The 433,062-nt window shown below is 39.3% G+C and overlaps 8 protein-coding genes across 13 annotated transcripts; 5 read left to right on the top strand and 3 right to left on the bottom strand.

Annotated features, from left to right (window-relative positions):
- Positions 1 to 2,113: 2,113 nt before the first annotated feature.
- Positions 2,114 to 10,854, bottom strand: capza1a (capping actin protein of muscle Z-line subunit alpha 1a). Its single transcript, XM_041782812.1, has 10 exons — positions 10,757 to 10,854; positions 8,497 to 8,560; positions 8,354 to 8,405; positions 8,199 to 8,262; positions 7,900 to 8,106; positions 7,729 to 7,808; positions 7,525 to 7,603; positions 5,261 to 5,332; positions 5,069 to 5,131; positions 2,114 to 3,023 (listed from the first exon to the last, which is right to left on the bottom strand). The coding sequence occupies exons 1-10, from the start codon at positions 10,790 to 10,792 to the stop codon at positions 2,883 to 2,885; spliced, it is 858 nt and encodes a 285-aa protein (XP_041638746.1). The 5' UTR covers positions 10,793 to 10,854; the 3' UTR covers positions 2,114 to 2,882.
- A 2,595-nt stretch (positions 10,855 to 13,449) lies between these two features.
- On the top strand, positions 13,450 to 24,111 carry ncoa5 (nuclear receptor coactivator 5). Of its 4 annotated transcripts, none has more exons than XM_041782809.1 (12): positions 13,450 to 13,564; positions 16,391 to 16,451; positions 17,997 to 18,266; positions 18,510 to 18,617; positions 19,479 to 19,542; positions 20,857 to 21,126; positions 21,215 to 21,333; positions 21,643 to 21,772; positions 21,928 to 22,130; positions 22,250 to 22,454; positions 22,607 to 22,698; positions 23,119 to 24,111. In XM_041782809.1, the coding sequence occupies exons 3-12, from the start codon at positions 18,098 to 18,100 to the stop codon at positions 23,697 to 23,699; spliced, it is 1,941 nt and encodes a 646-aa protein (XP_041638743.1). In that variant the 5' UTR covers positions 13,450 to 13,564; positions 16,391 to 16,451; positions 17,997 to 18,097; the 3' UTR covers positions 23,700 to 24,111. The 4 variants fall into 4 exon arrangements, with proteins under 4 accessions (XP_041638743.1, XP_041638742.1, XP_041638741.1 ...); XM_041782808.1 differs by having other exon boundaries at positions 21,212 to 21,333; positions 21,931 to 22,130; XM_041782807.1 differs by having other exon boundaries at positions 21,212 to 21,333.
- Positions 24,112 to 24,170: 59 nt separating this feature from the next.
- On the bottom strand, positions 24,171 to 339,223 carry slc12a5a (solute carrier family 12 member 5a). Of its 3 annotated transcripts, none has more exons than XM_041782804.1 (26): positions 338,912 to 339,223; positions 127,362 to 127,462; positions 126,666 to 126,803; positions 88,564 to 88,710; positions 66,285 to 66,339; positions 61,411 to 61,541; positions 55,990 to 56,237; positions 53,102 to 53,313; positions 51,704 to 51,871; positions 51,414 to 51,512; positions 49,016 to 49,073; positions 48,739 to 48,913; positions 48,513 to 48,631; positions 46,266 to 46,364; positions 46,056 to 46,175; positions 43,086 to 43,190; positions 42,611 to 42,779; positions 40,713 to 40,908; positions 40,180 to 40,349; positions 39,531 to 39,662; positions 37,073 to 37,180; positions 36,417 to 36,542; positions 33,324 to 33,556; positions 33,067 to 33,081; positions 32,718 to 32,851; positions 24,171 to 30,290 (listed from the first exon to the last, which is right to left on the bottom strand). In XM_041782804.1, the coding sequence occupies exons 1-26, from the start codon at positions 339,069 to 339,071 to the stop codon at positions 30,199 to 30,201; spliced, it is 3,510 nt and encodes a 1,169-aa protein (XP_041638738.1). In that variant the 5' UTR covers positions 339,072 to 339,223; the 3' UTR covers positions 24,171 to 30,198. The 3 variants fall into 3 exon arrangements, with proteins under 3 accessions (XP_041638738.1, XP_041638739.1, XP_041638740.1); XM_041782805.1 differs by having other exon boundaries at positions 33,324 to 33,517; XM_041782806.1 differs by lacking the exon at positions 338,912 to 339,223 and adding an exon at positions 225,108 to 225,484.
- Positions 339,224 to 342,078: 2,855 nt separating this feature from the next.
- Positions 342,079 to 345,480, bottom strand: LOC121507212. Its single transcript, XM_041783425.1, has 6 exons — positions 345,340 to 345,480; positions 345,063 to 345,211; positions 344,883 to 344,956; positions 343,277 to 343,381; positions 342,923 to 343,021; positions 342,079 to 342,741 (listed from the first exon to the last, which is right to left on the bottom strand). The coding sequence occupies exons 1-6, from the start codon at positions 345,424 to 345,426 to the stop codon at positions 342,527 to 342,529; spliced, it is 729 nt and encodes a 242-aa protein (XP_041639359.1). The 5' UTR covers positions 345,427 to 345,480; the 3' UTR covers positions 342,079 to 342,526.
- A 1,861-nt stretch (positions 345,481 to 347,341) lies between these two features.
- Positions 347,342 to 352,207, top strand: LOC121507284 (adenosine receptor A1-like). The gene is made up of 2 exons (XM_041783563.1): positions 347,342 to 347,894; positions 350,506 to 352,207. Exons 1-2 carry the CDS (start codon positions 347,566 to 347,568, stop codon positions 351,170 to 351,172), a joined length of 996 nt encoding a protein of 331 aa, XP_041639497.1. The 5' UTR covers positions 347,342 to 347,565; the 3' UTR covers positions 351,173 to 352,207.
- Positions 352,208 to 354,256: 2,049 nt separating this feature from the next.
- Positions 354,257 to 355,417, top strand: LOC121507550 (adenosine receptor A3-like). Its single transcript, XM_041783973.1, has 2 exons — positions 354,257 to 354,585; positions 354,796 to 355,417. The coding sequence occupies exons 1-2, from the start codon at positions 354,257 to 354,259 to the stop codon at positions 355,415 to 355,417; spliced, it is 951 nt and encodes a 316-aa protein (XP_041639907.1).
- Positions 355,418 to 358,622: 3,205 nt separating this feature from the next.
- nat8l2 (N-acetyltransferase 8-like 2) lies at positions 358,623 to 362,810 on the top strand. The gene is made up of 2 exons (XM_041815870.1): positions 358,623 to 359,012; positions 360,066 to 362,810. The coding sequence occupies exon 2, from the start codon at positions 360,079 to 360,081 to the stop codon at positions 360,748 to 360,750; it is 672 nt and encodes a 223-aa protein (XP_041671804.1). The 5' UTR covers positions 358,623 to 359,012; positions 360,066 to 360,078; the 3' UTR covers positions 360,751 to 362,810.
- Positions 362,811 to 415,335: 52,525 nt separating this feature from the next.
- On the top strand, positions 415,336 to 427,114 carry LOC121507546 (1,25-dihydroxyvitamin D(3) 24-hydroxylase, mitochondrial). The gene is made up of 12 exons (XM_041783969.1): positions 415,336 to 415,780; positions 415,931 to 416,121; positions 416,246 to 416,339; positions 416,422 to 416,515; positions 417,523 to 417,614; positions 417,928 to 418,039; positions 419,784 to 419,929; positions 422,162 to 422,328; positions 424,098 to 424,176; positions 424,619 to 424,816; positions 425,591 to 425,702; positions 426,741 to 427,114. The coding sequence occupies exons 1-11, from the start codon at positions 415,523 to 415,525 to the stop codon at positions 425,699 to 425,701; spliced, it is 1,542 nt and encodes a 513-aa protein (XP_041639903.1). The 5' UTR covers positions 415,336 to 415,522; the 3' UTR covers position 425,702; positions 426,741 to 427,114.
- Positions 427,115 to 433,062: the final 5,948 nt, after the last annotated feature.

Here is a 433,062-nt window from a genome sequence, read left to right as displayed (position 1 = left end):
GGAGAAAGGCTCAGTTCCTCCTCACCCCTTGCCCCATGTAGCACTATGTTTTACACATCTGAGGGCAGGGTGTCACAGCTCTTGTTGAAGGTGAAGTGTTTCGTGGCTGTCAAACTGACTTAGACTTTCTGCACTCTCCAAACCAGACATGGGCAATCTCCCAGAAGGCCTTGCAAATCGCAAGCAAGGCTTCACATCATAACTATCTACTATCATAATTTACTGTTGTTTTAATGCATTTTTTTTAGATTTGAACAAGCATTTTTTTTAAATGTTAAACCCATGGGGAAGATTTCACTACTAACCTAGCTCTTAACTATTTGATGGGGAAAAAAGGGTCCCTTAAAAGTGAGGGGTGCAGGTAAAAGTCAGAAATGAGATTGAGCCAGAGTTTCCATATTACAGCCCAAATGTGCAGTTGCACTGCAATTTACTAGAACTATGTGTCTTTAGTTAAACTACATGGTTGAAGGCTCATATTCTCTTGCTTTTTTTGCATAAAGCAAGAACAAAATTTTACTTACAGACACCTCTGTGTAAGAAATAACCACTCAGTACTTTAAATAAATAATGAATGAATTACACTTTACTTTCACTTGAGTGGATTTATAAAGCAGACACTAAATGAGCCACAACAGAGGTTGAGAATGAATATGGTGTGTTGTCAGTCGTGTGGCCGTAGTTGTACTGAGCTTACCTCATGATGCAGGTCCTCCTGTGTGAAAACTCTCGAGTGTGAGACTCAGAAAAATGGAACCAGATGCATGCAATTTTGTTTTAAATTTTTTTAAAGCACAACTTAAAATGTGCAAAACAAGAATATTTTTACAAGTGGGAAAAACCCATCATTCCCTGCTTAGTTAAATCTACTTTTTAGTCATTCTTTCTACCCCCAAAACCTTGTAATCTGAGAGGTTTTTCCCTTAGAATTTCAAGTCCCATCATAAAGAAAGCGCTTAATTTGTAGAAGACAAGGAGTCAGTCCCTCTCTACAGAAAGACAAACAGATAACCAGGTTCCACTGTTTACCTTTGGCAATGAGCTAGGTACCATCAGTTGAGGTTTTCTAATTTTACGGTGTCTGGGTCTGTTACGAACTCAGTTTTAACTCCTAAGTCCCCGCTCCCGGTCAAATATGACTTCATCTTAAAAGTGTGATGTGCTGCATTGGCCGGTCATGCTCCAGTTCAGTATGAGTCAGACTGCAGAATGGCAAAAAGAAGCAGGAAATATTCAAAAAAGTACCTGCCCTGGACAGGAAATGCACATGAAGCATGCAAGTGCAAGCGTCTATGCATGAGAGGAAGTTTGGTGGGTTTGTTTCCTGTGCAGTTGCAGAGCAACAGAGAAGGCATTGCACTTTCAAAATAAGACTCAGCAAAAAATCTTACTGATAGAATGATAATGCTCAACTAAAAGAAATGTAACTTATCATATATTAATTTGAAGTAAACACAAGATACCCATGCCTGACAGCAAGGATAAGTACTCAGTATGAGAGTCAGACTGTCCTTAAGATTGGCCCCCACAAGTCAACCATGCAGACCAATGGGCAGCAAGAATCCAGAAATATGGTCTTTTTCTCACTGCCCATTTGCTGTGAGGAAATCCATGGGAATTAGCATGTATTAGTGTATTTTTATGTTTTGTCTGGCCTGTGTGGGCCTCTCTTGCAAACAAAATTGACCCTTTGGGACAATAAAGACTTTCCAATTTGAAGAGAGGGGTGAGAGGGAGCCGACTGTTCTGAGAAAAGCTTCTTTAAGCTGGTTTCTGCAGGGTACAATACCTCCTCTGGGGCTTGACGCATAGTTTGCCATATTTTGACTAAAGGGTGTTTCGTTTAAACCACAAGGAGCTATACTAAAGATAGGTCAATATGTCGCCTTTAATGCTAAAATCAATGGAAAGTCCCAAAGTTTCCCTTGTAGCCCAAAGTGGATGATAAATATCTTTAATTTTATTGCTTAAATAGATAGAGAACCTTAAGATGAACAGTTTGCAGTCTTGTATGGAATGGAAAACCAGTTTTTCTCAGGGAGAAGAGAAAATCTGGTTCATAGGCTAAAAAGGTGTAATACATAATGTAAGAGATGAGTCAATGCAACACTGCTTCTTGAAGACCATATTTTTATTTCATGAATAATAAATGTACTTACAGTCTGTATAAAAAATATAGCAAAAGCTAAAGGCAAATAGCTGTCAGGACGACATCGATACTCATCAGTCCAGGGGCAGATATACTGTTTAGGGGTTATCACTGGAAAAGAGAACTTTACCTCTTAAGGGAAGACTAAATATGTTCAAAGAATAGGAAAAGAAATATTTATGCTTTGGCATGTCCGCTGGTGAAAACCCAGCGTCCAGAGGGATGCATAAATCTTAAGACTAAAATAAAAACCGTGATATTTGTTGCTGTAAAGCCTCTTTCCAGTCAGTTACCACATCAAACTGCATCGGTTTTTGCCCTCTATTAATAAAAAATTATAAATGTAATGGAAGCTCTTAAAGATTATCAGTTATTTTATATTGAGAGAGTAGGTTAGTTGCTACGAGAAAGTCAAGGTTTTGGAGGATTTGTTCTTTAGAAGCACTCAAGGTTCAGAAACTGTATAATGTGAATAGCAGGTGATGACCCAGACTTTCAGAGTCACAAAAGGCAAGAGTTGTTAGAAAATAATATGTTTGCATACGAGCGAACATTACACCAACCAATGTCTTTCAAAATGAACAAAGAAGCTCTCACTCTGGAAAAAAAAACCCCAAACAAATGTCTCTTTTTGATAAAGACATACAGTACTTTATGTTGCATCACACGTGTCTGCGCGAGTGCCGGCGTTTTTCCTGGTTGTTTCTGACGTGAACCTTAAAGCGACCATCCTCTAAGAACCCTGCATCTCTTTGCCGATCTTGTAGCTGAGGATCTTGTTCCAGTCGACCTTAGTGCGAGTGACAGGGAGTTGTCTGCGTAAGGCTTTGAACGTGGTGTCTGACATGGTCTGGTAGTTCTCACTGATTGCCACCTGAAAAACCAGAGAGAGTATGTCTGCCATTTTTTAACGCTGAGAACAAGCCTTACTGAAAGGTCAGTGACACAAAACTGGGAGTCCTGAGAGGGTAAAATAACTTATAATGCAACCACTTTGAATGTTCTTTGGGACTGCACTCATCATTAAGATATTTATCCATCATTTTTCATTTGAGTGGTTTCCATATTTCTTTCATCTCAGGTTTTAAAAGCAGGAAGTCTAATTACGATCAAAAATATAGTTTTATTAAACTTGTTTCCATGTCACAAGTGTATAATCTAAGCCCACCTATCATAGCCCTCTAACTGTGCTTATACATCCCTGCTCAAATTCCTCTCTCTACCCTCTAATTTAGTTCAACTAAAGGAACGACTAAAAAGCTGGGACACTGAAAATGTAAATTAATGTAAATTGCACAAAAACAACATATAAGTTCTTGAATCTGAGGAACTGAGTTTGATTTTTATGCTGAAAAAAGGAAAATATCCTCACACCATCCAGCATCTCCTGCTGTCCTTTTCCCTGCAGTAAATACTGTTTAAGTGCTGCTGCATGTTTGCAAGATAGAAATCTCTTTTCAGTTTGAATTTTATACTAGCAACCACTTGCAAAAAAGCTGGGGCAGGGTCATGATTACCACTCTGTTGCTCCATTTCTTCTTTTAACACTTTCTGTGATTATTTGAAAATTGAGGAAATCAATTTGTGTTATTTTGAAAATTAAATTTTTTTACTCTAATCATTTATTTTATTAGATTTATGTTCATTGTCTATATATTTGCTCATGCAGACATGCATGTGTTTACATTCACTTTTTTCTTTTAAATATGCATCTATAATATATTTATGCATGCATTATTTACAGTCTTTTTGTTTTTTTAGGTCCGTGTTGTTCTCTTCTCAACTGTTTGTGTCTCTGCAAATAGAAAACTCAATTAAAATGTCTTTATGTTTTTAAATGTCTCAAAGCCATGAAAAGAGAGAGAAACATTTTATTTGTATTCATTCTGATTTTAGCTTTGTTAAAAAGATATTTGTGATTTTACAGCTCAATCTAGACATGTACGCAAACTGATCTTTCTAGTGGGTACACCTGTTTAACTGCACATTAATGCAAATATGTTATCATCCAATCGCATGGCAGCAACCAATGCTTTTATGCATGTAGACATTGTTGAGACACTGTGCTGAAGTTCAACTGGAGCAACAGAACAGGGAAGATTTAGGTGACTTTGAACGTGCCATGGTTTTAGCTGGTCAGGTAGGCTTTCATGTTGCTTTTGTGAAATCTGATTGACCAGTCAAATGCTGCAGTTGAAATAAAGACTCATCAGTCCTGGCTATGTTGCTCCACTCTTCTTCTTTAGTCCAATGTGGTGAGCCTGTGTGAACTGTATCCTCAGTTTTCATTTCTTAGCTAACAGGATAGGCGTCCAGTGCAGTCCTCTGCCGCTTTAGTCCATCTGCTTCAAGGTTTGACTTGCTGTGCGTTCAGAGATGCTCTTCTGCATACCTTCATACCTCGGTCATAACAAGTGGTTATTTGAGTTATTGTTCCCTCTCTATCAGGTCAAACCAGTCTGCTCATTCTCCTCTGACCTCTGTCATCAGCAGTGCATTTTCACCCAGAGAACAGATGCTTATGAGATTTTTCTCTTTTTCTCACCATCCTCTGTAAACCCTGGAGATAACTGTGTGTGTCCATTCCAGTATGTCTGTTGTTTCTGAAAAAGTCAGACAAGCCAAGCCATCTGGCACCAACAATAATGGCACATTTAAAGTTGCTTTAATCCCTTTCTGCCTCATTCTGATGCTTGGTTTGAGCTTCAGCAGATCATCTTGACCATGTCAGCATGCCTAAATGCATTGATTGCTGACTGAGTGGTTGGACTGGTACATCTAATAAAGTGATCAGTGAGTATACTAGATATATACTACTAGTTTATACTAGAGTAAAACAACAACAGAACACATCTACTTTGTGACTGTCTGGATTTAAGTATCTGGAGGAATCTTTAGTTATTCTTCAGTCCAACATACCTGGTAATCATTTTCTGCATCCTCGATAATTTTCACAAATTCCTTCGCAGTCTGGCTCTCATTCTGCAAAAACAAACATTTTCAGGTGAATAAAACCCAAACAAAAAGAAAGAAAGAAATGGAATATGCCTCAACATACAGTATATCCCATTTAAAATAGTCCAGCCCTTTAGATATAAAATGATGACTCACAGACACAGTCAGCGCTTCCTGTACATCTTTGTGGCTGACCAGCTGCACATTCCCATCCTCATAATAATGTACCTGAGAAAAGAGGTGAGAAGATAACAATAATAAAACAAAACTTCACAGCTAAGCCCAATCATGCCCACACTGACAAGCACTAGCTATGTTAAAGTTAAAACATAGCCCACTTTGAATGTAACATGTAATTTAGGTCAGAGTTTATGCACCACTTACATTTAAGGTGTTGCACCAGCTGAGGTAGTTCCTTCAAAGGCATGAGTTACAACTTGTATCTTACACCTAGCTCTTCATATATGTAAACTCCTCATAAAATATAGCTGTCATGGTGGATTGTTCTGAAAGGTGGGATAACTTTAAGGTTCAGGAGGAATGGAGGGTTATATCAGCTGGGCTTGCCAATTCTCTGTGACAGAGTTCATCCCTTTGATGATAGTATAGAACATAGACTGATTCGCATTTGTGCTTTTGTTTTCCTTAAATTACACAACCATGATGAAAAAAAGAACCTTTAGTAATTTGTTACAAGTGTACCTGGCTTTATGATATTTTGGATAAATTCCAAACTTATGTGATGAAGCTCACATGGATAAATCTACTGGTGGTAGACCGGGGTTGGAAATTAGCACCTGCTACCAGCCAAATGCTGGTGTTTTTTTTGCAGTGGCAGGTGAATTTACTCAATGTACCAGCTATTGTGGCAGATAAATGAATGCAATGCAACATTCACTTTATTGTCTGGTTAGGGTCATTGTCTTGCTAGGAAATAAATCATCTTCATCTTATCTTCTCCTGTACACTGAAAAATTGCCCTCCTGAATTTTGCCGCATTAATTTTACCCACTACCTTTACAAGCCTTCCAGAGCCGGTTGCTGAGAAGCATCCCAACAGCATAATGCTGCCACCACCATTCTTTGCAGTGGGGATGTTATGTTTGTGGTGATGTTTAATGTTTGATGACTGCCAAACAAAGCTTCTTGTCTCATGGCCAAACGTCAACAATTTTTTGTTTCACCAGACCAAAGAACTTTCTTCAACTTGACCAGGGAGTCTCCCATACACCTTTCGGTGAACTCTAGTGTAGATTTAATTGGTCTTTTCTTCAACAGTGGCTTTCTCTTTGTCACACTTTGACTGGTGAAGAACCTGGGAAACAGCTGTTGTACACAGAATCTCTCCCATCTCAGCTGCTGAAGCTTGAGGGTTGTAGGATATCATTACAGCCCAATCATACTGCTTTTTTAAATCATACATACTGTACCTTTCTAAGTGTATTTTTGCTGAGTTCTTAAATTCTCATGACAGGACTTGTCTTGTTATGGCAGAGGCACCGTGATAGACATGACTTGTTTATCACTGTCATGGAATCATGAGGTTACATTAAAGACTGCTACATGATGCAGTGGTAACTGCCACTGGAAACCGCCATTCTGTTAATGCATGTTATTCATGTTTTATTTCTTGTTCTGAATTAATTACTGTTCATTAAAACCTGCAATTTATACGGTGAGTTTGCTAAACAGCAAACCGACATTTTGGTATGTCCGACCTGGTTCAGACTCCAAGCAGTGCTCGCTTTGCAAATGGCTTGCGGCAGAAACCAGGAATGCCACTATTAATAGCTTTTCTTCCTCATGATATGAAATTCATCAATGAAACCAAAGTTTTGGTGATCTGTTTAGTAAATGCATCTGATAGAATGCAGTTTTATTGAACAGATACCTTAATTTTAAAACAAGAAGTTAACAGATGGGCAGAGCTTAGCAGTGCTGGTCTTATAATCATGTTTTGTTGTTGTCCTGAAAGCTACCTAGTGATAGTATTCACATACTTTGCATTTAAGTACAAAAGGCAAAACTATAACACGCATTGTATTAAGGACAATAAAATGTAATTTCTGCAGCAATGTTTTAAGTTTGGATGATTACATATGCATGTATATATACATTATAAAAGATATATTGTTGGGGGCTGGTTGGAGAATGACATGTGAGAAAGAAGCTGCAGGTTGAACTTGAACCCCCGCTTGCTTTGGTGGACTTTAGTCTCTGTATCTGGAGCGCAACCTAACTACTAGACCAGCTGTGGCCCAGTGAAGTTGTATCTTATGCCTTGTTGGTGCAAACCAACACTGACCCAACCTTAAGTTACAAACTAATAAAAACTAACATAGGGTTTAGTATGGATTTACACCTAAGACAGAACTTAAACACAACTGTTGTGACAGACAGCTGATTATTTTTCAACATACCTGTATCTTCATGACTCCAACTACCTGTGCTGTAGATTGTGAGACACTGAATTTCCACTCAGACCGGCAGCGGCCGTTCCTGGAAACAGAGATATAGGAGAGATAAAAATCCCACACGTTGCTAATTTAATAACACTAACATAAAAGTCTGTGTGAATTTGATTTGGGAGTTTAGACTAATGTCATTATCCTGGATGAACTTACCAGAAGTTTTTAGGTTCAAACTGATGACCCTCAATACAAGCTATGATGGTCTGCTGCCCATCGATTGTTTTCCCATAAACCTGAAGCAGATAAAGCAGGCTGAGTGGGTGATTCAGCTCCCGTGATATTGAAATTGACAGCTTTGGTTTCAGGCTAAGGGAGCGAGCTTACGGTGCAAACTCCATTAGGATAGTGCTCCTTGACGTAGGCCCTCAGTGCAGAATCACAGACATCTCTCCACGATCTTAGAGCTGCTTCGCCCTCGTGGGGCTGTGGGTCACTAGCTTCTTTTCTCAGGTGGTCGAACTTGAAGGAAACCTTGTTGTGAGGGTCAAAGAAGCGGCCGTTACCCAGATCACCGTGCTCTGTTATCAGGACCTGCAAGGAAACACACAAAACAACATAGCATTAAGTCTAAATCATGTGAAATAATTATGAAATGTAATAGATCAATGAAAAAGAAAACTTGCCTGATCTTCATATCCTTCAATTTTGGCAAGGGTGAACTGATCCATGTTGTACTGGGCAAAGGCACTGAAGATAGTCAAAACAATAAAACATCATGAATCTAAATCCAAAACATTAATATGTCACAAACTAAAAAAGCAAGAAAAGATAAACTTACTGGGCAGCTCCCTCTCTGAGAAGTTTGTCATTGTTGAGCAGTATCCGCACATCTGAATGAAAAGTAAATAGAACAAAAGTATTAATAAAACTGTTTCTATTCAAAATAAAGGACTTAAAACGCAACATACACATGAGACTTACCATTGAAAACTTCATTGAATTCTCCTGGAGGAGCATGCAGCACGAAGCTGGCTGCAACTCGGACCTACAAATGAAAATATCTTTAACTAAACAATCTATAAGACATTACATTTTCACTAAACACTAAGATTTTCAAAATTTCTAATATGTCTTGTCTAAACTTTTTGTGCTTTGAATATACTATCAACCTTACTTTAATTATTAAACTAGAAAAGCACTCAGAGAGCGCAGACCTCTGCCATTAGCCCTATCTCCCAATAGTAAAGAATCCTCTAAAAAATTCCTGGATCCAGACGGTGATCCGGATCACTCCCAAAATCTAATCAGTTCTTCCTTGTGCCATTTCTGACATTTAATGAAAATTTCATCAAAATCCCTCCATAACTTTTTGAGTTATGTTGTTAACAAACTAACAAACAAACTAACAAACCCTGCCGATCACACAACCTCCTGGGCGGATGTAATTAAGTACTGAAGCTCTAGCAATAATTCATTCACACTACTTCATGTGCATAAGGCATGAATGAATAAATTCATCAAAAATTGCAGGGAAAAGTCTGCAGACTTTACAAATTGCACAAATCTTTTGACAATGTCTAAGTGTGCAGGAGTCTGACTGCAATTTTTGATCTTTTAAGAGAGAAATTGGCAAATATTGGCTACCTGGAACTGCTATTTTTGTTGTGGTGTCAAAACAGGTATTGGTATCATTTGATTATAATTAGTATATCAAAGTTTAAAATATATCTATCATGACAACCATTTTAAACACAGCGTGCAACTATGGGGTGCAAGTCCCTTAGTCTTTACAAAGGGTAAAAACATTAAAACAATCACTTGTCAAAATCTGTGTTTTTATCTTTACGCAGGCAAATGTTCTGCATGTTTTTCTCAAACCCTTTTTCAGTGTTTTGATCAGAGAAAACCCTGCAAACAACCACTAGAGTGAAGCAGAGAGCAGTCTGCTAACTTTCTTTGGCTGCAGGTTTGTTGGCTCTAATTTGGCCTTTCCTTAGATGGATATGGGTATGTCTCCCAAGGGCTTTTCTTAGCAGTCAGTATGCAAGTGTAAGCATGCGGTGTCAAAGCTCAGAGTGTAGCACTTAAGGCAGGTACTGGAGCTCTTATTAGGACGCTTGGTTAAAACTATTGCAAGTAAAGCACAATCAGAAAAAGCCAAAGTTTACTTTGGACAAAGAAGGTACAAACACTTATTTATGGCTGCTGCAGCTTTAAAAATAACGCTATCATTGTCACATTTAAGTGTTACCATGCCAGTGATGGCGCCTGTCAGGCAGACAGGGTTTTTAGCCTCCAGGCTGCAGCTGGCAGTGACCTACAAATGGGCTGTCCAGCTGAAAGGGCAGAGGGGCATAACAATGAGTAACCCAGTTTAACTGTGATCTGAATAGTCACTCCATTCAGAGCCTTGAAAGCATGCCCAAGCTCAGGCACTGATTCTGCTCAGCTATTTTATCTCACATCTAACACAAACTAGATGATGTCTGATGAAAGATAAAATGGAGAAATCCAATCCTGTCACTACACCACACTGCTTACATCTAAACTAACCATAAAGTAAAGCTGGGAGGTGTAAGCTCTTGGCCCCGCCATCAGCTTTAGGAATTCAAGGCATTACTTTACAACATGTAGCAGCATGAGGCAAGAGGAGCAGCACAGGCCACTGCAAGCCTCAGTATCACAGCAGGAAGACTGCATCTGCCCTCTAAACCTACAGCGATAGTCATACTAATGATCGATTAACACTTGTGATTAACTACACTATATTATCGAGGCAAGCTGAGGCATCTACATTAAAAACGGCAGACTGGGCGTGGGTGGTATTATACTGCCGATGCACTGTCATTACCCTTACTGTAAATGCAGGAAGTAGATCGACTTCCTTCCATTTAGCTTTAGCTAACATTCATCAATAATTCCAAACGCAGTCAGGCTAGCCCCGACATAATAAGACACCAAGGACAATCATACACATGTAGAATTGTTTATCAAAGTGGGCTAACCCTTATAAGTAAAAATAATAAATAAATCGTATATTTATTCGTTCACACGATCAAATTCCTCCAACTCTGAACTGTCAAATGTAACAGGCTTAGCTAGCTCCACCGCAGCAGACACCCAACACGGCCCGCGCCGCAGTTCAACCGACATAATAATGCTTCTCAATGACTCCTACTATTTTCAAAGACATAGGTTAGACGCAATAGAGTAGTAACAATATCAAATTAAACGTTCATACCTTCTCTTCATCGCTGATCTCCTCGCAGTCTGCCATCTTGGTTAAATGAAGTGTTAACAAAGCGGTAGTCCGTGTTGCCAGGTTTGACTTACTCCTCCCTGTACAGACAGTGGGTCAAAGGGAAAAAAAACGACTGGTGAATCTCTGGCTTATCTGTCTGTCCTGGCGGTATTTTGACTAAAAAAATGTTCGTTTTAAATATGTTTACTGAGTTGTATAACAATGTCAATCGCCGTGTCAAAAAGAGTGATTATTCCCCAAACATAACCAAGGAAATATTGTTTCATTTACTTCAAGCACAAGCGGACACTACCGGAACCTGGCAACCCTAGTCCGTTCATGCGCTCCGAGATGGATGGGGCAAATGGGAGTAAAATAGATGTTTTCACGACTTTCGAGTGTTGGAAATCAATCGTAACATATTGGTAAATATGCCGTAAAAGATAACAATTTTTATGGTGGGGGTTCAAATATAGTACTTTGATAAAATTACAATATCTGCTGAAAATATTTTAATTTTCTAGAGAGACAGGGTGTGGCTGATAAGAAATCCCACAAGTTTTGTGGCAGTCGTGTCTTGATATCAAGGTTAATTTAGTCAACAATAAATAAATAAATAACATGAAAAACTAATTTTAGTTCACTCAAACTAAATAAAACTAAGCTTTGCGAAAATAAACTTAACTAACGATGTATTGTGAGCTTACAAAACCTACAAAGATAGAAAATAAAATTAGGGACAAAAAATTCTTTGTTTTAGTGTCTGACTCTAACATAGGCCTACTGATTGCTGGAGAGTGTAAAATGGTCTCATTTCATTGGAGAATACTTCACACAATGTTAAATTTTATATCTTGATTTGAATTTAAATATCATATTTATGAAAATAAAAGTAAAACTGTAGAGTAGCCTCTTTGAATCTTTTTTAAAAAGTTGAATGTTTAATTTTTCTGAACATTTTAGGTTTCAACCCTAACTATTCCTTACTGCTGAAAAAACTAAGACTGAAACTAATACAAATTAAACTAGAATAAAGCATTTTTGAGAAAGAAAAACAGGCAGGAAAAACTAATAGAAGCTAAACTGTAATTCAAAACTAAATTAAAAAAAAAAACAAGGTAGAATCCAAAACTATCAGAACCTTGATTTATATAAATCAAGAGAGTGATATGAGATTCTGAGTCTTAATTTCGACTCTGAAGTCATGTCAGTATCTTGTTACGCTGGCATTAATGATATTTACATTAAGAAAATTGCATCTCCAATAAGAAGTGAACGCAACATCTACTGGACAAGGAATCCTAGTAATTTACTTAATAATTTAGACAACGGATGTTTCTCACACTACCCCTGTTTTATCAGTTTGTGCCTGAATTTAATCAGTATGCAATACAACACAAGATGTTAGTTGTTCGTATTTTGTACCCATCTATAGAGTTGTTTCCCTGAACAAAAATCACGTCTGTGGATGGCTTTTAGACCAATCTGTGGTTTGTTACCTAGCAATAACAACAGATGAGGCAATAAGCTGGAGCTGTCATCGATGTCTCTTATCAGTGATAACTGATACTCCAAATCCACCTGTATGTCATTTTACACACACACACACAAAATAAATAAATAAAGAAGTTGGATAACTGTGATCAAAGTGTTCCTCAAGATTTAACTGCCTTGATCAATGTGAGTAAAGGAAATATCAGTGTGTGTGTCTCTTACAGTTAGAGTACTGCAAAGCATCATGATAACCTGATGTGATGAAAAAGGAAATCACCTCCCTGCTTATTTGTTATGACATTTTAAAATTCATGACTAGAATCTAAAAAAGCCAAAAGAAGAAATAATGCTACTATCCAAAAATGCTGCTAATAATAGAAGAATATATAATAAAAGAAGGAGAGACAAATTCTCATCCACAACACAGAGAAAGTTCTTTGTGTAAATACACCTACAAGTAAAAGAAAAAAAAAAAACATGTGGTCCAGCAAAGCCATGGATAGGACAAGACAGCTGTGGGCTACATGACTTGGCAGATGCAGGATGCTGCAGGAACAAGCTCAAGTATTGTTGTAATTAAGATGTGAAATCACACATAGAGACCCAAAGGAAAAGGAAAGACTTGAGCAGGTTGCTGCTGCAGTTGGATAGACACCCACCATGTGAGCATAAAAGTAACCTGTGTGGTAAATGCAGCTGTCCAAGCTTGTTGCATATGTTATTAGATGTTTTGCAATAGATGCACAAGTTGTTACATAATCCCAAATCAGAGCACAGAGCATTCTACATAAGGGCTATTTCACCAGTGGGGGAAAATATTTGTGCAAAAGAAGGTGCAACCGTAGAAGAACACTTAAAAGTCTTTGTACTGTTGGACAAAAATGGCTGTTCAAGTACCTTGATGAGACAGGTTTAATGCAAAGGATTTAGGATTGTTTTTGTTCTATTTATTATTATTATTATTATTATTATTATTATTATTATTATTATTATCCTATTTAATTCTGATTTATCTTATCATTATTTTCAGTATTATTGGTTGAACACGGGTAGTTACTCTGGTCCACACTCCAACACAGTAGGTGGCGGTAATGCACCTTTAAAGCTAGTTGCCACCCGCCAAAAAAAGAAAAACCAAATGAAGAAGAAAAAGACCGTAGAAGAAGAAGAGTAGCTTACGTCCATGTGCCGTAAATCAAGTAAAAAACACGTAAAGAACGTACTGCCGCTCGCATTGTGAGGAGAAGCGAAAATCAGCGAGCTGTTCGTGGCCTTGGATATCTGCCACCGGAGATAATATCATTCGCATTTGAGGTACGTTCAGTTGCACTGTTGTATTAAAACAAACTAGCCTATATAAAGTTTTGCAACATAAGAGAATAACTGCTTATCTGCGGAGTTAGCCGTTTCATGTCTGTCTTACAAGCAGTTAGTGCTAACGATATGCTAACAGACGACGTTAAACTGGCGTTAGTTACGTCTACACGGTGGTTGACCGCATATTTGAGCGTATAGTATGAACAGTGTGTTTTGTTTTATATTTTCAGTGCTGTTACTGTAAGCATCCCACCATGAAAGAGGAAATAAACCTAGCTCAGTTTACTACCTGTTACGGTACTCCCCCTGTATCGTGTGATAACATTACGCCATTAGTCAGGCTTCACGCTACGCGCACAACGTCTCACGCGTGGGTGCGCGTTTGTTTAAGATACTGTGTACCCAGGGCAACCCCGTTAGAATGACGGATGAGTCTAGAGTCTGCTAGTTATGTCACGCATAACCGGTGATGTATTTCTATAGGGAAACAAAGTAGTTATTTCTTTGACATAGATGGTCGTTTTTTTCAGGATTTGTCGTACTCTCGCAGGCAAACATTTACTTTGAGAGAAAATTAGGGTAGTTGAGTATCAGCAGCACTGCCTTGTTGCTCATCGGAGTCGCAAGGTAGAGATCACCCGATGATCTTAGCAGTGCTGATAGTCTGTAAAGCAACAAAATCTCGAGTGTGACATTGCGTGTACACATCAGTTCTACATTAAACAAGTGGTAGTCATACATAGAAACAAAATAAGTTTGTACTATGTTTGCTCCGCCAACTTAACTAGTTTTGCATCTTACTTAATCAGTTGACTGTTGCCAAGCAACTCAAACATCCTGCTGCACTCACTTGTGCAGCCTTGTGTCCACCATGGTTACCACAGAACAGCTGCTCAGTTTTGGGTTAATTTATTTGCATGTTTCAATTTACCATAAACCAATGAAATTGCGGTTACGGTATTTCACAGCAGGGTCACAGCGGATCTTAAAAAGGTCTTCAATAAGACTTTTGAAATTTAAGGACAAAAATCTCACCCATTTAAAGCCATACTTTGACTTTTGAGAGGTCTTAGATTTACATGGCATGCTGACTAAGATGTGTCTTTATCCGGTCTTGGATTTCTAGCTACATTTATTACATTACAGCTTCATTTTCTTGGGTATATGCTTGTGTGACATTAACAAGCTAATCCCCTCATTTAAGGTTTCATGTTAGGCTGTATATAAGGTTGGCTGTAGTAACTCTATTTTTTCATGGTTAAAGCAGTAAACTTATTTTTGTATTGGAATTTATGTTTCAAACTAGGGATGCAAAATGAAATGGCAGATATGAACATTTCTGCTGATATTTACAACTGATATTTTGGCTTTAAAAATCTGTGTATATCAATACAATACAATACAAAAACTTTATTTATCCCCGAAGGGAAATTCATTCGTCTGGGATTCTCATCTGTTTACTTTAGAATTATACAGTCTAATTGCGGATGGTATGAAAGATTTTCTAAATCGTTCTGTCCTGCAGTGCAGGGATAGGAGCCGTCCACCACCGTTGTTTCTTTGCTCACTGAGGGAGATATGAAGTGTATGATTCATGTTTCTCAGAATGGCCTCCACCTTGCTCAGTGCGCGTCTCTCCAGCTCATCCTCCAATTAGTTCAATTTGATTCCAACCACTGAGCCAGCTTTTTAACCAGTTTGTTCAGACGCCTTGCATCCTTGTGTTTTACACTGCCTCCCCAGCAGACTGCAGCATAAAACAGAACACTTGCAATCATGGACTGATAAAACATCTGCAGCATCTTACTATAGATGTCTATTGATCGGAGTCTTCTGAGGCTAAAGAGGCAGCTCTGCCCCTTTTTGTAGTTGAAGTCTATGTTTTGAGACCAGTCCAACTTATTATCCAGGTGTACACCTAAATATTTATTCGATGTCACCACCTCGATGTCCACGCCACAAGTGTTCACTGGCTGAAGAGGGGTTTTGGATCTGTGGAAATCTATGATCATGTCTTTTGTCTTTGAGGTGTTGAGTAGGAGGCAGTTTTTGTGACTCCAGTCACTGAAGGCACTTATCAGATCCCTGTATTCGGCTTCTTGTCCATTTCTGATACATGCCACGATAGCAGTGTCATCTGAGTATTTCTGGATGTAGCAGGACTCAGTGCTGTATATCAGCTGTAAATACTGGCTATAAGAACAAATAAGTTCGTGGAGTTTTAAACTGGACTAACATATCTACCTCAGCTGTAGTCTTTATCTTTTTTCATAATCATTCCTTATACTTAAAAATGTGATTTAATGACTGAAATTTGTAAATTTGTTCATTCTTGAACTTTAAGTTTTGTGTTTCAGATCTGAACTGCAATATCGCTGTTAATATCAGCTTAAATTAATTTGTAAATATAGGCATAATAGACATCTGCAAAAAAAACCATATTGCCTATCCCCATTTTAAATTAAACTAAAAAACAACAAATTAAAGCCAACTAGAATGGGATTTTTTTAAATGAAATGGTATTTATTTTGTGATTATTCATTAACAACTAAGATGCATTAAATGCACCAGAAATCATCAAATGCAGATGTTTATGACAAAAACATGGCTTTGTCCTGCCCCATTTAACATTTCATAAACAGCTACTTAAATCAAAACATTTAGTTTAACCTTGGCCATTGTACAGGAAAACCTTATTGGCCTTTCTTTGTTGACTTATGTTTTAAAAGTCTTGAAAAAATGTGTATGAGCCCTGCAGAGGTAGTGTACTGATTAATCTTTCTCTCTTTAAATTGTTGTTTTGTTTTGTTTTTTTTTCCCCAGACACTGAGGGGATTTCGGAATATGTGGATACAAAATCAAAGGCAACCTGGATCAAGTTGAGGTATGTTAAGGGCTGCTCCCTGAAAAGCATTATGTAAAGAACCCTGACCATTAATTTAAAGTAACAAAAAATATTGTTTGAATTAATGTAGAAGTTTCAAAGTAATTGTTTTAATAGAATACCTCATTTTGTTCAAATTGATTTTTATTGAACCATGTTGTCTAGAGAAATGAATTAAGAGTAAAATGAAGATACTGATTTCGTTGACCATAAGAAAACATTTACGTTAAGGCACCTTCTAAGGTGACAGTAACTCTAATTTCATTTCATCAGTGTGATTGTTTGTTGTGACTTTTCACCACTAAATGAGAAGAGGATGATTTGAACGAGTGTTGCGTTAGGAAATTGCGTGTAGTTTTTGGCGATGCGTTTTGCAAACATCAAATACAATTTCCCCATCAGCTTCAAATTGTATTTTATCCATGTCAACATGCACAACATTTACGTTTTTCTTTCTGAAGCCATCTTGTGGGAACACTTTTCAAAGGTCCACCTTGCTTGCGTCATCATGGAGTCGTCCTGCCTACGTAGCATTGATTTATTTCTCATCTTGGACATGTGGCATTTATACCGTCTGTATCACCTTTTGGATAAACATCTTATACAGAAAATCTGGAATGTTTTTTTTTGTTCATCTTGGATTGGACAGGATAGTGGATAGGGTAGGAAACCGGGGAAAGAGTGGAGAATGACCTGTCTAATAGGAGTCGCAGATTAAACTTCAAACTGGGTCCCTCATTCTGAGGATTATATCCTTCATTCATATGGCACAACTAAACCTCTCACACTCAGGACTGTGTAACTTTGTTTTTGCAACACATTTACTTTCATTTCCACTTTTTGAAGACTTGCTGCATGTTTCAGGCTTGATTATCACTAAAAACTTTCAGTGTGAGAACTGAATTAGCTCAAGTGAATAGAAGGAATTGGTCTGTGATGGGACAAAATTTTATCCATTGACTTACCTGCTCAGACATGGTAAAAAACAAACCTTGGATGTAAACAAAACAGTTTTTTACCCATATTTACAGGGAAATATGAAAATTTTCGCATACATACTCAGCTGTTACCAAAGATGTAAACTGATACTTTGTTCGTCAGATCAAACGAAGAATTGTTAATCTGCTGTAATTTGTGAAATAACCTGCAAAGGGACCTTAATAAACCAAGATAAGTAAAGAAAAGGGGGTTACTTTAATATATCTATGAATGGCGTGATTAAATTTTGTCCAACTTGGTCTCTTGTGCCATGCTTCAAGGCAAGTGTCCACACGTGACATTTCAGTGCCAAGTCAAATTGCAACATTTACACCAACACACCAGAGAGGATGGATGATTTTAAATGATTTTTTTAATTCAGCGCAAGATTTCGGAAAAAATTGCGATTCACCTAGCGTCGTTTATTTCAATTTGTCATGTCAGAATGAATTTTCCCAAGCATCTCTACCTGCCTGACCCTTGACTTAACTTACATGTGCAATTTTTACTGAACCTTCTCCTCCCAAGGATTTTCATCTTTTCTCTTAACTCACTGACATTTTTCAGGATCGTGGACAACAATTTAAAGACGCTTGTTCGCAAACAACCAACCTGTTTTCAAGCATTTGAGACGCACAAAGAAACAAGTTAAGCCTTGGGATCCAGTCATGTCTCGTCGAAGAAGCCACAGCCCCTCGCCAGGGCGTTATTCACGCTCCTGCAGCAGTAGTGATCCAAGAGACTTGGAGAGAAGAATTTTTGTTGGGAATTTGCCGACCTCCGACATGGAAAAAAAGGATCTGGAAGACCTTTTCGCTCCGTACGGCAAGATAGTCGGTCAGTAAATCAATTACACAAAATAAGTGTTCGATTTTTATTCATGACAGTAACTTGATCAAGCTGGTCATGTCTGAATGGCACAATTGGAGTTTTAAAAGAAAAAAGCATTTAATTTCTAGTTGCATAAGCTGAGTCATCCTGGCCATAGATGAAACACATAGACCTTTTTAAATGATTTCTGAGTGGATGGCTGAAATTCACAGTTTACTTGGTTTGCAACTCAAAATGTTCCTCTTTCAGGCGTATCCATGTTTCGTGGGTTCGGATTTGTACAATTTGAGCGCATTGAGGAAGCCGAAGCTGCAAAGGCGGCCCAAAAGGGTCGAATATATAAAGGTTATAAAATAGGTAAGCCTTAACTGCAGTGAATGGGGTTGTCTGGCTAAAAGGATAGCAAGCAACAAAACAAAGTTGATGAAAGATACTATTTTGACTGATTAAGCATGATGGTTCTCCTTAAAGTAAACTAGATTTGCTTGGTAAGAATGCACACAAAGAAAGTTACGAAAATACTTTACTTTAAGGATGGACATTTTACCCATGGTTGATGAATTTTGTGTTTTACATACTTTTATTTGTCAGTCTAAGTAAAGACCTGGCCCCTAATATACTTGTCACATATATACAAAATTCAGTGAATTATACTTCTCTATTAACAATGCTAAAACTTAAACCAACATTTTTTTTTAAGTCAAATAACCTTTAAAGAATCAAATTAAATATGAGGCTTTCTCATAATTTGCACTACAATTTTCTCTTTGTGCAGCAGTAAAGCACTTGCATTCTAAAATTTGCAAAGACTTATTATACTGGTGTTATTGTGAAAGCTTTCTTTGGAATTTCAAGAAATGATTTGGATTTGTAACCAGAGCATGGCACTCATGCTTTTGAAATATCCCCAAAGCCAAATTTCATGTTGAACACTATACTGGTGTATATAATTGTTCAACTTGAGGAAAATTAGCCTATTTTGAAGTGAAAGAAAGAATTTCTTCATCTTAAACGTTATTTGATAGCCTTTTAAACTCGATTTGCTGCGTTTTGACTCTCCTGGCAGTCCGGAATTTTCCACCTCGGAGTTATTTCGTTTTCAGCTCCGTTTCATTTCAACCGTGGAATTGACACAGCCACTCCAATCTGCTCGAACGCTTGCTGATTTTACGTACAATGTCAATGTTATGTTCAACGTTTGGATTGATTTATTTTCAGATGTAAATATGGCAGTGGAGCGACGGGGCGCTAAACCTCAACCCCAGCCGAGCCCCCCTCGAAGGTAATGTAACACAAAATGGGTGTGAAGAACTACCTTCGCCTCTGTGGTGCTGGTAAAAAACCCAATCCTAGAACCATTAAAGGAGCTTTAACTTTGCCTTTAAAATTTATTTCCACTACTGTTAAGTGCGGTTGATGGAAACTACTGTACCATTAGATGGTTTTGTGATTGTTCATGGGACATTTACTTTTGCATCTCAGATTAACATTTCTAGATGTGCTGAAATAAAGAAAAGAGCCATATCAGTGTTATTTAAGTCTCTTTGTCTCAAAGCTTCTTGCCTTTTGGCATTTTGGTGCTTCTGTGTGATTTTTGTCTGACATTTCATCTCTAAGAATATGCAACTCTGACGCTGAAGGAAATGTCATGCTTGTCCCATATTTATGAAGCCAGCCCTGTTGGAAACCTTTGAAATAGATTGCAGTCTGAAGAATGTTGAAATGTGCTTCAGTGAAAATATAATATATAAAGGAACCTTGTCTATTCTACACTGATTGTCACTAAAACACATTCAAGAATCTCTGTCCCTGACAGGGGTGTAGTAATGCTTGAATCTTGCATTGTTTGCATCTGTTTTTTTAAGGTAAAATGCTACACATAAGCAATGAGTTGCATAACAAAACAATAAAGCTGGCAGTCTAACTTTCAAGTTATGAAGTGAGAATATTAACTCAAAGAAAACATGTGCTTTAACATGAATTTTGTTGCATTAGACAGTGTGAGAGAACAAAAGCAAGTATGGGGAGAGTTGGGGATGAAATGCATCTTAGAATCGGAGCCTGCGACTGTTGCGACGAGGACTGTTGTCTCTGTAAATGGGGAACCTGCTCTCATGAATGAATCATATTGCATCCCTAAAGCAGGTTTATGCGTTTTTTTATTTTTATTTTTATTTTTTTTTTCATTTCATATCTGCATGGGACTTACTTGATTGGAAAATAAAAGTGCAGATATTTCCATTAGCAAAATGAGCTAAATTTGCAAAAAAGAGCGGGTTCAAGAAGATCAAACTGTTTTGTTTACTCTTATATTTCACAATGGAATTTGTCGGCTAACCACAAATCACTGATGTCTCTTATCGTTTGCGAAAACGGATCACTGGACATTCCCTGGATTGCTTTGTGCTATTTCTCTTTGCGTACACAATGTGTGCTTTTGGTTAAGACTAAATATTTGATTTTCAAAAGTTGTGAACAAATAAAGATTAGGTACACGTCACCAGCTATAGACCTATCATCCTGTTAAACCTTTATTTTTTCGTAAAGTTAGCCTGATTCCCGGCCCTCCTTTCACTAAGTAATGATCTCCTCTTAGGGCTCCATATGGTGGTTATGGAGAGAGCAAAGAACCTCGGCCTCGCTCACGTTCACCCGTTTATGGACGCGATGGACGTGATAGCCGTGAAGGGCGGGATTCTCGTGAGGGGCGGGATTCCCGTGAGCCTCGTGACAGCCGAGATGCGAGGGACTCGGGCAGAGAGCCCAGGCCGGCTGCCCGTGACGACTACCGATACCGCAGCTCAGAGAGCCGAGACAAAGACCTCAGAGGTGACCCCCGAAGTGACCCCAGAGACCCCGCATACAGGTGACTTTTCACAACATGTCAGTGTAGTCTTCAGTACATAGATTCGTGTGAACTTTGTTTCTAAATCTGGCGTTTTGTTTCACAGCAGAGAAGAATATGACCGATACTACCGCAGTGGCAGCACGGCCGAAGATTATTATCGGAGGAAGGATGAGCCTTACAGGGACCCTTACAGAGATCCCTGGAATGGACGCCGTGAGCCGGAGGGTATGATTACGCTAAACCTTTCTGTTTACCCTTCAAGTATTCAACTACTGGGGTGATAATGTTCACTTAAAAATCATACATTCCCTGTTCTTGCTTGTAATTTTTAAGCTTGATTTTTCACTTCACCCAACAGATAATTTTCCTGGTTTTGGTTTGATTTTATTAAACTATGAAAATTGACAATGAATGCAAAGTCTGCGAAACTTGAGGAATTTTGCAAATTGTTTTGCCCAACTGGAGATCTTATAGCATTTCAGAGTTGTAAACTGATAATGTATTCAAAATACTGGAACTTATCCTCTGCTGCAGATGAGCGTGCCCGCCCAGAGGAGCGTCGGCGTAACGAGTTGTATCGACAATACTACGAAGAACTTCAGCGACGCTATGACTCTGACCGCCCTGTTGACTGCTCCGTGATTGTCGTCAACAAAGCGCAGAAGTAAGTCCACTCTCTGCGCTTCATATCCGCCAAAGATCTTAAACATTTCTGTAAATATTCATCCAGTATGTGGCATGTTTTTATTTCATATGGCTCTTGTGTTCTTTTGTGTGTTTGTGTGTCTGCCTGTGTGTATTTGTGCTTCAAAACAACTGTAGGGAGTATGCTGAGACTGTCGGGCGTAAGGTCCGTGATTTGGGCATGGTGGTGGATCTGATCTTTCTCAACACAGAAGTGTCACTCACTCAGGCACTGGAGGATGTTGGAAGAGCAAGAACCCCGTTTGCCATCATCATTACCCAGCAGCACCAGGTCCACCGCTCCTGCACTGTCAACATCTTATTTGGCACACCTCAGGGTAATAAGAGATGACACACTGTTCTGCTGGCTGATGAAGTCACTTTTTATCACTATGAAAGTAAGAGGACAGATTTTGGTGTTTTGAGTTTGTTCTTTTTTGTGCCCTTATTTTTGTAGAGCATCGTAACATGCCAATGCAGGATGCCATGATGCTGGTTGCCCACAACTATGACGCCTACAAAGTTGAAAACCGTGAAAAAGAGCGTGAGGAGATTGCCAGAAAAGCAGCCAAGATGGCAGATGATGTGTTGCTCAGGGAGCCTGACAGAGAAAGTCACCCCATTTCAGTGCTCACTGCCATCACACTGCTGTCAGAGAACAGGTATCTGGTTTAATATTCTACACCCATGCCTCAGCTATAGTCTACAACTTTTTTAACTTTGAGTCAGTTTCTTTAAATCTACCTTTGGATTCTCATCTTTTTTTTTCAAAGACTATTTAGACTTATTGTTTTTTCTTGTGGTTGCTGGGTAGATTTGTAACTCCAGAAGAACTGGACAGTCTCCTTGCATACCTGAAGGACAAAAGAGCCCGTCTGCTGCGAGGCTCTGCAGACCCTCTTTCAGGTAAGACCGCTTAAGCTTACAACTGTTCTGCATAAAGATGCATTGTATTACTTAAAAATCCATGTGTGAGTTTGGCTTGGGTAGAATAAAAGGCTTCAATAACAAGACTAAGAAAATTAGGTTGGTGTATGCACAATTTCCAGATTCCCCAGCCAGTTTTTCATCCTACTGAGCTGCATAGAGAGAAAGCGAAATTAAGTCCCACCGACTTATTTAGAATCAAAGCGTTTGATGTCTAGTGTTGAAATGTGGAATTTGAATTATTTAGCTGCCAAAATGGTGAGGAGAGACAATCAAAACACCCTCGCAACCATACATCAAAGCTGTTGAACGTTGTCCAAGTGCACTAAAGTGTTTTACATGTTTCATCCAGCATTGTTCTCAGAGCAGTAAAAACTAAATAAATCCCTCATTCTTCAGCTCCAGTCCATGTTGCAGCTTCTGCATCGGTCCACCATGACATTCCTCCCTCATCTGCAGTACTGGCTCCTTCTTCTCATTCTGCCCTCGCCTCCCAGCAGCCCTCCCACCTCGGCCTATCAGCTGCCGCTGCAGCAGCAGCCTCAGCTAACCCCAGCCATCAGCAGGAGCTGCAGGCTAAAATCCTCAGCCTGTTCAACAGCGGCACTGGAGCAGCAGCAGCAGGAGGTCCTCCCTCCACCTCTCAGGCGCAGCCTTACAGCTCTCTGGGTCCAGTCCCTTCCCAAAACCCACCACCCCGGCCACCCATGACTGGCCCCCCTCCTTCTGCAAGTCAGGGTTACGGAACCCAACCAGGCCGCATACCAGTTGCACAAGGTGTTCAGAGACCCCAGACTACTGCTTCAGGGATCAATTTTGACAACCCCAGTGTGCAGAAAGCTCTGGACACGCTCATTCAGAGTGGTCCATCTCTCAACCACCTGGTGGGCTCTGGTGCTCCCCAGCAGCCTCCAGCCCCCAGGCCAGCACCCAGCATGGGCCAAGCCCCACCTATGTCCATGTATCCCCGACATTACTGAAGGGTCATATTAAATTTATGATGTAATGTGATACAGGTAGACACCCCACCAATTCCCTGTGCAGTGAATTTACCTGCTGTGTAAAGTTAGATATTAGGAATGTTTGTGAAAGCTTTTAAGTTTTTATTTTATATTGGGTGTTGTTGGTTGAATTAATGACTTGTTCAGACTACTTTAGTCTGTATTTTCAATTACTAGCGAGAAGAAAATTTTCAGTCTTCATTCATGTGAGTCAAAGTATGAAGCGTGTGAATGACATTGTTTTGAATTTGAAAGACTCCTTAATTCTTACCTAAATATGACCAGTTGTTTCTTTTATAGTTTTGCACAATGTCCTTTTTTTAATTTGTAACATTTTCATCGTCATAATGAGACACGATTAAAAACTCCAGACACAATTGCTGTAATAAAATGGTATTGGTTTATTGCATTTTGTGCTGACAAATCTATAAAATGGAACGGGTATCGCCAGAAGCCATAGAGATATAAGCATTTGAAATGTAAGATAAAACTACTTTTTCCTCTTTTTAATGTACCATGAAACACAATAGAGAATAATACATGTTTTTTTATTTTAGAATATTTAACTTACACTGACACAAAAAGAAACACCTCCACACTAACTGTATTTGATATATTTACATGTAGCCCCCTCCCACCCCCGCCCCCAGCAGTTACAAGTGCACATGTACACACATACATACTCCCACAGAACTGAAAGAAACACACTACGGCTTTACCTTAAGACTAGGTACAGTATCAAGGAAGAGTAATGAACAGATCTGAATGAAAAAACACATTTTTATAGAATTGAAATTTGATACTTTGTGTCTTTGTGTGTATGCTGTATATATCATCTATATCTACATCCATTACATATTTCAGGCATCCATACAAAATGTTTCCCACAACTCCAGTGAATTAAAAACAAACCTAGTCCATCATAAAGACTCATTGGAGGATTTTTAAGTTAAATGGTGTATTTCTGAAGGCATGAATCTTAATGGAAATACATTTGAGGAACTTCACTGACAAAATGAACGTTAGGTATGAGGCTAGTTGTGGTGGTTGGCTAACTGAAAACGACTGATTTTTAGCTTCACTCGACCTACAGGTTACAAAATCACCTCTCTGCTCCTTTTAATTTATATTAAAACTAGGTTTAATTCACATATACTTGAAAGTGTGAGAAGACAATTAAAAATCAGTCTATTTGTGTTTCTGTTTCAGACTTTGTTATAGTGGACCTGTAGCTGCCTTGAGGTTATATTAGCAACAGCTACACGGCAGTTGAAACGCTAGCTAGAAGGATAACCGCCATTTTTAAACTTATTTCCCCCACTTTCTTTCCCGTGTTCATTAAACCAAACAGCAAAATTTTTAACAATACGCTCTAGAGATGCAGGTTGGTGGCTTTTGTTACATAAAGTCATAGCTAAGCTAGGTCCCCATTCTCTTGTCTTTGTGCAATAGTTAATTAACTAAAACGGAGTGATGCTTAACGTTTACTTACACCCAACAGAACCGCAGATGTTGACTAAAGGCTTAAAGGTAGATACACTTTCAGTACTTTGGCACTCACAATTTTCTTATTTAAAACAACTTTTATAACTAATGTTTGCAGTAACAAAAGGTTAAGTATGTCTGTGTCTAATTCACTGGAGTACACATTTGCACACTTATCACCTATGTAGTTAACTGAAATATACTTTGGTACTCAGTTTATCTGCAGATAATATTTGACACAATAAGAGGACCTTTTTTCAATAAATCCACCATAAAAAATAGATTCTTGTACTATCATAATAATATTCATCTTGGATATAGTGATTGGCCAGTCCTAAGGAAAGAGAAAAAAAATAATACTACTTAAAAAAAAAAAAATTTCTAACTGATTAAAACAAAATACTTTTATACCACAAACACCCAATATATTTTCAATACACCTTGTTCAGGGTAATTGCATGCATGCACTGAGATACACAACATAACTGGAACGAGGCTCTGCTTGAACGGCACGAGTAGCCACTTTAGTTCTTCGCATCTGACTCCCAGATATGACATGAAAGTGCAGTTGTTTTACCTTCAGCATCATTGAAGTCTGTCTGACACTTCAAAGAAAATAAACTGAAGGGTTTCGATCTTATCTCAGCTACAGCCCTCTCTGTCTTTATCTGGGATCTGTTTTGTGTTTTATCTTAACAGGACAGCCTCCTCAACCCGGTAACAGATGTGTTTCAGAGCCCTTAATATCCACTTAAGGATGGAGACTGGGTAATGATCACCGGCAAGTTTGTCTCATGCTACAGTTGTGCAGGCGAAGGATCTGATCTAGGTCATTGATCAGTTTTGAGGGGTAAGGTAATGAGAAGGGATGTGCTGGTTTTCTAAGTTAGACTACTTCTTTTTGTCCGAGCAGAGCCTGTACCAGAATTGGAAGCGCGAGTTTTATATTCTTTGATCATTTTTCAGAATTATACTGCAATCACATTTAAAATACAGAGCTGGGGTGGATTCAGTGGCTGGGATGGGGGAGGCCAGGGGATTTTTAAGGGGGAGATGGGGTGAGGAGAAGGTTAATGGGGGTGGAGGGGGGATATGGGGAAGGCTCACCTCACAGATTGAGTGACAAGCACTATAAATTGAACAGTTACGATTTTTCTTTTTAAGAAGTTTTGGCAAGAGAAAGTAAAGAGTGTGATGCATGCTTTAATGCAAGAAAATGATTAAATGTAAACAAAATCAGCAGGTAGGTCTTTGTTATTGCAGTTCAAAACTGCTGCAAGCTGATGGGAGTTAATCATAATTTATACAGTCTGAAGGGTCAGACCTTCACAGCTGGCTGTAATACACTCATGAGCCACCAGAGATCACTGTGGGATGAGTGTGCACAGAGCATGCAGGCTCCTTCACACTCATCCAGGCACAGATTACCCCCTCAGTGTAAAGTGCTTTGCTGTCTCAGCCACATTTGAAATGAACACTTTAAATCTTTATTGTCCATAAGACCTGGTGACAAACATTCTGATGAAGTAGACAACTGCTGACACCTTTGTTTATAGAAAAAAAATAAATGAACACGTGAAAAAAGACCAATGTGAGAACAATATTGCACATAATCATACAAAACTCTAAGACTTTGCCCACAGTGATAGAACAGTGTACAACAAAAGACAACACTAGTAGGTTACAGTGTCTCTGACTTTAGTGAGATATATTTACAAAGGTGAAATGACCGTTTCTAAGGCCCAATCATTCGCAAACTCAAAGTCTCCTAGTACGTTACATAAGACTACTTGAGCAAGATTGAAATATAACAAGTAACAATATAGTGAACTCATACTTTTTCTTATTTTTTGCAAGAGACTTGTTTTCAAGGTGTAGCCACGTCACCAACCGAGTGGCAAAGACTTCTGAAGTTCTCGCCGTCCGCGACTGAGTGAGAACATTTGACAACCTTTTAAGCTCGCTCTGCACCTTGAACATGTAAGTCATCACTATAGAAACCACTAAAACAAATATTGCCACATAGTACCATGCAAACAGCAATTATAAAACATTTATAATTTAATAAATAAATTCATTTTCCAATAAACGTCTCCAATAGACATCAGATATCTTCTCTTTTTGAATAAATTTAAAAGGCTCAGTTGATGCAGGCAATGTTTGTGGAGACAATCCCAAAATAGCCGTGTTCTTCAAAAAACTGATGTGAGCTCTAAACAACCCCTTTGTCAGTGTTAAGTGTGACAAGGATCTCAAAAGAAAAATTCACTTGGCATCCTATAATCTTTGAAAACTAGAGGTGACTGCTTCTTAAGTGTCACAGGTAGATGTGTTAAAAATTTGCAAAAGCAACTTTAGATAAATCATTTTATAAAACAGATCTATGCATTTCTTTAAGTAAACTTTAAATTTATAATCTGGTATTTTAAAATTGTCTTGCATAACTTAAGAGATAATAGTTAAGGAACATTGGTTTTTAAAAGACAATAAAAGGGTGGAGGATTTTCCCTCAGATATAATATTGCATTTAGATATTAAATATTTCTTATAATTAAAATAAAAGCTAACCCTGTCAGATATCACAGGCCAAATGTTTACAGGTACAACCTTGTCTTGTTTGACAAACCACCACCGCTGATATGTATGTCTTTACCCTTTTCCACTTGATCTTTAATGTTGCTTTAGTCATCTTTATTTACAATACAAATAAATCTATTGATACTAGCAGCATTCACAACATATGGTCAGACATTCAAGCAACACTAAAAACATTTAATATGCTTTTTAAATAGTTCTAGAAACTAATCTGTTTTGCTTCCCTATATAGTATATACTGTATATTTATATATATACGTATTTATTTATATTTCTACTACCAGTGCAAATGACCAAAAACAGTTTCTTCAAGAAAAGAAATGAAAGTAAAGTGACAGCTGTCCTTGGTCAGAGTGAGATGATTCTGGATATTTTTTAAGACTTACGAAATCTACATATACAAAATATATGTGTAAAAAAATAAATAACATGATCACATGAATCCGGATTTCCAACGATTGCACATTCCTTCCAAGATGCACTTTTTGAACCCGAGAATGATTCATTCAGACGTGGACGTGTGTGGCTCAAATCTTCACCCATCAAGAGGATATAAAATCTCACTGGAGAGTCTACTGCATAGAGGTCAGTCTGGTGGACAAAGTGAGTTTCCTAGCTACAGAAGCCTTTGTCCTCTCTCTTTATATCGACTAAACCCTATAAACAATCAATACATGTTCAAAATCTCGGCAAATGTCTAAACATGTATTTTTGTATCACTTATAGGGTGGAACAGTATCATCATCGACATGCTATTTTCATGTAGACACTTCACTTTTCTCTCTTTAGCTCTCTGTTCTCTCTAATTTAAGCAAAAGAATTGTTGTTCACTATTTCTCCTTGAAAAATACTTTGATATGGCACATTTAATGTATATAAATTAGGCAAAACAACACTATATCTTTGAGTGACAATCCAAAAATGACATAAAACTAGTTTATCAATATGTGTAACATCTGTCTATAAACATAAATACATATTTTGTTCTCTAGATGAAAAAATAACATTTAGTAGGTTTTTTTTCTCTGTAGTTTAATGAACTTGATGAATTCATCAAAATTTCACTTGTTGCACAGTGGCGGACAGTGCAGGTGCAGTGCTTGTCGAGGTTACAATGACAGTTATCATAGTGACAGGAGCCTATGCCATCCAATAAATAAATAAATAAGTAAATAAATAAATAAATGAATAAATTCTTTTTTTAAAAACAGCGTTTTGAGCTGTCCTTCTGAGCGAAGGAGCGGTTTTTCTCTCCACTAGAAGCTTTTTAGTATGTCACAAAAATACTACACTCATACTGAACAACGCGTCAGAGCTTGTACATTATTTACAGTGATCCACACGAGGGTCGAGGGGGTGCTGGCAATGATAATCTCCTCTGGATGGGGGGTGGGGATTTGTTCTATCTCCCCATTTTGCTGTCACACCAGCCTTCTTGCTAGGAAACGCACTATTCACAGTTTAATAACGTGTCAATCTCTACAGACTAAGCTAGCCTTGTTGTTGTTTTTTTTTTGGCACTAACAGTGGCCCCGGGATAAACAGCCACTAAGAAATCGGTTGAAAGGAGGATGAGTAGAAAGACAGAGGAAGTGGAGTAAAAACACACACAGTTATAAGGATGCCATGCTAACAAAGTGATCAGGATAAAGAGAATACTGCAGGTTTGATCCACGTGCCTTTTCAGTCTTCTTCAAAGTGTGAATTTCACAGTTCATATTCTTCCAGCTGGTGGTCCTGACCGTGGGCAGCAGTGTCTTTTTGCCTTGAAAAGTTAAAATCACATAAAGACAAACAGGCCGGAGCGCTGTGGGAGGTGTCCAATCACAACGAGAAAGAAAACCAAACAGACAAATCCAACACTGAGCTCATTTCAGCCGGCTCTCGGTCTTCTCGAGCAGAAGCCGCTGCTATGCCACACTTGTATTTGAAAAAGAAAAAAAAATCGACAACAGAAATCTGCAGTTTTCAACAAAGACAGACACATACATGCATGTGCGCTCACACCTCAGCTAACAACCCACCAACACCACCACCCACTCCTCCTCCTCCTCCTCCTCCTCCTCTTGACTCAAAGCGAGTTACTACAGCAGATTACAGACTAGTGAAGGAAAAAAGCTTCTTTAAGAACAAATCTAGAGAGCGTCTAAATTAGTCTAAAGCCTACGATAGTTATAGTAGCTTACGGGACTAGAATGAAGGGTTTGTAGCTGAGGGAGAGGTGCTGAAGCTGAGCTGGGCTATTGGGTGGGTGTGAGAGGACTATCTTACAGAAAGAAACGGTAAGAGTGACGTGATGATGAAACAGGGCTGATGAGAAGGTGGGAGCACAGGTGACACAGGAGCAGGGCAGAGGGAGGGGTGAAGGGGGGAGTAGTGGGGGAGGGGGGCTGCTTTTTCAGGAGTAGATAGTGATAACCTCACGGCCGCCACCGCGGACCAGGAGAACCCGGTTGAGACCCTCAGTGAGGACCTCGAGGAACTCCATGTCTGGCAGAGGGGAGTTAAAGAAACTTGAGGAAGAAATTTAATACTGACTAAAAATACTTATGAAGTAGTCCGTATGTTCATGTGCACAGTTAAGGCGAACTATGGTTATAGCTTAGAAAGGCTATTTAACTGGACTACTGTCCTCATCCCAGTTTACAAGCACTTGTTGACTTAATGATGGAAGTATGTATAGTTCCACTATGGTAGGTGGTGATATGCCCCATTTTAGCTAGCCATTGGAGGACTTTCTTCCCACTGACCTCTTAAGCCACATACCAAACAACTGAAAAAGAAGTTAGCATGTGGAAAATGTTGTTCTGTTCAATGGGGAACCATCTTCTCCAGCTAACAGCACATAAATTGTCTCTATGTTAGTCTAAAAAAATGCAAGGCTGTCACTCTAACCTTTTACTATAATGACAACTTTATTTTGTCTTTCTTTGGCTTTTTAAACACCATCCTACATTCTGACTGCTACTTCTCCACCAAACATAATCCGAAATCAGCAGTGAGGCATTTTGGGAAAACCTCTTGTACAAACCATGAAACATTAGCTTGACTTCATTAGATGCTGATAGACTAACCTTGCTACCTTTAGTAAAAAACTGCCCACATTTTCCCCTAAATTGCATTATCTAAACACTGAAACACTTTTTGAGATGTATAAAAAAGTGCCTTAAAATTGGCGAACTTGGATGCACTTTAAATGCCTTCCATCTAAAAGTGGGCTCATCCTATAAACTGGTCTACCCAATGTACCAGTCTGAAATGCCTAGACATGCCCCTTCTTGACTGCAAGTGCAGCTGCCTCTATCAGCCACTGCACATGACCCAGTGCTATTGAAAATTCACCTCAATCCATTATGTATCATTAGCTGCCGATTCACTGCTCAAAACATGCTGGAATACAGAGGACGAGAATGGTGGGGCCACTTTTTTAAAGGGTTTTCTCCCTCTTTAGGTCATAACCATGCACTTATAGAAAATGCTGGCGCTGGTTAGTCCGAAAAGACTCCACAATTGGTAACTACAAGGGGCCAGTGGAGGTGGGCAGTGCAATTCTTGCCAGATCAGTTGCGAGCTATGGGTGCCTACTTTATTAAGTTTCTGTCGGCTAAGAAATCAACTGTTGCAGTGGTAGCCAGCAGGAGTGCAAAACACTTGTGGTACTAGAAACAGCTGCACAGAAACTGCATCTTGTGGACTTTTCTGAGTGCAATAGAAATCCCCATCTAGGAAGGCTGTTTCTATCTTTTCCCTCTGGGAGATCCCCCAAAACAGACTGTATATTACATACTAGTGTTACTTAGTCCAGATTTTGTGGCTATAAATAATTAATGCCTCTAAGAAGAGGAGAAGAAAGTGGCCCAAATCAGCACTGGAGCATCTTAATGACCTACAAAAACAAAGGAGACTATTAGGAAAAACACTGATCATTTTTATATTGCAATTCTATATGCCTACCATAAAGTAGGTATCAGACAAGGAGATTACACTCCTGAAATTAAATTTCAAAACATTCTGAACAAAGAAGGATGAGGGGCTTGTGTCGGAAAAAAACTACATGTGTTCTAGACAAAATCAGCAAAGACATAAATTGTCCCTAATTTTCCACAGGGGGCACCAAATTTGACACAACTCCAAAGTTCCCCAGTATCTTTAAAGTGGATGGACATCACCAGCACAGTATACACAATATAACAGCTAGAGCTCTCCTTGCTACCCTAGTAGTTGGTTTAATTTTTCTAGTTTTAAAACAATTGAAATTGCTTGACCTCTAATAAAGCTATTATTTCATTTGAAGCTGTATTTTTGCCCCTGGGGACAGTAGAAAAAAAGCTTTTAAGATAGAGCAGGATTGTATTTTGCACGTTATATAGGTAGAAGGCATTAAAACGTAAAAATAAGAGATGCACAATATCGGTATTGGCAGAGATAATAATAATAATAATAATAATATATTTTATTTATAATGCACTTTTCATTAAGGAAAATCTCAAAGTGCTACAGAGTACGCTAAAAATCAAAAGGACATAAAATAAGATAAGCTAAAAATGTTACACATTGGTATTGGCAGATATGAAAATGAGAAATATTGTAAAATATACAACTTTTCCATCAGGTATAGGTGGTTGCCTCGGGCACTAAACACTCAAAGAGGCCTGCTGTGAGCCCAAAACATAAAACGACTACAAGACTGTCTACTTCCCTGCACCTCTCTTGGCTTTGCTTGACTCAGCCTCTCTTTACCCAAGACGCACTTTATGTTTTTTACTATGAAAAAAATGTGCATTGGTAGTGGCTAGAATGAATTTGGAAATATTGGCATATCGGATGTTGGCAAAATCCAAAAAATATCAATGTATACAGGCAGTATTCACCCACGTTCATACTCCTTCTACCTGTGTCTGTCTGGATGAAGGATACAGTTCTCGTCACCTGTCCGGTTCTTAGGGGGCCCGGGCATATTGAGGAGGACTAGCTTGGCCTCTGAGGACTTCTTGACGATAACTTCATTCAGCCGGAGTGCTGTGTGCATACGTCGCACATTGGACTGGTTCCTAAAGGGAGACAAAGCGAGTGTAACTTAGGTCCAACTGTTTCACACTGATGTAGCCTCTAACTTTTAAAATCATACTAATCAGCATTAAGTGATTGGGACTGTCGAGGTGACGGATGATCATTCACACACAATTATTACATCTTCATCTGCTCATGTTGATCACTATGAGATGTAAATGGACTGAATGAGGTTTATAGGGACTTCAATACTTACAGGTTCTCCCACTCACTGCAGCATGGCAAGAAGAGAAATACATCATAATCAGTTCTAAGCTATTCAAGTTTTTCTAGTGAACCTTATTCCAAATTCTGCTTAAAACCTTAGAAATCCATTAACATCACTCTAACAGACCTCTCTGCTTTGTTTTAAGAGACAGACTGTGGAGACTTGAGGCTATATTCGTCAGTAACAAGAAAGTAGTTCACCTTTCCAACAGGTTAAAAGTTCAATGAGCATTTCAAAGCACTCACGGCTTCATGTTGAAGATGTCTTTGATGCCCTCTGGTGTGGCTGCACCGGGTGGCTTGGCTGGCTCACCGTCACACTTCTCGGTCCATGTCATCTGGACCTGCTCCCCGGGGCTCTGTGCCCCCTCTCCGGGGGTCAGCGGAGTGGCTGGGGTGGCGGGGCTGGCTGGGTTAGTGTTGTCATGGATGAGCTGGACCTGATCAGGGGGGGAGACAGGGGAAGAGGCCGACTTTGACTATGAGACGAGAGGAAAAGTGGACGGATATGGATTTACATGTACATTACATGGACAGAGTCACAGTTGAGGTGGAAATGTTGGATGCAGGTAAAGTAACAGAGAGCCACAGTGTTTGAGAAAGGGAGAGGAAAAAGAAGTCTCATTAAAGAGCCTGATGAGGTTTATTCTGAAGATTTTTGGGCTTTATTTTCTAGTAGTATTGGCTGTAATATTACATTACCTTGATAAAAACCTGCAATTAGAGAGTGAATAGCACTTGGACAGAAATCTATGACTAAGGAACACAACAGAACTGGAACTACACTCACCAGCCACTTCAGCATTAAACTCAACTATCTAATTAGCAGTTTGGTTTTGAACTGTAGCACATCATCATGACCATGTCTACATGCCTTAATGTGAGTAGTTGATTAGATATTCACCTTAATGAGAAGTTGAACAGGTGTAGACCTTTTTCAGACATGTCACTATTAAGACATCACTCACTACAGTGGATGTCTGAAGGGCTGTTGATGACATTAGGCCATGATGTAGTTTACATTCACCAGTGTTTGTCATACAGAGTGATTTACTCAAGTGTGCTTGGAAACAGAAAACTTGTAAAGACCAGACTGAAAGAGGCGTTTCTCCAAACACAGGCAATGATCTTGAAGCACACAAAGCCTTCATAGCAGTCCACACGATTCCCTCTTTGTTTAGTTTTTCATTAAAATGTCAAAACATGCTTCTCAGACAAAACAAAGAGGCCTTAGGAAGTACTCATTCACTTTTTAAACAACCCACTTGGTTGAAAGTCACCAATAAACAGGGTCATATTTTAAACTGTAGTACTGGCGTTTGTGTTAGCATTAGCCCTTCGGTGCTTCTGTTACACTTGAGAAATTGCAGTTTTATGCTTTAAATTACAGGTTTCAAATATGGATGTTTCAAGCTTTCTAAAATTTCCATGTACAAAATGTGAACTACACAGATTTCAGTAGGAATGTCAACAGCAGTGTTTATTTAGCTCAAGCATCCAGTCAGTATCATGCCCCGTTTGCCATCCAGGGAGGGGTGGGACTGGACGGAACAGACCGTGTCATGTCAGATGCAAAAGTTCTGTACCTATTAAAGTAGCTGGTGAGTGTATACTTTAAGACTGTGCTAGAATTGAGGTATTTGAGTCTGGGCTGACCAGGGTGGCTTAACATTTTAGGAAACTCAAAACTAATGTTTGTAGGCAAATATAAAGCAGCAGCAGGTAATTAGCCTAAGTTTTGCTTATCACAGAAAGTCTGACAGTGTACAAAGCAAAAACTAGAACTACACATTTTAGACTTGATTTTCATAGTGAAAGTTTAAATCCATTCAGAGTAATTGGTCTTCAGTGTTGGGGTTTATTGACAAAGTTAATCCAACTCTATAGAGAGTAAATTGATCAAAGCACCGTCCATTACCACTTCGGATGTGGAGGGAAGTTTTCCCATCATGCCCTTGGGCAGAGTGTTTAAATGTGTTTAGATGTTGAGTGTTGTACAGTGATCGCTGTTAGGATCCCATTGCCCATGTTTCTGGTGGACTATTGTTGTTTTTGATGTTAAACACTTCTGCACCATCAGTGAAGTTATCCACTACACTGGTCACCTCCTGCTTGTGGCAGGAGAAGATCCATAACAAAGGGAGTGTTGACTGGCTCTGTGTCTGTCTCTGTGCTTCATTTTTGTCATGAGACACCTGACTTTGCCACAGGTATTCAATGTCAGACACATTTTTATAAGGTACAAAAAGTGCATTGCTCACCTCAAATGTACACCCAAAGTGAAAGGAAATAACACAATATTGTGTAAAGAACACTCTAAAGTGTAAAAAAAGACACTGTGGGTGTTAAAGATATTTATTTATAACACTGTAAGACAGTTAAAACATTAACACTTCTCAAAGTGTTACTTTAACCCAGAACCTGTGAGAATTATAGAAACTCAGAAAAAGTGCTGAATTTAATACTATGGGAATTAAATTAACACTGTTGATTTTGCTGGGTACAAGGTTATTGCAGTGGGATTAAAATATTTTGGTGCTAGTATATTTAACACCTTCTAAGCAATTAAAACATAAACAATATAATATGTTTATTATTAAGCACTTCATGTATCTTTTAACCCTTGAGAAAGAGCAAGGTTAGTGTTTTCCCCTTATTCTATTCTTAATGCTAAGCCTAGCCAACTAGTTTATGGCTGTCCTCCAACTAAACATCACACACAAAAAAGGCAAATGAACATCTTTCAAAATCTTAAAGTTGTCCTTTAAAGCTCATCTGAGTATTTTTTGTAAAGTTATGAAACCACCAGAATTAACATTGATGCCTCTTTTTGACCTACTAAAGAAAAAAAGGTCATACAGGACTGGACCGATCATTTCTTTGTATTAATTTTTTAGCTGATAGCCGCTGCTGCGAGGTAGATGTCAGACAAAGTAAGCTACAGCCTGCTGCAAAACAGCCTTTGATTAAATTTTCCAATAGCAATGTATCACAGAGAGTTATGGGATTGACCGTTCAAAGATGCAAGGAGGAGATTTTTCCTTAAAAAACATTGCTTACACAATTACAGAGCAAAGAGAGGTGGGGTCAAAACCGGTGTAAAAACTTAAAAGATCCCCACAGAAGCCTTCTAGAGATAATATACATCTTTTCCTACCTCTGCTCCGTGATGTATTGCCCTTATTTTTATGAAATGTCTTTATAGTTAAAGTTTCATAACTCCCTTGGGTGTCTGATTTTATTTAATTGCTCAGCCTGGCACATTTTCCCTCCTTACTCACTATCATGCGAGCTGACAGATAAACTTTCTGTTTCATATTAACGTCATCAGTACTCTACCTCTTCCTCAGGCTTCTCCTCCTTGCTGGCTGCTGGCGGCTCCTCGGTCACGCTCAGCTGGGTGGTCACGGCGGCCGGGTTCTTGCGGCGAATGGACCCACGGGATGAATCAGTGATGCTCTGGATCTGTGACAATACAGAGGGAGCAAAGATGAAGAAGGGAAGGTATGAGACTTTGCTTTTGGCAAGCCAGCTCAGGAATGTGTTCTTACAAGACATTTATTTACTGTACAACAGTGCACTTTAAAGAGTGAGCACTTCCACTAATGCACTTATTATGTATCGACCTGAAGACCCGGGGAGTCTTTAAGTCCAAGAAACAATGTAGAGGATGTCCTAAGAGTAAAACACTAAAATCAATATCTTATATTGTCCACATGTGTCAAAGTGCTTTCATGCTGTCATGAACAAAGAGAGTGTATTTGTTGCTGTGGCTCTAGTCGTCACTGGTGGAAAGGGTAAATATGGTTTCCTACTGCTCAGATTTAACCCTTGATACGCTTTTGTCCTGAAGGGCTCATCTGTCATGTTAAATTAAGTCAAGTCAAATCATGCCGAGCTATGCCAAGTCAGCCCGTCATGTCATGTCAGGTTTATGTGTGCATCTTTTGATGCATTTGCCAACAACAAAAGTTTCACATAAACAGACTTCTTACCTCTCTCTCACGCTCGTTCTTGGTCAGGTTAATCTGTTTAAGCATCTGCGACCGCTGTTCCATCACCAGAGTCTTCTCGTAAGTGTAGGCCGAGATGTCGCTGTCGTGCTGTAGAAGAAGAATTTACTCTTTATTGTCTTCAATTATATAAAATTTTAAGAAATGCTTGATCTCCCATTTGTCCTGTTGTATTTTCTTTGCAAATTCTGTTGAGCTAAAGATTTAAAGTTGTGCTTCAATTTGCTCTCAACCTAAAACCCATGAAGTAAAATAATATCTAATTTTTCACATAAAGTTAGGGTTTGGCCAGATTGGTGCAGCATCAGCAATTTTGCAGGTGCTGTACCGTACCATCGTGGTGAAGAGGGAGTGAGCCGAAAGGCAAGCTTTCTATTTACCTATCGATCTATGTCCCAACCCTCACCTATGGTCATGAATTCTGGGTAATGACCGAAAGAATGAGATCGCAGGTACAAGCACTCGAAATGAGATTCCTTAGGAGGGTGGCCGGGCTCAGCCTTAGAGATAGGGTGAGAAGCTCGTACATCTGGAAGGATCTCGAAGTAGAACTGCTACTCTTTCACATCAAAAGGACCCAGTGTAGTTGGTTCGAGCATCTGATCAGGATGCCTGCCTGACTTCCTGTGGAGGTCTTCCTGGCATGTCCATCTTGGAGGAGACCCCAAGGCAGACCTAGAACTCTCTGGAGGGATTATATAGCCCATCTGGCATGGGAGCACCTTAGAATCCACCAGGAGGAACTGGAAAACGATGCTAGGGAGAAGGATGTTCTGGCTGACTTACTTCGCCTGCTGACACCTCGACCCGACCCCGGATAAGCAGAGGAAAATGGATGGATGGATGGAAGTTAGGGTTTACTTATAACTTAAAACCAGACATTCTAAGGTCAGTGAGGGTATCATATAAATTGGTATCAGGATAAAGATTTCCAGTGCACCCCAACATAAAACTCTTTTTCAAAATAAAAAATAAGTGATTATTTTCTAAAGCAGGTGAGCACAGTCATTGTAAAGCAAATGATGGTCTGCACTAGAATTGGTTGACACTCTAAAGTACAATGATGAGGAATTTTTTGAATAGACCTTTAGTGGGAGCTGGATCCAAAATGAGCAAGCTTACAGAAACATGAAGATCCACACACCAGGAAGCTTAATTTAAAGCAGTGAATCCCAAAGTGGGGTCCTTAAGTTATGACGGAGTGAACAGCAAGGCTAAAAAAAGTAAATGCACAAGGTGTAACACTGCTTCCACAGCATGGCTTAAAGATCTTTCTAAGTAAACATAGGGCTAGCAACAAACCTATGACAGAAATTACAACTACTAATAAAATGATGTATAAATGTGAGAGGTTGCATCTGTCCTTCAGCTTCACCTGTACAAACTAAAAAAGATCTGTCCTTTTGCCACATCCTAGCGGTGTGAGATAAGCTTTTCTGCTGTTGCCCCTATCAAAACAAAATACACACCTAAATTGAACACTTAAAATGAGCTAACAGTGGCAGTCTCAAATTTGAGGTTTGCAATTGCTATTTTGTATTTTTTTGCATACAGTGTTTGAGGTAAAATGCTCATGTATGCACAGTGATGAATAGATGGATTAAAAATATTTTCATCTGCCAATGGGGGGCCTGGCAGAAAAAGTTTGGGAGTCACTGCACTACAGATTAGATTAGCATCAAGTGATGTGCTGAGCCAACATACTTTTCCTCAGATATGCTGGCTTGAATGATGAAGAGCATGTTGGCTCCAAACATCACTTGTTGCTATACAAATTGTTGAAGGGGGGCTTCCTGGTATGCAGATTTTCATGTACAATATTGACACAAATTCTTCAATAAAGTTCTTGTTTTTGCTCTCCTTGAAACCAGCCTCCTGACTATGTATGCCTGGCTATATAAGTATAAAACCAATGCAGGAACTGCACAGAAAACTCCTGTTTATTACAGCAAAGAAACTCACTATATAGGCCACTTTAATCTATTATTTGTTAATATTTTTCATCTAAATTTGTATCACATTCAGCCTGAAAGAATCCATATTGATCAGGCCTAACTGAAAAGGAATGCACAAATGACTGCTTAAAGTGTGAAATTGTCATGCACTGCCTCAAGGTAATATTTTCATATCTGTCATAATACTTTAAAAGGGGGGGAGCCATACATACCTGTACTCTTCTCAAACTGTATCTCATGTTGCATCATGCACCAGTCCGTCATTTTAGATAATGCAGGGGCAAATAAAGTCATGCATTTTATTCAGTTTAACTACATGTGAATGACAGTGCACGTACTGTGGGATAACTGTTGCTGAGTCCTCTTATTATTTCACCACCTGAGCTTCTAAGATTATAATACAGACTTTTATTCACTCAGATCTACATTTTCTCTGATGTGGTTAACAGATACTCTAAAGTCAGTCTCCTCTGAAGAAAACTCACCATTTCTACAACTTCCACCATGGCGTCGATACGGAGGTGATAGAGGAATGTGGTCAGGTCCTTTTTCATCTGGATGCTGTTGTCGTCCATCTGGGCCACGGTGAAGATGCGCATCTTGCACTTCCTCCACACCTGAGTACCAAGAACAACAGCACCATTACATCATGACAACATTGTTTTATTAGTCTAGGGCTAGATTATCACAAGAAAAACCTTCATGAGGTGGTTTGTATTAACTATCATCGACTTAAATTCTATGATAAACTCAGTGAGGTGCATGTCTCGATATTAAAACTAATGCATATTTGAAATGAAATGAATCACCTTATAAAAACCTAAAAAGAAATGTTATAATGGGGTAAAAACCAACGGATTATAAATCTGTTGCAAGAGGATGTACTTGTCTTTTGGTTATTCTGAATCTACAAGGTTCTCTTTTCATAACTTTTTGCCTCTTTTGATGGGACAGCTGGAGAGATCGGGGCGAAGACATGCACCAAACAGCTCCAAGATCAGGATTCGAACCTGCAACCAATGTGTCAAGGACTCTAGCTTCTGTAAGTGCCTGCTCTACTAAATTAGCTTAACCTATGCCCAACATCTAACATTACCCTGTCCAGTCTTTGTTGTGGTAAATGTTGCACAGTACCTTGTGCTGGCGGAGGAGGAAGGGCAGCAGCATCAGCATGCCTCCATCATGGACAATCCACCACACGTCAATGTGACCCTCAGTGAAGCGCTCTCCATTGGACGGGAAGGCTGAGATGTTTTTCGGTACGAGCAGAGCCAAGTGAGCTGCGGTGGTTTCTCTGACCAACTCTGCAGAACAGACACAAAGACTGTTTTCATAAAACTGTCCTCAGTTTCACTTCCTTGATGCTGTTATTTGGCTTGTTTCTGTTTTACATTCACAAATTATCTGTCCTTGCTTTCTTGCTCTTGTTTCTTGTCTCTTCACTTCTCCAGGAGAGGTTAAACAGCAGGATGAGCCGCTTGGAGGCTGAAGCTTTTGGGATTTTTTTAAAGATGCTTCAACAGCAGATATCCTGGCCATAAAAAAGCTTAAACCTGCAGTTTCTGGTTCTGTGTAAGTGCTCACTTTAAAACACCCCGACTTAATCCTGCTTAGGCAGACCTCAGGATTTTTAGATTATTGGTTTGTTTGCTGTCCAAACAACCCACCAATAAAGTTCCTCCAGGTCTGGTGCTCGTCTCCCTGCTTCCAGTTGCGTGGCCAGGACACCAGCACAGCGTTATGTTTCAGGCCTCCAAGCCCACTGGCCTGGAGGAGGTGGGAAGTGGCATCACGTAGGTTTGAAGACACTGTCACTTGACAGAAGCCTTTCACCTTCTCTGTCTCCATCAGTTTACGCAGCGCCTAGAGAGGAAGGAGAGGAAAAATCTGTCACCAACGAGCAGAGGACTCACGGAAAGCTAGCTTAGTGCTAGCCTGAGGATGACAAGCTGTTTTTCAAGTGAAGCTCACAAATAAAACATCCTTGAGAATCAAAGCGGAGCAAAATATCAAATATTTGCAACCATCCATATCTCTGTGGTTGCACTGAAGTCTCAAAGTTTCTTACACTTTTGACTTTTAACACATGCTAATTTGGAAATGTGCTCTATTTTTTCCATTCACATCCACTGTTTGACATCATGTCTGTGCTGTTAATGTGCATGTGTGCGGCCTATACAGTGCCCATAAAAAGTAATCACCCCCTTGGTGTGTATAACCCTTTCATTGGTTTTATAAATCAATCATGGTCAATATAATTGGGATTTTTTGACAAAAAAACAAACTAACTTTAATTTCAAAGAGAAAACAGATTTCTACAAAGTAATGTTAATTGAATCAAAACCTGTAATGTAAATAAATAAATATTCGCCTCTCCAGCCACTAAGTGCTAGTAGTCTCACAGTTAGTGACTGCAGTAAATCTGTCTCAAGTGATGGTAGTATAAAGACACCTGTGTCTGGAAGGTCCAGTCATTAGTAAATCAGTATTCCTGGCTACCATTACACCATGAATACAAAAGAACACTCCAAGAAACTTAAAGAAATGGTTATTCAAAAGTATAAATAAGTGGATGGGGATACAAAAAAAAGTCCTAAGCACTGAGCATCCCTGGGAGTTCAGATAAATCCATCATCCACATATGGAAGGAATTTGGCACACATAAAATCCCTGTGCAACCTGACAGAGCTTGAACAGTTTTGCAAAGAAGGATGTATAGTAAAATTGCAGTGTGCAAGCCTGATTGAGACCTATCCACACAGACTCAGTGCTGTGATTACAGCAGGGGGAAATCTACTAAAAACTCATTTGAAGGGGGTGAATATTTATGTAGTCACCTATTTTACATTACATATTTTTATTGAAATGACATTTCTTTGTATAAATCAGTTTTCAGATATTTTTGTGATTATTTTCTTCTAAAAAAGGCAAATTATATTGACCATGATTGATTTATAACATCAATGAAAGGGTAAAACATACAAGGGGGTGAGTATTTTTTATAGGTACTGTACATAATGCAAGCTCTACAGGCAAGTGCTATTTGTTGTTCACTATCAGTGGAGTCAGTTGGCAAATAGAAGTCTTGCCAAAGCTAGAGTTCTATTTATCAGTCTTTTTCACCCAAAAAAAGCTCTTAGAGGTTCTTTTCTCTTCTTGTGATAAAGAAATGTCCAGTTCTGATAAAACTCGACATAGCTACATCCACGCTAATCTCTTTAATGCTCGCCATTGTTTACAGGCTTGCAGTTGCTTAATAAAACCATGCCAGTTGCTCCCACCTCTTCCTCTTTATACAGTGCTGATTAGTCTAGTCATTCTCTGACCAGTCAAAAACATTTCAGCTTGAAGCTTCTGGCTTTGCAAAGTTGCCTTTATTTTGTTTATTCAAAAAATGATCAACAGTAGAAAAAATCTCAGCCTAGTGTTTGGAAGCTGAACAGACCGTGGACCTTTGACCTTTTATTCTGCAGTTCATTTTTTTTCTTGCACTCTAGTAATCTCTTTATCTCAAAAAGTGATCAAACAAATTTGAGGAATTATAAACTGTACTTAGGCTGCCCACCTGTTCTGCACGCTGACTCTGCTCAAAGTTATCCAGGTATTTTCCCTCCAGAGCCGTCCCAACGATAGTCAGACCCTTTCCTGCCTTTAGCTGGTTTGTCAGAGAGAGCAGACGAGGCTGCTCCACGTTCTGCTCGGCATCTGTACTGACCAGCACCAACAGCTGGGGCCTGCAGAGAGAGGGCAGAGGGTGAAAACACCAAACCAGCAGGAAATTACGAAGGGCAGAGAGAGCAATAAAGAATTAAAGCTGATTCTGATAAAAGAAATGTCCAACAGAGCAAAGACACAGCTCTGGATGGGAAAGAGAGACAGAGGAAAACTGCAGAAACAGAAAGATTTATGCACTAGGATGAATTCATTAACGCTGCTTTAGTTTGACAGCTGTGATGAGGAGAATCACATTAATTAAGAGAATATTCACATGTACTGACATGCTGTTAACAAGTTAAAAACCACGTGATTGTGTGTCATACCTCCAGTTCTTGGTGTGCGGGGGACCTTCCTCCAGCCTCATGAGGGCGTAACGTGCAGCACTCAAAGACAGACCACGTATCCCATCACCCCACTCTTTCTCCGCTCTGTGACACAAACATCAAATATTGTCAAGCTCTGATTTGAAATTGGTTTGCAACATAATCCTCATTATAAAAATTGACATGTGTAGTTTGCAGAATGAAACTAATCCACTTTTACAAGATGTGTTGATGTAATGTCACATGATTTGACATAAGGATCAGTGATAAATGTCAAGTTAACATGATGTCACTCACCACAGGGGATCACAGCACTTAATACTCAGTGAGCATGAATGGATTAACATGGGGTCTACTACGCACTCGCACAGGGGCCTTTGTTAGAAACGACTCGTTCTTGTGCACTTTTTTACGTTTCTGTGTAATTTTGCAGCACCTTCTTATAATATTGTTTGTTTTTTTGTTGTTTATATGTTTGCTATGTAACTCCATTTAAGTAAGAATCCAACAAAAACTTGTTTGCATACTTCTGTCATATTGCAGCTGCAGAGCAACCCCAGGCTAAAGTATTGTTAAAAATATATGGTAGAATAAGAAACTAAGTAAAGAGAACTCTTATCTAAGGCTTTCTTTGCTGCTTTTCTTTCATTTTCCTAGTGTGCTATGAGCTCTCTGACCATTACCGCCAGCTCTAGCAAACTTTAATGACCTGCTCCTACAAGATTTATGTTCCCATTAAACTTCTCTAATGCTTACCTGATGCTAATGATGCAGTGAAATTAAGTTTGCAGCCCCTCAAAGTATTAAAAACACTTTGCCCTGAATGTTGTAGATCTTTTTTTAATGATGGTCCTGTCCATATTTTGAGTCACTTATCTTTTTTTAAGTATCTAATAGAAACACCCATCAACAAGCTCAGGTTCAGTCTAGTTTAAGGACATGTATGAGGGATTTATTTTAGAATCTAAAGGAGTTTTTATTCTCAATAAACCAGCTGATATTTGATGAATGAGTATTTTGTAGGACAGTTTGCTGTTGGCAGAGATGGCCGGCCTTGTGATCAGGTCAGGTCAATGACTTGAGATGATAATAGTGCTATTATTCTCATCTGTTAATAATCTTTGTAAAATGGTGTGAATATTTTTCTGATGTGCATTATGAAACCTGTTTACACTAACAACAAAGTTTTTTTTTTACTTTTCTTGAGGTTGGTTGCTGGTTGTGATTCTTGGTGATATTCAAAGATAAAATAACTCTGAGGGGCAGCCCAAACTTTGTAACAGATTCTCCGAGCTATTTTGCATTGTTCCAGGTCCATCCCCTCCAAACTAAGACTGAGGTCCTTTTAACTTCTTTATCTATTAATGCCTACCTTTCTGTCACTTTCTTTAGATCTCTAGCTTTCTAACTAGCTGGGGTATGTGCTGTAGTTTCCTCTGCTCCTCATTTAAATTAAAGTGAGAGCTGTTTTGGTGGCAGGGGGCAGTGAGCTATTTAAAGAAGACCTTAGGGATCAACCAAGACAAGCGGAGGTTAACTTTTGTGGCCTCGACAATAGACTTTGGTAAGATACGCTCTGAAATTGAGGTTGTGTGAACTTCCAGTGAAAACAGTAGCAGTGGACACAGGCCTTTAATCGCTTAGCACTGGTATCTCGCATATGAAACAACTATTTTCAAGAATATTCCTCCTGCTGAAATGTTTAAAATGCTCTCTCCCTTTCTCATTACAGTGTCAGACAGCCTCTTTTCATCTTCAGTTGAAGTTAATACTCAAGTTCAGGTAAAACTTTTTGACTCCTAAGCAGAATCCAACAGCTCTGCTTATCCTGCAAAACTTCACTGAACAGACATTAATCTACTTTAAAGAGACACAGAAATATAAAAAAAATAATAAGATGACTGCACTATTTGAAAGAAACAGCCCTTTAATTGTTATGTTTTAAATAATGTTTTAATATCTTTCTGAGGCCTTGCATGTACAGTGCTTAACAAATTTATTAGACCACCTGTCATATTTGTCTCAGAGACCATCCAGCATCATGAAGTGCTTTAATGCGGACTCTTTCATTTTCAGTGAGCTCTCCACGTTTTACCATTTTGAACAGGAATGAGGAATTTCAAACTGACAAACTGAATTTTTGATATTTTGGGCAATTTGCTTAGAAATTTTCAAGTATTTTCATAGAAAATGTGGGAAAGTCATTTGTATATTTTGGGGAATTTTACTGAAAATATTCCTGCTATTTTTATGGGAATGTATTTGTACTTTTTATGAGAATTTGACGATACATTGTGGGGTGGGGGGGTGGTTGAAAGGAAAATTTCAATTAAATTCAGACCTTTTATTGTGAATTTTGTTGATGCTAGGCCTTTACCAGTCCTTGTGCTCCATCATCAAAATAACTCCACCTTTCCTTTCTCAATGACTGACACCATTTCTGACTGACTGGAGACCCCAACAACTGACCACCTGGCTGACACAGCCAAAACATGCTCTAAAACTGATACAGTGCTGTATTTTCTGCAGAAACGGACCTTTAGGAGAGTTGTGAGCATCACTGGTGAAAACTAATTCCTGTTCAAAGACAAGGCTAAGCTTTTAAACATAGCTGTTCTTACTCATCCTAAATAAGTTGGAGAAACTAGAAACACATTCCAAACAAAAGCTCAGGTCTGAGGAGGATGTTAATGAGGAGGATTTGACATCTATAAAATTCTGGAAACAGATTTCTATTTTATAGTTTGTGTTTTTCATGGTTACACACTCCAACATGACAAAAACCCACTTACACCAGTATCCCTGAAATGCCCAAACTAAAATGATTGATGGAGTCAATTTAGAGGCAGAAAACTTTAAAACTTCAGCACACACAAACATGCATGCACGCCAACAAGAACACACACTCTTCAGTTAAAAGCTAAAAGCAGCCAGTGAATCCAATCTCTCCTGAGGTTGCGCTCCACTCACCCTGCAAACTCGATATACTTGTAGATGGAGCCAGCAATTGCCATGGCGACAATGGCGTAGTACCATGAGCAGAGGAACATGAGAGTGAGACACAAGCTCATTCCCAGGAAGGACAGAGTCCTGCAGGGATGGACAGAGAAAGAGAGTAAGAAATGAAGGTAAAGACAGGGAATTTAAACTGCTGTTTCTCTCTGAAGGAGCTGAACTGACCAGTGGTAGAACTTGAAGCGAGGTCTCCAGTTTGGAGTCCTCAGCAGCGTCTGCAGGGCGCAGGCCAAGTTCACAAACATGTAACACATCAGGAAGAACCTGCAGGATAGACAGAAGCACAGACAGTTTCTTAAAAACAAAGGGTGGTCACTGCTACGGTGTAGCAACTCGCTTGCTGACCACTTTCATATATTTTGGGACTGCCACATATTTTCAATCATATCGGTAAAATCAGCTCTGGGTTTTGAGCTTGATTGAAGTTACAGCACTATAAATTTAGGGAATTTACTGCACACTCTTAATGTGCGGAACAAACACCTTCTCTAAAATATTACTAGTAGCCAGCAAAAAAGCAACAACTCAACAAGAAACCACCAGCAAAAGCAGAATGGATAACATGACATGGAAACACTGAGTTTTTCGTGATAAGTTCTGTAGGTAATGGTCCAAATAGATAACACTGAACAATTTTAGTAGAAAGAAGGAAGTTGGTATACAGGTGCATCTCAAAAACTGACTTTTTTGTTTTAAGATTGATGATTACAGCTTAGAGCTCACAAAAATAAAAAATCCACTATCTTAAAATATTAAAATATCAGAAAACATCAGTCCAAAAAAGATTTATAATCCACAACCCTTTACCTTCTGGAAAATTATGCTCTTTTATGCACTCAGTCCTTGGTTGGAGCTTCACTTGCACAAATTACTCTAGCTACGTGATGTAACATGGAGCTAATCAGTCTGTGGCACTACTGGGCTGTTATGAGGCCCAGGTTGCTCTGATAGCAGCCTTCAGCTCATCTGCAATGTTGAGTCTAGTGTCTTATCAGCCTCTTGACATTTCCCCAGAGAGTCTCTGTGGGGTTCAGGTCAGACCACTTGGCTGGACAATCAAACACAGTAATACCAGGGTCAGCAAACAAGTTCTTGGTAGTTTTGGTTTCAGTGGGGGCAGATGCCAAGTCCTGATGGAAAATTAAATCTGTATCTCTACAAAGCTTCTCAGCAGATGGAAGCATGAAGGTCTCTAAAATCTCCTGGTAGATGGCTGACAGTGTTGACTCTGGACTTGATAAAGCACAATACCCACAAACCATCACTGACTGTGGAAAGTGAAAACACGGGACTTCAAGCACCTTGGATTCTGTGCCTTTCTGAACTTCCTCCAGACTCTGGGACCTTGATTTTTGTCTAAAAACAGGACTTTGGACCTCTGAGCAATGGCCCAGTTCTTTCTCTCCTTAGCCCATATGAGAGGCATATAATGTCGTGGTTCAGGAGTGGCTTGACACTGAGAACAGTACACTTTCCTGTCCCTTTCCTGGACATTTATGGTGGCTCTTCATCCACTGACTCCAGCCTCAGTTCCACTGCTTGTGAAGCTCCCCTCAGTGCTTGAATCTGTTTGACAATCCTCTAAAGGCTGAGCTCATCCATGTTGCTTTTTCGCCTTTTCTTACCACACTTTTCTCTTCCAATCAGCTTTCTCTGAATGTGCTTTAATACAGCCTCTGAAAACAGCCTGACCTTTCAGGAGTGACCTTCTGTGGCTTACCCTCCTTGTAAAGTATGAGAATGACTGTCCCCTGGATAATAGTAAAGTCAGCAGTCTTCCCCATGATTGCAGTTTTGTGTACTGAACCAGAATGTGAGAATGAAGGCTTGGGAAACTTTGGCAAATTGGACTTTTCCAATATTCTAATATTTTGAGACAGTATTTCCCGAGCTGTAAGCCGTAATCAGAGATTAAAACAAAAAAAAAAACTTTTTCATGATAAATCAGGTAGACCGCATTAGTTTGTATGTAAAATGTTCCATGAAGGTCCTGCACAAGACAAACAGTTTCACTTAATCCAGAAGATAAGATGGACTTTTAATGATAGCTTGACACCTGAGGTAGTAACCCTTACTTAAAACGTAACTGCACAATGACCTGTATTGCACCACCTTTGATGGCCTGTCAGTTCTGTAGTTAAACAGTTCTGTGTTGTAAAAAGTTGCTCTGATTAAAATTAGATTTAAAAAAAAAACTCAGGAGTGTGTAGGTTTTGTGTCATTCACTTTGATTCACATGCATTATTAAAGCAGAAAAGCAGCCTGCTCCTCTGGGTGATGAGCTAAATCCTGAGCCCATAAAAATTGGCATTTGTCTTTTTAAAGGAATTGCAGGGGATTGAAATGCTTTGAAATCTCCCTCTGCTGCTTCTTAAAAACGGCAGCAGTATGAGAGTTTGTTTCAGTTCTCACATGGAGAGGATGGGAGCCACAGCGTCGAGGGAGGCAATGAGGATGCCGCTCTCACAGATGCACGCTGTCAGCAGGAGGGACCATGTGGGCTCTCCGTTGGCCTTTCCGTGACCAAAGATCTGCAGGGACGGCACAGAAACATGTCAGCATCTCTGGCTTTTAGATGCAAAAATCTTTATGCAACATTTTTTTATGAAAAGGCAGAATTATTCAAATACAGACTAACCCGAAGGGCAGGTACAATGCCGTCTTTGGCAATGGCCTGCAGGAGACGAGGAGCTCCAGTCAAACTCTGAAGCCCAGCGCCACATGTGGAGAAGAAGGATCCAATCACGATCACCCATGGTGACGGCCATGCCAACGTGCCAATCACCAAATTCCCGTGGACTCCTTCTCCAAACCTAAGGGAGAGTGAATAATCTCATCGAATATCTTAAATCAAGCACCATATGATGATAAATATCAGCTTATTTCAGGCTTTTTACTTAAGAGAATATACTTACTTGTCCCTAAGGACCACACCCTCGATGCAGGCTCCAAACAGGATCACACTGGACATGTCTGAGCAGTCAGAGATCAGGAAAGTAAAATGTTGGCTAGCTAAATGTTTCTCGTCAGCTCTGTTTAGTGATTGACAGAACCTGATTACAAAAATCATGAACCTTTCTGTTCAGAGACGCCCTTAATGATCTGATAAACTAATCAGGTACACTCACTGAGGAAAGAAGACTATTGATTTGTTTAGAATAATATCTCAGAGATCAATGGCGTTGTAACTAATCCTTCTGCTTTATTAAGTTGCGATTGCATCGGCAGCCCGATGATGCGATTAAATGTCCTAATCAAATTTGTTTAGAGCACAAGCTGATTACACGGAGATATATGGACAACATTCAAGATCACTGCAGAGAGAGGCCTGCCACCACATTTGACTCCAGCAGTGTGTTGAACCTGTACGTGAGGATTTTTCATGATGATCAGTACAAATTATATGAGAACTTTGCATAAAACATCTCAGAGAGTAAAGGGGGAAAAAGATGTTGCACCAGATGTGTTAGCTGTTTTCCAAACATACAACACGTTTATTCTTAGCCTCAGTAATCCATTGTCTTATACCAGTGTGCTAAAGAGGCTAGCATCAATGATTTTAAAGCAGGAACAACTAAGCTGTGACCAGGGTCAGTTTGAGTAATTCGAAGGCCCAAGGCAGAGACCACTACAAGGCCCTTTCCCTTGTACACTTTGAAGCAGCTTTTTGAGTTTACAAAGTCACGAAACAAAAGCACATACCTGAATCTGACATATAAGCACACAGTTGTACCTCTCAGAAGAGCACCATAACCCGAACTCACCACATTTTAACATTTCTCAAGTCTTGGACAGACTTATGAAAATAAGACAAATATGGTTACTGTTAGTGTAATGCTCATTCTTCTGCCATAAATCATATATTTTATGCCAATTACCACACAGGAATCATCATTCATCATTCATTTTTTCAGTATTTTAATGGATCTACCTAACAATAATTTGATTGAAAGAAGACATTTTGGGGGTTGGACTATGCTGCTTGGACCAAGGGTCCAAGTGGAAGTGTTTAGAAACAACAGCAACCCAGCCATGAATTAGAAGACTATGTAAAATCACAGAGCTGGGTGCTGCTAAGGCGCATGGTGTGTAAAGGTCAGCGACACTCTGCTGATTCTATAGAGTTCTGAACTTCCACTGGCATTAATGTTAGCACAAAAACTGTGCAGCATGAGCCTCAGGAATGGGTTTTCCATGGCCGAGCAGCTGCATACAAGCCTCACACCACCAAGTCCCACGCCTAGCATTGGATGGAGTGGGGCAACGCACACTGGACTGTGGAGCAGTGGAAACGTATTCTGCCTATTGTGCCAACTGTGAAGTTTGGTGCAGGAGGGATAATGGTATGGGGCTGTTTTTCAGGGTTTGGTCCAGGCCCTTATCTCCAGTGACAGCCAATCTTAATGCTTCAGCATACCAATACATTTTGGACAATGCTATGCTTCCAATGTTGTGGCAACAGTTTCTATTCCAACATGACTGTGCCCCAGTGCACAAAGCAAGGACTATAAAGACATTTTTTGATGAGTTTGGTGTGGAAGAACCTCAGTGGCCAGCACAGAGCAACCCCACTGAGTACCTTTGAGATGAACTGGAACAGAGAGTGTGAGCCAGGCTTTCTTGGCCAACATCAGTGCCAAGCCTCATAAACGCTCTACAGAATGAATGGGCAATAATTCCCACAGAAACATTCCAAAATCTTGCAGAGAGCCTTCCAAGGAGAGTGGATGCTGTTACAGCTTCAAAGAGGGGAAAATCCATATTAAAGTACATGTATTTGAATGTTTTGTAATTACAGTCACTGTTGGTGTAATGGTCATGCCACTGAATACAGGCCACTTGAAACACAAGGCCCTTAGCCTTTGCCTACTTTTGCCTAATGATAAAACCATTGACCAATTTTTCAGGCATACTCTGGGCTTATCACTGTTATACTTCTCTCAGAAATCAATCTGGTATTTAGGCAATCCAAGCCTTTGAAGGCTTACATGACCTTGAACTTTAATGATGGTTCTGTATGCCGGGCAACCAAAGCAAGACAGCTTGTTAATGCTAACCTTAAACACAATAATATCTGGTCAGAAACCATAAGATATTTTTAAAGGGAAACATTAGGATTTGTGTAACAAAATAAAACCTGGACATAAAGGTCTAATTCATAGCTTTAGAAATTCATTATCTATTAAAGATTAATACTGAACTGTAAATATTTCATCATGTTAGAATTCAAAACTAAGCGGAGAACTAATCTCATTGTGAATGCTCCATGTATTGTCTCCTGTTCTCCTGCAGGGGGCAGTAGTGTAAGGATACAGACAGTGGAGGTGGTGGTGATGGCTGCAATGGTTCCAATGGGGATCGACTTCTGGGCATCACGCAGGTCTCCGGAGCGGTTGGAGCCGGCCATGATCCCTGGACAGATAGACAGGAAGCGAAAAAGATCAAGGTCAGGAGATAGAAACAAACAAACAAACAAACAAAGGGCACAGAAGTAGAGGCAGCTCAGGTGATTCCTTTGCATGCAGGTTTAGAGGTATTTATTCAACACATTTACTACAGCTCCCAAACATGTATGACAAGTGTAACGGCCAAAAAAGCAATACCTGTCACAGAGGGGAAGTAAATGCCGACCAGCAGCGTGAAGAAGCTGGTGATGTCAGCCAACACGTAGCGTGTATTGCTTGTCAGGGGGTCATCAGGATCTTCCACTGAATCCATGTTAGTTCTGGCAATCAGATCACCCTTCTCATAGTAGGTCCCAAACAGGTTCTCTGGAGATATGAAAAAGGGGTGCAGGAATGTTAAATGAAGACAAAACCAGACTTAAAAACTGGTTTGACTGTACCTGTTTCATTTCATTAAAGACAGAACAGTTATTAGATGTTTTACTTTTAGGCTTTTGCACTCATCTTCTAATGTTTGCGCTACAATAAACAAAAGGTAATAGTTGCATTCTGCAGGGATTTCAATATTAAACCTGGGCTTTAACCTTAAAGCATGAGGAGGCTTCAGCTAACTTTGGTTTGTTAGCTTTAACAAAATGCAGCATTTTTGGAGACCAACCAAGGTTTAAAAACACACAAAGACATAATGACATAATAAGATGTTATTCTGCACTCTGCCCTGTTTATAAGACACAATTATACTCTTGTATGTTTTAGAGGTCTCTGACTTCTTCAGCATTACATTAACCATAGACTTTAATTCAGATGTGAATCTAAACCAGGGGCTCCCAAACTTTTTTCACGAGAGACTTAAACTGATAATCCAATCTAACAACTTCAGAGCAGACAGATCCTCACATCCCTCTTAGAGGAAAAAAGTTTTAGGTTTAAACTACATTCAGAAATTGGAATGGATATCAGTATTAGCTGAAATGATTTCATAAATATCTTCGTATCGGCTATATCGTCAAACATCCAATATCGTGGAGCGCACAGACAGCCTAGCAGTCTAAGGCGCTACCCATGTACGCGGCCCAGGTTTGGATCCGTCCTGTGGCCCTTTACCGCATGTCTCTCCCCACTCTCTCTCCTGTTTCCGACTCTATCCACTGTCCTGTAATAAAGGCATGAAAGCCCAAAAATGAATCTTAAAAAAAAAAAAAAAAACTAAACTAAACATCCAATATTGTGCATCCCTACTCTCTTTATCTTTCACAGAATTTAAACAGCTCCTATCATGGCTGACACTTGAAGACTTCTGAGTCATTTCACTCAGTTAGAAACCTTCCCTAAACAAAAAGGACTACTTAAATGTACCCAAAAGTTTATAAATTCAAAAGCTGTAAAAGTCAGGATCAGTTTTATTGTTTGGCTTTGCATCCCTGGAATCCTTTTTTAAACATTTAAATCAAACTCCAGCCACTCTCTGTTTGTGCTTTTCACTAACAAGGACATCTTTGAGTTTTAGTAGTGTTGCTAAATAAACACAAGCAAGGATTTATACCGTACAAATGCATTTTCATATTTCATTCATTCACAGAAAAAAGGGGAACCAACCTGAGAGGATTCCACTGGTGACCCCAGGGATGCCCTGGATCTGAGATATGTTGTTGGCAGCGAAGTATTTGTCACAGGTAGCGTTGAGGAAAGGTGAGTCACAGAACATGCGCCACAGCTGGGTGGTGACTGTCCCGTTAGCTGTCTCGATGGTCTTGGCACACACATCAAAAGTCTTCCACACTAAGGTGCGGTTACCTAAGACACACACACTGGAGAGAAAGAAAGCATGCAAACTGTCTGTCAGAGCTTCGTTCAAGTGTTCAAGTAATTTAGTAACAATTCAGCACATTAAAATGCTAAATGCTACAGTCTGCTGGCAAATTAATTTGATTCCATTCAATTTAATTTATTTAGTCAGTGATACAACAATAGCTCTACAGATGTAAACAGGGGAAAATGAATAATCTGATTAAGTAAGCATAAAAACACTTATGCTTTTAAATGTCAAACTTTGACTCAAACAATAATATCCCCCTCTGGGGTGATTTTTCTGGAATTTGCAGATCCAAACATGTCTAGGATTCACAGCTAAAAAAGCTGCTAAAACAAAATGCCTTTGTTTAATGAAAACCATGATTGCATCTTAATGAAAAGAGAATATAAACTTCAGTGTGAGACTACATGTTGGGAATAAAATTTAACTCAGCATCTGTTTAAGAGGATCAGGGGTCAAAACTCAAAATCTTATTCTATACTAGACAAAAATTACTGATTTTATTTGTTTTTATATTTCTGTCAGTTTTTGTGTGTGTGCTTAAATGTGTCTGATTTAATGACATTTTTTAAAATCTGCTCTCTATTATAAGTGCATGTTTTAATGTACAGAACTTTGTAACTTAGTTTTGAAGAGGAACTTTACAACAAGTTTATGGTCATAATATAATTAATTGAAATTTCCCCGCTTGAAATATAATCACCATCCTCAGAATTGGTAGTTGGTTTAACTAATTATTAACGTTTTAATTAAAGTAGGCCCACAATGTTGATAAATGTTGGGTCTAAGCTATAAAAACCCCACTATTCAATATAGCATTGCTGAAGCATGCAATAAACTGTTTAAAATAGCAACAACAGACTACAGCCAGTATGGTCAGGCAAGGTTGAAGCATGATCATTTTTTTGTGCTTACTTTAGACAGTTTTCTGAGTGTTTTTTCGACTTTTGATGGGCTGACTCATCCAGATTTAAATTTCTTTCATATCCATAGAGAAAATAATTAGTCACTTTTTCATCCTTAGCTTGGGCTAGCTCGATGCCTAGCAGGTCAGCAAGAACTGAAATATTACCAGAAAATGAACAAATAAATCTTAATGTGTTCAAACATGTAGCGCAGGGACACTTTCATTTCAACTAGCACAGCTTATCTATACTATAAGCTCTTTTATTTTAACAAAACATGAGATACTTGTGCCCTACAGAAAATACAAGACTTCAGTGAATAAATCTTTAATCCCAATTATGCCCTTAATATTGGCCCACAAGTCCCCCAGTGTCCCCCTATATCATTAATCTACCAGGATCCTGACTCAAAGTTCACTGATGGACACTGTGCCAACAATGCATCCCTTAACTTAAAAAAATGTTCTGAGTGTTTTTCTTTTTCCCTTTGTCATTGCTTTTGATATCCTGTGTAAAGCACTTTGAATGGCCTTTTGCTGAAAAGTGCTCTACAAAAAAACTTGCCTTGCCTGAAAGTTGCTTTAGCTTTGTTTTTAAATGACTCAGGACTTGTCTGACAATTTCAGTACAGATATAAAATCTTAACAGGACCAGCTAAAGCTCTCACTAAACAATGAGAAGCTGTGCATTTTTAACATAATTAACATTTTTGTAATAACACTGAATGCTTTTTACTTTAATGGATCTTACAGTCAGTTTTCGACTTTATATCTGCATTGATATCAATGCAAGGCTCCTTTGAAATAGCACTGATTTATATCAGATATTAGATTAACTAACCAAAAATGCCAGATAGACTGTTTCAGAAATCCACAAGATGGGCATATCCCCATTTATCCAGGAAACCTTCCACTGAAAGTGTTTGCTAAGGGAAGTGGAGCTAGTTGGTGGATAAAACTGATGAAAAGGCTGGTAGGGAGAAGTGCAAAAGCATCTCTTTCTGCCAATAAAAGCTTTCAGTGTGGTTCTTTATTCCCCTTTTAATAAAGGTATGCTGTCTAGACTCGATGAAAACTGTTGCTTAAGCTACATCCAAGCAACTAGCTTCACTGGCGGCAGCCATTGCTTACAAAACAACTAAACTAGACCCCCGTTATCATCTCAAACTAATGCCGGTAGTAACTAAGGTCGGTAGAAGAGTGACCACATCCTTTCCGCAAAGACAGCTGTCATTGCTGTTCATTGTTCTTCTTTATAAACAGAAATGTGGTCCAGTTCTAGTAAAACTGACGCTATACTAAAGCTAAATCAGTGCTAAATGCTACACTGGCGGCAGCCATTGCTATTGGCTCCCAGTGCAGCTAAATCCCACCTTGATAGACTCCAATGACACTGATTGGTCAGGTCTGTTCTCTGACCTTGCATAAACATTTCAGATTGGAGCTTTGCGGGATGGATATGCCTGATGATGGACATGGAATCAGGCCAATCCATCAGCTTTGAGAGGCTAGTTCTGTACATTTGCTTGAGGAAAATTTCTCCATACCTTGCTAAATTCGAAATGACCCCTGATTAAGAGTATTTGATAGTATGAACACAATTTCCAAATGTAATTGGCATTCTTGCATCAAATCAATGCAGTTAATTCACAAAAAGGGCACCTGTGTGTTTTCTAGTTACACTGAGTATTACTTGTGTCTTTTTTATCATTGTGTTCTGTGGCTGAGTTCAAATCATGTCAGCCTGTGTCGGCGGTCATTGCTTACGGGAAATCTGGAGGATCAACAGCGGTCTTGATGACCCCGGCGTACACAGCCAGGATGGAGAGAATGACGCAGGCCAGGAAGACCAGGGCCAGCTTGTTGACGTACTTCACGCCCACAAACACCACGGTGGCCATGGAGGTCAGCAGGATGGTCCCATACACTCGCATGTTGTTCAGCAGGGCGGCCTCTGCCTCGGGTCCCTCCAGACCCTCCAGGGGGAAGATGGCTGCCTTTGGCACTATGTAGATCTGGAGAGGAAGGGTTATGTCAGTATTATTTCATATTTACCCAGGGAGAACACCTGTATTTCCTCATAAAAGATCCATAGAATCTGTTGCTCTCGGGCATTTTGGTGTTAGTTGTTCAGGGAGCATTACTCATCCTCCTTCTCTCCTCACATTTCCCCCGCCTGTCTTGGGATTCAAACCAACAGATTGCAGGTCACACGCCTGCTCCTTTAGCTCATTGTTTACTGCTGGATTTAATAAATCTCACCATGTGTTGAAAAAAAAGGAGAAATATAATAAAATGGAGGTGAGAAAGGCGTGAGAAGAGTGAAGAGGACAACTCTGTGGAGTGTGAAATCACGTGATGCTCACATTAACAGTCCTCTACTGGAGCTTAAAGACGTAACACTGTTCTGCTATTTTAATTCAGCAAAATTAAAGAACTCGAGCATGGTATTAGTATTCAAATTTAACTGCCATTATTACACTTTTACTACAGGTCAATCTAAGAATAGTCCCCTCATATAAAAGATGGTAAACCCCTCATTAGCCTGTCAGTATCTGTCATCAGCTGCAGATGAATCACAGCCGAGCGTTACATAAGCATGGGAATTTCTCTTTTTTCACATTATCATTTGGGTTCCAGTGAAATTAGCATAAAGAGGGAATAAAAACTGAGAAGAACGAGCGGGGAGTCATGGCTCATTTGGGTCATCTGGCTGCAGAAACTGATCTGCTGCTAAGAACAGCATATCACTAGGCAAACAAATCTCCTGCTTCACTGTGAACTGTTGATGCTGCCCAAAATAGCAGCATCAGTTTGTGTTCTTGGCTGTGGTGGAAGGATGAAACATATTCAAATCAGCCTTTTCCAGATCCGCTCCTTACACAATTCTGCAGGGATTGTTATTTTACAATGGAAACTAAGCCAGCATTGACCCAGAAGACAGAATTAACCTCCAGGCATGATCAAACCCTGCATTTCCATTAGAGACATCCAGAGGCAGAATGACGGGAGAATGAAATAATAATTTTCAAAAAAAAGGAAAAACACTCTGGTTTGTTGATAGCAGCCGACCCAAGTGATGAGAGCTGTTTCAAGGAATGGTCTTGTTCCTCCGCCAGTGTCTTGATAGCTCGCTAATGCAGTATTTGCATAATTACCCAATAGTCCATGCAGCGTGGAGGACTGCAGTGGAGGAAATTGTGGAATAAAAGACAGAGGAGGAGGAGGGGGAGGAGGAGGAGGAAAGGAATGAAGATGGAGATGAAAGATTCCTGCATTTCATCATCTGATCAGGATTCACGTTGGTGAACACACGGCTTTGGGAAAAAATAGCATCAAAGTGCAGCGAGCAGGAAAATAAACTGAAGAAGAAGAAATCTGTTTGTTACAAAGGCATGAGGAGCAGAGAGCTGCTCTGCACTCTCTCAGCTCTGTTAGATGGGGAGCACTATGGAGGATTTTTTTTCCTGTTTGCCTGTTCACCTTTAATTTAACTGCACTGAAGTCATCAGTGTCTGCAGGAATCTGGGATATCAAAACCTTTTAACCACTCCAATTTATTCTACAATAATGATAAGGCATCTGACAAAAAAATCAATACTATCTACGCAAAATATTGAATTTCAATCAAGGTTTTTGTTATACTGTAACATATTACTGGTGGAAATCTGTTATTCTCGGGGATTATGCGTAACATAAATGGATCAAAGAATTTAAAAAACCTTTATTGCTCATAAGGGAATTTGTACTGCATCAAGTGCATGAAAAGATGAATCACATAAGTTAAGAAAATCATTAAGGACAACACATAATAGATACAAAGCACATAATTTAAAAGGAAGCAGCATCATCAACGTTAAATCTGTTTTTTCTAACCTTAAAATAAAGCTGTTTTATCTTGCATCTAGCTGTATTTAGAAGAGCAATATCATGACTCAGACGTGTGTTAGAATTAAAAAATGGCAAAATTCTACTCATAAATGATTAATGAAATGAATAATGATGATGAATGATAAATGAAAAATATATAAATAATATAAAATAAAATAAGAATAATAAAGAAATAATAACATAAACATTAAAGTCCCTGTAAAGTGATAAAAAAAAGTCTTTACATTTTGTTTGTTGTATGACAGGCCACTGTGTTATTAACCACTAGGCCAAATTTCAGTCTTGAAAAACATCTTTAAGTCTATAAAATTAGACTTCAAAATAATGAAAAATGAGGCATTGATATCTGCTCTAGGATGGTGTGGGCGTGTCTGTTGAAAGAGCTGAAGCCATGCCCACTTATGAGAAATACGATCCTCTCAAATATTATAAAAGCTTCTGATCAGAGCACACCCCCCTGGCTCTGTAACAGAGGAGAGAGACAGGTGTCGGGGATTACATCTACTGTTTTCTGGCACAAATCTTTGTTATGCTTTTAATGACACATAGGCCACCATGGCTGATAGATCTGGGAAATTTACCTCACACTGAACAAAAACACAGCATGTAACTGGGTGTTCACTTTAATGAAGGCTGTGACATCAGCTAACAACAGACTGTACTCAGATGATCTCAGTGTTTTCACATTTACAACAACCTTATTCCAACATATGCCCAGTGAAAGTTCCAACTGAGCACGAAAATGACTTTTAAATTTTTTTTTTTCATACATTATCAATCTTTGATTATATTTCTGTAGTTGTCATGATAGACTGTAGGGAAATATTGATATTTTGGGGTGTAAACTTTCTGTTGTATGTCTCTTTGTGTCTGTACTCTAAATATGGAGCTACGGCTAACATGCTATTTGGCTTTACTTTGCATGAAGTTGGTTAACAGGCCAACAATTAACATTTTTAATCATAATGAAGCTCAGAAATTTAGTTAATTGTGATTTATTTTCCTTATTTGTGTTTTGAAATTCCACTATATAAAATGCTGTTTTGTTTCATTTTGGATATTGTACTGTCTTCCACTAAAAGTAATTGACTTCCCATTTGGATACAAACCTGCTTTTATTTTGAAAGAATATAAGGACCTTAGAGAAGACAAGCATTAACCTCAGTGTGGAAAAAGGAAGTTGTAATGAAAGAGAAAAATATTAATTTTGATGTGTGGTTAGCTACAGAAATTATGAGATTAATCCTGGTTAAAAACTTTAGTCATTTGACAGCCTTAATTATTAAATATCAAAAACCAAGAAAACCAAAATACAGACTAAATTATGCGGTTGATTTCATGGTCTTATAATTATAACTGGTCCTTTAAGGCCCGCCATAATGCTGTTGTGGCCTAGGATGAAACTGAGTTTGACAGCCCTGGTTTAAGGCAATATTATCCCACTGCTGGCTCCATTTTGACAACAGCCATGAGAAACATATTTTCATTTTTCATTCAAGTCTGCAAAAGTGTATTACCAAAAATATCAAACTGTTGAACCAATAAACTACTCCCTCAGCTTACATCTTGAATCTGTTATGTCTAGGGCAAAATACCCCCGCTCTTAAAAAAAGAAAACAGCAAACATCAACACAAATCATCACAATGCCAGACTGAATAATGAAGTGGAAAACGAAGTGGTTATTCAGCCTGAATCTCATAATACGCCGGGTCTCCCTTGAAAAAATACATTTTAATATCAATGGTACCTTTGTGTGGTTAAAGAAAAGGAAATAAAAGAGTGGAAAAGATGCTCAGTATTCTCAGTAGACGTCAGTGTTTGGTTTTTGAATGCATCTGTGCTGCTGGTTTTGTTTGGCTCCTTGCCTCTTTTCATTGAACCACTTCCAATATTGGCACCAGTTTATTCTTGGACCAGAGCAACACTGAACCAAATCTTTCATGTTTTACCAACATAATTTCATCTGAGGGGTCGGATTCAAGCACTGCAAAGCTGCACAACGGCATCTCCTCCCTCTTGAGAAGGCTTTGATGACAGTGTTATGACTATGACAAAATGTGTGATGTTAGAGAGGGAGGGAGAAGCTGTGACTCGAGTGGTCATCCTCCACTAACCTGGCAAAGCTAAGCCATCATTTTCACTTCCTCTCATTGTGGTCTGAAACGCTATGGTTGGATTAACTTGTAATGGATGTCATGTCAAGCTGGGAGGAAAGAGAGACGTTTGACAGTTCTCTCTTTTTCTCACATTAACATGAACCCGCTCACTGAGCTGTCACTGATACATGCATCTAATTTTACAGGCCGGGCAAACATGGCAGGTGTTTCTAGAACTGATGTCAAAATGTTCAACAATCATCAAGTCACACTCAGAGTAAATCTGGGTTAAGAAATGGGTCATACACCTGCAAAAAAAGGCATTATTTCATCTATGAGGATTTATCATTAGATTTGTTTGAAAAGGGTTGAGTTAGCTGCAGTAAACAGTGAGTCTAAAGATCATCAGAGGTGGCAAGAGAACAGAATTTTTGAGAAACTGTCAGGAAAAGGTTGGCCTGGTTGGAGCAGGTGCCCTATGTGTAGGGGTAAATGCTCTTATTACACTGGTCACAGGTTTGATTCTCATTACTTACATTGTTTGGTCCCCATATTTCATATGTCTCTTAATCTGTTATGTCAAATAAAGGTCAAAAAGACAAAAAAAAAAAATCTGAAAAAGTTTTCTGTATTATTAGGAGCTTTAGACTTTTTTTCTTAATTGGATAGGACAGATACAAAGTGACAAAATGTGTGGGAGAGACTTGCAACAAATGGCCTCAAGACCACGAGCTGGACTTGGGACCAATGAGGACTGTAGCCCTGGTACAAAGGTAAACCCTCTACTAACTAAGCTGAACCAGCACCCCGTAAAGCCAAAAGAAAAATATGCAAAAAATAAAAACACATAAAGCATAGATGCCGAAGGCTCTGCTTTAGCACTATAATAAAGTATTTGTCATTCTATACTTGGCTCCTTTCTCTGACAATCATGTTAAAACCCACTGATTGCTCTGACACACTGCCTGTTTGATACTAATCCTCAACCACATACACTCATATTAAACTCTTCTTGATCCATCCTCTCTTCTAAGCAAGAACTCATTATTTCTGTTTGCCTTCAGCTTCAAAATAACTGAGTCAGCACACCTGGAGGTCTCACACTGTAACCGCCATAAATGATACAGAAATGAGACCCTTAAAACTGATATAAAGCTGTCACTGTAGAAATTAAGAGGTGAGGTGGAGAGTACTGCTCACCAGGAGGAGCTCGATGGCCCCCAGGATGTACATGGCTCCAGCGAAGGTGGTACCTAGATAAAAACAGATCCCCACCGCGCCCCCAAACTCTGGGCCAAGTGAGCGGGAAATCATGTAGTAGGAGCCTCCAGCTGTGAAAAAAACACATCCATGTTAACATGCATGCTCAGAAATACATATGTGAAGACTTTATGTGGGTGCATATGTGATTATAAACACATTGAATGACTGTGTGGAACTGCATGAAATAGACTATAAAATTTAAAGTGTACAGTATAGTAGTAGTATATACTATATAATGAAGTATATTATTGTTTAGTATAGTATTGTATAGTATAACAAGTACATTATAGTGCAGTACAGTACAGTACAGTATATAGCATAGCATAGCATAGTAAAGTATAGTTTAGTATAGTATAGTACAGTTGGTATAGTATAGTATATATAGTATAGTATAATACAGTTGGTATAGTATAGTATAGTATAGTATAGTATAGTATAGTATAACAAGTATAATATAGTACAGCATAGCAAGTATAGTATAGTGCAGTATCAAATAGCATAGTATAGTGTAGACTATATAGTGTAGTATATTATTATCTAGTATAGTATAGTATAGCATAGTATAGTATAGTATAGTATAGTATAACAAGTACAGTGCTGTGGTACAAGTACAGTACAGTACAGTACAGTACAGTATATAGCATAGCATAGCATGGTATAGTATGGTATAGTATGAAAAAGAATTTTAAAGTATAGTTTACTATATTATAGTATACCAGACAATTTCCTCAAGCGGAAATCGCGAGAGGGGCTCGGGGGGCGGTGCCAGTTTCATCGCAAGGCCATTTATGACAATAGCCGACTTGTCATTACAAGGTCATGTCCAAGTCCAAGCTGAAGCAGCATGTAGCTGGACAATGACACGGTGAAATGGTTGAGAAACACTGTACATGACAGGAGACTTCATTCATGTGTTTTAGTCATGTGGCCTGATTAGCTGATGCTGATCACCTGGCAACTGAGCCTCAGCTGTTTTCTTGACATACCTGGTGGTGTTGACCCTCCCCATGAAATAGAGTCCTTTATTTGAATTTTATACAGACATGCAGTTCCTGTCAAGGTCTTGATGAGAGCAGGTGCAGAAGAGATGAACTTGTTATTTCCAGCTCCATTTGAACACATTAAAAACTTTTGTTGAGAAAGGATTGTGTGTTGCTATTTTGATTGACGTCACCAAAGTCAAGAGAACACAGAAACACACACCAATGCCTGCTTCACGCGCTAACACACATACAAATTAACAATCTCTCCCATTCACTTCATATGGGATATATGTGTGGCTGTCTTTGGCGACTGACGTCGCCAAAGACTTTATGGGGGACTGTATGTGGATGAGAAGCCACCCACCATCCTGTTAAAGCATTGTTTAAATGGGCTGCTTTATTGGAACAGCTCCATGTGTGTGCATGATCAGAGCCCATTGAGGGCTGTATCTGTGTGTCAATCAAGGATGACATCATCAAAGCACCAGAGCTGCTGTTGCCATGGTAATTAATGCCTGCACGGTTACGCATCACTGATTACAGATTAGTTACACCTGAGGCAGCAGAGAGTAGTTTTGGGTGATTTTTGCTTGTGAACACAGTCTCTTTCTCCTCTCCGTGTGCGAAAACCGTAAATGGTATCATCAAACGGATTTCGGCGTGAGCATCTGCAGGCTTGGAACTAGCTGTGATGTAATTTTGGTGTTGATTGTGCAAGAAATGAGGCCAGGAGGGTGATCTAAAAACAGGCATCTTTTTGACTTTGAAATGAAATGGATCCGATTCGGTAACATTGCAGCAGATGGCCGAGATGTCCATTTTCTTGAGACAGTTGGTCCTCTCGTGTCGTTGCCCCGAGCCCCTAATTACAGTATAGTATAGTATAGTATAGTATAGTATAGTATAGTACAGTTGGAATAGCATAGTATAGTATAGTAAAGTGTAGTGTAAGAAAGTACAGTTGGTATAGTATAATATAGTAAAGTATAGTAAAGTACAGTTGGTATAGTATAGTAAAGTACAGTTGGTATAGTATAGTATAGTATAGTATAGTATAGTATAGTATAGTACAGTTGATATAGTATCGTATAGTATAGTAAAGAACAGTCGGTATAGTATAGTATAGTATAGTTTAGTAAAGTACAGTTGGTATAGTATAGTATAGTATAGTATAGTATAGTAAAGTACAGTTGGTATAGTATAGTATAGTAAAGTACAGTTGGTATAGTATAATATAGTATAGTATAGTATAGTATAGTCGATATAGTATCGTATAGTATAGTAAAGAACACTTGGTATAGTATAGTACAGTATAGTATAGTATAGTATAGTATAGTATATTATAGTATAGTGTAGTATAGTATAGTATAGTTTAGTGTAGTAAAGCATAGTATAGTAAAAGTATAACATAGTGTAGTATAGTATAGAATAGTATAGTAAAAGTATAGCAAGTATAGTATACTATAATATAGTATAACAAGTATAGCACAGTGCAGTACAGTACATGACAGTGTAGTTTAGTATAGTACAGTATAGTATAGTACAGTATAGTATAGTATAGTATAGTATAGTATAGTATAGTATAGAATAACAAGTATAGTATAGTACAGTATAGCAAGTATAGTATGGTGCAGTATAGAATAGCATAGTATAGTGTAGACTATATAGTGTAGTATATTATTATTTAGTATAGTATAGTAAAGTATAGTACAGTATAGGATCACAAGAACAGTGCTGTGCAGTACAGTACAGCACAGTACAGTATATAGCATAGCATAGCATAGCATGGTATAGTATGGTATAGTATGATATAGTATTTTATAGTATAGATTAGTATATTATAGTACATTACAGTATAGTATAGTATAGTATAGTACATTATAGTATTGTATAGTATAGTATAGTATAGTAAAGTATAGTATAGAATAGTAAAATAAAGCAAGTATAGTATAGTATAATAAAGTATAACAAGTATAGTACAGTGCAATACAGTACATGACAGTGTAGTGTAGTATAGGATAGTATAGTATAGTATAGTATAGTATAGAATAACAAGTATAGTATAGTACAGCATAGCAAGTATAGTATAGTGCAGTATAGAATAGCACAATATAGTGTAGACTTTATAGTGTAGTATATCATTATTTAGTATAGTATAGTATAGTAAAGTATAGTATTGTATAGTATAGTATAACAAGTACAGTGTTGTGCAGTACAGTACACTACAGTATATAGCATAGCATAGCATAGCATGGTATAGTATGGTATAGTATGATATAGTATTTTATAGTATAGTTGAGTATATTATAGTATAGTAAGTACATTATAGTATAGTATAGTATTGTATGGTATAGTATAGTATCGTTTATTATAGTATAGTATAGTATAGAATAGTAAAGTATAGTATAGTATAGTATACTATAGTATAGTATAGTATACTGTGCTGTGAAATAAAGCCCCTATCCTGATTTCTTTTATTTTTGCGTATTTGTCATACATCAATCTTTTAGATTATCAAACACATTTTAATATTAGAGAAAAATAACCTGAGTAAATACAAAATACAGGTTTTATATGATGATTTTATGTACTAAGGGATAATAAGCCACTCAAACGTACCTGGCCATATTTGAAAAAGGAATAGCCCCCTTAACCTTATAACTGGTTGTGCCACCAATACTGGCGATAACTGGAATTAATCCTTTACATCAATTTGGGGGGTTTTGGCTCATCTCATCTTTGCAGAATTGTTCAAATTCAGTCACATTGGAGGGTTTTTGAGTTTTCACTGCTCCAATTTTTCTCCATTTGTGGATAGTGGCTCTCACCTTGGATCACTGGAGTTCTAAAGCCTTAGAAATGGATTTGTTATACTTCTCAGACTTATAGATGTCAGTGACTTAGTATCTCATCTTTTCTTGAATGATGTGTTGCTTTTTAAGATCCTAGAGCCTACTTCACTTTGTCAGACAGGTTCTGTTTATTTCTTGATTTAACAGGTCAGGCAGTAATCAGGCCTGGGTGTGGCTGAGGAAATCTGTCTCAGCTTTCTGAAAATTTGGTTAATCACACTTAAATTAGGATTTAACAAGCAATTACTTTTTCACATAGGGCCAGGTGGCTGGATGGCCTTTTTTCCTTAATAAATGAAATAATTATTTAACATAAGATAATAAAAGCCTATTGTCACTGAACATTAGTTCATTAGTTCAACACCAGTTTCTATGATTCATCAGATTTACTTATGATTACATTTAAAAAAGGATCAAACGAAGCCAAATTAAGTAGTTGTAACTTTTGTTTTGCTGTATTTGTTTTTTAATCATTATGTTTAACCACACAGTCTGTATTGCCAAACACTATTAAAATTAATTGAGCAGACATAAATAGATAGACTTTAATCAGCACTTTGCAGCAGCATAAGAAGCTGCTACCAGTTATAACAGAGACAGTTATAATTGGCGATCACTTCCACACTTCTCCACAAGCCTGTAATTTCTTGTGACCCCTGCTGTACGCGCACCAACTGCTAAGATGCAGGCCTCCATTACTCTGTGCACTGACATTATATAATACCGATTTACTGCTTGATGTGAACATGAATGTGTCTGCGCACAGACATTTGGCTGACGTTTTATTTTGTGTAAATAACCTTATGCGATGACAAAGTTAAAGTGCACAAGATTCCAGACTAGGGCTTTAAATGTTTCTGGGGATCTCAAGCTGCGCTGGCTGTAATTTGCCAAAAGCAGTCAGTGAAAGAGAGAATTTAGAAGCGGACAGACTCAAACAGTGATAACGGCATGGTGCCGGCGTCTGCTCACCCACCTGGCACTACTCCATTGGTAGCGATGGCACTCATCGAGATGGCAGTCAGCATGGTCTGCACAGAGAGGGAGGGGGGAAGACAGGAGATGTAAACAGAAAATGAGTTAGTCATTTGTTTAAAAATCAGCACTTATTAAAATTTCTTTAACCTGAGCTTTAAAATCAATGCCTAATGTTATCATCAGCAGGTCTACCCTAGGCCCCTGAAAAACCCGCAGAGTGGGCCCTACCCAGTAGTGATTTATTGTATCATCAATGCATGTGTGCTGGATCATTGGTGCTAGCATCATGGCTAACAGTTACGTCATTTTGGAGCTGAAAAGTGTATCAGGCTATTATTTGGTTCTGATGTTAAAATAACTATTCATGCTACTTTTTACCCTCTTTACACCCCCTTTAACTGTGTCTGCTTATTTTGGCCTTTTTTTTCCACATTAACCTATTACTGCCACTTTTAAACCAATTTCCCCCGTTTATAAAAACATTTTTGCAACTTTTCTGGCAACTTTCAGCCTATTTTTGCATATGTTTGCCATTTTTGTATCTTTAAGCAATTATCACCAATTTTTGCCACTTTTTAACCCCTTTTCACCAATGTGTCTGCTGATCTTTGCCGCTTTTTTCTATTTTAGCCCATTTTTACCACTTTTAAACCCATTTTTCCAGCTTTTGTTACTTTTTTTTGCAACTTTCAGTCCATTTTTGCCAGCTTTGTCCCTTTAAGCCATTTTTCACCAATTTTTGCCACTTTTTAGCCCCTCTTTACCACTGTGTATGGTGATTTTGCCACTTTTTCCACTTTAACCCATTTCTGCTGCTTTAAAACCCATTTTTAACTCATTTATCGAGCCATTTCTGCACCTTTTTCACTTCTTTTAGCCAGTTTTGTCCAATTTGCTATTATTGACTCCTTTTCACCATTTCTTCCATCATTTTTTCAATTTTCTGCATTGTTTGCCTTTATCCCCTTTTTTCCTCTTCTAACCATTTTTTTCTACTCTGTAACCATATTCATCACTTTTTCTTCATTTTTTTGCCACCTTTAACTGATTTACTTTAACTGATGCCACTTTAAACCCATTTTTGCAGTTATTTCTACTTTATTTTCTGGCATTCTCATATTTGTGCAAATCATGCCTTAACTATAAAGTCTGACATTACATTCCAAGTGTTTTAGCGAATGTACTCATCCACATTGTTGATGTTACCGAAAAAAGATAATCCTGTTTTAAAAAATGGGTTTACATCTTGAAAAAGGCTGTATTGTACTGCGGTATAAATAAATCCAATTCATTTTTAAAGCTTTGATAAGGGGGGCTATTTTCCAGGTTAAAAACCAAATATGGCTATCAGAGTTTAACTTTACAAAACATCATAATCTGGCTGACCTTTCGCCCCTCCCAGTTGGCTGGGCTCCACAAAGGTCTCCCCTTTATCCCCCTTATGGCTGGCCTTGTCTATCAATATAAAGCATGTAACTAGGTAAATAAAAACAAGGAAAGTCTATACCCTTTGTCAGGCTTTAATCTGACATATCCTTGATTTTATCTCAATCTAACTATCACTGAACTTCTATACTCATAATGAAAATGCCAACAAACTAAGGTAGGTAAAGTGTTGACCAAGTTAGCAAGAAGTCCTTAGACATCTATTCTGGTTCTAAATCATCATAGTTTAGCAATAAACACAAAATGCAGCTGCAGTGGATGTGACTACCTTTCTGGTACAGTATTTGTTCCTCAACAGAAGTATAATAGACATTACATTTCTTTACTTTATTATAGTAAAAGTGTAGAAAAGCTAAGGGGTCTAAGTGTGAAACTGATTCCAAAGTAAGCATGAATTTCATAAAAAAAAGTGTTTGGAAATAAAGAAAAACAATCAAACACAAACGTTAACATACTGGAGGCACTAGAGCAATGATATCAAATTGACAAGTCTAAATTTGTAAACCTTTCATATCTGCACAACATATGCAGGATTTTTCACTTCATGAGTTATAGTTATGGCAGAATCCCACTCAAGGGTTTTAGTTAATCTAGATTACATCTCTATATCCCACATTTACAATCATTTATGTTATCTAATTGTTGAAATTTTCTGTCGGTACTTAAGTTGACATTTTGACTTGAGCAGTTATTCCCCAAGTGTGGCTTGAGGCCCCCTGGGGGCCCTGAAGTAATGGCAGAGGGGGCTCGGTGAGGCTAAGAAACACCAGTGTACACCATTTGTGCAGCTAGCAAAGCAAAGTCAATTTCATAAGACTACTCTCTGGCACATGCAGGGCTAACTGTGAAACTACAGCAGACGTCACAACTACTAAACCAAAGACAAGGAATATGATGAGTCATTTCTCGCCCTTGGCTTCAACTGTACAACAGCGGGTTTCAAAGAGAGAACCAAACTTCTTCTCTGCCACAGCCTTTCTGCATGAGATTTTCTGTTACTGGGCAAGAGGAAGATTATATCCTGGACTGGTCACCGCTCAATCAAATGGTTGTCATGCTGAGACAAACATTCATACTCAAACTCTAACCTCTGGGCAATTTAGACTCATCAAACAGTCAATCACTCAATTTATCTTTGTATAACATCACCTAAAGTTATCTCAAGTCACTTTACAAAAAGGGCAGGTTTAAACTGTACTATTTGATGTAATTAACCTAAAATGCATATCGTTAGACTGGGAGGAAGCTGGAGAACTCAGAGGGAAATGCACCAAAATATACACTGTTAAAAGTAATTTGAATTTAATTTAAAATACTTCAAGTTCCTTTACATCAAGTATTATATAAAATATTCAAAGGGTGCATCACTGCAGGGTAGATCAATTTCATTTGTTCTTGTTGATGAGTGCACATACTTCAGGCCACCACGACACAAGTCACTGCCAGAGTTGCGCCAACACCAGACAAAAACATGTGGCTATGACACTACCCAAACCAGAATCTGGGCATAGACTACTCCAGTGACAGACATGTACATTTTTAACCAGAACCAGGACAAGGGGCTTCTGATAGCAATGTTAGACACATCCAAAATGATCCTAACAAACTTAATGCTTGCCTCAAGCATCCAAGTGTGAGCACAGCCATGTTTGTGCTCATTTACCGGTGGGTTAACTGCAGGCGCTGCAGGTACAGTGACCGGTTTGTGCTCTGGTGATGGAGAGCACTTTGTTTATTAGTCAAGCACTGCATTGAAAAAGCTAAAAGTTTGCAAAATACCTATAAAAAATGTTTCAGTGCTTTAACTGTTTGTTATGCAGAGCTGACTTTATGGCATCTTCCATTCAGTAAAGCAGCCTCTGTCAAATAGTTACTTCAAAAAAGTTAACTCTCCATATTTTCATTCCCTCCAAGTGATGTCCATCATAACATCAGCAGGCCCAAGGTACAACAAATCAAAACAAGCTGTGACGGAGTTAACGTGAGGACAGCTTCAATTTGCAGTGATGCTGGATGCCGCCGCTGACTGGTTGTTGATTAGATAAATAATAAAGCCACCGGGCCTGTCAGCAGCTGTCAGAGCACATTCAGACAGCCAATGACAACTGTGATGTAACGGCGGTATGGAGTGGAAGAAAAACACCAGGAGAAATGTGAGGGCATGCTAGAGAGGAGATCAGTGTTAGCCTGAAACACAAACATGCAGCTTTCACTGCCCTGCAGAGGGAGAGAGCCAGAGAGGCAGGCAGCAAGAGGAAGAACAGGCCAGAGAGACGGAAAATAGGAAAAAGAGAGAAATAGAGGGAGAGATGACAGCACAAAGACAGTATTATGAGTTTGTCTCTATTTCAAAGGCTATTGTTGGATTCTGAGAGTCTTTTCAGATTTTCTGCACAAGAAAGAAAGATGGACAGAGACAGAAAGAGAAGAATGAACAGGCTGGTAAATATTTGGTGCCATCTTCTAAAAACAGCTTTTACTTTTCTGTGAAAACAGAGTCAGATTGTCGCTTTCAGTTCTTGCATTTATTCTCCCTTATGTGGCTGTTATTTGTTTTTTTTTTTAACTACCACTGTGTATGTTGGAAAGTTGTATGTATATATGAAACATTCATCTGGAAAAACTCCCATATAGAACAGTTAGGAAGGGCAGGACTTTTCAAACAATTCTCATAAGGTGATTGAAAAAACGATCTGTCACATTTAAATGGGCCAATCAGAGCAGCACGACAAAATAAGGTAGTTGAGTGCAGCTGTGGTTGAAACCTGAGATGTCTAGGCTAGGACTGTCGTGATTTATGATCAGCTGAGTTCCTAGTTGAAAAAGAAAGAAAGTCTTCTCTACTCAGACATGCTTGTATTAAAATGATAAAATAATGTTGTCTGGTTCTAATTAAACCTCCGCTGTACTACAGCAACATCCATGCTAATAGTTACCACTGCAGTAGCCATTGTATACACTGGCAAACCCCACTCTTAACGATCGTCAACTCATGCCAAAGCAGGTTCACAGAAGAGGTCCAGGGGTTCAGCTCTGAGAAAACTGCTGCTAAACTATAGTTACATCCAGGCAAATTGCTTCAATGGAGGCAGCCATTGCTTTTGGTACAGCGAAACCCCGCCCTTAGCTACCACCTCATTCTCCTCAAATGATGGTGATTGGTCCAAACCGTTTCCGGTTTCCTGGATTGGAGCTTTTCAAGATGGATTTGCCGGGTGATACCTCTACCATGAGCTCTTTTTAAACTTCGTTCAGTGTTTCATTATGGTAGAAAGCTAGACAGGACATTTTAGGGAATTTGCTTGGACATTTTCAAGTATTTTCATGAAATTATAAAAATAATAATTAGTTTATTTACAGTATATAGCACTTTTCAAAACCCAAGTTGCAAAGGGGGTATGTTTGTATATTTTGGAGAGTTTCATTTTTAGTTTTGGGGAAATGTGCTTTGAATTTATTTTGGCATTTTCATAGGAATTTGGGAAATGTGACTGTAATTTTTAGGAATTTGTGCATTTTTTTTCTTTGAGATGTTTATTGTTTTTAATGGAAATTTCAGGGAATCTGTTTGGATGTTTGTGGATTTTTCCATATTTTTTTAAACCTTGGGGAATGTAATAGAAATTGTTTGGGATTTGCTCTGAAATTTGGTAATTCAACTGAAAAATTTAAGGGAATTCAAATTGATTTTTGGGCCAATTTTTTTTATTGGAATGTTTAGGCTTTATGATTAAGTTGTTAAAACACTGGTGGAAAATTTGAAGACATTTTGCAGGACTTTTATATTTAAAGATACATTTTTGGCCTTTTCATGCATTTATTCATAGTGGTAGCAATGGAAAGATGTGGAGAAAGGGAGGAGAGAGTGGTGGAGAAACATGGGGTAAAGTGGCCAAAGGTTGCATTTAAACCTGGGCCACCCACGCACATGGGGTGAGCCTTAAACCACTAGGCCATCTGCACCCCATGGGACCTTTTTGATGGGATACTTTTAAACATTTTTGAGAATTTTCACAGAAATCTGAAGCAATTTCTATTACATTTTAGGGAAATTGTGTGGATTTTGAAAGGGAGAATTCCAAAGAAATTCCTGTCCAAAGACGAGGCTGATGTTTCCACATTTAACTTATCCCAAATAAGTATGAGAAACTCAAAATGTAACCCTAACAAAAGCTCAAGTCTCAGGAGGAAAATATGGAATTAATTGCACTGAAGACATACCAAAATATATATGATATATTTTGTTAGATATCATAGCACAATTTGAACAAATTTTTTAAGTAAACTCACCAGCCACATTATTAGGTATATCTGTTCACCTGCTCAATAATGCAAATATCTATCCAGCCAATCACACTGTAGCAACTCAATGCATTTAGACATGTAGAAAAGGTTAAGATGATGTGCTGGAGTTCAAACCAAGCAGCAGAATGGAAACACATGAGGTGCTATGGCTGTTGGTGGTCTGGCAGGCCTTCACCTTGGTTGAACCAGATCTGACCCCACACTTGAATGCCAAAGAAATCAATACTCATCAGACCAGGCAAGCTTTTATTTCTAGTCTTCTACTGGCTAACTGAAGTGAAGTCTAGTCATTCTCCTCTGACCTCTGCCATCAACAAGACATTCTGGCCCGGAACAGTCATGCTCCGCCGCTGGATATTTTCTCTTTTTCTGTAAACCCTTGAGAGGTTTGTGATTGAAAATCCCAGCAGATCAGATGTTTGTGAAACACTCAGACCCACCTGTCTGGCACTAACAACCACGGCACCTTCAAAGTCACTTAAATCCCCTTTCTTTCCTATTCCAATGCTTTGTTTGAACTTTATCACCTTGCTTGAACATGTCTGCATGCCTTAATGCCTTGGTTGCTGCCATGTGATTGGCTGATTAGATGTTTGCTTTAATATGCAAACTGATCAGGTGTACCTAATGAAGTGGCTGTTGAGTATATCATGAATATTTTATTCATGTTTGACATGATCTCAGTAACACTGGCAGTTTAAAATTTATTCTCCCTTAATATGGGCAATTGTTTAATCATTGGTTAATAATCTGGTAGTTCAGGGATCCAATCAGGGGGCCTCCTGGGCCCCTTCCTTTGGAGGTTTTGCTGGCTCATCCAGCTGGCAGGAGACCTCGGGGTACACCCAGAAAACACTGGAGAGAGTTTATATCTCATCTGGACTGGGAACACATCTGGATCCCCCAGTAAGAGCTGCTAAACAGAGCAGAGAAAAGAGACTTTAAGAGTCTAGACTACCATGATCTGCCTGCTACCATTATGGTGAGACTGTAAACCGTATTCCTTGGGTTCTACACCTACAAATTACTGCATGGCTTATCAAAATCAATGATTATTTTTCCTTGATAAGTCTAGAAGTATTTGACTGATAAAGGTCTTCTTATTGCCTCTGTTTCTGAAGAATAAATCACAAAAAGCTCCAACTCATAAACTTGATCTCTACTGAGGTTTCTCAGAGAAGCAACAAACAAATAAACCAGGGACAGTGAGACGTATAATAGCAGACAGTCTAGTTTCTCCCAACCGGTTATGTTCAACTATCATTACTGCCATCTCTGTGAAGTCTGTAATGTGGTTATTGTCACCTGAGGGCCGGCGAACTGATGATGAGCAGTGAAGAATGAGTGGGACTCAGCTCCTCGCTCTAATCTGGTCATAATGAGGCCACAAGCTCTTCTCCCACCACAGCAGATAAGACAGTAATTGTTTAAGTGTTTTATCTGATGTGGGCAGCAGCATCGCAGAGGTACTCCGTCGCATACTGAGTCACTGAATCATCACACAACTGTACAGGGCGGACACCAGCGGATTTATATGATTTACAGTTACTAGTGTAGTCAAATAGGGATGATAGAGAGAACAGTAGGGGGAACACATACATCTAGATTACATATATTAAAGAAATGATGAGGTAAAATTACAGTTCAGTAAGAATGAACTCCAGAAGAAGATTTATGCCCTTGAAATATATAAGACTAACAGGACAATCCATCTAATTGAGACCACATGTGAGTTTGTAGAATTGTTTCTTGTAAATGGAAGTGCCAAATAGTCAGAACTGGATCAAACAATGCTTCCTTCCACTAACGTCTGTGATGCCTGTCTACCTCTTCTCTGAGGTGCTGTAAGGAGGAGAAAATTTAGGACAATTCTAAGGACTATCCTTAGATGAGTCTAAGGATGGCTGACAGGTACCTCTAACGGTATGATGATATTATGTTCTCCATACTGAATCCTCAACCCACCATCGTCAGAGACAGCCTTTTTATTCTTCATGAATAAAAATGTGCATTTTTCCTATTTTTCATTGCATTCGGAAAGGTCTGGGTGATTTAGAAATGCACATGTTTCTTTTTACAATAATACAGTACATGACTCATTATAGGTGCTCTTTGGCTGCAGGAACTAGGAACCTTTTAAGGAATGCTGTGCTTTTCAACCACAGGAGCCTGGGTCTGATTTAATGCAAAGTACTTCCTAAAGGCCCAGGAACTGTAACTGTGGGGTTGCATTGCTGAACATTTCTGATAGGCAGCTATCATTAGCATTCTATAGGTTAACAAACATTTCTCTCTGGCCATAGTCAGCAGAGCCAATGCCTTTAGCAGAAATGAAACGTCAGGGTGACTCATTGAACTGCTGACTTAGACAATTCAAAGAAGAAACTAAAGCACACGGGTCACTTATTGCAGCTTAATAAGGTGCAAAGGACTAATGTTTCAATGCACGCTGTGTCATCTTGTATGTTTTGTATATCTGTATATTGGATGTAAAGGTGCAAAATAAAAAATAAAAAATATCATGAAAAAGTTAGTTATTTTTTCCTGTGGTTTAATTCAGGAAATTGACCTTCCATATATTCTGGATTCATCATTACAAAGTGAAATATTTCAAGGCAATTTTTTGTTTTAACCTTGAAGATTACAGCTTAAAGCTCATGAAAATCAAAAATCCACTATCTCAAAATATTAAAATATCACAAAACATCAGCCCAAAAAAAAAAAAAAAAAAAAAAAAAAAAAAAAAATTTACAATGTTGGCCTTGTGGAAAATTATGCTCATTAATGCATCCATACATTGGTTGGAGCTCCCTATTTACAAATTACTGCGTCCGTGGCACTGCTGGGGTGTTATGAAGCTCAGGTTGCTCTGAGCAGCTTTCAGCTCATATGTATTATTGAGTCTTGTGTCTCTCATCTTTGTCAGGTTGTTGATGGGGTTTATGTCAGGTGAGTTGGCTGGCCAATCAAGTGCAGTAATACCAGGGTCAGCAAACCAGTTCCTGTTAGTTTTGGCTTCACTGTGTGCAGGTTTCAAGTCCTGCTGGAAAACAAAATCACTATCAGTATCAGGGCTGCACGGCGGCGCAGGGGTTAGCGCTGTTGCATTAACGCAAGAAGGTCCCTGGTTCACTTCCCGGCACTCGGACTTCCTCCCACCACCAAAGACATGCTCATCAGGTTAACTGGTGGCCGTAGGTGTGAATGTCAGTGTGCCTGGTTGTCTGTCTCTATACTAGTATATTAGCCCTGTGATTAACTGGCATCCAGTCCAGGGTGTACCCCGCCTCTCACCCAGTGACAACTGTGATAGCTTCCAGCCCCCCACAACCCCAGGCGGGATAAGAGGTGTAGAAAATGGATGGATGGATGGATGGATGGATGGATGGATGGATAGATTATAGGAACTGTCCCTGACCCAGATCCTTCATTACAGTACAACCAAATAAAAATTAAAAAATGGCAATTCCATTTGTTTAGTTAATATTAGATCATTACCATTTAAATCTTCATTAGTAATTGACTAATACTGCATAATAACGTTGATTTACTTTGTTTTCCTGAAGCCTGCCTGTGTCAGGAAGCCTGATTTGCATAATCTGCCTTGACCCTGGTTGAATCACAGAAACAGGACCATAGGAACCATTCAGTTCCCTAAGAGAAGACTTCAGACTACAAGTTTGAGATGTATTTGGTCAAAAGCCACCATATGATGCTGACTTTTTCCCTGGGCCAATCATGAGCCCCAGACTTTTGCCACAGTATCATTTATGCAGCCATGTAGCTCAAACTGCGAGCATTTTCATAAGCTTCTTCTGAAATACAGAAGAACTGGAAGCTGATTTATACCAGTACTCACAAAAGTAGCAACTGTAAGCTAGCTCAAATGTTACATCTCATAAAGTATGCTTGCCATGTTAAATGTTAAGTCACAAACATCAGTTGTAGTTGGCTTAAATTGAGGGCACAATTCCTAACAAAATAAGCACAAATTAAGAGGTTTCAATTTGCAACTCTGTAAGCAGAAAAGTCCATTGTCTTTATGCATGAATCATTTCTGTAGATTTATCATTTTTTATTCAATCATAACCCAGTCTGTGAGACATTTTTGTCCAAAGCATGATGATCTCCTGACAGTTTTGACCTTTTTAAACTCGCTGTGTTCTTTGGTGACACAGATAATCGTTCTTTTGTCCTTTTGTTTGCTCCTGAAGGACTGTCATTTTATCTTCACTGGATCATCTCACGAGCGACACTGCTCTCAGATGGGGTGAAATACATTTTCCCTTTACCTTTTCTTTAAGTCCTACTTTATTTTCTCTGACCCTCCTGAAACACTGCAGTTGAGGAAATGAGGAAGTGTCATCAATGAATCTGCTGTCACAAACTCAGACAAACACTGAGGCAGGTTTGCAAAGTTAGCCTTGAAGGTCACACTTGGATTTTCTGCAGATGTAAATGCTCTTGCAGGTTCTCTCTGGAGCAAATATCTAAAAATAAAATGAACTCTTCATCTTTTCGTCTTTCCTGCCAGTATGATTGATGACCGAAAAGTCCTGCTGCTTCACCTGATGACCTCGTGTCTGATCAAACCCAGACTGATGGACCGGCACCAGAGGCTATAGTACTCTGCTGTAGTAGGTGTCTTATGTGCAGCATCTTTTTTCCCACTGACCCAGAGCCTGTGGCCCATTTTATTGTCCCAGTTTCCCGCAGGTAACCTAAAACGGTGAAGATTTACAGTCTTCTGGATAGAAATATACATCATACTGTAGTGTGATAGCATTATCTCTGTCTAAGAATCTTGGTATGGATGCCTTGACCCTAAAACTCACACATCCTTCTGCCCTGTGACCTCTAATCATGCTAGTAGAAAGCATCAGGATATAGTGCTGTGAAAAAGTATTTATCACTTTCATGTTTTCTTTCATATTTCTCACACTTAAAGGTTTTGAATCATCACTAAGGGAAAAAAGCCATCCATACCTACAAGATCTCAAGAACCAACATCATGCTGCGATCTAAAGAAATTCAGATGATAGACAGAGTCATTGACATCTATCAGTCTGGAAAGGATTACAGAGCCATTTCTAAGGTTTTGGGGCTCCAGTAAACCATGGTGAGAGCCATTACCCACAAATGGAGAAAACTTGCAACAGTGGTGAACCTTCCCAGGAGTGGCCGGCCCACCAAAACTACTCAAAGAGTGCACTGACGACTCATAGAGGAGGTCATGAAAGAACCAAGAACAACATCTAAACACCTGCAGGCCTCATTTGACTCAGGACTGGTCAATGTTTATGATACAACAATAAGAATTCCAAGACCAAAACCACCAGTGAAAATATTCTGTGGACTGATGAGACCTAGATGACTTGCCATAACTGATGAATCCATGAATTCTGCTCTCTAACAGAAAATCATGAAGGAGAATGTCTGGCCATCAGTTCATGACCTTAAGATCAAGCGCACTTGGATTATGCAGCAGGAAACCATCAAGTCCATCTATGAATGGCTTAAAAAAATGCAAAAAGAAGGTTTTGGAGTGGCGTAGTCAAAGTTTGAACTTAAATCTGATTGAAATGCTGTGGGATAACCTCAAACAGGTCATTCATGCTTGAAAAACTTCCTATGTGGCTGAATTAAAACAATTCCACAAAGGAGAGTGGGTGAAAAATTCATCCAGAGCAATTTGAAAGATTCATTGCCAGTTATCACAAACGCTTGTTTTCAGTTGCTGCCGCCAAGGATGGCACAACCAGTTATTGTTATTTAGGGGCAATTACTTAGGCCATTATGGTTTGGATGGCTTTTTCTATAATTGAGATCAGCTGATCTCATGCAAGCCCTTATCAGCTGATGGCTAGTTGATTTGCATGCTATGGCTTATCCCACTCAGGCTGCCATATAAAAACTGCTCTAGCCTGGCTAGGCTCTGTCACTGTCTTTGCAAGCTGCTCTTGCAACCCTCCTCCACCCAAGCTCCTCCTGCTTCTGACTTAACCAATGTCATTCCGTTGTCATTGATGCCTGCTCTGCTCTGGGTTTTACTGATTCAATCCCTGCCTCAGGCTTTACTTATCGGCATAGGAAGAGCAGGAATGTGTACTGGTCCAGCTTCATTCTTTTCAGGTAGGCTCCTGGAAGGGCAGGGGGGATCCCAGAACAGCCAAACTGCCTATTCAACAACTGCTAATAAAGAAATATTTATGGCTGAAAATCATGTGTGTTTCATGACAATATGGTCCTGACTGAACTGCATTTTGAATTTTCTCACCTTTGTCTAATATCAAAATTAGCTTGATGGTTTGAAACATTTAAATATACAAAAACAAAAGGAAGTCAGGAAGGGGGTCAATACTTTTCCACAGCACTGTATGCTACCTTGCTTTCTATCTTCTCATATGAGACACAACAGAATATCTGCCTGATTTCCTTGCAAATGTAAATTCTAGCAATAAGCCACCACTGTTATCTCTCGGCCTGTGAATGCATTTGGTACAATGAAGCTAATTTGACTTTTTAAGAATGGTCTGCTGTTCTACACACGAAGCTGACCACAAAGGACACATTAGGTCTGCTTCCTCTGAAAGCCACGGAGAAACTCTGATGTGGCCTTTAATCGACCTCGCTGTTGAGCAAAAATTGGTTTTGACAGGAGTGGCGTTTTGCGCTGCCCTGAGAGCGCGCTTCATTAGCATGCTTCATTACACAAATATTTTTCTCAAGTACAACTTCATCAATTTTCGTACAACTGTGCGATGGAAAAATCTATTTCAAGAGCGCTGTTTATCACTTGGATTCCCTATGGATGGCGAACTGTGAAAGGCAGACATGTCAGGCGAAGGAGACGGAGGTGATTTTTATTTTTTAGGCCGACATCGATGAAGAAACCGAGCTCCAGAGAGTGAGCTGCAGCTGCTCTTTAGGGTAGGGACGTGGTTAAAAAAAAGGGACAAAAGTCAGACGGTTGAGGTGAAAAGAGAGGGAGAGAGAGAGGCAGAGGCGACAAAGAGAGGAGGAGAAGAAAGGGGAAATAATGAGACAGTAAAATGAAAAAAGGGCTGGGAGAAATTGAGGAAGCGAACGAGATGAGAGTGAAGAATGAAAAGGGAAGAGGGGAGAAAAGCATCTTTAGCATTTAAATGAGTCACGACAGAGGGCAGAGCACTCTTCGCCTTGCAGCGTTTGGATTCAGGACCTGGAAGTAATGAGGAAGGCCAAACAACAGATGACTTTCCATCTAGAATATTAAATCTCATTTTATCTTGTGACAAGTCTGCATTCATTATCAGTGCTAAAAATACACAAGCAGCGCACGGTTGAATATATCTGCTCAAAGAAGGACATCTACAGTCGTATTCTGCTCTTTTAAACATGGCCGTGTGTATAATTTCATGCTTAATGGTATAATGTGTCACACGGCGGCTCAGTTCTCCTGTAATAATCATTCCCAGAACGTGCGGCGGCTCGTTAATGTTCTGTCAGAATGCTGCTTGACGGAAGAATAACAGCTTGAGTGTTGGACGGCAACACTCGTGTGCGTTGCTGTGATTGAGCATCCAATAGAAAGTGCTCTGTCAGTGATATCCCATCATGCCTTCACGTGAATAAAACATGGGGGGGGTTTGTGCTGTATATTATCTGGCTTTACAGCACTTCATGTCCTGTGGATTTCACTAAGGTGAGGATCATTGCTTACATGTTTACACACTGGCACATGCACACTCCTGCGGTGTGTATCTGGTAACCCCCTGGAGGGCAGGGTGGTTATGTGTTATGTAAGGAGCTCAGGAGGAGAGAGGTGGGGGTTTCTCACACACCGTTCATGCTCGGGCTTATCGCCCCGGGGCTCTGCAACGAGCACGCCATGACTGATAAGAAGAAAGCGTGCGCGTTTGTGTGTGAGAAAAAGATAGAAAGGGTGAGGAAAAAATGAGCCGGGGAAGAAGAGAGGAACAGAATTTATTTTTCAAAGATTAAACACTCACTAGTGTGTGACATGCAAAGAGATTTGATGTGTGTGTAAGCGTAAGATATTTAGCCAAATGTACGTGTGTTTGCATGGCTCCCTGTCAAACTGAGTCTGAACCAGCTTTTATCTTCCAGGCTTTTTTTTCTTGAGTTATTTTATTACACTGCACAATTTTCATATAAAACAGAGGGCTATATATCAGTGGAAGCTTTCACAGAATCTCTCCTCAAGGAAATATTTTTACCAGTGATTAAAATGAGTTTCAATTTATGTTTTTATACTCATCACACATAAGAATTTCATAAGGCTGCAGTCAAATATATTGACGGTACATCCAAGATTTGCAATGCACTGGCCCACTACTGACCATTTAGCAGCTTGCAGAGTAGCTAAACTCCACAGTATCAGCTGAGGTCCATCTGGTATGGAATTTAAAAAAAATGCCTTTAGGATATCATGGACAAGGCTAGGAAGGGAGAGAATTAAGATCTGCCTTCCCACTCCTCTGACATGTCCCCATCAAATCCCTGTCTAAACTGCTCATGCTGCTCCAGGAAGCTACTGCTGAATTTAACAGTTGTCTTTTAACTATGGACTGTTTAAATAAGGAGGCAATGGATGGTATAAGATGCACTTTACAGTAGTGTCTTCTATGTGTGCAGCAATTAGAGCCCAAGACAAATATCCCATGGCCAAAATGAACTGTACTGTATCATCATATAATTTCATTTTATACCATGGTCTTGGTGAATACTTGATTCTGATTAGCTCTGGAAATTCCACTGGTGTCCATTAACTTCCAATATATGGACACCGTTCGAACTTCCCAAGTAGTTCTAGTCAAAAAATCTTTACACCATTCCAAATTAATGTGCAGCAGCCGTTAGATGATAGGAGTAACCATAGCAACCAGAGTCGGTCATACTTTCTGAGCAGGGAGTACAGCGTCGCCAGCCTAAGGAGCCTGCGAGCCGGCATCAACCATCACTTCACTGACATGAATATAATGACAGACTGCAGGTTTGATACCGGTAACTCAAGATAGTCTTATCACCTATTTTCAACGAGTTGTTCCCAGACTCACCTTAACACTGAGAGGTGAGTGTTGCAAAAAGCTTACTTCCCTCCCGTTCTATCTTCCATAAACTATTTTCAGAATATATGAATAACATAAAACAAAAGAAAACAAGCCATTATTTCTTTGTAGAAACACTTCTGATGAACTGGCATGATAATAGCTGATAAATATTGACATGACTCTAACAGGGAATGAGCACCTCTGTTACCTTGTAGTGCAGAAGGAGGTATTATTCTGTTTATTCAAAGAGCTGATCTGCTAATAATAAGCTTTCTATCAGATGACTGTCTATGTTAACTTACAGGTTTATAGTCTGATCACAGATGACTCTCCGGCTCCCTCATCTTCAAATCTGTTCAGAAAGTACACTGAGCAGACTAGTTTTTTTCTGTTCCATTGCGTTTTCGTATCTATGGCCCGTCCTATTTACTGGAGTACTAAATAACATTTAAATTCCCTAAGAATGTTTTGGGATCGAAATGATTATTCCAGTTATTAGTCAAACCCTCAGGCATTGCTAGGGAAAAAGAATTGTTGCTTTAGTAAAACTTTATATTTTGATCGCAAAACGTATGAAATGATAAATTAGTGGTTTTATTAATTCTTTTCTTTGGCAAGTGACCATGGTATAAGTGGTTAATCCCCTTCAAGGTGTCCAATTATCAGGGATTAATGGACTTCACAGAGGCACGCCTCCCCTCATCCATTAATCCCTGATAATTGGACACCTGGTCAGGCATTAACCCTTACGTATTGTGTGGTATTGTTATAAAATATCCTTTCATACTGAAACGTAATGTATTGTACATACCATATAGTATTGTATTGTGTATTGCACTGCATCCTGTCCTATAATATTGTGAATTATCATTTCGTACCTCATTGTATCGTATTGTATCATAACATAAAAAAACCCACATCGTATGGTTTGACATACTGTAATCTCTTGTATCTTATCCTCTCAAATTGTATTGCGTCGAACCATAATGTATGGTTGTAACATATCCTATGGTAACCAGTACTCAGTTGAGGGGGGATGAGGGGGGATGGCATCCCCCTGAAATAAAAATGGTCAAAATCATCCCCCTTCTAAAACGGTCACCCCCCCTTTCCATCCCTTGAGCCATTTTTATCAATGAATGTGGAAATATTACTACTATTTTAACATTGGAAATATTACCACCATTTCAACATTTAGGAGGCTTTGACAGGGCTTTACATTTACACCCGCCAACTAGCCAAATGCGGGTGGATTTTGGCCGTGGCGAGTAGCAGCTGTATGATAAATATAATCGAGGTAATGTATTTATAATTTTGACCAAACAAAAACTTTACTTTGTCGTTACGTTAGTAAATCAACCCTCACGATATCTATTTTTGGAAATCAGTGCCATCCCTGATCAATGAGGTGCGCGCTGAGTGCACTCACTCTCCCTTTCTCTCTCTCTCTCTCTCTCTCTCCTGAGCAGCACAGAAACTCTAATCACGTGAGGCCTGTAAACACACTTGTTGTTCTGCAACCTCTCTTGTCAAAAGTCAGCTTCTGCTATAGTAGAAGCTATAGTAGATCCTTTAGTTTGTGAATTTATGGTAAAACTCCGTAAAGCTCCCGCGCTGGTTCTGATTGACGTCGTAGAAATTCCTCGCGCTGATCAGCTGTTTTAAAATCAGATCGCGGGTGAAAACAAATAAAGAAAACGTAGGTATATTCTAAGGTGATATAATAAAATAAAGCCTACTGATAATGACACAGAAACATGGTGAGGGAGATAAAAACAGGATGAGCTGCTGTGTGAGGGAAGGGGAGGGTGCAGGGGTATATTTGAGGGGGGATGAGGTGGGCAAGATCACTGGTTTATGCTGGTTGAATTCTGAGGGAAAAACCCCAATAAAACAGAGCTAAAAAAATGTGGGCTTAATGTTATGATGAAAATAACTTGAAAAAGTCAGATAGACATTAAAAATATCTTTATTATTGCAACAAGGAATATGATCATTGAAAGCTCACAAAAATGTGAGAAAAATTGTCAAAAAGCAGCAAGAACATGGCAAAAATAAGTATAAAAGTAACTTAAATGGGCAAAAATGTGAGCAAAATGGTCAAAAAGCAGCAAAAATATGGCTCTCTCTCTCTCTCTCTCTCTCTCTCTATATATATATATATATATGGGGGGGGGGGGGGGGGGTCATTTAATTCTGGACCTCACTAATTTTGAAACCCTGGCTACAGCCCTGACCATCCCCCCTGTTTTTTTTTACAACTCGACTACTGATTCCACTTCCATTTATATTCTGTAATATTTGTATCCCATCAAAACGTACCGTATCATATGTTACCGCAGCCCACCATAATGTATTGTATCGTATCCCTTTCTTGCTACCTTCATCCCATTTGTAAGGCTTTTCACCCTTCTTCATCATACTTAATCCATTTTATGGCTTTTTTGCCCATTTTTGCCAATTCTTTTTTACACTTCTTTCCCATTTTTGTGGAAGATCCACTAGTTTTGGCCACTGTAATTCCCTTTTTTGTAACTTTTTTGCAACTTTTAACACTTTTTTCTGCCAGTTCCCACCAATTTCTGCCACTTTCTACATACTATATTTTTCTGACGTTTGTGAACACCATGGCTTAGGTCTAAAGTCTAACATTACTTTCCTAATAATTAAGCTCAGTGTGCCCATCCGCATTATAGAAATGACCAATAAAAAGGTCATTGTGATTTAAGAAAAAAGGGTTAAATTTTAAAAAAGCCTATACTGTACAACAGCATGAATAAATACATAAAAATCATTTTTTTGTTGCTTTGATGTGAGCAGAAAATAAGTTGGAAATAAAATATCGTTATCACAGCTTAACTTTATAATTGACTATGATCTTGTCGACCTTCATGAGTCCCACTTTTGCTTGGCCCTAGAAAGCTTTCCCCTTTATCCTTATTTATGGCAGCCTTCCTTGTCAAATACTACCATCAATTTTAAGTGTATTGATATAGACCCAACACAGTAGGCCTACACACTTGTTCTCATCAAACAACTTTTTATATAAACCATCCAGTCAGCATTTCCTAATTTCCTTTAATATGCATGCCTCATTTTGACAACCTCAGTGCAGATAGGCCTTATGCCCCCAGGGATCCTTGGTACTCCAGACCCAAGGATGGGAACAAAGGCTAAAGACAATGGTGAATAGGCTGAAGAAGACACTATGTCATATGCTGTCGAACTTGTTGGAAAAAAAAAATCTTAGGAAAAAGAATGAAAACACCCAAAACCCCAGAGCATCACAGAGACATCTCTATTTGGTGGAGCCTGTTTTTACCTGCTAATTTTGGCTATCAGGTGCTTCTATTAAAAGTGATGGATGTGGAAAATTTGGCCATCAATGTTGAGCTCTGAGGTGATGAAAGCTGGCATCAGATATGCCAACTGCCTCCTGATCAACCAACAGAAATATTCAGTATATTTACTGCCCTATAGGGGGCAGTCAGTGTGCATTCTGCCAACACAAAGTGTAGAATTTAAATTCTCTGTACTCAAATGTCGAGATTCCCACCCTAACTGATCAACAGTAGCAAAAAATGCACACATGCATGGATATTCAGATAAGAGTGGTCTCTTTACTTCAAAGGAAATAGTAATGCACATGAAAAAGTGAGCTGAATCTGTTTAAAATAAAATGAAAGAATGAAAAGAACACTCTTCTGTCCCTCTCTGTGCTGTTTTAAAGGCCTCTCCTCACTGTCACACTGAAACATGATTGGGAAGCGTATTGCCTCTGTGTGTGTATGTGCAGTCAACTTTGCCATGGTTGGGATTTGAGGGGGTTGTTCTATAAATACACTCCGTGCTAGAGGAGAATCTAGGCTGCACAAACACACACACATGCCAACATAGAGCCCTGCTACAACGCACACAGCCAACCAGAGGAAAGAATCACAACCCTGACAGGCCGACAGACCGCACAGTGTGAGCTAAACTGTCCTGTATGATTACATAAGCATACCTAAGAATAACTCCTGAGCAAAGAAGGTGTTTGGAAGCAGATTATATGTTTCCTGACAATCAAATGCATCAAACAAGTCAAACACAATCAGCTGGTAACAGCCACTCAGATCACTGACAGCAGCTGAGCAGATCCTGTGGGACGTGCTCTTTTGTAATACGAGTCTCAAGGCCACAGCGGGCCGTCAGTCCAACACCAGAATCACGCTGACACATGACAGATCTGTAGCAACGATATTTATGGGAACAAGGGAACATCTCCGTGTGCCATCACCCATTTTTATTCTTTGAAGAGATGGAAAATGTGTTTTTAAAATACTACTAGAGCGACAAAAGAGCAGCTGGCACAAAGGGAGCTTTGTTTTTGGATGATCGCCTTCATTGCTAATGCCGAGGGACTGCAGTTGCAGCAACTTTACACTCCACCAGTGGTCAGTGTGGTCAAAGTGGCTAAAATTAGATAAAAGTGGAACCTCCTCCCATGAAGAGTCATTTTAACAAGGTTTAATAAGGCTTACAGCAGGGATAAGTCTGCCTTTTTTGGAGTAAAAATAGTTATTCTTTCCTGAGGCTGTACAACTCTTTGACATTTAAATAGAAGGAAGTTAAGCTGTCTGCCACTCACACCTTTGTCCATGTGTCAGAATGTGATGAAGAGTTATATTTAAAGATCTATGTTTAGTATTAAAGGAAGGAAAACATGATATCATTAGTAATTTTTAATGTAACTTTAGAGATTGCTAAGTGATGCAGGAGGAAGGTTAAGCCTTCTGCCCATTTGGCCCCCAGAACATTATTAAGTTCAGAAATATGCAGGGAATAATAGGTTGATGTATATAAGGTACACTTTTTAATCCCTACAGCTATTTATACTCAAAAACAATTAAGATTAATATAAACTATATAGTATACCATACTAATATTAAACCATATTAGTTAAATGTTTGATCTCTTCTATAGAAATCCACCTGTCATCCATTATCAGCAAGCATGATGCAAATATTTTGAGTGCATTCTTGATTAAAACTGGTTTTCTTTCAGCCTCAAGCATTTAAAACTAAAGACCTTTTTCTTGCACAGGTTTTCCTCCAATCAGGGCACACCATATTAGCACCAAACTCAGTAATGGAGAACATAACAGCCCCGATGCATTCAGCTTAAATATCTCAATGGCCCCCTTGTGGCTGGACATGGTATAGGGACTGATCTTACTTTTCGAGGCTAAAAATGGCATACATTTAAAATAAAATAAAATATTTTTAAAGTATGTTAATTAGATCAAAATGTTGAAATGTTTTTTTGAAAGTCCGGCCTCCAAAGCAGCAAGGAAAAACTTGGCCCTTGTACAATGTAATTGATGATCCCTGCTCTAAGGACAAGGGAAGAGGTTGCCTAAGTGTGAAGGGGAGAGTAGGTAAAAGTCAGAAAACTCAAGGTTTTATCAGCAAGGAAAGACTGGAGTTAGCGCTGAATGTTCCTGTCTGAACTGGCCGATCCACCACCACCTCCTTATGAGAAATTGTGACCAAAATTTTTTTTAAATTCCAACCACTCATATTCATTTAATGGAAAACGTTCCAGTTTGGATCCAAGTTTGAACACAGCATAACTGAACAAGAGACAGGACTAAACAATCGTGTTTAAAAGGCACATGATTACAGAAGAACTTCCACACATACATCCTATTGCACTCCATGTTCCCAAGACAGCAGGGAAATATGGTAATCTAGAAATGTTTTCATTTTCTTGGGAAAACCAGCCTTGCTATGCAAAAAAAATGAGATAAATAATTAGAAATCTTCAGACAAATACTGAAATCTGCTCTTCATCATAGGAAAACCTAAAAAAATAGTATGTATGAATTTACTGTTTGTCCACTTAGGGCTTCCTTACAAGGATTTTTGGCCCTTTTTCCTGGCACTTATTCGCCACCCACTTGAAAGATCTTCACAACTCACTTTTGGATCCAAACTAACCAGCGGAGGATCACTGCTTTATATTGTTTTAGAAGCAGAAATTGAACTGTTTCTGATTATCTAAGGCTACAAAAGTTAGCACAGTATGCTCTCTCTCTCCTTGCAAACAAATAATAATTCATCTTTATCATTAAATAGTAAGGATTTTATTACATAGAAGTAAGGGACTGGTGTTTCTACAGAATTGATTTATGAGTCTTTAGCAAAGCAGACAATAAGAGAACCATATTTCTGCCATTGTGGGTAATAAGAACTGCATGCTTTACTTGTGCAAATTAATTAATCTAAATAGGCCAAGGCTATTACTCTCACATAAAATGGCTGTTTTTATTGTAGTCTTAATGTTTCAAAAATCACCAGCATTATCTTTAAAAAGGTGAAGAGTGCAGTTGTCTAACTGATGGAGAAACTGTTTGACCTTTTATATTAGCAGGCCCAGCCAACTTTGTAATTCTGGTGTTGCACCTGTTAAGAGGCTGGAATTCAGTGGTTCTTTTTGGGTACTTGTACTTTTTTGAGCACAATTTGAAATCAGCACTTCCAATTCTACATAACTCTTAGATATCCATTTTGCCATTTTGTTAATTTTCTTTTGACAAAAGAAACCACTCAGAAAATATATACTATGATATAATCTTTTTCAGCACTACAATAACTTTATTAAAAGAAAACTATACATTTTTTTAAAGTTTATTCACTGTTTTAGATATAGGGCCAACATCCCCACAAAAATGGAGTTTTAAAAATGTTATTAAACAATATAGTCATTTTTACAAAGAAATTACAATATGCTGAAATTATGAAAAAAATACCAGTAATATCAAATTAAAAAGATCATATTACCTGTTGTACTTGGCCTATTGACATCTATCAAAAATTGAAAAAAAAGCTTAAAGATTAAAAAAGATGAAAGATTAGATTATTCCACACAAATGATTGCAATGCAAATGTGGCTTTGTTTTCATGCTGTCATGTGACAGAAGTAGCGCATGATAAAATCACACTGGCGTGATTACGGACCCCTTAAGTAAGTTTTAACCAGAGTAACTGTTATTTTACTTGAGTAGAATACTCTGGCACTTTTTCCACACAGTTTTGAGAAAATGATTCCACATCTCATCCAAAACCAGCAAAAACTGGTTGTACGTCTTTTATTAATTTGTGGATTCTTGTATCACACAATTATGATTCAAAATTAAAAAGGAAAATAATAATGATAGCAGCTGGATAAAAGTAATCTACATTTGTTATGATATCCAGATTGATATTTACCTACCCCTTCAATAACCTCAGCAGCTCCACAGACCCCTCACTGTCCTCGGTGAACGTTCTAATGGTGAACAGCTGCTACCTTTTACTGCTGCACAGCTCATTACCTGTGAAGCTGCTCCCCGGTTTGAGGTCGTTCTTCAATGACACTTTTTTGTGGGCATGCCTGATTTGAAGTTACACCTGGTCAAAGTGCTGCAAACAGAGTTAGAAGCACACTCACTGTGGTACAGCACATAAAGACGATGATGAAGGTCCCAATGACTCCTCCGATCCCCACCAGCCAGGTCATCCTAAGGAAGAGGATGACACCGAAGATATTCTGGATGCATGGCAGGTAGACGCCCATCAGGGTGCCGAGCTGGGGAGCCTGAAGGAAGAGGAGGAAAAGGAGACATATGAGATTTAAAACTTGCATGAAAATAGGGTGGGCAAAAAGCTTCTGTCCTTTTCCACTTTCACATATTTATCTAAATCCAGGAAAGTTTCATCCAGACTGGAGGGAGTAAATGTTTGCCATAATGTGTAGCTCTCACTGAATGACTCCTGCCTCACCTTTAGCATCTCTATGAATCAATTAAAGACAACACAGCAGCCGTGCATGCTGGGAACCACAGCGTGCAAATTTTCTTAATAAATTGTGTTTTCCTCTTTTAACATCACATGCAGAGAAAACAGACTACAGATGGCCAGACTGCTATGAAGTCACTTGTAGGATGCCACAGATTTTTACTTTTAAAAGCCCAATATGGGAATGTAATATGGTGCTCTGGGTTAAAACAGGCGATGTTGCCACATTACTATCTTTGTTTAGTTGAGTCAATTGCAAATAAATCTGTTTAAATATATTACTTCTAGGAAATAACAGTTTTAAGGCTTTTTCCTTGGCACCTAAGCGTGCATTTTAAACTGCTACATTTGCATGCTGTTTAAGCAGTTTAAGGTGCGAAAGCTCTGGTTTTTAGCTGCATCATCTGCACCTTTAAACTGCTGTTTTTTTTTTTTTTTTTCCCCACTGGAAACACAGTGCAAATCTTTTGTTGATTTTCACACCAATAATTAATCTTAGTCCAGGCTTCTCCAGATCAGGAAGCAGCCTGGGGATCAGTCTGATATTTATTTAATTTCTTTGCAGCCTCCTTCATTCTGTTGCAGTGGATTTGGTCGGGCTGGTTTTTGCTGCAGTGCTGTCTCTGGTGTGGATCAGTGGACAAAGCCAGAGCTTCTCTGCTCGTCCTTCCTTACGCTGCATTTGAATCCGTTTCAAGGCCGTTCCACTGAAAGCAATCAGCGACACATTTTGTCTCATTTCAGATTGATTAATAGGAGTTTTCTTTGCCCGAAGGCTTCCAGTCAAAGTCATTGTCCATGTTTTCACAGACCTATTTGTTTGTGTACAGGTATGTGCATGTGTGTGCACCAGCCTAATGGCATGTACTAAACCTCAAGGACAATCCCCTGACCCAGCACATAATAGAAGAACCATCCTCTCCTGCTCAAGGACAACAGAGGGTAATTATTATGATTTCCAGCCTGGATCTATTATAACATGTGAGAGCACAGACATTAACTCACATAGCATCAAAGTTAACAAATGGACACTTATCAGGGAGGGTTTCACACCAGGGATGAAGAGAAGGAATTAGCTTTTTTTAACATTAAAGTTTGAAGTTTAATCTAGTTGGTACAGGTGGCTGGTTCTTGACATCAAGAGTCAAAGTGATTAAAATGCATGAAATCATAATTACAATTCTGAAAACTTAACTTCATATAGTATGTTACATAATTTTTGTGTTGTAAACCACTTACTATTTTTTGTTAGGACTGGATCACACTGTCAAAAACCAAATCATACATCTTGTCTTATTATGAGCTGGGTTTTATATTAAAGAAATCCTGTTTCAGTTCAGCAAATATTTGCACCAAAATCTCATGGACTCGTGCAGAAAACATGATGTAGTGAGGCAACCACATGGCCTAGCAGTTTTGTACTGTAGCTCCCCCTGTACAGAGGCTAGTCTTCCAAGTAGGTGGTCTGGGTTTAAGTCCAACTTGTTGCATGTGGGAAAAGGGGAACTTTCCCACATGCAATGCATCTCTATGTCTTCTGAAAATAAAGGCAAAGAACTTAAAATAAATCTTTTAAAAAACATGGATGTAGTCTCAGTAACAATACCCACTGATTTCTGAGGAGGCGTTGTGAAGCCTGATGATGGCTGTCGTCATGTCGGAAAAGCAATTAGCTTTTAATCAGTCTAAAATCAAGCAAAAAGCAGAGCCTGTAGAAATTATTGGATGAATGTCATCAGCAATGCAGCTACTGACTGCTGAGTCAAATCCGTATACTATACAGTCGCTAGAAAAAGTATGTGAACCCTTTGAGATTTCTTGGATTTCTGCATAAATTGGTCATCAAATGTGTTTCGATCTTCATCTAATCCACAACAATAGACAAACACAGTCTGCTTAAACTAATACTGCAAAAAATGATATGTTTTCATGTTTTTATTGAACAAAACATGTAAACATTCACAGTGCAGGGTTGAAAAAGTATGTGAACCCCTAGGCTAATGACTTCTCCAAGAGCTATTTGGAGCCAGGAGTCAGCCAACCTGGAGTCCAATAAATGTGATGAGATTGGATGTGTTGGTTAAAGTTGTACTGCCCTATAAAAAACACTGTTCTCAAGAAGCATTGCCCGATGTGAACCATGCCTGGCACAAAAGAACTCTCAGAAGACCCATGATCAAGAATTGTTGACTTGCATGAAGTTTGAAAGGATTACAAAAGTATCTCTAAAAGTCTTGATGTTCATGTGTCCACGGTAAGACAGACTGTCTACAAATGGAGAAAGTTCAGCACTGTTGCTACTCTCCCTAGGCGTGGTCGTCCTATAAAGATGACTGCAAGAGCACAGCGCAGAATGCCAAATGAGGTGAAGAAGAATCCTAGAGTGTCAGCTAAAGACTTACAGAAGTCTCTGGCATATGCTAACATTTGTGTTGACAAATCTACAATAAGTAATTAAACAAGAATGGAGTTCATGGGAGGACAACACGGAGGAAGCCACTACTGTCCAAAAAACACATTGCTGCACATTTGAAATTTACAAAAGAGCACCTGGATGTTCCACAGCACTACTGGCAAAATATTCTGTCCACAGATGAAACCAAAATTGATTTGTTTGGAAGGAAGACACAACGCTATGTGTGGAGAAAAAAAGGCACAGCACACCAACATCAAAACCTCATCCCAACTGTGAAATATGGTAGAGGGGCCATCACGGTTTGGGGCTGCTTTGCTGCCTCAGGGCCTGGACGGATTGCTGTCATTGATGGAAAAATTATTTCCTAATTTTATCAATACATTTTACAGGAAAACTTAAGACCATCTGTCCGCCAACTGAAGCTCAACAGAGGATGGGTGATGCAACAGGACAACGACCCAAAGCATAGAAGTAAATCAACAACAGAATGGCTTCAACAGAAGAAAAAAGCCTTCTGGAGTGGCCCAGTCAGAGTCCTGACCTCAACTCAATTGAGATGCTGTGGTATGACCTCAAGAGAGCGATGCACACCAGACATCCGAATAATATTGCTGAACTGAAACAGCTTGTAAAGAGGAATGGTCCAAAATTCCTCCTGACCGTTGTGCAGGTCTGATCTGCAACTACAGGAAACGTTTGGTTGAAGTTATTGCTGCCAAAGGAGGGTCAACCAGTCATAGCCTAGGGGTTCACATACTTTTTCAACCCTGCACTGTGAATGTTTACATGTTTTGTTCAATAAAAACATGAAAAAATATAATTTTTTGTGCAGTATTAGTTTAAGCAGACTGTGTTTGTCTATTGTTGTGAATTAGATGAAGATCAGAACACATTTGATGACCAATTTATGCAGAAATCCAAGAAATCTCAAAGGGTTCACATACTTTTTCTAGCGACTGTATATATACTTAGAATGCTTCTATAACTAACTTTGGATGAACCGATTAACAGACAAACAGGCGGAGTTGAGGCAAGCCTTAAGCAGCAAGCCGGCTAGCACTTTTAAAGGCCAAACCCTAAATTAACAGCATTGGTAATTACCAAAATCATTTTTTATGTTTCTGCAATGGTTAATACACCAATATGTAGAAGCTCTTTAACCCAAATGACATTTTTAATTCTAAAATATATATTTTATTGTTATCCATGAATTTTCAAATTTACTGATTTACAAAAAACTGAAAAAATAGTAAAGCACATTAATATTTCTTGATTAATATGTCAAATTATAGTTATTTACTTGCATTCCTGAACAGAAAAATGAGTTTTAGTGGTTGAATGTTATGCTTGATTCATTTCTGACTTCTCAGTGATGCCCAGTGAACCGGCTCAAATTTGGGTGAATTCAGTTTGAAATTCCTCATTCCTGTTCAAAATAGTAAAACGTGGAGAGCTCACTGAAAATGAAAGAGTCCGCATTAAAGCACTTCATGATGCTGGATGGTCTTTGAGACAAATTCGACAGGGGGTCTAATAAATTTGTTAAGCACTGTATAAAAGAGGGAATTGTTTTAATTTCTATTGGTGGGATAAACTGATTTCTTAGATCGGAAAAGCAACTTTATTGTCCATTAGCCCTGGACTTAGGGTTTTATATAACCTGATCCAAGCATATTATTAAGAAGCTGATTAAGCCTGTTAAGATCATTTAAATCTGCCAAGAGTGCAGTATAAAAACGCCAGAGTTTGTTTGAGGTAATCCAGAAAAGTGACTTTTCTTTGACAGCCAATTCAAGGCTTGATTGTTTATTCTGAGTTTGTTTGATAAAAGACTTTAGCCCATGAATCACTGTCACACTTTATAAACTCTCAAGCACCTATAGACATCAACCACAACAACTTAAAATGACAAGGCAGTGGTACTTATTTTTATCTCCAGTTTTAAATGCATCATTAAAAAGGCTTTTAATGCATTCCTCCAATAATGGTTATTAAATTTGCAGTGGATGGACACCAGATGAAAGAAAATACCTGCCCTGGGAAGTGACAGCAGATGCTGAATTCATAAAGCGCACTTTTAATCAAATCATCCTGACAAGTGGCTGACATCAAATGAATAATATTGTTTGTGAAGCTACAGTTTGTGATTTGTTTGGAGAGGTTTGCTGCGCAGCATTTATAATGAGGTGTTTGCAGAGAGGAGAGAGGAGGAGAGGAGAGGCAGGAGAGAGAAGCACAGACAGAGCAAGTCCAAACAGGTCTTGCAAATATAATTATCTTCTAATTTCTTTTAGATAAACAACGGAGCAAGAGCTCACACACGGAAGTGTAATTAGCGAGCATATCACTTTGGAAAGCCTTGATGTAGCTGTGAAGACGAGGGAACGTCTTAAAAACACATCGAATCATATCAAATCATATCATATTATACAATCATATTACATCATATTATATCATATCATAACGCATCATATCATATTATATCTTATCAAATTATATCATGTGTTACGTGCACATATCCTGAATCACACAGTGTGTCACAGCACTGAGTGACATTAACTCGATGTGAATACAACATTGCAGCACGAAACATAAGCAGACTAATTGACGTTTATTCTGCTCATCTGTGAGAAAACCTGCGTTCAGAAACAACAGATCCAGCAAAATAACATAAAATTCAGTCATCAAAATCATGGTGTGCCTGTCTACAGTTCTTCATCCTGATTTGCTGCTTCGTCTAATCCCTATTCTAACATGTAATGCTATCATTTATCTGCAGTTTTAAGCATCCTGCTGTTTGGACATGTTGACCTTCTCAGACTATTAATAAAGAACAAGAAGCATTCATAGTTAGGAGCTGCTAGTGTTGTGTTTTGCATTAATCGGTACCTTGAGGAAGATTGATGTCAAATACCGTTTCATGTTCCTTCAAAGAAAACATTTTGAACACGTTCCTGCTCTCATAAAATCTTCTCAGGCACATTTTCTTCACTCCTAAGCCCATGCTATTTACATAAGTGTTTGCATAAAAGCCGTTTTCTTCCTGCCTGCCTTCTCTGAGCAATCTTTTCATGTTACCCCTGTCTAATAGGGTAGCTAAGCCCTTGTATGAGGGCACAAGGTCAAAGAAAAAAGGGACCTACAAGGGAAAATGGAGTTTTAATGAGAATACATAAAGCAGCATGCAAGACATGGCAACAAAGGATTTAGTTTTCTGTAAAGCTCTGACTGAACACTGATGTTGCAGATTCTTTATAGAATTGACTCCAGGCCTCTCTTTTCTGTTTGGGTGGAGGAGGGTTTGTTTTAATGTGCATAACAGGGTTATGATAACATGGTTCCTAAAGGTAACTACATGTTTCCTTTTGTTTTCTTATTTGGATAGCTTTATTTATCATTATTACAATTTCATAAACTGTGTTCATGAAGACTAACCTGAGCAGACGGTTTCATATGTCTATTGCAAAGATATATTTAACATTCATCTAAGAAACTTTCCATGCAAAGTATTTGGGAAGAGCAGGACTTCTTAAAAATATTCAAGGAAGGTGATTGGACTGAGAGGCTCATGCAAGCCTCTCATCAGCTAGTCAAATGTCAAGCATCAGAAACAGTGGTGCAAAGCACACCGACACAGGACTATGGAGCAGTGGAAACGTGTTCTGTGGAGGGAAGAATCTCGCTTCTCTGTTTGGCCATCAGTCTGGGTTTGGCGGATACCAGGAGGACATTACTTGCCTCAACTGTGAAGTTTGGTGGAGGAGCAACAATTCTATGGGGCTGTTTTTCAGGATTTAGGCTAGGCCCCTTATCTAAAGTAAAGGCTAATCTTAATGCTTCAGGACCCAAGACACTTTGGACAATGCTATGCTTCCAACTTTGTGGCAACAGTTTGGAGAAGGCCCTTTTCTATTCCAACATGACTATGCTCCATGGCACAAAGGACTATAAAGACATGGTTTGATGAGTATTGTGGAAAATCTGGACTGGGCCACTCAGAGCCCTGACCTCAACCCCATCAAGTGAGTGAAGTGAAACTTCTATCAAGCATGGTTACTACTACTAATTTTTTATTGGCTTTTGCCAGCATTACTGTCATAATAACCATATTGACAGATTCATGAGCAGGACAGCTGTAGATGCATCTGATTTGTTGTTGTTCTACTTGTTGTCTCACTTTCTGCATTTCCCTCTATCTCTCCCATTACAGCCTCAGCAGATGTTCAACATGAGTCTGGTTCTGCTTGAGGTTTCTGCCAGGTAAAAGTAAGTTTCTCATTACTTAAATGTTGCTAAATGTTGCTAAATGTTGCTAGTGCTGAGGTCATGATGGATCAATGTTGGCGTTTCATAATTGTGCCAGAGTAAGGGGTGGACTTGTAGAGGCCTATACATGACAGGTGGTTGTTGTAGTTTTTTTCTCACTTTCCTGTAAAAAAAAATCTCCTGTAGAACCAGATTAAGCTTTGTTGCTTATACTGTGTTATTATTTTTTACTTGGCTCGGCTGATTCACTTGATTGACATCTTTATATTTACTCAATGCATGCGTGTACATCACGTCTCCTCTGTGAATCTGAAATGCTACCACCCTGCCTCTTCTACATCTTAATCCTCACAGCAGGAAGCCTCTCCACCTTCAGCCTCATTGGGTTTTAATCAAAGAATCACATCGAGGCCTCCACAGGTTCCCGCAGCAGAGAACAAACCTCGTCCGTCTCTGTCACCTCCCCCTCTATATGATAATGATGTGCACAGTTTGCTATGCTAATCAGATTGAGACTCACTGGGACTGTGCCCTTCAGTGTGTGGCGGAGAAGATTTTTCTTTGGCTGCTTGTCAGGGGTCTCAATAAAGTTTTTCTTTTTTTTAATGTATACTGAGACAGTAAACACACTACCATTCTAAATCTATACATGAAGCAATGTTTGCATATAGCAACATACGATAATCTCAACTCACAACATGATAAGTATCACAATGCTGGGTTCATGGTACGAGTTTATCAATTATAGTCTATTCTAGAAACATTTTTAATTAAAATGCTGACAGTACCTTTTACCCAAAAGTAAAAGTTATCTACTTGAAGGTTGAATAGTTAACTAAAGGACATTGCATTGTGGGTAACTGTGGCTCAGTAGGTAGAGTCAGTCATCTCTCAACAGGAAGGTCAAGGATTAGATCCCCAGCTTCTGCAGTCACATGATGACATGTCCTTGAACAAGTACCTTAACCTCACACTGCTGCCACTGCTGTGTGAAAGTTTATCATCTCAAAAAAGTAGGGACAGGGCCATGTCTACCATTGTCTAGCATCCCCTCTTCTTTTAACAGTTGCCTGTTAACACCTGGGAATTGAGGAGACCAGGTGCTGGAGTTTAGGGAGAGGGATGTTGTCACATTCTTGTCTGATTTAGTACTCTACCTGCTAGTCCTGGGTCTTCTTTGCTGGATTTTTTATGTTATGATGCTCTAAATTATTCCAATTGGTGAAAGGTCTGGACTGTAAGCAGCACCTGGACTCATCCACTATGAAGCCATGCTGTTGTGATGGATGTGGTATGTGGTTAAGCACTGTCTTGCTGAAATATCCACGAACTTCCCTGAAAGATATGTTGTCTGGATGGGAGCATATGTTGCTTTAAAACCTTGAGCACTGATAGTTCCTTTCCAGATGTGTAAGCTGCCCACACCATAGGAACTAATGCAACCCCTACCATCAGAGATGTAGGCTTTTCAACTGTGCACTGATAACAAGCTGGGTTGTCCCTCTCCTCTTTAGTCCACAGGACAAGGCATCTGTGTTTTACAAAAAAAAAAAAAAAAAAAAAAAGATCAAATTTTGACCACAGAACAGTTTTCCATTTTGCCTCAGTCCATTTTAAACTGGCCCAGAGAAGACAGTGACGCTCCTGGATTGTGGACAAAGTCAAAGTCAGAGTTTGTTTGACTCTGATGCGTCAAAATATTAGACCTCTGGACCTGATTAAACGGCATTAAGTGATTTGTGTGCTCCAGTTTCTTCCTTGGATTATCTGTTAGATCCATTAAAACACCTTTGTACATAATGAATAGGTTTGGATACTGATGTACAATTCTTCATGTGAACTGTCACGTCTGACCTGTGGAGTAAAAGCACAACTAGAAAAGCATTATTACAGTTCATTTACTGTATTCCATAAATCAAATGTACGCTACAAGCATGTCAATAAGCTATATTTACTTAAATGTTTGGTCTGTTCATCTTAGTTTTATTCACTTTCCTTACATATGTAAGAGGTATTTATTAGTTTAAGTTAGAATTACTTCACTTAATTGGATGGAATTTTGTCAGCTAACTGAATCACGGAAAACTGGCAAAAAGATTTTTTAAAGAAGGCATAAGAATCTTAGAAGTAACTACTGCATAACAGGCAGCATCCCAACACATTCAAACAGTTTTCCTTTTACTTTCAGTCCAAAAGCACAATGCCGAAGGGCATGCTGGCCAACATGCAAATTGAGGGATGACTGGCAAATACAGACAAATGCAGCTAAATAGTTTATTTTGAATTTCTAAGTCAACACAATGCAGAGGGGACTGCTACTGGAAGCTGCTGTTTACTCTCTGCATCTCCTTCATGTTTTGTGCTGCTTACTTGAGACTAGTCTCCACCAGTTGCAAGTTCAATCACCCTCACTCACCCTGTAATGTGGACCCCCTCATCCTTGTTAAAGCTCTTTTCTTTTTAACAGCTTTTCTCCATTATTTTGTGAAATTCATCTATGAAACCAAAACATTTGTTTTCTATATGGGGTGCATTTTTAATAGACAAAGTCTTGGAATCAAAACATGAGGTAAACAGCAGAGATGAGGAGAGCTCAGCAGTGCTGGCCTCTAGCTGTCATATTGTGTTACTGTTTTGATTGAGAGCCCCCTGGTGGCTGAATTTACAGATTGAGCATTTAACCATGGGAAAAAGTTCTCCTTGAGATAATAACAAAAGAGACTTCATGGTTGATCTTATTGCCCCTCAGCTTCTCTCCAAACTGACCAAACATAATGTTGCATCTTTTCACCTATAAATTCATCTTTCTGGATGACTCCCAGACCATCCTGTAGCAGCGCTGTAATTAAAAACACTCAGTTTCCACTGACAGCTCCTTCAGGGACCCATGTGAATATACATTAACAGTCTGGTGCTGCAGGTAGAAAGGTACGTCTAACATCAGCACTTTGTTGTTGGAACCCAAACTGCTGCAGCTGCACAAACTGCTCAGAGGTCAGTCTGTGATATTAAGTGAGTTATTAAAGAACCAGAAAGCATCAACATACTGAAGGGTACAAAAGAGGACATGACACCCGAGCATGATGGCTCTAAAAGACCTTTCAAGGTGAGTGACTCTAATTAAAACTGATTTCTGAAACTAAAATGACTTAGGAGGTCAAATAGGTGAGCAGATATTTTAAAGCCTCTATTATCAGAAGGATCCTTTTCAGTGCTCTCTTCAAATGGATCAAAACAGAAAGAGTCGCTGGAGAAATTGCTGCAATCAAGATACCAACTTCCTCAACTGTTGATTTTTATCAAAAATAGATAAGAAAAAGTAAAGAAAAGGCTTTGAAAATCTAAAATGCACACTGAGGTTGCACTACATGATCCAATCAAGATAACATCTCAGCAGAAGAGTTTGTCAGAAAAGCATAAAGAGTACTGTAAAAAAACTAAAGTGAGGTATTTTTATTCTCTGATGATTTCTTTGGATGAAGGCGGGTTAAAACAGCCCAGACAGATGGAGAATAATGATTACAGATTATGCTAATCTGCTTTAAAAGGTGTGCAAATATTATTTTGAATCACTAAAAAGGTGTTCACGCTCTACAACACTCCACAGGAGAATAATGGGAAAAAATGTCACAGTAATTCTGAAATAACCCTCTCCAGACTGCTAAATGTCATTTTCCCCGCCTGCCCTCCCACACTTTTGAAACCACAATCAAGCAAACCTCCTGTGTCAACACACTGCATGAGTATCTGCAGCTGCACAGCGATAAATTATAATCCAGATTCAACAATAGGAGAGCTCTGAAACACTGTCGTCTCCTGGAAATCCTGCTTGTTACGTAAGATGTACAGATGCAGATAGAAGATATACTGAGAGGGCTTACACGCAGGCTGAGAACCCGAGCAAGACATCTTCCAATACCATTTTATCCCATTCCCCATACTGATGCCAAAACCGTTATTTGACTTTTGTTACATGCAAAGTACCCCTCCAATGGTGGTGCATTAAAAGATCAAGATTAGTGCCAGCTGAATAGCCTTGACTGATGTTACACTCTTTGCAAGAACTTCCCTGATGTCTGCCATCTTCACGCCATAATTCAATGAAAAATAGAGCCAGAGTTTTGTAGGTTAATGGACTGGATGTATAGACCATGGCTCAGTCCCATTCCTAATTTCTACTCCTACCTTGATTTTGAGTACCACCCACAAAATAGGACAACCTTTCAAGTTGTAGATGTGTTATCAGCAGTTGTCATCAGCATTTACATAAAAAGACAATTCCAAAATATCAGACATTTGATCATGATTTCTTTATGTGCTTGTTACCAATCAAAGGAACCAACTGCTGGTCCCTGCTGAGTGTTTGTTGTGTACTGATAGTTGTGCCTTGTTCCGTTCTGGAGTGCAATGAAGTAGTCCTGGTGTTGAACACCTCAGCCTTATAACTCTGCCCAGGATATCAAGCTTATAGCGTTAGTTCCGGCAGGCCACAGAGTCAAGTCCTGCCATATGATCATGATCAGCTGATCTCATGCAAGCCCACAACAGCTAATGGCCAGCTGATATGCTGTTGGGTGACTGTACTCATGCTGCCATATTTAAACTGCTCTAACCTGGCTATGTGTTGCTACTCCCTTTGCAAGCTGTTTTTTGGCAACACTCCTCCACCCCAGCTCCTCATTTATTCTGCTTCTGACTTAATCAATGTCATTCTGTTGTCACAGATGCCTGCTCTGTTCTGGGTTTTTTGCTGCCTCCTTCCCTGCCTCAGGCTTTCCTTGGAGGCACAGGAGAGGCAGGGGAGTCCCAGAACAGCCCCAAATGTAAACAACAGCAATAAGTGCAAAGTATAACTGCTAATAAAGACTCTTCCCCCTGAGTCAGGCTGTGACAACCATAATGCACTACAATTGGGTTACTGTCTGAACATTCAACTTTTACCAAAATTCCCAAGGCATTCTGGGAGATTTCTCATGACATTTAATTGAGAGTATGCCTTTGGGGAATCTCTATTTAAAGAGCAATGTTCCCCTCCATTCCAACAAGAATCAAGACAACCTATCCCTTTGATAGAAACATGCAAATGTAAGAGTAGAGCCTAGCAGTGGGGTCAAGGTGTGTATTAGGATAAAGCCTGTATAAAGAACACCCTCCCTACCCCTCACTGTACAGATTAACATGTAACATATGTGAAAGTATGACAAACATAATGTCAGTCAGTCTTCACTTCCCATCTTTGATCTGTTTTCTGTATATTGAAGCAACAGCAGAACAACCTATCTCACACGACTGGGATGTTGGAAAAGAAAGGTGTACGGCCAAGGTTCTCCTGTCTAGCAGAGCACTCTGTTTCCACTCCAAACCAAAATGCAGACGATGTGTTGGACTTGAACCGTATCACTGAATCTGAGGTGACATTGATGAACTGCTCCTTTTCTGCAGTGCTGAAGTCATCAGCTGGTGTTGCTTTGCTTTGTCTTGCTGTGCCCCCCCTGGGGACTGCACACAACCCACTGTGGGAACCACTGCCATAGTTCATGGTAAACTGAGGTGTTCAAGATCCATGAACAATTTTGTCGCAGCACAGAGTCCGAACAAAATTTTGTGTATGCAAAAAAATGGGTATGCATTAAATCAAGATTTTCCAGCCAGCTTTATATCATTTTAGTTTACAGTTTTAAGACATTTATGTTGAAATTGAGTTATTAAAAGGAAGAAGGGAGTGCTCACTGCTTGTTGGATAATATGCATTGAAAAGTGCCTGTCATGAGACAGGGGCTTAGGGGAGTAATAATAAATAACATTTGCATGCAGACTTCTTTACACTGTCTAAATTGGGTGGTTGTTGCTGCAGTAGCAAAATATGTCTCAATATTATTTGAGTTTTATTATTATCAAATGAAAGTTTATTGCTGGTATTATACCACCCCATGACTTTATCGACCTAAGGGATCTTTGCCGTTTTACTGGTAAATTTAATGACTGCCTCAGGATGTCAATTCTGTAGCTCCTCCAGCCAGCTCCCTCTGCACCCATCTTGGCTCCAAATAACATCAACTTAGCAATACATCAGCACCAGTTGCGGGGTATTTTGGCTTCAATTTTACACAATAGAAGAAGACAGATCCACACTGTCTTTACTTATTTGCATTAAATGGTGTAGTGCATGCTTGCCGATCCCTGATGCTGCATTTTAGGCTGACACCAATCCTGTTGTAGGTGTCAGAACAAATCTATGTTGAACAATGATAGAAACATCTCTGTAGGTTTTGTAAACAAATACAACAGATAGCTGTGGTGGACCAATGAATCTTCTAATGACGGTATATGTAGAAATAGCTTGAAGCAGATGAAGCGATTGTGTATGCATTAAATCAATGACCCTGTTAAGGAGAAGGTCTGGATGTTTATTGGAAGTGCTGCATTTCAATTTTCATTCAATTGCAGTTTCATTTGAGTATGGAGGATTACAGCCCTGACCAGCGACAGCCCTGATAGACACACTGACGCACACACAGAAGAATGCGTGTCTATTTTAATGCACTGGGAGCCAGCAGAGGGATGATTTCCCCGGAGAGTGAGCCACCGCGAGCAGAGGCACCACTGACTGCTGCAGAGCCACAGGTAAGCCAGTGAGGCACCGCTGAACTAGGAAGAAACAGCTGCCCCCCTGACCCCCTGGGAAGTGCCGACAGCCCACCGAATGGATGGCTCAGGTGTGTTAGACGAACAACAGGACCTTTCAATACATCTGCCGTGGCAGCTACTTCAGATTCCCGGCCTCCTGCTGCCCTACCACTTACCACAAGCCTCTCACCAGGCTGGACCTCTCTCTCTGCATCCATCAGAGGCACTTTACTCACAGGAGGCACTGAGCTCTGAAGCCCACTGGAGCAATATCCAAACACAATGTCGATGCATTAAAGGGACTGTTCGCCAATTTTCAACCCTATCTAAATCTGCCTAACTTCAGTTTAGAGTGTTAAAAAAAGCCTGCAGTTGTTTATCTTCTGTGTCTCTTGGGAAGGGCCGGGCACAGCTGCAAAATGTGTTCTCCTCTTTTACCAGCACATCAGTTGATGCTGTTTATTTGCAATTTGAGCCAGTATCTTTTAGCATGACCTTTTTTTTTACTGCAAACTAGTGGTGTGTCCAACAGCAAAAAATACATCTTTGAATATAAGTGCAGAGGACCTCATAAGTTGTTTTGGTATGTTTTAATGTTCAGTTAATCCAGCCTAGATTCAGGTAGTAAAGCTTGCAACAACTTTACTGTCTACGTTGACTTCCCTCATGGCTCATTTCCTCTTATATATGAGGACAGAGTCAACCAGAAGCCCATTAATACCAGTGGGAATCTCTGTGATATCCAATGTGACTAGAAACTACACAAAAAGGTCTTCTTTTAATTTAGTTTTAACACATTGTGACTCTAAATAATGTTTTGCTCTGCCATACATACAACAATATTGTTGCATATACGGTCAGATTGCCTTGACAAATAGCTAAAACTGGTTAGCTAACAGGATGCTAAAGTGCAGGCATATGCCTTCTTCAGTCATTACTATGTCTTTATGATGGAATAACATAACATGCTATATGCTTAGTGGGCTCATATGTTCACTTACTTGTTGCCATGCAATATTAAAACTGCTTTTGTTCCAGCCTTTCTCCAAATGAATATTTCAACCTACTAAATGGTGAAAAATAGACTAAATCAGGTTCTCCTGCTTGGCTAAAGGTAGTTTCTATCAGGTTTCTGTCCTTTTTTAAGAAATGCATTTCACTGTACTGGACGCTGAGAAGTGGTAGTAGTAGTTGTATCCATATATTTAAGGTTCCACAGACATCTGTCACATATGGTAGTGTGCAGAACTTTTCTGGCATGTTTGGGCCAAAATTTTAGGCATATATGTTGCCAGTAAGCCACCTGAAGAAAGATTAACACAACCCAGGTTGTGCTCTGGATGTCATTGCATATATACAGGCGCATAGGAAAATATGTCAAAAACAAAGTCAGCACCTTTAGGGCAGAAATATGGGTGGTTGTGGTAAGGAAGTACGGCCTAGGTTACTGTCTTGGTGGGTAGTAATGTTACTGTGCATGTCCCAAGGGCCCAAAAACTGCCGACAGTTTCCAGGTGAGAAGGCCCGAGAGATGCCGCTGAGCTTGACCTTAGCTGCCAAGTGGCACATGTGTGTCAATGTGTGTCAAGCTTGACTCTGGCCAGCGCCAACCTCCAACCCCCTTTTCTGCCCTGGGTTGTGGCACATCGGCCCTGGGATAAAACTTTAGCATCCTACATGCCTGAAACTTATGCTCATGACTGTACCAAAGTAAACAAGACATTATCACCAAATCTAACTTGTAGAGATGCATACATTTTGAAAATTTGGGCTGATACCATTGTTGAAATAACAATAAAGGCAGTGCTGAAACCAAAGATTTTGTTTACATTACTTCTTTTGGTGAAACACTCCCACTGTGTTCACATTTTCTTTGTGTTTGACCAGCAAATCAGACCAAAGTTTGTTTAAGAATGTTTTTCATGACATGACAGCCAGAAAATTCCTGCCCGACAATGAATCTCTTGGACCTCTTATACTTCCTTATCATATAAGCAAATCTGACTCTGTTTAAATGTTGAATCTCATTTCTGGTAGAGAAGGCTGCTGATCAACATGACTCTGAATATGAGGATGCAACAAACTTTAGGTTATGAAGGAGGAGGCTGGGGTGGAGGAGGTCATGGCTGGGCGTATGACATCGGTGTCCACGAACTAACACTAGGCATCATTTTGTTCTAGTACCACCATATAGAGGCTACAGTAATGGAAAAGTAATGGTTATGGTATATAGATTATGATTAAGGTGTTAATGTGCAACCAAAAAAGGGAAAAATATGGAATACAGAATCTCTTACATATTTAACTCTTTTATTTTCACTAGCATTAAGGCTAAATAACTACAGAATTCCAAAAAGTTTACATCTTTGACAAGTTTTTTGTCTTTTAAAGTCTTGCAACCTCCTTTTTGTGCATGGTAAACAAGGTACAGTTAAGTTCAGGAAAAATCTATTTCTCAGTGACCGCAAAACCTGCTTTAGGTTTGGCAATCAAGACACTTGTGTAATGGGGTGCAGCAATCCTACGCCCTAAAGCTACATCAATAATTTGCTACTTTCTGTCTCTGACCGAGACTTAACCTAATCCTAGAGACAAAGACCGCAGATCTAAAAGGAAAACCTACTTTTGTTGTTCAGTTTTATGGAGAACACGTCATCTTTGCTAAGTTTTTATACCAACCATGAAAACTTCAGCTTGAAATAATTTAGCATTTACTGTATTAGTCATTGTTTTGAGTTCCCTCTCTTTCCTCACACCCCCACAGTCTTCTCCTGACCCTCTCATGGACGTCTCCTGAGATGCTGATGCCAGCAAAGGAAGCACTTTCTCTCTTCTAGACGTTAAAGTTTGGACCCGAGAGTTGAAAAGGGAAGGTGAACCTCATATCCACTGTTAGCTGCAGGGGACAGAAAATGAAAGAGGGAGTGTTGGGGGACGATACATCTGAAAGGAGCTGCAGGAGAGAGGAAAGGAATCATCCAGACCCCGAGGCTTTGGGACGCCCTGCCAACCTGCCTATGCTCACAGAACAAGAGTCATGTTTTAAATCACTTCTTACAGGAATTCTTTATGATCGCCAGCAGGAACCAGAATCTAAAGCATCCCAAACCTTCTGGATCTGCAGCTGAATGTTTTATTACTCAGACTGTACCATATTTTATGGGCCTGCTGTTTGGAATGAATGACGACTACTGTTGGGGCACATTACAGCATGAAAACATTACGAGAGACAGATCCCTGGAATTCCACCAACACTTTTTCATTACATATTCTAATTTATACGTTAATGTTTTAAGCTATTACGCAGCACATTATTGTTGCATTTTTCTAGATAATGACTAAGAAGAGAGGAGAGGGATCCAGGAAAGAGGACAAGGAAGGAAAAGACGAGGAAGAGGACAGATAGGAAAGAAAACAAGCATTCTCTTACATTTTCAATGTTACCCTTTCACACCTGAACCTCACAGCAGGAGATTTTTCCCTGTCAAATTTGCAGGATGTCAAGAGGCGGGATGTCAATGGCTTCTTTTCTAAAAAAGCCTGAGTCTTTTCAAGATAAAAACAGAGCCATAACTTTATGCCAGTGATCATCAACTGGTGGCCCGATGGCCATATTAAGCCTCCCAAAGCTCATCATCCGGCCCCAAAAGATGATTAAACTCAGAAAATATGAGGAGGAAAAGAGGTGATTATTATGGTGGCTTTTGTCCTGAAATTCTGAAACCCCAACTGATCAAGATTGCAACACTTCTATCAGGAATTTCTTCATGTCGATCCAATTTTTTTTAATAGAAATCCACCAAACAAGCACTAATGTGTGTCAAATTTTCATTTCAGGCTCTTAGAGAGTGTGGTTTTCCATCTTGAGAATCAAACAACAGTCCTAGAAATATGTAGCTGAAAGATTTTGATTGCCCATAGGTGATGGGGACCGATTTCACTATTAATGCTTATAAATTACTTCAATTTTGAAAGAAAATACAAATACAACAATTTGTTAATATGTTGTCTGCATGCCTTCAATTCAACACAACTGCCTCACTGTAAGCAAAGTGGATCGCTAGCTAATTATCTATGAGCTCACTTAATGAACATTGAGGTCAGAAAGACGCCAAAACATCAGCTGCCATCCACAGGAAGTGATTGCCGTGCCAGTGAACCGTGGGTGTTTGTTTCAGGTCAGTGAATGTGTTAGTGGCTGCTGAGGTGATCACACGGTAATGTAAGTTTGGAAGTGTTAGCTGTGGTTAATCACTAGAGTTAGCTGTGGTTAGAACACTGCAGTTAGCTTGCATGCTATGTTAACCACATTTCTCCATTTGCAAAGTTGTTTCCTATGAAGACAAGACAAAATTAGCAGTATGCGGATACTTGGACAGCAACCACTACATCAGCATCTTCTTGGGAGTGATAAGATGTATAGTTTACAGCTGGATATCTCTCAGTAGTTTACATTACTGACTTCGATATGGGAGATTGGGGTTCAAATCCTGGACAGGGCACAATGAGCGTGGGCCCTTGGGTGAGGTCCAGGAACACCAGTCCCAGGTGCTTGTTGCTTTGCTAACATTGTAGTTGATGGGACAGGACTTGTTGCTATTTGTCAGAATCAAAGCAAAGACTGACCAACTGACACATACTGTATACAGTGGCATAAAAGCTCACTTGGATTTCATTTAGAGTTTTTGCAAACAACAAGCAGACTGTCATGTTTTTCATGTGCAACCAGCTCTTCAAAGAGTCCTGGTAGTGCCAGACTTCTTCTAGTAGAAATGTTCTGGAACCTTCTCCAGATCTGTGCTGTGCAACAACTGGGGTTTGCTCTGATATGCAGCTCTGAGGCATTCTATAGAGAGGTGTTTGCCTTTCCAAATCATCTCTTATCAACTTAATTTACCACAAATTGACTCCAATCAAGTTGTAGAAACATCTCAGCAAAGATCAAGAGAAATGGCAGGAACCTGAGATCAATTTTAAGTGTTTTTGCAAAGGGTCCAAATACTTATGTCAGTGTGATATTTCAGTTTTATAAAGCTTAGCATAAGCTCATAAGGGACACATGAAGGACAAAGTAGTCATACGCCTAGCTGAGATCAGCCAGACGGCCAGCTGAACCCAGTTGTCGCCTCCCAACCCCCAAAGCCAATCGTGGCTCTCTCACTAAACACAGGGGTGTATCTAAATATGGCGTACTAATGCTTGCATCAATGCTGATGCACCATGCTGCTGCTGGCAAAGCTAAACCTCCTCCACCCCAGCCTCCTCCTTCATAGCATAAAGCTTACCTCACCCGCATATTCAGATCCATGCTACTATGGATTCATTGCTTTTAAACTCATTTTACTGTATTCAATTTGCAGTACCATAAATGTATCCAGATGGAGCCATGCTCTCCCTGAAAAGTCAAAGCATGCTGCTTGACTAATCCAGGGAGCATCCTCTGAGCAGAGCCCTTTCCACCAAGTAAAACTGTATATCCATTTTGCAATAAAATGGTTCAATGTGTGATGAGTGTAGCTGCATAAATTATTCTTTATCAATTTGCAAAAGCATTCTGATATTCTGTTTTCATTTTGTCTTGGTGGAGTACCGAGCATAGATTAATGAGAATAAAATAGATTTTTTTGACAATAGCATCAGGCTGAGACATAACAACACTGACAAAAGTGAAGGGGGTCTGAATACTTTCTTTTATAATATTATGCTCAGTTATTCAGTCTTTTAGATTTTACATTGAGGAACAATTTTCCGAAAATGGTCCCATATTTTTAGACAGTTTTTACCTAGAATAGTAAACCTCTGCCTTTCTAAAATGCTCCTTTTATACTCAGTCATGTTACTGACCTATGTATTTAATTGCAAAATGCTAATCCAGCTTTTTCCATTAGTACCACTTACTTTTCCAGCCTTTTGCTGCCATATACCTACTCTTTTTTAGAAGTGTTGCTGCCTTCAAATTTCAACATGAGCTAATATTTTTCATGAAATGGTAAAATGTCTCAGTTTCAATAGGGGATATATTGTTAATGTTCTATTGTGAATCAAATATGGGTTAAGAAATTTGACAGTCATTGCATTCTGTTTTTATTTGCATTTTACAAAGTGTCCCAGCTTTTTTTGAATCGAGGATGTAAATAAATTCATGCATGTCTATAGGATCCTGTTTATGCATGTGCATGCACTGTGTATATATTTGGAGCTATAGCTGAGGATAATCTCTCTCTCCTGTATGATCTGGCTGATACTTTGGTTTAAAAAGATGAAGAAAATTGCAATTTCTGGAACTGCAGACCCATAACCCCAGTTGAAAGTCCTTAGTGTGTCTTGCAGGGAAATTTAAAGCATGTAGACTCGGGGGAAACAAATCCAGCCATTTGCATTGTCATATTTCCAGCTCAGCAGGACAATTTCAGGGGTGTAGTTCATATTTGAAAGGGGCTACAAGGTAATTAAAGAGGGGGAAACATGAGGGAAATGAAAAGGAAACGAAGAACAAGAGGAAAGTGAAAAGAAGTGGTTGGAATGGAAAGACATAGGAAGGCTTTGGGGTTAAAAAAAAAAAGAGAAAGAGAAAACAAGAATAAAGGAGATGAAAAACGAGGAGAGAGGAGTCAGGAGTGGATGGGTGAAAATGGAGTTGCAGGAGAAGATGTGAGGAAGCAGCGTAGGTTAAGAAAGGCAGTGAGTTGTAAAGAAGGAAAAAGTAGGTGTCTGATTTGAGAGATAAGAAAGGAGATCAGGAGAAGAATTGGGGGAACAAGAGGGGAGCACATGCAGACTTTCAGTTTCATTAAAGTAAAGGCAGAGAGGAGCATGTATCAGAGTAGGTGAGGTGGAGGAGGAGGAGGAGGGGGGAGGTTAATGACAGCAAGGGAGGCAGACCTGGAGCTTGTAACGGCATCTCCACGCTCTGCTGGCCAAACAGGAGCTGATCGGGCAAATGTGTTTCTGCTCAGGTGTGCTGAATTATTTAACAGACAGCGAGAGGAGAGGCCGGCCTACATCAGCCTCTGTGACCGGCTGTGGATCAACCAGTCAGTCAGCGGTCAGCGCCGTACACGTGTGTGTTTATGTGTGCGTTGGCTGGTTAGCTGTAAACGTCCTCTGTGGTGCTCACTGCTCACCACCCTGGAAAAAAAAAACATCTACATGTGTTACTAGAATATTCTAGACTAAGAGACTCCACAACGGCTCATGTGTTGTGAAACCTCTATTTACCCTCACTATCACAGTCAGGGCTGAAGTCTCCTTATCCACTAATGCACATGTGCTGCTCAACACAGGCTACACGCAACGTCTGGATGTGTGGAAAACCAGGTCGGCACTAACATGGACAGGTGAACTGAAAATGTATGGTGGACTGCAAAAAAATTGCCTTCAAGTAAAATTGTGCTTTTGCAATATGAAATTAGAATCATGAACTAAAAATGCCAACAACATAAATAAGGCAGCCTTAAACCAACTCATTTTAAAGCTCCTTTAAGTATTTATTGGTATGTGTTAACTTTGGCGCCCCTCTGTGGACAAAGTGGTACATCTCTATTTGTGTCCCATATATAGTGTCTATAAAGCTCCTTTAAAGTGTTTGTGGCTGCCAATGAAACAATTTGAAGTTAATGTTGATGTTTGGACGTGTCTGTCAAAAGCAAATGAGATGATCTGTAACAAGACTGATCACTTTTTTATTGTTACTTTGAAACTGATACTAGGGGTTAAGCATCATATGATCAGTTAACAGCATGCTAAAAAAAAATCAGCCCTTCTAATTATTTAACTCACAGTGGTTCATTTTAAATCCCATGGTAGAGCTAAAATAGAGCGATAAATATTCAGTTGGATGTAACCTAAACAGCATACAGCATACTGCTGACAGGCTAAAAAGTGTTTGTTGTGGTCCATTTGCTCTCACTGCCCTGAATTTGAGACCCTAAAAAGTCATATTTGTGTGCAAATTGTTCAGTTTTCTTCTATGTGATATGTCTTTAATTGTTTTGAGTGTTGTCCTTTTTACCTTTTTGAATAATGTATTAGAAAACGTTATTTTAGCATGTACAGGACAATCTCAGCAAAGCTATAAAGTAGTGACAGTCCAAGCTGGATAATTTTTCTTATAAATGTGTGACATGCAGAAAACGGTCCAATTTAAGCTAATTTTACTAAACACAGACTCATTTTGGCACTGGTTAAACAACATGATGTTGTTTGGGAGCTAACATTGTGTAGCCAACATTTTCAGTGCTAGCACTGCCAGTCTTCAATCCTCCTTACAGGTTAGCATCCACATGTCTGAGCTAAATGTCATCACTCAATGATTTTGTGTGATCAACTTTTTTTTATTCATAACTTACATAATAGGGGAGGAGTATCCCCACAGCCAAACAAAAGCCAGGAGCAATTATTTACATACTGGGGAAAAGCAAAACATCTTCACATCCATGAAACCAGCACAGCAAAACACCATCTGCTCCTATGCCTGCTCAACAATTATGAGGCTCATGCCCAAAACTCCCTTCAATGGAAACACATTCAAAGTGCACTTGTACTCAGTCGAAATATCACTTTTATTTTGTGTGGAAACGCAGCTACAGTCTACATATGACTTTATCCCCATTTTCTGCATCTAAATAGACCTATGACATACTATCTGTACTATCAGTTTGTCACTGTTTAACAGAGGTGGAAAAAGTACACAATGTACACACAAAAGCACATTTATTATGGTTAAAATGTACTTAAATTAAAAGTAATGGTCTTTAAATCTACTTGAGTAAAAATAAAAAAGTATTCAATTTAAAGTTTACTTTAATTACTGAGTACTGACATGATCGTTCCTTACTGGCAAGATCAACAAGAAAAAAGATCTCCAACCTTCACACCTCTATGAAAAAGTAAAGAACATCTCAGTATTGCTGGTGTTAATTAAACTCATACAGAGGTAAAGCAAACACTTTTGAAGGGTCTTAATTGGTCCACATTGCATAAAGCAAAACTACTCCTTTGACAGTGTTAAACATTTTACAATTAGGACTTCCAAAAGATTCAAATTTTTAATCGCAATAAATCTCAGAAGTTCAGTAACTAAATTTAATCGCATTTTAAAATTCCAATATTTTGCATAACAGTTTTTGTGCCATTTTGGATTTTAGCTTCTTAAAACTGAGGTACTAGGTACCTGACTCCTTGTTTGGATACAAGCCTGCTTTCTTAGGTAGGTTAGAGATTATGATACAAACTTCATCACAGAAAAAAGGATTTGTTTTTGATTCAAAAGGATAAGGAGAAAGTAAAAAGGTAAATATTCGATAGCACAATCTGTCAGTTTTTTAAAGTAAAATGAGACGTTATGGAACAGTGTTTGACTCATCTTGCACTCTGGCTGTAGGGAGAAGATGATGTGGCTTAACCAAAGTGTGTTACGGGGAAAATAAAGCACGCAATGATTCATGATATTAAAAAGAATATGTGTGCTAATTGTGGACCTTGATGAATTGTGATTAATTGCACAAAGAAAGCAGAAAATCAACCTCATTGCAAGGCAGTGCATACTGACGAAAAGCATGCACTATGCATCATACAGGAGCACCCAAAGTAATGGAGGTGCACCCTAACTCGGTGGATAACTTCACTTATGGTGCAAAAGTGTTTCAGATTAAAAACAACCACAATCAACCACAGCAATTTAGACAGAACTGACAGAAAACATTAAGAAAGAGATTAACTCACTATTAGTTGTGCTACTAAAATGCTGAAGGACCCATCATGGAAGTGTAGCACTTTGTATTGATGAGCCCTGGACAGTTTTGAGCTGAAAAGCTTTGTCTCCATGTTGAGAGAAGTCAGAGCACATTTTTAACACTGGTATTGATATTACTGATGCGACACTATCTCCTCTTGTAAAACAAGCTTATTTTAGCTCTTTTGAGAGAACATGTCAAAGAATATCATGGAAATATTCCTGTCATCCCCCTCTTCCCTGGCAGAAAGAGAGAAAAATAGGAATAGGGTGATGCTGAGGGTGCGTGTTAGAACAGAGCAAAGTGTTTTGTTTGTGCACAGGGACACCAAAATCAAAATAAGCCATAAATTCCTTTATGATGCATTAAAAAAACTCCTCTCAGTTATGTTCAAATATATGGTTTATTGAAAGTGAGTGTGCTGTTAATCATTTTTACTATTTAAAGACTGTGATAGGAGGTTTAAGATTTGCTTAGGGACAAATTAAACATCAATTGTAAGGAATTTAGTATCTCAATAGTTAAAACTCAGTTTCTTTTTTTATATTTAACTTGTTAACCTTTGAAATGGGACGTAAATTATGCTTGACAACCCAAATAACAATGAATACATAAATATACATTGTTACAGCCTGGGATGACCTTTTTCAGTGCAGTTAGGTGGAAGCTGTTTGTTCATTTCTCCATGCACTGATAGATAAAAATAAGCTTTTTTATTATTAATGAACAGATCTAGCCATTCTTCTAGCTAAATAATGCTTCTATTCAACACATATAAATATAAAACTGCTTTTCTATTCTAGGGGGCAAGAAAACCCTAAAGATATTATCGCTAGGATTTTTTTTTTACACATAAATCAGAAAAGAAAACATTTGACGATTAATAAAAGACTTTTTGCAGCACTTTAAAGTAGACAGAGAAATCTCTTGTAAGCCGTGTATCTTTAGATGGCGAGATGGACAATATGTGAGCTGTTAAATCCTTGCTAAGCTCTGTTGTGAACTGATGTGCACCCTGTTGTAATGTATAATATAAGTCGACATAATCAGGGTACGTCCTCCACGAGGATGCTGACGAGCATCCTGGTCTCACGATGGTCTAATGAGAGACAGAGGGAGCACAGGAGGGGTAATGTGAGGTCAAAGCTGGGAGCGGGGATCATAAAACACCTGAAATGGAAACAACATTTATGTGAGGGAACATTACGCTCAGAAAAGGAGGGACAGTAAGCGTATGTAACTCTCTTTAAGGGCGCTCGTCTAGAAAATTACTTTAATACAACTCAAGAGGCTTATAGCTTGTAATGTGTTGACTTTTGTCTTTATTATAGAGCTAAAACTGTGGTATTTTTGTGTGTTGGGAAAACAGGGAAATCTCCTAAGTTATAGGTTGAGTAAGAAAGCTTGGCATTTCCACATGGCAGCTTTAAGTTAATCATCTAAAACGGCACAGATTGGAGGTTTAAGTCTTTCAGGAGCAAGGAGCCCTGCTGCAAACATCCCCTGACTTTTCTTTCTGCACAGATCATTAAAGCTCACCTCTGTATTCAGGACACTGCTGTCATATTTCTAAAAAGAAAGACGAGAGCAAGACATATTACTCCTGTTTTTTAATCTTCCTCTGTGGCTTCAGTTTAGTTACATAACAGATTTTAAAGGGCTGCTCACTTTACAAATCTGAAAGACTCACAGCCAAAATAAATCTCTGATCTTTAGGAATATAAACCTGGCAGGTCCGTCAGATCTTAGGAACCAAACGGTGTACGGTGACAAAGCTGAACGCTGATGGACCCAACTTTCAAAAACGTGTCAGTATGAACCACTTACTAAGCTAATGAGAAAAAATCCTCTTTAGTTGTGATGCCTATTTTTGGAAATCTTGAACATATGAGAAAGCTGATTGTGTCACTAAAACAGAATGCTGTACTTTCCTTTTTTTCATCGTATGTGATCCACTGATCTTAGAAATAACATTATCAAGCCAAATGGTGGCATCTCAGACAAAGACATGTAGCTGAGGAGGGCATTTAGCCTCCTCAGACTGTTACAACATGCACAGTGGCCTCTGCAAGCACTGCCCCCTTTCACTGATTCTGTTTCTAACAGTCATGGACAGGATCTTGAGGCAGAGCTGAGGGGAAGAGGGTTTCCAGTTTGGAGACCTCAGAATTTCATCTCTGCTTTTTTGCAGACGATGTTATTCTATTCGCTTCTACAAGCTGGGACCTCAAGCAGTCGTTGGAGTGCTTTGCAGCTGAGTGACAAGCAGTCAGGAGGAAGGTCGGCACCTCTAGCCCAAGGCCATGGTTCTCTGCTGGACAATGATGGATTGCTCCCTCTGGGTGAGTCCCTGCCTCAAGTGCGGAAGTATCTTTGGATCTTGTTCTGAGTGAGGGTAAAATGGTACTGTGAGACTGACAGGCAGATTGGTGCAGCATCCACATCCATTATAGGCATTATCACAGCCCACTGTGGTGAGCCAAAAGCCCAGGGTTTGATTTAAAAGTTAATCTACTTCTAGCCCTCATCTAAGGTCATGAGCTTTGGATATGGCACCTACAAGCAGCTGAAAGGAACTTCCTCCAAAAGATAAAGGGAGGAGTACAAACATCCAAAAGAAGCTCAGAGAGCAGCTGCTCTTCTGCATCAAAAGGAGCCAGTTGAGGTTGATCAGGCATTGAATTAGAGTATCTCCTGGTTGTCTCTCTTGGGAAGTCTTTCAGGCACATCCAACTGGGAGGAGACCCCCGGGGTAGACCCAGATCTCTCCATAGGGATTATATATCCCATCTGGCCCAGGAATTCCTCAGAATCCCCCAGCAGGAGCTGTAAAGCTTCGCTGGAGAGAGGGATCTCTGGGTTGACTTGCTTTGCCTGCTGCCACTGTGACCTGGCCCAAGATAGGCGGAAGAAAATAGATGGATGAACAGATACAATATGGGCAACTGTTAATCAATTCAGTCAACGACCTTCTTATGCAAATATAATGCAAAATGTATTACCACAATATGGTCAAAAGCCTATCCCAGCTGTCATTGGGCGAGTACCAGCATATTACAACACTACCTTTCTGAGATGCACAGTGCCTCATATGAACGGTCTGTGAGAGTGGCCGTCAGAGATGTACGGTCTACAGTAAGACCCCGCTTACTTTTTTAGCTGTTTAAGCTTTATCATATTTAGAATATAGTTGCTTATGTTCCTCTCTACTGTTTATTGTTACACATGTTCAGCACAGAGATTCTAATGAGAATAGTTTCCTTCTTAAAAGTGGTCTGGACCTAAGTTTTTGCCCCATAGATGTTCGTATCATTTTTATATTCCAGGCCGACCACTCAGTTTAGAACTGTAGAGGCCTCATGGGTGAGAGGTAGGTGTCTTCAAAACTTTCAACCATGTCTGGTTTCCTTTTGGATACAGGGGAAGTTCAGAAAACAGTTGAGTTTGAGACAAAATACCTGAACTAAACTACATGCTGACAGATAGTAAAATACCTTAAAAGAGCTGAAGGAAACTGCAGAGTAAGGTGATGATTCCCAGTGGGATCTTGACAAGTATCCTCTCTAACATAGCAGCGCTCATTTGATCCACAGCAAGAAAAAAATAAATTAAGCAGCTTTAAATGTTGCTGTAATTTCAGTGTCTTATGTGAACCACTTGATTTGCCCTGTGTTTGATGATGGTCCAAAAATAAACTCGTTATGTTGCATTTCAAATGTCAGGGTTCAGAAAATCACCGGCAGATTAGCGGCGACTGGTTTCCATCTTAACCTGTGCGACCTCCAGACTGCTCCCTCGTGTCACACGCCGGCCAAATCTCTAATCTTGGCTTTCACACTGCGACAAAGAAAGCCTGCTGCTTCGCTCTCTCTACTCTCACAGCTCACTCGCTCGCTCGCTCACTTAAGGGGCCGATGATGATGAAGGCGATGGAGAGTGAGGACGGGAGAGAGGGAGTGGAGCGAGAAATGGAGGGGGAATGCAATAGGGAGAAGGAGAGAAAGAGAGAGAGAGAGGCTGCGGTGTGAGCGATAAAACGCCACAGGCTGCCCTAATGAAAAGGCTCTCATGGCGATGGAGAGATTGCCTGTGGAATGGGTTGCTGATTGGAGAAGCAGCAGCCTGGTGTAGCATGCGGACTAATTAAAGTATTGAAGGGGTCTGGGTGACAGGGGGGAGATTAGACCTGCTCCCAGGGTTAGTTTAACAGAGGAGAGCCAGGCCAATACACCTCACATCTGGGACTACTGGGAGGACTGGGATAATGTGGGAAATATCCCAAGAAGACAGTACAACCAAGTGAAAAACTCCCATTAGGATGCTACTGTTATCTTTAGCAGCTGCCTCCACATTTGTACAATCAAGACGTGATGGAGAGCAGCTTTTAAACGTAATTTAAGGTTTGTCCCCACAGATTTTACAATCTGCTGTTTCACAAGAAGAGAGAGCTCCACAGGAAGACAATAGTTCCAAGAAAATACTGTTCACAGTGAGGGGTTTGGGGTATCTTTATAAACTGTGGCTGGGATGTTTTCTTTGTTATGCCTCAATGCTAGCAACAGCATAGAGGCATTATTCTTTCAGATTGTCTTGTTCATTCAACCATTCATGACGTTCTTGTAAAATGCAAAATATCTCAAGATTGATTTGAGGGTTTGGTTCTAACTATGCACAAATGTCCACTTTACCCAAGAATAAACTGATTAGATTTTGGAGGTTAGAGGTCAGAGTTATTGGGCCTCATGTTCTTCGCTTGCTTTGAACAAGATATCTCAATAACACTTGGAAGGACCTTCTTCAGTCTGTGTGCATACAGTATGTCTATTCTGACTAAAGGACAAACTGCTTTAAATTTTGGGTATGATGTAGAAAGCGTAGAGGTCATTGGCCTCATCTTCATTTTCTTAGTGTGATGCATCAAAATTACTGAGGGATTTCATCAAAATACAGGCAAATATTGACTCTTACTCAGAGACAAACGGATGAGATTTTGGAGGTCAAGATCACTGGGCCTCATGCTCATTCTTTACTTGTGAAGATGATACCTCAAACATGCTTTGAGATATTTTCCTTAAACTTTGCACAAATTTCCTGATCAGATTTTGCAGGTAAAAGACACAAGGTCAAGGTCATGGGGCCTCATGATATCTCAACAACACTGAGGGATTTTCTTCAAAATTTGAACTAAAACATGCTATGACTCATTGGTGTACCAGTTCAATTCTGGACTTCCTCTGTAAAAGATCAAGGTCATTGGGCCTCATTTTCATCAACTGTTTGTGAATCCAATATCTCATGGGGACTTAAAGGGGACTTTATTTTTTTCTTCTGAGTTTGCACTCTGATTCAAGGATTCACTGAGTTGATTTTAAAGGTCAACGGTCGAACCTATTTGGCCAATTGTTCAAGGACTTCCTTCAAAGTTCGCATAAATGTCAACTCGGGCTGACAGAAACTGCTTACTTTTTGGACATGGTGGGGAAGAGGTCCAAGTCATTGGCCTAATGTTGATGAATGTAGTATCGAAGAACACTGAGTGATGTTCTTCAAAATTTACAAAAATGTCCACCCTAAATCAGGGATGAACTTATTTGATTTTGGAGATTTATGGTCAAGTTCATTGGGCCTCATGTTCATCTTTACTTGTGAAAGCAATATTTCAGATACACAAAGTATATTCTTCAACTTTTTTAACCGAAATCCACTCTGACTTAAGGATGAGTTGATAATTTTGCAGAGAAAAGGTCAAAGTCATTGGGCATCATGTTCATTCCCTTGCTAGTGACCTGGTAGCTCTAAACACTAAGTGATCATTTTAAAAGTTTAAACTAATGCACACTGTGGACTTCATAGATAAAAGACTAAAGTCAGTCAGCCCAGATTACAGAATCACTTGTGATCAAAATATCTCAAGAATGCATTGAGGAACTTTCTTCAAACTTTGGACAAATGTCCACTCTGGTTTAAGGATTTACTGGCTTGATTTTGAAGGTCAATGGTCAAACTTAGTGGGCCACATGTTCATTCCTTGCTTAACATTACATGACTTTGAGGAACTTTTTTGACCTGGTGTTCATCTCTTGTTGAAGAATGCAATATCTGAAGAACACTGAGTGATGCAAGAAGTTTGCAAGAATGTCTACGCAATTTAGGGATTAACAGATTAGATTTTAGAAGTTATATGTCAAGTTAATTGGGCCTCATGTTCATCTGTTACTTGTGATTGCAGTATCGTAAGTTTCTTTTTGAAGTACTTTCTTCACACTTTTCACAGACATCCGCTGTGACTCAAAGATAAAAGGATAAGATTTTGCAGCTAAAAGATAAAATGTCAAGGTCATTGGGCCTCACGTTCATCCCTTACTTCTGACCTGATATCATAAGAACACTGAGAGATTTTCTTCTAAATTTGAGCAAATGCACTCTATGACAATGATGCACTGAATAAAGGCCAGTGTATTCAGTGCATCATTTTTAGGCCAGTGGTCAAGGTCATTGGGCAGCATTCCATCAGTCGCTCAGGATCTGAATTTCTCAATCTTTCAGGCATTTTCTGAAAACTTTGCAATAATGTCCAATCTGACTCAAGAATGAAGTGATTCGATTTTGGAGGCCAATGGTCAAAGTTACAGGGCCTTATGTCACTTTTGTCAGTTATGTCTCAAGATTACTTGGAGGGATTTTTTTCAAACTTTGCAGAAATGTCAACTCTGACTAAAGGATGAATGGGTTTGGTTTTGGAGGTCCTAAGTCACTTGGCTCATGTTCATCCCTTGCTCTTGAACTTGATACCTCAAAGACATCTTTAGGGATTTTCTTCAAACTTTGCAAAAACGTCCACTCTGACTGAACTAATGGAGTATAGCCTGCAAGCTAGTTCAGGCAGTCAATCTTGAGCCTAATGATTCACACCTGACATGCATCATAATCAAATCCCATGAGGCACATCCCCCTAGTTCAGCAATCTATTTAAGCTGCAAGATTTTAGCCCTGAATAAGCGCTGCACTCAGGCAATCACACAACCACAAAAGTGAGCTAACTGGCTAAAATATGATTTTGTAGGTCAAAGTCAAGGTCAGTAGGCGTCATGCTTATCCTTTGCTTGTGAACACCATAACTCAAAAAATTTTAGGGAGTTTTCTTCCAAATCTGCACAAATTTGCACTCTGAATCAAGAATTTGGAGGCCCAAGGTAAAGGTCAACGGCCCTATTTTTAACTGAAAACAAACTCAGCTGTACTTGGTGGTTCTTCTTGACACCACTTTACTTTCATTGCCTGGCAACTGTATACCTTGAGGTGGCATGTGACCGCCAGGCGATGGTTCCAGTTTTTACTTATTGGGCTTTATCATTCCTTTATCACTGTAATAGCTTAAGAGAGACAGAGAGCATGAAAGGAGAGAGTGGTGAAAATCACCCTAGAGCAGATACAGTCTCTATAAATAGGATTCCTGCTCTTTCCAAACTGACAACCCTGCTGATAATGTTTTCAGGAGTAATTTGGATTGGACTGAGCTGGACGCTGCTATCTAAAAACCTGTGCAAATAAGACTGAAAGCGCCTGCCTGGCAGAGTGCAACTACAAGAGTGTCAACAATGTTGTCTGAAAATGTTTTTGGCTCCTTTGACTGAACTGACCTTTGATGATAATGATTTTTTACTGTGCTTTAACAGCATGTTTTACACTTGAATGGATTTATGTCAGACTTTTGTCATCCAGAGGCTTTCGGCTCATCATGTCAGATGCAGCTGACAAATGAGGCTTCATCAGTGAGTGCTGTTTGGTCTTTTGTCATCGAGATAGCTTTGTGTATTTCTTAGCAGGAACAAGAGTCTAAAGCCAGTGAGATACAGTGAGGCTTCTGTGCTCTCAATTTAAATGTCAAGAGGCTGACATTTAATGGGTGTAATATTTACCATGTTTATCATACAGGTCCAGCATGCTGGCACTCCAACCTTTGATAATTGACTATACAGCTAAGGCTGATGGGAATGCCATTTGTTGATGTCAGTGTGTGGCCATTAGACTTAATGAGATAGAACTTGATGATAGTGATTAAAGGAAGGACAAGCAATCACAGGCTTTACATTTTATCTATAAAAGACTTAGGATGATGGGTAAAACAAATCTCATTGCAGTTCAGTGAATAATTATGGCATTGTCATAACTAACAAAATGTCTTCTCAGGTTATGCTGCTCAGTAGTCGGTGAGAAACTTCTGTCTGGAGTACAGATGCCTACTCAACAAGTTTATACACTCATGCGCCATGTCGCCAAATAGCCAAAGATCCAAAGATCCAAGAAGTAGTTAATTTCATAACAAATCAACTATTTCCATGAAAAATTAAAATGTTCTGTTCACCTACAAAGAGCATGCCTCCATCAAGAGTGTTTTTTTTTTTAGTACTGACAATCTCAGATCCAAAACATTCACCACATTCCTAATCCCAAGGATATGCAAGTTGGATACAGATTGAGTTAACCTCTGTTGGGATCTCAAGGTCTGTTTTTAAGTGCTCCATGTGCTAAACCTCATTAGTGGCATCTTTAGATATTTTAAGATGAGTCAGAAGGTTTTTCCTTTGCCAAAGTTAGTATCGGATGTCCTGCTCCTTCTTGATTTTGACTGGTCGCTGAGGGACAAAGGCCCAAAATAAAAATAAAATCCCTTGAGAAAAATATAACAATAATCAAGACCGTGCACAGACCACAAGATTTGGGGCTAACTGAAACAATGCAGAAAAAATCTGGTTTAACGCAGTGTCTTAACATGACACTCTCACTTCCACACTCCATCCTTCCAATTTAAGTTTTCCCTTTAAAAAATATACATCACATCTAGTGCTTTTGTTTTACAGAGGAGAAACCAGGCAGTACTTCTTATTGATGTGCATTTGCACATCATTTAAAACATGAACATAGATATTTATAATGCATCACTATATCCACTTTTAAAAACTAGCAATCATGTTCTGTAAGTTGTTGACCATCACATGATCCTGATGACATGAGAATGCCTGATGGAGGGCAGGAAGTAGAAAATCTCTACATACATTGAATATGATTCCTACACTGGGATTACTGGATCAGGCATGGAGGCGATCAAAATCAAAAACTTACATCTTACACTGAGCTAAGAGGCTAGCTGAGGCCCTTTAGGTTATTAAAAAAAACTCCTTATTTCGTCACAAACATGCTTTTAATTGAAATGGCGATATACTATTAACCGGATGAACCTTGTGGGGTAAGAAACCAAGTAATGATGTGCTGTTGTGAATGAGCCTTCTCTACAAAATGGCTCTTTTATGTGGACTACTGTTCTTTAGCTAGCTCCTGTTCGAGTGCCAGTTTCCTTTCCTTCTTCCTTTGTTGTAATTTATTCTACAATTAAAAAGCCAGACTGTTACCAAATGAAGAGCCATTTGGGAGCAGAGCAAAGAACCAGCTCTACTGAGCTGAGCCCAATGATCCACATCTCTTAAAAGGCACAGATTTCTCGTCACAACAAGAGAGGCTGGACAGACATCAGCTGAGGAAACACGGGCAAGATCAGAGTTTAATGTGCTAAAACATACCAGATTGCACCGAAAAAAACCAGACAGCTTTGTGAAAACCGACCATACACAAGAGTTGTTTGACACAGTTTGTCCAGGCTTTAGATGGAGGCTTTTTTACATTTCTGCCTGCTGCCGTTTCTCCATGACCTCTTCAAAACATTCTTTTTTGCCTGAACATTTCACTATTTTCGGAACACAAAAGCAGCCTAAAAATGTTCAGTCAGGAACACTCTTGTTATACATTTGACTATTTTATTGCAAAATGAATATATGGTTTTACCTGGTGGAGAAGGCTCTGCTCAAAAGATGCTCCCTAGATTAGTCAAGCAGCATGCTTTGACTTTTCAGGGAGTGCATAGCTAGAAACCCCAATATTGATAGATGCATTAACGACAATCTGTACTGAATACAATGAAATTAGTTCAAAAGCAATTAATACATAGTAGCATGAATCTCATTATGAGGGTGCAACAAGCTTTATGCTATAAAGGAGGAAGCTAGGGTGGAGGAGGAGCTGCCAGCAGCAGCGTAGTGCATCAGCTTTAATGCAAGCAGGGATTAGCTGTGAGAGCTGGGAGGCGATTATTTTCATATTTTGAACACTTGGTGTTGTCCTAAACAGCACCGCTGCAGCGTGCACCTGCAAAGAACTGATGGAGTGAGAAAAGTGAGAGATCATCAAACAATATTCCTGTCAGACACTCCTGGTACCTTGTCATCTCCCTGTCTTATGTTCCTCATCTTTGTCAGTGTAAGCAACAGAAAGTCAAGTAGAAACAGGGCAATTGGACAAAAATGGTGCACTGTGCTTTGAGGCTTTATGCTGCATAACTTGCAGGCTGCTTGGATAATTTAATAGCAATCATTGTAATTAAGCAGATTTTTTAAGAACTTTGCCTGCTTTGATTCTAGAAAGAATGTGGATGATTAATCTGTTGCTTTGAGCAAATTACAAAGGGAGCAAGCAACATATAAAATAACTATGATTCAACAGTTTTGCTCGGCAACAGACTGCTTGCTCTTATTTTTGGAGGGATTATCCTTTAAAGAGGAAAGATACATGCCGAAATAAACATGTAACTCAGTTCTGCTGTGCCTGTGAGATGTGTCTTTAACAACAGGACCAGTCTGGTTTCACAGTGGGATGAGCCAACATTACAGATAGGTACACAGGCGTCTAGGATCATTGATTTGCTTCAAGGTGAGACAAAAACACCAAACCTGTCTGAGTGAAAAAGGCGAGGTCATAGAGAAGCTGTCATCCTGTTTCTGCTGCAGCCAATCAAATGTCTCAACTGTGTTTTACCTCACATGGTCTCAGTCTGCTGTGAGAGTGTTTTCAAAGTCAGACTAAAATATGTTCTGATGAGAATCAGTCCATTTCCTAGCAGCCTGTCACACTCACTCAGGAGAACTTCTTTCATTACTCACATTATCGTCATCATTATCGGCGTCTCTTCTCATTTCTGCTTTTGCAATGTCACATCTCGCCTTTCTGCTAAAACCACCATTTCCCCACAGGATTAATAATGTAGCTGCCTGTCTGTCGATCAAGAGCTGACGAAGAGAGCCTGAAAAATAAACTCCTTCCTGCTGGCATCTCAACACCCAGCAGCAGAGAATACCAGAGGATGATGTGGAAGGAACTCATTAGTGAGTGGCATTTAAGATGCAATCCAGTAACATGAACAGGGGATTTATAATATCAACAGAGGATGATTGACAGACTCAGAAACTGGTGGAGTGTTTCTTTCTCTCCAGTGAGTGTGTTAACAAAACAATCAAAAACTCTGCATGTAGGGAGTCATGATGTAATCTGACAGAAAGTAGGAGTCTATATTTAGAAACATTAATGACCGAGCCTTAGCAACAAGCTCAACAACTGTTCTTCAGGTGAACTAGTCGTCCGGTGTAAATCTACAGGAAAGTGATTTGTCTTTGCAGACTGCATCACACTGATGCGGCTGATTTGCTTCAGAAGGCATCATTTTTCATACTAAAAGCCTCTTTTCTGCAGACATCACTGTAACATTATTATTTTTATTGTAGTCATAAATCTGTGCTGTGTCAAAGTGGAGCTGCAGCAGCATGAGTACGCCTCTGCAGCATTTAGATCTGACAACAGCACGCAGCCTTTAAGCACCTTTTTAATTATATTAACGTGTTTATAAAAAGATCACAAACACCTCAGCAGCATTATAATGAATTATAGGAGTTATTATGCACGATGACCCCAAAAAATCATTACTGTTTTCTTGTTTACTGCAGCGCTCTCGTCACATAATCATCTGCAGTATTTATTGATTTTCAGTAGGAATATGGATTATATCATCTTTTATCCAGCTTTACATCCTGATGCATCAAAGACAGGTTGTTCTTGCAGTTATAAAACCAAAGAGGACTGTGGTTTACAGTTAATAAGGTCCTCCTGATGGAAGCACAATTTAGAGTATAGTTTAGGTGGAAAAGGGGAAAAAATCTGTGGGGAAATGCCAGTTTGCCTCAGATGATTTGCTTTAGTGTGCACAAAAACAATCATTTTCCCCTGGAGATTTATTTCAATAAAAGTGTTTGAATAAAAAAAATCCTATCTTGATTCATTTTAAAATAACTTTTATGATTTGAATGATTAACATAATTTCATAGCAAATAGAAAAGATATAACCTGCCAAACACAGAAAATAACTTTACTGTGGGGTTAAACCAGTATAATTGCATGAGGATATGCAGGCGAGTTTAACACATTCCATCACAGATAATCAAGATCTAGATTCACTAAATGGACAAAAGTATTTGGCCACACCTGGTAATTACTGAATGCAGGTGTTTCAATCCATTGCCACCGGTGTATAAAATCAAGTACCTAGCCATGAAGTCTCCATTTATAATATTTGTGATACAAAAAAGTCTCTAAAAATTTCATGAAATTTCAGGAAAATTTACAAGGAAATTCACTGCCCAAATTTCCAATCAAATTGCCCAAACTTTGAAAATTCTCCTAAAATTACCAAAAAAGTAAAACATTTCTAATAACCCCCCAAGAAAAATTCTGAGTATTTATGGCAAATTCCCCCAAACTCCAAAGCAAATTCCACCTAAAATTTCAAAGCAAAGTCACAGAAATTTACAAACAAATTCTATTTAAGTTCCATGGAAAAAAATCCCCAAAAGTCTCCCAAACATCCTTACAAAGTCTCTAAATAAATTTCAGGAAAATGCAGGTAAATTTGAAAGGAAATTTCTTACCGAAATTTTCATTCAAATTCCCAAAACTTTGTAAATAAATTCCCCAAATTCTCCTGAAAGTACCAAAAATCAAAATAATTCAAAGCAGCCCCCTAGAAAATTCCTAAAAAAAAGAAAGGGAATTCTGCAGACATCCCAAGCAAATCATGGCAAAAAATCTAATAGTGGAATTTATTCCAATTTTTAAAATGTGAACTTGTCCTCATATGCGCATGCAGGGTCTCAGGAGGTTAATCACTGCTGGATATTCCACAGACAACTGTATGAGATATTTGAAAGTGGGAGCATTTAGGAATGACAGCAGATCAGCCATGAAGCAGAAGACCATATAAATGACTGCCAAGGCACATGGTGTGTGTATAAGTCAACAACGCTCCACTGATTCCATAGCTGAAGAGTTTGGAACTTCCACTGGCACTGGTAGGTGCAAAAACTGTGCAGCAGGAGGCTCATAGAATTGGTTTCCATGGCCAAGCAGCTTCATGTGAGCTTCACATCACCAAGTCCAATACCAAGCGTCTGATGGAGTGTTGTAAAGACCCACTGGACTGTGCAGCAGTGGAAATGTGTTCAGATGAGTGACAAATCACACTTCTCTGTTTGGCAGTCAGATGGATAAATCTGGGTTTGGCAGATGACAGGAGAACGTTACCTGCCTGACTTCATTGTGCCAACTGTGAAGTTTGGTGGAGGAGTGTAATGGGGTTGTTTTTAAGGGTTTGGGGTAGGAGATCAATCTTAATGCTTTAACATACCAAGACATTTTGGAAAATGCGATGTGGTGACGGTTTGGGGAAGGCCCTTTTCATGGCTGAGCCCAGTGCACAAAGTAAACACTGTAAAGACATGGTTTAATGAGTTCGGTGTAGAACTTCACTTGTCTGCATGGAGCTCATCAAGCACCTTTGGGATGAACTGGAACGGAGATTGTGAGCCTTCTCGTCAAACATCAGTGCCTGACCTCATAAATGCTCTACAAAATGAATGGGCACAAATTCCCACAAAAAACCTCCAAATTCTTGTGGAAAGCCCTGCACTCAACGACAGTGGTGAATGATCACATCATGTATTTAACACACCTGCTTTTGCCCAAGTGATTAGGCTTGGCAAACCTGAGGAAGCTACCGGGGAAATGCAAAGTAAAAATCTAAAAAAGTTCAGGGTAAATTTGATTTTTGGTATAGCTGATTATTTAATTTCTAACTGAATACTCCTGCAAGCTCAATTTAACAGCTGCCACTCCATTTTTAAATCTAATCTTTGGTTCAAAATGACTAATTTTTGATTACATTAACTAAGATAATCCACTGTTTAACACAAAACCTTTAATTACCATGTCATATTTTAATCAGTAATGACAGATAAAATCAGCCTGCTACCTTATATTCCACATGGCATTTCATATTACTAAATGTTAGTTTTCCTCTACCTCCGTTACTCTTCTATTGTGGTTGAGAACACTACAAGGAGCCATATTTGTCAGCAGAGCAGTGGATTCAAACATGAAGGCTGTTCGTTTTTTATATCATATAACTGATTAAAATAAAACTACTCAGAAAGATGATTACTTGGGATATAAATCAACATGATTATAACTCATCTGGGTTTGTGTGAATATTATATTAACTCTCTAGTTTGAGCCATGTGCCATCTGTTAGTACCAAGGAGGTGGGGTTTATCATCTATTCTGGATGCAGTCTGCAGGGAGAGCTCTAAATATTTTGGCTTCACTCCCAGGCAGCTACACCTCCATCCATCTTCATACCAAGTCCATGACCCCTATAGTATAAAGTGAGTTAAACTCCCCACTGTATTAATGCTTCCAATGTGCTGCATACATGTAAGCATGCTCTGTTGCATGCTCAGAAACCTGTGTACATATCCTAGTATGGATTAGGTCACATACCTTGACAGGTTTCTTACGTGACGACTCGGCCTCGTTGTTCTCAGCCTCCTCGTGCTCCTTGCTTCCTTGGGGCAGGTTGGAGTAGTTGGCCAGGCTGCTGAGGAGAGACGACACCATGGGGCTGGTGTCCATCTCCTCCTGCATGCACACAATCACAAAGAGGAAGGCAGGAGTTGGTATTTTTCATCAGATTAAAGAGAATTCAATACTTTAAAGACCCTTCTTGTAGCGTAGCTACGGTGCCATGACATTACTTGGCAAGAGTTTCTTTCGATCACAGTAAGTTACCCTGCTCCTTTAATCTGCTCTTAGCTATACATCTTCTCTCATTGCAGACCCAACTGGCAACAAAGAAAGTGCTTACACAGCAAATTTTTTCATTTTCCAATTTTGTTTTCCATTTCTTGTTTAGTTTAGAAATCCCACTGAGAGTGCAGTGTAAATACAGTTGTGCAGAGCTGTGGCAAATTGCCTCGTCTGAGTCCCTTCCTTTGGCAGTGTAAGGTTTTTTTGCTGTAACCTGAAGTTCCCACATGCCCTTCACACAGTAATTACCCTCATTAATCGATGTCACAGCCCCAATTCAATCACTGAAACATGAGGAAGAGAGTATCCTACTTCTTATGATCATGCCTGACTGTGAATGCCAACAACTGAATGTGTGTGTGTGTGTGTAAGTAAAATACTGGACCGTACCTCAAACAAGGCCATGTTCTTGCCGTCGTACTGCTGGCTCTTCTCTGCAGCAGCATCACTGCTGTTAATGAAGGGGCTGCTCTCCTTGGGGTTACTGTCAGCTGGAAAACACAAAAAAACACACATTTAGACATGAAGCATAATGCAGAAAACAGGCATGAGATTGTTTGCGTGTATTACTGTTTGTCCATTGATTTATTGTTCAACCAAACAAGCAGAAATTAAAAATCTCCAACATGAGAAGGTTTGCCAGAGAAGGAGGAGAGTTTGTCATCTCTACACATCGCCCACAGTCAGGAAGGCAGAGAAACAGAACCGCAACTAATGGAGTGTGCATTCACAATATGTGCAGAGCTATATTTTCCATATGGCCACAGGAGGAACACAAACTGGAACATCTCAATCAGTTTTGCCCTAAACTGACAAACATCACAAGTTTCTGTGCTTATAGAGAAAACATAATAAGAAACACTTTTTCACAGTCCTGCAAACACTCATTGGTAGAGGCAGTGTGATGTTACGAAGGTGACAGTTGGCTGTAGGCATCATGACTCCACAGAGCAGCGTCTGCCTACAAGTTCACAGTGGAAAAGCACACGGCAGAGCTCCAACACAAACAGATCCTTAAAAGACAAACAGGATTGGAAGGCTGAGCTCTTAGAAGAACCATCGATTGGTTATTCTACCAGATCTTTGACAAGTGCATTGATTTCCAATAGAGGTTTCAAAACAGATTACAAACAGCATCAGATGATGGTCGATGCATTTCCCAGAGTTCCTACTCCACTTAAACCATGGGCAGAGAAATTAGAAGATAAAAAATGTCAGTTCTTGTTTGTCCTTCTTGGGCTTCCCTTATAAACTCAATCAGATCTGTTTTGAGTGTCGATAATTCAATGAAGATAAGAAACAAAACTGACCACAAGAGTCAAATAGATGACATCAGAGAATAAGCTCACCTTGCAGATAATTCAGAATCTATTTCATAGCTAGAAAGATACAAAACAGTGGCAAAGACCAGCCCTACTAGCACATATTATATGTAAATCTTCTAGTGCAACCCCCATATCTGTCCAGATAAAAGAGGTATGTAGCAACGCAGAGGGTTATTATCTATACATATGATAAATATTCCACATTCCGAGATGTGATTTGTGAAATTCAGTACAAAAATGTTTTAATCATGAGACCCTTGGAAGGCCTTTTAGGGCACTCAAAGCAAGGACAAACAATATAAAGATATCTGACTTTGCATGAGATTTGGCACCCCTATCTGTTGATTCACATTCACATTCACATGTTGTGGAAGCGCAATAGAGCATGGCATGGCCAGGACTACACAGTCACACATACACAGTGTTGCACTCCCCGCTGGCTCCTCCAATCCTGTTCTCACCTCTGGAAAGCCTAGGTTATGACCTCCAAAGTCGGCACGGAGGAGGATCACCTCATCCCCTGTTAAACCTCAGACATTCATAGTGAAGGTAAAATGTCATTGGTGGTAGAAATCTCACATTAAAATTGCAATGGGAATTAGACTCTAGTACAGTTTTTGATCTACTCGTGTACATTTATAGATTAGATTAGATTTGTGTCATTGAACATAAGCACAAGAATCATCATAAATGTCTTCTTTCATCCCTCCAGCCATCCGGCAGATACTTAATTTGAGGATATTTAAATATATTTTTCTAAAGTTCTAATTGTGTCTTAGTGCCATTTTCATTGTGAGATGTGAGGTTACATAATCATCATGGTAGCTTGTAATTAAATCCAATAATTATATTGTACATTTAGAAGGAAGAAGTTTTCCTGGTTTGTGAGGTGGTTTCATGATTGTTGCCGAGTCAGAGCCAGTCCCAGATTTATCCATTTCTTGCCCAATTCATGCTTCGCATCCCCAAAAAGATAATAAAGCGAAGAGTTTTCTTGTAATTTACCTAAAAAACTAACTACACAGGAAAATGCCTTCTTGGTGAAGGCAAAATGAGCCCTCAAGCAAACAAACTAATTACTGCTGACATACCAATAGGAGGTCTTGAGTAGTGGTTACAATTAGTTCCAGCTTAATTAGCTGGAGGTTCGAAGTTTTAAATGTTTTTACTTTAAGTTGCTTCTAACAGGTTAGAACTGCAGGTGCTTGTTTTATCACACTTTGCCAAGATAGAACATATTGTTGCCTGTGCTACTGCTAGAATTACATCAGCGTGATTGTGTCTTTTCATTAGATACCTGTGGAGCCTCTGTGGGTACATGGAGGGTCCAGCTGTTACAAGGTTTCACCCTCAGGAAGGTAAGAACAAATAGTAAAGCTATAATTACACTTACATGGAGGAAAAGGAGCTACAAACACTGTAATTGATCTTTTCTTTTAATGACTGGTGAAAATACACCTGACTGATGTGGAAAGAATAGACAGTAGGGGACTGTTAAAGCAATAATAGTTGAACTTTAAGCTTTGAACTGAAGTGCAAGGATCATCACCGTTTGTGTATCAATTTTTGGGTTTTAATGCCTTTTTACAGTGGATGGAGTTATTAATGATGTGCAGGATGTCTTTGAAGGTAAATCTGCAGCTGAAGGGACATTAATAATAACAAAGTATGATAACACTTGGAATTTAGCAGTACTGTCAGTTGTTTGTCTTTTCCCTTTAAATGCATCTAAGTTATAAAGACATAAAATCATTAGTAACTCATGATGATCTCTTGCATGAAGTCAAGCAAGACATACTACTAATACTCAAGCATTACAGGTATTTTCATCAGGAACTCACGCATCAACTCAGGATTCATAATTCATTTATATTTTTTAACCCTAAAGAGTTACCAATAATAGTTATAATGGGAAATGAATTGTATTTTACTGTATAACTTAGTGGTGTATGGTATTATATTGTATCTTATATCATATCCAATTATGTCATAATGCATCTTAACAGATTTGCTGTATTGCATATTATCTTATTGTGCTCTTTTGCACCATGTTGTATATCATGTTTGTTGTACTGTATTGTGGCATGTTGCGTGTTTGTGATTGGTATCATACTGCATGGTATGGTATGGTATGGTATGGTATGGTATGGTATCTTGTGTAACAAATGGTATGGAATCGTATTGTATTGAATCTTATGGTGTCCTGTAGAATTCAATGGTATCCTACGGTACTGAAGCCTACGGTATCCCATACCATCCTACGATATCTAATGGTATCCTTTTGTTAGGTATCCTATGGCATCCCATAGTATCCTTTGGTAAGATATCCTTTGGTATCCTGTACATTTCTATGGTGTGGTATCTTATGATATCCTATGGTATTGTATCCTACAGTATCCCACGACATCCTGTGTGATCTAATAGTATCCTTCGGTATGGCAACAGAGGGCATCCTATAGTATCATTTGGTGTAGTGTCACAAAGCATCCTATTAAATCCTATGGTATTGCATAGTATCCTAGGGTATCCAATATTATCCTGTTGCATCCAATGGTATGGTATTCTATCGTGTGTTGTGGTACTAGATGATATTCTTCTACATTCTATGGTATCATATGGTATGACATCCTATGATATCCTATTTTATGGTATTCTATGATATCCAATAGTGTCCTGTGGATTAGTACTCCATGTCATGGTATCCCATGGAATCCTACGGTATGGCATGTATAGTATGGTATGGTATGGTATGGCATGGCATGGCATGGTACCCTATGGTATGGTATGGTATGGTATGGTATGGTATGGTATGGCATGTATGGCATGACATGGCATGGCACGGCACAGCATGGCATGGCATAGTACCCTATGGTTTGGTATGTTATTGCATGGCATGGCATGGCATGGCATGATATGGTATGTTATGGTATGGTATGATAGAGAAGGATATTCCATAAAAAGCTCTGGTATCAAAAGTTTGCTTGCATTCCTCACTACCATTAATGAATGCTGATTACAAACTCTATCTCCAATATTATTAGATTCATTCTAGACAGCAGGTTAAATATCAACAACTGTGTATTCAGCATGGCAGGGATAAAGAGGAAGATGGTTGATAATGACAATCAAATATTTGGATAAAATAGGCAACCTCCCACATTCTTAAGTATGAGTCAACAGAAAGCCCAAAAAAATAAAACATGATTGATTCAGTCTGACTTATTTATTTAGTCAAGTGAGTAAAGTTGGACTGTCATACTTAACACCTTCTTATTTTGAGCTTTTAAGCCTGACTTGATCGGCACCCTGACTTGATGTTTGCTCTTCAGTGGAAAAATAATTAAATTTAGACTGATTTTATTTACAAAGTGGAGATGGATGGAGGGAGCAGTCATATTTGCACCTTCCCCCTTCGAGCATCTCTTGAGGGAGACAGCAGATTGCTCTCCCTCTGGCTCCCTGTCCTGTCTTGGACCGAGCACCATGAGGCCGGGTTATTTATAGCCAGGGATGCTGCAGCCATGTGCCATGACGTTGGGGCACCGCTAACAGCCGGCACACTGTTCTACACAGACAGAGCATGAGGGCCACTCCGACGGGGACGCCATGCATGAAAATTCAGGGCACGAAAAGAGCATGAAAGGAATGAAAGAAGCCAGCAGAGGAGATGTTAATACAAAGAGATGGACAGAAAGAGAATGAGGGTATGGAGGAGAGGATGGAGAGAGACACAGATAGATGGGAGCAGAGTGGATAGTGACAAGGAGAGAGATACGCTCTGTGACAATCAAAGACATGGCAGCCGGACCTGAAATGGGAACCCACAGAGGGTGAGACAAGAGGGAGACACACTTCTGTCTCTAGCTGCAGATTGTAAAAGCTTCTGGTGCTAGAGGTCCAGTTTTATTTGACCTGCAACTTTAAAAATACACAACGGCCAGCAGGGAAGGTTAAAGTGTCCTGTAGATGGTTTCAGAACACCTGGATCATGTAGTTCTTTGTTTTTTTCCTCCTTGGACCATGTGCGAATATTATGCATCTATGATACTAAAGTTTTACATGCCCCCTGCGGAAACAAATTCAGATTAACTTTATTATCCTGCGCAGGGAAATTGTTTGGTCCAAAGCTCGGAACATAAAACCACCATTAAATCCACAGCACAAACAATACAATACACCATACGGCCATAATCTGATCATAATAAAAACAAACTGGAGCAATTCAATTTGACTTGGAAACAAATAATATCAGGCCTGTAGTGCAGGGCAGATGGGATGAACAATGTATGGGTGAAGAATGCACTAATGTATGCATGAAAACACACCTAAAAAAAAACTTTATGGGTCTATTACTAACACTTCTTACTTCTTACACTTAATGTTTTTTTTTTTTTTTATCAATTCAAGCTTTTTGTGTGTCTGATGCAGCACAATATATTGGGAAGAATCATTAAGAATAGCATGTTGCAGGTTATAATAGCTGTGTTTAACACTAGAATCTGAAAAAGGTGAGTGAAAATGGGAGAGAATAACGGCTTCCTAGCCAATCTATTCCAGTACTAAAGTTACATCTATGCTTTTCATACACAGTGCACCAGCATTGTGCTGGTCAGCCAGTTTCCTCAAAGCTAGAAGCTAGGGAGTTTAAGTGTCAGCTCTTTGGTGGTACCGGACTTTAGAAGGTACTTGCAATTATCACTGACTAAAGCAGAAGCCTGTTGCTATGGATATGCATTATGAATGCAATCTGCAATCATTTTAACAGTGTTATATATATTTTTCTTAGCCTCTCAACCTGCAGGGCACCCCTGGAAAAGAGACCTTGGTCTCCGTGAGTCCTTCCTGCTACCAGTGTATGGATGATTTTGAAAAGTGTCAAGATCTGATAAACTGTCCTCTTGCTAGTTTCATCTACCATAAAACCAGGTAGGATGCACTCTCAATACCAGTTTTCATCTGAAAGGTTGGCTCCGTCCTATACAGGTGCATCCAATGTGCCAATATAAAATGCTGAGACATGCAGCATCATTACCACAGAAATAGCTGCCACCGTCATCCACTGCATGCAACCTGGCACTGTTAAAAACTCACCTCTATTCAGTGTGTGTCTCAAGTGGTCACTTCACTGCTGGGATTCATTACAACAACATAGACCAGGCTGGCGATGTCATTTTTAACGGCTTTTCTCCCTAATTAGATCATGACTCTGCATTTAAAGAAAATGGTGATAGACTGTATCATGAGTACACCTTATGGAGTGACGGTTTGACTGAAAAGACTCCTCATTTAAATACAAAAAGAAGAGAGACCTTATAAAGTGACCTTATTTGAGTCTAAATAAAGGTTCACTTTATTGTAATTGAACAGGATCGAACAAAATTTGCCATCCAAGCCCAGTATTATTACAGCTAATAAAGATCCATTAGAAATAAAAACACAGTTAAAACCAAGCAGCATGTTAAAGGAAAGTGCACCAACAGCAGTGAACGTGCAGAGGACAGACTTTGAAGTCATGGAGTTCATAAGCCTCACCGCCTCTAGGAAGAGGCTAATATAGCCCTGATGTTGATGTTTATTTATTAGAGGGGTCAGGGGACAACATTTAACAAACAGAGCAGCGACGTTAGTATCAGCAACTTAGATCCTTGGAACAACATCGAGTTCTTTTATGGACTTAATCTAAAGACTCTTTTTTTCAGCCAAAATCCCAGCTCTGTTGAGAAGAAAAGGGGAGGAATATAAGCACAGAAGTGCAATAAGTAGAGTGTACACGTAACCCAATTCAAGGATCATCAACATCATCTTTTTCTTCACGATTTAAGATTGCCTTATCAATATCCCTACTTCACAACTTTCACAAAAGGCTTAGAGCTCATCTACTGCACTGTAGCCAGCAAGAGAGCAAACTCCACATGGTGAGAACAGTCAGCACCAGAAAGAGCTACACAGCTTCATGAAAACAGCACATTGTGGACTCTGATGGAGGTGGTGTCACTGTCAACAAACTTCTACATTTTTGAACATAATTTTAAGTTGAAGAAAGTTTTTGATATCAGTAACAATATTTTTCCTGTTAGTATTATATTCATAAATGTGTGCATTGCTTTTGCAATGAAACTGATGATGTTTACCATGCAAATAAACCCAACTTATTTGAGAATAGAAAATGTGCAACCTACATGATTGGACAATGCTAGTCAGGTGGTGGACTCACAAGCGTTTAATGAAAAAGAAGATGCTAAATATTAAAGCTGCTCACTTTTGGGCTCGACCTTATCTCAGGATCCATTTAAATAATCTGATATCAGTGCTGATGCCTCTGGGAGCAGCTGTACTCTTTCCAGGGCTTCCTATGCAGCCAGTGGTCACTGTTGAAGGCCTTCAGGGTGAGACTTCCTCATTCCTAATCTGTAAACACAGATTACGTCTGAGCTAAGCATGCCCTCTATTGTCTAAAACAAATTATATCCTTCAAATAATTCATAAGAGTCTGACGTCTTGATTTAAAACTTACTATAGATCACCCGGCCGATAGTTAGAAACAGTGAATGAGTGCTTGAAAGATCAAAGTATACACATTAACATACTCGCTCTCTCTCTGAGCACTTCTGGAAGGATCAAAAGGATAAGTGATCTTATTGAGAACACACGCACTCACTCCTACACACATTTGTATATCTGGAGGGCTAATACCCAAAAGACAACTCTCTCATCACTTCTCTCTCCACGGCCCATTTCTCCCCATCGTCTAATAATTAAAACTCCATCATCAAAGGAATGATGGATCCCCTCTTTTTGGAGAAATGACAGCGCCGAAAAAGATTCTGCTCTGGTCGCATCCCCCGAGCAGCTTATCCTCCTTCAATCTGATGGGATCGCTCCAACAATGGCTCTCACTATCAAAGCCTCTCCTATCTATGGTCAAAATCCGGAGCTTTACTGCTCACTGAGCAGGCCGGCGTCTTCCAAATCCTCTGCAAAACAAAAATCATCTTCACTACTCGTCCTTTTATTTTTTTCTCTTGACTTAATGAAGATCCTGAAACATAAAATGCTCTGGCGTGCAAGGATGTCATTTATTTTCTGCACTCATTTGTTGTACTAATCCTGTCTCTGTAGAAATTTTTAATTTTCTAAATAAATTTCAACGGTGCCTTTTTTTTGTCGCAAAGGAGAAGAAACTGCATGCAAGAGATTATTTTTAATGTTGTCAGTGTGAAACTCATTGAGCTGCAGAGATACACTGCTCTGATCTCTTGCCAAGTATTCAACGTTAGCTCCAAAATAATTTGACTTCCAAAACATGCAGCTAATTGCATTCCAACATTTCCATTGAAGCTGAAATAAAAACTCTATTAAATTATTTTCCCCCAAGTTTTTGCTACCCATTTAATGGGAAAAATTAAGAGAAAAAAGCCACAGAAATTGAGGTTACTGCATTTTTAATGTGAGGATTTGCTGCTTTTCTTTATTTAAAGGATTGACTGAAGAAAACAAGAAACCCCAAGACCCTTTCTTGTAATTTCTCATAAAAATGTTAAATTCCTGACATTTAATTTCCTGCAAGTTCGCTGCTTTATTTAAGAAGACATCAAAATTAGATCTGCAGAAAATAATTGGTTTTCTACTATTGTGTTTGCTGATAAATCTGTCAAATATATCTGACTTAAAAAGTAAACTGTAATTGGACTTTAACTTTTGCTGGTGCTTTTTTAGTCACCTGACTCCAAGTGTGTTTACACCACAGCTTATACCCGTTCATACTCATTCATACCACATACACACACTGATTGTAGCAACTGCTATGCGCGTCAACTATCAGAGTTAGATAATCCCATCGTTCCAGTGATTGGTCATCTGATTTTAGGCAAATGCCAGAAAGGGCTGCCAACTCTGGGCCTACCAGTCTGCATTCAGACTGCTAGGACTGTAATTCTGCTTTTATACCAGGGGTCAGAAACCTGATTTTCTGGAACCACATGTAGCTCTAATGCCCTCTACCAGTAACTCAACTATTGGGCCATTCATATTTTCATAGATTTAATTGTTCAGGCCAAAACATATCTTCATATTTCATAATTTTAATGTTTTTTATAAATCAGTGCTATTGGTCTTCCTCTACATCTGTCAGTAGGTTTTAACCTGTTTCAAAGCAATAAAAAAGTGTCCAAAAGATGTTGACTATGACGATTCAATGTTAATAACTGAAAAATACTGCATTTTATTAATTCACTGAAAAGCAGCGATTTAAGAGATACAAGGCTTGGGCCAGCAGGCAGCGTTATGTTTTTGCACAGATACCATGTGTAAGTGTGGAGCTATCCGTGGTGCTGAAGACAGCCCAGTAACAGCTGTCACTCAGAGAAAGGTACACTGTAAACAGTGGATCTTAAACACTATTCTCTTCTACATTATAACTGATGACAAGCTTTTTATCAACATTTGGGTTGGCGATTTTGAAAAAAGGGCCTTTTTTTTATGCCAGCCATTCACTGATTCATACATACTCTCATGCAGCTGGAACAATTCAGGGTTCAATGTCTTGCCCAAAGACACTTAAACAGACAGATTCTACCTCTGGGCCACAGTCACTCCATATCTATATGGTGACTTGTTAGGTAATATAATTCAGCAGACCTCTGAGATTTTTAACATGTTTACATTTTGCCAAGCCAAAAATCCAAAACTCAAGAGGCCCTAAGTGGACAAGCACCCGTACATTTTTATTTTACCTTTGTTCCATGGTAATATAGTACCTCTAGGCTGTTTTGTAAGAACTTATTTGTCTAGTTATCTTATAATAACAGTATTCATTTTCAAATTAATCTTACTTAACCCTTTAATATCTAGTGTGTTGTTTGTGATGCACTTGGGCAAACACACTTTTCATTACCATAATCGTGGTTAGTGCTATCTGAAAAATCCAAATGGTGCTGAAAGCTGAGAGGTTGTGCTTCATAGCCAACCTGTGGTTATCACCTTTTCTGACTGGCATTCTAAAATAAAATTCCCTTTTTTTGTTTGTTTTTCTTCATTTTAAACTGTTAAAACACTCTTCAACATGCAGCACCTGTAAATGCCAGATATTGAAAGAATTCTGGTAAAATGGGCAAAAGGACTTACTGACAGTACCTTTTCTAGGCCTTTTATTGTTGAAATAAGTAAAATAGTCCAGATGCTCTGGTGTTAAAGGGTTAATGATGAAGCAGGTTAACAAAGATGGTCAAGTGATTGGGTTTTTTTTAAGAATTTTTACAGTTGATTAGAATTAATTTCAACTCCTGTATCTTTGCATCCCTTGTCAAAAGTGAATAAAACAGTGTTAATTAAGCAGCTATTTTTAATGTTAGTCTTAGCCTTTAGACAAAATGTCTTTCAGTTTTAGTCCCATTTTAGTCATTTCTATCCTTTTTAGTTTTAGTTGACAAAAACTTATGACATTTTAGTCTAGTTTTAGCCCATAAAAAGTCATCACATTTCAGTCTTTACTTTTAGTCCAAGCATTTAATTTCTTGCCTAAATCTGGTACCAAACCATGGTAGTGTGTTCTTTGCACCCTGCCAAACCTGGGGTCCCTGCTTTCTGCAGCTGGGAGGCAGAATAGATACAGCTGCATAGTTTTTTTTTTTAAGATTTATTTTTGGGCATTTTTGTGCCTTTATTAGATACAGGAGGACAGTGGATAGAGTCGGAAACAGGGTCAAGAGTGGGGGAGAGACATGCGGTAAAGGGCCTCAGGCCGGATTCGAACCCGGGTCGCCCACATACATGGGGAGCGCCTTTAACCACTAGGCCGCCTGCTCCCCAGCTGCATTGTTTTTGACAGATTTACCATAAGTAGAGAAATATCATGGATTTTGAATGAAAACTATGAAACTACGAAAACTACATTACATTTTAGTCTACTTTTAGTCATCAACAGATCTATTTTTGTTAGTCTTACTCTAGTTTTTGTCATGGAAAAAAAATGCTGCAGACAAATAGTTTTAGTCATAGTATGTGGGGAGAAATATGTGGGGATTACTCAGGAGTAAAAAGGCATTCAGTAATTAATACTTGTGAATTGTGGCAGAAGAGCAGTTATTGCCCAAATATTCATCATATATTTTCTATTCTACAAGTTAAATCTGGTTTATAGACATGTAAAAATGTTTGGATATTGTGAGTTTGTCTTTGTTGTATTCACTTGCTATGTTTTCTTTCAGCTAAATGAATAAGAACCACATACTGGTCTTTATCTGGGGTTTAAAAATCAGTAAAACCAGCCCTGACAGCAGGAGTGAGGATGTTTCCAGTGTTTGAAAGTAAATATGAGTTTAACTACAAATGAGTGGAAGCCCCTCTGCTGCTCTCAGCTGGACAATTCTCTGTTTTCTAAGAGATCTTTGAACAGAGACTCAGAGGATTACTCTGAGAACTATTTGACTTTGTCTTATTGATCCTCCTTGTACAGTGGTTAGGTGGTGACAGTCACCCTTATCTCCCCCTCTTTCTCTTTACTGTGTGCCATTCTGTTATTTCTCTCTGTGGAGTCACTTAAAGGGGAAAAGCCAAAGCACTCGATGTTGATTCTTGAGGAGCTGACTCAACAGAGGCTCAGAGATACTTGTTGACTTAGTGTGTATATATATTATGTGATGGCGCATATGTTTGGCTCAGACCCCACTCATGGTGTTGTTCACTTGCAGCAGAACGGCTGCAGCCAATTAATCTAAGTCTGGCTGGATTTCAGCCATTTTATGGAAATAGGGACACGTGAAATATGAAACTACTCAAGTGCTGCTGGGAAAACACGCTGTCTTGTAAAAAATGTATCCGCAGCTTCTTCATGTATGACAGTAAATGTAGAACATCGCCATTTGGCTCTTAGTCAGCCTCATAGAGGAGTAGACAGTGAGCATGCAGAGATGTTTCATTTGTACCCAGAGAGAAATGCTTCGTGAGAAATTTAAATGGAATTAGTCAGATGGAAACAAACAATTAAAAAAAGACGGAGTTGGATTTTCTGGCTGCGTTCCCCGCCATTGTTCCTTGGTGCATCGCCAAATCCGAGTGGGTCACGAGTTCACTCGCTGATTCTCTCGTCTCTTCTGAATGTCAGCATAGTGACACGTCAATTCATGTCTAGAAATCAATCCCACCACTCTCTGTCAGTCTCCCTGTAAGCTTCCTGACATGGCAGGGGGGCTACTGGGAGGAGTCAGGTGAAGGATTAAGGTCACTTTAATCTAAATTCCAGTAAAACGGGGATTTAACAAGAACCCAAACATATCCGTTTTTTTATTTCAATTCCAGAATATATATAAAAAGATTTTGCCCAGAAAATGACCTGCATGTAAGAGCTTTCAATTTAATATCTGTCAGATGAAAGAGGGGAGCAGGAAGCCGTGTAGCACATTAGAATATTAATGTTAGATATAAAACCCTATGCAAAGATATTCATAACAGTTAACACCACTGTAGCCATAAAAATAATAAAACTATTGTTTTGTCACACTGATAAATATAAAGCTTTTCTCTATTGAATGACTTACTGCAACCTCATTTTATTATCTCTTCATGTTGTTTTAGTTTTGTCTTGATAAATTGCAGTGAATAAGTTTGTTTTTATTGCATAATTTTTATACCTCTACTGCTGTAACAACTTTTTTTTTTTTTTTTAAAGTTTGGGTAAATTATATTCAGTTAAATATTCAAAGGTTGTAGCTCATGATGATTGCCATTCAAGCTGAGATGAGGAATTTTAATCTGGTTATAAAACAGTCTGACACTAATATACTCATGCATCTTTTTGGAGCACTGGTTTCAATCCTACCGTACAGATGGAACCTTCATAGAAAAACAAGAATATTCCTCATCCACCTCTGCTCCCCTGTTATGTGGAATCTCCCAAAGTTTAGTCCAAGAGCCCCTCTTGTTCTCTAAGTGCTTCTCTTAGGCAAAATTTTTTGGAAACGCAACATTTCATTTCATTGTTATGCAGACGATACCTTGTTGTCTCCCTACTAATAAGGGCTGATATTTCCTATAATTAGTTTTTTGTAGTTTTTCATAGTAATCTGAAGTTTGACAAGCAAATATGTTAAGTCATCCAATCTAGTTTTTTTCAAATCAGGACTATTTCTAAGATCAGGAAATTCATACGTCGCAGAGATATAGAAATAGTCGTCCATGTTTTTATATCCTCCAGACTTGACTACTACAATTCTCTTTATTTTGGTATTAATCAGGCTTCTATATATTGTTTACAGCTTTTCCAAAATGCTGCTGCATTACTCCTTTGCAGATGTGTATTACACCTGTACAAGCATCTTTACACTTGTTACCAGTTCAGTATAGAAAACCATTAAAAAAACACCCCTCCTCTCTCCCTTCCTGGCACTGAAACTTCCTTTTAAATATGGTAATATGCCCGTGTATTATGTGGATATTGGACTCTGTGTGGAAGGTTGGGTGCGTGATGTTATTTTCAGATTATGGCCTGAAAAAAAAACAACAAAAAAAACACGTCAGTAAATAATGGACTCAGTGTGCAAAGACCTTAAGCCTACCAGGTATCCCTAAGTAATTATAATTGAGCAAAATGGACAGTATGGCCACAACTTGAACCACACAAAAATATCAACTCTCTTATGTACAGCCACTTATGTGCCACGTATTCTTACAAACGTAAACCAAATAAGACCGTGTAATGCCACTTGGAGATACAACACCTGACCACATCTTGTGTCTACACTGGTTCAGTATTTCAGTGGAGAAACTCATCCTATTTGTACAGGATGCTTTTATTCTGAAATTTTCATGGTTCAATTATACAATGAATCAGATCAATTGTAGGGAATATTATTATGGTAAAACTTGTAAAAACAAAGAAACAAAAAAAAAAAAACAGGGCTGTCACGGCAGGATGCAGCCAACATGCAGAAAATACGCGTCTGGTATGAAAGCCGTGACGGTGTGACACATGATGCAGCAACCACGCAGCTGTCACGCACCCAGCCTGAAACAGCCGTGAGATGAAGACTTTCCCATACATGCACTCAGCTTTGCAGACACCCAGTGACGTTTCAGACGGACTGAAACCAAATTTAGCAGGAAACTGAATTTCTAAATTTCTTTTGCCAAGAAATGCACAAGAAAATTTGCAAATCCTACAGCTCAGTGAGGGAGCAAGAGGCAATGAAGTAGCTGCATTGTTTTCCTCTAAAAATCTGCATTTACAAATGATAAACATAATGTACAGAGTGAAAAAATAGCAACAGCATATGGTTACAAGCCCACATCTGCCCCCACACAGTGTCAGAAATAGAAATTCTCTCTCCCTGCTCTCTCCATCATGGCTTCAGCTCCACATCAGAGACACAACAGCCTTGTATAACGGGATCTCATGCTCTGCTCTGTTTATTCTCCGTCTCCCACTTTGCCTTTTCTTTTTTCTTCTTCTCTGCTGCTAACACGCATGATGAGCTTTTATGGTTTCATGTATGTAGGCAACACACATTCAATCTTCTTCTGTGGTTTTGCAGGATGGACCCTACGGTGTGATCAGCATTCAGCCCGGCGCTCCAGCTCTGTATGAATTTTAATGCCGCCTTGCCTCACAGGCTGCAACTTTGACACAGTCCCTTCTCAACATCTCCTGCATGGATCCTCAATCCCAATTGGCCGCTGAGGAGATGCCACCTGACTGGGTGAGAAGAAGAGGATATCTTTGCATGCTCTTGAGTGAGTGTAGCGGCTCTCTTGGCATGTTGACCAAGCCTCGGCACATGTCACCACTTGATGATGAATGGGTGGGTTTGGTCCTATTTCCCCCCGCTGCTGCTGCCTCGCCTCTAGCCGTGCACGTCAGGATTAATTTTTGTTTAATGTCAGGCCCCTGCAACGCCTTCCCAGCAGCACCCTCTCTATCTGACATAAGGCGTAGAAGGTGATTGGATGTAGGAGGGGACTGACACACAAATCAAACTAATCCATCCCTTCCTCTTTTTATTTGTAAATCCTCGCGACGAGCAGAAGAATATCTTCAAGGAATGATGTCGCAGCTGATGAGACGATGCAGAGAAAAAGCAGTCTTGACTTTTTTTTATTCACTGAATTTCTAAGGACTTGATACTTCTTTTCCATAAACTCTTATCGTTCCATGACAGAATTCAATTTATTCCTCGCCTTCTGTCTTCACATTATCACAGAATACTGTTCAATAATCTCTGGCGCTAATATTTGACCGATAACAATCGTCTTCTATTTGACACAAAAACACAGATTACAAAACACTTCAGCAGCTGAGTTAAAGTGTCTTGGATTTCTATGCATCTGATAAGAGGAAATAGAGAGCTGGCAGGCACTCAGACAGTCACTTTGCACTGTAAAAAAAATTATTTTAGATATTAGACTGGTGGCTTTAAAAACTGCCCTTAAGATAAACTTTACTCTATTGTAGCCAGCCTTTTTTATTCTTTTTAAACATGATTTTTTTTACTGTCAATCTTCCAAAACATAGAGAGAAGCTCTAAATCCATGAAACTAGCCCAGCCTACTCCGGGTTCTTCAGACTAGACCATTTCCTGAGCCTTTTCACTATCACTACAACTAAAATCATGGTGGTGCCTTCATATTCCACTGTAGCTCCTAATACTGGCACTTTATGGCCACTGTATGTTATGAGCGTTATCCTGCACTGGGAAATTATGGTTTTTTAGCTATCATGGAATAACTTCTTGACATTATAGTCCATCCCCAGCCTATGTCTACTTTAAATGTTGCATTTTCCTTATTCACTTTGAGCTTCTGCCTGATTGGTTCTTGTCAAGGCACGACTCTCTCCTCATCCAGACTGTACACTGTCACACACTTTAGGCAAACTGAGTCTGTTTTTTTTTTTGTCCAAATTTTTTGCACATCAAAACCAAAATCAAGCTCATGTTAGATGGATTCAGTTTGATTTTAAATATGTGACAAAGCCACAGGCATTGCACAGTGAAAACGTTCTTATTCTCACTATCTCCCCGTTCCTATTAAATAAACATTATGTAAACATGAGCGCTTTTTCAAAAAATCAGTCCACCCTCTGTTTTCATTTATACCACAGATAAAATGATCTATCAACATTGTCGTCCACAAATGACCAAAGTTACAGTCCTGCGCCAGCTTTCTCAGTTCTACCATATAATCCCCCACACTTTGCATACTACTCTAGTAACCTCTGTTGGCACTAAGATGCAACAACTTGCCACAGCCACTTCATAACACAGGGGAAACCCCCAAATTATGACAAATTTGGATTTTATTTAAAATTTGTACATATGGAATGGGATGGTTAAGAAGCTGCATGCAAGCCTGACATCAGTAAGTCCATTGCCTATCATCAGATGGAGTCGTGTGGAGCACACCAACACTAGACTGTGGAGCAGTGGATATATGTTCTGTGGCGGGATGGATCATGCTTTTCTGTTCAGATGCGTGTGTCTGGGTTTGGCGGGCGCAGGGGGAACAGTACCTGCCTGACTGCCCTGTGCCAAATGTGAAGTCTGGAGAAGGAGGGATAATGGTATGGGGCTGTTTTCAGGGTTTGGACCCCTTATCACAAAGAGAAGGCCGATCTTAATGCTTCAGCATATCAAGACATTTTGGACAATGCTATGCTACCAACTTTGTGGCAACAGATTGGGGAAAGCCCTTTTCTACTCCAACATGATGTTGCCTCAGTGCACAAAGAACTCTAAAGACATGGTTTGATAAGTTTGGTGTGGAGGAACTTGACTGGCCCGCATAGAGCCCTGACCTCAACCCCATCCAGCACCTTTGGGATGAGCTGAAATGGAGATTGCGTGCCAGGCTTTCTCGTCCAACATCCATCCTTCTCATAAATGCTCTACAGAATGAATGTGCTCAGATTCCAGCAGAAACACTCCAAAATCTTGTGGGAAACCTAAGAAGAGTGGACATTGTTAAAGCAACAAAAGAGGGGCCAATTCCATATTAAAGTATTTGAATACTGTGGCATTACAGTCCTTGTTGGTGGCTGAATACTTTTGTCCATAAAGTGTATTTTCCTGTCTTACTTCAGAGCACCAAAATGAATAACTTCAATGTAGTAGAATGGAAAATAGAACTGTGGAGAGGCCAGTGAATAATTTTCTACCAATCTTTTCAGATATTTTTTTCAGAACCTCTGGAACCAAGTCGTCATCTTTGTCAAACACTCACATGATCTATGCACTATCCTCTAAAAGCTCAAATTTCCCCATTTCAGGCTATTTCAGTCTACTACATGCGCCTTTAAACTTTTAAACTTAAATCCCCTCTCTCCACAGACATACCTCAGCTTGTTTGCCTGTCCACAAGCCTTTCAGCGTGTTCACTTGTTGGGGGAAGTGTCAAGCAGGAGGGGTATGAGCTGTGCTGAATGGTTAGCCATGGAGAGCTGCTAACACTGAGCCTGCAGTGGAGCCTGGCTATCAGACTCCCTCAGGTGGCAGGCCGGCTTTGGGAGAACACCCTGTGTCGTGTCAGTCAGCTGCATGCTTCCTGCATGCATGGAAAAAGCCTGTGGGAGTTACTGGAGCTAGCTGCCCACTACTGATGCTGTAATTGGTGAGCCAAGGAGCAGAATGGCAAAGCAGGGATGAAGGGAAGAGATGGGAAAAAAAAAAGAAAAAAGAAAAAGGTGTGGGTGGAGGTGAGGGAGAGAGAGCAGCGGGGAGGGAGAAGAATTGAGTGTGAAGGGAGAGGTGATGTTCAGGAGGATTATACACTGGTGAGGTAATTGGTAAGGGTGCAAAGGTGTCCCACACCTGCTATCTTTTACTTTTTTAGCCAGAAGAAAAGACACAGGGGCAAAGCAGCAGAGAGAGAGAGAGGGAGGTGATGGCACAGGAGGAGATGATAGCACCTGGAAGATTGACATATTTTCATGAGGTCACGGATTTAAAATTCACCCCAACTTATCACATGCCAGGAAACCAATTTAACTCGGAAACATAATTTCCTTCGTGCTGCTATGGTGCCAGGTCCGGACGAGGAGCCAAGCGCTATCACACGTTTATTACATTTGGCACATTTTTTGGACAAGAAGGGGCTCCTGTAAGAGGGTTCAGCCGCCTGTGACAAGACCAGAAAGAGAGAGAGAGAGGGGTATCTTGGCTTAAAAAAGAGAGAGATAGAGCAAGGTGCTACAGATGGCAGGGAAGGTTTATGCGATCTCAGGGTCTGATTGAAGGTGACAGCGCTATCATCTGGCCAGGTCTGCAGCCCTCTGAAAGAATGCTGAAGGTGTGAATTGAGGTGCAAATTATCACCGGAGTATCTTCTCTCCTCACTGACCCCCCCTTCAACTCCACCGCCTGTGGCCAAGTTCTCCATCCATCCCCCGTCTCCTCTTCCAAGTCAGAGAGAAAGCAATTTCACCAAAGCCCGGAGGACAACATAGGAGAGGGCACGTCCTCCTCTCCTCCTCTCTCCACCTTCTCCTCATTTATTTCTTCACTGCTCCGTCTCCCTGAAGGTGTAAAACCTTATCCCCCTGGTCTCGTCATTCCCACACCTCTTTCTCCACTGCTCCTTTTTCACTGGCCTTTTCCTCACCCCTTTGAGTCCGCTCTCCTCCGGGTGAATAACAAAGTCATCAGGAAGGGCTTTGGTGCAGAAAAACCACTCCAACACCCTGGGGTGAATCAACGTTCAACAAACACATCATGAGTGAACCCACAAGTACTCATTCTCGATAAACAGATTTCTGCATAAGAGTTAGGGGCAGGAGTCCAGAGAGACCCAGTAACACAATATTATCATGATATGTTGACTGTGACTCAAAAGTACTGAATTTTTAATCATTTTATTCCATGATAACATGTTAAAATACAGTGCCTATAAAAGTATTCACCCCCTTGGATGAGTTTTGTTCAACAGTGGTGTTCTCTTTGCCTCTCTCCCATAAAGCTTTGACTGGTGAAGAACCAGGCCAACAGTTGCTGTATGCAGAGTCTCCCATCTCAGCTGCTGAAGCTTGAAACTCACTCAGAGTAGTCATAGGTGTCTTGGTGGCCTCTCTTACCAGTTCTCCTTCTTGTACAGTCACTCAGTCTGTGAGGATGGCTTTCAACATGCTGCTGAGTGTTAGCTACACAATATAACATTCAGCAACATCAATTCAGACATGCATGAGAAACCTAAATGATTTGAAAATGTTGTGAGAGATATTTAGTGCACCTTTGATTGGTGGGTTAGTGACTCTAAATTTCCCGTAGATGTGAGTGTGACTGCTTTGTTTGTATATGTCAGCTCATCCATTTACTGGTGACTAGTCCCGGGTTTATCATGCAATATATTGCTTTATCTTAAGCTGTTTTGACCCTTAATATGAATGCAGAATTCAGGGCACTGGTAACTGTTCTGTAAGTGCACCCCATGTTCAGAGGCTGTTGTCCTCCAAGCAGGCCCAGATCCAGCCTGTGGCGTCTTTCTTTAATGATATTCTCCGATCTCTCTCGCTCCCCAGTTTCTGATTCTATCTGTGTACATATCTGAATAAAAGCATAAAAAGCCCTCCAAAACTCTGGAAATCTCTCTATATATGATGCAGAATTTCAGTGGCAGAAGTGCTCTTGTTTTGGATTGCAGTGGGAGTAAATAGAGGAAAATAAACTGTGATTTGCCTCATCTGTGAGGAACAATAGAAATGGACAAATGGTCATATTGAAATCCCGAATCCCATCTGCTGTTGCCTGACAACATTATGACTATCTGTTAATCTCTAAAAATACATCTGCATCCAAATGTCTGCAGATGCTGTCTCTAGACTTTAACTCCATTCTGGGGCAACAATTTTCAACTTGGTCTGTAAACAACCAGGAGAAGGAACAAGATATGTTGATATTCTTCACGACTGTGGCATGAAATGTACTGAAGCCCTGAAAAATTGGCTCTTCCTGCAAAGGCATGAGTCAGTTACAAGTTCACGAGTCCATTAAAGATGAAATTATTGGGCAAGAATATGAGATTAATTATGTAAAAGTGTCAGAAATGTTGCAACCTTTTTGGTGCTGAAAAGACTCTTAAAAACTTTTCAAAAAGTAGTTTGACCTTCATTCTTTAGATCAGCGTCTCAGTTGCAGAACATTTTCATCAAACAGCCTTGCTAATCTAATGCAAACCCATCAAACAGCATGCAACTTCATGTGTTTACTGGGCCCTTCTCTGGTTCACAGGTTGACTTGCCGGCTGGGAAAACTTCCACAAACCCAGATGGTTTGTCTGCTTCTATTAGCCAAGAAAACCTCGGTGTTTCCAACTGCTGTAAAATTGAAGCAAGCTGCACTCAGACGCGCCTATCTGACATTTCTGTCTCACAACAGTTTGCTAATATTCTCCAGTCGAGAAGTGATTGATCGACGGCTTCTGTTTGTAAAAGCATCCTGACACAACAGATACACAAACATTAGTTCTTGAGTGCTGACTGGCCTGCCGAGTGCGCAGCATCACACCACTTCATGCGAAGAGACAGAAAGAGAGACTTATTATGTAATGTGGCCAAAAATAACTTCAATGAAACATTTCAACATCCTCTCTGAAAGTCAAGGCAGGCAGGCACGGTGGGGCGAGAGGCTGAGGGGGATAAATCTACATCAAACTAATTTGCAAGAAACTAACAGCATAAATTCAGCTGCTTTGCAAGGCAACAACATCAGTGAGTGAAGAGAGACATATAACCCTGAAACAGACTCAATCACAGCCACGATCAAGCGGATGATGAAGAACAGTTTGAAGTTGCACTAATGCAGGACTTGACATTATGTAGGTGAAGAGCTACAAGGTGTTTTGTAGCCTTCAAGTCTACCAAACATCCCTTTTGCTGTTGATGTTGCTCGGAGAGTGTGGATAATCATAGACATTCAAGTTCTGTGAGATTCCACTTGACATAAGGTATAATCGCTTAACGTGAAGTTTAATAGCATGAGAAAACAAAGTCTCATTCAGATATTATATTAGCAGTGTGGATGCTTAAGTAACTCTACTGCACAGGCATCAATGTTACTTTGAGATACAGCATTAGCTGTGGCAACAAACATTGTTTCAAACCATTAGCACCACAACAAAGCTCACTATATGGGCCTTTTCTGTGGCGTAACTGGACAACTGGACATTCTTGTCATTCTAGAGACTTCTAACTATCAAACAGTGTTATGAGCTGGACATAAAGAGACTGTGATGTGTGAGAGCAGAGCCAGGGGCAAGATTTACATGCATTAGAGCCAAAGCTGCACACGTTTTAATTAATCAATTAATTTTTGCTGACTGGTAAAATAGAATGTCAAGATAGATAGTCTAAATGATTGCCAAATACTGTCCCTGATAATTGGCCAGGCTGATAATTAGCTAACTGCTGCTGCTAATGCATAACTGAAACCCCATTATCGAGCTAGCAATTAACATGTCAGTTTTGGTAATCTCAATTTAAGAAATTATCTTGATACAAATACGTTAAATAGATTGTCTAATTGACCATTCTCTAAACAATTTTAGTAAGACAGATGTTTCTTCAGCTAAAAAGAGCAAATTAAGTTTATTAGCACCTCAGCTGTGTCACCAGTGTACTGCTTTATTCTTCTTTTATGAACTAATGTTAGTAAGCAAACAACTTTCAGACGTGCTACAGCCCCCATCTGGTAGTAGTACTACATTACAAAGAGGCACCGGTGAAAGTAAAGGAAAAATATTTGGTTTTTAAAGTGATACAAGTTTTAAACTTTAGTTTTATAATCAATGACTATTTTGATATTTGATATTGTAGGCACCTCAGTAGGTAAAGTTGGTTGTCCTGAAATTGGAAGGTCCTGGGTTCGAAGCTAAAAGGAATATTTCAGTATTTTGGGTTCCATATGAGGTATTAAACAGTAGAAGTGGCATTAGCCTCTAGTGATTTCAATGAGCATTGCTGCTTTAAGAAGGACTCCCAGGTTGTGCTGCTAGACTAGGCGATACAGTGTTGACAGATGGGTACAACTTCTCAGAGGAGTTTAGTTTAGATTTTGGTAAAATTGGGCCACTAAAAAATGTTGTCTCAAATGTACCCACTACTGAAAACTTCTGAAGCATTTTATTTTATACCCAGAAAGCCTTTGTGTTTATGACACTATTTTGCAATGCAGCCTTTGGCTACCGTTTATGTGTACTTGCACTGCAAGGAGAGAGGCAGGAGTTTATTAGACGGGCACTAGCTGAGAAAACACAGGTAAGATCAGAGTTTAATGTGCTAAACCATAGCAAAACTGGACTGAAACAAACCAGAGAGCTTTGTGGAAATGGTTGAGGTATTAGAAATAGACTTTTCTTAAATTCCATTTTGCCTGAATATTTCACTACTCTTGGGGCACAAAAGTAGCTCAAGAATTAAGACAGGGCCTATTGGCGTTTCTCAATGCACAAATCACTACTTGCCGCCAACAAGGTATTCTTTGCTGCTGTGACACCATCTGAACAGGACCTATAGATGCCAAACAGTATGAAATTATCACAGATTGGACTGTACACATTTGGAAACCTTTTTTCTCCCAACAACTGCAAAATTAACAACAAGACGGAAATTGATAATCAGCGCAATACTGTTTCTGGTAGGTACCAAAGTATGGATAAGCTGCTGGACTGTTCTGATTTCAGTATATGGAATGTTGAATATTCAAAGGTATTTGGTTGGCAAATCTTTATTGTTGCCCTACAAATGATAAAGCATCCATTTGAATTTGCATAAATTTATCTATACAATTCTGGATCTTTAAGTCACAGTGCAAACGTGGAATTGCTTTGCTTATATGAATACAATGAAATGCAATAAATATAAATAATGTAATGTTCAACTTTTATAAAGCAACACTCAGCAAATGCATGACTTGATAGATCTGAATGCAAATTACATTTAACCCATCAGACTCAAATTTTAATGCCCTTCTTTGTCATCTGTGATGTCAAATTATCAGTTTTCCACACAGTCAGAAAAAGTCATGCTCAAAATTTTTCCATTAATCCAAACCCAGCATGGAGGGACTCTCCTGCAGAGCTGTAGACAAGGCTGACAGCCACAAAGTCAAACCCGCCACACAGTAGCAGAGCAGGCTGTAATGTAATGAATGTTACCATCATTTAGCTCTGTTTGTGCCAATTAAAATTCAAAACATCAGTATTGTGACCTTGTTTGTAATTTATCTGCAAACACTAAATATTGCAGGGTAAGGCATTAATGCAAAATCGAAGACTGGTTCAACTTTCTTTGCAGACGACCTCACGTTGTTTGTTTGTTCGTAGGAAGACAAAATACTCAGGAAGGATGCTTCTGTAGCTGCTAAATGCTTAACTCAGCTACAGCTAACCTGATCCAGGTTCAGTCAAACTGATCAGGCAGTTAGCAGGGATGACATAGTCTAAAAACTGTCAGCTAATTCCTGAAAACAAACCTGATAAAACTTGTGAGAGTGACTCAAGACTGAAAAGTTAACTTAGAAGCTGTGAGTCTCGTATTCATGTATCAGCCCTGACAATTTAAAGAGACAAAAGAGAGACAGGGATGAGAGCGAGGGAGCATGGGTGATGAGGAGAGTTTATAGCCCATCACCTTAAACAGGAAAAATAATGGAGTCCAGAAAGAAAGGCGGCAGCAGACTGAAGCACTGCAGCATGAGCACAGAGACACAGACACAAACAGACTGGCAGAGCCAAACACACAAAGATTAGAGCCTTGTTCTTCAATCTGGCCCAGGCTGATAACACCAGAGCATTCTGGGATTTATCAGGTGCCTCAGCACAGGTGCATTACCTGGACGGCTGAGCGCTGTCCCAGTCGTTTACTGATAGCGCTACAGGGTGTGTGCCTCTGTGTGAGAGTGTCTATTTCTAACACCCGTGTGCTCATTTTCCCATTTATTAGTGTGTGTGTTTGTTTGTGTTTGTGTGCGACCGCTCTGCCCAGAGACCCACCGCAAGGCCGGGGCTCATCTTGTCGAAGCTGGGCAGATCTTAGCGGATATTTCTGGTCTCTGGCAGATAAATAAATAATGGAACACTGGTTTGGATTAAGACAGAGATGAAAGCTTTAAGAGCTTTTTACAGCCGTGCCCTGGGAGAGAGAGAGCGAGAGAGAGAGTGGCACCATGCAAACACATACACACATCTATTTCCTCCCAAACCCAAGAATTGGGATGTCTCTTCTTGGGCTCTTACCTCAAACCATTATACAACCATTATACAATAACATATCACAGCCAAATGTTATTTTCCCCATTTGTTTATGTTTATGATGACAATACATCAATAATATGAACTTTCTATCAGTGTCATACTGTCATCAAAGTTTGGAGATTAGAATAAAGTGATTTACAAAAATATGTAACCCTAACAAAAATGAATACAAAGGGGAAATTAAATCAAGTAAACAGATTTACAAACCAAGCACTGAAATGAATAAACAGGCACCATAAAGACTAACTTCATCAGTAGCAGGTAGATAAAAGTATACAGAAACTGCAGCTTTACCAGCACTTGGTTATGACTGACCTTAAAGTAGCTTCTATTTTTTACTAAAGGACTATTTTGGCATAAACATATCCTTGCCATATGGCAGTTATTCCTCCAAGATCTGCTCCACAATTTTGAATTCTACCAACTTCTACAGAGCACTGCTGTTGATTTTGGATCATGAGAACAGGATTATGCTATGAACAATAAACCGTTAAAAGGTAGTTGGAGCCAACTGCAGGAAAGCAACAGACATTAGGGCTGTCTATTGGGAGAATGATGTTTTTAAAACTGCTTAAATCACATGCTTTTTTTGACAGTTGAGCTACCTCAAGGTCTAACAGCTGAATGCTACTTGTCGTATCATCCTCATCTCTCAGGAAAGGAAAATAAGGATCCTGCTTAACATTTCAATGTTCCATTTTAGCTCAAAAACTCAGAGACAGCTTAGTGGAAAATTTTTAAGTAATCTGCACCTTATGAGGTCAAACATGTCCCATTTTTACTGTTCTTGGAAGTCATTCTTATTTACTTTTCTATAGACGGTTTTTAAAGTGGTTAATGTCATAACTGACATTGATTCACAAGAACTTCCTGGGGTTTGTTTCAAAATAAAAGTAGGTTTTTATCCAAACAGGAAGCAAAGTACCCTTAGGGCCTGTGTCCAAAGCTGGTGCTTTTTCACAGGCAGTGCTAATATTCAATTCAAAATCATTGTAGTTCAATGTTCTCAGCGCTCAGCACCCTGGGTCGCCGCGCTTAAAACGCTCTCCATTGGAAACTGTGCAACTTTTGGAACAGTGCTGTGTGCATCGAAATCCCATTGCCATCACTTGCCAATCAGAACCAAGAAGGGGCGGGACTTCTAATAATGGCAGGAGGGAAACAAATCCGACTCATCTTTGTCTTGTCTTTTTGATGTTGGGGTGACCTTTGTCAGGTGATTGTGTCACATGACACCTCGCCTGTTCTTAAACACTTGTTTTTTCTGCTTATCATGTCCTGATGAAGCTTTGGAGTCAAAAAGCATAGATATCCCTGTTAAATAGAGAATTTTTAATTACATCACAGTGCCTCGGTTTTTCAGTTTTGACTACCATTTATACCATGGATTTATTTGCAGGTCATTGTTCCTCTTTTTACATCGTATCAAAGTAGTCTTTATTGATGGTAAGTTTCCAGGTCTACAGCTGGTGCCCATGTCAGGACAGGACTCCTTCACACTGCCTTCATGTTTCCTGTGGGAAATTACCTTGAAATATGGAAATATGAATCACACAGCTATTTTAAATCAATGTTATGGATTCCACCACAGAAAGCAGAGACATTTATTGCAACACTGCAACAAGGTACCCTGGTCAATTACAAAATAATTGTAATGAAATAGTGTTTTGAAGGTGTGAGTCATGGTTTCAGACTGTACTGGTGAGGCAGTGCAGCACTCTATTACATAATATTTCTTAAGTAAACATTTATTTGGTGACCAAGACATTAGTAAGAATTGGTTCATGTTATCAATATGAGCTTAAAGAATGCTTTAAAATGCAAAATTATTGAATTTGAAACATCAAATTACTTTGATTAATTGCATTAAATTCATTAAATCTCTTGTAAATTTGGTTGCAAAGTTTAACAAGACAGATCTGTCCTTTTTCAGTTTCTGCTGTTTCTATTATGAAAACTTTCTGCAAAAAAATTAAGAGGCCATGAAGTGGTTATGTAATGACTAAGCACTTACAACATGGGCTGGTTCCAAACCATTATGAACCTTGTAAACAAGTAAAACAGATCTTAAGAAACCCTGGGGTCAGTGCACAGTGGCTTAAAGAAGGCTGATGTGTTCTCTATCACTTGTTCTCGTACAAAAAGGTTCTGAATTTGCTGGCTAGCTTCTTTGGACGACCAGTAAGGAGTGCCTACTTGAGATAAAGGAAAAAAAATGGAAGTAGAATTATTAAGGAAAGAGCCAAAGTTTTGCCATGTTTAGTGAGTGGAAGAAGGCTGCTGTGGCCACCTTATAAGTAAGATTTCAAAGTTAAGCCTGAGTCTGGGATAAGTCTTGATGCTTGCTAACCTTTAGGGCAAAATGCCAATTTTAGAAGGAGTTTTGTTTTTGTTAAGACCACCTTCTCCAGCTTTCCTTATACAAGACAGTTGTTGCAGCCTTCATCTTATAAAAGACTAATGCATCACGCAGCTCAAAATTCTTCCTTTTTATACGTTGCACAAAACCCCTTTCTCTTTCCATACTCTGGAGGAAACGTACAGAGGAAAATTAAGGGGCATGAATGAGGAAGTTAAAGCCTGTGAGCTGAGGGAGTTTATCTCTACTGTACTGACTCTTTTGGTGGAGATAGAACTATTCTTTAAATGAAAAAATGGGAGAGGAAGTTGTAAGAGAGGGCCCGTAGGCAGAGAAGGGAAGTGAAGGGGCTGTTTGAAAAATCATCCGCTCTCTCTCCCTCTCTTTCTCTTCATCATTTCCTTTTATTCACATCCTTTGCTCTCGTGGTTAGCCTCTGTAGGCCGCCGCCTGGCTGATCGGAAACACTGCTTACTTGAATGGAGTGTTGCCGTCTGCGTGTGTCAGACTGAGTCCTGGTGGGCCCACCGACTCAGAGACTGTGGCTTTTGTCTGCCTTTGATTACTCCATGAATTATGCATCTCGCACCTCTCTGTTTGTGCATCCATGTGGGACTTTAAGTGTGTCTTTGTGGACGTGAGCCAGAGACTGCAGTGCTCAGTGACAGTGACTGATACCTCGCCCCTCTCTTCTGCACGTGCCTGCACATATAAAATACCCTCACACACAGGCTAACACATATATTCACAGACACTCACAGGGAAACTTAGTTACAGTGACTGATAAGTGTCCTTGTCTGCTCTTTCCTCTCCCGTCTCTCATCGGCCCTCAGAGATCTGAGCCTGAACTTCTGAGCAGCGTGAAGGTCGGAGGCTGTGTGTAATATTAACGAAGCTGTAATGCTTTAATTAAGAGGCGGGCGTGGCTTCAGTCTGTTGTCGCTCTTTTATGGGGGCCTCATCAAATTTTTGGCACGTTTTAAATTTAAATTATGCATTTAAAACTTCCCTTACAAGTTCCTCTTTCATTCAAACAGACCCAAAGATGGAGCATTAAAGAACACATAAAGAACTGAAAAAGCAGACAGGCTTCCCATTTCAGCGGCTGATGTGTTTATTTTAGTTTGACTTGTATTTTTCTGTCAGTTGATGGATTAAATTGCTTCCGTTTGTGGCATAAGAGGGTGTGAGTCCAGAGGGGTTATTGATGTACAAACAGCTCAGTATAAAGATTCTGTGCTCGGATATAATCTCAGAGAGCTGCCAGCTTGTCAGACTGAAATGGAGCCGCTTAATAAAAACACTGTAAACTCAAAGCACAGCAGTCAAAGAGTTTTAAACACCCGTGAGAGGACTGAACTGATTTTGCGTTTCTATGATGCTTCTTTTTGCTTCTTTAATAGCTCTGTGTCAAGGAGATATTTGAACAAATGTTTCAATTAAAAAAGCTAGCTAAGAGTTGTAGCGTCATGAAACCAGAAATTCTACTGTCACGTATTGTGGGTAAATCATTGCTGTCAAAAATCATCATCAATTTTATTGATTTTACTGATAGAAAATCTAAGACAAAAGCTCTACACATATTTGTTATTACCCAAAGAGTTTTAAGTGATTTAAAGAGTTTTATGATGGTTTAGTAAGCCTGCAGTCAGCCAAAGAAAAACACGGTTGACTAAAATAATACCTAGGCAGCAATCAGTCGCTTGGTTGTTGGATTATTTAAAAAAAAAAAAACTCATTGAGGCATTTCATTGTTTTCAACCTTTATGCTGTACTGAAATAATAGCTGACTCAGCATGCACCAGCCTTAACCATATAATTTCTGTGATTGCAGCACAGTAACTATTTAGTGCCATATATCCTACAAAATAAGCTCAGATCATTGTTGCCTTAATTTATAAGGATAACTATAAACAGGGCTCATGTTTCAGTTCATGCTGTGTAACAAGCATATATCAGACAGCATGCAAGGTTAAGTGAGAAAAAAAATACAACAGGTTGGGACTGAAGGACCAGAAGGCATCATGTAGTCTTTCTCCTGCTCTCTAACCGTCTGTAACATTACACTAACACTGCCCGATGATAAAGGGACTTAATACAACGTAGGCTATTTGCTGACCTGTGAATCAAACAGGCAGCAGGAGTCGATACAGAGGGCAGAGCAGAGACAGCAGCGCCACTTCAAAACAAAAAGCCTGCATCTTTGTGTCGAGTTAAAAATATGTTATTTCTAAGTTAAACTGCTGTGTTTGTCCATCTCTCCATCTGGATCGCCCGGTGCTGCACACTCCTCCCTGCACACATCTCATTTCTCACTTTAACTGCTGCACGCTCCCGCCACGCATGTGCCTGACCACCCGACTAAGAAGATCTTGGTCAGATAAGAGCTCATCAACCAACCAATCAACCTACCATCTTAATAAATGCAGCTCTTATTTGACAACCTCGGAGAAGACAAGCCCCAGAGATGTTTGGCACACCGCCCAGAAGGGACCAGACCCCAGGTTAGGAACTGTTTTATTGTAATGATTTATGCACCAAATTAGTTTTGCAATTCAAGTAATCTTTTATTAAGGACGCTCTCATGAAACTATTCTAATCTCATAAAAGTATTCTGATTTTCTTAACCTAAAATTAACCTAATCCTAAAGCATCGTTGCAGTTTCTGCTTCTCTCCTACCTGTTGACACGCAGCAGCAAAGGAGCTGAAGGTAAACATTACACTGAGGAGTCCTCCCACTTGTGCTCATAAGCTCATGCTGTATTGTCTAATTGAAGCGGCTGCAGTTTTACAGCAGGGGTCACCAACCTGGAGATAATGACCGACTGGTAGATCTTTGAGATGTTTCAAGAAGATCTTTAACATTCATTTTCCTTTACCCTTCAGTGTTCAGTATGAGCGTGTGACCAGACTGCAAATGTGTTTTCTACTTACATAGACTGTTCTAATGTTATACTGGTGTTTCATTTTTAAAAATGTTTGAAATTTCATGAGTTTTGTTCTGTATTAGGTCTGCACAACTATACAGCTGAGGTTAGACTTTGTACAAATGGACCAAGTCTGCAGCAAAATATACACATCCAGCCTCACAAAATCCACCATAATAATGATATCATTTTAAATGTTTGCTACAATTTGTACAGTTTCCCCACATGCCACAAAGCAAACCTTTCCTAGAACACCATTTTCTGGACTGTTGACTTTCTAAATGAAATTCATTTTGCTGCAGTCCCAGTCTACAGAAGTCCACTGGTTCACTTCCACTCAATACTCCCCCCATCTTTTACATGCAGAGACCGTGCTGACCACCATCTACTTGTTTACTCACGATCAATAGATGCAAACTACCTGTGTTATTGATTAAGGTAGGTTTAACTGCCAATCAGAGTTGTACTCAGTAATCAGATATCAGAACAGATGGTTAACTGGCCAGTTATTCAAAGTAAAAACAACTCTGCAATCTTTTAAAATATCTACTTAATCATTTCAGACATTTTTCTTTAGGAATATCAATTCATTGTGAGCATTTGCTGCTTCTCCTTGTACTCAGTGATTAAAAAAATGCTGTTTTGTGTTGTTTAACGGTTAGGGTAAGCAAACTGCAAAAAATGTACAGCTCTGAGATAACATGATGAACATTATTTGCAATTTCTGACATTTTAGAAACAAGCATATTTCTAGTTACTAAGAAAATTATTTAATGGTAGATGCTACAGTACTACCAATAGGGGTGCTGCTAGGAGTTATGGGCCCCATAAGTCTATATTAAGGCCCCCCACCACAGCCTGAACAAGCCCCACCCAAATGCATTCTGAAAAACGTGCTATTTAAGATTAAGGAGCACATAAAATTTGGACAACTTAGCTTTGACAGTTCATAACAGTTTCTATTGAGTTTTTTTTTTTTTTTTTTTTTTCCAAGAGCTTCCAACTGGAAGGAGACCCCGGGGTAGACCCAGAACTTGCTAGAGGGATTATATATCTCATCTGTCCTGGGAACACCTCAGAATTCCCCAGAAGGAGCTTAAAAACATTGCTGGAGAGAGAGATGTCTAGGTTGACATGCTTAGCCTACTGCCACCACGACCCAACCCCATGTAAGTGGAAGAAAATGGATGGATGAATGGATGAATGGAATAAAAACCAAATAATTGGCCAATATTTGCATGTGCAGAGTCACATGTGTCACTCAGCAGCCAAGATCAAGCTTGATGGCATCGCTTTTGTCTGGGCCTTTTCAGCCCTGGTGATTTGCTTGGAAAAAAATCTTTCATTTTCCTTCAAAAATTTCCCTTATTTATTTGTAAAGGGACCATGTACAATAAAAAACATAAATGTTTCCATTTGATGCATTGTACCAGAGTTAGCTTAAAGCAAATTGACATCTGCAGTCATCCTTCAGTATTAATCGAGATCAGCTGATCTCATACAAGCCCTCAGCTGACGGCCAGCTGATTGCTCTAAGCATGCTATTGGCTAATCGCTCTCAAGCTGCCTTATTTAAACTGCTCTTGCCTGGCTACCCTCTGTGTAGCCAATTACACCTGCTCCTCCACCCCAGCTCCTCCTTCACTCTGCTTCTGACTTAATCTGTTGTCACTGGTGTCTGCTCTGCTCTGAGGTTTTGCTGCTTGTCTTCCTGCCTTATGCTTTTCGTACCGGCCCTTTCTTATCATGGAAGAGCAGGGAGATCCCAGAACAGCCAAACATAAATAACAGCATGAATGATAATTAATAATTGCTAATAAAGAAATATTTATAGCCACAAATCATGTGTCCTCCTTACTCGCCATTGCATTCCCTACTTAAGCCTTAAAGTTTTGGCTAAAACAGCTTATAAAGTTCTGCACAGTGCTATATTTTATGTATCACCATGCAGCCACAAAATATCAAGGTATGATTTTCAGTCGTTATCACCCATCCCTACTTGAATGTTATTTTAATTACACTATAAACAAGAAAAGACCTTAATTTTATTAGGGAAGAGTGAAAAAAGCTGTCTCTTAACAAACTCTCTTAACACTGGATAAAGAAACTGTGTTTGATTTCTTCTTCTAAGATGACTTTGTGTCTTTTTAAAACAAATCTTCATGCAAATCCACCAATCACCTTCTGGCCCTTTCAGCGCTGCATGACTTTCCATTTCTTAACACCTCTGTGCCACACAGTGAAGAGCTGCCATTAGCTGCTCCCTGCTGAAAACACAAACAACAATCAAGTGGCGGAGATTGTCTTTCATAATGGACTTCCAATGTCAAACATTCCTGTAAGACTCTTGTAGTAACAGCTTTTATAAAACATCCATTATCTTACTTTTCTATCTCATCTCTCGGGCCCAGTGGAGTTCGGAACAACCCGGCGTTCACTGCCAGGGAAATCCCTCAAGACATAGTGTGCTGTGCATAAAGACAAATGGTGACGTGTGTGCATTTTAAAATATGCAGCAGTTTACACTCTAACTGCATGGAGGATGTAGCACAGTCATACATCTAACTGTCAAGATAGCAGGTGATGAATCCAGCCAGCTGTCTTTTTAGATTTCCTCGTGCAAATCTGACTCTGCCGTCCTCTTCTACTCTATCTCTGCGCCCGCGGCTGGATATGTGGAGGAAGAGAGCGGAAAAGAACTACAAAAAGGGGACACCGAAGATAAAAAAGGAAAAAAAGAGCTAGAAAAGGTTGGGGAGGGTGACCGTTGTGTTGTTACAGTTGTGGAAGAAAAATGGCTGCAGCAGAGAGAGAGAGAGATGGAGTGCAGGATAGGAGAGCCAGAACAGAGATAGAAATTGAGGAAGAGATCAACAAAGGGAATCCATTCAGTGCAGACATTGCTTTTCACACTGCCGCTATCGGGATCCATCCATCTCAGACACAATGCACCAGTCTCCTCAGCCCACACCGCATTTACGCTGAATAAAAGATACAGTCTTTTAGAAATGGAGCAGCACAGCAGGGGGACAGCACACACAATGTCGAGCCTCTTACTTTGCTATGAGTTTGCACCTGTCCATCCTCTCGCTGTCTCCTATGGTTTGCATTTCCCGCTCTCAACAGGAGACTGAACAAGTTGAGATAAGCTACTTTTCTGTGCACAGTTTCTCTTCACATCCTAAAATCACGCAAAGACGTGATTTCTCAGTATTTACAAACACACAAGATGAGATAGATGAAGCACAAGCAGGGCCGCATATGTGGTGTCCATCAGCAGTGAGGCAGAAGTGAACACAGTGTTACTGCGTTTCCATAAAAATGAAGCCTGCACCTCTGCAGAGTCCAAACACAGCCTCCTGGAACACGGCAGGATTTGCACTGTTGCAAAAACTAAACATTTCTTCAAAGAGGCCAAAAAAAGCTCAACATAACCAGCATGCCAGGCAGACGATACGAGTCCGCGGTAATTAGAGTCTTCCTAAAACGGTGTACGTGTTTTGCACTTTAATCTTCAAAAACAGTGCAGCTTTTACCGTCTCTTCTCCTGACTCAGTTCACCTGTCAGATAAATATTTATGTGATGGGGGCACCTGTGTACCTCTGCTCGTGATTTTCTCACCCTCTCATCAAAGAAGCATGGCAGATTTTGCTTGTTTTCCTGTTTCTCATCACACAGAGCCTCTGATTTCTCTGTGGATGCACCTCCAGAGAAACAAGGCCTCATAAATGTCCCCATACATTATCTATGAAGGTAAACCAGAACCTCCTCTACGCATTTTATGTGTTTATCAGCAGGTGTAATTTAATCAGGTACCTGAAAGCTTCAGACTACTTAACCTTCACTTTATTATATTGAAGGACAAGGCATCCATTTTGGCCAAAAACTTTACTCTTGTGATAACAGTGCATTCAGTGCAATTATACTGTGAGAACAATTTGAGGATATGGAAGGGTTGCTGGTTGATGAAGCTACAAAGATTTATCACCTGAATCTGCAGCTTCACTTGGCCAGATTGAGATTTGTTAAAAGTTTTAGCTTGTTAATAATCTCTGTGGCAGTCAGCGCCATTGCTCAAGTTGGATTTCATATTATTGCTTTCAATCATAAGCTCTATAACCCTGACACAAACCTGCTCAAACAGAAGACAGGCAGTGCCAATCCTGTCAATAGTTTGGTGAATGAAGCATATAAAGACACAAATTATTTCATTCAAGTCGAGCAGACTTTCAGTCGGATCGTTTGCTGTGTACAGGGGGGTACGACGACCGACCACGGCATAATTACAACCTGCCAAGCTGCTCTATACTGTTTGGAATTCTGGCATGTTTAATATTTTGGTCATACGAGTCCAGACACTTCACAGTCAGAGCAAAAACAACTTTGGGGGATTGTTTTCTTTTGTAAGCTGTCAGACAACATCCTAAATTATCATGACAACAGCTGGAATGACTTCCTGATGCACCCCACTATGATGAAGGAAATGAACGAGCAGGAAATTTTCGTACTTACAGACCTGTAGCTGAAATGGATGTTGATGCTGTTTGTGTGTGTGTGAGACAGAGAGAGATAGCAGGAGAAGGAGAGAGAGATAGGATATGACTGGAAACACTTCACCCTCAGTGTATGACTTTTTAAAAAGGAAACTCCTGTGGATTTCTGTCACAGTCCATTCAAACTTCACTCGCACAGTGTGAGACGACCATCGGACCATATAGTGTGAGCACATAAATCATGTGGGATGGTCGTGCATTGTAAGTGATTTAGTATGAGTTGACATTCTGCAACGACTGTCGTATGGTTGTCTTAAAATCGCACAGCGTACGCCTGGCTTAAATGACCAAAAGGAAGATGTCAATTTGATGATGTAGTTGTTATGGGATGTGTAAAAAAGTTTGCTTAAGATCCCTATATCAACTTATTTACTCAGTCATATATAAATGCTATTTTTAGCAGTTGAGAAATCCCTAATAGCAGGTTTGAATGGATTGCTAGTTCTTAAATATCTTAACAAATACAGCAGCTTTTGTGCAGAATTGCATATTGCTTATGATACTTTGCAAATTTTGTTAACCAGTTGAGTATAATGAAAAAAGTCTGTCAAGGATCGAGATGATGAAACGTGATAATTAAAAGCAAAAGCTCTCAAGGTGCTGATGATGTGTCGGTCACGAACGAGACAGTTCTACGTGCCAAATACACATCCCTGCGTCAGGTGTTTGCTGTGCAACTCATCAGATGTGATGACTTAAACATAAGGGGGAGGAAGGCGATAGTACAATAATTAAAGCTATTAAAGTATCTTTGTGTTGAGCTGGTACAAATGATCTGGAACACTGAAAAGAATGCCCCCCATTATGGGGTGATGGCAGATGACATAACAGTTAGATTGCACCACCAGGTAGCCCAGGTTCAAACCTGACTTGAAGGTCCTTCCCCAGTGCCCCTGTTTCTGAATCTATCCATGGTGCTCCTTTATCATAAAGATATAGCCCCCTAAAGTATCTGCAAATCATCTCTGTCATTATTGTATAGCAAAAAAGCCTACAACGTAAAAAATGGTTTGCTAAATTATATAAGCATCAGTAGGAGTGCTTTTATTAAACAAACTAGTTGTCCTGTGTGATCTAAAATGAAGAAAATCCTGCACACAGCAGCATACCAAACACAGCTCTGCACATACACAGCCAGTTCAAAAGTGACACCACACAGCCACAGTACATCAATGTTCCCAAAGATCTTCAAAGTACAACTTTCTGGCTACAACAGACTACATAATGTCACACAGCACAGTTTGATCTTTACTTGACATTGCTGCTGATATTTGGTTGAAATACAGAGATATAAAAAAAGGGCCAAACCAAAAAAGACAAACCCTGATAAAAGTCTTTTCTTCTTGGCAGCCAGTGTGACTGATGTTGTTCGGGCTGCAGCAGCAGAAACAAGCCAGCGGGCTGCTAATCTCTCCCTGTCCTCCCTTGTTGTGTGTATTGTCTAGTGTTTGACAAGCCACCTCTGCCAGCGTCCAGCCTGCAGCCAGAGGACTGGCACAGTTGCCCGTGAGCCTCCCTCAGTGAGATTTAATGGACTCCCACCAACAGGCCATTAAAAATGCCGCCATTTTGGATCAGTTTTGTCGTCTTCAAGAGTCGCTTTCAGGTCAGGGACTCTATCAGGGTTTAGGAACAATGAAGTCACAGCCTGACAAAAATCAATACCAAACAGGAGGACAATGAGGTCAACATGTTAATCAGAACGGCGCCTTTTGTGACTTCTCTGCTGCTTGGTTATCTCTAGTGGAAACTTGTATAGTTTTTAGCACATAAATGAAAGAGCTGTATATATCATTTACCTGCTTTAGAGAGGCACAGTTGGTAACCTCGTCAGCATAAACATAATTTGGAGAATTTAGTGGCTAAGTAGGCAGAAAATGTCCATAAGAGATGGTGGAGACCAAAATGGAGCAAAAATATAAAATGTACTGATCAAACATTCCCAAACAAGGCCACTGTTGAGGGTTGTTGCTAGAATCTCCAACAGGTCAGTGACTCTTGATAGTCTTCATGGAAAATTATGGCATGGTTTAACCAGAGTCAATGCCAGAAATAAGAAGTGTGATGTCAGCATGCAACCTCTGAGGTTTTCCATACATTTTGTTGCATAGGTGTATTTAGTTAAACTCATTCTGTGTCTTTGGCCAGAAGAAAATTGCTTAATTGTGTGTCTTTTTGGCAATTAAGCAGTGCATGTTTACAGATTGAATCTGCAGAACTTGTAACAGATAAAGAGCCACATAGTTCCCTCAAATGATGGTGGAAACCAAAAATGGAGCTAAAAGACTCAATTATGTGTCTTACTTTTTATAGTCAGAAACTGCAAGAAGAACAATGACTATCTAGTCACTCAAGGGAACCATGGTGAGAGTCATTATCCACAATTGGAGAAAACCTGGAACAGCAGTGAACCTTCCCAGGAGTGGCTGGCCTACTAAAATGACTCCAATTGATGACTCATCCAGGATGTCACAAAATAACCCTGAACAACAGCTGAACACCTGCAGGCCTTACTTGACTTGTTAAGGTCAGTTTTCATAATTCAACAATATGAAAGAGACTGGACAAAAATGGCATCCATGGGAGTGGTCCAAGGCCAAAGCCACTGCTGACCAAAATGAACACAAAGGCGTGTCTCATGTTTGCCAACAAATATCTTGATTATCCCCAAGACTTTTGAGAAAATATTCTGTAGACTGACAAGCAAAAGTTGAACTTTTTAAAAGGTATGCATCCGGTTGACCTAGCAAAGAAGCCTGTTTCATTGTTTCTTGCTGGCAAATCCATCTTGCAAAGCTTCTGTCTGAACAGTTCAGGCCTGGTTAGAAACTGACAGGACCAATCAGCGACAAGGGGCAGTATTTTCGGGCACAGCAGAGTCATGATGTAAGCAAGCAGCAACAAGAGGCCGGTGCAATTATGGCGAAAGAGATTAGCGTAGATGCTGCTAAAGCGCCAGTTTTATCAGAACTGACATTTCTTCGTTAAAAGAACAAAGAACAGCATTAAGTTGTTACGTCATGTGTCTTGTAGCTCTGCTTGGCCCGAAAAGATGTGACAGAACGTTCATCCAATCACCCTCCAAGTTGTTTTTTCAATGGTTCTGCCCCTTCCCAAACCCTGTCTATGAGAGATTTACCGGATGGATGTTTGAAACAAATCCATCTGGCATGTCAGGTTAGCATCCTGTGACATTAGGCGTGAAACTAACAGCATTTTCATAAAAAGAATATCATGCTAACAGCCAACATGGCGATGGTAATGTGATGGTCTGGGGCTGCTTTGCTGCTTCAGGACCTGGACGACTTCTTGTAACTGATAGAACCATGAATTCTGCTCTCGACCAGACAATCCTGAAGCAGAATATCCGGCCATCAGTTCACAACCTCAAGCTCAAGCACACTTGGATTATGTAATGTGGCTGAATCAAAACAATTCTGCAAAGAAGAGTGGGCAAAAATTCCTCCAAATTGGTGCTAAAGACTCATTGCCTGCTATTGCAAATGTTTGCTTGCAGTTGCTGCCGCCAAGGATGGCACAACCAGTTATCAGGTTTAGGGGGCAACTACTTTTCAAATAGGACCAGGTAGGTTTGGATAATGGACATGCTTAACTAGAGTCAGCACAGGACATATAAAGTGGGATGTCAAGATGCAGTCTTTGCTGCTTTTTGTAACTTTTGTTGCTTGATTTTATTTGATCAAAGCCAGAAGTAATAATAGATTTGGGTTCCATAACCAGACTGCTATATTTGTTTGTTCTTTTTGTCTTTGGAAATCTCTAACAGGTCAGAGACCCCTAAAATGATCATATGGGGGAAGGTGACAAAGTAAGATTTCAAAATTGGATCTATAGCTCCTTGTAAAAATGTTTGCAATGTTCTCCTAAGCCAAAAACTTGTAATGTTGTTTTCAGCAACAATAAAGCTCTGCTAGCTTACAGATAGAATTTAAAGTCCAGTTTATTTATCCCAAGTGTTGGTGGAAGAAATAAAACAGAGCTATAATAATAATAATCATATTTTGGCCTGAAAAAAATATAACCACACTGCAAATCTGGGTAATCCTTTGGGTAGGAGTTTTAAAAAATTTTTTCGTGTTAAAATATAGTGGCTAAAGAGCTAGATATTGTCCTGTGAAGAAGGTGGAAATAGAAAAAGGAGCTAAAAGACAGTAAATACTGGTCGAACATTATGTAACAAGGCTGCTTTCTGTTGTCTCTGAGAATTGCAACCAGGAAAATAACAAAACATGACTGAATAACCAAACATGAGGGAAGAGCCAGCAAGAATTAATCTTTGCAGCATTCTTGTATCTATTTTCTTGCTTGGTAAAACTGTCTTTTACTTGAATGAGTCTGTTGTTCTTTGAATGCTTTGTTGGTTTGAAAATACCCGCAGGAACAGTCAGTGACACAGTGTTCTTTAATATTTTAGCGGGACTGTTTTGTCCTCTAAAATTTCGCAGTGGGAGTTCTTGAGGTTTTCCAGCATGCTCGGAAAAATCCTTAAAATACCAGGCAGCTGTGAGTGAGCGATGCTGCTCTGCCGGTCTGATAAAAAATGATGATTCTGCTTTATAACATCAGACTGTTTAACGAGGCGATCCGGGGCAGGATAAGCGTGTGTTGGACGTCAGTCATGTTTCCATTTTGCGACGTTGGTTTCTGTCAGTGAGGGGGAGGGTCCCTGTGATGGATTTAGCTTGTCAGTGAATTTTTGCAGTTTGTGTTCATCCCTCTCATGAATTCTCAGTATCCACGTACAAGCGTCTGTGGTTTTATTTTAGAGCAGAGTGCAATGTCTCTAGGAATCTGGTGTAGAGAGCTGACTTCCTACTGTGTCTGTCCTTGAGTTTACTCGGCATGCACGTGAGCTGCTTGCATGCATATTGAGTCAGGTGGTGCCTGTTGACATGACCATGCTCGGCTCATCTTCTTAGCCCGTCTGAGTGATGGGAGGTAGACACACTGCTGCTGAATAAAACATGAGCTCAGCCACGCTGTCAGCAGACACAAGCCTCTGCTGGGTGACATGACAGATGTGTATGTGCTCGAGACAATAACGGCTCCTCCAGAAGTTTACATATTTATCATAATCCTTATCTACTTTGGATTCTTTCATGGTTGGAACAAAAATAGCCGCTTTGTTTCCTTGTTATTTATAGCAAAGTTGCTTTAGAGATGATAATGTTCTTCTGTCTGTCAAATAGTCTGTTGGCCAGAAACTTTTGCTGAAAATCAAACTACTGTCTGTATACACTGCCATTATATAGAAATGTATGCAGCCCTCAAGATTTAGGCTCTGTGATCTTCAGTCATCTAACGCCAATATTAAGTGAAATGTTGAATTTCTTTTTGCCCAAATACGTTCAAAACTTAAAGCATTATTCTTTGCCTCCATTAAACTATGTATAAGATGTTGATTGCAAAGATGGAAGGTAGAATATATGACAGTTACAGCATGTTAGCATTCCCACGACAGCTCAAAGGACATTACTGATCTGCTGGGTAGACTGTAGTGTCTTGATTTTTTACAGTGGTTTTGTTTTGACAATAATTTCCATATCATGTGATCCATTTTTAACATATTTAAGTGCAATATTTGATTGTATGATATTGAGCATAATGTACATTTTTGTAAATTTTGTACTCATAAAAAAGCTCATTTTAGGGTAAAGGATCCTGCTTCAGTTTTTAGGTTAACAATCTTGAGAAGCAAAAATGGAGCAAGAGTTCAGAGGGGATGTCAAATAACGGATCATAAACATCATGTGGCCGCAGATTCTTCCTCTTTTATTTAGTTTTATTTGATGATTTTAACTTGTGAAGAGACCATGTACAATATTGAGCGTAACTGTCACCATTTGATTTTTTGTACCAGTTAGCCTAAAGCTAATTCACATCTGCAGTGTTTAGTTTCTGACATGTGCCAATACATCTGTATAATTCAGACAGTGCTAACTTTAATAATAAACTAATAAAAATATATGATTATTCTGTTTTTACTGCAGTCAAATTCCAAAAAGTCAGATACATATCTGATTTAGAACCACATATGAAAGGTTACATTCACACTGTGGTTAAAAGTGACATGAATCTGATTTTTTTGGTCACATGTCACTCATATCTGATGTTTTTCTGACAGCGTGAAGAGCACAAGTCACATTGAATCTGATTTTTTAAAATCAGATTTCAGATGTTCTAAATCAGATATTCTTTTGGCAGTCGACTGCAGTGTGAAAACTCAAGCAAAAAGATCAGATCTCAGAAAAGATCCGAATTTTTACGTTAAAGTCTGCAGTTAAAAGTGACCAGAATCTGATTTTTTTGCTCACATGTGATTCATATCGGATTTTTTTCTGACAGTGTGAACAGCACTGTCAGAAAAAAGCACATTGAATCTGACCTTTTCTAATCAGATTCAGGCCACTTTCATACGTGGCTCTAAAACAGATCTGATCTTTTGGAATTCGACTGCAGTGTGAACAGGCAAACAAAATAAATCAGATCTGAGAAAAATCAGAATTGGGCATTAAGGCCTCAGTTTGAAAGTAGCTGAAGTGGCATGAGTCTAATTCGAAAAGGTCAGATTCACACTGTCAGCAAAAAATCTGGTATCAGTCACATATGAACAAAAAATCAGATTCAGGTCACTTTTAACTGCAGTGCGAGTGTATCCTTTTTTACCCTTTTTAGATTCCATTTAAGCGCATGATTCATATCTGGGCGATATGACAAATCTCAGATTCTTTTGAACCAAACCTGATTCACAATTTTGCTGGATTTTCTTTCCAGATTTTTATTACAACATGCGTATGAGGAGTAGAGAAAAAGCTGATGATTATCGATAGGGGAGGTCGATCTTATGTGGATAAAGAAAATAAAAATGCTGATGGTTGAGGATCTTGAGGGGGGTTGCCTGAAAGGGAAACTCTTTATAGACAGAGAATCATCTCTGTTCTTCACTGCACAATTGCTCAGATGCATGTGTATATTTATGCATCTGAAAAGCAAGGTGGTGCAAAAATGATACAAATGTCTCTATTTCTAAAAAGTTGTTTAAGCAAAAATCTAGATTTTTAAACCTAGATTTAATAAAATGATAAACTTGATTTATTGCTCAGACCTTTATTCACACATGAAAATTTATGACAGCCTTACCTGAACACGTGTACATGAGCAGAATCAAGATGTTCTCACAGCAAGCTAAGACTCCACATTTAACAAGACACACTGCACTGAGTTATACATACAGCAGAGTTCTGCAGAACATCAAGGCTTGCTTGAATCAATTCTTTCCGCAACCAAATCGCCTCTGGGCAGAGGAATGAATATGCAGCTAAACAAAAAAAAAAAAAAAAGCTCATGTAAGGCTCTTAATAGACACAGAAGACGTCCTCTGAGTGCCACAGAGGTAAGCATCTCACATAGCTGAGTCATTTATGACTAACGTATGGTACGCTGTGTTCTGTCCCTCAGCCTCGCTCAGCTTAACCTTGTCACAACATCAGCTCGCCAATATGTTTCTGAGTCTAATCTGCCGTGTTCCCTCTGACCTGATCATCTCTTTTCTTTAATTCTCCCGCCACCTCCTCTTCTCCTTAACCTTAAACCTTTTTTCCTTTATACTCTTACTCTTTCTCCACCCAGTCATCCCTTTTTAACACTTTCTGTCTCTCATAAGGAGCTGCTGGTTTAGGCCGTCTTAATAATGAGACTCTGACTGAGGCTTTACAGACGTGCCGCTGCTGTTGAGTACACTCCTTCTGGATTCACATAATGTAGCAGAAGCCTTTAAAGTGTAGGTTGACCGGGGCAAGTGACTACAGCAGGGGCACTGACACCACATCAGACCGGCTTATTAGCATTGATAAGATACACAGAAAGGACTTTAATAAGGCAGTCATATCGCAAAACACTGTTATCCAAGAGGCAATGAGCAACATGCCATATCTTGTTATCAGATGGTTTAAAAGATTAGAGGTTGGAGATATTTTATTTTGGCTCGATAAGGAGCTGTTTTAAGATAAACCTAGATTGATTCTGTGTTTTTCAGCTAATTCCAGCAACCAACCATCCATCTGGTATGACAACGTCCCCTTGATTTCTTCTTCCTATAAATATATCCATGTAAAAGCAATTTAAGCCCCATAAAACTAGGTAATTTTTTTGAATTGTGCACACGATGTGCACAATTTGTTTGTTTGGAGTAAATTCACACAGTTTGGAGAATGATTGTGGCACGCTCTAAACTTCTTTCTTCGATGTATGCGGTGAAAGCACATGGCTGTTGACAGACAGCAGCAAATGAGCAGCGGTCTCGTGTCCTGTGTCAAGGTCACACTCTTTGTCCTCCCTGTGTGGACGCTCCATGTCGACATCACGCTACGTCTGTCACAACATGCTCCGCTGGTATGGTGGGACTGTCACTCCACAAATGACTGACAATGTTTGTCTTTGGTTGACAACAGGGATGAATTTTAAATATCCTAAAACTCATTCATTCATTAAAAAAAAGACCAATCAAAGTATTTTCTCATGTTACAGATTTATTTTTTGATTGTTTTGACCTATGCCTGAATATACTGCAGAATAAAGCCATGTAACATCAGTACCAGGAGACATTTAAATGAGAGGCACTGTGAGATTTAACAACAGAGAAAGAGGGGACTGTGAAGCAGTTTGGAACAAAATTGAGTCATGTGCAAACCGTACCAGGTGAAATTACAAGTTGGTTTAGACCTGGGTTTCCTTGATTTGTCCATTTTTTTTTAAAATTCAAATTTATAATACATTGTAAAAGGATACTTGTGTTTAACAGCTGGGGATGTACATTCTTACAAACACAACAGCTAAGTTTTAGTATTTTGTCAGGATGGGTGTTAAACTGTGAATTAGTATTGTTGTTATTCTTTGGAACACAGAGACTCCTACCTGTAGGAAAAACTTGCCTTTTTAGGTCAAATAAAAACACCTTGAACCCTGAGTTTATGACTTATTTATGTAAGGGATGCATGTTATTATCAGTCTAATATTAGTTTCGGCAAATTTTAGCTTTTAAAGGAAATACCAGCAGATACCAACATTTCAGCCAACATTTATAACCCATTTATCTGCTGTTGACAACAGTATGTATTGACTATAATTACGGGTGATATGTACGAATAAGTCTTTTAGGCTGGATCATGGCACCTGTGTCAGATGAGGTCTTTTCCTTTGTTTGTAAGCTTTTTTTTTTAAGATTTATTGTTGGGCATTTTTTGTGCCCTTATTTGATAGAGGGGGACAGTGGATTCGAACCTGGGCCGTCTGCATATGTGGGGCATGCCTTAAACCACTAGACCACCTGCGCCCCCCTGTTTGTTAGCATTTTTTAAACTTAAAATTGTGCTTAAAGAGTCAAATTAGTTTTTTTGTTCATTATTAAATTTATAAGTGCATTTGAAGGACTGAAGGTTTAGATCCCAAATACACATCTAAATATTGGTATTGATATTGGTATAAGCATAATGAATCTGCAAATTTCAGCATATCAGATATTGGAAAAATTCAATATTGTTTATCCCCAATTTTAATCAGATGGATCTGCAAGACTGTCAGGAAAATCGATCTTGCAAAGCCACATTTGTGCCTAACTGTAAACCAGTTTGACCAATGAGCATCAAGAGAAAAACGAGTTGGCAGCTATAGGCGGGGTTTAGTTGTAATTTGAGTTGTCAGTAATGTAGCCACTCTTTATCTTTTGTGTCAAATTGGGCTGGGCAATTAATGGAAAACTAGGTTAAATCACAATATTGCCTGAAGTGGAATATTTCATTCATCTGAAATGTGCCACAATACCAGTTTATTAATTTTTTTTTTTTATACATTCAAGTGTCTTTTTTTTAAGAATAGTTTACAGAAATCCTCCTTTTCTGTTCTTTGTAAATGCTTTTCTTGATCAAAAGAAGAATTACAAAAATGATCATCCCATTCAATACAGTAATTTACATCAAATTTGCAATATGTGCCAAAATCACAATATGATTTTTTCATTAAGACCATTCATACCTGGTTGAAATTACCAAATAGTTTGCTGGTTATAATATAGGCTGATGTTTTGCATGTGTTTGTTGAGTAATACAAAAGATGTGGAAACTAAAAAGAAAAGATGTGCTTATTAAATCGCAATTTTGGGGGTTAAAAAACATTACGATTAGATTACATTTGCAAATTGTTCAGCCCTAGAGTCCAGTCAATTTGATGCAGGCATGTTATACATCTAACTACTAAAGCAAATAAAAGATATTTTACTGGGCAGAAGAAGTCAGCTGTTGGCCAGTGATCAAAATAAATGAGAAAAAACATCTGTGTGATTGGCTTTTTTGTTATTTTAAACCTCAACACTGGTCCTAATTTTACAAACTTTGCATCTCTAGTTAAAATGACACAATTGCCAAAATCAAAATACATATTTGGTTTAAAAACATATTTTGCTTTAAAACAGAACAGCTAACCAGTAATCACAATTTATGTCTTCTATCAAGAGACTAAAGGGGAATCTGATCAATCTCTGTAGTGCTCTGCATTTGTATTGACACATATATGGAGTACTACGGTGCAGACATCCTCTTGCCACCAGGGGCCTGGTTGACTGACCCGAGAACACTGAAACATTTAACTGCAGCAGCTTTTCAAACTGTGACATTGGACCTCGCCGCTGCAGAGGACAGCAGCCTCTTTTGATATGAACTTGTGTGTGCAATGCTCCTTGCTTCCCCCGCTGCCTTTGAAGATGGATGCCGGTGAAATGCTAATTACCGCGGGCCACGAGGCCGGACGCGTGTACAGTTCAAAGGCTGGGGCGGGTTGCAGCCGAACCTCAAAGCGGCGAGCTGAATCTGTTCCGCTCGGAGGATCTTCAACTACCGAAGGCTGATGCCTCAGCGGAGACACCCTCTCTTCCCCTTTCACTACATGCATTACACAACCCCCCCCCCCCCAAGAGTGTGTATGTGTGGGGGCGTCTGTCTGCATATGCTTTTGTAAGCAGTGCAAAATGAAAGGCTTTTGTCCTCAGTGCATTGGGAGATACTTCACTCTTGTGATGCTGCAGATTTTAAAAGCTGCACTCTCCTCTCTTTTTTTGAAAGCAATGCTTCACAATACGTGGCTCTGTTTTTTTCTCTGGCTTTAACAGATTGTTTCTGTCCCTACGTCACTCTCTTTTCAAAGTGTCGTCTTAGTTGTAATCCCCCTGGTTCTGAGCTGGCAGCCTGTGCATGAGCAGCCATGACTCCATGCTGCATTGCACTGCAGCACACGTGTGCTACTGTGTTGGGGGGAGGTAACGACGTATGACAGGTAAATAGAGGTCACTTCCTGAAGGAGGATTCGCAGCAAACTACACACTAAAAGACACACACTGCCTCTGCCTCCTCAGGTGATTTATGAAACGTGTCGCCACTGCAAGTGTTTGCATTTGAGGAGGATTTTGATGTATCACCCTCAAATGCCCGGCTCCAACAAGTCACTGCTGCATGTATTTTCATTGCTCTTGACCAAATGTGTGAGTGTTGGCGAGTGCGACTGTGTGGCAGAAGGGCGTGTAGTACAAAGACCCTCAACATTAGATAGAGCTCGCTGTGTCATCAATCAGTGCCGGAGAATAATTGCACCAGTTTGCTGCTACTGACAGTTTACTGTCTGCGAGCGTTTAGGAAAGTCACACTGGGAGAGAAAAACACAAGCACACATACTCGGACACACACTCTCTAACACAATGTCAACTAAAAAACATTTCTAGCTCTAGCACAAGTGAAGAATCAGTATCCAGCAGTGGTGTAATTATGACGATAATCTGAATAAGATAATCCATCTTTATGTCAAAGATCTGAGTGAAACAGCCTGGATCAGAAAAAATGTACCATGTAGAGATTGATCTTTAATGTTGACAACTGGTAGAAATGAGAATCTAAACCCAGTACCAACATGCAACTCTTCTAACACATCTGATACTTACCAGACCAAACTACAACAAAGATTTTGATGCTTCATTTCGGTACCCCTCCCACCCTGACGTGACCCCCAACCATACCAAATAAAAGGCCCAAACAGTAATATGGAATCTGAGGGATTTATGTGCACTTATTTTAATTTGGCAGAGCATAAATCTTGCTGCCCACAGCAGTGTCTCTGTTCTTCCTGCATTTTCCTACCAAGGACCCCGTCACTGTCATCTCATTTTTTTGCCTCTGGCACAATGCCAGCATTAAATATTATTTGAGCCTCTTGTATAAAGAAGCTACAAGCCTTTCCTTTACTTATCCTATTGTTCTACTAATACTGGCATCTTTTCAAATATTTCTCTGAATCATTTATAGCATTTATTCACCCATTGACTTTCTCCTAAAAATATGGACTGGGCATCATATAGGCACCTGCACCATTTAAAATGAGAGATTTAAAGGAGACATATGCAAAAATCACCTTTTAAAGCTTTTCTAACAAAAATATGTACCCTTGGACTGTCCACAATCCCTTCAAGTACCAGAACGCCCCCCTCCACCTTTCAGAAAATGCGTGCCAAAACAAGCCATTCTCAGATTTTCCCCTCATGATGTCATGTGGGGAGTTAGCCCCACCCCCAGGTTCGGTTGGCCCTCCTATCCTGATCTTCCTCTCTGCTGGCAGCAGAGAGGAAGATCAGGAGAGTCACATCCATTAAGCCACATCCATGTCCTGAGAGGGGCGGAGTCAGACTGCTCAATAACATCTAAAGCCACAGACACAGAAACAGCTCATTCTGAGCAGGGCTGAAACAGAGGGGTTTTGAGGCATGTGTTTTTTCAGCAACAAACTTTACAGGCATGTTTTGGGGTCCCCTGAGACCAATATAAACGTGTCTTAAAAGGGTAAAATATGCCTCCTTTAAGCACTGGCATCAGGAAAAAAAAGATATCAAATCCAATCCTAATAATGGGCTCTGCTGCTTCATTATAGCTCATTAACTCAAGACCTTTTACCTTGTACACAAGAGTTATGTTAGCAACAGGTGTTCACAGGGGTTGCAGGGGATGGGGTAGGGAAACGGCTGGGTAGGGAGGGATGGGGTAGGGTGAAGTCATGTATTTTTTCTTTTTTCTTTTGTTTGTGTGTTGTCTATGTGTTATTCAGTTTTTAAGAGGAGGACAACACGATTGTGTTTGTAAAACATAGTCTGCAAAGATCTCTAAGGGTTGAAAAAGTCTAATCAATGGATCTTATAAGTCACTCAAGAGTCATCATCCTAAAGAAGGACTATTAATGGAATACAAAGTTGCCAGCATTAGCACCAGTAGCATGTGTTAATCCAATGGAATGCAGATTCAGTAAGTATTTATAAAGGGGCTAAGGCCAAGTTATTAATGACAAAATCAGTCTTACAGTCTCCTGATCCACCACTGCTTCTTATACATGCGTATCCCTATCTGCTCACACATTCAGTCAACAGTCAGCTTCTGTTAATATTAACCACAGTCATCAGCATTATATTATATTAACAGTGTATTTTACATTTCAGTCTATCTTTGATATGACTTATGTCCCTGAATATTTTGAATTCTTATGAAAACATGAGCTGTCTGTGTTGAGCATGACAGCGAGTTGTCATTGGTGTGTTTATCTGCAGTCTAATGTGCAGCAGGCTTTTAGTTCCTTTATTTTTAACTTAGAAATCAATCTGTAGTGTCTTATAGTTTGAGTTGTTCCCCTCAGAAATCAAGTCAGGATGGAAAACCTTGCCAAGATCCATCCATCTGTATGTTTGGAAAGAAAGCAATGAAGTATAACAGCAGCACATAAATCTCACCTGTTAGAAAAGCAGAGCTAACGTTTAGCTAAGTTCAGCTATCAGTAGCATGCAGCACAAACAAACCATGAATTCTAACACTCATCGGTATCAAAAGCCAATTTTATTTAAATTCAATCAAACTGATTCCATCAGGCCAGACCAAACTGTATCACTGATGAATGGTCAGTGAATCTAAATATAGCCTGTGAATCAAGATTCTGATCCAATCGTCTTGAAAAGTGGAGAGTCACACCCCTAGTATCCAGCATCACGCACTCTAGTATCGTCTATCTGCATGTTTCAAAGGGGAAAACACAAATTAGCACCCAGAGGATAATCTCACCCTCACTGATATTTAGTAATGACATTTACGTGACCAAAAAGACACACAAGTTAAACTTTTAAGTGTTTTAAAAAGTCTTGACTGTGCTATTTTTATCCCACTCCTGTCCTGGTTTGGTGCCTGTGACTGAAGCAAGAAGTGATGGTGGGATGATGAGACATCATTTCTAGTTTCATCTCCGCGCTCTGTCCCATCCAGCCTGCGACAGGCTCTGTCCTCACAAGAGGTCTGAATAAATCTTTCATGGTTTTACATTTTTTAGATACCTGTGTCAACGACCACTCTCTAATTAAAAAGAAATGCATCAACATGTCGTCCCCGCTTACATTTCTGAACCTGAAAGGTACATTGTGACTCTAAAAGTTTCCTGCTGTGTAAAAGTTTAAAGTTGTGTAAGAGAGCAACAGAAGGACGCCTGCAACGTTAAGTCATTTTAAGTAGGACTGTGTTCATTTTTTATAAGGTTCTCTGCATACATATCTCTAAGAACTTTTAAACTCTGCTGGCTCTGACTGGAGCAAATCAGTTCAGAATGAGAGATCTTCCTTCCTGTTCTTCAGTTTGACTATCAGAAGATATATGTACACATAACACATAAAAACATTACACAATTACAAATGTTAATGCAACTAAAGGGACTACAGAGAACAAATTATACAAATCATTTTGCAAGGTGACCTGGAGTGTAAACCTCCACAAAAGGGACTATATCATCCTCCTTTAGCTCCTCATTTAACAAAGACTGACAAGTATGGATAATATTAAGGAGGAGAAAGATCAGCAGTGAAGGACATGGATGACCTTTGTCCTATTCAGGCTACCTATCCAAGGCAGTGGGATATTTAAGGATATTTTGATATCTTGAAGGGTCATATTGATTCTCAGAAATAAAGGTTTATCTACATAGCATGCTCCTTCATACTTTTGAAACACCATAATGCACTGATGTGACACCAATATCCAGATGTTGCAAAGTCAACCAGGATGTACAAATGGTTAATGGAGCAAGAACCAGGGATGGAAATCGTTAGTGTTAATTTATACCTTACTAGTCCTTATCCTTGCTGCTGTCAGTACTAAACAGAAGTGATTTAAGCTGAACAGAACTTAAGTTTAAAATCAAAAAAGGTCATGATTCCACCTGCTATAACCAATGCTTCCCAACTTCTTTAGTGGTTGTGGCAAAAGGAATCAGTGCGGCTCCCTCTGCTAGCTACCTTTTAATGGCAAGGCCAATGATAAGAGATGACTCATTGCACTTTCTTGTCCTTGTTTTAGTAGTTGTGACAACTGGCACTGATGCATTATTAGCCTCACATTATCCTGGAGATCCTCTTACAAAATTTGCCATCCTTTCCTTACATTGTATTTTTATATGGCCTTGTCAAGCCACCTGAGTCATACCTTTGGGTCTCAGACAGGCTATTCTGTAAAATCTTTCCAAACTCAATTTTCCCTTTCGAGATGTTACATTTGAACACATCATGATATTTACATTGATCATTTCACTGAGCTGACCATGACGACATCATAATATATATATATATATATATATATCTATATATATATATCTATATATATATATCTATATATATACAGCAAATTTTAACATGGATTTAAATACTGGACTACCATTAACTGACAGACTTGTTACAGTTAGGAGCACTTTTAATGGCTGACCTGAGTAGAAGAGGATAACCATCCTGTAACAGCTAAAGCCAATGTAATGAATACATGCTACTCCCAGCACAGCCAGAGTTATTTGGTTTAATTTGATGCACAATGCTGTTATGCTTTGAGCTAATGTTTCCCCCTACAATATAATACAATGTTGTATTTTTTTGTCTACAAGTGTCTTGATAAGAGGAGGCGATTATCAGCCCAGAGAAAAATTATTGATGAAAATATTTGGCATTTAGTAGACTATTGGCATTTTATTTTATTATTAATGGATAAAAATTAATGAATAAAAAAAGTGTTACTTTGGTTCCACTGAAAAGTATATCTAGCCTCTGGCTTTATTTTCACTCATCACAGTCTTAACAAATGTCCTGAATGCAACACAATCTGATTGGCCAGATGTTCCATGAGTACTAGCGAATCAACATTTAAGCATGGCTACCACTGACACAGTGAGTGTTACTTATGATCATGCAATTCCACTTTTGCCAAATTAAGTACATTTTATACGTCATAACGAATGTATATCAGCTCAAAATATCAGTTACCTGTGTCACAAACTACCAACTGTCAATATTTGTATTGGTCCTGAAAAAACACTATTAGTCGACCCCTAGTTGTGATAAAATAGCACTGTGTCACCCACTAGGCTTGACTGCAGTGTTACTGTATAAGCAGCAACATTGCTGAGTTTTGAAAATTGCAGAACTGGGTCCTTACAGAACCAGGTTTCCATCAGGATCTCTTGGCAGAGCTTTGTAATGGTGCTGCTGCAGAACTGCAAATGCAAAAATGGGCTTCTTCCCAATTTCCAATGACATGCCAAACAGCTATATTTAAAAAATATCTTTTACCCAGGACTAGTGCTTGACTCGGAGTTTCCCACAAGCACCAACTGGTTCTTAGCAAACTTTTATAGAGCTTAAAGCCATTTCATAATCACTTACAAGAATGATATATAATGATATAATAATCATCTTGGTTTCAGTCATCGCCATCTGGATCTTGGGTTGCGTCAACCCAGCTTGAGCCCATAAAGCCTACTGGCAGTATCATAGCACTGGTTTAATGTTGAATCGCCTCATAGGACTTGTCAGTTGTTTGGTAAATTTGTCTGAGAACAGAAGCACACAATGAAAAAAGCTCTAGGAGAAAAGGCTTGTGAGTAATGAAGGGTCATTTTAAGCTAAGCCTTGCATCCTTCTGTTTACCATGACTCATCACACACAAAATAAGAGCAGATACAAAATACAAGTTGACTCCAGTTTATCTGGACTGATGACTTAATTCATTGCCTTTTAAAGGAGCAGCTTAACTGAACGTTGAATATCTAACACTCCAGTTTTAATCTGTTGGTCCACTCCAAAATGCATCATGTGGCCTGCACCTTATTTCATTCAAAGCTAGCAAAAAGCTAGCAATCAGGAAAACAACAAACTGAAGGACTGAATCAGGGTGATTAAAGATAGGCTGAGGCAAATGGCCTGGTTCACCTTGGACGACTGCTTGAAAGGAACAAAGTTAGATAAGACTGTAATGATAGGCTGCTTAAATAATGCTGGTTTCGTGTTCATTTGGACAAAGACTGACCCCTCCCTGCTTCATGATCTCTGTGGTGGCTGTCATTCCAACTGTTAAGAGGCACTGCTTCAAATGAGATTTAATCACACTTTGGGATGAGCCTGCTGAGTCATGGTTTTCTCAAAGGATCTGTTTACAAAAGGAAAATAAAGAATAACATCCTTTTCCTTTCATGGTTTTACTGTAGTGATAATCTGAGAGAGAAAAGGTGCTCTGCTGCTGTGGCACTGAAGTCGACACTCGTCACACCTCTTCATTCGTCACCGTCTTTGGCGGCGATTCAACAGGCTCAAGGCCAGCGATTAATCAGACGGAATAAAGACAGAAGAGGAGGGAAGTGTGGAGGACGGCGCAGCAGCTGTTGCCATGACATTTTCAATCCATTGATAGATGACTGATCAGGAGGGTTTCGAGTTACAGCACCATGCTCTCTTTTTTTTTTTAACATCTACCGCAGAAGCTGAAGTCATCCTTGCAGAGGAGACGAGGTAAAAAATTGAGAAGAGACTGCAAAAAAAAAAAAAGAAAGAAAGAGAGAGCTGCCTGCTTGTCACTTCAAAACCCGGAGATCTTTGGGAGGGTAACCTATCCGATCAATACTACATCTTCACAAAGTGTCAGACCAAGTCTCTCCTTCATCTCTTCCTCCCTCTGTGCCCTCGTCACCCTCCTGATCCTCCCCCCGCTGCTCACCAAGCAGGAGGCGGGAGGACTGCACACCCTCTGCATGGCAAACAGTTCAAGGAGAGGGAGGAGGTGAGCTGCAGCGCTGATGGAAGTGATTCCATTACAGGGCGTTGACACTAGCATTAGTGGCTATTGACACGGCCACAGGTATTAATAACATAATGAGGGTGTTAAACTGTCACAGTGTGCTTCGTTAACGCTGGTCATGTGTGTGAATTTATATGTGTGGGCGTGTGCTGAAGCTCCGGACTGATGATGTGAACACAGAAGATGCTGAGGACAGATACGCAGCCAAAAGGACAGGAGGGAAGGAGAGAGGAGTGATGCTGTATGTTGTCTTAATGGATCAGAGGGAGAGAGGGAAGAAAAATGTCTCTCCTCTTATCGGTCCTCACAGATGTGGAGGCTGGGCCAGAGTAAGGTCACTGTAACAGATATGTGTCCAGCCTTAACATCAGCTGATCTGATGTCCAAGAGCAATTTTGAAATGCATGAATGTCAAATCACGCATACCTTTAAGGCTATAATCTATGGGTAAAGCTTCGTATTCAGTTTATTTATCTAGCTATGACAGGCAGATGATTTTTTCCACAAGTCCCTCAGTGCAAGACAGTAAAAGCTATCATTACTGAACAACAATGTTAACACTACAAGACTTAAATGAACAATCAATGAGCAGAAAATTCACTAATCTGATTATCAGTTAAAATCAGCAGCATGAGATGAGCAAAGAGGGCTGTTTAGTGTTGTATTTGGGAAGCAACCAGTTGAAGCATGACAAACAGTGAAGCTTCATTAAGCTAGATCAGCATACTGGCTTGACTACATGCTTTTTTAATTAAAGGGAATGCATTAAAATAGAACATTTCTGAATTAAGTGATGAAAGAAAAACATGTTGCATGCTTGATACAGATCTATGCATTTGCAGCAGTATCACTAAGACTTCCCAACCTGGTGCCTGGGACCCCCTAGGGGGAGCGTCAAAGATCTGCTCTGAGCTTGTCTTAGACTTGTAAATATTACAAAAATCATGATGTGGGTTATCACATTGATAGGTGCCAAGTTTCTGACTAGCCACTTTTCTTTCTTAATAAGGACACCCCCAAAACAAAACCTAAACAAAAAAAAGAGTAATTGTATTTACAGATCAACTTTAAAACTACTATAGAACAGTGCAGATACAGGCTAACTGGCTTCTTATAAGCTGAAGACTGGTGTGTGAACTACTGTAGTAAAGCTGTATGCACTTCTAGTGTTGGGACCATTGCTCACTGTAAAGTTACACAGTGCTGAAAGCAGATGACTGGGGCTCTCTGTGGATATGGGAATGGGCAGCATTTCCACTGCTGGAAGTTACTGTACAGGGCCGAGGTAGCCTAGTGGTTAAGGCGATGCAAACTGTCATTCTCCACTCTCTCTGCCAAGTTTCTGACTCTATCCACAGTTCTATCTGCATAAAAAATTTTACTGTTCGATCAACTTTAAACCTACTATCAAACAGCACAGAGACAGGCTTACTGGTTTCTTATTAGCTGAAGCCTGGTGTGTAAACTATTGCAGTAAGAGGGACTGTGCCTCACTGCCAAGTTAGACTGTGCTGAAAGCATGGGATCAGGGCACTCTACTGCTCTGCTACTGTTAAATGTTATTGTACAGGGCCAAGGTAGCCCAGTGGGCAAGGGGGAGGTTGGGAACCAATGATCTAAACTAGCTATCAAAAGAGTTATTGTATTTTTAGATTAACTTTAAATCTACAAGTAAACACTACAGAGACAAAACTACAGAGACAAAACTAACGAGCTTCATCTTAGCTGAAGACTGGCGTGTGAACGATTGCAGTAAAGGTGTAGTAAAGCGTGAGGACTGTGGGTCACTGTCAAGTTACACAGTGGTGACAGCAGGAGACTGGGGCTCTCTGTGGAAATGGGATGGACAGTAGTCCCACCATTGGAAGGTGGCCCAGTGGTTAAGTCTGTGCACTAGCCTTTCCCCATGTCATCTCCACCCTGTCTCTGCCACGTTTCTGACTCTATACACAGTTCTAGCTGAACGTTGTCCTTAGAACTACTACCAAACAATACAGAGACCGACTAATTGGCTTCTGATAAGCTGAAGACTGGTTTGTGAACTACTGTAGTAGGGTGGGACTGTGGCAAAGTTGCCAAGCGACACTGTGCTGAAAGCAGATAATTTGGGCTCTCTGTGGATATGGGAATGGGCTGCATTTCCACAGTTGGAAGTTACTGTACAGGGCCCAGGTAGCCCAGTGGTTAAGTCTGTGCACTGGTCTATGGCTCCTTTCCCCTATGTCATTCACCAATCTCTCTTTGTCAAGTTGCTGACCCTACCCACTGTTCTAGCTCAATAAAAATGCCCCAAAACAAAGCTTTAACAAAAGAGACTGACATTAAAACTACCATTTCAAGGGGAAATGTTACATATATAAGGTTTACGGGTTTTAAAGCAAAATGATAAAGATTAAAGCTTTTGCATTACAAACCTTTCTCCAGATTATATGAGCTGGTCTATGTGTTGTGTACATTGCTTAGTAAAGCCAAAGCATTCCTGTAGCACAGATGACTGACTTACTGGTGCTGTGTGCTTTCGACGCAGTCTCAGCTGGCATGGGGAATTGAGGTAATCCTTGTCCCCAATATTGCATCCTGTAGCTTATGTAGAAGTGACACCAAAATGAATGAATGCAGGCTCGAGAAGCAAATCTGAGCCCTCTGCAGATCGACAGCACACAATGTGCAAGCTCAAAAAAAGGAAGCACAAAATTGTATCAGTATGTATAGGTATGCATGTGTCTTGAACGAAATGATGACTGCAAAACTGTTGTCCTCCTTGGTTTGTGGAATCATATCCTGAATATAATGCTTTTGGTGTGAGACGAACTTCATTAGATGCTGATTTATACTCGACTGAATGCTTTGGAAAATAGCAACGCAGAAATAACTGCATAACAGTGTCTTGATACGGCTGTTTGTTCTCATTCAATTGCTCGATTACACACGACACCCATTCTCTAAGAGTGTTTTCTGAATAAATAGAAGTGGAATAACAATACAGCTCAATGAGAAAAGGGATCTGCTTGATGTGGCTGTCGTGTCGGCGCAGATCGGATGTGCGTATGCAAGATTTCCCCTTCCTCTGCCTCAACATCTCCTGTGAACACTCTGCTCATCATCTCTCAACCTTCATTTCCGTCTGATTGCTGCAACCTTGAATAATCATTGCTTTTTCAGAAAATCCACATCTATAAATCAGCTCCTGTCTTTTCGTGACTCCTCTGCCTCGTTTCCGGTTAGCTGCAGTCTCTCCTCAGTCAACCCGCTCAGCTTTCGCTACTCATCTCCTCGCTCCTCCCTCCTCTCTCTGCCTTCTTTTTCATACTCATCTCATTCCTCCATCTTTAGCATCCTTCTCCCTCTTAAACCCTTCTTTTTATTTTGCCTCCATCTCAAGCTCTCTTTTGCATCTTTTCTTTCTTCTCTTCATGTCGATCTTTTGTTTCTTTTCTAGCTGAGCCAATGCGACTGCAGTGTGACCTACTTAGCGGGGCTGCTGCTGCTGCCGCTGCTGACTGGCATGGTTGGAGAGTTGGCATAGCGATGTAGGCACCAGAGAGGCTTCTATGATGGGCACTGCCAGCTGAAACTTACCAAGCATCCAGAGAAATGAAAAAGCAAGAATCATCTGACCGCTCACTGTGCATGTGTGTGCCTAACTGACCGGTCTAAAAGAAAGCAGCTAACAAAGACAGCATATAACAAAATAAAACTGCACAATATACTCTAAGATGGCAGTTTATTGCAGATGCATTTGAATAATTTGTGTCCAATTTGGAGACGTCTTCTCTCATCAAACGTCCCTCGGTTTCCTAAATGAGATGAGCAATTTACTGAAATTAGACTGGTTCATTTAGGTTTGCATAGTTGCAATGGAATGGAAATTACTCTCTATGAGACCCACAGGTAGCAATAACAATTGTCAGTCCTATCACAGAGACCATCACTGCTGATGCAAACTAGTAATGCCCTAGATGAAATCTTTGCTGCAGGGTCCAGTTAACTGTTGCATCCAAAATGGAGACACAAAGCAATCTATGACTCAGGATAAAACCTACAATCGTTGAAAAGTTCACTCAGATCTTTAGCATATGGGCTGAAATCCCATTGTTGCAAGATGGAAAATAATATTAAACTTAGAATCTTATTCTAGTCTTGTAGTTAGTGACCCCCCATTCCTAGTCTGAGACTAAAAACTCGGCAACTTGCTAATATATTGTCTTTAGATGTGAGGGGGTCTAAGATGTCAGTCTTTGTAGAGTCTTTTAGGAGTTTTAGCAAGGTCCTCTGGTGTAAGGCCAGCCTAGGGGTAGGTCTCTCAGTTCTTGCTGGAATGGAAAGGTAGGGTGAAGTGTTAGGGGTAAAGGTGCCCTTCACAAAGAAATTTTCCGATGGCACCCTACAAACCAAGAGTTAAAGGAAATCCCCCTGAATGCTTTGTTAATCACTGGCAAGATTTAAAATTATGACAACAACCTTGTAACAGAATTTAATGCTGTTTCAATCCTTACAGTCCTTTTGATTTCAAACAAACATTTGATTCTGGTGGGCCTTAAATGCTGTTGATAACTACTGATGTAATATCTGCAACTTGGTGAGCCATCCCATTTCATAGGGAGAATTTCACCATTAACCCTTGTAACCCTGTTTCAAGGGGGCACTCAAAATCAGGGGGTAGAAGCCAGCTTCAAGTGGACTCGAGGAGATACAGGATTTTCAACTTCGGCTTGGGTTTACCCTTTTAGCCCTGAAGGTTGTTGGTTGATTTTATGCTTTTGACTGGAAAAAAAGAAAAAAGAAAAATGCTGATTAAAGAGTTGCTTTAGCTGATGTACTATGGGTTTTCTGCTGTAAGATCTCATCCATATATCCATCCAGCCATTTTCATATCTGCTTATCTTCAGAGCCACAGAGGTTGGAGTCAATCACAATAGACATTTGATGAGAGGCAGATTATTCCATGCATGAATATTTGGTGTATTTAAGGGCTGACACACAAAATCAATGACATTTATACCTACAAACAATTAAAGTCCCCAATAAGTTAACACATAAACATCTTCTCAAAAGGAAGGTCGGCAAGAACCTTCTTCTTCTGAATCAACAGAGCAAACCACTGTATAACTGTTATGACCAGGGTGATTACTTTTTTGTATTTGTTAATGAATCTGGCAAAACCTTGCAAAGCAGACGGATATGCAAGACTATACATATGACTGTCATCAAGCAAATCCATCTTGAAAAGCTCCAATCTACAACGTTTGTGCCGAACCGAAAACAGACCAATGAGCATCATTTGAGGAGAATGAGGAAGTAACTACAGGCAGGGTTTGGTTGTACTGGAAGTTGATAGCAATGGCTGCCATCGGTGTAGCAATTAATTAGAACGTATCTATTATATTAGGGCAGTTTTATCAGAACTGCACTCTTTCTTTTTTAGTTAAATAGTGAAGAACAGCACTGAAAGCTTTTCATTAGCCACTGACACAAAACGGGGTTCAGTTTCTTGCCCAAGGACAAACAGACATGTGACTGCAGGAGCCCGAGACCTTCCAAGACGACAGACTACCAACTGAGCCATAGTCTCAGGTATGGCAATGTCTGGAATCACACCCTATTGCTATAAAGTGTACAGAGCATTTTGTAGTAGTGTTCAAAGTCTGTGTGAACATTGTTAAACCTGATATAGTGCACTCATTGAATCCCACAGTGCATTGTGAAAAGTAGTACACCACTATTCCTGCGATGTACATCATCATTCATTGTGGTTTAAAGTTTATAAGCAGAAACTGACATTGGACAGCTCTCAAATATGACATATAGATGAGTGAAGCATAATCAGTGTGAATATAGAACACAGAGACTGATACTGATAAGTTTATATTTGGAGACATTTTACCTAAAATCTATAACCCGTATTAAGACAGTGTGATAAATGTAATACAACTTGCATGTTTTTTCACAAAAATGCAAATATCACTATGCTAGAAACTCATACAACTTTTTAGTTTCATGTATTTACTTTGGTGACAATTATCACTGATATTCCACTGTTACTTAGTATTAATTCCTGGTCATTGTTGGTGCAGGTTTAAATTATAAGACAACAATGATGTCATTGTCCCAGAGTAGTGTCCTAAATCATTTTTATTGTTCTAATGGTCTCATGCTATAATTCACTACAGACAGCACCCTAAGGAGTATGGAAGAAGTAGGGGATTTCCAAGATGGCCTACCTCTTTTCTCAGGGCCACCTACAAGGACATCGATGACCTGTTCTAAAAACTAGAGGAGGTTGGCCCGCTTATCTTTGAATAAAATTTTAACTAAGATTTTGGACCAAAATTCTCCATGTTACAGCTGTTATCTCCAGGCCTGCACGAAAAAACCAGATCAATGAGAACAGTTCAATCAGAGTTGAGCAAGTTTCTAATCACAGTGACCCAGTATTCAGGCCTGAATTCGAGAAACTCTCCAGCTATTTTCTGACACTCTCTGCTTTGTTCCTTTAGGCAAGGAACTGTTAAGAAAAAAGACCCGGATACTTCTGACCCAGGTCTGTTTGTTTCTCTCAGCTTTCAAAAATCCCACAGGGGGAATCACACCAGCAACACGAAGAAGTGTGGGTTCATCAGAGACACATGAAACAAGCAGCTCTGTTTGAAATGCTCCTTTATCTAACCAGGCAAACATGCAGTTTTACACAAATATGACTAACTGTATCCTAAAACCTCAACCACGCTGCACAATTCGGCACCACTTAAATCATTCAGGGGAAACCCGGTTGTTGTGTAAATGACACAGGAGACACTGCTGAGCTGCGATTTCTCAGTGCTGCTCTGTACCTGCTCTGTCACTCACAGCCCACGGAGGAACATGCATCAACAATGAAGGCATTATTTTAACTGTAAACCTGGAACAGACAGCAGACACTACACTCATATAGGATATTTAACCAGGGAAGTCTGTGTTCATGCATGCATGTGTGTATACATGATTATTTAAGACTAAGCAGGCATGCATGCATGTATGTGGTTACAAATACAGCTCCCATGTGATCGGCTGAAGTGCATTTCCCTGTATCTTCCTGTTTGCCTTCTGCAGGATGGTGTGACCCACTCCAGATGTTGTGCTAATGAGCTAGGAGATTAGTGCCACCTTGTCATACCATGTATATTAATCCACAGTAACAAAGCTGTTTGTCAGTGCTTGGTTTTCCTCCTTTTTACCATAAATATTGCTGCACTCTTATTTTAAAATGGAAATTTTTTTGGTGGTTTCTGCAGTAATGACCTCCTTGCACAGTCCTGCAGCTCATTTTAATGGAAGAGGACAATAAGTAAGACGATCTAATTACCCATCTACCTAGCAGACTATAATGATCAGCCTTTCTGCTTAAATTCATATGTGCATTAGACAAATGGAGGCACTTGCATGGATGCTCTGCACACAAGGAGGAGGGTGGAGGAAGACGAGCGAGAGTGTGTTTCATTTCACAAATTTGCATGTGGGTTTCTGTGCAAGTGTGTGGGAGAAGAAGAGGAACATGCACTATATTTTTATTGTGTTAAGAATATCAGAAATCCAGGACGTTTTCATAAATGAATGTGGACATGCTGCTGCATCCCTCTGCCTATAAGTGCCTGTGATTGTGCACAAGCATTCGTCATTGTTTGTAGCTATTTACTCTGTATGTATATGTATAAATAGAACTCTGAGCAGATATCACTGGAGTAGAAATGTACTTTTACGTGAGAGCAGTGTTGGCACGCCTCAGTGCCTCTAGCTCAGGCTTTACTCCCTGCATGCCTGGTTTCCTCACGAAGGGCTGCCTGTCACTATCCATCTATACACCCATTATGCAGGACCCCGCACTGAGCTCTTCCTTTCACTTGCCTGATTAAAATGGGCTAATTAGCACAATACCATTCCAGAGAAAACGGGGTTCAAATGATGGAAGCTGTGACACGTACGCACAGTTCAAACACATTATAAAGGGTGTGTGTGGCATATAATTGGTCGAATCTAACCTCCTCTGGCTATACAATTTTCTCTGTCTTCCTCGATATCTCCGGAGAGGAGACGCCTGTAACACAGGTCTGGTCGGGTTCTGTCAAATGTTAGTTTTTCACAAGGCCGTAATGGGATGTACAGTACGTGAGGTGGTCCAGGGACACTCCAGAGACCCCCTGCTCCTGATGAATCATTAGCTCGGGGCGTGACTTGCACTGTAGGAGTGGTGTTGCCCCATGCAGAGAGCCCTCTGAATTAAAGCAGCGGTCCTGTCAGCAGTAGTCCTTTTATAAGAACAGTGGAGGTAAGTCAGCCGCAGTGGCGAGGCATTTCAGGACAAAGGAAGGTTGGCGAGGGAGAGGCAAGAGTGAGAATTGATCAAAAACGGCAGGTGAAAAGGAATGCGAAGTCATGTTGCTATAGCAACTGGCCATGCAGCCGAGGATGAAGGCTGGAGCTGCATGCAGTCCCTTGCTCTCTCTCTCTCTCTCTCTTTCATGCCAGAAATATGAAGAGAGCCACTACTTGACCATCTGAGCAGCTTCCTTATGCTCCGGGTGAACAGATAACACGTCAAGTGTACTGTCAATCTCACTGTGTTGTCTCACATTCACTCTCACAGGGCGGGGGGGAGGCACTTTAATCCCACTATGAGGTTTTTCTTAGTGCCACAGCCAGAGGAGTACAATCCATTCCAGGATGGATCACATGCTAACCTTCCCATTTGTATGCATGAGACAATGTTGCAGCCTATATCATTTCCAGAGGCAAGTGGCTGCGTTGTTGAATAATGGAGCCAGGAAGACTGCTGGTTGCTACAGCAGCAGCGAGGCTCGGCAAAATGTTTTCACTGCGGCACTATGAACCTGTTGGATGGATTATAGTGAGACCAATACCACTATTATCAGTTAATAAAAACAGGCGTTCTTTTCATGAGGCAGACTTTAAAAAAACTGCTAGAGCTGCACAGATTTCCACAGTTAAGTTAAAAAATAAAACCCAGCATTTTGAAGATTAACTTGAGCATCTGATGACTGGTTTACAGAGCCTTGGACACAAAACTCAAGATCTTTTAACATTTGTATTCTGGTTTCTGCTATGCCCTGTGCTAATTCTTTTAGTTGTGTTATTGTGGATGCATTTTTGTGCATTTAAGAATCATTTTTATTTTATTTCATGTAAAAAATTTACTCACACTGTAGACTGTATGGTTGTAAGCACTGGGGGCTCACCCAATATTTTATTTTACATGCCTTTTGAAGCCTCAAGTTCAACACTTTTTCCTTTGGAAGCAGAAATAAACAGAAAAACCAAACTGTGAGATCAGAGTGGCTATGCATCAAGCTTTATAGGAAGCAATGTCATTATGAAATTAGCCTCTTTGCAACATTTTAAGCCAAGTTAATCCCAAAGATCTGTGACGATATGAGTTGAAACTCACAAAAGCTTGCGATTGACGGCATTGCAACATTCTGAAAGTCTTACAGTTCACACGACTGCAACTGAGGACGATGATGTGTAGATTTTTTTAGCAGTGACCTTTGCAGATACTCGATTTTAAGAGATTTAGGGAACACAATCAGATGGCCTGATTCAAGCTGCAACAGCTCAAATTCCCACAACTTTAACTTTTCCCTGATTCTTTGGTCTGAACTGGACTTAGCAGAGACAGCAGACACAAATTAGCAATCAGCAGTTTTGGCATATTCAAACTATCTGGTCCTGTAGTAGCAACATCTATTGACGTGCACTTTACCTTTCCAAATTCACACTATTCTAATCATTGTCAATCTCTGGTAAGCATGCCTATAGAATATCTCTCAGTCTTTATCGCCAGTTTTGCACTAAAGGGGACCATTGCTAATAAAAAGTCCACGAAGATGTATAAAAGAGGACTTGCAACTACTGATTCAGGTAATTTTTTTCCCCTAATTACTGAGGCAAGAAATTATCTGTAAAATAAATCATTTTCTATTAAGTTTCATAAAATCTGACTGCTTTTGTTGCAGAAGGTGGAAAAGCCCCATGTTGGCCATTAGAAGCAGTTCAAGTTTAAGGTTCTTGGTGTTGGCTTTCATTTTGTAACCAGAGGCTTGTTCCCCATGTAAAGGCTCATTTATGTTCTACTTTTCAAAAACCTGTGCAGATGGAAGTTTTTTTCATGCTCTGCATTCAATTCTTCCACACCTCTGCACATTCTCTCATATCAGACCAAATAATGCAATACCAACAGTAATTGTGGCATCAGTATTGAGGGATAGAGCTAATGAGCAACAAGAGACAACAAAGAATGGTATTTTGAAGAATGGAGGAACATTGTTTGAACTGCCAAACATTGTGAGAGTTGAAAGAAACTACAAACATATCAAAACTGCAGAACTTTTCGGCATGTTTGAGCCAAAAATTGAGGCTGAAGTAAGGTGAGTAATGGCGAGTAAGCATGCCTAAAGGTCGTGCTCTGGATGTCTTTGCGTATTACCAGGGGCATGGGAAAATAATCTGTTAAAAAAATAACAAAGTCAGCACCTTTAGGGCAGATCAGGGGGTGAATTTGGTTAGATAGCACAGCTTAGAGTACCATCCAGGCGGGTAGTAGGGTTTGCCTTGAGCCCTCAGTAGTGCTGTGAGGCCTGGAAACTGCAGATAGTCTTAAGGCGTATCACCAGGGGTGAAAAGGCCCACACAAAGAGGTGCCGTTGAGCTTGACCTTGGTTATCAAATGCCACATTGCCTAAAACATATGCACATGACTGTCCATGATGTAAACTCACCTGGTGAGAGAGAGATGGACAACTACAAAAGCTGGACAGAGCAGGAACGAAGGAGTTGTGGAGGTCAGTGCAGGACAGCAACCTCCAGTGGATTATTTCTCATTTCATCTCAATGTAACAGATGTGCATGAGTACAATGGCAGGGATGTATATTTTAAACTGCACTGATCTATTTTATTATGCTAAGGTAACATTAGGGAGTCTTAACGGTCAATAGTATGAACGTCCACCTGCCACCAATGACTGGAAATTGGCTGGTGGCTCTATGGTATAAAGCTTCTGTTTCCTCTTCTGAGAATTAAGCATTAGATGTATAAATATTTTTGGTAATATAAGGAAGGGTGGAGAGTTAACAAGCATTAAGAGATTTTGGGACCTACCAGAAGTCAAACATTTAGATATAGTAACCCTGGAGGCTGCAGAGTTGTTTGCGTAACATTTTGTTTGATGCCATCTGCATCTGCGTATTTTGGGCCTCAAAAAAAAGCAGCAACACAAGCAGTGAGGCTGCACTAATGACCGAGGCTGCTGGCTTTCTTAATGAACTAGTATACAATCACAGAAGTAAGACCGTCCCCTCAGCTGTTAATGTATAGCCGCTGCTCCTAAAGCTCAAATATGAATCTGATGGCCTCATTCAGTCAGACATGGTTTAGCCACCATGGAACCATTAGGCCTGTCAGGCCTTAGGGCCCCAAACATACCAAACACAGATGATTACTTCCTGTTGCTCCCTCCTCTAGAACTGAGGGTGACAGCTGCCATAAAGGAAAAAACAACAGAGCCATGGGGACATTATTTTGACTCTTTATCTGTCACTCTAAATTGAAAGTAAGGAGGAGGCACTAATTCACAAACCCAACACAACAAATCTCTTCACCTCCCTCAGTGGGATCAAAGGAAACTCCAACCCTTCAAAGTAAAAGCTCAGAGGAAGTTCAAAGAGCAGGAAAACAACTGCCCGCTGCATAATAAAACAGCAACCTTGCTGCATAAACACCAACCTGTTCTTGTTACTGAGGTAACTGACTAAGCTGACCTGGCAGCCATCTTGTTTGGAGACATCTGCTTAGGAATCCTTTGAAGTAGCTGAGCAGTGATGGCAGCCCCCCTATCCCATGAGCCCCTCTGTTTCTTTTTCCCTGCACATTGTGCCTCCTAAATATCAAAGGCTCCTCTACTCCCTCCCTCTGCCCCATCAGAGATAATGAAATTAAATAAATGTGTGACAAGCTGGAGCAACACGCCCAAGAGGGGTCCAAACCACACCAGGACATGAGGAAGAGAAGGTGGGGAGCGAGGGAGGATGACTAGAAAAATCAGTAAGAGGAATTATTTCAGTACTGAGTTAGCTTCAGGATGAACATGTTATTTTCTGTCAACCCAGCACAATCATTAGCAACTCAAAAGATCCACAACTGTGATTCCTCTCAGTTGACTTGGCAGCAGCGAGGTCTTGAGGCGAGGCCCAGCTGTGATAAAGAGCTGCTGAGCCGAGGTCCCGGGCCGTGCTAAGCTAACAAAGTAGCGGTCTGATGACCAATCTGGGAAACAGCTGCGCAGTAGGAGTATGAGGGGATTAGAACGCGTGGGGTTAAATAATCTAGACGTCCTGGACTGAGATGACAGGGTGGGAACGGGAGAAGAGGAAGGATAGTGAATGTGAAAGGATCAGCAGTGTTTAAGTAGAGGCCAGGGATTACTGTGGATGGAGGTCACGGCCAGCTCCGGCCCTCACAGACGGGAGCATACGTGTAGAAATGTCTTTCTTAGAGACGGACAGAGCACGGAGAGAGATCTGTGAGTAGAAACTCAACAGCCTTTGAAAAATGAAAAATCATAAAATGTGAATCACCAGCAGCAAGGGCTTTCTGTTTTAAGCATTCATAGGATATATGGGGCTATGTGAACCCTCTGCTGATGGATCATGAATAATAAGGCAAAATGGGAGAACATAAGGGCTTCTATTTTAAGAAGCTTGGGGCTTTTATGTCCCTCAGCAGAAGTCTTAAATGTATTATTGAATGATAAAGACTATAAAGGACATGAGAACTGAATAAATGTATTTATCAGCTGAGTTACAATGGTAGGAAGTGTCACTACCATCATTGGGTTGGTGCAGTGTGAGAGAGCAAAGACAGCTCTATTCACATCAGTCTGTCAGAGAAGTCTCGGAGAAGAGATGATAAAAGAACACTATTTATGAAAATAAAAACAAAAGCAAAATAAAACCAGTTTGAAGGAATGTGAGGCTCATTTCTGGCATCTCGCAACGTCTTTGTGCCCATCAGGAAAGCTGCTGGGTGTCATCTCTGCTCGTTCGCAGGATCCATTAAAATATCTTTCTGACAGACGACGGCTGGCGAGGAGAATCATCTGATAAACATTTTAACTGACTGTGCCTTTTTTCAGCTAACGGGGGAATTAACAGTTTATCACCTTGGAAAACTGTTATGACAAATGTGTTAGCACAAATTCACCAATTTACACCACAAGCAAATATGAGCAGTGAAAGAATGACCATCATCTTTGCTGTTTCTCTAATTATAGGCATTAAAAGGCATTAAACTCTTTAATCTCTGCTTGGTTCTACACCATAGACTGTATTAAAGGTTGAATGTTGTCTCAGTGATGTCATACATTGGTTTCTGAAGCAGAGTTAAGAAGCCTTATAATGGGGGTCTCCACATTATGGATAACATTAACTTCTTATCCTGGAAGCTCAAGGCAGGCCTGTAGTAACTGTTCAGACTCATTTCTAGAGTTTTTTTAAATTATTTTTACAGACATTATGTTTGTTGTTTTGTTTCTCTTGTTTTAATGTTCTTATAAACTTGGAAATGTTGAAACCCTAATGTTCTTATAGAAATAAGGTTTGACATAAAATTAAATCAAACTAAAAGCATAATGAAAACTTTTCTTCCCAGCCAGCATGTGGGCTCCACATGGGTTAGATGCGGTCTACAATATGGGTCCCATGTGGGTTTGCAGTTGCAGTTCCCATGGGCAATCACAGGAGGGGCCACCATGGAGCCCACGGACAAACCCACATGGGACCCATACTGTAGCCCACATATACCTCATGTGGGGCCCACAAGGACATGCCGGCTGGGTTAATGGAAAAGATGTTTTTGATCCCATCACTCCTGGTTGCAGCAAGAGTTTTGTTTACCATCTAGCTCCACTGAACGTGAACGAAGAAGTGGGTGCCTGTAAAAGCTGGTGTTATTTATTTATTCACCTAGGTGGTTCACGCCTATGTGTGATATATCTAAATGCTCTGGTTGGTCTATAATCAATCAATCAATCTTCATTTATGTAGTGCCAATTCATAACCAAAGTTTTCTCTTGACACTTTACAGAGAGGGTGGTCTAGACCATTCATTCTCAACTGGTGGGACAGGACCCAAAAGTCAGTTGCAGGCCTGTTTTCGATGAGTCGCGAATGCTTGCCCTTAAAAACAATTGTGCTCAAAAGTCTATAAAGTGCTTTTTAAATGTGTTCTTTTTATCAATGTCATTGATTTGTCATGTTTTTACATTTTTAGGTCAAACCTGCATTATGTTTAAGTAAATTATTCTGATCAGAAGATTTTTTTTTTTCAATTTGGGTCCCAGTTTCTCATGAAGCTCTTACTGAGAACCACTGGTCTAGAATGTACTTTTTGACCCAGCGTTAATCACCATGAGCTTAAGCAACAAAAGCTACATTTCACTGATGGAACCTTCACCCAATTATCATCTGAGGAAGGTTTTTGAAAAGGTACTGCTCTTCCTAAACAACATGTATAGCAGTGGAGGGTCTACTGGGGGGTCAGGACCCAAAAGTGGGTCTCAAGAGCAGTTTTCAGTGGGTCGTGACTAGGTATCTGAAAAAAAGAAAAAAAAAAAAAGGTGGCAAAAGTCCAGAAGTCCTTATTGGACATGCATTAATACCCTTTATTTTACCCTGTTTTACCGTGAAATTGGGTAAATTTAAATATTTGATTAATATTTCAACTAATTTATCTCCTCTTCTTGCAAGAAATGGCTACTTACAAGATTTCTGAAAAATTGGCAAAAATTAACACATAATGGTGGAGAAAGAGGGTATACAATTTGCCAGTTTTGTCCTTTTAAGGTTATATCAGTTGTTTTGTTCCAATCATGCTCCAAACTGCAACATATTCAATTTACTATACATGCGTTGTTGATAATTATTTGGAAACTAGGGTCACGATCTGTCGTAAGACGGACTGGTGGGTCCGGAGGGGGGACCAGTTGAGAACCAGTGATCTACAGGGTGTTGCCCTGATGGACGTGACATTTATCCCATGCCTTAGAAACTCTGAACAGTCTATCTAGTGTGTCAGGTTAGAGAGTACGAAATATTTTTAACCAGGCAGTAAACATGTTTATCCTCGTTGTTAAAATCTGGAATTTTAGCATGGATGTTTATGGGACTTCAGAGACATAAGCAGCCAGCCTCAAGTGGACACTTGAGGAACTACAACTTTTTTTATACTCATTGCATTTGCTTCATTTTTCAAATCTGGATTTTGCCACTTGGTCTCCACCAAGGAAATAGCTGTATCTTCAGGGGCTAAATACTTCACTGTGATCACTAGCAAGCGTACTCTACCAGTCTCCTGTTTGATGCTGGGTAGAAAGTGATGAGTGAGCTTTTTACATCCAGTGAGCAGTGAGAGTGAAATGTTAAGTTGTATGCTGTAAAAACAAGATCCAGGAAAATGCTCTGTAGCACTGAAGGAAGCTGCAGAGTCAGGTGATTACTTCTCAGTTTCATCCACCGAGCTCGAGCACTTTTACACTCCACATTGTCACTGTTAATAGAAAACATTGATTAGGGCAGCTCAAACAATGCATGACCTCCAAGGATAAAAAAATATCAGCTGACAGGCTACAAATGTGACAAAAAGTAAAATGTCATCTTGTCACAAATTAATAAAACTTGTGTAAATTGGGAATCCACAGAGACAGAATATCCTCTAATCCTGCTTGCTAAACATAAAACATCAAAAGCTGAGAGCGCCTCGAGAAATCTTCTGTATTTACGCCGCGGCACACAGCACACCAATCCCAGAGCTCTTCAGTTAAGTTGCTCCATTTCCTGTGTGACAAAAGCTAAATGGGCTGCTATTGAGGGCCGAGATGGGACACGGGGCAAGTGGCACGGCTCTCCGCCGCCTGTGGAAAGGCCCCGACTGACAGATGGTTTATTTCCATTCGCTGAGGATGCTGATAGGCTCCGTGGGCTGTGGCGAAATGGGAAATACTATTCATACAGGCATATCAGCCCCAGACACTCGGCTTGACTGAGAGTTATGCAGAAACGTCAACTAAGCTGTCGTCAAAGAGAAAAAGAGGGACAGATAGACGGCGCGAGAGAGACTGAGAGAGAGAGGTGTTGTAGCACTGTGAGCTAAGTGGTCGGCCTAGCCAGAGGCGACACTATTCTCAGGGGAGCTTTACATGAAATTCATACCTACGGACATACATATTTGATTGGGAGCGTATAGTTCACATCCATATGTCCACTCAGCTGGGCTGTGTTTAAGTGGTGAGCTGAAAAGCAATGACTGAAAAAGGCGGTAGTACGGAGTAGCATCTCTGGAGTGTGTGAGAGGGTTTTGATCGGGGCAAGAGAGGTGGAAGTATGTAAAATGTTTAGATATGCAGCTGAAATATGAATGTAAGTGGTTTAAAGTGTAGTCAATTATTAAATAAACTGAAATCAGATGAACCACACCGAACTATTTGTGTCGACTCATCCCTGATACCACTCCCACGGCGAGATATACTGCAGTATGTGTGTTGAATTGAGATAATCACAGAAGCTATTAGCCAATAACGGCAGTATCAATCACAATCAGTGTACCGCTGAACATCCTCTTCTATCATGTCTGTTTGATCCCCAACAAAAAGCTTTGTAATCTAATGACACTCTGACATGATCAGATAGACTCTACAGCTGTTAAGACATCAAACAGCTGTGGGTTACTCTTTAACAAATTGGACCATTTATCTGATAACAGCTTTGTTTTCTGTCTGTTTTCTAGAATTAACCCACTACAGCTTGTTTCTGGGAAAAAAGGGGGAAAACTGTCCCTCTTCTACAATGGATGACTATTTTCCCAAACAGCTTTACTGATAGCCCTGCCACTGAAAATGTTCAAATTATAGAGCTGCTCTTTTTGTCCTGGTAATAATAGCCCTAATCCAGCTACGTCCTTGTACATTCATCCACTTTAAGCAATATGTGAAGGATAAACAAGATAATTGAGTGTTCCAGCAGTTTAATTTCCATAATAGACCGGATATAGACTCTGTTTCTACAGCAGCCGTGTTCCTCTAGCGTCACAGTCAGGGTGTTATCATGTTTTACAGTTATATTTCAGCTTGTGTGTCAGAAACATTTAAATCCTCAAAACTGTTTCATTTAATGGCTTCTTAATTAAAAAAAAAAAAAAAAAAACTACAAAGACAGTTTAACCTGAAAATTAAAGATAGAGATCAGACCACATTTCATGCTAAATAACATGTTAGCTAAAATTCAGATCGAACCAAAGTTAGCATTCGGCCAGTTCATAGTTATCATTTATGCTTCATGATCACAGACACAACTGAAACACCATATAACAATCAAAGACCTTCTGTTCATTTTGCATTGTTTTATATTTAAGCCTCACAAGCTGTATTTGCACTTTTCATGTGACATTAGCCGTTTAGCTCTAGCTTCAAGCTACACTGCAAATTTGGTGTTACTACTTCATCAATCAATCATTGTCAAATAATAGGTGTTTTATGCATTTGTACAAGTATAATAATGAGTTTACTAGCTGACATTTTGAGCTATTTATGTTACTGTTGATTTTAGCTTCATATTAGCTAGCTAAAATAGTGTTTCTGGCAATACAGGGAAGTGGAAAGCTAAGCATTATGGATAAATGCCTAAATTACAATCATTATTACAATTCTGCGGCCAAACACTCAAATACAGCCCTCTCACACAATCAGAAGTGTGAAAAAATGTACAAGATACAAAATATAATATGCACAATTTATGCAAAATGACAGATTGTAATTACAATTATTAGCCAGCTGAAACTTTTAATGCAAAACATAACCATTTATATTGAACCTATTCAAATTTAAGCCTGAGTAATTCGGGCTTTTAACATAACATTAGCCATTAAGCATTAGCTTCAAGCTACACTGCCTAGCCTTAGTACATCACCATGCAGCTATTCGTTAAACAAGTGATACACTTTTTTCACAGCTATAATATAGCCTAAAGTCAGTTTAAAAGACGATCCAATAAACTCCTTATCACAATTCTATGACAACACTCAAATACAGCCGTAAATGACATTCTCAAAAGTGAAAATATTTACAGGATTAAATATGAACAATTCATACAGAATGACAGATTATAAAGACAGTTAATAACAACTGAAACAATCAATGCAAAACATTCATTTTGAACCTATCTAAGTATAACCCTGAGTAAAAACTCACTAGCTGTACTTGCACTTTCAACATAACGTTAAGCATTTTGCTCTAGCTTCAGGCTACACTGTTATTCTAATCTTACTACACTATCGATGCAGCCGTTAGTCAAACAAATGATAGACTTTTATATAAGTTTGTACAGGCATAATAATTATTTTATTAGCTGGCCAATTTAGTTCTTTTTGAATATATATGTGTTTACTCTGTCTTCAGATTAGCTGGCTAAAGCTACTGTGTAAACAGCAGTATGTACAGGCCAGTGGTCTTCATGTTAACATAACGGATACAGGAAGTTCAGTTTTCCTTTTCATTTATCTTTTCTGGTTTGCTGAAAATTTCTTTAGACCACCTACTTATGTGAGAAATAGGCCTTTAACTGCATTGAATAAAGCCTGTTTTTAGTAACAGCAGAACATGAAGGTAGAGCTACACAGCTAATATTAGCTTAAAAGTGCAAAAACATTGAGCTTCATCTGGGGCTTGAATAAACACTACATTTAAACTGAATGTGAATATCTTTAATAAATACTTGAGGTACACAACATTATTGGCATGATATTGTTATCAGCAGATATTGGTTTGAAAATGAATAGTCTGTATCCACAATTATAAATATTTCTGCCAATACTTAGGCTTTGGAAATCTGCTGAGTTTTTGGCTGGACTGACAGATTTATATCTATATATATGGTATGGATTAAAATGACCTATTCATATCAGTATATCAGAGATAAGCAATAATCCATTACCATGCATCCCTAATAAACACCCATTTTCTAAGCTATCCATAGTTAGGAAGTGTCCGAATGCTAACATTAGCTTTAATCTGATGGTTACTAAATTGTTACAGAATTTGTTTTTAAATATGAAATGTGGTCCAATCTCTTTGTGGATTTTCAGGATCCATTGGTCATGGTTCAAATGAGAGGGTTTAAGCTGTCAGAATCTCAGTGTTAAAATGACAACCAACCATGAAATACAAATGTATGGCATAATGAGATCTGAGCTACCTGCCCTGAGCGTGAGGTCACAGGTACACAGTCACTGTGGGTTTATGCTCTACAACATGTAGACAATATACATATTTATCTTCCTATTCATAACAGCCCTGACAGCTACATCAGACGTTTTAATGGAATAAACAAAATATTGGTTTCTCTTGAAACAGCATGCCTCTGCTTGCCTGCTAAAATGAAGTCAGAAAAATATAATCAAGACAGATGATGGAAGTGATTCTGAAGCTCCTCACTGTTCTCAGACAGTCATTTCATTATGCATCCACCCACATCCCCCCATCTGAAAACTTCCACCGAACCATTTCCACTGAAGAAAAAAAAAACAAACTTTATTATCCCTTAATGATGCTCCGGGAAGTCTAATGGCCAGGAACTAACCGGAAAACTGTAAAGAGAGAACAAGCTAAAACTTCATCTCCACTTGCAGCCATTACAGCCAAAATTACAAACGGACCATTGGGCTTTAATGCGGTCAATCACACAAATGGGCAGATTTATAATCAGTGGCTTCCTTTTATAGGACAGCGGCATCTGGACTGCAGGTTGCAGCAGTAAAGGAGAGGCACTGGGTCTGTACCTTTTCAATGTTCATCAGTAGCAAATGCCCATCCATTTAAATAACTGCAGTCAATAGATCAAGTTAGTCTGTTTCACTGCTTTTTTAGTCCTCAAACCTTTTATATATCCAGCATAGACACAGATATGTTGGAGAAGATTTAATCCCTCTTTCATGATTACAAATATTTTACTTGATTGGGTATTAGTGATGAGGGATACAGAAAAAAATCCAATGCACAGTCAAGTATCATCATATTGGTATCGGCATGGCATAAAAAGAAAATCACAGTATGCATTTGAGATAAGAGTCAATAACCAACGTAAAGACTGAACAATGTCACCCTCACCAGTCAACTACATCACATGTCAGTTAAACTAGTCCTAAATAATTCTATCCAGTGCCTTTCAGTTGTGTCTCTGAGCAGCTGCCTGCTGTAGCTCTGTTTACTATCAGACTGCTGTAATGCTGCACTAGTAAACAAGTGCTGTGACTGGATGAAAGTGAGAAGTTGGAAGCTGGACCAGATTAAAATGTGTTAAACCCACAACACTAGATCAATGGGTTAGCATTGCAGGCGTGTGTACGTTAATCTCCAAAGAGGACTGATAGTCTGTGGTTCTAGCACTTCTAATTCAGCTCTGACTGCTCAGTTACAACTGTTTTCTTCCTTTTGTCTTCACTGTAGACAAGTTGACTACTCTGACTTCAAATCTGAGTTTAATTAATGGTTAGATTTGCCACTGGGAACATTCCCTATATACATTCAGAGGTAAAATTATAAGTGGACAGATTGATAAGTTGATTTACCAAAGCGGCATGCTCTGCCTACTTTCACCGCTTACTTTCAAGGATGTGGCTTTTCAATAATAGGTTCTTTGCAGTTGACGTGATTTCTGCAGAGAGATGCTACCAAAAAGGTCATGCTTTGAGCTGTTTATGCCAAATGTCTTAAGTGTGAAAATAAAATATTCTGTATTCTTGAGCTGCGTTTGTGTTTCTAAAGTACTGAAATATCCAGGAAAAGAAAGAAGAAAAAACCTTACGGAGACGGCAGCAGGCACCAATTAAAGAAAGGCTTCACAAAGCCTGCACGAGCAGTGTCACACAACAATTTTAATTATTCTGGTTTGGTTGACTAAAGTCTGTCAAGGTGAAGCACATTTAATCCTTATCTTGCCTGCGTTTCCTCGGCTGATGTCCCACTCGTGACGGGATATCTGTCTCTTTTTTGGAGACCCTGATCATGGTTGTCTGGCTCACATACAGCTACCCACTTTTTAATAGTTTGACTTTTTAAATGTGGGTTAAACAACAACAAAGGATGAGGGAAAAAAAACTGGCATTCAAACGCCCACTAGCTACCATGGCTAACATAAAAGAGCCGTTTCGTAGAAAAGGTTTGTTTGTGAATGGCACATCATTACTCAGTCGCTCACTTCACAAGGTTTACTGGGTTGATAGTTGATGAGACAAAATTAGTCATTTTTATATGTTAACAATCTCAATTCAGTACTAGACTCCTCAAGACGCTTGTCTCCCTTCATCCAGCTAGATGACGCTAGAAGGTCAGTAGGATTGTGTAAATTAAGATATTGATTGCTAGGGAATAAGGGAGAACATTTGTGTTTGTAAGTGGTGAAGCCTTCTGGCTTCAGGCAGTAAACTACTTGCAAATCCTTCTTCGAGCACTTGCAGCAAGATGCCAGATGGCGTTGTCACTTTTTAACAGTTTTCCCCCCTTAACATGTTAAGTTCATTGGTGTAATAAAACGCTAGTTTACTGATTAGTAAACATGCATTATAGAGCGAGTTCCTATTTAAAAGACGGCAAGCAAGAAGATGACAGATTTGAGCAGAGCATGATGCTCCTTTACTGCATGGCTTGGACTGATTTAATGTGTCCTCTCTGTGTCCACTACAGATGGAAGGACGTGTTTGTGGTGTAACAAAGTAGTGCTTAAACAAAGTGGCTAGTTAGCCGAGAGGTAATGCTGTGGGTTTTTTTAAATACATTTACATCGGCTTTGTTTTAAGATTTATTTTACTTAAAAACACAGCAAAGGACGCCATCTGTGTATCCGTAAGGCTTCCATGCTTGCACTTATGCTAGTCTCCCCTGAAAGAACCCATGCTGACCAGAATCTCCTGTGGCCGATATACTTACTATTAAAGGGATACTTCAACATTTTGGCAAATTCGCCCATTGCCATAATTCCTATAGTCTTAGTAATAGGTTCCTTACCTTTAGTTGTTGGTGCAAGCTGTTTTTGGATTGACTGGCCTAAAATCCCAGCTGCTCTGCCTATTCTATGGAGTCTTATGGTATTCCGGCTTTCCCTCATCAAACTCATCAAATACACAATCCAACAACTCCAAAATGCTCTCATGGACAAGTTGTGACCTGCACATTCACCACGCTATGAAATTATAACGTATAATTATGTATCATTACGACACATGAAGCAAATACTCAGAACTACTTTCCAAGTAAACCACTGGGTGGAGTGGCACAGTGCGTGCCTGTGGCAGTGCTGTAGGTACTTGGTAGTTCCGGCTTTGCATTTGCCTCTAAAACATCTCCGTCTCGTAATGTTCTATGATTATTTCATAGCGTGGTGAATGTGCAGATCACAACTTGTCCACAAGAGCGTTTTGGAGTTGTTGGATTGTGTATTTGATGGGGGAAAGCCGGAATACCATGAGACTCCATAGAATAGGCAGAGCAGCTGGTATTTTAGGCCAGTCAATCTAAAAACAGCTTGCACTGACAACTAAAGGTAAGGAACCTATTACTAAGACTACAGGGATTATGGCAATGGGCGAATTTGCCAAAATGTTGAAGTATCCCTTTAACAAGTCTTTAGAAAGCAAAAAATATGAAATAATTTCTTCTTCCAGGCTTTCAAATGACTAATAGCTACTTTTTTCCATTGCATTTTTTTCAATATTATAATAGGGAGTCTTAAATTTTTTAGTTTTTGCACCAATAATATGACAAAACTAAGCATTAGAAGAATTCCTAAAAGATTAAATGCTGAATTTTTCCTTTCAATCTTGCAGAGTTCGTTACTACTCAGGAAATCAGAAAATAACTCTGTCTGCTTTGTAAAAACCTTAATTCGGGAATGGACAGAATTTGAATTGTGCAGATTTATTTTGTGACAAAATAAGTCTCATTGTCTGAATCCCTGGTAATTGGAAGAGAAATCATTTGAATTTGGTAGAAGTGATCCTTTCCTTCCCCATCCTTAATTCTCTGATGTCTTGCCACTGCTTTTAAGATTTCCTTCATTGCTTTCACTTGTTCACTTCACTCTGTCAGTAATTAATCAGTAGGAACTTTCCTCATCATCTTAGCTGAATCATTTGCATGATCTGAACTTCAATCTGTGCATTGAAGTTCTTATGAAAAAGAGAGATGTTGGTACAGTGCCCATCTGCCTCATTAGAATTTCCCGTCCGTCCCAAACATTATGGCCTGTGTTTGTGTAGTGAGTCCACTGCTGGCCAGAATTACAGTCCTGGCGCTGAAGCAGACTGTGAGGGATTGATCCCCCTCTGTGCCCCTCCCCCCAGCCCCCTCCCCTGTCCAATTACAAGACTGCGTGTTTGATTTCGGTCCAAGACGGCCGGCCGCTCTCTTTCTTTCTTGGTTCTACAGAAACCTCCACCGCTGGCCTCTCGCAGTTGCCTAGCAGTCCCTCTGCCCACTCATACCCACCAATTAAGCCGCTTTCTAGTCTAAAGACGCAGCAATCCCACAATTCCATGCTGCACAACAGAGGATCCACCCACGCACACACACACACCGGGGTTCCCGGAGATGAAACTGTAACCCCACCCCTCATTTCTTCTCTTAACACGCACATGATAATGAGCATCTCCTCCACTGCTGGCCGACTTAAGCAGCGCCAGTTTTCTCCTGCGAGTCCAGCGTTTATTTGTTTTTGCCAGTATCAACATGCACATACATTAGAGGAGATCACACAAGTATGTTTGAGAGTCACACTATGCACACATGCTTAGAGCCATGTGGACACGTGACGCTGATGCACGTACTGAATAACAAGCTCTCCTCACATGAAAGAAAAGGAAAGGTTTTTTTTTTGTTTTTTTTTACTTGGCTGGTGGTTACCTAGGCAATTAAAGACGGAGCTGGGAGGATTGTTTAAACTTCCACAGAGACAGGGAGAGAGCCGGGACGCTGAGGTGGAGTGTGAGCTTGAAAAGAGAAAAACGTGACTTCTGTTCTGAGCTTTATAGAAATGCAAATCATTTATACACAAGGGAAATTCCCCAACTTGAATGCTGTGTGTTCAATAAAAAAGTGGATTTAAAAACCCATGCACACTCTAAAAAAATATTCAGAGGGCTAGTAAAACAGGCTTAAATATATGTTTTCAATGTAAAAGAATTATTACTCATTCTTGTTTTATTCAGTTGACAGGAAAATTAAAGGGGTATGTCAAACTCATAATGTAAGTGCATTAAAATAACTTAATTTATGGATTTTTTTGTGATCACATATGTCTAAGCTTTCAAAATTACAATATGTAGAAGTTCTGCACCAAAATATCTACATTTATCTAAAAAGTGACCATTCCTATAAGGGCTTTGTATTGCAAGAATGTGACATAATGCAATACATTGCAGTTTTTTTAATAGTTCATTAAATATTTATTATTATTAACAGGTTAGCTTAAACTTCACTTTAACACCACTATTTTTTGTTTTTTTGTTGCATGATTAATGCACGCACATTCTGTAGTTTGCAAGATCAGGAAGCAGTGCTGTAGTGATGCGGTGCAAGCAAGCAGGAATGGATAAAGGACAGAGACTTCTGAATGGCAAGTTCAGCTTCAGATCATGCCAGATAAGACTTTGAGCTTACAGACGATGTGAACTGAGTTACCCAGACTTCGCAGAGTCTTAAATACCCCATACCATCCGCTGGCCAAGTGCACCGTGAATGCAGAGAGCCGCTCCCCTAGCCAAAGGCAGGCCATGCTGGATTGTTTACAGCAGAGATGCTCAGACACCTCTGCAATCAACAAACTTTCAACAGTGTTTGCTAAATGGGTGGCTACAAATTAGTAGGGCTGACAGTAGGGCGGTTTGTCGATTGTTTGGTCGAAAGGCTTTTGTCCGATCAAAATCATCCTGATCAGAGAGTCGTCAATTTAAAAAAATAATAATAATCTGAAGTTATTTTGTAGGCTATATGAGTTTAAAGAGTTCCCACACCGAGATCACAGAGATCATATGATCAAAGGCTGGTGCATTGTCGCGTCGTTGCTCAATTAATTGTATTCTTTAGTACAACGCGATGAGCCTAAAAAATGTATTAATGCTTTAAAAGGCTTGATATGTTCATTTTAAGGTCATTTAGAGTACCAAACAGGTACAGTAACGAACCTATCATGGATTAAACTAGTCCCCAACTAGGTGATTTTTAACATTTTTTTTATTGTTTTACCTGAACCATCAATTGATTGGTTGGTGCCTGGGTAAAACTTCTGTCAACTAAGTTTTTCTTTGGTTGACTACAGGCCTACAGATCAGAGGCTGATTAAAATTGTGGAGGATGACTGTCTGCTAGAAATAATTCAAATCCAATGACTGCACTTATGAACTTTCTTTGAGAGCAATTATTGCAAGTAAAATACTTCAGGTACTGGTTCTCATTCATTTATAAAGCCTTAAAATGCCATCATATATAACATCTCTGTTAAATCAGTCTCATAATCAATACTGAAAAAGATCTAGCAACTTCCTGTTGCTTTGGAAGAACTGCTTTCAACTTCCCTGCTGCGTTCGCATGGAACACTTAATGGGACAAACATTTAAACTGCAAGCACTTGTTCCTATTGGTCAGTTTAAAACTTTGATAAACTACTACTGTTTTAAATTGTGCTGTTGATATTCTTTATCTCATTTTGTTTAATACATTTTATTGGTCGTACTCGCAACATCATTGAAAATAAGGGATTTTTTTTTAAGATTAAAGAAAGGTTGAATGAATGAATGAATGAATGAAAAAGGCTCTCTTGTCTTCATGTATGCACTCACTGGAGACTTGACTTCTCTCAGTAACCTGTAGTGTAATTCTGTAACTGTATTTATGATTTATGATCCTGTTTTGAGTCCTCTTGGTGGGAAGTTTCTGTGAGCCTTTACTTCCACCCATGTGAGGTTGAAATTATATTCTTTAAGTGTGGAGGATCTTTAAGTGATTAAAAACCGTCTTTTGATGGAGGGTGCCATAGGATGCGAGTTCAATCACCCATCTCCAGCAAGTTCAGACCAGTGCTGCTCATGTCCTTCCACCTCTATGGTTTCCCTCTAAATACTACTTCTTGTTGTTGATGGAGGATGCTGTTTAATTAAAACGGCACCTCATAAGGCAAATGGAAAATCAAGGTTCTCTTTTCATTCATCTTTTTCTCATGATGAGGTAGAAATGCACTGAGAGAAGCATTTACTGGTTGCTTTAGAAGTGATCCGGGAATGCACATGTGTTATGGAAGCAATGCTGGAGCGCACATGTGCATTCTCAGATCTGTGGGGCTGCAGAAATATCAGGGAGAGAGAGAAAAAGACATAGAAATTACATTTCTCTAACAATGACGACTTATAGAAACTTGCATGTGACTGAATTCTTTCTGCCAGGATGGTGAAGTGCAGGATACTGATAAGCTGATGAAGATTGTTGCCACTAAAGATGCCTGTGGACAGAAATCTGGATTAAGTGTTCTGCATTCTTTATTCTGAGTTGAGGCTAGAATAACTCATCAATATCATCACAACTTTAGAGTTAGAATTAAGTTTGTTCAGCTTAAATGGTTGAAATAAACTATGTTGGCTGTACTAAACTTATTGAGGTAGTCTGACAACACATGCTGGAATTAAAGGTACTGAAAAAGATGCATGCAAAAAAATGCTTTTTTTTAGTAGAGTCATAGGTTTTCTAGAGAGTATTAGAGGAGAAAGAAGTATGAGCTGTGTTGTTTGTCAGGCTTAACCTCAGTGTAAAGGGTTCATATTTAACAGATACATGGAACATTTCCAACAGCCCAGACTGTAACCATGGCAATGCACATTACCTACTTGGTTCTTTTCCTCTCCTGAGCCAAAGAAAAACAGCTTGATAAAATGGGATGAAGCCAGGCTATGACTAAAACACACACAAACACGTAAAAGAGTAACAAGCTTTTTTTTTTTTTGGTCTCTTGACACAAAATAAAACCAAGACAAGAGCTCTTTGTGTGCTGCGCTCATACGTCTAGTGATTGTTGTGATAGCGGGCTCAGCGTGTATCTCCACTCGGTGGCCCGTCTCCACCACACAACGGCTAAATCACAACAAATAGGTACATGAGTGAGAGCAAATCAATAAGTGGCTTTTCATTATGGTCCCATCTCCTGGCTCTGGTCGGTTCACAGTAATGTCAGATGGGGTGGAAATTGAGAGGCTCATCAAGGACTGAAGGTGTCTCCAATAAGGAGCCAGAGGGAAGCGACGATGTGTCACTCCTCCCCAAACTGGTGCGGTGCCTGCATGTGATTTGATTTACTTTATCTGCTGGGCACAGATTCACACACTCTGGTGCATCTGAACCAAATGGATTCCTTTTGAGGAGGAATCACGTTTAGAACATGCAGGAGGAGCTCGCATCTTAAGACCATGAAAGGAAAGTACATTTTTTGTAGATAAGCTAGTGAAATGTCAGTTTAGAGTACTGTAACGTATGTATTGAATTTCAAAGGCTTTCAAAGACTTTAACTTTGTCTTTCTCATTTGATAACGTTCCTACATTCCCATCATTCCTTTGACATCTTGTAGCATATGTATAAACATGCAGGAGAGAGTGTTGGGGATAGTTTAGATGCCCCATTTGAAACTGTGTGATTAGTCAAGGTCATAGTGGAAAACAAAGAATTTCATGCACATGTGCAAAAGGCTTCTATTTAAAACGGATGGAGGAATGACCTACAGTGCTGCAAATAACACAACTCAAAGCACTTTATCTCTTGAAAAAAATAAATGCACTGGTGCTCCATAGTGGTGAGAAGTGTAGACAACGTTCACTGACTCTCTTTAACTCCTCTCCATGGCATCGTGTGAACTACAAGTGGATGGATGCTGGTTTGGCTCAGCTGAAAGAGCAGGCGCCCATGTACAGAGGCTGTAGTCCTCATTGCACTTCTCCTATCCAAACAGAGGAAAAATGGTCCAACAAATTATCTAGACACTTTAAGGACTGCATTTGGAATGTATTTGATACCAATGCTGATTTCTTTTTCATTATAAGAAAACTACAGCACAGCACTTTTTATGAAAATCTTCCTGAAAATTCAATAAAAATGTAGGGATAAAAAGAATGTATACGAGCAGCCATTATATCAAAAAAAAAAACAAACAAAAAAAAAAAACAATCTCTTGTCAGGACCAAGAAGCAACCTCTGGTCCTGAAAAACATAGCCAATGCCGAAGTGCAAAAAATTGCAATACCACAAGAGTCCACTTGAGGCTGGCTGCAGGAACACCAGAAGTCCCTTACACATGTTAAAAAGCCATTGTTTACACATGAAATAAACTGGTTTACAGCCTGGTTCAAAAACAAAAGGTGTCTCATTAGCTAATGTCTTCATGTCCTCTCACTGTACAGGGGATGAATTTTTTGTACCACAATCGTTCAGATTATATTTAGGAAAAACCTCACTGTGCACTGATTGGCACGTCTTACTTGAGTGACAGATAGCTTCACAGGCAGATGCTACCTCCAGAAGGAGGACTTTAGTGCTAGTTTAGCTGACAGGAAGTGGAGCTCAGTGGGTGGGCCCTTGTCTGCCGTTAAGTTGATCGAAAGTTCGGTTCAGAAAGTGATTTCAATATGGAGGCCGCCACGGATTGGCTTCAAAAGCTGTTTGAGTCTGCCTATTGTAATCAGACAGCTGATTACAACTAGAGGTGGGAGAAAAAAATCAATTCTTAGATGCATCATGATGTGGAGGTGGAAGATCCGGATTTATAAATGTCCAATAATGGATAATTGATATTAATATATTATTAACAAATTTGATACTGTGGAAAAGCAGGAACAAAAAGGTGGAACACCGACATGCAGTGCATAACAGCAAGGTTTAGATTACCAGTTGTTCATCTGTGAAAAAGGAAATTTTTATGTTTGTTATTTCAGATAAGTTACAAGGAAAGGATGCTGCTACCTTTGGTTCAGTACAATTGTAAATTTCCAGTTTACACGTCTTTTTGTCTAAACACAAATGTAATGTTTGTATCATGTTTGACACTGAAAACAACAGAAATGTAAGAAAAAAAAACAAGTGCATCAAAATGCATCAATAATCGAATAAGAATCAAATCGTAGCCCTATGAATCGTAATCGAATTGAATCATGAGATGCATAAAGATTTCACCTCTAATTATAACCTTTAATTTTGCGTTGATTTGGAGCCCCCTACAGACAAATAATTGGTATCTCTTCTGCTTTTACACATTTTGTCTGAGAGAAGATAAGAGAGAACGTGGCCTGCTTCAAGGACAACAGCCTCCTCACATGGAATGCAACCTAACCGCTAAGTCATCCACACTCTCACTGAAGTCTTTTTACGGAAATATTCTTTGTAACTATAAGTCAAGGTCAAATTAGTGACCTTGATAAAAAAATAAAGACATTAAAGGACAAAGAGCAAGAGGGTTCTGATTCATATTGATGCTACTCTGACCAACAATGCAACAATAAAAATGACTTAAATCTCAAAAAGGAAACAAACATAAAAGAGATAGGGTTAAAAGACTATAATAAAAGACAGTAACATTGTAAACTGGACCTTATTCGGCTTCCCTAGTAGAAGTGCATTGACATTATGGACATTTAACTAGACATAGTTTTTAATGGTTAATGCAAATTAGGTTGCCTTTTATTACTTGCATTTACAGCGGCATCGCAAATGTTGTCACAAAATTATTTATTAACAAGGCTGCAGTTCACTTCATTATATTCTCACTAACAAATGAATGTTGTTGCACCAAATGAAGGATCTTTTGTTGATTTGGATGCCCCCTGTAGACAAAGTTAGACCTCTTGTCTTTTTGTTTTCAGTGTTTTCAACCACAAAAAAAAATGGAAACAGCTTTCTTCTAAGTCAAACGTATCACTCACTGTGAACCTTTGCAGTGGAAAATATTAATAAACGCTGTTTCACTATGTCGGACACTTACCCCACAGCAGTAATTACAGGCAGCAAAATCAACACAGAAATAATCAACCTCATACCAGATCATCTTCCTTTCCTTTTTAGGTCATAAAGAGCCATCGTTATCATTTAAGTCTGTGTTATAACGTGTCAAAAGCCCATCACAGCAGCTTTAAAAGTAAAACATACATGTTACAACATCAGGTGTTGGAGAAGCTGCAAAGACCTGCTAAGTATATTTTGGTGAAACAACGGGGCAGTTATTTTTCTTTCTGAGCTTATATCATCCTAGAGGGTTATAAACTTACTGAACCAGAACATTATTAAATCTGGCTGATGGTTAAAAGCCTGCTACAAAACAAGTCACTAATAATATTTTAATAAAACATGAAGCTGCTCAGACGTTGTCGGCTTGGTAATAGGCCAACATTTTATACTTTGCAATCTAGTTAGGAACAGCTATTATCCTTGAGTGTTTTCAGCAGCTCAATTTTGAGCTGTTTTATCAAAAATTACAAATTTATGCCTTTTTTTGTCTTTTGTCTTCCACTCTATTCAGAGAAATGCCACACTCTGGTTTCTGTGATTGTTTTCAGCCTTTCAATATCAATATCTTGTTGTAATTACAATCTCTTAATGACAATCTGTCTTACTAGTCGATTATTTTCTTGTATTTCAGTCATGCGTGTGAAGTTGTTTTATACAGTCGTCACAGTGCAGAAACAAGAGAAGTCACTGTTTCCAGTATATTTTATGACCATGCTGTGGCAGAAGCACAGTTTTTTGTGTTCAGCTTGGTTGAGTTTCTTTTGGCATGATTCATCTTTTGCCTTCGCTTCCACTGACCTCCTCTTCCTCTCTGAAAACTCAGCCTTCTATTTCTCTCGGAAACCATCCGTCCTTTTCAAATCTCATACCTCAAATCCTTGGAGCTTTTTTTCCCCTACACTTGTTTTTTCTTGTTGCATGGGGACTTTAACAGATTTAGTATTGACGGTCTTCTCATTCATGGAATTTAAGTTTTATAATCAACATCTTCATGTGTTTCAATTGAAAGAAAGAGATCTTGCGTTTTTCATTGAGTCTCGACTCCAACCGAATTTGGAAAAAAAAAAGAAAGCATGACTAATGGTGTTCTCTCAAATCTATGTGTGTTTGTGAATGTGCATCTCCTGCTTCTACGTGTTTTTGTGTGAGCTTTTCATCACAGCGGTATGACTCAACAGTAAGCTGAAGGGAAGCAAAAGCCCTTCACCGCTGATTATACTCTCCTCCTTCTTAATTGACAAACCAATGAATGAATACCCAGCCATTATTTCTGGACACCCACCACTAATGGCAACCATCCTCTAATTAGAAATAAACCAATTCATCTGGTCCCTGTTACGTAAGCCACAGCATCCCTGTTTCATTAATACCTACCTTTAATAAATTCAATTAAGTGACTTATAATTACAATCTATATTGGGATTTCAGGGACCATTAGTACGATGTGGGTAATGCACGAATGTTAAATAACACTGACTCATGAGTAAATGAGCTTTGTAAATGCAGTATTGAGTGAAACATAAAACAAACTAAAAATACCTCATTTTTTTGTACATGCATGTTAGACGAGGTACTTTATTGGAATTAAAATAAAAGTTGATATCTTCCACAAAAAGGAAGTAACATGTAGGAATATTTCTTTGATATTTATAGGCAAGCAGAAAGACCTAATATTGTGAATATATGGGCAAGGATTTCAAATCACCTTATCTTAATTACTGACAAAAAAAAGCCAAACAAATCAGTTGCTGGGAAGGAGATGAAACAACCCAGAAAAATGGCCATCATTGATAAGAACAAGGTAAAATTGTTCAATTAAGTATCATGCTTTCCTACTGAATGAATATAAGAATCTTTTTATTCCCAGGATTAATAATCAGGACATGATATCTGTTTACAAAAACACAGGCTATGTTAACCGAGAGCAATTGCAGGACAAAAACAGCAGGCAATAATCGCCTTGTTTTCTACATGCCCAGAGTCTATCAGGTTATTGATAAAGCTATAAGTCTGTGTCATCTCTAGGGGTGGAGATCGAAACCCAAGGACCTGGTTCTGAATTCTTTAACACCAGAAAATCAATAACATTTAAGAATATTGATGCAGTCTTGGGGGTTTTGTGGTGAACGTCATTTTAAATTAAATCTATGGTATATATATATATATATCAATTCTTGGTTATGGGACTATAAGGACAAAAGAATAAACTAAACCACAGTTAAAACTCAAAGATTTTCTTGTATTACACACAGTAGACAATAACGGCTATGACTTTTTGTACAAACTTGCTCTCCCATCTCTTCTGGACCCAAAAGTGAAAATAATAATCATTCTGTAACAAAAATATTCACATTTTTAAAAAAAAAAAAAAAAAAAAAAAAAAAAAGACCTTGTGCTTTTGGATATTGGATCTGCAGTGACTCTGAGGGACACATCAAAGCCTCTCTGTGTCTCGTTCTCTCCATTATGAGTCAGTCAGGCTCTCTCCGACAGTTTCTATGTTTTTGCACATGCTCTGTTTAGCAAAGCATTGTGTGATGACAAAACAGCCTGCCACTGGTTCTCACGGCCCAGTCACATTGCATTGTGGGATACAAACACACAATATGGCAGACAACTTTAGGCGGCAGGAATGATTGAAAAATGGTTAAGGTTATAAAATGGATAAAAGACATATCAGAGTTACTGATGTGGATTTAATCTTTAAAGACTCCTGAAAGTCAGCAAAGTTCCAGGCTCACTAGAAAAGGTTCTGTAAGAGCTATGAAGGTATAGGTAGAGTCATAAGAACAGCACAATAGAGTGCTTTCTGAGAAAAACAAAGTGGTTACAATTTATGGTTCAGCAGGTATTTACCTTATTTAAAGCGCATGCATGCACACATTTTTTTATGTATTTCCTTTTACCCAGACAGCATGGGGATTTTTGATAAATTCATTAGGCAATACCTTGTTAACTTGAGAAAACCAACTTTGTTATCCCCAAAAATTAGATAAATAAGTAGGTCCACAAAGTGGACTGCTGTGTTTGCATCAAGTTTGTATCTAGAAGTTGTGTGAATTTTATTGTAGCAAAGAGCTGAGGTGATGACTGATTACTATTTGCCTACAACTGTTAGCAGTATAGGAAGAAAAATGATAAAGACGAGGTGGTAGAGCTTAGCCAAACAAAAATCTAGCTAAGTACAATATATAAATAGGTATAGCTGCAACATTAATCAACATGGATTGACATATTGATCAATAATTAGAATATACTAAGAGAAATATTAATGTTTTTGTCATCATTATAATATGCTGTCCCAAATAAATATAGATGACGGACTAATCCATTTTTCTTTCTAATTACTGCCTGGGAAAGCTTATCAATTCAAATGTCAAATTGTGTACATGTGTAATTTGTGGGTATAATTTAATCACAAGGCTAATGATAATACATTATAAAACACATTAAATTGGTATCTTATATTGTGTTAAACTTACAGCAGACCAGTGAACTTAAATCAAAACCTTTGATATCAATATTGCATCTTATTGGAAAGAGACTTCAGATTAAAAGCCGTTCTAATCTCTCAGGAGTAGTTTCCACAATAACACACTTCTTCCAATGAAAGCAATGCTGGATCTTACAATGAATGCAATTACCTTGGATGACATGGCAATAGAGTATTGAACCTGACCTATACAACTCTATTCTGCAGGCTACAACATGCCTATGTATGTGTCTACTCACATGGACATGATGCACTTTAGCGCTAAGCTTGTGAAAATGCATGTTTTTGTGTGCAGCTGGGGAGCCACCTTTCCCTCTAACAAGTGCCCGTGGTTCTGTATTAGCCAGCAATCTCTCTCACTTACAGAGCATTTCTGCTCCCTCTCTCTCTCCTCGTTCACAGCAGATAAGTCGCAGAGCGGGTAGACAGAGAATAATGACGTTGAGCATGCACAACAACTGCCTCCCTGGGAGAGGGCCCCAGGGAGCATTTTGCAGTATTATGCAGTCAGCCATAACTAAAACATCATTACATCCTTATTCACGGGCCTGACCAGCAGTACGGACCGGCAGGAGAGAGGGGATCAGAGGACGGATGGGTAGATGAAGGGTTGGAACTAATGAAAATTTTAATGTCAGATAATCTGACAGCTGTTTCTTGATTACTCTGTAATTAATTGGATTTACAAAATGTCAGTAAACGGTGAAAAATGGCTGTTGTTATATCAAAAGGCCAGGAGGTATATTCAGATTGCTTATTGATGTGCAGGTTTCCCTTTGCTTATTTGACACACATACATAACACTCATGAGATATTTATTACATCAATGTGATATTACATAGATGAGTACACATTTATTACACATTGCACTTATTACATTTATGTTATTTTCTTTCTGATGTGCCGGTTCCTCTTTTGTAATTTGACATTTATTAGAACCACTTACGAAATACGAATTCAATTATTGAGATTATCATGTGTCTTGTTGTATATCAATGTATGAAATCCTATTGTTTTGGGTCGTATGATATTGTACTGAATCACTTCACATTCTATTATTTTGCATGGCATTGTGTCGTGCCACGTTGTGTTAAATCGTATCATATTGCATCATACCATTTCCTGTTGTATCATATGGTGGTTGTACCCTATCATATCCAGCTTGGCTATGTCATATCCCATCGTATCCTGCTCACCTATATTGTATCATACGGTATGGTAAATCATTGTATGGTAATGTACAATACCTTGAAGTATTGAAGTTTTACAGAAATACTGGTTTGCTTCTTGTCTGGTAAGCTGTTGGGTTAAAGGTAAAAAAAAAAGTTAAAAGCGTGACATATTTTTGCCCTCTCAAATTTTCTGAATTTAATAATCCTCTTGGGGCCAGATGGGAAGCTGCGGGGGGCCTAATGTGGCCCCCAGGCCTCCAGTTGATGATCATTGCCTTATAGCATCGTATTGTATCATATAGTATCGTATCACATCATGCTATCATGTCCTGCTTAGTTATGTAGAATCCTATTGTTACCCACGCCGATGAAATCGGCAGGGCTATGGTATTGTATCTTACAGGACGCTGTAGTATCCTATTACATCATATAATACTATTTCATATCATACAAGACCTTGTAGTAATGTCACTGTAGTAGTGTCGTATTACATCGTATCTTTTTGTGCTTGGCTATGTCTTTTAGAATCATATATCACAGAAAAAAGGGACAAGTTCCTCAAAACAAAGAGACTAAAATCGGGCCAACATATGTTTGCTCATTAACAGGTATAATAATGTGTTTTCAGGACATACAACTGGTTCTCTCAACTAATTATATCAGCCTTTTACTGGATGGATGGATGAATCAGTGCTTGACAGATGAAAGTAATTTATTTTAAGAGATTAAGTCATAAATAGTCAAGTGAGACAGAGAGCTTCTCTTTGATGGATAATGACCGAACACAAGGTGAAGGTTTGGCGTAGAAAAACATAAAATGAAATTGCCTATCTATTGTGACTGTTTTTAAAAGAAGCTCCTTGGAAAGTATTTCCTGTTGCCATAGTGATAACAGGTGTCTCCTGAAAATAAAGGAAAGAAATCTTTTTCCCTTTTTTATTCCTGCTTGTCCAGTAACTTACTTGTAACTACTCATTTTTGTCAGTTCTTCTTTAATTGTCGATGTTTCAGTTATTCTAAACTTTTTTCTTTGACCATTGCTTTATTTCTGTTTAGCAGATCCTCATTATTCATATACAATGTTAAATTTTCATTATTCCTTCAGCTTAACTAAACAAAACCATGCAAAAGTCAGTCCCTGACTTTCTGAGTATATGATATTACATACTGTCAGTTGGAGATTTCTCTCAAACTGAGAAAACTCCCCAATTCTTCAAAGCCAAAGAGAGGTTAAACTGAGCCCTTTAAAACTTTCTTAGCAAAGTCACGCATCCTTTTTTTTACCACACTGATGTGACACTTAACTCTTCCTGCAATAAGGGGTCAATAAACTGAATCCATCTACCAGAGGCATTAATGTCTGAGAGGTTTTCCAGATTAGCCCCCAGAGTGTGATCCGTTCCTAGTGAGCAGGCTATCAGCTGTCAGCTGACCTGCTGAGCTTAAAGCTGTCCACGCAGAACTCATAAGCAACATTCAATTATGCACACAATACAAAAACTACTCAGTCATTAAACGGTGGCGAATAAACCGAACTGACACATTAATGAGCAACTTAATACATAAATGAAAAAGTGCAGACAGTTACAAACATTCAGAGAAGTAGCATGAAATTACTTCTGTTCACTAACAAGACGGCAGGCAGTTAAACACTAACAGCAGCATAAACAATGAGTGCTCTCACTGTCCGAGTAAACACCATTTACACTCTGTAAACACGCTCTAATGAGGAGAGAATCTGAATAGATTGGTATATTTGTTAAAACAGATAATATATTGACTCTTCACAAAAATAACTGTACTCTAAAATTCATTTTTATCATACTAATACTGCAGCCGTAAGACCTCTTTGTATTGTATTTTCCCTAGCTAAATCATTTGCAAGTTAATAAAACCTCTCCAATAAGTAGATGTGGCTGGTTATGGAGAGTAAGTGTCAGATGCACAGTTGGTTAGGAGTGTGCTGGCTCAAACACACTTCTGCCTCTTGTTTTGTCCCCTATTCCCAATAGGGTATCGATTTTCACATTGCTTTGATGTGTCTTATGTGGTTGTCTTTCTAACTGTTTAGGTGATCAAATTAACAAAAATGAAAATTACATAATCAAAACCATAAAGGAAGTAGGCTAGGACTGTTCACTAAATACATTTTGGTTCTTACAGCACCTGCTGTCTATAAAACTGATCAAGTGTCCAGTGTCCTCAGCACTAAACCCTATCCACATCAGCTTGTTTCTGTTGCTGAAATCACAGCACTCTCAGTTGAAAATAATTCCACTTTTAGAGACTAAAACACTGGGTTATACCACTTCTTCCTCTTAGACCAATAAAAACCAAGAAAGGGTAGCACTTCTGATACCAGCCTTGTCAACAACAATGGCGGTCCAAAAACTAATCTAATTTGTTTTGTCACAATTATAATATTCAGAACTAGAGCTGCTGCTTATGCTAGGATACTCTTTACATTGTTTTTTATTCTTGTTGGTGAAATTTTCTTGACCTAAATAAAATATGAAGCCATTTCAAACAGGCCCTACCAAGGCAAGCAGTAGTGCTGTGAAAGACAGAGCTGTTCATGGGCACAGGCTTGTTTGTACTCTCATTTCAGTGTATCTATCAAGTACAGTTTTACTCAATTTATTTCTATTAATTGTGTTGGAACGCCTCTGGTTGAAATGAAAATTTTGTCATTATTGGCTCTGTGCTTTGGCCCCTATCTCCAAGCTTTAGATAGTTCATAATGGAGTCCGTTTTCATATTGGCTCCCTTCACAAACTCCTTCCCTTCTCCTTATTTCCCTATATAGTGACCTGTCTATTGTGGACCATATAGTGCACTCATGGTCACAATGAAAAACTGATTTCCAGCAACGGATAATGAAAGCATCATTTGGCTCATTAAAATGCGCAGTAACAACAGCTCAAAAATAATAGCAGAGTTTCACTTAAAACTAACACTAGACCAAACATATTCTGGTTTAAATGACCCTACACTGGCTGCCCATTTCATTTAGGATTTATTTTAAGGTTTTACTTCTTATGTCTACAGTACTTCATGGTCTACCCCTAATTATACATTTAAGCTGTTGCCCCCTCATCATCCAGTGCTCAGCCTGACATCCTCAGGCAGGAATCGTCTCACTGTTCCTGCGTCAAACTTTGAAACAAAAGGCAACCGAGTGTTTGCTGTTCAGGCACCTCATCTTTGGAATGACTTACCTAAGGATCTCTGAACAGCTATATTCTCTTTTGAATAACTTTCAACACAAATATTTATCAGAAAGCCTTCTTTTGAATTATGTTTTATCCCTCATTTAAATAACTGTTTAATTCAACCACTATCTAGGTTTTTAATTTTTCATCTAACTGACATTCCTCTTTTATTTCTCTATATAACCAGTTTTAATGCATGCATTTGCTTTTTTTCCCTTTAAAACCCTTATTTATTCTTTCATTGTGTTTTTTTATTGCTGGATTATTATGTTTTGTGAAGCACTTTATAATGCTAATTTTGACGAGTGCAATACAAATAAACGTTATTGTTATTAAGTGTCAGTATTTCAAACTTTTAAAGTGTTTTTAATAAAACAAAATGGCACTGACACCAAAAAAATAATTGATAACATTTTCACAAAGTTTTTGACTTTTTACATCATTTTTATCCCTATTTTTGTGACTTGTATTTAACAGTTTCTTTAATGTTACCAGGGCCTGGTAAAACTTGCTTTATTTCATGTCCTAAATTTAATTAAACAACAAGAAATGTGACTCAGATTCAGACTCAATTTGAGGTATAAATACATCCCTGAAACCCAGCATTACACATCTACCATGTTCACTTCTTAAGTAAGTCAATAACTTCTCCCCTATCACCTCCTTTGGGATTCATTGCCTTGTATCACTAACTCTTGAGACAGTAACAACTTACCCTCTTGTCTTTAAAAAACAAGGCACGCTCTGCCATTAAAGTCTCTTTGTGCTGCAAATGATCACTGAAACCTCACCTTCCCTTCAACTCCTGATTGCGTCCCTCCTCCCTGCACCACTTCCTCCTCACCTCTCCTCTGCTCCAAAGAGAAGAAATCTGAAGATAATTAACAATGTGCTGTGAGAGCAACATGGTAACTTATGAATATGTAAGAATCTGGCTTTGACTCAACCTGCATCCACTTCTCTTTGAGTTTCCTTAGAAGCTTTTTTAATTTCCCGGAGAATGATGCCTTTCATCTTTGCATGCTTATTAAAAAGGTGCACGGTGCAAACACACACCCCTACAAACACAGACACGCACACACCTTCACCCTTCTGCTGTTTGTAACTGGCTGTGCTGTCCTCTCCCGGGCTGTAACCCAGCCGTGTAATGAAGGCTATAAATCAGCACCTTGGACAGCGCCAGGCAGCCCTGAGCTCCTGGTGAACGGGGAGAGAGAGGGGGAAGCTGCTTTCAGCACCGGGGGAGACGGACAGCGACAGCCTCTGACTTTCCTACTGTACAGAGGCTAAAGGCCCCCCCTATCAGGAGCTGTCCTGTATAGTACTGATGACTAAACACAGTTACTCAGGTTGTTACAAAGCTAGCTTAGCTGAGCTGTGAATCACATGAAAGGGACGGATATGTGTGTATGAGAATAAGCCCAATCCTCTGAGATGCTGAACTGCAGAGTGACATAAAGTGAAAGACTGGGGGAGTCAGTGACATGAGGAGAAACAGAGACAGAGAGAGGGAGAGACTAAGAGAAGAGTGTAGGGAATGATTCTGTGCACATTCAACATGTTTTCACCCCTAACTTGTCAAATATGACAGCCTGGTAAGCAGCCCCAGGCTACAAAGTTTGATGATGAAGGTAAGGCTTCATAGTGAGCTTGGTTTGAGGAGTGGGTCAGCATTATTGAATGTAAAATGTTGGATTAGACTTTAAAATAAAGCAGACAGGAGAGCAATGATAAATAAGCCTAAACAGGATAGATTTGGGGATAACGCTAGATGATAAACAGTGAATATTTGATGGATTTTAGACTTGCATGAATAATTGCCAATTGCTAAGTTAAGAGGTTGGTCTTGATTACGACCCTCCCTCTGAAGGTCAAACATTCTGACCCTGGACAACCGCAATCTCTTTCAATTTTTTTTAGCTAAATTATCCAATTTAAATCTAAACCAGTCCACAATCTGTCCTGTAATGCAAAGTGCAACACTGAGACTACTATGAAACAGTGTTGCAATGTCATTAATGTTGAGTCTGTGCTTTTGCATATATTGCAGTGTTTCCCATAAACTGACAACGCCTTGGTTGGCCACCCAGGTATATTTGCAGACAGAGATATCCACTAGTACATTCTTCCTGTTTGCACAGATCGAGTTGCAATGTCTCATGTGAAAAATTAAGGTTTTGGTCCATTCACTTGGCAGAGTAACACCCATATACAGAGGTGCTAGACGCGCTGGTTGCAAGTCTGGATCCCTGCACCGTTTGGTGCACATCTTCCCACACTCTCTGTCCCCATGCTTCCTCTCTTTATCTGTGATGTCCAAAAACAGGCAAAAAGGTAGAGATATAATGGTATCATTAATAAGGCGGCATAGTGGCGACAGAGCCTAATCGATACTGTCGTGACAGTTTCAGATGGTAGGTCTTCAGGGCAAAAAGTGTATGATCTTTATGGAAGTAGAGTGAAGGGGAGTGGGAATTACCAGAGCCCTTGCGTGCCCATCATCCTTTGTGATCCATTTGCTGGCTCGATCTAACAGTATGAAAATGAGTAGCAAGGGAAAACCGAGTGAGAAAGTTTTAGAGATTGTGGAGGCTCCAGAATGATACCGCAATAAATACCGTATTATAGACCTAGTATCCAGATGTTCTTGTACTGCGAGGTTTTGATACTGTTACATCTAACAAAAGCCCCAAAAAATATTCTTAGAGAAACAAAATTAAGCCTCTTACACTGTTGTTTCAACATTTTTCTGATATCATCCTGTTATCCAGCAGTTTAGGATGATCGTCACAATATGTCACCTCAGCAATGGTAAGCCTTCAAAATCACAGCTCACCTGCTTTGAACGCAGAAAATGTAAAGCGAAACATATGTTATGTTATCTGAGTGTCTTTATACAATGTACTGTTGATGAACATTGTTAAATGAGCAAAAAGGAAATCAAACATATAGAAAGTGGCAGAGTGGGATGGCCAGTTCTACCACCCAAGTACAGCATCATTCTGTGGGGAAAAAAAACATTTCTTTATGTTCTTTAATTCTGCCAATTCAGCACTATTTAGCAATCTGCATTATTAAACATAGTCCTATATCTCCAACGCTCTGTCTTGTCATGCTAATTGCTTATTTCTTATTTACGTTTAAATTCACAATCTTGTACATTTATTTCCAAATGCTTTCAAAGAGCAACAGAATAGACCCAATCATCTACCACCCGGACCCCGAGGATTTATGAAACAGAAACTGTGTGACCAAATTAAAAGAATATGATAAATGTTGAAATATGCACTTGCATAACTGTTATTAAAAAGAATATTTAATGTGACTATATGCATGATATTTGGCTGAATCAGCTGGTAAATCAGGCATGTTAGGTAACTTAAGAGAAGTCAACTTATTGACTGAAGTCAACAAGGACAAATCATATCGCAGGGTTAGCGCACCCGAGGGAAAATCCTGCTTGTTGGCCTTTCCATCATCCTGAAGTCCAACCCCTCAAGCATTTTGTGCTCTTGTGCTTCACCTGACTTTAACGTCACATCAAAACACTGAGCCTCCAGAAATGAAGCTACACGGGAACCGGAAGTGTCATATTTTGAAGCATTTGGCCACATACCAAGCCGGTGTAGCTGAAACTTGAAATACAATTCTGGAAAAAAAATTAAGTAATAATTCCTCTTTTAATTGCATAGAAATTGCATGGCACCCATTATTGGGTAATTTTTAGTTTTTAATGACCAAGATTGCAGGGAAACTCCTGTACACAGTCTATATTGCAAAAGTATGTTGGCAAGGTTTGGCAGTATTGGCATGTAAATACTGGCAACACATAGTGCCAAATGTATTTGTGTAATCTAGACATCACTCTTCCTCTTTGCTCTTGGCAGCTAAAGGCAGAAATATAGCAAATGATCTGATTTTTTTTAAAGCTTCAGTACAATTCAATGTCAACAATCATTCAAATAAAGAGGACTGTATCATTTCAAACTGGTGTTATATCAAAGTAAAACCATTTTTGACAACCTTAGTGAGAGCAGCCTTCAGCATGACACGCCTGGGTCATTAATTATGCAACAGCTAAAAAGAGGACAGCCTGTCAAATTAAACAGTCTGACATCTATATATAGCATAAAGGCAAGGAGCAACAACCAGTCTTGTTCTCAGCACATTAACATGTGTTCAGTATGGACATGCATGCCAACTTAGAAACTCTATTCTGCACACACATGAACACACACACATATGGATATAAATCAGACGGCGAAGTTGACGGTGCAAAAAGGTAGAAGCGCACACTCTAGTAATCATATTAGCTTGACACTTCTGCGTGCGCTGTTATGTGGCTTTATGTCACGCTTGCTAACCTGCCCTTGATGGTTCCAATTCGACGCACTTATAAACGGGGTCATGCTTCAACCCGGCTCCCAACCTCTTACAACTGCTGTCCGTGCTCTCAGCCCGGCATTGTAATCCCCCCCTCTCCACAAAAAAAAGAGATGCCCGCATTAAGTTAAATATTCATGTTCCCAGCGCTGGTCTATTTTTATCATTAAGCCCTCACAGGTAGGAGAAAGCAGCATAGTGACTGTTCTCTCATCCGCAAACCTGTCTTTACAGAGCATTCCTGAGAGTCCTGGACTGACGACAGAAAAGGAGAAGAATTGTGCACAACGCAGAATGGGAGACATGAAAGAGTGTGTGTGTGTGTGTGTGTGTGGGGGTAAATGAGGCACAGGCAAGAAGTATAAGTGAGAATAAAGAGGGCAGTGAGAGAGAGTTTGGCCTTGAGGGAGGCATGTGTGCAGAAATAAAATCTGCTCCTTGTAATGGCAGAGAGGTAGAAAATAGGGCTGTCAAATAAATCGCATTAAATATGATTATTAAAGGTAAACAATTAGCTCACAACTTGGTACTTATGATTAATTACATGAATTACTGTCTTTTTATTTTCAGATACTTAATAATAATAATAATAATATCTTGAATTTATATAGCGCCTTTCAAGAAACCCAAGGACACTTTACAGCAACACATAGACATGGACAAACTATGTGAGGGGTAGGATGAGTGTAAGGGGTGGTTTAGTGAAGACTGTAGGCTGTGGTGAACAGGTGGTGCTTGAGACGTTTTTTGAAAATGTCCAGAGATGGAGCACTACGAATGTCTGCAGGAAGAGTGCTTGCTCTATTTGTCCTGTGTGATATGATATATATCAGTTACATGTCAGTATCATACCAAGGCATGACACAATACGATACAACATGGTACTAAATGATGCAACAAGATACTGTACAATATGGCACAATACCATAGGATACAATACAATACGATAATACAAGGTATTTTACAGTACGTTTCATTACAATACAATAGTTTAGGATCAGATATAATCAGAAAGAATACGATACGCTACAATAGGATAGGCCAGGATAGGAGAGGATAAGATAGGAAAGGATACCATACCAGACACTGCAATATGATACAATGGGATAGGACAGGATAGGATAGGATCGGATGGATACGATGCAATAAGGTATTGTACTAAACTGTACAATATCATACAATACCATGCGACGGAATGGGATGCAATGCAATGTGATACGATACGTTACGAAACGATACGATACAATATGATGCAATACGATACGTTACAATGCCATACATTACGATACGATACAATACCATACCATACCATACATAAGATAGGATAAGATGGGATCGGATAGGATACGATATAATACAATACAAAACAATGGTGTATGATAAGTTACAATAAGGTATTGTTCTAAACTGTATGATATGATATGATACAATGCAATGGAATAGGATGCAATGCAATGCGATACCTTACGTTATGTTACGTTAAGTTACAATACAATGTTGTACCATACAATAGGATAGGATAAGATGGGATAGGATAGGATAGGATAGGACACAATATGATGAAAAACAGAACAACAGTGTAGGATAAGTTACTGTAAGGTATTGTACTAAACTATACAATATGTTACGATACGATGCGATATGATCCCTTATGATACAGTACTATACCACGCAATACTACAAGGTATTGTTCAAAACAGTACGATGTGATGCGATACAGTGGTCTAAAGTGTGATTTATGATACAATACGATACAATATGATAAGACAGAAAAGCAGCAAATGATACTGCATTATATGATACAATAACAATATGGATAAAATGCAATGAGATGCTTTTCTGACAAGGCTCTAGGGATTTTGCATAACCGTAATGTTATTAAGCTCCATAATTAGTTCATTAATTTTTAAAACTTGCATCAACTGTATCCCTTTTTGTCCTTTTCATCACACTTGTCCATCACTGCTCCTTTATGTCTCATTTTACTTAAAAAAACAATTACAAATAGCTCTGTGGACAGGTCAAAAGTTATCTGCACCTTATGTTAACATTGACCTTTTTACTATCACCTACTCCCTTTTCAGTCCATAACAAGTTCTTTTTCCATGGTTAAGACAATGTTAAAAATCCTAGACCTACCTATAAAAGCAGGTCTGTATAGGAATATGACAGCAATGAACCTCGTTTTAAGACAGAAAAATAAAAAACGACAAAGATTTGAATGCAAATTAAAATGGTAAAAAGCATGCAATTAATCACAATTAACTGCAAAAATTCTGTGATTCATTATGATTATTTTTCTATCTTTTGACATCCCTATTAAGAGGACATACAGCAGAGATTTGGACGCAAATCAAAAGTTACGTCAGATTTATAACTGCATTCATGCTTTGACACTGCTCCAAAATGTGCACCTCTCATCCCATGCACTTTGAAGAATAGGTTCAATTCCCCTTTGGGCCTGGAAAGGTTTGCACTCACTGCTGAACCACCGTCATGAGAGCACTCAGAACACCGCTCTGCACAAACCATCAACCTACAGGTTTTTCTACAGACCGCCTGCGGAGACTGAGGACCCGGCTGAGCTCTGGGGATTGGATGGAGGGCTGATTTTGACAGCTGGGGGCGATGGGATTAGCAGCAATGGTGGCTTGGTATCTGTAATTGTGAGTGGCTTTGCTTGTGCATGTGTGCGTGCACATGCCCATACTGGCTGTCCACGGAGTGCCATATGTGATGGGAGTATTTATGTTACCATGCACCAGAAAATGCTCTGTATTCTGCATGCATGTGCTGTGTGTTAGATTTCTGTGTGCATATGTGTTTGTGTTAGTGCTGGACAGAGCTGTAATGCCCTCACACTCACCATCTATCGTATGGAGTGAGCCTATTACTATTCCTGTCACAACAGCCTTGCAGTAAGAGCAGCAGCAGAGGAGGCAAGCAGGCCGACCACCGTACGATGCTGTAACACTCACGCACGCACCACCACACGTTTCTTCTTCCAATGGCCGCTCACTCGCATCAGGTTGTAAACCTTAATCATGCATGATGTGTTATGTGCTCTAATATTCATGTGTTTGCGTGGGAGAGTGTACTGTATGTGTCTTGCAATATCATGTGAATCCTCCTGTATCTGAGAGTGTGACTGCATTACACATCCCATCACTCACCCTGGCTCTGCGCTCCCCCGTCCCCCTCCTCTGTGTCGGTCAGGTTGTTAAGCATCCTGGTGCTCCTCTTCTTCTTCTTCAGCCGCTTCTACTGCTGCTGCGGAGCGATGTCACCGATCGAGCTCTCGGCGGCTCTCCCTGCGCTCCACCCACCGTCGTACAGCCTCAGAGAAATCGCGGGGAAAAGGAAGGAAGCAGCGTAGAAAAAATATGCCAGCTGGACGGACGGATGGATGGAACCTCCTTGCTCCTCTTCTTCGCTCCTCGCTGCCCGTAGGATGCACGAAGAGAGGCAGCAGGAGAGAGAGAGAAGGATTTTTTTTCTCTCTCCCTCTGTAGATCCTCCTCTTGACGTCTCTTCTCCGCTGGCTTGTAAGCGTGACTCTCTCTCTCTCACTCTTTCTGTTGCTCCCTCTCTCTTTTGCTCTCTCTCTCTAAGAGGAGGAGGGAGGGAGGGATGAGGGGAGCTGCAGGAGTTTGGTGGATGATGGAACGCCTTAGAGCTGCACACTTGCTCTCTCCCTCCTTCTTTCTCTCTGTATCTTTTTTTTTTGCCTCCTGATCTCGATCTCTCCCACTCAGAGATTTAAAAAAACACTCACTCTCTCACTCACATGATGTTGCTCAGTCACTACAGCTGCCAAACTAATTTCATATTCCAGCAGTAGGATGATTTCTTCTACATCAATTTCTCCCCTCCCTCCCTCACTGGGTTTTCTCTTCTCACCGTGGTCGACATACGTAGCAGTGATTGTAGAAGTGGAATTGATGTTGTCAGAAGCAGCCGATGGCCTCACTGCTCTGATGTTTTCTGTCCACAGAGGTGCATTATGCATCAGCTTTTCCTCCTGCCGGCTTTGTAATAAGCCGCCGTGCTCTCTCTCCACTTTAATGTCACATGCAAATAAAGCCTCTGCATCCTTCAAGGGCTGGACAAGCTCTATCAGCATCATCTGTATGCAGATGGACAAACATGATGAGGACAAAGATGCAGACGTGGAAATCAGCAATCAGGTGCATCAAGGTTTGCACACTTGTATCTCCTCTCTATTTGCTTGGACAGCTAACAAAACAGAGCATGGTACTTTATGTGTTACATTTTTTCATCTAATCCACCCCTAAGAGTGCAAAAATGTTTGGTTACAGATGAGAGGACATGCAAAGCAGTGCAGCATTGAAGCCTCGCTGTCAATTAAACCGGTGTCATTCTGATCTCATTCATTTTGATTTGGTACACAATGTAAAACGTGTGCAAAAACGTGTTTAGTATGGAGACTCTGCATGTCTGTGTGTTTTTCTAAGTGTGTCCCTGCAGTTGTGATCTCACACCCAAGATATGAAAGCAATTAATCTTGGTTTTAGTCATGGTAGCACTGATGCACAGCATAGATTTCAACAGAAAAGGAGAAGGAGGAAAAATAGAACTGCATGCTCGGCTCCAGTGAATAAATTTATTAGCGATGTCTCAAACAAAACCTGTTTTGTTGAGGCACAATTACCTTGACAAAGAACCAATACCTTGAAGCCTGGCAATAAATTTCTAGACTGAGCAGCATGTTCAGGTTCATTTCTCTGTCTTCGTTCATTAATGCTCACATCAGAGCAGACAGATTGTTTGTAACCACACCAGACCCAAACAAATTAAATCAGAATATCCACAAGGGAAGAGTCTTCGCATTTACAGAGAGAAATGTGTTTTTAGTTCAGTTATTGCTCAGTTCAGAATAACATATGTGTAACTTCCAATGAGCAATCTGATTGGTTGCATGTGAACAGATATGATGCCCTGGTCGTTTCTATTGGTTGGCTGGTTGCACAGGCAGATTTTTTTATAACCTTGGAGAAATAGCACAATATTTGTAACACAAGTGCATTGTTTATTGCAATAACAGGCACTTGGTTAGAGTGAACACTGGGGTAATGGACCCAGCATCCTGGGAATGCACACCATAACATGCATTTCTGCTTTAAACAGCAGCTGCTGTACAGAGTGTAGATGTAGCACTGATCCATACTGTAAATGAGAGCCCTGCCCTGCTACTGTCACCCCAAGATACTCATTAACTCTGCAGGGATCGGTCATTACTGCTGTCATTGGGATGGATGGAAGACTAGTAAGTGGTTAACTTCATTTGGGGCTGTGGATACCAAGGTTGAGTAAAGCTGCTTTACTGTATGGCCTGAACTATTTTTTTGCAATTCTATTGAGCTCTAATTCTGTATAGATCAACTTCCTTAGGCTAGGATTTATATGAATACCGAGAAATGTCCAAGCTATAAAATACCAAACATTAAATTAGTGGCAGTCTTGGCAGATGGCTGTCCAATGATTCATGGTTTCTACCTGTTCCAGGTATAATATCTGACTCAGAGTAGATGTCTGGTAGATAAAAAAATGTCTTTAGCTATCCATCAACTGTCCCTCGGTGCACTGCTTCCTCTCCTCCCCCATCATCCCTCAATGTTCTGACCAGTAGAAGCTGTTTCTTGGACTTATCTCCATTTGGATGTCCACCTCGTGCATTCAAAATTGTTGAATTGTACCCTTGTGACAAAACTGCCATAGCCCATTTGCAAACAGCATCATTGAGTGGGTTGGGCTTTCTCTCTTTCCCCATGTGGTCACGAGTTAAACTGTTGGAAAAAGACAGGTTCGTTTTCAAAGAAGACATATGAAAAGCTATAGAGTGGGACAAAATTGTAAGAGATCCAACAAAAGTTGGATGTCTTACAGCTGCTGTGCATAGAAAAGGAAAAACCAATGAAATAACCATATCTCTCACATTCACAAATCTCTGGCTCCTGATATGGCTGAAAATGCCCTTTATGAAAAGGACAAACAGGACTTGGAAGGATATGTGGATAAGATGCCACAAAGAAATTAACTGGCAGCTAAAAAGGGAGTTTGACTAGAAGATAAAAAATAAGATTTTTAGGACCCTGTTGGTGGTCTCAGGGTTTAGCAAAGGTAAATGGTAAAAAGGTAAAGGTAAGTGGACTTGTATGGTGCTTTTCTAGTTATCTGACTACTTAAAGAGCTTTCACACAATAGGTCACACCTACCCTTTCACACACTGATGACAGAGGTTGCTATGGAGAAGTGGCCATCAGTATTAGCTAATCTCATTTAAATACATCCTTACCCATTCACACTCCACTGATGAAGCAGTGTCTTGCGCAAAGACTAACCAACACGTGTCTGCAGGAGCTGGAAATTGAACCCACATCCGTTCGATTACAAGACAGCCGAGTGATCCACAGTCGCTCCTAGCATCAGCCTTTTGCTGGAGGAAGTGTGGGATAACAGGATATTATTCACAATTTTTGGGGGCTGTCCAGTGCTGTAGGGATTCTGGCGAGACATAAAGGAGGAGGTGGTGAAATGATTGGAAATTTGTATACCTATGGAAGCAATGACATAAATGATGGACACCAAAAATCTAAATCACATATATTTCTACTGGTAGCAAGAAAATTTGCAACCAAGAACTGGATGAAAGCACTCAGTGGACTCTGACTGATACCGATACACATTATGTAATATATGACGGCAATATTACAGTTGAGGAGAGATGTATTTCTTCATGAATGACTGCAGTATTTACTTTACTGAATGTCTGACGATGTGTAAGCGAATTGTCAAGATTTTTTTGTAACTGTCACTTTGTACGTTTAACAAAATGAAAGAATGAAAGAAACAGGTTCAAGCTAACATGCGTGAAATTTTTTTGAGCCTAAAAACAAACCTTAAACAAGTTTAAGGAGGCGCCATCAAATCTCTGTGAGCACAGTGCTGAGAACAACAAACCCAGAGAGCGTTTGACTTCAGCAAGTTAAAACTCAACAATATATTTTGTTTGGATAAATTTGAGAGCTGCTTCATTATATCATACTTTTAATGGAAGATTTTCTTTGGCTGTGCAGCACAGTTCTTGCTGTCTGATTAAGATGGCTCTTCTTAAGAAATATACAGTATATAGAATATATTGGTTAATATATTAGATTAATTGAACTTTTTATCTGATGTACAATTCTCCCGTGACTTTGTTTGTGCTGTAAATATTGGTATAATTCTAAAACAAATAACCGAAAGGAACGTGCACATTTTAATGGTTATTTACTGAAATCAAAACACACATCCGCTGAAATGATTCTTTTTTAAGTCACATTTTCCCAGAAAAGTAGGAAATGTTTCTTGTTTCTGGATGGGACAGTGTCATGTGACTACTACTTCTCCTTTTGGGTTTCTGGCAGGCCGCATGCCTGGGACACCTGGCTGGCTATCACATGACTACAGTCAATGTGTTTTAAGGGGGTTGTGCATTGGTGGAAAGAGAATTACAAGGAAAAAAACACTGAAATAACTGACAGGGCAGGTTTGCATCAGTTAGAGGCTCCAAATGTTGGTTTTGATTTTTTTGATTAATTACCCAGCATTACCACTGAGCTGTCTGTGAGTTTTTAAAAAACAAACTGAGATATTAAGGAGTAGAGGTGGACTTATTTTACATCACTATGGCTGCAGGGAAACACTGACATGACTAAATTGCTATTGAAAAAATTTAGTACCCTAATTGTGGAATGCAGTTAATCGAGATCAATCTTGACAGCCTAACTGTCTTAACGTGGTCTATTTTGTAGTAGTTTAGACTAATATTATCATGTTTTAAAGAATATTGCTAGAGCAATTACACTATGCCTTCATGTTTCCTTAAATATTTAATACTAGGCAAATTATGATTATTTCCTTCTTTAAGAACTGGAGGTTTTAACTATGGATGTATTTGGTAACACCGGTGGCTCATGTGAAAAGCAGCACCAGTATTTAGGATGGAAAACTGGCCTATGAGGTAATTACTGGGTTTATTAATGACAATAGACTGATTAAAATGAATGTTTATGTACAGTACCTAAACTGTTTCATATGAAACCTGGTTCAGTCCTCAGTGTTACACTGGGTAAATGATTTATATTGAAATTAATGAACATATGACAGACATGAAGTCAATCTGACAAGGAAGTTAGCAAAACCTGTGAGCTAGATATGATGTACAATACAAGGATTTGCCATTCCTGACTCTCTGTAATTCACATCCAACACAGCTTTTATGTAAGGCCATTAATTCAGCTGTCAGCGCTCAGCTTCCTCCACTGGTCTGCGGAAGACGCTGCTTCTTCAAAACAACACCTCATCATGACTGCAGCTGCTTATATAGAGCATTTAATCAGCCCACATCCACTCACAGCATCCACCTGTAGACTCACATTTCCCTGCGAGGTGAAGTGAGGTTATCATCTCTCACAGTTTGAACTGTGAAAACTCAAAATACCCTGCCAAATCTCAGCAGTATTTTTATGAAGGTGGAAAAAAGGCAGGCTGAGAGCCAACTGGATATCTGAGTAATTTGCTGTTTTACATTTTTGAGTAATGTAACGTTGTGTCTGACAACACAGACTTTGATATAGCACTACTTTATATCATAATGCACAAATTTGCATTTTCAGTGACTCAGAAAGTATTCTGAAATTACTCATAAGGCTGTTACTTGCTGCCAGTGTAACTCAATAAACCTCTGCTGCTGACTCACTTATGGTGATTTATGTGAAAATTATTTACATCTAATGGTGGGACGTTGAATAAAACGGCCCTGAACCCAGAGAAGATGTTAGTTTGCAGCTTTCTATATGACTTTCCTTAAGCAGATGTATTTTGTTTACAGCTGGGACACAAACGAAAGTTGAAGAGGAAAGGAAAATTATCTTTTTAAGCCAAGGACAGGGAGGGAGGGGTGGATGTCCTTCATAGTGCAATGAGCAGGTGAGAACATATACAGTTGCAAGAAAAAGTATGTGAACCCTTTGAGATCTGCATAAATTGGTCATAAAATGTGTTCTGATCTTCATCTAAGTCACAACAATAGATAAACACAGTCTGCTTAAACTAATACTGCACAAAAAATGATATGTTTTCATGTTTTTATTGAACAAAACATGTAAACATTCACAGTGCAGGGTGGAAAAAGTTTGTGAACCTTTGGATTTAATAACTGGTTGACCCTCCTTTGGCAGCAATAACCTCAACCAAACGTTTCCTGTGGTTGCAGATCAGACCTGCACAACGGTCAGGAGGAATTTTGGACCATTCCTCTTTACAAAACTGTTTCAGTTCAGCAACATTCTTGGGATGTCTGGTGTGAATTGCTCTCTTGAGGTCATGCCGCAGCATCTCAATTGAGTTGAGGTCAGGACTCTGACTGGGCCACTCCAGAAGGCGTATTTTCTTCTGTTGAAGCCATTCTGTTGTTGATTTACTTCTATGCTTTGGGTCGTTGTCCTGTTGCATCACCCATCCTCTGTTGAGCTTCAGTTGGCGGACAGATGGTCTTAAGTTTTCCTGCAAAATGTCTTGATAAACTTGGGAGTTGATTTTTTCGTCAATGACAGCAATCCGTCCAGGCCCTTAGGCAGCAAACCATGATGGCCCCTCCACCATATTTCCCCGTTGGGATGAGGTTTTGATGTTGGTGTGCTGTGCCTTTTTTTCTCCACACATAGCGTTGTGTGTTCCTTCCAAACAACTCAATTTTGGTTTCATCTGTCCACAGAATATTTTGCCAGTAGTGCTGTGGAACATCCAGGTGCTCTTTTGCAAACTTCAAATGTGCAGCAATGTTTTTGCTCCGTGGTGTCCTCCCATGAACTCCATTCTTGTTTAATGTTTTACTTATTGTAGATTTGTCAACACAAATGTTAGCATGTGCCAGAGATTTCTGTAAGTCTTTAGCTGACACTCTAGGATTCTTCTTCACCTCACCCTCTGCGCTGTGCTCTTGCAGTCATCTTTACAGGACGACCGCACCTAGGGAGAGTAGCAACAGTGCTGAACCTTCTCCATTTGTAGACAGTCTGTCTTATTGTGGACACATGAACATCAAGGCTTTTAGAGAAACTTTTGTAACCCTTTCCAGTTTCATGCAAGTCAACAATTCTTGATCGTAGGCCTTCTGAGAGCTCTTTTGTGCCAGGCATGGTTCACATCAAGCAATGCATCTTGAGAACAGCAAACTCAAAACTGGTGTGTGTTTTTATAGGGCAGGGCAGCTTTAACCAACACAACCAATCTCATCACATTGATTGGACTCCAGGTTGGCTGACTCCTGGCTCCAAATAGCTCTTGGAAAAGTCATTAGCCTAGGGGATCACATACTTTTTCCACCTTGTACTGTGAATGTTTACATGTTTTGTTCAATAAAAACATGAAAACATATCATTTTTTGAGCGGTATTAGTTTAAGCAGACTGTGTTTGTCTATTGTTGTGACTTAGATGAAGATCAGAACATTTTATGACCAATTTATGCAGAAATCCAAGAAATCCCAAAGGGTTCACATACTTTTTCTTGCAACTGTACTTGTCAGGCAGAGAAATGTTTTTACTACAGGATGCCTACTAACCACTGGGAGACGGTTGCACTCAGTTATCAGCACATTTACAGCAGTCTACTGGATGTTTAAAGGACTCATAATTCACTCTTAAATATGGTCAGGTCAATAACTTTAATGCATGCAACTGTGGCAGCCACAGGGTCTTAAAAAGAGAGAAGGCATTAGGACCGAAAATCTGTAATTTCAACATCAGAATTATTGTTTTTGCGCCACTTGTATCCAAAGACATGTTGGAACAAATTAAAAGATCAAACTTATATTGCAATGAAAAATGTGCCATGATTATGAGGACTGTCACACTAGGGAAGGGGGACCTGCTGGCACAGCAGATGTTCTCTAAAATACAGCAAGCTCAGTTAAACTTTCTAAAACCAAAGAAAATATATAACAGAGAAAAGTGGGGAAGTAGAATTTTTTTTTCTTCAAATAGAGGTTAGAACAACTTTTCAGAGTTGGAAAAAGTCTAGGAAAGTTTTCCAAGTTATTTCTATATATGTATGCACTTTAAGATACTGCTTTTTAACCTGGCATTGACAGAATTCAATTAGAGCTCCAGCTAGAGTAAAGCTGAAAAGCTGATCATATCTATTACAAATAAAATATAGAAAATGAAATAAAATAACTATCAATTTATCATCCAAAAAATGAGAATACTAAAGGAACATGGTGCTGTGACACTGTACACAGCAGGTTCACACAAGTTTTCAATGTGTTATCCTGTTCAACTCAAGCCATCACACGTCTAATTAATGCAATACAAATTTTCTGTGGGCACTATTCAGCGCGTGTACTGCTGACTCACTCAGGCATCTAAAGGCTTTCTTATTTCTTAAGCAGCATGGCTTGCTGACAACTTAACAGTGTCTTGTCTACAAACAGGGCCCTCTTATTGGATTAGCCCAAACCCTTACAACAATCAGACTCTGCCAAAAGCAACTCTTCAGTTACGGTATGGGAGGTGGAAGTGAACACTACAGTGATAGTGGATGTGGGTAACACTACAGACACTAAAATTGGGATCCTTCTATTAAGTGGCAGAGAAAAAAAATACATAAGCTTCAGCCTCAGGGCCTAATGGACATGAGCAGAGTTGCTTAAAATAGTTGCTTTGTGTTGGTTTGCATGCGCCATGAAGAGACCCAGACACAGGCAGAGACAGACAAAGAAAATGTCTTAGGGTTATCGACTATATTAGACGGTTCAGTTGGCCATTTTTCCTCTGATTACACACTCAAGTATTTCAAGTTAAACTACATATATGCTAACCCACTACTGTTTAAGACGGATAACTAATAACTACCTAGCTAACATCATCAATTATAGTGTTACATATAGAGATAAGAGGTGTGTCTAATACTTCTGTTGCTATACAGTTACAGTACACTTAAAAAAGGTGACCATATTTTCAGTAAAGGTACTAAACAATACAAAAGGGTTGTGTGGGAGGGTTTGGTCTGTGACACATTCTTATAGCTTATCAGCTTTATGAAAATGTATTATTATTATTATCACTATTAATATCATAAGAACAAGATTTGCCTGAAATACACTGTGGCCATTCTAATTTAAACTAAAAAATAAAATCCCAAAACACACCTTGTTTAAAAGTTTTAAAGGTATAATCTGTCCCTACTGTATAACTTGAGGTTCTTTGCTAAGATGCCCTACTGGCAGTCTTTTTCATTAACATGTGCATGCGTTTGCCTCACTTAAGTGGGTTTTTACAGTGCTATTTCCAGCTTGTACACATCATTTGTGTATGCTAGCTAATGTGACGTTGTGTGTTGGAATATCGTGGAAAAAACTGTCTTAAAAGTGTGTACCAAATGCAGTGTATTCATTACCTGTAAAAGGCTTTTCCTCTCCTGGAGCTCTAAACCTTCTCCATCGCAGCATGACAGCTAGTTTACCTCACGATATGCAGCAGGTCCCGTCCGCACTCCGAGAATAATTGACACATGTACCGACCAATCAGAAGTGAGCTTTGAAGTGCAGTACGTAAACTATGTTTTCCTATTGGTCAGCTCGCAGGTGTCTTGCCTATGATTGACAAATAGGAGAAAATACAGAGAAAGTGTTGCAGGCATGGTGCGGGATGCACGTTTTGCTATTTTCCCATTTGTATTGGCTAAAATGAGGACGGGGTTGTTCAGAAGATAAGGGACAAAGTGGCGTTTTATAGATTTTTATTGGCAGTTATTACAGAGCAGTTAATCACAACAGATTAGCATTGTCCTAAATAGAGCACTGCCATTTTGCACTCACAGGAAGATGACGGTTTAACCACTTCTCTTTCCTTCTTCTACTTGCTAACACACATTAAGCAATTATAATGGAAATCTGATGGCTAATATCTCTCACTTAAAATTGATGTAACTTTTTATGCAAACATTATTCACTGAATTAAATGAGCTTTAACTGAAATTCTGTTTTTCTTGATTGAAAAGTGCTGCTGTGTGAATATATTTTTCTGTGTGAATGTACTTTGCACACTTAATGCACTCAAAATGTTTAGTGTTTAGTGCAGAAGTATGTGATTTGGGCCAGGCAGAAGAAAATAGTGATATTTGCTAGTAAATGGTTAAATGCTTCCATATCTAACAACTTAAGCTTATAACTTAAACTCCTTCCTAGCTAACATTTTCCTTTAATGAAACATGATAAGGTCTGAAAAATTTGAAAGTTATTAAAAATTGGTGCTAGCTAGCAAACTAGTAGTAATGTTTGCTAGTAATTAGTTGAAAACTTTATTAGAAAACAATCATCAATATAACCTGACACTCAGATGGATGTGTTTCACATCCATCTGGAAAACCTTCAATACTAAGCATTTAGGAAAGGGCAGAGGATTTGAAAAAAACTTTGAGTGTGATTGGATGAACATTCTGTCTGTCACGTCTTTATGGGCCAAACAGAGCAACAAAACACATAATGTAGCTGCGACCGAGGTGCGCGTGCGCAGCTATGGAGGAATAATGCGAACCATGGCGACTACAGACATGTCAGTACACGACTTTTGTTGTTTTTGAAAAGAAAACAACACTCTGCTGTTCTTTGTTCTTCTTTTAACAAAGAAATGCCGTCAAGCTCTGATAAAACTGGCGCTTCAGCAGCATCCACACTAATCCCTTCAGCCATAATTGCGCAGGCCTCTTGTTGCTGTTCGCTTAGGTCACTACTCTGCCGCGCCTAAAAGTACTGCCCCTCGTCGCTGATTGGTCCTGTCACTTTCTAACAGGGCACAAACAGTTCAGACGGGAGTTTTGCAAGATGGATTTGCGGGTGAAAAACAACGAAATGGGTGTATTCATCTGCTTTGCAAGGTTAATTACATTATGCATAATAATAATAATAATAATAATAATACAATACTGAACCAAGCTTCCACACCTTTTAAGCTAACATTTTCGTTAGGAATTACACAGTAAGGAAAGGAAGGCTAACTATAAAGCTATCATAAAGCTTAGCAAGCTAACAGTAATAATAACATTACTATTAGAAAACAAATATTTTAAAAGCTATAAATTTACACCTATCCTTACATGTTAATTGTAAATTCAAATGTTAGCAAGGCAGAAATTGAAGCAATTGAGCTGTTATCTAATAAAGCACTTCATACATTAATAGCATATTAGCTAGTAAAAGGTCCAATGCTTTCTGAGACAACAGCAGAGTCGATGGAACAATGCCATCCTTGTTGAGTAATGTTACACTAAACAGAGCCATGTCAAGGTCATACTGACCTGCTGCACTCTACTCAAGAGCCCTCTAATGAAGGAGAGGAACTGAAACACTCCAAATACTTTTAATGATGACAGGTCATGGTCCCAAAAAAAAAATTCAATTATGTTTCCGAGCAGGGCTCGCTGACCTCCTGTGGCCTTGGTCATCAACAGGAGCAGGAATGAGGAAGTGAGGGGGAGGTGAAGTAACTTTGAAGAGATTCAAGGAGTAAATGGGTGATAGAAGGGTCATTAAAAGAAGCAAAACAAATCAGAGAGGATATTTAGCAAAAACTGCAAGTTCTTTGATCAGCTTGATTAAGCTGTGAGAGAGATTTAGAGAGAGAGTAAAGGTACAGAGGACAACACATCTGAGGAGATTACTAATTCAAATCTACAATCAATGAAATCTCACATAATTTGATTGATGGTTCGGTTTATTGATTTCTTTTCTAATCTTATCTGGTGTCTTCAATCAGTTTACTTTTGAGGTACGTAAAAAAAATAACAATTCTACATATTAAATGCACAACCATTTTTGCACTTAGCTTCCTGTTTATTTGTTTTTAAATTACTGACCAGGTTTGCCACTGAGGGCCATACAATACCTGCTTTTGTCTGTAGCTTAGCTGAGCATAAAAACTGCAATCAGAGGAAAAAACAGGTTGTCTGAGTGAATGAAGACATCCAGAGTTCACAGATTACAAGGTTAACTCTTGTTTTAGCACTACAAAGAGTTAAAAGTTGCACATTTTATGTGTTTCCCGCACTCTCCCCATGTTTCCTGGTCCTCTTCAGCTATCCTGCCTGAATAAAGGCCAAAATACCCCAAATAGTATAAGAAGAAGTCAGTTCAGGTCCATGCTCCTCTAGTTCACATACCAATTTTTCCTTCCTTGGGTAAGATAAGAAATCCAGAATTGCACCCAAAGGTGTAGCTATGATTGTGTGAGCATATCACATATCATCCCATCATCATATAATGGGGTTGTTTATGAGAATATGCTCATAGGATGTACACAGTTTAAATCACTGGACTTAGACTAAATTGAAATGTGCAATCCAAGTTCTTTCAGTTCACCATTTAAACTGTAAAAAATCCCATTTGATTGATGTTGAGTGAACAAATTACGAAGTACTGAGTGCACGTTTCATAACTTAACTATTTCATAAACACATACTGAGTTTCTTAAATTATGTCATGTATCAAGTGAACATATTGATTTAAGTTAAGCCAACATATTCTGTGGCTCAGCAGTTGGCACACCTTTTTAGCAGAGTCAAGTGAAATAAACAGTTGAATTGGAAAAATGCTCATAACAAAAATATCTATAGTGATGAGCATGGTATGTTAACTAAGTGGAAACAAAGAATTACGTTGGGCCCCTCAAATCAAAAAAGTTGAGTTGTGAAACTTGTTACTGAACTATTTTATAATGGGCCCTCATACTGGTTTTTACAGGGTACAGCATGAAGAGTAATGGCTGCATCACACATTTCTAAAAGCCTTGCAATGACAAACACTCTATGATTCTTATTAGGGCTGTATCTCTGGATTCTAAAGGGACGGGGATTGTTTATTTTCATTGATATTATGAATGTAATGGTGTCAGAATCTCATGGTACAATAATACATTTACATCGATAACAAGTACATAGTAAGTGACATCAGCTTTTCTTAAACTGCACTCAACTGCACTTTCAATATTACAATATGTTGAAAAAAGCCACATGTATGCATTAGGCTTAAAATATCTACTTGGCTCCAGTGTGTTTACTAACCTACTGAAACCTTTATGTACCACTGCAGGTCTTGGCGAGACATTCATCGGGACAGTTTGTGATCTGTTGAGCCCTCATGCTGATGTGGGGAAGTGGGACTGTGAACGCTCACACCAGAGTCTTTTGGCTTGGCCAAATTCTACCCCTCACATATTTAAAAATCTTATCAGGGTGATAATTTGTGGCCTCTCATGTTACTCTTATTCTCTATCTTTTTCTTGACACCGGAAAACCAAAATGCTTCCACATGTCAGATTTTAAAGTTGCTAGAGCCTCCACAATCTCAAAAACGTTCCCACTCGGTTCTCCCTTGGCACTTTCAGCGTCCACCATTTTCACTGTCAAGCCGGCAAGTGGAGCGCAAAGGCTGATTGTAACTGTACTCCTTATTAGTCAATATGTTTTATCTATTGCATACTACTAAAAAGTTTCTTGTCAAAACTTTTTTTTTTTTTTTTTTTTGGTGTTACTTTTGACCTCGACACATCATCAAATCTGTCAGCTCCATTGGTCCACCAGTTAACATTTATTCTGCCAGTTTCTTACACATTTTAGGAGTGTTTTTCACAGCAAATCTGAGCAGAAGAGGAGGACAACTGTCCTGCAGCAGCAAAAGCCAGAGTGCTTCTCATGCTTCCTCCAGTACAGCTGGATTTTATCAAGCTGAAAGTCAAAGGTGCCAAATTTTGGTTTAAATTGACGCACAATGCTGATGTAAATTTTTGCTACCCTTTATATGATAAAATGGTGTTTTGTCACATGACTGGATAGCTGAATTGATAAGCCAAAAACATCACTGACTTTCGGGTTTTGGTAAATGTAGAAGCAGGTCTGGAAAGTGCTGCAGTAAAACCATACCTACAGTAAGTTTGCCACTTTTAGACTCTGATCTAGAAATAGATTTGTTGCAGATTATCCTAAGCACCCTGTGATTTAATTCTTCCAGTGTTTGGCTCCATAATGCAACAGCTACAACCAATAAAACTGTTTCAGAGAAGCTGAGCAAGGTTAAATGGATTGTTCAGCATGAAGAAATGCAATAAAAATGTTTAAAGTTTGATTTACGCAATTTCTGTGGCAAATTAGACAAATAAAATAGAAAAAAATTCTGATATGCAGGACTAATGAGGTCTGAGATGTAAGGAGAAAAACATAGAATCAAAGGTGTCTTTCAAGAATCAATTACTTAACTAATCCCCAGCTTTCATAAATGTTGGACCGGCTCCAGTTCAAAGCCAATTTTTCAGGTCCATGCGTTAGGACACACAGAGGTTAAACTGCAACACATTTTCCCACTGTGCAGTGGTGAGCAGCTCAAGGAGCTCAGGTTGTTAAAGGATGAGATAAAGTAAGAAGACAAGAGCTCCCAATCTATGGTATCAGTAGCGGAGCTCTGTCTCCTCGTGAGTTGTGGTGCCTTGGATCCCTGCCAGATCATTATGGTCTGTCTGAGTACCTCCAAACGTTGACAAGGGCACACAAGCACATTTTACAGCAGCACGGAGCCAAAAAGTAAAAGCTGTGGGTAAGGAGTGAAACATCATCTGCAGCACGGAGACGGACAACCACGGAGACTAAACTCAACAAGAAAGAGAAAATCTCAGGAAGCTTAAAAAAGGGGCGCCTTTGCTTCTCATCTCCGAGTGCATGAGGAGCGTCAAAGTTTTGAAATGAAACAGCATCTTTAATATTCTCCAGTGTCTGAAATCAAAAAATATTTTGTGAGAGACGGCAGTTACACTTAAATAATGCAATACACAGACTGTCTTGATCTCAGCCAGAAAAGACTCAGTCAGCATTCGTATTCCACACTTCTAAGCCACCAAATTGATCCGAAAAACAGGAGGAAGTTCATCACTGATTTGTATTTAGATCGCATAAACAAAGCATCGGAACAATATGGACGTTTTTCGGTTCAAGTCATAGTGAATCAGCAGAAAGTAGCCTCATAAGACAAATTTGTGCTCAATAATAGCCGCTGTGAATCGAACCGTAGCTGCATTTTGATAAATAATACATTGTCGTCTCCTGTCTGAGCCTTTTTGAATGAAATATGCAAACATTAAAATGGCTTCCATAAACATAATGTGAGGCTGATGTGCTCAGAGCATTATTGCAGAGCCGTAGTGAAACAATTTGCAGTTTCTTAGCCACCAGTCACTTCTGTTGATGAGTGCAGTCGACTAGATTTCCCCTGTGTCTTATTCCCCTTCTCCACTGTAAATCTGATCAGGCTCTGCTCAAAGAACTGCCTAATTTGCTCCTACGGCAAGCTGGAGGACAAACACAAACATGCAGAGACCCCACAGCACATGGTTATCAGTTTATTTGTGTGTAATTGTGTCAGGATGGGCTGAAGAAAATTACATGGTAGCTGTATGGATTCAGCCCTGGTCTCCTAAGGGGTAATTTATAGTAGGCTGTGGGCAATAATAGATGTTATTCTGCTCAGGCTGGGTGGATTCCATCTACTGCTGTCCATCAGTTTACCTGGTGCTGCCAAATAGGGATAACAAGTTTACACCCACTGTGCAAATTCTCTTTATTGAATTGACCTGCTTTTTTTGAAATTTGTCCTTCACAAACAAATCTAATCATGGCTTTGTCCCGCGCAGGCAGCTGATTTTACAACATGATAGAGGACTGCTCTGGCAGTCACTCTCAAACGTGTGAGGAAAACACAACTGAGGAAGAAATCAGAGGAAAAGTCGGCACAAATACGGGAAAAAAAATGGAAACCTTGTTAGCGCCAGTTGAGTAGCTATTGTTGCGAAATGTAATGTATTGTTCATCAGAGCAGAGAGACTACAACATGTGTACGGTGTCAGAGATATGTGAAGTGTTAAAACCTGCAGGGCCCGCACAACCTTTGAGCTCTCAGAGGGGTTGTCAAGTAATTAATGTGAGAATAGTCAGGGCAGTCCCGAGAAACAAGCCCCCTCATCTGACGAGGCTTTGATTGCGAGACAGGCATCCAAAGATGTGAGGGAGATTCTTGCAGCAGATCAAAGTGGCGTGGCGATGTTTCGACACCGCAGAGCAGGGCTTTTGTTTGCTCTAAACATGTTTTATCTGATGAGGCCCGCTGGCCAATCTCACAGTGTTGTCTTTCTAATCGCCTAATCCTTCCACAGCAGCAGCATCTGGTTCTCAGGAAAAAAACTGAGGTCATCTTCTCTTACAACATGCTGACTGTGTTTAAGGTTTACTGTAAATGTGTGCATAGATCGTAATGCTCAGTGCAAATATACACAAAAGATATGCATAAAATCTGCATAAAACAACGTGTCAATATTTAAAGGGATTTTTAAATTAATGTGACCTAGACCTTTAAACTGGACTGTTATGTCCCCCCTAAAGATTCTGTGAAAGTAGAAGCAGCAGATTAAGATATCTGAACTGAAATAAGCAGTCTTAGACATCTCAATTTCATTCTTCTAGGTGACATCTACCATAAAATCTAGTATATAAGGGCCTGTGCTGTTTTGTTTCTTTTAGGCAGCACTCATTTTTAATTCCAAACCAGTGCAGTCCAGAATTATGAAACCGTTCAATTTTTGGAACAGCGTTGAGATCATCGGTGTCACTTTTCCCACACTCGCCAATCAAATTCAAGAAGGGGCGGGACTTCTGACAACTGATAAGAGCTGTGCAACTTCACTTCCTGCTTTCCAATGTGACCACGCCCCCATTTGGGTGAAAACTAGCCCTTAGACTGAATGGCAGTAGATAGGAAATAGCGTTAACGATTTTGTCATTCGCCATTTTGTTGTGTTTTGTGCCTTAAATCAGTGTTTCCCAAACTTTTTTCTGACAACCCACTTTTTAAAAGGTTCAAGCTATTGGGTCCCAAGGTTGGTGCTAGTTTTAATATCGTTAATTCTGGACTCAACGTGGTACTGAACAGTTTTTTTCTATTTTACAAGCCAAGAGGAAGCCACTTTACCTCTGTCACATAGACTTTCTTCAAATGCTAGACCACTTCGGCCCTCAGTAGCTGTCTGGTCTAGAACAATGCGTTTCTTTCTTTTTAGTCAATCGTCAATAACTGTGACTTTAGCTCATTTGCCATACAGCGGCTGGTAAAACCATGCTTTGTGTTTTATTATGGTAGAGAGGGTTAGTGTCATAGGGTAGAGCACCCCATGTGGCTATAAGGTGCACTGCAGAAATAAATGTCCCATCTAATACTGCAGCAAAGACATTATGAAAACTCATTTGGAGAACCATTATAAATGCCTGCAACCCCACTTTTGGCCCTGACCAAGACTTTGGGAATGAACAACTTAAACAAATAAAAAGCCATAGTTAAAGGCATGTTTTGTTATTCTCAAATGATGTAAGAGTATCAAAGAAGAGTTCTGTGTCTTTTGGTTGAAACTAAAGAGGACTAATGTGGGCAAATGTTGAACCGTTACTGAGTTCTTAATTTTAAAGCTAGCTATCGCTCTGAGACAGCAGGAGCTGCAGCCTGTCGGCTTGACACACATTCACAAACTTATTGACCACATTTAAGTGTTAAGCTCCAACACACAGAACGTATGTGATGTTGGTTTCGGACCCCTCCAGTCACAAGAGGGGACTGGTTGTCCAGTTTGACAGAGAGAGTCTGAACAGACACCTATGTACATCTATAATTAAGTTTATTTCATATTGTTACGATGCAAGTATTTTTTCATAAATGTCCTACATTACGTGTTTATCTCACTGGCCATTGGATTCTGGATCTCAATAATCATGATTTTCATATTTTAAGCTTTTAAATCTCTAATGACCCAATCTTTGCCATTCACTTTTATGGAAGGTCTCCACCCAGAAAGGGGAGGGGCTGGCATTGTTTGGGCATAATACCCAGCTGGGTTGAGACGAAATGATCTGACTTTTTTTTTTTTTTTTTTTTTTTTTTTTTTTTTTAGTTTTTGGGTCTGCAGCAGCTGCCTGTGTCAGGACAAGATTCCTTTACATTGTCTTTATTTTTTCAGTGTGATATTTTAAACCATATAACTGATTCTACTGAGAAAAGCAGGATTCTCTTTTTTGTAGCATAGCAACAAGAAATGCTGCTATGAAAGAAAGTGATTGTTTCTTTCGGGAATCATTTTAAACAATGGTGGAGTGTTGGAGAGCTACTTCTGACCAAAATGACCCAAAATAAGCCACAAAATGAGTAAAGTTACCGTCAGGTTATCTGTGTATCTCTCCATTGTGTCTTGTAAACTCTGTATTTCATATTATGACTTTATAATGTAATCATGCTCAGGCCCGTTTGGGCTTTGGAGTAATGTGAGTGCAGGACAGTGAGGAGGGGGGAAAAGTGTGCTTCAGCACAGTATGAGGAAGCACACCCTAAGTGAGTGTGTCCTTAAAACATCTCTCTGTGTAAAGATTCAATTTGATTTCAGCAGATTCAACAAATGCAGCTCCTGTAGAGCTGTGCAGCTCTTTCTAGTAAAGTAGCATCTGTTTTCACCATGTGGAGTTTGCACTCCTACTAGCTCCTGGTACAGTCGTTGATCTCTGAGCCTACAGTGGTAGTTGTGAAGAAAAGGCCAGCAGCTTGCGAGTCACGCTGCTCACCTCCACTGGTCACTGAGGAGTCATTTCTTTGAAGTCAGCACTCCACAAGGTTCATTTACTGAACAACATACCACCATGTTCTTTAAATGTGTTATGCTGCGAGGTGAAGGTAAAAATGAGGTAAAAAGTGGTGCTGCTGGCCTTGTCTGCATACTGGAAGCATCTGCGTAAAAAACAAAAGGATTGGTCAGGTTTTCAGTAAAGTCAGGTTGTGTGCAGTGGGAGATAGTGGCACTGCATCTGCAGGTATTATGGCATGTATCTTACCATTTTGTCCTGGTGTAATGGTCACTCAGGTTTAGGATGCATGCAGCTTTTAAGATGGAAAAAAATGACTTTAAAGTGTGTTGTACTCCAGATTTTACATGTTCAAAAAACTTGACTTCAGATGTGCTAATGGACAAAAATCTCAGAACATTGGCAACACCTATTCTGCTAACACTCATCTATGTGTTCAAATCAATCATTTGATTCCCCAGTTGGAGAAATTTCTGTAAAGCTTCTCAGTGATCTCATTTCAAACATGTACTTTTGTTTGACTTCCAGCCAGTAAGATCTGGCTGCGGCTTGGTTAAACGATCTACTCTATCAAAACGTTACAACACCATCAGCATGAACACATAAAATTTTGCTGCATCAGATAAATCATCCTGCCTGGGTGAAACCTGAAGATTTTAGTGTGAACTATGGCTCATTTAGAGCTTTATTCCCAGTATATGAAATGAATGTTAACCCCTCATGCAGAGTGACATTTGAAGGGAACCTTTAACAGTCAGCCATGTGGTTGATTGGCAGTCCAAGTGTAACCCACCTCTTACCCAGTCACAGCTGAGATTGACTCAAGCCCCTTGAGACCCCTAAGGGGACAAGTGGTGTAGATAATGCATGGATGGACCATAAGTGGTTATACCTTTTATATAAAACAAATGTTAATTTTGCGCAACCAGGTAAAAAATCTTATCATGTCCACTGTTTGTGATGCATCTGCCAACAGTAAGAAATGTGTTTTTTTATGCAAGACCCATAGAGATGTCTCAAATACAGCACACTGCTGTGTTGAACTTTAATCTGTTCCTCTATAAACTCTGAGTACAGAAGAACAAACATATGCTGGTCACACACTAGACAATTTTTGAATCTTAAATAATTTAAAATACCTGGGAGACCACAGACATTAGGACAATTTCTAACAATTTTTCATCTTTAATCTTCTGAACAAACACACTAGACAACTCAGCCAGACTGTCAGATCACTGGAGACCACACACCTGCCGACCTGCCAACGACTTTGGCTGCTCTGTCATGCGTCACAGGTGCAGCCAAAATCATACAGCAAGGGAAAGACTCAGGATGAAATCCTGGCTGGAATGAAGCTACAGTTTCGTTCCTGGTAGTGGGTGGTAAAAGTAGCTGGTGACGTCAGCCTGTCTGCTCGCTCTCATTGGTTGTTGTGGGTGCTCCGTCAGAGGCACTATGTAATCTTATGTCATGACCAGAGGCCGAAAGAGTTCAAGGCCATTATACTAAGTAAAAGTACAGTTACTTTGGTTAAAATTCATTTAAGTTGTAAAGTACTGGCCAGTAAATCTACTCAAGTAAAAATAATTTCATTCTAAAGTCTACTTCAATAACTGAATACTGAGTAACTACCAGGGAGTTGTACAGTAAAATATGATATTTCCTTATTGGCTTTATAAATGTGAGAGTATGGCTCTCCAGCAAGGTTATTTAGGTAAAATCCCACTTTCGTAATAATGTCAAATCCAACACTTGTTTGGGATGTGAAGTGCAAATAATCTCTCGCTGACTGTCATGTGCAGTCACTTACTGCACCGACCAGTTACAGGTCACTGACAGCACCTCTTTGTTTTAACTTTTAGTTTTTATTTTTTTCACTGGAGTGCATTACTTCCCCCAAAATATTTCAGAGCAAAAGTAAAGTACTGAGATAACTGGTTACAGTAATTTGAGTACATGTAATTAGTAACTAACTAAGTCGTGATGATATATTCATTGGAAGCTTGAGGACAGCATCTGTTTCCATGCAGTGTTTCTCTTGGTCATTTCCTTTGTGGTTAAAGGGAGTGAACACATAAGAAGGCTATTGTTGCCATGATGCTTTCAGAAGCTGTCTTTGACTTTGCAGAGGTGCAATCAGGAAAAAAAAGCCCTGAAGTTGGTGAACTGGCCCAGCCAGACAAATGCAAGTATGTCCAGATGTGCAACAAAATTTAAAACATGCCAGAAATTCATCTGATCTAGGCAAGGAGCTGCTTTGGCCACAACTGTCCCTGGTGTCCCTGCATGCACACCAAGTCCAGCAGTTGATGTTGTGATCTACTTCTAACCACACTTCTCTGAACTTTAAACCTAAATGCCCCTGCATTTTTTTTTTTTTTATTTCTGATAAGAATTTCTTATCAAATAGAATGAGAATCAGCTGATATATCTTACACACATCCTTTTTCTTTAAGTGTCTGTCTTCAGTATGGTATCAGCCAGGGTTCATTTGTGATATGACTGTTAGCATGTGTAACCCACAGTAGAGTGATGGCATTGTGTTGTAAGCTGATTCCTCCTCTGTTAGATACTGTAGTATACAGTATATGTGTGTCTTATCTTTGTGTGTTAACTGAAAAAAGACTCTGACATCTTCCCACATTTAAAAGGTGAACCTGACAGAACTATTGAGCTGTGGCGGCAGGCAGTCCGTGCTGAAACCCCTGAACTGTTAGATAAAGACATAGCAGGAAGAAAAGCAGCTGTGAGATGCAGCATGTGTGGGAAAAAAAGGAACACAATGGTGGATAAGATGCTCTGTGAGAGGAGAGATATGTTTCGAGTGTCTCGGTATTGAGCCTTACACTAGCTGCGATGTATTAGCTCATGCTTGTGGACAACCGTGCCTTTACTGCCATCCATACATCCACCAGCGCTGCATTAATTCAGCCTTTTTTTTCCCTATTTATTCCATATAATCCACTGTAGAGGAGGAGGAGGAAGAGGAAGGGAAATATGACCCAGTTTTATTTCCTCCAAAGAAAACAGACAGAGCAACAGAGAGAGATAAATGAAGTGAGAGCAGAAGCAGAGGAGCGAGGAGAATCACCCTGAATGAGAACACAAAGTAATGAGGGCTAATTTCCATGCATGGCTCTACATCTTCTGGCCTTTTGCAATGATCACAACATGTTTGGTCAAACCAGAACATCGAGGCAATCTCTCCTTTGATAAATCAGCTGCATGCAAGACTCATAGTACGAGCTTCATAAGGCACACTGTGACGTAATCTGCAGCAAGGTGCACAGGTCCACCTGTTTCTGCATGTTTGAACGAGGAGAGAGGGGAGGGGTGCAGGATGAGGATTAAATAGCAGACATGTTAACAGAGATTGATTATGTATTCAGCAGAATTAATTGGGGTCACACTATTAGCTATTGTTTTGTGTACACCTCTTATAATGAGGTAAAACCAGCATGGATCATTTTCATCGCGGATTAATCCGCCCATTGTTTTGCTATTAATCAATAAAGTGTTTGACTTGTAAATCATGAAAATCCTGACGTAAGACTGCATCATTATCTCACATAAGAGGTAATGTCTAGAGAATTCCCCCAAACCTTGTGATATTCTGCTTTCTAGACTGACAACATGGAGAAAAATGCTGTTTTCTTACACTGTAGAAGCTAAAACATCCCATCTAATGATGTGATTATTTTTTCCAGGTTTGGAAATCATGTTTATGTTTGAAACCTGAAAAATGGTAATAGTTTCACAGCTTCTTAATGATCAGTAACTGAAAAAAGTCAATAGACTGTGAAAGTTTTGCTGTTAATCAGGCTACATAGACACAGACAGCAGTGAGGGGAACACCAGCTAAATGTCACATCTGCTTCGTGCTGAGGGGGAAAACAGACCATTAACCCCAGTGCTAAAGAGCTGCTGTGTGGCCTTCTGCACCGCAAATGAGTTTTAACATCCAAATCTTTCATATTTTAGTTCTATAATGACCTAGCTGGAGCACAAAAACTAAGTAGGAGAACACTTTGGCTGCATGGCATCCAGCAGGAGGATGAGCTTTGTCTGATCCAAACATGTATGTGTCTGTAGTCACGCTTTATCACATATAAACTTAACACTATGTTTACCTTATCCGCTAGGGCCGTCAAAAGATTACAATTTTTGATTGCAATTAACCTCAGAATTTCTATAGATTAATTGCACCCTTTTTTGTTGCATTTTAGAATTTTACTATTTTACATTTAATCCTGTTTTGGTGCCATTTTAGATTTTTTGTACTGTCGTGAACTAAGGGTAATTGACTTCCTGTTTGGGTACTCTTAGGTGTCACTTCCCTAAGTTAAAGTTAACAGCCAGTTACATGCTGTGTTTTTGTGCCCTTGCAAAGCAGATGGATACGCCTGTTTCCGTGTTTCTCACTGGTGAATCCATCTTACAAAGCTCCCATCTGAACCGTTTGGGCCCAGTCAGAAAGTGACAGGACCAATCAGCTACAAGGGGCAGTACTTTCAGGCATGGCGGAGTCATGATGTAAGCAAGCAGCAACAACAGGCTGGTGCAATTATGGTGGAAGACATTAACGTGCATGCTGCTAAAGCGCCAGTTTTATTAGCACTTGACCACATTTCTTCTTTAAAAGAAGAAGAAAGAATAGCACTGAGTTGTCTTCTTTTCAAAAACGACAAAAGTCATGTACTGACATGTCTACAGTTGCCATGGTTTGCGTTATGCAGTTCTCTATGGAGTTTAGTCCTCAGTAGGGGTGCAGCTCAGTTTGGGGCTACGTCATGTGTTTCGTTGCTCTGATTGGCCCGTAAAGATGTGACAGACAGAATGTTCATCCAATCACCCTCCAAGTTTTTTCAAAGGCTTTGCCCTTTCCCAAATGCTGAGTGGTTTACCAGATGGATGTGTGAAACAAATCCATCTGGCATGCCAGGTTAGTGTTTGTTCAGTGTTGTTCAGTGCGAGGTACATTTCCCAAATCTATCAGGCATGGTGGGCTACAGGTCATTAAACATATCACAACAGAGAGATTTGTACCAGAAAACAGTAAATTTAATCCCCAACTCCTGTCTCTCTGTTCTGGCACAGATCCAGGCAGCTATGCTCTGATCAGAAGCATTTTTTTAATTTGAGAGGATTGTATTTTTTGAGAGTGGATGTGACTTCAGCTCATTCAACCAACACGCCCACACCATCCTGGAGCAGATTTTACTGCTGATTTTGAAGCTGAAAGAGCTGTTTTTCCTGACTAAAATTTGGCCTGGTGAATCAGAACACAGTGGCCTGTCATACAACAAACCTAAAACACAGTCTTTTTAAAAAACCTTTTCACAGGGACTTTTAATGAATTTGGGTGGTCAAACATTTTTTAAAATTTGGGTTGTGCTTTCTAATAAGGATCTGGTGAGTCCTGATACCTGACCAGTTGAGAGCCCCTGATGTACAATATATTTTGTTTAATCTTAGGATTAGAAAATGGGTCCAAGTACTCAAGTACTTAATGTAGCTGTCATTACTCAAGTCATATTTCATAACTTGTGTAATGTGAACCACTAATGTTTTGACTGATTTAGTGTTACATGTTGACAGGTTTGTCTAACTGAAGAAACTTAGCAAGAAATGATAAAAAGCAAGAATGTAATAAATGGTACAAAGGTTAACCCTCTTCAGCCATGGCTCTGGCTTTATTAGCACAGAAAATCAGATAACAGCAACAACTGCCTTACGATAGCCATGGTAACTCTCAAGGGACATACAAAAAAGGCGAACTAACACTGCCTTGTTATCACTGGTTAGCAAACAAAATATTAGGAATTCAGGTCAGGTATGGCGGTACGTATATGCCTGCTCGGTCCTTTGCCGCATCAGCCTTGGTCCTGTGCCAGGCCAATAAACCGTCTCTCCAGATATCCTCCAAGCTGTCCACTCCACAATGCACGTGGTCACCCCCAGTGCCTGGACCAGGCACCCAATGTGCCGTGAGCTGGAGCAGGCCCAAGAAAGCACGCCGGGTGCCCTTAAAAGCGCAGCTGACGTTCCCGCTGATCTATCCCAGCTCTCTGCAGCACGTCAGCATTGGACGTATGATACGCAAAAATTCGGCAAAGAGAGGTTGTCACAAAGAAGTCCAGTCGGCACCTCTGGCCATCAGTCAAGGTCCAGGCATCACAAGAGTATAGTAAGACCAGGCTGTACTCCTGGCTAATGGACTCTCTCTCAACATTTTAATCTTGAACATGGAGGTAAAGTTGTATGCCAAGGCTATGTGAAGTTAAACTAGCATAAAACCAGCAATGTATAACCACATTCAGCTCATGCATGTGGACATTAAACTCCAAGGAGGACTGCAGGTTGGAGGAGCTAGTACTGGGAATGTTAGCTAAACTCAACCCACTAGTCTAATTTTTACCTTATAATTATGTGATACTGTGTTTAGCCACATTCAGTAAATTGTGCAAGGAACATCCCTAACATACACACAAATATGCAAACTAAGCAAGGCTTAGTTTATTTGAATGAAGGTTGTTTTCATGATTTGATGATGAAGGCAGATTTTAGAGCACTTGACCTAATTCTGTGACCGCCTGTGTCTGTATACCTAACAATACAAGAGTGTACCTGCATGCAGAGGCTTAATTAAATGCTCTAATGGTACTTTTATAATAAGAACCCCAACAATACCCTTATTAAAGTGTTTTGATACGCTGGAACATGATGTCAAGGACACCGAGGTAGTTGGTTTCTTTCAGCAATATATCAAATGTTTTTTACCCGACAGCTCATAAAAGCTTTTTAAAGAAAAGTACATCTGTTTTCATCCAGAAGCAGACACTTAACTGAGGTTTAAAGGGAGCGATTCATCCAGTGTAACACAAATCAATGTTTGGTTCAGGCTTCACAGAGACATGATCACAGGGACTGTCTCAGTAAGTAGCTGGCAGCCATATTTGGTAAATTTGTGGAAATTAAATGCAGTGGATGTTGTGTTAAAAATAACAAAAGAAAAAACTTTCACAACTAGAACAGTACCCCAGTTTCTGCTGCTCATTTGCTCCCGTCTCAAGAGGAAAAAATAGATTTGAAAGGAGGAATGATCTGGGCTTTGTTGGCTCAAATCTATTTTTATTGCAATAATGTATGAATTTGGTTCTGTTGTGTAACGTTTCACAATGTTCTGCCTGCAGTACTAAAGCAGAAAGGTTTTTAAGGGTTATTGTGAAAGGCGTGTGGGTTTTATGATTTTTATAGACTTTCTACTGAGGCCGCCACTAATTTTGTACACACACACCTACAAACACAAACTAAACTGACCTCAGTGAGCAGAGAGCCTTTTTTTTGGCTGTGTTTGCTGTCAGCATAGAAACACTGCTTTAATTTTCCAACTGCATACTCTTGATGATTCCTTTTTTTAAAATGTACATGCCTTAAAGTTGACCAAACCTCCAGTGGGATGCCTGAGCTGCTTTCTCTTTAATGTGAAAGTGCTGACTCTGAAGGGACTATATAGAGATACAACAAAAAGAGAGAGAAAAGTTAGTACTTTTTCTAAAAATGTTAACTTCTTGGTCCATCTAATGTTTGCAAGGAGCAACTAGACACTGGTTAGACAGGAAAAATCTACATTAATAATGCATTAACAACCCCAAACAGATGTTAAGGTTAATAAAAGCTGTGAGGCCATTTGGCCAGGTCGCTGCTAGTGTGTATGCTGCAGCTGAATCTAATAAAATCAATATGAATGATCCTTGATCGTTAAGGGAGTGTGTTGTTTTTTTAAAAGGTTGGAATAATAACTGACTTTTTGAACATTCATAGCAGTCAATAAACCTACCCTAAGTAAATACATCATTGAGCAATAACTTCCTTAAGAAAGAGTGAAGAAAACCCCCCTCTGGCTTTGTTGTTCTCAGCTCTGTGCTCATGCTAAGGTTATTGCACTTCAGTCAGCTTGTTTACATTTCGCTCAGAGGCTTAAACATGTTTCATGCTTTTTCTTTTACATGAAACTCCACTCCAGCTGTTATCTCTGCAACCATTAGGGGGGAAATGGTCCTGCCCACTTCCTATAGAGGTAGAAAGCTGAGTGTCCCTGCAAGGGCACAAATCTGGGGAGCAAATGGACTTCCAAAACCAAAGATGACACCATATTTGGTCTAAAATACTTCCAAGAAATAAAAGCCCAGTCATCTTTGGGCTGCATATCCATATGGAAATACAAATGGCTGCACTCAGTCATGTCACTAAGGAAAGGACAGCGAAGGAGGGGTGATGGTGCGCTGAGGGAAAACTTTGTTATGGTCTAGGAGGCTGGTGCTGAAGGGTCTAATCTACTGGGCATCAATTCTGAAAGTCACTTCTACTTTTATGTGATAATTCAATATGGGCTGCATGGCGGCACAGGGGTAAGCACTGTTGCCTCAGAAAGGAGGTTCCTGGTTCAAGGTCAGGGCCTTCCTGTGCAGAATTTCTTCTCCGTGCATGCAAGGTACTCCGGCAACCTACCACAGACAAAAAAAAATTCAAAAGATAACATCTGTGTGGATTTTGCATTTTCTCCTCATGCATCCAAAGGTTCTCTTACAGTCAAACCAGGCTTGTTAGGCTCAGTGGTGACTCTGAATTGCCTGTAGGGGTGAGTGAGAGCATGAGTGCTTTTCTGTCTCCATAAGTCAGCCCTGAGATTGACTGACGACCAGTCCAGGGTGTAACCTGCCTCTTGCCTCATGAAAGCTGGGATCAGCCACAGCCAAATTGGAAAAGATAATGGATCAATGGAACTTTATGAAAAGATGACCATTTTTGACTCGAATTTCTAGTAGTTTTTTGTCAACTTTATTTTCTTCTTCAACTCTAACATCGCGTTTTTCTGACTTTAAAAGTAAGACAGGATTGGCATGGTGTAAATCTTCTAAGCTTAGTTCTTTAGGACTTTAAAAGGAGATGTACATTCAATATCACAACTTTAAGCAACTAAGAAAATAATCTGTTGAGTCTCATGATTTGATTTGATTTAATTCTAGGGGTCACAATTCAGTTTAGAACCCACTTTTGATTCAAACCCATTCCTGATGTGAAACACATTCCCCATTTGTTATTAGAGGTGTTTATTCTATGATCTGCTCCAAACTGCTGGGCAATAAGACACTCATAATAATAATTTGACATCAAGACGCAAAATAAAATGCTTAGCTGACATGAATTAATAAATAAATAAACAGAAGAGCCCTTTATGTTTTCGATATCTGTTGTTGTGATAAAGTGGCATTAGATGTAAAGTCATCAGTTAACATGGTCACTTCTTAAACCATAACACCAGTCTTCAACATGACACATATAGGCTCTGTTACTGTCAATGTCTGCCAACAGTTGTTTGCTGCTGTTCTGCTTATTTTAACTCTGGTAAGCAGTGTATGATGTGAATTTGGGCTTTTGACTTGTTCCTGAAATACGCCAACCTGACACGCCAGATAAACTCTTTCATGTATCCATTGCTTGGATGTTTTCACATTCATCTGGGAAACTTCCCATACAAAGTGCTTGAAAAGGGCAGGACTTTTCAAAAAAAATATTTGAGGTTGATTGGACAAACGTGCTGTCTGTCACATTCATGCCAGTCCAATCAGAGCAACTAGATGAAATGAGGTAGTAGACATGCCCAGCTCCAGTACTAACCTGAATTGTCACACAACAACAACTCAGCAAACTCATGTCAAAGCAGCTCTGCAGAAGAGCAAAACCATCTTTTCTATCATGAAAGTTTTCATTGCTATTCTTTGCTACACTTTAGCTACAGCAAAGCTTATTGCTACACTGGCGGCAGCCGATACAATTAGCTTTCAGTATGACTTAGTTTAACTTAAATGGCTCCAAAATAGCCTAAATACGTGATTTTTTCAAAAGTTCACATGGCCTCAAGCAAGGCAACTAGCCAAGCATAGTTTGGGGTTTTGGTGGGGAATGCTGCTTGGGAGGTCAACGAGATTTCAAGGGCCCAAAACCATCCCAGGCCACTCCCCCACTTGGGCCACCAAAGTCCTCCTTTTCATGACTCTGCACCCCACTTAGTGTCTTCCCTTTGTCTGAGAACCAATGTTTTACCTCTTGAGGTAGTTGGATTCATGAGTCTCTGAAAAAATATTGACAATATCTTCCTATAATAATCTCTACTTGTAGACACATGTTTGCCATTGCATTGTACCAGTATAATGCACAGCACAACTACCTAACAGTGTCCATTAGTCAGTGAGTGCACAACATTTTTCAAAGTCTGTTTAACTCCACATTAACATGATGCCTCCCTTAAAAGTCAGTCTCTTTTCTAGTTGCAGCTGCCAGGGATTGAGGCCCAAAACTGTGACAACACCATGCCATCATGCAACATCAAAATATCAAAGGGAGTGATGGCACACAACTTCAAAAAGTGCTAAAAAACTGAGGGTATCCAACCGTGCACATTCAGCAGCCAGGTGTGTTCTGTGCCCGCTTTGTAACGCACTATTTCTCATGAAGGGCCACAGGATACAAGACCAGATCGAGTGAGCTTTTAAAAGCCTGTCGTTTATCTGCTCTGCTCCTGTGCAGCTGTACAAGCTCAGAGGGCATGAACAAACAGGTCAGCCATTATGAGGGAAAATGTTTTGTGACCAGAAATAAGGACAAGTGGCAAATTCAACACGCTACCAATTAGAATGCTATTATGTAAGCAAATGTAAAATATGCAAGTGGTCCAAAAATAGCAACAAGACACAATAGTGCCTCACTTCTGTTTAAAAAGGTCTGTATCTAGGAGAAACTTTGCCTAATTTGTGTGCTTCACTGTCCTGCTTAAATTCACAGCTTACGAGATGCACGTCTCTCATGAAAGGTCACCTCATTACTGTTCCCACATTAAGCAATCTGATGTCAATTTTATGCCACATTGACCTTTGTTTCTATTTCTGTCCGTTCTGCAACAGTGCACCTATAGGCTAGTCGGCACTACGCTGACATTTCCACCAAAAATACTCAACAGCACTCAGGGGGGAGACACACTCAGGCATTTAACGGGTAGTTAGCAGAGTACACCATGTTCTGCACTGAAGCCAGTCGCAGTCAAAGCAGCTTTTTTCACCAATAATCAGCAGACCTTTAAGGTCAGATGACAAAGATTACTCAAAAGGCACTCGGCGAGATCACAAACTATTCTACCTGATGAACTTGAGGTAAAAGTGTGTGCAATAAAAGGTTGTATCTGCTTATTGCTGCCCTATTTAGGCTATTTTTAGCAGTTCTGGTCTCCAGTTTTTAGATTTTACAAGCTGGTGCAGAAGAAAAGCAACAGGAACCTTTGAGGGTAAATCTGCACATTTTGCTTATGCCAACATTTTCATGTCTTTCCATTGAGGTTCTTTTAGTCATTATTTCCATCCGTTGGCGAAAAAAAGCATAATCATTGATTGTATTTTGTTTTTTTGGTTAAATTAGATAGGACGCCAATTGGCAAGACATTACTGATCAATAAGAAGGGGATTTGGCACACGATTTAGAGCTCATCACAGTATTCTGGAGGATCAGATTCATCACTGGTCCTGCAGGGGCTTTTGTATTACATCCAATCCTTCATGAGGCTATAAATAGATTTTTAATAACAAAGTATCACATTGGAAATAAATCATTAGAGAGACAGAGACACACTAAATTAGTACTAATTTAGATAAGTAACATCTAAATGTGCCTGTTATCATGTTTGCAATATCAGCTTTAAATCTGACATTTATTCATGTCAGTATCTTGTTTTATACCAGCAGGGTGGTGGAAAACGTCTGGTGACATACACTCTAAGGACAAGTGTGATCAATGTACCAACAGGGATTGTACTGATGTTGTATTCAAATGCATGTACTTTAATATGGAGTTGGTCCCCTTTTTACAGCTTTAACAGCCTCCACTGTACTTTGGAAGGCTTTCATGCACTGATGTCTTTGCTTGCAATCTTTGTTAGTTCATCCCAAAGGTGCTCCATGGGGTTGAGGTCAGGGATCTCTGTGGGCCAGTCAAAGTTCCTCCACACTGAACTCAACAAACCATGTTTTTAATAGTCCTTGTCTTGTGCGCTGGTGCACAGTCATGTTGGAATAGAAAAGAGCCTTCCTTAAACTGTTGCCACAAAGTTAGAAGCATGGCATTGTCCAAAATGTCTTGGTATGCTGGAGAATTAAGACTGTCCTTCACTGGAGATAAGGGGCCTAGCACAAACCCTTAAAAACAGCCCCTTACCATTATCCCTCCTCTACAAAACTTCACGGTTGGCACAATGGTAGGCAGGTAATGTTTTGCCAGCAACCGCAAAATCTGGATTTACCCAATCTGACTACCGAACAGAGAAGCTTGATTCGTCATTCCACAGAACACGTGTCCACTGCTCCACAATCCAGTGCCAGTGAACATTACACCACTTCATCAAACACTTAGCATTGCACTTGGTGATATAAGGCTTGTATGCAGGCGCTCGATCGTATAAACCCATTCTAAGAAGCTCCTAGCACACAGTTTTTGAGCTTACATTAATGCCAGTGGAAGTTCAGAAATCTTCAGCTATGGAATCAGCAGAGCGTTGGCGACTTTCACAAACCATGCACCTTAGCAGTCATTAACCTTTCTCTGTGATTTTACATGGTCTTCTGCTTTGTGGCTAAGTTGCTGTTGTTCCTAAACTCTTCCACTTTCTAATATCACTTGCACATCATTTCCAGCAGGGATGAAATTTCACAAACCATTTTATTGCAAAGGTGGCATCCTCTCTCACCCCTTCTCTCAGCCCTTTCTACAGTGTAGTGTGCCGACATGAGTTCAGCTGTGTGCTTCTATAGCTGAGGGTGGAAATCTATGCCTCCATGCAGTAATATTTTAATGACTCACGGTGATGTCACAGTGACAGCAGAGGCTGAATGGACCAACCGTTTTTCTGTTTCCAGACATAGTTAGACCACAAAGGACACAAGTGGTTTATTTCACTTTTCGTGGGTTAGCAGATACCATCCATCCACCCATTTTCTATACTACTTAACTGGCATTAGGCGAGAGAGGGGTACATTCTGGACTGGTCAATCACAGGGCTAACATATAGAGACAGACAACCAGCACGCTCACATTCACACCTACGGCCAATTTAGAGTACAAACAGGAGGATTTGGTGATGGGAGGAAGCCAGAGTGCTCACAGATGCACATGCAAACTCTGCAAAGAAAGGCCTTGACTGGGAAACGAACCAGGGACCTTCTTGCTGTGAGGCAACAGCACTAACCCCTGCACCACCGTGCAGCCTGTAGGCAGATACCCTGGATACCAAGAACGTGTATGCAAAAATACTAAAAAGGTGATTTTTTTCCATTGTATAAAATTATGTGTGAAATTGAGTTCAGACCAAGTGGTAACCACTGGTGTTGAAATATGAAGTTACTGAAGTGCAAAAACCTGCAGTTCCTTCAGTGTCCACTGGAGGCTGGCTCAAAAGTACTCGAGTTCCTTTTGAAACCAATGCTAAATTGCCCATTCATACAGCAGAAGTAAGATTTTTTGGGTCGTTTGTTTACTGAGACACATTGCACAGGGGAGGAGGGTTCATAAATGATCTGTTTTGATTTTATTAGGGCTTAGAATTACTCATAGATGTGTAGAATAAGGACAGGGCTGAGCCGATTCCCAGGAGGCTAAGGTCATCCTCAGCCTGTTTGCCTTTCCAGATTGACCAAAATTTAAGGTTAAAAGGGCATTTCCAATAAAGTGACCTCCATCAATAGACTTTCCAACTCTGATTCAGTTTAGAGACAATGTTCATGTTTGAAACTAGGGAGCCTGGCAGTCTGCGAGATGTTTTTCTTTTCATTCTATGTCACTTTTTCAGCTCCACCCCTGCCTGATCTTGGCTTGGAAGTGTGTTTAAGACTTTTCTCTAAAAAAGGAGTGCACAACATCATCAGGATGATATTGGTATCGGCAGATATCAGCTGAAGAAGTGACTTATCAATATCAGCAGATGTGCAAATTCCCACCAATATTTACAGTACAATCAATTTTGTGGCTGTAAAAACCTGTCAATATCTGCTGTAAATATTGACCATATGATCAAATTAGGTTAAGGTAGGACCAACAGACTTACTTCAGCTGAAGTCTTTCTTTATTCATACACTTTAAATTGTGTTTAAGGAGTGAAGTTTTCAGTCTGAACTACATTTAAATATCAGTATGGATATCAGCATTGGCTCGAATTATTTTGTAAATATTTGCATATTGGATATCAGGAAAAATCTACATCCCTATTTGAAACAGTCTATGGTTTTTGCATGCAATCCACCTAGACAATGTAGGAGAGCAGTGCATCTGCAAAGGATGTTGAGAAAAATGTACGCAGATAAAGAAATGAATCATATCCAATAGATGTTTTTGGATCAGTTCCTGTCCCATACGAGAAGAACCAACTGAGAGTCCTCTGATCAAGCCTGCAGATCAGAGGACCTGTGGATAAAAACGCTGATTAATTCCCTGTTAGCAGCAGCATCTGAGTGGCAGCTGCTGTTTACATCTGGAAGAGGCTGAGCAGAAAGCCAAATGACTCACAAAGGTCAAAGCACCGTCCTCACGTTAAGTGCGCCGCTGCAGCATGTAGCATCATGCAGTACAGTCACAGACGAGCAGACTCTGCCCACTAAAGAGTCTCATCTTCTCTTTAATTAACAGGCGATGGGAGTGGCCCGCATCACTGGAGGGAAGACATGATTGGATCAATTGACACCTCTGGCTTTTGATAGGTGATAATGTCCTTTTCTGAGTGGATAATGCAGAGGTAATCTGCCCTGTGGAGATCCCCATCTCTGCTGAGCCCCCACCCAACCCCAACTCTGTTAACAACAGATAATAAGATTAGAGCTCGGCCTGTGGCTGATAGAATTAGGCTTATATCAGGTAGGCAGATCATCAGGTTATAGCACGCCCAGGATTCAAATGGAGAAGGCCTCATATTGACGACGTGTCGCTTCACATTTCCAGTATCAGACATGCATTCTGACTGGTCATGCTGGCTCAATATTGCTGACAGCTTTTTAGCATTTTAAACTAATTTTGGTACTACTAATCAGCAATTACCATAATGAACTGGCCCAAAAGTGCAGAAAAGAGGGACTCCATGTGTAATTGAATGGCCAAATCCAGCCTTTATATTCATAAAAGCGAGAGAAAGTTTCTCTTTTTCGGACCAAACACTGATGGGCTCCCCTGCTAACAAGGATTAAAACTTGGCACTCCTTCGATTCTTTTCCCTCATCACTTATGTAGCTCTGTAGCCCGAGGCTGTACATGCACAATGGGGTTTTGTTAAAGTCTCCTGAGCTAATAAAACCCCAAACTCGAGCGGCACAGTTGCAACGTAAGCAATCAAACCCCCTCACAACAAACTGAGCTAGAACTACGGGCACTGTGGAAATTTGTGGGCTGCTGCAGGTCTGGTTCAGCAAATCCACAAATTAGAGGCAAAAGGCAGCAGCATGTTGTTGATTTAGTGCTGCTGAAGTTTCCACAGGCAGCACAGTGTAGATGTAGTCAGCTCCGAGTGAGAGAATGTCTATGTCTGAATCTAAATGCTATCATCTTATCTGCCCACCAGAGCAGGAAGCAGAGAGGCACTAAATTCCCTCTTGGTGATTGGCTCTGGCATCTTTGGAAGAGCCTCACAGACACACACACAGTTATTGGACGTCCAGGGCTGAGGAGAAAGAATTTCTCTGGTTCTACTCCTCTGACTTTGTAATTTAGAGAGTAGATTTCCAGATAGAGAAAAAGAAGACAAACAGTGCTATATCTCAGGGAGCTATCATCTGCCTGGAAAGGTTGTTTTGCTGGCTGGCTTGCTGGCTAACTGCCTGTATCACAAGGTTGTATCGTACCTATTAGACAATATATTATGTATTTGGATTGTGTAACAGACTGGAGCTCAGTCCTTTCTTATATGCACATGCTGATTGCTGTAGAACAGCTAGGAAATGAAATCCAAAGTGATTTTATGATCTCTGGCACTGGCTTGGACAATATCAAGGCAACAGGATTTTTCACTGTCCAGAGACAAATCTGTATCACTTTTACAACCACTGCTAGTTTAAAAGACTTAGGATGTTCTCACATTAGGCATGATTGATCATACCATGCCCTCTCCTCTCTCCTACACTGTTCTGCCCAAAATTTGTGTCTTAACACACTAGATATGTTGGAATCATGTTGCTGTAAACATGTGAAAACACTGAGATCTATGTGTAACTGAATTTTTGATCTAGGCCGTAAGAAATTTGTTCTTCTCTTTCCTGGTTTGGTTTAATTTGAGCAGGGCAAAAATATGAGCCTATGACATCACCAGTCTTGATGGGGAATTACCCCCCCCCCCCCCCAAACGCTACAATGATATGAAATCACAGAGCAGTTCATCTCAATAAAGTCTGTGAATAGCCAATGCCACTGCCTTCATTGAAAGTTAACAGTCAGTTACATGTTGTGTTTTTGTCCAATGTGAGGTACATTTCCCAAATCTATCAGGCAATGTGGATTACAGGTCATTAAAAGTATCATAATAGAGAGATTTGCACCAGAAAACAGTAAATTTAATCCCCAACTTCTGTCTCTCTGCTCTGGCACAGAGCCAGAAAGCTGTGCTCTGATCAGAATCTTTTTTTTTTTTTTTCTGAGAAGACCATATCTTTTCTGAGTGGGCATGGCTTCAGCTCAACACACCCACACCATCCTAGAGCAGACAGTATTGCCTAATTTTTCATGATTTTGAAGCCAAATTCTATAAACTTAGAGATGTTTTCCATGACTGGAATTTGGCCTTATGGTTCGTAACACAGTGGCCTATCAAACAACAAACCTATATTACAATTTTTTTTATCACTTTACAGGGACTTTAAGAGTATCTGAAAAACATTTCTTTAAAGCATTTAGTGTCTGTAGGTCAAAATGTGTGATTATTAATGGTATCAAGAGTTTACTTCCCTGGCTATCAAGGAAAATGCAGAGAATGATAGTTTGAAAGTGTGTATTTGGTCAGTGTATTTTCTGGCAGATCCATTTCCTGGTTGAAACCAGACTCATAAATCAAGAGAAACTCGCCATTCAGGGGTTTTTTTTTCATTTCTTGACAAAAAATGGAAATATTGGAAAAATTAGGAAAAAAATATCGGTATTTTTTCTTCATTTCTGTCACAAAATGTAAAAACAAATAATTCTAAAAAAGGGGTCAAATTTTTGTTCTTTTCATTTCTGTTATTTTGTTTTCTTGTTTTAATGAAATACGTGAGAAAAAAGGAAATCATGTGGCCCATTGGTAAAGGTGTGCATTTCAAAATAAAAGCCCTCATACCAAAATGTAAGCTTATATAGCCATTCACTGTGTTTTAAAGTATAATAATAGGCATTTTTGCGCTATACAATGTAAAAAAGAAGATGTCAGCAGTAAAAGTACTGGTCATCTAATGCAGTGGTTCCCAAACTTTGAGGCCCCCAAAAAACTGCATCAGAGATCGGGTACCCATTCTCCCTTGAGGGGGGATAAAGTATCCAATACTGCACAAAGCATCATCTACAAAACTTGCATTTTAGGTAGTTTTTATATTTTTTGCTTAAAATTAAGCACAAATATCACTCAATAACTAGATTTTGATTTTAATTTGAACTCATCTCACATTATTAACATAACAGTATTTTTAAAATAATAGATAAAATGTATGGTTTTAAGTCACATGAAATGTCTCTTTGTTTTATGGAAAGCATCCCAGGACCCCCCTTTGCTGTCTCATAACACCCTGGGGGCCCTGACCCCCACTTTGGGAACCACTGATCTAATGGACTATATTAAAATTGGGAGGAAAATATATTCATATGAATAAATAAGCCTGGACTGCTTGAGGTATTCATCCATGTACACAGCAGGAGTCAGATTTTCAATTTATGATTTGTATTTTTGGTGGAAAGGTTTATTTATTAGTGTTTGTACATAATAAATAAGTTAGTGAATAATTAGAGCAAAAAAACCCAAAAATAATTGGTCTAAAAGTTAACTGTGGCTTGGATGGCTTATATTTTGACATGAGGGCTTTTGAAATGTTCACCCTTCCCAATAGGTCACATGATTTCCACAAGGTCCTGTGTTAAAAGGTAGAAAAGGTTGATACGTCACCTTTCAGTTTCTGGTGTGGTGAAAACCCCACAAACAAAGCCCCTGTTCTCAGTGACTTGAGGCAGTTTTCTGCCAGTTACTGGTTTGTCAAAGCAGTTTGATGTTGACATTCTTGTGCAGAGGGCTTCTTAGAGCAGTAACATGACGTGCATGAAGAAAACATGGGGTCTGCTGAAGCAACAGGACTACTTTTCATGGGAATTTCTCAGAGCTCCCATACTGGTGCTTCAAATCTCCTGTGAGCTGTGAGCACTAATGGGCTCCCACTGCAGCCAGGCAAGACTTCAACACATCAAGTGGAAAGAAACTGTTTCAGTCGATCAATAAGCACTGTCCTGAGAACTAAAAAAAAAATTAAAAAAAAAAAAAAACATTTTCAAATATATCAGTTTGTAAACACATGTTGTTGTTGGGTTGTGTTACCAGCGTAGTTTGACTTCAATTAGCATCAGCAAGAAATGTTATTTTGTTACTTTAGTGAGATGTTGCTAGGGTAGTGCACAATTAGCTGGCTCATGCCCACCACTATTAGCCACTTAAGCTCCAGCTAATGGCTACATCCTTGCTACTATAACCCAATGTAAACAGCAGGGAAATGATAGCAGCAATAGCAACTTGTAGGAAAACTGCAGTTTAGTAGTATTTTGAGCTATAGAATGGCAATAAGGCTGTACATAGGGTGTGTGAAGTTACACTCACATACAAGTGGAACACTGAGTGAAAATCCACTGAGGAATGTGGATGTAAATGTGCAAGGAGGATTGAAGGTTTCCAGTGTTAGCATCACTAGCATTAGCTACATTCTGCTAATGCATCATTTACCCACTGTCATTGTGATACTGTGTTAAGTAAACAGGGCTAACTTTGGACTGGTTCCTGAGTGTTTTCTTAACTTTGGACTAGTCGACTAAGCATAATCATATCAGGGCTCAACAGTGCGAGCATTTCACTCACATTTGCACCTAAAAAACAGGTGTGTGCAAACTGTAAAAAATATTTAGGGGCACATGTGTGCATACAAAAATCAGCCGAAGGAGAGATCCATGGAGGAGAGGAGGAAGAGGGAGGGGAGGGAGGAGTTTACTTTGCTGAACCAATGTAGTCCGTAGAAAAGCATAACGTGATCCGCTGGTCAGCGGAAGCCTGCAAACTTTCCTCGAAGAAGGCGAGTGAAGACAGATAGAAGGCAAGTTAGTTAGTTAAACACGCAAAAATTAAACCTATTAGTCACTTCTTCAGAAGACCGACTCCAATGCTGAGAAGGAGGACGACGATGAAGGTGACGAAGACGGCAAAAGACCTTTCCTTGGCTCCTTTACCAGGATAACTTAATGTACTGTAAATACTGCAGAGGACAAAAGCAGGCAGGGAACTCGACATTTGTTGCGGGCAATCCGCACCTGAAAAGAGACGCAGTCCTGAAGCACAGTAAGTCACGGAGGCACTTACTGTGCAGAGATGTGTTCACTGCCAGAGAAAATTCAGGTGCCATGCAAGCAGCTGTGAGAAAACAAGTGCTGCTCTCCGAGGAGAAGAGGAGACAGCTGAAGATCAAATTTAATATAGCATATCATATTGCAAAAGAAGAGATTCCTTTTGTTAAGTTTGGGCCACTCATCACCCTGCACAAGAAAAACGGACAAGACATAAACCCAACATATGATAATGACAAACGATGTGCTTAAATCATTGGACAAATATCAGACATATTAAAAGAAAATCTTGCTGCAAAAGTGAGAAAAGCACACCATCTGGCTGTCACGATTGATGGGGACACTGACATGGACAGAAGTGTACTTAAGTTAATTATTATCATTATTATTCAGAGGACCTGGAGAATGTTTTAGGATAAATAAAGCTCCTGTATCCACAATTAATGTAAGATAGCCTAAAAATTAATAACATTAAAGACAAAATTGAATTGCAATACTTTTTCAAAACTTGATGATTTTACCTTTCTGTACATTTTGTTTACAAATTCATTAAATAATTTTGCTTGTAAATGTCTATTTGCATCACGTTTTTTATGGAAAACACATTATTTGATCATTTTTCATTGTGCCCCTAAATTTCTTTATGTGCTCCTAACTTTTTCAACTTAGGAGCACATGTGCTCCTGGGAAAAAAGTTAGAGTCAAGCCCTGCATATAGAAGAGGATTAGGGCCACTGAAAAAAGTTTTGAGAGCTTTTTCTTTAAATTATGAGAAAAAAAGGCACATTTCTGATATCAAAGCCAGAATTATTAACCTATCGTGAATCTATCGTGTTTCTAAGAATTCTGACATTTTTTGGCAGAAAAAAAATTTGGTCTAAAATTTTTACTTTTCAGTAACCCTAACTTTGTCACTTAAAATCACTTATTTGTAAATTGTAGGGATCATAGCAAGTGTATGGAGAAATGTTCTAATGATAATTGGTCCATTTAGAGCTGTAAAGTACTAACTGCTCTCCATTCTTGCAATCATGTGATCTATTCTGGATCACATGATTACAAACAACCTATAGGAAATCACTTCTCTTCTACCTATACCGTGTACACCAAGGTTTTCTTTTAGGTCTGATTCTATTCTCTTCTTATGTGCTGCATTTTGGCCAAATAATTCAGCACCACATAGTCTTCTTTCATCAATATACAGATGACACACAGATATACCTATTGTGAAGCACTTTGTAAACCCCTGCTTTTAAAAAGGCTATACAAATAAAGTTACTCATCAAATATTAATAAAAATAAGATCTTCCACCACTGTTTTTACAGTTTATGTACTTGAATAAAAAATGATTCTATTCACATTATGTGCTTTGTTCTATGATGCAAAGCAAAAGCTTTCTGTGCATCTCTATATTTCTACAGACTGTTGTACAGCAACTCTTGGTCATTTGGCTGATATTTCAGAGAAATGATAACAGGATAACTAAGCAGGGATCAATTATTCATACCAGGTTGATGCATCTCCAAATTTCACAACATATGCAATATTTAAAGCGGATTAATATTACATGAGGAGGTGAATATAATGTAAGTCTAATGTGAATGTTATGGCTTCCTGTTTTACATTTTATTCTGATACTCTGGGGGAAAATTGAACACCCTGAGCCTTGCTTTGCTTGTTAGCAATAACTCTGTCACACTGTATTATCTACTTGCTTGTTTGTGTATGTGTGTATATACGTTTGTTATGTCTCAAAATAGCTCTGTGAAAAGCACTATCGCAGCTACATCTCAGGGGGTTCAGTAGGTAAAAGGAAAAAGTCAAGACAGAGAGACCAAGACCAGCAGCTTCTATGAAATCAAATCCCTTCAGCTGAGGAGTTGTGAACTAAGCTGTTTTTATCTGTATCTCTGCTCAGCATCCATCTGTGTCTGTTGGCTTTGATAACACAGAGCACAGCAGGCATAGAGATGTTCAGATACTAGGTTTTTTTCCCCTGATCTGGTTTGGGATACCTCGACTTGAGGACTGGCCAATGCAGAGTACCTCCCTGATAACAGAAGAATAAAAAGACTTTTTTGACAGCTGTATGCTCTAAATCCTGAGTAGATGTAATAATTTTGCTTTCCTTGTTCAGTGGCCTTGTTTAGCATACTGAAAAACCTGAACGAGTTAGACATAGAAATGTACAGCCACTGAGCTGAGACAGAGGACGGGGGAATATTTTAAACCCATTCTACCTGGGAGAGACAAAGATGAGTAAATGCATGTCTGTTATTAGGGTATATTTGAAAAGCTGTATTGTTGTCTGCAGACACTGAGGGTGATTACCCAGAACAATATATTTCCAGTATTCGATTTAAAAAATTAACTTTTTTTACAATCATCTGGCGGTTACATTCATGAAATAACCACAAAAACATAACAGTCTAAACAACATTTCAGAATAAAACAGAGAAAAAGGTCAGACCCCTGACCTTTAGCTAAAGCTGACAAAGCTATGCTACCGATGTGATTAACATTAATATATAAGCCAATGTAACTTAGCTTTAGCAGTGTAAGCTTTACCAAACGTATCTAAAGCTAATGTAGTTACGTAGATACTGTAACTATATAGCTAACATTGCTACTTTGTGAGCTTAGCTTTGTTACATTAGCTAAGTAGGCCAGTTAACCATAGCTAAGTTAGCTTTAGCAATGTGTGCTTTAGCAAATATAGCTAAAGCTAACGTAGCTACATAGACAAAGTATCTACTCAGCTAACATAGCTACGTATCTAAAGCGAATGTAGCTACGTAGATACTGTAACTACATAGCTAACATTGCTACTTTGTGAGCTTAACTTTGTTACATTAGCTTAGTAGGCCAGTTAACCATAGCTAAGTTAGCTTTAGCAATGTGTGCTTTAGCAAATATAGCTAAAGCTAATGTAGCTACATAGATAAAGTATCTTCTCAGCTAACATAGCTACTTTGTGAGCTTATCTTCAGCTATGCTCGCAAAGTAGCTCTGTTACCCATAGCTAAGTTAGATTTAGCAATGTGAGCTTTAGCAAATATAGCTAAGCTAACTTTGCTATATATAATATAGCTATATAATGTAGCTACATAGCTCTGTTAGCTATGTAGCTTTATAATCTACATGCCTTATGCAGCTGATAGAGCTATGTAAGCCATGCTTGCTGAATGTTTTTGCCATGTTTTGCTTGTTAGAATGTTTTCATGGAGGATGAGCTATTTTCCTGTTAATGGACTTTCCTCGGCTTTATTAAACATTTAGTTATCCGTTTTCTCAGGTCAGGTTTTTACCTTTTAACTTTTTGGTATCCTAACCGCTGCCTTAACCCTTACCCCATATGGAACATTAATACAACTTTATTTAGAAAGTTTTAGCATGTGTTTGGATTCTGAGATAAGCGGCGTCTCTGATGAACGGTTTGTGAGAGTGACTGTCAGAGATGAACAGTCTGCAGCCAGACTGTCTTTAAACATACAGGGTGAAAACCATTGGAGACTTTTCTTGTGTGATTACAGAAAACTCAACATATCTGTAAGCCAACACTTAAAATGTGCCATAGCACCATCTATTGGTAGGACCCCTTAAGCCCTACACTCTGATGTTTACGCTGTGTGCTCTCACTTCATGCTGTGTTTAAAGACATGACAGTTCATTGCTATTTAATCTGATAGAAATTGCTGCGGAGGCCCATTTTTCTTACTGTGCTGCAGGCCCAATGTGCACCAAACTCAAAACGTGCCAAGGTTGTAAGGGCCAGTTCAATACTACTTGAAATTCTAGTTGTTTTTATAGCTATCCAGATCAACAGCATCCAGCTACTTTCCCTCACAGAGATGACAAAAACAAATCCAGGTGTTTTGAGTCACTCTCATTAAAGTAGCCATGAATTAACTATATATTTCACTGGGATTTATCTGATATCTTCCATTTACTTACATGCACCTCTAAAAACGCTCCAGTTAATCAAAAGCTGCACATTCCAAACTCAACTGCAGATATTCATTTTGCCTCGCAGTGCTATTTCCTGCTACCTTTATCTGCCTCTTCAGTGTACCTCATAGAGACCTGAGAGGAGCCTCAAGGAGCAAGAGGCAGCGTCTCAAACAAACTTGACGTGAGTCGGAGTGAAAGTGACACAGTTAGGTCAGCGCGCACCCTGCGGCGTCACCTGTTCCCACCTGACACACAAACTGGTACAAGCTCTGAAACCAGCTGCTGAGTCAGCGGGTTAGGGGAGAGGGGTTTGAAGGAGCGAGGGGGGAGGGGGGAGGTGACAAAACAAGTGACGGAGCCAAATGAAGAGAAGGAAAGCTAATGTGAAGTGTGTTAGGTGGATAAGGGCATTAAGGACAGGGAGGGGGCAGATAGGGAAGGAGGGGGTGGGGGGGTCTATGAAGGATGCTGAGGGAAAGTTAATGTTGAGTAAGTTAGACAGGAAAGGGTGACTGGGGCTGGGAGAGCAGAGGAAGGAAAACGAAAAGAGCATCAAAGAGCAGGAGATGATGTAATTGTGATAGTGTGAGGGGAAAAAATACCCATAAGGCCCTTGAGCCTTCACCTTGTTGTGTTAGCATGTGTCACACATCAGAAGGTGTTTGTACAAGGAAAAATAAAAGGGTGTCATGTAATTAAAACCTATCTTCACATCTGTGATGACTCTTTGCTTATATTCAGCTCAGTGGTGTTATTAATCCTTTACTGGAGCCTCCCTTTAGGGGGGAGCTGCTTGAACTGTGAACCAGCATCATCTTACTCTGCTTTCAAGAAGAAAGGCAAGTGTAAATTCCTTATTTGAGATTATTATTATACAAAAAATCTGTACAGGCTTTTATTTCTGATCCCAGTCACAGTCCCAGTCAGCTGCATCTGGTTTGTTATCACTGATGTTGGAGCACAGTCTTCCTCCAGTATGAAATATCTGTCATGTGATCCAAGGACAAAACATTACCACTACCACATTACCACATCACCACAGCTATGTGCTTATATAGCAGCTAAAAGCAGAAATACAAGACCAGAACAGCCAAGCCAGCAATGTCAAGGCAAGGTCAAAGAAAACAAACATTTCCAGCGATGCTTACATTGATCTTGGTCGCATTTTTAGTTTTGTCCAGGTTAACCTACAACACACACATCCAAGAATAGAAAGCAAAATCCAAGAGCAGAGTGGTCATTAGCGTTACTTTACCAGTGCTAGCAAACTGGCAGTCCTTAACTGATTATGACAATAATGCTTTTACTTCATTGTCACATGATATCTTAGCTCTATTCTTGATTGTGGCTCCATCTGGAAGATGGAAAAGACAGAAAAGGACACAATGTAATTGGACATAATAACCGCTAATATCTGAGTGTTTTGGTTTGTAGTATTTTGTAGGATTTTGTAAGATTCAAGTCAGAGCAACTGGGCTCCTAATTCTGGTATATTTACATTGACATGTACATACTAGAATGATCAATATGCCCCTAATAAAATTCAGGGATCCATGATATTGTACGGTTGAGAGGGAATTAAAAAAACAGTCTTTAAAAAATATATTAAACACTCTGAGTCCTATAAGCTATTTTTAACTGTCCCACCTAGACCTATTTTCTTAAAAGCTTTCAAAACATCAACTCTGTGGTGCACAGTCAAGCTCTTAACATCCATTTTTGAGGACAACCTGTAGCCTGTTGCACCAGCTATACGTGAGTTCTGCCTTAATTATGGTGTGAAGTCCACACTAAACCCTACGTTGGAACTAGTTAGGTTCTAACTTAAGTAGTGTCATTGTTCAGTTGCACCACAGAGACGTAAAGTTGATCTTAACTTGTAGAGATTTACGTCCAAACTAACCAAAATATCGTCCCAGACATGACAGGTTCTCTTCCTTTAACCAATCACTGAAAAGTATTTTTAACCCAGTGTTTGCTACAGATGATCCTCAAACAGCGTCCAGTGTGGATGAAAAATATGACAAGACACATGAAGCCAACAGCCTAAACCTAGAGCCTGTATAAAGTGACAACACAATGATATCCAGCGGTGAAATCGCTAACAACACAAGATAATTTAATAGTAGACCGCAGAAATGATCTCTGCTCATGAACAACAACAGTGATGTTGTTCATGGAGAATGCAGTGCTGACACCAAATTACCGGTAAAATCCTCAACTCCTCGTCACTCTCCAGGTTAGACCGTCTCTCAGAGCTATCACTATGACAGTCATATTCTCCAGAGGACTTTACAGCTAGTAGGGGGTAGGTGTAAGATTTAAGTTATAACCTAAGCCTACATTGAAATTATAACGGCTGGTGCAACACCTTAAATGTTAGGTGAGCGTAAACTCTGTCGTAAGTAAAAACTTACAGTCAAGCTAGGCTACATTTGAACTTACGCACAGCTGGTGCAACCCATAGCTGGGCTTTAAAAATATGTGTGCTGCAGTAGTGTCACTTCAATTTTATAAAAGTTATGGGACTATAAAGACAAAACAAAAAACTAAATGGAAATTATAACTCAAAGATTTTTTTTCGTGTGGCACATGTAAACAATATTCTGGATAATACTAAAGCTAGCGGCACAAACGATTGAAACATTGATTTAAAGAAAAGATAAAAGACGTTCAATGTCACCCAAGTTCCAAGCTGGCTCGAAAAGCCTCCATAAGAGCTACAAAGGCATGGACTCTGTCATTAGAATGGCAAAACGGAGGGCTTACAGAGGAAGAAAGTAAGTGGCTACGATTTATGGTTCAAAAATAATTCAACTTTTAATGACCTGTGTCTATTCTTGTCCTACACAACAATGTTGGTCTCAGAGAGTAAAGTGTAAGGAATGATCACGAGTAGAAAAAGACTTCAGCTGATGTGGGTCTGTTGTCCAACCTAAAACTCAACCAACGTATTTGTTTGAACAAAAATACACATTGTAATGTCACTAAATCAGCATCTTAATAACAAGCTCTAAGATTGAGTCGTGTAATAAATGTTAGGATTGGCAAAGATTCAAATGAGTTCTTCTTCAAAATCTTTGCGCAGTTTGCTAGGAAACATTTGTTTCTACTGTTCAGGACACTGTTGGGGTCAAACCGTGTCAACCACCTTTATTCAGTTAAGGGGCAAAAACCTTTGCAGCACGAATGCATGCCTAAATCTCTCCCTATGGCTTTAGTTGCATCTACTAAAGCCTAGTTAGCATTCAGTCCAGCCCTGGACCAACTTATGAGCCATCACTGAAGGTCGGAAACTCAGAGCGACACTTCTTCAGGTCATGCAAAAAAAAAAAAAAAAAGAAAAAAATGTTGGCCTTGATTTGACCGAACAAGCGTTGATATGCAACACCAGCTATATGAAACCTGGACAGCCACCAGATTATTTAGCCTTTGATATGGTTTAGACACGACAGCTGTCCAACCGCGGGAAAGATGGATGAATGCTGGATCAACAGCCTGACAGTGTTTTCTAAGGACCGAACCAACATGACCTCTGAGAGAGCTGAGATGTTAGTTATATTTCTGTCAGATGGAGGAGACGTCAGCAGGAAAGCTCTGGTGGGTTATTGTTCAGAGTCTATGGTGCTTGTGTTGTGAGGCGGGCTGATGTCTGGACGTTAGCCATTGTGTCAATCTCTTAATTATAGGTGGCGCTGCTGCTTTATGCAAATAAGGTTTAGAATGAAGGGATCTGATTGACTGTGTGGAGCGGCTTCTAATGCCTGTGTAGGCAGAAAATAAGGGATGTTGAAGAATTAAGTTTGAAAATATTTGGTGCAATCCTGCACTAGACTGCTTTAAAATTCTTTCTTATATAATTTACATGGAGGATGTGTATGCTGTATTTTAAGGCTCATCTCAGGAGAGAAAGTCTGTCCAATGTTTTCCATAATTGACTTTTTTGTCAGTCGATGCTTCTCTCCCCAGGGCACAATAGGTAGAGCCCTGCATGGCTGTTAGAGTAAGCTTAAGGTAGTAGTTCACATGTTCCTGAGAGAATATATGTTGTCATTCAAGATCAATACAGGCTAAAACAATGACAGCTGGGCACGTTCCCCAAGATCAACAAAATGCTTCTCTGTTTAGATCAAAAAGCCATTTTTCAATTGGCAATACAATTTACAATATAAAACATTTATTTACCATCTCCAAAATAATAAAAACACTCTCTCTCAGATCTAGAAAAAGTAATATATGCTTTCATTTTCTCCAAACTGGACTATTGCAATCCACTTTTAACCGGTATTACCCACAAATCCCTCTCTCACCTCCAACTTGTCCAAAATGCAACAGCTAGGCTTCTAACTGGTTCAGATGACCAATAACCCCAATTTTAGCTTCCCTGCAGTAGCTCCCTGTGAGTTTTAGAATTGATTTTATGATTTTACTTGTTAATTTTAAGCACATTTGGGGCTTGCTCCAAGTTTTATATCAGAATTAATAACCGCCTTTGAGCCAACCTTGCCTTAGACAGAGACAGGGGGCCTGATGGTTGTTCCAATGTCGAGGCTTGAAACCACAGGTGATTGATCATTTTCCATCAGTGTCCCTCAACTTTGGAATGACTTACCTGAGGAGATAAGGCATGCAGAATCTGTGAAACCTTATAAATCACTTCTTAAATCATCCATGCTTTCATTTTCTCCAGACTGGGCCGTTGCAATTCCCTTTTAACCGGTATTACCCACAAATCCCTCTCTCACCTCCAATTTGTCCAAAATGCAACAGCTAGGCTTCGAACTGGATTTATCAGACAACACATAACTCCAATTTTAGCTTTCCTGCATTGGCTCCCTGTTTGTTTTAGAATTTATTTTATGATTTTACTGCTTATCTTTAAAGAGCATAGAGGCCTGGCTCCTAGCTTAATATCAAAATTATTAACCCCCTTTGAGCCAACTTTGCCTTAGATCCTTAGATCCTAATGGTTGTTCCAAAGCCGAGGCTTAAAGCCAAAGATGATTGAGCCTTTTCCATCAGGGCCCCTCAACTTTGGAATGACCTACCTGAGGAGATTAGGCATGCAGAATCTGTGGCACCTTTTAAATCCCTTCTTAAATCATCTATGCTTTCATTTTCTCCAGCCGAGACTAATGCAATTGCCTTTGAACCAGTATTAGCCACAAATCCCTCTCTCACCTCCGATTAATCCAAAATGCAGCAGTTAGGCTTCTAACTGGTTTTAACTGGTTTTAACAGATGACACCACATCAACTCAATTTTAGCTTCCCTACACTGGCTCCCTGTTATTTTTTGAATTGATTTTAAGATTTTACTCATTACTTTTAACATGTATGGGTCCGGCTCCAAGCTATATATCAGAATTATTCATGTCCTATGAGCCAGCCTTAGATCCTCAGGCAGGTGGGGTCCTCCTGGTTGTTCCAAAGTTCAGGCTTAAAAACCAAAGATGACTGAGTTTCCTCGACTTTGGAACAATCTGCCTGAGATAGGACAGGGTGACATCTTTCAAAGTCTTATGAAGCTGTTGGATTATTATCTTGGTCGTTTTTTTGTTTAGGTTCTTGAGCTGTTTCAATCCTGCTGATGTTGCTGGTGTCACTGTTCTGTTATCTGTTTTTTTTTTTGTTGTTGTTGTTGTTGTTGCTTTGTTCCTTTGCTGCTGCATATCAAAGCCCTTTGTAAACCCTTTTTTAAAGTGCTATACAAATAAAGTTATTATCATTTTTATTACAGTAATATACCATGTATAAGCTCAATGTGCACAATTTCACAGTTCTCCATTATACTGAAATGCTGTAGATCATAAAGCCTCATTCAGAACACAATGAGAATAGAATAAAACAAGCTGACAACAGGTTACGCTCTGCAGAAACTCATGAATAGCACATCTCCACCACAGATTGTTTGCAGCTCTTATGGACGTGCACTAACTAGAGATGATTTCGCCTCGTGGGTCTAATAAAATATTCACTTCGCTACCTTGAGGGGAAATGGGCATGAATGGGAAATAAACAGAAGTGTTGCAATAACCAGGGACCACTGCAGAAAGAGCCCCTCATTGTCTCTTTAAGTGTTTTCTGAAGACTGAAACAGAAGCAGCAGTAATGAGCCGGCCGGGTACTCAGAGGAGACCCTATTTATTTGATGAGAGATCGGGAACTCATTGTAAATTAAATGACATCACGTCCAAGGATTGCTTTATGTAAAAATGTCCTGCAGGGCTTGTACTTGAGCTGCACAAAACAGGCAGTTCAGGGATTTTACTGTTTCCTTGAAGAAATACTGAACAGGACAATCTTTCAATGTACTCGAGTTTTAATATCATAAATGCGCTGCTTGGTTGTGCTTACTTTCTCTTAATGTCTGCTAAATTTGGTCCATTCCTCCCAAAGTCATCTTGAAAAATTCAAACATGAATGCACAATCTGCATTCATGTGAGTCTGACTGTGATGCTGGTGTGCAGCTGTAAGCATGTCTTTCTATTCAGGCATGTGCAGTTGTGGTTTTATTTGGACTATGCTTTTGGTATCCTGGGCATAAACAAGTGACTCTCTGTCACTAATTATAAACAAAAAATGTATGTTCATTAGCCACTGGGTGAACAAGAGAGAGAGGGGGGAAGGGAGGGAGCCAGCTTTATAAAGATGCATGCCCTCATTGAAAGAGGACAACAGACAGGAAAATATATTTTTCTGAAGCTAAAAGTGACCGTGCACTACATTCCAGTTACCTCTGATGAATATTTCACTACCAAACCGTACATCTGCTGTTGTTGACCTACCTTGGTTGGTTGTGACTTTTATCCTTTCTTCTTTTCTTCTTGTTTAATTCTTAAGTTTAAATGAGCAAATCCAAGATAACTAAAATGAAACTGATCAATAATACATGAAGATAGTATGTTTATGAAAATATTTACATAGCGCAGACGTAATCGCGGAATTGGGCAATAAAAACAGAATTTACAATTTAACGCAGAAAATTGTGGAAATTGAATGAATTTGACTGAAATGCTGTGTTTTTAGAAAGAGGAACGTATATCCTGGAATATGTTCCTGGGGGGGTCACTAAAGCGGGGCACAACTTGTACCTCACTTCACAAACACTCACCCCGCCCCCTCCTAAACAACACAAAGCATGTCAAAGCAGCTGCACGAAACACCGGCAAACATCACACAGCTCAACACGGGGCAGTACAGTGCGACTTACTGCTGCACTTTCAAGAAAATTCATCCATGCTCCGAGTTATTTTACCTCACCACATCAGAGAGTCACAGAGAGAGAGAGGAGTGTCTGTGCGCGAGGCTCACAGCTGAAGTCAGAAGTTGAAGACCTGCTCACCTCTTGGAGGCTTCAAACTCAAGTTGGATGGACTCGAGATTTTATAAAGTCCCGTAGTCTAGATGATGCTACATTTGAGTATCAATTAGCTTAATAATTCCTCCCATAGATGCTGTAGTTTCCTTTGGTTGCTTAACGAGCCAATACGAAGCAGTCTGATATGAGGCAGATGGACAGGCAGCGAGGATGGAGGGAGATGGTGAGAGAACCGTTACACTCAGGAGTAAAAACACAATGCAGCATCACACTGCATGCACTGTTACATATTGAGAGAGTAAAGAAAAGTTTAGATAACAGGTTTACTTTAACCATTTAACTTAATGTTACTTTCTTATGAAGTTACTATCACTCTGTGTTTGAGAGAACAGAAGGATTTCTTCATTTACATTATAAACATCAGTTCAGACACAGTGTGATAATTATTTTTTATCAGGGTTATCCAAACAACGGCTCCTGGGCCAACTGTGGCTCGTTTTCAATAAATGTAAGGTTATTTCTATTTAATTAGTGAACATTTGATTCATTTACATGAACAAGACACCCTTTTTTATGGTAAAATTAGTGGAAAGGCTAAAAAACAGAATTCCAAACAATTAAAACGGAAAAAAAAGAATTTGGAAAAAAATAAAATGGAATTTGGCAAAAAACTAAATAAAACAGATTTCATAGGGCCCTAATCATGCTTTGATATGTGGCCTCTTTTCGCTTTAGTTGAGTAGAGTTCAGTCCTCAACAGCCTATATAACATTATTTCCATTTACTACTTTAAAAAACTGTCATACCCTGCTGTTCCTATACTGCACGCTAACTGCTTAGTCTCATACGTCCAGTGAAGTGCAGGGGGAAAGCTCAGACAGGAAGGCAGCGGTCATTAATTAAAGCTACAGTGGCCACTGGTGGTGGGAGGTTCATTACAGTTTAAAAGAGCATTGGACCGGGAGTTCAAACCAAAATTAGTTTAACCGCATCCCTAATATCTACAAATTCATTTTAGCCAAAACTGATACATCAGTACTCATATATAACTGCAGTTTAGAACCAAAACTTCAGTCCTTAGAAAACACTTTTGACTGTAAGAAATATGATAAACAAAGAAAAGACTAGAGATGGCAAAGGTCAGCCTTCAACTCCACAAACTTATCTGTACATATGGCTGATATTTACAACCAGTATAGGCCCAGATTTGCAGCAGATACATTGGATTTAAATATTGGTTTGAAGAATTCATATCTGCTGAAAGTGGTATCATGCAGATAATATTATACATCCCTAGTAGTGAGGCATTACGGTACATTCTGGTGATATGCTTGGCTGATATATCAGCTGTAACTGTCTGCAGACATTTCCATATCTGCTGAGCTCGATATCACACCAACAATATTTTGGATGGGCAGGTTTGTAATGTACCTTGTGATCATATTGTACTATTCCTTTATTGATTCTTTTTAATCATAATTTGTCACTACATTTAACTTTAAATATATATGTTAATGGCATAGCCCATTTACTATTTAATTTATATTTATATATAGTTTCTATTAAGTGAATGCTATTGTTATTTTTTGTATCATATTACTTTTATTTATTTTGGTACAAAGATGTTGTTGATCATTATTTTTATGTATGTCAGCTTGCAGCACATGTTCCAAATAAAACATGTTTAATGGAAACAAAAATTATTTATATATATATATATATATTTGCATCCTTGGCTCAAATGACCTTGGAAATAGCTAAATTACAAACATCAGCAAAGCCATATCCTGCATCCCTATTTTTAAAAACGATACAATCTCTTTTAATGATTAATGGTGTTAAAACATTTTTACCAGCTTCTTTTTAAAAAAATTACAACCTTTCCATAAGACAGTTGCAATAAAGAGGAATGAATGCACTAAAATTCTAAGCAAACTTCATTTGGCCCTGAAATGTTGCCCATGTTTGGGGCAATGTTTCTGGTAATTAAAAACAAAAAAATCCCTGATATTTGTTGCCAAGAACTTCTATTTTGTATCTAAACATGTTATAGTATCATTAGAATTTGTTTACTAGTATATCAGAGTTAAAAAATCTAGTACTGTGATGTTGACTGATAAGCTTTGTACATCAGCCCTGCTGTTCCATTCGCTCAGCGGGCGATGACTGAGCTCTGAGGAGATGTGTAGTGAGTTTTCCCAGGGGACTGGGAACACTAATATGAATGATTGAAAGATATAAGAGGAGAGGGCAGGAGTAGAGAGTGGAGGGTTAGTGGAGTGGTAAAGAAACAGGAGTGGGGATAAAACCTAGGATGGAGAGTAAAGACGGGGGGGAGAGGGCGGGCTCAGAGGTATAGAGGGGTATAGGAGAAAGGGGAGAAGAAGAAGGATGTAATCCATGATCCAGATGGAGGGAGGCTTGCTGTTGGGAGCAGCAGGGGATTGGGGCTCTCAGTTAATGTGACGGGCATGCTGGGTAAAAATAGCCCGGGGAAGCAGGGCAGGAGTCCTCTATGATGAATAATACACATAGGAGGAGGACGAGGAGGAGGAGGAGGTGGAGGAGGAGATGGCTTCTCTTAGATAGACATATAATTAATTACAGGAATTCTGCTTTCTCATTATCCACTCACTATAATGACAAACAATGCTGAGTTTGTTATTAAACTTGTTTATGTGAAGAAAAGTCAATATATGAAGGTTAAACACATGTCAAAACATGCCATAACTCATGTGAGACCAGAGAACAGAGAGTGTTACAAAACCACGAGGGTCTTATAGAAGAAGTGAGAGCAGAAATGTGAGGCTTTTATCCCCACTATATCCACAGAGACACCAGGGTTACGCAGTAAGCTCTTTCTTTCTATCAAATATTCACACAGGAGAGAAATGCATTGTATAACCCGGATCCCCAAAGACTTGTCTAAGACACTTTGTGCCGTGCATCAATACAGGTACATTTTGTTCTAGAAATTCTACAGGCAGGGTCCTTTTAAATGTTATCTTCTGTCAATGGAGAGTTTTTTATATCCCTATATGTATTACCAGACAAGGATCTAGCTGTTCTGATCTCCACACTAATAATAGAAAAATTATTACAAAAAATATTCAATGTTTGGGATTTAAAATCATTGTCAACCTGATGTTCTACCTACACCGTGGTGGACTCTTAACCAGTGCTGTGGGTAATGTGTTACTGTAGTCAGATTTCATTTCATGTCATTGGTCTACTAGAGCATAGAGAACACAGTCGGGGATTTTGGGCCCCTAGAAAGAAAATTACACAGGAACTCCTTAGCCAGTTGGCCAATTTTACAAATTTCTATGCATTTTTTTTTTTTTTTTGATGATTTCTGAACTATTATTTCCCTACATTAATGAAAAAATATTTTTACAATGGACAAACTAAATTTACCTGTATCATTTCCTTCACATTTTTTAATGCATTTATTAGCCTATTCCCAAAGTTAGTACAATATAAATCATTTCAGCTTTCTAACCCCCACATTTAAAAAAATGCCTACAATACTGCCTATGCATTTCTTTACCACATATGAAAAAATTCATCTGCATTGCCCTCACTTTCTTCACCTCCATCTTCTGTCCTCTCATCCTTTTCACATCCATTAAAAAACCTTCATTATCCCTGCTTTCTTCTCCTCTATCATCTTCATCTTGCTCTCTATCCCTGCTTTCTTCTTCTTCATCATCTTTATCTTGCTCTCTATCCCTGCTTTCTTCTTCTTCATCATCTTCATCTTGCTCTCTATCCCTGCTTTCTTCTTCTTCATCATCTTTATCTTGCTCTCTATCCCTGCTTTCTTCTTCATCATCTTCATCTTGCTCTCTATTCCTGCTTTCTTCTTCTTCATCATCTTCATCTTGCACTCTATCCCTGATTTCTTCTCCTCCATCATCTTCATCTTGCTCTCTACCCCTGATTTCTTCTCCTCCATCATCTTCATCTTGCTCTCTATCCCTGATTTCTTCTCCTCCATCATCTTCATCTTGCTCTCCAACCATACTTTCTAGTCCTCCATCAACTTCATCCTCCTGCTCCTTATCCCTGCTTTCTTCTCCTCTATCATTCTCCTCCTGCTTTCTATCCCTGCTTTCTTCTCCCCCATCATCTTCATCTTGCTCTCTGTCCCTGCTTTCTTCTCCTCTTTTATCTTCATCTTCCTTTCTATGCCTGCTTTCTTCTCCTCTTTTATCTTCATCTTTTTCCATTTTGTCCCTGCTTTCTTCTCCTCTCACATTGTTTTCTTCTTGCTCTCTATCCCTGCTTTCTTCTCCTCCATCATCCTCATTTATTTCCATCATTACTGCTGACAACACCTGCATTCATGCATGGATCTGCAATGCAAAACCTTATGCACCAACTGAAATCTATGGATACAGTTTACAAATCCAGGGGCCTGGACTATAAAACCAGGTATAAGAAACCATGCAATGTTTGGGGTAAGAATAGTAAGATACAGCAGCTCTAGAGCTAAAACGCGAGTTAAATAGTCAAGGCAATATTGAACAATATTATTGGGTAGAGAGAACAGTATAAAACAGCTACAATTCCAGAGAAGACAACACAAGTTTAACAAAAAGCATCTGTGTTTTTTGGCTAGCTACACAACCCTCAACAAAAAGACAATTTCTTGTCCAAACAAAGGCGAAGAGTCAATTTAACACAGCGCTGTGTTTGATATGAAGCTCTTGTTTTTTTTTTTTTTTTTTTTTGTCACTTTCTCCATCAAACTCCGGCCAGGGGTCAAACTTCCTACACTAAATGTGTCTGGTCACACTCCACTCACTTCATCGCTCAGCAGGAAAGATCACTCAGGAAAAAAAGGAAACCTAATCCATGTCAAATTCAACAATGACAGTGTGTTTGAGCCACAGTTCCTGATTGAATGCTAGCAGCAGAGGCAGCAGCAGCAGCGGCGGTGTATTGTTTGAGCTTTACTGCTGGAGAATTGATTGCCACAAGCATTATGTTGCTGAATGAGTTTGTTTACCCTGCTCAGTTTACAAAAATGATGGGGGAGATGTTGCAGCCACTCAGTTCTAAACTAATCACCCTGTCTGTCGACGACACGACAAAACAATGATGAATTTGTCTCAGTGAAAAGGTGGCCTAATCACGCCGGCCGCTGTTTGACTGACAATCTCACAGATTGACCATAATGCATTGCTAATTGCCAATTCAGTGCTGCAGGGTGGAGAGCGTCAACAACCATGATGTGTCTGGGCATATGTAAGAGAGTGTTTCACACTAATGGTAATGTTATTAATAAACTCATCTGTTACAATTAGCTGAATGAGTGCGAGCTCTTTTCTGTCTGTTGGACAAAAATGGCAATTAGATCACTAAAATATTCTCTAAGCTGATATAAATACTAGAAGAGACAAGGAAAACATTGACAGTTTGAGGAGTATGCTTTCAATGATTGGACAGTGAAGAAAAAAATTCAGTGTAAGTTTTAGAAGTTATGAACATGTTCTGAGGTTGTCTGTTGCACATTTGTACGCCAGAGATAAACAAATACCTGTGCACATGATGGCTGACCCACATCCCCGTCAGTCTTGTAAGTCATCTAAGTAAAGTTTCAAAAGTTTACGTGCAGGGCTTTACATTAACTTTTTTGCTCACTGGCCGACGTAGCTACTTGTTTATGAAAAGTTACTAGCCACTGAGCATTTCCACTGGCCACATTTGTGCTGATTGGAAACCATGTGTGACATTGCAAATTGGGTATGTCTGGTATGAGATGAAACATGTGCTCCATTTTCTTCTTTAATGGATACTAAGTTTATACTAATATTAAAACACTGACGTTGGATTAACGTTATTCAAAAAAATCAGAAATGCATCTGGTTTCATCCAAATCTCACTCAGACAAATATCCATCAGAGAATGCTGAGGTTGTGACACTGATAATTTCCACTGGCCAATGTGGCTAGTTGAAGTCAATCTGGAACCTGCCACAGCTGAAATCCACCCACATTTGGCTAGTCAGCCAGTGTAAATGTCAAACCCTGGTCAGACCAAAGAGTCAAAAAGCTTTTATATGTGTGTTTGCTCCAAGAAGCATTTCCAGTTAACATGACCTCTGGTTAAAGGTTGCCATTGATGCTATTATTTCTACATTGTCCACGCTGGGCTTAAAGCAGTGATGCACAATAAGTTTTTTTTTTTTTTTTTTTTTACAGAAACAGACAATTTCCCACTCCTGTAAGTAAATAACCTGTAAGAACTGATCTTTTTTTAAATTGTTGATTTAAAAAAATAAGTTTATCTGATGTATTTATGCACATCTGGGGGTAAGAAGGGGTTAATATGTAGTGAGCAAAGATATTTCTAACTAATTCTAACTGACATCGTGTTTACATCAAAAAACAAAGAATTATTCTGACTTTACAACAGTTTTTTTATTTTAAACATTTATGTACCAAAGTTTAACATACACAAAACACAACTGACATACGTTTTCCTCCTTTTCCCTTGAAATGAATTAAAGTAACTTGGCAAGAGGTCAAATCTGACGTTACAACCAACTAAACAAGAATTCAGCTGACTTACATCACATAAAACCAAATGATAGCAGGCTAACATGCTTAACAAATGGAGATGTGTGGGGGTCTGTTTTTATATTTTTTGTGTATGCACTGCTATAAGTCTTACAGAAATAGGTTAAAAATGTTAATCACAGCATGGTCTGTGGTTAAACTTCTGTTCCTTATGTCGATCAGACCACATCAAACAGAGCAGGCAGGGATATGTCCGTGAAAGTAGCGGTGGATCAGGAGACTCTGAGACTGATTTGGATAGAATTTACATTGCGCCTTTTGGCTCTGGCAAACTTTCTGCATTTTCCAATGCCCGCTGAATCAGCACTCTGTCTGCTATTAGCCTTTGGCTTGGTCCTAATGCCCGCAGCTAAGGCTAGTGGCCACTTTGTTTTAACATTGTTAGGATGATGACTTTTAAGTGACTTAAAAGATCTGTTGTGTTAAACTCTGGGACTTTTTCCACTCTTCAGGATCTTTCCGGGGCAAATTTTACCAACACTGTCGTGATATCCTCCCCGTAAATACTGAATAACTCCACCGTGTTGTTAGCCTTTAGCACTGAAGCTGCTTCCTCTTCTTCTCTGGTGCTTAACAGCCGGTCACATACCGCGACACCACTGACTGATTCAGAATGTGTAGTCTCATGAGAAAGAAAACAAAGCCTTTATTATCTGTGGATTTTATTGGATAATATTTTATTATTGGGATAATAAAAATATGCAAAATTTATTGAATATTGGTACCGATAATAATCGTGCATCTCTAGTTTAAAGAGCATTGTGGCAGCGTGGCAGTAGCCGTTAAGCAACTATAGAGGCGGGCAGCTGTGTTATAGTCTAGACAGAGCATTTGTCTGGGACTGTTGGCCTGATAAAATATGTTTAAATTCTGGTGCCAATTATAGAAATGGATCCAACTTTAACCATTCAGCTGGCTAACTGCATGCACCCCGTCTTGTAAGCATCTGTTGACAAGCAACCTTCAATAAATCGGCACCATTGTGAGGCAATCTGACCTTTAACTCGACTGATAATTTAACATTTCAGAGCTCCCTTTATTCCTTTAATACTGGAACATTTCAGCTGAAACAACATCTTTAATTCAAAAATGCAGGTTTAGATTAGAGAATCTTGGGTTATTTGGGCCAAGAAGGTTGCAATGGTTAGATCCCTCTTTCCTTGGCCAGGGAAAGGACAATTTGTTGGCTGCTTCTGAAGGAGCAATATGATAGGTTTTGGTTTATTCACATGGAGTAAAATAGTGCACGGTTTATCATTGCTATAAAGTAAATCCTGTCAAAATCCTTTATGGAGTTTGTTTCATCGCCAGCCTCATCTTATGGTGCTTTTGAGTGAATGTGTATTTAATGTGAGCTTCTTGGCTGAGTTTTAAAGACAGTAAAGATGGGTAAAATCTCTTAATGGTGCAGTTTTCTGCTTAACTCTGCAGACATTTCATGCCGGATCATCATATTCTTCTTCTATATTGTTTTCTGGTGCATTTAGGAGGGGATGTCGACTTCAAAGGCGTGAATGCAATTTCTTCTACATGCATACATGTTTGCCCTTGTGTGCACACGTGATGGAAGGAGGAGAGTAGTGTGTGACAAAGAATGTGGTGCATATCTACAACCAGCTGCTAAAAATGGACTCAAAGTGCTTCCCAACCTCCTTTTCTTGCTGGAAGGGAAACCGACATTCAAATATTTAAATGACAATGGTGGTGTGACATTGAACCCTTTTAGCAGATTTATCAGCTCAAGTAGAAAGAATGAAGGGAGCCAAAGTGAAAAGTTTAAACCGCTGAACGAAGGAGGAAAGAGATAGGCCAGTGTTTGCTTTGAATTTTAAAATGCTATTTATTTGAAGTTGTGTTCAGCCGAGCATGCCCTCCACAGAAAAACATCATTACAAAAATATGTGAAGCTTGTTTATCAAATCGCAGAGGCTACAAGACGAAGCTCTGCTGCTGCTTTGTGGGCAGAGGGCACAGCGGGAAGCGTGTGGCTTTAAATACATCTTTTTTAAATGCCTGTCTGAATTTATTTGTGACTTAACCAAACTTACATTTCAGACCCTAGCCATGAAATCTGGGTTTTCAATCTGATCTCTCTGTGATGACTCAGAGGGGCACTCTGGGGAGAGAACAGATGTTTGACGATACAAAGCAGGGATTGCCTTTTAATGGAATCATAATTTCCAGTATGATTTTGTCTTTCAGCGGTTATAAAAACAAGATAGATGTCCTACAACGAAATGATTATCATGCCTCCCTTCATTTTGCATTGTTGCTCTACTTCTGTCTTTGTTAAAACACCAGTGTGCACTTTTAGTCCTCCCAAAGAGACAGATCTCTGCTGTGTCACATGGATAGGGTTAAATACAACTTCTCGACACCAGAGAAAAACAGATGAATTTGCAGGATTTAGACTTACATAGTTCAAAATACTCATTCTGATTCCTGGAGATTTTTTTTATAACTTTAAAATTAATTTTTATAGTTGTGTCTCAAAACTTTTGACTCCAAACCAAAAGGAAAAATGCAAGCAAATTCCTGGAGACATTTTGTAACAAACTGAAGGAACCCCAGATTTTTTTAGAAGGAGTGATTACTTGTGATAAAACTTGGATCTTCAAAGAATCCTGAGACAAAACTGCAGTCACCGAGGATGAAGGAAGCACCACAAAGCAAGTCCAAATTCAAGGCCATGTTGAGTGTTTTCTTTGACATTAAGGGTTTAATTTTGGAGGATTGGGTTCCAGACAGTGAATCAACAATATAACAAACAGGTACTAGAAAAACAGCGAGAAAAACTCAGCATAATGGTGGAAAAACTGTTTCATTCTTCATCAAGACAATGCGCCAGATATCACCCTGCTCTCTGTAAACAGTTTCTGGCCCATGTGGTTGTGGGTCCTGAGGCTGGACCAGCTGAGAATCACCAGGCTAAAAAACTAGCACTGCCTCTTTAACAGCTTTTCCCCCTTGTATTGTCATAAGCACTCCTTTAAAGGACGCAGTGATAAATATACTATTAGCAATGGTGATGGTTTGATTGAAATCTCAACTTAGTTCAAGACAAGTTATAAGAGAGTCATGATGTGTCATTTGCAGACGAACCAGTTCTAATGAATGGCTTCTTTAATAAGGAGCCAGTTCCCATTTGAGAGTAGGTTTCCTTTTGTTTGTGTTTTTGTTTAAAAAAATGGCTAAAAGGGACCAAATGGTGAGCCCAAAAAATTGGCTGCAATTCCCATCACTCATAAAGTTCGATGGACATAAGGCCTTGCTTTTGTTTACGCAGACCACATCGGTTCACTAGGTGGTCTGGAGTGAGCTGGTCTATATTGTGTCAACAAAACCAATCCAGTCCGAATGAAAGCATCCAATACCATTTTTGTGTCCTAGGGTTTCTCCACAGTTTTTAAAATCTTATTTAAGATGTTATAAGACCTGAACTGAGGAAACATAAAACCGGTTTTTGCACAGCTAAAGATCAACAATGAAAGGCATAACAGATTTCTCAGTACACTCGGGGCTCAATTTTCTGATTCAATAAAGTGTTCATGAAAAGTTAAAATGATGTATAGGGCAAAGACATTTTTGGTCATAAACGCCCAAATTTGATGATTTCTGGCACATTTAATGCCTCTGTTCAATCCATATACCATATGGTGATATTTATAGGTGCGCTAAACTGATACTAAAAACATTCTTTATAAAAAAGGAGAATTATACTTCTTGTCAGGGAAAACCTGTCACAATAAGGGGGGTCTCTATTATTTTATGGGAAACTTGGTAGGCCTGAGAACGATAACATGGAAAAACATAGAAGCATGTGCATTCATTTTAGGCAGTTAGGGCATAGAAAATCCCTCAAAGCATTCTTGAGATATCTTTCTTGAACCAATAGAGGTGGACGGGCAACCCAGAAACACAGGAAGTAGTATGCAAACACTCAAAAAACAATGTTTGCTATAAAACGTCTAGATTTGAGTCATGTAGGGTACAGAAAATCTCTCAAATCATTTTTGAGATACTTTGTTCACAAGAATGGAGGTGGACGGACAACCCAAAAACACAAGAAATAGTATGCAAAGACTAAAAAACAATGTTTGGTATAAAATGTCTAAATATCAGTCATGTCTGGCACAGAAAATTCCTCAAAGCATTCATGAGATGTCTTGTTCACAAGAGTGGAGTTGGACAGACAACACAAAAACACAGGAAGTAGAATGCAAACACTCAAAAACCAATGTTTTAGTATACAGCATCTAAATTTAAGTCATGTAAAGCGCAGAAAATCCCCCAAAGCATTCTTGAGATATCTTGCTCCCATGAATAGAGATTGAGAGACAACCCAAAAACAAAGAAAGTAGTATGCAAACATTCAAAAAACAATGTTTGGTATACAGCATCTAGATATAAGTCATGTAGGGTGCTAAGGACTCATCACTGGGCCAGAAATGCCACAGCCTGGGGCTGGGGGAGGGGGGCAGAGTCAAGCTCAACACATACACGTCGCTCGGCACCCGAGGTTAAGCTTGACGGCTTCTCTTTTGTTTGGTCCTTTTCTATCATGGCGATACGCCCGAAAACCACAGGCAGTTTCTGGGCCTTGGTACAGCACGACCAGGGGCTCATGCCTCATGCCAACACTACTACCCACCTGGACAGTACCATAGGTCATGCTTAGTCACCACATCCACCCCCTACCCTACTCAAAGGCCTGGACTTCATTTTTTTTTTTTTTTTTACAGATTATTTTCCTATGACAAGAACATACAGAGCACAACTGGGGCTGTGTCAATCCTTCTTTCCTCCCAGCGGTGACCTCAGGTGGCTTACTTGCCATCACACGTCTTACTTTAGCCTCAATTTTTGGCCTGAACATGCCTAAAAGTACAGCACACAACTGTAAGGGCAGAAAGAATGATTAAAATCATAGAAGATATTTCTTATTCAAAGTGCCATTTAAAATTTAAGACCTCTCATTAAGACCTTTCAATGAACTGAATTTCAAAAGTCCTGTTTAAAAGGTTTCCAAGACTTTTCAAGGGTCCACAGGAACCCTAGTATAAAGTGTGAGGTATCAGATTTTCCTAAAAATTAAGGTGCACACAAAGCATTGAAAACTACCTCATAGTATTGAAGGCCAGAAATAGATATAAATCTCTGTTGATGCACTGTATAAACAGGCTGCCTGTGGTAAAACATCAAAAAATCAAATGAAAATCTGGTAAGCTCAACCATCTCTTCATTTTGTAAGAAAACACCTCTTCTTTTATTCAGGAACCAGTGCATGTACACAGACTAAACACAGAAGTTCAAACACATGACACAGGACATGCAAACAAACAAAGGGAGGAGAGACAAACTGCTTTGTTTTTCTCTAAACTTCATCCCTGAAGTGAATAAAACATGTTGTACTCAAATCTGCGAAGGCGACCCAGTGGTTCCTTCTCTTACTCTGTTATAAAATCAGTGTTCATGCTTCACTGTGTCTAAGAACGAGAATAAAAACAGTCCTATTCCCTCAGACTGAGCACTAAATAAGAGAAGTACCACAGATTTACAATCTGAAGGGTGTATGGCAGAGAGAGAATGCAGCCTACATTATGTAACATCTGCCTTGTTTTTGTGCTTTTCTTCATTTTCATTCATATAAAAGGTCTGATCTTTAGGGCTTTAGAAAAATGGACAGATTAAAATAAAAACCCTCATTTCCACAAAGCCAACACTACTTCAACTAACAAAACACATGTTTACATCTGCCAATCCCACAATGTACTCAGCAGCATAAACATCTGTCAGGATGGAGAGAGCCGCCGCTTAATCTGGCACTCGGTGAGAGGAGATTTTGACGGCCGGAGTCTCCGCGTGCCAGCCGCCGTTTCTCTAAACGAGGGATTGCCGGTGAGCGGAGGAGTGTAGCTGATTGTAGTGCCCATATTAGCTGACCCCAGATGTGTACTGAACATCAAATCCTCTGCAGTAATTCCACTCGCTGCTCCAAATTCCTATCCAGGGCTGCCGGTTGCCATGGCAACGGCACTCCTGTCCAATATAGCAGAGCGGTCGATCTCTCTTTCCTGCTCCTTCTTCCTTCCCCACTTTTCATCTTTAAGTAAATACACAGCGTGGAGTCTCTTCCATTTTAGTGTTTCTTATTTACAGCTCTTGTTTGACCGGCCTCATGCTGACAGACCATAATATTTATGGACCGTGTCTTTCATGTACTGTAAGTAGGGGTTGGGGGATTTTTTTTCTGTCGTCACTGAGCCCTGGCAGAGAGTCTGATCATGTTTGATGTGATCCGACAAGATGAGATATTAGCATTTGACTTTCAATCCCAATTTGCAAGGCTAGATTTGGGAGTAATCGGATATCTATTGACAGTTCTTTGCTCCACGAGTGTGATCCGCTTTCTGTCTGGGGAGCAATGAGAGTTCAGTTGCACTTTCACTTCAGTATGAAATGGTTTCTGGTATTCAGGAAAAGTTAAGGACCATTAAACTTAAAAAAAAAAATCTCTAAATAAAAAATGTTTTACTCAGAAAAAAGAAGAGATTGTGGGAGGGATTTCTGAGAGGCTGGAGGACTGAAACAATCAACTCTGTCCAGTTAGACCTCTTCTTTAATGCCTGCTCTACAGTTAACAAAACCTGTTCGTGAACATGTCCATTACAAATTAAACCAGGCTCTTTCATTAAAATTATAAACGATAAGTTTTTTATTTCTGAAGCTGTAGACTTTTTAAAGTTCATGTATCAGTAATCCAAGCAGGCCTGCCCACAGAATTGGCTGACAAACCCAGAGGAATGGCCCTCAGATGTGATTTATTGACAATGTCAGTGCAAATGTATGTCACTTAAATTTGTGCAAAAATTCTGGCAAACAAGCGTCTCAAGATTTAAGTGGGTTTTGGTGTAAAATTGCTCAATTTTGCCCCTTATTTACCCATTTTCAACACTTTTTGCCATTTTTTGGCCACATTTATTTTACTTTTAAACTATTTTTGCACTCTTTTGCCATATAAAACTCATGCTGCCCCCTTTCTGGCCACTTTGTAGCAATTTGTGCCTTTTTGAATCAATTTTTGCCACTTTCCTGCCCACATTGTCCTCTTTTAATAACTTTTTTGGGGACATTTGATCAGTTTGGTGTTTTTTACCGTGGTGTTTTGTAAGGGGCCTGGGAGCACATGGTGATCAGCAACAGAACTTTTTTTGGCATCAAACTTCCTGGAGCATATCATTTTTTAAAGAACATTGGAAAACATGGCGACAACAACTAAGAAGTTGGCAGAAGAGCTGGAAGAGATCGAAAAAACACTCAATTTCATGTCTGAAGAGATCAGCCAAGTGGTTAAGCAGCAAGCCAGTCTCATGGGTCTAGTGGAAGAGGTCCGTTAGCTAACTTTTTGCCTCTTTTTACTAATTTTTGTTACATTCCCTACCAATTTTGCAATTTCTAATCCACTACATAACTATTCTTAGCATTCTTTTGCTAATAACACTCATTTTTGCAGCTTTTTTTTTGCCACTTTTAACCCATTCATACCACTTCTCCTGCTCATTTTGCCTCTTTTAACCATTTTTTGTCCCTTTAAAGCTATTTTTGTCCCCTTTCCTGACAATTTTTGCCACATTCAACACTTTTTTTTCACATTTCACTGCCCATTTTTGCCTTTTATCAACTTTTTATGGCACTTTTTCTTCTCATTTTTTCCACTTAAAACACATTTTTGCCTATTCTGACTAATCTTAGTCACTATTCCTGCCCATTTTGCCATTTTCAACCAAATTTCACATCTTTAAAGGAATTTATGTCATTATTCCTCCCCATTTTTAACCATTTTTGCTACTTTTAAACCACTGTTGCCACTTTAAACCAATTCTGTCACTTTAACCCCCTTTTGCCAACATTGCCTAATATTATTTGTTACACCTTTCTGCCACTTTTTCTGGCTTTTTGAACACATTTTCACCACTTTCACGCAATTTTGCCCATTTTTACAACTATTTAATTGTTTTTCCCCTTAAGTTTTTCTATCTTTCTTTCTTTCATTTTTGGCGCCTGACTTTACTCTCCAAATGCCTTCGTTTATTTTGCCCATCAAAACTGTTTATGAGCATTTTAAACATGTTATTCCATTTCAACAAAAGGGCTTTTCATTTTGAAAAAGGCTAAATTGTTCTACAGCATAAATACCTAAGACCCGTTTTCTTGCTTTAACAATAGAGAGGTTATTTTTTAGGTTCAAAATGAAATATGGTTATCACAGCTTAACTTTCAAATGGACTATGATTTTCCTGATCCCCATGTGCCCCCCTTTTGTCAGGACCCCAGAAAACTCTCCCCTTTATCCACTCTTATGGGTGGCCTTGAGTCCAAGTGCTCTGATTTTCCACTAAAGCAACAAAAAAAAAGTAATACCACAGAGTCCTCATGTTCTGATACAAGTTTAAGACAACTCCATTTCAGACTAATATACTGTAGTACTGTATAAACTTCTGATGCATCACTTAAATGTTGTAGATAATAAAAGGGAGCTCATATAGACTGGTTTTATACCGCTGGCTGACTGCAGACAGTAACACAGCCACTGCCTGCTCAGGGACTACTGGTTGAGATGCTCTCTGTAGCCCTCACCACCTACAGAAGGCTGACAAACAACAACTAAAAAATGAAGGTTTTCCAATTTATAAACCCTACCTCCATAAGTTATAAATAAACCGCAGTTAAAACTAGTGCTGCATGATCAGGTAATAATGGGAAATTGAGATGATGTTGGACAATACTGTGATTGGCAATTGTGATTTTAATTTAATACAAAGATAGTATCTGCTTTATTAATAACTTTATATTTTTTGAACGATAAAAGGTTTGCCTTTTTTGAAAATAAAGGTACTTCTTTTTCTACTTCTATTAATGTAATGTCTCTTCACTTGTACTGTTCTGTCCTGTATCACGCAATTAAAAATAAATTAAAAATGAGGGTACTTCTTTAAACTAAAGGCCTTTCAGTAGGCATTTTTAAAAAACCTTTCTAGCACTACTACAAAAGTAACTGCAGCCTTTTGCCCGATCATGTAACTGCACAGCTTGACATTGCGATTACACAAACTTCAACAGACTTTTATTAAGCCGATTGATATCAACACAAGTGTGTCCATTAATATTGAGGCGTTAAATGTGTAATACCACAGCAACACGGTCAGGAAACATTCTCTAATTTTACTACTCTTCAAACAAATTACAAGGAGAGAAGCTTCTACATCTCCCACTCTTAGCTCAGTGCAGTTTGGTATTGTCCATATAGCCAGCACATGCTGAGGCATGTGCACCGACTCCAACCTGGAATAAGGATGGGGATTAAAATCCTGATGTAGAAGGACCCAGTTACCCACTTTTCAAAACCCAAATGTCAAGAACTTTTAAACTGACCAGTTTTGCTACTGTGTGTCTAAGTGCAACATAATATCAAATGATTTCAACGTTCACAAACTGAGCAAACAAGAATAAATAGATGTTGGGATTTTAAATATTTGGTGCAAAGTTAAAAGCTTCCTCTGTGCTAGTGCCTAACCCATTTAATCTACCATATTCTGCTACCATGTTCCAAATTCACCAGACTGTACTTTTCCACTTGGCTGCCTGGCGCCTCATGTGCCAGGCGGTAGTGTCCACTGCCGGAGCTTTGCCCTCTTCCACCCCACTGCCCCCCCACCCTCACCTTATGCAGCTCTCACCTGGTAGTCTCCTTTACCTTTCCTTTCTGACACCCTGCACTGCAGGGACTGTGTTTACCTGCTCATCAGTGAACATGTTTCCAAGCCTTATCCTGGTTTCAGTTTTATTTAGACATTTTTCCATGGAGCAGCCACTTTTGTGACACTTAACCATAATCACACTGTAATCTTTTGTCCCCTGACTCCTTGGTGGGAAGATTTGAATGTTTTTAATCTTGCTCGGCTGTGCTCCATGATGCAAATTTTACAAACAGGGTGTCTGACAACTGTAATCATTTTACTGCTGTTCAGTTTAGAAACAATTAAAAAAAGACATTTGGTGGATAAAAAAAACAACCTTTGAGACAACAGAAACATTTAAGTTGAAGCAACACATTTGAGAATGCATTGCCAACAATAAGAGAAGTTTTTCAGCCATTTTTATCACTAAAATGTCATTATCTGACTGAATGAAGCTGTTGGTGATTGGTTGCACTACATAAAGAGTAAATCAACTTACTGCAGCTTTAGAGCTACTTTACAGCTCATGTATACTTAGTCCCACTGCACTTTTTCCACTGATCAAATGAATAGATTTGTGATTAGCTGCTCAGTCCTTCATGTGTTCAGGTGCATGGTGACACTTAGCCGGTTTGACTGCCTTTTCCAGAGGAACTTGACCTTCTTGGATTAAAGGGTGAATTTATTACAAGACTTTAATTGTGGTACATGTTGTTCTTTTTCATGGTTAAATCATGGCTGTTTACAACAATGTTAATTGATGCCACTGAATAAACCCTACTGCTACGGTTATCCTCCTCAAAGTTAACATAATTTAGAATATCTTAAATATGTGCATAACAATTTTTAAATCCTATTATTTGACATATCAGCAGCTTGTACCGTCCGCTGTCGGACTATGATCTTTCTGTGACCTTAACTAAGTGCTTCTAATCCCTTAACTTTGAATATTTAGAGTTTTTGGCCACAAGGGATGTAAAAATACCTCACAATACAACTGGATTTTTGAAAAAATGACAAAAACAGAGGGCATATAACACTAGAGACAACTGAACTACACAAAAAACACACATGATGCAGCACACACAGCAGTGCCGAGCTGAAAAGCTTAAGACTACTCATGAAATATTGATAATTTTCACTTAAGAGCTGATTTGACATCCCAGATGCATAAGAGCCACAGAGATTATGACATACTGTTTTAAGGATTTGGGCTGATGATTAAAACTAGAGCTGGGCAATTAATCACAAATAAGATTAAATCTCAATATGACCTGCTGCAATTTTCAAATCTCAGACAGTGCAATATTTCTCTGACCTGAAATGTGTCAAAATACCAGTTTGATAGTTTTATGCAGCTGAGATTTTATGCTGTGCACATTATGCAAACATTCAAGGTTTTTTTTTTATTATGGTTTACTACAGATTATACCTGTTCATGTATTTTTTTTTCTTAGTCAAAATAAAAATGGTCATCCCTTTAATATGGCAATTAATATCAAATTTGATATATGAGCCAAAACTGCAACTGGATATTTCTTTCAAAATCTTTCACCCCCTAATTGAATTAATCTGAATTGTGCTGGTTATAATATAGAATGATTAACTGTTAGTATTTGTTGAACAATACATAAGAAGAGGAACCTAAAAATAATCACATATTACATCGAAATCTCAATATTGGGACAAAAAATTGCAATTAGATTATCTTTGTAAATTGTTCAGCCCTAAATAAAACATTGTAAGGACCCAACATTTTAAAATTGTGAATGAAAACTTGACTGGAGTAACCTGACACGCCAGATAGACTGTTTCATACATCTACTACATGATATTTCACATTCATCAAGGTGCTTAGGACTTTAATTTGATGAACATTCTGTCGGTCAAATTCATCACATGACAATCAGAGCGACAAAACGTGATGTAGTAGCACACATAAGCAGCTCTGCAACAAACCTACCGGTAAATGCTAACGCATAGTTGAGCAACTGTGGATTATGATATGGATTGGAGAAGACTGGAAAAGTCTCCACCATGAGGAGCTTTCAGTGTGGCTCTTTGCCCTTGTTTTGATTCAGAAATGTGGTCCAGTTCTGATTAATCTGCCACTGTAACAATGCTACAGCTGAGCTAACTGCTCCACCTGCTCCCATTATATATACGGACCCACACTACACCACGCTTCCCCCATAACTCTTGCAAATTAATGCAGAAGCAGGTCGGCAGAAGAGCGGAAACATCTTTTCTGCACTGAAAAGCTTTCAGTGCTGTTTCCTGCTCTTTATTGCTGCTATAGAGTGGTGCAGTCATGACGGACTTTGGTAGGCAAAACTCAGAAGCGGCCTCAGTGGCAAGTCTATAGTATTTTTCAATAGTTATTTGGATAATTGCTGTTGGATAAAAGTTTGTGAAACTTACATGTTTTGGTCTTAAAGGGGACATATGCAAAAATCACTTTTTCAGACTTTTATAACAACATGTGCCCCTGGCCTGTCCACAATACCCTCAAGTACCAGAAAAAACAACCCCTCTTTCTCCACCATTCATAAAATGTGTGCTAAAACAAGCCGTTCTCAGAGTTCCCCTCTTGATGTCATGTTTGGAGTTAGCACCGCCTCCAGGTTCGGTTGGCCCTCCCTGCTTCAAAGAAAGTTTCGCCCTCCTCTCCTGATCCGGAGAAGATCAGGAGAGCCACATCCATTAAGCAAGAGGGGTGTGGTCAGGGGCGGAGTCAGACAGTTCATTAACATTTAAAGCCACAGACACAGGAACAGCTCATTCTGAGAAGGGCTGAAAGAGAGGGGTTTTAAACATGCAAAAATACAATACTGGAGTGTTTCGTTAGCAATAGATTTCACAGTAGGGCTGAACCATTTGGGAAAATAATCTAATTGCAATTTTTTTTCCCCCCAATATTGTGATGCGCTTTGATATGGGATCATTTCTGAAGTTCTTCATCTTATGTTACTTCTAACAGATAACTCATTGTGCTGATCTTGACTCATTCCGCAAATCAGATATGATTTTTTGTATTGAAGGGAGAGGTAATTTTCATATCACTTCCATATTCTATCTTATATTCAATAAGTAAAATGTATGTACAAAAATGAAGAAAGTAGGATTTTTTTTTTCCAGGCTATTCTAAAAATAATGTCACTTGAATGATATGTAATATAAACCATCTCTGCTGCAAAAAAAGGGTGTTCACTTGTATTTTGGCACAAATTTTAGGTATAAGAAATATTGCACCTTCTGCGATTTGAAAATTGCAGCAGGCCATGTTGCGATTTAATATAATTTGTGATTAATTTCCCAGCTATACTTCACAGCCATGCTTTGGGGACCTTTGGGACACCAACATAAACTTATCTTAAAAGGGTAAAACATGTCCTCTTTAAAGATCATTTTCATAACTTAATAATATAAGCATCATTTTTCGTTGGTAAATACTGTATAATGATAAAAGTATAAAGCTAATGTCATGCTAAATTGAACAACAACACAGTCGACTGGCATGATGCTTGAGGCAGATGCAGAATTTAAAGAAAAAGAAGAAAAAAAAATGTAAACCACAATTTTGTTATAAAATTCAGCATAAAGCACAAACACTGTCACACCTGTGGCTTTAAATTTTTACAGTGCTCTAAGATCTGACCCCAGTCTGATGCGGCTAAATAAGCATTTACAGAAAGAAATTCTGCACCAGACTGTTGCAGATTCCACTTACGGTTCCTTGAATAAATTAACTCCATAAATTAGCCTTTGGTTATCTTCTAGTGACTTACTTGCTGACCCCTGCTTTAAAAGAAAAAACAACATGACTTAAAAGGAGAACAGCAGCTAAATGTTGTGTACAGACTCCATAGGATCTAAAAAGATGTTACTCCAGCATGAGAAGCTCTAACATATCATCCTATCCACTCGTACATGTATGGAGAATGCTTGTGTTGTTTATTATTCATAACATGATGTGATATTTCATGTTTCACCTGAATCACAACAAGAGTACGATGAATAATTCTTGTAAATCTCGTAGTACGGGAGCCTTCCATGCTGCGTTGACTGAACGTTGGCCTCAGGTCATGCTTAAAGACAACAACGGTGGACAGATGTTTCCGAGCTCTCGCTTAGATCAGCCGGGGCACTGGGAATATCTGGCCAAGAAAACACAGCCATGTCTTAATCTGCTTTCACAGCTAAGCATATTTAGCCAACAGGATTACAAGCATGACCATCACGGCGTGCACGTGTCAGAGGAGAATATCAAATCAATGTTTGGCTAACGTATAAGCCTCTTATGCATCCACATGGGAGAAGCACACACCAAATTATTTGGAGGTGTGACGGCTGATGTCCACCTCGGACAAATGCACTTTGAGAGATTTTAACAGCTCGCTAATTAGCACTGGTAATTATTCTTTCATTAATTAAGTCGTGTTTGTTGAGGGGTGATAAACACAGCCCAAGGAGGAGTTGGTAGAAGGTCTTAGGCGTGAAATTTACAGTACTGTACATATGTGGCACAGGGAAAAATGACTGTTTTAATTGCTTGCTAGTTTTAATTGCAAATTGCGATATTCTTTAGAAGCAGCCGAAGGCATAAAATAATAGACAGTAGGCACAAAGAAAAGATAACACACCCAAGGATGGACAAAAATAGAATACTTCTGCTTTCATGAACTGGGTTAATAGTATTATGGAGGCTAATTTCATACATTTAGAAACATCTGATTGAAAACTGCAAAAAAAAACGAATAAATCCACTTCTCTTTTCTGTGAAGATGCAGCTCTGGCTGTGACGTCAGGGCAGGGATCCTACACACAGGATGAGAGGAGGCTAGTTTGTGTGCTGCTGCTTTATGACTGAGCCAGATACCACAGTAGTGAGATGAATCACTCGGTAATTCTCCCACATCTCATTGGCTGCCAGAGAAACCAAATCTGACCCACAAGAGTCAGAGAGGTAAGGAGATCCTCTCAGTGTGGCATCTTTAAATTCTTCACTGTTAACTTGGATTTTGTCGGTTTTATAAATAAAAACATAAGAGATTTTTCTCTGCATCTCTAGACTCAGCCCTACTTGGAGTGCAGAAACACTCTCCGGTAAAATAAAAAATGAATCTCTATTTTAAATGGTTTCCTTGACTACACGGTATCCTAGGCACATCCATTAATAGCACACTGTGACGTTGATGCTGGATCCTTCCCTGAATAATGGGTTAGAAAAGCAGAGAGAAAGAATAAGTGAACCTCTCCCTGCAGGGATTTTTTTTCTCTTTTCCTCTGCCCAGAGACTCTAACAGAGACAAGAAAATAAAATGTTTGGCCAGTGTGAAACCTATTGGGATTCTGCTGTCCAATCCACAGCACAGGGCCGTGCATGAGATTAGGGCTGGCAAGACTTTCGAACCTGAAGAAACAGAGGTTTAGCTCGCTGAGGCGTAAGGAAAGGAAGCAAACGCTGTCGACACAGCTCCTGCTCCATGGCACTGACATTTGCTGTTCTGACCTGCCTCCCAGAGAGAAACACAGTGGGGTATAAGGAGGACGAAGTGGCAGGAAAAGTGACAAATACACTCACCTTTGACTCAATAGAAGGGTGGGTTCAGTTGGTCTGGTTGGAGTCAATTACAGGTACATTTACTCAATCTCAGCCCATGCCTAAGGAAAAGAACTATCACTACTTCTCCACTTAAAGGGAATAAAATCAAGCAAATGTGTACTGATACACTCCTACACAGACGATGAATAGTGGTGCATCACAAATAGAGAGTTAGGGACACTGAGTAATAGAGGAGGAAGGTAATAAAGCAAGAGAACGGTTTAATCTGGAATAATGGCTTCATTAGATGTCTGCAAGCCAAGCGAAGCAAATAAGTGGTATAAAGGAGAGGAAATGAGCTTAAAACCAACCGCGTTTGGTGTTCAGGCATGCATCTGCGCCTATTTTTCTGCTCAGACTTCTGTCATAAGGGCATGTTAATGAGAGATGCATTGTTTTGCGCAGCTCTAAACTTCAGAGCCCTCAGAAGCCATTAGGAACGCAATGGGAGATTTGCAGGCAGCTACACGACATTGCCTATCTATTACAGCAGCTTCCTTGGCTGGAGACAAAATCAATTTCAATTAAAACCAACGGCAGCCAAGAAGACAGGCCCACACTTCTGGGCTGAGAGACGGCTGGAGATAGCGAATGACAGCTTCAACATAAGCTGCTGACAAGCACACGGGGCATGTATTAATTCGACCCAGAAGTTAGGAGCAGATGAGCGCCTGCTCGACATGCTGGAAAGAGTGCAGGGGGAAACGATCCATTGATCAAAGCTTACATAATCAATTATTTTCACGGGTGACCTTTTGAGGTATGTTCTGAATTCATTTTTTAATCACGTCATTTTTCACCGCTTCGATTCAAGTCAGAGGATGTCTTTAAAATCTATACAGGTAGCATAAAGAGCAGGAGAGAGCCATGTTAGACCTTTTCTTTATCTGAAATTAAATCATATTTCAGTGGAAATCACACTCAAGTTACAAAAAAAGCAACTTCCCAAATCTATTTATACTTCTTCAAATCCAAATCAGATTAAAATATGGAGCTGGATTGGTTCTAGATTAGATTATTATAGATTATTAAATGGACAGAGTGAACATCTGCAGGAACAATGATTAGAAAAAGTGCATAAAAAGTGTCCTTAGTTGTTTTTTTAAATGAGGAGATGATGTAGCGTCACCCGAACAGGAAAACACCCACTGTCATGATAGAAGAGTGGTAATACTGTAACTGGTTAAACTAGTATTAACTGGTATGCTCCCGTTTTAACAGTTCCTATGCTAAGCAATTGTACAAGTTATGTTAAAGTGTATTAAAGCAACAATATGTAGGAATAAAGTATGATGCACTCTGATGCCAACAGAAGATCTCTGGGCAAAACTGCACTGCACTCCCCCACTCTTAGATGAGCAGATTTAGCATTTCCTTAGCGCTAATTTCAATTTATAAAATAAAATAGATAAAAATGATCAGTAAAACAGACTGATGAATAAAGACAAGCAAAATATGTTTCATAGCACCTCATTTGTGTCATTGGGCAATATTGCCTTTCTTGTTCTTCTGTTATTTAACTGTAGTAAGATGCACAACAGCCAACATCTGGAGGAAGTGCCAAGTAGATGGATTTTATTGACTGGATGCTATTATCAATTCTGATTCACAATTCAATTCTTTATTGATTCCCTTTTCAATTATTTCCTGTGAGTTTACTTTTAGGAAGAAGTAGACTTTATAGGTTTTTACTGTTAACAACTGAAATTGTATTGAGTCCACACAAACCCACAAAAAGGATTCAAACTGAAGAAGGAATTAAACAACATTTAAAATATTTATGTCTAAATCTTAAACATTTTCAACATTAATATATTTTGGATATTTTGGTTTGTAAATGTCCTTAAACATCTGCCTTTCCCTCTTATTCAGTTAAAATGCCATTAAATACCCCTTTTTCAAATTTTTTTGGGCCATTTTACAACTTCTTTTTGCCCCTTTTTCCCAATTTTTTCCACTTTTATCCCATTTTGCCTTTTTTTTACCTTTTTGCCAATTTAAGCTACTTTTCATTATTAAATATCTCTCTTTTTTTCCAATTTTTTTGTTCATTTTGGTGAAGTCTTTTTGCCACTTTTCCCAAGTTTTGCCACTTTCATCCCATTTTTTTGGCCTTTTTTTAACAGTTTTTTGCCACTTTTTGTCCATTTAAGCGTCCTTTTGCCATTAAATACCACTTGTTTCCTTTTTTTTCACATTTTTACCTCTTCTTTTTGCCATTTTTGCCCTTTTCATAATTTTTTTTTGCCAGGTTTGCCCATTTAAACTACCCTTTGCCATTACATACCACTTGTTTCCTCTTTTTTGCTTATTTTTTCCACTCTTGACTGCTTTTAGCCCATTTAAGTCACTCATTTTTTGTCACTTCTCACAAATTTTTGCTACTTCCTGACCATTTTTCCACTTTTTCTCCCCATTTTCTGCTGCTTTTTGACCACTTTTGCCACCTTTGACCTCTTTCAATTGGTACTTCAAGCTGTTTTTGCCTCTTTTCACCTCTTAGATTGTGACTCTTGCAAAGGTATTTTCAATAATTTGGCTCTTTGGTTGAGTAACCCTGCTCTATAGCATAGTCCTTATCGTAACTATAAGTCTATCCATTTTGCTCCATGCACAGCAGAGGTTAGCAAAGCAAATCACCTTTTTTCTGGTTTACGGTTCCGTGCCTCCCCTGAAGCTCTGTGACACCCCCCAGGGGAGGCCCGCCTCACACTTTGAAAACCACTGTCCTAGACCAAAGCCAGCAGGGTAACCCACATAGCTACTCAGCATCTCAGCTGGCAGGTGAGAGGAAGATCAGGAGAGGAGGGTGGAACTTTCTTCCAAGCGGGAAGGGCCAACCAAACCTGGGAGCGGTGCTTACTGCCCACATGAGGTCATGAGGGGAAAATCTGAGACTGCTTGATTCAGAACACATTTTCTGAAAGGTGGAAAAAGAGTGGGGAGGAGGGAATGGATTTTTCTGGTATTTGAGAGGATTGTGAACAGGCCAGAGGCATATATTTGTGTTAGAAAGCCTGGAAAAGTGATTTTTGCATAACATGTCCCCTTTAAAACAAACTGCTTTCTGGATACATGCCTAGCATAAAATCACTGTTTGATAGATGTGACATTTTTTTCAGAAATGAAGCTGCACTTATGACCACTTTGGCCTGTTTTTGTGATTGGGTTTGCAAATGGAAGTAAGGCATCAATAAGGGAATCATTAAGATTAAATGTAATTGATGTCAATGGGTTGGAGCTGCACTTGATTTTATTTTGGTTAACAAGTCAGGACCTTCTGACTGCACCAGTGCTGTGTCATGGTCACCAAGAATTTAAAGAATACACCTATTTTTACCACAAGCTGCATGTCTCACGAGCAAAACAGACATGAAAATAATGAATAGGGAGCCAAATTCACCTTGTTTAGCAGAAATGTATATCCACATCAATAGAATGTGTCCCAGAAAGGAAACACAGTCGTGCTTACACTTCTGATAGGTTATTAAGGCCTGTGGCATTAATGTAAAGAACCTCAGCTTGTTTGTATGCCTATATTTGACTTAGTTATTCAATGAATCAAGCTCCTAGTAGGGAGATTTACTGAGGCGAAACTTATGAAAAAAGACATGACTGTGTCAGCAGGGAAACACAGCCTGAGCTGACATGCGCTACAGCAGTCACGCAGCCGACACACTCACAGTCTGTTAGCTTTAGCCATTGTACTGAACAGGAATAAAGAAGGCTAACTGTCTTTGTTTGGCTAAAGGCGAGTGGATGAACTAGTTTCATAAACACACTTTATCTCGTCATAAACAAGAGTACCACTCTCCCTGCCAGTGCTACATAGTTCTGAAAGCAGGAGATAGAAGAGCTCTGTGGAAATGAGACAGACGTCATTCTAATAGTTTAGTCATTGTACTGTGAGATTGACTACTGTGAGTTGGAAAAGTTTCATATTGCTCCTTTAAATGCATAGTAAAACTGAGATACCCATTTTGGCAGAATGTGTATGTTTATTTGTGGGATATTGTAGCTTGACAGCCCTTTGGCTCAACATCAACTCTCCTGCAATAGAAACCAATTATTCAGAGCTCTCAGCAGTCTGAGATTTCACTTAAAGAGGTTATAATTACATACATTAACTTTGGCTATTTTTGATAGAAACATAAAGGTCCTGTCTGTAATCAAAAAAGGCAAACGCATCTTTCCTCTGTACCCTTGCATTAGCGCTGGATCAGAACAAGTGATGTAATATTTTACTTTTAGATTTTACTCGCTGAATTTTAAAGTCACACAGGACAGGATGTCTGAATAATTCACAGGAAGAGACAGCACAACAACACTTAGTGTACAGCAGTGCAATTCTCCTTTGTCATCCCCGATGGTGAATAACAACTCTCGGTTATTAGTCTCTGCTCGGCTACAATTTGTGCTCCGTTCACTCAGAGCACATAACATGTCACATATGTCATCATGCATAAGTGGTTAATCCGTGCGAGCTGCGACAGGCCATTATACGGTCTTCAGGGAAGACAAACCCTGACCTTTCATGATCGTGGGTGGCCATGTTGTCATGCTCCTTTGGTCAAGTGCTCAGGAATCCCCACAATCTCCTCCCACTCAGTGATAGATGCAGACACGTGAGCAGATAGACACACGCACAGATACAACCTACTATTGTTCACTGATGCAACTACGCACACAGATAGAGACAACCAACCCCCAATCATGCCATCCCTTTCATTAATAAAGTATGCCTGTGCCTGGAGAGGAGTTCAAGCATGAAAGACAAAAGAGTTACGTAACACATGCATGGAATTCTAAATCACAGGCTTGGCTCAGGATTTTCACAAGTGGGAGTGTTAGCCTTAAATAGCTCGGATTATAACGAGGGATGCTTCGCAGTGGGTTTGCCTCTGTGGGTTTGAGGCAGGGGCGGACTAATGTGCTGCTAACTGCATAAGGAAGGTGACAAAAAAAAACTGATCCCAGACTAGACTTTAGAGGAGACACTGTGTGCCCACCTCTACTATTGTGAGGCTGATAATATTTGCGAGTCCTTAAAAAGATCAGACCATCTATCATCAGATCCTGCTGATAATTAATCCCTTTAAGACTTGAGAATAACCATCGTAACCACATCAGTGCACAAAGTGTTGCACTGGGTGACGAATTCCTTCATTATGATGAACGCAGCCAACAGAGTTCACTCAGAGTTGATCCTGCTGCTGTAAATACTCAGCAGAGCACAAAATGTGTATTAATCCACAGCTGAAAATAATCCCCAACAAATACACTTTTAACTCATGTAGGAATTTGGGGCTTTTCTGAAACCTATTGTTGTCCTGTTTATATATTTAACTCTACAAAAATTATATGCTGCAAACATGGAACCCATTTTAAAAAGGTAATTTGTTATTCCAGTGTGTTTGTGGAAAAATTGAAGAGCTCAGAAAGAAGTCAAGAGTCAAACTATTAAAAGAAGAAAAATTGTGAATATAAAAGAACTACGAAACAACTTCATTAGAAATTGATAAAGTGCTACCGACAGGCCAAGAGACCCTGTAGTTTCAAAAATGTTCTAAAAGATTTTGTGCTTTTTCTGACGTTTAGTCTCTGTTTGTTTGAGAAGGGTCAGGCTGCAGATCATCATGAAATAATGTGCAAGGAAGTACTTTTTTGTCGCCTACAGCTGTTATGTTCTCAGGTTGTCCTCCTTGTATTTCTGCACCACTTTTACAGGACATTTCTGAGAGATGTCAACTGTATATTTAAAGTCAAGGTCACTGCACTCTCTCAGGAAGGGTCAAAGGAGTCAAGTTTGGCCTCAACAAATGTAACGCTCATAATGATAGATTTTACACGTAGATCTGGTCTGTTGTGTTCACACTACACAGCAAAAACTGGAGTGATGAATTTTCAGTGTGGCCTTCAGCAGGGGCATAGCTAGGGATTTTCAGGCCCCCCAAAATAATATTACACAGGACCCCCCTCAATCGGCTAACAACGGAACAAATGTTGCATCATTTATAAATATCTATGCATTTTAATGTATTTGTGAACCATCATTTTGCCATTAATTAACAATATTTTATGGTTGAACTGAATTTACTTCCATTATTTCACATCACTGGACTACACCATTTGGACATTTTTAAGGGAGGAGCAGAGAGTCAATCAATCCAAGCTGGCCACTGCCATTTTGAATATGGGGGCGGACTTTTCCCATGATGCCTTATGCAGAGTGTTTAGATGTATTTTAGATGCATTTCATACGTTTTAGATGTGTTTAAAGGTCACACATCTTACTCTTTTAAGACAAGTTTATATTGGTCTCAGAGGTCCCCATAGCATGCCTCAGTTGCTGAAAAAAAAAAAAACTCCAGTATTGTATTTTTGCATGTCTAAAAACCCCTGTTTCAGCACTGCTCAGAATGAGCCGTTCTGTGTCTGTGGCTTTAAATGTTACTGATCCGTCCACCCCTGACCACACCCCTCTCAGGAAATAAATGTGGCTTAATGGATGTATCCTCAGCTGAGAGAAGGATCAGGAGAGGAGGGCCAAACAAACCTGGGAGCGGGGCTAACTCCCAACATGACATCATGAGTGGAAAATCTGAGAACAGCTTGTTTTAGCACACATTTTCTGAAAGGGCACATATTTTTTTGTTAGAAAAGCCTGAACAAGTGAATTTTGCATAATATGTCCCCTTTAAATGTGTTTAGGTGTTGCATGTTGTACAGTGATCACTGCCAGCATTCTTTTGCTCATGTCTGTTGAATATTTGCTGTTTTTGATGTTAGACACTTCTGCACCATGACTGAAGATGTCTACCAAGTTGGTCACTTCTTGATTTTTGTAATCCACGCTCTATTCAGAAAGAGTGCAAACTGTCAGCTCAGGGCACTGCTGTTGCTCTGCAGTGCTGCCAGATATCCCATAGCTATAATATCTGTAAGATAATTTTGTCCCCTATACAATCAGTGATTACACAAAACTCTGAATGTAAGATATTCCAGTACGGTGGCAACAAACATACACATGTCATGTTGTGATGGAAAAAAGCTTCCCTGATAGGTTATGCTAAGTTGGGCAGTGCTAACTTGGTAGTGGATGGCTGAAATAAAGTGATGGACAAATGTTTTCACAACTTACCAGGGAATGCGACCTCCTCACTCACTTTCCTACAAGCGAACAGGCACGTTGTGTCGTATAGCTCTGGGTAGCAAAAGACAGACACCACAAGTTTCTCCTCCATCCTTTGGTTGAATGACCAAAGGCTGACTAATATTCTACATGAATAGAGGTTCCAGGCGCCCATTGTTGTAATGTGAAATTTCTTGTTTTTCATTGCCAAGAAATGTGAGCAAACTTCTGCACAGTGTCTTCATTGTGTAGATAAGTGCGCCATGTTCAGGAAATAAACCTTGCCAGAATATTTGTGCAATTTGTACAGTGCACATATTTTTTTGGTTAACAAATATAATCTTTAACATGCAGCATTAGGAGGACTCTTAAAACTTATGACCTTAAACAGAAACATCTGGAGGCCATTTTGTAATATCTATTTTGTATTTTAGATCTACCTACAATAACCACCATATCTGTGATTGATAAGACAATATCTGCCTGCTCTACCCCTTTTGTATCTCTTTGTTCTTTTGTCAGAAGAAGGGTTTATGTGTTATCAGATGGTTTTAACAAAAACAGAGACACAGATTTTTACGGCATTATTTCCTTTGCACTAGTACTGCCTGAACTCTCCTGTTTCACCTAGAGTTGTGTTTTGATCAGATAAAATTCCGAATAAATATCTGAATATGTCCCGTTTGTCAGTGGGTAACAAGATGGATGCCAACTGTCACAATACTGTTGTTTATTCCTGTTTTGACCTTTCAGAAGGTAAAAACAAACGCTGTTCTTTCTGTTAAACGGCTCTTTAACACCGAGAAAGATTATCATCATGACTTCTAGGATGACACATCTCTTTGCCTTTCAAAGAAAGTTTCTAAAAACTGTCAGTGTCAACAGAAAAGGGTTGGTTAAGGACAGTAGAGGGTTTGACTGTCTCTCTCCAAACTCTTTTCAAAGTGTTCTCTGTGGAAGTGTGGCTCTACTGCTTCATTACTGAATATTTGATGTCATTCTGGCTGCTTCTCATAAAGATATTAAAACGCTGGCCCAAATACAGCCTGATTACAGCTCTTCACACTAATCTAACCAGCCTGGAATAATATGACAGAGTTTGAATGTCAGTCCAAAGTCCGGTCCAACCCGCATGTCGTCACTACATATTTCCTGAACTGCCATCAAAGCAGCTGAATTCCCCCCAGATACGGCCCGATGTAGGACATCAAATGCAGCTCTCTTCCCTAATACTTTTATAAACTGAACTATTTTCTGTAAAGCAGAGCAAAGATTAAAAGGACAGACAGGATTAGAAAGCAGAGATTTTACTCAGAACCTCACTTTGATGTACAATTATTTTTTTCACAGGAGCATCACTGGATTTTTACAATTAATGAATACCTTACAGGGAGCAACTTTTAGAGCTCTTTTACTGCTGTGTTACTTCTCCAAGGTGGACATGAATGTGTGAGTTCTGCTGTCATTCATGTTGTCTGAGCTGATTGTTTAATACTAGCTTTAGTAAATACTGGCAACAAGTATGTGAACTTAAAACTGGGTAGAATTGAAATGTCTCTGTGAATGCACTGTGAGGATCGCTTTTAGGATGTTGTGTTAGCAAGAAAGTATTTAGCTCCAGCAAACTGACAAAAGTTTGGTAGGAAGGAAGAAAAGACCTTTATGCACTCTGCTAACAAAGCTAACACAACTGCCTTGAGCGTTGTTGATATTAAACACCAATGCAAAAAAGGACCATGTCATTAACTGCACTAACATCATAACATGGCCTAGGAATATGTGGAAGGACAAATCAGGAAGAAGAAAGAAAGCAAATCTGGGACTGATTATTTTTTCCATCCATCTTTTTCTGCTTATCCAGGGCCGGGTTGCACTGGCAGCAAACTGGGTGAGTCTACCCAGACATCCCTCTCCCCAGTAATATTTCCATCGCATCCTTGGATGGCAAGGATCACTTCCAGCCCGCGCTGTGTCATTTACGAGCATAAAGCAGACAGCATGCAGCGTTTATTTACGGAGGTCAGAGGAAAAAAGTTCGCTCGTCAGGACTTAATGAACAGCAGACATCGCCTTTTATCACCTCTCCTTTCTGTGTGACTGTAAGAGAAGCTAACGCTAATGTGAACACTTTAAGGAGATTATAAAACGAGATTATACTACGCAGCCTGTTTGTAATCCCAATCACAAAAACTGACTGTGGGAGTTGATGCAGTGAGGGAGGGCAGAGTAGAGAGACTCAGCAGCGCCACTTCAATACAAACAGCCTGCAGCTTTGTGACGAGTTGATGTGTTGTTTCTGAGCGTTAATGCTGTAAAATATCAGAAAATATCCCACTCTGGTAGCTTTGTGTGCTTCTCTACCTGTGATTCCAAGAACTGCATTGCTCCTGTACCCAGCAGCATGTCTCTCTCTCAGCTGCTCACACGCTTTTGCCCCCAGACCAGCGTCTTGGGGGGCGGGGGCAGTTTGCCGACCAGGGTGATCTTGGTTGACCTAAAGCTTTCCGATCAATTAATCGACCAATTGAATTGAAGCTGTCTGCCCTAATTTTTAGACTAAATGAAGACAACACTTTAAATGTAAAACATATTGGAAACCAACATAATAACAAAGCAGTACCGATGGTGTTTGAGGGGCAGGCCCAGTAGTAGCCAGGGCCAACCAGGGCCCCCTGAAATCTGACTGGTCTCCCTTAAATCCTTAAGATGACTGGCTATTTGCCTTGTCAGACATTAACTAGCTATTTAAGCATACCCAATAACTAAGCATATCTTAACCACCATAAGACTGACTACCATATTTACAATCCTCAGGATGAGGCATATGAAAGTGGCTCCACCATCCTTATATATTTTCGTATTCGGCTCCCCGTGAAAGAAGCTTGGACACCACCACCATAGAGTTTGCTAACTTTTACAACCATTACAGGATGCTGTCAAATGGTGCTTTACTTGATTTTTGGAGGGCTGACAGTGATAATGTTATCAGATAGGGGAGATTACTGGAGTACTCATCATACCTGATAAGTTTTAGGTGATATCGGAGGCCAACGCTAATACCAGTTTGGTTTACGGCCATATCAGAGGTTTATATTGGTACCAGTTCCAGTATCTGTATCAGTACTGAAATTATCTTTTTGGTAGTTGTGCCATACTTTGCTGTTAAACCTACTTACTAAAGACAGACTTGTAAAGACATATTGTGGCATGATCTGAAGGTGTTGCATCGATTTTTTCTTTCACACCCAGAGCCAGCGGCACCTCAGTAAAACACGAAACCACATCGAGGTGTTGAAAGATGAGAGATCATTATACTGTGGGTGTGACACCAAAACTCAAACCCTTTTGTTAGTTTGTTTGTACTTCCAGCGGAGAATACATCATAGCGAAGAAGGCGCTCTCATCAAATATACGTTTAATCAGAGTTGGCAGATCCAGAACGGCAGAGGGCTGAGTCGGATTGATGCTATGACACAATGCCAGTCAGCTCCTACAATGCCCCTCGCCTGGTACTCTATTCAGGTGTGATGGATGACACAAACAGCAAATCTTACAAAGTCTTTGTCCCGCCGAGATCTATGAAGTGTCTTTATTCCCCAGAAATCAGAGAGCAATCCATCATGAAAATTGAAGAGGTGGTTGCCTTGCAACCGTTTGAGAAGCACAGGGCTTCTGAAGGCTGTGCTGTGTGCATATGGAAATCTGAAAGTCTTCGTCGCTAGAATGAGGGCAAAAGGATTGTTTTTGTGCCTTTTATTTCAAATCTTTTGCAGCTTTTTGATATGGAAATGGTTGAGGTTACTGTTCGGCTCATTCTCAAGGCTTTGTCTCTCGCTCTCGATAAGCCTTGAGAGAGCAAGAAACTGAGAGAGATGGGAAATTGGGGCTAAAGCAAGAGAGAATAGAAAGTAGAAAGTGTGCGTTCGTCAGTGTTCGTCGCACGTGTGTTTAAGAGGGAGAAAGAGAGAGAGACGGTGAGAGAGAAAGTGAGACAGAGAGAGAAAAGGAGACCTCGTTTGCCAAGGCTGTTGTGTCTCCAATGTGGTGGTGGAGCCACTGCAATGCACCAAAACCAAGGGGAGAGAGGGTGTAAGAGTGAGGGGGTGGGTAGAGAGAGAGACAGAGAAAGATAGAGAGAGGAAGGAGAGAGAGGGAGTCAAAAATACAGAGGGGGGGCAAAAGAGACGTTATCAGGAGGGAGAACAAGGAGGGATCACAGAGACTAACCTGGAGTGTGACAGAGAGTGTGAGAAAGAAGCAGAAAAAAACGCATGTGCCATCTATATAGTGTCAGCTCATGCCACCAATAATTATAGAGGGAGTTAGGAAAGGAAGGGGGTGATGGCTAAAATCCAAGATGTCAGTATTTCACTTTTCCTTTCACCTTGTAACTCACAGGGACAATCCTGATCCCTGCATCGTACATCTGCACCCTCTCTGCCTGCAAAATGCAGGGAGAGCACTCTACCCATCATCCCCTGCACACACCATTAACAAAGCAAGCCAACCAAACCCCCATTCACACACTGGTGGTTTCTGCCATCCATTCAGGGAGCAGGCAAAAAGGCCCAGAGCTGAATGAAAATAACACAAGAAAGCAGGATTTGGGAACAGTTGAAGAAAGTGCAGATGTGCAAAAATCAGAGGTAAAGATGATTGAAAGCGAGTGTTAAACGCACATCAGGCACACATAAGATAACGATACATCATCCAGGAGGCAGAGATGTAATGTCTGCAGTTTACCTGCCGACAACGAGCGCGCAGAGGGAAAACAAATGACTGCGGAGACGGAACGTCATTATGTGCCTTCTTCAGATACCCGTCGGTCTGCACAGCATCTCTAGAAGCACTCGGCATTTTGGCAGCGAGATAAAGGGAAGGTCACCAAGACATGAGAGGGGAAGGTGAGAAGGAGAGCAAATGCCAGAGTCGGAAAGAAAGGAAGAGAGAGATTAATGGGTTGTCATGAGTCAATCTACTCTAAGAGCAACTGTGGGGCTGAGTCCAAAAACAGGAGAGTGGACTGGCTGTGCTTCTAAATAAACTTAGTGCAATTGTAGTGAAGGAGAAAAAGCATCTGACACAAGTTTACAAAAGCTATGATATATCATTTTGGCAAGGAAAGACATTACGGCTAATGAGCAGGGAACAACAAAGGACATTAATCTGATCTGTTTTGACAAGAATTTCTAATGTTTCAGTCACTTTAAAGCTAAAATTCAATACAATTAATCAAGGCTTGATGAGACTTAAAAAAAGGGCTTTGATATGCCGACTGAGTAGTCTTTATGGTCATTCATCAATACTTTCTGACATGTTATGATGAAAAAACAAACAGCACATTAACTGGCGCTCAATAGAATCATTGGTTGCAGCCCCCAGAGAGGGTTTGCTCTGTTTTAACAACATGGAATTGAGACAGCAGTGGTGGGAAAAGAAAATAATAAGACTTTTTTTACTTAGCTTCAACTCATTAATCATCTTTGTTGCTTTCCCATCCAGGATATCATTTTTTTCTTTGTTTGTCTGCATTTTCACAGCAAAAGTTGGCAAGGAAAGCTGCCTCTACTGGAAGTTTATTTCTGTTTTTGTAAAACTGCACCTGCCACAGCAAACATTTTCATCACTATCAAGTCCAGATTATGTTGTTTATAACTGTGTGGTTGATGAAATGTCAGATGAGGCGATAAAGGCCTGGCTGTTAAGTCATGCCCCATTCACAGAGGCAAGTCCTGGAAGCTGGCGGCTCCTTTCCAGCATTTTATTTGCCATTATCTCCATTTGCCTGTGGGGATAGGATATGGCCTCAAAATGAAATCACTTTTTCCCCCTTTGTGGTACAGTACCATATCATGGTATTACAAAACTGAAACAGATAACAAATCTAAATGCAGATTCAGGTGTTCCAAATGCCCTTCTCCCCCTTAAACAAGCCCGTGGTGGCAAACTGAACTCATTTATGAGAAAAAAGGCACCGAAAAGTGATGCCATAGGCATCTCTTTGTTGTAACTGCACCTCTACTTTTAAGTTTCATGTCTGTCCTGCTGATATGTCAATCTGCTGCTGACTACTTTCACAATAAAAGCGCTCAAACAAAGTAACAAGTGCAGACTTTAAATATGAAGTACCTCTCAGAACTAGCAGGTTTAGCACCGACAGCACTTTCTCTGAACTTGTTTAAAGCCACAGCCTGCTTCTTTGAATCATCATGGACAGGCAAAACAGGCAAGCAATGAGTTTAAACACACGTTGCTTGAGTCACTTTAAATCAAACTGCTGTAGCGCTCGGGCAAAGACAAACTGAGTTGATCCATTGTAGCTCACATCTTGTGAGAGACGCGCTGCAGAAAGAGGACGCTTGCTGTATGTTGCTGTTATTACAGACATCAAACTAGGAGAGGAAAGAAAATCTTTTCTCTCATTGCTGTGCTTCCCGTTAATGACATTGACACAAAAGGATGATGTTTGGTTTGTTTACCAGCTTCTTAGTGTCAGAGCAAAAAAATACTGATGACTAGACTCAGACTAAGCAGTTGTCTGTCTCATATCACTCAGCAACACTAATAGTGGCATTGGTTATGCCTCATGTGTGCACTACAATGCAGTGCGTGCAATTAAATCAGCAATGACAGTGTTGCAAAAATCTGTTGTGTGGCAGGGATTTTAACAGTGGCATTAATAGCGTTGCACCCCCCACCATAAGTCCTTCTCAAATAAATTCAAAATACACTCAAGTATAAATCTGTAGTTATCAGATCAAAACAAGAACAACTGGAATTTCAAAACTCTATGTCTATGTTCACACTGCAGTTAAAAGTAACCTGGATCTGTTTTCTTTTTTTTTTTTTTCTTTTTTGCTCACACGACCTGAACCAGATTTTTTTCTGACAGTGTGAACAGCGCAAGTTACATTGAACCTGACCTTTTTGAATCAGATTCTGGCCACTTTTATATGTGGTTCTTAATTTAGATATGACTCTGACCTTTTGGAAGTTGACTGCAGTGTGAACAGGCAAACAAAGAAATCAGATCTGAGAAAAGATCAGATCAAAGATCAAAGTGAACATGGTACTGTTGCTACAGAGGTCGACAGTCCTTTATTTATTCTTATCATAATTATCTTCTATTTGTTTGGCCAGGGAAACCTCACTGGGATTTAGAATCTCATTTACAAGAATGTTTGGCCAAGACAGGCAGGAAACCTGGGACGGGCCATGTGTAATTAATGAGTAGTTTGAGCAAGACAAACAGAGAGAAAGAGAGGTGAAGCAGAGGAAAACTGTAGGCTAACTGATATTGTATGTGATATTGCACAGAACACAAACCCTCCCTCCCATTATTAACAAAAAAACAACAGATTGTGTTTGTTTTTTTTAAGCATCAAGACTCAAATCTTGGTCTACCTGTTTGTGCTCTTTCTGTCCATCAAGACAAAAAAAAAAAAAAAAAAATTGTCTTCATGTGCAGAATCAACTCTTTGTAGGCTGCAAATCTGTTGCTCCAGATATGTCCATCTGTTTCCATTGAAACCTTTCGAGTGACCTTGCTGACCTTAAAGCGCATAGGAGATTTTAATTGGTTATAAAACAGACTGGAATTTATGCTGATGCCTCTCTCACACGTACAAAAATTGCAAACCCTTAAGTGTCAGTAAGATGACTATTTTTATTTCTGATGCCTGTAAATGCTATCACTGAGGTGTCAGACAAGGTGATTGCTGAAACAGCCTTTGTTTACATTTTCCTCTATGATTCATGGTGAGTGATACATTTGACTGTTAAAAGGTAGAGGGAAGAGATTTAACAGGACAAGTTTAGCAAAGGAATAAGATGTGCTGTTTTGGAGAGAGGGTAAAAATCGAAAAAACTCACAGTTCTTCACAGGTACAGTTTGGTGCGTCAGCTGTACACGTCCTCAAAAATTAATGCAACATGGATGAGAAGTATACACATCTGGTAGAGGCACAGCGGGTGTGGCAGTCAACACAGCAACAGAGACAACAATGACAGAATATCTTGAAAAAACAAATCTACAATTACCCACATGTGTACTGTGTGTCATTGGCACTACAACAGACACCCCTGTCATCTAGCTGGTGATAGATTAATTCTGTTTAAGTCAATGAAACCTAACCTTGCAAAGCCTAAGGAAAGGCCAGATTCCAAGTCTGTGATCAGGCAGATTTATCTTGTAAAGCTTCAATCTGAGGAAACAGAGGCTGTATCTACAGGTGTGGCTTGGTCATACCACAAGCCTTTAAACAATGGCTGCTGGTGAAGAGACGAGCACAGATGCAGCTATAGTGGCAGCATTTCTGTATTAAAAGACCATCTTTGGCAGGGGACAAATTTACCAACTTGCTCCACTGATAATAAACTGTAGGGCTGTGTGTTTCAAGAATCTCGCAATACAAACATAACGTGATGCAGGACTGCTGACACAATGTATCATATTAATCATTTATTAATAAAAAATAAATTCTTGTATCATCTAGCATTGTAATTATCTTTGTGCAAATTAAATTTTGTTTATTCTGGCACTACATAGACATACTGGCTTATTTTCTCTTGTTTTATGTTATTTAAATCTTCCGTCCATAGTTTATAGAAGTTAGAAAAGGAGGGAAGTGAGTTTTTTGCGACACTCACCTCTCAGTTCTCAAGGGGACATATTATGCAAAAATCACTTCAGGTTATTCTAACAAAAATATGTGCCCCTGGCCTGTCCACAATCCCCTCAAGTACAAGAAAAATCCATTCCCTCCACCCCTCTCTTTCTCCACCTTTTAGAAAATGTGTGCTAAAACAAGCCGTTCCCATCATTTTCCCCTCATGATGTCATGTGGGAAGTTAGCCCCGCCCCAAGCATTGGTTGACCCTCCCCTCTTGGAAGAAAGTTCTGCCCTCCTCTCCTGATCTACAGGAGAGCCACATCCATTAAGCCTCATCCATTTCCTTCGAGAGGCGGAGTCAAACAGCTCAGTTACATTTAAAGCCACAGACACAACAGCTCCTTCTGAGCAGGGCTGAAACAGAGGGGGTTTTAAATATAAAAATCCTATACTAGAGTGTTTTTTCAGCAACAAACTTCACAGGCATGTTTTGGGGACCTCTGAGACCGATATAAAGTCGTCTTAATGGGGTAAAATATGTCCCCTTTAAGGTGAGCCTGGGAGCAAGGCAAAAATAGGAGGTAAGGCTGAGTTGCGTTACTGGTCTTAAACCTGGAGTCTGTCATGATATTTTTTTCAGTGGAGTGACAGTTGATGCCGGTCTACAGGCTCCTTAGGCTGGCAGCGCTGTACTCCCCGCTAAGAAAATATGACCGCCTCAGGTTGCTATGGCTACTCCTGTCATCTACGGCTGGTGCACATTAATTTGGAACAGTGTAACGATTTTTTGAATGGAACTACTTGTGAAGTTTGAAAGGTGTCTATATGTCAGAAGTTAATGGACACCAATGGAATTTCCAGAGCCAATCAGAATCAAGTATTCACCAAGACCATGGTACAACATTACTTAATGTCAATGTGTTTGTGGTTGGAGACTACTAAAGACAGGCTGGTCCTCATGTCCAGTTCTAAGGACTGGTAGATCATGTCATGGAAAGAGCATGACCTAAGAGGCTACAGTGTTTTTATTGTTATCATGGAAGTTGTCATTCTTAACAACACTAAAGTCCTTACAAGTAAAACAAAGTATAAACTGTGTAATTATAGTTGCATGAGTAGAGACCAGCGGTAGCTCCAACAGGTTCGTTTCAGAGTCTGTGGCATCCACTTGTTGCATTTTAACTGTAATGCTACCGCTATGATGTCTAGCTCTCAGATTCAAACTGTTATCTGAGTATTTCACTCTGGCGTGGCATATCTTGCAGACGACTTGACTCCTGTCTGAGTCTGTACTGTCTTTATTGTTTTGGAAGCCAAAATAAGTCCACATATCTGCTATGAATGCAGCAGAAACCGCTCCACTGGATAGGGACGAGCGACCGTGTGATCCCGTTGTCTAAACAGAGGAGAAGAGGGAAGAATGAGACTGCTGAATGTCTGCTGCCAACTAGCAGTGGGAGGTTGAAACTACATCACCACACTACCGCACCAACAAAGTAAATTATTAATTTATTAAATGCAGCAGCATTTTTAAATATCAATACACTATCGCACTCCAAAATATTGCAATAGTTTGTTGTGTTGATATTTTCTAACACCCCTAGTAAACAGCATTAATGGCTGCCTGTCAGGCTCTGCTTTTATTCCTTTTCAGCAGCACATGCCTGCAACACAATGTTTTTTTTATTACTCTGATTGGCCTGTAATGAGTTTGACAGACAGAGTGCTCTTATCATCCTCCAAGTGTTTTTAAAAAGCTCTTCTATTCCTAAACTCTTCATACGGGTGTTGAACAGATGGATTTAAAACAGTAAAATAAATCCCATGGAAAGGATTTGTGAAACAGTCTAGCTCAGTGGTTCTCAACTGGTGGGTTGGGACCCAAAAGTGGATCGTGGAGCCCTTTTCAGGGGGTCACAAATGTGTTCCTGGAAATAAAACTGCGTAAAAAATGTCAACAAAACTCTTTCAAAACAAGCTTTTTCTTGCCTCTCATCTTTGATTTGTGGCATGTTTTGCATTTTTGAGGTTCAAACTGGGATATTTTTCATTAGATAAGCCTGATTGGTCAAAAAAGATCCGAAATTTGGGTTGCAGTTTTTCTTTGGGATGTTGATGGTGGGTCTCGAGGCTCGACCAGTTGTGAACCACTGGTCTAGCTGACATGTCAGGCTAATGGAAACCTGTGGAAACAGAAAGAGTAAAATCAGTGCCTGGGTTCAACCACTGACCCTATGAACTGGTTACTTTCCGCTGGATGCATCCATGGCTGCATGGATCAGCTTGTTTTTTAAAAACTACACAGTCGGGCACTTGTTTGGCATCTTTCTGGTTTCAACAGCTGTTGCAATAACTACATCTATGCAGTCAGCTGAATGTCACCACCTTCACATGGTCAGTCATTAAACTGAAACCATTCAAGAGACCGTTACCTTCGTGCACAGAGGCAAATGTTGCAGAAAATGAGTGCAGGTGGTGTCATCCCATCACAAGTCAACAGACAGAGCTGATCTGGTGTTGTTGTTTGTCATTGATGGTTATGTTAGTTCTGATCTCTAATTAACAAATTTTCCTCTACTGTTGCCATGTTTCTAGTTTACATGCCACACAGCAGTTGTACAGTTGGCTGGAACTCTCTGGTGTGCCCTCTAGAGGTATTCTCTAGAAACACAGTAACACTAATGATGCAAACCGACACACCTGTGAGCACAAAGAACGTCTTTGACCTCTGGCTTCAAATTGAATTTTTTTCCCCCCATCTTAAGCATCATTGCTGCACAATCTCTGACTCTAAATGCTAAGCTTATATGAACCACTCAGCAAAGTGGTCAAAGAGTTAAGTATGCAAAGGAAGACTTTTGTTTTTACGTGTGAGAAAGCCATGTAAATAATTTTTTAGATTCAATTTGATCCATAATTGTTGGTCTCCTTCAATTCTCCTCCACAATTTGATGTTTTTTTAATATTTGTATTGCAAACATATATCACACTGAAGTCTTGGCTGGCACAAATGCCTCAGTAAGTTATTTAAAACAACAGTTACATCACATGATGTCATACTCTGTCCTCTTTCCTCTGTTGTAATAACATCAAGTAGCTTGGTGCTGCCTTTGTCTGAACGAAAAACAACATTATTTTTATCCAAAAGCAAAATGCATGTCAAGTCATATAAACATCTTTTTAACAAGAGCTTAGAAGGCGGCATCAAACATTGTAAAACTTAGTAATTTAAGAAAAGAGCTGCAAGTAAAAACAAAAAAAGAAACAAGAAAAGCTCAGAGTCTGTCAGATGCAGCAGTGGTTTACAGTTTAATAAGAGCTAAAAATAGGACATTTGTAGAAAGTTTTCAAAAGCTCACAGTAGTTGATTCATCCTCAAAATGTCTGACTGATGACCCGCATGCCTTTCTGTCTGGTGTCTGTCTGTTACTTTTGCCTAAGGTAATTAGAGGTTTGTTATCAACATCACAAAACACAACATTAAAAAAATACATTTAAGGACCCGCAAAGGAGCCTAGCATGGCAGTAGTCTGTTTTTAGAGAATCAGTTGTCAAACACTTATAACATGCCTAAAACATAGACAAAGAACAAAAGCAGAACCCTTTCAATTTCTACATTAACTCTGAGTATGGTTATAATCTGAATAAAGACTGCTTTGTTTGGTCTAATTATATTTTCTCCTTTACTACATGTAAAAACCTAGGCCGTCCCAATGTTTTTGAACACACTGGAGGCATTCACAAGTAATTTAGCAGACATTTCTGGTCCCATGCATGTGTGTATGCATACAAAGTGAGTTTGAAAGTGAGCATTTGTGTTTGAGTATGTTATTTTTATTACCATGTTGCTATTCTGAGACACATCATTTGAATAAAATGAATTCATGAATAAATTAAAGCCCACACTACAATAATGTCTGGCTCAAGTCATGAACCAAAACAAAGCTCCGAACTTTAAGTCATTAAAGTAATGGGGGTATGAAAGTTAAACAGCACAGGCAATATTGAGCTCATACAACTGCATATTACACTTAGTTTTTATTATTTTTAGTCCATTCACCAATCATGACTAACGCCTCTGTATGTATATGATTCTTCCAGCTGAGGGTTGTGTTTGAGTGGTGCAGCAAATGTGTTGTTAACAGACTGCAATGTTCACAACACTTCACTGCAGCACATAAATATGCATTTAATGTTCTGTTAAATATATTTAAAAGGGCAGCAGTAGCTCAGTCTGTAGGGCAAGGAATCAGAGGGTTGTCAGTTGATGGCTATAACATCACCAGTCTTGATGGGGAATTACTCCGCGCCCCTATCGCAACAAAAATATAAAAGAAGTTCATCTCAATACAGACTGTTGCTAGCACTGAAACTTAACAGCCAGTGAGATGTTTTAGTTCATTGTGAGGTAAATTTCCCAAATCTATCAATCACAGTGGTCTACGAGTAACTACAACCATAATAACAGAGAGATGTGTACCAGAAAACAGTAAATCTAAACCTTGGCCACTGTGTCTCTGCTCTGGCAGCTGTGCTTTAATCAACATACAACAAACTTAAAAAATATTTTTTATCACTTTGCATGGAATTTAAATACAAATGAGATGAAGAGATTTTTGTGATATGACCCTTTAAATACCTTGAAAGAAAAGCGGCAGTTTTCACTAAAACACCAAAGTAGCAGCTACAAGCAAATGAGCCTGAGCATAAAAGCATGTTACAATATGTGGCATAGTGCTGCAAAGTTTATTCAATCACTGTGCAATTATTTTTGTTTTAACTAGTACTTTAAGGGTTTACGGAAATGCCTGCAGAAAAGTCTTTAAATTTACAACAGTGCCACTATTTTACAGTGTAGGAGGACTGTTATTTTCAAAAAATGGAAAGCTTTTGTTTTTTACTACCATATCGTCTACTAAAAAAGCCCCAGAAAATCTATATAGAGGTGCTGTTTCAGCTATATATGACTTATCATTAGAACTGGAAGAGGACTTTCATAAAAGTGAAATAAATATGATCATATCATCATCATAATTTAATTACACTGAGGCATCATTCAGTCTATGATGAAATTCCAAGTTATAATTGTGAATTTATTCGCCTAAGCTTTCAAACAGTATCATAATTCATGTAATGCACATTAAAACGCAATGTCGAAAACTATTCCAAATGTTTTTTTTTTTTTTTGCAAACTTTGTCTAGTTTGAAAACTAAACTATGTAACAATGTAACTAAACTGTCCACAAACAATAGTTTTCACAGATACCATCACTAAAACCTTCATTTATTGACTTTGAAAATCCCATTCGACCCACACCTCCTCTGCAGTCACCCTCTTGACATTGCAGCACAGCTGTGGCATTCATGGTAATGTTGATGGAGAGGTTGTACCCCTAGTCGAGCGCAGCGAGCCGACAGAATCTTTGGACTGTGGAAAGAACCAGGCTGTGGAACAATTCCAGAGAGGCACGTAGCCTACACTGGGCCAAGACTCATCCTTCTCCCTGCTGCTCGCATCTAGTGTGATAGCCAGTCACAGAGCCAAAAACACATGATTAAAATTCACAACACAAACTGAGAACATGAAATTAAAATTCATTAAGCCAGAAGGAGAACTCAAACATCATACATCTCCTTTAGCGTTCACCTTTCTAACACGCAAACTAAACCCCCCAGTCCCAGTCCTAAATTCTCTCAGAGCCAAAAACAACAGAGAAAATAGGAGAGAGAGAAAGAGAGTGGAGTGCAGCAGTCCACAGGGACAGGAAGGCCTGGTGTAAATCCTGAATACCAGCCCTGCCCCATGGGGATCCATGACCTGCATCTCTGGCCCGTTGCACTCTGTCTCCATCGCCTCAGTAGATGAAGCACATATTGCTCTCAAAATAAGCCTGGAATTACACAAACACAAACACACACACACCATAGCTCTGTCTCCTATATTATTTTAGCAGTGATTTATCACACTAACCTTTGTCTCACAAATTTTCACACTGACCTATTTAACTAAAATTGGTCCAGTTGTTGCTCTATTCAGCATCTCCAGAAATGAAGATGAACTAAGAATGATGCTACTACAGAAAGCGTTGCGACACTCCAGTGTTAAGTGAAATGTCCCCACTTAATTCAGCTGTTGTCTCTGAGCAGAGGAGTCCTGAGACATTTGGCTGCCCACAGATTGTGATGGTGTTGAGCAGAGACAGGGCGGATCCCAAAGGACTAATAAATAAATTCTGAATGATGAAACCAACTGCAAGAGTGTGATATGCCGAGTGTGACACATGTAATGCAAAATTCAAACACAAGATGATAAGCCACTGAGGGGCGGAGGAAGACGACAAGGAAGGACAGACGCTATAAAAAGGCTTCACATGGATAATATGCAGAAAATCCATGCATTATTACCTCGGTCACTTGATTCATCATTGCATCTATGATTAACCCAAACAAGGGAGACCAGACCAGGCTTAAACAGTGAAACATACTTATTTGATGTGATTATAAATGGGTTGTTTTTGATTAAAAAAAGGTTAATCAGTTTATCTTTACTGGTAAAATATAAATAAATTCCTAAGCCAACATGTAATTTATTTGTTTTCTCCAATCAATCGTCTCTGACAAAAAGAAAATCACTTAACAACCACAGAAGGCAAAAAGCACTTTAATGTATGGATTTTTGATGGTCTTGATTCAATAATTGATTAAATCCTCCATGAAAATTCTTCTCAATTGATTGTCTGTTATTGGCAAAATGATAGATTGCCTACGTGTTTCCAGTCTAGTAAATATACTGACAAATACACAATATGGATGCATTAAAAAAACAAAAAATCAGTGTCAGAGAAGTTCTATGAGCTGTTTGATAATATGTGCTGGTAGTTTCCCATCAGACATATACTCAACCTTATGTTCTCTTTAATCAGCTGATATTAAAACATTCTGCTCTAAAAGGAAAATACAAAAAATACTTGAGTGGATTTGGACATGGTGTCATCTAGGGAGGTTTTAGTCAACTAATTTATATGGTTAAATGATTTATCCTCAGGAGTCATCATTAGAATTAAAAGTTTGCCAAAAAATAAAACCAAACTCAAAAAAATATTTCTATAGGAATGGTCACACTTGATGCCATTTAAGTGTTCTGATCAAACTACAATGCATTTACCCATCATTCATTGAGAATCTATCCACAGACTGGCAGAAGCTCCAGTCATTGGTCCTCTCTCTTGGCTCTCCTGCCTGCATCTGCAGTGAACAGAGTATAGCGTCCCATAATGCACTGTGGTTTAGCATTATTCAAATACTAAATATTGAGATTTAAAAATTGCATTTAGGCTATGCCAGAATAAACAGGTTCACAGCAAAAACTGCTGTGTTAAATTCTCCGTGTTAAACATTTCAGTGTGGGTTTTAACACTCAGAATAATTCTAACTCCACTCAGAGTAAATGGCCTTCAGGGTTGGAGTTATCTGACAGTGTTGATCCATTCAGTGTTAATGTAACTCTGTAGAGAGTCAACTGATCCAAGCTCTGCCCACTGCCATTTTCAAATCTGGAGGGGAGGGGTTTCCCATCATGCCTTTGTGCAGAGTGTTTAGACATTTTCTAGATGTTTTAAATGTATTCAGATGTGTTTAGACGTTGCCTGTTGTGCAGTGATCACTGATGGGATTCACTTGCACATGTTTTGGTGAATTACTGCTGTTTTGATGTAAAACACTTCTGCAACATGAGTGAAGTTACAAACTAAGTTAGTCACTTAGTTGGAGAGAGTGCAGACTTTCAACTCAGGGAATATTCTAGCGCCGTGTCTGTCACATTGCTACATGGTTACCATAATATGCCTTATATTACTGATCATCAACTGGAGGCCCAGGGGCCACATCAGGCCCCCAGAAGCTTGATTAATGCAGAAAAAGTGCTGAGGAAAAACATATATTGCTGTATATAGGGTATCGTTTCTTTCTTTCCTTTAATGATCCCTATAGATATTTGAGTAACTCCAAAAATAAGAGAGATCGAAATATTTTTTTAAAGATTGGCTTAATGTTCGATCAGTTTTACAAAAAACCCAACTATCATTAACCACTATTAGCAAACAGGATGCATGGCAAACTGCTTTACTTTACACTGCCATAGATGTTTAATGTGTGTTGACAGTCTATTTATTAAGAACATTAAGAACTTTACACTTTGTGAACAAATGAATTTAAAATGCTTCAAATTTAGACCCAATACGAAAGGAGCACAATATTGTGTTAAAAATGAACACTAAGTGTGTTAAAATATCTACATTTTCTAAAGTGTAAAGAACTCAGAACCCATGAGAACTATGGAAACTCAAGACAGTGTTACATTAAATACTATGGAAGTTGAATTAACACTGGTGTTGGTTTGTGGGTTAACACTTTTGTAGTGTTAAAATATTCAAACTTTATAAAGTGTTAATTCAACACGTTCTCATTTTAACTCTGAGGGTGCTGAATTTGCTATTTCAGCTCTGCAGTGTAAATCGAGTCATGTGTTTCCGTGTTTAGAACAGGAGTGTGAGTTAAGGAGGAATGACAGCTGGTGGCGCTACAACTGCAAAGATTTACCACACTCAGCAAACTAAAATAGGGCTGCAGAAATGAATCCTTTTTGTACTCCAGTATTCCATCAATTATTCTGTCGATTATTCGAGTCCCCTGAATCATAATCAATGTATGACATACACAAGCAAAATGGAGGGACGGATAGAGAAACACAAAAATGGGACTTCAATCCTGAACTGTCTCAGTGCTCTGTATAACTCTCGGGTCAAACTGTAGTTTATAAAATCCTATGCAGACACAAACTGACCGCTGTCTTAGATCAACAAGTCCTGCAGGCTGCGTGTAAACTCAGGGATGTGTGTAGAACTGTTTTTTAAACCTTTCGTTACAGCTCTGCACCGCTGCATCAGTATAATGCTGTAATTGCCATATGCCACAGACAGGGTGCGCTTTAAAGACTCAGGACACGTACCTTTCATCATCACCGCATCATCTTCTCCCTTTCCTTCATTATTTTCACGCCCCGCATCACCTTTACTTCACATTATGTGAAAAGTGCCACACAAATAACTCTCCATGCAAAACACAGCACGCCATGCCACACATAGCATGATCTGTGCTTAAACCATGGGCTTGTACGGATACGTGACTGATTTAAATCAAGCCTTCAGGCTGATAATTTGCCTTGTGGAATCCTTGGAATTCTGTAATCGAGTGACTAGAATCGCTCCAGGAATCATTTCAGCCCTAAACCAACATTATTTACTCTAAGACAGTTTAAAATCTTGACTGTTTTTGGAGCTTTTCTTACATTTACAGTAGTCTGGTATTCTGATTCTAAATCTTATGTTTAACCACTAAGAAAAACTAAAGATGAAGCTGGCTTTCCACCAAATGAAGCTTAGGGTTGGTTATTTACTAAATCCTAAAATAATAGCCAAAAGTATAAACTATCTGTTATTACTATGGTGTATTAGGTCCGTTCTACAAAAGGTTATAAAGAGGATCTGTTCATTTTAAAGAAAAAACTTCAATTTCTGATGTTTAAAAATTCAAAACTAATTTTTTGTAAAGTTTTGACTTTACACAGTCATTAACTTTTGACAGAAAAAAAATGAAACTTTGTTGTTTAGTGTCAAAATTTAAAACCTGTTATACTCAGAAAATGAACAATGTTGTTGTATATTTACAAGCTTTTAAGTCTAAAATTCTGAGTTTGTCTTCTTCTTAATATACAACATTATTATCTTGGAAATTTACACTTTTTTTCTCAAAAATTTGTTTTATTTTCTCAAATGTAACAATTCCTCTTTTTTATCTTTAAGAAGGCCTAAAGTTCATGTGATTTACTTCAGAAAGTTAAATTTCCATATATTCTAGATTCATACCATACAAAGTGAAATATATTTTAAGACTTTTGTTTCAATCTTGATGAATACAGGTTACAGCGCTCAAAAATCTACACTCCACCATCTCAAAATGTTTGAATATTGTGGAAAAGTCTTATTTGCAAAGGTTTCCTATGTCTTCTTTCTCTCAGTCTGGTTCAGTACACACAACTGCAATCATAGGAAAGACAATCTCCACTGAGCTTTATCCAGTCCAGCGTCAACGCTGTCAGCCATCTACCAGAACATTTTAGGGCCCTTCATACGTCCATCTGCCGAGAGACCTTATGGAGATACTGTTTCCTTTTCCAGCAGGACTCTACAACTGCCCACGGTGGAGCCAAAACTTCCAGAAACTTGTTTGCTGACTGTGGTATTACTGTGTTTGACTGGCCAGTCAACTGGTCTGACCTGAACCCAACAGAGATCCTCAAGAGGAAGTTAAGAGACACTAGATTCAACAATACAGATGAGCTGAAGGCTGCTATCAGAGCGACCTAGGCTTTATAACACCCCAGCAGTGCCACAGACTGACTGGGAGAATGCCTCGTCACATAGACGCAGTAATTTGTGTAAAAGGAGCTCTAACTAATTACTGTGTGTAAATGAGCATTTCATTCAGGAACACTCTCGCTGTACATTTGACCATTTCATTGCAAAATGGATATACAGTTTTATTTGTCAGAGAAGGCTCTGCTAAAAAGATGCTCCAAGCAGCATGCTCTGACTTTCCAGGGAGCAGACAGAAACCCCACATGTATAGACACATTAATGACAATGTATACTGAATACAATGAATTAGTTCAAAAACAATTAAAACATGGTAGCATAAATCTGAATATGAGGGTGCAACAAGCTTATGCTATAAAGGAGGAGGCTGGGGTGGAGGAGGTAAAGCTCTGCCAGCAGCACTATGGTGCATCAGCATGACTGTAAGCAGGGATTAGTGAGAGGTCAGTCATAAATAAATACACAGCAGTGTTGAGAGAAAGAACTGTGATTTTTGTATTAGAAAACTTGTTCATGGACTGATGTTTTGTGATATTATAAGGTTGACAATGTTTGTTGTTTTTAGATTGAACTCTTCTTTCTGTATGAAATGGTTGAATTAGTCCATATCTACATGAAAAATTAGCTAATTTTAACGCAACTTTGAAAAGCACCATCTGCCATTCACACATTACAGATATCAGCTGCTGTATAAATGATTGGTAAATTTTCTCCCCTCAAACATTTGCATCAGCATCAGTCCCAAAAATAATAAGGATTTCACCCATAGGTGCAGTTACAACTTAAGATATGTACAACTAAACCATCAAGTGTTGTTTTTTTCTTTACTGTATGATTATTTTTCTTTTTTATATATATGTTTAACATAAACCATTACTACTAGTAGCTTCATCACACAGAAGGCAAAACCACCCCAGGCTTGTTTATTCTATTTAGTAACAACCTTTACAATATAGCTGTGTCTTATAGGATGCAGTGAACTACTGTGACATGCTGAACCGATGCTGGATTACAACAGTGGTGAGAGTAGACAAGGTAGGTGTGTAGTTGTGAGTTGTGGTTTTTAAGATCCTGGACCTGGGATGAATGTGTCATGTTCAGAGCTGCTTGGTGGAGGAGAACTCTCTACCTCTCTCCTGCTGATGCCTCCTCTCCCCCTCTCTCCCCCCCGTTCATCCTGCGTTAGTGTCACAGAGGTCTGCCCTGCAGCCCGCCTGCATGTGTGGAGGATTTTGTCACTTTCTATCACTTGTTCCCAACCCACCCCCCATCGCACATATACACACATATACACCTCCCCCCCGTTTGCAGACATGGTTACATAACAGCACGAGGATTTCTGGGCTATGGGAGGTTTACTCCCCCTCTTGTTCTGTTACCTCTTCCTTCTCCATCTCTCTCCCTTCATCTCTCATCCTCACACACCAAGCCTGCACACACACACTTTCCCTCACTTGCCATATGCTCAACACGCACCTATCGTCACACAAACAACACTTGTGTAATTTGCTGGGTTCTTGATCCCTGTCTTATCTCAGGTTTTTCTGAGATTCTGGCTTCTGGGGAGACATGTACACTCTGGCACTGTTAATAAGGACGCAACTGCCCCCTGCTGTCCAAGCAAGGAAACACACCTGTCTTATTCACTGCAGAGCAATTAATTTCTCACATCCAGCCCTCATATTCACATCATTTTAACACATTTTTGCACATGCAAATGCAGCTGTTAGAACAATATGCCAGCAGTAAATTAATGTGTAACATTTCTGCTGTTTTGTTTGGCATCGGACTGACATTGCTCCTACATTCGACACCCACACGTGCAGCACGGGTCTCATGCGTCTCCGCCATAAAAACAATAAACTGGCTGCCCTCTGCTGTCTGTTCAATGTCACCACATCTCCTTCCTCCTGAACAAGCCCCTGATAATTTGATTCAACTTAAACACCCCTTTTGTATATTAGATAGGGACTGGACGTGCCTAACTAATACCGTATGAGCTGTATCGATCCTCACTGTAATGATGGGTCCCCCTTTGACTGAACTGGGTGAATGATGGTGCAGAAGCTATGACATTTAATGGCCGGTGAGATTACAAATCAATGGCTCAGCTGAGGGAGAAAATTTCAGCCGTTTAGTGGCATTACAGTATGAGAAGAGGAAAGGCACAGAGGTGAGGGGAAGGTTAAAGATGTTTTATATGGCCATGGAAAAGCATGTGATGTAAACATATCATAATTTAGTTTTTGTGCAGGTATGGCAACCAACATACTCACCTGATAAAGGCAGATGTTGCTACAATTGTGACTTTGAGAAGCCAATGTTTTGAAAATGACAACGCTGTGCTTTAGTCTATCCAGTCTATCAGTAAAGATGAAGTGATTGTGGAAGTGTTTTCCTGTTACCTGAACTGATGATTGCTGATGCCAATGTTTATCCAGGACTCCCTCTCTGCCAACATTTCTTCTTGTGTTTGGCTATGAAAACAGATCAGGTTTACTTCAGCGGGTGACTTCTTTTGCCGAGTGATCGATCTCCTATTTGATTCAGCATTGATTGGCACAAAATTTGTGGCAACTGTCGGTTATCCTGCACTTGGTTCTGGGTTTGATCCCCAGCTCCTGCAGTCACATGTTGATGTGTTCTTGAGGCTCTTTGCTCCTACTGTTTGTAAATGGGTAAGCTAATACTGATGGCTAATTCTCTACAGCCTTGTCTCCCAACCATAAGGCCCCCCTACATGTACCAAAGAAAAGCAGAGCCCCCCCAGCACCCAAGAGAGAAGAAAACGTTACACACTGCTGCCAAAAATCAACATAGATTTTAATTGTTTCACTGATAAAACCCAAAAAAGGCCAATGAATGCTGTACTTATCAAAAGACCTATATAAACCACATAATAACTGCTTTATCATGGTTTTAGCCAAGATTTACAAATCTATTTTGGCAGCCTCAGAGCAGACAGGGCCTCACAACCCCCTAAGATCTTCGGCGCCCCACCTGGGGGGGGGGTCCTAGACCCCAGGTGGGGTGCCAAAAAGCTCTGCTTTTCTTAGGTGCATGTAGGGGGGCTCCAAGGAAAAATGGTTGGGAAACCCTGCTCTATAGCACCATCAGTGTATGAATGTAGGGAAATCTCAGATCATGAAGAAATAGAATGGATGTGATCTGCTAAAGCTTTTTTATCATAGAATTGCTTCTATTACTTCTAGTTTTACACCCCCTCCCCTTCTGCAGCTGTGATTCATGGCTGGGAATGAAAATGAAACTTCAGACTTAGTCCTTAAGAAGATTTCTAACTGACCTTTATGGAGCTGTCTTGGTTTTCTAAACCATCAATGTGCACACAAAACATTTATTATCAGAATCTGAACAAAGTTTGAAAACCTTTTTTCATGAGCTCAGAAGACAGCATCCTAAACCGTCTACTGAAGTTCCAACAGGGAGAGATCCACACCGCGGCCAGAGGAGGAAAGTGTGGCAAAGGCAGATACTGTTGTTTTAACAGCTGACAATTTGTTTTTTGTTTTTTTTCCATTGTTTCCAAGTTATTTACAAGTCTTTCCACCTGACAGGTAAATGTCAGGATAATGGAATCATGAGTGAAACCTTACACTATTGTTAATAGAACTTTCTTTTTACGGAGGAGGCAGTGATGTCTGTGAGGTCCAGACAGTGATCATCATTAGAAAATGTTCTAAACAATATTTTACATTGTATATACATACAATCATCATACAACAATATTTACATTGATTTCCATGCATGTATTTAGTCTACAGCGTGTCACTCTGCATCTGCTCCTCTCTCCTTCATTGTGAGCAGCAGACAGGTAAGAGTGTGATCCGTAGCGTAAGTCACTGCTCTGTGAATTAAAGTTTAAGGCTAAAATAACAGTCAATTTACTGCATTACCACGTCTCAGAAATCAATCATATTCTGTTTATATTTACTTATTTATCAGTTTATGAAAAAGACTAAAGAAACTGTCATATGAAAATGTGTATGAACAGGATACTTATGCAAAGCTGGAGCTAGGAATTCTGTTTATAGTCCACATGCTTTTTAAATTAAATCACTGTTAAAATGTGCCTGATGAACTCTAAAGTAGATTTAAAAACAAAAGAGAACAGCCAATGCATAGTTTAGAAAGTGATTCTTTAAAATAGGTCAGAATGCAAGAAAATTTTGGTCCTTAAATATCCTGGGAAAAGACCTTCATACCTCCTTACCTGATGGTGCCAACTTTGAAATGGCTAATATAAATAAATAAATAATATACCAACAGGTTGTTGCAGAAGAAAAATGCAAAAAGTGACTTCTAAACACAGTATTTGTGCATTTAATATCATATGGGGAATAACTTTTTTCTACAAATTTGTCTTTAAAATGGAATTTTAAAAAATCGTGATAAAATTGCGATTGTGATCTGACCATAAAAATGGTAATATTTTTTCCATATCGCCACCTCTAGTGTGAATGGGTAAGTGTGACCTGTGATGTAAAAGGGGTTTAAGATTGATTTAAAAGCTCTTAACAAGCTCAAGTCCATTTACCATAACACTGGATACCATTATCTGGTCATGCCATGTTAATGTTGATTTTTGTTAAAAGGACTGACACTGATTTTAACATCCCTTCTTTTTGTTTCATTGCTGATCCAGGGCTGATCAATTATGGCAAATATCATCATCCCACTAATCTGTATTCACTGAGAGCACAGTTATTAAACATTTTACAACATCTGCATCGTCTTAATTTATTGAGTTCACTCCAAACTAGGGTTATGATCAGCCTGGCTGATCATTGCTGCAGATATTTGGCGTTTTAGCAACATTTCATTTTACCAATAATCAGCCGAAATCAATTAATTCAGAGGTGCACTACTTTGGCTCTACTGCCAGGTTTTTCTTCCCATCTGGTTTTAGCGCTAACTTTCTACATTCTAACCTAAAGTCCTGTCTACAACACTGTCTGACTGGCTTGATGTCACACAGCTAGCAGCCAATGAAGACTGAGGCCTAGATGGAGCTGATACTGGTATCGGTATTTTGCGCTGTTCTTTGATTGACAGAAGGACAAAGAGAGATTTAGTTCAGCTTAAATGGTCCTTGACCCGAAGTTTATTAAAGATTACATATAAAGTTACAAGTCACAAATATCACTCATCTGTGTGTATCATCACCCTTCCTCTGCGCAGAGTTAGAGGAAAGCAAGCTCCCAGAGAAAAAGCTCCCGAGCCCAGATAAGTGTCTCTCTTTTAGTCTTCAGGGGAGGATTCTCCAACACTTCCTGGTGAGGAAGAGTCCTGTGAATTACGACACTTGCCAGTCCAGTGTGGCCTCCTCAGTGTGTAACAAAGAGTGGTCTCACTAACGTTAACCTTAGCTGTCGTCATCACTGTATACAAAAAGAGCCACTCACTTGTAACTCTAATCTTAGCAGAGGAAAATGTTAACTGTATATGGAAAATACAATGTGTTGTCTTGTAATATTTTACAATTATTTACACTGGGAATGTTTGTTCGTCTTACCAAATGCATAAGGATACCAAATATCGGTTATTAGTTGCATGAATTACTAATTATTGTTACTGACATCTGCCCTGAAAGACCCAACATTGGTCATTCCTTACCCCACACACTTTAAATTTGAATACCCTAAAAACCAAACAGTAACAATTAAATGAAAAGTATACTTGCTATGTTTTCAGGTAGTAGAGATTTACTCCTGAGCCCATTTATTTAGACTTAATTTAGCAGAAAAATCTCGTTGAGTTCAAGAATCTCATTTACAAGAGTGTCCTCGCCAAGACAAGCAGCAGCACATGTATCAAAGAAAACACAAACTTAAAAAAGCTGTTCCATAAATCAGATCAGCCAATCCTGGGTCACAGAGCAGAAAGCCATCTGTGAAAACATCTACAACCTGAAGCATCTTCCTCCAATATCTTCAGTCTACTTTTAAAAACATTTAAAAAGATCAGCTCCCCAGACACAAAGTCTACTGCAGGAGATTCCAGACTGCAGGAGCAGCATACCTGAAACTCCTTTTTACCCATTTCCAGATGCACACAGAGAGCAAAAGTAAGTCTAGTGACTGAGTTACAGAACAAAGACTGTAGCCTCCAGCTCTTTATGCACAAATATGATGCAAGCAGGTTTAGGCTTATAGATACGAATATGCCAATCATAAAGCTTACCAGTGGTCAATGAAGGCCACCAACTTGATTTTACAGAATACAGTTATCAGTCAGGGCCTTAAGATTTGTTAAGAACCACAGTGCCTCATGATATACAGTATCAAAAGAATTCAGGCAATGAGAATTACAAAAAAACACTGAGAAATACTGGTGCTGATGCTGGTTAACCTCAGATGGTAGGGTAGACACCCATTTACTAAAGTTACAGTTCTCTGGTTGCAGACTGGATTACCAATCCTGGTGCATGTTTGGAGCATCTCTTCCCCCTCTCTCTCCCTATATTTCCTGTCTCTTTTCAGTTGTCCTGTTCATTAAAAGCAAAAAGGCCAAAAACTAGCTAGAAACCCTCATATGGACTGATACATTTATGAAAATGCATATTGAATACGATAAAATTAGTTCAAAAGCAATTAATCTATAGTAGCATGGATGTGAATATGAGGGTGCAAGTAGGGTTGGATGTTGTTTGTTTTTTCTGATAGTGGTGCTAAAGCAATACTTTTTATACACTGCCAGTACCTAATCGGTGCCGGAATTGAAACTTTTGAGAGAAAAAAAGTGTGTTGAAATTCAGCAGGAGAATAATAGTTGACAGTTTATTTGCAGAAATACCTTTAAAAGATGCTAGTACAACATGGGATAGGGAAAGTGGAGAGTGCACCTTTCATTTGGGTTGACAGGGAGTCACAAGGAGTGGCAGGGTATCAAATTGAAGTATGGCTATCTGTGTTGTAATTCGGTCTGGTAGGTATTTGTTGTGAGTGTCCGGGTACGATATCTGTGTTGGATTTTATCCCTAGATGCAACAAGCCTTATGCTATAAAGGAGGAGGCTGGGGTGGAGGAGGTTAAGCTTTTCCAGCAGCAGCAGCATGGTTCATCAGCAGTAACACAAGCAGGGATTAGTGAGAAGGAAATCATATCTAACTAGAATGGCTGTCTGAGGTGGCAGACCCACGCCTAAGCAGCGCCACTTACGCTCCCATTGATTACTATGGTGTTCAAAATTCGAAGTCCGAGAAAAACCGAACAGGTGCACAGATCATCACCAAAATCTAATCGATTCTTCCCTGTCGCCATCCCAATATTCCCTGAAAGTTTGGTGAAGATCCGACTTTCCATTCTCAAGTCATCTTGTACACATACAAACAAAGAAACAAAGATACAGAACCCTGCTGGTAAATACGCTGCTATGTTGAGAGAAAGTGCTGTGATTAACTGTGGGAGCTGGGAGGCGTTATTTGGGATCAGTTAGCTGTCAGCTGATCGCAGCTGGGCATATGATCACTGTGTCCTGCATGAACTAATGCCAAGCTTAATTTAGGCTGCTCTTTCAGCATTTCTATAATAAGAGCAAATTGCTTGGTGAGTTGCAGCCTTGTATTTTGATAATTTATACATGCCGTAGGGTTATCAAGACAACAGAATTTTTCAATCCTGATGTAATTAAAAAAAATAAGACAATACCAATAGCTGTTTCTATACAACAGCACAAAATACAATAGGCACCTGATGTTTGAAACTTGCTTGTTTTCATCAAAAATTTGCACACCGAGGGGTGCCAGTAGCCTAGCAGATGGGCTGAGTACAGATGCTGTGGTCCCCAGGCTGGCTGCCTGGGTTCAAATCCAACCTACGGCCTCTTTCCCACCTGTCCTGCCTGATTTCCAATTCCATCCTCTGCCTTCATAAAATAAAGGCATAGAGCCCAAAAACTGTTTTGTTTTTTTTTTTTGTTTTTTTTTTTAAGAGGCCTTTAAACTCCAGCAGTCTTACATAGCACACATACATTACCAGTATAAATGGGCAATAAATAGAGAGAGTAAGCTTGTGATTTTGATGGACTCATGGATATTTGTCACCTAAGTGCTTGTCTTTGTGGAACAGATATATATTTTTAAATCTTTGGCACTTTATGACGATCATTCTTGTAAGAGTCATTTAAAAGCACATGGTATTAAAAATATCAAAAATTATGACAACCTTTGTGCAGAACATGATAAAACCCAGAACAGTTCGTTGTGAAATGGCAGTACGCAGATCTGTGTTGTCATTGATGTGTGTGGATGCTACAGCCAGTCTAGTGTTAAATGTTACAATCAGAGCTGTGACTGACAAGCTGCCATGTTCAAACTCCCAGCCCAGCTGAGATAATGTGTTTGGAAAGGATTCAAGACACCAGCATGCTCCTCTGACTCTAAAGCAGTGTGCTGCTGACTACAAAGAGCAAGTTTAACTCCTTAATTTGACCTAAAGGAAAGCAGTTAAACTGTAAATGTAATTTAAACTGCCTTAAATGAATGAACCTTTATATTTTAAACAATCGTGTTACTGCATATCCAGCTGATGATGATATAAACCTTTGAGATTACTGAGACACAGAGGTCTGTTCTGCTGCTCACATAACATCAGGGGTCAGATAAAATACCAGAGTACTTCAGGGGAAAGCACTTATGATAAAAACCGCTCACAGACTGTTACAGTCGGCTCATACAAGAGTTAATATCAGAGATATGTAGCATTGTTTGAAAGTTTGAAAAGAGCGTTGTTAACAAGCACTTTAATATGCATCTTTATACAACAGAACAGGGCAACAAACAGGTTCAACATATCTAATTAACCTGCACCTGCAACTGTGGAGAGAAGAATCAAAATAACCATGACAACGCATGTGGAAAAAACAGCTGAAAGACAGGTAAAACGGTCCACAGCTAAGACTAATAAACAAGGTTAGAGTGGCCCCTGGAGCAGGGACATTAAAGATAATAGAGACTTCACAAAGTGTTGATCATTTTCTTTGAGCCCAGAATAAATTTTAACTGTGCTCCAAACAAAAACCCCAGATCTTAAACCACATCCCTTTAACAGATGGCCAACAATAACACAAAGTGAAGTCAAAAATAAACACGCATCGCATTTCTCACAACAACAATAAGTTGTGACAACACAAAGGCTTTACCAAGGTTGATAAAAAAAATCCCATAAAAATCCTAATCAGGTGTCCACACTCTCCCCTTTATTTACTCTGATTTTAATCCAACAATGGGAGTCATTCACAATGGGCCTTTGAGACTCTATATCTGTGTTCACCATTGCACTGCGTCACTATATCAAAGAGACTGCCTTTTATTTACATGGCGTCTATTACAGCACAGGGCCACAAATGCCTGAATAAACACACAAACAACCCTCCGCCTGCTCAGCCAACAACGACAACAGTCCATTATCATGGGAGCACAAACGCTGGCAGCTAACGCTGGAGAAGGACTTTGGCTGAATTTGAGAGGATAATAACACAAATTATTAAAGCAATTCAGAATAATTGTCCCTAAAAATACAGCGTTTCCTTTTGTGTTTGAGAGAAAAAAAATACAGAATCTAGCTGTTATAAATAAATATTTTCTTGACCTGTTTTAGGTATTTTGTCTTCAGAATGAATTGATAGGCTCATCGGAAAAATACAAGATGCATGTAAATGTTTTCATTGTTGTGGTTTAACAAAAATGTAACAATAATGTAGACAATTTTTTCTGCAGATTTTCTAAAGATTTTTATAAATAATGCAGGGATGGAGATTGTTAGTTTTGTTAATATTGATGCCCTTGAGCCAAATCCATATAGATAAAAACTTTCAGTCTGAATCCAAAAACCAGTCGCATGGTTCTGGATATAGATTTTGAAAACTCATATGACAGCTATTGTAAATAATCTGTATTTGCTGCCTTCATGAGGTCATCAGACTGTACTGTTGCTGTGCTTATGGCTGCTATTGTCACTCTGCTCCAGTGCTGTGTCATTGTCTTCATGGCTGTGTTTGCCTGGAAGGAAACAGAACATCCTGACACGGATGAAACCTCAGCCAAGTCGGCCTCTGTGCTCTCGGGTTGAAGCCCTGAGGACAAACGGGGTGATTAACGTCAAACGTCTGTTTTTAGAACCAAGCCTCTCTGCTACAGTGGCTGCTGTCTTGCTCTTTAATAGAATCAAACCACAAGTACAATCACGCATACATGCTCATATGCAGATTAAGAGCAATTTTGAGCAATCAGAGTTTGGCTGGAAACAGCAGGAGACAAGACTGAGGGGAGCATCAATAATGAATCGAGCTTTAAAGAGAGCCAGGAATCAGCTCAAGTAATTCAGATTTACAGAGGTCTGCTATGTAAAAAACTGAGTTAATATATGGGAGTTAGCCAAAAGATTACAGTGGCAAAAGTCGTACTATAAAGCCTCTGCAATCAATGTTCATCTTGACCAATGAGGGAGTAATTCCCAGCTTTACCAGGATATCATTCTGAATATTGGACAACAAAACAATCTCAAACTTATACCTTTAAGTCTACCCATTTTGATCAGATTTGCAGGCCTAAAATGGTGATCATTTAGACATTAAAAACAACCATAACCTGGTGTTTGGCAGTGCAAAGACGATAATGTGAACCTATATTTTCCACAATGCAAAAATTTGAAATTTGCTTAGGGATGCATAATTTCATTATCATGATATGGTATCAGATATTATCTTTCAAAGTGAATTATTGTATAGACAGATATGAAAATTTCAGGACTATCAGACTTGTGTCAGCTGAAGTCTTAACCTCATTAATTTCATCAAAGTTGAAAAAATCAGCATATCAGCAAAAATCTATATTATGCATCCCTTGCATTGATGTTTGGATGCCACAGAAACAACAACAGACGTCCTGGGAAGCCAATATTGGTTGATTGCTTGTTTACTTTTATCAAGGTTGAAGGCAAACTCCTGCAGACTGTCACAATTGCAAAACACTGGTATCACTTCAGTATAAAAACATTACCTGCAATTTATAATAGATTTATTCAACAACAAATATCCCCTGTTGTGAAAAATAGATGTAATTTTTTTTCAAAAGTTTACTATTAGTCATCAAAGTAACATATTAGATCATCTTAAGACATTAATATCAGGCATGGAAGAATTAAAAAAATGCAACAACTTTTTAATGAACCAGTGTTTCCCACACATAGGAAATACTTAGTCTGGACACCTATTTATAGTTACAGCCACCCAGGTATATTTGTCTACCATTTTCTCTTTTTAAATATTTCTGCACTGTAAAAACTAAGATCAATTTTATTCAGCAACACTAAGTTGAACAAACTCAGTTTGTTGTAACCTGTTATGAACACTTATTTTAAACACGGTACTTATACTCTTTTGCCATAAAAGCTAAACTCAAGTAACTTAAGTTTACATGTATTAAACAAACTAAGTATTAAGAACTTCTAACTTTTTTAATGCACTGTAAGAACAAACCGTAAAAAGAGGTTAAAAACTGAGTTGTGTTCCACTGAAATCCAAAACAGCTTTTTGCCATTGTACTCAAAGTATTTGACTATTATCCTTTTGCCTGCATAGATTTCCCAGAATGCCTTTGGGCATTAAACCCTTTCGCCCAATAAGTGAAGTTACTTACTCAGGTGAAAAGGTCTTTCCTATGGGGGGGTAATGTTAATGTTGAGTGGATGGTACGCCAAACTTATCAAGACATCAGAAACTGGTTCAGTGAGCCACTAACAGCCATTGTTGCTCAAGTTGGTCTACTTTGGGTGGAATGGTAACTTAAAATGTCTAAAAAATACTATTTTTCAGTGAGGTTTACAGTGCATTAAAAATGATTGAATCAGAAGTATTGCCCAGTCGGAGTAGATGATTTTGCTTAAGTATTGCAAACCCAAATTAATATTTGAATCTTAGTTTTGAACACTTGAAAAAAATCTAAACTGGTATTTCACACTGAAAATAATAAAGTTAGCAATGGTAGAATAATTGCAGCACATTTTAAATAAACACATTATTAGAACTCACAAAAGTCAAGTTCAGTTTACTTGTTATTTCTGAGACAATGAGTTTCTGCAATTTTTAAACTCAACTCATTTCATTTTACAGTGTGTAATAACACCCTGTGCACATTAGAGAGGCATCCACAAGTAGTTCCTTCTGACTGAAGTGCCACACCTTATATTAAGAATAAAGCTTTGTATGCTGTGGTTTAAGTATTTTTTTCATTAGCTTCTTGCTGCTGTTAATATCCTGCACACCTGAGCTGAAGGATGATGGTTGCGATATGAGCCTTGTCAACAATAAGCCTTCACACAGAGAGCTCACCTGCCATCACAGACTGCCGAGCAGGAGTGATGTTATCTGAGAGTGCCTTTATACAACGCACTGCCGATTAATATTGTCAGAGGGGCAGAAACACAAAATATTTAATATACAGAATGAGGCAGAGGGTGATTGCTGTCCCTACAGCACAAGCACAGTGTCATCCAGTGGGAAACACTGTCCAATTTCTTTTAACATGCAACGATAGGATGATTGCAGCTTTAGTGGCTACATCAGTCTACATGTGAAAGGCATACTGTCAGCCAAGCTTATATTAATTCCATGATAGTTGTTACAGCCAATACAAATTGGTGTCTACTATAAAGGCCAGACAATGGCTTTCTACAAAGGACTCTGGTTCTGTTTGAGGCCCCTGCCTGTTAACAGGAAGCTTTGCTTGCCATAGCTGCCAAATGCTAACGTTACGTAAGCAACTGTTTGCTAACATTCACACAATGTTAACTTAAAAAAGGTGTTAACGTGCACCATTTCTTTTGAATAGCCTTATTTTTTTCTCTGTTTATTAGGGTGCATTAGCCCTAACCCTGTCAAAAAAAACGAATCATGCAACTGTTAAAAAATGTGTTGTTTTCAGTTTTCAGTGCTGCATCCTTAAAAAAGTCAAAAGCCTGGAAATACAAGTGCTACCAATGTTTCAAAGCCTCTATGCCTGGCCATCTGCAAGGTGAGAAACATTCAGCCCATCAGAGTCCATCTGCCGTCCATTCCACAGGGTCTAACTGATCTAAGGAAGATATATCTCTTTACACCTCTGCAAGGTCAAGGGCAGCCAGAGGAAGATGTACCATCCTGCTGCAGACAGTCATCACCAACCATACTGGCAGTCTGAGCCGCCTGGGCTCACACCTCCCTCTGGATCAATAGAAACAGGATCAGGGCTTCAAGCTGGGGGGGAGGGGGGGGGGATTTTTGAAATTTCTCCAGTCTGCCTGCTAAAATAAGAACAACACAGAAGAGTGGCTTTGGTATACACCGATTATTAGGAGGCATAGACCACTGTGGCTGATAGGTTTGGCAAATTTACCTCACAATGAACAGAAAAACAGCATTAAACTCACTGTTGACTTTTAATAAAAGCAGTGACATCATCTAACGACAGACTGCACTGAGATGAACTGCTCTGTGATTTTATATTGTAGTGTTAGAGAGGCGGGGTCTTTCCCCACTGTGAGCTTGTGACATCATGAGCCTACATATTGGCCCTGCCCAAATTAAACCAAGCCAGGAAAGAGGTGAAAAACTTTCTAATGGTCAATCCAAAATCCAAAATAAAAAGTTAAAGAGCTTCTACATATTGGTGTATTAACCATTGCAGAAACATAAAAAAATGATTTTGGTAATACCAATGCTGTTCATTTAGGGCAGCTGTGGCATAAACCTTACTTTGGGTGGTGGTCTAATAAATTTGTTAAGCAAATTTGTCCTGGAGTTCAAACACCAAAGAGACTCTGACAATAATGTAACATCACTTCAATGTAAAATAAACCTTTATCTTTGACTCAGTTGGTAGTCTCTCCTGATTGAAATACTCTGTCTGCAAAGCACAAGTAATTGGGCATTTTCTTTAAGACAAAACTATTCTGTCCACTGATGAAGACCTTTGTTTCTGTTTGTCTTCTATCATAAGTAGCAGAGTATGCTTGGCTTCTGGACATTTGTCCAAGCTCCCTGTTTTATAAACAACAAATATCAGCCAAATTTAAGTCACTTAGATATAATTTAAAAAATCACAGCCTTCATACAAGCTGCCCTTATGCAGACAAAAAATGTGCCAGATTTAAAGCAAATAACACTGTTGCAAAGATCTGTTGTCTTTTTTACCCAGTTATGTTTTAAAGCCACAAAGAAAAAAGACCCTGAAAGAACATATCTGACAACTCCAGCAAGAGATTGATTTCATAATAGCACTTAATTGATCTAAAGTGTTTTCAACTCTTGGCAAGACTGTTTGAAAAAAATATCTCTATTTAAACCGCATTGCGTTGCTACGGCAACGAGCAGAGTGGATGCAGAGACATCAGTCTCGACAGCGCTGCGGCTCAGCTGGAGCAGAGCGTACATGAGGGGGAAGTCCTTCAGTAAAGCACTCCCCATCACTTCAAGGGAACCGAAAACGCTGCTGAGATTTGTTCCTACGCCGACCCACACAGCCGTCTGTAATGTGCACGGGAATGATTGATACACTCTGGGGTATGTGAGAGGGGGAAATGCTGGGAAGGCATTTCTATGTTAATTCACCTGCACAGGAGGAGATGACAGCAGGTTCTGAACCTCTGATGCTCTTTGCAGCCACGTGCGGCTAGGAAGGAGAGTGCTGCACTGGTAATTGAAAGCTTTCAGAAGTCGCTGCAGAGGATGGAGGGTTCAAGTGGAGGATTCAGTCAGCACTGAGCAGAGATGCTCACACTGGGGATTTAATTTTAAGACAAGTGGCCATTTAATGTATCCAGTGAGATGGTCAGGTAAACCACAAAGTGAAAGGACATGAACAGAGTGATGCAGCTGCAAGTAAGATAAAAATGCTTTTCTGTTACAAAATGCAATACTGTGAGAATATTTGGACTGTTTACTAAATTCTAACAGCTTTTACCATTAATGGAGATGTAGTGAGTGCTTGCTACTTAGTGGACTTCAGAGCAAAGCAGAGAAATAAAAGAGTGGTTCACTTAGAGCTGCAATAATCGAATTAATGGGAGGCTAGGGAGCCATGCCAATTATACTGAAATGCCATTAATGTAGCAGCCTTCATAAGTAGGACAGTATAATGTATTGATTCATTTGCTGATAAATTTTTATTTGCACTTGACTGGACGTGAATGATTGTGCTTTTTCTAATGCTAATCATCGGTACCGGCAAAGGCTTTCCATTCCTGGCCTGATGGGAATTTTCTTCCACCATTTATTCTGCACTGCTGCATTCAGCTCAGACAATGACAGACGGAACCGTGATTATTTCAGTCAGGTGAGTCGATGACGGGACGAAACTACAATGGAGCTGATTCCCAGAGGACAAGGCAGGGACTACTCTGGGGGAAAATGTAAAAAATTGTCATAACTTAATTTTAGAGATGAATGTTTGACCATCTACTGTATGCTTTATCGACCCCACATGATGTGAAATGAAAATGTACTTATTCTACATAAACTAGACATGCACAACTTTCTACAAAAGATTCAGAAAGACACTTTAGATCCTTCAGCCTCTTAGGATGTTATGCAAGCAAAGTATATCTGATTGAAGCCGCAAGGTTGAAATGCACATGACAATGACATCTGATTTCTAACCTCAGGGGAGCAAACACTTTGCATATCTACATGCTGTGGTTCCAATATGCATATCAGCACATGTTCAGGAGGAAATATTAACTGAAAAAATATATCATATGTATAACATTTATAAGTCTACCTAAAAAGCACAAGTTTGGGTCAAGTGGACAAAAAGAGGAAAAATGAGCCTTCTCTATCGGCTGCCTGACACTTGAGGGGTTACTAAAGAAATAAACAGATGCCCTTCACTGCTGACTTGTGCAGTAAAATAAGTCAGTTAAATGAAAGCATTAGAGGCAGGACAGCTCAACAGCTACATGGGAATTTAGCATATCATCAGCAATACAGAAATATCAATACAACTTCCAGTCTTTTGCGCAGTGCAACACAACTAGTGAAGAAAAAGGCTGATATTTGTGTTTTTTGCAGTGGCCCTCTGTTCTCCAGACAGTCCCCTGTGTGGCCATTTCAAATTCAAGTCACACATCTGTCCACAGACAATGTGCTGCTGTCACAGTACAGGAGTCTAGCATGAGGACTGCTAGCATATAGCCGACAGCTAACACAAACAGCGTTTAGGTTGAATGAAGCCGGCGTGACTGTCTCCCTACCTTTCAGCACCACCACGACCTCAGCAACAGCAGCATCCTCCCCCTCCGCTCCGCTGCTGGTCGGGGGCTCGTCTCCTTCAAACAGCTGGTTCACCTCCCCCTGGATGTCTGAGGGGCGCCGGTCGCCGTCGCTCTTGGAGACGGTGAACCTTTGGCTCATGGTTATCGCCGGTGAGACAAGCGACTGGTCTTCCACGGTGCGGGGTGATGTGGACGGACAAAGACAGCAAAAAACACTAGAGGTTTTCTAGGTGTGATAGTCCACCTTCACCGTCTGGCAACTTCACCTCCCACTACTGTGACCGGGACGAACAGCCGCTCTTTGTCGGGTAATTGGATGTGTTATGCCGAGTGGACCATCTCATCAACCGGTGTCTGGAGTCTGAGGAGCACCTGGGTCCTAGAGCCGTTTGTTCGGTGTTTGTGGCGCCATTTTTTTAAAAACACAAACCAAAAAAAGCTTAAATAATCGACTAGAACAGCTAGTGGATATAAACAAAAATGAAAAAGCTTATTTAATTCACAATTATTTATATCAAATTTTTCTTTATTTAAACAAATAGCTGCCATCTTTGATTAGAAGTTGCCGTTGCTAGGCAACCACAGGGAGTCTAAAAATCAACTGTGGGCAACACAACCGTTGAGACCCTGCTACAAAAAAAAAATAAAATTAAATAAAATTAAAATAAAAAAATTTATTCACATCAAACATTAGAATAATGTCTTCTATGTGGACATAATTAGCCAGTGCCTGGTTTAGTGCCCTGTCTGAAGAAATAACTGGCTGATAACTGCCCGATTTTGTGGCTGCTTTGTGGACATAATTGGATAAAGTGCCTGGTGTAGTGCTCTCTATATGGACATGATTGGAAAAAGGGCTTGGTTTAGTGCTCTCTATGTGGACATAATTGGATAAAGTGCATGATTTTGTGCCTGCTTTGTGGACATAATTGGATAAAGTGCCTGGTTTAGTGCTCTCTATATGGACATGATTGGAAAAAGGGCTTGGTTTAGCGCTCTCTATGTGGACATAATTGGATAAAGTGCGTGATTTTGTGCCTGCTTTGTGGACATAATTGGATAAAGTGCCCAATTTAGTGCCCTCTCTGTGGACATAATTGGATAAGGTGCCTGATTTTGTGCCCTCTATATGGACATATTTGATAAAGTGCCTGTTTAAGTGCCCTCTATAAGGACATAATTGGATAAAGTGCCTGTTTTAGTGCCCTCTATATGGACATAATTGGATAAAATGTCTGATTTAGTGCCCTCTATATGGACAGAATTGGATAAAGTTCATTATTTAGTGCGCCCTATGTGGACATAATTGGATAAAGTTCATGATTTTGTGCCCTCTATATGGTAATAATTGGATAAAGTGCATGATTTTGTGCCCTCTATATGGACATATTTGATAAGGTGCCTGATTAAGTGCCTTCTATAAGGATATAAATGGATAAAATGCCTGATTTTGTGCTCTCTCTGTGGACATCATTGGATAAAGTGCCTGATTTAATGCCCTCTTTGTGGACATAATTGGATAAAGTGCTGGATGTAGTGCTCTCTATGTGGACATAATTGGATAAAGCAGCTGACTGAATGCCCACTCTGTGGACATAATTGAATAAAGTGTCTGATTGTGTACCCTCCTTGTGGACATTATTGGATAAAGTGCCTGTTTTTTTCCCTTTTTTGTGGACATAATTTGCCAAAGTGCCCAATTTAGTGCCGTCTCTGTGGACAAAATTTGACTAACTGCCTCTTAAGTGCTCTCTGAATCTGTCAACAAGATGTTTCTCCATCAGGGTGTATGACCACTCTGACACCCTGCTCTCCTCTCACTTTAGTGCAGCACAATCAATGAGCACCTCCTATAAGGCTTTGTTACTAACACATTTAAATTGTATGTATATAATTGTTAGCTTTGTTAATTTAATTGTAATGTGACTGCTGAATAAATAAAGTTAATTTCAGTTAGTTTTTGAGTAAATTCATAGAGTTACAGGAAAGAGGAGAATATTCTGAGAGGTACAAGTAAAACATCATCAGTTTTAATCATCCCTTTACAGTATTAATCTAAGACACTCACAGATTAGGACATTATTACTCCCAAATGATTTTTTTTTCCGAGTATTTCCTCAGTGCTGTTAAACAGAGTAAGGAACACAGTTTTTTCAAACATCCTATTATTTTGGATGCTTACATTATTTTACTTTGCACAGAGAATCAACATTTTTTCACAAAAAAAAAAAAAAAAAAAAAAAAAAAACCTGCCAGGGTCAAAATTATTAGCCGCCTTTTTGTTAAGCCTTTAACAAGCTTGCCTATAATTTTCTTTCTAATCTTCTGGGACAAATGTCTTCTTAGCTTTCTGTGGTCTGTGTTCAGTGAAGTACACACCATGATACCAAACAGCACAGTGACTACTTTTCAACCTTTAAAGAGGCATTACAGGATGATTACAGGACATACCTGACTTTAACACGCCAATAAGGTCAAATGTTTTCAAGGGGTACCATCAGTTTTGTCCAGGCCACTTTAATACGTTTGCTTTCTAAAACGATTCTGTCGAATACCACTTCAAAAGCAACATCCTTATTGTTTTATTAGTTTTTTTTTTTTGAAAAATTTCTATTTATCATTACTTTTTCAGTTTCAAGTTATTTCAGTGACCACTGTAGGTTTTTCTTTCTTTAACGGAAGGGTACCAACAATTTTGTCTATGTGTGTATATGATATGGAGAAACGGACCTTTTCCTGAAGACTGCCATGATGACTTCTGGTCCATATGGATAACACTTATGCACATAAAAGTCTAGTAGAAAGAAGGTGGTTGGTGTATATTATCATTACTATTACTACAAATTAATTTTTTTGTTTATCCCCCTTGTCTCTCTGTGACTAACTCAAATTGCTTTCGTTAGTATGTAAAATGATTTGTAAAGGTCCTACGCTGGATACGCTGAACATTTTCACTTCATACAGAGGATAAGATGGACTGGTAATAATAGTGACTAGACACCTGAGATAGTAACCTTTACTTAAAACATTACCATAAACTGAACTGTATTGTTCCAACTTTGAAGGCCTCTGTTTTGTTGATCAATTTTTGTTACAAGTAAAAAGCAACAAATAAAAAAGTAGAAAAAGAAAATGAGACAGTACTGTTTAATCTAACAGTAGTGCTTTATTTCCTTTGAACTGCAGAAAAATCTATATTTATACTTAATAATGAAGGTTTGCATCAAGGAAAACATCATGACCAATGAACATTACTCCATCCATCCATTTTCTATATTGCTTATCCCATCGGGGTCGCGGGAGGGACTGGAGCCTATCCTAGCTGTCATTGGGCGAGAGGCGGGGCACAACCTGGACTGGTCGCCAGTCAAACGCAGGGATGACATAGAGAGGAAGACAACCAGGCATGCTAACATTCACACCTACGGCCAATTTAGAGTCACCAATTAACCTAATGAGCATGTTTTTGGTTGTGGGAGGAAGCCGGAGTACCCGGAGAGAACCAGGGACCTTCTTGCTGTGAGGCGACGGCGCTGCTGTGCAGGCCTGAAAATGTCTCGTATTGGCAAAAAATTAATCAAATATTTTAGTTCTCTAACGCTGTTCTTTAGCAGAAGACTTCAAATTGTCACCAACATCCTCAAGTGTTGACATCAATGTTCTCATGTTAGCTTGGAATACTGAGGATATGTTCACAGAGCACTGTTCATACGTGTTGATCATTGTTTCAAAACTTGCAGATGTTATTCCAAAAGCAGCCAGGTCAGGCATAGGTTTGTCAGCAGTCATTTGTGTGCAGTTTTCAAAGTCTGCACAGGAAACAAAAACAGAAAATTAGTGGAAAGTAATATGAAAAGGGCATATTTTAGATAGATTTGGGTTTTTTTGTGCCTTTACTTAGAGATTGCAACAGTTTATTTCAAGGTACTGACTCTGACTTATTATTTCTATAATATGCTTTGGCACAATGTATTCTTTTTAAAGTCTCACCGTAATCCAAGCTCATGCCCAGGGGTTTGGATGCACCGCCAGCCACTGCATGCTTACTGAACTCCTCTAACTGAGGTTCATCGATATTCTGTCTCCTACCTTGAGAAGAAGCAGTATATTTGAGAAAAGATGGTGATGAGATGATGGTTGTAACATGAGGTTGGACAATGCCATTTTAGCAATGTAGCTGCAAAAATATGCTGGCATACATTAGACTCACAGTATTTCTGTTAATTCATACAGCTTTATAGTGGCTGCCATGGCTGCACAACTAATGGAAGTCTTGTGTGGTCTTACCGTGAGTTTTAATATCAAGAACATTAATATCTTATTTAAAACTTGAGTTATTCTTACTGAAGAGCAGGAAGGTGTTAGGCACATCTTCTTTCTTAAAAACTCTGCAGTCATCACAGCCATCTTGTAGTATCACAGTTGAACCAGGCATTTCATTAGGAGTATCTTTGGGAAACAAAGAAGAGAATGATTGATTCAAAAATAGATTGTGTGGTTGTTGCTGATGTTGTCAAAGTTCTATCAAAATCACATCGATACTCAAACAGTATGAAAGTTTAAAATGTGCAAACATCATGCACTGACATACTGTAGCAATCAAAGTTTGATAAGTAATCACATATTTGTTTAATCTCAAAATTCACAATATGGACAAAAGTATTCGGCGCCTGACCATTACACCAACAGGGACTATAATGACATTTTATTCAAATTCATGTACTTTAATATGGTGTTGGCCCCTTTTTGCTGCTATAACAGTCGACATTCTTCATAGTCTGTGGGAATCTGTGCCCATTCATCGTGTAGGGCAGTGATCATCAACTGGTGGCTGGGAGGCCACACCAAGCCCCCACATCCTCCTATCTGGCCCCCAGATCATCACCAATTTCAGAAAATGTGCAGAGAAAAAGATATATTGTGGGTTTTTTTTTTAAAAATAAGCTCCAGAGAGCTATTAAAACAAGTCCAAAAACAACTAAGATTGAAACCGTTTCATTAGGAATGACTTTTATTTATTTTTCTTTCAGAAAACCACCTGTAACTAGCAAATATGATGCAAGTAAGACACAAATTTACTAGTCCATTCCTGATAAATCTGCCTTTTTTGTTGTTTTTGTCAACCTTTGGCTTCAGGAATAGTCAGCTAACATATCTTAATGGCCCCCTTGTGGCTGAAAGTGATAAATAGGAATTATCTCACTGTTAGATCCTAACAATTGCATATATGTTTGAAAGAAAATTAAAGCAGTTAAACAAAAATATGTTAATGAGGCCATTTAAAAAATGACTTTAGTTCTTTTAAGAGATCAGCCCAAAAGGTGCCTGTGTAGGAAAAATACAGCCCTTGTCCAAATGTAGTCGATGACCCCTGGCATAGAGCATTTATGAGGTCAGGCACTGATAGTGGACAAGAAGGCCTGGCTCGCAATCTCCTTTCCATTTCACCCCAAAGCTGTTCTGTTGGCAGTTTCTTTGACCTCATACTTTGGTTTTTGCTCTGATTTGTCAGCTATGAGGCCTTCTATAGACTGTTGTGTGCCTTTCCAAATCATGTCCAGTCATGTTAATTTACCACAGCTGGATTCCAATCAAGGTATAGAAACATCTCAGCAGGGACTGAGGGAAAATGGAGGCACTTAAGATAAATAAAATGCAAGGGGTCTGAACACTTATGTTAATGTGATATTTCAGTTTTAAATGTAAGAAATCTTCTGTTTTCACTTAGTCATGATAGGGTAGACAAATGAGAATAAAGGTGATTTTTTTTTGACTGCAGTATCAGGCTGCAACATAAAGAAAATTGAAAAAAGTGAAGCTGGCCTGAATACTTTGTGAATGTACTGTATATCAATGACTATTAGGGTTAGAGTACATTGGTTTAAACAAATTAGGATAAGCTAAGATAAAGAGACACACAGCTGAATGAAGACAAAAGACAAAGTCTTACTGTTGCGGTCGACTGCAAAAGTTTTGCTGTTTTTATAGAAAACTGTTCCTGACATTTCCATGCAAAGTCCATATCTGAAAAAAAGATTCAAAATGATCCACTGCACAAAATCTTATAAGGAAAAATATAATATCATACATTTGCCTGCAAACCAAACATTAAAAGCAAAATTATAATTACACTTTCATCTGGACAGTAGCATTATAGAAGTGCGGTTCATCCTCTGCAACGATGTCCACTGCAAAACTTGGCAAACTAAAAGCGCTTACATATGCCTGAAAGAGGCAGACATCTGAGGAAATGGCAACAAGGTTCCATTTCCCAGTGAGCTGAAACATTCAAAACATGAGAATTTAGTTGATATCTTCCCTTGAGTTTAAAACTCTTTGGGTTGTGCATTTTGTCTGATAAACATGTTGGAAATGGTACTGCTAGTTATAAATGTGGACAGACTTACATCTGGACTTTGATCATCCAACGGTGCATGCTGGCACACTGAGGAGAGACTCAGCACAATAACAGCAACACATAAAGTCTTCATCATGGTTCAAATGCTCCTCTTTCTCTTTTAGGTCTTTTATATTGATAAGACTCCACCAATTATTTTCGTGCTCATCTACCCTCCCCCTTCTGCATGGGTGCAGTGCCAGTAAACTCGACATTAACCCTTTATGTTAGCATTTCCTGTAAGCATTAATGTTTGCTCATCAAACAAAGTGGCACACAGACTCTAAAGTTGTGAATACAGATGAAATGAGGACCTAGATTTCTTGTTTGTTTTAAAGTTTCATAAGAGTTTAGTGTTCTCATTAGAGTCTCAAAATGGTCAAAGCAAAGTCTGTACTACACACTGAGGTAAAGATGGTTGGGAGGTTTTTGTTCATACGCCAGCTATAGAAATTAGATTAACTCAGCGTGCATGCTTAAAAACAGTTGACTTTTGTATGTTGTTGGCAGGCGTGCGTGCAGGGCCTCATCACCCCGGGAGGACCTCACTTATTCTTCTTTCTGTCTGCACATCAGTCTGGTGTTTGCATAATAAATAGGACCCAGGCCTGGCCGTCACACATTAGTAAATGAATGCTCAAGATATCTATTTTTGGAGTCTGTCCCATCCGTGATATGGGGGGGCCACACTTTGGCCAGGGGTGGCCCTGGTTTTTGGTGCACCAACATGTAAAGCAAAAAAAAAAAAAAAAAAAGACATCATGAGGGGAAAATCTGAGAACGGCTTGTTTCAGCACACATTTTCGGGGGGGGGGGGGGTGATTTTTCTGATTCTTGGGGGAATTGTGGATTATTTTTGTTGGGAAAACCTGAAAAAGGGATTCTTTCATGATGTCCCCTTTAAATAGACCACTAATTTAGGAGGATGTGAGTCATGTGATTTGATTAAGATGCATGTCAGGTGTGAATCTTTGAGCTTGAAATAACAGAAATAACTTGCTTCCTTTCATGAATGTAACAGCAAGACTTTGTTCATGAAAAATGTTGAATTAAAAAAAATCTACAAATACATTGTACCAGCAGATAAAGGCACTTCCTTTATGAGATGTACAGCATCTCAGATATATGGTCTGTGAGAGTGGCTGTCAGATTTACAGGCTGCAGCCAGACCCCTCTTTCAAATGCAGTTTAATTCCAGCTTTCACAAAACTAATCTAAGCCCCACTCTCCAATGTCAATAGCCAGTAACATTTCTAGCTCTAGCAGCCAGCAGCTTACTGGTGGACGCTGAGGTTGGCGGTGGAAATGAAAGCAAGAGTACAATACTGATGTAGGGCATAGTTAGCCATGGCAGAGAAAAGAGAGAGAAATCCTACTGCTTAAACAGACAGCCAATAAGAAGGATATTTGTCATGTGATTGGATAATGATGCATACCAAGGGTGAAACCAGTGCAGCTCAAGTTAACGAAAGATGAACAAGCGTCACTCCAGCATCCTGTCATAGCCTACATCCTTAATAGTTTCAATATGCATTTATGTTTCTGCAGAGTGTTTCTGCAGCCATCGCTCTGAGCATCAAGGTTAAGGTTATGTATGGTTATCACATGAAGTAATAGAAAACTACTGCTGTGACAGCATAGTGAGGTAATCAGGGGTCGGTTTAACTGTGAAAAGACAGCACTGAAGGCCCAGGTAGAAAATACCGGAAAAAAGGCCTTTAATTGTCAAACCCAGCTCTAATTTTAAACATATTTAGTGGAAACTGTGAAAAAAGGGCTGCTGGTTTGCATCCAGATCAGCTAAGAGATCTTTACAGTAGGTTTATGTATTAAAACACCTGTAAAGGAAAGCACTTCTCTGAAAGCTATGCCCTGTTATTTTTTAAGTGGTTAGTGTGCATTGAATTTGTTTAACACGCCCAGGTCTTACACCATCTGCAGCAGCCCAGCCACCTTCAGCACAAAAAGTTCTGTATTGGGTACAATACGCTTAGATCAAGGATGTGGTTTTGTGGCTTCTATGTTTTGGGCAGCTTGCAGCTTTTGTTTGGTGACTAATAATAAGCAGTGAAAGAATTACGTTTTCCATGCCTGGGTGCGAATTGCGGATATGTACGTGGTTTTTATTTTCTTTAAAGGCTGAGGACTTCCTTAAACTTTTTCAGATTTATGCTCAGACCCTGTTGCAGGCACGCTACAGAATTATCATCAAAGATTTGCCAGATTTGGAAGCAGAATGGAAGCAGGAGCAGTGATCTACACGCTGTTGGAGGTGCTCATTGCTGTTTGCTGCTGTCTCGGGAATATGTTGGTGATTTTGGCACTTTGGACCAGCAAAAGCATCCAGCAGCCTACCTTCTGTCTGATTGTGTCTCTGGCTGTGGCTGACTTCATGGTGGGCTGCGTGGCCATCCCAGCAGCGGTGGTGGTGGACGGACGAGTGGAGACTTCATTCTACAGTTGTCTCTTCCTCTGCTGTGTGGAGATCCAGTTTGTCCTGGTGTCAGTGCTGTGTCTTGTGGCTATTGCAGTGGATCGATTCCTCCGGGTGTCCGTCCCTCTCAGGTAAGGTTATTTGATTGTACCAATGCTTACTGAGTCTTAAAGTGTGCAGAGGAAGTAGCACTTTCATACCTAGGAGAGGGATTCAGTTAAAACTTGTGACAATATGCAGTCCAAGTAATTGTATCATTCAACTGTGAACCCTATGATACTACTGATATCGTCAAACTAGAGCTGGACACAGATTTTGAGGTGGAAATCAGGAGGGATTCTTTACAGCAATCCACCCCAATATGTCTCCTAGAGGATTAAGGCTCACAATTTGCTCTGTCTGTGTTGGACAATTTTATGCTGCCCCGGAAACCCCCCTGGGGTTGCTTTATTGGTAAAACCCATAAGCAGTTTTGTACACTGTAGCATTTCACCACCATTATGGATGATCAATTATCTGATCTGCTCTTTTACATGATAGCTTTTAGGTGGAATTATTTGGTCTTTGCATGCTTTTATAAGTCACTTTGGTGTTGGGCTATCCTTACAAGCAATTAGCAACTGGGCAATCTGCTCCTTGCCCCTGCTGATGTCATAATGCTCTAGGATCATTGACCACAAAATCTTACTTTCCCGACAGTCACAGACTATACTCTGTATTGAAATACACCTTAGAAACTCTTCCTAAGGATTTAGGGTCAATGTTGCCCCATCTGTGTTAGGAACAGACCTACAGTCCCCTCCAAAAGTATTAGAACAGTTGGCCCAATTCCTTCATTTTTGCTGTGGACTAAAAACATTTCGGCTTTTATTTCCAGGTGTTTACATCTGAATCTGATAAAATACTTTGAAGATATCATTATTTGTTTGAATCCCACAATTTTCATTGTGAGCAAAAGTATTGGAACATGTGGCTGACAGATGTGTTTTGTTGCCCAGGTGTGTCCAATGACATTGATTATTCAAACAAAACAGCGCTGAATGTCTACGCTCAGTTTCAGATTTGGGTTTTGCCTGTGCAGACTTCATTTATAGGTAGAAGTGTAAACAATATAAAAACCAGAGAGCTGTGTATGGGCGAAAACAAGCAACTGTGAAGCTGAGAGAAGATGGAAAATCAATCAGAGCCACTGCAAAAAAATTGGCGATAGCCAGTACAACCATCTGGAATGTGCTGATGAAGAAAGAAACCAATGGTGTACTCAGTAACAGATGTGAATGGTTAGGCCAAGGAAAACAGCAGCAGTTGACATCAGAATCATTTTGAGAGCTGTAAAGAAAGACCCTAAAACAACTGTTAGTGACATCAGCAACAACTTCCAGAGGACAGGAATGAAGGTATCACCATCTACTGTTCACAGAAGACTTCATGAACAAAAGTACAGAGGCTTCACCGGAAGATACAAACCACTCATTAGCAAGAAGAATAGGAAGGCCAGGCTGGAATTTGCCAAAAAGTACAGAGACCACCCTCAAAAATTCTGGGGCAAAGTTTTTTGGACTGATGAGACAAAGATGAACCTTTACCAAAGTGATGGAAAGACTAAAGTTTGTGGAAAGAAGGATCTACTCATGATCCCAAACATACAAGCTCATCTGTGAAACACATTGGAGGTAATGTCATGGCTTGGGCTGACATGGTTTCTTCTGGGACAGGCTCATTAATCTTCATTGATGATGTAACACATGATGGTAGCAGAAATTAACTCAGAGGTCTAAAGAAACATTTTGACTGGCAATTTAAAGAGAGATGCAACCAAATTGATTGGGGGATTCTTCATCATGGAGCAAGATAATGACTCCAAACACACTGGCAAAACAACAAAGAAGTTCATCAGAGGAAAGAAGTGGAAGGGTTTAGACTGACCAAGTCAATCTCCAGACCTAAACCCTATAGAGCATGCATTTTACCTGCTAAAGAGGAGACTGAAGGGAGTAACCCCCAAAACAAACAACTGAAAGAGACTGCAGTGAAAGCCTGGAAGAGCATCACAAAAGAATGTAAAAGTTTGGTGATGTCAGTGGGTCACAGGCTTGATGCAGTTACTGCAAGAAAAGGATTTGCAACTAAATATTAAGTCTCATTCACTTTAATTTGTTTAAAGTCTATCTGTTCCTATACTTTTGCTCACCTAAATATGTGGTGTTTCATTACAAATAAAGCTATCTCCTAAGTTGTGTATCAGATCAAGATGTAAACACCTGTAAATAAAAGCTGAAAAGTTGATCTCTTGTCTCATATTCATCTTTCGATGTCAAACCCAAATGCTTTTAGTCTACAGCAAAAATAAAGAAATTGGGCCCACCGTTCCAATACTTTTGGAGGGGACTGTATGCTGCCCTGGAACTCCCCATCGTTTTCTTAAGATCCTGAGAAATGAACTCATTGTCAGGGGAAAAGTAGTGCTTTAATCCAAAGACAACAAGATAAATAAGAGGAAATCTTCACAAAACAAGGGAAATTACTAGTAATCATGATAAAACTGAGTAAAATAAGATGCAGAGACCTACCCATAGGGTAAAAGGGAACATTTTAAGTGTTGACTTAAAGGTGGCTGGAGACAGGGCTCGTCTCACACTTGACAATATTATGGTTTAGTAAGGTTTCATAGAATTTTCCATTATTACATGATGTTAAGGCATTAATTTTGTTGATGACATCATTCTCTTCTGCTTTTCATAGGTATAAAAGGACGGTAACACAGAGACACTCCCTGCTCGTGGCAGCAGGATGTTGGCTTGTTGCAATACCACTGAGTTTTGCTCCCATGCTTGGATGGCACAACCACCAGACTTTATCTAACACAGTCAACTCTACTATTATCTGCAAGTTTATAGATGTGATCCCGTTGTCGTATCTGGTTTACTTCAACTTTTTCCTCTGCACCCTGACACCTCTGTTGGTGATGACTGCACTGTATGGTTACATCTTCTGCACGATTAGAGGAAACCTCAGGGAGAGACCAGGTGATGGTGCCCATCAACAGTCTCAGCTCTACCTGAAAAAAGAGAGAGAGCTGGCAGGATCTTTGTCTCTGGTCCTGGCTCTGTTCGCTCTGTCCTGGCTCCCTCTCCACATCATGAACTGTGTTAATTACTTTGATGTGGAGCCTCGTGTTCCCCCCACAGTCGTCTATGTAGGCATCCTGCTCTCTCATGCTAACTCAGCTGTAAACCCAGTTGTGTATGCGTTCAAGATAGACAAGATCAAGACGGCGTACTTGAAGATCTGGAGACGAGTTATTGTACGAGGGAAAGAAAATCAGGGATCTCAAATGAACCAATCCAGCGACAACGATCTCACCAGCAACATGAATAGTGTGGTCAAAAATCAGGAAAGGATCATATAAACTCCTCTGTCTATTTGCCTGTGTAAGCACATTTTACTTTGCAGTATTGACTGATATACTTTCTCTGACTTATACATTTGTAATCTATTTAACAGTATTACATGATTACTGTTGAAATTTGGTCAAAGGTCTTCATGGAGTTCCTGTAGTACAGAAGTTTTCATTTACTGAACATTTGAAGCTATGTGGTTAGATGAGTCATAGCTATGCCTGTGGGTTTTTTTCCTCTGAACTGCTGTGTTTCGTTTTCCTTTTAGTTTATTTTCAGATATTTTTTTAATCCTAACTTTATCTTTGGCATTAATGTACAGTATGTTTACAGTTCACACTGTAAGTCTTTAAGCAAATATATGTGAAATAAGCTCTGTCTACAATTTCTGTAACAGCTGAACAGGATGATCAATTGTCTGTTAAACAGAAAATGTGTACTTCCTAAAAGACATTTTATTAAAGATGTAGTTTCAAGGCTTGGAGGAAGTGAGAATTTCATCATGGCATGCCAGATAATATCTGTTGCTTCTAGACTTGTGCAGGGGTCGTTGTGCAAAATAACAAAATTTGGATTTTTAGAACTGATTTAGTAAGATTTTAATCGATTTGAAATAAGAAAATAAGAATAGTGTATAGTCTAAAGTGGCATATCCAGTATAGTACCATTTGCAGAGCACAAAATTACACACACTTCTAGAATGTTTGTTGTCATAAATCAAAAATGGTTTCCTGGCCTCTCGGCTATGGTCTGGCCAGCAGCTCTCCTCTTCTCTCTAATCCCTATTTCAAACTCTATCCACTGCCCTCCTCTATGAACAAAGGCATAAAATGCCCAAAGAATCTTTGGAGAAAAAATATATTTTATCCAGGTCTCTGCCAACTGCCCTGTTCTTCAGAATAAAACAAAAAAGCAACACAACTGTGACACAGGAGGAGTTCTGTATTCACTATTTTTAAGTCTAGTATCAAAGCCAAATTATGTTACCTCTGTTTATTTTGTCCTTTACATATGTTCATTTGATTCGAGTGTTCCTTGCTTCTTCTGGCCCCTACTGGTGACAGAGTTTTAATGCATCAAAATAAACATGTTAAAATAGTCTAATTCCTTACGGTCTTGTTTGTTTGTTATGGATGAATTATGATTGGTTTATCATAAGATACCTTTACAGAACATACCCAATTCCAAAAAAGGTGGGGCGCTCTGTAAAATGTAAATAAAAACAGAATGCAATGATTGTTAAATCTCATAAACCCAATTTCTTTCACAATAGAACATAAACAACAAATCAGCATTGAAACTGAGACATTTGACCATTTCAGGAAAAACATTAGCTCATTTTGAGTTTGATGGCAGCAATGCATCTCGAAAAAGTAGGAACAGGGCCATGCTTACCATTGTGTAGCATCCCCTCTTCTTTAACAACAGTCTGTAAATGTAAAGTGAAGAGACCAGTTGCTGGAGTTTTTGGGAAAGGAATGTTGTCCCATTCTTGTCTGATGTAAGGTTAGATGTTCAACAGCTCTGGGTCTTCTTTGCCAGATTTTTGGTTTTATGATTAGCATTTTTTTGTGAAAGGTCTGGACTGTAGACAGGCTAGTTCAGCGCCCAGACTCTGATACTGTGAAACCATACTGTTGTGATGGATGAGGTATGTAGCATTGTCTTGATAAAACACACAAGGCTTTCCCAGAAAAAAGACGCTGTGTGGATGGGAGCACATGTTGCTCTAAAATCCCTATACTTCTCAGCATTCCAGATTTGTAAGCTGCCCACGCCATAGGAATCAATGCAACCCCATACCATCAGAGATGCAGGCTTTTGAACTATGTGCTGATAACAACCTGGATAGGGCCTCTACTCTTTAGTCTGCAGGACATGATATTCATAGTTTCCAAAAAGAATTTACATTTTTTAATTCAACTGACCACAGAACAGTTTTCCATTTGCCTCAGTCCATTTTGAATGAGCCTTGGCCCAGTAGAATGGCTGCTTCTCTGGAACGTGTTCAGATATTGCTTCTTCTTTGCTACAGCTTTAACTTGCATTTGTGGATGGCAAGGCAAACAGTGTTGACAGACAACGATTTCTGAAAGTGTTCCAGAGCTCATGCGCTGATTTCCAGTACAGAATCATGCCTGTTTTTTAATGCAGTGCTGCCTAGGGGCCTGCAGATCATGAGCATCCAGTATTGACCTCCAGCCTTATCCTTGGATCACAGATATTTCTCCAGATTCTCTGAATCTTTTAATGATATAATGCGCTGTAGATGATGGGATATTCAAAGTCTTAGCAATTGTACAATGAGAAACATGTTCCTGACATTGTCCTAAAAGGTTTGGACAGTGTGTCACAGACTGATGAACCTCTGTCCATCTTTACACCTGAGAGTCTCTGCCTCTTTAACATGCTCCTAGTCATGTTACTGATCTGTCAGTTAACCTAATTGGTTGCAATGTTCCTTCAGTTGTTTTTTCATTTGTACCACTTACATTTCCAGCCTTTTGTTGCCTCGTCCCTACTTTTTTGAGATGTGCTGCTACCATCAAATTCAAAATGAGCTAATATTTGTCATTAAATGGTCAAGTGTCTCAATTTCAACATCTGATACGTTTTTTTTTATGTTCTAATCTATTAAACTATATGTTTATGACATTTGTAAGTCATTGCATTATGATGTTATTTAAACTTAGCACAACAGGTTGGATGTTTAACACTTAATTAGAAAAAAAGGGTAAGCTACATCCTGTTATTTGAACTGCTCATTAACCCGCACTGAAAGTGCAAAACGCCTTCATATTCACATTAAAATTACATTGTTTGCACCAATCAAGCCACCTTTAGTAGAATTCGTAATGAGGTGTTAAGAGCGTATTTTTATCAAGGATGTGGTTTTCCAGTTTCCTTTGCTGTAAGTTGATGATGTGTATTTATGACGAATACGAACAACAGGAAAGATCTAAAGTGAGATCTCCGGTCAAACATGTAAAAAAAAAGTGCTTAGAGACTGAAGACTTCCTCAGAGTTTTTCAGATTCACACTCTGAAGAAACACACTGTAATTTACCATTTAAAATTTGCTGGATTGGAAGCAGAATGAATGCAGGAGCAGTGATCTACACTCTGGTGGAGGGGCTCATTGCTGTTTGCTGCTGTCTCGGGAACATGTTGGTGATTTTGGCACTTTGGACCAGCAAAAGCATCCAGCAGCCTACCTTCTGTCTGATTGTGTCTCTGGCTGTGGCTGACTTCATGGTGGGCTGTGTGGCCATCCCAGTGGCGGTGGTGGTGGACGGACGAGTGGAGACTTCATTCTACAGTTGTCTTTTCCTCAGCTGTGTGGAGATCCTGTTTACCCTGGTATCAATCTTGTGCCTTGTGGCTATTGCAGTGGATCGATTCCTCCGGGTGTCCATCCCTCTCAGGTATGATTTTTCTGATGCACTCCAGCTTCTTGATTCCTAATTGAAAAAAAAAAGGCTCAAAAGTCTGAGTTTCAAAAAAAGAATGCTGTTGTACTGTGTATTTAAACCATTAACACTGATTGCCCAGGTATCTTGTATACTCCTTTGAGTTACTGATTTAGTCTTCAAGTATTTGTTGATGATACCAATCTCTTCTGCTTTACTTTAAAGGTACAGAAGGATGGTAACACAGAGACACTCCCTGCTCGTGGCAGCAGCATGCTGGCTTGTTGCAATACCTCTGAGTTTTGCTCCCATGCTTGGATGGTACAACCACCAGACTTTATCTAACGCAGTCAACTCTACTTTGACCTGCCGGGTTATAGATGTCATCCCAATGTCGTATCTAGTTTACATCAGATTTTTTGTTTTTTGCCTTATACCACTTTTAATGATGACTGCACTGTATGGTTACATTTTCTGTACGATAAGAGAAAACCTCAGAGAGAGACCAGGTGATGGTGCCCATCAACAGTCTCAGCTCTACCTGAAAAAAGAGAGAGAGCTGGCAGGATCTTTGTCTCTGGTCCTGGCTCTGTTCGCCCTGTCCTGGCTCCCTCTCCACATCATGAACTGTGTTGATTATTTTGATTTGGAGACTCATGTTCCCCCCACAGTCGTCTATGTAGGCATCCTGTTCTCTCATGCTAACTCAGCTGTAAACCCAGTTGTGTATGCGTTCAAGATAGACAAGATCAAGACCGCGTACTCAAAGATCTGGAGACGGGTAATTGTATGTGGGAGAGAGAATCATAGATCTCAGACGAACCAGTCGACCGACAACAATCCGTAGTAGAACCGTGAACAGTGTGGTTAAAAAATGTGGAAAGGATAATATACAAAGTTGTATAAGTCTTTTTGCCTGTGTAAACACAATGATAAACACTTCCTCTTGCTTACAAGGATGTGCTTTCTTTAGCAGTACACTCTTAAATTTTGTCAGAGGTCTTTATGTTCTTGTATTTGAAAAGTCTGTAATTATTTTCTGAACATTAACGGTATGTTAACTGAGCCATAGCTATGGTTGTGTTTTTTCTCTCTGAATTGTTGCACTGCATTATGCATTTGTTTTTGCACATGTATGTTTTTGAACAAAATTATATGAAATACTCTATGCATGCTCCACAATCTGTAACAGTTCAACAGGATGATCAATTCTACCTAAAAGAACAAGTATACTTCCTATGAGACATTTTTAACTACGTTGTACTTTCAAGGCTCGGAGGAAGTGAGAAATTCTTCATTGCACAGAAAAACTTATCAGTTGCTCCTAGACTTGTACAGGTTTTGTTATTGCAAGTTATATCGTTTTATATTTGGGATTTTTACAATTGATTGTGAGATTTTAATCTTTTAAAAATATCAGAGAAAATGAAATAATAGCAGTGTACAATATTAAGTCACAGATATATAGAATAGTATGATTTTCAGAACATAGAAATACACACATTTCCAGGGAATTTGCTGAAATAAATCAAAACTTTTTAAAACAAAGTCTAACATTATTGTTTATCCCCAATCCTTTTCATATGTTTCTGGTCTTTTAATGTAATAGACTTGAACTTAACAATCCCAAAACGTGTGTCAACAGTTTTTATCATCACACATCACACTTTTATCATCACACTTTTATCATCACATCACACTGAAGTGGTAGATATTATCTACCACTTCAAATGGTTAAGTGCCCTATAGGCTCACAGATAAGATCTTGAAGCTGTGAAACTTCAGCTTTTTAAAATGGCATTTGTAATATTGTTACAAGGCCATCATAAAGCAGACTTGATGAGGCAGAAAAAGAATGAATCAAGTCCTATCATGGATTTAAAAGCTACTTTAGGTCTAGAAGATAAATAGTTTATTTACATGGTTTATCTCTTCTGTTGAAAATGAGAGTAAGGATCAATGAAAAAATAGATATTTGACAACTGGTCAAATGCGGTGAAAATAGGAGGAGCTTTGTCTTGTTTAAAATCCAATATAGTTTTGAGTGTGAAATCCTTATTGAGAGCTGTAATGGCTATTTATCCCAAGTAGAAGAAAACAAACAAACAAAAGAAATAAGCTTAACTTATATCAGACACAATCAAATGCCACTGATGCACTGTGGGGATGTAAACACAGGTAAGAGAAGTCCAATTTCCACTTAAAAGATCTTCATTTTGATGGTTCTTTTTTTCAGAAAGCAAGCAAGCAAACAAAAGAACAAAGAGAATCATGGCTCCTGCTGCTTCTCTTGCACTGATAAAAAAAAAAGTGTCAACTCTGGTGTAAGCTTGTCCTAGTGCTTATCACCTATATCCTTAATAAAAGTTAAATACTCAAAAATAATCTAAGAAATGTGACTATATACCAAAGTAATTACAAACTACACATAAATAGTTCTTACAAAACCCATCCAAACCAACACCTACAGTTAGAAAGTCATCACAGTGTAGGCAGGCCTGCCCAGAGAGAAGGCTGGACATCTGAAAAACCTAGAGAATAGGCCCTACCCAGATGTGATTTATAGATGATGTCAATGCATGTGTGCTGGATCAGCTAGCATTTGTCCTGGCTAACTTCATCTTTGAGCTGAAAAGTCTGTCAAATTATTACTAGGTTCTGATGTTGGAGTTATTTATTCATGCTACTTTTCACCCCTTTTCTACGTGTTTTCTACCCATTTTTGCCCCTTTTTTTGGCACATTTTCCCAATTTAAGTCACTTTTACCAATTTTTGCTGCTTTCCACCAGTTTTGCCACTTGTTTGCCATTTTAACCCCCATTTTTTATGCTTTTAGCCCATTTTTGAATTGTTTCGACACATTTTGCACATTTTGGCCATTTCTTTAAATTAAAGCCCGTATTTGCTGCTTTTTGCCCATTTTATCCCTTTTGGCCACTTTAAAACATTTTTTGTTGCTTTTCAACAACTTTGCTACTTCTTCCCACTGTTTAGCCCATGTTTGCCACTTCTTTTCTGAGTTTCAACCCTTTTTTGCCAGTTTTAACCCTTTCTTCTTGCTGTTTTATATGTTTTGCCTCTTTTCAAGATTGTATAATCATTTTCCATTAAAGTTCTCTTGATTTCTCCTATTTTATTCTCTGGCAGTCTGATATTACTTTCCAAATGGTTTAATTCAAAGTGCCCATCCACATTGCTAACATTACCAGAAAAAGTAAGTCTGTTCTGAGAAAAAAAAAAGGGGGCTTACATGAAAAAAGTTTATATTGTACTACAGCAAGCAACCTTACTTGCTTTGATAAGAGTAGTTATTATGCAGGTTAAAATTAAAATATGAATATCACAGCTTAGCTTTACAATAATCCTTGACTTTCCATGGACCCCAAGTTTGACAGGGCCCCAGAAAGCTCTCCCCTTTAAATACTCATACTCATAGAGAGTGTTTTCTTTGTGTATGCTTTAAATAAAGCAGTTTTCATAGTCTGTACATGAAGCATGGGCAAATATACCCACACAGTAAAATATTACTTTGTAGTTTTATAGTGTCTTTCTAATGCAAATCATTAATTATGAATGGACTGAAGCCTGGCTAATACCTGATGGCTGGTCTTTCTGCAGTATTAGAGGCATTTCAAGCCAATGTTTTTGTCACTTCAGAGTTGGGATTAATCCTAACCACAAAGCCCTGAATGTTTCATTAAATCCTTTAATAAGGCTCTCACTAAAACAAGATTGAAAGTTGATGAATGAACAGGGAACTTTGTGAAACCATTACTAAAACCATGAAATAAAAGAAAAATCAGATTAATCCCTGGTTGCAGTTTCTGCTCAAACCAAAGAGGGGTGCCCCTGCCCCCTCTGTTTACACCACTGTTTAAAAGCTACAGAAGTATTTTGCATTTTAGTATCTTCAGTCTAAAATTTGACCCTATAGCGATGTCTAGATCCTTAAAGGTGAACTGCCACTGTTCGTCTGTGGACCAAAGGTCATCCAACGATAACACTACGGAGTTGGCTATATTTCGTTATGCATGTGGATGAACACCAACACCAAACTGCATCCGGTATGAAAAACCAAGGAGGGTTTGATTCCCAGGCAGGCGAACGGTTTGAGAAGATACCAGCAGTGCAAAAACACGACCATGCAGTGGAGGTCAATGATGTGAGGGAATTAGGGGAAATAACAGCCTACTTTATAGTTACTCAGTTTATGTTATTAACGAAGATTACGGTCTTACCCTTTCGCTGCACCGTAAGGTACCCCGAACATAAGTTGTATTTAGTTGTGGCTTCTCTGTTAATTATTTTACTGACAGAGGAATGACCCCATCGTAGTTAACCTTTAAGCAGAAAAATAGTGGCTGTTAACGATATATTGGCGCTGTCAAAGCAGTTCCGGACGGGCTGCTTCTCAACAAGGACGATTTACAAGCCGTCTTGGGTAAGTTGATATTTTAGTACTGAAAAAAATGTACTTGAAGCCAAAGTTAGATGACAAATTTGTGAGTAAAATCAGCGTTTGCACTGTTTTAAGTGTCTGTAGGTGAATAAATTTAGTTCGGAAGAAAAACTTTCCCGTATCGTATCACGGGTTAGATAGTTATTCAGGCCTGTACTGAAGTTATGTTAGCTTACTTAACGCCACGTTCACTCAACGGTTGAAATTAGACTAATGAGTCCACGGGGTTTCCGACACAGAATACCTAGAATTAACCGTACTAAAGTAATAATGTTTGCATTTTTATGCCGATATTATTTGGGTAGAATGCTAGTTGGTGTCAGTCAAAGTAAGCACAGGAGACTCAGGTCTCTGAACTACTAATGCTATGTGCAATAGAAAGTTTCCCCACGAATGTAATTGCATGCAGCTTTACTCAGACTTTTTCAGCGACTTAAAAAATTATGTTATGCTAATGCAATAAAGGTAGGTAAAGTGGGCTATCGTTAGTCTTAAAACAAATTAACCTTTCAGCCTCATACCAGTGTTTTCGTTTGTTTGGCAACACAAATAAATTGATGGACAGGCCTGCTTGATATAATATTATTAGACTACAGAATGTTGACAACATTGTTTTTCCTCCATCTTTGTCATCCTCATGTATGTTAAAATGTACAAAACTGCAGTCAGCTTCTACTTTGACTACATACAAATAATGAGAGGCTTTAAAAATGATACCCCAAACGGGTTTCAGTATCTCTACATCCCTAATATAAAGAGACATAAGTTATTTTGTATATGTTTTCAATAAATGGATATCTTTTAGGTTTATTGACATATGCAAAGGTTTTAGAGACCTGACTTTAAGTGCTGGGTAGGTGTGTGTTGTTGTTTTTTTATGTATTTAAAATTGTGTGTCTTTATATTGCTAGAATTAAAAATTAAGAACATTTAGAGCATGTGTATCCATCATTAGTAGTGCTGATGGGTTCTAAGTGTTGATACTTTCCAACTTAGTAGTGCCAGATGTGACTTATTTGTTTTATTTTCCTTTAGTTACTTCGAGGTCATGGAGCTGGTGATCCGTCCATTCCGTCCCACTGACCAGGACACAGTACGCTCTCTGTTCAGCATCGGCATCAGGGAGCATATCGGTCCATGTTTTAAAAATGCCATGACCAGCTCTCTCCACCTCGCTGTCACCCTGGGTGTGTGCGTAGTGGGATACCTCCTCGGTTCTGTGTTGGGGGCCATAGTGTTACCTGGACTCTGGGCCGGCCTTGTCTACTACTGCTGTCATGTGCTGTATGCAAGCTTTGTTGAGGAGAAGCTCCGGACAGACATGAAGGACATACCTGGAAACTATCAGAGCAGACCAGATGACTGTTTCTGGGTTGCTGAAGCCGAGATTGATGGGAGGCCACAAATCCTGGGTACAGTGGCTGTACTGGCCAAACAAAGTGGGGATGAAAGATATGGGGAACTGTTTAGAATGATCATCTCACAGTCATGCAGACGGCTGGGCCTGGGCACCAGGCTGACTCAGACTGTGGTTGACTTCTGTAAAGAACGAGGCTTCTCCAAAGTGGAGCTGGAAACAAGTTCCACTCAGACTGCTGCTGTAGCTCTGTACAAAAAACTGGGCTTCAACTTGGTTCTCACACACACCAAAACACATGCTCCCTTCTGGATGGTATCACTGGCAAATGTCACTATTTTAAAAATGGTAAAACAACTGTAGTTCTGAGATAACTGGTTGGATAACATGATGGTGCATATACTCAGTCGCTAAAGCTCTATCACTTATAACATTTAACCAAAAAAGACAAAACTGTAAACTCTCTCACACCTAACTCAATTCTTGTTTTATCTATGATTCAAAACAAAATCACAGGTAGAGTTATCCATAAGAAGTAGAAGTAGCATTTAGAGTCTTTAATAGCATAGAAGTGATCATACCACCCTGTAAAAGTAGAACATTTTTTATTGTGTTTTATTAGCGTGATACGGTAAAGATATTATCACAGTTAATACACTAAATGAAATGAACACAAGATAGTTGTGCCCCACAGAAAGAAGGAAGTCTTAGTGAAGAAATTCCTAAACTTAATTAGGCCCGTAATGTCGCCCTCACAAGTCAACCATGTCACTCTTCCGTGGTTGTCAAGTAGGAACCTTTTTTCTTTCAGCCCATGCCACCTCAAAAGGGCTGAACAGAAAGCTCTGGCATCTCTCTTCATGCTAGCTCTGTGTGCCCTCCATACCAACATGCAGACATGCTTTATTGTATCTATCCCACCACATAGCCCCCAGCCCAAACAGCACTGCCACCTGCAGCAGACCCTGGCTCAGTACATGCAAGCTGCAGGTAGTGACAACACTGATTCTACCTACCCTAGTCTTGGGCCGCTTATGATCCCCACAAACAAAACACTGCTATACCTGGCTCTACACAAACAAGAACAGCAAAGACAAGGTAGAAAGACAGAGAAAAGTCTTAGGAGGGAGCTTAGAAAGGGGACAGAGGAAGTAGGTGCCCTGGTCAGGGCTGGCATTCACCCTGGCCAGATCAGGTGGTTAGATAGTTTAGCAGGAACTTAATTTAGACTATTTTTACAGGACTTTGACAATTTCAAGGCCCCTTGATGACAAGTGGTTCATGATTCATGATTTAATTATTTGTAAATTACTGTCTTTTGGTTCCAAAGACATGGTTGTCTCATGCAGACACTGCTGTTTGGGTTAAAGATTGTCCCCATAGATATTAAACATTTACCATGAAGCAATGGAGATGGAGCCAGCTCCACATCCGCTGCCCTGTTTTTACCATTGTAACTAAATACTAGCAGTTATGACCTTCATTTATAGCAAACTTTTCAAAATAGAAGTTTTAAAGTGCTTTACAAGGACAGCAATTATAAAAATTCAACAAAAACACAAACATGTTTATAAAATCCTCAGCAAAGGGGAAATTATATAACAGCATTCATATCAGTAAATCAGCTTATTTAAAAAAAAAGCTGACGGATGTAAGTTCTTTTGAAAGAAAAGTGAAATTCAAGTTGAAATTCATTTTCATCTAAAATTAGGATTTGTTCAAGACTTTCACCTGCAGCACTCACATGGTCTTACTTTGACTCCATGAGGAATAATTCCAGTGAGTTTTTTTCAGAAAGAAGTACAACTGGGCGTTGTATGTTTTTTTTAGTTCTGTTCATGTTTATAAGGAGTTCAAGTATGAGTAGAGATTATTCTGGTGAATTTAATATTCATGACCTTCTCATGTCATGTTTTGACTTTATTTAATCATCACTATGCAGTCAGATAAGAACCAGTTTACTTTCAAGATCTAAGCTGTGATTATCTACAGTCGTGGTTTATACATGTGGTTTATGTCTGATGTTGATTTGCCCTTTGTGTTTTTCTTTAACTGCTGACTCAGAACACATTACCCTGCCTCAGTGACTGTACCTAAGTCCTTTAAAGAAAATGGGTTTGCATCTATCACACACTGTACCTTAAATATATAATTACTGCATTTGATTGAATGGGATTTCCAGAAATGGTATATTTAGTTGATATGCTTGTGTTATGTGCCAGATCATCTTTTTAAACTGTTCTAGAAATGAAACACACTGTGTCTTATAAGCTACCTGAGCCACTGGCTGTTGATTTTTCTGATTTTGATAACTTCATGTAAACACACTGTGATTTTTTGATAAACATTCAGTGATCAGTCACTTGTCATTTTTCACACTGAACATGCAAAAAAATAAAGCCTACCTCAAGGTTAAGACCACAGGATATTTGGTTTAGTCTTTCTTTCACTCACATGCATAGCAAAAAGTGACTTACAAATATTAAAATGATTTGACTCATTAAAGCTGAGCCTGCTGGGTGATAAATCAAGTTTCAACTACAATTTTGGCCTGCTACGATCATTAAAACCAGGATGTGTTGGTTTGTCTATAAGTTTTGTTGTGTAGTAAATGGAGTGAACCCTCCCTTATTTTACAGCTGAGTGTTCTCTACCCTTCTCACCAAACAGCACCTACTCCAGTCAGTTTTGAAGCAGGAGAGCTAAAGATGACAGGAATGTGTTCATTAATTTAGAAAACAGGAAAATAACTCCAATCAAATAAAACATCTTTGGTTTTAAGGAGCTTGACCTGGAACTATTCAAAGTACCTTAGAGAATTTGTTACACGGTTGGGCTGCCCCTCAAGTGAATAGAAATAATTTATTAAATAACTTTAAATAAAGGGTACTAAGTTAAAATATAGTATAATCAAGCCGCTGTAGTGTTTATAATGCACAAGAACACTAAACTTAATCAAGGATTGGTAACCACAGGGAACATCTGCTACCTAAGTACAGATTGTAGTATCTTGTGTATATATTTTGGGTACAACTATTCCAGAATTCAGGCCATAAAAGAAATGCTGTATGGAGTACAATGTTTAGTAAACAGTATCTGATGTCTCTTTTCTTTCTCTATCTCCAAGAATTATCAACAGTTCAAATGAGTAAGAACACTTGTGTGCATGCATAGAACCTCAGAAACATGCTACAATTGCATTTTTACCTAGTTGGAAATTTGTCTTGGACATAGTATATAGTCATAGTATATCTACTAGAAAACAAAATTAATACAGACGATCATAATGTTTTAGTTGTGCATACATATGTAATGACTCATTCTAACCAGCAGATGGTGCCATCCACCAAAGAAAGGTTACAGCTTATGATGGCGTCAAAGTGGTAAAGGTATCATGAGTTGTTTAAAATGTATGTAAAATATATTTTAATATCATGAGTATAAAATAACTAAATGATGAGATGATTTGGTCAAAATGTTCCAGCCAAAGGAGTATAAAGAGTCAACGTACTTGTACAACTGGATTTAAATTTCATCTTTCATGCAAAACTTTGATTTGAATGATTCCTTGCCACTGTGACTTTGTTAAACATTGCTTGGGATAACACTGGTTATGAATTGGTGCTGTCAGTTAAAGATTGATTGACTTATCTTTTAAACATTTCTTTTGCAAGTTTGTTTTATAAAAGAAATATAAAGGGCTCTTCAGTTTGCCAGAAGACTGGTCCTTCATTTAACTGTTTCAGATTCATCCCTTCAGGATCATCTGTTTGTCTGTTAAATTTTTCACATTTTGAAAGGATACCTCAGTGGAATGAAGGTTGAGAAACATTGTCCTAAAACCACATCCACTGATTGTCAAAGCATCATTTTTTTCTGTAATCAGAACATGATATTCACTCCAATGAACCAGTATATCAATGTTTATGCAGATCTACACTGACTCTGATCAGTTGACTGTTTCTTTATTCTACCACTAGGTGGTGCCAAATGTCTAAAACCCTTTGTGTGAGTGGCGCACAGCGCCTTATCATTTAATTTGTGAAACTCCCTATTCAGGCTATTACTCAGTTTTCTGGCTGTTTTCTGGTATAGAAATAGAGTTAATGAGGTCTCTCCCCTCCTTGTTTACTGTGTGGGATTTCTCCAGATGCTGGGTGTGCTTCTTCCTGAAAAATAATGAACTGTATATGTACGCCTGAAAAGAAAGGATGCCTGATTATGAGCCATATGAATGAAGGAGTTTAAAGCGGTAGCTTGTAATACCAGTTGCTTGTATTAAGCAGAAACAAGCTCCAGTGCTCCTAAAATGATCAAATAAAACACACCCACCTGACAGTGTTGATGATATGTGGGTACTACAGGAAGTGTATGAGTAAAACAAATGCCAGATAGGGGATGTAATCAATCTTAGCACTGTTTTTTTCAGCAACCTCCTGTCAAGCTGTGTTGAAAAATAAAGCCAGTGTGGACGTGAAACACCTGCAGTTCCTTAAGTGTCCACTTGAGGCTGTAAAAGCCCCAGAAGTCCCATACACACATGTTCTTAAAAGCCCACTTTGACAAAAGGAATAAGAAATCTGTAGCCTGGTTATAATAAAATAACCAGTCTACAGAAAAATAACCATAAAAATATAATGATAGAATTTTTTTTAAATGGTCCGAATAGATCATATCTCTAGTGGTACAGGAAATGAATGGTTTTCTTACTCATCTGATGGATTAGGAGCATGACTCTAGTAACTGTGCTAGTGATAATTTTGATTTTTTTCATTATCAGCATAGTTACAACACCGGAATGAGAGTAAATAAATATATTTGGTTTGTTATATAAGCTGTAAAATATTAACTGTATATCAAAAGGCTTAGAGGGGTAATTTTTCTGCCTTAAACAAAGTCCTGTCAGTGCTTTATTAATCTATTTTACCAGGAAGAATCCCCAAAAAGAAATAAAATCAGATAACAGGAAGAAAACTCCAAGGCACTCTCTTTGAAGTATGTTTTTAAGGTCTACACATGACCATGCCGTGACAATAAAGGCATTTAAATGCTGAAAGAGAGTGCCTTGGACTTTTCTTCCTGTTATCAACTTTATGAATCCCTTTTCCAAAGAGCACCTCAAACAAACTTTTATTGAGTCCTAGAAGCACTCCTTCCTATGTTTTTTAAAGAAATAAAATCTCTTTTATTTCTAGACAGCAGCTTCATGTGATATTAATTTACTTCTATAGAAAATGTATGGAAGCCCTCAGCAGACATGCATCCATACACTTTATGTTACTGTTGCCACCATATCAGGTATATTTTGATTGTTTACTCATTATTATTTATTTGTCTGATTTTATTAGGATAAATAATTTCTCAATATCGGAGGAGAAAGACTGAAATTAACCAAACAGCTTTTCAATCCTACAAAATAAGTCAAGCTCTTGTGAATAACAAATAAATGTTTATTATCATAGTAAAACAGATCAATATAAAATGTATGGATTAAGGGCTTCCATACCTCTGTGATCATTTAAATGAGGAAGGGTACTTGACTTTGTCTTTAAGTGCTTTTCTTTAATTTTATACACTGCAACATTTCCTGCTGTGAAAGCACTGATTACCCCTGTTCCCCAGTGCCAGCACTCACTAATCTTGTTTTCCTTGTAACCTTTGCCGGCCATTTCTAGAACAGTTCGTTTTTGGGGGAAAATAAGGAAACTACCTCTAAATGAGCCCCACGGTACACTCACACTCTATTCCACGTGAGCTTTTGTACTGATAGATTCAACAGCAGCAGACCTGTCGACCTGTCAACAACTCACTCAGCGGGACAGATGGCCACCCAATACATGAAAACATTATTGTTCAAAGAAAAACTTCTGATTTTTTCACTCTGTCTTTTTATAAGTGATTATTCATCTGTTGTTCTGTGATGATTAGTGTTTTTACTCCAACTTTTAGGGTTTTACAACATATTCTCTCTTTCTGTCTCTCTTGTTTGTCCATCTTGTCGTCTTTCAAAGGGTCATATTTACTCAGTGATGGTGATGTACACTCTTTGACTCCTTTGATTTTTGAATCTGTTCAATAAAACATTTCTACATTACAGTGCATCGCTGCAAAGTTTATAATGGTAAGATTGTTATTCTTTTTGTTTTGCCCCTCATCTTAACAAAGGAGTAAATTCTCTATGTTTATCATGTACATTCAGGCACACTGTACTGCATCATATTAAGTGTCTTTTCTTTCTCTCCCCTTCAAATTAACATGCAGAGAAAAAGAAACCCCTCTTGAAATACTTCAGTCAAGGAAACATTAGTGCCAGTCCTGACCTAAGTTGCACAAGCATTGTTTAAATGAGAAAGTGTCAAAAACAACAAGCTGAGCAAAGGCCATACCCCCTGCCCCACAGCGTGGCCCCTATTGGCTCTTACAACTCAGCCATGTAGAATGATGAGCAGCAAGAGCCAGGACATCCAATTGGAGGTTGATGATTTGATAACTGAGTTTGAAGGTCAAAGGTCAGGGTCATTGGGCCTCATGTTTATGCTAAAACAGTGCATCCAGAAAGTATTCAGACTCCCTTTACTTTGTTCAATTTCATGTAGCAGCCTGGGATTTGTGGAGTCTGTCCGTGACTGCCCTGAGCTATAAGACACAATGTGCCTGTTCTACCAGCCTAGGAATGAAAAGGAACTCACTTGGAGGAAAGTGAGTGATCAGGTCAGCTTGCCTGGTAAGCTGCAGTCCTCTCAATGCAGTCAAGCTCATTCATGTTTGTTGACAATCGGCTGAAATGCCAGATGTGGGAGAAGGAAGTGAATAAACTCCCTGTATTTGTGCGTTCAGATATGTGCGATAGGCAATCTTTGTGAACGCATTATTAGTAAGAGAGGTGACCTAGAACCTGATGGTCACTCTGACTTGGTTCCAGGGATCCCTTGGGAAGATGGGACAATGTTTCAGAAAACAACGATCACTGCAGCCCTCCCTGAGCTAGGTTTTAGTAAGGAGTGGCTAAATGGAATGCAAAACACATAAAAGCCTGCTGAAGGACTCTAAGACTGAAAGAAACAAGATTCTCTGATCTGATGAAAGCAAGATTAAACTGTTTGGCTTCAGTTTTAAGCATTATGTCCAGAGGAAACTTTGCACCACTCATCACCAGTCCAATACTACCCCAACAGTGAAGCATTGTGGTGGCAGCATCATGCTGTGGGGGTGTAGACTGAACCTGAATACACTGTAAGATTTCTACCATTCATAGAAAACCCACCTGAACCCTTCTTACTTGCCAACAACTGTATTATAACTGTCCAGAAATTCCACACCTCACAGAGGAATGACAGGAAGAAGTAGTAGTTCCCCTTTTAAACAACGTACGGAGTATGAAAAATCCCTTATAGCAGATGTAATTCTGTGATATAATTCTGTCTAGAAAACGTCATGCTTACCCATGACCTCAGATGTAAAAACACAATTTAATTTAGAAATGGTCAAAAAACACACCAACAATATGAGTACTATTAGTAAAAGCTCTCTTTATGGGTGACAGATATACTGAATCACATGAAATTGTCATAACGTGGCCACTTGTTGTAGACACCATGAAAAAGTTGAACTGTTCCTTTAAATTCAACCAATATGAAAGGACATACATGCATTGGTCAGTGAGATTCCTCTGATTTAGCCTTAGATTTTTACTTTAAAGTGTGTGATTTTTAGTCTTACAAGTGTTTAATGGGAGAAGTAAAAAAAAATCATTGTTCCTCTGGGAATAACAGTTAGACACCTTTAAAGACTGTGTTGATGTGACAAGTATGTTTTTCTTAAGGGTAATCTTCCGTGCATTCTTCTGATCTACTTAAGCCCCCCGTCTTTACAACCCTGTACCCACAAAACCAACACGACTCTTGTTTTGAGTTCATCTCTACACACATTTCAGGTGAATGACACTTGGCAGCTCTCCAAAGCAAAGAGTGAGATTGAGAAACAGAGGTAAAGTTACTCCTGCTGGTGTTATAACACTTGGCAGTGTTTTTGTGTGCTCCAACACAGGCTCTGAGTTCAACACTCATGAAAAAAAGCCAAACAAGATGGCAATATTGAATCTGTGTCAGTTGTTGGAGAGGCTGAGGGACAGACATGTGAAGGTTTGTACTTTTAAAGGCTTTATATGAGAGTCAACACACAACATGTGTGCACTTTGTGATATTATCTAAAGCGGTAGAAACATGTTTTTACACTGTAAATTCACACGTACAGACAGGCTACAGATGTATTTTTATGAAACTATGTGTACCACAAATAATGTGGCCAGAAATCAGCCCAGCTCCCCTCTTCCAACTAAAGTCTGTGCCCCTTCTACAGTTTTGTCACCCTCGTTAGTCATGACGATTAATCAAATAAACCTTGTGAGTTAAGCGACTGAGTAATGATGTGCCGTTCACGAACTAGCCTGTTCTGCGAAACAACTCTCTAATGTGAGCCAAAGCAGCTAGCTTCTGTTTAAGAGCCAGTTTCCTCTCCTATATTTACATCATTATGAAATACACTTTTAAAAGGCCAAACCGGGACCAAATAAAGAGTCACTTGAGAGCCAAACAACCTGCTCTTATCACTGAGCCGAGCCAAATGATCCAGATCTCTAAAAAGAGATGGATTTCCCTTCACAATGAGTGAGACTGGACGGCCTCAGCTGTGGAAGCACGGGCACTGCTCAGAGTTTTCTTAGTGTACTAAATCATGGCAAAATAAATTACACTAAGTCGGACTTCATGGTGGATATCGTCCTGACTTTAGTTGGAGGCTGCCTGATGCTTTTTTTTTTTCTTAAAGAATCATTTTCATTTTATTTGTATGCTTTTATTGATAAAGAAGGATAGTGGATAGAATTGGAAGCAAGGTGCCAAACCACTACCTCACCACTGGGCCATCTGCACCCCCTCCTTGAGCTTTTTAAACTATTGTTTTGCCTGAATGTGTCTCTACTGTTGAGGCCCTGCCATTTGAACAGTTGGCACAGTCATAAACAGCACAAACTTTGGTATTTTCATACCACTTCTCTATGCAAAATCCCTTCCTGCGCCCCCCATCTGGAGTTCTCCGCTGTGACATGACATCATGCAAAGAACATTCAGTCAGTTTTCATCATTTTCTCTCACCTTTCCCCCTCTACTCCAGCTAAGAACCCTGCAAGGAGCTTATTAAAAGACAATTATGCAGCAAACGAACACCTGGACATAAATCAACATGATAATAACTATCATGAAAAATCTGCTGGTGTGTTCAAGCTATGTTTCATCTGTTGAAAACTGGAGGTGGGGTTAATGGCCCTTACTGCATTCAGTCAGCAGGGGGAGCTCCAAAGATGCTGACTTCACCCCCAGATGCAATGTCTTCATAGAGAACTTTATGTATGACATGACGCATGTAGGCCTCTTTTGTGTCATTTTCTGGGTTATTCACAGGGGTTGGGTAGTTTTTGTGTTGTCCAGTAGTTGGTTTGTGCTGTTGAAATACTCCATTCAGGCTTCTGGGATACGTTACACAGGCGCCATGTTAGAGAGGTCCAGTCGTGACTGTGAGGGATGTGTGTCTCCACATTTATAATGCTCGTTACTCACTGAAAAATGAACCAAATTTTAATCCGTTTGTATCTGGATTCTTGAAGTACAGATAAATGTAGGTTTCATACTAAAATCTGTCATTTTATATCAGATTTATAGCTGTTAGCCTGTCCTCACAATATGGCTAGCATGGTGATGAACATGCTACATAGGAAGTCACAAGCTAGCGCTGCTATCCATACCTTGATATTACTGTATGGATGAAACTGAAACGTCACGTTTGCCATTAAAACGTATAAACACAAAACAGTTGTGTCACCTAGGACTAGCATAGCAAGAGGTAATGCTACATTGCAGCTACCTTTACCTTTGTTTTGACATGTGACATTTCACATCACCATAGTAATCGTAGGCGTGAGCTGGGTCGTGACACGAACAATAATGAAGAAGCCTACCTGTGGCTCCAGCAGACTCATGAGCCTGTTGTGGTTTCTTTTTTTTCAGTGTGTTTGAAAGCGAACATCATCTCCTCACCAGCATTGTGGCGAGTGAAAGATGAAGTGGGAGTAGTAGCAAGCAACTACAAAGCAGCAATATCGCAAAACCTTGTGTGTGAAGGTGACTTGACGACGTTACAGAATGGTCAAAGGTAAGGGATGGAACAAGCTGCTGAGAGCAGGGACGTCTGGGTTGACTTACTTTGCCTGCTGTCACCACAACTCGACCCTGGATAAATGGAATAAGATGGATGCCTACTAAAACTAATCACATATGCATCAATCTGTGGCACCCAGATGATCAGCAGCCATATGCAATTGTTCTTACTTGATAACTGCAGGAGTTGTGTAACTCACTTGAGTGGGTTTGGCAGTATCTTAAAAACGGTGCTTATATCTCAAAAGTCAGGATAAGTTGATTTATACTAGAGAACTACTGAATTTCAAAGGGCCTTAACAGTCTAAAGAAGCTGGTCTGATAAGAAAAGCAGTGTTTTAAAAGGAGAAAAATAAGCTTCATTGAAATGCTCAGGGTCTTTGTTAAAGAAGGGATTGTGTGGATCAGTAACAATGAACCTTGTGTCCATATCCTCGTCCTCTCTTAGCAAAAAGGGATGTTTAGTCTAACTGATATTGGCTTTTGGTCATTGCTGGGATGTTCCTCTTTCTGTCTTGAAGATATTTGTGAAGGGTTATGTAAATGTAAAGTCTTTCACTGTGGATCTATCTGTGGACATGGACAGCTATTGATGCTTGATGACCTACAAAGATGCAGACAGCTAAAGACAAAGATGATGTACTCAAGGAAAGGTAACTTTTATCATTCTTTGACTAAGGTTGTATAACAGCATACTTTTATGTATACTTTTTTACATCTCTAACTTATATAATGGACAACATTTTGTGCAGGAAGCAGGGATCCCAGGTTTTACAGGGTGCATAGAGCACACAAGTATGATCTGGCATGAGATCCAGGCAGCTAAGGCAGAGAATAGGGAGTTACATGTGGTATTTTTAGATCTAGCAAATGCGTTTGGGTCAGTACCTCATAGTTTTATCTGGAGGGCATTTGATTTCTTTTGAGTGCCAGACATGGTGGTAAACGTAGTTAAAATGTATTTCAGAAATGTTAGGATATGTATTAGTACTGCAAACTTTATGATAGGCTGGCGAAGACTAGAGGTAGGTATTATGCCAGGTTGCACGATTTCCCCCTCTAGCCTTCACATTGGCGATGGAAGTCATTGTTAGAGCTTCCAAGTGGGTGGTAGCAGAGAGATGGCAGGATGGGATGCGCTTCCCTCCAATCAGGGCTTACATGGATGACATGACACTGGTGACCATGGCAGTGCCATGCACAAGAAGGCTACTGGAGAGGCTAAATAAGAATCTCAAGTGGGCTAGCATGAAGATCAGGCCTAGTAAGTCCAGGAGTATCTCAGTATCCAGAGGGAAGAATGGTGACAGGAAGTTTTTTGTAGATGAGGAAGAAATACCATCAATTAGGGAGAAGCCTGTAAAGAGCTTAGGGAGATGGTATAATGAAGACCTTAATTACAGTTAAAAGGTGGAGCAGTTTAGTGGCATCTTCAGTTTTATAGATTTCTCTGTAATACCTTGCAGTTTTTTTGTCTTTTAACCTGTTTTTTGTTGTTGTTTTTTTGCAAAACTTCTTTATATTCTTCTTTCATATGTTGGCCTTAAATACCATCATCAGTACCATCATATTTAGGTGGTTGCCTCCAGCACTGCACACTAAAGGAGGCCCATCATTACTCCGGAACATTCTGAATTAAGACACAAATATAAAAAAATACCAGACTGTCAACTTCTCTGTTCCCCTCTTATCTCTGCTTGACTCAGACTCTCTTTGCAAGGAGGCTGAGTCCTATGCAAAGAGTTCTTTATAACTAAAAAAGGTGTGTATATATTGTCATCATCTAAAAAAAAGTAAGGAAATATCAGCATATTGGATATCAGCCAAAATCCAATATCATATTGAACCAGTGCAGCCCAATGTTTCCAGCCCCATGTGTCCTTAAAAGCAAACTGTGAGTACAGATTTTTTCATTGCACTCAAAGCACTCTTGGTAGGGATGCATGATATTGGATTCTTCCGACATCCAATAGGCCGATATTTAGAGATTCATTTTAGCTGATACTGATACTGATATTTTAATATGTTTTTCGGAGAAGAAATTTCAGTCCTTTTGGACACACTTTAAGGTTTGAGGATGACCAAGAAAATAAACTTTAGTCTTTTAAAACACTTTAAAGAAAGAGGATAAAGAAAAAAGACCTCAACTGACATAGGTCTATTGTTTTCAGCCTAAAACTCCACTACTCTATTAGTATATATTGACAAAATTTACAGTCGATAAGTGCTGAAATACACAGGCAAAATATTGTATGTAAATATCGGCAGAAACGTTGGTATCTGCTGATACCAATGCTGGACCGATAAAATTGCGCATCCCTAACTCTTACTTGTTCAGCTTTTGGGATACTGCCATGTTTATCAGTGTCAATTCTCCGTCAGAGACCAATTTTCCTCAAATGGCACTGATTGGTCCGAATTGTGTTTGGTGCAGCACAAATGGTGTGGATTGGAGCTTTTTCAAAATGGTTTTGCCTGATGACAGAGATGGAGGCTGGAAAATCTATCAGCTTTGCAAGGTAACACAAACCCTAAAGGTCTCAGTTGTTAAACCAATCAAAAAGGGCCTAAAACCCTGCATTCTTTGTACTGTCCAGCAGGGGGAGCCGGTCTCCACTTGTTGCAAAAACAAACCTGACAGATACTGTATCTATGACAAAATAACCATTTGACTTCAACGGTTAAGTACCTAAGTAAACATTTTCATAAGTTTATGGTTTCTGCTTCTAATTCAGGGTCTTCTTTTTTATTGATCAGGTTCCCTTTTAGACTTTAAGTGACAATACAGCAGGGTGTTCTTCAAGATTTAGCTACCTTGTGATTAAAAAATGATGCTATAACAAAGCTGTCCAAATATGGTCAATTCTGGTTTTGATGAAATCAACAAATAAAATAGGATACAACACATGCACACAGTATTAAATCACCAAGTAAATGGGACATCATCAACATATAGAAAAAAAGGAAAAATGACTTTGATTCAGTGGTAAAGTTTTCAAAGAGAATCACAATAACTCAAAGTAAGATAAGATCAACCCTACTTGATGGTCTGAACATTTTGGGATGAGAAGCATATGTGATTAAGTGTGTCATCAGCATATAAACAAATGTTGGCCAAGAATTGACTCTTGATATTTCTCAGAAATATTCAAGTGTTACACTACTAAAGAAGTAGGCTTCAAGGAATAGAAAGGAATATTTTTAGAGAACGGGGCAGTTGTAAGACTATTGGTATGTCCCATTTCACGAGTAGCATCCTTTGAAGGGCCCAGCCTTCACTGCCCGGGAACTGCTCTGGCTGATCTAAAATGAGATGGTCTGGTCTACTATTGTCTTGGTACTTATTTCATTGAGCTGAGCCAAGTTCTTCAATTTAAAAGTGTAATCGGTTACTTATTAAAAGTCCACCATCTCATTTAAATTGGCATGCGATGAATCTTGGAGTATGTGTTACTATGAAGGCTGAACCCGATGGATCCTTCTTGGAAGGGAAATAAAGCAGGCATTTAACAGTGCAATTAACGAAGCTTTTTAAAAAACAGGACGGCTGTCAACATGCCACCTGGGAAGTAACAGGTCTCAAAATGTCCTCTTAAGCATTTAACCCCTGAAATAGGACAGTCTATAACAATAATTCCCCTGAAGGATGTAGCCCCTGAAATGGGATAGTCTATAACAATAACTCCACTGAAGGATGTGGCGTTTGAAATTGGACAATAACGTCCCTGAAGGATGTAGCCCCTGAAATGGGAACGTCTATAACAATAACTCCCCTGAAGGACGTGGCCCCTGAAATAGGACAGTCTATAACAATACCTCCCCTGAAGGATGTGGCCCCTGAAATGGGACCATCTATAACAATAACTCCCCTGAAGGATGTGGCCCCTGAAATAGGACAGTCTATAACAATAACTCCCCTGAAGGATGTGGCCCCTGAAATGGGACAGTCTATAACAATAACTCCCCTGAAGGATGTAGCCCCTGAAATGGGATAGTCTACAACATAACTCCTCTGAAGGATGTGGCCCCTGAAATTGGACAATAACGCCCCTGAAGGATGTGTGTTTCCCAAAATGGGACTGTCTATAACAATAACTTCCCTGAAGGATGTGGCCCCTGAAATAGGACAGTCTATAACAATAACTCCCCTGAAGGATGTAGCCCCCGAAATGGGACAGTCTATAAAGATAACTCCCCTGATGGATGTGGCCCCTGAAATTGGACACAGTCTAAAACAATAACTCCTCTGAGGGATGTAGCCCCTGATATGGAACACAGTTTATAATAACTCCCCTGAAGGATGTAGCCCCTGAAATGGGACAGTCTATAACAATAACTCCTCTGAAGGATGTAGCCCCTGATATGGAACACAGTTTATAATAACTCCCCTGAAGGATGTAGCCCCTGAAATGGGACAGTCTATAACAATAACTCCTCTGAAGGATGTAGCCCCTGATATGGAACACAGTTTATAATAACTCCCCTGAAGGATGTGGCCCCTGAATTGGGACAGTCTATAACAATAACTACCCTGAAGGATGTAGCCCCTGATATGGAACACAGTTTTTAATAACTCCTCTGAATGTAGCCCCTGAAATTGGAAACAGTCTATTAAGATGGGTCTAGCTAGGCTTCCAGCAGTTGATGCCCAGTCTGGCAAGCTTTCATTGAATTCCAAGCTGATTTAAAACCCAAGTTCTTCAAGGCGTATGCCACTTTCGGAACAATTTTTAGATACAGTGAAATTTATCTTAAAAATAAAAAGTCAAAAAACTGATGTTGAATCATGGAATGACTCAGCTGTTTTACACAATGTCATGAATCTGTCGCGATACATTATAACTCAACAAGCGAGCACTCATGCACAAACATGTGTTCACGTGTCCATCAAATGGAACAGCATGTATGGTTTCACAACAAGACTACTAGCTGCCCGGGCAAAAATCTTCCTATTGCACAAATCGAGTGGACAAATGCCCAGTTAAACACACACTCAAATACACACTAATAAACACAGACTGATACACAGGCACACAGCTGCCAAGATGTGTAATAGTTATTTGATCAGGTCATGTTGACAGATTGACCCTTTTAACGATAAACAGACGTACATCTCCTCTGTGCTCCACAGGAGGCTGCCAGCCGCAGGGCCCTGACTTCCTCTGCAGTCCGTTAAGAGAGAACACAGCTCGGGTCAGACAAATAAACATGCTGCCGGCAATGCACAAAGGCCTACCGTCGTCAGGTTTACCATTTGTGTTTTTACCGTAAATGGATGGCAAGTACAAAATGTTTTTCTGACCCTGTGACCCTGTGAACCAAAGCTTGATAAGGGATGAGTCAGTTTGAAAAAGGGCCAGTTCAAAGAGTTTCAGACACCAATGTACAGTCAGAAAGATAAAGCCGAGGCACTCAGGAGGACATCACTTTTTATGTTCATAGTCGTGAAAAATAAGGTAACAGAACCAAAATCAGTTATTCTGAGGCTATCAAAGCAGGAAAATATCCGCTCTGTCCATTTGTATTGCGTTATAGTACAAACAAAACTTTATGTTGTCGCATTTTCCAACTTATATAATCTGACACATCTTCGACTTTTAGAAACTTCAATACTGTTTTTGTAAAATGGCAACTTTTTGTCAAGATATAGGCTTTTACAATGGTTTTTATTTTTTAATGGTTAATTTGAAGATGGAACTTTGGTGACTTTCCGGGGTCTTTAAGGCGTAAGTCCATACCAGTAACTCAGATACATTTTATCCATTATATAATCAATTCCTGCCAGAAATTTTGGCCTTAGCCACCTTATCAATTTCCCACAATGCATTGTGACTGGCTGTGATAACCAATAGCAGGCTGTTCCGTCATCACGTCATGCTTTGCCAAACAGTGAATGTGCAAACACTTTAAAACTGGAGAACAGAGCCTAAATTACACGTTATGAAGAGAAAGAGACACAGAGAGGCTGTGACGTGGCCCTCTGTGTCACTGCAGACAGGAACTGCTTTAAATAATCTCTCATAAAAAGCCACTTCCAAAAAGCACAAGGACATTTTTGTAAATATGTTAATAATTTAACAAGCTTTTGTCACAGGGTGATTATTGTTTTCACTTTTTTTAGTCCCCAAAAGATGGAAAAACAAGCTTGCGCAAAAAACCTTTAATGTTTACTGTGTGTAAAACATGAAAATCTTTGAGTCTCAATTTTTTTTGTTCTTTTTCTTTTTTTGTCTTTATAGTCCCATAACTGTTGCCTCATAGCAAGAAGGTTCCTGGATCACTTCCCAGTCAGGGCTTTTCGGTGCAGGGTCTACATATGTTCTCCTCGTGCATGCGGATACTCTGGCTTCCTCCCACCACCAAAGACAGGCTTGTTAGACTAATTGGTTAATGCCTGTAGGTGTGAGTGTGAGCATGCCTGGTTGTCTGTCACCCCTGTGATTGACTGGTGACCAGCCTTGCCTCTCTCCCAATGACAGCTGGGATGCCCCCCTCCCCGCGACCCTGAACAGGATAAGTGGGGTAGAAAATGGCTGGATGGATCGCGATTCCTCTTCAGACTGTGATGGTGGGTCCTGATCCCCAACCATTTGAGAACTGCTGCAGGGAGCAGGTGGCCTAGTGGTTAAAGGCACTCCCCATGTACGCGGGCGGCCCGGGTTCGAATCTGGCCTGAGGCCCTCTATCCACTGTCCTCCTCTATCTAATAAAGGCAAAAAAATGCCCAAAAATAAATCTTAAAAAAAAAGAACTGCTGCATTAGATAAATCTTCCTGAACATGAGGCCAAACAACTACGATAGGAAGATTCACATTTTCAAATCTCACAAAAACTCATGTGATCAAACGTGACTTCTGAAATAAATGTATGTGGAGGATAACTCATTTTTCTCTCATGGTTTTCTTGCTTCTTTTGGAGACAAGAAAATTGGTGCAATCCTGGTGGAGAAGAAGGTAACTGTTTGTGTGTGAGCTGTCCGAGGTTCATTCAGTAAAATAATCATATTTACACCACACAGTTGAAAATTATTTGGGCAAATAATTAGTTAAAATGAGCCCCCAACCCTGCAATCATAGGAGAGGGTGCAAATCTGGCCTGAAATCTGCCTTCAGATCATCTTGTGAAGTGAGTATACTGTATGGAGACTAAAAGGATAAGTGGGTATACACCACTGCTCATATGTTAGAACAGCCTTGGAGTCACCTTGCTGTTTAAGTTAATATACAAATAAACCGTCCTTGTAACCTACTGCCTGTTTACTTAGTCACCCACTTCAGATGTTATCAGACCATCAGGCCTGTTATCACCTGCTGTCGCTTCTATTACGATTCCTAAGATGAGGGCAACTGCAACCAGCAGTAGGCCAAAAGCGAGCAACTTTGTTGTTGTTGATTTTTGAGCCAGAAGTGACCATATTTGGACAAGAGGGCACAGCTGGATTGCATCATCTGGCCAACTTCATTGTTAACAATGATGTTTCCCAAAAAAGGAGACTGTATTTGCGGTGAATGCTTACAGGAATTATTTACAGATCAAGAGAGTTTGTGGAACAGTCAACTCAGTTCTCGGTTGGCCTTGGCTCTGATAGGAAAGTGAGCAATATGCAAGACAATTTGGGAACATAATCCTTGAGTAGATACTGCTATGGTCACTTCTCTGCTGGGAAAAGTGGAGAGGCACCATCACTCCTATTGGCCGGCTACTTATGAATCAATGTATGATAAATACTGAATCATTACACGTGTCAGACACAGTGAGCACAGAGACTGTCTCCCAATTATTTTTTGCGTACATACTGGTAATATAATAAGGGACCAGAGCAGACCTCTCTGGTATTCTCTTTGATAAGCCAGACGATGTGTCAGACAATGGCTTTAATAAATTTTAAAAGAAATATAGTCAGCCAGGAAGGTTGTTTTGCTGACTGAATCAGCAGGGAAAAATCAACAGACCAGGCTGAGAGCGCTTCTCTCCAATTACCAACTTGTGCTGAACTTCAGGTTACAATACAAATTGAATGGATACATAAAGAATCACATTCTACTGTTGCGACAAAAACAGAAACGTGCAAAATTAAGACCTTCTGTCTTCCAGGTTGTACACATTTAGCTACTTGGTTGGACATCATTTCAGTGTGGGCTCTAATGGGTATCGGCTCACCTTTCACACAGTCTCAAGTGGTCACTTGATGAATAACAGTTTTTAGCATTTTCTTCCCTTTCACTTTACAAAGAGAAGCATTACTGACTCAAACACATCAAAATACACAAAGCTGTCCACACTTTGTCGACTTTCATCACTACTGTAGACAAACTGGAATGTAAACATCACCAAAACAGAGCAGTCAGGACCACTTTGTCAAGAAACACACATTATTTGTGGTTTTCTTTATAATCAGTTATTAATTTGCACTTACTGCCAATGTTAATATTTAGTGGTGCGGCTGTTCTGGGATCCCCCTGCCCTTCTGAGAGTCTATGTGGAAAGCATCAAGCAGCAACAGCACACGTTTCTGCCTTTCCTTGGAAATAAGAAAAGCCTGAGGCAGGGAGAAAAGCAGCAACAAACCCAGAGCAGAGCAGGCATCAGTGGCAACAGAAAGATTACATAAGAAGCAGAAAAAGGAGGAGTTGGGGTGGAGGAGGGTTGCAAAGAGCGACTTGCATAAGAAGCAGCAAAGGCTGGGGGGGGGGGGGCTGCCTGCTCTGAGGTTGTTCGAATTAATTTCACTCAAACTACCTAAAATCATGATAAAACCCATATAAATGGCTCATACCAAGGTCTTTTGACTTGATTAAACTGCCATTGAGGAAAAGCTCTGTCAGTGAGAGAATGAGGCTAGCATTGAGAGCAATGCACAGCATAGGAGTCAGCTTTGGCTGCTTTGCACACAGCTCAAAGAGGTTCACTGTGACAGCAGAGGGCGAGTGATGACATTCAAGTTGTTAAACAAAGTAAGGAAATCATGATATGCCTTAAACATAAATGAGTCCCAGTCCCATCCTCACAAAGAGTAAAATCGGTTATTAATTTGGTATCGGATTGTGTCAGTGTCAGCAGAGAGCCAAAGCCCAGGTATCAGATTGGTACTAGAGTTTAAGCAGCATCATTAGCATCTACTCAAGCTAAGACTGTTTTGACGGTGAAGGCTCTAAATGACCAATTCTTTTAATACCTTAACTTGTGTTTACTTTTTCAAATCCCACATCTCTACAAAAAATGAACTTTTAACTCTTGAGCCCTTTTGGTTCCTGCTACATATGGTGACTGAACAAGAATGACAGCGGGCCCCACAGAGGCTTAACTTAATGCTCAGCAGAGGCAATTAAAGTTTTACAGCGCTCTCTTTTGGAGAAAATGACTTCCGCTACGGTGAAATGATATTTACCACCCAATAAACTGTCACTGATTCATTATTAAGAGTAACTACACCTCACAGCTTTTACAAGAGGCCATTACCAGCAGTTAAATATTCTTCTTATTACTCAAATCTAGGCCACAGAGACGTGAAACGCTCCCCTCCTGCTGACAGCTCGTTCTGTACACAGACTGAAACAGAGAATAACAAGTTTACAGCCACACTGAGCCGATCAGAGTCCTCTGCAGAGACCCTGAGGAGCTGGTTCATGGAGAAATCGATACGGTTAAATGGAATACAGTGGCAAAAAAACAGAGTTTGGAAGGGGGGGGGGGGGGGGCGAGGAAAGAGACAGAGGAGGGTGCTTTAAACACACACATATGTTGGTGTGATTACGCACCGAGGGGTTAATGATCAGATGGACAGTCTCATCGATGTGTAATAACATCTGCTGAGCGGTCAGTCACTCTTTGGCCCCCCTGGCCCCCATAAATCATCTGACATAGACACAGAGTGTGCTTGTACACATGCATCAGGCACATGCACACACTGTGCAATCAACTTTTAGTTGACTCTATTAAGAAATGCAGATTTAACTGATGTCACATAGATCCAGTCACATCTCCATGGTGTAGTTTTCAAATAAATCAAAGGAAAATTAAAATGTTTTGAACTCCTGAATGACTATTTTATTTATTACTTTACAATATCAAAACTTCATATTAACCCTCTAATCTGCCCATGATCATAAGAATTAAAACAATGGAAAAAGCTGATATGCTATTTCAGCTTGGCTTCAACTTTTTGCATAGTATCCCCACAATGTAAGACCAATTCCCTTTTTAATTTCACAAAAAACTGCATTAGTTATAAAAATTGCACATATTTGCTGCCTATCCCCTCTTATGTATTGCTTAATAATGAGGAAAAAGATCATCAATATAGGAAAGAGATTTGGAACGATTAGGTAAAAGTGAAAAATACTGAAACTAAAGGTTCAAAATTGTGAGTTGAAAGTCTAAATTTTGAGAAAGATTTCCTAATTTGATGACAGAAATAATAAACTGTTGATACTATCAATCCAGATTAAAAGCATCTGCATCCATAGCTTGAAATCAAAACAATTAGTGTTGTTTCTCCAAAATAATTCTTTAAACTGACTGTTAATATCAACCTACCAAGAAGTAATGCCCACATAGAGAAACATAAAAATGTCTTAACATCCCTGTTTTCACTAGAAAACAAATCCAGCAGAGTCTGAATGAAGGTGAACCGAGACTTAGCCTTGAAGCGGTTTGGTTTGGTAGGTTGGTTGGTTTGCACCAGAGTTCGATTGACAGTTGTCTCACTAGTGCAAACAAACCACATTAACCAGGCAAACACACTCAAGTTCATTTTAACCAAACTGCACAGGTCACGCCAACCCCCTTTCAGCCGCTAATGCCCATAAAATGCATCGCATGTGGACACCTACATTTGAATGACTTGATTAAGGCAGCCCTCCTGACACTGCAACCATTAGATGAGCTGTATATTATATAAAGGCGGTGGTGCAAAACCCTTGGAGACTCACTAGGAGAACATCTCTGCACAGCAGATGAAGGCTGCATGTTGCTGATGATGCTGAGGTGTTGATGACCTGTTCTCAGTCGTTTTGGCTCAGCCCAGGGCAGTCAGTCCGAGTCAGCACCTGGAACATGACCTCTTCAGGGGGGACTCGCATACCTGCTGGGAAGGTACCTGGAGAGGTGGGTGTAGATGTGGCGCAGGCCTGGATGATGGTCATCAGGAGGACATAACAATACAAGGCAAAGGTTGAGGCGGCAAAGTGCCAAAATATCATGTTCTCCCAAACATGACTCGACCTGAAACAGGTTACAGACATGATTTGCCTTCACCTTGATCTCCTGATGTCCACATCACAAGAGCTGAACATGAAAAGCATTTTATTCTAACTCTCCAAACACAGAGAATATTCTCCCTCTCTGGATCAAGGATAATACTCTTGAAAAAAAAAGGTCATAACCCAATAATAGAATGCACAATGAATAAATTAGAATTTGTTTTGATTCATTGCACACATAATCCAATGAGAGGTTTAGTTGTGGCTGCATAGCTCTGTGGTGCATATTGACCACTTTGGTGCAAAAGTTCAAGTGTTCCAATCCCAGTTCGTGCTGATCTCTGTCCTGTGCAGTGCCTTGGGCAAGGCCCTTAATACCATGAACACCTGTTTATCTCTTAGATTTATGTCGCTTTGGGCAAAAGCGCCTGCTATATACTTCACTCCTTGTCGGACCATTTCTACACGGCCTAGAACCCTTATTTACTACATATTGGCCTTACATTTTCATCTAACGTTTACACAAATTTCCAAGAGGTCATGGTTACTCTTCCAACTCTCTTTGTGCCGTCTTATTTCCCCATTTCATATATGCTTCTGATACCGCTGCTCTGTGAATTGGCTGCTGGACTGATGGGAACTTGGGTTTGATATGTGGCCCATATTTCATATGGGAATATAGAATGATTTATAAAATTACAACAAGTCATTCTTTTTGTTTAACATGACAATATTAAATACTCATTAGCAAGGCTGGTATAAGGGGGGATAAAGGATAGAGCTTTCTGGCCCAGCCAAATGGGGGGCCCATAGAGGAAAAAGAAATGACAGTCCATTATAAAGTATTTTTAACCTGAATAATAACCTCAAAGAAACAAAAAAATGACCTTTATTCAGTTATTCTGTAGTACAATAATGCTTTTTTCCAGTATGTAAATGTTGACAATGTGGATGGCTCTGATCTGCAGAAACTTGGGGCAAAAATGGGTTAAATGCAAAAAAATGGGTTGAGAAGGCAAAAGGGGGCAATAATGGGCAGAAAAATGTTGAAAGGTGGTTAAAAAAAGAGGCAAAAATTGGTGAAAAGAAGCAAAAATTGGTTAAAAGGGGACAAATATGGCAAAATCGGTGGACATAGTGTTAAAAAAGGATTAAAAATGTCAAGAATAAGTAATCTGAATATCAGAACCCAATAATGGCTTGACATACTTTTCAGCTCCAAAATGAAGTAACTGTTAGCCAAGATGCTAGCACCAATGCTACTAATCTAGCATGCAAGCATTGATATCATCAATGAATCACAACTGGAGAGGGCCCATTCACTGGGTTGTTCAAGGGTCCAATCCTGTTGCCAGGGCAGCTCACTAGGTCCAGGTTGTGATGAGTAATTTACAGACATAAACACCTAGTCCAGACATAGTCCAGACACAGCAGTATTGGTGTACTGAAAATAAGCCCACAGATCAGGATGTTAAGACAAACTTTTAGGGACCAAGAGACATTGCTGTCTCTCTCCTCTGCTCTCTATCTACACCAGACATTAACGTTAACAGGTGTGTTTTAATGAGATGCTAAAGCGACTTCATAACACATTTGCTGACCGCAATTAGCAGGCAAGAGGCCTCAACATTAGCTGCATTTCCATTACCCTTAGAATAGAACATCTAAGTAGTGCAAAAAAAAAAAAAAATGGTTATGGAAACACCTGAATTTCGAAAAACCTCTCAACCTCATGAGGAGGTTTTTCAGACATTTCGATATGGAAAAATATTGCAAAAATGCAATGGAAACAATTTTTCTGCATTTACAAGTCACATGACATATCATATGGTTTCACATGACCAGTTCACTCTGAGATAACATGGTACAGTACATGTGGACAGAAGAGAAGACGAGACTTTTCATAACATCATACTACTACCCTTATACGTGGCTTTTGCCATACTTACGGACTTTGCCTCTGAATTGTCATCCGTTGTCTTCGTCTTGTTATAAGAATCACGAGGCTCATGCCCCAAACTTTATTCAGTGGAAACACATTCAAAGCGTAATTGTACTTAGTCAAAATAGCAAGAAATATCGCTTTTATTTTGCAAAACACTGCAATGGAAACGCAGCTAGAGACTCTCTCCATTCACAACAGCTCTCTTGCTCTCTCTCTACGCAAATGTCTGACCAATGTGATTTTGGTCCTGTGAGATCACATTAACTACCAACTGACTGGAGAGTGTCAGCCCTACCTGAAACACTTCAGAAGTGATCGGTCTGACAAACTGCATTTAAAAAATATTTGAAGTTGTTTTCTTCTCCTCTTACGGTCAGACCTGGCAAAGCTTTGTGTTTACTTCTTGCAAAACTTCAACATAATGTTTTTATCTCTGAAATTCCCGTTAACTGTTAGTAAATCACAAGAAAATCTGTTTCTTTTTAAGGCACAAACCTCTCAAGCGAGTCAGATTAAAGTCACTGCATAACTCTCGGTCAACAGTTGAATTCAGAGCATTAATCATCTATCAGACAGGGCTACACAAGGATTTTTCTAGTATGATATTAAATTTATATTCATATATTTATATCATAGTCAAGACAAAAAATATGCTCTGAAATCTACATTTAATCTCATGTTTTTTTAATCTTAAATCTCATAACGATGACAATCTGTCATAATTGCAACCTGATGGGATGATTTTATTACAAAGTCTAAGCTTTCTTTTATTTTTTTCTCTTTTACTGGCAGAAACGGGCCTCCCGGCACACTTAATCATTTCCAGTCAAAGAAAAAAGAAATATTCTCAGCCGCCCAGGCTTTGTAAGTGCCTGACTGGATTTCAACTGAAGTAGAAAACAGCATGCTGCTGATAAATTACTCATAACGTTTTATGTTTTGACTGGAAAAAGGGGTTTAAATCAGCTTATGAAGGCCTGAAATTTAGAACTCTTTGTGAACTTGAAGAGGAGAAAACAAGATTGTGCTGTTCAAATTTAAGGATTTAAAAAACATTATCACAGGTGTGAGACGACGGTAGGTGTCCAAAGTGAACCATTCTGTGTGATTTACAACTAGCCATTGCACTTGGGCTAATCCGTCTTTATGGAGCTGTTTTAATGATGGAATAAAGAGCCTTTTAGATCTGCTTCTTAATCCAACAATGCTGTAAGAAAAAGAAACTTTTAGTCCCTTGTGAACTTTTAACTTCCACAGACACGAGGATGGCTTTTTGACCTAAGAGTCTGCGTCACAGGTTAGCCCGAGTTGGAAGCAATGAACCAGGGATTTTTTTTTTTCCAGGCTGTTTCTTGGAAGGACTGAGTAATGAGGAGGTCAGATTAAATAATTACAGAATTATGTGCATCAAAACACATTCAGTATTTCTGAATTCCATCCGAATATTCTTGGGATGCTTTTGGTGCTCATGATCAAGTTTGTTTGTCAAAAGATTACCAGTGTGTTTCTGCATTTCAGTATATAATCTTTCTTTCTTACCCTTTTCTGTCTTTATTTTAATGTGTTGTTTGGTTCAACATTGATGCTAAAGGAGCAGTATGTAGGATTTAGTGGCATCTAGTGGTTAGCTTGTTGATTACAGTCATCTCATAAGTGCTTCTCTTCCTCATTACAAGTCTTGGCTGCAAAACGTGCTACAAAATGCCAAAACTGTCAGTAGAGCCAAGTGGTGTGTTCTTTCTGGGCTACTGTAGTAACATAGGGGTTCTGCATTTTTGCTTTTTTTTTTTTTTTTTAAGCTATTTTGATTTTTTTCAAACCTGATGGGATTTGTAAAATTAAAGAAAAAGCTAAGATGCATAAAAAGGAGACCTCAGATAAGTGTTCAAAAGCTTTAAGAAAGGGGCCAAGACAAAGAACAAATAATAAAATGAGCACACAAATACAATAAATAAAACAGCAAGAGCCACACATGTCTCTAAACAATACATAAGTCCAAGATTAACTCAATGAGAATAGACTCTATTTTCAATACTGGCACCATGCAGCACCTCCAGACCCCAAAAGAACATGGTAGACCATAGGAAAACCTGAACCTGAGCAACTAGCAGTCCCACTACTGTCATTAATACACCTCTATTAGGAAATGTAAATACAAAGTTCAGATCAGAAACACAATATGAGGAAAAAAAGGGTTCTCAGATTACTTTTTTTTTGTAACTAGTCCCTAAACATAATGCTTTAATTTCAAAATTAAAGTAATCCATTATCAGTCACCATGTTCATAAAAGCAATATGTTACTGAAAGAAAAGCCCCTGATTCCACTTCTTTTTTTGGCTAAAATAAATGAAGAAAAAATAAGCCCCACGAAGCATCTGCACTGTTTCTGTTTCTCTCCTTCCACGAGGAACAGTGGCACATAGCTCAATCAGTGGAAGGTAATCTCAGCTGTAGGAGTACATTTATCGCTGGCTTGTTGAGCTAGTGAAGTGGCACAGAGGACAGCATTACACCTCTGAATTATCTCCTTTATGTTAAATTTTTTCAGACAAGAATGGCCTCATCATAAAACACAAGTTTAAAAGCTTGTGTTTTATTGTTTCTTTTAACTGAGCTGTGCAGCTGTTCCAATTCTGCACAATTTTATGCACAGGGTTTGTGTAATACTGTGTGCCTCTGTCTGATTTGTTGTCAGATTGTGAGCATATTAAAAACTGTAAATGTTTCTCTGGCTGTTGGTAGTGATATCAAGTTGCGGAGGTAAAAATTATGGGCTGTACATGAGACTGTACGAGGACAGTAGAGTTCACACATTCAAAGGTAGATATAAAGTCAATATGTGACTGATACAGGTGCTGCCATGCAGTGCTGGAGGCTTTACATTACATTTCAACAGTCACAGAGTCACTCTAATGACTGCTCAACAGTCACAGAGTCACTCTAATGACCGCTCAACAGTCACAGAGTCACTCTAATGACCACTCAACAGTCACAGTTCTGATGATGCTCATTCAACAGTCACAGAGTCACTCTAAAGACCACTTAACAGTCCCAGAGTTAGTCTGGTGACCGTTTAACAATCACAGAGTGAGTCTGATGACCAGTCAACAGTCACAATGTTACTCTGATAACAACTCAGCAGTCAGAGAGTTACTCTGATGACCACTCAACAGTCATAGAGTGCCAGAAAATAGAACTTCCATTTAACATGCACCTTATACCTGCTTAATGTTAAATATTCTTTTCTTACTGTTTTACTGTATTAAAATACTCTAAAAGCCCCACCTCATATGCACATTAGCATGAAATGATCTATTAAATGATCTACTTAAATCCATTTTTTAATTAGACTATAAAAATCAGCTTGAAACCTATTTTCATCATCATCAATATCATTGTTGTGGCTAACAAATATTACACCTAAATATTAAGCGCTGAGTCATTCACCAAGAGCTGGGCTCAGAACTTTCATAAGTAGAGTGGGATAATGCAACCAACTAAATTATATTTGGGAAACTCATTTTATTACTGGGGACAACAAAGGAGAAAGTCTTACTGAGTACTGTTCTCAGAAGAGCTGGTTCTTTAGCTTTTTCTCGAAAGTAGAAAGGGACTCTGCAGATCAAATGGAGTGGGGTTATTCATTCATAGATGGTAAATCAGCAAGACCAAGCAATCAAGGCCACATGAACCTTGATGGTTAGTTGGTCATCAGTCACGACACCTAGATTCAGGGCACTTACTGGGCATGGGTTTATTTAATCCAAGCTGGATATTAATCTGGGGTTGCATGGTAGGACTAGCAGAATTTATATTAAGATCAGTCTTGGACAGATTGATCTTATAGTGACGAGCCTGTAGTACAAAACATTTTTCATGATGTACTGTGAAATGTAAAATAGGAATTCAGTGGAGATGATTGAGATCACAACGAAGTGCAAATATATGAGGACATCAATGGGCCTATTAAGTACACCCCAGACTTTGGTAGGGGGTCTGGGATGGGCCTCAAGGGCAGGAGCTGACAGTCTGTTCAGGGCTCACATTTGGCAGCCCCTTCACCGCGGTGCCCTAGGTGACTGTAGTTGGAAGAAGGGAATCATGCCCCAAATCATCTTGATTATCTTGTAGTATGCTCTCAACCTTAATAAGATATGTAGGTTCTAGAGTCAGTACTTTGGCTCTATTATGACCTAATATACTTATTTTTAGCTCTATCAATGGACATGGTGATGGTTATGGGGGTTTGGGGAAATTATAGCAATAATGAAATTACAATACAGGCTTGAATGTAGTAAACTTGTTCGATGATTGATCATGTAACGCAGAGATAAGGTGCTACCTCTGTCACATCTCCATGAACGTCTACAGGAAACATGATAAGTCCCTCATACAGTGTGTGCTCTGCTCCTGGGTTGACTGAGGGTACGAGGTGTTTCAAAGCGGGAGGCACTGCATGTTATCACTGTCACATCCACGCAAATACGTGTTGAGGCCACCATGGGCAAAGTGTGTGTGTATGTGTGGGTGGGGATCACTTTCAACCCTGTTGGCACAGGCGAGGTCGACCGGTGCATGTTTTTTAGCTCATTCACTCATTTACCTACCACCACCACCCCTTTCAACCCTTACACACACTCTCTCTCTCTCACACACACTTGCTCACACACTGAGGTTGTAAGAGTTCAGAGCAGGCTACACAAGGACCCCTCTGAACTCAACAAGCCAACTCCTTTCCAGCGAATATCTCACCTCAGTTGCACAGCTCATAACACAGCAGGGCCTCCGTGCCCTCCTTATCCTGTACACACATAAAAACACATGTTAATATACTGCCCTGCTTTCCAAAACAACTGGGTAAGCCCTGCCCAGGCGCACTAAAGAGCATTTTAAAACCTTCTTTTGATCAGCCGGGATGACCTCGGGGCTTGGTTTCTCTGCGACATCAACACACGGCGTCAGCACGGCGTGCACCCTGGCACCAAAGCCAGACAAATGTTGTAACAACCAGGGTGAGTGATGAGCTGGTCGAAACCACATCAGACTTTGCAAACACGCATGAAGATGATTGAAAAATGGGGACATGGAAAAACATGGGGAGGAAGCCTGGGAATGGCGTGCTATCACATAAACCGTCACTCACGGATCATCTGCACACATGTGAACATGTACTGCAAGTTTCCATACACACCTCCAGCTGAAATGGGAAAACAGATGCATATAATATTCATTGTATAGCACTTTGGAGCGAGACACTCAAAGACGCTGTAGAAAAGAGGCATAAAACAAAGATAAGGAAGGCTCAGAAAGGTAATGCTGCAGCTGCTGCAAAACCTTTATTCATTCAAGCCATGGATTGCTGGTCCTCGACCCCCAACAGGCTAGGCGGCATAGAAGACGGATGGATGGATGGACTTGCTGATGTGTTTTGATCACTGTCCTGCTGCATGACCAAGTTCATTTGAGCTTGAGGTCACCAACGGAAGGTCAAACATTCTCCTTCAGGGTTTTCTTCTGTAGAGTAGTTTTTATTGTTCCATCAAAAAGCTGCACAGGTCATGAAGCAGTAAAGCAGCCCAGGAACCATCACGCTACCACCACCGTGTTTGACTGTTGGTATCAGGCCTGCTCATGGAATTGACTGGGCTCCTATAAAACACAGAGGACCCAGTTCCCTCATTTTGGAGCTAAAGAGCTTGTCAAGCTATTATTTGGTTCTGATGTTGGCATTATTTATTTGTGCTACGTTTTAACTCGTTTCACCCATTTTTGCCACTTCCAACCATTTTTTAGCTGCTTTTTGCCCTTGTTTGCCACTTTTTGGAACTGTGCTGGAACTTTTGTTTGTCTTTTGTGGACCATATTCCCCACTTATGTTGCCATTTTAAACCCAGTTTTTATCACTTTATGTTGTATTTTGTCATTTAACCCATTTTGCCACTTATTCACTATTTTTGCCCTATTTTTGCACTTTTACCCATTTAGGGCACTTTTGCCATATTGTTGCCTCTTTTAACTACTTTTGTTGCAATTTTTTGTCCATTTAGCCACTTTTTACCACTTATAACTAAGTTTTGCCACTTTTAACACATTTTGCCACTTTTCACTTACTTTTTGTCACCTTTCATTATTTTTTTCCCCACCAAAGTTACGTTTCTTTATTTTCTTACATCCTACCATTTGTGTGCATTATGGCGAAGCTATGAAGTCTGACATTACTTTCCTATTACTTCAGTGTGCCCACCCACATTGTTTAGATTACCAATAACAAAGGGTTTACATTTTTTTGAGGCGATTGTTCTACAAAATAAATGAATAAAAAAGTGTTTTTATTGCATTGAACAGACTGGTTATTTTTCATGTCAAAAATAGCATATGATTATCACAGCTTAACTATGCTTATCTCCGTGGGACCCCAGTTTAGCTGGACCTCATAAAGCTCTCCCCCTTATCTCCTTGTATGCGCAGCCTTTGTTGGTATGATGTTCTTTCCATAACATCTACATCTACACTAGATGTAAAAAGTTCAGTTTTTGGATTGTCAGTCCATAGACTATTTTCCAGAAAGTGTTGGGGATCATCAAGATGTTTTTTGGCAACTATGAGGCTTTGTGTTTGTTTGGTCAACAGTGGTTTGCCTTGGAACTCCCCAGTGGATGGATCATGAACACTGCCCTTACCCGAGTCAAGTGAGACCTGCAGGTCTTTAGCTTTTGTACTGGGTTCTTTTGTGATCTCCTGGATGAGTTGTCGATGCACTTTTGGAGTAATTTTGGTTGGCTGGCGACACCTGGAAAGGTTCACCACTGTTCCAAGTCTTCTCCATTTGTGAATAATGGCTCTCACTGGGGTTCACTGGAATCCCAAAGCCTTGGAGATGGCTTTGTAACCCTTTTCAGACTGATAGGTGTTAATGACTTTGTTTTTCATATGTTCTTGAATATCTTTAGATTGCAGCATGATGTGTTGCTTTTTGAGATCTATCAGCTTACTTCCCTGGTCCAGCAGTAATCAGGCCTGGATGTGGCTAGTGAAAATGAAATCAACCTTTCATAAAATGTGGTTAATCACAGTTAATGGTTTAATTGGGGGACTCATTTGAATACACAATGAAAAAGGTAGATGGACTTCAAAAATGTACTGAGTGGTTAACATCTGATCAACAAAAGTTTGGTTAAAATGTCTTGAGTCCAAAATGTTTTCTTTCCTGCTAAGTGTCACAACAGATAGTAAGGGTTGATGATTTCTACACACTGGCCCAGAGAAATGTTAATGTAACTTTTGATCTGAACAAAAACAGTGTAGGGAACATGAAATCCTTCTGACAATCTTCTTAATGTGTTATACTAAGAGGATATGAAGAAACATTGGGGAATATTGGACCCCGGGAACTCAGTAATGGTTCTGTTCTGGCCAGAATAACAGAGTAGCTCTCCAACATCTGGAAATGCAGATCAAACACACACAGACACATTCCTGCTGCTGAGAGCTACAAGAGTTTAAGTACTCATGTGCTCTTGCGAGCTGTTGAGACTGAAATCACTGGTTTGAATCGGTTATGGGCTTTTTAAGTTGAAAACCGAACAGGAATGGTTGTTTTTCTTCTATGAACTTTGAGAAATCTCAGTCAGTTCATTCACATGACGTTAAAAAAGTCCATTTGATGTGTTAAGCTGCTTAAACTGGACTTTTAAAGTACATTTAAACATCTAACTGATGTCATAGTAAGCTGAACCTCTCACAGGATTCCAATACGTACAAAAATAGATCTATGCCTTTTAAACAATACAACCAGCACTGCCCACATACTCATGCATTTCTATTACTTTGAGATAAGTGATAAAAATCTAATCTTCTATGGGTCACAATTTCAGTCTTCTATAGCTCCTTTGTAGCTACTCCATCCATCCTCCACCCAGCTGATTGGTTGTAGCTGTCTGTCTATGTGCTCAGGTGAGCTCACATCATGCAAACTCCCCTGACCGGGAAGCGCTAACCCCTGCGCTGCCGTGCAGCCCCTACTAATAATCCACTTTAATGAGATAAAAGAGAATTAAATCAATTTCAGGCTGCTTTTTTTCAATGCACTGAACATGACAGTGACTTATTTTACTTCCATTTTTTTTACAATTACATTCAGTGATGCAATTAAAAATGTTGTACGAACCATTTGTTGTAAATAAACAGCCAGCACTTGCTCGTTTTTTACAACTCCTACTCAAGCAAAAGATTGGATTGTTCTACTATTTTTTATTTTTCATTATCTTATTATCTGGTTTTGTACAGCACCGGACATGTTTCTGTCTGGTCCATGAGGCAAACATGCGCAGTAAGACAAAAATCACCCTTAACAGGGAGAGACAATCAGATCAAGGATTTTCATGGATGCTCATCCGAACGACTTTCGATCAAAATGTTTTTTTTTTTTTTTCTGAGTGAGCCGAATCTGAGGATTTTGTTCCAAATGAAAAGTACATAAGAAGCATTTTTATTCAGATAGACATTAGCTACATTAGCTATGTCAACAAAACTACAGTACTTAAACGACAAATAAAAAAGCCACATGGTGTTATTTTTCAATTACTTAGGTGAAATCCAAGCCTAAGAATGCCCTCCATCCCCCCAAATAAATGCATGCTCCCAGACACATTTCTCAGGGGTGAGAGAGTCAGGAAGAGACATGCAGGAAAGGAGCCATAGGCTGGACTTGAACCTGGGCTGCCCAAGTGTATGGGGTACAACCTAACCACAAGAACACCAAGCTATGCATTTTTGCATTTGCTCTGTACTGACAGTAAAGCTAAGATTAAAATCTACATGTGCAGAACTGGTCCATAATTTCACTGTTAAACATACAGCCAGTTTACCCTTTGCTAATGTGTTTTAGTGATGGCCTGTTCACAAATAAGTGAGCTCTGAGTCAGCTTTATTATGCAAACAACTGGAGCAGGCTCCCCTTTGAGAGCTGCCCCTGCCTCCCCCTTTTAATTTAATCTATAAAAGGGGATGATTATTTCCTCACATTACTGCACCGCAGGCACACTACTCACTGACTGACTCACAGAGACCGACTGATGACAGAAAAGCATCGGCGGGGCGGGGGTTAGGGGATGTCAGTGTTCAGAGCACAGACAGACAAGAGCAGCAGGTAAGGATGCCAAACAACATTATTTAAAATAGAGTTTAATGCTATCAAATGTAGGTCAAATCCTTGCTATATTTTGCGGATTAAATAAAAGCCAACTGGTACCAAATGAAGAGTCATCTGGGAGCTGAAAGAGACTGCCCTGAAGAGTCAGGCCTGGTCCACAGGTAGGCACAGGTTTTCCTCCACACATGCAACGTTTTATATAAAAAAAAAATCTATATCCACATAAAAACATAAAAGAGCACTGCTACATGCTGTAAAGAGCACGCCATGCCAACAGTAGTGTGTCCTTCACTGTGCTGGCGAAGCCGCTCACTCACGGACAACAGTGCCTTTGACGTGAATATTCTCTTGTCCTTCTGTAAAGACCATTTAATTTTGAAAGTTGTCCCACCAACCCAACCCAAACCGAGTCTCATCCAAAACCGTGGTTGGTGGCAGGGTTTGTGTTTCGATGAGTTGATGAAGTAGTGGTGGGTGTGGTTAGCCAGCTAAATGGTTAAATTGAGAGAGCAAATTAGCCAGCACAAGATTTATGAGTTGGTTGGACTAATTATCATTTTTTTTAGACACAGGCCTGAAACACTGTTAAAATGCTTGTGCTGGGCAATAAATCCAGTGTCAAATTCAATCACAATTTTGGCTTCCTTCAATCATGGAAACAATATAATCATGGTTAAAGGATTACTGTGTCACATGCGATGTTATGCTCATTTTGTTTAAGTTGAATCATTGCATATAGTTCAGATGTTTTACAATTAATGATTTAAATAATTATTATCCTAATTTTAATCAAACTAATTGTGATTATGATGTTTACAATCATCAGGAAGCACTTTCAAATGAAGCCTTCCACCATTAGTAGCCACTGTAGTTTGAGTTAATGGCTGCCGCCTTCCTTCCAGAAAGCTCTGGAATGAGCTTCTTAATACACGAGAAGTTAGCAGTTAACATGTCATAGGAACTGCGAGGTGTGGCGGTATTTTGAATTCGAAAATGGAAATAAAGTTATATGCAAACTATTGAGGATTGTACGCATGAACACAAACACAATATCAATCTGCAAAGTTGACTGAAGGCTGGCGAAGCTAGCTGCTAACTTTAGCCACACACCCAGCACACCATTCATCCATCATATACTCTCTGACAAGGCCACCCATAGGCCAACTGGTGGGCCATGGAGGTCGGCAAAATCCTGGTCCATTGTGAAGTTAAGCTGTGATAGCCATATTTCATTTTCAACTTGAATAATAGCCACTCTTATCAAAGCTATCAAAAATGATTTTTAATAAATTTACACTGTAGTACAATTCAGCCTTTTTCAAAATATAAACCCCTTTTCTCAAAATAGAAATACCTTTTTAATTGGTAATGCTAACAACGTGGATTGGCAAACGCAAAGTAATGTCAGACTTCAGAGCTAAGCCATTATGTGCAGAAATGTCAGGATGCCAGAAAATAAAGTAGAAGAAACTGAGACAACGTAAATGGAAATGACTTGAATAATTGTGAAAAGAGACAAAAATGGGTTAATAGTGGCAAAAATAAAAATGGCAAAATGGGAACAGAGTGGGAAAATGGTTTTAGAGTACAAAAAAAAGTGGCAAGAAAGGGTTAACAGAGGCAAAATGGGAGATAGGTTGCAAAACAAATCTTAATGATGGGTGTAAAAGGCAAAAAAAATGGTTTAAAGTAAACAAACAAACATCTGTGGTGAAACAGGTTAAAAACTAGCAGGAAAAATAATTCCAACATCAGAACCCAATAATAGCGTTACACACTTTTCAGCCCCAAAACACAGTAACTGTCCCCAGGATGCTAGCTCCAATGCCACTTATCAAGCACAAATGCATTGATAAATCAGTAAATCACAGATTGGGATGGACAATTCTCAGGGGCCCAGCCAACTCTGTGGGCAGGCCTGCCCTCTGACACAAACACCCCGTAAAGAATTTGACAGTTTTCTTAGCATTTTCTCCACTTAAGACCAGGAATTTAAATGTGTTAGTAGTATGAAGTACCAGTGACCTCAGGAGTCTGTTCAGGTGTCTCTTTTTACCAGCAGAGAGGGGGAGCGGTGTACATGTGTAAGAGTGTCAGAAGTCAAGTTAGCACAAGTTTGGCTACGTCTACCATTCCCATGAAAATTTAAGGTTTAACTTTGCACACTAGTGACATCAAACAGAGGAGAAACCGGCACACGATGTGACATTAAAAAATCTCAGTTTTCCCTGTCTACATGCAAACGCTGTAAGAAGAGTTATAAAAATCCTCACCCTGGAAGGGGTTTTCAAAAAGGTGCATTTTAGTGGCCATTTGTGCGCGAATGAAAAGCCCTGTTTTAAAAGCTTGCCTACGTGAGGACAAAGCCCCAGAAATCTCATCACTCACTTGTTTGATGATAAAAAAATAAGCCAAGATGGCTTAGGAGTGCTGCTTTCACGTATTTGTAAGTATCAAACACAGGTGCTCTTAGGTCTCAAGGAAAAGTTAAAAAGCCTTTAATAAACGGGCTAAAGCGCCTACGTGAAGACTTTGTAAGTTGAAACGCGCATGCGTTTTGGCCCATTTATTAAAGGCTTTTTAACTTTTTTAACAGTGTGCCTTATTTTTTTCTGGTTATGACTCTTTTTACCCTCAACAAAATACAAGTCTGACCTCCCTCCTTTTTTGGTATGACTTTATGACTTGTTTGTTTTCTACGTCATGTCATAAGGTCCTATAGCTGAGAGTTGGATTACCACCACACATTCATTAACAGATCAGTTCACTCCAGTGTTTGCATACTGGAACAAGAAAAGGAGTGTAATTCAATGTTCTAATCATAGTTTGACTAAACTGTACATGTAAATGTACTGAGTGTTCCTCAGCCTTCAAAAATGGCTTATTACGTGTTCTGAGCAGTGGAAACAAACAACTATCATCCATGGACAACCCAGAGGTCCAATAAATCTGCATGAACAGCGATCAAAACACGCCTTGCACAACTCACTCCAGCAAAAGTATTCGTAAAAACATGTTCTGTCTTTATCGTTACCCACAAGTGAACTCCCACACCCAAAAAATCAAAAACACGAGACACATTTCCACCGAGAGGGAGGTTAGTGTGCTACTGCAGTGTCTCAACATGCTTGTTTTGATGGTTTTTATCCTCATTTCCGAGTTCCTCTCCTTGTGTTTACTACGTTATTGAGTGCTGTGGTTCTTTTCACAATGAAACCTGATATTGTTACTGTACGCTCAGGAATGTTTTTCACCCAGTGAGAGGCAGGGTGGGTTCACATCTCTTTGCATGTTCCTGAAAAGCCTCCTTTTGAGGCCCTGCTGTTTTTACTCGCTCTCTCTTTATGAATGAGATGTAGCACAGGCCATAAGTCATGCAAGAGTGGGTGCACAACTTTTCCTGGAAGTGAGCATTAGGGCCTTTTCTCTGCAAACCACTTCTCTGGTTGTTATTGAAGCAGATGTTAAATGAGTTCAGGACTTTCCATCATTCTGTAGTAAACAACACTTTCCTTTAAGGAGGTGTTATGCACTTCTCCTTGACACCATTTCATCTCCTAACATGCTTTAAATAGAGAATATCTAGAGGGATTAAGTGGAGGTGAATCATATCTGAGTGTTCCCTTTATTACAGCCAGCTCATGTGTGTACAGTCTTATATGTACATACACTATGTACAGACAAGTTCTTTGGCAGCTCCTGACGCCCTCACTACCCGTAAATGTTCACTGTAAAGAGATTGAAAGGTGATGAAACTCATGTCAACCAAAACCACATCAGTTGCAGGACTGGTTGTGTAGGTGTCTGTTTGATTTTATGTTTCCCTTTACCTTAACTTCACCCTGATCATTTACCTCTGCAAGAAACTGACATAAGACATAAGTTTGGAAGGGCATCAGTAATGGGAATACTGCTTATTAGAAAAGACAACTCAGAATTTGACATTGACACTATATTTTAGCACCGTGAAAGTTATACAAATTTCATTTTTATTTCAGTATGAACATTCTCAATAAAACGCAACTAAAAAGTTGGAATCTATTTGATACATGTGTACCCTTTACCCACTGGAAAGATCCCTGGGTATTAAAGCTAAGTGATCTACCCTTTTTCAATTCTGATGATGATGTGCACATGCATAATAGTCATGTCGTTACGACATGAGATGTTAGTCACAAAACCTGAAGCATGTAAGGCTGCCACTTCTAAAACCACAAGTTTTCTCCTTTCTGTGACTGACCTGCATTAAGTCAGTTTGTAACCAATGAAATCACATCAGAAGCCTCATAACTGACCTCTGTGCAGGCAGAGTCTGTGTGTGTTCATTCAGGATACAGGTGATGCTGCTACCGTCACAGATACACTGGCCTGATGCTCCAGGCAGACACTAAATCACTGTAAAGTCCGGTGTGTAACCAACATGTTAAATACCTATTTTTCATCTAAAATTCTAGCTACAGCATATACACGGGGGTGTTTTTTTTCTTCCAATTTTATTTATAGATTTTTCACAGGGGTGATTTTTAAACAAGTATCAAGTGTCCATGAAAATGCTACATGTGCTATAGCTAGTAAACCTAGCTCAAAAAGTAAGGAAATTTGTGTTTGGTGGAGTCAGCAGCAAATTAAGCTGTTTGGCATTGGCAAAGAAGATTTGGCAAAATTTTCATTGGGGCAACCCACATCCCCAGCTCTGCTGCTCAACCCACAAATGCATGTTCCTTATAGATGTGGCACCATTTTAAAGGGAAATAATTTGGTTTTCTAATGTTATAAGTTTTATTGCCAAGAAGAAATTGTTGTTAAAACAAGAAATGATCTAACGCATACAAATTTCCTATTTTTTGTCATAATCTATAATGCACAAACTTCTTACAGTGAAAAACAGAGGACTGTGAATTAGACATGGCTTAAAGGCATTGCATACATTACACTCTAATTGGATGCAGCAATGCTTACGTATTGTTCCTGACAAAAGAAAGCCAGTAGATAAATAAAAAATACTGAGAGCAACAAAGTGGCACAGAAACTGCAAGTTGTGATGTATATAACAGGGCAACTTACATCCTTGATTTTAAGGCACACAAGGCCAATGTTAGGTGAGTGGATTCCCTGATATGCTGCACCTTGTCCCATTCCTCCTGTGTGTACGGTCCATTTATGGCATGGATGAGTTGATTGTTTTCTTTATAGCTTCATGTGTGTGCTGCAGTGTTACAGTCACAGCAGCTTGACAATGTCACCTCTGTTTTATCATGTGTTATGTGCTGAACTAACTTTCAGTCTTGTTAGAACTGGTTAATGAGATTTATGAAGCACACTAGAAGGTTAATTGCAAAGTTTATGAAGAAACGAGTCACTCCAGCTACCTGCTCTGTCTCCGGCCTCTTTTCCTTGTCCTTTATCTGTGTGTGTGCGTGTGTGTGTGGGAGTCTGAGCCGCTGCCAGTGTGGTATTCGAAATCTGAAAATAACCTAAAGACCCCAACAAGAAAAAAATATAATTATTGATTTAAATCAAAGAGATGGATGTTAAATGCAGTACATTTATCTGGTTTATTGCAATATATACTGCAGAAAGAAAATACATCTCAGTGCCATTTTTCTAATTTTCTTAAGCTTTATAGATTATAATGTCCAAGCTTTCTCACCATTTGATGCAGCTCAATATAGCTATCAGCTACCTTCAGAGTCACCTATAAATTTCACATACTCTGTAGCGTTCTGTGTGCACAGCAGGTTTTTGCTCTTACCAACAGTGTGCGCCCTCACAGACAGAATATGTTTATGAGCTGCTTATTGCAGCTGAAGATGGACAGACCATGTAAAACTACAAGTTCATGGGGGAACTGCAAGATCATGCGATGACTACGCTGTTCACTTTGATATTATTCTGCAATTTTTATTTTTGCTTTTATGCTTTTTTTGCTTTTAAAGGTTGGTACATCAGCAAATTAAAATGTTTGTTTACTCCAAAGGCTGTGTGGTGTCAAACAAAATCCTGTAGTTTTTGAGTTAATTTTCCTTTTGTTTGTCCTTAATACTGTACTTCCTCTGGCTGACTAATGACCTGTGGGATGTGCCATAAACTGTGTCTTTTTTGCTGAACTAAGACTGGAAATATAGGGAGAGAGTGGGGGAGACTGTGAATCGATCCTGCAACTAGTGTGTCAAGGACTACAGCCTCTGTATATGGGCGCCTGCTCTACCCACTTAGCTAAACTGGTGTTAGGCATGCAGTTGCTTAAATCAAACCATGACCATGGTTTCTGCCTCTTTCTCCTAAAACAATGGTAATTGTTCCAGTCCTTCTCTGACCAAGTGTTTAAGCTTGAAGTGTTTAAGATGGACTCACCTGATGAAAGACATAGAATCAGACCAGTCCAACAAAACCACACTCATAGCTACTGCCTCATTTTCCTTAAAGAAGTAGTGAACACTTTAACATTTTTTTCATCTGTACACTGAGGTGTCTGACTGAACTATGATAAAACACAACAATGTTGGTGTTATAGCTGAAATTTGCACCAAACTGATAACGGCTTTTAATTAGCTCAAACAGACATCTGCTTTGAAGAATCTCTTCTGAAAAGGTGGGGCTTATATGACCCTACCATCTGTAGGTTTCTACGTCACAAACTCTATATAAAAGGTAGAATGTTACCGCCTCTAACTGACTTTCCCATTCAGAGACCAGTCCCAACCTCTCCTGCACCTGCACTGCTTCGGCTCTGAGAGCTCCAGCTATGGTAACACTGCTGCCGGAACCAATAGACCGAACAGGAAGTGCTCAGAACAAACACGGTCCACCACCACACTACAGCCTGCTTCAGGGGACTCGAGGGGAAAAACCCTCCGCCTCAAAAGATCGCTCTGAGGCAGCAGGGCTGTGGGACTCTGTCTGTGTCTCTCTGACAGGGGGCTGTCACTGTCACTCCCTGGAAAACCCCATCCTTTTCCTCTCAGAACCAAACTGCTCACTTTCTGTGCTTTTTTTTAATTATGGAGGTGGGCGGAGTTAGCTCTGAGCTGGGGGTTCACTTACACTTTAAGTGATGCTGCTTGGTCCAACAACAAGCATTTCAGCTTGAAGCCCTACAAGATGAGTTTGCATTATGCCAGATGCATATTCAAGCCAATCTATTGGCTTACCCAGGAGAGAAGAAAGCCGTTTATAATATTTGTTAAATGGAGGTCAGCTTGATCACTTTTGATGTGTTTTTGGTTGTCTGAAAACCCATATGCTAGCTCGCTCTTCCAACACAGTCAAGCAAATCTGTGGCTAAATTGTAATCTTTGATCTTTGGATCGTTGGCTGCACTTATATCCAGATTTTCTTTAAGTAGGATTAATTGAATTATTGTTAATGCATCCACATTAATCTCCACTCCAGTCACCATTGTGCTTGCAGTCACTTTAACTAAACCATGCCTGAGCCACCACCTCGTTTTCCTTAAATGATGCTTATAAGTCCAGGAAAGAGTGTTCCAGTTTGAGCCTCTGCAAGGTGAATCCATCTGATGACAGAAATGGAATCTGGCCAGCCCATCCACTTTGTAAGGTTAGAAAAAAAATCTAACAGCTAGACTTTCTATTGGGAGGTTGTGAGGCATCTGAGACATGGTTTTGATTGTCACTCACTGTGACTCACTACATGGGATTAAACAATCAATTTTTGGGGCTGAAAACCTTACAACTGCCAGATTAAGTTCAAAATGTGGAGTCATCTCAGCTTAAAGCATATTTGCAGGTGACATGTTGATTTGATCTCTGGCTTCTAGTTGTAAATATCCCTGACCCAAGAGTCCCTACAATAAATATCTAATCATCTTAAAGATTAGAATAGTTCACACAGCCCTCCAAGTGTCATTTCCTTGCTCTAAAGGATGTTTTCTTTAATGTGAATGTTGTTTTACAAACCTCCCTGCCTGCTGCTCGGCCTCTTTTGAATGCCCACCAGCAGGCAGGCTGACAGGACATGGGTGCATGATGACATCCACCCAGAGTTTGTGTTTATAATGATAAGATAACAGAGGCAGGGCGATGAGTTTGTGGGGCCGTGGGGATATACTGTATCTGGGGGTCAAAGCTTTGGCAAATTTACCTCTGAGGCTCAGGTCAGCAGAGAGGTCAAAGTGTACAGGAGTGTGCCAACGATGTAATCAACGAGTTGATTTGGGGCCATTGCCACTATGGTGACATAACATTTCTACAGTTATCTTAAAGTTGAATCTTAAAGTCTAATATTTATCCTTGATCACTTAGACATGAAGCAATCAAACCCTCTTTTTAAAGAAACCTCAAATAAACTTTTCAGCATTCTCATAGTCTTAATGTAGGTCTTAGCTTAAACTGTTTACAGAACAAACAGAAGCAAATAATAAACATCACACAAAAGAGCTTCATTGCACCCATCGACCCAGTCAAATATAGCTGCACTCCATGCACTCTTTCACTAACTGGCCTTTAAATTCCACAGACGGACATACCTGTTAACTTATTGGCTTCATCCATTCAAAAAGTAGGGCAGCACATACAGTAAGTCAGAAACTTCATATCACATCTACCTTTGGTCAGATATTCAGTCTTCTTACTAGCTGCTTCTGCACACCAGCAGGAAAAAATACACAAGAACAATCAGCCAATGAATGTTGCAGCTCATCTCAGAGTGTGCTTGACCCAGTAACTTAAGATAAGATATAAGATAACAATCCAAACATACATCCGTATATAGACAACATCATTTAGAGATTCTATGAGTAAGGGTATACAGAACGAGGTGCATTACTCTGCCATCTGAATACTGTCAGACAAACTTAAGGCACATGGTGTTTGTCTATGCTGATCCAAAGCACTGTAAAGAAACTCTCATTTCACTGGATAAACTAAAGGAAACGTACTAAAAAAAACTGTCTATTATACATAGAATCTGGTCTGTCGAATCAAACTAGGAAACAAGAACATGGGAAAATGTTTTTCTCTCCACTTATGGAACTGCAGAGTTGTGTTAGAGGCACAGAATTAGAGATTCATTAAACATAAGAAGGTGTGCTAAGTAGTTCAATCCAGCACTCGACATCAGGAGTTGACCAATATTGATTTTTCAGGGCCAGTATCGACAGCAATTATTCTTTGTTCATGAAGCCAATAACTGATATGTGGAACCAGACCCGCCCACAGATTTGGCCAGACCCCTGACAAACCCAGACAATGGGCCGTCCCCAACTGATAATCACAATGGATGTGTTTTGGATCAGTAGCATTGGTGCTAGCTATCCTGGCTCACATTTTGGAGTTATTGATTTGTGCCACTTTTTAACCTCTTTTAACTGTTATTTCAGGCCATTTTTGCAACTTGTTTGTTTGTCACTCCTCATCTTTTTTTTTTGCACTTTTTACCCAATCTGCCTTTTTTCCCTTTTTACCACATTTTTGCCCCTTTTCATCACTTTTTTCCACCCAGGTCACTATTAATCCATTTTAACACTTTTAACTGCTTTCCACCATGATTCCTGACATTTTTGGCTCATTTTTTCTCCGTTATAATGCCACATCCTACATTTTGTTTTACCCCGTTCACCTTTTTCCTAGTTTTAATCCAATTTTACACCACTTTTTATCCCCTTTTCACCACTTTTTTCTGTCATTTTTGTCACTTTCTACAGGGTTTGCCTCCCGTTACCCCTTTTCTACGCTTTTTGACCACTTTTCCACATTTTTGGCCCATTTTTGCCACTTTTAACCCGCTTTTATTCTGTTTTATGAAAAAAGGGTTGATATTTTGAAGAAGGCTATATCCTACAGCATAAATAAATAAATAAATATATAAATGAAGAAATTGTTGCACCAATAAGAGTGGTTGTTATTCAGGTTAAAAAAAGAAAAAAAAAAAAAAACAGAATATATTATCACATCTTAACTTTACAATGGCTCATGATTTTGCTGCCCCGTAGAATGTTTGGTTTTACCTTCATATGCTTCTTAAATGTTATAATGTGCAGTCAGGATGTTGTGCTAAATATCAGTGCCACTATTATATTCTCGCACCACATTCAGCCTTGTGCCTCTGACCAAATTAGAGCAACATCACCTCCCATGTGATACTGCTTCAATTTAATCACTACAACTATCAACACGACATCGTCACTAACACCAATCTGAAGGGTCTCAGTCCTAGTTGGACCTAGAGCTTGAGTTATACAAAGATCTCTGTCAGGAGGGATGGACCCACTGTTCCTTTTTAAGGAGTGAAAAAATAATCAGAATCAAGCTTTTTCCTTTTCACAGCACCAAATTATTTACCACATACTTTTGATTTTTGCAGGAAGTACACAAATAAATGCATCGGACTCGGTGTGTAGTGCTTGAGTGTGTGACGTCTTCTATCAGATTACAGACCCAAAAATAAAGGATTCAGTGTGCAAAACCTTAAGACTCAATTTAAAGTAGCTGCCACAAGTAACACTACCTCAAGTATTTTCTTTTCCTTTTGTGTAGCATGCTCAACAACAGAGTGTAAAACTGAATATCCCCTCAAGGGATTAATGAAGGTTACCTTTTTCAACGTTTCCTGTACACAAAAAAAGAAATCACACTGCCAACAAGCATACTGACTGGTAATGCAGAGCTACACAGACACACTAAGGCATAAGTATGTTCAGCAGTCTTTACAATTGCATAGGCCACTTTGGCATTGATTCAAATCATATAAATCAGGCTTAAGTCAAGCTAATAAATTATTTGGAGTGTTTGCACATCACAGAACTATTTACCGCCTGCTTAAGCAGAGTTTGCACTCTTTCAATGCCCTTGTATCAACTACAGAGTGAGTTTACCAGGACATGAAGTTCACTTAGTTCACAGAGCTTTGTTAACTGTACTCTCTCAGTGAACTCTGAATCAGGATCTGTGCTCAACTTAAAGCACTTCACCTCAATCACCTTGCCTCTATTGACTAATCCCTTCAAAATAAAATCGCACATGCACAATAGTATAGTATAGAGAAATCTGTCAATAATAACTGTGCTTATTGTGCAGAAACATTTTAATATGATGTCTTTTTGACTCTAGATGAAAAGCATGTTTTGATACATGACTGACATTTCCTACTTTCTACGTAACAACCTCATGGCCTCTCTTCTATCATAAGCTCTCCATTCCTTTTGCCTGTTGCTGTCAGAGAGGAGGGAGGTGGGCCCTTCTCCATCCAGGGAATCCTGACCCAGATACTGAGCCACGGCCAGGAGGCAACAGCAGCTTCAGTGTGTGTGAGGAGGTCATCAAGTTCACGGAGATCTCCTTCCTTACGCGCTGCAGCTCCAGCCCTTCCCCATCATATCTATCAATAGGAATGACCTACTTTCTCTCCACAGTCAATAATGTATAGACTATTGTGAGAGCCATTTAATAAATGAAACCCTTGTGTTTGTTTAGCGTCACATATCTTTATGTTTCATGATATTAACATTGGCTCCGTGTCAAGAATTTTAATCAAGGCCACAAAGAAATGTGTGCAATGAATCGGGACGCATTCAAGGACCATGAATGACAAAAAAAAAAAAAATGTTGTTAAATGGCGAGACTTTATTTCTTTTGCTTGCACTGTCGAGACTGTTTAGGAACATCTGCGTCAACTGTGTGAGAGCGCCCCTGCTGCATAGAGAGTGGCTGCGATGTAGGGCGAAACATAAGCTGCCAGAGGGCGGAGGAAGCGGGGTGCTCCCTGCATTTCTTCACTCGTGGTCTGTTGTAAATATTTTCATTCTTAGTGTAAGGGTGGGCTTTGAGGATGGGGGCACCTCACATTCTAGGTCAGAGACGTTACATGACTGCTCAGGCTGCTGTGACTGTACGAAGCATTTCCATCTCTACTTTGCATGGATCCCCGACTAATCTCCTCCTCTGTGGCCTCCGCATTATTTTTCCAGGGTTAGCACGGTGGTCTCAGTGCTCAGTCTCATGTATGAATGTGCATCTTTGTGCCTTCGCATGTGCCTGCAGCCCTGTTCTCAGAGAATAACCCCAGCTCCAAACCCCAATCACCGAACTCGCTGACCTGTCAGTCAATTTGGACATGAGCGAGTTTGAGTCATCAGGTTTGCCTGCCCTGTGTGCTGATGACTCCACGCCACTGCTGTCCCCCCCCCCCACTATCTCAGTTCATCACTCTGTATGCTGATATCCCAACTACAGAGCCCCAGATCACCTTGTAGAAAACTCAGCTACAAGGTGATCAAAGTGAAAAAGGAGCTGAAGAGATGAGAGCCAAGGGTTTGTAAGTCAAAAAGCTTCAATTTATTCTTAGACAATAAAACCCCAAAGTTAGACTGCTGTGTAAACAAAAATGACTAGCAAAACATTGGAACCCCACATTTAAATGAACATGACACAAGGACCACCTATCTACCACTTAACTGAGGAATTCTGCAGCGTGAACAGAGCCTTTGGTTTGAGCTGTGAGGGAGGTAATGTAAGATATCAGTGGCACATAGTTTTCAGAAGAGTAGAGTCACCTTTGACTGCAATCTCAGCACTGAGTCTGTATGGATAGGTCTCAATCAGGCCTGCACATCTGAACAACAGGTGTGAACAACTCTTTTCAAGTCCAGCCACTAATTCTCCATCAGACTGAGGTCTGGGCTTTGACTCGGCCACTCCAGAACATTCACCTTGTTGTCTTTAAACCATGTCTGTGCAGCTTTCACTGTATGCTTCGGGTCATTGTCTTTCTGGAAAATAAATCCTCTCCAAAGTTGATGTTTTCTTGCAGACTGAATAAGATTCGCCTCCAGAATATTTTGCTGCATTAATTTTACCCTCTACCTGACAAGTCTTACATGGTCGGCTGCCGAGAAGCATCCCCACAGCATGATGCTGCCCCCACCATGCTTCACAGAGGGGAGAGTGTGTTTGTGGGGATGTGCAATGTTTGCCAACCATAGCATCTTGTCACCATTTTGGTCTCATCCGACCAAAGAACTTTCTTCCACTTGACCATGGCGTCCCCCACATGCCTTTTAGCAAACTCTAGTCAAGATTTAATCTGAGTTTTCTTCAGCAGTGACTGTATCTTTGCCACTCTCCCACAAAGCATTGACAGGTGAAGAACCCAATAGTTGTTGTATGCAGAGCCTCTCGCACCTCAACGGCTGAAGCTTGTAACTTCAGAGTAGTCATAGGTGTCTTGGGGGTCTCTCTCACTAGTCTACTTCTTGCACGGTCACTCTGTTTTTGAGGACAGCCTGATTTAGGCAAATTTCCAAACACGCCATATTCCACCATTTTCTGAATGATGGATTTAACTCCACTGCATTGTAGGTCCTTTTGTTTTCATCCCCTGACTTATACTTTCCAATAGGCTAACCTTTTAGGAGTGTTAGCTAGGAGTGTTCTTTTGTTTTCATGGTGTAGTGGTAGCCAGGAATACTGATTAACCAGTGATTGACCTTCCAGACACAGGTGTCTTGCAGGATTAATGCAGTCACTTGTTTTACCTTACATACCAGACATTCAAGAGGGTTTTTGTTGGAATGTGTTTGTCAAAATAGCCAAATTCTTTTGACCACGGTTGATTCATAAAATCAATAAAAGGGGTGATTATTTTTATAGGCACTGTAATTGAGATTAGAGGTCACTTACCCTTACAAGTATCTTGTGTTTCAAAAGTTTTCATTGTATTTTACAACTGAGCCAACATTGTTTTCTGCCCATTTTCACCTTAAACTCAATAAATCACACAGGGAGAGTAGCAATGTATCGCTTTCCTTCCCCACATGTGTCATGTTTAAAGGGGCAATGCACACTAAAATCATTGGAGGTTTATGCCACTGCTGTGCACTCATTACACTTATAAGGAATTTCATGAAAATTATAGTCTCTTAAATGTGATGAAAGTATTTAAATGCACAATATGTAGAATTGTAGAACATTCAAAAAATGACAAAACCTACGTATGTTATACTGAATATATTTTGTAGATGGGTTCTTATATTAACTCAAATATTTCTAACAAAATCCGAAATTTTTATTGTTGTAACAGGACGTGGCTTTTCTCATGACAGAGAATGATTTTATCGTTGCCTCAAGCAAACTGAGTGGTGCGACATGAAGCTGCCATTCTGTTGCTGTATCTCATTCAAGTGTTGTCTTGCTTACCTGTGATAACCCACAAATATTCTTTGCCATCGCCTGTGTTTTGTCACCACGCTCTCCCAACAGAAGGTGAACTCCCATGATCCCCTGCTGAAGTTGATGTCATCCTCTGTCATTTGTTCCAAATGAGAGCCTCCTGGTGGTGGAAATAATACATACAGTGCATTTATCAAAATATCCTAAAATCAGTTTTTTGGGGGGATAAAAATGGCCTTTAAAAATATTTGTACTCAAATAAAACAAGCAACCAAGTCTGTGTGGGGTATTATCAGTGTCTCCTATGTGCTGTTACACATGAAACTGCAGAGAGTGAGTCATATCACCGCTATTTACCTTGAATGAGTACAATGCACAATCATCCTCTGTAAAACACTTATTATGGTACACAATCATGCAGTCACATATTCTTCTCAAGGTCACAGAGTGGATTGTTGCGTAGTTCTGTTTGCCCACAGAGAACATCACGAGAAAACATGTTTTCTTTATGACCTGCACTCTGCGCAGTGCCAGCTGTCAGTGACACTGCCAGTGTTACCTAGTGTCCAATGTGGCCGCACACAGAGGTTGAAGTCCTCAAAAAAAAAAAAAAAAAAAAAACTTGCTCAACAACCTGAACCTCTAACCTTTTTGCTGTTTACTTTATCTTTTAAAGTGGTATCATTCAGCTATGGGCTCTTCAGACATTTCTAAAATATACAAAACCCTTAAGTTTGCATTAATTTCTGTGTTAGATTAGATTTATTTTATTATCTGCTCATTGTTTTTTGATAAAAAGTTAAATTTGCTGAAAAATGTTGAGTCAAATTCAAACATTTTCCTTATTTCGAGCCCAAGTTTAAGTGTGTATTACCACCAAGCGGTGTTTTAAAACCAAGCTGATTAAGCTTAAGGGTTAGATATAATTGAAATACCCTACTTAAATAAAAATATAGGATATTTCATTTCATGACAAAATGAAATGAATGATTGAGAAAAGGGACAAAAATGTTTAATTTTTGTTTTGTTATAATTTGAAGTGGACATTTGTGTAGGCTGAGGTCTCAACTAGCAGTTATGTGCAGGAAACGATTCTTAATTCAATTTTTTTCCTAAATATGACATTTTTGCCCTTTATATCTTGATTTTGTCAACTCCATAAGACACACTAAAATGTATTTGCTTCTCATTGAATAAATTAAAGATGAATGTCAAGTTTTCAGTTATCTAACATTGGTGTTCAATAATGATGTTTATATCTCATCTCTGAATTTCATGATTCTCTAACTTTATTTTTATTTTAACCATATTAAACTGATATTTTTAAAGAAATGAGTTATTATTACATTTAGATGAGCTGGTATTTGTTCAAATAGGTAGAATAAAATGAACAGAGGATTATGCACTTTTTGTAAAATGGACAAAATAATCATCTGACAGAGCTGACAAACGTGATGGAGTTGTCAATAGGGATAAAAAGTGATGGCTTAAACTAGCTTTTTAGCCCAAATAATTATCTTAATTGACTATGGATAAAGAAAAAATGATTAGATGAGGGTCAAACTCCCTCTTCATGCTCTGATTAGTTTTTCGTAATATTTGGATTCACACCCCCAGGTGTGTATTTTGGCTCTTGCAAAGGTATTTTTCAACAGTTTGACTCTTTGGTTGAGCAGGGTCGAGTAACACTACTTTACAGAGTGCAGTTTTTATACAATAGAGCAATTGTTCCCAACCTTTTTACTGTGGAGCTCCACCTACTTGTATCTAAGAAAAGTTCAGACCCAATGAACATCCATTCGTGACAGCCATGTATTAATGATTCACTGATAAAACCCAGAGAAAACAGGTCTATACATGACATCTTTTCAAATGGCTGTTTGTATAAAGAAATAAAAATGTTTCATAATATTCTCAAAAAAGACAAAGCCTCTCACCTTAACATTATTCTATCACTTTATCCTTACTACAACACATTCAGATAGAAATATTGTACTTTTAGTTCTTACCATGTAGCTGACAGCTTTATACACTTAATAATAAAGCATTTAATTCACAGAGATGATCATGAATCTGTACTTTTCTATGTTTTCTTACAAGTGGCACTTCAACAGTTTATATAAGTATAGCTGAAAAATATTATTATTGCTAAGTTATTCAACACCAGGGTCAACCATCTAGGAAACTGGACTGCAGCATGAAAAGAAATCATTGATTCTTCATTAAAAGTCATTGATCAAATTTCTGTAAAACATCCAATCATCACAGCCTTGTCATGGTTTTAGGTGAAGTTATCAGATTAATCAATGACAAGCCACAATTGAATCATAGGACTTATCAACTCTTGCAGATATCATCGATTGCTTTTAAACCACTCAGAAAACCAGGCAAACATGTAACAATTTAGAATTGGGTTATCAGGAAAAGAATTAAGATAGAAGAGAGAAACTTACATGAGTGTTATCAGAGAAAACCTGTGTAATATTGCACAGTCTTTTTTAGGAATGATGCAGGAAAAGTCAGTGCTTTTATGACTTCTCGGCTGTATCTATTTAATTCCCTATAATGTGACTACTCTAATAAGTCTCCAAAGACTGAAGCTGAAGTTCTGACAGGAACAAAGGACAGAGATTATGTTTTTCTAACTGGCCTCCTAATAAAGTTTGAGTATAATTTAAAATCATTATCTTTAACACCAGCAAAGCTCTTAATGGTGAGGCATCATCATAGCTGAAAGAGCTCACAGTGCTCTTAATCTCATTAACCATTACACCTCAGCTGCCCAGAACCTGCAAATAGATGAATACATATATCAGATGCTCCAATTTCTTCTTTTTCTTTACATAAAGCAAATTGCACTTAAATATAGAGAGATCAGAAAAGGAGAAAAAAGAACTTTTCAGTTTTGATTATGGGTTGACTGCACTAGTGTAACTACACTAGATGTATTACGTACATCTAGCATTGCTTCGATACCTCGACGTTAGTGTCCTAAATTTCACAGAAACAATAGTATGATAATTTCCTAATGAGCTATTGTCAGTTTAGTGTAAGGCCAAAAATACTAACCTGCCATGCCAGATAGACTGTTTGACATACCCGTGGTATGGGATCTATTTCATCATCCATCTAGGCAACAGCTCATAGATTGTGTTTGGGAAAGGCAGAACCTTTAAAAAAACAAAACTTGGAGTATGATTACACAAACATCCTGTCTGCCTGTCACATCCGTTACAGGCCAATCAAAGTGAAGTGCAATACCACCAACGAGAAAACTACATGATACATTTTTGTTCACTATCAATGGAGCCAGTTGGTAAATTAAACCCTTACTGGAGCTGATTGGTGGAAGAGCAAAATCATCTTTCCCCTAAGAAAAGCTTTAAGTGTGGTTGTTTGCTCTTACTTTAATAAATAGGTCTTTTCCAGTTCAGATAAAACTACCGCCACAGCTGCATCCACACTACTCACTTTAATGGCCACCATTGTTTACAGGCTTGCAGTACAACTAAACCACAACCCAAGCTACTGACTCTTTTTCCTAAAATGACACTGATTGGTTAACTCCTTCTGCAATAGGAAACAAAGCAATCCCTACAATACTAATTCAAGTATGAGATTCTATTTTGATATAAAGGCTTACTTCATTTGCTTTCCCAGTGCATGAGATAAACAGATTCTTCTCATTTCTGTAGATACATTTCCGTTTCCTCACTGAAAATATCAGGTCACATAGTCAGCAACATCTATAGTTCAGATTCTAATCCAATAATTCTTATGTAAAAAGGGATAGTATATCAAAATCAGCATCAGTTTGGTGCATTTTCATTGATAACCCCCAGCCACACAGGCTAAAAGACCTTTGTATAAACTATCCAGTCAGCGCTGTATTATGACTTCATTTAATATAAATTAATCTGTTTTTGACAACTTCAGTGCTGGCAAAGCTTGTGCAACCCCTGAGATCTCTGGCGCTACCCCAGTGGGGCCCAAACCCCAGGTTAGAAATCAACACTACAAAGCGCATTAATCGATATTTTATATCTTGTTTGTTTAATCTGTACGGGAACTGAAAGAACTTTCTGTTCCTGACCCAGACATGGCCCACTCACTGCCTGCTCAAAACGACAACTGTTCGACTTTATACTCTGGCTTTAGCCAAGGCTGCTCATAAAGGGGGGATAAAGGGAGCTTTTTGGGACCCAGCCAAATTGGGGGCCCATGGGTCAGGAAAATCATGGTTCATTGTAAAGTTAAGCCATAGATAACTATATATTTATATAATTTATTTTTAAGCTGAGCAATAACCACTCTTATCAAAGCAGCACATACTGCCGTAGTATATAACCTTCCACAAAATGTAAACCTGTTGTGGCAAAAATGGGTTATAACAGGTAAAAACGGGAATAAAACTCAGTGCAAAGGGGATTAAAAGTGGCAAATATGGGCGGGAAATGTGGTGGAATGAGATTAAAATGTTCAAAACGGGTTAAAAGTGGGAAAAATTTAGTTAAGAGAGGCAAAAATCGGTGTAAAGTGGCAAAATGGGTCAACAGTGGCAAAAAGGGGCAGAAAAAGCATGGAAAAGCGGTTAAAGACTGGCAAGTATGGGTTAAAGTAGCAGAAATGGGCAGAAACAATGCTCAAACTGGATTTCAAAAATAAAAACAGGTGAACAGTGCCAAAATAGAAGAAAAGTGGCAAAAATGGGCAGAGAAAGTGTTGAAAATGGCTCATTTCAATATTAGAACCCAGTAATAGCTTTATACACTCTTAAGCTCCAAAATGAAGTAAGTGTTAGCCATGACACTATCACTATCTAAGACACATTGATATCACCAATAAATCACAACTGATGAGGGCCCATCACTTAGTTTGTCAGGGGCACAGGTTAAAAAACAAGATATGATGGGATAGTTATTGTTTTAGTAGGTTTTTTGTGGCATTCAGACATTGCTAGGATCTGTACTTTTATAGGGTTCTCCATCCCGGCTGTTGGAGGAGGTGTCCATCTTACCATCTACGTCTCCACTGAACAATTTAGTCCATTTAACAACAATCTGAGATGATACGGGGAGAAAAAGTGCACCTAAGTTAAGATACTGTGGAAAAACAGAGGGTTGCAATAAAACAAACAGCATTTTTGAATGAGGGAGACAACATGAAGAAATGTGAGTGATGTGTGGGTGGTGTTTATCACTTTCTTTCCTCGGCAGACACTGATATGTCTGTGCTACATCTGGGGAGGCTCTCACTCACCCTGCAATATGCAAACATCAAGTTTGCCCTGATGCCACCTGAGAGTCTGTGAATGATCATTTTTACAGGGTAAGAACACAGGGGCCCCTGCACAGGTTATTCAAGTCACGCCAGCTCAGAGGGGGAAGAGTATGAGAGTATGTACTGTATGTATGCATCGTTACAGTGTATGTGAGGGCATGGGGAGTGAAATCCCTGCAGTTTCACATGTAGACTCACCAAATCAACTGAGGACAAGCTTTAGTTTCGCACAGGCTACACAGATTGAGTTTTTATGAGCTACAGATATCTTTGTTTGTAATCAGTGAACTCTCACTCTTTCACTCCTCACATTCAGAAGCTGTTGAAAGGTTAAACATGAAACTGGGTTTTTATTTCAGAACAAAATCCTTTCTTTTGAATCTAAAAAGAGACTGTTTGCTGCCAGTTGAGGTGTCTTTTCATTAGAACTAAACTCAATAAGGTGCAGGTGCTGTATAGAAAACTGATGTTTTATTTTCCCGGATGTATTTCAAATACTGAAAGAGAAAAGATGTTTATAAGTGCCAATGTCTTTCGGCTTTGCACCACTCCAGGTTCCCAAAATGCTATGTGTGTAGCTCCCGACCGCTGCAGGAGCCAGCCAGAAAATGTCATCACTTTTAAAACTGCTTTTCTCTCTGAAATGAAACGTTGGAAACCTGTTCAGTACCTGAAACTTTGTCGAAAACTTTGGCACATGTACTGCCGCCTGGCATGAAGAGTTATCAGAAAGAGATTTTTACATCTTAACAAGGTTTACCCTGGTTAATATAAGGCAAACATTTTTTTATAAAACTGGGCTGAAAAGGAAGGTCAACATTTGTCCCAACAATCTATCACATACACACAAATCATCATAGTCAACTTACAAGACGTAAAAGTCCAACTCATTTCCTTCTTCAGACCTCATATATACTTTTAAAAGTTGACAAATTATTCAGCTATCTATGCTAGATTCACTGTTTGTTATTTCTTCTTTTACAGATTTTTAATTCTTAATGTTAAAGTCCCTGTAAATTGATTTAAAAAACTGTATTTAGTTTTTTGTATGACAGGCTGCTGCATTCTGAACTACCAGGCCAAATTTCAGTCACGAAAAACATTCTTAAGTTGAAAAAAAAGAGCTTCAAATCATGAAAAATGAGGCAGTAAAATCTGCTCTAGGATGTTGTGGGCTTGTCGTCTGAATGAGCTGAAGCCCCGCCCACTCACAAGAAATACGATCCTATCAAATTAAGAAAAAACAAAAAAAGCTTCTGATCATAGCACAGCTGCCTGGCTCTGTGCCAGAGCACTGACAGATGTTAGGGATTAAATTTACTGTTTTCTGGTACAAATCTCTCTAATATGATCCATTTAATGGCCTGTAGGTCACTGTGGTTGCTGATAGATTTGGAAAATTTACCTCACAATGAACAAAAACACAGGATGTAGTTGGCTGTTAACATTTAATGAAGGCAGTGACAGCTAAAAACAGACTGTACAAAGACAAACTGCTCTGTGATTTAATATCATTGTAGCATTAGGGGGCAAGGTAATTTCCCATCAAGACTGGTGATGTCATGGGCTCATAAAATTGCGATACACAAATTAAACCAAGCCAGGAAACAGGTGACCAACTTTCAAACAGTCATACATAGATCTCAGTGTTTTCACATGTTTACAGCAACCTTATTCCAACATCCCTAGCATGTTTTGACAAAGTCTGGATTTCACAACTGGTTTTATGGTGGTTTTTGGCTCTCAGATCTCTACAATGTGACAATGGACAGAGCAAACATGATTGGTCAGTCTTTTTTGTGTTTCATATCAGCAAGAGCAATTCATCTTTGCCCAAAGATGCCGACTGCCATTCCATCAAAATGAACAGTGATAAACAGGAAAGATTTTGTCATTTACGATTTGAAAGCTAAAAATGCGACCACCGTATGGTCTAATGGTTATTGTGAGTCCTAATCCAATGGTGAGTAAGTTATGTGAAACATTAAAAACTAGAATGGATGTCTGAGGCGGCAGACCCACGCCTAAGCAGCGTCACTGAGGAACTTACGCTCCCATTGATTACTATGGCGTTCAAAATTTCGAAGTCAGAGAAAAACCTAATGAGTGCGCGGATCATCACCAAAATCTAATCAATTCTTCCCTGTCACTATCCCAATATTCCCTGAACGTTTGGTGAAGATCCGACTTTCTGTTCTCGAGTTATCCTATACACAAACAAACAAACAAACAAATATACGGAACCATTTACATAACCCCCTGCCGATTTTATCCATGTTGGTAACAAAAGAAAAGTAAAAGGTTCAGACTCTCGCAGTCCATCTGGACAAATATCCAAATCTGGTGACCAGAGATGCCATAAACCTACATCACATACTTTATGTGTATATCTAATCTTGTTAAATGAGACGATTCTTTAAATAAGTCATTTATATGTCAGTGAACAGTTTATTAAAAGGCAGGCAGACTACAGCTCCTGCTGTCACCACGTGACTCCTGGTTTAAAGTCTGTAGAAACACAATACAATGTGGTCCCCAAATCAAGTCATGCTCTAAAACATTAATATGTGCTCTTGAGTTTTGCAACAATAATGACTCCATACATGACAGACCTCAGCAACAAACTGCCAATTTCTCACGCGTTCATTTAGATGCTCTTGGGTTTAAATTTTTGCATGACTGTATCAAATATTCCAAAAGAGAATTGCACTGAAAACGCCCAGTTACCCCCCTTCACCCCTCTACAAAGAACACACACTCAAAAACACAAACAAAGCAAACACACACAACCTGCAATCGGTCAAATATTTGCCCACGGAGCAGAAGTGTGGCAGTAGTATTTGCTCTGCCAAAGTTTCGGTTCTTCCCATCGCGGGTCGCTCTGAAACATGGTTCAAGCGAACCGCGTCACCTCCGATGTGGCCTGTGTTTATTTATAAAGCGGAGGGGGGCGAGGGCACTTCCTCGGTCTTTCTGGGGTCATACGATCCTCCCAACGTGGGTCCATAAATGAAGAGTGGGCTCGAGGGCCACACCATGCAGGACCGGCCCCTGATTGGTTCGGTGAAGGCTGGAATAAACACTCTCGGGGTATATATATTGGCGTGAAGGTGTGACTCTTCTAAGAAACGAGAAACTCCCAAGATAATAAAGAAGAGCTGCAGTGAAAAACCTGATTTTTTTTTTACGTAATTTTTAAAACAAACCGACAGATTTGAGGATGAGGGCGCAGATCCAAAAAGTTCCTCAGATCGTGGAGCTGCTGAAAAACAAGTCAGTGGGGCTGCAGCACTTCAAACCCACATCCTCAGTGTGCGTCCTGGAGGAGAAGGATGCTGTGGAGGCTGCGCGCTGCCCGCACGCTGACTTCAGAGCGCACAGCCTGGACGCGATCCCAGGACCCACCAACTGGCCCCTGGTGGGCAGTCTGGTTGAACTTCTGAGGAAAGGAGGTTTGACAAGGCAGCACGAGGCTCTGGTACAGTAACAAAACCAACATTTTCTCTAGTTTTCTATTTTTGCTGCATGATTTTAGACTATTTTTGGCGAACAAAACTTCCAAAACGCCCTTAATGTGTTTGAACTTAGATTTCCATGACTTATTAATGCGTGCTTTATTTCCCCACAGGTCGATTATCATAAGAAATTTGGAAAGATTTTCCGCTTGAAGCTGGGCTCCTTTGAGTCGGTGCACATTGGCGCACCTTGCTTGTTGGAGGCACTCTACAGGAAGGAGGGAAACTACCCTCAGAGGCTGGAGATCAAACCGTGGACAGCATACAGAGACATGAGAGACGAGGCGTACGGACTCCTCATCCTGTAAGCACGCTTTTCATTCCTTCATATCTCTTTTAACCACGTGGAAAACGTCCATTACTCACTGGGACGCAGACTAAAGAGAGGCGAAAAGGTTTTTATGTGAACGCAGACTGTTGATTTGCAGGGAGGGAGAGGACTGGCAGAGAGTGAGGAGCGCCTTTCAGCACAAACTCATGAAGCCAACTGAGGTAGTGAAGCTGGATCGCAAAATAAACCAGGTAAGGTGAAAATTCTTGTCGCCAGGCTGATAATTTGAGCTTTAAGTGGTCGATCGCTGACAGGGTTTGTCTGTGAATGCAGGTTTTGGTTGACTTCGTTGGAAGAATTGGCAAAATGAACGTGGAAGGAAAGATTGATGACTTGTACTTCGAGCTGAATAAGTGGTCGTTTGAGAGTAAGTTTAGCTGTTGTCACTTAAACTGCTGATCTTTCTACTTTTTGGGTCATAAACGTGTGAAACTTCAAAATCAAAACCATCTTTAAGTGTCAGAAATCAGGAGCTCCTCAGCTTGACTTCATGTTGGCTTTAGCATGGAAAACGTGGAACTTTTGGCACGTGTCTGAAAAGTAGCTGCAACTTACTGCCATGCTAGTTATCAGTGAATTAACCAATCATGTCAGCCATGCATTCATTTGGGGAAAACAATCAATCTATAGCTTCTTTAAAAGCTTCTAACAAAGTTTCCATAAATGCCATGTGATCATAGTTGACCTATTAGTTGTGCCAACTTTTGCCTTTAAATGTAAAGACAAAAATACTGCATGACACCACTCTTAAAAATTTGTCTACATCTACTTTTTGGTCCACAAATGTCCAAAACTTTGAGATTAAAAACTTCTCTTTAAGTGTTCAAAGTCAAAAAGATGCTCATCTTGATTTTATGTTAGCTTTAAGCGATTGAAAACTTGGACATTTTGGCACATGCCTTTGAAAAAATGCCCAAATTGCTGCATGCTAACTGAGTCACCACTTGTTCAGTCAATCACAATAATCCATAAAAGCCCATATTAACATTTTCTGCACATGAACTGCTATTATAGTTAACGTGTCAAGACAAAAGTCTTGTATTCCATTGCTCTCAAATGTGTCAGCATCTACTTTTTGCTCCATATAGTCTAAACTTGAAGATTAAAACCTTGACTTTAAGTGTCCAAAATCAAAACATAGTCTGCTTGATTTTATTCTAGTGTGAAATGATGAAAAACTGGCATATGTCTTCAAAAAACACCCCAGAGTAGTTTGTCATGCATGCCATGCTATTATAGCTGATGAACAACTTGTGTAAGACAAAAATCTTGCATGCCATTCCTCTTGAAAATGCAAAAACTGCTTTTCTGAAGCTGTGTAAGTGTCTTATATGAGGTCAGAATCTCATATTATTGCCCTTCTTTGTCGTTCAGCCATCTGCCTTGTCCTCTACGACAAGAGATTCGGTCTGCTGCAGGAGAAAGTCAACGAGGAAGCCATGAACTTCATCACAGCCGTGAAAACAGTAAGTATGCTGTTCTGTTATTCTGCTCCAATCAGCCGTGTGTTTGCGTGTATGTGCTGCAGAAGTAAGACTGGCTGAAAGTGCAGAAAGTGGTCAACAGGTTCATCAGTGTCACACTGACACTCTCACTGTATTTACTGGGCCAAACCAATATCATCCACACGCACAGTCAGGACAAGATAAGTGAATGCTTACAAAGGTCTTACAGGGCAGTGGGTGCAAACTTTGACGAGGATTGCATCAAAGACTTTCAGTGGTTTTGGATCATTTGATTTAATCTTTTATATCTCCTAATCTTTGTCTTCCTCTGCAGATGATGAGCACGTTTGGCATGATGATGGTCACACCTGTGGAGCTGCACAAGGGCCTCAACACCAAAACATGGCAGGACCACACCGCAGCCTGGGATCGCATTTTCAGCACAGGTACCACACTTCAACACTAAACCACAGGAAATGCACAAAAAAGACTCCAAACTCTGACTCAGTGTGCCTCAGTGTGACGTACCAACCAGTTTGAGCTCAGTTCCAGTCAGCAGGTAGATAGAAGAGATAAGCTGGAGGGCGGGTTTGAACTGGGTGCCTCACTGTTTTTTCTGTGTGACTGTGTGTACTTGGCACTCGGGGTAAATGGCGGCCAGAGTCGTAGTAAACCGCATGACCTAAGAGGGAGAACTCTGCCAAATATTTGTAGTAGGTTGGAGGTTGGAGGGAAGAAGATGATGCTGTTTTTTTTACAACCTCCCGGTCAAAAGCACACACAAAAACACTTTTACAAGATGTTGAGGCAAACTAAACATGGAATATTAACATTTAGGCAGTTTGAGGTATCTTAGTGATAAGTTAAGATTGTTCTCTTGTGTCTTGTGATTACTCATCTCTTCTGAGGTCACGACTCACATAAACAGTCCAGGATCAAACAAGTGTATCTGGAGCAGCCGTACAGAAATAGTCTGACACCATCTGGATCATATGGACGTCATGTCATGTGAGGACATAAGACATCAGACCTACAAATTCAAAAATAGAAACTTACTTCAACATATTATGTAACTGGGCACTCATGAATACATTTCTAAGACATAAATTGTACAAGGGTTGACAGGATCCCAGACACTTTGATAGGATACTAGGGAAGATTAAATGATAGCCATACCTGTTTGGATGCTGTAGCACCAAAAATGGAAGTCATAGACACCCGAAAGTCAGCAAGTTTTTTCTTCCAATCATGGAGTGTTCAATTTCTGCATGGAAAGGATGTGCATGGTTTTGTGCAATTTAGACTGTGCAGAAGTTTGCTAATGATTTTTGATGCACTCATTCCTTTACTACACAATGTTGCTAGGAAATTGATGTAGCTCAAAAAAAACAACAACAAAAAAAAAAAAAAACGTATTTTTGATACTCTTGATCATCAAAATACTGGAGATTGTATTGTTTTGAAATGCATGGTATTGAAGTGTCAGAATTTTTCACAATTATAACTTTTAGAGTGAGAAAAAAGCCTTTTATAGTTGGAGTTAACCTTAATCAAAAGATGGGAAATAGCACTACTATTAAAAAAACAAGATGCAATAACACCTAGTAGAACAGCATTGCTCATAAACATTTCAATCAAGCCATTTCAGCTGTCTGACATCTTTATTATAAGAAAAAAGGACCAGCGGTGCCTTAAAATTATTCACAAACCCAAGAAAAGTTAAAAAAATGTCTGTTTTAGGTTAGTTATAAATCAACATTTTTCTCATTCATATTAAAAATAAATGCAATAAGCAGCCGCTTATATTGGCATTTTACCTCACAAATGACTTGAATTGTTTAAAAATGCTTGCAGACTCATGCAATGACAATAAAGCTGCATGCAATTAATCCACATTACTCTAGTTGTCCTTGGTCAACTCAAATCAAAGAGTTTGAAATCTGCCCCTGAATACTGGATCTTTTAATCAAAAAACAGATCTGTTAAAAACAGACAACTATCTGATAACTGTGACTCCCTTTGTCATGCATTTAAATTACACTCCAGCCTGAATGCGTTGAGAAAGACGTCACATGTAGCGACAAACTTGACAAACTTGACTGCATCACAGAGAGTTAAATAACACTGTGAGGTGGCATAGAGCTTATTCTGTTTGCATGATTACATATCTTCTGCTCTGTATTTACACAGCCAAAGTCTACATTGACAAGAAGCTGAAGAGGAACGCAGTCAGAGCTCCTGATGACTTAATCGGTGACATCTTACACAACAGCTGTCTCTCTAAGAAGGAGCTGTACGCGGCCATCACTGAGCTACAGATTGGAGGAGTGGAGACGGTATGTTGCACTAAAAAGCCACATTTGACATTTTTGGACCAAATGTGTGTTTTTTAAGGAGAGTTAGAAGACAGTTCGGTCAGTGAGCACATGCTTGTCCGTTCAATAGTTGCTAAAGCAGTAAAGGTGGAAATGGGGAACATAGCTAGTCTGACTTCTTCAAAAGGAAGCAAACATTCACAGAAAGAAGAGAGCCCCTGAACAACTAAACTAATGGTCCCTCCCTTAATCTGATTGATCCATGTTAATATATGTGTATATGTCTACAAACCAATTTTTACCTGGCAACTCAGGAATCCCCAATTGCACACATCACTGACTAGTGCTTTTATAGGGTTTATTTCAGACAGACAATCAAGTATTAAACAGGGTTCCTGCAATCCTTGAAAAGTCTTGAAGACTCTTGAATTGCACTTTTAAAGTTTGAGGCCATAAAAAGTCTTAAAAAGTCATTTTTTTATCAGTAAATTCTCGAATGCACTTTCACTAAGACATGTCCTTATCCAATATTTTTTTTTCTAGTCAACCTTATATGATTTTAATAATCTTTCTCCACAAACTGTTGCATAAATATTCTCCATTATTCAGGGAATTCAGAGTGGATGTTCTAAATTTCTCTGGGGAGGACCCCAGACCCCTCTCTGACTTTATCTGAGTCACTGTTATTTAATAAACTCTGTACTGTTGTGAAGCACTAGTCCAGTTCTCTATTATTTAGTTTACCAATCAGCTTCAACTTTGGCCAAAAACTAACATCAGTTTTAATTATTTTCTGTTTAAATCCAAAGAAAACCACCCTAAACACAAATGCTCTCAAAGACCTCTGTATGAAGTGATATATCAGGATTTTAGTTATTATGTGCAAATTGAATTTTAACAGCCTCAGAGCAGACAGAGCTTTTCAACCTCCCTGAAATCTCTGGTGCCCCCCCCTAAGGGGGCCCTAGACCCCAGGTTGGAAACCAAGGATGTACACAAAAGAAAACTTGCACCATGTTCAGACAAAAAAGGGTAATTTCATCAGGAAACTGGCTACATTCAATTTAAACAAAAAACCTTTGGAGTGTAGAAATTTGTTGGTCATGGGCCCCCTTTAGCAGCTGGGCCCCAGAAAGCCTCGCCCCAATTGTCAGCCCTGCCCACAAACACCTCTTTAGCATACTAATGAGTACAATTCAAGTTACTGTAATCAGCATCAGGTTAAAACTAGAAGTTGCAGGTCTAATATTATGATGGGACTAGTTGTTTACAGATCTTCTTTGCTATTTTTTTTTAAGATTTATTTTGGGTATTTTTGTGCCTTTATTTGATAGAGGAGGACAGTGGATAGAGTCTGAAACAGGTGTGGGGGAGAGACATGCAGTAAAGGGCCTCAGACCGGATTCAAACCCGGGCTGTCTGGGGCACACCTTAAACCACTAGGCCACCTGCGCCCAGTTTACAGATCTTCTAATTGTAATAATCACCTTTGGACATTTCCAATGAAACATTCATATCAGCCAACATTATGCTGAAAAAAAAAACAGGGTAGCTATTTTTTCTTCTACTCTTAGTGAGGTGAACTGGCTGGTAGTTGTAGCCTAATTAAGGATGGGAGTATATATTGCTGAGACATTTATCACCATCCTGACTCACGTGATACTATTTTTTAATTGCTACAAAATGTCCAAATTTCAATTTTAAAAAAAAAGTGGGTTTTGGAATAGATTTTCCTGCTAATTTGACTCACCATATCACTACTTCAGGACTCCACAAGGTGGCGCTTATAACATGAATGAGGGTAAAGTGAAGTTAATCAGCCAAAAAGAAGAAGACAGCAGGGAAAAAAATGAACTGATTATTCTTATTTCCACTTTTTACAATTATAAATTATGGCATAGCTGCAGCGCCCACATGTGGCCATGAAAATGTTAACTTTTTAATGTTTTACCTTTCGCCTATTTTCCTTCGAGTTGGGAAGGAAAAAAAACTGTCCGGTCTCCAGTACAAACAGGTGCTGCAGTTACAGTGCTTCAAAGCAGAAAATGAATGTGGTGTGGATGTAACTGAGGAGCCTTTGAGGAACCCCAAACATTCCTCAGCTCCTTTCAGGACCCCTCTGAGGAATGCACTTAGAGTAGCTGCCTCACTAAACGACATCCCCTCTCTGACTCCTTTCCTCTTTTTTCCCTCTCTTTCTCTCCTTCTCTCTCTCTCGCTTGCTCTTTCCCTGGTTGTGTTTATGTTTCTCAGACTGCCAACAGTATGCTTTGGGCTATTTTCAACCTGTCACGTAACCCCGGCGCCCAGAGGAAGTTGCTGGAGGAGATTAAAGAAATGGTGCCTCCCGACCAGGACCCGTGTGGAGAGCACATCAAGAACATGCCCTACCTCAAAGCCTGCCTCAAGGAGTCTATGAGGTACAGTACAACAAGGTCATGGAAAATAAAACTGCTACTGCTCCTACATCATGTGATATAAGAGGGAAATAAATAAGACAATGCAGTAGACTACAGCCTTAATACACTAAATTTTCACATTACGGAGACTCTGAAAGAGATAGCAAGCCAAAGATGGTGACAGCAGCAACATAATCCTGTTAGGTAGCCCTAAAATAAAGAAAATATTCATAAGCACAAACTGGTTTGTGACATATGTATCATATTTGCACTGAAACAATTCCAGATGGCACTCAGGTATCCCTCAAAAAGAACCCATAGGCCAAGTTAAGCAAAATATGAATGTAATATAATAAAGATATAAAATTACACAAAGACAGCTAGCAGTGCCACTCAATACAGCTATACTACAAGGTTAATTATGCAAAAACGTAAGTCTTGATACAATTTAAAAGGGTGAGTTAATCAAATTGTCAACCCTTGAATAGCTTTCATAATGTGAAAATTAACTATTGAGACAAAAAGGGTTTTTTTGTACTCGTCTCTAAACTAGAAATGGGTATTTGCATTATTTTGTTTACTTGCAAATAAGTAATTTTTTTTATTCAATCAGGGCCCCCTAGACCAAGCCAACCAATTACTAAACAGTTGGCTGTCCATGAATGTGTAGTGACAGCCACTTGCCAACACAATCAGCCCTCAGTTCTGGCTACAGACAGCTGCTCTTAGACACCTGCCTCTGCAGACCTCTGCTGTCATACACCACCTCTGTCAGGATGAAAATACACACGGAAACTTTCAAAATAAATTCAGACACTTTCAGTTTGGGTTAGGGTAGGGGTTAAGGACAGCCAGAGGAACAGCGAAACTCATAATTTTATCTTTTCTATCCGAAAGATGATTACTGAACAATCAGATCCATGCTGACTCTAAATAAGTGGTTTTCAAATTATGTGCAAGGGCGCATCGGTGTGGCTTGAAGCAAGGCTAGATACTGCAATATGTCTAAAAGAGGCCATCTTTTACGGATAAAAACATGGTGTTTGAAAATTTGGCTTGATATTCGTTGAAACTTTGGCATAAAAAAAATAAACCACTGCTTTACTCATTTTATTTTACCTGTAAAGTTTGTCAGTATAGTGCTTATAAGGACTGACTGCATTAAGTCTCAAGTGGTCATTTAAGGAACTACAATTTTGGCATGTTAGCATTGGTTTAATTTTTCTTTTTGCCATAAAGGTTGCTACCAGGATTGCAGTGACTCTACATCTGCACTCAAGTTAGAAATGATTGCATCCTTAGATGATAGTAAATAACATATATTTATCCATTAGGTGAATATTTCTAAAAATTTTTACATCAAAGCCACTGGCTGCATCATTATTAAACCAATACAATGGTTGTTAAGAGTCAAAACTCCCACACATGACCTGCTTGTAAAAAAGCTCCCTGAGATAAGGAGCCATGACCAAAAACAACCAGTGGCCAGTTTAAAATGTGCCGTCTGGTCACGTTCGGATCACTTCCTAACCCTTACATGGTCCACTTTTCCACGTCTCCTCCTGCAGTCACAAGTTGTCAAACATGTTATTTAAGGCTTATGCCATAACCACATCACGCAGGGAATGTAAATGACCTCTGACTGGAGATTATATCTACCTCATCTTAGACTGGGAAAAACACAGGAGTGTGTATAGCTCCAGTTAAAGAGCTTAGACATGTGTGTCATGCTACACTATAGCTTCACTGAGACTGTATTCCCATACTTTGCTTTTTCCAATCTCTTACAGGTTATCGCCATCAGTCCCATTCACCAGCAGGACCCTGGACAAAGACACTGTGTTGGGGGATTATGCCATTCCCAAAGGAGTAAGTGGCTTACTTCTGGTTGCTATACACCTGACATGAGCAGATTACATTCCTGTATTAATTTACATTTGACTTGTGTTTGAAAGAAGTGTGTTACAAAAACCAGCTCACATACTGTTCAAAGTCTAAATGGAGCAACTGTTAATAGCATGTGCAATTCTGAAGCCTGCATAGAAAGATCCGACTTAGAGAAACAAAGTCTTTTGGGCTCGACTCTGTTGACTGTATTATCTAATTAATTCCCCTTTAGTGAATTAGGAGACTTCAGACACTCTTGGTTTCATTGGTTTAGGAACCAAGGTTATTGGTATTTCTTAGATGGGTGAATCTTAGTTTTATGACCTATTTGCGATTTGATTTATTTATTTGCCTTTATGTGAGGCTCTGGCTAGACTTTGTCATCAAAGCCTTAATTAAAATGAATATATTCATCTCTTTGTAGACAGTTTTGATGATAAACACCCATGCACTGGGCTCCAATGAAGAGTACTTTGATGATGGAAAGCAGTTCAAACCTGAGCGCTGGCTGCGAGAGAACTTCACCATCAACCCCTTTGCACACGTTCCCTTTGGCATCGGAAAGAGGATGTGCATCGGCCGACGGCTGGCGGAGCTGCAGCTGCAGCTGGCAATGTGCTGGGTAAGATCAGACGGATCTGCTTAGATTTATGTTTCGTATAATAGAATATTCATCAGTCAAATTAAAGCAGTCTAGGAGGAAGTAGTTCAGACTGAGTCATATAACACCAGACTTTAATCAAAATCACAACTCTTTCCAATAGAGAGCTGCAGAATGAGTCATAAAAAACAGAAATAAACTCGATGTTTAGCTCTCATGGTTCCACTGTCTCAAAGTCACTGGGATTCCTGAATGAGTTTTGGTAAAATGCAAGAAAAAAAGGTCTGTGGTACAGAAATCAAGCTTTTCCTATGGTGTAAAAACATCTAAAAGTGCTGCACTAGTGGTTCACTAGGACTACTGTGTATGCCAGGGACATAAACACCATCATGCTAAATATATGAACCCATCAACTAGTCCACCTTTCACCTTTTGTTCAAAATCTGCTCTGACTCAAACTTTGCAATTCGTCAGTCACGACAAGAGGACATTTTTTACACAAGAGATAAGAGCAAATAAAAGTTGAAGGCATAATGCTGGCAATGCTGCAGTCAATAAACTGTTGCTTTATAGCCTAACATTAGCATTCTACATTCACTGACAGCATTCATACGTAACATTTTATCTATTAGAATCTTAACACCCACTGAAAAACCCTTATACTTTTAGTCATTGGAACCTGCAGGATGCTAATTAAGTTACTGGTCTTCAAAAATGTGTCAGCCCTGCAGCGCTCTATTCAGTTGCTTTTAAGAAGTCATTCCTGAATGATAATTCTGCCTTCCTCTCTTACAGTTGGTGAGAGAATATGAGATTGTGGCAACAGATAACGAACCACTCGATGTGATCCATTCAGGGCTTTTGGTTCCCAACAGAGAACTGCCTGTGGCCTTCATCAGGAGATGAGGTGAGAAATCTGGTGTTTTCATGTTTGCTTTAAAAAAAGGGAAGTTTGACTTGTACGTTTGATTCTGTCTTTTTAAAAGCCTGATGAAAAGAGCTCTTATGTATCAGTGACATTCAGTATGAAGCCACAGCCAGAGGGTTAACCTAGCAGAACAGCAGAAAGAGTCAGAAACAGGTCAAATGCAAGCTGCAACTTCTGTGGTTGTAAATGAAGTAGATATGGAACTGCAAAAATCTGCAGCCTGGTTCAAAAAACAAATCGCAGTTAGAATAGTTTAAGTCTTTGTGGGCACTCACTGTGCAGGGGATTAATTATTTCAATAACTAGTCCATTTTGGTTTCAAGGATAGAAGTTGTCCAAATCAGGGGCATGGCTGATATGACGCAAGCCAGCATGTTGTAGTTGTTTGTAAGGAGGCTAAAGACCCACCTAGAATTAAAGTTAATTTTGCAACCAACACAGATAGGCTTCAAAACCCCCTTTCAGCAACCAAAAGGCAGACATCAATCAGACTTCATCCAATACTTTTAACAGTCTGTAGTCAAACAGAAAACAATCAAAAACACAGGGCAGCCTATATGAGCATCCAAATCTCACTAATGTACCCATTATGCCTGTTTTTTATTGACCAAAAAAAACACAATTTGAACATTCTGTATCCTGGCAAATCAGCAGAGGAATATTCTGCCACTCAAGCTTTCTATTTAAAGTCATAATTACCCCTTCTACTCTTAAGTTTTAAACTTAATGTGCATGTCAATTAGAAAGATGAGATTTTCAATAGTCGATCGATGGTTTAACAGTGACAGCATAGATCCCAAGATCCCTCTCATAGCTAATTCAAAACCTTATCAAAATTGAACACCTTTGTTACTGATTTCATCTTGATATCTCCGGTGAATAGAATGATAAATTAAGCATTCAATTCTTATTTCTGTTTTCGAAAAACTGAGTGTAATTAAGCCTTCATTGGTACTGAAAATGGCATAAACAGTCTGGTATTGACACTTTGTCATTGTTCTCTCCCTCCCCTCTCAGGCTCCATATTCACCACTTCTGCATGTAAAGACAGAAAGATGATACCTCTGTTGGCCCTGATGGTCCAGTGACTCCTTGTATTGCTGCTCTGTAAATAGGAAAAACACAAATTATGCTACATGTAATCATGCCGTAAATACCTCAGACTTATTTAAAACTATTACTTATGACTGTTAATGACTGACCAAAATACCAGTTGTTATGTACAAATTGAATGTTGGACCAAGGCAGCTGTCCTCAAATCTTAATGTAATGTCTTCACCTCAGACATGTGTGTAAATGTCAAACTATTACTTTACTTGTTTAATAACTTTATATATATATATACATATATATATATATACATATACATATATCTATATCTATATATAGATATATGTATATGTATATATATATAGGTCACATGTTTATTTTTCATTGTGTATATAAATGTGATTATAATATTGTACATTGTTTTGTGTAGAGAAATATTTTATTCACTGAAATAAAACTGTTAATAATTTGTTTGAAGCCGTGTTATATTTTGCCAAGTCAGATTGGTGCAATGCCAAGTTTTGGTATTAAAGTCTTAGAGAGATTTGGAGTTTATACAGCTTGAGTTTTTACTAAGTATTATAAAGCTTACTTTTCGTAGCTTAATGTGTATGTATGTGTCTGTTTCCGTTATTAGACAAGCTCTAGTTTCTGTAGAATTTAGCCCGATGCAGGATTTCAATCATTAAAGGCTAATTCTAGATAATCCGTGCATTTTTACATCAAATAAATCCAAATCCTCTCCAGATGATTTAATTTTGATTGAATGCTTTCAAACAAAAGCTGAGCTGTCACATACTTGAGTGTAGCATAATGTATTTCTGTGCAAGGGCTCTCAACCATGTAGACTTGTGACTACTTAAAATGAAGAGATATCCACTTGTGACTCGTCACAGGATCTGGACTTACTGTGGAAATCAAAAGGGAGTTTTTATTCTCAAACTGATTCATGTTAAGGATGTTAGTCTTTAAATATCCCCTGTTTGACATGAAAAGAGAAGAATTTTTAAAAGAAATGTCTTTTCATCCCTTTAATCAGCATTGTTTCTCCACTGTATCAGGCCATGTCTGTGTTAGGCTACATGCCTAAAACCTCCTTTACGTAAAAAAGGTAAAGATATTAAGGCAGTTACTATCACAGAATTTTAACTTACAGGTTGTTTTATACCAGTAAAAATAAAGCGATGTCAATACCTATTATGTGCCATAGCAATACAAAATATTCAACTTCTGGGGGCACCCAAAGTTGGACACTGTCTAGTTTTTAATTATTAAAAATTTGCAAACTAACTCCTGCACGTTGTCTAATTTGCCTAAATGAATTGGCAATTCTTCTGTATTGAAACATGCATGAAAACTCTGATGGATCCATTCCTCTCCCACTTACCTGTCATACCAAATTAACGCAGTTTTATTAAAGCTGTGGCACTTTTCAGTGCTATATTTCATTAAAATAATGGAGAATGTATAATTTTTGAAACACGTGGTAATAAAATCCTAGAAAATTTTGGCAATCAAGCTTAATGATAATTCTTGCAGAACATGGAAGTCATAGATTATTGACTCCCTGCCCTGGCAACAAATAGCAGTTAATTCTCTCAACAAGTACATTTAAATATGGCATCCTTCTATCAATCTATGCTTCACCAATGCTGATCACACTGCACTGCTGCTAGCTAAGCCTCACCTCCACCACTCCAGCCTCCTCCCTTCTACCCCAAAGCTTTTGTCACATCCTTATATTCACTTATATATTATTAAAAATTAGGCTACTTCTGAATAAACTGCATTGTATTTCACATGCATTGCCATATATTCATCTCTTGATCTACAGAGTTTAATCTATAACAAGAGTGACAAGCATGTTGCTGCAATCTGCAGTATATGAAGAAAGCAATGGTTTGGTTTTAGGCCAGTTTCTGGGTGTTTCGTGGGTGGAAAAAACGTTGCAAGCCTGTTTCAAAAGGCTCTATCTAATCTACTGGCCTTGGTTTATAATCAGTGAGGGTCACTGTTAATATATCTGCCACTTTACTGACTAATCCTACAATCCAGAAATCCTGTTACAAAACATTATTGTCCACTGTAGCAGTATACTGTTGTAAACAGGCTTCTGTTGAGATAATGAGTTACTATGTCAGGGGTTAATACGTTCATGTTACTATATTTGTAACAGGAAAAGGAAAACAGAGATGGGACAGAAAGGGAACTTAAGCATAAAATACCAGCACTGGTCTTTTGCCCATCAGTAAGTCAACATTATTTCAAATAAAGGTTGAAAATTGAAATATAAGTTGCCTGTCCCAAGATTAATCAATTCTTAAAACTACTGAGTCATAATGTTTGTTGATAAGGGAGTGTCCAGACCAAATGGCAACCCCCAGGAGTAAAAAAATGACAGCTGCAGAGTTAAAACTACTGTACCTCCAGTGGCAAACCTGAAACTCTAGAACTGCCAGTTCAGTGACAGAATGAAATGTGTTTGCAGCTTTGTGCAAAAAATATTTCAGACATTTTAATTAATTTCTTTGTACATGACAAAAGTATTTGGGTAGAATTTTTACACAGCCCTCACATTTACATTATGTAAAGCAGCGCTATTACACAGCCAGAAGCTGTAACTCATGTCATCTTTTTGTCATTTATATTATGTCTGATATATGGAACAGGTGTTACTATTTAACCAGTGTTGGATTTACTGGTGACACTTTGTTAAACACTGTACTATGCCGCTGACTTCCCAGATTTGACAGATTTATCTGTGCCTTCAGAGACACTTATGCGACCAGAAAAGAGTTTACAGGGCCACAAAGTACATTGGATATTAATATTAAAAAACAAAATTCAAGTGACTGTGCAATAATAAATAAATATTCTGTTTATGAACGCAAAATTTGACAGTAAATTTTTTTTCTCGTGTTATGGTTTTATAAGGGATTTTGAAGGGCCTCAGAAGATTTTAGCATAAAAAGGTTTGGGAGAGGCTGGTCAGGTTGTGGTGAGTGAGTGCTTTGAGTAACAGTGCCTGCGTTTTTTTGTATGGTAATGTAAAGCAACTTATGAAAATGTTCAATGACTAGTCATTAGTCCATTTTCATTTAGTCCATTTAGTCCAAAGTGTGAGGGTTAATCCACTGAGGGCATATCTCAAAGAGGAAGAGAAGTCTGCCCTCTGCATCAGTTCAGTATGCAACAAATACTTTATTTCTGGACATAACTGGATCCACAGAAAGAAGGTAAAATTTCCTCTTGAAGAATGAAAGATGCTCCTTCAACAACAGTGTGCACATTTTTGACAGACGTGAGAACTAATAGTTTTGAAGTGCAATAAGTGATGCCATTTATCAGCTTATCACACTTCTTGTCCTGACAGCATCTCCCTGACAGTATCACACACTTTCACACCTGGATTCATGTGACTCCAATGACTCTCACATGACTGCAGTGTGCCCTTAAGTCTCACATGTGACCTCAGGTGACATCGTCACGTGAAGCAGTCAGGAGAGGTTAAAATGCCTCAAGTCCCACAGGCTCCAAGGGTCAGGAGGGATGATGCAGCCTTTAGAATGAAGGGAGACATAAAAAATAAAGGATAAATAAATCCACAGGGTCTCACAATTCATTGTAGACAATAGACAAATAGCAATTGAAGTCAATATTTCTATCAATATGTTTTCATGTCTGCTGTTTTTCTGAGTCACACTATTTATTTAAACAACAGCTATTAAATATTTTAAAAACACAAATACAAAACATAGAGGTGAACAATGATTCAAAGGGGAAGTTAAACCAATTTAGAAAAAACATATAGTGCAGATGTGTGGATGAAGCTGTACAATGCTGCCACCTTGTGGCTAAAAAATTAAGACATTTTGTGTTCAGTGTATGTTTTTATTGTTTCTCAAGTACAATCTTTAAAAATTATTATCTGTTATTATTATAATTTTTTTTAGATATGATTAAGAGTAAAAACCTACAATGAAAATTAAACTTAAAATTGTTATTTGTTGTCAATAATAATCCTGTATGACCCTTTGGACACACAAATAGGATATACTGTATAGTAGGCATACCTATAGTATATGCTACCTCATGTACACAATCTTTCTTATCCATTACATTCAAAATTCATATCGATACCTTTTAATTGTTTATTTTTCACTATTAATTTCACAAAAATACCAAGATATTGCATACTATGAATCTGTGTATGTAATGCAAGTCCTCTAAATTTTGGTAATTTCTTGAGGAATTATCTAATCATCTTGGGAAAACCAGATGTTTTTTATCCTTAGAAAAAGTAGAAATCTAGAGAAAGAGACTGCAATGTACTCATTATCACAGGAAAGTGAAACAGAATGTATGGGCTGTGGTTCACATTAGACTTTTTAAGCCAGTCTGGCTGCAGACTATATCTCTAATTGTCACTCTCACAGACCATTCGTCTATTTCATAATGGAAGTGCTGGTATAATGTTTATAAGTATTTAGTTTTAAAATTGCTTTTCTAAAATTCAACTTTATCCATTAAAAAACTCTAGCCATTACATTCATAAAAATGACATTGCAAACATTACAACTGAGCAAAATTTCATAAATCAAACAGAGAAAATGGTCAGAGGTCTAATTCGGGATTAATTGTGCATCAACTTGTTTTAGAAGTATTTACACGAACAGTGAATCTCGTTAGCTTTGCAAGCTTTAGCTAAAGCTAACATAGCTACACTAGCTACACAATTAACATTACTACACAAGACAGAGACAAGTCAGAGTTTTTGCCATTTTTTTTTATATCATATATCATATCCACGACCCACTTCTGGGTCACAACCCACCACTTGAGTAACCTTGCAAAGCAGATGGATACACCCATTTCCGTTTTTCTCACTGGATGTGTGAAACAAATCCATCCGGTGTGCCAGGTTACCATTTGAGAACCACGGCTCTAAATTATTTAAATGTGTACAGGTACATCTCAAAAAATTTAAATAACATTGAAAAGTTCAATATTTTTTGTCTCTCATGTCAGAAAGTGAACCCCATATATTATATAAACTCTTTACACATAGAGTGAAATATTTCAAACCTTTATTTCTTGAAATGTTGATGATTATGGCTTACAGATAATGAAAACCCAAAATTCAGTGGCTCAGAAAATTGGAATATTGTGAAAAAGTTCAATATTTAAAAATCATGGTGTCACAGCCTAATCAGCTTCACTCAAAACACCTGCAAAGGTTTCCTGAGCCTTTAAATGGTCTCTCAGTCTGGGTCAGTAGGCTACACAATCATGGGGAAGACTGCAGACTTGACAGAAGTCCAGAAGACAGTCACTGACGCCCTCAACAAGGAGGGTAAGATGTGTTTTCTGAAGTCCACAGTCAATGCAGCCATCTACCAGGACATTTTAGAGCACTTTATGCTTCCTTCTGCTGACAAGCTTTATGGAGATGCTGATTTCATTTTCCAGCAGGACTTGGCGCCTGCCCACACTGCCAAAGGTACCAAAAGCTGGTTCAATGACCATGGCGTTACTGTGCTTGTTTGGCCAGCAAACTGGCCTGACCTGAACCCCACAGATAATCTATGGGGTGTTGTCAAGAGGAAGATGAGAGACACCAGACCCAACAAAGCAGATGATCTGAAGGCCGCTATCAAAGCAACCTGGGCTTCCATTACACCTGAGCAGTGCCACAAGCTGATCGCCTCCATGCCACGCCACACTGATGCTGTAATTCATGCAAAAGGAGGCCCAACCAAGTATTGAGTGCATAGAAATTAACATACTTTATAGAAGCCTGACATTTCTGTTTAAAATGTCCTTTTTTGTGGATCTTATGTAATATTCTAGTTTTCTGAGACACTGAATTTAGGATTTTCATTATCTGTAAGCCATAATCATCAACATTTCAAGAAACAAAGGCTTGAAATATTTCACTCTATGTGTAATGAGTCTATAAAATATATGGGTTTCACTTTCTGGCATGAGTGACAAAAATTGAACTTTTTCATGATATTCATATTTTTGAGATGCACCTGTAAGTGCGGTTATAACTCAAAATTAATATACCCCAGGAAAACCTAAATTTAAATCAAATTTACCACAGAAACTTCAAGTTAATTCAGCTCTAAGCAATCAAAAAGACTGCCCAGATTTAACAGTTATTTTCTGATGAAACAGAAAGACATCTCTTGCTAGCTAACAGAGACCTGCCAGCAATGCTAGCTAGCCATAACTTCAATGCATACTGCTCTAAACAAAAGTGCCTTTCTTCAGGCTAACAATATTA

The sequence above is a fragment of the Cheilinus undulatus genome, linkage group 3 (genome assembly GCF_018320785.1).
Source record: "Cheilinus undulatus linkage group 3, ASM1832078v1, whole genome shotgun sequence".
Lineage (NCBI taxonomy): Eukaryota > Metazoa > Chordata > Actinopteri > Labriformes > Labridae > Cheilinus > Cheilinus undulatus.
Note: the sequence above shows the minus strand (reverse complement) of the source record. Positions and strands in the feature narration are given on the sequence as shown.

Excerpts from the sequence above, each read along its gene's own strand:
- LOC121507550 (XM_041783973.1), top strand. The coding sequence starts at position 354,257 with ATGAATGCAGGAGCAGTGATCTACACTCTGGTGGAGGGGCTCATTGCT. Across the intron at positions 354,586-354,795 it reads CGGGTGTCCATCCCTCTCAG|GTACAGAAGGATGGTAACAC; the intron begins GTATGATTTTTC and ends TTTACTTTAAAG.
- LOC121507212 (XM_041783425.1), bottom strand. The coding sequence starts at position 345,426 with ATGATGAAGACTTTATGTGTTGCTGTTATTGTGCTGAGTCTCTCCTCA. Across the intron at positions 343,382-344,882 it reads TTTTGCAGTCGACCGCAACA|ATACTCCTAATGAAATGCCT; the intron begins GTAAGACTTTGT and ends TGTTTCCCAAAG. Across the intron at positions 342,742-342,922 it reads GGGCATGAGCTTGGATTACG|ACTTTGAAAACTGCACACAA; the intron begins GTGAGACTTTAA and ends TTTCCTGTGCAG.
- capza1a (XM_041782812.1), bottom strand. The coding sequence starts at position 10,792 with ATGGCAGACTGCGAGGAGATCAGCGATGAAGAGAAG. Across the intron at positions 8,107-8,198 it reads TTGAAGGATATGAAGATCAG|GTCCTGATAACAGAGCACGG; the intron begins GCAAGTTTTCTT and ends GTTTCCTTGCAG. Across the intron at positions 5,132-5,260 it reads AGGAAGCGCTGACTGTGTCT|AATGAGAGCCAGACTGCGAA; the intron begins GTGAGTCATCAT and ends TTGTTTTTGCAG.
- slc12a5a (XM_041782804.1), bottom strand. The coding sequence starts at position 339,071 with ATGAGCCAAAGGTTCACCGTCTCCAAGAGCGACGGCGACCGGCGCCCC. Across the intron at positions 61,542-66,284 it reads TACCAATGGAGTAGTGCCAG|CTGGAGGCTCCTACTACATG; the intron begins GTGGGTGAGCAG and ends TTTTTTTCACAG. Across the intron at positions 51,872-53,101 it reads CACCAGTGGAATCCTCTCAG|AGAACCTGTTTGGGACCTAC; the intron begins GTTGGTTCCCCT and ends TCATATCTCCAG.
- nat8l2 (XM_041815870.1), top strand. The coding sequence starts at position 360,079 with ATGGAGCTGGTGATCCGTCCATTCCGTCCCACTGACCAGGACACAGTA.
- ncoa5 (XM_041782807.1), top strand. The coding sequence starts at position 18,098 with ATGTCTCGTCGAAGAAGCCACAGCCCCTCGCCAGGGCGTTATTCACGC. Across the intron at positions 18,267-18,509 it reads TCCGTACGGCAAGATAGTCG|GCGTATCCATGTTTCGTGGG; the intron begins GTCAGTAAATCA and ends TTCCTCTTTCAG. Across the intron at positions 22,455-22,606 it reads ACACTGCTGTCAGAGAACAG|ATTTGTAACTCCAGAAGAAC; the intron begins GTATCTGGTTTA and ends GTTGCTGGGTAG.
- LOC121507546 (XM_041783969.1), top strand. The coding sequence starts at position 415,523 with ATGAGGGCGCAGATCCAAAAAGTTCCTCAGATCGTGGAGCTGCTGAAA. Across the intron at positions 415,781-415,930 it reads CAAGGCAGCACGAGGCTCTG|GTCGATTATCATAAGAAATT; the intron begins GTACAGTAACAA and ends ATTTCCCCACAG. Across the intron at positions 422,329-424,097 it reads TGCCTCAAGGAGTCTATGAG|GTTATCGCCATCAGTCCCAT; the intron begins GTACAGTACAAC and ends AATCTCTTACAG.
- LOC121507284 (XM_041783563.1), top strand. The coding sequence starts at position 347,566 with ATGGAAGCAGGAGCAGTGATCTACACGCTGTTGGAGGTGCTCATTGCT. Across the intron at positions 347,895-350,505 it reads CGGGTGTCCGTCCCTCTCAG|GTATAAAAGGACGGTAACAC; the intron begins GTAAGGTTATTT and ends TGCTTTTCATAG.